This window comes from Strix uralensis, chromosome 1 (genome assembly GCF_047716275.1).
Source record: "Strix uralensis isolate ZFMK-TIS-50842 chromosome 1, bStrUra1, whole genome shotgun sequence".
NCBI lineage: Eukaryota > Metazoa > Chordata > Aves > Strigiformes > Strigidae > Strix > Strix uralensis.
In genome coordinates this window covers 139,105,200-139,569,281 of record NC_133972.1, presented here as the reverse complement: position 1 = coordinate 139,569,281, position 464,082 = coordinate 139,105,200, and the positions used below count along the sequence as shown (strand labels likewise).

Sequence of the window (464,082 nt, the reverse complement as noted above, 5' to 3'; positions counted from 1 at the left end):
CTGGTCTCTTCCTCTGTTGCCTTCTAAGGCTGTGATCCCCCCAGGTTTATGCTTCTCACAGCTCTCTGCTGCAAGGCCTTCTAGAAAAACAGTACAAGATCTCCCAGGACGAGTCGCAGCACATGGCCACACTGACTTCTATGGTGAGACAAAGGACAACACAGCAAGGCTGATTAGAGACAGCTAACTCTAACCCCCCGCCTCTGCCTGGGGACACAGGAGCTCAGGCCATGTCACTGAACGTGGGTCACTGACTTTGGAGCCTGCGGTTGCATACTGTTCCCATCTCCAGTTCAGAGGGGACGCTCTGGAAGTCAGCTTAGTCCATGAGAAGTCCACTCATAGTTTATATTTTCCAATGTTTTCATGGTGACTAACAGTGTTATTGAACTCTGAGGAGAACAATCTTTCTGGCCCTGGGTGACCAGCTTGTTTTACAGGTCTCAGACTCATCACTGGCTCTCCCCACTTGCAGCCTGTTGTCCAAACACTTCCTTTGTCTCTGAAACCCTGTGGTCCAGTGCTCTACAGCCTGTCCCATATCTCCCTGACCTGCTACAAAATCTCCTTCCAAAAGTTATCATTCATCAGTTTCTTCCTGATGAGAGTAGTTGGTCAAAACAAAAATGTGTACTTGACAGTATCGGAGAACCCCGCAGCATATCTGATGGGAACATCCAACTTCACGGCAGCTGAGCTAACAAGAATCATGATTAGCTGCACACTGTCTCCAAAAAAAGGGCTTGGCTCGGGCTAGCAAGTTAGCTGGGGTCCCTATGGAGGAAAAAGACTGACCTTGTGTGGAGAGTGAATGAATTCAGAGCTGACCCCAGCACTTCCAAAGACTCTGAGAACTGCCCAGAGCAGAGAGAACATGTGGGCATGCATGCGGTGCTCCGTTCAATCCTCTTACAGGCAACAGAAATATTGCCTGGCTTGGAAAGTCACAGTGCTAATGTATTGCCTGAATGGCACAGAAAAGTTTCTGTGTTTATGGTAAAATGACCAAAAATAAGACCTGAGAGGATTCTTTTATAATCAAGATCATTTTCTATCCCACAAACAGGAAAGAACAGGGGCATTGCAAGAGAGGCAGATTTTGTTAAGCGGATTAACATATTAACTAAAAATAAAGATTGGACATATTTGGAATTCTAGGATAATCTTGCTTTTCTGGTGACAATAGGAACCACTCAAGCCTCTCTCCTCTGCTTTCTGTAGCACTCAAATTCATACTAGCCAGTTAATTAATGAGTTTATCTATATTGTACACAAAAAATATATGTCTATGCCTAGAGCACATGATGACATTTGGGTCCAGATGATCTAGTGATTGTCATGCTTTGATTCAGCAGCTACATGCTGAATAGTTTACCAGAAGATTTATTTTTAAATACAAAATTGGTCCTTTTTGACTTAATTACTTCACATTTTTTTTCCCATACGGTATCTCCCTTTCATTTTGTCCATCCAAACTTGTGAACCTGATCAGGGAGAGGATTTTTTAAAACCTTCTACAGTCTCCACTTAGTCTGAAATGTCAAATATCCCTGTCCTCCTGACAGCAGTCCTGGTGCTGTGCCTGAGCCCAGCCAGAGCTTGGAGCAGTCTGAGTGATGGAGACATCCCTTGGGGATAACGGTGTCCACCCTGAGCTGTACTGTCTTGGCTTGACCAGTTCCAGTCCTGGAAGAAACTAATTTCAGCTGGCTTGGGTACGTACTGGTGTGCCGTGACTTGCATGGTGTTCACCATATGATGTGCAGGCACATGCAGACTTTTGCCTTTACTCACGATCACGGCTCCTGTTAGGCTTTTTCTTCTGCAAATATATGTTTGGCTAAGCAAGCCGATACATGGACCTCCAGTTGCTCTGGGCTCTTTAGTGTGGCCCCCCTCCCTCACATCAAAGCAGAATGGTCTCACAGGTGGCCGGAGGATCACACCAGGACCTTGGCCCGGGGAATTATCTATGGTGTCCTCTTAGGAGAGCGCCCAGAAAGCCGACTACTCCACAGGACTCGGTGTCTCTGCTGCCTGTGTTATCTCCAAGTTGTGTTAATGAAAGTAACTGATTTATTTCCCTGCCTGTCAGCCCCAAGGGGAGCCTCTTGTTGCATACATTCAATGCGGACTTGGTGACCAGTTTTACCACTGCAGCTCAAAGTCATGGGGGTTTCAGACCCCTCCTCCCCCAATCCATTAGAAAGCACAAGGAGCCCCATGGGGGATTATTTTGGCTACCCACCAGTGGCACAACCTGGGTGCGGTGTGTCTCCTAGCCAGCGAGCAACTGTTTACTTTCATATTGGGGCGGATCTATTCCATGACTTTTATCTAGCTTTCCCTCTTGCAAGTTAAAATTATTTCTTCTTTTGAGCTGCAAAGACAGCTGAAACCTCTCAAGAATTAATGAAAAATAAATGCCATAACATTCTTCTGTAGGAACCTTCCAATGGGTTTATATGCATATATGTGTGTGTGTGTGTTTAAGTACGTACACATACACACACAGGCTGCACCATTTCAGCAGGGGACTTTCTATTTTACATTCTACTTGGGCTAACACTTGCAGTTTAATACCAGATATCACTGCGAGACATAATGAGGGTCATTAAATGTATTTATTAGCTTATTAAACTGAACTGCCTTCACTGTTGCAGCTGGCCTGTGTTTTATAGAAACCCCAGCAAATCCCCAAAGTCACACAACAGGAGCCCAACACACTTTAGCTGATGACAGTGTAAATATCAAATTTACTAGGGCTAGCAAGTGGCAAACACAGTTCTGGTATGTTATTTAAAAACCTGCCATAAGGCAGAGTACGTAATTCTCAACTCATAAGGGTAAAGTTGCTTTGGAAGAAAATATGAGAACAATTTGATAGGATTTAGTGATATTTTCAGGAATACAGTTTAATTATAAGCAGTCAGGAAGCTCTTAGATACTAGGTGTAGGTCTGATCCAGTGACCACTGAAGTGAGAGGAAAGACTTAAGCTGGTTATATGGGTTGATCTAACATGGGTTTTAATCATAATGCATGAGATAGATATACTTGAAGTGCCCGCATCTTTATCAAAGTCTATATGGAAAATAAGCTTATATTTTTAGTTAGCTTCAGGCAGGAAGAGGGAAAGCCCAGTGGGTGCTGGTTGTCTAAATGGGGTGTATCTGTATGTGCACAGGTAAATGCATTTTATGGTTTTTAAATAAGCAACATGCCTTCCTCACAGGCTGTTGTCTGCAATGCAGTTTTGTCTCTGATTTTTAAGACATGAATGCTTCTTCTTTCGCACTGGGGTTCAATACCCCTCATTTCAAACATTTGGGGGACTGCAATAATAAGATCCTCTCAGTGCCCTAAGCACGGGTGGAGGCAAGCGTGGTGCCAACGTGGGATAGGCTTCTGCTGCTCACCACCTCCTCCCAGGGGCTTGGTTGGAGGGAAATACTGCTAAGGAGCCCGGCTTCAGCGAACCCCCCCCAACTGTGGGGACAGGCAGACTGAGCAGGGAGCTCTGCCCCCCAGCAAAACCCCAGGAGGGCTGCGCTCAGTCTCTCAGCCCCATGGATGTCACAAGGGTTGGGATCCTGGAATTGCGCCAGGGTCGAGCTGCCCTTTAACTCTCACTTTCCGGTAGCCCCGCATGTGCGGGGATGATGGGAAAGGCTCTAAGCCTCTCAGACATTTCTTGGGCTGTTCCTCCAGGGCAAAGACAAATGGGCAACTCTCTGGAGCAATAGACAGATGCAGTATCAGCCACACTTTCGGACAGAGATGGCTCTGCATCACCAAAAAGAAATCAGAAAAGGATTAGTTCCAAGGAAGTACACTTTGTGTAAGTTCTTCTCATCCAAACAGTCCCCTCAAACCTGGTCCAGAGGAGAGTCTCCCAGGGCACTGGATGAGCAATGCAGCCAGGTGAAGAGAGAAAAGCCGATTCGCCGCCTTGAGATAGCTGTGACTAAGAATGATGACCGCACAAAACTGCCATCTGCCTTAATTAAAAAAAAAAAAAAAAAAAAATCCTGTGTCCGTTTTCACTCCCATTACAAGGAACTCACTGATGGTTTTGCATCATTTTCCATAAAGCAGAAGGAAAACCCCTGCTGAGGTATTTTTACTCTCACTCTATCTCACTGTCCTGCTCTAACACCCACAGTTCTCCTGAAGATACAGTCACTTCTTCTTCAAAGTTCAAGTGTAGGGGGACCTTGAGCTGTTCTGCTGAAAGCTTTCCCCTTCCCCCACCACCCCCGCCTGAATCACTGGCAGCAAACATAATGGCAAAGGGTGTCACATTCTTCTTACTGTAATTCTGTAAAGCAGACTGGGATATTTTCCGAGATTTCTTGTAAAGCTGGATGCAAGCAGCTCTGTGTGTGTGTATATGTGTGCACACCCAATTGCCAGTAAATCATCTTAACCTCGTTTGTTTGGGAAATTAATGGTTGATTTGGCTATTTTCTCGTAATTAGGAGTGTGTATTCAAATTATAATTGAAGATTTACTTCTTCAGGCTTTCTTCCACGTTCTTTGTTAAATTTCATACACGAAAAACACAAAAGTGTATCCAAGAGAGCTGAGAGGCATGAATTATAAGTACCCACATCCCTATACACACATTTTCACAATGACTTTGACTCACATGAGCCAGGAAATTCAGAGATTAGGCTCACATGGCCTTAATTCATACCTTTGAAAACACAAACTCTTCTCAGTATAGAGCTATATTTTAAAAATAGCCAGTGGTTCATAGCCACATATTTCTGCACAACCCTGGTTGTATTGGCTCTTCCTTTTCAGCTTTATCTTTTACAGCCTTTCTTGCTCATTTTTCAAAAGATAACACTTAGAAAGAGGGATTGCGAAAGGATTAATTAGTTTTCTGTAAGACCAATGTTATTTTGGAAGTGCTGGGGTGTTTTTTTCATTTTAGTAGATCTTTAGTATGTGTGTGTTTTATATGTTCTTATCAACACAGTGAAAAATATTGTAATTAAGCGATCCAAGGACTCAACGGTTAAGAAATGCCAGAATAAACTGCTTGCATAAGCCCATTCACTTCTCTTATGCTTATGTAGAGGGAGACAGCTTTCACAAAGGGTCAATTCCTGTTCACTCTGGTGCTTGCCCTTGTCAGCTCCCTCTGCCCTCCCTGTCCTCCTGGGTCCCTGTCACCTTGGCCAGCCAGGCCCAGTCCTCCAAAGCCCGCATCACATCATGGCCTCTAACCCCTCTTACCCTGCTTTTCCACCCTGCTTCTAAGCTCCTGGTCCACAAAAGTCAGAGCCATCTCCCCAGCTCTCCTATCGAAGCTTGATTCTCTCTGAAGACTCTGGCATATCACAGTGGAGGGAAATTGGCTGTAGATCATGCAATTATTTTGCACGTACACAAATACACTCTATATCAGCAGGTCTCCCACATGCTTTGCCTGCTGTCTGCCTAGGTCAGTAGAGGATACAAATAGTCCCAGTTTGCAGGTGAAGGCAAAGGAAGGACATAAGTGTTCAAGGCAAAAGATGAGAAAGAGTTTAAAGCCAATCTTACAGTATGGGACATTTGCTTGAGCTGAGCAGCCTGGACACATAGGACACCCTATGCCTGCACAGACCGGACTGTTCATGTGCAGCAGGTGAGGATGATGCATTGCAGCAGCAATTTGTCAGGGGGCTGTGGACATCTGGTTGCCTGAGCATTTGGATATTGGAAGATCTCTGGTCACATGGAGGAAAAGGCTTACAGGTCTGGCAGGCTGACTTAGGCAAAAAAGCAAGAAATCAAAATTACAAGCTGTTTTCCCCAGCCACTTTTTTCCTCAGGCACTTGTCCCCTTCCAGCTTACTTTGAATGTTCATTTGGCCCTTAGGCCAAGAAAAGAAAGAAGAAAACTGGGACCCTGGCAAAGAGTGGGTCTTTCATCTAGGAAACAAACCTGAAACATTTTGACTGAAGAAGGAAGCAGTAGTCAAAGCTATGACACCCCTGAATGTGAAAGGGCCATTCTCACCAGCTTCCCAGAGCCTTCTTTAGCTGAAGCTGGGCCAGAGCAAGCGAGACAGCACAGACAGGTCCATGGCTCCACAGCTGAACATTGTGGGACTTATCTGGAAAGCAGCTGAATTCTGGTCTCTTCTTCTGTATTTTCTTTTTTAACTCAGTGATCAGGCAGTTTAAAAAATGCATTACCAAGGCTCCCCAAAAATGGGCTGCTGTGCCATGCCCCTTCCTATGCTGCCTGGGTGATTCCTGAATTGCTAAATTTATCCAGAATTGTAATTCTGAGAAAAGCCAGGGGAGAGGCAGTATCCCAAGCAGAGCACTGTCTGACAGCGACATGAAACAGGGAGCAAAAGGACTGTCACCTGCAGCTTCAGACCTCCAGGGAAAGCATAGTTTCTGATTTTTTTTTTTTTTTAAGTAAACAGGATTGCCTCAGAAAGACAGATGACTCCATCTTCAGTTTCCCATGCAACACCTGCAGCTCCACACATTTGGCTAAAGTTTGGGTCAAAAAAAGGGTAACATTAATATAATCACGATTAATATAATGAATTTAATTGAATGAATGGTTTCTAAACAGCCGAAGATCTTTTGGGCTGTGGAGTGCTGGGATCCTGGACCTGAAACTTGTCAGTCTTTTTCAGAAATGCCAGCGGGCATTAGAAAGGATATTGAGTATATCCTCACTGACCGCTTGATTGACCCTGTGTTCCCCGGGAGCCTAGAAAGGCTTCTACCCACATGGAGACATTTCCTGTGCCCTCGAAAGCTGTGCTTTAGGGCTTCAGCTCTGGTTCCCTCCCTCTCCCCCATTTCCCACAGGGGAGAATGAGACCAGTGCTGAAGACCACAGTCCTGGCATTGCCTACAGCTGAATATAAAGAGCATGCAGGATTCACAGCCTGAAAAGAAACCTCTCTGAATCATACCCTGAATATTCTTTTAACTCCATATCATCCTACTTACTTTGTCCAGTTCCTTAATATGCATTTTTATTCCCAGCTTTGCTCATGGCATCTTCCAGAGTTCTGCCTGTTCCTCTCCATCAATCTGTTCCTTAGTTTACATCTCTCAGTACAGATGTCCTCCATGGCTGAAAGGATGTCCCCTCCCCCTCCAAACCCACACCTTCTCATAAATCTTTGGAAACCCCCTTGTTGATTGTTGTCACTGCATTGGCAGGTAGATCAACCTGGAGGAACAAGGAGCTTGCACCAGTGGAGGAACAGTCTCCACTCCAAGAGTACAGAACAACAAAACAAGTACCTCTAAAAAGCCTAGGAAATGAGACACTCTGTGTAAATTCAGGTAAAAGGTTTCTTTACACTAGTTGCTTTGTGCAGTCAGGAACACCAATGAGGTAGAGAAGCCATGGAAGCTGTTTTCTTGCCTTTCGGCAGAGGCAGCATCAATTGGCTGGGTTTAATTAATATAACACCACTTATGACAAATATATGCAAGACTGCTGCGAGCAGTAGAAAATTGCTTGCCATGTGGACAGATTTTATACAGAGTAAACCATGTGGTTTGGATGCAGATTTAGAGTACTGAATGAGAGGAAGGGAGGGAAGATGACAGTTTTGTGTCGTGCTGGTGTGTCCATACCCAGTACCTCGGTCTGCAAACTCCACACTACAAGCTGTGCCATTTCAAACTGAGGAAACCCAAGAAAATATTATCAGAAGCAACAGTATGTGCAGGAAATAACAGATTTAAAACCTAAAATCTTTTTCATACTTTACTTCTAGTCCACTCAAGTTTCAGTTGTTTCAAAGGACTTTCCTAAAAGAAAAAAAAAAAAGAAAAAAAAAACCAAACCTGAGCAACAATTTGAGTTTATGCTTTGTGTAGAAGTCTCATCTTGAGCTTGTGATAGTATTTGTTTTATTTTTGATTTAAGACACAAGCTGCTCAGTTCACCAACACAGTTCAGAGCCTACACGTTATCACATGGTTTACTCCTGTAACCCAGGAGTTAGCTGAAGGATCCATCCCACTGAGCTATTTTTATTATCCTGGTTTTTTGTTTATCTCCCAGTAGAAGAGCATTTTTAAACTCATTGATACGCTTTTTGGGTATTAGCCATTGGGACACTGAGTGCACAGGTGCTCTGAAAGACGTGCAGTGTTAGGTTACAGAATAGCTCCATTGTGATCTTTTGACTTTTGGGTCTGATTGTTTGAAAAGAAAAAAGAAGAAAAAGCGAAATTGACTACATTTCATTAGAGCTTTCTGTCTAGCAAGCAGGCCAGAAGAATTTCTTAATCCTATATGTTTCATTTTGGGACCTTATGTGTAATATCAAACAGATTAAATGAATTGCATCACTCCCTGATTCAGCATATGCAGACCCTTGCCATTGAAGTTTCCCAGTCAATCCATCCTCTTCCCCCCAGACATAAATAAAGTCAGGAGTGGAAGATTCCCTTCAAGGAAATTTATCTCTTTGACAGTCAAACAGGTGGCGAAGTTAATGCGAAGTCTCAAGAGAACTTGGTTGGTAAGAATGGTCCTGCAATAACTAACCACAATGATTTACAAGGGACTAAATTGCCAGATTAGGCCTTGATAATTTTTCAACTCTTGACTTCATTATTACCTTGTGGATCTGGATCTTACATCACCTCTAGGAATGCCTGGGATCAAATTAAAGTGGAAACACCTGGTTGAAAGTCAGTTCAAAATACAGATTTAAGAACTGGGGGGGCTATTTTCGTGTGCTGGATCTGCTTTTCATGCATGGTAGACAGCTATAAAATTCTGTTTCTCTGTGTTTGAGTCTTGTTTTCAAGTGCCAGTTTGCCTTGCGTGTCCGCTTGCTAATAACCACTGATCTTTGCAAGCACACTCACTGCTTAGATGTCTACAGATCTGGCATGTGAAGCAAATTTAGTAGTTAAATGAAGTGTCCAAGTGAAGTAAACTGCAAACTCAAAGACTTATACCGGGATGAAAATCTGGGGTTTGATCTAACACAGCATGACTATCTAGGGAAGAAGGCAGAGGTACTCATGCAGCAAGGATTTGCAAAGAAGTGAGATAATCCAGTAGTAAAGATGACATGCAAACCACTTTTTTTTAAATAATATGTGACATGCAAATAACAATTTCTACCAGGAATTTTTAGCCTGAACAATCCAGTGGAATGTTCAGAGGCACAGCAGGCCGTGATTTCATGACTGGAGACACAGTACTGCTACACAGCACTGTCTGAGGAGGGTCTCCTGCAAGCCCCTATACTTTCCTCCCCTTTGCATCTGAGTTGTCCTTCTCCAACTCTTCTGCTCAGCTGGGGAGCTGCAGCCTGAACTCACTGCTGGGTTACCACGTATCAGGGACTTCAGCACTGGCACAGGACGGGCGAAACCATACAACAGAACAAGCAGCAGGACCCTTTCACAGGACACCAGGTGGAAAGTCAACAATTTGTCTAGTTCAGACTGCTGCCAGGCCATCTAATGAGAAGACAGCTATTTATAGAGTAAAAGAGAAATCCTTTGGGTTTGTTCTGCTGCTGCTGCTGGCAGACAAGCAGTGGCTGTTTGAACAGAGAAAGCCTCCACTTCCCAAGGAGTCCCACCAATTTAACTGGAGCCTGCCTGGATGGCTTCAAGTGACAGATCTGGCCTAACAACCTTGATCCTTGAAAAGTGAGCATTTCAACCACAGTTACCATGTGGAATGGCTTAACCTGATTTGGAGCCATTCCTCAAGGGTACCGCTGCACTTGGTTGATAGCACCAGCGTGCACGACAGAGTGTTCAGAGACCAGTGTACTGGCAAGGCTGGGCAGAGCTTGTGTCCATGTTTCAGCAACCAATGCATTGCTTTTAAGGGGTGAGGTTCTCCCATGTGTGGTGCTTTTCTGTTTAAAAAAGCTGCATATGCAGCTGTCTCCTACCTGGGGAGAAGTCAAAGATGCTTGACAGAAAATGACTGCCCACAGGGGGGAATGGAGCTACCTGCAGACACTGTTCTGCCTGAGGTGTCAGAGATTCCTAACCATCTATGTACACTCCTGTTCACTCACATCTATTTTCACACTCTCTTTTTCTGCCGGGTGAAATACACATTAGGTTATGTGCTCTCTGCCTATGGCCTTGTGTTTTATTTTTCCAGGGCTAGAGATTCTTTCATAGGGCTGTAGGTGGCCAGTGCAGCACAAAGGTTCAAGGGGCAACTTCTCCAGCCCAGGAATTTGGGCTAGAAAAATAACCCTCATGTGTGGGCCAACCTGCAAGTGGTAATTATCTCTCCCATTTCATTGTGGGCACTTGAAACTTCCCAGTGTAGGCTGGGAGAGAAGCAAAAGCATGAAGATGGTAAATAACTTCCCTTTTCCACTTGTGAGAATGACACAACATATGGGGAGCTCTCACATTGCCCATGGGGTTTGATTCCTGACCCCTCTGGGTCAGACCCATCACCCTCAGCAGGGAGGAGGTGAGGATGCAGCACCTCAGCAGGTAAGAAACCTCAGAGTCCTGACCATGACACTGGAATTGTCTTCAGGGAGTGGGACTCGAGGAAAAACTCCAGACAGTGACAGAACAGGAAGTTACAGCAGCTGTAGGAGCTGCAGTTAATGAATTTCCCAGTGGGGCTTTAGCTTTTGCTCTGCCTTGCTCCCTCTGGCCCAGAGTGCAGTATTAGTTTCTCCGCTTCCCAGCCATCCCGGTCCCACAAGCTGTTTCGTGTAAGAATTTTCAAGGCAGCAGATTGTGTTATGAGTCCCCAGTGAGAGAATAATTTTAGGTCCAGTTCCAAATATTTAGTAACAAAGGCTTGGCTTCCCAAGGTGAATCCCAGGAACACTGACAGCATCTCCACATCTGATCATTCAAGCATCAGGAGGAAGGCAAAAATGAAAATACGCATTTTTTTAGAAAACAAGAAACTTGGGTCCCACAAGCTCAAGGGTTGTGGAATTTCATGTACAGTTTTGCCCCTTTAACAAAAAGGGGGTACCATGGCTGACAGACTGCTCTTATTAGATGCTCTAGGTCTTCAGAGGAGAGTCATTGCAGGGGACTGAAAATATTTTTAATACCAGAAATCCAGAGAAAGTTAAACGCTGTTTGTTGGAGACTCTGGGAACACTTACCTCCAAGTCTATTGTACTTGCTAATTTCAGCTAAAATCTTGTGTCTTTTATAGTAATGGAGAACTTGGGCACAACTTTTCTTCCAGTCCCTGTCCCAGTTCCAGCCCCAACCTGAGTTCGACAGTAACTTGGTGAAAGTTATCTACTGTTCTCTTTTAGTAAAGGAGAAATGAATTATTTCCTTGAGAAAATACCATCTCACCAACAGCTGTGGCTCAAAAGTACTCTGCCTATAAATAAAGATTCCATATTAAAATACAGTTCAAATTATTTTTAAAAACTTACTCCCAAAGCTTATAACCTCTTCATAGACCTGGCATTAATGCAGAGAGCTTAGATTGTTCCCCCATCTTGTAAGGACAATTACACATGTTCTAATTGCTTCGTTTGTTCTAGTTTTGCTACACAAAATAAAGATGTGAAAGACTGAACTACCACTTGAACAACCTGCATTTTCAGAACCACCCTAGAATTCTTCAGAAATTCCCCATTTAGCCCTGGGACTAACAAAGTGCCTTATTTTGCACATGCTAACAGATGATGTATTATGTGAGTCACATGTTATTTTTAAATGTCAAAATTGTTAGTTAAACAACCAGAGAAGTGGTCACTTCTGTAAGTTCAGAAATAAAATATAGAGAGCAATTGTTTAAATTATTTTTATTTTGAGTCACTGCAAGCATAGAAAAGCTGGCATTTCTTATCAGGTTGTTTGGATTGTGGATACAAGTGAGAGATGAGAAAATCCATCTATCAATGTTTCTGCTGGACTGTTCTAGTTTATGATTCCTCCACTGGAGGCCTTGGTCTCATCTGCCTCACGTTTATTTCCCACCACTGTGAGCACTTGCTGGACAAGAAGCTGGCAATCCTCAGCATTTCAAGCATTGCAGTTCATAGGCAAGCCCAGGGAAAGTGGAGGCCTTGAGGAAACACTGGTCCCTTGGAGCCATATCTGCATTAGGGATCCCACTGTTGCTACCAGAAGCAAGGTTGAATTAGTAGGAGTAACAAGACAAGAACTGATGATGAAACCTGTGTGCAGACACCCACAAAATAAAGAGCACTGATGCTAACTTGATCTAGGGACATTTGGGAGACCTTAATTCCACCCTCTGCTCTGATCCTGATGTTGACATGAAGCTCCTCACCTTACATGCCAGAGGTTTAATTAGCCAGGAGCTCCTTTCTAAAACAGCTGGAAAGATCAATATTCCTGGCTCTCACCATGGTAGGAAAAACTAACATCCTAATCACCCTGGCACACTTCCACCTGACCATTAACTACTGACGTATGTAAAGACCTAACTTCTATCAAGTAAGGTTTGTTCTAAACAGTGGATCAAAATGTTCTTGCCTGTTAAGAAAATAGAACAAGTTTAAGCTAACTTTGCTTATCCATAGCTTAAGTGGATGTGTCCCAATGAAAGTTTGTAATTATCTTCTAAGGGCTTGTTTAGATGTGACAGTTGATGTAGATGAGAGTATGACAGGCATTCAAAACGCACTGGCTAGTCCTGAATAAGTCCCAGACCACAGAACTACTTACTCCAGAGCATTGTTCTTGTTTAAGTTAGGGTACACACACACACACACACACACACGCACGCACGCACGCACGCACGCATAAACACAGGCACACACTTAAGTGTAGTTATTCCAGAATAATTTCTGAGCAGGGATGTGTGTCGACGAGCCCTAGTAGATGAGCTCAGGACTATGGCTGCCTGCAGCTGTGATGAGAAGGGAGGGATGGATGTCAGCACACAAGCGGGACGCTGTGCATGCACACATTCTGCAACAGAAGCTGCTAGCGTGGGGTATGGAGGGGAGATCCCTAGAGCCATCTTAGCACCCCATTCTTCCTCTCCTGCTAAAAACCTGTCCCTGGATACAGCTACTAGATTTTCTAATGGCTCAGCTCTAGCTATTCCCTACGTCTCACTGCCACAGCAGCTTTTATCGGTAATTGGATTAGGAAAGAAATGCTCCAGTTATCCCGGTGCCATACACACTGTCCCAGACCCACTGTTTGCCAAAATGTTTTCAGTCAGAACAAGATAATATTTTGGAGGCAGTTTGGTTACCCTGTACAGACAAGGATGTGTTTAAAGGTTTCATTTTTTCAAAATATATTGCAGCTCCTTGGCTAAGAACTACAATTGCCTTGCTCAGGAAGAGGGAAACAAACATCTTGCCAATTTAATTTACGCACAAACACACACACAGACAATTTAATTTATGCACAAACACACACAAAATCTTGATCCTGACTTCTGCACATCCATCACTTAGCTCAAAAGCTGTTTTTTGTGGAAGAAATGAATTGTTTGTGTATTGTCAGCGGATTGAAAGTATGTAAGCTGGAATGTTATTTCTAAAGTTATTTTAAATATTTGTGTTGTCCACTTAAACTATGTTTAAATAAAGTTAGTATTAATTTCTTAATTTCTTTGATGGCATGATATAGCCAAACTTTCTATTATTACATACATCAGCATTTAATGGCCAGGCTGAAACATGACAGGCTAATTAGGATACTGAGTTTTGGGATTTTATGTAACTACATTTCTAACTTTGTCGGGGACTGACCCTAGACGTCACAGCTTTTTCTGAAAGGGGGCAGCTGTGTGACTAAACACCTGGAATTTAGCGTTAGGAGCTTCATGACAAAGTAAGCCTTAAATCAGGTGCCCTCGTCAACCAGTTCTGCTGAACCTGCTGTTTTGAGGGTTGTTAGAAGACCTTACCTCTGCCATAGACAGTTTTATTTCCTGTTTGTGGGGAATGAACTTTGCAGCAATGGAAAACTGAGCCAAGCCCCAAAGCTTCTGTACTTGGAAAACTTGCGTTTAAAACATTAATGGACAGAAGCAGACTCTGAGGCTAAATACCTACTGGATTACCATTTGCATTATGATCATCTGGTTTCATTGAACAGATGCTTAGGACTTGTCTACTCAGAGACATGGAGAAAAATTAGGACTCAAATTCAGAGGTTAAGTTAATGCTTTTATATGCATTAAACCCTTGCACAGACGTACACTTTTAGAACCATAGTGGTCTGTAACTTAATCCTTTAATTTATGTGTGTTCACTACACAGCTTTGATTCCTCTGGATTTTCCCAAGTTGCTCCTGAAGACAAGGCTCATCAGAGTTTGTCAACACACAGAAGTTATGACAGACTATGATGGTGTTTAAATGTAAAGAACAATGCTTGCTCCTGAATTATTTATTCATTATGAAGCAAAGGGCATTTTTCATGATTAGCTCACCTCACCTAGAGGTCTTCTGCACGAGTCATTATGATGTAAGCTAAAGTACACAATTATTGTGTGTTAACAACTCTACATACACCACCCGAACAGGCCTAACGGGTTGTGAGGGAAAGAACAATTTATACTATATTCAGCATCTAGCTTAGGTGCTCCAAGCTGCAACTACATTCATACATAAAATAACCAACAAGTACGTGGTACAGGACACTACTAACACCAAAAGCAAAGATACTTGAAGCCTAAACTTGTCTTATTGCACTCCAATGACTTAATGGGTATACCCAGTTTAGAAACCTGGCAACCCCAGATTCCTTTTAAAGACTAGGGAATGAAAGAGAAGGAAGACTCTCTTTGAGAACAGCTTAGATTTTACAGAGATAATTTTGTTCCCCCAGACACCTCTGTTACATGGCACAGAGTCTAGGTTTACAAGCTCCTATTTAGCTATATAAAGTTAATGAGATCAATCCAGGCTCTACTACCTGTTGGGACTGTCCATATAGGAGGTTGGTATAGGAGATGTGAATTCAGATTACTCTACATTTCCTTCCTACACAGTCAAGATTTTAAGAGATGCTAATTCACTTTCATAGCATGCCTACTAACCAGAAACCAGACTTCCTTTTTTCTTAAAGAATCACACAGTCACAGAATGGCTGAGGTGGGAAGGGACTGCTGGAGGTCGTCTGGTCCAAACCCCCTGCTCAAGCAGGGCCACCTAGAGCCAGTTGCTCCACAACCTCCCTGGCAACCTGCGCCAGTGCTTGGTCATCCTCACAGTGAAAAAGTGTTTCCTGACATTCAGAGGGAACCTCCTGTGTTTCAGTTTGTGCCCAATGCCTCTGGTCTTGTCACTGGGCACCAGTGGAAAAAGCCTGGCTCTAAAAAAATGTTTGTGTAGACATTTACTTGGAAACTACACAGACAGACTCTCAAAGTGTAAGCCCATGAGTAAGCTACCACAAGGTAAGCCTGGTTGTGAACAAACTTCTGATATACCAGCTATATTGCAGCAACTGTCTGTGCACATATACTTACCACACAGCAAATGTGAGGGATTTCATTCCTCAGAGAGGAAGAAGTTCTCACACCTTCTGAGTTTTTATTTAAACAGAACACATGTAAACTCTTAAGGTACCATTCCTCTGACCAAGCAGAAATGATAATGTCTGAACTAGTCATCCAGACTCTTCTGCAGTGAGGATGCTGCTAGCCCCTGTGTTGTGAAAGTATCTAATCATCAGATAGCAACACAACTAAAACTTGGGCTGAAAACCCCCCAAGTCCGTACGTAAATCAGGTGGTGCCTATTTCTCTCCACTGATTGCTAACGCTAGAGCACCACTGTAGATAAATCAAGGGTGTGATTTGTCCTGCTTACTGGGAAGTACAGTGCTATAGAATGATCTTCAAACACCTTGTTTACATGACTATAAGCTTAGCGCCATTAACATAGGAGCTTTCTGAGAAAACTTTCATCAGCTGCCCATCCCACCTGGTTGTTACAGCAAGAAAGACAGGAAAATACCAAGAGGTGCACCCATACTGGCTTATCTGGGTTTAACAGTAAACTTTTGTGGCTTTGTACTACAGAATGAAGGAAAACATTCCTACACCAACTTACTAGTTTAAAGTATTGATTTAAAACCTGAGCTACTTAAACTACGCTGGCTTTGTGCTGAAATAACGCAGTCTACCAGTTAGCCACAACCCCGAAGAGACACAGTAATTCTCATAGTTTCTGATCATAGTGTTAAAGAAAACTTTCAGCATCACATAGTATTTGCAGCAGTTTTGAGGCAATCTAAAGAGGGGAAAACCCAGTTCCCATGTCATCCTCAGTCACAAGTCTTATCTTCCTGCTTCACAGGAATCACCCATGCAACTCAGAAGCCACCAAGTCAACAGAAAACCCTCTTGGACAGGTGACCAGCTTCTTTATGTGCTGTTTTTTTAAGGTATGACTAGAGGTGACAGAAGTTTCAGGATTGTTTCTAAACCAGCTAGTCTGTATCAGGAAAAACTAACACTTTGAATTTGTTTCTCTAGAAGCTTGAACTGAATTGAAGCTCAGTCTCCCATTCTGCAAGACAAGCACTAACCATTTGTTAAGTTTGGAGCCATGGCTGTCTCTAGGGATGTTGTGTGCAATAACTTTGGTATTACTTGACAAACTAGAAAAATATAAAATTAGCCTCAAAGATCGTCCCCACAAGCACTTAAGTAATTCTCACCAGATCTGCAGGTGATATCTGGTATCCCCTTTCTCTATATGTATCTAATTAACTTTTGAATAGGAGATTAAAAGTTAAGGGTCTGAACAAGTTTTAGAAACATGCTCACAGAGTGCACCAGTTACGAGCAACCCCAAGAACTGAGATGGATTGTGGTATTTCTGGAATGGTAGTAAGTTCAGAGAAACCAGGATGACAAGGTATTCAATAATTAAAGTAGAACTCTACGAGTCCTGAAACTTCCTTTTTAAGTAAGTCTGTAACCATTGTAAATTGGCATATGCTTTACAGAAACTTGATATTACTGGTCAGCTTCTTATTTTTCCTTTTCTGCCAGGCTAGTGTCTTGAGTATCAATATATCAAACTCTAAAAGTTGCTTCTTAATTCAGGACAGCAATGTAGATTGAGACATCTTAGAAAAACAAACATGCATTATGATGCTATGTAATCGAATGAAATTTGCTGCACTTGGTCTTAGTGACTTTGCTGGAAGAACATGGGAGTTAATTTGGCCCTGGGGAAGTCATTAAGACACTTTTTTAAAAGCACACAGAATGGTTAATGTAAACAGCTTCTTCTACTGTAGATTAATTTCTGAACAGGCTTAGTTAACACTTCTCCACATAGATACCTATTTTTTATATGTATGCTATATATATGCAGTAATAACTACAGCTGTACTAAAACTACACTGGCTTTTTAATTCACTAAAACTGCATTCACACCAGGTTGTTTTTATGTAGATCTAAATGAAGCTCCATAGAAAACCAAAATTAGTGTTCTTCAAAAGCTCTTTGACCTGTTACTTGATTGATTAGTTTAGAAACCAGAGAAAACTGTCAGCTCCTAAAGCCTAATTTCACAGTACTTACTGATAGACTTAAGAGATTACACTGTAAACCATGTAGCTGACAAAGTGGATACACAAATTGAGCAATAAATATTTGAACTGTGTTGATACTAAAGAGCTATGGAACAGGCACAAGTAGTTTGCATTAATTTAGTCTTTAAAGGAAGCATTCCAATCACCGTTTTAAGGAAAAGGTGGCTCACTTTAATAACCACAGGCATTGGTCACTATTTAACAAGACATTCTAAAAAAGTAATCACAATTTGTCCAATAGTAGTTTACAAGTGGATGGTATACATTAAGATACAGAGGTAGAAGTTCACTTTTACAATGCTTCACTAATACAGATTACCAAATTCAAGGCACAAAATTGTTCGCTTTACAAAAAATACTGTAAAAATGTCATTTGCTGTTCTACAATGTGAATACAACTCAAAAAAATCTTTACACCCTTCCATATTCTGTATGTAGAGTTGCATCAGGCATTATTCTATTCTTCCTTCGCTAATAATTGGCATATGACCAGCACTTACATAAACAGTTTGTATCTCAGCTGAGTTGCTTTGTCTTTTAGGCACAAGTCCAGTTACAGAAATTTAATACAACAGCTTCCTTGGGGGGTGGGAGAACTCTGTCAGAAGTAAGAATGAGGAGGAAGAAAAAAAACACATAGTCCATAACAGCAGATTGGACTCTGACATAGAGGGAAACAGAACAGAGCATATTTCAAATCAAGTGACTTGAAAAAAAAGTCAGTTTAAATCATTAACCATGTTCCTAGAAAACCAGATGCCCAGTACAAGTTTGCTCTGAGAGTATTTGAGACATTCACTTGCCTTTGAATCGGCAGAGATTTACATATTTTTTTTAATCTTTGTTTAAATAGAACACACACAGTTGCTACAAAAGAGAATTACACCACAATTTGGCCATGTGTCCTTTAGAGAGCTTGGGTGAACAAGTGAAGAGATGCGTTCAGAAACTGTCCTTGAATTTGCTAAAAGGTCACGAGCAGTAGCTTAAATCTCAAGACTTCCTTTCCTCTCCCTTCCCAAACAACATAGGGAAAGACAATTTCTGAAACATTGCATCTTCTAGTGGGAGACAGCTCTTACAAGCCTTGGCAGGCTGAGAAAGAGGTATCACACAGTGCATCCCTACAAGTAGTATGACTAGTTTACTGTACATACAGTGATATTCTAAAGGACAATGGTGGCAGCTACATTGTAAATTCACTTTGCTTACCTATCACATTTTCCAAGTACTCTAGTCAGTTTTATTTACAGTATATAAAAAAACATTGATTTTTAGAGTTCAATACACAGGTTTAGGACCCAAGAGAATGCCACAGTAAGATGTTGACATTTGCATCTGTTAGATGCAAGTGCACTTTGCAATTCAGTCATATAACATCGTATTCACCTATAAATGTTAGTCCATCCAAAACAGTGTTAAATTCCATTTTTTGCTTCATTGTTGTTTGTAGCCTGTTTCCTTTGAGCAATGAAAGGGTACATGCACTTGTCTGCTCCCAAAAATCGGTACATGCATACAACTGCTTCAAAGGGCAGAATACTGTGAAAAAGAGGTTATAAAATTGTTAGAAGACAGAATAAAATAAACCCTCTGCTTACAGTATGCACGTGATCTCCTTGAAAGCAACATAATAGCTATTGGAGAGGCTTCTTAAGAGACTTAAAGGATTCACCCCCCTCCCCCCCCCAGGGATACTTACAGAGAAAATTGAAATTCTACAGTCCCAACCACACAGGCAAGCAGAAAGCAGGAAGAAGCTACTTATTCACATGCCTCCTACTTAGACCAGATTTTCTGCTGCTTCTTCACAAGCAGAATGATAGCTTGTTTTAAAGAGGTGAGAGGGGGCAAGGGCATCACAGAAGGCCTACTAAGAGCAAAGCATCTGCTCAAAGCCACATCAGCAGAGGTCATCAGACATTTAAGATATTCTTTAATGTGGGATTAGTGTTACTTAATGCCGTTCTTTGATCACCAGATGTCTAACAACCTTGACTTATATTCTAAACTCAATCATTCATCCTCAAAAAGAGAGGTCCAAAGTAAAGAGAGCAATTTCCTTTTTTTCCCTCTCCTGATAAAATTCCAAGAGGTGACTATGTGATGGATACCTGGCTACAGACCCTCCCCTCCTCCTCACATCCACAAAATATTACTTTTATTTCAAGTGCAGTCCTCAGGGGCTCTAGTGAAAGATGAAGACGGGATTTCCTCAGCCCCTGGAGACAGCGGCACTCATTCAGTGGAAAGCAGTGCACAGAATCTAGCCATTAGGAGTAATGACCACTGACAAACTGAGTAGACACCACTGGTACAGGTGTCCTCACTGCCAGTAGTACTGCTTGTGCCATAGCAACTGGAGGGCCTGTATAAGGCTGTGACTGTAGCTGCATAAGGCACTGCTTTTGCACAGATCACTGAAGCACCCTCTGAGCTTCTGGTTGAAGAAGACAGTTCTTAAAGATGCTGACAGTGTCCTTGATTTGTTGGCAGAAGAGACACATACATTCTTCCAGGAAAGAGGTGAGCAGTGAAGGCTCCTCTAGTCTTTCGTGAGCCTGTCCACCATGAAATACCTGAAGCAGAGGAGAATCACTGCCTTGCAAGTGGAATAAAAATCAACAAGGGTCTCAGTTTCAACCATCCCTCACAGAAGGAAAATAAGTCAATGCTGTATTTTAAAGGTTCCTCCTACACACTACAGATTTAAAACAAAAAACACAGACAGCTGTGAAGCTGTTCTCTGCAAACTAGAATGCAAGTGCTGTTGCATCAGTGGAATTGAGCCAACTCCTGTACTACCCTGCATCATTGAAATGTCAGCCTGGTTACAGATTAAACAGAGTTCCCATCCAAAAACTGTAGTGTGTTAGAACAAAGGAGGCAATGCCTTTAAAATAGCCCTTCCTCCAAACTTTGACTCTGAAAATTGGTATACAAATGTGTAGATTTTCAGTTTATCTACTATTTCTGTGCAAGTCCTAGACAATCTGCAGGTAGGGCCTCCTACACACTGGTTCTAGAGACAAACAGCTAAATGTTCCTTTGCTGGAAGCTGCCTCATGACCCACTCCTAAGGAGGAACTCAAACAATGGAAATAAAAGTCTGTTGAAAAGAAAATAGGTATCTAAGGAGGATGAAAGATACTAAAAGGGTAAAACGAGGATGCAAAATACACGAGATCTCAGTTTTATGGAGCTTCCAAGGCAAGCAACCTACACTCATGCAAGCCAAGAAAGAGAATGCACTCATACGTTCTAACAGAACAGCACCTAGGGCCTGTGTGGGTGGAAGGGTGTTTATATCCAGAAAGTGGACATGCTCATGTATTTTACTAGTATTCTGTAGATTGTATTGCAACAAACTGGCACTTCAGCTCTTACCTTTTCATGAAGGTGACCATATACATGAGGCGAGGTGTGCAGATCATTGGCTGGTCTGTAAGGATAGCTCTCATAGCCTGCTTCACACAGTATTCTGGTTTCAAGGGTGGAAGGAAAGGCTCAATTTCTTTTCTGAAATATTTGATTAAGACAGATTAATAAGATACATAAAAGACCTCAGTGAACAGTTCATTAACTCACTCTCTTTGGAAGGCCTCAGCAGGGACAAAGACTTCAATTTTTTTATATTCATGGCTCAGATACAAAGACTATAGTTCAAAACTTGTGTTGCCTAAGTACAAAAGGACAGAAGACTCTCAATGAATTCAGAAAGTCTCTTTTTTGAGTCTCACACTAACATACATCAAAGCAGATAGAATACTTATTTTAATGGTAACAGTTTAGTTACCTTCAAGTACTTTTATGACACTACACAGAGCAGAAGGAAAATTTTACTCACCTGATCCTGCACCCTCTAAACATTCCTGTATCTACAAGATAAGGGCAGACTAAAGTTGTTTTGATTCCGTCCTTTTCAGCAGCCTTCAATTCATGGCTCAAAGACTCGTGGAAACCTACAGCTCCAAATTTGCTGGCGCAATAATCCTGTGTTGGCAATGAAGCAAAAAAAAAAAAAGGCAACTTAAAAAGGAAGATATGAATCATGTTCAAAGCCAAAGCATATCTGAAGCAATTCTGCACAGATTTTCAAAGCAACAACAAAAGACACCCACTGAATAGAGCATCACATCAACTCATTTATCATTTTACTTTTGAAGCAATTAGCACAGAATCATGAAAGCAGGAAAGCTGAATGTAGGAAGATATTACCTTGGAGTCAAGTCTTTGAATCAGGCAGGCTCACATGGCAAGTTACTCCAGTTACTGGTTAGCTTAATATTAAATATTACAACAAAGGACTGAGACACCTAATACTACCTTGGGTCAGATTTGAAAAAGCTTGGAAAGTTGGCAGGGCATAGGTGTAAAAATTTTAAATACTTTATTTTTAAGGTTAGTTTCAACAGAAGATACAATGGAGATTTGAGTGTATTATTTAGTTTTCAGAAGAGGATATAGCTCATATATCTCAAAAAACTAAGTTCAGCAACATTAAAAAAAATTTGCATAGACAGCAGTAGCATTTGAGTTTTCTGTTGGATGTGTCCACTTCTGCTGGAGGTCACACCTACAGTCTAGGAAATTCTTTGTCGTTTTCTCAAGACAGTAAATACTATACAAAGCTTTAAGTTACGCCAGCTTCATGCATTTCTGTTATGAAACACTGCAGTTTAAGGTCCTGGATTGAGGCTTTCCTATATGCAGAGAAGCCTGTGCTCATGAGGGTAATATGACCATTATTCTGTTAGACACATTAATTCATTTGCACTAACCGAAGGCTTTTTGTTCACACTTCCATTTGTGCTAATGACCCAAAAAGCAAGATAATAGGCTCTAATCCTAACCTAGTTTTATGTACCAAACAAGTCTCTCAAACTGGTGTTCCCAAACAGCTACTAGCAACTAGACAACCTAATGCTTATAAAGTGGGAGCCTAGAAAAGCAGGTGAGCCATATATTCTGGAAGAAAGGCTGACAGCCATTTCCTCACAGAAACAGGAAACAAAACATTACTTTTGAAAATCCTTGCCTTTGCCTTCAAGCTTAGCACTGAAGATCTTGACAGGAGTAAGTAGGTGGGCACCTTTCAGGTTCCTAAATTCATCAGGTAATTATCATTTATCATTTAGCATTCTGAGATCCTTAGCCATCCTAGGCTTTCACTCTAAGTAGCAAATCCACCTGCAAAGTAGAATATGGTGACTGCCAGAGTCCTGCGGATCCCATTCACAGGGAGCCATGTATTGATAAGGTACTCAGCACCATAGCTTTCAAGTATCTTTGAAGATTTGACTTCATTTGCTCTAGCTGGTAATACAAAAAAGCTTATCCTAAGCAAGAAGTGCCAAATTTATTGTTAATTATAAACTAACAAACCTCCACTCCAGCAGTACTGAACAAGCCCAAGGAACTTGCAACTGTCACGATGTGTCCATGATTCATTTCCAGCATCTTGGGAAGGAATGCTTTAGTGGTCTACAAAGTAAAAAAAAAAAAAAAAAACAACCAAAAAACCACAAAATAAAAAACCACATCACAAACATACTACATTAGTGGTAAGTGTTCAAAACCTCTATTTCAGTTTATTATCAAGAATTTAGCAGTATGATCACTGTACAGGTTTTGAACTTCTGAGTTTGTCAAAAATGCCAACAGAAAAATCTACAGCTTGTTTGTGAATTCAGATAGCAAGGCAGCAAGGATTATATCTCCAGAAATCCTAAGGTTAAAAGATCAATTGAGCTCAGACATGTTTATTTTTCTGCAAGAGACTAGTTATCAGAAAGAGATAATTTGACCCTAAAATGGAAGTCACATTTTTTTAAGACAGAAAAAGGAATGCAAAGTGTTTAATTACACCATCCAGTGCATCTGTGTTAAGACCAGTACCAATTATCAGTTCTAATTATTGACAGTGTGTTTTGTAAGTTAGATATGTCTAGTTTTACCCAATTAACTTACCATCTTGGGCATTTTACATTAAAGGAAATACTAAATGCAGAGCTTTTGCTGATGTTACTTTTTACATAGAATACAGTAAACATCTGCTGGTTCAAGTTACTTTCCATCTTTATTAGTATCCATAAGCATTGCTTATACATAAGCATTGTCGATATACATTTCTATTATCAATTCCTTATTTTAAGAGTTTCAAAATAAAACAAAACAAGTCTCAAGATGAAAGCGATTAACCTCCAATTTGTATGCTTTGATTATAAAAAAGTTTGTTTCTGTTTAAAAACCCAAGTCAGAGTTAACACCTCTAAAAAATTAAATTTTAAGCAATAAATTGAAGGCATTTGCTAGAAGATCACCCCTGCTAGAATACCTACCTTTGTCATTGTCATGGTTTAACCCCAGCCAGAAGACTCAGATCTGTTTTCTGAAGCTGACTCAACACTTTCCTTTTTAAATAAGTATTAAGTATTCTAAAAAGATCAATGAAGTAGTAAAGTATGTGTAGTTATGACTTCAGCTTCTAGGTTGTCAATGTACAAGATCACTTTTAAAATGCCAAAGAACTTCAGACAATTTTTAATCACAAACATGCCTAGTTAATATATAAATCTATTAATGACAGAGCTATTATTCTATTCTTATTCACTCAGTACCACAAATGCTTAATCCTCCCAGAAACCTGGTCTTCCCATGTAATTTGGATCCAAACCCAGAGCACGCAAATGCCCCTTAAAAATTTGCTACTTGCTTAATTGTTGGTCTGAGTCGTGTCAGCTGCATTCTTAAAAAGACATGCAAACTACAGCTGAATCCATCTAATTCCATTCTTATGCTGTCTGCATTTTCCAATCACAGACGTCAGGACAGTTTTGCTCTAATGATTTTCACATGTTCTTGTACAACATTTTTGCCTGCAGGTGTTAAATGACTAATCCAGACCTTCTAACACCACACAAAAGAGTGTTTTCACTGGACAGCTGGCAGATGATAGAAGATTAACAGACCTCCTGACTCCTTGCCTTTTCTACTGTTGATTCATACAACTAGATTCTGTCATAACTTTATAACAGAGCTAATTATAAAAATAATCTGAGCGCAAGCTGCCTTGCATTTGTTTCTTTCCTCATGGCAGGGATCTCTAAACCTCTTATATAGAGCCTCAGACAAGAATTTAGTTTGCTGTTGAACTAATCTGTGCCAGGCACACAAAGTTTCAGCCCCTCTTCCCATGTTGCATGGCAACAAAGCCCAGTCATCACAGGACAGCGCAGTCTGAAAAGGTAGGAGGCTTCGCTTGGACAGCACTGAAGTTTTACAGTGTGCCATTTCTTTGCAGCCTGCCTTACACACCCCAACACTGATGGTGTGTATGCTATCCCTGTAAGAGATCCATGCTCCCAACTCAGTCCTGCTAACAATTTGCTCCCCTTCTGAGCATTAGTCAGCTCCATCAGCGGTTTCCACTTACATCTCAGTTATCTGTCCACATCACATTGGAATGAATGATTGCCACCTCACATTGCCAGAAAGCTTGATAATGCAGACTAAAGCTCTGTCTGCAAACCACCACAACTACAGAAATGAAGGGGCACTCACTTTGGAGTTTGTCTTGGGGGAGAGAAAGAAAGGAAAGAAGTAGTAATAGATTTTTTTTCCTACTGCTTTCAATGCACGAATCAATGCTTTCTTCCAAGAGGCAAGTGCTCCAAGCTTTGTTGAACTGGGTTTTCTATTATCTTTAGCATGGCACTGCTTTTTTTAAACTTTTTTTCTTTATAAATATGATGAACTATAACTAGGTGTTCATAAATGTTTGTATCTGTGGCTGAAGAAAAGAATTTTCACAGGCATATATATAGATATGGGAAATAACCAGAACAACTGCAGAGCAGTAAATTTCAGAAAGCCTGCTCAACTGTGCTAAACTCCTTCAAAGCATAAAGATTACAAAGTCTGAGTTTTCAGAGATTGTGGCTAATGTAACCCATTTTCAACCAAGAGAAAATTGGCACATGATGCATAAACCCTGTTGAGGACACTTTTGGGTGATGTCTTCAGCAATTCAAGTGCAGACTGAACAACTCCCAGCAGCAGAACTACAGTCACTTCATGTAAGTCATCTCTTAAAAGGCCATTTATGGCCACATAGGAAAAAACACTGCTCCTCTGCTCTGAAGACAATTAGCATTTCATGGAAATCTTTGCATGAGACCTCAGTGTTCTGAAACAGCCTGTCCAGAGCAGGCCCCTGTCCTTTGCCATGGGACATTATCCCACAAATCCATTTAAAACCTGAAGCTGAGGCAGTCTATAAAGATAGCACAACTATCATATGTAGAAAACTTAGCAGTCAACTATCAACATCTCAGCTAAATGGATGTCAGAGAAAGTCATCTCAGTTGCTGCCATCCTCCAGCCATCTGCAACAGCTGGGAGTCAGTACTTGAAAACAAGCACTGTCAGAGGCAGACACACCCTACGGGGGGACGCATTTCCAGTCTCAGAGTAAAGGCTTGCCCACTGCTCCTCCCAGCCTCCTCTTGCTGGGAAAAACAATCCCAAAGTGAAGTTATTCTCTTTCGTGGTATAAGCAATCCCCAAATAAATCAGTGCTCTTACTGAGCTTCTGGCACAGCCCACTTCCATGATCAAAGCAGCTTCCTCCATACTCTGGTCCCCAGTTTTTCCTGCCTGTTACATAAACCAGATCAACCTAGTTTCTCGTTTCTAGTTTCTTTCAGCTTCAGCTACATCTGCCTACCAGACCTGAAGTCTTCTGTGTACTTGTTGTACTGCTGAGAAACTAGTTAAGAGCTTGACTGGTTTGGGTAAGATGCCTCCTGGGTGGCCTTCCTATCTGGAGTTTGTCTGAACAGGTAGCACGGCCCACATTAGTCTTCTGAGGTAATGCATGGACATGCCAATCCTCCATAAAAAAAGTGTTAGAAGATACCAAGAAAGAAATGTGTTTTGGCCATGGCATTAGAGGTCATGAACCAGGCCTCCAAAATAATTCAAATCAACTCAAGTGATTTAATCAAACTATTTGCCTTCTGGTTTGGTCCTGTAGGTTTCAGTTGTACCTGTCACAGCTGCAGAGGAAGACATATAACCAAAACATTTAAGTACTTAAAATCAGAGCTGGGGCTTTTATTAATGACAAACATAACACACTTTTCAACACCGAGGAGAAACCAGTAAGTCGAATATAGTGGATGACAGGAATTGTGTTGTGATGCATCAGGGTGAGGAATGAGGGAAGTTCGGCAGTGTTCAACATTAAGAAACTGAAGTTAAGCATCCTCTTCACTCAGAATTAGCTTTTTCTTTCTTTTTACTTTTTAGAAAAAATGAAAAACCCCAAAAGCATAGTGCATTTTCTAACTTGCAGTATAGTTTAGATACAGCAACTAGGTAGGATAGATAGAACATATGAAGCTATTCTAAACAGAGTAGAGCTAGTTTTTTTGAGCTAGTTTAACCTTTAAGTTTTTTGGAGCCTAGAGATTAGTTCCTAATCTCTAAGCATTTTCCTCTATGCTTCTGAATATACCAGTAAGAACAAACTATTCTCAGTAGCTGTAACCAAACATCTATTTCATGTGCACACAGCTTTAATGACTTATTTCTCACAAGTGTGAAACTGAACAAGCATTTACATGTCACTTCATAGCTTTCGTAATCTGTTCTCAACATTTTGGTTTACGGCAAATTAACTTCTAACAGTCTAGCACTTCTTCCCTCCCCTTCCCCAAATTCTTTAGTTCCATTCTTAATGAAACAAAACTCAAAAGATTGTGCAACACAAAGAACAGCACAGCTGCAATGTCAAGACAAATTAGTCTAAATACAGCAAATGAGAATATGAAGAAATACTGTGTTTGGGAAAGTGATTTTTTTAATTAAATTTTGGATTAATTATTCTTAAAGAAGAAAGCAAGCATCCACAGAAAACAATGTTAGCTGTATGCAGCTCAAGACAATGGATACTCACTGCAGAAAGCACACCAAAGTAGAAAAGTACATGCTACCTCATGTTTAGAGAGTTGTCTTTATAATCAAGAAAGAAATAAAGCAGGTACCACCACACAGGTCCTTTAAGTTTCTATTTCTCAATACATGTTTTTTTTTTTCATACTTTCTGCCTATTGTCAATGTTCAACAGCCCTTTTAAACTATTTTGATGGCATAAACAAGCTGCTTTACTGTAAGGCAGAAATTCCTTTATGCCAAAGGCATAGCTCATTTTCCATACAGCCCCTTCAGGTAAGGAGGATGGAGCATGCTTATTTCTCTGGGTCTGATCAAAACAGCAGTGGTGTACCAGTATAACAGATAAGAGATTTCTTCCCAAACCACAGCTATTCCTGACTGTCGGGACAGCTGCGTAACAGTGCAAATGAGTGCAACATTTGGGTAAATGTATTGTTTCATCTTCATGTTAAACACTATTAGGCCAGACCCAAGAAGTAAAATTGGTGTGATTAGTCAAGGACTCATCCAGACAACTCCGGGAACTAAGGTACCAGAGGTCATAACAGCCTGCTGCCATGCGTGTTAGCTAATACTGTAACTACTATCATGAAGCAGAGATGGTGACAAGAAAATGTTGTTCCACGTTTTTGTCTAAAATACACACTATATCCTCTCTCCCCCTCAGCATGGACATTCAGCCTTCTTTTCTTCCCATTCTTCTTCACAGACCACAGCAGGACACACTGCAGGTTCTCCTACTCCAGTGCAGAACAGCATGGGGCCACTCACTCCACCATGGAATGAAATACAGAGATTTCCACATACCCCAATTTCTCTTTCCATTCCAGTAACTGAGAAGTAATGCATGAAGGTCTGACAAAAGAGCACCTCTAACTCTTCAGCAGACAGGCTGTGGCAGCCTTGCCTTAAAGTAGGTTTGTCCGAAGTGGGCAGTATAGCACTAATGCACTATTCTACATTAAAAGGGAAAGAGGTGCCTGGAAGGAAGAAAAACCCTATGGCAAGCTTATCAGTAAATACATATTTTCAGGTACAATCATACAGCCCAGCTTATTTCAGAAGATAACCACTTTAGATTCATTTTATAAACACAAGGTAAAACTTCACTTACAGGATTACAGTGAAAGCCAAATAGTTTTAGAAGAGGCCTTTAAAGTACACCCTAGAACTGTGTAACTCTCAAAGGAAAATTTATTCAAGTTAGAGGCTATATCCAAAATGCCTTCTCACACACCAAACCATGCGGTTACAAGCCTGGATTTAACCATTTATTTTCCTTCTAGCATTTTTATTTGGTTCCATTGAGAACTGAGAATAATTACTTAACATTTGCACTATCATCTCAATTACTTTTCCCATAGTATCTCCACATCCTTCTTAAATTTCATTATGGAAGCATCTCTGAAATATTAGGTTAAGGTGAGACTAGCAACTGTGCTAAGACTACATGAAAATACCAAGTACAGAGTTGAAGACTAGAGAGACCACACAGCACAAAGGACATGGCTCTGCCAGTAACAGGCTGAATACAGAAGGTAGACAGAAGTCTACAACTACTGTTGACCTTGCTAACATAAGGGACCAGAGCTGTACTTTAAAGGACCTCAGATGTCGCTGCTGACTGTTTTCAAGAAGTGCTGGGCCCCTCCTGGATAATTAGCCACTGTCTAAGTAAATATTTGAATAGCTGTGGAAATTAGCACTAAATTTGATCTTCAGTTTCTATTCCCAAGAAACGATAATGAAGAATAGGCCAGAATTACCCAGTCTTTCTGAAGTAATGAATTAAAAAATAAAGTCACACATTCCTCTGGATTTTTGATAGGTCTACCCAGATCCTTCTGGAGCAAAAAAGATCAGGAGATAAACATGACATCCTCAAGCCAAGATTCCATAGACAGCTGTATTAAAAGCATGAAAGGAAACTATTCAAGGATTGCCCTCAAGTGTGCCTTGAAAAGGCCTTGCGTTCAAAACAAAAAAGCTAGACCTTCCAATATTTCGTCTCAAAAGGAGTCCCCTAGTTATTTAGCTCCTGGCAGGCAACACAACCTTCAATTTCTCACTAAAGCTTTATTTGTCCCTCACATAAAAACCCACTGTTTTGGGGCCATGGGGATTCCTTTAATATTGAACTGCAACAGCAGTTAATGCTTAACATACATGCACAGTAATAATGTTACAGTTGCCTTGCAACCAGAAGCTCATGAAAGAATGAGATAGACTTAAAACAGAAGTCTATAATGATGACGAGTAACAAGGAAGCAAAGCCACACACACACCCCCCAATACTTTGGATATCCTGCATTTGCAGACAGAGTGAAACTACAGATAAGATCTACCCAGGTTAAGAGGTGAAGGTAACAAAATAAATACCCTGAAGAATTAAGTCACAATGAAAAGCAACATCAGTTAATTTAAAACTGTATTTGATTTACAGAGAAATAAGCATCTTTTTTCCTCTCTCCAACTCTACATGAAATACTGCTTTGAAGTACATGAAGTCTTAGCTTAGTAAAAACATAAGCTATTACTTGAATCACTTATTTTTTTAATTCATTATTAATTCATGTTAGTAATTAACATTCCTGTTTTCTCCACTCTCATGACCAATCTATACACATAAAATCCCCTGCTTCTCCACAGACATATTTAATCAGCTGAGAAGCACCAGAGTTGTACAAACTAGATTAAATCTTATTTACTGAAGTTTGTAAGTGGGTTTGTTAGTAGTAACAAACATCTGTCATACCAGTTGCTAAAGAACAAGTATGCTACAGTCCATATTTCCATTATTTAATATTCCATTATTATTTCCATTCCTCATTTAGCATTTGTAGTATTTAGGGTCCAGTTCCAAAATTTCTTCAATTTTCAAAGCCAATAGTTACCACTGTTTCCTGTGAATGGTTCAGTTATTGTATTGGTTCCTCTTACATGGAGTCAACTCATGTTGAGTGTATCAGAAGAAAGCTGAAACTGAATTAAGTAGTTTCCTTAATCAGAACTTAGTGCCACAAAGCTGTTTACAATGGGTAGACAGTAAAGATAAGATAAGTAACACTATTCGAAAAAACCACACAGGAAACTAATACCACTAGTTATCTCTCAAACATTAATCATTGATTTCCACTCTTTACTACTAGAACTAATTATGCCATGCCTAGGGCAACTGAACATTGACTGGCTAAATTGCCTTTTGTATAGTTCGTTAACAAGGCTTAGTTGAGAAAGGGTTGTGTCTACAAAGTGGGGTATGAAAGTGCTTAGGGGAAGGACATTGCAACAGAAACTTTTGTTACTGTTACCTTATCAGGTCACTATACCAACTACACTGTCTCCCCCTCCCCTTTCTTTCAAGGGCTTCATTTCCTGTGATCTTACCCCAAATTGGGTAACTAAGACTGGAAAACAGCTTTGTTCCCTCTTGTCTGAAGTGTAGGTTCAGTACTCAAGACCACTAAATACAATTCATGCTTCAGAGTCAAGGTGGAAAAGGTATCATCACCTAAAACAGTCTGCTACCATTCAAACTCCCAGCTCCCTTATATAAAGCTTTTCTGCACCCCTCACCACTGCATCACTCTAGATTGAGTGCACCTTTACCTAGCATATGGGTTTAGATACACATAGCAGAGTCAAAGGTTGCCCTGATTTCTCCTTAAGAACATTTCACTTCTGTTTAGAGAGGCCACTACTTTATAAGCTTTCTGGGCATGAAGAAGTTCAGGTATTCAAGCTGAACTACCCTTGTTATTTCTATACCAGCAAGCAGAAATTAGAGCCTTTATGTTACTGGTATGTAGTCTCCCCATCTTTCTGCTCCTGAGAACTTTTATATTCTTTCTTCCTAAGAGGAAACAGATTTTAGCTTTACATACTTTTTATATAATTTCCATCCTCAGATGCCAGGCCTGTCCTGTAAAGTGTCTGATCTTTCTAGTGACTAGATGCCACCAGTCATTTCTGTGGAAGTCTAGCTGACTTTAATAGACATGCTTATAAACATACTACCACAAAGGCACATCAACTTGTCTACTTTCATCTGTGCTTGCAGATATCACTTTGTTGATGTACAACTGCTTCATATATATGCAGGAGTATATATCATTGTTTAAGTCACTGATATTTAGACCTCTTCCCTCCAGAGTTTGCAAATCTTTGATGTGAGAACCACATTCTCACAGGTTGCCCAGAGAGGCTGTGGAGATCTCCACCCTTGGAGATACTCAAAAGCAATCTGGACACGGTCCTCAGCCACTGGCTTTAGTTGGCCCTGATGACCTCCAGAGGTCTCTTCCAACCTCAACCATTCTGTGATTACTCACTACTACACTCCATGCTCAACAGTCCATTCCTCTTCATCTCACAGAGGAAGAAGTTCACAAGCCAGCAGAGACCTTGCACTCTTTGTCCCTATGTTAACTGCAAGTTTATCAACACAGAATCTTAACTAACCGGAAAGGATGCTGATTTCCCTGCCATATCTCTCCTTACAGGAGCTCTTGCCTGTAATAAATTATCCTACTCTGTCAAACAGTGTCTGTTCTACTTCTCCTTTGGTCTCAAGTCCTTTCAGCTGGAGAGAGGGTCCAATGAAGCAGTACAGAGCACCTAGATGAATTTCTTGTGGACTTAACATATTTTCAGCTGAGTCCAGAACATTCACATACTGTACTGTTTTCAAAAACTAATGATATCCCTCCAGCTGTTAGATGCCCTCCAGTAACTACACTCCCTTGCCATTTTCTTAAGGGTATTCTGAGCCCTCACAGACAATTCTGCCCGCTTTAAATTTTAATGGCTTTTAAGGCTTGGACAGGGCAATCATACTGGATTCTCGACAGCTAGCAATGAACAGGGAGAAAGACAGTATCTTTACTTAAGCGGTGTGAAAGTGCAGAACATAAGTTGCCAATTATGTTTGTTGTGGATTTCAAATGCCAAACTAATCTAAAAGCTGAGAAAGATCAGTAGTAGTTAAGATGGCATGGTAAAAGGGCTGCTGGAGGCTCAGCTATGTGTTTAGTCTGCCTTACACTGCAAAACAAGCAAGGTACAAGTCTAGACTGAAGTGAAACGTGGAAACAAATGTACATGCACAGACTTCTCCAGCCAGCACAAGTTTAAGGCATAACCAAGCACCAGAACTGCAGCTTACAAAGTAGTCATGGTCAAAAGCTGACCTCTTCTGCCCAAAGGCATCTTATTAGACAAGTTGATATATACTCTCCACAAATATGAATCTTACTCTACTCTCAGACTATCATAGTTACCAAACCACAATTATTATTCAATTGAAAGCAACTATTACACAATTGGCAGCAGCCACTGAAAAGTAACATGCAGTTTAAAGGAAGTGAATCCTTGTGCTCAGATCTACCATGTCAGCATTTGAGCTTTCCATATACCCAAGACTAACACAGAGCTCCAACATGGCTGTGACAGCCCAGTTACACTCCTGTAAATTTAGGAACTTAAGTTACAATCCCAATAGGTAGCACCACCAACCTTGTATTCTTCCACAGGCAGATCTATCAGTAAAGACAAATTAACTTGCATTTACTCAAATGTCAAATTTGAAATTAACTTTAGCTTGCTGGTCAAGTGATACAAGAAGTTAACACTTGGCTACTCCTTTTCACAAAAGCTGGTTTAAGCCCTGTTGAAGTCAAGCAACTAGAAAACCTACTTTGTTTATGCAATGACAAATGGCTGTGTCAAAGGATTTGTAGCATTTCAGAGCTGTGTTGACATTAGTGTAACAAACACATTAGTCCCTCACCTTCATTAGCACAAGTTTGCAGCAAATGTCCAACCATTTGGAGAGCAGTTATTTATTGCCAGCTATTTGATAATCTTGACAAAAATGAAAACATGCCCCTATGAGTCAGTGAAAAATGCACATAAATTCATTTTAGAACAACTATTAGATAAGACCTCAGAATATTCTGTTCAGTGAACAAAAACACAATCCAACTTTTAAATACACATTTTTCTCCAGCTTGCCATAAGCTTAGTCATCCTCTGGAATATTTAGTAAAATTTGGTATTTTAGTCTGCATGTTTCCAAAAAATTACTAGACAACAGTACTGTCAGAACTACTTACGGAAAATATTAAGTCATCATGTTTTACAATTTACGACTTTTCAAGAAGTGGCTAAACAGAAAAAGACTGTCTCAGTTTCTAGATACCTTAAGGCCAGTACCTCCATAGCACTGCAATTGCTATAGTGCTTGCATGCAGATGAAGGCCAAGTCACTTCACTCATCTTCCCCAACTCAGTCCCTAAGTCACTGTTTTGAATCAATTACTTTATAAAAAGGAAAGTGATTATGCCATAACTGAGTATCTCACAAGAGGAACAAGATTAGAAGGAAACCTTCCTTTTTCATGTAACAGTCCTACTTACTGAAAACAGAAAAATAAAGAAGATAACAGTTGAATTGAAATTTGGCTTCAAAGTTTGTTTAGGAAACAGCAAGATCCTAGAAGGCTCCAACTTCTTATGAAGTAACTCACTGAATGAGAAGTAACATTTTAAAAACGCATGGGGCTTAGAGGTTTTTTTAAAAAAAAAGGTATTTAATACTTCTCCCCACCCTCCAAAAGAGGATGTGCAGAAAATAAATAGTTGTAGCAGGTAAACTTTCACTTCATAAGCCAACAAAGGCTAAAATGACAAAAAACCTCCAGCTAATACAGTGACCAAAACAGCGACTAACACAGTTTGCAAAGATTCTACTTGCACAGGCATTTTAACCGAAGCAAACTGCTTACTTTCTTAGGGGATGAGTTTTCAGCCTGCCTGTGGAAACTATGCTCGTTTCCCACAAGCTGAAACACAGCTCTGGCCTGGTTTTTCCACATTCAGTGTTAGTACAACTGATTTCCAGAGAAGTCATGCAGTAGGCACAAGAGATCATTGCTCTTGACAGTACACAACAGCAATCATAGTATCAGTGCAAGGCAAATAAGCTAAAGCTGTTAATACAACATTATTTGATGTGTTCAGAAAACTAACTTACCTTTATCTTAGGGTTTTTAATAGTGTGTAATTAAAATACTGCAATCTCTTTAGAAGTTGAATTGTTACATTCAGGCTGTTATGCCAGTGGCGGATTTGCTATAGCTTGGAACCGTTTATGACTACTTAACTACTTAGAGCCTGTAAATCCTATTCCAGAAAATCTCTCCAAGACTGAGGTTTCATTAGACAGCCACAGAGGTCCTGTTCACAGCTACGTAGTTTTATTCTATTCCTTCCCCCCCCACCCCACTGGCTAGTCCAAGTCTGAAATGTTGATGAGGTGATTCTAGTTTCTAAATAAAAAACCTGATCAAATTGGCCAAGAAAATTAACAGCTTTCCTCCCTGCCCTCCGGACAAGTTAATAAGCTGAACTGGCTCACCCAAGGATCAGATGAATACTAAAACTAGCACAAGGTAAGATGCAGATTCAAGGGGTAGTCCCATGTGACAGCTTGCCACCACTAAGCTGCCTTGTAGTTTCATCCTAAGTGAACAAAAATTTTGGACAACTTAGTTTTAAGCATATGCTGAAGTGCTTTTCCAAACCAGTGCTGAAAGGGGAGTGCTTGAGAAGCTGTCACACAAGTTCAAACAGATGGCAGAAGTGACCAGCACCAGGGCACATTTAGGTGCAGAATTCAACAGCCAAACAAACTTGAATTTCAAAAGGCTCACACCAAGTCAGCCACCTCAGCTGCACAGCTGTTCCAGCATTCCTTGGCCTACCATGCCCTCCCATCCCAGTTGTGATAACTCACTCATGTCAAGTGTTAATTTGACTGGCATATAAATCATTATACTAATATAATTATTTACAAGAACAGAGTGTTCATTCAGAAGTGTAAGCACAGATGTAAATCTCTCCCCTGTTTGTGACATATCTTCTTTCAAACTAAACCCTCAGAAAACCAATCTCAAAGTCTATGCCTACTCACCTACATTGTAACTGCATTTTGAAAGACTTTTTCTTTTTTTTCAACAGACTAAGAAGCCTAAAACCACAGGTAAAAGCATATAGCATCACACGTAAATCAGCTTCAGTTTGCCTTTGCAGAAAGGCCTCTACTATTTTTCACAGAAGACAGACAGGTATCAGTAACTCAGCTTTACCATCAGTGTGAATAGCCAGAAAGGCTCAAAGGTCAAGGGAGCAAGGTTTATCAAGAGAGTGATGCTCTGGCTTTTACACAGAGAGGACTGTGGAAAGGTTTAGTACTAGAGATACATAACAAAAACCTTCCCTCCCCCCAGAAAAAAAAACAGAAGTGAAATCAAAGCATGAGAAGCATTGGGAAAGAATAATACTTCGCAGCTGATAAAGATAAAAGTAGAAAAGATTTTAAAAGTGCAGTGCTAAAATGTCAGGGATGGTGCTAGAAAACATAACATTCATCTTTCCTCAACCTGTCTAGTCAGAGTAATTGATGACACTAAGAGCTACAGAAAAGGACTGCTCACCCACACAGATCAGTTAAGACAGGTCTTAGACAGTGACGCAAACACTAGGTTAGCAGGACACTTAGCCACATCATAATTAGGACTGCTTTTCTCCACAGTTGAACACATGAATATGCCTGTCTTCTAGAAGTCTGCTGTAGTCATTTGGTTATTACAGAAAGTTAATAACATAATAAGATCTCATTAACTTAGCTGCTTTTCATAAATTAAAGCAGACGTTACTTGTACATAGAAGAAACTTTAAACTCCATTGCTCTCCTAACCTCCACAGGACAAGAAAGGCACACATATAATCCTTTAGACAGAGTATTTCACTGAAACTGTGAAGAGCAACTCTCCCCACTTCTATTGAGGTTAGGCACCATGCTGGCAAAGACTATCATTCCATCCAAGGTTTTCCTGTCTCCCCAAATCCATCACAAGTAACAGCATAATATCAGACCAAAGTCAGTGCAGAAGTTTCTGCTTATTCAGCCGACCTACCTCATTCCATAAGCAGCAGGAATTTAATCATCGTGCTGATCGTTCATCCAGGACCATTTCTTCAGAGTAGATTAGCAATCCTGAGAGCATTCATACGGTTTGCTGACAAGCCTCCGACCCTCAGAAAAAGTCACAGGAGTCTGAAGAATGAGACTATCCCACATGCCTTACCTCTGCAAGCTATACTGCAACTCCAGCTTTATTTTAGATAGCTGTAGAATTGCAAGCAGCTAATAATTGATTAATACTTCAAATATGTTTCAAATAGCTTGAGAAGTCTTGGCATAGTCTCTTCAGAACAATTTCGCTTTCCTTAATGGAATTTTCACATTGCTTTTCTGTGAAATATATTACTGTTTTCACCTAAACTCTACAAGCTTCATATAGTTTTTAGTGCATGAAAGCAACTGGCTGATCACACCATATGCTACCATCTTGGACACTAATCTACAGGCAACAAACAATCCACGGGTCACAACCTGAGAATCTCTAGTTTCTGTTGTTTGAGAGTTTAAGATCCACGCACCTTTCAAATGGCACAGCAATTTGATTGCCAAAGTAAGCCTGAGAGAAGCTGTTGCAAAAGCCCGGGTGTAACTGAAGCAGTTTAAGGAAAACATTCTGAATGGTCATTTCAGATTTGTTAACTGACTGGAATGAAAAATCAAATACTTCACATCATTAAAGAGAAGGAAGGGAAATGCATGAATTCAGCTGCTGTTTGAAGAAAGGAGGTCCGCATTCTCCACCACACAAGGAAGGTTGGTGTTGTAAATAACATGTTCAAAGAATCTTTGATACAATTTTCCCACTGCCCTGATGGAAGTGTTGCTAATTAAACAAATCAAGAATGCTATAAGCTGTTTTGTTCAGAGTCCTTGATATGTGACTACTCTTTTATCATCAAAATACAGCAGACAATGGAGAGACATGACTGAATAGCTTCAATAGACCTCGGGGGCTAGAGCTGAGCAACTTGTGGAACAACTACAGTTTGGTGGGCAGCACTCTGGAATCCCCATTATAGGTGTTTGAGTTCGTATGATTCCTACATAAGGCAAATGAAGGGGCATTTTTCATAAGACTAAGACCCACCTACCACCCCATTGCAATGTGCTTAATTATGCTTTCTGACTCTTCAGATGAGCGAGTACATTGTCTGATGAGTCATTTTTATCCTTATTCCCATCTACTCTGAAACTGGTAAGATCACTTCTACAGTCAAAGCTTAGACATCCAGCTACCTAACTAAATGGTTTGGGCTGGTGGTCCCCCCAAAAAGGATCAGAAAACTGAAAAACTTTCAATGCTTTTTGTGAAAATGATTGCTACAACTAAAATGTGACTACAAAGCTAGGCTGCAGATACATACAGACTGCAAGATACAGGTTATAAAATTAACGATTGCATGCTGATGTCAACTGTGCTTGACAGTGCTAGACAAACTCCTGGTAGACCATAAAACAAATCTGTGAGGAAAGCTCTGAGCCAGTAGTCTTGTGCCCACTCAAGCTCCAAAAAAACATATCCATCCATTTATTTTCTAAAACTTGTGTTAACTACTTTCCTTTATAAAATGGAAAAGTGCAGTTTTCTAGAGCATGCATCTGGAAGATAGTAATTTTCTCAATTGACAGAATCCCTCTATTTTGAGAAATGAACCCAAGAACATATGAACTGCAAAACCATACCAAAGCACTTAGAAATTTTAAGTGCAACTAGTATGACTATTTTCATAGCTAAGAGTATAACTGCTTTTTCCTTCATATTCACTACCCAGCATGTTACCACAGTATATGAAACACATGTGCTGTCCAGGGTAATTTACTGGTGGCATGTAGTTGGAATCATTTTGCAAGGGAAGAGTTAGTTTTGATGACACTTTTTGGATCACATGCACATGTTTTGCTTGAACATGATCCAACTCATTTTTTCAAAGAAAACAGTCAAGAACTTGTATATTAAACTTTGTAAGTAAAATTACACATCTTGGGATATGTTATCATGAAACCAAAAAAAAAAAATCAATTAAAGCTGCTAATTCCGCTCATCCAAAATGCTAAATAGAGCTAGCTGGTCTATCAGTGGAATATTGTGTCTATATTTGATTATAGATACTAAGAGTCCCAGCAATGAAGACAAAAATCAAACTGCTATGCCAACAGGCCACAAGACTCAGCATGGTATAGTTTCAAGTAACATAGTTTAAGCTGTCTTCTCTTCTGTATAAGATTCAGTATGCACACTAAGTGTAATACTCCCATATTTAAACTAAAACTATAGGCATAAGTAAGCTTTATTTAACACCAGGGAGCTTGAAGAGACTAGAATAACAGTATGTAAGTATTGATACATTACAGATCATTATAAGACACTGTTAATTTTCCAAGGTTTTAGCAATCCTGCCAGCCTAATTAGACTGACAACTACAGCGGCTGCATAAAGAGGTATTTGATTTAGTAACTGCATTATATTTAAGGTTTAGACTATTTATGAATGCCCTAATTACTTGAGTAGTATTTCCCTCTTTACTCAGTATTTATCTCTTCCTGTATCAATGTCAGGCCACCTAAAAGATTTGTTCAATTCCTACAAAGATAAATATACCTGCATAACTCCAAAAATCAAGTCGTTCATAAGTGAATGAACATAACTACTCTGGTTAAGACAGCAGTACACAAGTCTTCAAATTCTGGGCCCTAGTCTCTCACTATGTGGATTTTTTTTTTTTATAAATATGACAGAGCTGGAGCTGAATGCTTTTGCTTCCCCCTTTTGGTAAGTTGAAGAGAACTCCTCTAGGAGGAGAGATTTAAGCTGAAAGTTTTGGGGATCCGCATGACAGGGAAATGCGGATCACTGTTCTCTGAGCTGAATACCGAAGATCTGCTGTACAGAAGGACCTTTGTGTCACAGAACTTCAGACCCTGATCATCATCTTGCCCCTGCCCCTCCACGAGTCTCACTCAATGATCAAGTCTAGAAGGATCTCCCAGGTACTATGCTGATGTTACTTATCCAGCAACAGCATTATTCTTCCAGAAAAATAAAGTGTCAGAGTGGGTATAAGAATCTCTAATTGTCCTGAAATAAGAGTCTGTACAGTAGTTTTATTGAATACAGTTCCAAGATCTAAACCACATTTTGATACTTTACTTAACCTTTATTGTAAAACCACAAAACAGAAAATCAGTTATTCCTATATTCACTTAAAACTGATTAAGCAACAGCTTTATCTTATACTGCTATTTAATATTTTTCAAATTTGAATCCTGACATATCACAGGAAGAAAATTTCCTAGTCTGCGGAAGTTCAGCTCCAGTAATTGACAAGTGCAACCAAGTCAGTCATTCTTGCAACAGGAAAGATAGTGTTACACTTCTGCTACAGTTTTATGCATCTGCAAATTATACTAAACCAGAGCTGGCTTGTTTCAAACCAGGAATGGATTTTGTCCCTATGTTTTCAATATCAGAAGCATTCAAGTTATCACAGCATGAAATAACAGGTTTTTAATACTGCAGTGGATTTTATGCTGTGGAAATTGCTACATGATGCAGTGGTGACATGTTTATATAGAACACTCACAGGAAGGATTATACAAATCATGAATGTCAGCAAAATGGAAAGCATCTGTTTAGGCTGTGGCACACTGCTAAGGCTCTCTTGACTGCCAGTTTGTGATACGGTACACAGCCCAGTTGGAGTCACAACAGCAAACCAGTGACAGACTTTCATGTCACTGCCCACTGCAGAAGTTGGGCAGCCTTTAGATTGTGGATGCTAATGTAAAGCAAGCTCAGATCACCTGCATTCTGCACAGAGCAGACAATCAATCTTATTTCTGATGTTTCAAGGGGACAGTACTAGAACCCCATTTTAGGTTTTTATATAGAAGCACACTGAGGCTTGATTAAGTCAAGGGATGAGGAAGAATTTCCCATCACACATTAAAAAAACCCAGGAAGTACAGACACTTAACTACTGAAGCAATGTTACATGTAAGATCCATGTCTTTATAAAATCCATTTACAGTTTTTTGGACAAAACACCCTCCAAGAATAGTTAAAAGTCTACATAATGCTCCAGAGTATTAGCTTTGCTTTTGGACCACCAGTTTAGCTGACATGGAAAAGACTAGCTGTATAAGACTTCACACATCTAGACACATTGTTCTATTTAAGTCAGCACTGACTTGCATCAAAAAAAGTTGGCTTCAAATCAGCTGATTCAGATGATATCTTATGAATTAAGTACTATTACTTTTAATAGAAGTCCACCCACTGTTGGTCAAGCCAACCTTTTCTGGGATCATGAAGGAGAAGACAAGGAAAAAAGCTTTGCCAACAGCAAAAACTAAAAGGAAAAGCAAAGCAGAACACAGTATCTGCAGGATGTGTACATATGAACAGATCCTCAATTAAATATAAAGGGTGTTGACTGCTGCTTAGAAGCTTAAGCCAAGATTTCAAGTTCCACAGTTCAGATCTAACTATACCTTCCTGGAGTAATTAATTTTTTTAAAGTCACTTCACACTGTAACATTTAGAGATGAGTGAAACTGTTATGGAAACCCTATCATAGCAATACTAGACTAAGTTTAGTTTTCTATTACTGTAAGAGACTCAGAACACACAGAGGGTGCTTTAAAAAGGTCTCTGAAACAATGTTATAAATAAGTGTATGACTTAGGTCTGAAGGAAGAACAGCTGGAGAATTTAGGATCCTCCCATATTTTAATTCATGGTGATGTCATAATTTAGAGTTCTTGGAAACTTTGTCAATTCGGCATTTAAACCACATCAATAACAGTCATTAAATCTAGTGCACATCTCTGTTTGCTTAAGCATCAATTTAACTTTTATGAAGGGGAACACGCAGAGCTCTTAGTTGTAAGAAGTCATATGAGCTTTCCCAGAACTTTTCAAATTGTCTTAAAATATACTTTCAGAGTTTAAAAGAGTTTCTAAACACATTATCTTGTGTGCACTGAAGTTTAAGCACTCTCTCTGCAAGCTTTACAATACACTGGAAAAAGACTGCTCTGCCATTAAGTGTTTCACAGCAGAGACTTTAAGGGGCTCCTTTAGGGTTATGAAACAGCATTTCACTTCCATGTTAGAAAAGTTAGGTCTGGGAGGGCCTTCTAAGTTTTGAAGATGAGGCATTTCACAAAATTTTATTATGAAAAGGTAAGAGCAGCCAAAGAAGGCTTAAGTTGAAGTATATTTCAGATTGCTTAATCCTTTGATTGTTATGCAAGTGTATTTCATAACCTTATTTGAAGGACCAAAGAACAGTTTTAGTACTAACAATGGGCTCAGTCTGACAGCTAATGCTAACCCGAGTGTGCATCATGCTCTCCTTCAACACTCCAATTTATGTAACTCCACACTATTGTGGGTTTAAAAATAAACCACACAGGAAAACAAGATTTAGATAGACAAAAAAGTAATATCACATAGCTTGTTCTCCTTGATTAACATCTGCTAGTTATGGAGACGTTATCACCCCAGAAACCATATTAAAGACTTTCTTACTTCTACTGGCAGCTCCCAGAGAAAGCTATGAGGACAAATATGCAGGATTCCTGAAAAAGTGTTCTTGGCTTGATTTCTTGAGAAATCCTTTTCGCCTTTCCTCCCAGCCTTCAAAAGGAACAATTTGCCTCCAAGGCAATTCAAACAACGTTTCCAGCAGGGGTTTTAAGTATTTTTTCCAGAAATGTGCAAGTTTGCTATTGTAACCATCATTAAAACAGCATCTTAAAACTGCTAACATGCTGGCAGAAGACTATGGGAGGAAGGCTGAGAAGCCATGCATTAACAGTAACAACCTTTAAGCAGACTCAGAGGTTATGCTTGCAAAGGATTTCATATTCTACAGAAAAGGGCACAAGGCTTAGAACTCTAGATTCTAGGAGAACATAGTTGATTTAAAACTATTTGTTAATAACTTTAATACTCACCCTTCCTGTTAAACAGAACAGTAAGTTAAAAAAAGGACCCCCCCAAAGTGGTGAGCTTACCAATGAAAGGAAGCAAGTGCAAAACTCAAGACAACAGGCACTAAGCAACAGCAGTTAATTTCCCCAAAATTAACTGACAAGAAAGGCAGCAGAAAGAAGTTTATAGTTACCCAGAAGTGTGCATGACAGTTGACCATCATGGTCCTCTCAATAAGCTCATCGGGACACTCCAGAAGATGGTGTCCAGAGACCACACCAGCATTGTTAACCAGGACAGACACCTCGCCAACCTCCTTGCGGACCCTCTCAGCTGTTGAGTAGACATTTTCTCTTTTGCCCACATCACAGGTGTAAGTGTAAACCTGCAAGTTGCAATGGGGCAGCGCGTCTTTTTCACCATCTCCAGCTACTAAGGAATAGAGACAAGAAAACAGAGGGGGAAGGGGGGAATAAAATTCTTGTATTTTGACATTCAAACAAGTAGTCGAGTGGAAACAGCGAACGCATTTCCCTTGCAGTAAAACTTCTATTTACTTTGGTGTCACCACAGCACACAAGGACTCGTCTATTTACTACTGCTGCCAAAGCGTTTTAAGCAAAGCTGCAGGTTTTAACGCCGCTGTCGGCGCAGGGCTCGGCTCCCCGCTCCCCACCGCGGCGCCCGGGCCCAAGGCGGGCCCCGGCTGGCACAGGCTCCGACGGGGAGTTTGACGCGCCCGCGCCCGGCGGGCTCCAGCCCGGGGCCGCGCTCACCTTGCGGCGGGTCTCAGGTGAGCGCGGCTCCGGGCTGGAGCCGCCGGGCGCGCAGCCTCGTCTAACTCTTCCCCGGGCCGGGGCCGGGCCGGCGGCCGGTCAGGTGAGAGGCGAGGGGCAGCGCCCGGGCCCGGGCCGGGCGGCGGGGCCAGCCCGGGGAGCCCGCCCCGGCAGGCCGCCGCTTACCTCTGGGGGCGGCGGCGGCGGCCGCCTCGGCCATCTCCCGGTAGATGTGGCGCACCATGCCCGCCGTCTCCTCGTTGCTCTGCGTGTTGATGTCCCACAGCACCAGCAGCGCCCGGCGCCGGGCAAACTCCAGGGCGAAGAGGCGGCCCAGGCCGCTGCCCGCCCCGGTGATCAGGCACACCTGCCCCGCCACGCTCTTCTCCTTGGGCCGCACCAGCCACTTGGCTGCGGCCAGCACGAAAGCCCAGAGCACTCTGAAAGTCACCACGAAGAGCTCCAGCAGGATGTTCATGCTGCCGGACTCCGGCCGCGCGCGGGGACCCGCGCGTCCCGGCACGGCCGCCCGCGGAGCCGGAGGGGACGGACGCCGGCGGCGCGGAGCCTCTCCGCGGCGGAGGCGGCTCCTCCTCGCCGCCCGGCTCCCCCCAACCTGGGGCCGCCCCTACCCGGGACCTCCCGCTGCGGGCAGGGAAGGAGGGAGGGAGACTCCGCTCCCGCTGCGGAGGGTCCCGCCGCGCCGCCCGGGGCCGGGCTCCCCCTCTCTGTGCCGCTCGCACTCGGAGCCGGGCGCCGCCGCAGCCCCACACCCTGCCTCGGCCACACACGCCGGGAAAAGAGCCCGGACACGGCGCTACCCGCCCGCCGCCTCCCCGTCCCGCACGCCCGCGGCCCCGCTACTGGCAGTGAGCATCTTGCTCGCTCGGCCCCCTATATAGGGCGGGCCGGGCGGCCGGGCCCCTCCCCCGGGCTCCCCAGCCCTCCCCCGGGCCGGCCCAGCCCGCCCCGCATTCCCGGGACCCCCCGCCCCCGCCGCGGCCCCTCCTCGCCCCGCTCCGCCCCGCCCCGCCGCCGGGGGAGGGTCCGCGCCGCTCCCGGCGGCTCCCAGCGGCCGGGGCTCGGCCGAAACCCGCCTCCCGGCGCGGGGGGGCGCGGACTACATGTCCCGGGGTGCGCAGCGCCTGCCTCCGCGGCGCCATCTCGAGGCAGCGGCGGCCGTGGCTGGGGGCGGGCGGCTCGGCGGGGTCGGTGCCCGCCGGCTTTGCGGGCCGGAGAGGAGCGGCGTGTCCGGGCAGGCCTGCAGCGGCCCGGCCGGTGCCGGAGCGTGGGTTGCAAGAGCACGGACGAGCGCGAAAGGTTCGTGCTCATGGGTGGAGACACACGGAAGCGGCCGGCGCCCAGGAGCCGCCGGGGTCTCCCCAGGTTCCCCGACCTGCCAGCCTCCCGTATCTCTGCGGAGCTGTGAGGAACTGCTGAACAAAACCCCGATGTTTTGGGGTTTTTCTTCTGGTCTGTCAGCCAAATAGAGAGGCTATTAATATCTAACCAACCACCGGTTGAAACGGGAAGTACCAGCACATGGGAAGTATTTTCTTCCGTGAGTTAACAGCTGCCGCCTCCTGTGGCTGGGCACCCTGCGGCCACCCGCCACCACCACCGGGTGCAGCCCGCTCCCCGGCACCCGCCGGCTCCAGCCGACGAGGAGCGGAGTGTGCCCCTGCGATTTCCCACACGCGGGTGGGCAGGACTCGTCCCACTGCCCGTCCACAGCCACGTGCCAAAGGGCACGATTTCTTCCCCGTGCAGCTGTCCATTTTCAGAAAAGTTGTTGGAACCTTGTGAATGCTGCCTCATGGACTAGAGCAGAAATTTGAGTTCAAAAGTTTTGGGAGAAAGTGTAGACAACCTCTTCCTTTGGCAGATACTGTAGGTGTTTTGTTGCACGTTTGCATGCTGATTCTAATTGCCCCCTTCTGTAATAGTTTTAATGAGATCGAGGGATACAAGCTTCTATATTAGCATAAAGTAATGCTCTTTTACAAAAAATTAACGTTGATATAGCTGCAACTCAAAACCAAAGCATTCTCAGTAATGCTCTTCAGTGCTACCAAGCACCTCTGTGTGCTGTCAACAGGCAACAAATAAAACTAGCAAACGCAGAGCTCGGCGTTTGTTATCCCCAGCCCAGCTGCCTACACTTTTTTTATACTGGATAATTCTTTGCTACTCCGAGTTCTACTAATTTCCCTTCTTCCTGTGCATATGCAATGATGCATCAGGGCTGGTGCCTCCTTGGGTGATTTTAAGAGGACAGGTAGGTGTTCACAGGATCAGGGCTCAGAGCCACCATCAGTAGCCTTGAGCAGCCTTCCCAATAAAAAGCCGCTGTCCTGGCATGGGCAGCTCTGCCGGCAGCACAGCTTCCCGAACCGTCATCCCTTCTCTAGCTACGCAAGTATTCTTTTTGTACGGTGAGCTGAAATGAAAGCCAACCTAATAAAAACAGACTGACACAAACGGAGCCCACGGTTCCCATTTCCCCACGCATCCTGGAGAAGGATCCCACAGGTGCAATGGATGGGACGACCCAGGCGCGGGTGAGCGGGGCGGCAGCCCTCGCAGTCAGCCGAGGGCCATGCTCCTTCAGCGGGGCTCCATCCGCTGCAGAGATGGAAACGCTCCCGGGAGCCCGGGCCTCTCCTGATGGAGCACTTCGGTCCCTGGGGATGTGCGGAAGGAGCACGGTTGTGCATCACTAACGGGGCTCGGCCTTGCCTCGGTCTTCCTTCCGCTCCCCTCACCCTCCTGACGTGCGGAAACAAACTCTACAACTCAGAGAGAGTTATAAAGCAGGTATGTTTATTCCGGCCGGGGTGCAAGGGGATTTCTCCACAAAGCTTGCACACAGTCTCTGGCAAGTAGCCAAATATTTATTACACCAAAACACACATATTCATTAGGAAAGGCCGGGTTATTACAATTAGTTCAGGGGATAGGCGTGATTATTATAGTTACTTCCTTGATGGTCAAGGGGAGAAGTACGTGGTCCTCCTCACAGTGTCCGCTCTTTCCAGGGCATGCGCTGTGAAGCAAAGTCCAGGTGTCTTCTTCCTAAATCGGCGAGATCATCCTCCCTAGATAGCATCTCTGAGTCCTTTTGTTCAAGTTTAAGTTTGCCTAAGCGCCCTTTGAGGGCTTTGAGTGAGTGCCCATTGAGGGCTTTGAGTCTGCTATCAGTGAGTTGTCTTTTTAATTCATACCCCAGGGTTACCTGCTACTTTTTATCATAGCCAATCCCCAAACTATCTGGGTAAGCTACACTGAATCCACAGAACAGTCTGGGCAAGCAGGATTCTTAGGCAACGTTCAGAAATCGTCATATGCTTTTATAAGTAAATAATTTACAGGGCAAGTGGACATTTCTCTGTATCACTCCAGGCTGCCAGGTTGTCGGTGGGAATGTAGCTGAGGAGGGCGGCGGCAGGAGCGGCGATTCCCCGCTCTCGGCCTCCATCCCCGCCTCGGTGCTGAAAGCGCCGGGCGAGAGGCGGCGTCCCGCAGGCTTTCCGTACAGCTTTTAAGGAAAAATAAATGGAATTGGGGAAATCCCGCGTTACAGAAGATGCTTGGCAGCCCCACCGCCGCAGGGCACGTTTTCAGCCTCCCGCGGGGAAGGCCGGGTTTAACGGAGGAGGGGCTCCCGCCCGGCCTGAGATACAGCCGGTCCCGGTCCCGCCAGGCGGAGGGCGGCTCCCCGGCGCTCTTACCTCAGGCACTCGCCGGCCACCTCGGCGCCTCCACCCGCCCCCCCCTCCGTCAGGCACCGCTGCGGACGCCCAAACCCGGGGTCCTGCCGGCGCCCAGGGCCCTGCCTGCGCAGGCAGATGGGTTAAGTCGGCCCTGCGCATGCGCCCGCCCTCTCTCTTCCGGCGCTGATCATGGCGGAGAAGGAGTAAGTGGTTGTCCCACCCCGGGATAATCCGCCGCCATCGGTGGATGCGGTGCTGTCTCCTCTCTGTCCTCACTACCGCCGTGCTCCCTTCTGCCCCTCCCCGGTCACCAGGTCTCCACCGGTGACGCGGGAGAGGGGACGAGCGGCCTAGGGCTGGGAGCGGCGGGAGGGTAGGGCCCAGCGCGGCAGGGATGCAGCTACCGCCGGTCCTGTCGCTTCCGCAGGCGGCGGTTGCTGTTCCGCCGGCCCTCAGTGAGGTGGGGGAGGGAGAGCTGGCCCCCAAGCGCCTCTTTTATGGGTGAGGGACCTGGGGCGGCAGAGTTCCTCCAGGTCTGGCGGGCGGGCCGTCAGTACCGCGCGGGAGTGCGCGGAGAGGTGCGCGGCTTGAGGGAGTCCTAACCGGGTACCTAACAGGGTAGGAGCTCGCCTGGATAATTATGGGTCTATAAACACTGGTCTTGCAAGCTTTGTCACATCTAAGAGTTTAAAATCTGAGTGAGTTTAAAGTCTTGTGAAATAAACTTTAGAATACTGCCAAACTAGTATTTCTCTTAAAGTACTTGTTGAAAGGTGTATTAATCTGAAAGTGATGTGCTCGAAACAGACTTTGTTTTACTATAAATTGGACTGTAGCAAAGTAGGGCAAAAACGTCTTGTTATTCAAGTGGTCTCGGTCTTTGTGGTTGTGTGCAGCTCGTCAGCTGCTCTGTTGGATTTCCTTGTCAAGTATGATATTTGTTCATGCTTCATTGGGGCTTGGTAACAGTGGGAATGTGAAGGATGCCTTAATGAACTGGTTTTAGGCAGTGAGGCCTGCATATGCGTTGTGTTAAGAGTTTGCATTGATGTTTGTCATGTGTCACTTTTAAAGCCCAATTTTTTCATGCCAGCTAAAAGAGGGATTTTTTTTTTCCTCTTTTCATTTAGAGCAAAGAAGGTGCCATCTGTACCGGAAAGCCTGCTGAAAAAGCGGCAGGCTTATGCAGCTATAAAAGCCAAACGTCAGAAGAAGATGTTGGCTATAAAAAAGGTGACTATTTTATGATTCCTAAGTTGAATTGGTTATCTGTTGCAGTATCAGCTACTATTGCTGATGTAGCACAGTACAGAAGTTTGCAGGATTTAGGTCTAGCACGTTGATACTTTTTTAATGTCTTTGACTGAAATATGCTTTTTTTGGTCAGTAACCAGTTCTGGGTAGAGTAAGGGCAAAGTGTATAGTTGTCTATAAGATTAAAGTTACTACAAGGTAAGAGGTTATATCCTTTGTGAGCGTAAGCTTGATGCATGGTAACGTTGTTCAAGATAAAGCAGCACCGCGGTGTAACAGTCTTCCAGATTCTCTAGAATATCAGAATGATTCTGAACTCCGTGACATGGGCAGATGGTCCTTTTATCTGTTTTATTTGTGAGAAGTTCTAGATATGCTATGTTATTTGTAGGTGATTTTCATGTGTTGAAAGGCATTATGTAATCTTAAGTAATTTTCAACTGATTTCAGTTCCGTAAGGCACAAAGAAAACTCATCTATGCAAGAGCCCAAGCTTACCACAAGGAGTACAGGCACATGTATAGGCAGGAGATTCGTATGGCCAGGATGGCTCGAAAAGCTGGCAATTACTACGTTCCAGCGGAACCGAAACTGGCATTTGTGATCAGGATAAGAGGGTAAGATAGAATACAGATGTAAACAATTTTATGTTCAAATGTTATTTGTCTGTTTTGAGGGCTTAAATATGCAGATCAAGCCTTCCACTGATGGATTGGAAAGCTGTTGGCACTGTGTTGTACATTTAATCAAGTTCAAAATCGTTATGCTGGCTATGTCTACTGTATTTAGGAAGCCCTGATCTCTAAGAAGAAGGCAAGGCAAAAAATAATACGTGCAGACAGTTGTTCTGTTTCACCGTAATCTTGATAAAATTACATGCCGGTATTCCCTAACATTCTGTTAAGGTTTGTTTGAAGGGTTTGTTTAACTCTCCTTTGGTAAAGTATAGAAAACTACGAAAAGGTGTGATTGGAAATTACGTTCAGGAGAGCACAAAGTTAGTTCTAAACTGTTTTCAGTAATAAGCGTTAGCTTAATTCTTTTCATGGAAATAGATCTGTCTTAACTTACTACCTCTATATGTATTTCAGTATTAAATAATTTACTAAGCTTGCTTTATGTAATTGGTAAAATAGTGATGTGTTTCATATTGGAACAATACTATTGTGTTGGGTTTTTTTAACTTGATACTTAGAGTTTTCTGGGATGTAGTTAATTGAGGCTTTTTTCCTGTGTTCTCTAGTACCAATGGTGTCAGTCCTAAGGTCCGCAAGGTGTTGCAGCTGCTTCGCTTGCGTCAGATTTTTAATGGCACATTTGTAAAACTCAACAAAGCTTCCATCAACATGTTGCGGATTGTTGAACCCTATATTGCATGGGGGTGAGTAATATGGCCGATTTTATCAAATCGGGGTGCAAATGTAGAGCGCCCTTTGCGTTTTGCTACACTAGACTTGCATGTTTCCCCTATGTTAAAAATGTTTTTTTCTTCTGTGTGCTTTCCCTGCTTTGAATTGAAAACATGATTAAGGTAGTGCTTTAAAAGGTAATGCTAGAGATGATTACACTCTCATTTTAGTGTTCTTGGGAACTTGTGTAAGTTTTGCTTCTCTGTTGCTCTTGTATTTACATTTGGGACATGCTGAAATGATCTTACACTGTTACGGAAGTTTCTTCTGGGGGTGTTAACTAGGAATGTGGTTTGCAAAGACTTAAAATTCTCTTTCTTTACATGACTGTTTCAGTTATCCCAATCTGAAGTCTGTGCATGAATTGATCTACAAGCGTGGTTATGGCAAGATCAACAAGCAGCGCATTGCTCTTACTGATAATTCCCTGATTCAGAAGCGCCTTGGTAAATACTGCTTCATTTAACAAAAGAAGAAACCAGCTTGTTGCATTTGGATGACTAGTGCGAAGCTGGATAACTGTCCTTATTTGTCTCTGGTGAATAGAATAGTAGTGATTGGTTAATAATCTCACTTCTGTCTGAATAGCTTAATACAGAGCAAGCTGGAAGTAACTTTGTTATAAAGTATTGAAAACCAGTGTAAAGAATCAAATTGTAGCATTTTAAATTCCTAGCTTTAAAGGTAGCTCCTTGACCTTTAATAGGTCAGTAGATCTTTCAGTAATGAAAAGGTGCTGCAGATCTACTGAACAGGAAGGAAGGTTATCATGCATAGATCTGAAGTTTCAAAATTAATATTAGACGTTGTTTGTGTCTTAGACCTTCATGATCTGGTAAACAGACTTTCTAAACTACCTGTCAGAAGAACTAGCTAGTAAAAGTGATATTTAGGAAAACCAAAGTGTAGAGGTCAGTTGTCAGGAAATAGACTGCTCTGGTCAGGCTTCTTCTTTTCCAGTTGTGCCACGAATGCAAGCAAACACTGACGTCTCACTTTTGGTGCTTGATTGTGTATCATTTCAAATTAGACTGTTTCATGTTTGTTCCTTTTGCAGTGTGAGAGATAATGAGATTCTGAAGGTACAAGTATTATGCTATAATCACTTTCCTTTTTAGTATTGTATTTTATGAGCAGTTAACTCATAACATGTCACTGAAGACTCTGAAAAGGCATTAAGGAAACATGCTATTGCATTATTCAACAGCATAAGTATTTCAGTGAATTTCCCTGAGCTGCACATAACTACTGTTTAAGTGTATGTAATCTAGCTTTTCTTCAAAGAACACCATCTATTTTCCTAAGATTTACTAAGTGAGATTTGTTTTTCTGTTGTTCCTCACTGCTGGCTACAAATATTCAACAGTTGAAGCTGCTGCCTCTTGCCAAATGTAACAAATAATGTTGAGTTGGCTGCAGCTAATCCGTTTTAATTGGAAAAGTCAGTCATTGGGTGTTGTGACAGAGTGGGTGCTTTCTGACTTCTTGAAGTTTATCAAAATAAGTAGGTACGACAATAATAACTTGATAATTCTCAGCTTGTTGCTGACCAGTGGCTCTGTAGCCTTTCTGAAAACAATGTTTCTGAATTTTAGGAAAGCTTGGCATCATCTGCATGGAAGATGTGATCCATGAAATTTACACTGTTGGCAAGAACTTCAAAGTTGTGAACAACTTCCTTTGGCCCTTCAAGTTATCATCTCCTCGGGGTGGAATGAAGAAGAAAACGATCCACTTTGTAGAAGGTGGAGATGCTGGTAACAGAGAAGATCAGATCAACAGACTCATAAGGAGAATGAACTAAGGGTGAGATATTACCAAGGTTTAATACTATCCACTGTTCCATCTCTGCTGTGTAGGCTGCTGCCATTTTTGGTTGAATGTTAGGTTTAATACATATTCACTCATGTTTGGGTGGTACCTACAGTATAAAGCTACTTGGACAATACAGTATTCTGATTTTATTTTTAAAGTCTTAATAAAGCTTAAACATTTGTGAAGAAATTAAATCTTCATTAATGGCTGATATGTTTAGGAAGTATAAACATTACCAGTAACTTATTTTTCATTTACCAATAACTTGTCTTAAAACCTTGTTTAGCTTTTATGATGGGAAGCTAAAATTTTCTTGGCTAAAATTTTCAGCTCTTGTTAATGAATTCTTAATATGATCCAAGTCTTGTGATTGCAAGTACAGTGTGTTTTCAGTTTGTCTGATTTCTGCTATAAAAGCCTGTTTAGGTCTGGGGGAAATATCATTTAGACCATTTTAATGGTCTGAATTTTCAGCTTGTTCAAGCTTCAAACGGATTCAATTCAAGCTTTCATGTTAACATGGCCAAGATGCTCATTTTGAAAGACTTAATTTGCTCATTTGAATACTCTATCCTTCAGAAATGGGAAGGTTTATTAACACTGAAAGCAGTTTGACAGTGACAACTGAGTCCTGGAGTTAGTATCTAGTTCAAACAATCAGTCTTATCTATTGTTGTCACTCTGCTCTTCCTGCTTTTATGAGAAATCTGCCATTCAAAGCTAAAGCTGCTTTTTCAGAGTTCTTGTACTTCCCATTGCTTTTTCCACCTTTTTTTATACACTAAACTAGCTCTGGTGTTGCCCATATTTTATTTTCAGTCAAGGATAAATGCCTTTTTGTTGTGACAGATATGCTGGAATTTAAGAAAACTGCATTGTGTTAGTATGCTTGGAAATAATAACCGGCAAAGACCCAATTAATCCCCAAACCAATTTCTCCAAAGGCAGGAACGTTTGTTGGTTTGTTTTTGGTTTTTGGGCGTGTTTTTGTTTGTTTGGTTTGGTGGTTCTTAGAAATAAGATGTGCAGTTTTCTTAAGAATTCTAACTTCCAGACGGTTGGTTAATAGTGCATAATGTTGTAACTTTGCAGTTTAAAACAGGTGCAGTTGCTGTTTGTATGAGTTCTCAGAAAATAAATTTTCTGAAGGGAGGGGAGTGTCTCTCTTTTTTTTTTTTTTTTAAGCCTTTTAAAAATGTTTTTATAGCCAACAAGGTATAGCAAGTTGAGCTCATTGAGATCTGCTGTCTGTCCGGGGAGCTAAAGGAGACCTATGAAATACATTTCTATTTGACTGACAGCTTTTTGTCTTGAAGCTGTTTTGTAGGCTGTTTTTCCTCAGTTTCCAGTCCCCCAGGCTTCTCAAATGTTGCTTTGTTGTCTCCATCTGTGAAGCAGCAGAGTTTTAAAGCACTGGTTACATGGCACATGGAAACTTGCACTTCAGGAAAGCAGTTGGTTACTGGGGGACTGGTCCTTGTAAAGCTTTTTAGCTCAACTGTGGGAGAAGTGGGTAACTTTGAGAAGCAGAACTGCTGTAATGTTTGGAGCCTGGGGTGATGCTGTGTTACTCATACTAGCATTCTTGTAGAAATTTTGCTGTTGGTGGCACAAACTGTTCCAAGTTCAGAACGGGCAGATGTTTCCCTTGAGTTAGTGGCATGAGGCTTCGTAACCAAGACTGAGCAAAACTATTTTCACTTTATGCTCCTATCTGGTTTCTAAGCATAAGATGGAAACTGCTGTGTTTAATTGAAACCCTGCAGCTTTTCTGTCAGCGTAGATCCTTTCTCCTCCACCTTTACTGACACATCAGAAGTATACTGGTGTTTTGAGGAGTTTTCAGGAGCCTTCCTACAGGAGGGAAACTTCTAGTTCACTGTTACCTGTGAGGAGTAGTATATTGGCAGAGAAACTAGGGATATTCAGCTGGTTGCTTGTGTTTTTCATTGGATTTCTAGCTCAGCATCCTATGTAAGTAGCAGATGTCAGGGCTTTACTCCAGCTTTCAGTTCAGGAAGTGACCTTGCAGTTTCTTATTTTATGCTTATAAGTAGTTAGTTGTTCTGCTTGGATTGCAAACAAATGTACCTCTGGTGGAAAGCTAAGATAACTGATTGGTCTCTCCTATTCCTGCTATTTTCCTGCTGTTCTGAATAGAGTGCATATTTGAAATACAAATAACGTACATGTAGAAAACAGAAGAATGTTGCAGCTTCTACTGAGGTAATGGGCAACTAGAGCAGTAGGTTCAGATGAGGTATTGGCAGTACTCGTAAGTACTGTCATTCTAAAGGGCCATTTTTTCTGAAGATGAGTACTTATTCCTCTTCCCTTATATGTAGTGGTTTTCTGCTCTTTGTCTTCTTACTGTTTAAGTGCTAGTCTCAAATAATAAAAAAAAAAGACTTCTAGTACTGATTCCTTCATACAGATTGGAAAAAAAGAGCATAGTACTTTGATACCGAATTTTGACAATTCAGTTTTGGCAAGATACTGAATTTCCTTAGCTTGCAAACAAACTTTACAAGAACTGATCCCAAGTCTTCTTTTTGCTTTTGTTTTTGTATGTAAACAGTCCCTGAAATGTGCTGAAAATAGTTACTGCAGCAAAAGTCAGAGTTTGTGCAATGCCTCAGTATGTCTTTAAATACCAAGTTCCCCCCCAGCTATGCTTTTAGAAAAATAGGTACCACTAGTTCAAGGTAGAAATGTTTATCCTGTTAGTTCTGGCACTTGAAATCTGTGTTTTGAGTGAAGAGATGTTAATGTAGAGGTTAGTTACTGTGTACAAGACTATTGAAGTCTTAAATCCAGTGGAATAAAATTAGTATTTTCAGCCCAAATTATAAACTGTAGAAATCTTATTAATTCTTTGGGTGGCCAAAGTAGTTTCAGACCTACACATGTCTAATGATAGTTTTTTTTTTTCTCCCTTTCAGATTCAGATGCCCAGCTGCAATCTTTCAAAATCTGGTCTGTTAATAAAACCATCGTGCACAAAACAGCGTGTTGTCTTGATTGGTCTCTTTTTGTGATCCTTTTCTCTAGTGGTGGTGGTTGCCAAGTTGACTTCGGAGTAACCTGTTTCAGAGCACCGTATATAGTTTGGATTAGCAGTATATAGATAATACTGTTTCACCTTCATTTGAAGGAGGAAAATTTGAAAGGATTCATACAGGCAACAGATGAGTTTTTGAGTGGTAACAATTGTCATTTACTGTACTTTTAATCACAACAAAAATAAACTGAGCTGTATGGTGTTGAGTGGACAGGATTCCTACTTAGTTGTAGTGCACCAGAAATCTGCGTGGGGAAGGTGTTTCTACATGAAGAAGATGCAAGGGTAGATAGGGTCTTAATGTGTTAAGATCCTGATTTTAAGATCTTCATAATTACATTCAGCTCTGAACATCTTCAGGTATTTTTTACTAAAGGAAACATTAAATACTTTACAAAATGGCACATTATTTTCCACATTCTAGATAATTACTTGGCTTTACATAATTTGTGGTGGTTTATTTCAGGTACTATAGAAGTGGGGACTGCAGGATTCATGAGGGTATGGACAGTTATGAACAGTTGTTGCTAATGTGTAGGTCCAGCAGAGTACAGATTAGAAACCCAGGGATCTGTAAAACGCATAACTGCTTGCATTCAAACATTCTCATCTTGCGAGCACTTCACTGAAGGAGCCTTAGCCTGCGGAGATGTTTGGTACAACAGATCAGTAAGTCACGTCTGCTCTGACGGAAATGCTTTTTTTGGTTACAAGCAAGCTGTATTTACATACTTATGACTGAAGGATGTCCATTTAGAAATCACTGGCATCGATTATTTTTTTCCAGTTTGTGCAGAAAGGCATTTCTGCACTTTAACTAAAACGTCTTAACAGCAATGCTAGTTTATTGAAGCTTGTCAAAAGCTGGTTTTGTTTTTAAGTAACCTGGGAAATTATGATAGTGGCTTAACCTGAATACAGTTTCCTATTCCTCTATTGTGAGCTCCAAAGTCTAGTAACACAGCTGCTTGTGTCTAAATATGAAAATACCAACACCTTTGTCCATTTAAGCTAATAACTGCACTAAATCAGAAGAACTTAACAGTTCCTTACAGCTATTCAGTGCAAGTAATTAGACTACTGATAACGTGCTTGAAAAGGTTTTAATGAGTGAATGAGATGGAAACCATAAAAGTACTTCATTTGTTAGGCATCTTGATAAAGTAGTAAGCAGTATGATTTACAAGGGAAAAAAAAATCATAAATTGCTGGATGAAGGGGAAAGATCTTGCAGTGAAAATTTATTATAATCACTTTGCACTCTTAATGGGAAACCTCAGTTCTCATCCTGATTTTGTAAGAGTATAGTTTGAGTCCTTTCAGCTTAAAACTGCACTAGTGGCCTATGAAACTCAGATACTGGGGAGATATACCTGAAGAGTTTTGTTGACTTCAGTACCCTTGTTTGTTTCAATTGGTAGAGTTCTTCCATTACTTTGCTACAAGGTGTAAGAGACTGAAATGTTTGACTTGTACACATGTTCTAGTATATTCTTAACAGAAAAGCATTTCATGGATATAATGAAGCCATACAAATGGATAGCGAAATTTGTATAATAGCTATAGAGAATGAAAAACTTAACTCTTGAAGTTCTTCAGTGCTGTAGGACCTTGTTTGTCTGGTAAGAATGCCTTGTAGGACCCAAATTCTGTTCAAAGGAATACATACACTAAAGTGTTGGTGAGGAGAAAGTTAATTTGGTTTTCATGGTACTTGAGCAACTCATTTTTTCTTACCTGCCTCTGAAATGCACTTTCAGATAACAGCCTCAAGATGTTAATATATAGTGTGGGAACTAATACTAAATCGTAGCTGTGTTTAAGCCAGTAATCCTGCGTAGTTGGTCACCTTTCATACTAGCATAGCTTTCAGGATTTAGTACTGCTCTTCAGGCATGTCCCATAGTAGGCAATTAGAGAAACAGCTCATGATCCAATGGTTAAGGTCAGAATTTGCACTGGAAATGCATGAATAGTAAATTTTAGAGCATTTATGAGGTAATTTGAGTTAAAAATGTAGCTGATGAAGACAATCACTTGGTCCCTAAACAGTAAGTAGTGCAGATCTGTTGTCAACATTATGATAAAGTTCAGGTTCTTGCAAACTTATTTTCTCACTGTCCATAGCTGCCAGCAGCTGACACATTCTGGAATAAAATTTTTATGATCTCTTACCCTCTTTCAGAATGACCGACATCTTCCTCCTTTTCCTCAGAACTGAAGCCAGAAGCTTTACCTAATAGCTATTGGAGAAGCAACGGGAGACTGTTTGAAAGGCTAACAACTCAAATTTTTCAGGCATGCTAAGGCTTATAGGCTCTACACCTAATTGGTATTCCTTTCTTTGCTGGTGTCCAGCTCATACAGCCTCTTTCACTATCACCAAGTGTAAAGTCATACATCTGGAAACAGAATGGGAGCCCATCCCAAGAATCAGTGTTTTGAGAGAAAGTTAGGAGGCGTGATGGATAGTCAGCTGAACATAAGCTCCCACTTGGCCAAATGCAATTCTTGGATGCATTAAAAAGGGAATATCAAATGGTATGGGGGAAGTAATACTACTTTTGTTCCAGTAGTGCTTACACTAGTGCCAAATGCAGTATCCAGTTCTTGTGCCAAAAATCAAGCACATGCCTTATAATACTCTGAGAGCTTACTTTAAAGGCAGACATGGTTACGAAATCAGTATCTACCTATAATTACCTCCATGGAGAAAAGTAGTTTGATAATAGAGAATTCTTTGATCTCACAAAGCTATAATAGGATGAAATGTCTATTGAAGCCAGATTATTTTTGGCTTTAAGCAAACAGTTTTAATGGAACATAATTAGACACTGGAACGCTTAACCAGTGCTGTGCCAGATTCTTTGTCAATGGTCATTTCTAAATTGAGGTTTGGGGTTTCTTCTTCCTTTAGAGCATGTGCTATGCTTCTAAGAGTTTTGAGGGCAGTCCTAGTTACACAGCAGAAGTTACTAAATGCAGGCTCTTAAGGTACTCAAGGGACACAAGTTAGAGCCTTGTTTTAAGATGTCTGGCCACCCAGAGTGAAATTCAGAACGGGGATGGTGGGTATTATGTGCTTCACAAGGGCACTTGGACTAATGCAGTGCACGCAATGGCAAGTCACCTAAACCTCAGCATAAATAGTGCTCAGGAGAGGGATGGTACACATACCTTTCATGGGCTTTGCTGCTCTGCTCATTTGGAATCTAGATCCCAGCTTTCTCCTGAGGACTGGGACCCATGTGTTTCTTAGAGAATTAATCAGGGCTTACTGTCAATTCTGAGTCCCCAGCAAGCAAAGTGGTGTCCCTGCTTCATATAGCAACTGGTTTGCTCACACTTAGGAAACCAGCTGCATGGGTTTTGTTCAAACCTTTACTTCCATCTCCCAGTTTTCAGAAGACTCTCCACCCAGCTATAGGTGAGAAAATCTCTGCATGTTGCTCCTTGCTGAAGCTGTGCCAAAGTCTAAGGCAGGGGGAAGATCCGAATTTTCACTTAGATTAGGAAACTGCAGAGCAGACAGACATACAAATCTGAAAACAGTCGAGTTTAGAAGGGAACAAAATTTTAGCCTTCCCAAATCTCAGGCAAAATGATCTGCTCAGCTAGTTTCATTAGGTATAAATTGTAGTGGGAATTTCTTTGTCTTCAGAGATCTTTAACGTGATTGTGCCAGTTCTTTTTTGTGAAGTTCCCATTCCTGGCATACTTGCTTTTTCTGAAAGTTTTTGTGCCATACCAAACTACTCCAGGCATCTAGGATCCCAAAAGTATCTTTGCCCTGCCTAAATACAGGTTTAGATGTAAGTAGGCCCTTGCATGGTACAGTTTTTCATGTCCAAAAAGTCTGAAAAATCAAGTACTGAGCTCATGAATTGCAAGTGCTAAGAACAAAGATGTTCAGAAACAATTTTCTACACAAAGCTTCCATCATTTTTCAGTCTGTCTGTAGGTGATCACATCAGCCATTTCTAGCCTGATCTGTGAAAATGAGTACTAGTGACCTTGGTCATATTGCAAATAAGAGCAAATTTTCAAAGTTCAGAGCTGTAAGCAATTTTCCCTGAATTATTTTTCTAAAGATAAAAAACTCCAGAAAAGCAGGGTTTTTATCTGTGATGTATTTCTTCATCTAAACTAATCATACCAAATATCTTTCATTATGAAATAAGCAGGTACTAGGTTGGAGGAAAACAATGAGAAATAAGGGAGCGTGCAGTTACAGGGCCATGGGGTGTGTACGGGGAAGAAGCCACATGCAAACTAAAATCTAGAGTAGAGGAGGAAAAGGGAGCAGAGGGACATGTAAGCAGCAGTGTTACTCTTCACTTGCTTAGCACTGTTTTGGCAATGCAGAGAGACTGTAAATCCAGTTTAACCAGCCAGCGTGCCACATGCTTTACATGCTTCTCATCCTGAGTTGCTCTGGCAGTCAGAGGTGTTATGTACAACTTAACTAGTCTTTGGACTCTGGCTGGAGCGCTGGCCGTCTGGTGTGAGTGTGTGCTGCCCAGACCCTGCAGCTGTGTCCTCAAGCTCTACCCATGGCACGTTTCCACTCCTGCTGCATTTTGTTAGGAGCTATGCAGGGATTACCGCACTCTGCCATATCTGATGGCATCTGTTATGCACAACACTATGGTCTTTTTTTACTGCACAATAAAATCCAGTTGAAGGTTTCAAGTCATGATCACTCTGAGTATCTCGTGTATAGAATAGCACAGTAGTACCTAATAATTTCAGCACAATGCATGTTTAAATTTTTGATACTAATACTGTATGTCACACATCATTATAACAAGGCCTCCAAGGTAGAAATAAGATAATAGTGAGCCAAGACAAGTAGGAAAATGGGATTCAAGGAAGGCTCTAAGCATCTCTAGTTTTAGCTTGAAAAACAGATACATGCCTTTTTTTTTTTTTCCCCCCCCCTCTTTAACTTCTTTTGCCAGATATTTAACACAACTGAACTGTAAGAGAACAAGTTTAACTAGTAGGTTGTAATACTGGCACTTTTTTGTGCTAATCCTAATTTTATAATTTTGACTGTTTCTTTAACCTGATTTTTCTTTTTTTTTGCTATTCCCTCCCACTGAACTATATTTTTGTGAGAGAAAGAAGAAAAATTGGGTCAGGCTTTTCTTTATACAAACGGTCTATTAATATACACATACGCCCCCGTTGTGGGAGAAGCCATCAGTATTGAAAGCAGCATAAATAGTGGGTGACAGTTCAGTTGGTTTTAGTTAGCCATAGGAAGTGTTAATTATGTCTTAAGAAGAAATTAAACTAGTTATATAGGAATGTCTGGCTCTACAACATTCTTTACTCTGGAAGACTAAAGGAGCCAGAATGTAAATGTTACATTTATTTATAACCCAAAGTGTTGAAGGTCAAGGGGGTTTAGCTCTGACTTGAGTACAGTGTTAACTGGTAGATGATGTTACTTTTATTATGGTTTCATTTTAATGATTGCTTTGTCAGTTTAGAGCCTGCTGGTTCTTTGAAGGTTCTGCATGATCTTTTCTGGTTTACTTCTCATGACTACCTCTGAAACTATTGCTCTCAAGTGTTTTGAGGACATAAAACTTGGTAGATAAAAGTCCTAGGACAAAACCCCACGACACTCCTTTAATCCTTTTATTCGCTTTTATTTACTGTATACAACTAAAAATTGTCTGGCCTAATGTAGAATGAAGTGAATGAGTTCAGAGAATATGTATTTTGAACAGTACTTCCAGGTTAGCTTGTTTCCATACTTTCTGAAGAAGGACTGAGTTAACTTCTAGCCTCTCTGTCCTAGCATCTAGCCATCTGCCATCATGGTGTTCATTTCTAATCCATCAGATTGCACTCTCTGGTTTTCCCAATGAAGGGTGAACCTTTCTAACTACTGTTCTACAGCTTCCATTTCTAAAACATTTGTGTAGCAGTGTTCATAGCAGTCTTTGAAGTACTTCACCACTGATACCAGTACTACGCTGTTCTTTCTGCTGGGAGGAGACCTACAGACATGACTTGCCAAGGTTTACCTGGCAGACTGGTAGCTGAGCCAAGACTCAGCCCACAGGAACAGGGGGGGAATCTACAGCCTGGAAGGAAGCCTCTGAGCGGTGTTGGGGAGCCATCAGCTGTGGCTGGGAATGGGATTTGTGCCAGTCGGTGTACTGTGACCAGGGAGGGCTCTGAAGCCAGGTCGCTACAATCACAAGTGGGGGGAGATGTACCTGAGAAACTACCCTTGTAAAACTGTGATTGCTCTCTCCCTCTCCAAAAGTCCCCAGCTGAGCTATCCTTGCAAGCAGGGTTGGGACTCGCTGTCCAAAATCCTGTCCTCAATTTAGTCTTCTCAAACATGAATTCCTGACTCGGGTTTTCAGAGGTACCTGGAAAGGTGGTAATGGTCTGTGCTCTTTTTAGCAGAGTAGTCTAGCACGCTTACCTGGGAAGAGATTGTCTGCTTGCACTTAATAATTTTCTGTGACTGAGATGGGTTCAAATTCTCATGTATAAATGCAGCAAAAATGACCTACGCTTCTTTGAAATTGAGTTTTTCTGAGTAATGGCTATGCTTTCTTTTGAACTCAGTGCTACATATGGCCTGAATTATCCTACTGGCTCGAGTATCTTCTGGTCTATAGATATCTATTGTGGATGTTAAATAAATTTAGACTTGATATAAATACAGAGATTCTTTGCCCTGCCAAAATGTTCATTACTCTGCACAGGCAGAGTAGGAGAATTTTAGGAGACAATTTTGGCTCCTGTAGTCCTGCAGGACTAAGCTTGTAGGTACGCTTTAAATACCAGTTGGGTACTTATCTGCGAAGAGAACTGGGCCCAGAGCCAGTTCTGAGCCAGCACAGTTTTCAGCTGGACCGGCAGAGGGGCAATATCCTTGGACTACTCCTTCTTAGGTCTGCTCTTTTTCATATATTCAAACAAGCAAGGCCCTCTTTTGAAAGTCAGACACTACTTGCTGCTTTTTATTTAAATTTGATTCTTTTCTTACAGTTTTTACCCCCTGGTTCTGTGAAAACATAAGCTGTGAAAAAAACAGAGAATGCAATAACACTTTTAATTTCTATCCTTTCACTAACATGCTTCTTTTCACCAAGCCCATTGATTCTCCACTATACAAGTAATCTATATTAGTAATCAGTTGTGTTGGAGTAGCAAGCCAAGAGCTGAGATGATAGATAAAGTTGCAGAGTTTTTGTTCTGGTTTCTGTACTAGCACTTTCTGGAAGACTGAGGAAACTATAAACTAAAATGAATGGAGCTTGTAAATCAAATGATGGCACATACATGTGATCTTTATAATCTTAGTGAATCATGTTACATTAAAAACATTGATATGTAGTTAGATTTAAATGCACTTTTTGTTAAATGCCTAGATTATTATTGGTTTTGTTTGTTCCCTTGTTGCTTTCTTTTCTTCTTTCACAAAACGTGTATGCTTGGGGAAAAGGGGCTATTTCTGCCTGAATTATGCTTTTCAGAATGCAAATCTTGATTCTGGTATTTAGTTTCTTACTGTGTTTTCAGTCTGAGTTCCTGAACCAAGATTTTGCAATGGGAATAAACTTCTCCTAACTTTTACTCAGAAGCTGATCTTTTGAAGTGAATATAATTTTTTTTTCAGTGATAAGCTGTCACTTCTGAAAAAATAGTAAAGATATTCAATTTTTCTTCAGATTTTTTATATGACGTGTTTTAGCAGTATAGATAAATATGTGTGGCTAACAGTTGTTCTACATGGGAAATGGAGGGAAATCTGTAGTTTCCTGTGTATCCCTGAAGAAAAGCAGGACTTTTCTCCAGCTGGGAATCAGGATGATGAAGTTCTCCCTCCACAGATTATTTTTCCCAAGGATTTCTGTTACTTAACCATTTGCAATGCCTCTTCTTGAAGTGCTGAACCTGTGTATTTGTAGTACAGAATTATTATGAGTAGCTTCTGGGTCTTTAAGACCTTCAGGATCCTACTGAGACACTAGTTAATGGTGCTGACAGCTCTATCAGACAGAAAGGCTCCTTCTGCAGTAACATGCTGTGGAAATATTCCTCCTGGTAACACCCCTGTACAAAGCTACACATAGCTGAAGGCTACAAAGAGGCCATTGCTCTAGTGTGTTGAAAAAATTTTATTTCAAGCAATTGTGCTTAGACCAGGATCAAATGATGCTACTGTTAGTTACAGTTAATTCATTAAAATTGCATCCAGAGCAGGCATTGGTTGGGAAGATAAAATAGCCCTCAGTCCAAAAACCGACCATTATCCAGCTGGAGCCTTCACAAGTGAAGTACAGTTCCTGTAATCAATTTATGGTTTTGGATGCTGCTGTATACCTATGAAGTAGGATGTATCAGAGCACATGTCAAGCTATAACCTCTGCAGAAAGTTTTGGTCACTCTCTGAAAGTTCACTTAGACAAAAAGAGGCCCTTTTAAGCATGCATATTTTGTGGGGTCCACATTCTAGGAATGGCTAGGAAAGACAGGGCATGTGATCTAGAACCAGCAGTAATCTAAGCATTAAAAATAGTTGTAGGTAATCAGCTCCATGTACCTTTTGGTCTCGTACACAGGGACGTGGCAGGTGACTATACCAAAGTCAATTTGTAAATGAATCTCTAGATGGAGCCAAAACAGATCTAATGTGTGAGTTTTGCAGACAAAGAAATGACTTTAAGATTTTCTGCTGAAGGCCTACAGCTATGAGAAAACATCTGATTCCATAACAAATCTTTAAATCCACCTGAAAACTACTGAGGTTCCTTACTGATTTTTTTAGGATTTGAAGCCTAAAGAATTGCAGTGCTCATAGTCTAAACAATTGCATATCAGGGCATTTTACTACATATTAATGGCTAGTGTAATGCCAGAATTCCTTATCTTGCAGTACATCTGCACCTGTGCGTCCATTACATATACAAAATCAGTATGACAATCTCATGACTTGTCCTCCAATATCTGCCTGCACATTAATGATTTTCTGATTTGTCAGCACTGATAAGTGCCAGTCACACATGTTCCTTCTTGGTGCTGTATTTATGGTGAGATGTCTGGTTTGCCAGTCATTTACTTGCCCACTGTTTTAGAAAAGCATTTACCAGCTATGTTATATGTACGGGCTTAAGAATCACAACACTGTTGTTGCCTGAAGTGCCTATTGGTGGTTTAGGATAGACCAATGCTTGAAACCCTTCTTTTCCTTGAGAAAAGAAATTGCAGAGTGCAAATATAACACTGAGTAAAAATCAACCTTGATCAGTTTTATATGCTATTCTTAATTATTTCCATAATGTAGACCATATCATAATAAAAATACTGTTTGAAGTTGCCTTTGCTTTCATTTTTCCCTCATACAACTTTGTAGGAATGTGTGATTTCACAGACTCACAATGGTAACTGCTGTATCTGGAAAAGTAGAAAAGCATCTGTATTAAAACTGACCAAATGAAAACCAACTTTATGAGCTATCAAGGTCCTTTTTGGCACAGAGCCTTCTCTATCCTGCTGTCTCACTGGAGCTGAAGATAGCTGCACTGTGGGATAGCACCTTTCCAGCCAACCCTGTAACAAAATGTAGTGAGTTTGTGCCATATTGTTTTAAGACTAAGAGCAAACAACAGCTCTGAAAAGTACAGCTTTCTGTACTGTTCCTGAACAGCTGCTTAGACACATGATGCTCCCAGCCTCACAATTGCTTTCTACCTTGGCAAAAAGATCCCAGCAGTGACTGTGCTCACAGATACTACAGAATAACCAGTGAAGCGAGTTGAGAACCATGAGCATTGCCTTGCATGGAACCCAGCTGGCACTAATTCATGGTAACTGCCCCTGTGATGTTGCAACTGATGCTCAGCAAAGGCTCTTGCAGAGACTACAAGTAACCCTTAGTTGCTCCGTCAAAAGTCCCACGTCACCTCATTTTATTTCTGAACTTCATTGCATGAGATAATTCCTCTTTTCAGACAGCAATACTCACCTGCTGAGTGACCCAGAAACTTTCTGGCCCTATTAGATCCTTACTCATAATGTGACTGATGGAAGAGCTGCGAGTGTGTCCATCTCTCTGCAGACTCAGTTGCAGGGCAGTAACTGTCTTTGCTCAGCCTGTTGCTGATGAAAGGTGTCCATTAGACAAAAAATGTGAAAACAATTATGGGAACTTTGTCAAGGTAATAAAACCACGCTCTGTTTCAGTGATTTATTCCTATCATAGTGACCTGCAAAGAGAGAATGAGGTAGATCTGGTTAAAATATGCTGAGAATGTCTTTGCCATTATCTGCAGTTGAATGTGGATAACTGCACTAGGTGATATGGCAGCTCTAGTTCTACCACAGTATTCCTGTATCATCCCTGGAAAAGCACCAAGAGCCAGATAAACATTCATAGTGAAACGTCAAATAGTAGAACTTTATCTCTAGCCTCAGAGCAACAATGAAATGTGATTTACGTGAACAGAAAAGTGTGCTCTGTAGTGACAAGGAGCTAACTTTAAAGCAAATGAGAACTTGGATAACTAATGGAGATGAATCATGAAGAAAAACTGATTGGAAGGAAGCTCTTGAAGTCAATTACCTGCTCAAAGTACAGTAAATTCAAACTTAGCTCAGGTTGCTCAGAGCCTTGTCCCTTGAGTTTTGAAATTCTCCAGGGATGGAGATGCTACAGCCTTTCTCCATGATACCAAATTACTCTCATGTAACTAATTTTCCCTCTTGCAGCTTATGGCAGTTGCCTCTTGTTCCTTTTGCTGTGTGCCTCCATGATGATGGAATCTGGTTCCATTCTCTCTAACCTCCATTTAGGTACTTCAAGATTGCAATTAGAGTCCCCTCTCTCTTCTCCTTTAGCCTTCTTTTCTCCAGGCTAAACAAATCCCATTCCTTCAGTCTTTCATCATGTATGTGCCATCCCCCTTAATACCTTAGTAGCCCTCTAGATTTTCTGTTTTGTTGACATACCTCTTGGGAGGCCCAAAACTGGATGCAGTACTCCATATGTAGCTTCCCCAGTGCTAGGTAGAGGGAGATAATCCCTTTCAACAGTCTACTTGCCATGCTCTAGCTAACACAGGTCAGTATACAATTAGCCTTCACAATTGCAAGGATACACTGGTGGGCTCATGTCCACCAGGACCCTCACATCTTTTTCTGAAGAAATGCTTCTTAAGTCTTGTTTAAAGCCCTCCTCACTAGGTTAGCAGCTCTGTTGGCAAATATGCCCTTGCCCTACTTTTTCAGATGGATTCTGTCTTTCTTTGGCATTTCTCATTCTTCAGACTCCCATGGTCATAGAGGCCAAAACCCTTCTCATTGACCAAACAGACAGATGCTGAGCTGCATTTCCACTCATACCTGAACTATTACCCTTGATCAGCAGGGTTGAGAGGAATGCCATCTGGAGCTCCATACCCTTCGCCCTTGTCCCCAGAGGACTGCAGTAGTCTCCTCAAGGTCTGCACTAGTATAGTACCATTAAAGCCCATGTGGAAGAACAGCAAAGCATAATATTCCAAAACCCAGATTACAGCAATTTATTCACAGTGTCCCAAGTCCAGGCCTTGGGCAAGCAGCAACCCTCTTGAGATAGCATCTCCATGCAACAGATGGGTGCTTCTGTCTCCCACAGAAGGCAACCTGTAAACACTATCATCCATTGCTTCCCTTTTTAGCCCTGGTTCCCATCTGTCAGTCAGACATTCTTGGCCACCTGGGCACACTGCTGGCTCATATTCAGCCAACTGTTAACCAACACCCCCCAGGTCCTTTTCCACTGGGCAGCTTCCCAGCCACTCTTCCCCATGCCTGTAGCATTGCATGGGACTGTTGTGACCCAAGTGCAGGACCTGGCACTCAGCCACGTTGAATCTCATACAATTGACCTCGACCCATCGCTCCAGCCTGTCCAGATCCCTCTGTAGAGCCTCCCTACCCTCAAGCAGATCAACACTCCCACCCAACTTGGTGTCATCTGCAAACTTGCTGGGGGTGCACTTGATCCTCTCGTCCAGATCACTGATGAATATGTTAAACAGAACTGGCCCCAATACTGAGTCCTGGGGAACACCATTTGTGACTGGCCACCAGCTGGATTTAACTCCATTCACCAAACTCTTTGGACTTGGCCATCCAGCCAGTTTTTACCCAGCGAAGAGTGTGCCCATCCAAGCCATGAGCAGCCAGTTTCTCCAGGAGAATGCTGTGGGAAACGGTGTCAAAAGCTTTACTAAAGTCTAGGTAGACAACATCCACAGTCTTTCCCTCATCCAATAAGCGGGTCACCTTGTCATAGAAGGAGATCAGGTTAGTCAAGCAGGACCTGCCTTTCATGAACCTATGCTGCCTGATCACTGGTTCACCTGCTTGTCCTGTACGTGCTATATGATGGCACTCAAGGTGATTTGCTCTATAGCCTTCCCTGGCACCAAGGTCAGACTGACAGGCCTGTAGTTCCCTGGATCCTCCTTCCAGCTCTTCTTGTAGATGAGTGTCACATTTGCTAACCTCCAGTCAACTGGGACCTCCCTGGTTAGCCAGGACTGCTGATAAATGATGGGAAGTGGCTTGGTGAGCACTTCCACCAGATCCCTCAGTACCCTTGGGTGGATCCCATCTGGTCCCATAGTCTTGTGTGTCTAAGTGGTGTAGCAGGGTGCTGACCATTTCCTCTTTATTACGGGGGGCTTCATTCTGCTCCTCAACCCTATCTTCCAGCTCAGGGGCGTGGGTACCCAGAGAACAACTAGTCTTGCTATTCCTCCTTCTGCACAATGTGAGGCTTGGGCTCTTGTCTCTCCTTGCAGAGGTCCTATCTTCTGTTCATTCTCTCTGATGCTACTGTATGCTCAGCTCCTCTGTTGTTCCTTCAACTGGTTGCTCACCTGGTGATTTGACCAGGGCCCACTTCCAGCAGGTGACACTGCTGTAACCCCAGCTTTCTCTCAGGGAGGAGCACCCAGCACTCTTTGCAGCCTGGGACCTGTATGGCTGCATTTTCTTTCCAAGTTCTGTCTGGAGGTGGGCCTCTCAGAAATGCATCTTGTAGCTTCAGCTTCCCATACTAGGGAGACAGATCACATTTTATGCACATGGCTGTAGACAGTGACCTCACAAATATAGCTTGATTGCAACCCTTTTTGAATTGAGTTGGTCTTCATTACATGACCACATGCAGCGGCTTGCCATCATGTGTCAAAGGGACCCCAGATTTCTGCTGTGTGGCCTCCTGCCTCTTTTCTGTGTGTCTTCTCTTCTCATGCCTCTAGTTTGTGCATAGCCCTTGCCTCTAGGAATGAACTGAGTTTATGTAGGCAAGGACACTTTTGTTTTCAGAATCACTATGTGTTTTACTACTGAAGTTTAATGACAGTGAGTAAGATACAGGGATGCTGGGAGAGAAAAAAAGGTCTGAGTTCATACTACCATGAATAAACGAATTCCACTGCATTTAAATGGTTGCAACTGTATGTCTCCTAATTTTCTATGTACCTGGCCAGAGATCTCAGGCTACTACTTGCAAAAGCCTTGAGAACTCACAATAAGAGCAATGGGATCTGCATTTCTGCATGTGAAGGGCTATTCATTGCAAGTAAAAAAAAACAGATCCAGAGTGTCTCAGATCAGGCAACCAAAATCAGCATGTATTTTGAAATGTATTCTCCATGTGGAGCAGCTCCTCATCTACAACAGTAAAATAACTTGCTTTCTGAGACACATGCGTGCACTGTAGTGAGGAAAACTCCTAAACTCTTAAGAGAATTCATAGCTTTGTCTTCAGAACAATATGTAATAAATCAGTTTGAGGGCCACACACTGAGTAACAAAGGGAAAACAGTACTGAATTGTTGTTCATTAAGTGAGCATCATTCATCTGATGCACCAAGGGAGGCAGGCAGGAGTGCTGCTGAATAAAAAGTCTGTGACTATATAATGATGCTACAACTTATTCTAAGGGTCAGTGAAGGAAGAACATGACTTCCATGATATTAACTCTAGTATTAATACATCATGGAGACCTTAAGCAAGACATAAACTTCCCACCACAGTTATCATCAGGAAAGTTTTTGCCTTTTTGCTGAATGTCTTATACCACTTCCTCAATATACAGCACAGCAACACTCTGCACTGTTGCTTTTTTAGCTGTCATTTCAGAGTTACATCATTAATAGTTTAACAGCCTTCCCTGCTCACCACCATTTCCCCATTCAATTTTCCATCCTTCATGCTTTAATGACCTTAATTAATCTGAGGAAGATAATGACAGTGATGAAAGCATAACTATTCAAAAGGAGGCAGCAAGATCATGAGGCTTGTCAGCTGGAGGAGATGCTGGCTTTTTGGGGGCTAGCATTTGTGGCTTTGCGTCTGTCGAACTTGGTGACTTTTATGAGGCTCAAAGCCTGACCTTAATCTTTTCTGCCTTCTTGCTGCCTATTTCTGAATGGTTACATTTTCATCATTATCATCATCTTTCTTTAACTTGAGTGAATTTCAGTTATCTCTCAAGGATGAAGGATGGAAAAAGGAGGTGACAGATCATACTGAAACATCTCAGCTGCCAAAAAGCCAGCATCTCCTCCAGTTGATGATCTGGCTTCTGACTCTTCACCTTCCACACCATATACACTGTCCTCATGTATTTAAATTGTACTTAAGTCTCTGTATGCATTTCCCTTCCATTACATTCATTCTTATGGGAAAAGTTGCTTTTTTGTCTGCTGACTTGCTAACCACTGCACTTTTTAGGAGCACAACCTTCATGGATGGAGGGGTAAGGTTGTATCAAAGTACCCAGAAAGATAACTGTTTTGTGACATTGCGGCAGATGAAAATAGTGTTACACTAGTATTTGTCACCAACCTCCTAAGTCTACTGATACAAGGAAATAAGCAATTCTTTATCACTTCTGGCAAAGTGGACCAGTTCAGTTTAATCCATCAGTGAAGGTGGTTTCAGCTAACCTACCTGACTTTGCCAGGGGAGTAGGGAGCACTCTTACACATACTTTTGCAGGAGCCTGTAAAGGTAGTAACCTCCAGATGATGGGCAGTGATAACCAACTAAGGGCAGTACCACTAGAGCTGGACAACTTCCTAAGGATTTATAGCAATGATCCTTTGAAGTCAGCCTTTTCTACTGGTAGGAAGCAGAATAAACTATAGAGGGAATAGAAATCCAGTTTAGATTGTGTGTTTTTTCTTAATGGATCCATAACGGTCCAAGGCAAGGAACTGAATGCATTTACCTGCTAACGTCAGGTATCCGGCTGCTGTAAAGAGTGTTACAAAGACTCATGAATCCAGGTTTCCTTTAGCACTTGAGATCACAGTGCTGTGGGGTCTCTTCTGGCTCCCTGTCCTATGGGATAAAAGAATAATAGACATTATAAATGTCTCTTTCCAAAACAGAGGAATACTTTATTCTGGGACACACAAGTACAAGTAGGAGAAGCCACTTCCCATCATCTTCACACCACATGTTCCTGGAGAACTCAGTATTTGTAAACATTTTTTTTCACTTATCCATATTTATACAGGGGAACTGTAATTAGAGGTTAGGATAAAGAAGGCTTTAAGCAAGCAAAACAATCCAGCAAAGCATTAGAGCTAGCTTTAGTAATTCTTGCTGAATATTTTGTTCCAAGAAATAAACAACTGATTCTTTACTGATGTTGCACCACAGGAAGGGTGCAAGAGCAACAACAGAGATCTTGGTCTGATGTAAGTGTTTTCCATGACAATGGTTTGCTTGAGGTAGTCTTTCTAGCAGTCAGGTTTTATTGCAAGATTTAATCTATTACTGGTGAGAAAGAAAAGAGAACACCCACAGACAATCTCTTCTGGGAAGTGGGCAAAATGATGGTCTGGTTTTCTTCCAGCAAATAAACTAACAACAGCTAGATTTCAGTCTGCTGTAGAGATTTCTCATAGGCAGATTCTCCCTCAGTGGAATCAGGTTAACTCCTTTTGCTTGTTCAGTGTTTTCTTTTAAAAACTGCATTACTTTACACAGTAAATGTTCCGTATTTACAAAATACTCCTAAAAATTGGCAAATTTGGCATTTTTGTACTGAGATATACAATGACTTCCTGAGTACCATCACACAACACGTGCGGGACAACCAGATGATCAGGCCCAGTCAGCATGGGTTTATGAAAGGCAGGTCCTGCTTGACAAACCTGATCTCCTTCTACGACAGAGTGACCTGCTTATTGGATGAGTGAAAGGCTGTGGATGTTGTCTACCTTGACTTTAGTAAGGCCTTTGACACTGTTTCCCACAGCATTCTCCTGGTGAAACTGGCTGCTCGTGGCTTGGATGGGCACACGCTTTGCTGGGTAAAAAACTGTCTGGATGGCTGGGCCCAAAGAGTTGTGGTGAATGGAGTTAAATCCGGTTGGTGGCCGGTCACGAGTGGTGTCCCCCAGGGCTTGGTTTTGGGGCCACTCCTGTTTAACATCTTTATTGATGATCTAGATGAGGGGATCGAGTGCACCCTCAGTAAGTTTGCAGATGACACCAAGTTGGGTGGAGTGTTGATCTGCTCGAGGGTAGGGAGGCTCTGCAGAGAGATCTGGACAGGCTGGAGCGATGGGCTAAGGCCAACTGTAGGAGTTTCAATAAGGCCAAATGCCGGGGGCTGCACTTGGGCCACAACAACCCCCAGCAGCGCTACAGGCTTGGGGAGGAGTGGCTGGAGAGCTGCCAGTCAGAGAGGGACCTGGGAGTGTTGACTGACAGCTGGCTGAACATGAGCCAGCAGTGTGCCCAGGTGGCCAAGAAGGCCAATGGCATCCTGGCTTGCATCAGAAATAGCGTGGCCAGCAGGGACAGGGAAGGGATCTTACCCCTGTACTCGGCACTGGTGAGGCCGCACCTCGATTACTGTGTTCAGTTTTGGGCCCCTCGCTACAAAAAGGACATTGAATTACTCGAGCGTGTCCAGAGAAGGGCAACGAAGCTGGTGAAGGGTCTGGAGCACATGTCGTACGAGGAGCGGCTGAGGGAACTGGGGTTGTTTAGTCTGGAGAAGAGGAGGCTGAGGGGAGACCTCATCGCTCTCTACAGCTGTCTGAAAGGAGGTTGCAGAGAGCTGGGGATGAGTCTCTTGAACCAAGTAATAAGCGACAGGACAAGAGGGAATGACCTCAAGTTGTGCCAGGGAAGGTTTAGACTGGATATTAGGAAGCATTTCTTTACAGAACGGGTTGTTAGGCATTGGAATGGGCTGCCCAGGGAGGTGGTGGAGTCCCCATCCCTGGAGGTGTTTAAGAGTAGAGTCGACACAGCGCTTAGGGATATGGTGTAGTTGGGAACTGTCAATGTTAGGTTAATGGTTGGACTGGATGATCTTCAAGGTCTTTTCCAACCTAGATGATTCTGTGATTCTGTGATTCTGTGACTTCTGAGTATCTAGACTAATAAGGGCTCCATTTCTTCAAATTATGAAGAGAAAAACTTTGAAAACACGGTATCCAAGAGAGGGGTTATGGATAGTGTGACACGGATACCTCTGAGTAGCTCTGCATGGAGGGAGTTCAAGGTGAGCTGAGTGTTAACTCTGGCTTAACATTGTTACATGGAAGATGTTGTGCAGAAGCCCTGCTGGCTCTTCCTTGTGCTCCCCAGTACTCCAGGGAAGATTTGTTAGTTTATGCAGAATACCAGACTATGGATGGCTCAGAAATTCATACAGTGGAGGTCACAAGTAATAAGTCTTCTGAGAACCTAAAGACCATGGAAGATGAGCACAGTGGTCTCTCGCAGAATGAGTGTCACTTGAAAGTCCAGAAGGGTTGATGCTGAGACTGACTTGTTAGAGCCCAATGCAACCAAAATGGACTCATGCAGAACCCTTCTGCACTGATAAAGCCTACCTCTGCAGTATCCTTCTCCAGCTGTGTATGGAACCAGCTCAAGGGACAGCTAGGCTAAATCTGTAATCACAATGGTGCTGAAAGCCAAACAACTGTATTAGCTCATGTGAGTGCTGCAACAGTAAGCATAGCCAGAAACAAGTTGGCTCTTAATGACACCAGCTCTGCATCTGGGACATGGTTAACCTCAACAACTGAAGGCTGAATTCAGTGATGAATATTGCATATTTTTATGATGAGTTTTAAAATATTACTGATGCTTCACTGAAGGTCATGCATGTAAAAGCTACAAAGCCAAAAGAACTCAAGTCTCGCATGTTCTATGAGAGACCAGCAAGTGTCATGTGCAAAAGCAAGACACAGTGAGGTTAGCTTTATACAGATATGGCAAGAAAGAATGAATATATATGTCAAGTCGCCTCTCTTTATCTTTGAGTAGTCTTTCTGGTTTGTAGATTAACTATACCATAGACAAGTGTCAGACCGGTTGAAACTACCAGGATATGTTAACTAAGGACACAACTGTACTAGGATGGCTACACTGCTGCTAGGGCAGGCTTTCAACAGGTTAATCCTTGGAGCTCCAGAGACCCACAAATAATATCCTGCTATTGTCCCGTACTATTCTTTGCAAGAAGGTTCTTTTAACAAGAGCTTATAAAGACAGACTTTACCTAGCTACTGTATATGAACAATACATATCAGTAGATGGAGAGGAAAAAAATTACCCTGACAGAAAACAGTTTTGATGCAAGAAAGAGAAACACAGGCATCAAAGAATAACCAGGTAGAGGTGTGTTGTTTTGCTTTTTCTCTCTTTTTTTTTAAAAGGGGTAGGAGACCAGAAACTATGAAGCAATGAGAAGGAAACTTCAAATAATTTTCAAGGCTTTTCCCCTATAGGATTCAAAAATATTTCAGGTAATGTTTGATTCAAATGGAAGACAAACAGTTCTTTAAAAAAAAGTAAAAATTAAAGCCTTTTTTTTTTCAGTTAAATTGTTTTTGTTTAAAGCAAACTGAACTGCTCTAATCTTTAACAGAAAACCCTTATTAGAGACACACAAGCTGATGTCCTTCCCCACACACATGAAGACCAAACCAAAACAGTTCAGGATGGTTTGTCATGAGATCATCATCTAAATACACTTCCCCCAAAGACCCTCCATCTCGGGTGTTCCCTCCCTCACATTCTAAACTTGGGAGTGAAAAATTCCAAGTTTCTTTTTTTGGCACCTTTTCCTACCTTTCCTCCTTTCACACATGCTGCTCTCTCTTATATGAGATAAAACACAAGTCTTAAACAGAGCTTTGAAGAGTGTAGTATTGGTGTCTTTCTAAAGCACTTTCACTGTTTTGCTTATCCAACTAAATCTAAATGCTGCTGCCAGTTATTTATTTGGGAATAACTCAGAATAGAATGATTCTGCTCATGCAGCTTGCACAGATTCAGGAAAACATGATCAGATTTTTATCAGTTAAAATGTATTAAGCTTTTTAAAACATAAAAAAAAAATGCCTAATATAGGTCAATGCAAAAGCCCATGTAATGACAAGGAAAAGTTATTTTTGGATATTAATGTATTGTCTATCATTTCTAGATTGTCCTTGTTTAGCAAAAAACAGAAGAGACATGCCACAGCACTTATGCATGAAGCTAGAGCTAGTGGTCTTTAAACAAAAGAATCAGCATGAGCGCTCTGAGCATATTCTAAAACTAAAATCATTAAAAATGCTGTTGGAGTCTTAAATATTTATTTTAAGGCTGAATCTAATTCTAGCTTTCAGAGACTCAAGACCGTTTACCAAATAAGGCATCAGAGTGCTTAGTTTTTTTTGAGATAAGTAATTTATTTCAATATTATTTAATGGTAATTCAATCAACCAAAACTTGACATATTCATAACCAGCTGTTCAGAATTATACCCCACAATTTTCCAGATTCCAGCAAGAAAGGTAGGAATAGAATTATCTTTTTTTCCCCTTATTGTCTATAATGATTACAGAATAGTATTTAAGTAAAAGTATTTAAATAAAAAAGCAAGTATTTAAATAAAAAAGCCAACAGATTTTAATTATGTCAAACCACTCAAGTGACAGCATTAAAAACACCATTTTATGAATCAAATTCAATTTTCTATAAATTGAAACCAAACTCTACTAAGACTAATCCAAATAATTACGGAGAAGACTTTTACAATATTAAAATTAAATTAGTTTTGCTGAAATGACCAAGAAAAGTTCTAGGTGTTCAGGCCTTTGTGAAAGCTTTGGAGCTTTTAGCTAAGGGACCAACAAGAAGAGATTTCCAGCTTATCTCAGCTAACGAACTAAAAGTTCCTGGGTATTCAGGATTTTAAAGATAGTTTAGGGATAGTTATATAATAGTACCTGGATAGTTGTATCCTAGAAATCCTAGGAAGGATTCCTAGAAGAAAGTTCTTCTCTGTCTCAGGGAAACAGCTGAAGGGTCCAGCCCAGGGCAGAACATTAAGTGCAGCCAGCTGCATTCCCTGGTTCAGGGAGCTCTGCCACAGGCGTCAGAACTGCTGGACTGATATTGTCAAACAACAATGAAGACATGCAAGCGCAGAAAACAGTCTAATGGGCTGAAGAGAGTGCAGAAGAGGGGAAGCACTGACATCCTGGCTGATTGTCTTAATTCAGATTTAGACTTATACACTGGGGATCAGGAGTAGCCTTAAGGATAAATGATTTCTGCACCTCCATTTGACAAAGATGGCCATGTCAAATGGCCAGAAAGTTTTTCAGGAAGGAGGCTGTTCTCAGTATCCATAAGATGACCCGATCATGGTTCAAATTCCTGAGAAGACTGCAGGATGTTGCAGTTGAACATCATGATGAGGGTGAGGATGACTAGATAAATACCTGAAATTTGGAAAAACCAGAGTGAAATGATAAATAATTCAACTACAGGAAGGAACAGTTCTACCACTCTGAATGAAATATATGAGAAGGAGCATCCTTTTATTGCTGCAACAAAATGATATCATGGACCATATGTTCAAAGATTGGTTACATATTCAAGAGTTTTCTGAACCTGTGAAAGTTCATTCTGCGAAGGTCTGTGAAGTCATACATTCAAATCCCAAAGAAACATTAGTGGAAAACATTAAACAGAATATATTTGGCTTGTACTGGAGCATAGCCTAATGCAACTATCTATATTTCAACTGGTGTTTTGGATTTTAGCTAACAGAGAGAGTTAGTTAAACTCAGTTAAATGCAAGAAAGTGTTCCCTACGAAAACAGGAAAGAGAGAATATGTCTTTCAATTTTAGGATCCTTTGAGCACCAGTTCAGCAACTCTGTTCAAGTCCTTGTGTTCAGACAGATATGTTCATCAATTACAATTGTACAAGCTAACAAAATTTTTGGTAAAGCCTCTGAAAATAGAGTCCTAATGAGATAAAGTTGTGATGAACTGTCACAAAACAAGTGATTTTCTCATTTTAACTTAACTAGACAGAACAATTAGTTATTGAGGAAATAACTCTGTGAAAACATAATAGAGTTCATTATGTATACAACACATTGGCAAGACATCAAAACTAAAATGTCATGAAAACTTATAGCCATCTAAACAAGTAGAAAAAAAATCTTGTCAAAGACTGATACAAGTAAAATTCAACATGTTGGAGAATGACCATATCCTCTTGGAAGATTCACCTTCTTTGAAACAAAACCAGCTGAAAGTACATGAAAACCCTGAGATACATGAGGCAGTTGACAAAAAATTAAAACAATACAATACAGGTTTTTCAAATTATAAAACCCAGGCCTGGTTAGCCACTCAATTCCCCTTACTGGCAAAACTTTCCTAAGGCTAATTTTGAAAATCATCCGTAAGTATTCCATTTAGCTACATTGCAAGAGGAAAGGAAAATACATAAAAAGAAAAAAACCCATAGCTTTGACAGCTGAGTCATGAAGATACTCTCTCAGAGAAGGATAGAAGGTTCATAGCCTGATTTCTGAATATGTTTAATTGTAATAATGAGATCAAAGAACAGATTGTATGGACATTTATATAACAGTTGGCAAGGTATCACAGCATCATTTATGTATGATCAGCTTAATTTACATAGTTTTACCTGTTCCATTCACTTCCATGACCCATAGATGATGACCTGAAATGAAATAAACATTTATGTTCTGACTTTACAATAGAACAACTATTTAGCAAGCAAAATATAACTTCCATGCTGGGCAAGACCTAATGATTTATTCACCGTGATTTCTTCTTTTCATAGTAGTTGACATATAGGACTTCAGGGAGAAAAAAAACTTCTTCTCCCCAACATTAAATTACCTAGCTACAGGCCTTTTTAGTCAACACATTACACAATCACTTTAAAAATTCAGCCTGTGCCTAAATTTGGGATATTCTTCAGATCTCCATTCCACAAATTAAACATTTCATTTTACACTAATGTGTTAAAAATAATCTAGGTATTTTATGAAGCAATCCCTTCTTCTAACCTTTTGTCACTGTAATATTATATTGAAAATTAGACTAATTTACTATGCTTTTCATATTCTTTATATATCACATCAATATTCCTTCCTGGGTTCTATGATATAGTAATTGTTTACTGTCCTCAGAAATACCACCACATTTCTAAATCATTCATTCAATAACAACACTTAGCAAACATGTTTATCATCCACTGATTTGTTACATAGACTTGTCTAAATTTTAAAAATGCCAAGCACCTGCAGCTCTTACCGACTTCTTCAGAAATCAGAAGCAAGCTTCACTTTTTTTTCCTCAAAGGCTTACATACACAAAGTAAAACTTGGCGTATTTGTTTCCCCACAATTTGGCACTGTGTGTTAAAGGAGATGAAAGCATTATGTTCCTAAACCTCTTCCTAAACCTAAACTTTAGGGTGAAATCTTTGACAGTTCTTAAAAGGTCTGAATGGCTTTCAAGGCAGCTATCACATTTTGTCAGGCTTCAGTTGGTTTGCATATTGTGGCATTTTTCTGAAAATCCTGCAGCATCTTCTGCTTAATTGTAGGAGATGGATAAAGAAGTTAATCACTAAATAGAATGTTTCTTAAGAAGTTTTAAGATAACAGATACAACCCAATTATTTGGCAATAAAATGGTTATTTGACATCATCAGTGTACAACACTTAATTTACTTTCTAAGCAGCTATCCACAGATAGTGAACATTTAACAAAGGTATTAGTTCATTGTTTTTCTACCCATCTCATCTAAAACACCATCTTGAGCCATAATCAGCTACAATCTAAAGGGTGTATCAATTGGGAAGTATATATCAAATTAAAACTCAGTTCTGCCTGATTTTCAGGCTGAATGGTGCTATACATAATAAAGAAAACTCACAAGAGGTTTTGTTTGTTTGTTTTATTGGTTTTTTACATTGTCTGAATATTTACATCTCTTGGTTTGGAGAACTAGACTGTTGCCCTTACAATAGATTTGGATAAACCACTGGAAACACAGCAGAGAAAGAAGGGGAGTGAGGACAGAGCATGCCATTACTAACCTGAAAGTATGGAGAAAGAAAGCATCATTAATAATTAGAAATGAGATGATGGATGCCACTCAAAAACTAAATGCCAGGAATTGCCTTCTTGTGTGTTAGTGAGACATCTAAAGACCTGGAAGCAAACCAGGAAATATCAGATTCCTAGTTGTGCACAATGTCAAGAATCATTTCAGTAGTTTTCACTGATGAATTTAGAGGAACATCTGACACTCAAGTAACTTTTAGACAATTGGTGGCTTTTGAAGAGGGGTAGAACAGTACACGTCCCATGACAGACAGCATGCTACACTGGCAGATGTTAACAGGGGACTTAAAAATTTCAGTTACCTCTCACCAACATTTTGGTACCTGAGTAGGAACTTCATATCAAAAAGATTGCCTAGTTACTTTGAGGAAAGTTAGGCATATAGTTAGGATCAATTCTTAATACTCAGGTTAAGAATATTCACAAAAGCTAGATTTAGGCACAGACAGTTGCTGGCTCTAATTAATGAAGAGACAGATATATTTGCAGAATTTAGTTTCAAGTCCTACATACAATTCAAGGCAAAAAACCCCTGCTACCCCCTTATTTCAATTTAAGTTATTTTTTTGTGAATGTTCTTTTTTTTGTGACAATTAAAGTCTCCTATTTGAGATTCTAAGAATTCTTCCAGCATGGTTGCAAGGCTTTTTTATTGCATTCTGCAAAAGCTGTGATCTGTGATTCTATTAGAAAGAGAGTCAAATGTCTATTGTCTGGTTCTTGTACAGTACATTTCTTACATTTTTTCCCCCCAAGATTTCTTTGTTTCCATTTTCACTAATGCTGTCATCTCCAGAGAAAGCTTCATAAATACAATCTGTCTTACACAGATAAAGTTATGTTGAGTTGTGCTGGTTTCCCCAGATATCTGGGATATAAAAGGAAAAAACAAAAGAAACCTACCTAGCAATTCTTCTTCTCAGCACAGTCTTGAAAAACTCAAGGCACAGACAATCTGCAGACTGCCATAAATAGACAGAAGGAACATACTACAGAGGGAGCCTTCTCTTACCATCTATGCCATCAGTTCGATAACCACAGTTGTGCAAGAGGTAGGGAAGCTCAAAGCTCCAAGTTTACTGCAGAATCACATGTACTGGATTTTATATGGGAGAAACTATGCCACCCAGTGGAAGTTTAAAAATAAAGAAAAAGTGCTGGGGGAGAAGAGGGGGAAGAAGATTTCCCTGATATTTCAAATTCAGAAATGAAACTCATGAAAAAACTATTTAGCTAAACAATTTACCATCAAAAGATAAAAAAATTATATGAGGAAACTGCTATGATACTCACAGCTGATTTTCACTGACACCAGACAAAAAAAATCTTCATGTTAATTAAGACTTCCTAAAGACATCTAACTGGAACTTTGACTGAAATTCAATCTGCCATGAGCAGACCTGCTGGAATATGGTGCAGCACCTATTAGCCTCGGGTTTCCCTTCCAAGGAAATTACTGGGGGGGTAGAGAGAGAAAGAGGACTTAGTGAGCCTGGTTCATTACACAACACAGAATCAAGGTACAGGTTTAGGGCAAGTCCAGACCCAGCGGGACACAGGCACATCTAGAGGCACCAGATATATTCAATATGATTTGCTAAAAAGAACAGTCTCCCTAAATATAAAACATTGCTATAAAATATTACTACAAAATATAAAATATATTTTACAACAATATAAATATTGATATAAAAATGCACTATCTAAATATAAAAATATTTAATACCAAATTATGGTATTTCTGAGTTACACTGGTAGAGTTTAAAGGAAAACATCATAGAGTATCATACTGCATAGGAAGGTAATTTGTGGATTTCAATGGCAAGAAACTCTTAGTTCCTGAAGTAACATTCTGAAGAACTTGTTTCTTTCCTGTCAGCTTACCCACATTTCTCTCTTCTTTTTCTTTTGTAATTGTTTTGGTTTTTTCCTCATACACAGTTCCACATTCTAATGAAGCCATTTCATAAAGCCTTCACAGGTTTTCAGGCAGGGCTTCATTTAAAGGATCTGTGTAATGGTAGTTATCTGAAAGGGAAAGCCTCAAACCAGGAACTATTTATTACATCATACAAAATCAAGTACTTTCCAAAATTTCTTATTAGTATGGCCTGGAACTTTCTTTTGTTCATTTAATGGATGACTAATCTAATGCTGAAGTTTGGTATTATGGTTTCAGATTAAACCTTAATATTGAAAAATGAAGTTACAGAAAAGCTGTCATAGATAATTGTTTTTCATGAACAAGGCAGTCTACTGAAGTTATCATGCCAACAGTAATTCTCTAGAACCTTGAGGTAAAATGAGAGGACAAGCAAATGCTTTGAAATAAAAAGTGTTTCTATGAAAATGAGGTTAAAATATTTTCTGCAGACAAAATAGAGTTAGGCTTGAAGCGTCTGTATTTCATTTTCTCCTATCTCTATTGCTTTGCAGTCATCTATGATCACATTGGAAAAGCTTATTTTGCCAAAGCACTTAAAACCCCAACAGTTTACATTTTATTTGGAGATATTCTTCATTCACATGTCACTGCATTGGGTCTGGCTGAGATGGAGTTAATTTTCAACATAGCAGCCCTTACAGCGCTGTGCTTTGTATTGGTAGCTAGAAAGGTGTTGATAACACACTGGTATTTTGGCAGCTGCTGAGCAACACTCCCACAGCATCAAGGCTATCTCTCCAACATCACCCTCACCAATCGGCTGGGGGTGGGCAAGATCTTGGGAGGGGACATAGCCAAGACAGCTAACCCAAACTGACCAAAGGAATATTCCATAGCATATGATGTCTGCTTGGTAATAAAAGCTAAGAGAAAGGAGGAGGTGGAGGGGCATTCGTTTGACATTTGTCTTCTGGAGCAACCGCTATGCGTACTAAAGCCCTACTTCCTGGGAAGTGGCTGGACATCACCTGCTGATGGGAAGTAGAAAATAAATCTTTTTGTTTTCCTTTGCTTCTGTATGCGGCCTTTGCTTTTACCTTATTAAACTGCCTTTATCTTCACCCACAAGTATTTTTCCATCTTATTTTCTCCCCTCTCCCTGTCTTGCTGAGGAGGGGAGTGATAGAGTAGCTTGGTGGGCACCTGGTCTCCAGCCAAGGTCAAACCACCAGAGTCACATTCACTACTAGCCTATAAGACACTACTGTCAGTGCCACATATTACCCATACAGTTAGCAGAACTGCTATTTAGACATCATGCAACATCCAGAGAGTACCATTTCAGGCTCTTGCTAGCATTTATTTTCTTATTATTATTCAGAAATACATGTATTCCTCTAATCCTGTCATACCACACATAGTGTAGTGGTGTACTTATAAAAACATCGCAGTGAATAACCAATAATGTTGCATTTTAATAGAAATAGCTACGTGCTCTCCCAAATGTTGCTTACCTCACATGCAAAATGTGGAAGATGAAGTGATGTATATAACTAGAAGGCACACTGAGTGCTAAATATCCTACATTACAATGATCATATCTTGCATTTAGTTTCTCTCCATCATAATCACAAAAACCCACTATCTTTTTCTACATAATTTTAATGCAACCATTTTGATTACTCATATACTCAATCTTATGAAAAGTTCAATGATAATGTAAAAAAACTCTTTTAAAAAGAAATTTATATTTATACATTTGTGTCTTCTTTTACACATTAAATTACATTCAAAGTGAATTTCACAGTATTGACTCTCTTTTTTAAAGTCACATGAAAAAAAGTGTTCACAGTATATTTAAAATATCATCTCTTAAATGAATACACGTAATTATTAGAATCAGGGGAAGTATTATAAGAAAGGAAGAAACAAGTAATGTCAAAAAGCTTATACCACAAATCAATGGTCATTGTGGTTGTTATAGAATTCTGTTTTACGTAGGGAGCTGATTAAAGTAAGAGAGACTCTTAAAAACATAAATATTATACATACCTTTCTTATCAAGTTTGTGGCAGGGTTCTTCTGGAAGTGAGTACAGTCTAGAAATTTTGTGGGTTTTGTTTTTTTTTTTCCTTGGACCTATAGTTGCATTAAAACAAGAAGTCTTAAAATTAATGTACTGTGTAATAGCATCATACTTAAAATACAAACAGAGATGCCTGCCTCTTTGGGTGTAGCTGCACTGTTTCCTCCAGTGCCCACGACAAAGTAAGAAGTTCCTGTTTTCCTTCCTGTTTAGTTAAGGGATTTTACTCCTGTACTCCTATGTCTCCCAGGTATGTGGCTCCAAGACTGGTGTTACCGGCAGAGCTTCAGATTTTTCAGTCATGGGTTAGTATACAGGACGCCAGACCATTGGCATTGGATGGGAAGCACCTGTCCCAGAGGGGGAAGAGGATCTTGGGGCAGGAGTTAGCTGGGCTCATTGACAGAGCTTTAAACTAGATTTGAAGGGGGAAGGGGGCAAAACATCAGCCCATCTGAAGAGCATGTATACCAATGCACACAGCATGGGTAACAAACAGGAGGAGCTTGAAGCCATGATGAAACAGAAAAATTATGACGTCGTGGCTATTACAGAAACATGGTGGGATGTCTCCCATGACTGGAGTGTGCCCGTTGATGGATACAAGCTCTTTAGGAGGGACAGACAAGGAAGGAGAGGTGGTGGGGTGGCGCTGTATGTTAAGGACTGTTACGATTGCTTTGAGTACAAGTGTAGTGAAGACAGGGTGGAGTGTCTTTGCATTAGAATCAGGGGGAAGGCCAACAGGGCAGATGTTGTAGTAGGAGTCTACTATAGGCCACCCACCCAGGACAGAGAGATGGATGAAATATTCTACAGGCATCTAGGAGAAATCTCACGATCGCTTGCCCTTGTTCTTGTGGGAGACTTTAGCTTCCCAGACATCTGCTGGGAATACAACACAGCAGAGCGGGACCAGTCCCGGAGATTCCTGGAATGTGTGGGAGACAACTTCCTGACGCAGCTGGTGAGTGAACTGACCAGAGAAGGTGCCCTGCTGGATCTCCTCTTTGTGAACAGAGAAGGACTGGTGGATGATGTGGCGGTTGGAGGCCGACTAGGGCACAGGGATCATGAAATAATAGAGCTCTCTATTCCTAGGGAGACCAGGAGAGGGCTAAACAGAACTGACATCCTGGACTTCCAAAGGGCTGACTTTGTCTTGTTTAGGCACCTGCTTGACAGGATCCCTTGGGAGACGGTCCTGAAGGGTATAGAGGTCCAGAAAGGCTGGGCACTCTTTAAGAAGAAAGTCTTAATGGCTCAGGAGCAGGCTGTCCCCAGGTGCTGTAAGAGAAGCCAGCGTCAGAGAAGACCACCATGGCTGAACAGGGAGCTTTGGCTGCAACTCAGGGAGAAAAGTTTACGGCCTTTGGAGGAAGGGGCTAGCCACTCACAGTGATTACAAAGAGGCTGTGAGGCTATGCAGGGTGGAAATCAGGAGGTCTAAAGCCCAGCTGAAAATTAATCTGGCTTCAGCAATCAAGGACAACAAGAAATGTTTCTATAAGTATGTGAGCAGCAAAAGAAAGACCAGGGAGAACCTCCATCCCCTGCTAGATGCAGGAGGAAACATGGTAACAAGTGATGAGGAAAAGGCTGAGGTGCTTAATGCCTTCTTAGCCTCAGTCTTTAATAACAAGACTGGTTGTATTGAGGGAATCCAGCCTCCTCAGCCAGAAGACAGAGACTGGGAGAACGACCCCCCTGCAATCCAGGAGGAGATAGTCAGTGACCTACTGCATCACATAGACACACAAGTCTATGGGACCAGACAGGATACACCCGAGGGTGCTGAAGGAGCTGGCTGGGGCGCTTGCCAAGCCGCTTTCCATCATTTACCAGCAGTCCTGGCTGACCGGGGAGGTCCCGACAGATTGGAAATTGGCCAATGTGAGGCCCATCTATAAGAAGGGTCAGAAGGATGATCCGGGAAATTACAGGCCTGTCAGCTTGACGTCGGTGCCCGGGAAGCTGATGGAGCAGCTCATCCTGAGTACCATCACACAACACATGCGGGACAACCAGATGATCAGGCCCAGTCAGCATGGGTTTATGAAAGGCAGGTCCTGCTTAACAAACCTGATCTCCTTCTACGACAGGGTGACCTGCTTATTGGATGAGGGAAAGACTGTGGATGTTGTCTACCTTGACTTTAGTAAGGCCTTTGACACTGTTTCCCACAGCATTCTCCTGGTGAAACTGGCTGCTCATGGCTTGGATGGGCACACGCTTTGCTGGGTAAAAAACTGTCTGGATGGCTGGGCCCAAAGAGTTGTGGTTAATGGAGTTAAATCCAGTTGGAGGCCGGTCACGAGTGGTGTCCCCCAGGGCTCGGTTTTGGGGCCACTCCTCTTTAACATCTTTATTGATGATCTAGATGAGGGGATCGAGTGCACCCTCAGTAAGTTTGCAGATGACACCAAGTTGGGTGGGAGTGTTGATCTGCTCGAGGGTAGGGAGGCTCTGCAGAGAGATCTGGACAGGCTGGAGCGATGGGCTAAGGCCAACTGTAGGAGCTTCAATAAGGCCAAATGCCGGGGGCTGCACTTGGGCCACAACAACCCCCAGCAGCGCTACAGGCTTGGGGAGGAGTGGCTGGAGAGCTGCCAGTCAGAGAGGGACCTGGGAGTGTTGATTGACAGCCGGCTGAACATGAGCCAGCAGTGTGCCCAGGTGGCCAAGAAGGCCAATGGCATCCTGGCTTGCATCAGAAATAGCATGGCCAGCAGGGACAGGGAAGGGATCTTGCCCCTGTACTCGGCACTGGTGAGGCCGCACCTCGAATACCGTGTTCAGTTTTGGGCCCCTCACTACAAAAAGGACATTGAATTACTCGAGCGTGTCCAGAGAAGGGCAACGAAGCTGGTGAAGGGTCTGGAGCACATGTTGTACGAGGAGCGGCTGAGGGAACTGGGGGTGTTTAGTCTGGAGAAGAGGAGGCTGAGGGGAGACCTCATCGCCCTCTACAACTACCTGAAAGGAGGTTGCAGAGAGCTGGGGATGAATCTCTTGAACCAAGTAATAAGCGATAGGATAAGAGGGAATGACCTCAAGTTGCGCCAGGGAAGGTTTAGACTGGATATTAGGAAGCATTTCTTTACAGAACGGGTTGTTAGGCATTGGAATGGGCTGCCCAGGGAGGTGGTGGAGTCCCCATCCCTGGAGGTGTTTAAGAGTCGGGTTGACATAGCGCTTAGGGATATGGTGTAGTTGGGAGCTGTTAATGCTGGGTTGATGGTTGGACTGGATGATCTTCAAGGTCTTTTCCAACCTAGACAATTCTGTGATTCTGTGATTTTATGTGCTGAATCTGTAAACCAGTCTTAAGATTGGTGCCAATTAAATTACCATGTTTAAAAAACATCCCCAGCATTTCCAGACCGTTGTTCCATTAATGTACGTCTATGCCATAAATGAGAAATAGTTGATTCAACATTCTCAGTTCGGATAAACTTCACTTCCTTTATTTTTCTTGTGGAGTACTTAGAAGATGAAGGATTTTGCATGGTGGTCACTATGGCTTCTTACTTATATAAAGTTGCAACCAATATCCTAGTCAAATTCCAAGCTGGAAAATTACACTTCAGCAAACTGTGGTGATTTCTGTATTGCTAAACAGAGTGTTGAAGCCAAACCAGAGATGACAGAATTTTCTATGGTATGTTTTGTGTTAACAAACAATGCACCACCACGGCAATAACAAAACTATTTTTGTAGGAACTCATCTTTCCTCACAACATTTCTATTGTATTTTGTACAGATTCTTTTCTCACCTTACCCTTTCCAAAGTTTTTCCAACTCTTAGAATGCAGATATACAGCACAGCAAGAGGAACATTGACTGGCACTCCTCTGACCCCAGTGAACCTGTCTAGAGAATTAAACTCCAGCTACTTGCTATTTCTCTCTGGCAGCTGCTCCCCACCTTCCTGCAGTGGCCTGATACCTATTATTCCCTTCCTATATAATAAAATGCTTATTCCCCCATATGCCATACTACAAATTACTTGCCTCCAGTTTTCCATCTCTCCCCTCCACCATGCATGACTACAGTCCTCCCAGTGCCCAACTTCAAGTATTCGTTCACCCCCACCTGCAGATCTATCACAGACATGGTATGAGAGGACCAGATTTTCATTTTAATTGCTATTGTGAAGAAAACATGTGGTCATTCTCTTTTATACCATTATTCCCTTTCCACCAAAACCAGAATGGATGACTTGTACAGGCACACACTTGTCAGTTATTCCACAGCTTATAGTCTTACAAAGAACAGCTTTGAAGTGTAAAATGTTCTATTGTTTCAGTGGGTGGAAACCGAGACACTGAAGATGTCAACAAAAGAAAAGTCAACATTAGATCACCTAATGTGTAAAACAAGCACATAAAAAGAAGAGGTTTTATGAAGACCATAGGAAAGCCTAACATATGCACAGGACCTGAAACACACCTGGGGGAAGGAATGTATGAAGGAATAGCAAGCCAGTGTGTCCTGTTTCAAAGGAATGGGTAACAGTGAACTTGGCCTTGAAAGAAATCTAATGAATAGACAACAGAACAGTTGTTTGCCTGTAAATTATCTAAACCCTGAACACTCCTGGTAGGAGCAGTACAAAGGGTGAGAAGGGCTGAGATCAACTATTTGGATTTTGTTGGATAAATGGTATAAACACAACAGTGGTTTCTTGTTATTGTGAGCATGTAAAGGAAGGAACTGAATCTCTTTGTATAGTGAAGTTGGTATAGATGGTACTGGAGAAGGTATTTCACTGCTACTTGGAACAAATGAGGTTGCACAAATGTATCTGATCTGTTTTTAAAAAGCTATGAATATTTCTGCCAAGTGGCAGAAAGGACAACAAATTAAAAAACAAAACCCCTCTTTATAGTAGAATCCAAGCTAGGCAAAGGAACATTCTAAGAAATGGCAAAAATAAGGGAAACTCTAGTCTGCTGATTAGAACACTAGATTTCAAGCCAGAACTCAGTTTTGGATGGATGTTAAGACTATGGAAAAGTTTTTACAAGAAAGAAAGCTACTTACGTACTTCACATGAACCTAACTGACATTTGAATGAACTGAGTGATGCTTGCATGAATAATTTAATGTATAGTAAGGTTAAAATAAGAAAGGAGCAAAGCTGACTAAAAAGTCTTCTACTCTCCAACACTCACCCTTGTTGTTTGCCCCCTCTCCTCCATGCTGATTTGACAGAAGAGAGTGCAGTGAATTGGGTCTGGGAACTGATCTGGAAGAAAAATGAGAAAATACTCTAAAACTAAAAGGCGGAAATGCATCAGAAAAGATAACTGTCCTGAGAACGGGTAGATCTACATGTTCACAGATATAGATGTTCTGTTCTCATCAAAGCAGAAACTTTAATTTTTACACAAATTAGTCATTCAGCATAACGCAAACCCATTACTACTGTTCATAGTTATGTACAACTTATTAAGAGAAGACCCTTGTTCCATAAGGTTCTGAAGAAAGAATGAAAGAACTGCCGAGTGTGTTCTGTCACTTATTCCAAGGCTAGGTCTATCTTTTACTCTTTTGTCAGCATGGCTCTACAAGGATATACTATGTCGGCTATGCTATTCCAAGAAAACACCTTCTTAGGTAAATGGCCTGTAATAATAATAATAATTTAAAAAATCCTATTATACTAGCAAACCACACATACAGCAAGCAGTTCTGTTTTGGCACTATATCTGCAGCTCTACCAGTGGCTTCTGTTGACGTAACAGTGCTGTTCAGTGACATGAAGAGACAATCTCATGAAAAGACTGGACCATATGACGCTGAATATTAATTTACACTATAAACTGGTGCATAAAACATACTGTAGAATTTGTTCTGTTTTGGAAGGGAAAGGTAATATTTTCTGATCTCTTCACTAACTCAATAGAAACATATTTTCAGAATTATGTATACACTGTAAGTCTTATTCTTCTGTAAACATCACTCAAGTAATATGATAATATAACCTACACATTTAGCTTGCTATCCTCTGGACATAAAACTAACTGAGAATGCAGAATTAAACACCTATAAAGAGTTGTGACAAATATCAAACTAGTAACATTCATGCTGCACTTTATCTGTAAAAAACTGCTGTGTGTATATATATATATAGTAGTATATATAGTATACTATGTTGGAAATGGTTCATTTCCACCATATTCTTTTTTTCACCTGAAGTACAAGAGATGGGATGACTTGACAGCTCTGGAGTCTCTGAGTAAAATTAGGTATTGCGACATTCTCCTCATTCTGTCTTGTGAAAGACTGAAGTATATTCTGCTTAAAATGAATATTTATGGACACATATAGAACATTAGCATCTGATCATAGCTAAGACTCGATATATTAAAGACCATAACCTCTTAAATTCCTTTTATAAATTTAAAATCAGAGGCATTATTCAGAGAAAAAACATTCATGTAATGGTCTTACAATGTTAACATAGTTATGTGAAACCTTTAAAAATAGCAGGAAATGCAAGGTTTATTAGTAATTTAAAATAGCACTCCTCTGAATTCAGCTGCTGAAGAATGTGCAGGAGACTACAGTACCTTTTGCCATTAATTTAATTCCAAGCACACTGCCCCTCTGACCAGAGTTGCTGTGTGATAACATCCTACCTTATTTTCAACAAAAAATGAGCCAAGTTAATATAAAGTGGTAGGTTTCTGCTAAACTGGCTTGTTTTGATCACTCAGGGAGTGATCAGGGAGTGATCAAATGAGCAGTTAGGTGGCAGAGTGTGGCAACCTTCAGCAAAGGAGACAGCGACACTGCAATTCGAGGTAGGTAATTAGCCAGCCCACACAGAGCCTGATTACTTTGTAAGGAGAAATTACTTAATGTGCAGAAATACACTCAGAAAAACACAGCACTTTGTTCTCATCACCAAATTCTCAGGAGGAATCATAGAATCATACAATATCTCAAGTTGGAAGGGACCCATAAGGATCGTAACATCCAACTCCCTGCTCCTCGCAGGACTACCTAAAACTAAACCATATGACTAAGAGCACCATCCAGACACTCCTTGAACTCTGACAGGCTTGGTGCCGTGACCACTTGTCTGGGGAGCCTGTTAACAGTGACTGACTACCCTCTCAGTGAAGAACCTTTCCCTAATGTCCAATCTGAACTGTCCCTGACGCAGCTTCATTCCATTTCCTCGTGTCCTATTGCTGGTCACCAGAGACAGGAGATCAGCACCTCCCCTTCTGCTGCCCCCCTTGAAGCAGTTGCAGACTGTGATGAGGTAAGTTTCTTTAAAAGTGAACCACACTCCAGTTCATAAAATGACAAGTTTAGCTATTTACCTTGTTTCATCCTTTGTGTCTTTAACAAAGCACTCCTCCAGCTACTCTCAAAGGAAAAGCACACAAATTATCTTCCTGATTCAGTCTTTTCAGTCAGATATCCATGACCAGAAATAGGACTTGATGGTGCTTTTTGTTCTTCAGATGCCCAAGGTGAAAATGATCTGTTTCAAATATGAAATAATTAAAAAAAAATAGAGTAGACATGCATAAATACTTAAATATATTGACTTTTTGTTTTTTCAAAGGTTATCATATTGCCCATGTGTGCAGACGTTGGGTTAGGGCTTCTCAAAATCCAGTTCTTCTCAGATTACTTTTAAGTGTGTTGAATTTTTATCCAAAATAATGTACGTCAGTAAAATCTAAAAGGAAGGAAAAGGTGTGGGAAGTATGCGAAGAATAAGTTGTTCTTCCCCAAATCCACCCCCAGAAAATCCTTGTTTACTTGCTTCCTAACTTCTTGAAATAAAAGAGTGGATATATGTATCTACTCCAAACATGATATATGATAGTACCAATAAATGCAGTAGACAGACAGAAACTGTTTCACAACACACCATAGTAAGCATGTCAATCCATAACAGGTACCCAAACAGGTTCTCCAAACTGTTCATGTTTGTTTGCTTTACTAGCCACCCAGATAATTTTTTTCCCAATGGCTAATGTTATACATTTTCTCAAGAAGTCAAATGATTTGTGGATCACAATTACACAAGACTGACATTGATGGGTGACTTGATTTTATATTTTTAAACATAAATATTGATTTGATAATATGTATTGACTGCTCAAGCAGGGGGTATTTGACATGTTTTAAATGAAAAGAAAAATTGAACTTATCAATAAAGTTTTCTTCCTCCAACTCACTGCTTTTCTATAGACCTCTGTACTTTTTGGATAAATCATTTATATGCCACAAATCCAAATGAAGCATGGTTGAGTATATGATTGCTATGAATATGCTGTGAATATGAATGATCTGCATTGACTCAGAACCACAACAACGCTTCCCATGAAAACTTTCTGTGATGATGAAGTGTTGTCTCCTGTCAGTACAAATTGTCATTAAAAACATTGAAGAAAAGATTCAGAATGGTGGGACACTGGTGTAATAATCAAGGATAAAATGTGAGTTTGCAAAGAATGGTCTTCATGGTTTTAGCAGAGAACGATAAAAAACTTTCAAAGCTAGCTAAAATAATATATGAATGCAGTTTTTCTTCAAAAACAGCTTCTTATACTGTCACACATACTGAAATCTTTTGGCTATCAGTTTTGCATTCTTTATGAGTAAGAACTTCTCTGAGGCTGACTGTGCTTTATGTTTTTTTACTGTAATGTCAACATACTGTTCCATCGAGAACACAGGATGCTTAAAGACAGGATTTCTCCAGTTACTTAGTGGGGAAAGAAGAGACCAGTATAGAAAATGGTCATAGAGCAGCCATTAAGGTGATTTTACATCACCCTCAGACATTAAACAAATAGTTAGAACACTGGCATGTTAATGGAAAATTGTTTAAGTTAATAAAAAGAAAAGCTATTAAAAAACTCATAATGTCAAGAAATTCTTTAAGCTCTTAGTGATGGGAAACAGAATCATCTGGTGGAATGCAAACAAATGTTTCTGTCAGCTATAACGAGGTCTGGTCTCCATTACGAAGGCTGTCATGACATCTTGTATTTGTGAGGTGGACTTTTGAAGAAGTCAGGTGTCTTTGTCAACAACATGTGCCTGCAGGTATCCCCTGGATCAGCTCTATCCCTCTGCAGTGTCTATGCTACTTTTGATAGAAATGAGTCTTGTATTTTTAACCATGTTGCCTGTATTACAGAAACTTTTGCCTCTGACCCACATACATAGTAACACAGAGCCCTGGCAGCCAGAGATGAGTCAGATCAGTCAGGGCTGACCTCTCTTTCTAAATTCCATGTCTGCCTGGACTGATTGCAACACCAAAGCAAAGGAAAGCAACAAAGAGTGCAGATTCCTGAGGTATACAAAAATCAGTGAGAGGTCTCAATTATTTTAATGAGATGTATTTCATCACAGTCTTTGAAAAGTTCTCTATCTTCTTGAGGCTTAAAAAAGTTACAGAGGACACAAGAGTGGTGACAGCAACACAGGCAGCATCTTCCTCAAGGTTTTAATACGCATTGTGCTCCCTACTTGTTTAATTTTGAAAAATGCCTCAACAGAACAAATGTCATTTGTGATTTACGTTAACAAAACACTCAACCTGATGCTACTGTGTTTTATATCTAGCAAAAGTGCAGCCATGGATGAACTGATCCAAGAGAAACCCTTGCTTGGGAGAGAAGAAACATAATCAGTTTCCTGTGTCATGAGCCACATAAACAGACTGATCCTGAAAGTACACAGTCACTACACTGTATGAAAATTAAATAGGGAGACCTGGCTGCTATGGCCAGAGCAAGAATCTGCAGATGGAGAGAAAATAGAGGGCCAGCTCCTTTTGGCAACAGCTCACTGTCACATTGTTTTGCTGTAACATGAAACCACAACCTCAGCCTGAAGGACATAGTGCAAAAAAATACAATGGTGCAATAAAAGCCTCTTCAAATCTCTAGAATTATATCACTGCTTTTTGAAAAGGAGATTGCAGGAAGAAGAGAGAACCTGGAAAGAGTAAGAAGGAAATAACCCACTTCTGTATTCTGCTGAACTAGAGACAACAGGCAGCATGAGACTTGGACAATCCTCCTGCCCACACATTAGGTGGGATGCTGCAATAACACTAAATCACAACACAAAACAATAATAGTGCTGATTCCGCCCTCCCCTGATTTGCAATACAGAGTTGCCTCTCTCACTACAGTGGTGTGTAGCAGAGCAAGTAGCCTGATGAACTCAGACTATCGCAGTATCTGGCTGTATCACACCAGAGCCTTCATGCCTGTATGCACTTAAACCAGCTCTACTACTAATATGGCCAGTCTGGCACGAGTAGAAATTAATTAAAAAGGAAGATGCTCTTTGGATTATTTAAAAATCCACTTATTTTGTGGGGAAGTATCATGCTGTTTACACTACACACCACAATAAAAGACTTACCTTTCAGAAAGGAATTAAGCACCCTGGGTCCTTAATTTGATTTGCATATGATTATGAAATGCAAAAGGCAATGAAGACAAAATTTAGAAAACTGCCTTTAATATAAAAACAAAATGCTAGCCTTAATAATATTGAAAACAATTTAAATGTTAGTTATTTTTAAATGTGAACTCATCGCCAGCTTTTCCTATGCTCAGTCAACAGGCTTTAGGGTTTGTTTTCCTGAAGATCCTTCTCCCAGTGACTACATACCAATTTAGAAGGGCTGGAGCACCTGCCTAATGAGGTCAGGATGAGAGAGTTGGGGTGGTTTAGCTTAGAGAAGAGAAGGCTCTAGGGAGACCTTATAGCTTCCTTTCAGTACTTAAAGAGGGCCTACAGGAAAGATGGGGAGGGACTCTTTATCAGGGAGTGTAGTGATAGGTTGAGGGGTAATGGTTTTAAACTGAGAGAGGGCAGATTTGTCTTAGATATAAGGAAGAAATTCTTTACTGTGAGGGTGGTGAGGCACTGGAACAGGTTGCCCAGAGAAGTTGTGGATGCCCCCTACCTGGAATTGTTCAAGGCCAGGCTGGATGGAGCTTTGAGCAACCTGGCCTAGTGGAAGGTGTCCCTGCCCATGGCAGGGGAGTTTGGAACTAGTTGCCTTCCAAACCATTCTATGATTTTATGGTTCTTTCTCAAATCCCCATGGTTCCTGGTTGTGCAGATGATATTCCTGGCTTGACATGGTTTTCCAGGTTGTTGTGTGGTGTGCTGTACACCATGGCCATTTCTCACACTCCTGTAATGAGCTGTATTTCCAGTTACTCTTATTTCACACTCACATTAAGATGTTCTGGGTTTTCATGTATTTAGCATGTATTGCATGTATTTAGCTGACACCTTCTATGCCAACCACTTTTTCTCCCACTCTTGGTATGCAAGAGGGGAACAAAGTGACACAACCAAGCTTTGAGCGGCTGTTCAGGCTGCCACTTGCCAAGGCAGGGCTGAATGGCAGGTGGCCTCAGTCATCCGAGCCTCCTCCTCAGCAGCCTTCTCCTGCTGATGCTGCTGTCTTCCTGTCACTGCACACCACCTGTGCCCCAGTCCCCTTGCTCACCACTGTGGCTGCTGTACCTCATGGATGCTCACATGGGGTGTGGAGCAGCCTGGGTGAGGAGCATGAGCTGTGAGGATGGCTGTGGTGCTGGCCATGGGCACGAGATGTAGATGTTTGTGTCAGCAGCATGTTACTAATAAACTCCCTCACATAACAAGCCACATCCTGAGAGACCCCTGTACAAGCTGGGCATATTAGGACATGACTGGTTTTGGTTTGTGTGGAACAGCGTCTTACCTTTGCAGTCCCTTGTTTTCACAGGTCTGACTTCTGTAGCCCTCCTTGTTCTAGGTTGAAAGATGCTGCCAGGCAACTCCAGTACCTCTCACATTAAGAAAGACCATCTCTGAATTTCCTAAACCTTTTTCGGTTTGTTTGTTTGTTTTGCACTATCTGCCTAGCCTTCAAGCTTAACCCAGCAGTCCTTTCTATATCTAGCATCATCTACCATGCCACCCCAAAACTTGATCTTCTATTACCCATAACCCTAACCTGGTGATCGTCATGGATTCCCACTTTGGGCTTGGGCTTGTTTTGGGGACAGTCCATGAAGGGTTTGATCCTGGTGGTGCTTTCTTACTCTCCTTTACAGAAATTGCAAGCCAAGATCAAGAACTCTTGTGGGATGCTGGGATGAAACTGGGTCTGGAATAATGGTGTTTGAGTGAAGGTACCATTGGGGTGATAAGAGCTGTTGATCTGGTAAGTATTATTAGAGGACAGTTTATACAATTTTAACAGCTCCAGTAATCTGCTTTTTTCATTGTTTTCCCCATTTTCAGATACCTAAGAGATTTCTAGCATCTTACATATAGACAAAATGATGTTCCCACTGTCACAAAATATTCCAGAGTGCGATCTGAAAATCCAAATGCTATCTCTTAATTCACAAGCTAGTGAAACACATTAGGATTTGCGTATGCTTACCTGTTCTTGTCCTAGTTTTTAACTTGCTGTGTATGCTGTAGCAAGGGCATTGCTTGCACTTGGGATATGGAGAAAAGAGAAGGAATAGACAGCAGGTTCTCATTATAACATGTAATTACATCATTTCCTCAGATTATATTTCATCAAAATACTGTAAATTCCTTATTTTCACATAAAAATATTTGTATGATATCAGTGTTGTGCCTCTGACCCATAAAAATTATTTTTACATTAAAAAGGATATTAGTTTTCCTTGGCATCAGCAATTCCTAGGGACCTTTGGAAGAGATACCAAGTTCTGCTTGTCCCCTTCTTGGGTCCTGGCCTCAGAAGTCATCTGTTGCAAGATCTTGTCCATGTAAAAAAACTCTTACATGACTCCATTAGCAGCTAGGATTGCAAGAAAACAATACATACCTATATAGTATATTACTGCATTTTGTTACTTCTAGCAACACCACGGAAAAAGTAATTGCTTAAAAATTACTTTTAACAGTATTGTAGGCTCATCTTGTTTCTTCAGTCTGAGTCAGTAAAAAAACCTTGGTTCTCTGGTATGCTTTTGTGCTACCCCTGGCAGACACACTTTGTTGACTTAAGGTGGACACTTGCTGAGAAAATTTCTGCCACACAATTTTGCTTTTGCCTGGGAAGCTGTTAATTCTGTTGATAGCACATTGACCAAGGATGAGTTATTCAAGCCCTTAGTGACTTCCCTGGTAATCTCCTTGAAGAGGAAAAAGCATTACAAAAGTATGAGTGTGAAAACAAGTGGAAGTTATATTGGTGCTACTTATAACATTGAGCTGTAAGTATCTGAGTTTTCTGATTTGTGGAAGGCACTGAGACTGCACGGGGAACATAAATTTGGTACCTACAGTTAAACAGGGTGAACACTTTTCCTCCATGTAAAGGTAACACTAACATAATGTGACTGTGATAAGGTACCACATGCTTTATTGCTCTTCTTTTTCTTTAACTGGAGAGCTCAGGAAGCATCCTGCAGGAAGCACGAGTACCAGAAAGCACAGAGAGAGCAGAAAGGCCCCACTGCAATAGGAGGACTTACTCTTGCAACAGCTTTTCTCTGCACCCCCGGTAGATTGCCTTGCATACCCACTCTCTCTTGACAATTTCAGGCCCAAAGGGGTCTGATGATGTGAGAGTGCATCCTGGGGGCACTGCAGAAGGATGGGTGCAGCTGTGAGGTTAGGCTGAATAAAACGTGGTCATGGTAGAATAGATAACACAAGAGAGTTTCTGGGGATACTGGGCAAGATGGGAAATGAGAGCAAGAAGCAGGAAAATGGAAGGCAAAGATTGTATACGTAAGGGAAGAGATAAAATCATTAAATCCATGGTAAGTTTTAGGCTTTCCCCTCCTCCCCCGCATAGTTATCAGATACGGTTGCAAACCAAAATTAACCATCCGAGTTAAAATGCCACATAACCAGGAAATCCTACTGAAGCGGTACCATTCCTTAGCACATTTTTACAGAAATATCATCTTGTAATTCTCTGCTGTATTCATTTGATACCACAGGCCGATGCTGCACCTCCTGAAACCTAAAACCAGTAAACACTATAAATGTTGCTAGAAATTTCTGTAACGATGATGCTTGGAAAAACATCCAAACTTCAGATGGAGCTGGGCAAGCAAATCTCTTGAAAAGTTTATAAATGGAGTTCTGGAGTACTGAACAACTGCAGAGTTGAAATTATGGCCCGTAAAGCACAGTCCCTATGTGTAGCCTCACTGTGGCAAGCAGGTAACGCTTTATTTGGAAATTATTAGGAAGGCATGCCTTCCCAGTAAATGATCCTTACAAGTTCCTTTTGAACAATAATACATTTAGCGTAAGAATTTAGACTCTGGAGTTACTGAACTTTATGAGGTTGGCTTGGTTTCACTATGGAACTCTTAGCTTAGAGCATTTCAGAGTTCTGGCTTTGTAAACACATATGTGAACAAACTTGCCAAAAATAGAAGCGAGATGCCACTCCATTTTTTTTTTTAAATTATTTTCTATCATTAAGTGTTTCAAGAATCTTTCTGCCATAGCAACAAAAGAAAAAGACTTGCTTATTAGATTTTATATGTCACAGTGGGGATATAAACCCAAACAAATATTATGCTGCACATCAAACCATGCACATACCCCGCACATTAAATAGGGAAAAAATCTAATAAAGCTGGATTCTCTCTCATGAAACAGAGAAGCAAAATTGTTGGAGATACTGCCCAGATATTCAGATTCAGCCATGCAAAGCTATCCCTGGGAGGCCTATGCATTCAAAGAAGACGTCTATCCAGAATACTAGTGTATAAGATAAATTCTGAATACATGGAAGAAATGGGCATTATATGAAAGTCTGAAATAAATGCATTTTTATTCTCATTAAAATAAGTATCCAAAGAGTTTTTTTCTGTAAATAAGAAGTGTATTCAGCTACCTTTATGCCATTATTCTCACCAATTACAGTCTCACTGTACAAACAGTACTATATAAGCAGTATCAGTTACACTATACACTTAAACAAATGTGAATGGACCCCCCATGGTTTCATCAGACAGGCTTTTCATCAAGGCTGGAAAAAGCACTAGGCACAAAAATTTTTCTCTTTCCAAAGATACTCTAAAAATCGCTTAGGAAATGTATTTAAAGGCAAGGAAATAACAGGTTTAGAGTATTTTAATGTCAGTTTACAGTTTGCAATGTGCCTTAAACCTGCAAGCTTCTTAGATTTTGTTCTCCCACTGTAATTGTTGAGATTAATTTTCACTAATTATTAGCTTCTCTAGCCGGTTCCAGTAGTTTTCCCACCAACATCACTGTAATCTTCTCCCTACTGCGTCTTCATCTAGCAACTAATTTCAGTTAGAAAGAACTAGTTCCAGTTTTAAGAGGAACCTTATATAGTCATCAGTAGGAAGAATGAGATTTCATGGAAAGATTTATAAGAGGAAGGAGGAACCTTTTCCCATTTGCCCGCAGGTCACAAGCTTTCTTTTATTAAAACTGGGGATAATAATACCTATGATCTACCTTTCAGGTGAATAGCTAATAACTAGTAGCTAACTGCTGAAATAAAGAATGTCTTCAAAAGCTGTATGTTATTAGTACTGAGCTGAAGGAAAAAAAGAGTCTTCAGTGCAAGACATTAAAGGGTATAGAAATCTCATGGAAAGAAAACACAGGTCTGTTACCAAGTGAGTAAAGTAGGGGACTAATGAGTGAGGACCTGATGTACTGAGAACTCAGAGTTCCCCATGAAGTCATCATGAGCCTTAGTGGCTTAATGTATTTTAAAATAAGTCGAATAGTTTGTATTTATAAGAAACAGAGGCAATAGCATATGGGAGGTGAAGAACAACATCTCCATTAGTAAAGAAAGATGTTTTTGTTACCAAACTTGTAACAAACCAGAGTTAAAGCTTCATTCATCTGAAATATAACACACTGACAACTTGCTATCTCTCTTTAAGGGAGACTTTAAGGGAGGAGGTAGTATGCCTTTCTTCAGCTTTTAAAAATGTGTTGAACAGTTTTCCACAAAAGACAAATGTTCAGTACTTGGCAGAATAAGGCACATTTCTAGATGCTTGAAAAGTCTGAAATTTCTAGCAAATGTTGAAGACTTCTGTGCCACCAGGGTTCTAAGACTAATGTCACACTAAGAATATGATTCTTGTATTATGTCCTGTGATTGTCCATCATCCATTTAAACGCTAATAAAATATCTGTGCCTGTGTTCACAATTTGTGCATGTTAACCTATCAACACACAGAAGCTAAAATTAAGGTTTCAGTCCTCCTCATTACTGAGATCAACAGGGAAAAACAGGGCACACATGGTAAAAATGGGGATAGTTACATCCACAAAAAAGTTAAACACTAAGTTCTAGAAATAATAATTTTTCAGGTTGAAGAGTGCTGAAAATGTAACCATGTGGCTACTTCGGTGTTTCTGTTCCAGTGTGTGTTTTATTCTCAGATTTTTCCAAAGGCATATATCACACGCAAGGCTCAACCGAGTCACAGCCAGTGCCAGAGTTTTCTTACAGTGCTATGGTTTCCACAACAGCATTGATAGCTGGTTGGGTTGTGGGGAATCCGTTACTGGTGAAAGCCATTCACACCTATGGACTATGCAAGGTACAACCAAAGTCAAAGTATATGGTATAGTATAAGAAATTTGTAAGAAAAGGGTGCAAACAGAGCAAATGCCATAGGCCAACCTCTCTTCTCGTTGCAAGTCTGGTAAGAGGGAGAGCAATCACAGTGTCTCTCTTGCTGTGGCTCACACGTTCCTTTTCAGTTTTCTTTTAGCTTTCATTGGTTCAGTTAATGCAAATTGTCAAGTGAAGGGCCAGACATATGAAGTGAAGCAAGCTGACTGTGGAAGAAATTCAACCTCTTATGGTAACTAAGGATGTAGCCAACATTATTCAGTGTCAGGATATGTAAATTGTAACACATTAGGTCAGATTTCTGGCACAATTTTTGTGCACGGGTGGTTTGAGACATCAAAGGGAGTTGCAGTAGATTTATTTCCACAGAAAATAGGGCAGTTTACCCTGCCATTTCCAAGCTTCCTACTCCAAACCTAAGGAAAAAAGTTGCAGATTCTTCCTAAAAATCTGCAGGATGCCAAAAAAAAAGAAGACAAGTTTTTGAAGTAGCAGTTATATAATGGATCTAGTCTATCCTGAGTAAATGACAGCAAGATTTGACTTAAGACTCAACAGTGTACAAGAAGTATTGAAGACTTGCAGACTCATTTTCAGGTTTGTCAGCAGTTACACACCTTTCATTGACTGCACTGAAAATGCTTTGATAAGTAGCAGCCTGCCAGTGGGAGTAAAGGGTTTGAAATCTTATGCACATTAATTATTAATTACAAATTGAGACTTAGCTCACACTCTATGGCTGTTTGTCATGATGATATATTCCCATTCCCTTAATATGTTTAGATCTACATAGTTTTCGATAAACAGTAGGTAGATGCTGTTATGTGAAAAGATAAGATGTCCATGTACGCCAAGCACTTAATGTACTTCAGGTGTTTTACAAACAATGTCTACAGATCACAGTTCAGGAATCAGAAGGAACATAAATCCAGATGTATTTAAACTTCTCCTTGGAAGGCTGCAGTGGAATTATCCTCATGAACATTTAACTGAGAACCAAATAAGTGTAGCAGTCATGCTTCAGAGAGCATAAAGCAACAGTAATAACCCCACCAGTTTCAACATGCCAGTCTGTCAGTCTAATGATAGTTTATAAACTCTAGTATATCTTTCAAGGGAAGGGCAAACCTCAAAGGAAGATAAAATATTTCATTTTGGACTGACACACAGAATAACTTGTTCTTAATTTTTGTTTTTGTTTACTAAGATACACAAGAACATTTTTCAAGTTACTTAGTGATGTCTGATGAACATGGAAAAAAATATTACAGATCTCAGTCCAAGACCTACTTGACTTAATGATTTCTGTAACCACACTGAACACAGAAAAGATGAGAGTTTTGTTGCTTAGTATTTACATTTGATTCAGATCAACCCTCTAGAATTCTTAGGAAAATTTTCCAGTCTGATAATGTGCCCATCTTTCAACATGCTGGCAGAAAACAATGAAAAAACCCGTGATTATTCTGCTTCTTTCTTGGGGAAAAAAAGCAAGGCAAAAAAAAAAGTTACTCATTCCCTCCTAACCAACTTTTTTCCTAGGGCCAAGTGAGAAAATAGAACCATACGAAGATGCCAAATTTCCAAGGACTGAGCAGTTTAAATGTGTAGAAAATAAGCACACAGGTTGGTCATTGGCTTACCCATGACTATCTGTGAACTGCTGAACTCAATGCCCCTCTGTTACTGCCATTAAGTGGTGGTGACAATTGTTTTTGCACAGGCCTGAAATTTCTATATGTATCCCCTTCATTGCAGTTCCTGCAGGAATTATCTCTGAATCCTACTTATACTGTGAGACTTTCTCACACTGGATGTGCATAGCCTATACATCCATGCTGTGAGGTTCATTTAACTTTTAAGTTCATTCATTGCACAGATTATGTGATACTGTTGCAGCTCCCTCACATTTTTGGCACTCCTCTGGACTGATGCAGTGAATTCAGCTGCATTTTAAGGGTGAAATTGCACTTCATCAATACCCATTTTTATGTCTGCTCATTTTATATACCACATGCAAAACCAGTGTGGTCCAACTGCCAGCACACAAGTCAGATCTGGGTAAACGGAATCTTCTCTCTGGTCCACTGCCTCTTCTGAAGAGCAAGCAGAGAAGACCTTTTTGGTTGTCTCTCTCAAGCTGCCTCATGTTGGGCTTGTGAGTGGCGTGTATATGCTGAGCCACTTGTGCTGCATGAATGAAGAAGGGGATGGGCTTTAAAATATATTTCCTGCTGCATGTGAATGGGGGTCTGGTTTCAGAGCCAGGAGCTACTAATGCTACACCAGAGTGACTCACAAAGATGTCCTCACACCCAGGAGGGTGTACAGTACTTGGTGAGAGGAACCATTCTGAATTCAGATCTCTTCAATCTAGAAATGCTCTGCCAGCTCAGGCACTGACTGAGGAAGTTGTGTTTTCATTTTCTGAAACAAAAATGCTCCCCAGTTACTGATATAGAGACAGGTAATCCTCTAAAATTTGACAAATCTCAGTTGATACTTGCTGGCGTAATGACAGCTCTCTGGCAAAGAAGCATTTAACAAACTTGAGTCTCCATTTCAATCAATCAATCAATCAATCCGTTATTTTCTATCAAATGTACTATTAACAGTTATGTATTGTACTGATCTCACAACTGGGATGGCTTAAGCTTTTACAGATCAGGTCACGAGTTCTGCCTAATCCCTAAAGAGTGAGATATTTTAACCCTTAATTTATCAAAAGAAACCTTTTATTCAGTCCTATATTTTAAAGTTTTCTGGTTCCGTGTTTTATTTAAATTTAATTTTCAGTGGGCCTATTTCACAGATTTGGAAGTTGGTAGGTTCTTAATTTTCCAATTTTAATAGATTCTTCATGCATTTATTTGCTTGTATTTCCTAAAGCAAACACATATGATTTTGTGAATGTGATTTTAGGTAAGGTAAGCCTCTTAACTTTTCCCTTATGGGGCAATTTGCTCTTTAGACTCTTTCAGTAATTGCCATTTCTTTCCCCCTTCATGATTTCCTTCCACGAGGTCCTTTCTGATAGTTTTCTGATTAAATGCTGTTTTTCAAAGTCCAAGCTCCATAGTGGATTTCAGTGTCTGGGGCCATTTTCAGCAATTTACCTTCAACTTTTAATTTCTTCTTCTTACCCAAAATCTGCTCACCATCTAATATCTTTCACTTTACGAATGTGGTTGTTCTCTGCTAGTGACCTACTCTATTTCCTTCCCCAGAAGCACACAGCTAAATGCATTTTCTTTCCTGGGTAGAAGTAGATCCAGTGCAACTTACCCAGAGATTCTACACCTACCGTCACAGGAGCTGACCTCCACTCTTGCCCGTCCTGTCCATTCTAAGACAGAAGAACCAGAAGTCTCTCCCCTCCTTGCTTACAACCCTTTATTATCACTGCAGTTTTTCTTTTTCCCCCTTCGTCTTCACAAAAGGCAGTCAGTGAAGTCTGTTTCTTCCTTCTCCTTGAACTTGAGCATAAGGAAAGTTCCGAAAGTCAGTACGTACAGTTTGTCCATACAATAGGTAACTTACTACTTTTTGTCATCTTTTTCTTCCTGATCGTGCTTTATCCTTCTGTACCAGCCCTGTGTCTGGTGCTGGTCTTTGTCAGAGACAGCATGGCAGACTAGATTAATCACGGCTGATCCCTAGCTGAGGCAATTCTGTGTTTCTTTTGAATATATATTTTTTTATTTGGGACCCTACATTTTTTTCTGGTGGAGGTGCTCCTATATAGTGAATTTGGATTTATTGATAGCAGTTTTGCTATTCATAGCTATAGATGGCTTAGAAACAGCTCCAGAATGAAAGAAGTTTGCAGAGAAGTTGAAAACCAAAGGCACAAAAAATATATTTGTGTTTGGGCCCAATCCTAGAGAAAACTCCCATTAAGCTCACCTGCACAAGGAATGGAAGATTACCCCCAATCAAGTTTTATAGGAAGTCTAACCCCACCCAGAAAAAGAAAGTGTTTCCAGTCTTTGTTTCATATAATTATTTCTATCTGTCCTCCAGAACATGTGTGTTTCTTATGACTACAGTATATTCAGTCTTAGTTTAAACAGTGATAAGTATATTTATAGATCTGTGTAAAACAAAATATTACTAGCATGTCAGCATTTGGTTGATCTTCACATTCTTGGCTTCAGAATGGTTTAAAATAAAACATACACACAAATCAGGGTTGTTTTTTTGGCTCTGGTTTCCTCATTTTTGCCCACAACAGACCTGGCAGATGTGGGATAGCTGGAATGTGCATATCTAACAATTCTCTTCTGTGCCATCATTTGAAGCTGTAGGAGTGCAGCTATTTGGCTGTAGCATGGAACAGAGTGATGAATGTGATGAAATACAGATTTCGTTTATGACCAGGGGATAAATGCTGTTCAGGTCACGAAAACAGATTAGTGCATGGGGACAAAAAGTTCATGAAGAATTCCTTTTTGGAGGTGGAGGGAAGGGTACTAAAGAACTACAGTGATTAAACTGAAATGACTAGGTAGTTACTGAGAGTATATAAAAATAAATACAAAACAGGAACCACAAAAGGATGCGGGTTTCTTAATTGCTCTGGCCTTAGGATGGCCTTGCTGGAGAATCACAATCTGATTAATCATGATAAGAGAGAAACTGGATTGCTTCACAGAAGATTTTACATTCATAGTTTTGTGGAGAAGTTTAAAATTGTTTCAGGGCCTCATACCCAAGATAAACCCAAAACAAATGAAAACAAATCAGATAGCCGTAAAAATGAATTATGAACCAAGACTTTCTCCGATGACTACTAAGCCTTGATCAATTTATAACAGATCAAAGAAAGTCCTTCCCAGAATAGGCAGGACTGTTAGAGCAGAAACTGTGCTTTACCAGAGCCAAACCCTTATCCTGAATTCAGATGTAGATGCAAACTTGATAAATTAATCTTTTTAAAGTTGACTGTTCACAAATATAAATATGAGCAAAGGTGTTTTAAAGAAGGATTCATGGCATATAATGCCTACATCTGTGTGCTGGATCAGCTTAAAAATTAAGGCTAAAAAGATACAGGTCTATATAAGGTTCAAAAAACCAGAAAAACTCCCACCTATTGTAGGAATAGTGGGGTATTCTGCATCTTTCACAAAAGGGAGTTCATGGGAGTTTTTCTTAAGTAAGAACATCACTACTGAATAGAGAGCTATCTGATAGATCAGATAGAAACACCCATTACCACTGAGGTCTTTATTTAAAAACAAACCTGTTTTCCAGTCCATGTCTTGGTTTTTTTAACAGCTCAATTATTTTTTCCAGCAGGCTATATCCATACAGCATTTTCCATAGAACGCAGCTTAGTGGCTGGCAAGTCAACAAAATTATAACTATCCAAGTCAGAAGCAGGGAAAGAGGAAATACTTTCCGAAAAACCTTTACTGTATCCCATGTAGTTCAAAAAGGGTGTGTCTGACCAGAAAATATTTTATATGAGAGAGCAACCTGATTGTGTGAGGTCCTTCTCACAGATGTCCAGGTGGCGAATAGGCTTGGCAGTTAATACCCGAACGGTATGACCCAGCAAAACTGGGGGATAGAGATTTTACTTCCACACTGGAAAGTTTAAATATTGTTTTGCCTCTAGCCAAAAATGTAGTTGATCTGGGAGGGAAAGAGAGCAAGCCTTCACTTACTGCAGGCATGTAGATGTGGGTATGGAGAAGAGAGCAGAGGACAAGGAGAAGTGGAGGACTTTCAGCCTGTTCTGAACTTTTTTGCAGCTTTGGGTTGTCTGGAGTGTATTGTTTATTCCCACCATAGTTGGAGCAGTCTAACAGCTTTGCTAGTCTCATTGGTCCCCTTCCCTGAGGCAGATCTTGTATTAGGGACCCTAGCCATAGGCCACCATTCTGAGAGCTGTGTCCTCTGCACAGGGAATATTCTCCAAGGACAGGTCTCACTGGTATTATTGCCCATTTTCACATCTCCAGAGACCATTGAGTGTGCAGAAATGACTCAAGTCATAAAAAGAAATTTTTCCAAAGCATTGAGACATGGTATCTTGCTATTTCAGTATAACATAAAGTATAAGAAGGACACGACTCTGGGCTGAAGAAACTCTGTTAGCTCCTGATTTCTCCAATGGCTTTCGTGGAGTTAGCCCAGGTTTTAACTGAGCAGCATTCAGCATCTGGCAGGGTTTGCAGAACTTGCCTAATCAGATCCACTTGGATTTGCTGTTTTCAGCAGCTGAGACCTTAAACCATTTCACCGCAATCACCAGCTCCAGGATTCATAAGCAGGGAGTGAAGACATCACTCATTCTATAATGTCACGCATTCCCATGGGGAAATATATGTCTTCCTGTTTTTTTCCTCAGTTCCTTAAGCTACCCTATGACCTGCGCTCTATATTCGAATAGTTCGACATGCATTTGTTACAGCACTTCTGAGCCTAGGATTTTTTAATCACCTAATGATGATGGCTGTCCTCCTCCAGAAACACTTAAATACAATCTGATCTAATTGGTCAGCTTCATTGGAGTGCTGAGCCAGCACGTTGTTTGCGTGCCAAGAGTCAATGAAGCCAAAAATCGGGGTCAAAAGTTGTTATTAGTTGGCACATACCTCTGGCAGGCTTTATAGAATACCCTGATTAAAGCACTTGTTAAGCCTTGACTGAATTCTTTTTCATCTTATAAATACAGTTTTGTCAGATTTCATTTTTTACTCCCCACATGCTTTTGTGAAAAGGCCTGTGATCAGGATGATGGAGTAGCAACCTGAAGCAAAAAGCAGGATTTCTGCCATACCAGAGGGATTTGTGTCATTCTAGATTATTAGCTACCCTGGTGACAGGTGCTATCTTCTGCATTATCCCAAGATCATTTCCAAGGTAGGCTGTGAGCCGCTGCCACCACCACTGCAACACTGAGCGAGGCAATTTTGGGAACTGCTGTTGCACTTAGGCTAAATAACCACCAGATGGTGCAAAGAAATAAATCACCAGCAGACGGAGACTTTGCAGCTGACCCCTTCCAACCTGGGCCAGGCCCCAGGCACCGCTCAGCGAAGCTTCGCCTCAATGTCGATGGAGATAGAAGTGAGTTCCGACTAAGGGAAACCAGATGAGATCTTGTGTGCTTTTATATCGGCCCGGGAAGATTGGTAGCTAAGCTTAGTTTTGTTTTCAGGGGTTTAGATGCAAAATTCAGATACACACACACAAAGAAGAGAAATTGGCTCAAAGTTTTGCAGATTGAAACGGAGTTCATTGCATGTTTAAATATGGAAAGCAGGGAAACAAATGCACAATCCAGCTGTGTTTAGTTATCTCTCAAAGTTCAAATCCATGGTGAATCCAGGATTAATTGATGGATGAACTTTCTGCACCCACATGGTGAAAATCCTGCTGGTTACTCACATCTTGTGCAGTTTCTACTTCCATGGGCTGGATCTGGAAAAAATCTGGCAAATTCATTTTTTCTAGTTTGTGCTTGGCTCAGACTCAAAAGTTTGGAGTGAAGTTTCAATCCTTAGGTGTGAATCGAACCTCTCATCTAGGCATTTGGTATTTGGCTTTTAGGTGTTATTTGGACCCATAGTTGATCCAAATATGATACAGTGCAGCTGAGCATGTGCCGTTCTGTCACAAGAGAAGGGACTCCAACGGTATGTGCCTTCAGAGCCTTCCCAGTGAACCAGAACACCATTAAAAGTATCATTGATAATGCCTGTCTCTTCACCATGAATCTTAAATTCCTTATTATTTGCCTCATGTGTTTTACATTTGGATTTTTCACCTGTGTGACGAACTAGGACTGAGGTTCATTATACACCTTGGCTTGGGAATGTTTTCCTTGCACACAGAGACTCTGAAGTTCGGTATTATGAATGCTTATTATCACAGGAGAGGGAAATAACTGGAAGCCACTCATTGTCTATGATAAAATTTAAACTTTATAAACTTGTTGAACATCATTTTAATTCTCACACTATTTGGAATTTGTAACATCCTACCACAGTGCACAACCCTTTCTGTATATATAAAGAAGACCAATCCCTGTACAGATTATGGTCATTATCTTACACAATTTGTGTAATATTGGGCATGTTGTGGATGATCCTTTAGAGTGGATTTCAGTATAGTTATAGTTAATGCAATGGGAGCAGCATTAGTAGTAATAATATTATGTTTCTGCATCACAGGATGCAGAAAATAGAGGTGTTGCCTGACAAACCTGCCCAGGATCACACTTGTCCACCCCACCAAAACAGATATCTCTGGAATGGAACAGCAAAACAAAGTGTGGTGAGGATTAGACTAGCTATGGAAATCTTGTGTTACCGTAATACAGGCTTTTATGGGCCAACATCCAATTCAGAAAAAAACCCATCACTCTGGAATGAACGAGGAGCCTAGGGAGCATACGCCTACTGACCTTTAGGCAGGTAATTTCATTACACTCTTTCTTTACCCAATGGAGAAAGACAGGACCTGGCAGGGATTTGGAGTGCTTAAGCCAGACCCTTGCGCAGGACAGCTCCCCACAGGGTCTGTACCTCTTCTTGACTCTACTGGAACTCAAAGATTCACCTCTTGATTTAGGCACCCTGGTAAGGTCCCCTGGCTGGTTAGCATGAATACCTCCTATGATGCACATTTCTTCCAATGGTTTGAACTTTCCTGTATTCAGTGTGATGTAGTAAAAGGGAATACAAGCTGTTTTCTTTTGTGAAGAGTCTTCCTTAATAACTGCTTTAGGAAGAAGAAATGTTAAAACACATTTAATTAGGACTTTTTCCCTCTATGAATTTGGAGGGAAAACATTCATGCAGTAACCAACTAACAAGTAGGGCTCCCTCTTTTAGGAGAGTTCTCCCTGGATAAGAAAAATTTTTGTTTCCCGTCTTTCTTCTGATGGTTTGTTCAGATACAAATTTGCCTGCCTCCTCTGGAAGAACTGCAGTGTAATCAGAGGCCATTACAGCACTGCCTGACCTCTTCCTGTACCAGTAGCATTTTACTGGTTTATACTCTCCCCAAAATTAAACGCACTTTCCTTGAACATTGACTGTAGTAGTCTTAAAAACTCACAAATTGAGAAGTCTGAGCAGTACTTGGGCATTTATCTGACTAGTGATATCTAAAGGGCACAATTCAAATATCATCATTTCTATAGCAAATTACAGATATAAAAGTGCCTGTATAATTAAAAGAATAAGAAAACAAGCCAGCTGCTCGTGCAAATTCCACATTTCAAAAGAAGAGATGAAATTTGAGGAATAAATTATTCCCCTCTAAATAATCTCTTTAGCCCTAGTCTTTAGAAAGTTTCTGTTCACTTAGATCTTTGAATAGGCTCAACCCTGGGTAGAAACTCCAGAAATCCGGGATGTAAAACTTCTCTTTGCATTATTTTCTTGAAAGAATTAATTCAGAACTGCATTCTGAATGCCAAGAAGAAATTAGAAAATATTTACTGATCAACATTTCAGTTCTCTCTAAATACATTTATTAAATTTGTTTTATTGTATCAGGGAAAAGAATAAGTAAGCACTTTGAATCAAGAACATCTTTGAATGTTATTGAACCTGATTCTGAAAACTAGAACAGTACTAATGCTTACAAATGAGAATATGAAACATGTCTGATGACAGGTGATGTCACTTTTGGCATAACTGCATGATACAAAATACAAATAGGTAATGTTCTCTGAAATGTGACCCAAACAAATGACAGGAGAGGAAGAGCAGATAACCAAATTGCATATGATGTTACCGTGGAGCAGTTAGTCTCATAAATAGACTGTGATTCTGTCATGGATGTGAAGAAAGTTCATTCCTCAGCAGAAGACAATTACAAGTTGACATTGAATTCAAACTAGTACTTAGACCTCATCCTGCAAATTACTTGTGCATGCAAGCAGTATCAGGCAATGAAACTATTTCAGGAGTCTATTATTTGTCAAAGGAAAATGAAGAAAGGAAAATATGTGATGGAGTCACTCAAGTTTTGTTACTACGTTGCAGAAAAATTTTCCCAAGGGCTCTTCATTCTCCATGGACCAGTCAGGTTAAAGACTTGAAGGCCTAGTGTCTGGTCTATGTCCCACCTGACAAAAATCTCAGAAAGGAAGACTTAGTTTTTGCACCAGAACTATATTCAAAAGGAAGAGTTGAAAGGCCCTTGAAAAATTACTTTTAACTGCGATATTTACTGGAGACTGTAAGGGGAACCAGAAAGACAGACTCATACCAGGCTGCGGTCCAAAGGTCCTTACTAAATTAACAACAAACAGGTGTTTTATCATGAACACCCTTGTTTTCTTCTCTGGAAGACAAGTTTCCAGGGAGTGTCTTGGATCAAGATTAATTTCATAAAAAAATGAAGTCTCTGCAGCAATATAGCCATGCTGGATTTTAGAACTGGCTCAAGCTAAGTAAATTCTCAAACCTTAAGGTGCTTGGGGGAGGGGGGCAGTATTTTATACTGTCTGTCCCTGAATCTGTACAGAGGCAAAAGAACTGAGTCACACAAGGAGTTCCTTTGCTCTACTTTCCAGTGAGGTCCTGCCTAAGTTTCTCAGCCCTACTTGCCAGGTGACTTCAAAGTATGATGGGTGAGTATATCCATCTGGTGACTGCCACAAAACTCTAGATGTCAGAAGTATCACATTTTTTTCTAAACACAGACTGTATGTCTGAACAGAAGGAGCACTCTGATGGATTGGAATAGATGTTAGGATCTTGAATGGTATCTTGAATGAATATTAGTTTCACTGTATGAAATGCTGAGTCCAAACAAAGGATTAACCACTCTGAAATGCCAATGCCATTATTTATTTTTCACCATCAAAGTGCAAATGCTCCCCCTGTAAAAGAAAGGCTGAGGGAGCTCCATTATCATAAGGTAATCACTCGCTCAGGGATCAGAGCCCTTCAGCTGAAATTCATGCCTCCCAGTGCTCAAGGGCTGTGATGATCTCATAGTTTCTGTACTTTTATGTTTACTGCTTCTTCTGCATTGTTTAATAAGTGGGAGAGATGCATTCCAAGACTTTTTTTATATACCACATGAACAGGACTTAAAGACTACAAGACAGGTTCTCAGCTGGTATATTACCTTACAGACTTCTGCGGTACCCTGTTGATTCATATTTCCTGAGAATACAGTCTGCTTACTGGAAATACTTTGTAGAAGGAAGGTTTGTTTCCCTAAGCTTTTGAGTTTAAATTACTCAGCCAGAAGAATCCTTTGACTGTACTGTAATATCTTATAAAAAGGTATACTCTTATAAAAAATGTTATGTAATCTTATTAAAAGCCATCCTCTGTAGCTTCACACAACTGGGATATACATCCTCAGAGGAACTGGGGAACCACTGTCAGTATCTACCAAAACCACAAATGATGTAAATAAAGAAAAAGAACTAGTGCAAAGCATACAAAGAATTGACTTCAAATCAACTGCCTGTGGAGAAGTATTCAAAACTACAGATGTCTGTAGGTCTTAGGGCCCAGGTCATGTCCTATTGGTGAATTCAGCAAAACTCCTACAAAAGTATCAGGATTCTGTTCATGTATTTTTGGCTTTTAAAGAAGCTATTCCCTCTTCTCAGTGTATATAACATACATCCAGATACTTCATATGGTATAACATGATTTATTGAAGTTGTGACTACTCGTGGTTATAAAGGAAAAATTCTCAACAGATTCTCAGAGAAATATTATGTTGCAACTACAGTGTAATGTTACACAGATGCAATATTGTGGTTCCCTGTAAATTGTTTGGCCTGTTAGAACCACGGTAAAGTTAATAAGAATGTATGTGCACTGTGCTTGTAGAATGCAGGGAGAATGTGTGTGGTATTAAAGACCTACAATCTGTGGGATCTGGCTGAAGCACAATGGCCTTGTGAAGGTCCAGCTGGTCCAACCCTCAGCATAAGGTAAGAGGAAGAGCTGCAGGAGACAGCTGGTCTTACACAGGACTGATATTAATAGGGTTAATAAAAAGTGATGCCATTGATAAGACCAAGAAAGAGCAATGCCACTAAAGTAAAAGATGGGTTGGGATCGGTAATTCTTCAAAGACCAGAGACTGCAATCTGGAAGATAAAGGACACTTGTGGGTGTTCTCCATGTGAAAATGGAAGGAGCATTCAAGTGCTCAGGACAGCAATCTGGCTCCACTCCCCAGTGACTTGGTTAGCCACCAGACAGCATGGTGGGCAGCTGAGACTGGTGAATTGTAGGGACCAAGTGAGCATATGTTTGTTCCTGTAAGTAGTTCAGCTAAAAAGAGGCTCTTCCCCTTTTAATGATGTTGCTTATTTAGGATACAATGACTACTAATGTTAAGAACTGTTGGCACCCATTATATTCAAACTTAAGTGTGTAACTTAGCACTGTGCATGCCTCTCTCCTCTTCATGGTCAAACTCCTTTTATTCCAGTTACTTTCATACCTTTTGTCAATGGAACTGCAAAAATTACAACCTGATCTGAGTGTTTTATTTTTGCTAAATGCTAACTACAACCATTTCACGAAAAGACAATGTGCAACATTTGACACATTTGCATTTTGTGATCTGACTGGAAAATTATTAAACATATATTAGGTTATATTCATGGAAGTGTAGTCTGGAGAAAGGATGCCAAAACTGAGAGTTTGTGTCTCTTACTGTGACAATAGCTACCCATAGCTACCAGTTTCTACAAAGTATTTTGCAATTAAGTAAGAGCTCTTTCTCCATGTCTTGTCACTGGGCATAAATCTCATGCCTGTGTTATTGTGGCATTGAACTCCAGCTAACGGACAGGGTGTTTTAGTGTGGTTTAGGGATGCATTTAGCATAGCCACATAATTCTTGGTCAGTAAGCAGTGTGAGCTCATGCCTGTCCTCAAATGATGGTGCAGACATTCTTTCTGTTGCATTTCTGTAAGACCGAGAAAAAAGTTGAATGATGACCATCATTTACCACACAAAACAAACTTTGAGATCTTAGGGGCTATTCTCATCCCTCCCGGTACCTCCAGTTCTGAACCAAATCTTTTTTAAGGCAACATCTGTTTACAAAGCATGCTATTCTCATAGCTTGTTCAGCTTATGTGACTTTGTCAAATCATGTGTTTCCTCTCCATCCTTTATCTGCATTCTTCATGTAATGTGAACCAAATGGCTGTATGTTTGGACAACAAGGAACTCCTATTTAATTACAAATGAGATACAATGAAATGAAGGCACTCCAGTTCAGCAGCATTTAACCTCCTCTCAACACATCACTGTGGCCTTCTACTCCTTCCTGTAGCTCTGATCTTTCATTGCTTGCAATGTTCCACACGTGGAGGTGTAAATCTGTTGGTGAACCAGACCAACTCTTACTCTACACAGAGTCAATAGCAGTTTTGCTTAATTGTAAGCAATTTCGAATGGAAGACATAAAAATACATTTGTTTGAATACATTCAAAAAGGTTTATTTGAGTAATAACAACATAATTAAAAATCCAAACATGTTTCAATACCTTTTGTATCTAACTGTTTTTTTCCTCTTCTCTCTCAATTCAGACTGCTTTGTCTCAGCCATCTCTCAGTAATTCTCTTTTTGGCCTATCAGTTAGTTGTCTACTCTTCTTGAACATTAAATAAACTTTGATTTCAGGATAACTTTCAAGCACCATTTTACTGGATAATAGCTAAACCTTTAACTTTGCTGACCCATACTCTACCTGAAAACACCTGTGAGGCCCTTTTCAGATAGGCATTTTGGCAGTTAATGTTGTATTGTAGTATTTTTATTAGCACTGAATAAATCCCTCAAAAAACTTCAACAAGTAAATGAGAAAGAAATCATTAAACATATCTGTGCAATTAATTGCCTTAATATATTGCGAACAAAAATTATTTTACGAGTAGCTGAACAAATGAAGTGTATTTTCCTATGGATTTGTGTGTTACAAGCCTTCATTTACTCAGTCCCCTCTCCTCACTGCCGTATAATCAGCTCCTTTGCTATCCATCTGTTTTCTGATTGACTGAAAAAGAAGTAGCAGGATGCATTGGTCAAAAGGATGCTGCACCATAGACTAGAAAGAGAGATATGTTAAAATTGCCTTCCCTTACTAGGGGAACTACTTTGGTCTTTCTATATGCCTTCTGAATTTCCTAAAGTTTACATGGGCTAAATGTATTGAAGGTTTCTCTCTCTCTGTTAAGCATACTTAAGGTCTCTATTCTTTTTTTCCAAATGTATGTAAAATCTCCATCCCTTTGTCAAAGCAATGAAAGAAAAAAAAAAAAGGAGAGACAGAGAGGCAGGGTGTGTAAGTCTTGCTTCCTTGCAAAGCCTGGCAAAAAATACCTACTCTTACAGGAAACTGCATAAATATTTCTCCTAAATTCTCATGACGCATGTTTAAACTGTCTTAACAAAATATACCTTGAAGTTGTCTAAAATGTTCTCAGTTGTTTGTGTTACTATGTAATGCTGGACAAACACATTTCAACATTTAATACCTCTGTCTGAAACATTTGGGAGGCTTCTGCCCAGTTTTTATTTCCAAATCAAAACTGGCACAGATATATTCCTACTGTTCAATGTAAAAAAGGTAATTAAAATTAAATGCAGTGTCAATGCACGATGTTCAAGAATTTATGACAACATGTCTTGTGATTATGTCAGCCTGGCCAAAGTCCTGCAGGACTGCCCCATAAAAGTTAGTCCAGAACTGCAGCTGGAAAACCCTCAGTGATTTCTTGTCATTTTCGAACATTAAATTAAGAAGTTTGTTCTGCCAGTTTTCAAGTAAACTTTCCAAACTGATTTTCCAGATATTAGGGGGAGCATTCAGCTGCTGGCAGAGCAATACAGAAGTGGACATATTTTGAGGAGAAAGAAGACATAGGTCCCCTATGCTGCTCTGGGAAGGAGTAGGGCTATGGAAAACTGCCAGGAACCTGCTGAGAAGAAAGTGGGCTGTTGTGAAGTCCACTCTTAGCTGGACTGAGCACTTCTTTCCAAAGGTCTGTTGCACCACTAGAATCAAACGCAGTGGGAATGTTTTGCCCATTTCTAATCCTTGCAGGAACCATTCACTGTTGCTGGAAGGTACTTGCTTCTGGGCTAGGAGCATTCATGCATATGAACTGGGTCCAGGACACTTTGGCACAAAAAATATGCCAGAATAAGGTTGAAGAAAAGATGTTAATTGCTATCCAGCAGAGAAAAAGCGACATTATTGGCACAGGAAAACATTTCAAGAGGTGGTCTGGAATCTCATTTGCAGTCTATTCGAATGCCATTTCTTTCTTTGTAAGCAGGGATCATGTTGGATTTTGTCTTCATATGAAGGGCATATGTTAAATACAACATGAACTCTCAGCTCCAAATTCCTTTACACTAATGGAAGACTAGAGTTAACTCCACAGCCTTCAGAATCTGCTTTATAGAGCTTAATCAAAAGAGCTGCATAGCTCTTCTCATGTATTTAAGAGGATTGCAATATAAATGAAGTGAAGGAAAAAGCGGGTCAGAACTTTGGCAACCCTTTTTTCTTCCCTCTATTTTTGGTCTCAGAGTTAAAGCCTTCAACATTTCCTTGTACGGACAAAACAATTAATAAGAAAACAAACCTTACAGTGGAGGCAACCATACAACTAAAATGGCTTTACTTTACCAGTGGGGAAAATACATAAAAATGGGTAACAGCCTGTAAAAGCCCCAATATCATACCACATATGGTGTGAACTGATAAAATTAGTGTAGGTGATCTGTAGATAATGTCTGGTAAATGTTAACAGTAAAACTGTATATGCTGAAGGCCTCTGAAGTTTAAATAAATATTCCAAGTAAATGTTATGAAAACCTCTACTCCTTTCATGAGAACCTGTTCCAAGAAGGCTAAATGAGATATAGTTTATTTACATGAATCCCATTTTGATCTTCAATAAAACTAAAGTACATGTTGTGTTGGATGGGATGGTATTGCACACCCAGCAGGACAGGGCACAAATCCCATTCATCTCATAGATATCCCCAGCCTGTGGAAACAGGAGATACTGTCCTCCTAGGAAAACATTTTGTCCCATGTACTCTCCAGTTTTGCAGTCTCCAGAGTGCTTAAAAAATGCAGATTTGATTGATCCTCCTGCAGGAGGGAATCCAATTCAGTTTATTCCTTTTAGGAAAGCTATAAAAACCCAAAGGGAGGTAAATGTTCTGAAATGCTGTGTCCACACACAAGGCCAAAAAAGGCTCACTGGTCAGCAGGGAGAGAGTTCCCCTGATCCTGGCCCAGCAGGACACTGCTCTCTCTTTTCAGACCTAATGCTTGGCTTGGGTTTAGCACAGCCTGGCTTAGAAGCAAGAGCAGAGGAGGTTTAGTGAGATGAGGGGAAGGTGGAGCTGGGATGCTGAAGCAGATCCATGATGTTTCTGGGGCTGGTGGACCTAACAAAGCTTTAGGTGTGGATGGGGACAAGAAGAGGTTTCAGGTGCTGCAAATGGGAAAATATTTATTGAGAAACTACAGGAACAAAGTTTCTTTCTTCATCTCCCATCTTTCCAAGAACTCTCTCCTTCACACAAAATACCCAGCCACCCTCCTGTACCTCCCCACTTGTGTGGCATGTGTGGCCAAAGGAAGAGGACAGAGGAAGGAAAAGGGTAGAGTCGAGGGCCATTTTGCTTCATCAAGGGAGGGACAGAAACACAGATGGGCTAGGGACCCAGCAGAAGAGCCCCAGGGGGATGTGCTCGCTACTCTCCCTGGGCTGGTGGACCTCTACAGAGGGCAAGACCAGTTGGGGGAGGGAGAAGCAGAGGAGGAGGCTTGTTGCCAGCTTGAAGTGTGCTGGCTGGGCATCAGGGTGGCAGTGCCTCTGCAAGCAGGGAGAGATGGCCAGCCTCACTGCTTGAGAGTGCCTCCAGGACTTCAGCTCAGGTCCAGAAGCCCAGTGGGATGAATGCAAAGGCTTGCTGAAGCCAGCTTTCCTATCATTGCTCCCCTCTACCCCTACTGCTCCAGGCTTCATTTATGGTTGACTGAAAGTCCTTCTGTGTTTTATTTACAAATGAACAAATTCCTTGTAAATTCTGGACCAAAGTTGCCATAACCCCTGACTTTCAATGGGAAATGATCCTTTCAATGTGGTGGATCACCAGTGCACATTGTGGGTTGTTATCGATGGGCTTGAGCAGTGGGATCAGGCCTTGATACTGTAATTTCAAGACATGTTGAGGTGGCATAGAGGTGGGGACAATGCAGAAAAGGAAAGCAGATGCTGGGGCCATAGAAAAAGCAGAACTGCCTCCCTCAGGGCCGGCTTATGCCATTTTCTCTCTGAGAGAACGAGGCCATTTTATTCACCTGAAAAATTGCTTTTTTACAGGTTCAAACCATGGCACAACAAAGCAGGTATGATCAAACCTGAATGACCCACATTTTCAAGTCTTGATTTTTAATGGCTAAAAATCTGAAATCCCAACAGAATCATGTTTGTCAGGTTTTAATTCAAATGAATGTCTTTGGTTTCAAAAACCAGTTTGCTTTTTGGCTGATGGTACAGTTCATATTTATGACTGAATTACAGACCCTGAATTAAATAAAGAATACAGAGCCATGAATGTTCTACTTTTCTAGCAATTTTTACTTTGTAGAAATATAACAATAAATATTTGCATTTGATTAATAAATTTTAGCTTGGTTGCACAACTATGTCATTAACTTTTCTTTGTGTTCATTTAGTATAAATTAAATGTCAGAGGAAAAGTATGTCTCATGACAGCCATGTAAAATACTTCAAAACCAGCTTCTGGTTATCCATTAACTGGATAAGCAAATTACTCCTTGGATTTTTGTGCTGCATAACTTATGGGGAATACCTAAAGACAGCAAATAAATAAACTTTTATTCGTGGCCAGGTTGTGGGTCAAATTGATGGGAGAAAGACAGTGGACAATGTTTGAAATACCAGTTCTTCACTTCTGGCTTGTGCTCATGCCTGTTTTGTGCATGATCCAGTTTTTAAAAAATGAATACTAAAGACAGTGTGAACTATACACTGTCTCTTCTAATGTCATAGTATGATAAAATAATTTCTGTGGATTCTTTTTTCCCATATTAACATTTCAGTGACTATATTTTCCACAGGTAGGGTAGGATTTTCTTTTATTTATCTACATCATTACATATCATATTCCCAGATGATTCACTGAATATGGAAATTTTACTATCAGATGATGTATCTTTGACAGAACAAACAGCAACATTTAACTTTTGGAAAGCTGGTAGTTTCAAAAAACCTCTTTGTAGTACTTACAGATTAACAACCTCGATGACCGAGGGTTAAAAAAACGTTAAGCTGAAATAAACTAAAAATATCAACAACTTGGGTATTACTTAAACATCATGCTTCCCTTAACACAAAAGCAATTTCATTCATCTGAACCATTTCCTTTCATTTTTCTTAGCTTTCCAAATCTTGGAGACAGCTCTGCAAATCCCAGCCCTACTTTTTTCAATTTGATAGGTCACACTGAAAACTGATAAAAGATGCTTATGTTTTTTTCTGCTACATTTGCAGTGCTGCCAACCACAGACTTAAAGAAAACAAGAATACAATCTCCATAGTCTTGAAATGGTGTAAAAGTCATGAAGAAGAAAAAGAAAAGTGAGCTATTCATATCTGACTTAGGAATTTTCAGCTATGAAATGATTAACTGTCTCACATTCTTTATACTTCGTATGCAAGTAAAAAAGACAGAAGCTTTGTTTTTAATGCAAGTGGAAATTCTTCTGAAAGAGAAAAGTTTTAGCTTTCAGTCAGAATCTTGAGGCTTTAAGAAAAAACATAAGTAGTGGGTCTTGTGATGAAATTGTGAGAGCTGGCAACACCTCAATCAAGCTTGTTCCTCATTTCCATTGAAGTTAAAAGGAAAAATGCCAAAACCATACTTCTGGTGCAAAAACTGATAAACCATCAGGAAACAGTCTTGCCCAGTCAGCTTTTTCCCTGAAATGAAAGACAAGCATCTTGTAAAAGGTCTGCTCACAGTTCCAATGAAGACAAATTGCAAAATCGGTTCTCACTGACTCCAGCGTTAAAACAGTGTGCTCACTTAAGGGGTTTTTCAAGGGAAGAGAGGGTACCCCAGTATCAAATTGAAATTTGGATATTCTTGGACTTGATAAGTCTGTAGCTCTTTAAAAGACAGCTGACATAGACAAATCATTTTCTTATTGCCTCCTTACTAAGACGAACTTTTGCTACTGGCTTTGCTGTGAAATATTCAAAAGTTATACTGAATACTGTATTTCTGTTTATGTGTAAGAGAAGCTGAATTTATCAAGCTAAATTAAATGTTTAACAAAAATCGAATTTAGCAAGCTAAATTAAATTTTTGCAATTTATTCAAGAAAGTGAGTTTATTGGGTAAGGGCTACAGTCTTAATAGTATGAGAGAACTTAAAATAGTGGAGGTTTAAAGGTAAATATGGCACCATGATGAATAGCATATAAAGCTATATATTCATTATCTTTAAAACATGATGGCAATGCTAGTGCCAATTCATATTCAGCATCACAATATGCTTTCTACAGGTGGTACCTTAATCCAATGCAAGGTCATGTTGCCATCAAAAATGCCTGTGCAATCATCTGTGCTCCAGTTGTGTGTGCCCACCACATCTTTCTCATTAGAACTGGCAATTATGTAATCTCAGAGCTGTTGGATCTGCTTGCACAGATGCCTGAAAATCAGCCCATTAACAAAAAAAAAAAAAAAAAAGGGAAAAAAATTAACATTTAGCTGAATCAGTAAGATGACCTGGCTTTCTGTTCATCCCAAATATCAGACATGGGTGGTAGCAGAAATATGCGTGCAGTGGCAGTGGAAAGGCAGGACTACCCTTTCCACAGAAGCACAGTCTTAAAAAAACTTAAGCTATTCATTAAACTGTACCTTGACAATACAAGTTTGTCTGGGGTAACAAGGTCTGTCTGGTTCTAACTCTGTTGGTTTTCCACCACCCTGTACTTTAGGAAACCCTTCCAACCTGTGTAAGCTGGGCTTAAAAAACAGAGCAGATGAACTGACAGTTCTCCATTGGCAGTGCTGTCTAGCTGCTTCCTGCAGGTGTAAATCACTCCACCAGGTGCTAAGTAGAAAGCCCAAGGGCTGAATTCATTTTTCTTCCCTAAGATTGCTTTGTACTACTGTAGTAAAAATGAAAACAATCATAGTAAAAAAGTGTTTGCAAGTCATTACAACAGCTAGCTCAACATTAGCTTCTTGATGCTACCAGAGTGGAGAACTTTAAATTTTCCCAGAATCACAGAATCATCAAGGTTGGAAAAGACTCTGAAGATCATCCAGTCCAACCATTAACCTAACACTGACCGTTCCCAAGTACACCATATCCCTAAGCGCTATGTCAACCCGACTCTTAAACACCTCCAGGGATGGGGACTCCACCACCTCCCTGGGCAGCCCATTCCAACGCCTAACAACCCGTTCTGTAAAGAAATACTTCCTAATATCTAGTCTAAACCTTCCCTGGTGCAACTTGAGGCCATTACCTCTTGTCCTATTGCTTGTTACTTGGTGTGGTGGTTTAGTCCCTGCTGGGGTTCGAGACCACGTGTCCGCTGCCTCTCCCCCACAAAGGGAGTGAAATACAAAGCCCCAGGGCTGAGATAAGGAGAGGTTTAATACAACAGTGCAACAGCAACAAAACAAACAACAACAATAACAGTAATAACAATGAACAGAGCAAGATATGTACCGATACAGCAGTGAGAGCAGAGAGATCGCATAACACACGCGCTTACTGATTCTCCCGCGCTCCCACGCTTTGGCGCCTGGAGGTGACGTCAGTGAATAACCCAGCTAGAGCTTCCCCCCCACTGCTGGGGAAACTTAACCCTATCCTAGCTAAACCAGGACACTTGGTTAAAGAGACTCATCCCCAGCTCTCTGCAACCTCCTTTCAGGTAGTTGTAGAGGGTGATAATTTTCATTTATCTCTACAGATATCTAAGGTGTTAATTTAGTCTTTGCTTTATTTTATTTCCACTTGCTTAAAGCAAATTAATTTTATATTAAAGACAAGATTTCCATTAGGAATCAAGTTAACAGGCTGAAATAGCTACCAGCACAAGGTTTTGCTACTTAGTGTAGCAGAGTTGCATACACTTCACTGAAATCTTAAGCCATTGCTTTAGGAGTTTCTATGTCACACAGCAAATTTCCCACTACCTTCCCTGACAGTAAGCAAAAAATCAGGGCTTGAAAAATTAAGGGAGATGAAAATTAAGATTTTCTACAATATAACATGAAACTCTGTGGAACGGAAAGGGCATTGATCTATTAGTGTGGACAAATGCATAATCAGTAGTGCTGTGTGTTTTATTTGCCACTGTACAGGAACAAAATGGGGGCAGTGAAGTCAAAATTAACTGTTTACTGTAAGTAAACTCCAGATACACAACTAGCTGTTTGATGTAAGGAATTGAATACACGGTAGTTCAGAATTATTAGATTCGCTGTTGTTGAGAAAACAGGTTTTTTTTCTCATCAGAGAGAAATTATATACTTGATAACTAATTGAGCAATTAAAATCCCTTTGCTAAGCTAATACTTAGACCATATTTCCTTTCCATGTTCACTAGGCATCTGCAGTTTCTGTCCTTTTTCACTGTATAGCAGGATCCTGTCTCTCTGCTTTGCCTGTTTCTCTTCATACAGTGTGCATTCCAAAGGAACAATGTGGGTGAAGTCCAAATATCTCCATTTACCCTCTGTAAATACTCAGTGTGTAATGTGCAAGGCCAAGCAACATATAAACACTGTTACTTTGGCTGGGTTCTGGTGGCTCTGAAACAGAGGATACAGTCAAGGTCACTAGACGTTTCACAAGTTGTGAAAGGGATACTCCTCAATTCCTATCACTGCAGACATATTGCATTAGTTTGATTAAGTAATACTGGTCTAACAGGACATCCAGAGGTCATTTAGCCCAAAGCAGGGTCAACTTTAAAGTTATATCAGGTTGTCTGAGGTCTTGTTCAGTCTAATCTTGAGTATCTTCAAAGATGATGGTGATACCACAGCATCTTTGGGCAACCACTTCCAGTGTTTGACCACTCTCATGGTGAAGAATGTGTCTGTTCTCTCCCAGAGATTCAGTTCAGGAAAAGAGGGGATTACACCAATCATTAGAGCCAAAGAAGAGGGGCAGCATGTGTGCTAGGCAGACGCTGGAGGGGCAGGCAGCACCAGAGGCATGGAGAAGATGGCTTGAGATCTGTGAGATCATTTAGGTCACATGTTGGTGTAGCAGGTGCACCCGCCCAATGAAAATAGGCGTTCTTGGCTGCTGAAGTGTAGCAGCTCCTGATTGCCTTTGCTCTCAGGGCTTCATGGTATTTGGGACCTTTGGCCAATGGGAGCTGCTATTGACTACAGGTCAGATTCGGACTGGGTATAAATGCAGTCCCCTGGGGGAGCCATTTTGAGCTTGTCCCTGGAGCAGCACCTGCAGTTGAGGTCTCTCCCCTTGGGTCAGGACGCTGCCCTAGGTAACTCCTCGAGGTGACTTGGGTTGGGACGCTGCCCTGAGCAGGTCCTCGAGGTTGAGAGCCTTCACTTGTTAGGTGAGTGATAGAGTGTTTTGGGTTGTCGTTAAACCCTAGGAAGTTGTTCTGTTCTCCTCTCACAGACATTCGTACCTGTAATTTGCAGAGGGCTAGTTAATTGTGTTGACAATAAATTTTTAATTTTTGGTGGCTGGTTGTTTATTTGAGAGCCTCTGTAACAGTTGGGTGGTAGCAGCGAGAACGCTAGTGCTGTGCAGGGCTGGGGGATGATGTCTGAATCCATGAGCAACAGAGAAATGCTGGTAGATTTTGCTTCTGTTCTTCTGAAGGTGAATATCTGTTTAAGGTCACTTCATCTTGAGGTCAAGATGGTACTCAAGCACTTCTGTAGCTCACATTGTGGTGAGAGTTGTGTAAAGAGCTTGCATAGCCAGTTGCAACCTTTATAAAACCCCTTGTAAAGTTGGGTTGACTGACAGAAAAAGGCCATTTACAGTATCTTTCCTAGCCTGGGAGAGATTACTGGCAATTGGTGATCCTGCAGAGCAACCAAAAGTGTGATGTGGCTTGCCAAATTGCTCTGGGGAGCTGTATCACTTGCTTATGGTCAGACTTCAGGCTCTCCAAGACAGCATCAGTTGTTGCAGAGATTCATTCCTGACACTGTGTTGCAGCAGCAGTGTTATAGGCCTGAGGCTTGCTGCTTGTTGGATGCTTGGTTTTTACCGCCAATAATAATTCAGCCTTATTAATTCAAAATAATAATTCAGCTATCTGTACTACATAGTTGCCTTAGGGCACAACCAGAAGTTGGGAATGCCTTGTGCTACGTTTTCTCTGTGTGCACCACAGAGCCATATGCTACTCATTCAGGGGATCAGTTTTAGTCCCACTGCTTTAACTGGCTGTGCAGGGCAGTACTGATCTTATACTTTTAAATCTGATGATATATAAAGTAATAGAACCCCATTTTTGTCTTTTTTTTTGGATCTAATTTCTACTGAGAGGGCCCATTGATTTCTGAGTGGAGTCATACAAGTGATTAATCTGTTTTTTGTGTACAATAAGTCCTATTCTGTAGACAAGTGAAAACCCATTTAAGGGAATGGTACAGCACTTGTTTTTTCAAGACACTTCCAGAGAAGATGGGAGTTGGTTTGTAAGAAGGTCAAGAAACCAAGTAACACAACAAAGAAACATTCTTTTTTTCCCTTAAATGTTTGCAGAAAAGAGGATAGAGTCTCTTTTATGCACGCCAGGCTGAAAATCTCCATCTTAAGAAACTGTTTTTTCCTCTAGGAAAACTGTAGTAAATTCTGCCTGAAGTTTCGTGTTTTGCAGCACAATCAGCTGCCACCTGTGACATCACTTCCAAACTGTTTTTCTTTTCCCCATAAATAATCAAGTCTATTTTTTTTCAAGAATTTTACATCCTGTGCTAAGGCACTGGTCTCATGCACACGTTTAAATATGCACATACAGTAATATGCTGGGAGATTTTTCTTCTTCAAGGCCAAGACAAGGAAATGGTGGAGAGCAAGTCTGAAGTCTCTCGCTGTCAGTGATGGAGATTCAAAGGTTACTGGATAAGCTCTGAGCCTCTGTGTGAACATCTTAGATCAACTGAGAATGTGTCAAGGTCTATAATGTTACCTAGAAACTTTAAAACCTCTTTGGATTAGGAAAACCATTCCCACGACTTACTTTGCCCTTTGGGCAAACATTGTCATCTCAAAATCGGATAAATTGTGGGACATTACAAGTCTAGAGGCTCTAGGCTATTTCCTTCTGACAGTGTAGTTTAGTACTCACAGGGTATTAGATGATTATTTTGATTTCATTCCTAGCTTCACCTTCATCATCAGTCTTTGCAAAATAAGAAAATTAGATGGATCAGTTTTGTTGTACTTATCTGTTGGTGCCCCCATAATTTTAGAAGATAGAGTTAATTTTGGCAGAAGACATACTCTTTTCCAGCAATTGCACTCCAGTGATGAAACGTGGATTTCTGTTAAGCCTGAGCAGAAATAAATAAGAGAGAAAAAAAGATGTAATTTGCTAACAGTTTTGATATTTTTTTCCCAGTAGTTAGCATGAGAGAAATAGAAATGGAATTGGCAATCCTGATACAATAATGATTGCAAACAGCTCAGCACTGAACTTCAGGTCAAGTAGGATTGCAGAAATGAAGGAAAAAACAAGTAGACTAAGAAACATAGAACAAAATATACCAACTAAAATTATACCTAAATTGGAAAAAGCCTTTGTGTATGAGCTTGTTTGTAAAACTGATGCACTACCCATCTCAGGCAGACTGCTGATTATTTCTTTCCAATTCCAAATTCTCTGATCACTTACCCTGGGAGAAAATGTTTGTTGGAACTTACTACCAGACTTTTAATTATCCTACTGGGATGCTATTTGCAGCCAGTATTTTAGGGCGAGTCTTGGAGGTGCAGTTCCCGTTAACATTAATGATGTGTGCATGCTGTGAAGATAACTATAATCCCTTTGCAGATTAAACACTTGGTGCTGTCAAACCTTTTCCTAATGCTGTAAATCTGAAGGCATTCAAAATGGATGTAGGGTGCTTTTTTTTTTTTTTTTCCATATGAGTGATTGCAGTATTTTTGATTGCTTGGATGAACAAAAAGATCTCTCCAAGACTGATGTCTGCCAGAAAGCATGGTTATGAGTGAATGGCCTGGTTAGTGTAGGTGTTCAGGATCTTCGAAAGTCACACCAAAGTCTCTATAGTTTATTGTTGTTGGAGCCAATGTAGTGTATAAAAACTTAGAAATTTTAATTTAGTGTATAAAAATTTAAAAATTTTAGTTCTTCAATTTAATTTAAATCCACTGTCAGATTGCTGGAGGCCCATTCTGCATTGATATGCATTCACTGCAGCAGGAGGATGGTTCTGTGAGTTTCACGAGTTGCGGATAAAACCAGAATGTGATCCCATGAGAAAAAGAATTGCTCTCCTTTCTGAAATGTAAGCTTCTCCATGCACGAAGTGTAGTATATCTAGATATGTTATATCTCTAGCTGAACATAAAACTGATGTAAAGAATTTCAACATTAAACTTGTAGACATCTGTGCTGGTCTACAGTCAAATTAATGTGCAGATAATTGCACGAGGAATTGATAAACATACTTCAGACAAAGAGGCCTAGCTGTGGGTATTCTCTGCCCTGGAGACCTCTGCTTGTAACTAAGCCAATATGGGAATCCAGAAAAAGACAGAAATACAGCTGAAGTACTCACATTTTCAAGCTAGATAGCAAAACAAGGCATTTAAGAGAAAGGTATAAACAAATCAAGACACAATGTAGCCTTAAAATTAATTCTTTCTGTAATATTATGCAGTTACACATTTAAACACAGAGATATTGACATAAATTCAGTCCCATGGATAAGTGAGTTTCCTGAATGGGAAAAAAAACACGCCCTTGGTGGCACTGGCTGATGAGTTGGCTGTTCTGCTACAGGCAAAGCTGAGCTGGCTCCTGTTGAGTTTGGGGCTGTATCCACCTTTGCCATCCCTCCACTCCAACAGAATGTAAAGCCTAGTCACATTTATCACCTCTTTCTTCTTCCAACCAAATTTTTAATTCATTCTTAAAGGTAATTTAAAGGTTTAGCTCATTAAAATGGCCCCTAAATATCTTGTAGCTATTCAGAGAGATTATCTGGCCTACCCACAGCCTCGTGGAAACCTGGATGGGAATGGAAAGCAAATATACTGGGAGAGTCTAGGAGTTTGTTACTACCACCTTAAAACCCATCTGAAGTACCCTTGAATTACAATCTGCAGTTGTGTGACATTAAGAACAATATTTTAAAAAATGGCACAACAGTAAATTTCTGATGGGGAGAATTTGGCTCAGGCTGCACAAATGCTTTGTGCTCTTTAGTGCTGTTCAATACTGTATGAACCTTTTGTACACTCTGGGTAATCTCCATTTTAGGTGACAAAGATGTGCCCAGGCTGCATGTACACCAGGCCAGGCTTGATACTGTTACTACTGAAATAGCAGTAAAAAGAGATGCATCCATCCTGTGTCCAGAGTTTGAACTGGAGGCAAACTCAACACTTCAGCAGAAAAGATTATTTCTCACTGCTTGTCCCCAGCTGTCGCTCTCACTCCTTCACTGCTTGCAGCTGCTGTCTGGAAAGAGGGCTCCTCTAAACATCTTCAATAATATTTGAAAATGCCTTTTGGAAAAAGGAGAGGAAATGCAGGTATTACACATCAGGAAGAATACCAGGAAGAACCCCAGATTAACTCAGGGCCATTTCATGAATTGCAGAGCACTCTGAAATTTTCTGAGGACACGAACTAGGTGAAACACGGAAGGGCAGATCTCTGTAAAATAGCATATTTCCACATAAGTCACATGGAGTGATGCCAGCTGAGACTGGAGATTGACCTCTTCTTTAAAGTTTATATTATTTATCTTTAAAACAATACTCAGATGTTGTAAGTGGAACTCCAAAGCACTCGAGAATATTTACATTGCAGCAGGAGGGCTTTGTGATTCTGTGATCACCACTCCTGCCTGCACTTCTGGTTAGTGTTTCTATAAATAAGGAAATATCCATTACTGGTAGCCCAAAAAAGGAAGCGCATAACAGTCCTCCCAGCAGGGTAAGTGCTAAGAAAACATCAACGCGCTCCCAGGCCCTTCACATGCACTCCTCTGCGAGTACCTCGGCAAGGAAAACCTTCAAAGCTGGAGATGCATGTAAACCAGGTGATAAGTCATTCAGGGTTTCTGCAGAAAACTTCTCCCAATTCAGCTGGCTCACTCCACCCACACATCACAAACCCATCCCATGCTGCAAGTGCAGTGAGTGCAAAGGGCTGTTGGGCAGCACCTGGCCACGCCGCAGGTGGAAGCAGCAAAGTGGAGAAGGTGGTAGCACGGAGAAGCAAATCATGTTTGGTGGGTGATGCAGTCCTGAGGACCCCTGAAGAGAATCTCCTGAGAGAAGTCTTGGAGGTCATCGTGGTAATGGAGGGATCTTCCTAGACTTGACCCTCCACTTGATGAAAGTCTGCAAGGTTAATTGGTTTCTCGGCTTTATATGATGAGGCTCATTTTCTACCACATGCACGTATTGTGGTTCTGTGGTAGGTTAGTCAAAGGATATTGCTATCAAGATGAATTTGAACACAAGAAGGAAGTGGTAACAACTGGACTAACTGCATACTTCTGAGCTCCCCTCCCCTGCAGAGGTACCTACACATCCCCTGAGGACCTTCAGGTCCCGACCCTGGTACTTGTAGATAGAAGAATATACTCAAATCCTGTGGTGTTGAAAGACCAGAGTGGGCCATGGTGGGCCTAAAGCAGACCCTCCAACCAAGCCAAGCACTGGGGCTCACCCCCACTTCTCTTTGTCATCCAGTCCTGTCCCACTCCAGCTGAAGGTCGCTAATGGATTACAGCAGGTTTGGTAGTTATGCTGCAGGCAGGATCCAGGCGTGGGAGGCTGAAAACATAGCTAAACACATATGAAAACACGGCTATTTGGATTACTGTAAGATCCAGTGATGTCTCTGTTATTTCCAGTCTCTAAGCCAATGCTCAATTTCCTTCTCAAAGTGATTCTCTGATTCAGTGGTGTGGTTATTTTCTTATGACCTGTGTGGCTCTTCTATGGGCTGCTTCTAAGATGGTCATAGAATCATAGAATCATTCAGGTTGGAAAAGACCCTTGGGATCATTGAGTCCAACCATCAGCCCTACTCTACAAAGTTCTCCCCTATACCATATCCCCCAACATCTCATCTAAACGACCCTTAAAAGTAAATTTTTGTGTGCTAGATACTGCAATTTTTTTGCAGAGGTCAGTGCATCTATTGCAATATTTTAGGGACCCATAACCTGAAAAGGTTGAAAATGCCTGCTGCTTTAAAGTAGAGCTACTTTAACTGTAAGTCATCTACCTTTGCATGGGAATTATTTGGTAAAATGTTAAAAGCCTGCATTGCACAGATGACAGATTACTGGAGATAATATTTTTTCCTCTCTTTCTGAAATACTTGGTTTCTTTTACTGAAAATAGTGTCAGAACACATGTCATATATGCAGCTAGGACTGATCCTCAACTTGACGTGTCATGCTTTTCTGGTCACTATAGTATTGGATAAACTTCCACAAGTGTGGGGTTTTTTTTAAAAAAACAGGAAAAGTGTGCACTTAGAGTGACTTACCCACATGGGTAGAACTCTGCCTACAATACAGGGACTCGAAGATCTCTTAGAGTTGGTCAGATGAGTTACAAAGAGGTGCCTTATCAAAAACCACATTTGCCTAAGTCCATCATCTGACCGAAAAGCTTTGTTTGTTGTTCTGCTCTTAGACAGCAAGATATGCATGGAATTTGGATGGACAAAATAATTCAGAATATTCTAGATGCTGCAGATTCTAGCTGTGTGAGGTTCAGAATATTTCTTTGCAGCCTGAGAGCCAAAATCTGCCCTGTACACTGACACAATTACACTCACTTACGTGAAGTGACATGGCTGTAACTAATTGGACTAAGCACGCAAACTTTCACTGCACATAGCCAAAGACAAACTCTGTCTCCAGATGTTTTTCCCTGAATACATTTTCACGGTACCTGGCCTCTTTTTAGTCCAAACAATACATTTTTGTCTACAGACACTAAAAATAGTTCATGTACTAATTAAAAAAAACCCCAAGCTGTGACAGAAAACAATAAAGGCAAGGAAATGGGAAAGCATTTTTACATAGCCAGCAGCTTCTCTGGCACCATTTCTAGCCATGAAGAGGGTTATTAGCAAGCCCAGAATTATATAAACAGTTTCCTCTGCCAGCCAGCATACACCAGAATCATCACTTATTTTCAAATTATTCAAGTCAGCAAAATCCACCTTTTCATCAGACCAGTAGAAAGATTGGCAGAGGTTTTTAAAAGTGGGATTATGATCAGAAAAATTACTGTCTTTCTCAACAGTTCAGTGCCCTAATTTCATAAACTCATTGTTATTCCTGCTTGCCTCATTGACAGAAAAAGTATGTTTATTCCTGCTAGCTGAGCGCGCTCATCAGCTGCAGGAGGGGGAGCTGCATTCTTCTCTGCAAATGCACCATCATCAAAACCATCCGTTAACTCCAAGATGCTGAATCTTTGCTACTGGATGTGATAACTGAGAAAGAAATAAACAGATTGAGGTTTGGACTATGCTAATACCGATTATAGTTTAAAACAGCAGGCCAAATCTGCTCTGCAGTTAATGAGAAATAAACAGTCTTAGCCACTTTTTGCATTAATTTAAAAGATTTGAGGATAAGTTATACATCTCTTTAGCTTTATAACCTGATGAAAAAGGAGCTGACTGGGCCTAAATCAGGGCTAATGTTTGCTCTAGATCTGGCAGAATAGTGTGGATACTCTGAGAATGTGCAAGGAGAGGCTGGTGGCTGCAGTGTGCAGCTGAGAGGGAGGGAGCCGCATCTTAGGGAGCCCTTGGGCACACCAGGAGGCCCTGGTTCAGTAAATCCTCCAAGGTTGCATAACCTGGAACAAGTGAACAGTCCTACAGTGGGGTTATTATGTGCCTCGGGTTATGCAAGTGCTATCCAGTTTTGTTGGATAAGTCCCCTAATCTCTCAGTATCGTTTTCTCCTATCTTTAAAATGGTGATAACAATTACTCCATCAGGAAGGGAAGTAATTGATTTAGTCATGATTACAGAAAAATAACCCAAAAGCAGGAGAAACAGGAAAACATGCGGAATAATACCCTGGGATGCTTATCTTACAAGAGGCAGTTGTGGTTTGGAAAGTGTTTATGTTAAACTGCCCCCTTCTCTTACTCTGACTGACTGTCAGCATTTAAAAAGTGGAACTGCCTGGTAAACCCTGCTGGAAGATCGCTAACAAACAGGAGTCAAGTGGATTGTGTTCCTCACACATCATGAATAGATGCCTTCACATCTGAGCAAAGCCTTTGAAAGCACAAGTGTCCTATTTGGCCTGAAGAACGACAGAGAACAGGCTGACTTTCCAGGACCAGGAGTTAGAAAACTCAGCACATTATGCATCACTAGTTACACTGCAAATGCTCTTTTTCAAACACAGCCAGGTACTGAGCATTCTCCCTTGTGAGTGATCCCTGGGCAATATTGTTCTCAACATCACTAAGACAAATGAAAATTGGAATGACATCATGATGACACTTCTAGATTATAGCAGCATTTAGAATTAAGATAAAATAAGAACTAACATGAGAAAATGTGCTTATGACTGCGATACTATTATTCCATAAGCCATAGGCTGTTTATTCAGACAGAAGATGTAGTTATAGCCTGACAGAGTAAGGGGAATGTTCTACCACGTGCACTAGCTGAGCCAGGCTTATCTTTAATTGCTGCTGGTGGAGGCAGACCTGCTGCTGCTCTGCCCTGGGCTACCTCCCCTGTCTCATGTGCTTCATCTCAGTTTAGCTCCCTGAACCTGTAAAAAGAGAAACTTGGGGAAAAAAACAAGAAAGGGATGTTTTCCAGCCCTGATCCCCTTAGGTTGGGCATACAGATTTGCCTGACTTTTTCTGCATGGAAGCTTGGCAGAAGCTCTATGCTCATCTCAGTACTTAGACATTTTTTCAGTAATGTACAGGGTGGGTGAAAGCCTTTAAAAATCATCTAAAAATATCCTGATAGATAGTTCTGCTATATTCCCACTATCCTCTAGAATTCAAGCAATTTCATGCATCATTACCAACCCCAACCAAAATCAATGGTTGTAATTGAGATTTTTGTAATTGAAATTGCAGCAAGCCAATGTGTCTCGCATGGCGGGGTTGCACCCAACAGGACTGCCAGGCAACGCGGGTGGAAGGGGAAGGCTGGTTGCACAGCAAATATAGCCAGGTACTCAGCATGGTCTCTTACGAGCAATTTGATGTAGAACAGCTCAAGCTAGACATTGAAACAACACTGTGCTTTCTGTATAACAGCACAGGTTATGAAACTATAGAAACCGTCTTTTATGTATCATCTACTGTGTTCTTATACAGGCTGATCGATAGTGAAGACAAATTACTCCTCATTTTTCTTACATACAAAATGTTGTTATTTCTTTAAGCTGTCAGCTATGCTAGCAAACACCATGATTTGGTTATTCACCTTAATAGGGACTATTTCTTGTCAGGAGAAAGTCTACTTCTTCAGAACAAGGGCCTGCTATGACAAACTCAAGTTGTAGCTGACTGTGGTGCTCCCAGGAAGTTTGATCTTGCGTAGCTGGATGAAGACAGTCTGCAGCCTCTGTAGTCACATCAGTCACCGTGTTGTCTCAACATAAAATGTAAGCAGGTTGCTTTTAGAAGGGTATTTTTGTAAAATAAATAGAGCTGTGTGCAAACATGTGTCTGAAAGAAAACAAAATACCCTGCAGGATCTTTGAAGTCTTCTCATTTTGTTGCCATCGGATTAACCTCCTAGCAGCAAAGAAAAATGAGCTCTATTTGTGCAAGTTAGGACCTTCCAGAGAGTTTGCTTGTGGGGAGTTGTGGGCATGTGGAATGCTGCAGGCTGACAGATAATGTGTTTGAAAAAGTCTTTGAAGTTGAGCTGAATAGTCCTTATATCAGGTCCTCAAAGCCACTGCGGCTGTAAGTTAAACTTCAAATATAAAAGAGAGGTATTTTACTATCAAACATACATTTTGTTCCCAGACTAAAGGTTTTCCCAGTTGCAGGTGTTTTCAGTCTTCTGCCTAATATTATGGGTAGATGCGCACCGTAGGAATGGACAGAGAGTAAGAGGTGGGCTCTGTTTTACAAGCTTTAGAGAGAGAGAGCATAAATAACCATGGTAAATAATAGAGTCGGTAAACATGGTAAATAATAGATAAAAGGTCTCTTTCTAATTTACTGTTGGAGCTTGTTTGGCTCAGTTTTGTCTTTGTGGTATTATAAACCAAGGAGAACTCCATGTAAGGCAATGGGGACACTTTGGTTCAAAATAAGAAAACAATGAAACAAGACTCATTGAAACTATTTACATGTTGGAGAAATTAGTTGAAAAACATGTTTCACAGTCTTGGTTTCTTTTTCCCTTTCACCATATGAATCTGCAGTTATGTTTTATTTTGGGAATTGAATTTTGAGTACCCAAAGTTAAAATAGGGCAGAAATGGCAGAAAAGTACAAAAATGTCTGGCAAGTTGAGCTAGACTATGGTTTTCAAAATCTTAGAGCCAACAGCAACACCTGCTTTTTGAGAGGACTACAATACAGTCCTGAGATTTCTCCTCAGGGATTAAGAAAAAGCATTTTAGCATCGAGGACACATGTGGAACTGATGACTGATGACCTCTGTTCCATGCAATGCTCTTCCATGGCTTACGAGGAAGACAGAGCAAGGCCTCTGTCCTAAGCTTACCTACTCACACCTTTTATATCAGCCTTGCCTGAAACTGATTTTCCTCATAAAATTATCTGCATGACAAAAACATAACAATAGCAGGGCATAAGCAACACCTACTTTCTATGGACTATCTCATGTCAAACTAGAAAGAAATCTCTGTCTATTTTGCTGGGATTGCCTGTAAGGGTTTGAATGCTGCTTCATTGCCTGAGAACGTATTGCTGTGTTTCTTTGTCGCTATTACTGACAAGTTACCTGGTGCTACTCCTAATAGGTACTGAACTAAAAGGGAAAAATCAAAGTATTTGCTGGAACAAACTGGGTAAACTTCTCTCCTTTAATTAAGATTCTTTTTTCTCATTGCTCTGAAGAATCTGCTTTACTGCATCTAGTAGAAATTTTAACATTTTTCATTTGTATTCTGTTTTCTTTTACTAGACCGTTGCAGACATAGTTTCTTGTTTTTCTGTAAACATGTCCACTGAGATAAAGCCACTCTTTAACCTGTTCCAAACTCGTCCAAGTTTTACTGACTTATCCCTTTGTGTAAATCATCCACACATGATCTATCTACTTATAAAGGTAGTTTCTACATCAGTTTGCTAATATTTTGCCTTTCAGGTGAACCACATGAATCCAGTAAAGGAAAGGAGAACATAAAGAGGCATTCCTGCTGCTCTCACTCCACCTTTTACCAAGGCAGGCTGCAAGTCTTGCTCTCCTCTCGCCCACTACAGGAACTCCCCCAACGTTTGCTGTTCAGTGGTTCAAGTTTTAGGCTGGCAATATGCCAGTGAGTTCATTAGTGGTACACTGGGTAACAGTGCAGACCCAATCCTCTGGGATTTAAACATTTTAACAGCAAGGCTGTGATGGCTAGAAGAAATTAAACTCTGGCTGGCCTAAGCTGTCTCAGGGGGTCCAAGTACCCACATGCATCAGATAATATAATAGGCTGTTACGTTGCATCTGTAGGCAGCTTTGGGAGACCAGATGTCTCTTGCCTTAGTAGCTAACTATCTGCAAATTGACGTGTGCAAAGCTAACATATTTTTGCAGTCACCTCACTACTTACTTTTGGGATTTGATTTTTTGATCAGGTCTCATTAATCCTTAAAACCTCTTAAGACTGGAGATAACTGAAAACCAGAATCCAAATCTTTGTTTTTTAGGAGGTTAGTCAGGGATCCATCCTGCTTTCCTTGTGCACTTGCAAGTACAGTTTCTTTTGTTTGTTCTGGAAACAGACCTTCAAAAAAACGAAAAAAGAAAGAAGAAAGAAAATGGAAAACATAACAGAAGCAAATGCTCTTGGCTTTGTAGGATGTGCCCTGAAATGAGAAAGCACCTGTACCAATAAACCATGTCTGGTGGCCCCAGGCCATCCCCACCCGCTGGGCTGTGTGGAGGTGGATGGGGACGCTCTGGGACAGCTGAGTGGGCCACTGTTGTGCAGGGCACTGCTGGGTGGGACATTGCCATGCAGATCAGTCCTGTGAGGGCCACCACTGTGCAGGACATGGTGGTGTGGGAGGGACTTCACTGTGTGGGACATTGCTGTGAGGGTCATCACCACTTGGGACGTTGCTGTGAGGGACATCACTGTGGGAGGCACTGCTGTGGGGGACATTGCAGGTCACCCCTGTGTGGGACACTGCTGTGTGGGACACGGCTGTGTGGGACGTGGCAGTGCAGAACATCCCTGTACAGGACATTACTGTGAGGGTCATCGCTGTGTGGGACACTGCTGTGTGTGACACTGCTGTGTGGGACATCCCTGTGTGGGACACTGCTGTGAGGGACATCGCTGTGTGGGACATCCATCCCCGTGTGAGATGCGGCTGTGTAGGTCACTTACGTGCAGGACTTCTTTATACAAAACATCACCGTGTGGGACGTCACTGGGTGGGTCCCTGCCCCGCGGATCCTGCGGGAAACAGCCCCGTGCGGGACACCGCCGTGCAGGACTCCCCCGGGGACACGCACCCTCCCCACCTCCCGCTCCCGCCGCGCCCCGAGGCTTTGCCGCGGCAGCTTTGCCGCTGCCCGGGGGCGCTCGGGGCAGGGAGCGGGGGCGGCCGGCGCGGCCGGGCCGGGCAGGGAGGGCTGGGCAGGGCCGGGCAGGACCGCGACGGCCGCCCCCCCGCCCGCCCCCGGTCCCTGCCCGCCGCCGAGCCCGCCCCGCTCCGCCGGGTGCCGGTGGCGGCCGGAGCGCGTCGCGGTGGCGGGATCCTCACGTCGGGGCGGCACGGTGATGGGCGGCGCGGCGCTGTCGGGAGCGCTGTGGCTGGGGCTGCTGTGGGCCGGGAGCGGGGCCGGCGGGAGCTGCTCGGGAAAGTGCTGCGAGGGCCGGGACGCCGCCTGTGTCGGCGAGGGATGGAGGGAGGGAGGGGGCTACGGGACCTGCTACTGCGACGGAGGATGCCGGCGAGCCGGGGACTGCTGCCACGACCACGGCCAGGCGTGCCCGGGTAGGTGCGTCCGACCCTCCCCGGGCCGGGGGGCTGGCCGCAGCTCGGGGCGAGCCCACAGGGAGGGGCGTGGGTGGGGGGCAGGCGGAGCGGGGCCCCCCGGGCCCCTCGTCCCGGTCTCCAGGTAGAGTTGGCTGGTTGCCTGCCGGTGCTTTGCGGGCTGGAGGGTTTCCTGGGCTTTGGAGAAGGGGCGTGCGGTAAGGGCCTCGGCTGTGAGGGGGCTCTGCAAGGCCAAAAGCCTCCCCGGTACCAGCAGCCTCAGGGCGAGGGCATGAGCAGGGACCAGGCAGGGCGGTGTGAGTGTAGCAGCAGGCACAGAAATGGGAAGAGAGACTTTTCCCACACTAGATGTTTGCAAGGTTTCTGGATCAGCTGTAGAACAGTGCCTGGGGTCTGCCAGGCTGAAGATATTTTCCCCCTAAATTGTTATGTTACTTAGTTTTCACTCACACTCATCCCAAATACACATCGATTACAGTGGGAATGTAGGATTACAGAGACAACAGGGAGATTCATTTAGCACCATCTGTGTGTCTGAGCTCATTCCTCAGGTCTTGCCAAACAAATATCAATTAAATAATTGGGGAAATCCCCATGTTGAGGTTTTGCCCTCATTTGTATGGGCAGGAATCATCAAGGATCCACTGTGATGGCAAGGACTTCAAAATGAGCATAGGGGAATGAGTGAGAGGGTCCTCTGCCAGGTGGCCGGGGAAGGCCTGGCTCCCAGGGCAGCAGTGGCAAGGAGGGGAAAGTGGCCCAGTTCTATCAAACTGGATCTAGCAGCCTTGTAGGCATTTACACACCCGCTTTCCGTGATATTTCCACCCTTCGCAGTCTTGACGATTTGTCCTCCCTCCCTCTGCCTGCAAAGAGGGACAAAACCCTGGCTTTACAGGTGCAGCACTCGTGCTCAGACAGCCTACTGTCTCTTCCCAGCTGGCTGGACGCATGCCAGTCATGAGTCTCCGCTGCGCAGTCCTGCTAATTAGGGTGTATTTAGCAGGCTCAGCACCGTGCTGACATAGCCACATATCTTTGGGACCCAAGTTAGCTTGCGCTTGCCTGGTTGGGGAAAGGGGAGTACAACTGTTGGATGCTGTAGACCTGTCCTAGGTGATGTTAAGCTGCACAGAAAGACTCAGCAGAGTAGCACTCTGACTCCAGGTATCCAGAGGAAACACAGTCTGTTCTCTGATCACTAAATAATCTGTGCAGAATAACAGAAGGGAAAAAAACATGCAGCACGAGGTCTGACAGAAGGTGGCATCTTTAAAATTAACATTTTTTTATATGTTGATCTTTTGTTCAGGAAAATCAGTAGGGGTAGAACTGACAAGATGCTTGCTTGTCGTATAGTCACAGTGTATTGTGTCTTTTCAGTACATGAAATGATTTTTAATATTCAAGTATAACAGGAGAGAGCTGATAAAGGTGCATAGTGTTAACATTAAAATGGAGTTGTAATCTGATAAAAATTTCTATACTCTTCAAAGAGAAGCTCAAACTTGTGCTTGAAAAGTTCTAGCTTAGACACTTTTCTTAACATGACTTCTGGCACCTGATGATGCCTTCCTTATTGTTATCAAGATGGTATTTTTTGTCTCAAGCTCAGTGGTGGTTGCCTCGAAAGGCATGATATGTTTGTGCTGTCTCTGCCCTGTACCCTGCATGGACAGTGGGTACTCTAGATCCAGGCAGGAAGATGGAGTCTCAGTGAAGTGTCTCTCTCTCTCCCCTGTACCAGAGCTGGAATTTGACAGTCTCTGGTGGCCCGGTTCAGGGAGCTAAACCCTATTTCTGTTTTCTGTATTGCCTGTTTCTGGCTGGTTTGACTTCCTACACTGCCTTGCTGCCTGAATGTGTGAGCACCAATGCTAGTGCAAGCAAAGGGAGGAAGACATTTTTCATGGGCGTAGCATGGGAGGACAGGATTTTGGCAGCCTGTTGAGGTGGCCCTAGAACTCATACATCCGAAAAATACAAAACCGATCACAAGAAGTCATTCTTTTAAAGGCAAATGATCATACCTACTTTCTATTGCAAGCAGCCAGTCAGTTATGTTTTGTATAAGCAGAAATTCCAAGTAGTTCCGGTGGGAGTTTGTATCAACTTAACCAAGTATGGCCAGAAATTTTAAAGTCATTTTTGTTCCTGTTGGATGTTGAGGTCTCACCATTGAGTGTTTCTAAATTCTGTCCATGTGTTTCAGGACACCGAGGGTGTTTATTGTCATAGTTCGCTCTGAAATACTGTTTTGAATGTAGAGTTCAAAAATTTAAAACATAAATGTGCAGAAGGGTGACCAATGGTTCACGTGCTACAGCTTGTTTGTCAGCCTGTTCACCACTCATGATTTCAGCACCTGCTGAAATGACATTTCATCCTTTTGCAAGTATTTAACAGAGCAAAGTATTTGGGGAAAGTGTAAAGTGCCTCAAGTATGTGTAATCAAGAAATGTGTTAGGAATAATACAAAAACAGTGCTCCGAAATAATAGAAACCACTGAAAGGAGGGGCATCCTAAAGCTGCCAACACCATGGTTAAATTCTGTCCTGCCTAAAAATCATAGTAGGTCTGGTACTTTATCAATAGATGGCTCAGCAGAAGTCCATGGGCTGCTGAACCTAGGTCTAATGGTTTTAAAATAAATTTCCTTACAGGTCTTTTAAAATAAATTTCCTTATACTTCTAACAATGAAGAAAGAGTATTTTTGTTCATGGAGAGCATTTCAAATATAAACTACAGTACAATGAGAAAGCCTGAAAAAGGAATGACCTTGTCATTTGAATGGAAGTGGTTACTCTGAGAAAATCTGCAGATCCTTATACATTACAACATACATTGTGCAGTGATTCAGTGAAGATACTGTAATCCTCTTTTTCCAGAGATGGGAAAAAATTAGTGTGACTCAGAAAAAAATCTATGATTCACTGTGCTGTAAATGGAAAAAAAAAAAGTCCTGACCACTCAGGCTGTGTTTCGTAGGATAAGCAATGTCATTTTTCTGTATATTTTTGAACTTCCAAGTGTCTCATTAGCTTCCACATTTGGTAGGTCCCTGAGCACAAATCCTGTCCTTCAGGCTCCTTCGACTTGCATCCTTCCCATTGTTTCAATGAATCATCATCTACCATTGTTGTGTTAACCAATCTGGACCAGTAGTAACAGAGAGAGAGCATAAATATATAGCTATGGATCCCTGATGCTTCTTTTTGTATTTCAAGAGATGGCACCATTCCTTTTATGTCAGCTCTGGGACACATTCTCTGTCATGCTGGGGAATTTGACATCTTTCCAGTGAGGCAAAAAACTGATGCACTGTCCCTTAATAGTTGCTGGGTACTGACTGCAAGAGCGACCTTATTATCCCACTGGCTAAATTCCATTCTAGCAACCCAATATTCTTATTATTCCACATGACTGAGGCAATTCATACTTCTTGTTCTAAATCTTGATGACCATAAAATTGCCATGTATTGCTGCAGACAACCAATATTTAACTGTCAGATTGGTTTAATTCCAGTAAGATGTGAAGTCATCACTTAATTTGTTATGCAGCTACGCAGTCCCTTGGAGAGTTTTCTGTGTGGAAAATGTGGTGTTAGACCTGATGTTATCTTCATATCAAGGTGCTAATAGGGGATTTAAATTCTGTGGAAATTCATACTTCTGCAGGTCATGCATACAGCCAGCTTGGAAGAGTCTCAACAGGTAAGGAAACTCTGCTAGATGACACTTACTGTCCTTAGTGCTCCAGGTATCACTAAGATGTGTGACCAGGCATTGAAGTCTATGCTTGTATTATTTAATAAAGTGGGGCCAAGGACTGATTTCTGGCCCTGCAGCTAGGTGACAAAGACTGTGCTGTCCATACTACATTTAGCACTTGTCCTGGCTATCCCATGGCGAGGTCTAAGACATTTTTACTATCACTGGTTTTCCTTTTTTCTAGTTCAAAATGCTTGAATAAATAAATGTCTAAGGGTTGTGCTGCAACATGTTAGAGTGGTGCCTTCACAGTCACAGAGATTGTGTCATGTGCCTTGGGGTACCTAGATGTGTCTGAGGGCAGTGCCTGGTGGTGCAGTGTCCGATATCTGCATGTGGCAAAGGGAGCCATATGCTTTTTCCATGTTGTTTTCCAGTGCTGTTCTACAAATCATACCCAGGAGCTGTCTGGGAAGGTGTTTATCAGTGAGTAGCAGAAACTGCCAGAGAATGCTAATGGTTAAGCAGGATGGAAAACTGGTGGCCCAGTGCCCAGGGCTCCTCTGTGGTTCTGTTTCAGTGGAGTTCCTTAGGGTGTGGGATGCAGCATCCTCCACCACTCCTACGCCTGGCGCTGTCGGGCCACTCAGAAGTGGACAAGTTTGGTCAGAACAGGTGCACAGTCAGAGGAAAGGAGGGGAATTTTAATAGTGCAGTAAGGACATCTGCTGGGTAGCCTCTGTCAGAGGTTTTATCTGCTTTATGATGTCTCCAGTGCTCCAAGAAATTAGAGATGTAGTGACAGAGCAAACCCAGCAATTTCTGTGTCTTATGAGAAGAGTCACAAACACCAAAGAGGTTATCACAGGTTACTCCTTTCCAATGTCTTGTACTGGCAGAATCCCAGAGGGCATAAAATGTTTTTCTGAAAGACCAATTTGGTCCCATCACTTTCCTGCAACACTGATACAAGTACGTAACTAGTGGTTAAGCTGTAAAGCTTCTTGGGGATTTAAATTGTAATCAGGAAATATATATTAAAAAAAAAAAGATCAAAACCATGTGATATGTTCTATTACAAGCTAGTGGGAAACAGTGTACATGGGAATGGAAAAAGATTCATTTAACTAGATCATGAGAGGCATGACCCAAACCAATTCAGAACCAATTTAAGATAGCCCAATCATTGATTACAATGTATGTTTTGTAGCATTCTCTAAGTATCATGTTGAAGACCTGCCTTTATAAAGGAGTGGAAAAGCAAAGTAGAATGTGATTCACACTACATGGAAAATAATTTTAAGCCTCTTTGCAATGTGCAATGAAAACAAGTCTTTGAATAATTGGGGAATTTCCATATCAGTAAGAAACTCTAATATTAACATAGGTACCTTCAGTGTTTTATAAGACATTATGTACTAGTATTTCAATTACATGACATTAGTTATAACTTTATTGAAAAAGCAAGCCCATCAGAGGACAAAAAGCAGCTAATGATAGTAGGGAAAGCAGCATGGACTAGTACACAGTACTGCAGTGTTTTGATTGCTTGTCTCATTTCACTGTTAATGAAAGCTGCAGACACGTCCGTGCCCTGCTTGCCCAGCAGCACACCGTGCACACACGGGAAAGCTGGTGCTGCCGCTGGTGTCTAGGCAGAGGACATTCCCTCTGGACACATGCACTGATGAGAGGGGAAGCAGCCCTGGGGAATGCGGCTGACCGACCTGAAGCACCTACCAGGTGTCCTCCAGGAAAAGAGGCTACTGGGAATGGACCACTGGTCAGATTAAATGTCCTCATAGGCCACGGGTTGAGGACTACTTGTGTAGGGAAATGACTGCTTATCCTTAGAGGATTCTTTCTCTTGATGGATGCCCACGTGTGAGACATTTTTCTTGTTCTTTCACTGCTCTGCCTGCCAAGGCTGTGTAGACTTGAAGTTCCTTGTTGGAAGGAGCTTCCAACTTTGTTCCATCAGTAAGCACACAGAGATCATCCTCATCCAGCCCCTCAGGAGACAGTGCTCAATACAGTTTTGAAGAGCTGATAGTATTCATTTTGACTGCTACAAGTGAAATTGTAAGGCCACACAGTTTTCAAAACCTGGGGTTTGTTTTTCCTGGAGATGAGGCTAAGCAAAATTCAGTTTCATGGAAATATGTGAAATGGTTGCATCCTTTTTACTGTTGTGTACTGTGTTAATGGACAAATGAAGTGAAGACTTGTGTGTTATGTAGCTTCTTACTCAGGAATAATGTGTCCGTCACCTGTTTCTGTATTCTGAGAATCAGGCTGCAAAACCTTTTCTTCCAGAGTAGATTATTTGCATCCACCTGGAAGATATCCGACATATTTCCATGCTTACATTAGCAAGGTTGACACAGAGCTACTGTCTTGCCAGAATATGAATGAGAAATGCAAGAGAAGGGAGAATTATAGATTGGAAAAATGCATATCATGCTTAATATAAATGAGAACTACAAGGACCGTGCATGCCATCATTATTAGATGCACTGCAGAGAATAAAATAAGGAAGGAAATGGCTAGTGGATAACAAATGATAGATCTGAGCATTTCTGAGTTTCAAGACAGTACCGAAACTAATTGATGCTTAGTCTATCAATCATTTACATCTCTCCTGGAAAGGTTACAAAAAGTGACAAACATGAAATAAGGACTCATTCTCTACATAATATAATGATTTAGTTTTTTTCTAAAGAACCTGAATGTTATTTAAGCAAAAAGGCATCAGAGGCCATAAACTGGACTAAAGGTTTGAACAATTGCCAGAAAAATACCACAGAATACAAAACAAAGCATTTTTCTTCATCTGAGTCCTTCACCTAATATATGTGAATTTAACAGATGAAGAGAGAAGTTCTTTGTACAGAGAGAAGTTTGTACCTCTGACTGTTAGGCTGCGTTAGGAGAGACAAAAGGTACAAGTGTATGGTACCTGTACTATATTGATGCTCTGTTTGAGGAAAATGCAGTCTCTTATGATTCAAAGTTTACTTTCAAAATAATGACACTTTCCCCATAATGTTTTGGTCAAGTTCAGAGGAAGTTTGTGATCCGTGAGAACTAAAATTAAAATATCCAGTGGACTATTCTGTAGTTGGGAATGAGCAAAAGAGGGCCTTAAAATCACATTTTTACACATTTTATTTAGTACGTTTAAACATCTGCATTGTTGTACAGCTCTATCAATATCAGTAGCTATACATACACAGAAACAGAACTCCACACACATCCCTGCATTGTTCTGAAAATTACCAAAATTATACCGAAACCAAAATTATCACCAAAAATTGTCTTTGCAGCGAGGGCTGTGGAACAGGACACCTTGTGTTAAAACAGGGCAATAAAGCTGTGGGAGCAGAACTTATTTCAGTGTTGAGGAAGAGGGGTTAGAAATCAGAGGGGAATCAAGAGGTGTGCTGGGTTTGTGTGTGTGATGGGGGTTTTTGGTAGTGGGGGAGGGGCTACAGCGATGGCCCCCTGTGAGAAGCTTCTCGAAGCTCCCCCGTCTCCAAGTCAGACCCACCTCTGTGCCAAGGCCAGGCCAATTAGTGATGGTGGCTGTGCTTCTGTGATAGCGGATTTAAGAATGGGAACCTGGGAGAATGAGTTGGAGTTGTGAGGAGGGGCTGTGAGGAGAACTCCTATGCAAACACTGAGGTCAGTGGAAGAAAGGAGGAGGGAGCAGGGGAGGTGCGCTGGTGCAGAGCCCCCACCCACCCTGCAGCCTGTGGTGAGAAAGCAGGGCCGACCCCCTGGTCACCCATGGAGGTCTACGGTGGAGCAGATGCTGACCTGCAGCCTGTGGAGGACTCCACACTGGAGCAGGTGACTGTGCCCAAAGAAGGCTGGGACACTGTGGGAAGAAGGAGCCCCCGCTGTTGTAGTTCAGCACTAGGAGGATTGCAACATGCGGGGGTGACCCACGCTGGAGCAGCATGGGAAACACTGCAACCCATGGGAGGGACTCATGTTGGAAAGAGTTTCTGGAGGACTGTGTCCTGTGAGAGGGGAACCACGCTGGTCCAGGGAAAGAATGCAAGTTCCACCCCCTGAGGAGAAAGAAGCGGCGGGACTGACTGTAACCCACATTCCCTGCTCCCTGCACTGCTGGGGGGTAGGAGGTAGCGATATCAGGAGCAAAGCTGAGCCCGGAAAGAAGGGAGGGGTGGGGGTAAGGTGTTTTTAAGATGTGGTAATGCTTCTCATGGTCCTACTCTGTCTGTTAAGTGTGGTTGTTGTTAGTGTCTGTATTAAATTTATGTTCTTTTTTCTTCCCCTAATGAGTCTGTCTTTTGCCCATGACTGTAGTGGGTGAATCATCCCTCTCTGTCCTTATCTTGATTCCTGAACCTTTTGCTCTATTTTCTCCTTCCCAGCGCTGGGGTGGAAGGGGGGAGTGAATGGCTGCATGGTGCTCAGTTGCCCTTTGAGCTCAAACCACAACAAGAGGGCTGACAGGCTTCCTGGATTCTGATACTTTATGTTCCAGCCTTTAAACAATATTTGGTGGTGTAGGAACTGCCAAGGTAGGTCAGATCTCTCACTGGTCTAGATAATCCATGAGCTGGTCTCCTTCGGGGCTAAAACTGTATGCTTCAGAAGAGGTGACAGAAGAACCCCACAGCTGTAGTGAAGGGTTTCCATGAGGAGCTGTTTGTTTCTGGTCAAGGGAGGGAATAGGGAGCCAAGCACTGCAGGCAGGTTTGAATGTTAAATTTGAAGATGCAAACCCCTAGAAGAGCATTTAAAACCTTATAAATAAAAGTACATAAGAAAGAAAAACCCAGACACTGTCTCATTACTCAAGCTTTTGAGAGCAATTAGGATAAAACAGAAGTCTTGACTAGTAGTAATATTTTAATACTACTTTGCAGCTCTTCCATGCATTGTGGGGGAGTGGAGCCATTGGAGTGGCTGTGCAGAACAATGTCAACCCAATCTGCGGATACGTAGGCGCTATGTACAACAGGAACCTAAAAATGGTGGGGAAGCTTGCCCTGCTCTAGAGGAGAAGGCTGGCTGCCTGGAATACCTGACTTACCAGGGAGAGGACTGCGGCCACGAACATGGTATTCTCTCTTTTGATTTGTCTGTACATTGTGCCCGTCAGGGCCTTCATAAATTTTACTGATGTCAGTGAACAGAAAAAAAGCATCTATCTGCAGCTAGCTGGTTAAAAATACGATTTAAAACCTTACTTTCTACTGTCATATTGCTCTTGATTCTGTTCTTTTGGTTTTTTCCTACTCAGGCTTTTCTTAATTTCTATCAAGTAACAAAGCTGCATGCATTCCTTCAGTTTCTTGATTTAAGCCCCTCAGTAATTATCAAATGATCTCTGTGTAAAGTTAGAACACAAATTCAGTACGACACAGGAAACAGAGCTCCTTGTAGGATTCCAGTACATCCTATTTCCTCACAGACTAGATGGCAGGCATTTCTGGATATATTTCTTCTGAATAAGGAGAGAGCTTAGCTGTAGGTTTGAGGTCTGATGTTGCCAACATTTTACCACTTTTCCAGTAGTCAGCCAGCATCACCATCCACAAGCTCCTGATTCATTCACCCACTGTTACAGTAATTGAAATATGAAACAATTGTGACTTGATGCCTTACTGTAACTGTTTTCTTCCTCAGTCCCTGCTTTCATAACTACCTCTGAATACAGTAAAGAAAGAAAACGACGAGCAGCATCTTCTCTCGAGCCTTCAGACAAAGAAGCAGCTGGGTAATCTATTTATCATATGCATGTGCGTCATCTTGTTCTATAGAAAATAGTTGGCTACAGAGAAAAATGTAATTAAATTTGCAATAATTAAACAATAAGCTATAGCTTGTACTGTTTTTCTCTCCTGCAGTTCATCTGCATGTTCTAGATATTTTTTATTACTTGCTAATTGTCCGAAATTAGACATTAGGATTATGGCAAATCTGAAGATAGCTGCTTTTGAAAGCAAACAGCAAATAATGTTAAACCAAAGCTGAATGTATCCGTAAGTGTAAGTCTGAGAAATCAGACATAGGCCTCTGAACAAACAAAATGGGCTGAATGTGATCAGTCTCAAGAGACTGTTTTTAAAATTAATTGACACAAGCAGTAAAAAATTTCGTTTGGTTACCAGTAGAGATGGTTATGAAATTTAAATTAGGCTATTACTGGGTCTGTAATGCTCATAATGCTTTGTTCCATGCTACTTCCCCCAGAAGAATAAATAAAGCCCATCGATATCCTTAAAGCCTCTTTTCCATTTTCTGTTTTAGCAGCATAGAAGAAAAAATATGGGTTACTGAGATCTGTTTTTCAACGTAACTTAAGAATACAGAACACAACCAGAAAGTGAGATTATACATAAAGCACCAGACTGGGGCATGGAATGAAAAGTAGTTTGCTTGATGTTTTTAAGAATCCATTAATTAGGTTAGGGTCAGAAACAGACTGGTTAGCAATGACGATGCCTAACTTGCACTAACCTCCTGTATGATATGTAAGCACATCTGAAGCGTGTACCTAGCTTGTGCTTCATCTATCATAACTAATTTAGTACTTTTCCTTCTGAGCAGATACTGTGTGGAATTTAAAACAGAATCACTTTCACACCACTGTGCTTTGGAGAATCGGCCGTACGCTCGATGGATGCAGTACCTACGAGAAGGACATACCGTCTGTGTAGCTTGCCAGCCTCCAGCTATGAATACTGACACACATCGGTGTTCTGGAGATGGCCATAATGCAGATGGGTAAAGAAAGCCATTTTTCTGCTGTCTCTTCTGTAGCAAAACCCAGTACAGAAGTTATGACTTCTCAAGGTCTCATTAAAAGCTGCATTCATTATACCTAAAAAATGAAACAGCTCATATCAGTTGTAGAGCTCAGATTTACCCTTTCAGTTCTCACAGAAATTGCTTTTAAAACCTAGATAAAATTGGAAAATAATTTTAATTGTCAGTGCTTTGAATACTTTATTTACTATTGTGAAGGGATGATGCAACTTCTGTAGTGCAAGAGGTCTTTTTACAGCTATGGGCACTTTTACTTAAAAATGGTATTTCCTGCCATAAACCAAATCTGATTTCAGGTTTAACAGTGGTGGATCGGTACTCCTCTCAAACCTATACACCTGGTTTCTAGAATAGTAATTTTGAAAATAGACATTTAATATTCAGAACAGAATTTTATTTGATCTATTTACATACATTTATTAATATGCATACTACTTAATTCCTGTACAACCAGCTACTCAGTCCACCACCCTGTATACTTAGGAATATAGTGCCTGCTCCAGAAAGCATTTTAAGAGCTAGATGAGCTAATTAAAGTCTTATATTACTAAGCAAATGTAGTCTTCTGACATGTTATACAACACAACCTAGTAACACGAAATACAGTTTTCAGTGTTTTAATTCCTCATTTACTGTCACATTTCAGAAGTAAAATCTTACACTGGGAAGCAGTTGGCAACTCTCAGTGCCAAGGAACCTGGAAGAAGATTCGGCAACTGGAGCACTGTTCATGTCCCCTAGTGCATAGCTTTATTTTTACATAAAAGTTTAAAAAATATTAAGAAAAATAACACCAATGCCAAGAAAACTACATCTTTCTGCTGCATTTTCTGGAGCCTAAACAAACTTTAAAGGAGTCAGAACTTTGGAAGAAGCATTTCGGGAAACTCTCTCTGCCTTAATACAAAATGCTAAGACTGGTCTTTGTATTAGAGCACTAGAAGCATGTTTCCATGTTTCTATTTTGTAATTAAAGAGCTAATGTTTCTAACTGTAGTAGCTGCTTTTCCTGAAGTTCTTTACTGGCCACAGTCCTGTCTGCAGGCACTGCTCCTACTCAGTAGTGAGCCAGCCAAACATTCTCAAGTCTGAGAATAGTTACTGTCATCACTGAATTAGCAAGCGTGAATAAAAATGAAAGTTTGAGAGCTACAATCAGATTTGTTTAGATCCTTTGTTCCTTCCCAATATCATCTAGACAGTTGTTTATACTACAAGTGGATCAGTACTCTTCCTCTACATTGCAGCTTTCACGTTCAGCCACCCTCATAAAGACGTGACGGGTCAGCACTGTTAAAGAAGCAGTCTTGCTCAGAATTTCATGTCGCTAATACACAGTGTGAACTTTATGGCAGACAAACCTAAACAAGACTTTGTGACTAAAGCCTTGCCTAACATAAGATTACTTATTACTAGTTAAAACAGCTCATATACAATGATTAACATAGAAACCTGCAGTATTACAGCACTGGCAAGACTGCTATGCAGGTAGCTCAAATCCTTGTTTTGTTACCTATTACTTACCTTGAATTATTGTTACAGCATTAAAGAGGCTCCATACTGCATTTCCTCACTTGTCAGATAGCTGCTATGACTTTTTGAGTTGTTAGCTTATAGCTGCTCTAGCATTCCTTGCTGAAGGACAAAGCCTGTATTTTATCAAGATCCTGAAATTCACAACGTTTGCTAAAAAGAAATTATGCCTTAAGGTTGAGAAAATTTACTGTTAAGACATGCAGCATCTCTGTGGAACCTAAAGACTACTGCTTGCTGCTGTTTCTAGCAGCTGCAAGAAGAAACCGTAGCGTCTGGTGGCAAGAATGAAGAAGGTGATCTGGCTGAGGTCCTGTCCACAATAAGAAACAAACTTTTGTAACTGTACTTTACCACTTTACCTTAATGCAAGAAGGCCCCCAAAACAGAAAGCAGAGAGATTAGCTTAATACTTCCTGAACATTTCAGTCTTCAAGAATATATCTCTTCCTTTGTAGCCTGGAAAAATACCTCAGAGGTTTATCTTATTATGACCAGTTTGTACAAATACTTTTCCTTGTAAGCTTCTTGTAAAATAAAAACCTTAACCAAGGACAAAGGTACAGAAAACATCTGAATTGAAGAGATTTCACTTTTAAAAGAGCGCTGCGATATGTTAGTTCAAGTCACTAGCTTCACACCAGTATGACAGTGGAAAGTGTGGGTTTTCTGAGGTTGTGGAACTCTCCTCCACACGATCTAAATCAAGAGAGACAGCATAGTACCACCGTCCATCTGTTGCAGTCTCTGGTAAGCAGGACATTTACAGTGACCAACAGACACCTTGATAGTTACCCCCATCAGAGCGTATCTTTGCTCGCTGTCACTGCAGACAGAGGCAGGGGAGAGCCTAGATGAAACGTGTCTCATGAGCTGTGCGAACAGTGTTGGCATAGACTCGTTACAGAGCCCACTCTGGCCATTCGTTTTTGAGCTTTCCTTTTCCTGCTGGTTTAGAAGAAGTCGCTTTTCAAGGCAAGGTAGGTGGCACAAGATAATCAAGAGATGTTAAGAGCTAGTATCATACTGTTACTTTCCGTATGTTTTCCATTTCTTCTGCGAGATAAAAAGTTCAATTATGCTGATATACACAAGTTCAAAATAATCTTCCACCTAGAGCTTAAGCTTAATTCTTTGATAAAACCCCACATCACCTTTACTACTTATAAAATTACATGGAGTATTACATTTTTAACTACAAAAAAAGGAGTAATTTTGTAAAATTAGCAATATCAATACATACATATTTTTTGGTATAACTTACTGACAGAGATGATAAGTCTGACCAAAATTTCAAAGTGAAGCAAATCAAATTTGAATGTATTATATGGCAGAAAGTAAAATGATAAAAAGTTCGATGTGACAAGATACAACTCTTTAAAAATACAAAACACTTTACTCTGTATTAGCCTCTATCAAGCTAAACATTTGCCAGGCATTTAATACTCCTATGTACATAATTGACCTTTCTTAAATCACTGCAAGCATTTTCACATTTTAGAAATTAGGTCATCTATTGCATGAGGATAAAAGGCCAGGCTTTACATTTAAGTCATCGTTACCCAAGCAAGTGAACTTACATGAACATTTTATACATATTACTATTCTATTTCATGTTTTAGGACAGCAACACTGCTGGACACTCTGAGACTAAAGCAAGTTATTATTCTGAAAAGCTAGACAAGGTCCTTATGTAGGGAAAGGTCAAGAAGAGTCAATTCCTGTAATCCGAATCAGTCTTGTTCGATCCTGCACAGTGTTCTCCACCGGTCTTTTAACATGACACTAGTTCGGTTGTTGAAGTCACCATGAACCAAAATTTTAGCCCAGTTACCCACTCCAAACTTCCTTATTCCTGATTTCAGTTCCAAGTCTTCTTTGTAAGTCCATCGCTAGGGGAAGAACAGAGAAAAATACTGGATATATGAACAGAAAAAGATATTAAAAGCAAAAGCTAAGCTTATAGCAAATATAAAAGCAAGTTTTTATACAGGTGTCTAAAGCTCTCATATAGCTTTCTAGACAGAGTACAGATGTCTGAGGGTGAGTAGGTCATTTTGATTTCTTTTGAGTACCATAACTTGACACCAAATACAACAACAAAGGTTACCAAGTCAAGTGTTACAATACAGTAGCAGACATCACCTGGAACAAGAACCACATGCTTCAATGTTCACAAGTTACAGGAGGAAAAGAAAAGAAAAGAAAAAAGATAGTGGGCAAAGTTTTGCTTCATTCAAAACAAGCTTTCCAAAATTGTACTTTATTAGCCAAGACAAACTTTGACTGATCCTGTATGCATCACAAAAGAGAAAGCATTTTGTGACACATTAACCTAGGGACTAAGAATCAAGACACCACTTACCAACAACAAAGGAATTTCAGTGCCTTAGAAAAAACAAATACCAATATTTAAAACACTGATAGAAACAAAATGATACATACTGCATTTGAAAGTGAGATCAGCCACATCCTCAGGTAACAGCTATGCATTTGGTTTTGGCCATTTGTTGAGACCACTACTTAAATCTCAGTCATGACCTATGAGCTTTTTAGTATTTAGGGGATGACATTTCTCTCATAAAGAAACAAAATTACTTGCAGTTATACATCTGTAAGCATTTGCAGCTAATGGTCTTGCAAGTCAGAAGGATTTAATTGATAAAGGAGTGAGGATGTACCGTCTAGAGCTTCCTTGTCTGGTGAATTCCATTTGCTGTTGTTATGTACCATATGCTGCTTATCTGACACAGTTATGGCAAAAAACAGCATGTAAAAGTTACAGGAACACTGTAGCAGCCCCAGCTGGGCAGAGTTCACATCAGCAGAGGCCGTCACTGTGCTGCTCCCTGTCCTCTCCTATAGCCACAGCAATAAACCACTTCTGCTCTGACCTGATCTAAACTGCAATTCATGTTATTTCCATGAAAGCATCTAGTGCTATGAATGCTTCACTCGGACAGACCACGGGCTGCTCCCTGCCACTGCTTAGAAAGATACAGGACCTTTTGAAATCCTTCCTGGGGCTTCAGCCGAGGGCCACCTCTAGGCTCCTGCGGCATGCAGGGGCTGCTAAATCCCAGCTTTTAATACAGGTCAGTCCAATGCCCCACTCACAGCTAAAAGATGGAAAGGTATTTTGTAACTCTAGTCGGGTCAAGGTAAGTCTGGTAAAGGTACTTCTGGTATCTGGTTGGGAAAGTCTGGGTTGGTTTCAGCTATTAACATGGTATGAATGTGGAATGAACAAGCTGAGTTCAGGACAGGGCTGAAGCCACATGCAGCTGCCCAGGCGGGGATTGGTGTTAACTTGGCTGCAAGGGCAAGGTGTGGAGGTTTGGTCCTGGACTGCCAGTTATACCCTCCCCTGGCTCCAGTTCCAATATGAACTTCCTTGGGACCTGATGTTAACAGTCCCAGACAGCACAGCGGGCTCAGGATAGACGTTGTGACCAGGAGAAACCCTTGTGCATCCTGTAGCTTTTCCTTTGAGTCTCTAGTTATCACTGGGCTGGATGGTCAGCCTGGCAGCGGTGACAGCGAGCTGACACCCAGGCAGCACAGGTCCCCTTTGCCTTTCCTTTGTCTCCTCAAATGAGTGAAAATTTCACCTTTGATTAAAAAAAGAGACACCTTGCAAGTGTACACTGGAGTACAACCAGAACATGAAGTGCCCATGGGACGAGTGTGTGAGAGCTAGTATTTCGTGCATCCAGCTGCACCAGCTGGCAAGTAAAGGACTTGTAAAGCAGGTGGGAGGGCTGGGATACAGGTAGGGGTACGGGGCAGGCAGAGGGGCTGTGCCCATACCTGGGCATCTGCAAGCATTTGCAGGCCTGTGAACCTAGAGAGGCACGTGTGTGCTTTCACCAGTGAACTTACACCTCTACCTGACAGAGGAAGGGCTTGGCTGCCTGCATTTATATCTTACATGGGTACTGTGTGGGGGCGCTGCTGGAGGCAGCACCTCATCCATGGTAGTCTGAGACTGGCTGTGTCTGTGTTCTCTGGGATCTGTGCTCAGCTTCGCTACTCCTAACGTCCCTTAACATCTTCATAGCCAGCAGAATTTGGTTGAGTTGTAAAGTATTCCTGAGGTTAAATGTATATAATAGTTATGTACTAGGGGAACAACTCTTTGTTAATATGTCTACAACGGTAAGTTTATAACCAAACCTGTGGACCCTTATGCAGACTCCCAAAAGGGACCTGTGCTAATAAATCTTCAGGTTAATTGGAACAACTGGATTGCAGAGGGAAAGATGTTTCTATAGAACAGTAGAAAAACAATAGGAGATGTAAAGGGCTGAAGGCCTAGAATGTGTAGTTTGGTGGATGAAGAAGAGAGGTTTATTAGAGCATGTACAAGACCTCCTCCTATAAGTAACAGATCACTTCCAACTATCAAATGGATAAATGGCACTGGCTATAAAGCAGGAGGGAACCTGGAAGAATCAGGCTACAGCTGACCTTTACAATTGGAAATTCCAGAATTGTCAAGAATTGGGTAGAAAGGGAAATGCTTCAACTTACAGAAATTTAAACTTGATAAAGCCAACTAGTAGAACTGCGTAATACAGACAAAATCTGTGAATTACAGGGGAACAAACATCACTTAATTTTGCAAATAACATATCCAGCGGAAATGTAAATCACACGGCTGCTACCATTAGACAAATGCATACCATCCTGCTCGTGCACAAGGGGTGGCTGGGCAGGACAATCCAGGGCCTGCCATTATGATTGTCAGTGGCACAGGAGGCCCAAGGATGTACTCAAGGATGATCAGATAAGTACCTCATCCATGGAAATTAAAAAAAATATATATTTTTTTTAAACTTTCTCTTATCTTAATGACCTGAAACCCTTTCTGGGGATCCTTAAAAGCAATAACAATTTCACTGGGGATGGACCAGGTGACAATTTTGAGTGCCACTCTGCATGGCTCCCCCCTTCCCTTGAATTTAAGCTGCTAAAAGTGGCAGCAGCACTCAGAGGTGAAAGGCAGAGGAAGGAACTTAGGTAACATTCAGCCAGATCAAAATTGTATTCTGGTTATTCTACAACCAACGAAAATTTGGCATCTACACAAAGTACAAGCTGAGGTACATGAAGACCAAACTTCACATCTGAAAGCTGGACTTATTCCAGCTTAATGCAACTGTCTCTTCAAGAAACTATGATCACTGATAAGCAGTGAAAGAATTAGAGTGGTAGTAGTTCAGCTGTGTTTCTAAACAGTTAGAAACCTAGAATTTCTCTAAAGTAGTCTACCCTTTATCAAAAATACTTCCTTTTTCCAATACTTCTGTTCCACAGAGCTTTTGCAACATTAGCAGTGAATGGTGGGGTTTTTTTTTTTACTATTATTAAAAGGCCAGATATTCAATTGGAACCATCTAGTTTTTCTCATTTTAGAGCATGCCTGAAAACTTTCCTAAACAAAATCTTTATTCAAGGAACACAGTTATGCTTGACCTACAGCACCAGATAATTCAAATACTTCCAGCCACAGAGACAATCACAACCCTTGTTACTTGTTCTAATGATTAATTACATTGCTGTTAAAAGGGTTGGGTTTTGCTTGTTTTGCTTTTAAATTGCTTATATTGAGCTTTCTTTTTAAAAGATATTTCTTCAGTATAACATGTAAATGAGGACGCTGCCTTACAGGTAAACCAGAGACTAATTTTCTTTTCACTGAGGAACTGCATAGAGCAGTAACTTGAACCACCCCCCCACCCAAACTACCCGTGCCTCCTGGGATGGCAGATACATAGATACATTGCACTGTTAAAAGCTACCAAGACTGGTTGGGAGACTGGACATAATGCAGCACTATGCTTGAGCTAACATAATCACAGCACCTAGTCCAGAGCAATGTGACATTTGGCTTGCTCAGAATGCTGGCAGAGCAACCTTGAGTTTGCCAGACAGACTATGTAGACATACCCTCAACATATCTAAAGATCTTGTTATTCCTTAGGTTACCAGAGCAGAACTGATTTGGGGTTTTTTTGATTGTGACTCTGATTTTTTTTTTTCCTCCAAGTTTAAATATATGGATTTTTTCCCCCCCCATAAAAGTGTGACTAAATTCTGAAAATCCAGATTTTCAGACACATTCTTTAAGCAAACTGTTACTGATTTGTTATTGAGTTAATGATTTTTTGTGATTTTGATAAGGAATGATTAGGACTAATCAATTAAATAGAATCTCACAGAAATATCATTTTTTATAGAAGATAGTGGTATAATGTTTTAAGTAGTCATAGAGATGTTGTATTTAGTTTAAGGTAACCATACAACCAGTTACACTGCTAGACAAGGTACCATTGTTAGACTGTTTGGTAAGCATGATTTATTGCCCTGTAGACCAGGTGTTTTAAAAGCTGTATTGTGAAAGGGCCTCGAAGTATATTAAAATTGCAATATGAGACAAAGTCCTTGAGTCAAGGACATTGGGGTGGTGCGTGGGTGTGTCTTTCTTTTGAGTCAGTACTCTGTGGTGGTCGCAAAAGCAGCCCCCCAACTCATTTCAGGACTCAAGGGCGCATGACCGGAAGGAGGTGGGAATATGAAAATGAGTTACATGGATTAGCATGTTTATATACGAGAACTTGATTAATATGCATTACTGCATCCAATATAATCAGCATGCTACACAAGTTAGGTGTGCATTGTTGGTGAGATGACTCCCTGCGCACCCGGCGGTTAATAAAGGAGTGTCTGCTTATCTACATCACATTGGTGTCAGTAAGTTCTTTTATCCCATTTTGGTGCCAAACTGTCAGTCAGATTTTAGACTACTCACAGGACTTGCCATACACATACAGGATATAAAGTTGAGTACAAACAGTTCTCTAAATTCTGTGACACTTGTATTCCCTAATTTAGCAATGAGAAAATAAAGTACAGTCTTTTAATAGCACTGCAGATTGTTATATGCAGCTAACTGAAAACACAGCAATGAAAGGCTGAAAACAGGCACTGAACCATTGCAGTGAAGTGCCATTTAAAAAACAAGAGCAACAATGCCAACATTGAAAGAGGGACTACATAGAAAAGGAAGTTCTAGAAGTCAACAGCTCTGACATTCACTGCATTCCTTCATGCATGCAGACAATTTTATAACCCAGATTATTAAGCAGAAGAGCAGATTTATTGTTTAAAAGGCCAGTTATCACTGCTTTCTATACAATATTTATGAGAGGTCTCACTGGCAGGGAGTATGGAATAAATACCACACAGACAGCAAATGCCTACTTTGAGTTTAAAGTGTTTAAAGATACATAATTCTGAACATTAATTTCTTTCAAGTTTTCATAAAATTTTCAGTGAGTTCTTCACTACTACGAGATGTAATTTTCTATAAATTTAGTCTTTACATTTCAATTAAGGTTGAACTATAGTAACAGAATTAACCACGACATCTATTTTTTCTAGCAAGATGTGTGCAGAAGGCCTAGCCCTGGATACGGTGCTTGTAGCTCACCCCATAACAGACTACCTCAACATAAAAATAGGTGAATATAAAGCTGTGGTCCAATCAGTTTAAATCTTGATGTTGAAAACAAGATTGGTGAAACTGTGCATGCTTAACAGCAACTGGTTGACAAGGTACCTATCCAAGTATAAGCTGGAATAAAGTAATTTATTATGTTTTTGAAGGCAACAAGCAAATCCAGTAAGTGCTGATTTTTTTTCTGGTTGTATTCGCAGCTTTTAAGGACACTCTCAGTGATTTAACTGTTCCTGAGATTTGTGAGAAAGTGAAAACCTGTTTATGAGTAGCAGGGGACTTAACCTCCAAGGATAGAGGAGCTCTCATTAGGACCTCAACTAATTCAAGGACAGCATGTAACTGAAGATTTAACCAGTACTTCAACTTCAGTAAAAATGCTTAAAGAACTATAAGTACAACTCTCAAGGACAGTCAAAAAACATAAGCACATTTGTCCTTCCCTGTTATATGAAAACTGAACTGTCAAAATGAACACTGGAAAAGTGAAACACCAAAATGGACGTATGTTGAGAACTTGCACTGTTATCTAAACAGAAAGACTCCATATTATTTCCTAAGAGTTATTCTTAAGAGGAAATCACAGTGGGAATACATTTATTTAATATTAATTCCATTCAGAGGTGTTTATCATTTTATTATGGTAACTCAAGAAAATTGGCGATGTGCAAAAATCAGTGTGTAACAGTTCACCTCAGCATCAGATCAACTTCAAATTGCCTTCTGTTAAGGCACAGACTTCTGTACTTCCCACTAATAGGGAATTCTAGCATTAGTGAATATAGTAGAATTGTTTTAAAGTAATTCAATGAAGTAGGCTTACCCACAAAGAGAATGCAAAGGACTATTTGAAATGTAGCATTATAAAAAGACCGTATTATTTGGTTTATAAAAACTGGAATAGTTTCCCAAGTAAATATATGTTTTCACCTCATATGAACAAAGTATTGAATTATAAAATTGCTGAATTTTTAACCTTCTAATTGGGAAAACAAAGTCTTTGATGTTTGCCCCAAACTCTCATGGGAAAATGACATCCTGATTTCTTTAATCCAAGGATTAAAGAATTTTTGGAAAGAATTTTTTATTTTTTTCACATTTTAAAAAGACAGACTAAGCTTTAGTAACAGTGTATTTCAACAAATTAAAGGCTCATAAGCATTAGCAACAATATTTGAGTCTGCACAAAAGAGTCTTTTTTTTTAAGGACAGGAATTAGAACTTAAACTGTTTCAGGAGCTGTAGCACAACTTGAGTAAGGGAGAATTCTAAACTCAGGCATTTTGAAGAGAGTCATATGAAGTTGGGAAAACACTTCTATGCAATACAGATTAATTTTATCTCCATTTAGACTAGAGAATGGGTACAAACCTGTCTTCTTCGTCCAGAAGCCAAAGCATCTCCATGTGTTTCCACATTTTGCAAGCTGTTCAGACCTAGAAGACAGTTAACATACATCCATTATATACATTAAGGCAGTTTTGCATTCTACCATTTACACGAGACAAGAATGTACACTATTTTGATATGCTTTGACAGACTGGGCAAATTTCAGTGTTTGTTTATATACATATATAAAAGTATATTCATATACACAGGAACGTCACCTTAGTCCAAGGACTCAAAAAAATAGTCTGTTCAAAAAAGTCACTATATTTTCTATGCAATAGAGTTCACAGAAGAATTATATTTTAAACAATTAGGTAAAATTTGGTACATAATAATGAAACATTGTTATTTCATTTTGGTAAAAACATTTTTACTATATGCACTGCTCTCATTTTACATAGGAGAATGCAAACTAACCAGCAATCAGAGCTATGATACTTTGTAGGCAGGTTCCATCCTTTCCACAGAACATGTGTCAGGTTCTAACTACAGCAAGCACCCAAGGCATCTTAAGAGTTTGTCCTTCCAAGTACAACATGGCTACATGCAGAAGCTATAATGTCACCTCTCTGGTAAGACGATGCTAATGGTTTTCAGAACCTACTTATAAGTATTATATAATCCATGTTATAAGTTCTTAAAAAGTAATACCAGGAAGATGCACGAACCTCCTAATTTTTTGTACAATCTGTTTTTCCAATTGTCCAACCTCTTTATTTCTTTCACCCCAGAGTTATCTAGGTCAGAAGTCAGAAAGAGACAAGTTTCATTATTCCTCTGGCAGCTTTCTTTTGCACTGAATACTGTAAATCACAGTAAAGCAAACAAGAAAACAAAACCCCAAGCAAGCCAGAAAATAGTGAATGATTTTGCAAAATGAGTTTCCAGAAAACCTTAAACCATTTTATAGCTTCCTGAACATTGCAACCACCAAATCTGCATTTGTGCAGAAGCCACACACAACAATTGGGAAGTTTTTTTTTTCCACCACAACTGTTTTTATATTAATCTGATCACATTAGACAGCAGTTATCAAACCACCAACCCATTTACTGTGGGGATGTAAGGGAGAAAGTGTTTGACATGACTATTTTGAAAACGTAAAAATAAGCTAATACTCACTCTGAAGAACACTGCTCACTCTGTGTTTCTGTCCTAAATGAGGCCTGCAGGGAATATAAAGCTGAAGTAAAGATACACAGAACTTCATGAAATGTCTATGACTAAGAGCAAGAACAACAAAGTAATTTTTACCTTACTGTGGGGTTTTTTTATGGATCCAGGTGACTGATTTGTAATACTCTGTTGCTCTTTCATTGATATTTAAAAAAAGCCCCCCAAAAATTTCCTAGGCAGCAACTTGCCATTTATGTGATTCCACAATATTTAAATGAAAGAAAATCCTAAGATCTCTCTACAGAAACAACGACATACAAACACTAACTGCTTCAATCCATTAACCCTCTTAACCTTGCCTCCCTATACCTGGAAGAGAAATACACAAGACATTACACATTTAATTTGAAGACACAAGGCATTTTGCACATCTATTTTTTCATACCTTCTTCACAATCTAGGAATTGTTTCCATAGGTTTTTTGATCAAGTCTTTCATCATACCTCTCAGATATGACAGGAGGTTTCCTTCTAAAAAAATAATCTTACAACTTGTCTTCCTGTATACTCTGTCTGCATCAGTCAATTTCCTTAACTAAATGATGCCAAGTATTCAAAGTAAAAAAAAAGCAGAAATACAAGCTCTATCCCAACTACAGGCTACAATGAGAAAGAAGTGGTGGTATTTTTCAAAATAAAGTCAAAGGAGGGGGGAAGGAATTGAGCTTCAAGCTCTCCCAGCATTTCTTAGAAAAGCATGTAACTGTTTTGAGGGTTCACACTGCCAGAATCATGAAGCAATGTAATTATTTCCCATCACACTAGTACCACTAAAAGAATCTTATGTTTAGCTGTAATGAAAAAGTTAAAGACTGATTCCCTTTCTCATCCTCTTTCTTCTCTAGAAGACCTATACCCTGAAATTAAGAGGGCAGGAGTAAAAGGAGCTCAGTCAGGCATAAAGAAAAAACAACATGAAGCATTTCTATGTTTTTGTTGTCATATGAGACTGACAGTTGTTTAAACTGAAAAATTTGCATTTTTAACAACTACTTAAACTTAATGCCAAGCTATTTGATGTAAATGCCAAAAGTAACAACCATAGCAAAGCCAAAATTTAAAAATAGAGAATGTACTTGTAGTTATTTTTCTATTGGATGGCAGCTTGGAGTTTAACATCCTTCCTTCTACCTACTCTTAGTTCTGCAAGCTTCAAGTTACTGTCTGAGCATGACCCTCAGCAGTATAACACTTAATACAAACCTCTGTTTTGTTTCCAAATTCCTTTTGTCATCTTCAACATTCACAGTTTTGTTTTGCAATGTTGTTGCTCCCAATCCATTAGACTCTACCTGTTTTGTGGCTGCCTATGAGAAATGGAATTGATACTTTAATTTTGAAGCCAGCCAGCATACCTAGATAGTAGTTTATACTAAGATTAATATGTGTACTCTCTATTAGGACTAACAGCGCTTATTTCAGACTCTTCAGAGGTATTACCATTAAAAACACACTAGTTTTGAAACTACTGATAAGTTGAAATCCATCAAGATCTTTATCAGCCAACTCAGAAAGTTTTAGTGATAGCCATAAGTGAATGAATACTTGCATAATAAGTGAACATATAGATGGGTGAAATACATTGCAGAAATTAACTAAGACTGCAAATACTATCAAAGTACTCCAAAGTCTGTTTTTATACCTAGATTAGAAACTGAAAACTGACAGGCCTCACAGGTTCCTCTAGTTCGATCCTGCCATGTGCTACAGAACACTTTCAAAAGACGCATGTCTGATCAGACTTTAGGCCTGTACTAGCAAAAGAATTTTGTAACCTCCTGCCTAAACCTTTAGCCATAAACTAAGATTATTTCTCCTCAATTCCCAATAGGAGGAAGGAATAGTTCATTACTCTTTATAAAATGTCCAAAGGATTGTAAGATTTCTACTTTTTCCTAGATTCCTCCCCCTTACATGCTGTAACAAACACCACCTTCAAAAAAATATATCAGTCTACATGAGGTCATTCTCACCACTTTGCTATCAACTTTCTTATCTAGCATCTTAAGGTATACTTACTGTCCAAACCATAAAAAAATCCTGGTTGTGCACCATTATTACTAAGCAGAGCCAACCATCTTCCATCCAACACTGTCTATACATGCCAAGAAGTGACCCATTTTGCAACACTCAAATATCAAAGTGATCCAAAGTTGACAGATTCACTACAGGCCCAGTATTAATTCTTTTTCTGCTTAGCCAGTTGCTCCCACTTTTCATCTGTTTCTTCCTTCAGGGCTTGCTTTTGCCTCCTGTTAATTTTCTGTCACCCATCCAATTTTCAGTCTTGAAATCTTAACCTGTCCTTCACAGTAGCTTGCAGAATCTCTCAACATTTATAAGAGTCAGATAATATAAAAACATACTATATTTCAATCATTCATTCATGAAAATCCTGGGGGGTTTTCTGGTCACAGAATCCTTCCAATCACAGAAAAAAGTTTCACTCCTTAATTTCATAGCTACCCAAACTACCACATCTTTCAGCTCTAAGTTTTCAAAATACTGTCTCTTTTACAGTGGTTGATGGCAGCAAAACACATGTGAAAGTGAGGACGTGTTTCCATACAGATAAATGGGTAGAAAGGGTTTAGTTAAAAAAAGTTTAAATCCACTATATTGTATTTTAAAAGTTAACAGTAGCTTTCAAATGATAATTGTCCCTAAAAATAAGTGTTTTAGAAAAAAATTAAAGTTATAAACAAAAATTATGAAGTATTAAGATCAATGCTTTCTTGCTATAGATCATTTTTCCTTGTAATACATTGTCTGCAGACTGTTCACAGGGTAGCTAACCTGCTTCATTAACAGTAGGATCTGCAATCCTATAGATTCCAAGCTTGACAATAACCTAGAACAAGCAGCCTACAAAACAGTCTAGCAATGCAGACCACCTTACGGTGGACAAAAAGCTGGACATGAGCCAGCAGTGCAACTCACAGCCCAGAAAGCCAACCATATCCTGGGCTGCATCAAGAGAAGTGTGGCCAGCAGGTCGAGGGAGGGGATCCTCCTCCTCTAGTCCACTCTTGTGAGACCCCATCCAGAGCTCTGAGACCCCCAACATAGAGACATGGAGCTGCTCAAGCGGTCCAGAAGAGGGCCACAAAGATGATCACAGGGCTGGAGCACCTCCCTTATGAGGACAGGCTGAGAGAGTTGGGGTTGTTTAGTCTGGAGAAGGCTCTGGGGACACCTTATTGCAGCCTTCCAGTACCTAAAGGAGGCCCCATAAGAAAGATGGGGACAAACATTTTAGCAGGGCCTGTTGCAACAGGACAAGGGGTAATGGTTCACAACTAAAAGAGAATAGATTTAGACTAGATGTAAGGAAGACATTTTTCAAGATGAGGGTGGTGAGACACTGGAACGGTTTGCCCAGAGAGGTGGTAGATGCCCCATCCCTGGAAACATTCAAGGTCAGGTTGGACGGGGCTCTGAGCAACCTGAGTTGAAGATGTCCCTGCTCATTGCAGGGAGGTTGGACTAGATGACCTTTAAAGGCCCCTTCCTACCCAAACTGTTCTATGATTCTATAGTTATACTTCTACATATGGCACCAGAAGAAAGAGAAGAGAGATTAACAGTTAAAGCTAGAGTGTTTTTCTGTAGACGACTCAGGCTACACTGCTAGGAAACAGTTGGGTATTGCATAGCAGAAGGGGGAACTCTTCACAAAAGTTGTCTCCCCCATGTCCCAGAGTAACTTAGTCAAAAGTAAAGATTTCAGAAGTAAGATTTGCAACCTTGCTGCAGATAGTAGGACAGATGTGCAGGCAGTGGGGGTGCAGCCACAGAGGACCTATAGTGTTCTAGACCTTCTCCAACACCTCCAAACCTCCATCTCCTCTTAGACTCAAAGAAATAGCCTTGAAAAATAAACTTGAAAACTGACAGCTGAATGAAACCATTAAAAGGTATTCCTTGTATTATACTTCAAATGCATTTAATAAGTTCTCTAGTGTCTCTTTCTGGTAAGAAAATGAAAACCTCAGAGGAACTTGAAGTTTGTTTATTTAAAATTTGCTTCTTATTACCTTTAGATATTTGTGATTTTGTAATCAAGTAATTCAATATTCTTTTATAGGAAGTAAACATAAGAGAAATTCTTTACAATCCTCCTGAAGATGAACTGCAGGAGGAATGTTGCTCTTGCCTATTTTAAATCACTTTTGAGCAAGATGGTTTGCAAGGAACTTTTTTATTTACAGGAAAACAGCAATAATAGTTTTCCATCTCCTAACTCCTCTGACATTCCTAAAGCTTTTAGTCTTGATCTTTTAGTTTTAGTATGAGAAATCATATAGACTTAAATAAAATAAACATTAAATATATAGTTACATTATCTTTTAAGGAGTCTCAGATCAGAACTGCTTCTCTTAAAGATACACTAATGACAGAGCTCTTTTTCATTATGCTTTTTTCTAACTATTTTTATAATCAAAACAGTTGTGGTAAAAACATTCACAAAAGTTATTTTAGACGAGTCTTACTTCTGCTAATTTTCTCCTAAACATATATTAAATAAAAAGTTTAATAAAACAACCCAAAGGAAAATAAAGCTGCTTCTTCATCTAATACAATAACAGAATATTGTCTTAACAAGACCCTTGAAAGTATAAACTGTTTAATCTTATCAGAACAGAATCATCTAGGTTGGAAAGGACCTTGAAGATCATCTAGTCCAACCATTAACCTAACACTGACAGTTCCCAACTACACCATATCCCTCAGTGCTATGTCGACCCACCTTTTAAACACCTCCAGGGATGGGGACTCCACCACCTCCCTGGGCAGCCCATTCCAACGCCTAACAACCCGTTCTGTAAAGAAATGCTTCCTAATATCCAGTCTAAACCTTCCCTGGTGCAACTTGAGGCCATTCCCTCTTGTCCTATCGCTTATTACTTGGTTAAAGAGACTCGTCCCCAGCTCTCTGCAACCTCCTTTCAGGTAGTTGTAGAGGGCGATGAGGTCTCCCCTCAGCCTCCCCTTCTCCAGACTAAACAAGCCCAGTTCCCTCAGCCGCTCCTCGTACAACATGTGCTCCAGACCCTTCACCAGCTTCGTTGCCCTTCTTTGGACACGCTCAAGTGATTCAATGTCCTTTCTGTAGTGAGGGGCCCAAAATCAAACACAGTAATCAAGGTGCGGCCTCACCAGTGCCGAGTACAGGGGTAAGATCCCTTCCCTGTCCCTGCTGGCCACGCTATTTCTGATACAAGCCAGGATGCCATTGGCCTTCTTGGCCACCTGGGCACACTGCTGGCTCATGTTCAGCCAGCTGTCAATCAACACCCCCAGGTCCCTCTCTGACTGGCAGCTCTCCAGCCACTCCTCCCCAAGCCTGTAGCGCTGCTGGGGGTTGTTGTGGCCCAAGTGCAGCCCCCGGCATTTGGCCTTATTGAAACTCCTACAGTTGGCCTTAGCCCATCGCTCCAGCCTGTCCAGATCTCTCTGCAGAGCCTCCCTACCCTCGAGCAGATCAACACTCCCACCCAACTTGGTGTCATCTGCAAACTTACTGAGGGTGCACTCGATCCCCTCGTCTGGATCATCAATAAAGATGTTAAACAGGAGTGGCCCCAAAACCAAGCCCTGGGGGACACCGCTTGTGACCGGCCACCAACTGGATTTAACTCCGTTCACCACAACTCTTTGGGCCCGGCCATCCAGACAGGTTTTTACCCAGCAAAGCGTGCAATCATCCAAGCCTCGAGCAGCCAGTTTTGCCAGGAGAATGCTGTGGGAAACAGTGTCAAAGGCCTTACTGAAGTTGAGGTAAACTACATCCACAGCCTTTCCCTCATCCAATAAGCAGGTCACCCTGTCGTAGAAGGAGATCAGGTTTGTCAAGCAGGACCTGCCTTTCATAAACCCATGCTGACTGGGCCTGATCATCTGGTTGTCCCACATGTGTTGTGTGATGGTACTCAGGATGAGCTGCTCCATCAGTTTCCAGGGCACCGACGTCAAACTGACAGGCCTGTAATTTCCCGGATCATCCTTCTGACCCTTCTTATAGATGGGCGTCACATTGTCCAATTTCCAATCTGTCGGGACCTCCCCGGTCAGCCAGGACTGCTGGTAAATGATGGAAAGCGGCTTGGCGAGCACCCCAGCCAGCTCCTTCAGCACCCTCGGGTGTATCCCATCCGGTCCCATAAACTTGTATGTCTATGTGATGCAGTAGGTCACTGAATGTCTCCTCCTGGATTGCAGGGGGGTCGTTCTCCCAGTCTGTCTTCTGGCTGAGGAGGCTAGATTCCCTCAATACAACTAGTCTTGTTATTAAAGTCTGAGGCAAAGAAGGCATTAAGCACCTCAGCTTTCTCCTCATCACTTGTTACCATGTTTCCTCCTGCATCTAGCAGGGGATGGAGACTCTCCCTGGTCTTTCTTTTGCTATTGACATACTTATAGAAACATTTCTTGTTATCCTTGATTGCTGAAGCCAGATTAATTTCCAGCTGGGCTTTAGACCTCCTGATTTCTGCCCTGCATAGCCTCACAGCCTCTTTGTAATCACTGTGAGTGGCTAGCCCCTTCTTCCAAAGGATGTAAACTGTCCTTTTCTCCCTGAGTTGCAGCCAAAGCTCCCTGTTCAGCCATGGTGGTCTTCTCTGATGCCTGCTCCTCTTACAGCACCTGGGGACAGCCTGCTCCTGAGCCATTAAGACTTTCTTCTTAAAGAGTGCCCAGCCTTTCTGGACCTCTATACCCTTCAGGACCGTCTCCCAAGGGATCCTGTCAAGCAGGTGCCTAAACAAGACAAAGTCAGCCCTTTGGAAGTCCAGGATGTCAGTTCTGTTTAGCCCTCTCCTGGCCTCCCTAGAAATAGAGAGCTCTATTATTTCATGATCCCTGTGCCCTAGTCGGCCTCCAACCACCACATCATCCACCAGTCCTTCTCTGTTCACAAAGAGGAGATCCAGCAGGGCACCTTCTCTGGTCAGTTCACTCACCAGCTGCATCAGGAAGTTGTCTCCCACACATTCCAGGAATCGCCGGGACTGGTCCCGCTCTGCTGTGTTGTATTCCCAGCAGATGTCTGGGAAGCTAAAGTCTCCCACAAGAACAAGGGCAAGCGATCGTGAGATTTCACCTAGATGCCTGTAGAATATTTCATCCATCTCTCTGTCCTGGGTGGGTGGCCTATAGTAGACTCCTACTACAACATCTGCCCTGTTGGCCTTCCCCCTGATTCTAATGCAAAGACACTCCACCCTGTCTTCACTACACTTGTACTCAAAGCAATCGTAACAGTCCCTAGCATAGAGCACCACCCCACCACCTCTCCTTCCTTGTCTGTCCCTCCTAAAGAGCTTGTAGCCATCAACGGGCACACTCCAGTCATGGGAGACATCTCACCATGTTTCTGTAATAGTCATGACATCATGATTTTCCTGTTTCATCACGGCTTCAAGCTCCTCCTGTTTGTTACCCATGCTGTGTCCATTGGTGTACATGGACTTCAGATGGGCTGATGTTTTGCCCCCTTCCCCCTTCAAATCTAGTTTAAAGCTCTGTCAATGAGCCCAGCTAACTCCTGCCCCAAGATCCTCTTCCCCTTCTGGGACAAGTGCATCCCATCTAATGCCCAGAGGTCTGGTGCCCTGTATACCAATCCATGATTGAAAAATCCAAAGCCCAGGTACTTTTGAATTAAGTTTTGAAAATAGTTTTAACATACCTGTATTAAGAAGTTAGTTTCAGTCTCTTTCATGAAAAGTTCAATGTAAGACTTGACTTTACTTATCAAAAGATCATAACTGAAGCTTTGGAGAAGGGGAACATATGGATCCTTGCTTCTAATTACGGTTGCCAGCTTCACCCTTAAAGGCTAAGAAAAGCACAGCTTTATACAATACAAAAGTATATCCTGCAGTAACCTTGACATCTATGCTAAACAGGACATACACAAAACTAAACATGATGATTAGTTTTCTGAATATGCCCATATAACTTCGTGCTACAGTTTGAAGGGTTCTAAAATTAACTAGGCATAATACCAGGAGGTTACTTTATGTGCTCAGTAAATGGTTAAGTGTAACTTTCCAGAAATCCTCATTCGCATTCCTTTATAAATAACACTGAAAGCAGGGTTGTTAGCAGAGCAAAAACACCCAGAAAAGGCCACTTATTACTAGGTTCTCTTTTCTCATTTGCTGCCTCAAAACTACTTCCATCAAAAGGGGGTTTATAGTGTTCAGGAAAAGGACTATTTAGTACAGTGGCATTAAGGACACACTGATACTGATAATCGCAACTCCACATTTTGTCTACCAACCACTCAATCTTAGAGACCAACATAGCCAAGAATTAACCTCTGTGTACAGGTTGCGTTCTTATTTATGAATTTGAATACTACTACCACAGTCTACACTTTCTGAATATCTGAATCCCCTGAATGAAGAGCATATCTAAAGAATGTTATGCATGTACTACTATTTACATAGAACATGTGTCCTAATATAGCAGGAGATAGAGGCAGCATTTTTGCCTTTTTTCCTTTTCGCCTGCAGTCCTTCTTTTATTCTTTTTTCCACTCCCAGCAAATTCAGATGTGTGTACCAGCTATTATTTTAAAGAGATATGCACTCAAACTTGCATCTTTCTGAATGATGCAGTCCACAGCAAACCAGGAGATGGCCTGACCCACATATGTTATCTTTTTCAGCTAAAGGCATAATAATATCCACTCTACACTATGGATGCTAATAAGTTTTCCTTCCCTGTGATGCTTCAGTGTGTAGAACACTAAACAGAGACGACAAATAGAGGGCACTGCACAGTGCTTCAGAAAAAGTCAGCAGACTGATTATTAGGGAGCTACTATGCCTCCACCAGCATGTTTATACTGTCTTTACACTGAGAAAACAGATTCTGGGAGTTTGATACTGCTGTAGTGACACCTCATTCCTCATATGAACTGGGAAAGGGGATGACAATTGGACTGATGCTGCCCACAGTGAAGAACAACAGCTGCTAGAAGCATTTTACTCCCCCAAATCACCTGTTATTTCTATCAATCCCCTAGACATAAATTTCCTTTTGTATTTACAAGTGCCATGGGTGTGTAAAGTGCCTGTATAGGTAGTAATTAGGATGAAGCTATGCAGGTAGCATTTGCTAACTTTGGAAACCCATTCTGCTCTTCTCTGAAAATGAGAGCACTTAATGTAAGTTAAACAAGTTACTACCTTATCGGAGTCCGAGTCTGTATATAGCCTTTCAAGAACTTCAGCAGCCTCCCTGAAATATCCATTTTCCATATGGACTGCTACAATCTACAAATATAGTTACAAGATATGCTTGTATTACATTTCACCTGAGATCCAGAAAAAACAAGATAAGTCACACTTTTACAGTTTTGTAAGACTTCCAAAATCCATAGTTAGATATTTAAGAGTTACCAACAATTATCTAGTTATAACAATTAGTTCTGAAGTAATATTACACCTTATCTACAAAGGCCTAAAAATCTCTCCACCAGGCATTTAAAAGGATCCTCATTGATGCAAAGTGTCCCATATTTACATTGAGTATTGCTTTCATCTTTCCACAAAAGACTTTCACAGTCCCGATAGTTGTCAACATGTTTTTACATGTTTCGCTTTGAAATCAAAAATCTTCTAATACAGATAATTATTTTTAAGAAAAAAGCTACTCATAATATATTTTAAAGCTCAAGATACTAGCATTTTGAAATGGATATCAAATGATATTTAATTTTTTCAGATTGGCAGCTTTTGAAACAATTTTGAACTGGGACAAACAGGAACCAATTTAGATAGGAAAAGGTCCCCTATACAGATCTATTTATTCTGTGCTGGAAAAAACAACATACTAAGAAAATTCAGTTCAGCCTGCTAATAGCTCAAGTTTTTGTAAAAGAAGCCTTGTTTTAGCAGAACAAATAGGTAGCATCCTGAAGGATTTTGATTAAGTCACACAGACCTGAATTTGAATCAAGAGACGAATATCTTCATGAAGCTTTTCCAGTTTATTTTCTTCCCTTTCAAGTAAAGTCCAGAAAGGCAGAGCAGACTCCAAAGGTGAAATTCTTTTATCATTTTCAAAATGGCATTCTTAGGGGGGAAAAAAAAAAAAAGAAAAAAGGTATTTAAAAACTTAAAGGAGAAAGCTAAATACGTTACTTATATACAATAAAGTAATATGTTATATACATAATTTCTGTTCCTTTTTCCTCAAATAATTTTTAGTCTCTCTTCAGGTGTGTTTAAGAGACCTGAAGTACGTGCCTTCTTTACAATAAGACTGGTTCTTCCTACCCTTGCTAAAATAGCATTACTGTTGCATTTTTAAGGGAGATTATGTGCCTGCTAATTATTGTTCACTTAAAATGCCACTTGCAATAGTGCTAAGTTTAGCATCATGTATTTGGGCTGGCATTAATAATACTCTTACATAAAGCTTGGCATCAGATATCAAAACATTTGGTATGGATACTGTTAATTTTGCAATATAACCACAATCTTAAGGTTCCCCCCCCCCCCCCCCCCCGAGTCTATATTTCTATGTCTTAACTTTTTGTTATATTTGAAGGGGTTAAACTGAGAGGGAAATTCAAACAGCTTAACACAGGAATGTCACTGCAAAAGCAGAAGCAACCTCCTATGTCATTGTACCTCTGTGCCAACATCAAGGTTTGTACAAACTCCCAGCAAGCAGGATCAGTGACCTGTTCTGGCAGAAATCTAGCCCGGCAAAATAACCATCCCCTCACCACTCTAGAAAGTTTCCCAGCCTGGTCATTGCAGATCTGCCCAAGTGAGTGGGCCAACATCACAGATGCAGTAGGAGCTGGCAGGTGCACAAGACTTCTTCCCCTCACCCCCCCCCGCCCCATGGCACTGCCAGTTTAGCTCAAGATGTACAGTCTCACTTATTCCTCCATTTTATATGACATCATAGCAGAATCTCTCTCAATATCTTCTTATTCCTTACAGTAAGTATTTTTCAGACAGAACGTAAACAATTTACTACTGAAATAATAAAAAATATTTGACACCTGCTACAGTAAAAGACAAACACTGAAAATTTAAATAGTACTATATAGATACACATTTAAAAAACAACACTTCTGTGTTTCTCTAATTATTGTTTCAATCAAGTAATATGACACAATATTAAAATAAGCTTAATATGAAGTAAAACCAAAGTGTTTAGCTCATAAAGAGCTGGCATCTGAAACAACCTACTCTGTTAAGGCTCAGATTAAATATTTTAATAATTGGAAAAGGATTAGGAAAGCTACCATACAATATATTAGCTTTCTGTGTACACTGTGCAACTACATCTGATGTAATACCTACCAAGCACATGCAATCTTCCCCACCACACAGGTCATTCTCTACACTGATAAAAACATGCATTGAAGTAATTCCCAAGTGTTATATATAATAATATAGTTTTAAAGCATTATCAGAAAAGTTTCATAATTTGTAGATGATGAATTACTGTAAATATTAGAATTTGATTCCCAAGTTGAACCAAGTCAAGAAGAGTGTTACTACCTGACAAGGAACTTCAAGAAATTTCATTTTATAAAAACAAGGTAGGCTAAAATACACTTTTTTTTCCTTACTATGCTTGTGCTGGCAAGACTGCTTTTGAAGCCCTTAAATTCCAATGAGTTTTATCAAGCAGTGAAAACTTGCAGCAAAAAAGTTGTCTTCCAGAAACTTGAGCATGGAAGCAGAATTAGCTTGGCTAAACCACTAAGTTGTAAATACAGCCAAATAGGAGACATGGTAGTGAGTAAGAGTCCCAGGGACGTGCTGCCAGCTGAAAGTCTTACAGTCTTCTATAAGAAACAAGGGCAGTCATCCTTTTCATCAATATTCTTATTCCTACTGAGTGTCCTGCTTTAACCTCGAATTACATGTGCAGAAAGAAATGCACATTTTGTGCTTTAAACTTACAAATATTGCTCACTAAGAGCTAGTCAATCTTTTCCAGTATATGTCTTTTGTTGATACTACTCTAACAAAAAACCCCCTGTAATTTTAAGAAGCATATAGTCATTCAAACTCAGAGCAGTTAAAATCAGTCAGCACAGAGTAACAGTGGCCCTGCATACAGCTAAATCACATGTGGAATACAGCCAGTCCAAAACCTAATAAACCTCTGTGCAAGTTTACACAAATCTATTTAAACAAGTGAGAAAGAATCAAGAGTATTTACCAAGGTTTTTTCCTTTTGCAATTCTTATCAAAAACTGACAAAGATACACCACTTTTTTCTGATGTGTAGGTATTTTGGAGACACCATTAATAAGAGCTGGAAAAGAAGAGAAAAGTTAAGTCAGTCTTGCTCCAGCACTGCCACAGTGTGGCTAGAAATATACTAGACACTGTTATCAGACTAATAATCAACTAAATTTCTAATTCATTAGGAAACTGATGATGCACATTTAGTTAATATTCTTCCATGTTAAAAGAACTTGAATCATATTTAAGAATTTGATCAGAAAAACCTATCCCTCTTGCAGTTCCTAACAGTAACCTAGAAGTAGTAAGATGCATCATCAGGCTTATATTCATCAAATTAGAAGACCACAGTATCTTACATAAAGGTTTTTTTTTTGCTCAGTAGCTTACTATGAAAGACAACTGTCTGCTCCAGAGAACATTTCTGTAGAATGCCCATAAAACATGAGCCACATGCACACTGGTAACACTCGCATGTTCCTATAGCGACTGACAGACCAAAAGCAGTAAAAGCTACAAGGAAAGCTTAAGTCAGAAATGTACATCTACAAGGGAAATCCTCCTCACAAGGTCGGAACGTCACAAAGATTCTTATATATTTTAGAATGGGAGCTACCATGAGATGATTTCCACCATGCTGGTTACTGTGAACTTCATATTTTAATGTGCTGAATATAGTATTTCATCTTCACAGCACAACACAGAAACATTCAAAATGAAAAGTGAAGAATGTGTCAAGTGACTTGTCTAAGCAGCAGACTGAACACCCTAGTTCAGGAAGCATTTATGTACACATTTCAGTGTCAGCCTAGCAAAAGCCAGGATTCTGGAGCAAGAGACCCCACATTTTGCAATGACACAACTAAAGCACATAACACATTGTTTTACTTGGAAGTACCCAGCCTACTTGCTGATTGGTGTATGATCATCTCCTATGAACAATGGGTAAGCATGAAATTACAAAGTAACTAAATAGCCCCAAATGATTACCTAAGCTAATATCAAGCAGGATATTCTCATTTGGGCTCAGAAGAACACACTTACAACTGCTTCAGTGAGGACAGGTGATACAAGAGCTTTTAATTTCTACAGCTAAAATAGAAAGTAGAAAAAGAACACTACTAAAGTGCCGCTCGTTATAATCACAAATTCATGCATTTTCCATAACAGACAATAGAGTTCAATTTCAGAGAGAGTTTCTATGAGTTCAACGATAGAGATAAGCACCATCATAATGCCCTGAAGACAGAGCCAGAGCTTGGAATTTTTGGAAGTAGGGCAGAAATACTGCAACTGAACCATTCCACAGAATGAAAGGGGTCATCCTGGCCAGTAGCTTGAGATCTTTCAGCTTTCTCTGTTCTTTTAAGGTGCACCTACAATAATGCTAAAGCAAACTTCCTGTGCTTGGTTTGTACAATGGAGCAGTCTTGAGTGCACAAATTTAATTCCTTTACATCTATTCCAGCGAACAAGAAACCTTGAAATGCTTACTGCATAGACACCAGGTGCTTAGCAGCAATTACTCACAAGTATTGCAGACAAACAGAAAAAGACATAGGCTCAGTAATCTTTTCTAGACTGTTCTCCCTCCCTGACCCCAGGGCAGTTTCTCTAATTCATTTGTTAATAGTGCCCTCAATTATAAAATGCTTTCCTGCTTATGTCCACTCAAATGTATTTCTCACCTTAGAATTTCTAATGAAAGGCTAAATATCCAGTTCCTTGCCATGTAGATACCTACAGAAGCTAGTGCAGGTACACAGACCATAATATCCTGTCAAGGCAGGATAAGGTAAGCAAGGCATGCAACCTTGTCATGCGCTCTTTAGATCCTTAATCCCAGCTAACCTAGCTATTTCTGCTTGGCAGTGTACTGAGCTATACAGAAATATTATTTATCTCCCAACAAAATAACTCATCTTGTTCCCTTAAGCCTTCCTACCTCTCTGCACTTGCTTCAGTTTGACCTTCTTGTTGACAATCATTATTTCAATAGGGTCTCACTTTGACACATGCACGAGTAATAGTTTTGTATTTCTATGAAAAAAAAATACCTGCTTTTCTAATGCAATCTTATTACTGTGCTTAGCTTTTTGCTTAACTTTCACACTTCTTGACTTTGTAATTTTACAGCACCGATATGTCCCAACTCTTTCCTCTGTTGCTGAACAGGAACAAATCCCAAATTTGCTCTTAGTTCCCAGTTCCACACGATCCTGCATTCTGTATAACTTAATTGTTTCAACTAATATGGTCCTCAAAAGTCTTCCTGTTCTTCTCAGGAGATATTCCAATCTGCTTCTGTGCTGACAGTATCTCTGCTTCCCTTCATGAAATTTCATTACACTTCTCCCACTGAGTCACAGTCCCAAGGCTAAACACAGAGAAGCACCATTAATAATTTAATCCAGCAGCCCCCGATTCAACATACTTTATTACGTTATCTTTAGATTTCCTATCTCTTACAATTTCTCATATCAATCTTTTTACTCATCATTCTGCCTGCCATTGTATGCCGTTCTTTGCAAAAGTTTAAACAAGCCATACTATCACATTTACTTGAGTCAAGAACACACACACAAAATAATCCCCAAAAGTTCTAACCTGGTATCTTCAGGAAAATGATTTCTAACAGAAAAACCATCATAAATCCATCAAATTTATCCGAGACCTATACATTTGCTTGCAGCTGTTAACTACCCTCACTCTTAAGTATTTCTCATTTTAAATATGTATTTTTCCATTCACTAGACTTAATTCCACCTTTGTGTGCTATAGTTCCTTGAAATACTTCTAGTCTTCCACCATAACCCTGAATATAAACTCAAAGAACTGAGTGTATTTAGGTAATTATACTGTTTTTTACCACATTTGCATCTCTTGAACTCTCAGCATCTGAGGCCTCAGCTGCAGTGACTGCTGATGGTGTATGGGCAACCATATACCACATTCAAGCTTCAAAGAATCACAGTGACAGATTAACACCAATGCTTGTCTTCACCTAATCATGTAGAAGTCCTCACCCCCAAACCCTCAGTAACCACTGTTTTCTTGGCACAGTTCAATTTGCTTCTCTCCCTGGTCTCAATCAAAACATTAAAATTCCCCAGAACTATGATTACCTTACAATACTCCAGCAGAGCTGCCATTGCATATTAAACTCAAATACCACTGGATTAAACAAGCAAACAGAAATCCTGCCTGCATTGTTTTACCTCCACCATGTGCAAGTGTTGCTGATACCGTCAAATCACCTCAGACTACCCTGAAAGTCTCAAAATCTTCTGAAGCCCTCAAAAGAGCTGAAAACTTCCTCAACGATAGCGACCGCGATCGTTAGAAGGCTCCGCGGATCTGCAAAACGTGGTTATAGGAACTAGAAATAAGTGCAGGAGCACTGCTAGCGCTTTAGCACACTGCCGCTCACACTCTGCGGGGCCACGCTGCCCTCAGAGCGCCCGCACCCTCGGAACCCCAACACCGGCCGCCGCCCCTCACCCTGCGCCACGTTCCCCCACCGCCGGAACTCCGCCGCGCAGCCCTCCCCGAAGTGCCGGCACATGCAATAGCAGGCGAACTCCAGCATCCAGCCCGCGGCCACGGCTTCCACCTCAGCCGGCGGAGGCGAAGAGCTGCCACCCGCCCCTCCCGAAGAGCTCTCGGCCGCCTCAGCCATCTTTAACCCGCGCGCCAACAGCTGCAGACCGCGCTCCGCCAACAGCCCACCTCGGCGCTGCTAGTCCCGCCCCCTGTCGCGCGGCAGCCATTCAGCGCGGCCGCCTCCCGCCGACCTCGCTGACGTCACGTCCGGTGGCGGGCGTGGCCAACGCCCGTCAGTCCGCGGAGGGAGGGTGCGGCGCTGGCGTCACGCCCCACCCACCACCCACCGCAGGGCGGGCGAGGAGGCCGTTAGCGGCCAGGGGCCGGAGCGGGGCCTGCGCGTGTCCGGAGCTGCCTCGTCGGCCTGCAGGAGCCCCTCAGCAGGGCATCCCCTTTACCTCAACAGAATAAGCGACGTGACGCCGCCCACAGCACCCTGTCCCCCGACAGGAATGTTGGGGAAGGTCTGGGCTGTGCCCCCGCTGGCCACTGGCGATTTGAGAGCTTTCCTCTGCCGTTGCTGCGTGCTGGGAAACTTTGGTGTAGCCGTGTGAATACCCGTATCTTTTGGTGTCAGAGGCTGAAAAATTAAAGGAGTGTCCTGCCTGGAGCAGTCGGCCGTAAGGCCTGCCAAGTCCCGCGCTTTGTGGAGACTAAAGGGTAAAACACGGGTGTTCTGTGCACGTGTGATACGAAGGGCTACACGTAAGCATGTCTTCACGTGGGCTCTGAGAGAAGGCTGCTGGAGGAAGGAGGGGAGGACATGTCAGTGTCAAAGAGCCTGGAAACTGAAAAGTGGAAGCCTTGGCTTGGCGATAAAGCCCAGGATGGAATGGGAAGAGGGACTGAATTAGTTGGAGTGTGGAGTACGTCTATCTGAGAAGGCAATGCTTTGTATATGTTAAAATGTAAAACCTAACAAGGAAGAAGGTAGTCTACGAAGAGGTGAATTTAAGGCAAATGCTGAAGGGCAGAACAGTTTTCCTGTCTGAGACTTGATGGAGGGTGGAATAGTCCTTTGGTAGATCAGGTGAAAGGCTTTAATTTGAGCTTTATTTTACTCCTGGGATTAACAGTGTGGTATCAGCAGAATGAATGAACTGGTAGGACTTTGCTGCCTTTGACTCCTGTGGTCATATTAAATGTACCTGCAGGAGTCTTGCTGTGGCATAAATAAATTGAGGTCAGAGAAGAAAATACATAATTTAAAATTAAAAAGATCATCTATTTGGACATCTTTGTTAATAGGATTTAAACATAGGATTTAAATTTGCACTTTGAAAGAGACTTAACGTTTGGCAATAATTGTAATCTTATGTTGTAGTAAACTTACAGATGCATGTTTGCACATATATCTACAATAATGACTTCAAGGACATGAATTCTTTAGACTGGGCAAATTTGCTGTTATTTGCCATATTGCTTGATAGTACTTCAGGGTAACAGCAAGCCTGAAACTGTGACAAGCTTTATCAGGCTACTGATAATCTCAAGAATCAAAATTCTCAAAGTGTAAGAGTTAGTATAGGTGATGACATGAATCAGTAAGACATAAAAAATGAGATCATTATGCATTAATCTTTAATGGAGCATGCATTTTGGGGGGTTTTGTGTTAGAAACTGGCAGAAAGATATATCAAAGCTCAAAATTACTGTGATCAAACAACAGCAGGAACAAACCTCGGAGCCTGATTTTTTTTTTGGCATTAATCCTGTTCTGGTCCTCTGCCTCCAAAGGATTCTGCCTGTAGTGGTTCAAATGGAGAGAGACTTGATAGTTTCTTGAAAATGTACTTTGGGAAGTCATAGCAGTCGCTTTGACGTGTTAAGCATCGGCAAAATACCCCAAAACCACTGCAGTGTCTGTACACTATGTTCTGAGACAAACACTTAAGTGTTGTATGACTTTTCCTTTAGTTATCATCTTTCTTTATGAGTGAATATTTGTGATGATACAATGGAAAATTGTTCATCATTGTATTTAAATTCCCACCACCCCTAGGACCTAGAAGGTCCAAGATACCTGTGCACCTTACAACGGTACATTTCTGCCTGTGAGCAGCATCAGAGGACAGTGTTTTAAAACACAGTCTCTTCAATTTGAAAACAATGTATGAAGGTGCTTCTAATGCAATTAACTTTTCATCTAGGAAAGTACAAATTCAATGTAATTTTCAAACTCCTTGCAGCCTGTGCCCTTCTGTTGTTTTAAGGTACTCTGTATTAAGGTATGTGTAATAGCTTCTCTGCACACCCACAAAGAAGCACTGATAGGCAGCGATGGGGCAGGGAGAACCCAAATATTCCCCTGCCCTGGATGCTCCCAGGCCCATCTCCACAAGCTCAGAGGAGCACAGGATACCACGGCAGGCAGGAACCCAAACTGCAGACACCTGGGAATGGAGACCGTATCCAGGTCCCTCCCAGGGCTGCCCCAGGAGAGCTCCAGCCCCTCCACTCTGAGTCCAGGAGTGAAACCCATCACCATCAGTCATCCTGAGCAGCTTTTTGGATCACCTTTCCGGTGCTGCTGAGGGGTGGGACACATGGTGGGATACAGGGGAAGAGCATTTTGGGGTTGTACATGGCTTATTGTCGGAGGAACCAAAGGCAGGAAAAGGGAGGGATTTAGATGATATTGAGGAGGGACAGGTGTGGAAAAATAAATGGTAAAGGGGGTAAAAAGGTTGCGTGAAAGTAGTTGGCTGGTTGGTATCTCGCCTGTGGTGGATCAGTGCAGTCTGTCCTAACTGCTTATTAAATTAGTTTCTAACACCTTTCTGGGCGAGGGGTCTCGTGTGTGTTTGTGTCTGAGCCCAGTGGACCTCTGTCCTGCTCAGCCAGAGAGGGTAGCAGGATGAGACCGTCTGTGCTGTCAGTTTGTGTTGAGTTTTCTGAGTGTCTCTCTGTGATCCGTGTGGCTGACCACGTATATATGTGTATATATGTATTATACATGTGTCATATATATCTGGTCTGTGTGCATGTGCCTAATGGGAATACATCTTATGCATGGTTTTAAACTGAGCATTAACGTTGCATAAATGCATTTTCAACAATTACTGTCTGGATTTTATAAGGAAGCAAGTGTGGGGAAAGAAGGGATATGGATATAGGACATGGGTAGCATGAACTTGAACTTTATTTTAAACGGGCCTGACAGAATTCCCTGCTGGAATGCAGAGGTTCTTGAGCTGGTGAGACAGGTTGGTCAAAGTTTATAAACTGCAACAGTGTTAGATTAAGTACCTTTTTAAAAAAAAAATTATTGGAAAATATGCTGAGAACCAGTGGCATTTCATACTGCTATTTGCCTCACTAAGCGATATTTTGCACTTTCGCCCCAAATGCAGTGTTTTGGAATACATTCTAGCACTAAAGCAGTTTTAGAGTCTTCCCAGAACATTCTCCATTGTTTTTTCCACAAATAATACAAAAGTGCAGCAGTTTCCTTGTTCTGAAGGCCTTCCTTTTAGATCCCTGTGTGAATTGGTCTTACATATTTTCATCTATAATCTCAACCAGAAGCAAGAGTCCTATTAAAAATACTTATCAGAGAAGCTAGTGAGGTGGAAAAAAGAAGTCGTGCACGGAAATTCCAAGGTCCCTTTCAGAAAATTCTAAGGTCCCTTCCACTTATTGAAGTTTTTATGGTGTTAGTCCAGTTTATCCCTTTAGCTGTCTTTTCCGCCTAAAAGGCACACTTGCAAAACTGCTGAACTTTTTCAGGCCTGTTGTACTACAGTCTTTTGTTGCATGACAAAGCTGTTTCTTGGCTCGCAAACTGTAATTTCTCCAGAGTGTTATAGCATAGGTTCTATTTTTTTTATCTTACTAGCAGTGCTGAGCCATGAGACCAATTGAAGCAGTAGACTTTAGAAAGAGATATATTAAAATCCTCACAACCATGAAACATACATTGAGTTATAATAGTGGTTATATAGTAGTATATGCAGTTACTTTGGAACAAAGGTGAAGGAGATGGTTTAATACTCTTGATACACATTTAATCAGCCAAACTGCTGCTCTACTATAATATACCTTATTAAATTAGTTCTATGGTAATAGTTAGGCAATATAGAATGATGGAAAAATCAAAATAACAGAGCCTCGAAAGTTCTGTTAAAAGAATTACTGAAGTTATTCATCGTATAAATAAAGGATCAGACCAGACTTCTGATAGAATACTGTCAAAAATAACAGATCTTGGAAAATCACATCTGTCTATAAATTTCTGGCAGTAACTTTCCGTTTGGTGAAGGATTTTATTTCTGAGCATGCCAAGGTTATGCAAGCATAATTTCATAGAGACGTTTCACAGATTTATGGGTATTGTTCCTGAGCCAATCATACAGAAGCAATTAGACACATTTCTGAGAGAAGAATACAATGGGTGAGGTTGGTCTGCGCAGGACATAGTTACAGCTCTGCAACCGTGTTCTGTCTTTCCTTGATCCTCTGCGCATGCATCTGCTATGGTTTCAAATGGTTTAGGCTTTGCAGGCAAAAGCAGCAAGGCTGAACCGTTGTCTACAGTCACAGGAGTGCTGGGGATTTCCCATGGTGAGGTCCAAACCCATCATTTCTATATGAGAGCCTGTTTGGAAGGTTCTGCAGGTTGCTGCAAAAGTACATGGCCCCTTTGTGGATGGGTATTTTACTTCCAATGGGACAGATTCCTTCTGAAACTCTGGTCAGTGGGAAAGGAAGAACTTTCTGATTAACTAGAGACAGTGTAAGAGAAAATGAGTGGAATTTCCTGGGACCTGATCAGGAGCAGGGTCTTACCCAACATATATGTTCCCATTTTGCCATTCCTAGCTTAGATTACTTGATTCAGCAGTACAGATTTCTCCAGTTTTCTTTGTAAATAAATGCATTTTATGGAATAGAATGAAAGGGGAATTTAAAAATAAATAAAAGGCTAAATTTCTTCTGTTGTGAGTGCTATTAGCACTTACAACATATTTGGATGATTTCTGAAGCTTAAACCATAGATCTCCTCACTGTATGCTTTAAATGCTAGACATCTTAATGGCTCATTAAGATACTATATGTATGAAAGAATAAAGTTTGCATTATTCTCAGTTAATGTAATGCAGTTTTAGAGACAGAGGTATTATAGTATTCAATATAATGAACTCAGCAAGGTCTCCCCCCCTTTGCTGAGGTTAATTCACACACAGAAAAGGAATTGATGGGTATTTTATTCTGCCCCAGCTGAAGAGCTACATTAGAGACTCAAATAGAGTTAAAGACAATGTAGCTGACTAGTTTATCACCAGCCGTGTCCATTGGCACATTTGCATCACTGAGTGTCAAAGCAATGTTTTACCACAGTGCATGAGACTACCCTTAGCAAGAAAAATGATAACTTGGCATGCTGTATAGCACTGACCATCGTCCATCTTGCTACCAGAAGCAAATCCCTCTCACATTTTGACTTTACTGATGCAGTTCTATGGAATTCTCCTTGGCTAACATCAAGGCATTTAGATCAATTAAACAAATCCACAGTCTTTACATGCTTTAATGAATTTAAATGATCTTTATGGATTACATTTTATGTAAATGAAGATTACTTGATAAAAGATATGCAGAATGAATCCCTGAGTTACTGGCCACATACTGATGTCTCTGATATACTGAGTACTGACTGACATTTTGTACCATTTTGTGTGGAATTATCCCTGAGATACACAATTTCAGCTTAGGTAACTATATTTCTATGAAATGATTGTTAGAGACCTCTCAGAAACTTTTCTTGTTTAGAAGTCATAATTTATTTATGTGTTTATTTGTTTTGCTTAATGTTCCAGGCACTAGGAACTAACAGCTTTGAAACTGTTCCCAGTGTGAAAATAAGGTCTTGGAAATACGATTCTCTGGCTCTACTGATGAGCTGAACATTGTATGTGTTTAACAGATGGAGAGAAAGGACTTGTAACAACTTTAATATTGTGAAAGTACTAAAAAGAGGCATACTTACCTGTGTATCTGTAAAAGTGACAGAGAAGATGAGTTATAGTTAATACCAGAAAGCCGGAAATTTTGAGACTCAGTTGAGTGGGTGAAATTGAATTTGGTGCTGTTATCAACTGAAGCTTCCAAATGAAAGGGGAATCATTTACTGTTGTTTAAAATTTTGAAGTGGGAGGTTGGTAGACTTTATGAGATTTCTAACACTGTTTTAACAGGCAATGCCTCTGAACATATGCACGATAACAAAGTAGTTTGCCCTGATCAGACATATTTCAATGAATGTCAAATTAATTTGCAACATTAATACACTCCTGGAATTACAGTTTTATTCATTCAGAGCTCTGGATACACTGCTGAAAATCCCTGGGATTTAAGTCATGATTAGAAATTTCAAGGAGAACAAGAAATGATAATTATCCCAAAATCACTTTCAGTGTTAACTGTGGGGAAATACAGAAGTGAAACTTCTCGCAGAAAGCAAAGGTAGCTGAATATTTATGCAGTGGTGCCTCTTAAAATTTGCTTTTTTCTTTGTTAATTTTCCTAGGTAAGAATGAGGGCTTAGACATGAAAAACAGTAACTACTCTTTTCAGTTACTATTTAACACTACAGAATTGATTTTTTGGTATGTACTAAGATCTTTCTTTCTTTTGATTACTGGGAATCTTATTTTATCCTCCCCAAGAAATGGGGTAACTTTCAATTTAGTTTTGAAATATTTCATAGAAAAATTAGAGCTGTTCTCCAGTCCTTACAAGGTAAACATAGTTGTGGAACTTGCTTGAAGTGTTTTAACAGGGCTTACTTATACGGTCCTGACAAGAAGAGAGGTCAGGCAAGCAAGAGTGGGGAATAATTAAAGCAGTAGTTCTACTGTTGCTGCCATAAGAAATGTCTTGTTTTGGAGATGTAACATTTCATGCCAGAATGAAATTATTCTATTCTACATATGCTTTAATTTACTACCAGGTATGTAAGCCTCAGCCTCATGACGTGCAGGTGTTATCACCTCCATTTTTCTGTGTTCATGAAAAATGATGTCCTGGTATGCAACTTGTTTTGGTTCAGCTGTGAATTAGAGCTGAGAAAACTGTGAGATGCTCCTTTCTGCTGTGCCTTAGCGAACGGAGAAATCTCTTTAGATTGCAGTTATATCATAGCACATTTGTGAGGTATTGCAGGGTTTTGATTTGCAGACTACTGTGCTAAAATAGTGCCAGATTCCATATATGCTCTGTGTGTGTATGGGTGTTTATATGTGTATGTATATGGCTCAGCTGGTGATCAGGTTTGCTATTGGAAGATGAGTTACAAATATAAGATGTTTCTGTCATGTAGCGTCCTATTGAGGGACTGGAGAACTGAAGACACAGTTCCTTTCTGAGAATGGTACAATTATGCTTACTTCTTTATATATTTTAATTAAATCATTAAACCAACAACATTAAAAGATTAAAATTGAAAAGGTGGTAAATACAAGCAGTTCCTTGAGTGGCTGAGCTAATGAATTCTTCTTCTTTATGGATCTGTGTTTTGTGGTTGGATGCCTTAGCGTTTAATAAGGTAGAAACATTTCCTGCAGTTGAGTCATTCATAATGGCTCTATTAACTGTGGATTATCCAAAGTCTAATCAGAATGAAGTTCACTTTGAACCCGTTTCCTTAATGAATGCACTAAATTGTAATAATCTCTTAAGAAGCTTTTTTAACTTTAATAGCATGGATATGGGTACTGTACTGATACTTCACAGTCGACAGCTCATCTCTTGCCATCTAATAGAAACAATTGACACAGGAAGACATTATGAAGAAAACCTGCAAATTGTCTGCCATTTGAAAACTGTAACATAAGAGAACAAATAATAAAAATAGATTTATTTTGTGAAGTAAAACAATAGTTTCATTAATAGTTTAAATAACAGTGAGTGATAACATAACCTGATTTTTTTGCAGTAGGAATACCTAAATGATAATTTAGGTGAGATTAGCAATAAATTGTTGCTGTGCTGATTTCCAGTGTGGGAGGGATGATAATCTGTAGAAAACATGAGGATGAAGAGTGAGAAATAACAAAACAAATCATGCTTTTTTATTATAATTTAAAAATTTATTCCTTTTTGTGCTGTTCATGTTTGGCTTGTCTTTACTTTCTGCAAATAAGATGTATTTCATAGTTATAGTAGTTCAACATGATTAAATGCTTTTTAAAATACAGATTAATGCATTTGAAGGCACATTGGTGATTAACAAATATTTTTGTCTCTCCGTGCATTTAACTATTTCTTAGCTCACCTGTAGAAACTAATACCAGATAAAATCCTCATTAAGACTAAGTCAATTTGTAGTTTTAAGCCAAGTTAGCAGCTTTGAGTAAACTCGTGCTCCTTCTGGGCCCTCTGATGTTGTTGGCTAACAAAACTGCAGACTGTTTTTCTCATCATCTGATTAATAGTGTCTATTTTTCAATCTATCAAGCATCAGTAACTTTGTGTGTCTAAAAGTGAAACTCCTCTGATAAATTAATTACCATGACTCAATAATGCAATTATTTTATATTTTCATGGGGAGTACGTAGTCTTGTTTGTGCAGCACTTTTTCCCAAAAAGCTGAAAAGAAAGAATTTTGTAAATGTAGAGTTCAATTTTGAATCATTTAGGTAGTCAAAACTTCCATTAAAGCCGGTTCTCAATCTTCATTGGCTTGTAGTGCCTTGTTCAGTAGTAGGATTTTATTAAAACATAATGACAAAATAGATAAAGTCCTGATGTGGGTAAGGCAGCTATAGTTTTCATCGATATTGAGTCATTATGACTGGATTTCAGGTCAATCAGGGCTTCTTGTATAATGTTGGATGTCTATAGATGATGGCTTTGGGAGGACGGAGTAGAATTCAGTCTGGTTTTAAAAGCAAGCATTGGAAAATGCCCAGATGCCAGGTCTGTGCTGGAGGTCAGGCTATGCTTCCCTCTGGTTGAGGTCCCACGCTGAAGATTTCTAGTTACAGGACCCAAGTGAGGGCCATGTCCCCTTAGGTAGTCCATGAGGACAAAGGAATAGGCTCAGTCCCTTCCAGCCCCAGCTAACAGCCAGGTTAGCTCTTGGAGGAAGGGCATTAATCAAGGATAATCTTTGATGCCAGATCTATTGGCTTTCAGTGACAGTGTCAAAGTTCCCATTTTTTGTTCTAGTGCAGAACAAAAATATGAGTCAAAACCTCTGTGTTGCTTGCAAGATGCAGTTACAGTTTTGATTAGCATTTTCATCATGAACTGATGAAGAGAAAATAGCTGTTTTGCAATCCTGGTATCATTTCAGTATATGACTGAGGAGAAAATAGTGGTGAAATAATGAAAAGTGGCTGCTTACTTGAATGAAACTATCTTCATAAATAGGCATAAAAATTTCAAATTAATTTCAGTTGTGGATTCTGTGGTGCCCATAGATAAAGTCTGCTGGTATTTCAGTGCTTGGATGAAAATCTGTAAGTACTAAAAGTGCTGTTTGAAAGGTAATTTGAGTTATTTTAACTGGGGGAAAGTTTATTGGCTCACAGTCTAAAAATGAATCAGCTCTATTAACAACTGCTCTTGAATTTATCCATTAAAAGTTGATATTTTGTTTGGAGAAAGCCACAGTTTAGACGGTAAAGTATGCAAACTCTTTTCAGAAGGTGAGGACCTGGAAACTGGTTTGCTGTCATCACAGATAAGTAATGTTTTTTTGTAGACACTTTCACCATTTGCTTATGCGGGCAATTGAGACCTGTGGTCTGTGAGGTACTCTGAAACCTCTAAAAAACACCCAACCTACTACATAATACAATATAGTCTAATTTTTCCCTCCCCATTTCTATCTTTCTTTAAGGTAGAAAAATGGACGTGGGTTTCTAGAGGCCAAAAAAAAAAAGGTTTGAACAAATTTTGCTCAACTTTTGATTTAGTTTTTTCAATGTAAATGTGCACTCAGTCAGCAGGAACATGGTTTAAGCCTATACAGTAAATTAAAGTTTAACATAATGATATTCTGACTATTTAGGTTTTCTTTCCTAATATTTATATTAGAATTGCATGAAGTTTGCCTACTGAATAGATTAGAGAGGGGTACTCTTACACTAACCTTCTGGCATCTCAGTACTTTATCTGTGTGATGTGACCTGCTCTATTCCTGGTCTGCCAGGAATATTTCTTTCTTTAGAACTTAATTACTAGCACATATCACATTTGCAGCTTTGCATAAAATAGTTTCCTGCTTTCTAGATGGATTTGTGTTCAGTCGCAGGTCAGATTGCATGAAAAAAGGTAGTGGAGATTTTTTGTATTTTCTTGGTAGCATCAATCTGTTCCTTTCTTAGGCTGCTATAGAGTTGGGGTGAAAAGCTAGGGTGCTAGATATTTTTTTGAAATGAACTCCACAAGAAAGAATAGAGGGGGAGAAGGAGATGGAAGAAGATTAAATAGCTAGAACAGAAAGATCTCCTAATCTCACAACATGATCAAAGAAAAAATTTTAGCTGTGTCTGATCTGAACTGTGGTGGTGTATCCTGTCCCTTGATTGTCCAGACTCGGTGATTATTGGAAAATGCTCCCACTCTGTTTCTCCTGCGTGGCTTAGTTTCCTTTCTGTGCAGTGAAAATCTGGAGGGTCAGAGGACTTACACAAGCCTCAGGTCTTGCTGCAGTGCGGAATCATGGGGCAGCTGGAATGTGCACCTAGAACTGCAGTTTTGGAGTTATTTTCGGGTACCGCAGACAGATGTGTGGGCTGCAGACTGCTTGGTTATTGAATAATATATAAAACTTAATATCATTTCTTTCAAATGCAATTATTCAAATCAATGCCAAGAAGAAGAGACCGGGAGAAGCAATAACAAAGGTGTGGGGTTTGTTTTTAAGGAAAGATATTGGGAATGTGTTTGACGGAGAACAGGAAGATGGAACAAATTTAGATTGATGTACAGTAGTGTGCATTCAGAGAAGGAATCCTTAGATTAAAAGCTTAAAGGGGAAAAGTTCTGCAGTGCAAAGAACTGTGTCTTGAGGTATGTGTAGCACAATGTGGTTGTGAGGCTAAAGCGTGCCTCTCATAATAACTACAACTAGCCTGCTCACCAAAGGGCAGAATGTGGTCCTGTATTTTTATTCCATTGTAATGCAGTTCAGATGTAGAAATTAAAAAATAGCTTTCTATTTTGAAGATAAAGAAATCATATTCCTTATTTTCTGAATGCTAGAGATGCTCTATTATAATTGCATTTGCAGCAAAACTTTGCCTGTAAAAAAAGTTATTTCCATGACTCATCTTGAAGGAAAAAAATAATTCCCAGGGCAACTTATTTTTTTTTTCAGGTTTTGGGCTATTAAAAAATTGATCCACGTTAGGCAGAAAGGTGCTGGGGTCCAAGCTAGGTTGTTGCTTATTAGTAAGTTGAACAAGAGATTGGTTTATCCACCACCTCTGAATATTAGGCTGAGGTACCTAAGCTTGACTATCCAAAAAAAGGCTGCTATATCTTTCCATCCCTCAGGCAATAATGTTTACTCACCCTTGTAAAGTCATTTGAGGTCTTGTATCTATGACAGTGCGAATAGTAATTAGCAGTAATGCTGAACAGAGAGGGGAAAAGAAAGGCTTAGTAGCACTGTAATTTTTTAAAAAGTAATGGATTCTGACTTTATTTGCATAGCTAAATGATTTATTTCTGTACACACTGGCTGCCAGAGATCCCTATATAATATTGTCAAGTAATGAAATCTAAAGACACTATGGATTATTGTTTTGGTATATATGCAATGTTCAATGTAAAGTGGTTTCATGCAGAGAACTGAAATGAGACACAGATGATTCATTTACACATTTATTTACTATCCTGCTTACTCTATCAGACTGAAATGGAGAACAATGCATTTATTTTACAGACATTTGACATAAATTAAACAGGTATTTTGATGTTGAACAATTGTACAGACTACAACATGCATATTAATATGTAGATTGGTGCAGAAATATTTAGTTGATCAGCAAAATCTAGTATGACAAAAATAATAATCACATTTCCTTTTTTATGAAGTTAAAATGCAGCTGATATGGAGACATTGATACGAGTACCACTGAATGTGAGAAGTTATTAGTCTAATGGAATCAGATGGTTAGCTGAAAAAATAAAGCTATTGTCAAACAGTCTGATCTACAAAAAGAAATTAAATCAAAATGTTTCTAACAAATACAATAATAATGAAAAAAAGCATGTTAGATGCAATTACCATTGCAAAATGCCCTATTATTCCCCTGCCCCACCCCCAAATACAAACAACGCATGAAGCAAAAGCAGCATATTCTCCCACAAAATGTCTGGGGCATTTTGTAAAGGCAGATGAATGAGATTAGACAAGACTTATCACATATGCTTTTATCTCCTAGTGACAGTTCTTTAAAGAAAGGTATGTTGTTAATATAGCATTGTATGATGAAATGTTGCTAATTCTGTAAAATTGAACAATAGTGAAGACACTGCTATCGCGCCAAGAGAACTTGAAAAAATACTGTTGTGCTTTTTTTGTTTGCAGCATTCAGAGCATTCACAGAGGAATACAAAGTAAAGTTCATTAAACTCAATAAAACTAATAATAGTCATGCTACCATATCTATGAAACTAACACAGTAATAACTTATAAACATGAATTAGTACGTATTTTTAGTTGATATTTACAGTGATCTTAAAGCAATAGGCTATGTATTCAACTCTCAGGTTCTTTGTACACTAATCCCTCCATGTTTCAGCTTATCAGCATGGCTCCTTTGACTTTTGAAAGAGTTACATAGGTTAAACTCTGCATAACTCTCTGAAAATTTAGAGGTATAAATCCAGAACTCTGCATCCTAGCAGAAGTACCCATGTGATTGTCCCCAACAGTGTTTTTTTCTTTTTTTCATTTTGTAATATGTGTTAGAAACTGTTCCTTTTGCCTAAAGCTATAATATATTGCTCCATCCTTCAGTTTTATACAGGCAGAATTCCCATTGGCTTTCTGCTTAAGGACTTCAAGAACAGGCATAAATGTTTCGTATTCTGAACCTCCACTGAGAGATGCTCTCTGAGCAGAACCTAGAGCAAAAGTATCAGTATAAGACATGCGTCCTTCACCTTGAAATTGTTAAAAAAATTAAGGTAAGGAATAGGCTTTTTGTTTCTTGCATTACCTTTTATAAGGTATGTCCTAGATATCAGAGCAACTAAGCACATGATCAAAACCCTACTAGGCCCGCAATTTAAATAAATTTCAACTGAAGATCCAAATGGAAAGATATCTAGACATGGTAGATTGGCACAAAATACTCAAGCTGGGTTTCTGATCCTCCATCACTGCTTAGCCATTTGGACAGCCATTTTTTTTAATTCATACAGGTATAAACTAAGAGTTACTGTTAAGTGAAATAGGGCTACTTGCAGGCAGTTTAATCATTCCACTGATTTAACAATTTTGGAGTGAGAGTCAATGTAGGGCTGTCTGTACTGTCTTAATCAAATGTAACATCAACTTTAGGTAAATTGACTATAGAAATACGCAGTATTTAAGGGGTGTGGTCCAAACTACAAACCACAACTCTCCAAGGGTTATCAAGAATGTATTGTTTAGATGATTCCACCTGGGTTAAGTTACACTGGGGCCAATTTCATCTTTGGCTATATATTGTTCTTTTTATGCAATACCACTGATGACAATGGCAAAACTTGCTTGAGTAAGGGATTTAGCCAAGACTACATGGACTGGAGGTAATAACCATGGTAGAGATAGTCTATGGCTACATTAGCAAGTAGTACAACACAACAGAAGCAGATTTGTTGAGGAAAACAATCTGTGCTGACAATTCACACTGTGTGTATCAGGGCTACTATTTTGGACTAGTCTGGTACCAAGGCCTGAGTGCTTCGTACTGGCTGCAGAACTCAAGGTGCCCTCATGGAACAAGTTTTCTGGTTCAGCTTCATGTAAAAGTAATCCAGTTTGCATGGTCCATGATTGCTCTGTGATGTGAATCAAAGCAGAGGAGCAGGGATAGCTGAGAGATTCACGTCAAGAGAGCTGTCCTGATTTCCAGCTGTGTAAACACAGCTGTAGACTTCCAGATTTAGAAATGTGCATTACTTCTGCTGATATTAAATATATATTTAAACACTTGAGGTAAAAAAATAACCTAATTATATTAATTACACAGACTGCTCTTAGATTCAGGGTTTACATTAACCACAGGACTACCGTCAATGTCTAAGGTAACGACATGTCACTGTTCTATTTGGTTCATAGGTATAGTTAGGATAATCTTTTTGAATGAAATGTTAGCTAATAGCATGTTCTTTAGCTACTTTTAATTACAAAGAGCAGTAAGTATTTGTGTGCTACTTCCTTATTCTACAACGGGATCCACCTGAATCTGTGTCAGATGTCATAAACGAAAATTAAATAGGCATCAGTCATATAGGACTATAAGGTATCACTGCTGTTTTGGAAGAAATCTTCATTGCACTAAAAGGTAATACTTCTCAAATATCATAACACAACATTTCCAAAAAATATTATTTAAACCTGCAACAGAAAAAACACAAAGAGAAGTATGTTACTCCACCTTCAGATGTCACATGGTGTATAATTACTGAACAAGAAACCATCACGTGATGCAAACAATTTTGTCTCTGCATGCCAGTCACCTAACATTTCTTCATTAAGGAAACTGATAGAGTAGCTGCAAAGGATCTGGGTCCCAGAACACCTGATCTGTTTTAGAATATGAAAGCATTTCAGCTGGAGTTTAAACTGAGTACCACTAAGTAATAAATATATTGGAGAAGAGACAAATAGTAACACTTATACTGGTGGCTCTCTTAATAGCATTTAGCAGTCAACTGCTTTTACAAAGCTCTTGCAAAAGCACTGAACAAATGCACTGAAACATCTTGCACATTGAGGGGGACACTGGAGGAGTTAGAGCATTTTAAAACTAGAAAACGTGAAGTTGTGAGATGGTATGGCTGCAACAATAACAGAAAGAAATGACACTCAGTTCTTCTTGCTCCTTGGTTCAAATGCAATAGAGTCCATCTGGCCACTTGCACCAGACTACCAAAATGCTTTCCTGATAAACAAGACACACCTATCATTTTGTTTGGTGGGTTGCTTCTAAATGCTCCCAAGAAGAAGAGAAGGTTGGTGTTTGGAGGGCAATGGGAAGAGATCCAAATATCAACAAAGATAAGAACACAGTATCTTCTTTTTCAGGAAAGTCTCTGAAAAATGATTACAGATCAAATATTCATGTAGCAGGCAAGTGGGTAATAACATCACTGAAAACCTCAGTAGAGACCTCTTGGTTCTAGGATAAAAATTAAGATTGGGTAGGACTGGAATTAAATCTTTTGCTACTGGCATTTTTACCTCATTAAGTGTGAACAAGGACTATTTTATATGTTTTATTATATCTCTTGTTTATATAACATATTAAAATATGCCTTGTTTACTTACAATTTTCTGCCTTTATTCCCACTTTGCGGTATTTGCATCTCTTGCTTGATCTGTGCTGGTTACTTTGAAAAAACATAATTCTTGCAGTTTGCTTTTAAAATATGTTTTGCATGATCAAAATGTTACACTTTATCTTCTATCCAAATGATTCAAAAATTACATTAATTTAAAAAATCAGTCAGGTAGGCCCTGGACATTTTTACCAGGCTGACTGTATTTGCAGTAGGGCTCAAAAAGGACAACTGGATTTTGTACTGGACCGTGGTTTAGAGCTGAAGTTGAAGGAATTACTTAAATAATCTGAAGGTAAACCTTGTTTCAAACAGATCTAAGGAAACAGAAGCTCAGTCTACATGTAGGCGAAGAGACCTACTTTTAAAAGAACTAGTTGTTTTTCAAGGAATAAAAATATGTTCCCCAGTGTTACCTGTTAGGAAAAGACTCAAGAAGCCAATTGTCATTTTGATTTATGTACGTTATAGGCAAAAATACAATTTTCTGTACAGACTTTTGGTTATGTAATATTGTGCTAAAAAGCTCTTCAAGTCAGTTGCTCTAGTGTTAGATCAGATATCACCTCTCTAACATCACTAATGTTTGAATTTTGAGACCAATTTTGAAGTGAGGACACAGTGCATTAGATTGCTGCATTAGCAGAGAGGCTGCTATGTTCTATACAATGAAGCATTAAAAGGCCTTTTGTGTTTTTATTTAAAAAAGTGTATTTTATATAAATTCTGTAGTGCAATAACTTCCTACACCATTTTACATTCTTTACGTTGTATGCTTCCCCTGTAAACAGCTTTCCTGTATGAACTTCCTCTGCAGTTTGTGCGATATATTATTCCCCCCACGCTGCATTTGGATTAAGGTGACTATTTGCTCAAAAATTGTTCTGATTACTCTGTGAACATCTTTTAAATGTGTACATTTGGTTTCATCATTGAAAAGGAATTAAAACTTTGATTCAGGATTCTGCAGTTAGTATAAAATATAAAAAATAGATTGATTGCAAAGCTATCTCCCTGAACATTCTTCATTTTCCAGTGATATGGAGTCAGACCCCTTTCAGGTGCACAGGGGAGTGACTTCATCCTAAGACTCCTTAAGTTGTTTTGAAATTCCACAACTGTTGGAGACTGACTCCAGAACTCAAAAACAACCCTCCCCTTATTGTAGTGAATGGGTAATAAGTCTGAAATGGCTTCAGAGTTTTAGAAAAACAGAAAAATATACTCATGTAATTTTGCATAATTTGCTACATAGCAATTCATGATGAATGAAGTGATCCTGGACTGCACTTCTTACACCTGCTGTACTGGAATGAAAGCTAGGTCCAGTCTTGCAGCTGCTCAATTAAATGTTTTAATTGGGAATTATACATGAGCTAGGTATTCAGGATTGGATCCCATGTATGCAGTCAAGACTGGAAAAAACAAATGTCTAAACCTGTGCTTCTGGAAATCATACTCAGCATAGTCAAAAGTATATAATGAAATTATACCAAAAGCACTACTAAAGCTTAATCCTTTTGCTTCCAAGATTTAAAAAAAATACATCTGTTAATAAAGAGAGTTGCATTTCTTTTGCTTGTACAATTTCAAAATAAATGTGCTTCTCTGAAAACCTTTGAAATATGGCAGTCAATAAGGGCCTGGTCTTCTCATCTGATTTATATAGTTAAAGATCCTGTTGATTTTCATCAAGAGAGAGAGGCTCTTGCCATCCTCATTTATATTTCAGTCAGTCCCTTTTTCTGTCAGACTCCCATTGGTTTCAGGGGAAGTTCATCAACTGAGGCTTTGATTTTACTGCTATTGATTTTTTTAGTGATTTTAATAGGGCAGAATCAGGTTTGCATAAAGTTTAGCTCAGGAGAGCTTAAGGAATCAAATCTCTGTTCCTGCAACATGTTCCCTATGGCTGGACTCCTCCCTTTCCACCAAGTGGCACAGATCTGAGGGAACTTTTCCAAAGAGTAGGAGTCACCTGGGAGAAAAAGCACACAGAAGGAACATGACACAGGCCTCAGTCTTGCCAGAACAACATCATTCTCTTGAATGGGATTTTTCTGTGGATCCAGAACATGGGATCAGGTCCCATTTGGACTTAATTTGGTCTTCATTAGTTCACTGGGATGTAAAGGCAGATCGAACAGGCCCATGTGATTTCATAAAACTGCACATAGAAAATACAGACCAATACTTTAGGCATATAAAAATTGACTGGCATTTAGTTTTAGTCACTGAAAATATCTAGGAACTAAAAAATAAAAATAAATGTAGAAGATTAATGACTATAAAATACTCAAAGAGCTAATTTTTGGAATAGTGAGACACAAGATGATAGAAAAATGTTAAGCAGAATGCCATATAAACAGGTAAAACTGAATGCAACAACAAGTTGCAATGAACTGCAACTAAGAAAAAAAGGTTCATTTTTATTTTGAGAATTAATGACCAGACATTGTTTTGGAAAAATAACATTACATTCCCAGTTTTTCAAATGACTGAAGAGACTCTTCAACGTTATCTTGTTACGGAAATCAGAAAACTTATGGCAATATATATGATTTTTTTTTTTTTTTTAACTCAAAGGATTGTGCTGTGCTCATTGTTTGGCCCAGCCACCAGAATCCATATTTTGGGGCTCTTCAAACTTGCTTCTTTTCCATGGGCTAGGCTTGAGTGAGGTCTGTGGCATCAGCACAGCCATTTCAAGCAGGAGGCAATGTTGCAACAAAAATGCTTGCTCTTTTACATTAAATGCATTAGGTGCCTGATTTTTACTCATTTAAGTGACAGAAAATGACACATAAGTAAAAATTAACCTAGGTCCACTGTGGGAAGTAGAAGCCTGCTGTTACAAACAATGAGTTGGTTGGTCTAAAGTGCTTTTAGGGCTTCCATTCCTGCTGTCTCAGTGTCTTTGCAATGCTTGCTGTTACAGCACTGACCTGGAAGAAGCATTCACTCCCTTCTGTGTGTGGGGAAGTGAGAAGCTCAATTTCTGATAACAAGCCCATGGAGCCATGGAGAACTGATGCTAGAATTTATAAACCTCCTCAGACTTTTAACTGCTGGACCCTTTGGCTATTAGCTTCGAGGCTGGACTGCTGCTCTTATAAAACTGTTGTAAGGGAGTATCCAATTTCAGCAGAAATCAGAGGATAGCGTAAAAATGCCTGTATGCTGCTTTACTAAAAAAACCCCAACAATTTGTAGGACATGCCTGTGTAGCTGCATACTTTTGCTTATGATTATGATTAATGAATTGAATAAACTTTTTATGATTTAGGGAATTAAAGTGATCTATAGGCCTTTTTAAATATTATATCATAGGAAGCTATTGGTGCTGGATTAAAAAAAAGAGCTTTTTTCAGACAATGGTTAGGTGGGTACTTTGTAATGAAGGCTTTGGTTCAGCATCTTTCTTTTACAAAGCTGGAGAGTATCAGAGAAACCAAAGGTGCTTTGGCCGTTGTCAATGGGATGATTGATATTTCCCTTTATTAAAGTGTAGGGGAAAGCCTATACTCCATTTTGGAACAGCCATGGGAGGATGGGTTGAGGCAAAGTTGGTGAGTCAGGTGATACCTTTGGTCAGTCCAAATGATTGAACTGAAAAACACAGACCAGCTTTGGGGCATGGAAGACCTGGGACAAGTTACATGTACTTGAAGCCCCTTTTTTCCAGCTATATGATTTGTGATAATAGAAGGTACTACTTCCCCCTACAAAGTTTGTCTCTTATGTCCTTACACCATAACAGATTCAACAACATTGCCATTATTGAAGTATGGGAGAGAGCTCAAAGATCATGTAGAATCAAATATTGTTAAATCAAAGGAAAACCAGAATATGGGTAGTTGTTTTTTTTTTAATACCAAGCTAAAAGAAATATTCTAAGAGATTGAGAACTTCTGAATATGTCTATATAGCCATTTGGCACTATTTATTGCCACAGAAATAACTCTATGTTTTTTTACTTTAAAATGGAACGGCTTTTTCTTAGTTATGAAATGTTGGCAGTTTTCTATAAAAATATCAAATGCTTCAAGTTCTGGTCATTAAATCTTTGCTTTTCCTCACAGGATCATTAATTAAACTGACAAATGCAATAAGTAAAGTTATGCAAATAAAAAAAATCAACATTTACAGCACAGATAAACTAAAATACTGTAGTCCTTAATTAACAGATATATTCATGAGCTTTTTAACAGAAAGCAAGATACGTGAGATGCTTTAAGTAGAAGTTGCAATTTTGCAACATAAGTCTGTACAAAACCTCCAGGCAGCACGCTGTGAAGGAAGTACCTGTGTCCCAGGAAATGCTTTTCCATAAATCCTTGTTAACAGTAGCTTTCCCCCCAACCCCAAACTATTTACAAATATATGCATTTTCAAGCTCAAAGCACCTTGTTTCACATCTTTATGAATGCATGCATTGACATTTCATCCTTTCTTGTGCAAATTCTAAAATTCATTGTAACCAAGAAAACAAAAAAAGTTAAAAGAGTTCAAAATCTGTCTACAATCATAAGTGAAAGGATCAAAAATGTCAGATGTTGCAGAACACTGGCTCCTAACAGAGCTCTCTTTATTTTATTCACTGTTCTTGAGTCATTTTTTTCCCCATTTTTTTCAGTTTGTTACAAAAAGCAGTCTTTTTGTTTTTAAATTAAACAGTATTTAAACTAAACAACTCTTCATGCCATGCAAAAATAACATTTTATGCACTTTTTTGAGGCTTTCCATGTTTTAGTTCATAGGCATTACTAATTGTGTTTTAAGAAACGGTATTTTTATTGCTTTTGTAACTAGTCACATGCTAGTTTCACGTGTGGGACAGTAACCAGTTTCTCCCGGACTTGAATGAATTTCTGGGGCAAATAAATGGTTTTCCATTTTGTGACCTTCTTGGTTACTGTCTTGCTTTACCTCACCCACAGCATGGTAAATGTCTTGAGTACAGTTGTGGCTCATGCTTTGGGGTGAAGAGCTGACCTGTGGCTCCTCTGTTAAATGGTTGCCATCACTGTGTTTATCCCCACAGCAATTTGTCTTGATATCCTGCTGTTTTTCATGTTTTATACCATGTAACTCCATAAACTCTTCTTCTTCTCCAGTGTCTATTTCAGTGAAGCTCCTCCTCTCTTTTGAAGGGAAAGTGAAAATCTTTTGTTTGGGAAAGAGAGGGGATGATTTTTTAGCAGGTCCCTGACAAAGTGCTAATGTGTCAGCACCAAGTAAAGGTCGTTCACCTTGGGGTGAATTTTCTTCTAGGAGAATGGTGCTGATGTGCTGAGGGGTGGCCTGTGTGAAGTCTGTTCCTGCCATTACTGGCAGTGGCCTTGCAGTGCTTGGTGGAGTTTGTGGAGCACCACCTCTATTGTCTTTAAAATTAACTTTAAGGGATCTGGATTTTAATGGGTTGCTACCTTTCAGGGAACTTTTGGGGCTTTCCATGGCAGTGTCAAAATGCAAATGACCATGCAAAACAGTTTGGGACCCACTGCCATCACTGATAACAGCTCTATCAATTGGATTATAGTCGAAGGTGACATCAGTTGGAGAAAATACTCTGTCTTTTGTGAATGGTATAAGCTGAGAACTCCTTACTCTTTGATTGTCTTCCACGTTAACAGCATCAGCTGGAAATCTCATCTGCAAGTGAGAGCCAGGAAACAGAGAAAGGGGAGACCTCTCTGTTTCTGTGAAGTCAGTCGCACAACTGGCAAAACTATCAATACTGGATGTGCTTCTCATGTCTGTTATGATGTCCGTAGGTCCAGCTGACAATGGATCTCTCTGACCAGTAACTTCTTCCATTTCTATTTCTTCTTCATACACAGGTGGCTTTGCTGACTGGTCTTGGTAACCAGCATTAAGATTAGGCTGAGACTGAGTTTTAGTAATTTCATTATACAACATCTCCAGTTTTTGGGCACTGAGGTGCTGCGGGCTGGAGGATGCTGCAGCATTGTTTAATTGTTCATGGGAGTCTTGTTGACTAACTTCTTGGTATTTGTTCTCATAAGACTTGTTTGAGCTTGTTTCAGACATTGTCCTTCTGGCCCATTTCCACCGGCTTGGGGACAGGTGGTTGTCATCAGCTGTCTCCTTTGGATTGGCTGCTTCTCCAGGCTTACCTGAATCTACTGCTACATCTATCATTTCCATACTGCGAGCAAAGGCATCTTTCAGGTTCATAGAGACAATACTGCCATTTCTTTTAGCTCGCTCAAGTGCTTCTCTCCTCTTAATTGCCTTCTCCTGTCTTTTCTGCTCCTTATAAAACTCTGAGAAATTGTTCACAATAATTGGTATGGGCAGGGCTATGACCAGCACTCCAGCGATACAGCAGAGTCCTCCAACTATTTTACCTAATAACGTCTTAGGATAAATGTCACCATATCCTACAGTAGTCATAGTGATTGTTGCCCACCAGAATGATGCAGGGATACTGGTAAATTTTGTAGCATCCTCGTCCTTTTCAGCAAAGAATACAAGACTCGAAAATATCATTATTCCCATGGCTAAAAATAATATCAACAAGCCCAATTCATTGTAACTGCGCCTGAGCGTAAAACCTAAAGACTGAAGGCCTGTTGAATGTCTGGCGAGCTTAAGAATCCTTAGGATCCTCATAATACGAAATATCTGAACCACACGTCTGACGTTTTGGAACTGCAGGACACTTTTATTGGACTCCGTGAGGAAAATGGTGACATAGTATGGCAAGATAGCCAGTAAGTCAATGACATTTAATGGGCCTTTGAAGAACTTCCACTTATTTGGTGAGGACAGAAAACGCAAAAGGTACTCCATGGTAAACCAAGCAATACACACAGCTTCAACGTGTGCTAGCTGAGGGTTGTCATTTGGCTGCCCAAATTCATCTATTTCTTGAAGCTCTGGCAGTGTGTTAAGAGACAAAGCAATAGTGGACAGTACGATGAACAGAATGGACACAATGGCCAAAATCTGTAAAACAAAATAAACAATGTTTTGGTTAGACTGATATAAGTGTATTTGTCAGGGCCTGCTTAAATCCTTTCAAGTGTGCATGTGTCAAATAAACTCAGAATGATGGAAGCTGCTTTGGCTGCTTCATTCGTTATTTTGTTTTAATGTTTTGACTTTTGCACAGAGAGAAAACATTAGAATCATCTTAGACGTGGTCAAAACCTGATGGTTTTACTGCCTGCAGTAAGCCAGTTCATTTCAGAAATCAAGCCATGATTGGTCTTACCATTTTTAAATTAAAATGGAAGGTGGTATTTATTCTTGCAAGTTACCAAGTGAAGAAAATGTGCAGAACATTATTTTCTGCATTAAATGTAATTATGTAAAACTTTACACAGTGCAGAGAAATGATTGGGAAATACCGTGTGTAAAGCTGTCAATTTAGTACTACATAGTGCGCACCTTCTTAGCCATGTGTAAATTTATGAGCCAAAAGTCAAAGTTAAGAAAAATAAACAAGAAGCATTGTTCAAGAGACTAGTCCTGCCAAATTGGCATGTCTAGACAAATTTCAGGTGCTACAAGAATTGAAGGTATTTGCCCTGAATTAGGTTGAGAGCAAAATGTTAAAAAGTAAGCAGTAGTATGAAGGTGAACCCAGTTTCTCATCATGATTAAAATGTGTAAGTAGACGAATGCTTCCTAGAAATAATATTGCAATTTCTGTCTCAGGAGATAGGTTTTCTGAAATATTTTGTCATTCATTTTGATAAAGTTCAAGCACCTCTGTACCTCACAGCCTTCCATTTTGCCTGGAATAGCTGGTCATTCTCATTTACAGAATCAACATTCTGAGAAAAGAAATTAACCTATCAGAGAACCTAATGGTTTTACTACAAAGTTTAGTTATTTATACTCAAAGGAATATGGGCAGCTTTGAGATAGTGTGCAAAGTGTTAAAGTGATGCAAAAATTATTATAACACTTGGAAAAATATATTGTTTTCATTAGAAGTCCTAAGTAAATCCAGGTTTCTATTAGAAATGCTAAAATAAATTGTTTTCTGTTTTAAAGCTCAGTTTAAGCTCATTCACAAAAGCATTTGCTCTAGTTTCTCAGAAATGGTACTGTTAAATCCATTTTGTGATGTCTGGTGTACTTCCAAGGCCACACTAAGTCTGAAAAAAGATTGCTGTAATACCCAAAAAGAGTGAAATGCAGCTAAGCAGAATGCAGGTGTGATGAGTATATGGGGAGAGATTGGTCACAGTGGTGATAACGTCTCCGGAGATGGAAAGGCCACCTCACTCTAACTTTGAGAAAAATAGCAGGAAGCCTGTTTCAGCTATGGCTTACTAAGGACAAATTCAGCTCTCTAAGCACAAACTGAAATTGCTTATGGTGTGAGGGTCCATATTTGGCATCATCTTGTACTTATCTGTGGCCTTTTCCAGCTAATAATAGTATAGAACAGGTAGCACCTTTCATATTTTGAAGTATTCCAAACAGATTTGTATCTCTTCCTACCAGTGCTGCTTCTGTCTTTTTTTTTTTTTTTTTTTTTTTTTTTGTAGCCATATTTATTGGAGGAAAAAGATCCATTCATTTCTCCTGCTAAGTGAGTTGTGGACCACTGTCTTCATCCTTCATACAGCCCATTCAAAAAACATACTCTGGTTAATCTATCCCATTTAGGAGGGCTATATATCCCTTTAAAACTTCTGCTATCCACAACTGCAAAAGAAGCCAATCTAAGTAGAATGAAGGCCATAACACTGCATACCTAGGCCGAGCTGATTAATGACATTTGTGATGTCCCGTAGCTAGGACAGAGGCAGACAAAAGGCAACACTACTGGAGTGCAATAACTACTTTTCAAACTGTAGAAGTTGCTTGTATCAGATTTCACTGTGAAAAGGTTTGAAGATTAAATAAGGTATACTACGTTCTCCACCGAAATCACTGTGAAATAACTAATGCATGCTTGAGTTCTGTAACATACTCACTAACATAATTATACTTTCAGAATTCAAAGAACAAATAAACACGGCACAGGTCTGAGCTGTTGAGCTTGCGGTTTCTGTCAAACTGATGGCTTCCTCATTGGGGCTGGCATCAGAATGTAAATAACAGCATAGGAAAGAGTTGTATAATACTAGGACCCAATTACTTGACATGTGTTGTTCTTAAGAAAGAAAATAATGAGAACATATCTGCCCGATTGCCATCAAACTGTTTTTAATTAGGAAACACTGCTATTTCAGTCTGTCATAGGGAATTTATTTTATGCCTAAATGGTCAGCATCATACAAAATATCCTAGAAAAGAGGTGAGTCAATGTGTAGCACCCCTTCTTACACTGTGTGACAATACTAAAACTCCATGCATTTTATAGATCTTGAACACAAAACTCTCCTGTTCAGAGTTGCCACCCAGGGTGTTTTATTGACAACAGCCATCTATCTGTTTGTTCCAGCTATTCATTCATATGCTTATAACACGCAAGCCTGAACTCTGCCAGCTATTTTAATAAAATATACAGAATAGCAGGCCTGGAATTTTTAGTTTTATACGTATCATCTATAAGCATGAGTCTGTTCTTGGTGAAAAAAACTTACAGCAAAGGAAAGTATTTTGGCTTCTTCTAATGTAAGAATCTCAAGCTTTTATTTGTCGGGGACTTCACCGTGTAATTAAAGTTGTGCATCATTCCACACACAGTATGTTTTAATTATTGCAAATGATTAGATTTTACAACTCATTAGGCAAAAAATGGCAGGGGATCGCTAGGAAGAACAAGAGCAACTATGAGAAAAAGAAGGAAAAAAAGGGACTCCCTGTTCTGAGTCTACATAATGAACACTTTGCAGATAGAATTACTCTGGTAAATCCTCATAGAACAGATGTAGTTTATAGTAACAGAAGAAGCGAGTTTATAGGAAAGTCCTGTAGCAATCTGCTACAGCTATGCTGATACAGAAGAGTAAAAAACCCACCGCTGACTGAATCTTTCCCAGCTAAACCTCTTGTGTTCTGGACATCTTTTTGGAACTGTATTCTGGACTGAAATGCCTGGAAAAATTTGCATACTCCAGGTAATCAGTTTATGACCACAGTTTGGCTCTATAATTCTTGACATACTATTTTTAATCTACGTTTTGGAAAATAGCCAATACTCTGTTTAAATGACAGATTCTGGCAGCTTATGCCATTTAGCTATGCTTCTACAAAAGCACATAAAAATCTGACTCTTATTAAACTTTAAAAATAATTTCTTATAAATTGCAAAATGTTTCTGGAAGAATGGACATATTTAAATTTCTTTCTTATGGGCTGGATATGAGACATTTGAATCTGCTGCTGATGCAATGTGTAGTAAAACATTCCATGACTTAATGATGGAGTCTTAACAGACTGCTCCAGATATTGTTGGTTTTGATTTTTGGGAGGGCAAGGACTGGTAACCATCTCCTGAAAATGTAGTGGTTTCCCAGTATTAAATTGCCACTAAAAACTGGCTTTTTTTCCTGTGTACCTATCTCATCACTCATTATTACCAGCACTGTGAGGACTTCTGCATAAAATGAGCATACAACTGAGGCGGAAAATAAAGGTGTAATGGAATAGGCTTCAAATTGCTCCTTGCAGTTCTGCAACAACTGATATTGTGATAAGGCTTCTGACATAACTGACATGCCAGTAGTATTGTTATATAAAGCAGAGAAAAAGTATGCATTAGGTTCACACTAAGGTATAGCTGCTCAGCGAAAGTTCAGTTGAGCCATATCTAACAGCCAGTGCAGTATATTTGATTAATATAGGTTTCAAACTGTAAGCAGGTAAAACTGTATTAGCAATGTTGTTTCCTTAATTTTTATTCCAGGGTGGGATCTAGGGTAGGATCTAGACCATTTAAGTAACAGACAGCGATACAGTCTCATTACTTTTCAAATCTCAAGCCTCCATAGGCACTGAAATTTATCAGACCGTTACATATTCTTCTCTTTCTACATTTAAATGTATGATATTATCTTCAAATAAAGTGCTCTGCCAGTATCTTTACCTCTGGCTTTAGAAAAAAGCTCAGAAAAAATAGTTATTGTTCAGCTTTTGAAAGACTTCTGGAGAACTGTATCAAGTTTCTTGGGCACTTAGCTGTATATTCTCAGAAGCATCTGCTCTTGGGAAAGAGGTGTCTGGATCTAGATTTGGGCAGATAGATAGCTGCAGTTGGTCTAGGTTCTTCAGAGAAACCTGAGAGCTACCAAGCGCTGTAGCCAGCAGGTCATGCTATATCTGGCATAAAAGTGTCCTTAGCCTGTAGCACAAAACTCCCCGATTGCACCCAGAGTTCACTGACTCACAGCCACACTGGTAGAAGCGGAAGGGCAGATCATGAAGGTTTTAATTTCTCTGAGGGAGTAAGTCCATGAAAGTGAAAGACATATTTGTAGGCTTGATGAGAAGTTTATGGAAATCAGATTAAATCAGCAGCATCCTTTACTGTCAACAGTATTCAGACTGTGATATTGAGTTTGCAACTGAATGGCACAAAATGTTTTGCTCAGCAGGAGCACTGTCTTGTACATCTGCCTAAACCTGTGCGCGTCCTGTTCTTGACACCCAGGACTATCCAAATGAGATGCTCATTGGAGCAGCAAAGACAACACTACAAATTGAGCTGCCTTCCAGCTATAAGCATTATCACATGCTGTGAGAGACGAGAAACCAGGCCTGGGAGAAACTAGGAAAAACAGCCTGAGAAAGCAAAAGTTGAGGCTGATTGAAGGAATGCCTCAAACACTCACAAGACAAAACTATGAGTCACAGGGTGGATGGTGTGGAGGTCGAAGCTGATAAGGCTGCCCGAATAACACAAGACGCAGCTGGAGGAGGGAGCCCTGTGGAGAAAGGACGGCTCTGCTCTGGTGCACCTGGACAAATTTCAAGGGCCATCTGTCCGGTGAATGACCTTTGCTTCATTATCCACGAAATGCATATTAAAGTTAACACCCCTCAATATGCTAACGAGGGCTAACATGATCATGCTAATTACATCATCCCATGAAACACCTTACCCCTCCCCATACATGGGATACGTAGGTATGTGGGTCGACCTAGGGGATGGACCCAAAGAAAGTGTGTATAAATCAAGGGAGGGGAAAGAAAGGGGGGTGCCTGGAGAGTGCAGTGAAGTGAAGAAGATGGATGCAAGTGAAAAAGACGGCTGCCTCCTGGAACCCTCGCTGGCGGGATCAACACAGAAACCCAGACCATACAGTGATCTGTATTTCCCCATTCCCTCTATCTCCCTCTTTTCTCTTTTCCATTAAGAAATGCAAGGCGTATTGTATTGCTTGCCACAACTTGCTATATACTTAGCCAATTATCGTGTGTTCAATTAGTACATTGTGGGTAGTTAATAAATGTTTAGACTTGCAGACTTGTTGTCCGCTCCGTTGGGGATTTGCGAATCTGAGTCACTTGTCTCCCTTGTCTGAGTGGGACGTGACACATGTTTATAGGAGGAATTCCAAGAACAGTCAGGACAGCATTCTGTAGATATTTAGGGGAAGGGGCCATTATACTTTCCTTCAGCAATACAAAGGAGAAGCACATTTTTACATTGGTACAAACTGGATAAGTACAATGACATTTTACCAGCTAATAATAGCACTTATCAGTGCAGCTCCATGGCACTGCCTTCAGCAGCTACCACTGTTGTTCCTTGCTAGACACTGCAAAACAAGGTCATGAGACAGCATCTCTGTCCCTGGTCTCTTCATCATCTCCCTTCATTGTGTCCCTGGGACTTCCCAGTTACAAGCATTACCTCTTGCTTCTGGCCCACAATTCTACATTGTGCTCCTCTGCAGAGAGGACTATATTCGGCTCACACCTGCCTGCTGGCAATTCTGCACTCAGAATGTGTACCTGTGTGTCACAGCTCACATCATGAACAGTCTGGCAGACTTAGAAGTCTGTTACATTGAATCTGAGGTTTCAAAAGGCCCCACTGGAAAAGTTCAACAATGAGGCAAGACATTTTGCTACTGATAACAGGGTATGGCCCTTACTGGATAATGTTCTTCATTAACATAAGGTCTTTGGCCAGGAGACATGAAAAAGGAGACAGACAGGGACAAACCCTGCTTGGATTTGGTCCAAACTGAAACGCAGATGGAGATATGGCAAGCTTTAAGCATGCCAATTCTAGACAATCTTAAATTTTGTCAACACTGAAAATTATGTAAGAATAGATGTATTGTATAAGTTTGCAAATACTCCTTGTCTTAAGTCATGGAAAAATTCATTGCCAGTTACTAAAATTAGACCTAGGTACCAATTTAAAATTATCCTAAAACTATTACTGAGAAATAAATAAGACATCAGCCTCCAGCTGGGTCAGGTACTCTGACCTCAGCCTCCGCTTTATCATTATTCGAGCTGAATCAGTACTTGCAAGAGTGAAGACAGAACTTCATGACAGAGTAAGAAAAAAGTTTATATCATTTTGTCATAAAGTCTCAAAACAGACATCCTTTGTAGTTGTCTTACAGGGCCTGCAAACCATCATTACAAGTGGAAAATTGCCACTGCTTATGTGCATCTACCCTTTCAGAGTACACTTTTCATGTCTTTTTAGCTCTCTAGAATAACCTCTGATTGCAGATTCCTGGCACAGGTCTAACAGCTCCACATCGAATACAGTGTTTAATTTTTGAAAAATAAGATGGAGGAGAGGAGAATAATTTAACAGAATAACATAAATTTAGTTCAGCTTACAGCTCTATCACAGTTGCCCTTTCAGGAACACATCTGATAATGGCTCTGACAGCATGTGTAATCACTGAACAGCTTCCCTCTGCTACTCTTGATCTCCTTCCTTGATGACATTATTTAGAATTCTGACCTTTTGTTTCCACTTTTTCCTAGATCATTATTAATATTTTTAAGGACTCAATTTGAATGTTCTTCATTGATCTTTCAGGGATATTCATTAAGCCTGACATTAACCTCCATATATGAAGGTTAAACTCTTAGTGTTGTACTTATCTCCTGCCTAACTGATGCACAGTCTTTTCTTTTTGTCTCTTTGCACTGGGATGACTGTCACCTTAAAAGCTTAGTCTAGAAACGCCCATTTAGGAGATTTTCACTAAAGATTTAATTACTAGCTCCACAGACACTCCCTATGATATCTTTAGATATGAGAAGTGGCTACTAGTTCATGAGTAGATGAGTAGCCACTGCTCTGTCTTCAATTCAGCTTGACAGACCCAAGTTCCCATTAAGATAGTGAATTCAAATACTTTAGATGTTTATTCATGGTTCCATGAAGTTCAGTGATGGCTCTGCCCGAGTAGTCATTTTGTGAGTGGCATATGTGCAGGGATGTGCTGTCCTACCAAGATCACCCAGACTGGGAGCCAACGTGTAGTAATGAAGCTGTGGGCAGGTAGTCAAAGGGACTGCCTTTGCTTCTGTAATGAGGTGTCCTTCAGGTCTGTGTCTGAGGACGCTCAAGGGAGGTAGTAGTTTTCTGCAAACCAATTCCATTATGCATGGGAGACTAATGATGATAACAACAGCATGATCATAATGATGGTAAGTCTAACATGAGGGGTAATAACAGGTAATTGAGATTCTACCACTAGATCACTCAAACTTCTTCAAGCACAGCTATATCTAAGCAAGATATTTTGAAACTGGCTCCAGAAGGTTTACCTGACCTGAGAAATTACTACTGTCTTGGCACATCCTTCACTTCAGAAGTTCAGTCATGAAGCCTTTCTGTACAGCTGATAATCCTTCCTGCTTGAGACCACTGTGTGAACTCCATTTTTTTCACAAAGCCTTTCCATATCTATACCTGTTCCACTTTGTGCTGATCTTCCTATTCCATAGACTAATATTTGACTTAGAAGACCTAGACTGTCCGAGGGGATAAATCTGCTTAGGAAAGGATCCTATGTTCTTTGAGAGCAGCCTGGTATACTTCTGGTTTAAATTAGCAGTAATAAAATACATCTCTCCTGCATTCTGTTACAGGTAAATGACTGTTTTTTGTATTTATGCTATTAGGATAACAGTAATAGAATACATCCCTCCTGCACTCTGTGATGGGCAAACTGCATTTACTCAATGACTTGATTATTGCTTTAGAGAAGGATGACCTTGGGGTTTGCACCACCTAGAATTTCAGCATCAGGATTTAGTAATATGTGGGTTTGGGCATTTGATTATGGCTGAATATGGAGGTGGCTTGGTATAAGGCGATCTTCCAATGGGTAATATGGGAAAATGAGAACCCTGGGAATGTGGACTGAATCTCTGTGAATCTGAACACAGGGGTCATTAAAGTCTATTAGAACACTAGTGGCACATTAGCTACATAGTAGAAAATTAAGTACAACCTTGCTAAAATTTGCAGGATGTATTTACTAAATAGTGACCAAAAAGTGGTGAGAGAGATCTTGGAGACCAGAGAAATTGCACTAGGCACAAGTAATAGGCAATGGATTGCAAATGTGACTGTTAGGTGGATCTTCAGCACAGCCCTGAAGAAATCTGCTGTAATTATGAGCAAAAGTTGAAGATAATACTGGGGGTATCTATTAGACTGGCAAAGATGGGAGACCTTAAGCAGTCACAGATGAAGGCAGTGTTCATAGTTTGGAAAGAGGCATATGTATTCAGTTCAGCATCAATGGAGACAACCCTGAATACTGTTTATTTAGCACAAAGCTAATGAGCATTACTTTGGGCTTGTTAACAGATTAAAATCCATATCAAGTCAGTTCTAATATTTTTTTGTTGAACAGCAAAAGGCTATTTCAGCTGGAGACATGAAGCCAATTATTTCATGATAAATAGCAAACTGCCCACTAGGACTAAATGTAGAAGAAATGACAGATCCAGAGTCAGTGTAAGTGAACTGATTATTTTTTTTGCTAGAAATTGGATAAACCCATGAATTTGTCTGTTATATTATTAACAGGAATGAAGCTAGTACCTGCTTGAAATTATACTGTAACTAGTTTAATCAATTAAATCATTTAATGTGCTGTAGGTTACAGTGAAAAGAAAAGGTATATCTATCTAAAGCTTTCTTTGCTGTATAAGAACGGGAGAGATTTAACTCCCCATTACAGATAAATGCACAAAATTAATTTCAAGAGTCATGTTAAAAGCTTTATTTATAAAATAGTTTTGTGTCTGCAGAGCTTTTTGACCTCCATAAATATTACCTTTAGATGAAACAATTTGCTCATGTGGGTAAGAAGAGTCAGCTAAATTTATCAAAAAATGAATGAGATGTCTTTATTAAAGTCCCTGCCTGTCCTCATTCAGAAATTTTTAAATCTTTTGATGATCACAGCTGGCATGTTTCTTATGTCTAGCTTGTGTTTTTTACTAACTGTCTAATTTTCAGGTAGTGAAAGCTGATTATTATTACTTAGATGAATGCACTAGAACCTTCAAAATTTCCACCTGAGTCATGACAAAGAGCTTTAAGTTTCCAACTCTTTTGCGTAGCAGACTGTATGCAAGACCTGTTTTGCACTCCTTGCTTGCACAAAACATGGGCTTCATTACCAGGAACTCCATTTTCCAAAAAACCCCCAGAGCCGCCCCGCTGGGGGCTGGGGGCTGGGGGCGGGGCAGGCCCGGGAGCTGTCCCCAGCCCCGGTGCTGAATGCGGGCCCGAGGCAGCGGTGCGCTGCCGTGGTGCACCCACGCGGACTGTAGAACCCCTTTATCCTATCACCTGAAATACAGGAAGGTATGGAAAGTATACCGTTTATAAAGATGATACTGGCAAATTAAAGATAATGCTGATGCAACAGCTGTTTCTCAGACAAAATACCACTGAAGTAGGCTGGAATCTCACCTGAGGTGAGGGATTTCTTTTTACTGCTTGCCATTTTAAAAACACCCAGAAAATCATGGTGGAGCTAAACAAGCAGGAGTAATGAAAAATCAAAACCCAATTGTTTAGCTCTGAGAAGTTTTAGTATAGGTTATTGAATGGATATAATGGGGGAAATCAACACACCTGATACACAATTTATTCTGATGCTACTAATTTTGATATTAACATCCAACTTAAAATAGAAATCTGAATGTAACTGATTTTAAAAAGAAGTGCTGTGGAAATTGGAAATTACATTTCTTGCTTCTCACTGTTTGCACTTGCCATTTAGTTTTAATGGCATTTGTTTACAGCTGAGACCTCAGATTATTAACCAGGACCATACACTTGAGTCTAATTTGCTGACAACCATATTAAGATCTTTGTTTAAACTATTCTCATTCTATCATCTTTTTACCATTGACTGTCTTTCAGTGATATAATACAGTGAGTAAGGATGACCTCCCACCTGAAGACTGATGTTATCTATCAAAGAGATTTGCTACTCAGCCTTATTTGAAATTATGACAGGCACAAAATTCAGTCATAATCTTTACTCACACTTTTAAAATATTTTTTCTATCTTGGCTTCAAGTCAATTTCAATATATATTTCAGAACTGCAGCTCTATAAAAAGCATCTACATCAATCTATAGGTTTATATAAAGCTTATGCCAATATTTCCCACAGTTGTGGAATCAGAGAAATTGTTAGGGAAATTAATGCAGTCTGTTGTTTCCTCTTTTCTTTTTCCTCTTTAACTACACAGTCATGTGTAGTTAAAGGCCTGTATATCTTAACTGTCTTCATTTTTAACTGTAAGGTGACTTTCCTTTCTTTCTCCTTTTTCTCTCATAACCAATTTAGACTTCCACTGGAAATATGCACAATATGATACTTTTTCTCATTACTACATAGACTTTCATTTATGACATACAAAATATTAACTATAACTTCAACAGAAATATATTAACCTTTCATATCATATCATGTGTTTTAGGATGCTATCAAATTCTAGCAGACATTGATTTATTAGTTATACTCATTTCATGCTTCAAAGACCATGCCCATAACCATGGGGATATGGACTTAATATAATTCAAGGGAAAAAAAAAAAAAAAGAAAAAAAGAAGAGAGAGATCAAATTGAAGAAAATAGATAGGTCGGTTTATCAGCCTTTAGTTTTTGGCGTTTCTTGGAGGGAATTAATCCCAATCCCATTGAGAGAAATTGCCATCTATACATTTTCCATTCACAAAGTAAAGGACTTAATTCTCTGTGGGGTTTTCATCTCCTTGAATTAATAAAATTTGTTATAAATATGTCTAAAAAAGAACACTGATTTAACTTTGGAGTAAAGACCTGATATATAATATTTTTATTTTATGCTCGTTATAAATCATTAAACAATATTCAGTTCCCCATAATACATATTTTCTCTTTTCAGTATGTTTTGTTAAGAAGATATTTAATATGCTTTAATTTCCTTTACAGTAAGTGTAATTATTCTAACTGTACAACAATCCTACCAAAACATACTGAGAGCACAGTCATCAAATAATACAGTGATCACTTGATAATCCATTCATAACTTCCCTATGAAAGAAGTAACTGCTTAATTGTTCAATCTCCTGCTGCTATTTTAAAATAATTTTTCTGTCCATGGTTCACTGCATATTGCTTTTGATTAACTTTTAAATTTTAGAATCTCTTTTCTTAAATAAAACCCTAAAAGTTAAATACAGTGTTAGGGAAAGTTAGTTCTAGGAGATGAAAAAAATGTTCAGCAGTTTAAATAAGATTCTAGTCTTAACCCAATCAATAAAGAAAGAAAATTGATTTGGTTAGATTTAGATGTGTTATAAAAATTTCCCACCAGTTTCAGTACCATGAAGACATGTTACTAAGAAGCAAAGCTGGCAACTTGAGAAACTGGAGGAGAAGAAACAGTTAGTAAAGCCAAAGTATTATGTAAATGTAAAGTAAAAGGTACCATTCGTAGGGCACTGCAGACTGGGGTGGAGTACAGCCCTATTTAGACTAGTTCTAACTAAACCATTAAAGACAACAAAACCAATGTAGTTGTTGCAGCAGGAAAATTGTGATTCTTACATAAAATATTTAAGCAGCTTAAGTATCAACATCATCAGAAATCAGATGGAGAACTCCAGTGAGGACTGTTTGGAGTAACAGTATAGCAGAAAACAGTCTGCTGAATAAGCTCATGTAACTCAACCTCTGATTTCCCCTACCATGATTCAAAGCAGCTGGAGAGTTGATTAAATTAGTTGGGTGAGAGTTAACCTAGCACAAATCATTTGGATGATGGATCTTGTATAACATTTTTGCCTTAATCTTGCTTCTGTTAGAAAGGATGCAGTTCAGGAAGAATGGGTTTTGCCACTGATAGCTAAAATGGCACTCCAGAGCATTAGACAGCTTGGTGGAAAACAGGATACTTTAAGATGCCTAAACTAGACACAGATTCAGAAAGCCTCTGAAAGTGCGATAAATATTCATCATGCACATCCTGACCCTATCAGATAATGGAAGCAGGTAATATAATCAGAGCTTATCGCTATTACTGGTAGTGAATCAAGTGATTATTAGCTTCTAATCTTTCAACTTCAGCAGCTCCTGGAATTCCAAACATTCATGAAAAGATGGAGTCAGATTCTTTGAAAGCTGATGCAGAGGATGGCCAACCTGTATCAGAGGGCTCTTATTTTGGACTTTTTTTAACCCATGGGAACACACTGCTGGTAGAGCTACCATGACAAGAGTGGTGGGATGGATGTGGGAACAGAGCTACATATTTTGAATAGAATTCCTTACCCTCCTTTTCAAGTTTGTCTCTCACATGGTAAGAATGTTTTCTCCAGTGACTTTGAAAGCTGCGCTGCTGGGAGTTTTACCTCCTGCTGTGGCTACATAGCCAAAATTTACAAAGGTAAGCATTAGATTGAGAACAGTTCTTTGGCCAGGTTCGATGCTGAGCAATAGAGTTCAGATCCAGAATTTGAGTTAGAAACTCTCCCTTATGTTAGATGTCCCTTCAGAATTACTTTTGAAATTTCATCTGTAATACTCCACTTTCAAGCCTTTATTAAGGCGTGGTGTGTTCTGTAACGCATCCACAGAGTACCAGTGCTCTTCAAACAAATATATAAATGTCCTCACATCATGTTTAGAAAGGTCAAATTGTAATTGAATAAAGATCTGATGCACAAAATATCTATTATTAAAATATTATTAAAAGGTACTGCTCGTGCAGCTGTGACCTCAGATGAACAGCATACTAGATAGGAAAATGCCTGTAAGTTATGTGAACCTTCCAATTCATAGCCGTAACGTAGACTCTGCTTTTAGCAAAAATAACTTGGGCAGGTGCTGAATAGGGTGTTCAAGTAGTGTCTGTTTTCTCCTAAATTGTGGATTGGCCAGAAGAAGGGCTGAATATCCACTGCTCTACAGAAAAGACTGTTTTTTTCCCATCACATATAAACGTCTATTAGGCTTCAAACACACATGGTCTACATGCATCACAGGGCCTAGTTTTGTTCTCAGGAAATCAAAGAGAAATTTGTTGTTGCCTTTAAACAGACTGCACAAGTGGAGTTTGAGTATTTTGGTAAGATTTATTGGGAATGTGCTGATCACCAAGGGAAGAAGGATGTCTGTGTAAAGAAGTGCAGGTTTTGGACCTCAGCAGTGGAGTGAGGAAGCAAAGGAAGGAAGTCTGGCAAGCCTTAGTCTAGCATTCCACAAAAGATACTTTGATACTTTTCCTATTTCATTTTTTAACCAGTAGATGTCTCTGTTTTACCATGCAGTTGTTGACAAGGACACAAGATTCCTGTTGTCACAACACATACGTAGTAAAAAACAATTTTTTTCCCATGGAATGAATATACGTGAATGTAAAAATGCCGACTTAATGCTCTTGGCATTCCCTGCTGATTTCTGACCAACCTAAGCCCCTGGAAGCTTTAGTGAGAGCGCTGGCTACTAAGCAACTTTGAAAATCATCCTTATGGAAATGTCCTATAGGATTTTAAGAGGACAAAGAAGAATTGGTGAGATTCTATGGATATTAATCTAAGATTGTAATAAATTTAGTACAGCTTTCTTTATCACATAGGCAGGCTCTCGGAAACAGCTTACAGAACACTATGGAGTATTCGATTTCTACACAATGCCTTAGGAAATTCCAAGTTGTGATAGATGAATTATCTTCTCTACTTCATGAATGTATAATATTATTTCTGTATCTATAGCTATCAAGAGTAATAATGTAGATGATTTGAAACATTCACACCTAACTGAAAATATCAATGTGATGCAATTCTATTCTTTTTCCTCATCATTTGAGAAACATATAGGATATATATAGTTATTCTAAAATCTTTACAGAAGAGATCAGCAGTTTTTAAATTATATTCAATTTCTATTATTTTAAATATATATAAAATGAAGATATATAATTTCAGAAATTATAACTTCTTGAATTTTAGTACTTGTCTAAGAATGTGCTAGGTTTCTATTAGTTGTTTCTTGGCTTTACCCTTGTTGTCCTATGGCAGTAGTCCATACATTTAATATCAGGACCTAGGTTTTTTTCTCTGTTTTCCTGGGTATCATTGTATTTGAGATCCTGGATTAGCTCATCAGAGGCAAAAAACTCTAGACTGGTTCTGCACTGAACCCTGAACTTTTTATTTGTGGGTTGTTCCATCCTGGTCAGGTGCTCCCTTGGTAGAAATCCCTACAGAAACTGTTAGGATTGGTGGTTGTGCCTCATACTAATTAAAATGCATAAGCATATTATGTTGGAAAATGTTGCCTAGTTTAGATGATAACTGTGCCCACACAAACCAAAGCGGTATGCTGGGTTTTTTTTTTGCCATTGAGACGCAAATCTATGCTGGAAACAGTACTTCTCCAGCTGGAGGGAGTACTGCATCAAAGACAAATATGTGTTACAGAGTTTCCCTGCATGTTCACACTTCCACACTCTGTGGCTGTTTCTCCTACTGTTAAGTGGAGCCATAGGTGAGCTACTTTTTAGTTCACGTTTATGCTCCACATGCACTGTGATGAGTGGTTCGGATGGCCTGTCTCTAAGAGTCATCAGTCCCATGTCACTGGTTCCACCTCCTTAGAGGGTGGCCATTTCTAGGAGCCAAGCAGAACATGAAGTAGTGAAAGGAAATACCAGGCCTTTCCCTGAAATGACTCATTATTTGACACAGCGGTTCCCCAAATGTATGGACAATGAGGAGTTGATTGTAGAAGGGGAAATCAGTGTTGAATAGTTGGAAAAGAAGGACCAAATTGTCTGTCAAATCTTTCTGATTGTCAAACTAATGGCCAGGCCACAGAAACCCCAGAGGTTTCCATGACTGCAGCTGTGCAGCAGAGTTTCTACAGCTCAATCAAGCTTAAGACAAGAAATAAACCTGAAAATAAATTTGTCAGGTATGAACAGCTGTAACGCAGCTATTTGCAGCAAGGTTACGGACAACAAAATTAATCTTCAAAGAACCCTTGAACACGGAGCAAATACATTATACTCTGGCTATGCCTCAGGAAGTATCTTTCATAGCTGACAATTTCATAATACATATGTTTTTTTCTTTACCAGCATCTGGCAATTTACAATAAAGACTTGGAATGGAGGCTTTGGGGTATTTACAACTGCTTCTATCTACACACTGATTACATCTACTACTTCCTGAAAGCCCCCCACCACCAGAAAAGCAAAAATTTGCTGTAAGGGCAATGCGATTCTTCATTTTGCATGATCTTTATGCTAAGGGATAGTGCTGCATGAGAAAGTAATGAAGACAAAAATTTGTGTTATTCAGTCAGAAGCGCAAACCAAAACAAAGTAAACCTTTTTGTAAAATCTTTTACTGTGGAATACATATGACAAAACCATGTGAATTCTAGTAGTTTACAGAGAATCATGGCAATACTCAAAGAGGACAGTATAATTCAAGCACTAGTCAGTTACACCTGGAACGAACTGGAACCACTGTGTATAAGGAATATATATAACATCACTATATACTGTTATGTATGTTTTCTCTGAGATGTAAACATACACCTATGTTCTTTCAAAAGGATTATTTATTATTGATCTTGCAGACTATAATTGTTTCTGCTTTATTGTGGGTCCTTCATGCCCAATTATTTTTCCGTAAATAATATGAGAAACACATTTTTATGGGAAAATACCTGTTTTACTATACCTATGAGCTAACTGACATTGACGTTTTTCACTGCTATTAATAGAAACACAGCAATGGCACCATGGCTGTGGTTTGTTTTTGCAAAATGATACTATCCTAGTAGTCATGGAAGTGCATGCTCCCATGATTATCCCATGCTCCTTTGAAGGATAAGAAGTGGGAGGGAGGAGATTTGTTGCCTTCAGTACAATACATTTGATATTATGACAGAAAAGTTAATGTTTTTCTGAAAGCAAGTAAGTGGCAATACTGCTTTTGCTGCCATACAATACGCAGAAATGTACGTGATGTGGAGATTAAATAGTCAAAGCATAGGAATATTTGAGCTGCTGTTCAAAATTTGGGATCTTGAGTTGTGAACTGAATTTTTCAGCATCTAAGAAAACACTTCTCATTTTTGAGCTTCTGTTTATATTTGCCTCTAACAGAACCCATAATATCTCATCTTCTGTCTAAATGGTAATATTTCAAAAGGAATTTGGTTTGACATGAGACTGGGATTATTTACAAATACAGGACTATATTAACTCACAGTGACTGAGGGAAATATACCACCCTCCATCAGCCCTAACATCACCGTTTGTGGATTTATGCTCAAAGATTAGCTCCCTGCTTCATTTCCAAATCCTGATTCACTTCCAGGCTCCAGCTAATCACCTCCCTATGAGATGAGACCAATATTCTTGATAATAGACTCCAGGAGAGCAATATGGACAAAATTTGAAGTCTAGAAGCAGGAACAAAGATGTTTAGACCAGATTTGCCCATGACCTTCACCTCTTCACAGGGCTCTTTTGCTGTAGGTGCCCATACTGACACTTCCAAAATGAGACGGACTGCTAAGTGACCTGCCTATGTGCTTGGTCTGAGCCAGGACAGACATTTTCATCACTGTCACAAACACGTTTTCAAATGTACATATTATAGCTACAATCTGACACCGAATCTGATTTATGAGAGAAGACACTCATATAGCAACTGCGTGGTGTTACTGTGCATATTTGATGCATCTGTTGGGGAAAGCATGCTGCATGTAACTCAACAAGATAAAAAAGCAATTTCTATGGATTTTTATCAGCAGGAGGCTTGTTTCAGAGTGGCATGATTTGGGTAAGAAATTCCCCTAAAGGCATGTGAAACTGTAAAAGAGGAATACAGTTTCCAAATCTCTCTCAGTGGAAATCAGATATCCAAACAGTAAAATGGTGCCAGTAAAGAAAGTGAGTAACAGATGCACTTTCATTGTCTGATCCTTCCACTTACAGTTAGTCTTTCAATATGATGAACATCATTGCTAACATAAAAACATGCAAATAAAATCGCACTGAAAGTGTCAAACATCAGCAATGTTAGTAGGGTCACTAGCTGCACATCAAATCTGGAAGCTGGGATGAAAGGGATTAGGGTTTTTTTCTTTACATCAAAGGAAAACATGTCTCCTCTGAAATACCCTGTTAAACAGAAAAAGCTGCAGTCCCCTCTCCATTACAAAGCATTGTTCTTTTATGAAAATTCATTTAGTTTCTAACTCTGTAGCTAAAAGTAAAGCAATATTTATTTTGGAGTTCCCAATTGCTTTTGAATTTGACAAATGACTTAAATTATTTGCTTATCAGATTTAGTTTAGGAATGAATTGTGTATTTTTTCCAGAGGGTGGTACAATTGCTAAAGAGTTTCATCAATTTTCCATTAATGTGTAAGTCAGTCTTAGTGATAATTACTAAAACAGAGGCATCATATTAACCTCTTGGTACCAGAAGTTGGGATTAGCATATTAGCACATAAGCAATATAAGCCTTGGCCCACTGGTGACAAGAGATTAAACTGCAGCATGCTGTGCCTGCTGTGAATGAATTTACTATACCTGGTCTAATATATTTTCTGCAGTGCTCAAATCCTTATCCAGATCCACACAACTCAGTTGGAATATCCTCACTAACTTCATGGCCAAAGGGGCATTTAAAGCAGGTGTCAGGGATCAAAATCCTACCTCAATTAGATGTATCTTAAACTAGCTCAAAAGCGTAAGCCTTTCTGCACTCTATACAGCAATTACTGGTTTTTGCAGCAGGTGGTAAATTTAAAGTTATTTAGATGCACTGAAGCATAGAAGTTAAAGGTAGATAAGACCTATTAAGGCATGAGGAATACTGCTCAATAATGTCACATAAATTAATATGCCTTTTGCTGGCTGGCAATGCTGGAATTAACCAAGTAGCTAAAACAAGAATATATTTGTGTTGCTGTAACATGACCAGCATAATATATGATTTTTTGATCAATAATTTATACATCAAGAGATGCTTCAAAATCTGATAATTTATACATCAAGATATGCTTCAAAATCTGATCACCACGGTAATCCTACCTGTAAGAGCCCCATTGCTTTAAACTGAAATCTTCAAAAAAACCCTTTAAAAACTGACTTAGAATTATGGTAGCAGCAGTACAATTTTAAATGCAGTAGCTGAACAAACTTTTTTTCAGTGAGATATCTAGTTAAACAGTTATCTTTCATTTTTTCTTCAAATAGTATTTAGACATTGCAAGTTAGAAAAGAAGCAACAAATATATAGGCATAGATACCTTATATAAAATGTCAGCATTTTCTATTATTTATTAAACACGTCAGAAGTTTCATGGAATTAAAGTTATGAAAGGAATTTGTTGTCTCCATTACTATTGCCTTGAGCTTTGATGACCTGTGAGTTATCAAAACTTAGAATTACGTCCTGAAATTGAAAACTGGGTGGCATTTCTAGATACAAGCTGTTAAATTTTCAAGAGAATCAAATGCAAAGAGCTCCTGGGGAAGACTGTGGAATATCATGTCTACGGCCTCACTTTTCCTAGCTCTAAATTTCCTATTGTAAAAAACTTCTACATAAAAACTAGTATATAGTAGCTGCCAACTTTACATTGGTCATATGAGGGTCAATTAATTATGTCTGGCGTTCAATAAACTTTCAGAGATCAATTCCCACTTAAATCACAGCATCTTGCCGGCTCTCTTTCTTAGGCAGGAATGAAAGACGGGGTTATTGTTACTGTTCATGAACACAGGCACTTGGGATTGTGCTGGCCATAGTCTAAGGACCTGCACTGATATTCTTACTATCTATTTTAAAGTGGTTCTGGAAATGATACCACACTGGACCAACTGTTAGCATTAACCGCAACCAGGCTATCTCTCCAAAGTACTGGTTTGCATGACATGATTTTGTGGCATTAGTTAGCTTGTTTTTTTTATAATTCATTATTTACTACTATTTACATTGCATTGCTGGAAGAATGTAGTTCACTTTGAAGTGGGCTCTTTACAGACAATTGTCAGACTCTTGTCTGGATCTAGATTAAACTTGATACTGAATGAACACAATAAATAACACAGGAAGATGGGGACACCCTTTACTGGTCGAAGCTTAGTACCACATATTTTCTACTTTATATGGGTTTTATATAAGTGCCTTTAGAGGGAATGCAGGCCTTTATGAATTCTGGGCACTGTGTAGCAGAAAGTGCTCTTTACATGTTTAAAAAATGCCATTTATTATTTTCAGTGATCATTAGTTTTACATAAAATGTATATATGTAAGACCTTTTTGCAACAGTAAGAAAGGTAAAAAATGCCCTTAGATGAAATGAGAATCAGGTTATCACATTAATAATAATTTTCATTTCTTCACAGTGAAATAAATGCAATCCTCAAAGATAAGGGCAAAGCTTGAGATGGGTAAACTGGTCTAGGGGTCCAGAGTTTGTGTAGTTCAATTGGTTGGAGTGGCTTATATTAATTCTGTTCAAGTTCTCCCACATCTCTAATAAATATCAGATAATATTTCCAACAAATCATTGGCTTTTCCTTCTCTTCCCTCCTGAAAGGCACTTGTTTGCAGAAGTTCTGCCAAAACCATGAAAACATGAATAATGTATTTATTTTATACATATTCCATGACAGAAAGAATTTGTACATATCCCATCTGAAGAAAAGCCTAATAACAAACCAGAAATGTAAAAAAACCCACATAATTTTTCTCTGCTCTCCACTAGCCTGCCAAACTGGAAGACTGACGTTAGTTATTCTCACTGGACCACCTTTTCACTAAATTTTGTTAGTTCATTAAAATTCCTGTTTACCAATTTATAAGCTTCCCTTCAGAAATTTATATGAAGACATAATCTCTATGTGCATGTATTTGTGTGTGGTTATCTATCTTAACTACAGCATCTGCAAAAGCAGAAACCTTAATGACCTTAATGCAATCAGGAAAGGAACTTCTGAAGCCTTTCAATACAAATGCCTTATTAATGGCTTTTACAGCTGATCTGCAGAATGCTGAGTTGAAACATATGAGAACAGCTGATACTATGCTGATAGACAAGAGGTCAAATCTCTACAGGGTCACGTATGTTACCGCTGAAAGCTTAAGCAATTGCTTGCACGCATGGTTATTTATAGTGTTAAAGAGTGAACCAAGAGTATTGGTATCTGATCTATATCGCAGATACATAAAGCAAACTGAATGCCAACTGAGGGAACAACAGATGCCCATGAAGCTCGTCTGGTTGACAGATGTCATTTGAATAAAGTTTATTAAATATTAATGGCCACTTAAGCGGATTTCCTCTGCTAGTTTCTCTCTGGAACAGTCACCAAATCCCAAATGATCTGGGCTGCATTATGTCCATGAAATATGCCTATGCTACTTCAAGGTCTAGGGAAGGTTGCATCTCAGACCCTTTGATGAAGAACCTTCTTTCTAAATCTCCACAAGTGTGGAAGTTAAATCTCACTTGGAGCAGGAAGGGCTCCTGAGAAGCTGTGGAACAGGGATTGCTGGCTGTAAGAATCAAAACTTCACGGGAAGAATAAAACAAGCTCCAGACCATCAGAGTTTAGAATTCAAATTCATGCATTACTTGTATCAGTTTCCCTTTAGCACATCTTAAGGTTTGATTATCCTACTTTAAAACTGGTTCTTGGATGCAAACATATGCTGCTTGGTTATGAATAAAAAAACAATAAAAATATTATGCTTAGTTTATGAATAGAAGTAAGTAAAATGACTTTCTCGGGCCAGAGGTTCTTAAACTGTGTAACACAACTGCCATGAAAGATGCATAAATAATGCCTAGGAAGCCAAGAGCTTCCTTCTAAGCAGAAATGTGACTGGGAACTGCTGCTGTTGCTCCCAGCATTACCATAGAGATGGTACATGAGAAGAATAAATTTGGGGACTTCTGTAAGCCTTTGTATTTTGTAACAGATAAAACTATGCAGTTCAGAACAATGGGCAGCATCTCTTCAGGACACATGCAGGAGACTGTGCAGTACAGAAGCAGGAACTTTACATATAATGAGCCAGTTCTCATAGCAGATTTTGTGGTAGCCTCTTGTAACAGAGTAAAATAATTCCCCCAGTGTGAGCTTAATTTTAAAAGACATCTGCTTACAACTGTAAGTGATAACATTTTGCGGTGATAGGGAACATTTGAATCACAAGCAAAAGACTGGAGTATTGGCTGTGACTACCTGCAATTACCATTTCAACTCTCTCTTACAAAGATTTCATTCCAGATCTCCACAGCTGTCCACATATTCATGTACTGTACAGATGAGAAGGACAAAGATATTCACTCAGACTACTTACCTCTCACAGTCTTTTAAATACTTAATCTAAAATGTGCAAAATGTACATCTAAAACAGCAGAACATTGTCTCAAGATTACAGACTCTGCAAAAGTCACCAAATCTCAGATTTACTCTTACACAAAGCTGCCGTTTACAAATCCCTAGATTTCATGAGAGCAGCAGATGGTGAAAATACATTTCTAACTCATTTATGCTCTATGCAGTGGTATGAATTCTTTTTGCTCTAGTCATAAGTATCCTTCCAATACGATTCTAACATTATTTCCAAAAGCTGAAATTGGTTATGAAGTTGTTTTTTTAATCCATTTCATTTTGTATTGTTTTTGAAGTGAAGAACAAGTAAAGCTTATTATCACTTACATTTCAAATGCAGCACCTGTCAGCATTCATATATATAATCTACATATACACACATACGCACATATATACACATACACACACACACATATACATATATATGTATGTATATATACTTATACAGAGAGAGATACCTGATGAACATCTTCAAATCTGAAAGACAAAAGCTTAATTTAGGAGCATTTAGAGTTGTGGGATACACTGCTGGCATGGTGCTAAATGCAATTTACTAAGCCTTTATGCAATGTTTTATTATACAAAAAATTGCAGATGTGCCAAAAGTAACAAAGCGGATTGGTCTGGAAGATTTAATGAATTTATGTCAGCTCTGAGAGCCTGAGTCAAACATCATATTCCTGGAACTTAATTTGGATTGCTAGTGCTTTTTAAAGTAATTAAGAGCGTACAGTTAGGAGACATTTGAAGTGGGCTGGAAATACTCTACTGGAAAATACAGTTTTGTTATGTATCTTTTCTGCATTGTGTCATGTTGGGTTCCTTTCTTTTTTTTACTGCATACTGCTTTGCCCAAGACTTGCACTTCCTGTTATTGTCAATGTTCTCAGTCCCCACTGATTTCTCCAAGAATCCCACCTATGGGAGAATGTCAATAACGAAAAACTCAAAAAAACCCAATGAAAATGTGTATGTTCCAAGTTAAAAGGGCTCTGAGGATTTCGGGTAAATACTTGTATAATAAATGCATACAAGGTAATTCTTTGTTCATTCAATATGACGAAATACCTGGACACCCCATGCCCTCCCTGCCCCCCAGGGTTCTATTGTGTTTTTCCAAAAAAATCAATTCACTGTATTTCCTGATTTGCTTCACCAACATGATCTCATTTCAACAATGCTCTTTGTGAGGAAGATGGAAAAGAGATCTTCTAACACAGTCAGCTCAGCTCCAAATTCAGTTATGCAGAAACGTTTTTAATGTAATATTGTACTGTGATTTATACTCATTTAGCAAGGCCAAGCATTAATAGAACTAAGAGAAAGAGGAAAAGAATATAATTATTACTAGACCTTACACTAGACCTTTTCTTCAGAAAAAGTAAAATAAAAGGGTCTTGAGACTGGCTTGTATATTAGAACAGTTACCCACGTAACATTGATATGTCAAAATTAGGAGTATGCAGAATATTGGATGAAGCCTGGAGGTCCTTCACCAGTGCTTTAATGTTCATTATCTATCAAAAATATCGATCACTAGAACAGATGGGTAAGCATTTACTGAGGAAAATTCTGAGTGAAATGAGAATCAAATAAATACTTTCTGCATGCTTTTTCTTCTGTTTTAATGGTAAAAACCCATTTTTTTTAGAAACCAAATGTCTCAGATATCCATTACAAATGTGAAGATTTTAATTTAGAAGGAAAAGCTTTTCTAAACAAATTTCAAACAGTAATTTCTGACTCTCTCCATTGGAAACCAAGAATTGAGCCTTAAGTACCTGGACAAAACACTAGTATACTTGTGGGGGTACCGCACCACTATGTGGACTCTTGTGATCTGAGTCACCTGTTGGAATGGTCAAATTCTACCTTCCCAATTTAACTACCACTTTGCCTCAGGTGGATGAATCTCAGCACAAATGTTTAACAAATCCATCACAATGGTAATGTGTTTCAATGAACAGCAACGTAATACCGAAATGCTTGAAAACAAGTCCAGCTCAGTATGCCCAGCACATCACTTTCTGGAGCACTTGCACATGCTCAGGCATGGAGATACCACCGCAGGCACAAAAGGAAGAGTGTCCATCTTCCCTCTACACTGAATTTAGGCTGATGCCATCGTGACAACACTTTTAAATGAGTTCATCAAAATTAAGGGTGTAAAGTTGAAACCAAAATTCACCAAACTATGCCAGAACCAGGTTTTTACAGAATCAGAGAATCACTAAGGTTGGAAAGGACCTCTGGATATCTTCTAGTCCACCACCACTCACCACCCCCGCCTCAAAGCAGGTCATGGTCAACTAGAGCATACTGCTCAAGGCTATGTCCAGTCAGGTTTTGACTGTCTCCAAGGATAGAGACTCCACAACCTCCCTGGGCAACCTGTTTCAGTGTTTGACCACTCTCACAGAAAAGTTTTTTCTTATATTTAAAGGGAATGACCTGTTTTTTAGCTAGTGCTAATTGCCTCTTGTCCTGTCACTGGCCACCACTGAGAAGAGTCTTTACCCACTCCCCCAATCAGGTATTTGTACACATTGCTAAGATTCCCCCTGAACCTTCTCTTATCCAGGCTGAAAAGCCCCAGTTCTCAGTCTTTCCTTTTATTACAAATGCTTTAATCCCTCAGTCATCTTTGTGGCCCTTTGAAGGGCTCACTCTGGTCTATCTGTGTGTCTCTTGCGCTGGGGCATAACGAACTGGGTACATGGCTCCAGGTGTGGCCTCACCAGTGCTGAGTAAAGGGGAAGAATCACCTCCCTCGATCTGCTGGCAACACTCATCCTAATGCAGTCCAGATGCTGTTGGCCTTCTTTGCTGCAAAGGTACATTGCTGGCTCATGTTCAACTTGGTGTCCACCAGGACCCCAAGTTCCTTTTCGGCAAAGCTGCTTTCTAGAGCTGGCCTCCAGCATGTACTGGTGCCTGGGGTTGTTCCTGCCCGGGTGCAGGTATTTGCGTTTTTCTTTTGTTGAACTTCATGAAGATTCTGTTGTCTCATTTCTCCAGCCCATCAAGGTGTCTCTGAATGGCAGCATAACCCTCTGGTGTATAAACCACTCCTCCAAATTTTTTATCATCCACAAACCTGCTGAGGGTGTGCTCCTTCCCATCATCCAGGTCATTAATGAAGATGTCAAACATTACTGGCCCCAGTATTGACCCCTAGGGTACACCACCTGTGACTGTCCTCCAGCTGGATTTTGTGCTGCTGATTACAACCCTTTGAGCCTGGCAGTTCAGCCAGTTTTCAGTCCACTTCACTGCCCACTTACCTAGCTTGTATTTTATCAGTTTGTCAGAGAGGATATTATGGCAGACAGTGTCAAAAGCCTTATTAACGTCCACTAATCTCCTCACATCCACCAAGATAGTCATGTCATTGTAGAAAGCTATCAGGTTAGTTAATCATGATTTCCCCTTTGTAAATCAATCTGTCAGTCACCTTCATGTCCTTAATATAGTTGGAAACAGTTTCCAGGATGATTTGCTCCATGACCTTCCCAGGGATTGAGGTGAGTCTGAGCAGTCTGTATTTTCTCCTTTTTGCCCTTCTTGAAGATATGAGTGACATATGCTTTCTTCCAGCCCACAGGAACCACTCCTGATCACCACAACTCTTCAAAGACAATTGAGAGTGGCCTCATAGTCACATCATCTGCACTTGTGGGTTCAGCCCATCAGGTCCCATCAATTTGTGCATGTCCACTTTGTTTAAATGTTCCTTAACCTGATTGTCCTCCAGTAAGGGTAAGTACTTCTTGCTCCAGACTTTCCCAGGGTTCTCAGAGATCTCAGATTGTTGATGGTTGATCTTATCAGTGAAGACCCTCTGTGATGGCTCAGGCTGCAGCTTCAATACTGTTAATGTGAATTGCACAATCTTTCCCTAGTAGTGGATAGGTCAGAAATAATTCTTCTTGACATTTAAGTTCTAGGCTCATTTTTTATAGCCGTTAGTCAGAAAAGCCTTATTCTTCCCTGCCAGCAGCAATTTGCATGTAGAACTCTAAAGCACTGTGCTGAAGATATGGGGCTAGCAATCTCAGGATATACAGCAACTTTGAAGGATTAGTTCTTTGGTAAACCTAATCCCATGCTACCACATCTTCAATGCTATTAGCTCTAAACTAACTCGATTAAACCCAACAATTTCTATACATGTGACAGTGACTTCTACTACTTTTCAGAATTCCCCCAATAAACAGATAAAACGAGGAGAGTGGCTCATAAATAAATAATGATATAAGACATGGAAAGCAGTTACCATAATTTTGGTTTTATTTTACTGTTGAAAACTTTCCACTCTGAAGACCAGTTTTATGTTCCATGTAGAAGAACATCTTGTTACCACAAAGTACTGAAAGTCACACCTTCTGACTTGCTAGATATGGCAGAAATTGATTTTAGAACAGAAAGTAAAAAGCCGTAGCAAAATTATCATAACTATAAATTGTATCTGAAGACCACCATTTCTTTTTTGTGTGTCAAGTGCTAATACAGATAATAAATTCAAACACACTTTGGAATTAAACAATTTAGCAGATAAGATGAATAACTATTGAAAGGATTTCCTGGAACTCAGAATGGCCAGAGTGAAAATAAGAATGAAACACAAATATAATAAAACTATCTACTGTTTAGCATTTCCTGAGACTTTTTATAGCTTTTTCCATGCTGTACTAGGCTGATTGTAACAAAAAGTTTCTTCTTCATACAGACACCTTTCTCTCACTGTTGTTACCTGAAAACTGATAAGGAAAATATATCAGTCAATGAAAAGTCTCTTTACCAAAAAATATTTCCCAAACGTTTGTTTTGAGCTTTTCTAAGTTCAAACAAGAGAATGAAGTCCTACCATAACAAAATAAAATTTTGCATGCTCATTTTTCATAAGTTTTATTGATATGGTGGAAATAAATCACTGATAGGCAAACCTCAAAGAGACTGTGAGGCCATATCCAAAAGGATACTTCAAAAGTCACGAGGAAATCAACTGAATGCAGACTTTCCCAGTATGCAGACCTGTGGCAGGGATCTGGGGGAACCGTGCTCACAGTGCTTGCGCAGCGGGGTTGTCTGAATGGGTAGGCACGAAAGGAAGGAATCGGGTGCTAGGCTTCTGTACAGTCACAGAAAGCTTCTTCCTTTCAGCCCTGCTGTCCAGCAACAGGGGTTAATGCCAGCAGATAACAGCTATTAACGCAGCCTGGGATGAGCAGAGGGATTGACTGTGTTTGCTGAAGGGCAGAGACAAGTATGAGCTGGGAACAGATGAGGCTCAAATGACAAAAAATAGGAAGAGATATGCTGGTGCAGAGAGATGGGGTCTTTTAGAACAATATGCTGTTTTTCTTACAGACAAAGAGGACTTGTTAGAAAAATTGGGGTCTTGATTAAAGTACCTTGTGTTTGAATCAGGGCTAATAGCTACTTGCTTACTACTGTATTCATTAAACAACTCCTTTTAGCAACTTCTGGTTGGAAAAATAAATAACTGACATTTCTCAACTGTCATTGGTGCAGTATGATATTTCCCCATGGCATATGGACTTAGAAATGAGCTTGTTTGCCATTGGCTGGAGCATACAATTAATTTTCTGAGCCTTTGAATGTATTTATATTGTAGGACTGCCACTCTACAGAACACACCTAAAGCCCCAAGGTCATTAATCATGAGATATGAAAGATATAAAGTTACTGGAATAGAACATTGTCACCAGACAAATTGCAGTATATTTCTGACCTTGTGTCTTAAATATTTATCATTGCTGTAAGTAGATTTGTGGGGCTCCTCTTTTTGAGAATATGAAGAAAGCTGCAATGAAGTGAAGCTTGTTCTATGAATAAATACAGCACTTCAAGATCCATCAATTCGATACCTTCCTAAAGTGATAAATTCAGCTTCAAAAGGACAAAACCTTCCACCTCCAGTTGCAGATTTAATTTGTCAGCATTGTACACGTATGCTTGGTTTGATGGTTTAAAAGCATATTCTTAGTGACACAATTTGGCTGTCAAAAACATTAAAAAATTATCTTTACAAAATAATACGCTGTGCTTCGCTTTGAAATCTACATTGTTATGCTCACATCTATTTCCACACTTTATTAGGGCATGTGGTAGAGAAACCCCATCAAATCAATCAGAACTTTTGAAGATAGGTTTGTCACAGTTGTCATTCATTCTGCCTGGTTCTGACTCTGTTTCACATACTCCAGAGAAAAAAACACCTTCACCCTTCTCCTCCTAGTTGCTTCTTTCAAGAACAGGAGGTATCTCATACTTTTATGCCCCACAGTACATCTCAGATATGAAAGACAACTATGTCATGAGACAATATACTGCAGAGACCAGTCGCCATGGGAAGGGAGTGGTAAAATAGAAAAGATGCAGGGTTTTTTGCAAGGGATTGTCTGCAAGAAAGCCAAGTCTAAGTTGAGGAAAGGGTCACATGAATCCTATGGGATTTTATCCTCTCTCTGAGTGGAATGACAAACTCTCTAATTAAACAGAAAGCCTCCTCATAGGCTTGATAGCTATTTGAACTGCTATCTGAAGCACATAATTAACATTTACCAAAAGACACATCCTTAGAAAACTTTCTTGCTAGCATTAAAAGTTTGAATACAGATGTGTAAGGCTGTTACAGGCTCTGCTCTCAGTCATGCTGGAGACTGAGTGCAGAGATTGTGGATGTTGACAGAAGCAAAACTTGGTCCCTCATAATAATTTGTAAAATAATTTGTAGTTTTAGTTAAATGAGAGCTCACATGGTTCAACACCTCTGAAAAATACAGGTCCATAATATGTCACATTAAGCCATCACGAAGGAAAGCAGATAGGAAAAGAGGGAGGGAAGGGGAAGAAAGTGATGTTGGGCAACCAGTGAACAGGGTGCAAGGAACAATATGTGTGAGTGTGTGTCTGTGTGTGCGTGACTTGGTGAGACTGCTGATGAGATAAGGAGCAAGAGCAGACCATAAACATTTGATTATTTTTTTTTTAATTCTATTGTCAGTTGTGATTACAAGCCAAAATGAGCAGTCCTGAATGGGAACTTATCCTTATGGCTTTGCCTGATGATCAGGCCTCTCTATGTATTTCAGTGCACATGCACAGCTCGCACCCCTGCAATAGCAGCTACCTGTTCTGCAAGAAGACCTATACAGAGTGGCAGGTGGTGTTTAATGCAACCCCATGGTCCTGTGAAGGTCTGGAACTAAAGCTGGACTGGCTACAAACATGACAATACAGGAGAGAGAAACCGGAATGGCGAATTGCTACTCACCAGAGGCATTTTGTGTGATTTACATGTAACTGATAGAAGCATATTCTATTTTGACAGCCCATGCAAATCAAACAGGTCTTCCTATGTCACATAGTTTGCTATTCAAAAGCACAAATAAATAATGTAATATTAGCAATCCTGCAATAGTGTCATGGAAAGGATAGACATGCACAGTCAATTTAAGACACTTAGCTTCATAGAATAACTTTGCCATTCAATAGCGTGTACATTTTCTGGGATCAGACTTTGCTTCCCCCGGGCTTGTACTAAGCACACCTGCAGTAAGGAGTTAGTTGCCAAACTGATAAGCTATGTTTTTAATGCCTTACAGAATCAGAAACATAATTCTCTATAAGGTAATACAATGACAAATTCCCACCCCTCATGTCTTTGGAGCACTCCCTTTGACGGTTCTCTCCAATGCTGAGTAGTATTCACAAGCACATTAGCTGATGCATTTTTGTATGTGTTTGTGTAAAAAAGCAGTCAGTAAGTGATATATACCGTGCACTGACAGCAGTGGAGCTCTTGTCCTCCTGTGCTCTGTTGTCCTGTGCTTTAGCATGGCTTTAAGGTGCAATGCCTCATTACAATTTTAGCCTCTTCAGATCAGCAGTTGACCTTTTCCTTTGTCATGGAAAACTCCATGCATATTCCTGGAGCTATACAAATGATAAATAAAAATCACCTAGTCCCTAGCTGGTGCACAGCAGGAACTCTACATGCTAAATTTTCTAAAATCATAATCTGCCTCTAGGTATTCATTACTGTTAACAGCCAATGATCAGGCTATAACCTGGATAAGCGTTGTGGAAGGATATATTTTAAGCAGTTGAGAGTAAATACATAAATAACTTAATTTCCAGGTTTGGGTAATAGAAAAAATAATCTGCACAGAAATCTTGATTTACCTCTCTAGCTCTACCTCTACCTCTATTCTTTTAAGGTCTGTTACTTGAACTTTTAAAATTCAGCCTCATATCCAAGATCTGTGTTTGTTTTAATGGCCTAGTATCTAATGCATGACATTTAATAAACTAATAATCTAATAAAGCTTAAAAATGGTTCTGTTCTAAAATGTTGTTGAAGAAACATCAGACGGTTTGTCATCCTGTACCGGGAAAGAATGAGTAAGTGCTAGAAGTGGCTTCACATCCTTACTATATATAGAAATCCTATTACAATTACCCTTAACTGTCCTTTGCCTTCCTGTAGTAGTTTCCTCTGTGTCCTCTGTACGTCCATAGGTAAATACAGTAAGATGTCAGGGTTTGTCTGTGTGTATGTAGAAAGCAGATGGAATCCCAATACACTTTTATAGTTCTTTTCCAAGCAAATGTGTAGTATCCTCATCCTTGTCTTCACCTTTGTTTCACAGTGTGCATGTGCAGTAACAGTTCTTTATGTTGTACCTATTTTTACATTTTGTCAGCTGAACTGTTGCTTAGAGTATCCTTCAGTGACACATCTTGTATTTGGAGTACAAAGTATTCAGAAAAGAATCAGGCATCATTAATACCTTCAGAAAGCAAATCTCTGCAGAATTCATGGCCTGCACAACAAATGATGGTGGATTTCGGTGAAGGAATGTTAGCACATGCCACAGATGGATAATGGTTATAATAATCATCAGTGCATCTAATCACATTTTTAGCAGTTCTTTAAAAGCCTTCTTTGTTGCCAAAATTTTTTCTTCTCCTTGCTGTAAGTTCAGAGCCTGTTCCTTTCCTTCTGAAGATTAATGGTCAGTTAACTGCTTATGGCTGAGCAAGTCTCATTAAAGCAATATTCTCTAATCATCCGCAACGTTGCCAGTCTCTCCTTATTCTAAGCATATAATTTTGTGGAAACAGGATCAGAGATTAATTGAGTCAATTAGCAGATAGATTTGCAGACAGTTTGGGAGACCTGAGATTTCCCACTTACTGTATTGATTTGTGTGCAAAATGGCATCTAATTTTCCACACTTCTAGGACTGGCAGGCATCCAGTCTGTTCTTTTTCCATCCTAATGGCTAAGAAAATGCCATGTGATCTTTGTCAATAAATCGCATTTTTAAAATCTTCCTTCTGAATCCAGTCATTCTATTTAAGTACTTGGGGGTTTGTTTAATCTATTTTTCAAAAATCAAGCTCTGTTGTTAAAATACATGCCTGGTCAAGCTTAAATCTAAAACATTAGCTGTAAATCAGCAAGTTACATTGGTTTTCCAACTGAAAATGGGCCAACATTTGCACTCATAGATAACCTGTACATTTCTGGTGAATCATTGCTTTTTGCAGAAGAGGATTAACTAATGTAAAATTCCTCAGTATGTATATATATTTTAAAAGTTTTGGCTTGGAGAAAATATGCTGTTCTTCTTCCAAGCTTCCCTCTGCTCTCTCTCCAGAGATTTGGTCCCTGTTATTCTTTATCTCAAGGCAGAGCTACCACAACTGATGGATAGCTTTCGGCCATTGACAGAGATCAGGACCCAGGACCGGGTTTCCAGCATCCAGAAAAGCACTGCTATCATCTTCCTGGTGTGCTTAGATGTATGTAAGAACAATTTCATGAAGCTAAACACTGCTGCTTTAAGGGTGAAAACTGGAGCAGAGAAAGCCCTTTCTATTTAATCTTTTGTTTTCCATCCTAATAGTGCTTAAGTACTTCCCAACCATTAATGGCAAAAAGCTCTTATTACGCCTTTACAGGATGCATCAGAAATCATCCATTTAATCTGCAGGCCTGTTTGTGAAAATAAATGTTGGGGAGCTTTCACATGGCACAGTAAGTAGTTCTGTGGCTAGCTCTGAAAGCAGTAAGGTTGCAGGCTCTTCTCTTACAGGGTTGATCTTCCTGGGCTGTGTGGGGCCTTCATCTACCTATACCTCTTCCTCCTGCTGGCCAGTGCCAAGTGAGGGCAGTTGCTGCAGTAGAAGGTCCACAAGCACAGCTTATCCTTGGTTCAAAGTAGAAACCAGTCCCTGAAGGTACTAGTGAGCTAGCACAGCACCCTGTTAAACTGCTCCTGCTGAACTATGGCTTCCCATATTGCTTCCTCCATTCTTCAGCCATACATCTGGGATGCTCTGCCCTGTCCTGCCCATCATGTCAGGCAAGTCCTATTTGCTTCCTCTCTCTACTGGGAATCAGTTGCTCTTTTTCTCCTCCTCTGTGGTTCTGTTGTGTTTTCCTGATGGAATTCAGGGGCTCCCCTCAGCTCTACTTCTGTCTCCACCTGATATATAAGGGAGAGTTGCTACTTCCCTCCTTCTTGCCTTTGCTCTCCCCACTTTCCCCTTTTCTCCACTCTCCCATGCACTTTATGAATGCCCACTTTGCTGTGTCACATAACTAGCCACTGCAGGACAGCTGAAGGATCCTTTCCCAGCTCTCCATAATCCAGCCCCATGCTATCTCAGGGATTCTGTTAATGCTGTTGTGCATAACCTAACAGGCAAGGTGAGACCTCCTCACTGCTAAGGAAGACCATCCCAGCCAAACCATATTCTCCTCTTGCACAGGCAGAAGGTGTACACTTACTGCTGACTCTCTGCATTTCTGTAGACTTGTTTGACCTGAAGTCTCAGAAAAGATTGTTTTGGACGCTACTTTTCCTGTAGGCAGCAGAATATTGTGAAGACCAGCTTGTTATGTTAATGGGTAAAGCAGTAGACATTCATGCGTTTCTATGAAGGACTGTCACACTACTCCATTTATTTCTGTCTTAAAATAGAAGCTAGTGAAACAGAAACTAAGGAAGGAGGAGAACAAACTTCAGAGTCTGACCCAGATAGCACTGAAGTCATTGAGAAGTGACTGACTGATTTGAATGGGCTTTCATAGGGATGAAGGAACCTCAACTACAGAACTGAAACACCTCCAAAGTCATCGAGCATGATCACCTGCTACACCTACAAATGGGACTATGATTCATGAGGCGATCAGGCTCCACCCGCACCAGGTCATATTCTTTGTTCCCACTGTTCCTGCTGGGAGAGTATTTCTGAGCATTACAGCTCTGATAGCAACGCTTTTCTAGTTTTCAGTTTAAATTCATTATTAACAAGTATATAGCAATTCATTCTTGTGCCAATACAGTTAAAGTAGCTGTCTTCCTCCCTGATATTTACTTCTGTTATTTGCTTGTCTTCAATTTGGAAAGCTAAGCAAGCCTTTTTGAAGCTAGGCAAGCTCTTTAGTCTCTTGAATAGAATAGGCTCTCTGTTGCTCAGATTATAATAGTAACCCTTACTTGCCCTTACTTCAATTACTCTTGCTTGAGCAAGGAATCAGATCCTTAGTGTCCAACATTTCCATCTAGAAGCTTTTTGCTGTTCACGTACCTAAAAAGAAATTGAGAGGTTTAATCTGCTTGATTAGTAAGGTTCCTTAACAGCCTTATTATCCACCTCCTCAGTTTTCCATTGGCAGGTACTACTATTCAGCAGAGTGGAGAATGAACACAGCTAATTGCTTGGAAGACAAAAAAATACAAATAATGCAAGATTGCGTGAGTTGGTTCATTAGCGAGTTTCTTCTTCCCTTCCAAAGTGCAGTTCAAAGCTCTGGGCCAGTTATGCACATAAGTTTTTGATTTCTGGGGATTATTTAGTGAAGGTGGTGGGGAATATGCTATTGTAAGAAAGCATAGCTTTCATTTACTTAGTGGGTATAACAGATTCTCGCTACTTTGTGTAATCAGATTTGCTTCTTTAGCTAAATCATGGTATCACGTTAGCTTTAAAAAATATGTGAAATCTTGTTTCTAATCCCAGCAGTTATCTGCCTTTTCCTCATCTGTTAGAAAAGATTACATGCTTGCCATTTTCCTTTCAGGCCTGCAATAGGAAAGCATCTTCTGTGCTGGTTTCTTTGAAAGAAGTGTTTGTAGCTGACTTTTTCTTTGTGTCCTCTTACTGGCCCCTGGAAACTTTTGGTGGAATGATCGAACCTGAGTCAGGTGCAGCAGAAGTTCTGGTGAAAGCTGACCCCACAGTTGCCATAGGAGAGATAGCTGAGTAGCCACTTATTAAAACCAGCATGATTAGCCTCTGTCTTTCTCAAAAGACAATCATCAATTGTATGAAGAAGGTCTCTGAAGTCTTGACACTACTGAAGAACAGCAAAAAAGAAACTTTCAAAAATTATGCATCTTGTAATGGAAATAAGTTTCCTACTCATCGTAACCTCCCATGTCCATGTTGTATTTTTCAGTACACAACAAAGTTAAAAGTTTTCTGTTCAGTGAAGCTGACGATTTTACACAAGACTAAGGGTTCTAAGGATCAGGAATACTAAATTCAATTTTGTATAATATTAGTATCACAGTAGACATTCAGTATTACAAATAGAGAAGATTATTTAGGTAAGAAGATCTTAGTGTATGAATAAAGGTTCCAAACAAAGTGCAAATTCACCTTTTAACCTCTTTAAACTACTCACACCCTCCAAAGTTGTAGCAAAAGCCATAAGCCTCAGCTTTGTAGCTATCTCTTGTGCTATTTGTCTTTTATTTCTATGATAATCTTCGCTATTGTGCTTCACTGCTAATGAGGTACCAATTCAGTAATACACTTGAGCCCATCAGTGGGATGTAAGGATTTTTCTGAAGTGAAATGAATTCATGAGTTCTACCCAGTTGTACTGTGTATAAGAGTGGATATTAGTGGTGAATTATTCTTTATTCTAACAAGAGGCACCTCCTCTGCTATACAAACCCTATAAAGTAGCAAATGTGCGTCCCTTGTTGTGATCTCTCTGTTTAAGGGCCTCCTGTTTAGAAGCTTATGAAATGGTTTGGGGTTGCTTGTTATAGCTCTGATTTTCTAAACTGAATTGACCTCAGCAACACAAGGAATTAAAAATTCAGTTACACTTATTTGCCCATCTTAAGAAGTATGATGCTAAACACACTGTAATGTAAATGAGAGGATAAATTAGCATGGCTGACCACAGACAGTCATTCTCCAAGTAGTGGAGTGTTTAGACACAAATGATTACTCAGTAATGAAATAGCAGCAGTAGTGATGAACCTATTTCCTCAGTTCTAATTACACAGGCTCCAAAAAGGTGTAAGCTATGTTCCCTGAAAAGCTAATTATTCTAGCAAGAGCACTTTCTGCATTACAAATAAGTTAATCCCTACAGCAATAACTGAGCTGAAGCAAATGTGACCATGTTTTTCCCATAGGGAAAGGCATTTGCTCCAGAATTTTTAACCATTCAAATAGTGAAAAAGCTCATCTTGCCCCCTTGAAAATAAATACATTTTGATGAACAGTTCAAATTTTGCAAGGTTCTTGACCTCTCTCTGTTTAGTTACTCATTAGAACGACCATTTTAATGTCTTTCAGATTTTTCAGAAGACATCACTTCTGATTTTCTATCTAAAGATAGTTACTCATTACCTTTAAAGTACCTTAATAAATGCTTTAATATGACTTATAAAAGGATTTTTTTTAAAAGTCCTAAAACTGCAACAGATACTGGACTGAACAGTTCTTCATATAACCTTAATGTAGTAATAAAAATTAATAAAATAAAAATGATCCCAAGTACATTGCTGTGTTATAGCCTATTGCCTAGAAGTAGAGGAAATGCTTACTGAGAGCTCAAAGGCTCCCCAAAGTCAAGAGGTACAAAGGGGAATCTGGCACTTGTGTTCTAAGCCCTCTGTTTAGAGACACTGCACAAGACTGGACAAAGTTTTAAGACTGCTGCTTTCCAAATGCTGCTAAAAGGCAGGATGCTGAAGCCAGCAGACATGTCTGGGGTTATATGGAAGACACTGACAAACCAAAGTCTACAGAAACCGAAGAAGGTTTTTTGTCCCAGCTTGCTTCACTCTTGAATGCTAAAATAAGATGTAATTGATTTTATTTATAAAGATATCCTCTCTCTTTCAGCTCATATGCTCTAGTCCAGACACTCAAGTGACTGCACAAAGTGCCATTATGTGAAGAGCCCGAGTTCCCTTGTGGTGCACACTGTAAAACAGCCCGGCAGCCTTTTCCAAACGGCAAGATCAGTTATATATAAACCATCACCACATCCAAATTCTTAGAAGACATGTCCGCCAGCCTAATGAGTGCAGTTAACAGTTACCACTGAGGGGAACAGAAATATTTTCTGTGTGAGCTCAGCATAAGAGAGAAACTATGCTCATCTCATAGAGCAGCTGCCACCAACCAAAGTCTCTAAGTATTATTCTGTTTCCCCATGGCATTAGCTCTCTGGTTTTCAGCAAGCCACCCAAACTCTGTTTCGCACTTTACAGAGCACAAATAGATACTCTTTTATGTATATTGCAGAGATGCTGAAAGGACTAATTAATAAAACTATTTACCAGTCAAATTTTTTAAGGTGAGGAGCACAAGAAGCCCTTATTCACCCTCTCAGCTATACATGTTCTTAAGTTGTCTGATCAGTTTATATTGCAAATTATGATTAGAGACCATTTTAAAATGAGAAAACTAGCTTGTCTGCAGCTTTTCTTCCTTGGGTACTTACTATGTATCCTTTCTCCTCCTCAGGTCTTCCTGAGACTAGCAGCAACACAGGTGGAAATGAAGGGAATGGGCAAAGTCCTTGAGGCTTGCAGTACCTCAAATTTTCACCTCATGTCCTACTGTTAGGAAGATAAATGTACTTTGTCCCCACGTATCTAAATGGAGAGGCCAACACATCCTAGCAGGGTCAAAGAGAATCGTCACACTCAGTTCTAGCAGCATCTTGAGAGCCCTTCCCCTTTCTAATTCCTGTTTCTTTTGTTTCTCAGCTTTGTGTATGGAAGCAACCCACCAACTCTGGATTTAAGTATGACAGTCACAGATACTATATTATTGTATCTAAAGGGCTAGCTTATCTTAAGATAAGCTTAAGAAATTTATTGAGATAAATACCCACCAACCCACCATGCAGCTAAGAGGAAGGGAGTGAGCAAGATGCTGTTTTGGTTTGTTAAAGAACACATTCCCATGGAAAAGTAGAGTTATCTAGAGTAACACTGTACTGCACTAGTTACCCACTAAAAAGTTGCCATAATATATTTTAACTGGGTGAGTTATAATATGATCAGAGTGGTAACTGGATTCAAATATTTAAATTCCAGCTGGCAGATTGAGGAAGAGGGCTTATATTCACTGGATGTGAAGGTTTTATAGCACCTAGTTTTCATACTTAGTGTTATAAAGATGATTGATAGAACTAATCCAAACTCTTCACATACAATTAAACAACATGAAAATGAGAGGACATATGATTTATAAATTATGCAATTATGAATAAGGTTAGAGCTTTATGCCTAGGGTAATAAGCACAAGAAATACTTAATTTCAAACAAAAGGGCCCAAAGAGACCAAAGATAATGAAAATAGCTGGGGAAAGAGTTTGGTGTTCTTTTGTTCCTCTCACATATAGCCCTTATGGATCTGTATGGGATATTTGCTGTAACTGCCCATGATAAAGAAAAGAAATAGCAGTTTGTTGAGAGGTTATAGCTTTTTCATAACCTTGACATGCTGCATTTTGGTTTTAGTATGTCAATTAGACCAGTGTAAAACTTGAACTGAGATGAATGAGACTTTTGTTTAGTTTTCTCTTTTACGATCTATTCCCTGTCTCTTAACTGAAAAACAGTAAAAATAAAGAAAAACAGAACAATGTAATTGTTTTGCAATGCATTAGATGAAGAAATACGTATGTCCTTGGCTAGCTAATAGCTTTCTGGAAACTAATGAATACTCAAGATTCAGTCTGGTGGTCATGCAGCATAGGAATACGGCAAGGAAAGAAAATACTAAATGCAATGTGGAAATCAAAGACTTGAGGCGAAAGCAGAGGGAATTTTAAAAACAATGAATATGTTAGTGGGATGGCAGATGCAGCCTCCTGTAAAAACAAACTTTCACTGGTTAAATTTAAGAGCGTATTTTAAAATCACTTTACTTAAAACTGAAAACTTGTGAGGAAAAACATACTTTCATGTGCTTCAGGCTTAATCCAACAAGCTGCTTAGTTAAATCAGTGCAAGTTTTTGAGCAGACCTAAGTGCCATGCCTATGATTTGAAGTCCACCTTCAGCTTTCAAGCCTTCATTCCCCACTGGCCCTGACTATTGAAACACCTCATACCTCCATAGCAAGTTATAGCACTGAAGGATGCCAGCCAAAGCAGGGTGCAGAGGCATGTTTTCCTCACCATCACAGCCACTGCAAACAGGTCAAGCCTGACCACTGTGCTTGACACTGTTCCCTGTACAACGCAGAACCAAGTGAAGGTCACAGTCTTCATTTTCAAGGCATCTCCTCACTGAAACTGAGTATTCAAAAGGAGGAGGCCACAGCTGACAACTCTCCTCCTCAGGTGCAAAGGAATAATATGACTAAAGATCATCTCTACAGAGAATAGGCTTGGCACATTCAGACTTTTAAATAAAAGTATCAGACAGCTCCCACCTGAAATAGAAAGCACATTTCTTTTACCTTACCTTCTTACATGGGTGCTAACGATGTCTCTTAGTTAATGTACACGAGTTTTCAAAACAAAACTCTCAAGCACTCGCTTCTATCTCTGGGGAAAGGGTAGGAGAACAAACACTGCCTGTCAGGTATTGGATACAGTGCTTAATGCAAGATGATACGGTATTTCAATACAATGATAAACATGGTCTGAACACCTGTAGAGAGGCAACACAGAGGAGGTTAAGATGTAAAACTCTTGGAAGAAACTAACATGCAAAGTTATTGGGATGGAGGAGGAGGAGAGCAGGGAGGGAAGAAAAAGAGTGAAGGAAGGGATTGAGACAAGCATTTTTAAATAGCTTCCCTATATTTCTCCGATTTTCTGCTTTGTCCATTCATTAGCCTTTCTTTTAATTGACGCAAAAAACATGTGACTGCACAGAACATGGAATGAGAGGAATGAAGTACCCTTGAACTATACTCAGCTGCAGAAATCACCTACATCTGCTGTTTTTCAGTATCAGTTACCAGGAACAAGTAAGTAGTTTTCTCCCATCTCTGGTTAGACAGTTCTATTAAAAATGGCGTGTTCTTTTCATAATGCATAGTCCATTTTCTGTAAGAAGGGGCTGGATGGCTCTGAACAGTGAGCAATTCCATCTTAACCTTGAACGTGTTTTGTTACTAGGGCAAGGCAGATTGCTAGTCTAGCATTACAGGCAAACAAAAAATTGTTTGACAAAAGAAGATACCTCTTTTCCATGGTACTTAAGAAGGGGACCAGCCTTTGATAATTAAGGAGACAGCAACTATACCCCCCCAGAGCTACTGGCAGAATTCCTCCCAAAAATGCCAGCTTCTGCATGGCCATCCAACAGTGTGCCCAGGAGCTGGAATCTGCTCATCTGTGGGACTGAGCTTTTAGCAGAATATCATAACCTTGTGCTTTGGCCCTCTTTGGTATGAGGGCATGTAAGGTGATCTTTGACTTTAGCCAGTGCAGACTTAGAAACTGATTCTATTATTACCTATAGAGAAGTGACAGTGAATGCATGTAAGACTTATTGAAGATCATTAATTCACTTATATATGACTATGTAGAAAGGCACTCAACATTTTTTAGGAAAAGACCAGTATCTCACCATTTGGGAAGATCTATGGCATTACACTGCATCTCTGAAGACTGGACAGATGAAATCTAAAGTGATGAATATTTCCCAACAAGAATTTATCACCTCAGAGCAACAGTTAGTGAAGAATGAATGATGTAAGAGAGAAAATTATGCTGATCCATGAAGCAAGTGCTTTGGAGGATCTTTTAATTCTTCAGAGGTTAAATCAGTCAAATGACAGGGATCCTGTAAAATCTGTATTTCAAGTGCTTGCTTCCATCAAATTGTGATGAAAATCTGACAGTTAAAAGTTTACAGGATGGCTTTAATGAACAGCTTCTGATGAAATCATCACAAGAACAGCTTCTCTTCTGATGATTTCGCATTTTAAATTCAAGTTCAGCAGTATACAAGACAGAAAATAGTTTTTCCTTGGACTTCAATATGCTTACATTATACTTTCAGGATGCACAAGATGAGAGTCTAGTTGTGGCAGATAAGACTGTGGCTGATTTAAATCAATTCTCGCTAACTTTAACCAGGTCTACGAAACTTTTCAGTGCAAGGCTTTCCAAAATGTAGCAGCAGAACTGAGGGGGAAATGAAAGCAGTAGAAATATTTCATGAGCATCGGTTTTGAGCATTTCAGTTTCTTGCCTAAGATGCTGGAAGAACATGGAAACCAGTTATGTGAGGCTAAAGAATAAACTATGGAGTTGGAATTATTTCTGATGATAAAATGTCTTATATTGCCCCCCTTGCACTTTTAGCACATACATACTTCCTACTGTAGTAGCCACTTCTTTTCTTTCATTAATGTCAGCAAAACTGAACTGACAAGAACTTTTCCTCAGATAATTTGACTTAGCATTTCAGAGTGGCATTCATCTGGGCATGTTCTGATCTTTGGCTTTTTTGCAGAGGGCCCCAGTAGGGCCAATGAGCCCCAGGAACACCAGAGAGCAGCTGCAGACACGTTGCCTGGGCACGTTTCTGCCCAGCTCAGCCTGTTCTGGGAGCTGTGCTGGCTCCATCTCTGCTCATTCTTGGTCCCCTCACCCACCACTGGAGTCTCCCCAAGAAATTCCTCAAGCATCCCTACTAGCACCAGCTGCTGGGGAACCAAACATATTCAGGCAATCTGTTCTATTACCAGAGATTATGATTCATTTAAAAGCACAGGGGTGAAAGGCAATTAGTATTAGTGGTGATATTAAAGTGAAATTCTTCTGGTGAGGGAACACTAGGAGAGAGAGACAGATTTTTGCCTGATGTTTTTCAGCTACCAAGGCTATTTCTAGATAAAAATAAGTGATTCACCCTAAGCATTTTTGTCACTTATTATTTAAGGGAAATTATCGTGGCTTGGCATTAGTTTTGAGGTGTAATTCACAATGTTTAACATAATAAATATGTATGATCCTCTTGGAAAACCATAGAAAGGGCAGGCAGATGGAGATCTGCATGCTGTTTTGTTATGTCCAGTGTTACTTACATTTGGTAACTACTGAAACCCTTAAGCTTTAAATCATCTGCTCTTTCTCTTATAAAATACTGTGAGATTAGGAGTGCTGCATCTGCACTAATCAAGTGCCAACATTAAAAAAACAACACCCATTGCGAAGCAGCCCATAAGGGTCAAGTGAAGGATGAAGGAATTCCCTCAAATCCTCAAAGATAGACCTTAAGTATATTTTTCTCTGGTTAATATGATTTCTAAAATATCAAGGTAAAGGTGTTTCTCTGTACCTCAGTATCTGCTCCACATGAGAATAATGCATTAGTTAACATGAACAAAAAGACCTTGTCATAGTCTGCGGGAGTCACACTCAGATTATCTCTAATGCATTGTGAAAACAAATATTTGTTTTATTTTTTTAAACCTTTTTCATCTCACTGTTGGGGTAGACTATGTGACTTTAGTGTAGATGTACAAAGAAGGAGAAAACAGCAGATGAATCTCTGATTTTCAAACGTATCTATTAACAGGGCAATTGTGAGTTGGAGACATAACTTGTTCACACATTTTTTAAACATCACAAAGCATTTATCTACACCCTTCTAAATACCTTTGTCAGTTTTCTTATTTGCTAAGAAATACAGCAACAGGGCTCTTGAAATATTCAGAGTTATACTGGTTTTGTAAAAAATTCAGTTTTCATTTCCTGAAAAGGAAATGCTTTAATTTGGTATTTAGAAGTTACACTTTAAAATAAAAAATATACAATCAGGTGCATCTTTTTAAGCTGAACAAAACATCTCTTTTATTCAGGATTACTTTTTCACTTTAATATTTTCAAACATGAAATTGAAAAATCTACAGCTACTAAATTTATATATATATATTTTTTTTTCACAAAGTCCCAATGGCTATATTGATATTTACGTTTCTAACTTGCTTGGCTTAGTAGAAAATAGATATCCTCTTTCTAAGTTCTCCAGAGATAAAAGAGAATATTGCTTAGAGAAGTGTTAATGTTAGTTAATTAGAGTCTTGTGACTGAGGGCCTTAAGCTGAATATGTGGTACATTTCACCCCTAAAAAGATTACCCCTGTATCAATAGAATTTCCTGAACATCTTTTAAGGAGTATTACTTCTATCACTATTATCTTACCTCTTTATCGAAGGCAAAGACCATGAGTGTTTAAAATGAGGCCAATTTTGCTACATTAAGAATAATAATTATCAGCTATATTGAGGATAAGATTATGCCCCCTTATATTAGCTACTTGAGAAGGAATAACAGAATTAACAAGGTTTCCTCTTCTCTGGGCCTATTTATGTCAATATAATATAATTTGATTTAAAATTACCATTTTTTTAAAACTTACGAGCCAGAGGCTGGCTGGGTGGCTGGAATTTGGAAGAAACATTTTTAGTGAGATATATATGTGCTGAACGGGATGCACTGAAGCCAACAGGAGCTCTGTAACAGACTCAAGAGAAGTATGCTCCAACTGTGAATGAATTTCTACGTTGTTTACTGGCCTCTTGGCTAGTAAACATGAGCTGGATTCTGCCATGTAGCAGGGCATAACATTCAGAATATTGCAGAAGCCATCAAGGAAAAGAAGTACAGCACAGAACTGGTCATTGGCTAAACATTCATTTCAGTTTTGGTCTAAGCATGAGCACAATTAAGATGTAATTATCAGAACAAACAACTAGAAATGGAAAACAGAGATCTTGAACTGCCCTCATCATTATCCTGTACTCCCCTCTCTACAAAGTGTTCTGGGACTGGAAGTCAAGCAAAAGTTACAAAGCAAGAACTGTTTTGGTTTTTTTTCCACGTGAATGATCATCAAGACATAATTGAGAAATCCCCAGAATATCCCCACCCCCGGCATATTAATTTCAACAGAATGACAGAGGGCTAATGGAAGATGGAGGTCAATGAGTTTGTAAACCCACTGTGGATTTTCTTGTGTCTTTTACAAAGATTGAAACAGAATTCAATGGAAACTGCAAACGCCAAGAGTCATCTCAAAGGCTGACATTCTGAAGGCAGGAGTATCCATACAGTATAGTATTTTAGAACTTGAAAGTATAAAAGCATATTATCAGTCCTTCATAAAAACAACCAATTTTCAGAGGTACAAGCACTTTCATCTTGCCCTTGCAGATAAAAGACCTTGGCAGTTCTGAAATTCAGAAGAAGGGATTTTGTCTTGGGCACGAAACATACAAGAAATGAACATCTAAAATAGAGGCTCAGAAAAAGATCTCAGCAGGGCTGGATTTGAAGCCCATTTACAATAATTCCCAATTCAGAAACACATCTGTAAGACTGTTCTCTGATTAAAAACCAGGATTTAGAAGCAAGGGTGTGATGGATATACCGCAGGAATAGTTACAGAAAGCTTTCCAGAGAGGTCAGTTTTTGGGCCTAGGAGTCTTGAAACTGTTGCTTTGAGCTGCAGGGATTATCAAACATCTCAAGATATTCAGTGTAAAGATGCAGCTTATGATGCCAGTCAAATATATGTTAAGTGTTAGCTCTCACCAGCTTTTAACCGTCACAATTATAGTGAACAGTTTGGAAATGTGACAGTCAGAGCATGATTCAGTGACCTAAACCAAAAGCATCTAGAGTCATTTTGGATGCCCTACAGGACCCTGACTGGCCTCCAGCTACTGCTCTAGAAGGGCACAGGTCTTCTGTTGCTCCAGTGTCACATCTGTGAGATTCATGCAGATGCCTTGGATATACCCCCAGGGCATCTCAAATGATACAAGACATCTATATTTAGGCAACTGAATGGAGTCCTCTGTGTGAAAAGAATGCAAGCAAAAGGATCCAAAACAGATTCCTCAGATCCATAATTATTTTTAAGTTGTCATAATTATGGGAAACTCACCAGTGATTTCAGAATGCTTCAGCTAGCAACACTAGAGTATGCAAAGTGATTTTTCAGATGTCTGCAATTAATTAGGCACTGGAAGTATTCAGCAAAGTCTTCCCTCTTGATGAGCATTTACAGAGAGGATAGCATTTTGATGCAATTCTTCCACTAACAGGCTGCTTGGGAAACTGCAGTGTTTTGTGAAAATTTTGGACTGACTGCATCAAAACCTTGACAATATGTTTAGTCTGCATAAATGAGGGAAAACATATTTTGTTTTGTTCAGCATGCTCTGAACTTTCACAGTTACATAATTATCCGCTCAGATGGTCCCACAGCCTTATTTTGACTGAAAGGGAAATTGAAAATGTTGATAAAATAAACCCAGGCTGGAAGCTTGGCAGCTCTGCCATTTGTTAGAGAGAAAACGACCCAGGTTCAGGACTTCCTTTAGCGTGGGATATTTTTCACTGCAAACCGTTCCCTGACACAGTGACAGTTAGATGCTATAAGGATATAAGAAATGGCTGGATTATGCTTTTCTGGTCTTCTCTTGAAGAGAGATATCATGAGAGGGTTGAGTTGCATCCTACGGGGCATGCTGAGATGCTGGCATTTCATACTGCCCAGAATCTGAATCAAAGTGCTTGATCTGACTTTTTAATGAAACATCCCTGGGGTTTTGTTTCTCAACTTTAAACTCTCAGAAAATTTAATTTTCTCTTTCCCAGTACTGTGTATGTAAAACTATGGTGATAGAACACTTAGGTGATACTAATGTTATGGGCTGTGTAAGAGACAGGTATGAAGAGTCAAAAGGGACAGGTATGATTTGAGTCAGAACAAAACAATAAAAATAAAATTGATTGAAAAATTTCAGATGCTTTCCTGTCAAATATTTTGATAAACCCAGTCCATGATCATGAAATGGATTTCAGAGTTGCCCTATGGGAAGCCTTCTGCTAGGAATTCTGTGAAAATTATTGTCACTCATTTGTTCTGCACAAGCCCATACATTAAGGTGTAGTTTATAGGAAATGAAAGCTCTTCCTCTCTGTCTCTTTGCCTCAAGACTGGGTTACAGCAGAGGTGTCTCGTTTCATATCAGACAAAACAAATATGGCCTGAAAGTATAACTGCCCTGCATCTGTAGTCATTTTATACCCTAGCAAAGACTGAAATCTGTTTCTGAAACTTCAGCTGCAAAAGCTATCCCTAGGTGTGAATGCTATCATGGCACCCAAGGCAGCTGAAGCTTGCATCATTAATTTTTTATGTGTGCACCAACAAGTCTAATCTTGCTGCTTACAATTTTATCAATGGACTCTTGACAGATAATTTACTCACAGAAAAATCCAAACCATCTCCTACTGAAGCAGCAATACAGAGGTAGGCTTTAGGCAAATCTAGAAGGGAATGCAAACACTGTATTTTCCCTTGCACACATACAGCATTGTGACTGCTCAGTATTCATAGGTGTGGAAAGGTGCGATGTGATACAGACTTAACTTCTAGGACTGCTAAAGAAATGCATTGCTTTTGGCTCTGTGCATCTTAACTTTCACAGTGAAACTTCTCTGCTTACTTCAGATTCTGACGGTTTCATACTTTCTTCATTACTGGAGAGGCTGAATAAAACTGTCAAAGGCATGAGGCACCACCAGCTGCCTGTCCCTGCTCAGCCTCCCCAAGACCCCCACCCTTCCCAGGGCCCAGGACCCCATGTCAGCCTGCTGGCGCCATCAGCCCCTGCCCCAGTGACACTGCAGCAGGGAGGGTCTCCATCTCCCTGCAACCCTGCCATGGGCTTCACTGAGCCAGGCCCACCTGTGGGCCCACGGCCCAGCGTCGTCTTGGCCCGTCACCATCCCCAGGGAGGTGCCCGATGTCTGGGGCTGGCGCTGGGGCTGCCCTTGTGCCCCCTCAGCTGCCCTGCTCCTGGCTGAGGTGTGGTGGGACGAGCTGCCAGGCCCTGCCCTGCCACCTTTGAGGTGCCCTGACAAGAACCTCTAAACTATTATTAATAACTGAAATCATGACAGTGAATCAACACCTTCCTAGGTAATTTATTTGGGAACTCCTCATTCTGGAAATGGTTTAACATGTAATGTTCCCAGTGGATAATCACTTTAGTCATGTTACTGGAATACCACGCTTTTGTACTGTTACTCCATGCCATTTAACTGAGGCCAGGAAACAAAGTTCACTTTCTCATAAAATTCCCTGTGCATCCATGGTCTCAGGAGAACACTAAAACTTTGGTTAAAACTACATAATGTTCCTGTATAAAGAAAATTAAAATTGAGGAAAAACTAGAAGAGTGGAGTTGGGGGCCCTCTGGATGTGAGTTGAACATGAATTTTCAGAGGCTGGCAGCCAGATGTACATATGGCATATCTCTCAGTGGCTTTCTCCGGTGTATTGACTCTTCAGTATTCTTAGATTAAGCTTAGGCCAAGAGGCTGTCCCCACTGTGCTGCATGGCATCAGCCTGTGATAGGCAGACCCCCCACATCTGCTTGTTGGAGACCCTGCCCTTCAGGACACAGCTAGGCACAGGCTGTGTCTTAGACTGTGCTGACCACCTGATGCCAGTTAGCTTTCCACCCTTCCACAGCCCTTCTGTGTAGCCTTCTTATATTTTTATAGACCCGTGTGTTTAATATTAATAGAAAGCTTTAAGAACTTGAAGATCTTAAAAGCTTTTCAGAAATCAAAGTTTGAATATTTTCCAAGGCATACACCTCGAACTATACCATGTCCTTTCTGATGATCAAAAGAGTTAACCTTGAAGACTAGAACGGAGGAAGGTTTTTTATTAACAAGAAGACCTCTGTGCTGAGAGCACTGACAGCTTCATGACCTCTATTGCTCTTCCTGTATCCCAGACAGAAGAAGGCAGCTGGGCTATACTTTCTTGCAGATATGCAGTGCTAGAAGGATCATAATTTTGGTGGACTAGGGAACCCTAGGAAACGTTTCTCTGTCCCAGTGCAGTCTGCAAACTGACCTCAGTGGCTTTTTTATGCCAGACATCCTGCAGATCCAGAGGTGGTGTTTCTGGATTAAAGACACTCTTTTTCTTACATGGGCTTTAAACTCCTCAACTAGAAGTTTTTCTGTCAGCGGGACACAAACATCAGGGCTGCAGGAACACATCAGGACATGCTTTCACAGGACACTGCTCTCTCCTCAGAGCAGGATAAAGTTAACTTTAAAAATACAATCTGTTTTCATACTGCATAATGCTCGTGATTAAACGTGAATTGCTCATAGTTGTTAGAGCCTGGGGCAGTCACCAAGCCTCAGCTGATAAATGCTGCTTAAATGAAAAGACATTTTTTTGTTATGCTTCTGGCAATTAAATAATGATGTGGACAAATCTCTGGCAGGGTTACTGCCAGACCCTACAGACTTTCAAACAGCATTTTTTTTTAATGGCAAGAAAACAATAGGTCAAATAATTTTTGGCCCAGAATCATATCCCACAAGGATAAAGCTCATTTCCTTATAACTCTTACATGACAGTGAAAAAATTTCTATTTGATTTTGAAAGCATACCAGGAACACACAGAGCTGAAATAAGAAATAGATATATAGACCCTGGTATATGGCATGACTGATGAGCCATTTTGTTTTGTGAAAACGCCTCAGGGCATCTGATGAGACCGGGTCCTGTGGTGCTAGGTGCTATGAGCATGTAGCAATATAATTGCATCTGCTCGAAGATTTTGCAGTCGGAAAAGGAGTTTGCAGTACAAAGTGCAGTATAATCCCTGTTCTACATCCTGATGAGTTAGGCCTAAAATGTGCCTTGGGTAAGGGTGAGAGGGAAATAACTTACTTCACTTTTGTGGAGGCTCTAGTATTATAATTATATTATAAATGCCACATCATGACACAGGATGTTATGTAGGCAAGTTTGCTCATATATCCAGTTGCTGGAGCTGGGAAAACTCTTCTTGATGAGTAAGTTAAATTCTTTAGCAGTTTTAACTTTTAGTATTAATCATAATGTTAATGATAATAAAGTACATGCTAATAGCAGCATTCTATAATTTAGGGATCTAAATATAGCAATTTCCTGAGGCTCTGACAGTGTGAGGTATTAGTCTTTCCTGACTGGTGTACTGAATGGGACTTTCTGCTGGGAGCAGTATGAATCATGGATTTAATATATGTAAATTCTTTAGTGTAAAATCTATCCATGGTTTACAACCCGGCTGCTTAGACTCACAATCCACATTTGATGCAGCTATAATAAGGAGTTATGCAATGTTTTTTATGGTGGCATACCATAAAGGGAAAGGATTGTTACATGTTAGAGGGGAAAGGTAGAAGTTACGTGTTCCTCTTTGTAATACGATATTAATGAAAATGAAAACCAAATGCAATCCCTACAGTGCTATCATTTAAATTTCTGAGTCATTAGCTTTCTAGTACAATAAGCAATAAACTTCATCTAATAGGCAAAGCATAACAAAGGGATCCTGCCAATACATGTTTAAGTGATTAAACAACAGTGATCAGCAGGTTTCAAAATGAGAAATAATTTTAAATAATAATTTAAACAGAATTGCTTCACTTATTAGCTTAAAATTTCCATTGCCAAGAAATTATGTCTCACTTCCCAAAGAAGACATATTTAGAGAAGATCTACATGCTGTTTCTGCTACAGTGAAAACTGGGAAGAAGAAGATGCCCAAACCTCTGCCTTATATAAAGGCTACTGCCTAGCCAAAAAAAGAACAGACTGCTTTTGTTACAGCTGTAATGTGCTGTTCCCAAACAGGTGACAGGAACATGTTTGCAGAACACGTAGCATACCTGTAGAAAACAATAACCCCCTTTACTTCTTAATCCTAGGGAGAAAGTCTAGAGCTAAGAAGGTAGACCTAAATTTAACCAGACTTGAGAATTTAACAAATTTTGGGGAAGTTTAGATCTCCCTCCATGTAATGTGGTGGCAGAGTGATGAGACAACAGTCTTATAAAAGGACATGGACTACTGAAGTAATGAGTTGGTGACCACAACCTGACCTCACATTGCTTCTGCATAAGCAACATTCTCTCCTGGATGCTGTTTTCTATAACAGAGAAATTAATCCAACAAATCTCACCTCCAACCTGCTGTTCGCTGTTCCTAACCAAGGGTAGCACAGGGCTTCTCACCCTTCGGTCTCAGGGAGGGATGCAGGCACCATCAGGGCATGCATCCCTCACTGCTACCCAGAAGCCTCCCAGAGGCACCTCAGAGCTCCTCCGTGTGCAGTGAACATTGAACAGTTCCAGGTCCTGCTAAAAACAAACTTATGGATATCAGCTCTGGAACTGCATGGCCTCTTTCTCCTTTCTTACATGCAAAGGACAATTTCTCCATTCCACTATATACTTTTTTCAAGGATCTAACCCATCTTCACAGAGTATTTATGGTAGTAATAACAGCAGGCATTAGCAGCTTTGCCTGGACGCTCTCTGGATAACAGACAATGTATGGGAATCCTGCTGGCAGGCTTTTACTCCTTAACCAAGCGGAGTTTGTTCACAGTAGTCTAGAGAGAGCAAAGGCATGATTCCCCAGCAAGTAGCATGAATGCTAGCTGACATGCCTGCAAAGCACAGACCCTACAGGTTGGTCAATTAGTTGTATTTTGATACCCCCTCCATGAAGCATTAGGACAGAGAAGACAGGGAAAGCAAATGTTACTCTGGTGAACATATGGATGAAATCTAGAAAACAGTCTCTTATTTGCTGGGGAAGGACGGGCAATTAATGCCAAGAATATGTTTATTACAGGATGCGTATACAAGAGCGCATCCTGCTATGCCGGCTGCTCTCCAAGACTCCCAAGGTCTGTGGGTGATTACAGTACACACAGAAGTGTGGACCTAGCTACAGGTCCCATAAATTATCCTGCTGCATGGTTTGACTAATATTTTCTTTACGTTTTATATATATATATATATACACTACATGTAAAATTAATAGAAAATATATTTATTTTATACCAGCATTTTACTAGTAGAAAGAGCAGAAAAAAAAATTGAAAATCAAGATCAAGAACAATTATTTTTGTTACGATTACTTTTCCAATATTTACCTACTGCCCTCTTTAAACTTTAAACTATTAGCTTTCCTAGATAAGTCTGTATACTGCACAGATGTACCTGTTTGTTTCTTTAGTCCTCTGTAAGATAAACTAAACAATGACGTTCAAAAGCATTTTTACTTCTGAATAGGGGTGGGAAAGTGAGAAGCTGAAACATTATTTTAGACTGATCAAGAACCAAATGTAGAGCTGGACTTTTGAAAATTATAATTCAAGAAATATGTAGTATCCAAAATCCTGGTCTAGAACTGAGTTTTGAGTTATGAGCCAATTAATAGAAATTTCTATTTCTCATCACCATAAGTAAATTACAAATTCCCCTTTCTTTTCAAAAGGTCTTTTTTTGAGAGAGGGAAAGTAGAAAAAGTGACGCAAAGTGCTTTTCTTCCTCCTTTCCTAAAAATTTACCAGAAGTTACAGAGAACAGTTTAGGTGGAACTACATTAGCATGCAAAAGCTTTTTTTATCATAATTATTATCCTCCCCATAAAACACAGTGCTTTGTATCCTTCTGAGTAATATTATGTGAAGTTTGCAGGACATAACAGTGCTACATCAGTCATAATCTCAACACAAATGTAGGAACTCAGTTTGGTCTAAACTGTCTACCCTAATAACAAAGCCAGTGGCATTTTGCCCGATCTACACCAGGAATTTTGTTCCTTATTCAATGACAAACTGTTTTTTTCTCTGCTTTTGTCAGTGGTGGTATAAAGTGCTTGATAAATAGAATAGAAAGCAGTCTCTGAAGTACTTCTTGATGGGGCTTGACAGATATAGCTGTGGAATGAAGTCAAGATCTAGTGAAGAGTCTATAAATCCAGTAGATTTCCAACTTCATGTTAAAATCTGTCCGTTCACGAATGAGGACTAGCACACCTTTAGGAACAGGGAAGCTTTGTCTGTAGGCAGAAAATGTGTGGGAAGCGAGTGCCTGAGAGAATGTGTTCTGGAGAAATAAGGCAAGGTGGAGAAAGTAGGAGGTTTGGGACAATGAAACAGCTGACTGCCTAATTCAGGAATGAAGCTCAAAGTACAAACATTCAGCTTGAAGTCAGCGTCCAACTACCGCTTTGTGAATGGTTTGAGCTTTACCATATCCATTGCTCTGTTTTATGTGAATTCCTGTCAAAATCTTCTCAGCAGCTGTAGGGATCTAAAGTGATCAAAAGGACCCCAACCATGTGAAAAATACCTCTCTGTTCCACTAAGAATACATGCTTCTGCCCTGTGATCTAATGCATCGTTGAACACGTCATCCTTCACTTTTCTAAGGCTGGTTTTAAGTTTTAATTTAAATATAATTAAATTTTTAATGCAATTTACTTCAAATATTCTTAGTAGCAATAGCAGCAAAATGATGTATAGAAATGATGATAGCAATGTGCATTTTGAACTGATAAGGATGGGGTCCTGTTATATCAGTCTATGCAACAACAAGAGAATAGTAAACAATCCTTACTACACTATGGATCTGTGCCATCTCTATCACATTAATCACTTGTCCTAAGCAAATAAATAGGTTGGTTTTACTTCTTCCACTGTAAAAAATAACAATTCTTACAGTGTGTTGTTTTCTTGTAACTAATTTTTCAATACATCTTTATACCACAGCCATCTGAACTGCTCTGTGGGTGCCATTAGCCAATGCTGGTTAGAAACAATAATCAGTCTCCTCTATTTCAAGTCATACGGGTGATTAAGAATGGGTCCTGATGGTCTTAGGCCCAGTAAAGAATCAAAATTACAGGTAGTTTCCTTTAGTTTGTCTTATAAAGACCTGTGTCAGGACAAAAGTAAGTTCAGTCCACATGGTTGCTATGAAAGTTATGCTTCCACAGACTATACAATTGAAAATACAGCAAAACCTGTTATATCCTGGTGGTAGGAATTTGTTCTAGAATTATTCTCTGAAAAAATTTTGTGGAAGCAGCTTCAGCGGCAAAGGGATTTTGCTTCTTCTAAACTATGACAAGCATTTTGGGGATGTAGTTCAAACATTTGTTAATACACCTGCTCAAAAGCCAGGTATTCATTTTCTAGAACCTTTTAGAAAGCACTCAGGTACCAATGCATCATACCTGTGTTGATGGAAATGCATGGGAAACCTGACTGAATGAGTTTTAGCTGGATCAACATATCTCTGTGACGTCTTCAGAGAAGACACCTTATACCTACAGACCCTCAAGTGCCCTCACCCCAACAAATGAGCTGACAAATCAATGCCCTGCAAAACAAAAGGCAAGCCTGGAAACCAGGGTGTATTTGGGCAGGGTGGCAGTGTACTGCATGAGTGCCCCAGCACTCGTAGCTGTTACAAGGGGTTTTTAGGCTTTAATTACAAACTTAATGTCTGCTTCCTCCAAAGACCACTTAGGCTTTGCACAATTTTATCCAGAGCCAACCCACCCCAGCCCTCCCCACCCCGCCCAGCCTCCCCTTTGGTTCCAGCAACAGTACCTTTCTCACATTTTCTTTTAGGCAGACAAAATGGAAATGTCAGACAATCAGCTTTGGAAGGAAGCAGTACTGTTGCCAAAAAGAAAAAATTCAGGATGGAGTGGTGCCTCCAGCCATTAAGCCCAGATAGTCTCCTACCCAGTAAATGCTCTACATTCCTAGCAAAAAAGGACCACCACCACCCCTAATTCAATACCACTAAATCACTTTTTGTCTTGGGACAGTTTATTCTGGGGTATTACAGGCATGAAATCATTAACATATTACATGACAGTGCAGTGGTGCTACTGTAGCTGTGACAGATACATGGCACAGGGTTTGCGGGGAGAGGTGGTATCTTCTACTACATCAACCAACACACTGTGAAAACAAGGATCAGCTATTGAGTGAAAACAATGCTTTTTCTGATGACTCAATATAACCTTCTTTTCAGCCTCTAAGAACTGCTATACCTGAAAAGTATTTGCCTAAGGATGATCACCATTTCTTGATATTTGATTATCCTGTGGTCATACAGTAGTTAATCCTACAGATCATTTAGTGATACGTTATGTTTTAATGACAATGATAGGACAAACATTTAATGAAACATTAAAAATCAAAGGGGGTGTTGACATTTATCCTGGTATTGCCAAGATGTGATCCAGTTTTCCACTGTTCTTACTAGTTCCAAAGGATTTGTTCAATGTTTCGTTATTTTCTTATCTCAGACTGTGGTTCGTGACCACAGGATCATGAAAAGAATAAAAGAACAAAGGGGGAAGGTAATCTTTTTTGAAACAGGGGTCAATTATTCATTTGGGTCAGATGTTGTAATGAATGATGTCATGTATATCTCTCATAGCAACACAATACAAATACCAAATATTGTTCCACTGAGTGCAAAATACTGTAAATTGTGTAGATAACGAGTTTTTAATGACTAAGTTCACTTGGTGCAGACTCTTAGAAATGTTCCAGTAAATGTTGTTTATATCATGAAAAGTGCATATTAAGTACAGTACAGTTTACCACTCTGTACTCACTCCCTGCACTTACAGGAATACCATTAGAGAAGAGATTTGAAGAGACTGGATCCTGTTGTAATTACCTCACATGAAAGAGAAGATTCATATCAACATCCAGTGAGAAGGGGTATTTTAGTAACAATGTAAAGTTAAAGTGCTACAAATGAGACTAGAATTTCTTAAGCATTTTGTCCTGTGCTTGAACATAATAGGCTACAATTTAATTCCAGTTAAAACTGGAATTGCAGCTACGTAAACTCAAAAATGTTTCATTTTGCTTGACCTTCAATTTGCTATTATACAACTAATCATGAACATCTACCGCATTTTTTTTCAGAAGGGAAAAAAGAACATATATACAGAAATATGCATTTTTCTAAGAGTGAGACATTTATATTGTTGATGTAGGGAATCAGCTTGAAATCACAATAAAATGCTCCTGATTTCCAAAGGAAGCAGAGTGGATACCGTACCATCATATCCAAGGTGTCACAATGTGTGTAAAATTGACTGAACTACTTAAAAGTTACTGTCATAGTGAGGCAACTCAAAATCTGATTTTTATTTGTGATTTCAAGCTGATTCCCTACATCTTCCATTCTGAAAATGCTGTGTGCATTCTGAATACAAAGTGGTTTGTATAACTTAAATTCCTTGTTTCCAGAGAGTATTTGCTGATGAAGTCAATTGTAAAAATCTACCAATTTCAACAATGGCAGGGTCAAAGTACTAATTATACCCTTGACCACTGTATAGTGACTTTATAATTGCATGCTGATCAATACAGCAGTATCATGTGAAATGTTTTATTTTACATTTATCATGTGAAATATTTTATTTCACATTTATAATGTTTTACTTCTTTATAATTTTAACTTTTTACTTCTTCTACTTCTTAACTTTATAATTTATTGTGTAAAGTTTAAAAAACATAATAAATCCTTTTTGACACAGAAAATTTTTCCATTACTGAAAGGTTAAAAAATTAATTTGGGTTCTTTTTTTTTTTTGTTAAATCTGTATTTTTCAATGGAAAAATGTTCCAGCTGAAATTTTATTAGCTCCAGTGGTAGATACAGTACATAAACATTGCACGGTAATTAGTACTCTTTTTCTATGGAAATTTTGCATGGCATGACTATTTTATATTTCCTAGTATACTGAAGAAAATCACAGAAAACATTTAATCCTAGTTATATTTCTCCCACTAAATTATCTTAAAGTTTACAAATGTCTTTGTCTTGGTTCATTATCACAACCCCCATCCTGTATTAAATGGTTAAAATTCTTCCCAGTGTCTTGGCTTTCCTGATCCGGGTTTCCAAAAATTGCTGTTAGTCAATTTTCACATAGCCTTGTTATCTAGTGATCACAGGTTGCCTTTGCTGTGATTTTCCTGCACTTCCCGCCAAGCATGTTTATCCTTAGACAACACCTCACCAGTGCTCATTGCCACTTTGTCAGCAATTTGCAAATGCCCGTTCAAGCACTAAAAAGAAATCCAGAAAGTCTAAAATTTTGAATGAAAGTTTCTCAAGTAGCTTAAAATGAGCAGTAGGGTGCCTACACTGGCTAAATAAAAGAAATTGAGAATTAACTCTTTATTGATTGCCAACGCATTGATTAAATGTTTGCTAGCTGTCCTTCCACCTCCACTCCATCCCTCTGGCCATGGCTGATCGCTTACTCATCAACCTTTTGAACCCAATCAGCCACCACGGTAATTATCAGCAGTTCTCATAAACCCCACTAACTTTATAACGATACACTAGGGCCATTTATTATGGACCTTGCAGTGATGAGCAATGCACACAGCAGTTTTACCCCACATTTGAAATGTTTCTTTCTGAATGCAGATAATCTGAGCCACAAAAGCAATTTTGCATGCAAAATGCCAATATCACCTAACTTGTGTGGAGAGCCAGGGCTGCAGCAAGGATGTCATCTCTGTTCTTCTGGGTGACTTGGAAATCACCACATTGCTGCAACAGCAAACTCAGATGTTGATCTATTTAAACTGGATGCTGTGAAGTCCAGTCGGTTGAGAAATTACAACTTTGTATTGATTTTTCTATTCCTTTTAAAAGGCTCTACCAGGAATATTAGTGTTATACCATCTTTAAATTAATGACATACTAGTTTTTATAGGCTCTTTCTATCCTCAGCACCAAAAAAAAAAGCCACAGGAAGAGCAAGCCAGCTTGTTCTACACTGCAGAAGAGACTGTAGTCAATATTTTGACTGGGCCTCTGGAGAATAACACAAATAAGATTATACAAAAAGCAAAGATGCCACTTGACAAGAAGGTGGTTTTGTAAAACAATACACAACAGGTCAAATCTGTTAGGAAGAAAAGGCAGTCACAAGAATTGGCTGGGGTAAAGGCTTAACAGCATTCATAAATTAGCTGATGCTTAAAAATGTTATTCATTATGCTCTATTTATCAGCTTGTAAAGGCTCTCATTTTAATTTATAATAATGCTCCTCCTCAGTCATCACCTTTCTGCCTCCTTTCATTAGATTAGAAAATTCAGTTTTGTATACCCTGTTCTCCCACAGAGAAGCAGAAATTTATTTTCCTCCTCACCTTTTGACTACAATATGTATTCTTGTCTAGGTCCTCCTGACTTTTAGTAGTGTAATAATTTACTGGACAACTCCCCACCATCTCAAGGATGTGCCCACAAACAGCATACTGCATCTTGATTTTTCTTCCTGACAGTAGAATATTGAAATCAATTTCAAAAATAAAAATGCCATCCAGTTTGATTCATCAAGTGGAATAAAGCTCTCCTGCTAAGAAAGCTCTTTGAATGTGGGTTAACTGTGACCTGTGCTCCTCCACAGTCCTTGGAACATCTGGCCATATGGGCTGTAAGCAGATTAATCCAGTGCTTTGCACTCTCCTCCTTTAAACAGCTTAAAGGTTGCTGTTTAAATAGCACGGCATGCAATTTTTTTAAAAAAGATCAGCAAATATCTAAAATAACTGGGACCAGATGAATAACCCCACTCCACAGGAACTTTTCAGAGGACCTGAAGAAGCAAAAGATTTGAAAATTACTTGGCTTTGTTGTGGTTTTGTGTTTTAACTTGATATATCTAAATTTAATCTTTCCCAAAGTTGTCAAATCCTATCTAGCTTACATGATTGATCCAGACATACAACTTCCACTATTCCTGTTTCTGACAATTGTAATAGGCACATTTAAAGTCTGGTTAACCAGGGAGCTGTGGGTAAGAGGGACCTGCAGTATCACTAGCTTGTCTGGATGAAGCCTTTATGCCTGGATGAAGCATGCCTCCCAGAGTGCTGGTAGCAATGTACATGAAACTTCAGCTGTAGCTCCAAAAAGCTGCAAAGTACACCCTCACAGCACTGACCACCCAGCTGGTGCCTGTTGGTGCCCAGAGCTATGTAAGCATCTCACTTGACATGTGTTCTGTGGAACAAGCAGGGAGACTAGGCTCTGGCTACCTTCCTCACACTTGCTGATGCTTTTGGCTGCAGGAGCATTTGCAACTGGATTGTACTGATGCGCTAGAGGTCATGTGTAGGACACTGATGCAGAGATTTTTTTGCTACTTTTTTTCACAACAGCATAATAAATACTGTGGTTGCTCAAATAACTTGCACTTTAATTCAACTTTCTTAAAATTTGTGTTTTCTTCTTTTTCCACTGAAGATGGCAAGCTCCCCACAGGTGGAATTTTGATTGTTTTGAAAACAGGAAAAGAAAATCCATTTTATTTCTTTTAAAATCTAAGGTTTTTCTACAGAAGTAATTATTTTAAAAACAAGTCAGGTTGAGGGCATGTTCCAAAAAATGTGAAGTCAATACAAGACACCTTTTGTCCCCATCTCTGTTTCTAGGATTTTATTTGGTAAAAGCAGAAGATAAACCTCCCCAGCACTAAACCTTTGATTTCTTTGACACTGTACTATCAGGTTTTGCACTGCATCTGAATTCATGTTTGTCAGTTGATTTGCAAGCATTTAATCTCTCAGCTGTTGTACTTCACAGTTACTGCACTAGTGATTTAGCCTCAGATGACTATGCTTTATGTGTGTAGCAGGATGAGTGCTGGCCAGAATAGCTGTTTCTCTATGTGAGTTTGAAGAAGTTGTCTTCTTCACAGGTGCTGGTGATCACCGCTGCTGAGCAGACAAGCTGAAGTCTTATTATTTTCATTCTGCATAGATATTAATTTTAATGTTGTCCATCGAGATTAGTTCTGAGACTAAATCCTGTCAGTTACCAACCATGGTGAGTTCAAGAGTGTCTCTCTCAACTTTTAAGAGAGGAACATACTTGTATAATGGTAGCTACTGTGAGGAAACTCTGCTGATACACTTTGAAACAGTACTAGAAAACAGCTTGTAAAGTTGGCAATCTTATTAACATGCAGAGCAGCACATTGCCTATTACTCTGCATTCCTAGTTAATGGGGAAATTATTAGCAGACAGCACTAAATTAAGAAAAGAAATGATATTTTGATTTAGTTATTGAACTGGCTCTATTAAAGAAGACTCTATCACTGCACTGACAATCCCTGCTCCTCACTCTGTTGTGCATCTTCTAGGAGGGGACCTGAATGAGAGCTGAGTGCCAAAGCATCTACCTCAAGCAGACTGCAGGAGCATTACCACAGCTAAGGCAATGTTCTAAGGACTAGACATCACCTCTTGCTGAAGTTGTCTGCGTTATGTACACCAAAGGGCCTGCTTGAAACAGAAAAGTGGCAGCAATTCACAAATTCTTGGCCTGATCCTGCCACTGGTGATACTCCACCAGCCAGTTCAGGTCAGATGAGTGTGTGATGCATGATCTTTGTTGATAATTAACAGCAGACTTTCTGAAACACTGAAGCAGCAAGCAATTCTTTCAAATAAAACATAAGCAGCATTGATATATGAGTTTTCTCTTTCCTTACAATTTGATTACGATTATTCCTAGAGCATTGTGGAAAACAATCTTCTAGTCCTTTAAAGTTTCTGATTTTACATTTTTCCCATTCCATCTAGATTGAAACTAAGACCTTTCCAGGGAAAGTCCAAATCTCAGGATATCATAAGAGGTTAGTATTCTCTTCTAAAATGGAAGATAACCCACCTGAACTTCCTTCAGCTGCCAATATCTGCCAGATATTTCTATTTTACCAGTTCAGTTGGGATTCTTGACTACTAGATTACAGACTTGGCGTCTCTTGCCATGCCCTAGTAACTACTCAATTATTTAAACATGGAATAGGTCCAACAGATACTATTGCAAGAAACACACTCTATAATGGCACAGTCAGGTCATTCATCCGGGATATTGGAAACCAAGGGTCAAGTCCTTGTACCACAGAGTTTTAAAATCTTTATACAAAGAACTAAATTTACGCTAGGCAAACAACACTGGATCAGGGGACTGTAAGTTCAAATGCCTGTTCTGGCCTATATCCTATCCTATCCTAGCATCGAATTAAATCCATCTCTGGTTTAATAATTTACCTGTTGAATTTTGGCAGAAATGAGCTCTTACATCTTGTATGGTGGCATCCTAAGAAGCAACAGAGATCTCAACTCAGTGATGCAAAAGTCTAACTGGCAGTGTAACAGACACTCTGATAACTATGGGGTATGAAAACCAGCTATTTCTGTGGAAGTACAGAAGTTTTATTGAAATGATAAGGTATTAAAGCAAAGTTCAGAGTTGTTGCTGCTGGTTCACTTTCTCAGCCACTCAGAAAGAGGGTCTGCAGTGCAAGCTACAGAGAAAGCTGCCTTGGAGCTGGGTATTAAACTCAATGTTCCTGTTGGGGAAGGGGATCCTTAATGTATGTAAGTCCAGCAAAGGTATGTGTAGGTCAGTGGAGCTTTGTGGCTTGACACCTGTTAGAACTCAGCATATAATCCCCTGTCAACCAAAAATCAACACTCTAGAAATTTAGCTATAGTCAAAGCATCTTTGATTGGTGTGCCACTGGGGGAAAGACATTCACCTTCAGCTCATGATGTGATTGCCACCATATTTCCCAGGTTGCTAGGAGGTTTTGTGGTTTAACTCCCCTCACTTTGGTAGACTTTCACCACGCTGATGTAAATCTTCAGGCTATAGGCTTTGTATGGCTCTCAGGGTGAGAGGAGCAGTGGTAGCACTGGACGGGGCTGTCGCAGCATTCAGGAGCTGCAGACCATCAGTGCGGGCACTGCCTGCCCCGGCACAATGGGGCTGCACCCATCCGGCCACACCTGGGACTCCTGAAATCTGTATGAGTTTAGCAGAGCAGGGGGATGGAAAGCACCGGATTATCCCACATGAAAAGCACTGATTCACAACAATTGGTTGTGATTTCTTCTTTCTGATACTCAGTGAGTTTGTGGTATGAATAATTCTCTGACTACTGCTAAGATAATGTCTTTGTTCAAAGTGATATCCTGCAATAATTTATATAAACACTGTAAATTACATATTTGCACTGTGTATCAATTTTATGTCTGTGCCCACTGATTTCGCTCATAAAACAGAGAAATAAAACTTAACACACTTTTCAGATACATCACCAGCTGCCTGCCTGATTTCTTAGAAGCGAACAAAAACAGTGTAGGTGACAGTCAAGACAGGCAAACCCAGGGACTCCCATCACTGCCTTTTCTTTTCTGATTCATCTATAATGAATATCTTCCTCTCTTCATTAGATTCAGTTACTGTTTCTTTGTCTATAGTAACATAATCTGCATGGTTTGAAAACACGGTTCATCTCCCTATCTCTACTCCTTTCCCTTTACCATTAGTATAATTGGGATGAAACTTTGCCCACGAGACCTACAGATAGAATTCCCCAGTAATAAGGTGTCAGAGGAAGTTAAAAGTGAGAGACCTTTAAGGCAGAAAGAAACGTACTACAGCAGCTGTTCAGCAAACAAGCCTGGGTTTTGTGAGGCTCTGAGTGCCTGCTGCTGCCGTGTTACACATGAAGAACTAAATGTGATGCCCAAAGGCAGAGTAAGTGCATTTGATAAGGTAGGATGCCTTCGCCCTGCTGCCCCTTGCTGGGTGCTTCCAGACAGAGCGGGAGCACTGGAACAACAGCTCCTGAAGGCCATGGTGCAGCAGCTTCTCAGCCATAGCTGCTGCTGCCACTGGTTTTCAGGAGAGGATGACAGCACTCAGCAAGCTCCTCATGGTTCTCAGAAATATCGCTGCAAGATATCTGGGTGCAGCAAGAAAGACAGAAAAAGATTTGCGCAAGAGGCAAATTGTACGGCTTCTGTACTCTTTAAAATAAATCTTGCACCCTGCACAGTGACTTATCTTTTCTGGGATTATTTCTGCAGCCATGGATGTCCATCACTTCTTCCCTAAGTGAATATCCAAAGTAAGAAATCCTAAACCATACAGAAATCAAACAAATCAAGATTCATATAAGCTGGTGTCCTCTGGTTAACCTGTGATGTATGAAGAGCAACTTAATCCTCAAATTTTGGAGTGCATCCAGTCTATAAAAACGTGTGGACTGGGAGGAGCAGACTGGGAGGCAGGCTGAGCTGCAACAGACAGTAGGTGCTGCCACTGCTCAGCAGTGCCCTCAAAGAGCAAAAACCCCATAAGTCTGTGGAGTGCACCCCCTCAGGTACTGCTTTTGTCCGGTTTGGCTTGTAACAGAGAAAGCCTTACAACAAAAAGAGCAACTCTGTGTGCTGTGAGATTAGGAACTGCCACAGCCTATTGAACTGGTTTAATGGTGAAGAGCAACATTTAGATCTCATCTCCGATGCTGAGGGTTAGAGATGTCAGAATAGCACTACAGCATGTGTTCTGGCATTTGTTTCTACCAGAAGTTTTCTATTTTGTCTCTGGGGGAAAAAAGAGCAAGTTTCTAAATGGAGTTTATTTAGGTTCCCTTGTCTTTCTATAACAGAATCCAATACTAACAAGGACCATCATTTGAAAACTATTTAATAGTAACGTATCATAGTAAAGTAATGAAGTGATCCCTTATCAGCATAATACTGCCTGCTGTTTGTCAGTATTTTATAAAGTAGTAGCCGTCCCTGCTCTGCTGCAATGTATGTGCCTGTATCCTATCCTGCTTGTTGTGGACAGAGGGGACAACACTGCCTCAATCTGTTTTGAACACTGACTCTGCCAGAATGAACCAAAATGCTGCTGTGAGCATCAGAGGAAGATGCCTGAGATTAGCCAGAGAAATCCTTCGTAAAATGGCAGTACAGAAGTCCTCTGATTCCATCTTCAGCAGCACTGGGCAAGTCGGCCATGTGAGCTGATTGCACTGGTACCACGAGGGAGATTTGCTCTTTAAGCTGCACAGCTTGTCAGAGGGTCTCTTCCAGCCCATGGGCCATCAGGCACAGAAACCAGAGCCAGGTGCAAACACAACATGAGCCAGAGCTGGCAGCCGAAGACGCTGAGGGATGCACTGGTCCAGAGTCCAGAAAAGCAGGAGGAGGCAAGGTCCGGCTGTCCTGTCCCCAGGAGGAGCCAGGGCAAGGATCAAGGAGCAGAAATGGGTGGCCTGGGGGAAGGATGAAGAACAAGGGCTCAGTAGCAAGAGGGTTACGCAGCTACTGCCAAGAGACACTGCAAGCAAACAAGGCCAGTCAAGGTGATTATGTCCTCTACCAAATGAGCGGGGCACACATTTAGCTAGTTGGATTTAGCAGCCATTTTAGCTGAAGAGGTGGGCTGCTGGGCTACTAGCTTGGGCAGAGCCTGTTACCTGACCCAGAGCCCATGCTGCATTATCAGAGAGCTGATGATGTAGTGAGGGAGGAGGAATACAGCTTGAACATCTTAGTTCTCTGCTAAACCTACCCTTGCTTACTGAGAGCTGGAACTTGCAATTTTTTGGCAGAAAATTAGTAAGATTTTTTTTTTTTGAATGCTAAAACATGTTTTCACAAAGAAGGGATCACCACAGGATTTTAGGAATGTGATCAGGAAGCTGGACTGCGGCCATGAGTGAGGAAGCCAGCCTGCGTCACCACCACGTCCAGCTCCTGCCTGCCTCACTCCACAGCACAGCAACCATGACCCATCGTAAATGAGGCTATGGTACAATGGGGTGTGGACCAGTAGCATATAAAAACATTAGGACTAGTCTTTCAAAAACCCCTCACTTGAACTCACCTACATTTTTTGCCTCTTGATACCTAACAAAACTCTCAGACTCCTTTAAATCCTCATTCCTGGCCTCATAAGTAATAATCTCTTGCAGGAGGAGCACAGGAAGGAAAATGTTCCTTCATTACAGAAATCCAGCATAAAACACTACACTTTAAATAGTTTTTAGGTAAGATATTAATGTAGCTGAAAATGGCTGAATTATATAAGCTGTAGTATAAGATCTTTCATGGAAATACAAGTACAAAACAGCACATTTGTTATTCATGACATGAATCTCCATAAAACCCCAGTCTTGTAAAATGTAATGTCAGGAAAAATCTGATTAAATGGCGCTGTCCTCCCTCAGGGAAAACCTACTTCAATTAGAAGAAATTGTGTTAAAGTCTGCATTTCCTGCTCCATTTCATCTTATTTATCATTTCAATAACTTTATGCTAGGCTAAAAAAATGCAAAAATCAGTGACTGGCAGGTGAACATTAAAAAATATATGCATTTATCATACTTACCCATTTAGACTTAATGCTATTCGGTTGTCTAGCTTCAAAGCTAAAGTACTTTGGGCTTAGTTTTGTCAGCCTGACATTTTTAATAATCTGAATATTTAGCTAACTCAGTCTCTGGCATAACTAGAACTAACTGCTTTAACCGGGATCAATAGCTTTGGTCAAGAATAGCCCTTGAACTGGATAGTCAAAGCTATTTTGAAATTACATTTAAGTTTTCTCAGGTATTAAGTAAAGGATCTGACTCTTGATTAATAAAACTCTTCGGTGACTCTTCACATTAATTTCATCAGTATTCATTCAACTTTGATTTAGAAAGACAGTTGTATTGTGAGTGATTAGATGATTACTAAGAAGATATCTGAAGATTACCAACTATAACAGATATTTCGTCTTTTCGGGCCTCTGATTTGAGTTTGTGTCAATTATGCAGCTGTGAATTCTAGTGACTATGTTCTTATTATTCAAGTGAATATAGTTGTTACTCTGTCAACATACAGCCAGCTTTAAAAACACTAGCTAAATTCATACCTTAGACCACTGACACATATGGAAGAGTACTGTGAAATGAAGCATGATGCTTGGCTCCTTAAAATACTGATGTTCACTGCATATTTTCTATTGCATATGCTAGACTGCAAGGGAATATGTTGCACCATATGAAGTACGTGACATCTGTTGTGGCTAACCGATATTAATGAGCTTGCACATCTGTTCTTTGATTCACTGGGCTCACAGCAAAACTGTGAAGGCTGATGCAAAGGCAGATTTCATTGACTACTTCACTTCCTACGTATTGGAGGCAGCTCAGGACAGATACTGGAGCAGCTCAGGGAAAACTTGGGTGAATTGTCTTCTGACAGGGTAGGGGACACTGTGCAGCCAGGTGTCAGTCATATCAGCATAGTAGTCCCACTCAGTCCCACCTTCCCAATTACACGGTCCCCCTCTGGTTCAAACTTTGTTCATGTTTTATTGGTGATATTTTTAGTTGCCTTCTAGACTGATGAACCAGCTGTAGAGAGGGACAAGGCCAAGCAATACTCCTGTCAACACAAGTAAGACCTATTTTGCAGCTTTAAGTGATATCAAGAATATACACTTCAGGGCAGTGATTTCTGTTAGATTTTCAGTTTCTTTTCTACATTTTTGAACAGCAGGGAAGGACCATCTGAAAAAGGACATTTTTGTAAAAGGCTGAGATGTGGTTTACTCAAATAATTCTCTTTTCAAATGATTTTTCAGCAAACAAAAACCTACAAAAAGAAAAATGACACATCCACTTTTTCTATGCACTGATTTGTAAATATAGGAATTCAATAGGAAAGCAAAAAGAAAAGTATCATTCCTTGCTTCTGACTTCAGAAATTAGCTTGTATCATGTACAGAGAACATAGTGTTTAGCAGAATATCATGATGCAACGTGAAAAGTATTAATCCTTATACTTTCAACGAAATTGTTTGCTGATGTACTAGATTGTAATAAGAACTAGATGTTGAGCACTGGGGATTGGACTTAAGCTAAAGGAAACCTTAAGGTCTAGAAAAAGACAATTTTGGCTGAAAGCACACCCAAATTCAGTGTCAAAATGAAGGTAATAACATTTGGAATAGAACTTTCAAAAATAATAAACATGGCAGAAAGGAAAAAAACAATCAGTATACAACAAATAGCAGGAGGTTGATAGAAGAGGTTATAATATATGGAAAAAATCTATAGAATATTGATGAAAAATAAAGAGGAATAGAAGAAATTTAGGACTGGCATAGATCCATTTCTACATAGATGGTGTACTGTGGCACAGACAGAAGTGTTTAACACATTTTGTTCTGTGGTCACAAGAATGAAGTATTGTAAGAGCATGATGAAGTACTTTCTAGAACTTTCAGGATGGATATCAAACAGCATGTACAGGGGATAAATATTTTTCAGGCCGCAGCCCTGAAAAACTTGCACCTAGGAGACCTTGTAGAGTTGCCTGAGAGATATAAGCCTAACTGTTTCAATTTTAGAGATAGACAAAGACTGGAAAAGAGTTAATGTTCTGTTAATATTCATTCTAAAATGGCAGTGGATGACATGAGCCACTATACAGATAAACCCTGGAAAAATTAATATGGGCATCAACTGATAGGGAATTAAATGATAGGGCATCATTACAGTTAGTCATTGTGGCTGTATATCAGACAAATACAGTGCAGCACTGGATGAGCACTGTGGAAGTATGTTGTTACATTTAGCAAATAGAGAAAATGGTGGAGGAAAAAAATCTTTTCCAGTGGAGGAAGAGTTAATTCACTTCAAATATAGGAGATGGGAAATACTTTGTTCAGCTGTGGGAAAACAGCACAATCAGAAGGATAATAAGGAAAACCTATGAAACTTTGTAATAGGAATCACTGAACAGTGCAACCAAGTTATGAAACATTTTTCTCAGGACAAGTCTGCGATAGAAGATCCTACTTCTGGAACTCAGACAAGCTTTTGAACAGGAGGGAGCTCATCTGCCTTTGATCAAAACTTTTTATTCAGCTAGTACTTAGTGACCTAACAGTTTGCTTAAAATGCAGATTTATATCTAGTCAATACCTTTACTCCAAATAAACACAGTGTTCATATCTCATTAGCAAATAATTTGGCATGACAGGAGCAGATCAGTAGATCAAAAGACTTACGTCCTTGTCAGATGTTGTTGAAGGAATATACTTTGAAGCAGAGTTTGTCTGGTTCCTGAGACTGAAAGTCTCCACCATGCTGGGGCTCAAAGCTGTTCAAGGCCAGTCATTGTTTTGGCCTCCCCCCTCAGAGGTGGCAAGTATTGATGGCACTTGCAGGGGATTTTCCAATTTAGCTTTTCTCTGAAAGAAATTTCAAATCCAAAATTGTTTTCCTAGCTAAACCAGAACATACTAAATGGAGCTGATACAAGGATTTGCTTCAAACCAGCCAAAATCCCACTACAAATGTAAGCATTCATCTAAAGTAACAGAGAGTTCCTTACTGTGCCACTATCCATGTCTCATCTCCACTGATTCTGCCTAAACCCTCCCCTGTATTTAAGACGGATAATTCATAACACAACCAAAGTGTTGCAAGAAAAAATAAGATCAAGTTACACCATTGTATGTCTCCCCTGAAGTTCTCCAGAGGATTAACTCTCATTTTGACAGTGTTAGTTCCAGTTAGCACCCTGTCAATTGGTAGGCTGAATAAGCAGTTGTGAAGGTATGTGGCATGTCTTCTTCTCCAGCTAGTCTAGATGAAGGGAAGAATAAAGGCTACGACTCATTTTGTAAGGCTATAGTAACAGAGTTATGGCCACTGTTGGAAAGCTTTACTGCCTGAGAAAAAAGCAGCATGGCATGAAAGAATGAAAAGTAGGAACTTACTTCAGGGCTAAAATGGTATCTCATATTTAGGAGCTCTTGGCATCAAGTATCCAAGTACCCATGGAAACTAGGCCTGTGTTACTCAAAAATGCACATCTGAACAAAAATAAACACAACTGAAAATTTTCATTTGAGTTGATGCAGACAATCATTTTTCAATATGTTTTGTTTGGTAAATTGAGAAGAATATTTGAGAATTGTAATAATATTGGGGAACTTGTGATAAAAGTAAAGAAAGTAAAGAAATTCTTGACTACTTTCATAACAAGATTCAATGGCCTTTCACATACCAAGGAAGATGAAGCTATGCAAACTCAGCATGGTATCACTGTACTCTGTAACTCAAACTCTCCAACAATGAGCAGGTCATTTCCCAGGCAGATGGGAGCCTCCTGCTCAAATCTTGTCTGACTGAGTCAGTGCAGTAATTGGAATTTATATCTCTCTTATCTGAAGACAGGACTCTAACCATCAGATGATATGTGTAGTACAGGCAATGAGGAGTCTTCCTCAGTCTTTCCTCTTGAAGCTGCCTAATTTTGGCTAAATTATCACAAATCAAGCTAAACTGAGTGTCAATTATCATGGAGAGAGAGAATCATGAGGAGCTTGTAGCTCATGTGCTAACAAAGAGCGGCCACCACATTTCCAGTTAAATCTAAAAGGTTTTAATTAATTTTCTTATCAGCTTTTAATGAAAATAAGTTTCCAGTGATGAGAAAGTAAGACTTTTTTTTCTAGAAAATATTCATCATTTCTTCCACATCTTCCAACTAGTCCACAGGGGACATGGATGTCAACTTCCACACTTGCATCTGCATAACAAAATCAGGATCAAGACCCATCTGTGAGTGAAGTTATCAGATAGATGCATGCAAAATGGAATATGTAAATTACAAATTGAACACCTCTAAGGTAATCATCTGGTGAAGATCAGTAAGCCTCCTCAGGAAAACACAAGAGTTTTGGTTTAGGTATTCTGAGCTGCAGTAATTTATACAGAAATAGGGTCTTAGGTGTCCATATATGTGTGTACATATAAATAGACACACACATCACGATCCCAGTTCTAGCAAGGTGAATATGCAGATGTTGTCTCATTACTCAGTGTTATGTTAATAAAAGCAGAAAAAAGAAATATATGTCACATTCCATTTTCTACCTTGCCTAAAGTATATTTAATCACATCCTAGCATGGAGTATCTTTGAATCCTGGTTTGGAAGGAATACCCACCTTTCTAAACTTTTACCTGGTTTACCTCTTTTCAGGGGAATAGCTCTCAATTCTCCTTCACATAAGGACTACAGTCTAAGGAACGATTTGCCAGCCTATGGGCAAAAAGCTCTTATACAAAGAAATCTTCCACAGGTCTGTTCTGTAGTATGAAGGCAACTCTTTGGATCAGAACTGAAGACTTCTTTTGCATGTAACATTAATGGCTTGACTTGCTAACACCTTCCATTTTAGAGACCGTAAATCCTGATATATTCACTGGTGGTAAGAAGCAAGTATTAGGGTATTTTTAGACACTTCACCCTGTGTGTACCATATGTAAAGAAAACAACCTTAGCCTTCATATTTCACATTTAGTCCCATATTCTTTCAATATAGGATTGTCTGGCATATTATTCTTCAACTATATGAAATTTCATGTTATGACTTGCCAAGTTATTTTAAAGAGATTTATAAAGACAGCTCATAGCATCTTCAGAGGCTGAAAACCCGTTATGTCTGTAGGAGGGAAGGAAAGAGAATCTGAAAACCATTTTCTGGAAGGGTCTAATGGCTGAGAGCATGAGGAGAACCTGAGAACAATTTCAATGATATTTACAAGAATGCATTTTTCATTTAGCTCTTGGAAGAGGCTCTCACATGGGTCAAATGTGTCTTGGCAATTTGTCAGTGAAATGCAATTTGAGTTTGAAGTACTCTGAATTAAGGTTTCCAGAGTCTCAGTTTTGGCCTGATGAGGAAGATTTCATTTCAGTAACTGTAGACCTGATTTCTACTTCCTTTCTTAAACCACTAATATCACTGACTCACTGACTACACTCCCAAAGTGATATAAAAATCAGTTCCTGAACGTCAATACTAGGGCAGCAGTCACCAGGACAACGGGCTACAGAATAATGCGGGAAAACAGTGGCTGGACTTCTGTCGTGTCTGCATATGAGTAAGGACAGATGAGCAAAGCACAGATGAGACTATCACACCTTAGACACAGACTTTTACTGTGTGACCCCTCGCTGTGGCCTAGGGCATTTTGCTCAGTTCCAGATTAGTCTCCAAAGGCAGTTGAAGTCTGTGGCTGAATAATCTATGCCAGCTGGTCAGAACAGTTCACCACTGAACAGGCTGTACTAAATAATGACCAGAAACAACAACTAATGAAGCTGGTAGGTACCCAATGGTTGGAGGAAATCCAGACGCATTCAAATGCTGACAGAAAGGAAAACATTAAAAAAAAATCCTGCTCACAAAGATGATAAATCTCTTTACAAAGTGCATGACAGTTGGTGGTACATTCACTACCTGTTTACCCATTCTCTTGTGAAACAGCTGCTTTACAGTCGTAGAGAGGATGTTGTCCATAACACACTGCACCTCACTTTTTGAGGAATCCATATGGCAATTTTCATGTCTGAGCCCCGTTTCTGGTCAAATATAACTTCTGTTGAGTTCTAATGCTCAGATCCTAAGAAAGGACATTGCTCCCTGTTCATAGCAATTTTTGGGAACTCTTCTGAACAACACAGCCTGTTGATGTACATTGATGACAGTAGGAGTTTTCTGCATAAACTCATGGCTGTATTTTACACATGTCCATGAAAAATAAAGTGCCATTGCTTTTCTTCTTAAGTAGAAAGAAATAAAATTTAATCCTGGTTCAACGAAAGAGCACCTAATAAATTATAGTTTCTACTCAGAGAGAATGACATTTAAATTACATTCCTTTTTTGGTTCCAACAACAAGAAGGAACAATGTCAAAGACTATGAAAGACACGGTATGCTTTAATTTCCATATAACAATCCTTATAAAACTGAAAATGATTTTTCACTATCATGGAAAATGTTAGCAGGCTGCCTAAACTTCAGGCCCTTAAGAAAAAAAAACTATGCTGGGGGAAGGACATAGAGGTAAAAATGCTATACTGGATAACATGTTTAAAATGCTGTTGTTTAGCATAAAGACAATCTTTGTTAAAAAAAGAAGAAAAACTCCCTCTGAATGTTACTATGTTACTATATAGATATTTGTTGAAGAAAAGTACTATTACTCTAATCTCAGTCAAGCACCGCTAGTAAATACTTCATTACATGGAACATTGCAATTACACAAAACAGTGGGTTCCACAAAACTCATTTTAGACTGGTCAATTGTAATAATTTATGCTTACCATAAGCAAATGAGATGAAGAACTCATTTTGTGATTGCTAGCTGAAAGAAGACACAAGAATATAGGAAGTAATTGCCTGGATCAATATTTTATTTATTTTTTCTTCATTTATAAAATGAGTCTGCTAGTGCATCTGTAAAAACATAAAAATGGAATAACACAGTGCACTGACTACCCAATGTTGGCAAATGCTATGTTATAAAAGAATTCTATAAATGTCTATATATCTCCAAGTGGTTAACTGATAAAATGCTAAGAATAAGTAGCTGATTTTCTGGGTTTTGTAAAATCAATAAAAATCCTGATTGCATACTGCAAATGGGTTCTTCTTTGCAGTCCTGGACCTGGAACTCTTCTCATGTTCTGTATAGAAATGAATGGTTTGTCCAAGCTCACCCACAGATCACACTTAGTAAAGGAAGGCCTTCTATGGGATTTGGAAAGGTCAACAGCTCAATTTCTAATCAATGCATTGCTTAAAGTCAGGAAGTCTTTAAAGCTTGTTGAGCTAGTGAGATGAAAGGACTCACAGAAATAGCAAAGAATTAATGTGTAATTATTAAGATCACTCATAGAATAAAGGAGGATAAAGGCAAGAAAATTTTACTTGACTCCCATACAAGTATCACTTTCCCTGGGACTGAAATCTTCCCAGGAGTAATGTAGACAAGCATACCTATTTTGAACAACATGAGCAACACTGCAGAACTGGTTAGAGAAGAAGGAAAGAAAAATATTACATCTTTCAGATAAAACTCCAGAGGGAATTTCATAGATGGGATGCAGAAAAGTCATTTGATTAGTATCAGATAACCTTTTTGACTAATTCTACAATACTTAGAAAACTTCTTGCCATTATATGTCCAGTTTAAAGACCTAGATGAATCACTCACAAATATATTTCTGAATATGTTCTTCAGTGTGTTCCATGACATTTTAAGTAAAATTTACAATTAATACATTTGTCCAGTTCTCAGATAATTCACATAATTAAACAAAATTGGGATTTGGCCAGGATATGGGGACTAACAAAATTACTCTTACAAAAATGTCATGGGATTTTTTAATGACCCAAAAATTATAATACAGCTTCCACTCTGCTTTCTGGACTCATGGGGGAAGCTTAATTGGGTGCAGGCAGAGAGAACATGGTCTAGTGAATGAGCAGAAGTTCTGTCTATGGTTAATTACTGGTAACCTCCATTCAAGCTGCAATACATCTACCTTAAAGTAGGAGAGCTGGTGGGATCTCAGTGCGACATGTCAGCAAGGAATATGGGGCAGGATAGACAATACGAAATGTGGGAAGTAGACATGCCTGCACGCTCTCACTCCCTGATTCATTGAAAAATTTCCATAAATTTAAAGATATTAAGCACTGAGAGCTTAGGAAATGCTAGAATTAGTGGTTTCTATTCAACATTTGTCCTTATTTACCCTTCCCCCTCGAGCATTAGAATAGTTTTTAATGACTTGAGCACATATGATTTTTTCCATATGCCTCCTATCTCATTCAGTGCCTGCATTAAACAGCAGTTGATGTTATGTTTTCTCCTTGTTCATTATATTGTGTACACTTCAGTAGAGAAGCTCTCTCCTGAAGAGTATCCTGAATATAATAGATACACTCCTGGGTTGTTCTGTGGTACACATGGAACCATCAGGTGATTTACAAATTTTATTTATATATTGTCTTGACATGTAAGGTGAGGGGATAGGTATCGGCACCATTTTACAGGTATGGTACTAAGGCAAATAGAGATTAAAGTTAAGAGTACTTACTAGTTTTAAGCTCTTATTTTGAGATGCCCTAGAACTGACTCTTCAGCACAGGCAACATTTGTACAGTGGTAAATATATTCTGAGAACAGTTCTCCTAAGTTCAGCTGTGCCTGGCATTGCCCATACTTCTCCAAATTAGAACCGTGTCGCTCTCAGGCTAGGCACTAATGTACTGAGAAGCCCACAATTAAAGACTGTGCAAAGTCTGGTTTATGTGATTTGCTCACTAAAGCACAGGAAGCAGTAAGAACTAAGGAAAGAATCCTATTTCCTTGGACCACAGTTGTCTTAACTATAAGAGTATCCTATCTACTATAGCAGTCCCCTGCCCCATGCACTGCACATCTCAGCTTTCGCAGTGACGGAAGTAGTGGTATACGAAAAGCAGCCTTCTTAATCATACTTAATACTCCATTTGAGTACATGGCAACACAAAATAACACTCTTTTGTGACATTCCAAGAGGATCCCCTTCCAAAGATCATGAATTTAGCAGGACTAGTTTGACAAAAGCTGCAATTAATTAATTGCTCAATTAATTTTCTTTAAAAATAAACATAAAAAGAGTTTGAACAAAGTATTCTAAATCTTGTAATAAATACAATTAATATAGGACCTGATTATCTTACATAGTTTATGGTGCATAGAGGAGGGGAACAAAGTGGCAGCCATCTGCACTAAACAATGGATGTATGGTTCATACATCTATTTTGACATGTATTTTTAGCTTCCAAGTATGATTTCCAACATATGCAGAAGCAAGTATTACCCAGGTGGATTCATTAGTCAGGGCATCTGAACTGACATATTCAACCCCAAATTTATGACGATGTCAAGCAGTTGCAGTTTACCACTCACTTCCAGAAATTTCACTATTTAAAAAGCAAAATATATTTTTTTTAACTTTCTGATATAAACTTGGTATAACATAAAAGTTATCTTTTTCCATTTCAAATAACTTAGAGCAGTTGAAGACTGCTGCCAGCCTGGGTCCCTGTGTCTCACAAAGCATTAATAGAACTATTTCCTGAGCCTCACACTTCCCTAGTCTTAACAGCATAAATCAAATTACAAGCTCACGAATCACAATCACAGCCTTGGTACTGCAGTCTAGCTAATCTTCTGAGAACATTGTGTTTTTCCTAAATACACTGGTGGCTTATTAGACTTATCAGGTAAATGAGCTTCTTTTTACCCTATGAGATGAATATTATTCTGGAAGTAAATCAATACTGAGCCTTGTATAGTCAACAGCAAAGATACCAGAGTATTGCTCTTTTTCTGCTGCAGCATTTTATTCTGAAATTAGCGCAACAGCTTTCACAGCTAATGAACTGTGATGGTGAGCATTGCTCTGCCCCTGTAAAGATCTGTGCATAAGGCACTGCAAATAGGGCTGATGAGAGCAGGTGAGGTTTGTCAAAGGCAACTCTTGTTTCAATTGACATTGTATTCTGGTGCTGACAGCTGAAGGCTAAAGTTCTGATTAATTCATTTTCCTTTCACTATAAACATTTTCTTTTTTTCCCTGAAGGTCCATTCCATCTAAAAAACTGATGGCCCTTGGCAGCACTGGTTACCCCTGTGTGGTCACTAAATATGCAAGAGGGCTTTGGTAACTTCTCCCTGAATTTTCAGATCTGTCTGGACTGCTCAATGAGTGAGCAAAACCACACAGTTTCAGCAAGCCAATAACTGACATATTTACGGCGATGGACAGTTCTGTTCTCTGATCTGTTTTTTGGTCTCTGCAGAGGCAAACAAATAACTTAAGCGGGAGTTTTGCCTGTGTAATGAATTTAGGAAGCCTTCCAAAATAGGAATAGGATGTATGGGTAGCAACAGCGCAATAAATAGCCAACTTATTTTTCTCCCCAACTATCTGCAGAGAAAGAACAGAGATGGACTGAGCAACAGAATTTGGATACAGATTCAAGTTTCAAATCACCAGTAGAATGAAGATTTTCTGATGTAGTTATTTCTGACCTCTGAATCCCAAAAAGCCAGACACAGACATAATACACAGAGACTGAGAGAAACTACCACTATCTCCTCTGAGTCTTAGAAGCATTTCAAAAACTATTTCATATGAATTTTAATTATTCACAGCAGGACACACGAAGATAGATCCCTTTTCTGCAAATGACAGGCATGTATAGAATTTGTAAAGAAAAATTCCAGATGTGCAGCTAAACCTTTCCTGAGTTGCAATTATATTTTGTAGTATTCACCATTTCCCAGATTATTGGCTTTTTGCTGGGTTTTGTTCTCTTTGTTTTGCCACTCAGAAAATACTACAGAGTGAAACTGTTTGTTAATCCTGAAAACGTGTTCTTGAGAAGAATAAATTAAGGAAAATGCTGCTTACTAGATGGACAATCAGAAGTGACATAAATTGGGCTTGAGGGAGAGTATAGGACAGAACTGTAGTCTCCTTCATCCTAAGCAAGCACCATAATTACAGGCTCTTGGGTAAAATCAGTACCTTTTTCTCTAGGACTTTTGTTACTCCACCTTGTTTTCCCATAGGCTTTTATGGCAAGCACAAGAAAGCACATGCTCCATTTTTGGTTGAAATATGTATTTCCTTCAGCTGGAAATGAAAGGAACCAAGAACTCTGTCTCAGTGAAAAGATCTGAACTGTCTATCTGTCATATTGATCTGCCTGGTGTTTGGTTTTGATCTGGACACTGAACAAGAAAAAAAAAAAATCCATTGTTACGTTGCCTTAGTGAACAAGAATTAGATCTAACTGAGGAAATTTTTGCTTTGTTTAAAGCCACAGTATCCATGGTGGTGCCAGTGATTTAAGGTAAGGATCTGGTCTACGCTAACCATGTCAAGCCAGTACTTTCATGCTAATGAATGATGTTAAGAGGCAGAAGTAAAGAGCTCTGTTAATGTAGGTATCTGATCCTGGCCCCAGGTGAAGCTGCCAGTACTGTGTCACACAGAGAAGCCCTCCAGGCTGGCTTTGGACACTCACATGCACATACTCTTCAGCTAGTACCTTCCTTTTCTCATGATAAACTTCATAAGGTATTCCACAGTACATGAAAAGCATGTGCACAACAGCCCTTAATGGGATGGCTGCTTAAAGCAAGAACTTGGCTGTTTGGAACTAAAGCTTTTGGCCCAAACTGCATGAAATGCTCTTCGATCTAAGAACACATTATCTTACCCATCAAGCAGTCTTCTGTTGAGTATAGTATGAACTAGTCAGTAATATATTTGAAATAATGATGCTGTTAATAGAGTAGGCCTTAATTTTACACAGTCCAGAGGAACATCTGAAATCTCTCTTAGGTCAGAACTCTGAACAAATACTGATTTCAATGTGACTTATGGAAATATAACCTTATATGAGCTCTGTTTAACAGACAGATTGGAATATTTGGGACTTGCACGCTTGGGGTTTATCTGCCAAAATACAAATGACAGTGGAGAGTGTGGCAAGTGCTAACAAGGAGTTTAAGAAGCAGGGATCTTTTTATCTTTCCCAGTTACATATTCTTGGACCAGCTGGGCAAAGCACTAATGTGCTGTCTAGACATTTATATAGAAGCTGATTTGGTTTGTACAATGGTGAGTTATATAAATGACTAATTACCCTGTATCTTACATGAGCCGTCTTTGACTACCATATATTTTATTGAGATGAGCATATTAAGAGGCATAAACTCTATACGATAAATCCTGAAAAGTCCTATGTAACTTAATTTTCATAGATAAGAAATGTCTTTCCAGTGTACCATGATTTTCTTCAGGAAGTAAATCCATTAGAAAAAGAAAGCTTTCTAATGTAATGACAGGGAGCATAGTCTGGTCATCTGCATATGGGACTGAAACTCACAAATTATTGTTCCAGCTGCTACCAGGCAGCTCTCTTTATCAGATCTAATTTACCCATCTTTTATCAAGCCATGTGAGCAGCATCTTAATCATGAAGGGAGGGATTCCTACCTAATGTCAGCTGTCTGAAGTTAGGCAGATGGTACTATCCTCAAGGTGATGCTTATAGCCAGAGGAGAGGGCCACTTCTTTTGAGACACCTGTTATGGGGTTGGGTCCATGACCCTCCGAAGCCTCCCATCTTTCGCTGCTGACTAACAAGAGACCACAGACATCTGGCTTAGACCTTGTTTTTAACTTTCTGGGGAGGGATGGTCTGAATCCCATATGTCTTTCACAGAATACTAATGACAGAGGTGAACCGAGGGTTTAAAATTTGGATCTGGAGACTAAGTTTCTCCCCATGGCTATGTGATGCCTTTGATTTTGTTCAGTCCATTACGGAGGGAGAATCTCACAGGTGTTTAGACTGGTACTAAGCTCAGTCAGGACAAACTGAAGAAAATGTCCCTGTGAGATATAAAACACCCAGCTGACATGACTGACTGATCCTGAAGACAGCTGAAAACATGGGACACCAACACAAGGTGTGTGACTTTGCTGTTGTAATAGCTGGTAAGCACAAAACCTGACATGAAACCAATGCTATCAACCTGCAAACAACAGATTTTCCTTATATCAGCGGGAGATTATTCCAGACTGGATACTTCATATTTATCTGATGTTTTGCAACACAATTTTGAATCCAAATAGACTGAAATAATAATAATATGAAGGCCTTCAGATAGTTGCCTAGATCATGCTGGATAACTCAGAGTCAGCAGAGTTAATGAGGAAATGACTGGGTGAGAACATGAAAAAAAGTTTAAACATGAGATATGATTTTTCAACAAGAACTTGTTGAAATCACATTCTCATCTGGCCTTCCTTAAACAGTCTCCTACTTGAACTTTGTTGTGTCTTTGAAACCAAACAGGTTGAAAGCTTCTTTAAAACGCAAAGAATCAATAGCACTCAGAGATGCTGTGGCTAAGATGGAAAGCAGTGCAGGGTACATAATGTTACATCACCAGCCTGAATTGTTAAATCCTCATTAATACATATACAAAAACCATAAGGTTACGTTCTATAATACTGGTTATGCTAAATATATTGAGATCAGGTTTTATTATTCCCAAATAGAAAGCTCTGTGTATTAAAAGAAAAGTAGATGCGTGCATTTTACTAATATATATTTGGGAGTATACTGACCAGCTTCAGCAATATTACAGAGATTAACCTTGATCTGAGTCAAGCCATCTCCACAAAATGTTCTTTTCTTATATTTTCCATTTTCCTTTCCTGTAAATCAAGTTAATCCAAATACAAATAGTGTAAATTATAATGAATAACTGCTGTGAGGTCAGAAGATGGTCAAAGATGGATAAAGAACTAATCTGAAGAACAAAGGCCATTGTATTTCAGACACACAGGTTTAAAGGTGGAGAAACTCTATAAATTGTAAACAAAATCTGGCAGGCTGAGGTTGGTGTGACGGACATCCTATTTCTGGCCATCACAATCTGCATTCAGTTTGCTGCTACGTGTGTCCACCTGTGTGAGAAACACTACTGAAGTGAAAACACAACATTCTATATGGGAATTGATTTATTGTCATCATCCAACAAGAAATGCATTAACTCACCCAATTTAATGAATTAGTTTGATTCAGGTTCATTGATTTTCCTTAGTTTTCTGGGCTAGGTAGTAGTCCCACTTTATTATAATATGCCAGAAAAGTACATCCAAATATCACACACCTATGCAAGGATTGGTGTCATCGAATATTTTCTAGTTCCAAATATTTGGGACACATATTTTTAATGCAGCGACAAGATATACAATTGCTTTTACACATATCAATATCAGGAATACCTAATATGATTCATGTATAAAGGATAGTTCTAAATATCTTCTGATGAAATGTTGAAAACTTAGAAATTTGATTAAACCTCATCAGTGGCCACAGTCCTTCTTTTTTACAAAGTTATTAGAGCCTAGTATTGGCTGCCTTGCTAAATGTGATAGATCTTCCTCTCAGTTCGTTGTCTGAATTTTCTTCCCACTTAGATATTCAGTCTTAGGACAGTAATAGCAAATATAGTGAAAGTACAATACTGCTGGAACACTGCTTACAGGATCTGTGCAGGGGACAAGCCACAGCATGGTATTTTACTCTAAGCCAATTGCTGCAGATTGACCCTAGAAAGAACATAAAGGGAAAACTGGTAAAGGGCTAAAAATCCAATCTGATGCTCCAGTCCATGTCCAAATATCTGTACTTTAATGACTTCAATTATGGAGGAAATGAGTGCATTAGAGATAACGCTGCCCTGGCTAATACAGCTTCTTCTTCCTCAAAAAGGCATTTAATTGACTTTCAGGACTCTGAGATTTTTTTACAAGAGTTGATGTCCTGTGCGTTACCTCACAAATCATTGTAGTGGGTGAGATCTACATCCTCTAATAAGCAGCTACTTTAAGTTTTGTGACTATCACAAGAAAATTTCACAAACATCTACTTTTCAACCTTCCTTTGCTGTGTAGCAGGCTGAACTGCAGTCACATTTAAGGCCATATCCGGAGACAGCTATTTCTTTTGCTTGATTTTAAACCCCCCGGTTTTAGAGGCTTAGCCATCTGTCTACATTTATTGGTAATGGATGATGATAATTGGCCCTGAAAATGAAGCCCCAGATGAATGGACTTCAGCACACAAGTACTGGAACATCATGTGACAGAAGGACTACTTCAGAGCTGTGGCCTGATGTTATTCCTTGGCTGGGGCAGTGCTGTCAGGCATCTCCACAATCATCCATCCATCAAGAACACTCTTCCTTTTTGCAGCTGAGACGATCCTGTCCATTTGGAAGGTCCTTCAAGCACTGAAAGAGAGTAGCCATGGGTAAAGCACAGGGTGACACTGATTGTCCAGAAGGTGAAGACCTGGTGGTTTAGTGGCAGAATATGTCCAACAGGGAAGGTGCCTGCCAGACCCTTCCCAGGAACGTTTATTAGCTTCTCAGTAAAGTACTATCAGGCACAACACGGCTGTAAACTGGCTTCAGGTCTACTGACGGCTCCTTTCTAGCAAGTGTGGAGGATGAGCAAGAATATTCTGGTTCACCCACTCCAATGTGAATAGCCAGACCAGTCTCTGTGGGACTGAGATTCCTCTGTCCAAGCTGTCAGAAGGAACCAGGATTTTGTCAGCAACTTGATATGCTTCAGATTACTGGACTGGATCCTCAGCTGGTAAAAATCAACATTAACCAAGCTGGTATTTTTTGGTCAATGTATACCACTTAAGTATGTGATTCATTCTATTTTCCAGTGTTGAAATATCTAAAGTAAAAGGATTAACATATTTGTCATCTTGGTGTCTCAGTTCAATTTGTTGCAGAGTTCTGACAAAGTTATAGAGAAACTTCTCTTTGATCATTAGGTGATAGATATAAGAGCAAGTGCCATTTTGAAAGTGAAGATGAAAATATAAAGTATACAAACAGTTCTGAGAATTTATATAGTGCCACAGAACATTTATCCTGAATTCCTATTTAGGAATTAGGGTTTGCTACGGTGAGTGAGCCCAGGTGCACTGGCTGACATCCATTTGAGTAATTACATTCAGCTCAGTATGAAGTTCTCTTTTCAGAGGAGCAATGTATTCTCTCTTCATCGTGACACATTGTACAGTGATGGTGCCTATTATTTCAAAGCTGCACCCAGCCTCAGAGACAGCTGCACTTTACTGATAGCTGAAACAATCCTTGTACCCATAGTTCATATTCTCTTTCAGACTCTGCTCTGCTTCACAGAACAGACTTGCATATTGCATGTCTTCTGTAGAAGTGCTTACCCTCTCTTGCAAACAGCTTTGAGAGGCACAGAGGAGCAAGTGTGTCACCTCGCTGATAGCTAGTTCTTCCATAGCTGTAAGGAATAAGAAAGCATAAACAGGGAGAAAAAGAGCTCAAGATCAGACCAGCCAGCTCCTGTGTCCAGAGACACCACTATAACATCCCTTTGTAAGCTTGCCTGGAAAAGTAGAAAATAGCTCACATCTGCGCCAGCCATCAGTCAGTGAGATGGACATAGAACTTTAAAATACATTATTTTTCCTGAAGACAATAAATTTCCCTCAGTCTTTTTTCATGTCTAATATCCCACCTGGAGTAGGTACAATGTAGCATCTTTATTACTCAGCCTACCCCTGCATTAGGCAAACTATGTTGCCACTAAGTACTGGCTAGTACCCCTAACCAGCATGTGAGTATATGCAGGGACTGGACCTGAGGAAAGTCAAAGGGTAAGACAAGAGTATGGTACAAGTATGATCTTACCATTCATCACAGTTCTCTTTTTTTCAGTCTTCCAGTTTGAATTGTCATCCTCCTTCCTTTTTTTCTTCAACAGCTAGAGCTTTCTATCTCAATGCCATAATTTCTTAACTTGGTTTCATTACCAAGAGAGGCTTGCTTCTAAATCCATTGTCTTAAGATGTTCACAGAATCACAGAATCATTCATGTTGGAAAAGACCCTTGGGATCAACGAGTCCAACCATCAGCCCTACTCTACAAAGTTCTCCCCTACACCATATCCCCCAGCATCTCATCTAAACGACCCTTAAACACATCCAGGGATGGTGACTCCACCACCTCCCTGGGCAGCCTATTCCACTGTCTAACCACTCTTTCTGTGAAAAATTTTTTCCTAATGTCCAGTCTGAACCTCCCCTGCTGCAGTTTAAAGCCGTTCCCCCTTGTTCTGTCACTAATCACCTGTGAGAAGAGACCAGCACCAACCTCTCTACAATGTCCTTTCAGGTAGTTGTAGAGAGTGATGAGGTCTCCCCTTAACCTTCTCTTCCTCAAACTGAACAGTCGCAGCTCCCTCAATCTCTCCTCATAGGATTTGTTCTCCAGGCCCTTCACCAGCTTCGTTGCCCTCCTCTGCACTCGCTCCAGCACCTCGATATCCCTCTTGTATTGAGGTGCCCAAAACTGGACACAATACTCAAGGTGTGGCCTCACCAGTGCAGAGTACAGGGGGACTATCACCTCCCTACTTCTGCTGGTCACACTATTTCTAATACAAGCCAGGATGCCGTTGGCTTTCTTGGCCACCTGGGTACACTACTGGCTCATGTTCAGCCACAAGGTGTGGAAAAAAGGGCACTTTGTTTTGCCATGGAAGTAGTAGCACTGTGCACTGGTGTCTGATGCCATGCCATTTAAAACAACGGGCATGCCCCCATCCTCTTCTTTAAATCAGTGTCTTTCACTTTTTAGTGTTTTCTTTCTTTTTTCTTTTACCTTAATTCATGTCTGAACCTGGTTCAACATCTTTAAAGTGATACCAAGGAAGAGCCAAATTCTATTCTGGTACATGACTGGCTGCTAGTAAATTGTGACATACTTAATTTTTACCTCATTAGACAAGGTGTTATTACCCACGATGCCATCATGGGGCAACAAAAGCTTTTTATGAGAATAGCATACAGGAAAAGTTGTTCCTACACAAAAAATATGAACAGATATATTTGTTTTATTACCATTCAACATATGGGAGGGGAAAATAAACCCAACAGTGTTTTTGCCAAATGGAAAAGCACCAATTGGTTAAAGAGGAAAAATTATTTTCAAACTTCTCACAAGATTTTACAATCAACAAAGAAATGTGAAATTAAATTAAATAAAACATGAAAATACACAGTTGTGTTCTTTTTACCATCATTGTTTATTCCTCCTAATAGTCCTGTTTACTCTTTTTCTGCCTCTTTTGATCTGACTTGATTGAGTTGCCACCCCATTCTCTGGATTTTCGTTGTAATCTCACACTTGGCCAAAGAACAGAGGAACTAACAAAGCTGTTGATATGTAAATAACAGCTTTGAAGATAGAAGTACCAGATTGTTCCTAAAAAGAAAAAATGCAATTGCTTTTTTTTTTTTTGACCAGTTAAAAAAACCCAAACAATCCTGATGTATAATTCAAATGGTGCCTGAAATCAAAGATTCCATTATCTCTGAAGAATAATCATGTAAGTCAAAACAGGTATTTCCAGAGAGCTGTGGAAATTGTATTAAGAGTGTAAAATGTTACATTCTAAATGTTGTTGACAAAATTGCTTATTGCAACCCTATTTCAGTTTCCATGTATTTCATTACAAGTACCTTTTGATAGGACATTTTAAGAGATGGGATGATTTTCCCCTACATAAAAACAACTGCAGGCCAGATTCTAATGCCTCAGCTCCTGCTGAGTGGTATCTGAATCACAGAGTTGCAAGAGCTGGAAGGGACCTCTGGAGGTTGTCAGGTCCAATCCCCCTGCTCAAGGGGTCACCTACAGCTGGTTGCCCAGGACCATGTCCAGACAACTTTTGAGTATCTCCAAGGATGGAGACTCCACCACCTCTCTGGGCAACCTGCCTAGTGCTTGGTCACCCTCACAGTGAAAAAGTGTTTCCTGATGTACAGAGGGAACCTTCTACGTTTCAGTCTGTGCCCACACATGGGTCCTCTGATCCCAAAGAGAATCTCCCCTGGATCACAGATTTTATGATAGGTAGGCTCCAAAACTCACCAAAGTCAATAACCAGTAACTTCTACACTTCTGGGCTTTGAACAGGACCCTGTATAACTAGAAGGATTAAATTATGTCCATTCTCCTGCAACTACTAGTCTAGCGTGCATTATTAAGGCCATCTCTCTGTATGAAATCTGTCCATGGAATGATTTACAGGGATGGCTGCTTTCACTTTCCAGTGAGATACCCTAATGCTTTAGTTCAAACATGCAGTTCATGCTGTGCAGATAATACACAGATTATGAGTTACACTTGCACAAATGTCATAGAATGTGCCTCAATAATGAAAGGGGCTTAATACAAAACAGACTCAAAAGGGAGTAAGTTCTGCTGATGCATCCTGGCTGCAGATCTTGCCCCAGAACACCCACTTTGCCCGAGAAAGCTATCACCTCTGACGGAGGAACAATTTACAGGTAAGAAGGGACCATCTGCAATTATCTCATCCACACTGAACAAAGAGAATGCTTGTGTCATTTCAGCATCAAGACCACTTCTGTTTAATGGTGTTGTCTTGATACTGTGAGTTGGGGAGTATTCATGACGCCTAGCCACAGGCATCTAAATATGGTCCAAAGCCACAGCTGCCAATCCTTCCACTCCAAAGGGGAGGGCACTGCTTTTGGTAATATTGACTGTCTGAGCTCTTTGCATAAGGATTTACAATTTTCTGGATGTTAGGCAGGCCAGATTGCTGAACATGACAGGCAACTAGCTGATGCAGATGTATGGATCAACTGAGGTAAGACTAGAGAGTCTTGGATGTATTAAAGTTGGTTTCAATACACAGTACATAGCAGTTACCACTTTTAGACCAGTTTGTGTTGATCAGTCTTCTTGCGTAGACAAGGGACAATGGAAGGGGTCTCAAAAGGGCCATGAAGAGCAGGACTGTTCCTCTTCCACTGATGAACAGTGAGCCTTGGGTATCAAACCTAGCTGGGAACCTACTTGTGTTAGGTTCCTTTTCTTCTGAGATCGTAAATATTCCCATGCTCCTGTGTCTGTGGCTCCAAGGGCAAAAATGGGCTTCTACTTGTTTTTCTTAACTTGTCAGGTTCAACCTGGCAGCCAGGTACTCCCACACTACCCTGTGCCCCAACTCTACCAATACCATTTTTGTTTGCTTTCTTGCCATCTCTCATTCAGTCTATCTTGCTTATGAGTCTTTCTAATTCACCACATCTTTTTGTGAAAAACTGCACTCCTTTCTGACCCTGTATCTTCTTCATCTACTTGTACTGGAAGACAATAAAGATACCGTACTTTCCTATTAAAAACAGCATTGTGAAAAAATGTTGCTTACTATACAATGCTAGTCTCATGTTGCTGATAGTCACTAAGAACAAGAAAAATCAGACTTTAAGCAATGTAGAACTTGTCTTTTCTACATCTGTATCCTAGAAACAAATCTAGTTAAGCAGTCTATGTGCCAGATAAGAGAAGGTAGTCTTATGTCCCTATTAATTCTGAATTGGTGCCAACTTCATCAGGCAATATGAGTTACTTATTTTTATTTACCTTTTAACTATCAGGCACCTTGACTGTTTACTACCAAAAATGCTCACACATTGTTTATCATCATGCAGAACTGGAACTCTTTGGAAAGTAGAAGTCAGCATCTCTTCACCAGTTCTCAGAATATGGACAGAATCAGTAACAGATCAAACTATCTCCACCAAAGTGTCTTGAAGAGGCAAACTGGGCTGTTTAGCAGAGGCCAGTACATAATTTGTGAACTATCTGAAGTTCACATGAGATCCTTCTGAGCTTCCCCACAGTTTTCTCTAAACAATGAAAATGTAACTGTTTCTGAACACTGGGAAGGAGTCTCTGACATTCACTTTCACACATCACACATCAGACAACAGATGTCTGCAATAGTGGATGTACTCCCTTCCACTCATTCACTACCGGGTAACAAGATTTAAAAACAGGACACTTAATTCAGTTTGGGAAGTTCAAATAAATAATTTCTGAATCATGGACATTTTTGTTCATCAGGAGAATCAATACTGCTCTCCCAGAAGCCACAAAGTTTTTTCTTCCTTCTTCTACAGGGACTCAAGTGTTTTCCTTCTGGCATATCTACAGCAGGTTTTGTACTAGCACTGGCGCCCAGGACAGTTGTGCTTCTTTCAGGAAGTGTGGAGATTTGTATTTCACTGTGGACTTCTTTGGCCCTCTGTGTCCAGCCACTGAAGCAGCTCAGAAGGACACTCCATCCCAATGCAGGGGACAATTGCAAGGTGGAAGCTACCATATGCATATTCTGCAGGAGACTGTTTGGACCAGAGCATCAGATTACACTTTTGTCTGAAGCTGCTGCAAACCTACGTGCTCAAGCGCCAGGCTGATTCAGTGCCTGAAATGAATTCTTCATCTGAAGCAATTCAGCAACCCTCCAGTGGTGTGCTGGGTATTCTCATCTTGTCCTTGTGCTGTAAGAATGCCCTTGGCCACTACTAAGCAGTTTAGAAAGAAGCAAACCACTTCTCACAGTGTCCATTTGACTGAAACCAGAGTTAAATGCTATTCTTCTCATCTCATCCCCCACCCCATTGTGTGCAAGTCCAGGATAAGAATAAAAAGTCTGAAGTCTATGGTCTTCAGGGTAGATCACAGTGAAAAAAATTGGAGGTTTGAGAAATTCCAACTTGCTCACTTCCTTCCAGCGTCAGTTGAGTTAAAAAAGGCTTAAATCTCTGGACTTTAAACTCATCCACTCCTAGTATATATACATATATTTAATGGCATATAATAGCAATAATCTTGTTTACCTCTGAGTAGACTGGAAGATTAAAGCTTCTGCCAATCTACTAAGCAAACAGTCAGGCTGCAGCATCATACATGCCCTCTGTATATTCCAAGGCAAAGAGAGATCGCTTTTAATTAAAGCACAACTTGGACAAATAACTTATTGAGCCAGTTATTAGTCACACATTCGGTTGCCCCCAGAAACTACACAAATTAACCGGAAAAAACAGTGGGTTAATTAAACAGAAACTATACAACCTTAGGCACAGACTGTATTTTTTCTGTCTGTGGATGCATAACACAAAAGACTCTCAGTCCTGATGTGGCCTTTCATGCTACCATGAATATAATTTTATACGTATTTATTTTGATTCCTCCCAAAGCTATCTCTGCTATGGAGGCTGGGGTCTGGATTATCAACTGTTAGCACCCATCACGATGTTATCATGCAGAGTATACAGTAATTTGCATTGAAGGATCTCAAAATACTTTTAATGTATTCATCAGAAACCTTTAAATGTTTTTAACTGTTTATCTGCCACTGTACATCTGTGAGATTTTTATCCTTGATTAAATGGATTTTCTAGCGTATCTATCAATCTTTAATTGAGAGAAAAATGTGAGTGATTCTAAACATTATACTTGTGCTTTGAACTTAATCTTTCACAAGAAATCCTTGCAAGGATTAAAAATGTGACTTCTTATTCATTTAATCTGATTCTAATAAGTGCAAGAAAATGGGTGCAAGCCCACTAGTGCCACTTAACATCTGAAGAGGGTCTTTTGTGAACCTTGCTATTAAAACGGCCATGGTAGTAAGAAGCAACTATAATTTGGCTATGAATCATAGAGCTAGTCACAGGAAGGTTCTTAGCAAAGACAAAGGCCCTGCTGTCCATTATAAACCCATGAATTGCCTTCAGATAAATGCAGCTTGTCCTTCGACGTAAAGCTTCTCATTGCAATCCACCCAGCAGCCTCCATTGTTCACCCTAATGAAAATGCACTCTGTAATGGAGAAGCTGTCTAATTCATTACAGCAGAGACTATTTTTTCAAGCAACTGCTTTGTACTGAAAACCATAAAAATCCCCAAAGCAAGCAGAAATGGATTTTTTTCTACAGAAAATTTAACTTTCAGTTGCAAAAAGCAAAAACTCCTTTTTCTTTAAAAAGAAGTAAATAATAACGGTGTTCCTTTTGTGTGTATTTAGCAGAAAGGTAAATCTCAAAGGGTTTCCTCTATACCATCTTTAAAAAGAATCTCTTCTTTCTGGGTTTTATGTATCTACAGAGGCTTTGAACAAGAGGAGGCAATTTCTTTGGCTGCATTTATCTTCCTCCTGGCTCCTTTCAGTTAATATTTGTGTAATATTTGTTAATTGCTACTAAAGATGCTGTATCAGGTAATGCATTTAATTTACCTACTGAGCCTGAAACCACAGGATGGAAAGTATATCTATGGATATGCCACTGTTGAGTAGCAACAGTAGCTTTGGGCTACAGCTGCTAAAAATAACTTGCTCTGTGCTGCAACTCAGGTATGAGAGATTCAGACCATTTGTAAGAACTGCAATTAAAAGCATCAGATAGGATGGAAATACCCTGCTCCATCACTCTGGCAATTTGTTTTTGATGACTACGTGCAGTGGTGGAGTTTTTCTCTTGTTTTGCTTGTTTTGTTTTTCATGAAAGACACAATATCTCTTTTGATTTCTTTGCTGAGAACCAGTATTTTTAGAGTTTAAACAGAAGTGGGCATCATTTTCATTCCAGACAGACAGCAAGGAAGAAAAAAAGACAATTTTTCAAGGCCAAACAATGTTGGACCATTGGCATTATTTTAACAAGGCAATCAAAACAGTAGCCCTCATAGTAAATAAAATTACTTTAGCATTTATATAAAATGTGGCCTCCTGCATACATTTAATTAGCATATTTTCCTTTGCAAAGTCTCTAGGGGCAAGGTTGATCTACTCTTACTCTTACTAAAGCATACATGCTTGATAAGTAGTCCCACTGAAGCTGAAAAGATTGATCATGCAAGTCAACCTCTCATCAATTGGGCCTCATAATAAATGCTGCAAAGTGGCAGGCAAATGAAGAGCTGAAACCCTGCCTGGCGATCTTTCCATAAAACTGGCCTTTAGGAAATCAAGAGAAGTCAAAACCAGTAACTGTGTTGTATCACACACATGTATGGTCCTGGAGCCGGGGACAGTGTCTCTGACAAGCTGAATGGTTGTACTTCGGCAGCCAAGGGTTTTCCTCATCTTCCCTCCTTCTAAAAGAGCAATCCTGAAAGGCACACAGTTAACATGGTTGGAGCAGCCGCTGACTTGCAGCAGCTTTGGCTACTAACTTCCCAAGGAGAGCTCAACAGAGCCTGGTGGTTTCCCTGCATTCCAACAAGCACAGGCACCCACGAGTGCCTGTCGTTTTGATCCTTCGAGAAACAAAGAGAGGGGTTAGTAAAACTGCCACCTTAGACTTCCGGAGGGCTAACTTCGACCTGTTCAAGAGACTGGTTAACCAAATCCCTTGGGAGGCTGCCTTGAAGGAAATGGGAGTCCAGGAAGGCTGGACATACTTCAAGAGCGAAGTCTTAAAGGCACAGGAGCAGGCTGTTCCCGTCTGCCGAAAAACAAGCAGGACGGGAAGGAGACCAGCCTGGCTAAACAGGGACCTTTGGCTGGATCTCAAGAACAAAAGGAGAATCTATCGCCTTTGGAAGAGGGCCCAGGCCTCTCATGAAGACTATAAAGTCGTAGTGAAGTTATGCAGGGAGAGCATTAGGAGAGCCAAAGCGCAGCTAGAGCTGAACTTGGCTGCAGCTGTTAAGGATAACAAAAAATCTTTCTATAAATTCGTCAACAGCAAGAGGAGGATTAGAGAAAATCTTCCTCCCCTACTGGATGCAGAGGGAAACATGGTAACTAAGGATGAGGAAAAGGCTGAGGTGCTCAACCCCTACTTTGCCTCAGTCTTTAGCAGTGGAACTGGCTGTTCCCTGGACACCCAGCCTCATGAGCTGGGAGATGGGGAGGGGAAGCAGGCTGATGTCAGCACAGTTGAGGAGGAGGTGGTCAGAGACCTGCTACACCACTTGGATGCACACAAGTCTGTGGGTCTGGATGGGTTACACCCAAGGGTGCTGAGGGAGTTGGCAGATGTGCTCGCCAAGCCGCTGTCCATGATTTACCTGAAGTCATGGCTAACTGGTGAGGTCCCACTGGACTGGAGGGTGGCAAATGTGACACCCATCTACAAGAAAGGCAGGAAGGAGGATCCAGGTAACTATAGACCTGTCAGTCTGACCTCGGTGCCAGGGAAGGTCATGGAGCAGGTCATCTCGGGTGCCATTAAAAGTCATATAATGGACAACCAGAGGATCAGGCCCAGTCAGCATGGGTTTATGAAAGGCAGGTCCTGCCTGACAAACCTGATCTCCTTCTATGACAGGGCGACCCACTTATTGGATGAGGGAAAGGCTGTGGATGTTGTCTACCTTGACTTTAGTAAGGCCTTTGACACCGTTTCCCACAGCATTCTCCTGGTGAAACTGACTACTCGTGGCTTGGATGGGCACATGCTTTGCTGGGTAAAAAACTGGCTGGATGGCCGGGCCCAAAGAGCTGTGGTGAACGGAGTTAAATCCGGTTGGCGGCCGGTCACGAGTGGTGTCCCCCAGGGCTCGGTTTTGGGGCCACTCCTCTTTAATATCTTTATTGATGATCTAGATGAGGGGATTGAATGCACTGTCAGTAAGTTTGCAGATGACACCAAGTTGGGTGGGAGTGTTGATCTGCTCGAGGGTAGGGAGGCTCTGCAGAAAGACCTGGACAGGCTGGAGCGATGGGCTAAGGCCAACTGTAAGAGGTTCAATAAGGCCAAATGCCGGGTGCTGCACTTGGGCCACAACAACCCCCAGCAGCGCTACAGGCTTGGGGAGGAGTGGCTGGAGAGCTGCCAGTCAGAGAGGGACCTGGGGGTGTTGATTGACAGCTGGCTGAACATGAGCCAGCAGTGTGCCCAGGTGGCCAAGAAGGCCAATGGCATCCTGGCTTGTATCAGAAATAGAGTGGTCAGCAGGGACAGGGAAAGTGATCTTGCCCCTGTACTCGGCACTGGTGAGGCCGTACCTCGATTACTGTGTTCAGTTTTGGGCCCCTCACTACAAAAAGGACATTGAATCACTTGAGCGTGTCCAGAGAAGGGCAACGAAGCTGGTGAAGGGTCTGGAGCACATGTCATATGAGGAACGGCTGAGGGAACTGGGGGTGTTTAGTCTGGAGAAGACGAGGCTGAGGGGAGACCTCATCGCCCTCTACAACTACCTGAAAGGAGGTTGCAGAGAGCTGGGGACGAGTCTCTTTAACCAAGTAACAAGCGATAGGACAAGAGGGAATGGCCTCAAATTGCGCCAGGGAAGGTTGAGACTGGATATTAGGAAGCATTTCTTTACAGAACCGGTTGTTAGGCGTTGGAATGGGCTGCCCAGGGAGGTGGTGGAGTCCCCATCCCTGGAGGTGTTTAAGAGTAAAGTTGACTTAGCGCTGAGGGATATGGTGTAGTTGGGAACTGTCAATGTTAGGTCAATGGTTGGACTGGATGATCTTCTAGGTCTTTTCCAACCTAGACAATTCTGTGATTCTGTGAGTGAGAGCAGGTTGTTCCCGTCACACAGCTGGCAGGAGCACACCAGGTAAGCTGCCAGCCGGGGACGGTGCTGGGGCTGGCAGGGAGCTGAGGCCCAGGTCAGCCGGCCGCGAACCTCCTTGCACCCTGGGCTATGGTCTGCTGCTCTGCACTGGAAGGAAGCAGCTTAAATCAGCTCCAGCCTTGCACAAGTTATTTGCCCCAGTGCTCAGCCTCCTCTTTACCTCTTTCCCCTGTGCTTTGGCCTCTCCCTGCCTCTCATGAGAAATGACAGAGCACCTGGACAGTGGTGGAGGCTGTCGCTTTATTGTTTTCTTTTTCAGGGTATTCACTCTGTACAGGGGGAAGGGATCTTCTCTGCTCCGTGTTAAGCAGCAGCAGTACAGACACAGGCTCAGCTGTCCCATTAATACCAATGATCTACATAAGGACTGAGAGGGACAATAAAAAAACAATTGTTTTTTATTTCTTCCAGTTAGAACAAACTGAACATCTTTTTTTTTCCCCATTTTGTTCTGCCAAAGTAAAACAAAATAATTTCCTTATCAAACTGTTTTTGCATCAGAACATCTCTTTAATCTGAAACAAAATGTTTCATCTTGTAGCAGACATACAAAAAACACAAGGGAATGAAGGACCGACTGTACCTATATCGCTGCTTCCTTCTTCCAGAATTGCCAGTGATGGGGACACTTCTGGGACCTGAACTTCAGGCTCCAGTCCCAGCTCTGCCTGAAGGGGTTTCAGTTTGCATCTCCTGTGAAATGAGCCAGCCACTGTGCCATGCTATTCTCTCGCTCTTGACAGCTGATGTTTCAGCATTTATAAAAATGTGTTTCAGAGCTGTAAATATTGAGGAAACACATATTGGGAATTTTTTTACCCTGATGGTTAAGGCACTCTGTTGAGGTGAGAGAATTATAGTTCAAATCAATGCAGGCAGCACTGAACATAGCTCTCCCATGTTTTGCTTGACAATATTAATCACTGGACACTGAAAAAGCAGAAGGGACATTATCTGTCCCTCTGTCAAGATCTGTCTCCTCTTCAACAGCCTAAACATGTTTGCAGCTGAAAGTCTTGGCAAATTTGATCCAAGTCCATGGAGATTTTGAGCTGTATGAAACTATGTTTTGGCAAATTTTCTATTTTTACTACTTGTAAATTTAAATTGTGTTTTGCTATACTCTTGTGCAAGATCAATAATCTACAAGGAGTCATTCAAAAATAAGCAGCATATTTATTCATATTTTTGTCAAAACTGAACACATTTTGCATGTGAAATATTTCTTTCTCACAGTGCTGTTTTCTAAGTTTCTCCATACTAATCAGTACCCAGTATATTCAGCATATTAAGACTGATATATCCAGGATGATAGTGGTTTAGTACAACTACTGAATTATTCATGTGAAAACATATGTTGCACTAACACTGCCAAAGTGTTTATAAGCAATATGTCTGTAAAAACAAAATAAGAAGAGGAGAGAGAAGAATGGTCCACAAATTAAAACCATGATATTTTGCAAAATTATCATTAATAAATTTGGCACAAGGTGTAGTAGTGTGCTAATGAAAACTGCTGATTACACCAAAATAGAAGGCAATGTCCATTAGATAAGAATCAAAATATCATGTTGGAAGAAAGAACCGAGTGCTGTTAAAAAAACAGGGATTGGCAAAAGGGAATATAGCAAAGCTGAAGGTTTTGTTCACAGGTTGTCTATATGGCCAAATAAAACAAGGGGCAGGTAGAAGAGCCTGTGACATATACAGGCAAGAAAGAGACAGCTGGCAGAAGCACTGACACTAAGCAGTGAAGTGACACATCCAAGTTTGCACCCTAAGCCAGGGGAAGCACCAAGAACACAGACTTATGCAGCATCAGGCCAGTGATCTAGGATCTCAACACTGTGCCTTTTCTTGTGATCACATTGCTGTTACAGGACAAACAGACTCTCTTGTAGCTGGCACCATGCAGTCATGAGTTTCCTGCTCAGGAACTGTTCTTAGACAGGCATATCTTACATTAACTTCAAGAGCAAAAACACTGCCAAGGTCACCTGTTCTTCATAGCTATCATGTAGTCAGGCATCACTGCTAAGAATATTTTGTGTCATTTCTAAACTCTTCTCTGATCCATCTTTTTCAAGAACTTTTAAAGTCAGCAGAGAGCAGCACGTGCAGCACACACATTTAGTGGGCAGATTAGCTAAGTGACCTTAGAAAGAGAACAAAGTGTGCTGCTCTTTCAATCAGCATCTTTTAAAATCTCTGTTAACTAACATTGAAGTATTTGCTTTGACGCGAGAGTTTGCTGCAAGAGTTTCCATGGTAATTCTTGGCCTCTTGACTGTGGGGACAATTTCAGCTAGCTCCAGCAGGCAGGATGGGTTTAAGGATATCTTCCCAGATAGCCTCCAGCGTATTTGTGCACAGACCCTAGGAAGAGCTGTGGTACAGAGGTAGATGGGAAAGAGGGTGCTCAGCACCCTCGGCAGGCTGCGAGCCACAAGGTACCCTGTGCTGCAAAGGGCAAGGGGTGCAAATATTCCTTCCCACTGGTAAATATACCCCCAGACTGGATGCTGCTGAGATTAAAGATGGGAGATGCAGGACGGTGTTTCTCCCAGACTGTCACAAGTGCTGTCTGTAGCTGGAGTGCAGCTCTCACTCTATGCAGCAGCTGGCTGTGGGCTTGCAGCCTGTTCTCCGCAGGCCTCCTAGGACCTGGCACAACCACTGCTCTGGGACAGCCTTCTGCTACAGACAGCAGGAAGGTGTCAGGCCATGTGAGCAAAATTCTTTCTTCTAATCACCGACTGCCAGTTGCTCCTACAATGAATACTCTTGTCCACCTTTCTAACCAGTTGAACTGCATTTACTAGCACTGTTCCCTGAAATACCTCTACAGTACAGCTATATACAAATAATATCTGGTCACTGGTTTGTGCAACTGATCTGACTATATTTTATACACATTTTTAACATTTCAGGGTTTTGCTTTCCTGCATTGGGAAGAATTACAAATGCATAAACAACATGTGTATAAATATTATGTATATAATATTACCACAATGTAAACATTGCACCTATATTGCAAAGTGTATATATATATACATCTATACATGTATACATCTATATACACGTATGAACATGTACAAACCTGTGTACAACTATATAAGAAGATTATGGAACAGGCTATGAATGCAAAACTTTTTGTTTGCTTTAATACTGAAGCAAGCAAACATTCCCCTTAATAACATCTATGATGCAGAGTGGCACAGGAATAAGGTTCCTCCTTAATAAGTCTGTAAATGTTAATGATATGAATCGTCTCTGCTGCACCATTGAGTGGTTTTATAGCAGCATGTCATCATGACATACACCACCTCCAGATTTCTATCAGCATATTTTATACTGAACTTGCTTATATGTCCATTGGTTTCTGGTGTGTAGTACTTGCTCTTTCTTTTTCATTGTATTGTTTTGAATAGAGTGAAAGAAACTCGGAACAAAAGGCCAGGGTCAAGCTCATGCAAATATTGAGTGTGTGCTGCAGAGAGCATTTCCATTTTGTTGTCATCAAGGCTGCTGTCAGTTAACACAAAAACACACTGCAGGATACTTACAACACCCAGCCGAAGAAGGCTTTACTCATGCGACCTTACAGTTCTGACAGGTTCAAACGGCAATTCTGTGTGATGGGATGTTCCTCTTTGTGGGATTATTCACATCCTCCACCTTTGGGCAGAATACTGAGAAGTGCCATGCAGTAGGGGAAGAGGCAGGAATTCACACCAGACCTCCCCCGAAGCACAATCTGTCCTGACACATTTACCAACCCCATCAGAACCACAGTGTCATCAAATAGGAGATGCTAATTGCTATGAGGTTAACGAACCATGCCATGTGGCTACAACTGCAAGAGGAACAAGCCATCCCTGCTTGGCTCCTCCATTATCCCAAGGGACTACCCGATGCTGGTCCCCAGGGGCATGTGCCGCTCACCCTGCCAGTCCCTGGGGAAGACACCTGGGATCCCTGGGGCTGCATGCAGTGGAGCACCCGCCTGGCTCCCGTGGACTGCAGAGATGTTTGGGGCTCTTGGGGAAAGGCAATGCAGGGCAGGACAAAATTTCCCCTCACATACCTGTGACTGATGAAACCAAAGGGGGTGGTTTCCAAAATCTTACCTTTCTCTGAGATTCTTCCTTCTGATCTCTTTAATTCTACTGGGAGTGGATGAGTTGTGATTTCCTTGTGACTTTCACAGAGTGTCTTGAATATTGTATTTATCTGAGATATAATCAAATATGGCAGCCAACAGAACTCTCTGACTCCCTAACAACTTGCTCTGTTTCTTGGGTTTTTTTCATTTGTGAGATAAAGAGTTTATTTGGGTTCTTTTCTTGAAACAAATACACTTTTTTCTGTTATTCATCTTCAGACATGAGTTACCACATATTAAATAAATATTGAGTCTTAAACTCTTCTCTGAGACAAATCTGTTGTAGTCTTCAGTGTGAGTTTTGTATAACTCCTACAGCATGATTAATGTACTTGGAGATTGAGTTTTATCTGTTTCTAGCCCTCCTATTTAATTTAACTACTTATATAAAATTAAAATGAAACTTGCAATGATCTTCAACTGAAAGTTTGAAACCTTACCATCATGCCAACATAGCTGTCTAATACAAAGCTGAAGCAATAGGAGGAAATAGGAAAATAAACAAGTCCAACACACACTTGAAAGATTATTATACCTAGAGAAAGGGATATGAGGAAAAGCAGCATCATTTTTCAGGAAATTATGCACTAAGAAGAGCTATTACAGACAAAATGAGTTGCTCCTGTGGTTTTTTATTCTTGGTTGGAAAGAAATAAGAATACTTCTAGTTTTGACATGTACCATAATTTCCTACACGGACTGTTTTTACTAATATCTTATAAATACAAATAATTCTTGTTTCTTGTTTGCAAAATATTTTATTTTAGTTTTGCTTTGCTCTCCTTTGTGGTTCCAAGAAAACAAAGAAATGGGACAATGAATTTAGTTAATTATCATGTATGATGCTCTCCATTAATAAAAGACACACACCAGCAATAACGACACCAAATTCCAGTCATCAATCATATTGCTTTTAATCCTTTTATCTTAACATTTATTTATTGTCCTCTTAGATTTTGCAGAAGTTTACAACAGAAATATGGTTTTCCTTCTACCTGCTAATTTTAGGCTGACAGGCTCACTACAGCTACTATAACAACAGTTGTGTTTAATTAGAACATGCTTGTCAGCTGGGGAAGATGGGAGAGAAATTATTGGGTAAAGTTTCCATATAACATCTCCCTGGTGGAGGTAAGTGCTAAAAACAATGAGAACCTCAATTCCCTGCTCTAATCCCCTCTTCCTGTGGTTGTTACCACTGAGAAGGAACTCAAAACCCAACACAACCGGTTGTCTGGGAAAACACCAGGAGAACATCGCTTTGAGGATGTGCCAAAGGAAGAAGAGGGTCTTGACTCTTTTCTACCTACTCCTCTGGGAGGAGTAGCTATGTTACAGTGGCATCTGGGATGCAGAAAACTGTATTCCTGAAGATGCCAAACCTGTGTCTTTTGTGGTTACAAATCAAAACCTGGCCCACATCTCTCTATACTACATTCAATTACATTAACCTTTTTGTTGCTGCATTGTACTACATTCCAAAACTATATATTAACACTGGTTAATCTGTTAGTGTTACCAGATCACATCTGGCATTGTATTGGAAAATCATTCAGCTTGTCCTACTCACAGCTTTATGAAGATTGAAATTGATTTAGCATACACACATGTGTAGCTGTGTGTATGTATGCAGGTTTATATATAAAAGTGATCTCGAACCATTCTGTTCAAAGAGATAAAAAAGTATATATGTGAGTATGCATGCCCTTGAACGTATTTATGTGTTGGTATATAACACAGTATATAATGTGTTCACAAATACAAATGAAATATAACTATTTCAAAAAATCAGTACTTGCACCATATTTTGCCTTTCACCGATGATTTCTATTTTGTTTTGTAACTAAGTGAAGAATGGTCACAGCACTGGGTGAAAAAATCACATCTACTTTCAAGTTATTTTAATCGGAGAAAGTAGCTACTACTGCTTTGAAGAGATGGGAAGACTGAGGGGAGGACCAATATGAATAGAATGGTTAGAATATGAGTAACAGGGAAGACTGAAGGGAGGATGATATGAACAGAAAAAACCCCTCCCTTCTCAGGGGCTCTAGTATCTCTCTGTAAGATGCATGGTTCACTGAATCCATGGGACAGACAGAGCCAGAAATAACTCCCTGAAAGCGGAGAGAAAAGACAATATGATGAAAAAATCTTTGACAAAAAAAATAAATAAAAAATATGTCCCGCAAAATATCACAAGCCTAAACATTTCCATGTGTAAATATCACATGTGTACTATTTGTGCAAGATTATTTGAGTCTTCACGAGGATTTCATCCTCAGGCTTTTCTGTTCAGATCCCTGAAAGCTCAGTCAATATGTGTTATTAGACAGAACTTGGTTTAGATTCAGGAACGTCTTCCTGGTGATATAAACACCTAATGTAAACTTTTCAAGTAGGGAAGAAAGCACCCTTACTTATGATGAAAGCAAGCCTTATTTAGTTGTGGATGATTTCTAATATAAGATAGCATAAGATTTAATGAATGAATACAGGATACATTTTTTTCCCAAACCTGTAATTTTGGGGCTCTGTTTTGTCTTTGAACACAACACATGATTAATCTCAGTGTAGGATTTACAAAATCCGCTTTTAGCCATAGGATATACTCAAAAAAGAGGAAGTAAAATGTGGCTTGTGCTAAACTTAGCAGCTTTGGCAATTAATCAACTTTATTCATTGATTTAGTCAAATGAAATAGTTTGCTAGGTAAGTATAGGAATTGTTAGTGCAATTTTGAATACTAATACGTATCCAGCCAAATGGGCTTTAGAATAAAGAGGCCAGTGTGATTTATTTGTAATCCCTTTAGTTGCGTTTTTATTTGTTCTTTCAGATTGCAGAGACTAAAGAATATGATACTTACCCAAACCCTTGGATTATTTCCACGCAGAAGATTTGACCTTAATGCTCTGTCTACGTGTGTAATAAAATCAGATGGGTTCGAATGATCCTGGTACAGTGACGCATTCTTGATACTATCTACTTATTTGAAGCATGCGAGTGTGGTAATTTATGCCCACTCTTTCTCTGCCTGCACATGATCAGGCTCATGTTAGCCTTTAATAAAGGACAACATTATGGCAAGTCATGTTTATCCTGGGAGCATGATCAGCAGGGGAGTGAGTTGGTCAAGCTCCCTTTTACTGCTCTCAGAGTGGCTTAGCTATGCTTTTATTTCAGCATCTGCTTTCAGATGTATTTCAATTAAAATTAAATGAGGAAGGGACCTTAGAATCCCACATCATATATTCTTCACCAAGGAGGAACCCAAATTTCAATATCCCATTGGGAACAGTCTCCAGCCCAATGCAATCCCTAAATGAGCCTTTGTCTGCTCAGATCCCAACCCCACTGGCCTCTCCTTTCTCATGCCATCATTTTGACATTTAAGAGCTCTGAGCCATAAAGCTCAGAAGAAGATCTCTGATGTGACCACACTAAGGAAATATGCACTCCCAATTGCTACTGACATTCCTCTCATCTATTTGGTGTGTGTAAGGGACCAGTTGAGTACCAAGGGCTCTAAAATGAATTTAATGCAGAACAGAATCCGAGCTTGTAAAGGAGGAGAGGGAACAGAAAGTAGATGGTTGGAAATAATGTTGAAGGAACGCCACTTTTTGTGTAACATTAAGGATGAGCATGTGAATGAAAATATTTTATGAATGTGAATACGCACTGAATGGGACACCTAATATGATACTTGACTTTAAAACCTGGTGTTAGCAGAAGCAAGCAAAGACCCTCAAGTCCGAAGCAATTTGAATCCCAGAAAAGACAGGCATAATCTCCCCATGTCTTCTCCAGCATCATATACTGAAAATGTTATTATACATTTTAGAGTACATTTTTCATCAGTGGCTTTTAAAGTATTTTACAAAGCATGTCAGCATCATTGCTCATGTTTCACTGAGAATCTGGGACCAGAAAGTGGTTTGCTTAAAGTCACTTCAGGTGGGCAGTGGTCCAGATTTTATGCAAGCGTTTCACCGTGTTTCCCCTGTTTGTGAGATTCTGATAATATTGACTATCTTTACCTCCTGCTACATTCCGCTGATCTTGTCATTGTATAACTTAAAAATAAATGAAATGCTTAGGATCACCTGGCCACAAGGCTGAGTAGCAAGTACTTCTGCATAAGAACTGCTGTCTTGCAGTACCCACAGACTGATCTAGGAGATTAACAGTTACTCAAACTTACTTCTGATGGCAAAATACTCAGAACAAGTCCAGATGCAAGACCTAGTCAAGGGCATCACTAATATCAGCTGCTAGATGAAGACTGTCAGAATGTTCTCAAACACTGGAATAAAAATATCTGTCAGGAAAATTAGAAATAATGGCTAACTTTGGGTCAGGTCTTACAGTCTCAATGTACCTGAGCAATTCCACCCTGACCTTTGCAGAAACATATGAACCAGAGGTCTTTTGTTCAAACTTGAATCCCTAATCCTTTTGTTTTCTCCTTCCAAATTAAAAGGAGCTTTCAAGAGTAGCAATTAGCTAGAACCAAGAAACACTGCACTTCAAACTCCACTGCTAAAAAATTCCAAGTCAACTCTGAACATTTTTATTCTTACTCTTATTCACTTCATTATATTGGGGCCCATAATTTTTTTAATTATATAATTATATATAGCAATCCTGCACATAGCACAGTTCTCTTCTTCCCATCTCTTAGGCTAACATTTCTATATGCTTGTAAAGTGTTACTAATTAGGGACATGGATCCTGACTATGCATACTAAGGCCATAAGGTTTCTTTTTCATTTCTGTGCCTCAGATTCGTATTCTTTTTATACTACATAAAACAAACTCTTTCCAAGATTATCCATTGAAAAAGAAAAAAAAATTATTGTGAAAACCAAAATTAGTAAGCTGTATAAGCAGGAATTACAGCACCAGCCAGAAAAATACGATTGCTTATTATGAGACAAAAATATTCAACGACCTGTAAGCCACACTTGTTTAGGTAGACAGAATGAAAGACGAAGTCGAATTCCGTAAGAACACAGAAATTGGCAAAATTAAGCAGTTTATTCAATACTTTTGCCACTCTCTGAAAGTTATTGTTCTTCCATGTGATTAAACACTGAACAGCTACAGTCTAGGTCACTATAAACCTAAACAAAATTGGCAGAGGTCATTTAAAATAATCTGTATAACTATTATGAGGAATTGCTATTTCAGCAGTACATGGTACTTGCCATTGCTTTAAAGGAATACCCCGTTATATTATCCTGGGCTTAATGTTTTTCTAGTCAAGCTCCAGGCATCTCCTACAGTTGCTCATTTCTCATGAAGCTCACAAGAAAATGTACAATTTTAAATAATTCAGAAGTGATCATTTCACTTCCTCCATTGCAGTGGTTTGGTTGTTGTTTTTTTTAAAAATATTACCTAATGTTACTGGACAAGGCCACAGGGATCAAAAATAGCCTTAGTAATTTCCCTCAGAAATTGTCCTGGTGTGTCCAAAAGAACTACAAGACAAATAGATGCAGCTCCCTTCTGTACAAGTAGATAACCCTGAGGAAATGTTGTCTTACTCTCTTTTGACTGAGAGCAACATATACCGATCTGTTTAAGTGCTGCATGGAGGCAGATAAAGTCTGGGGAGGGTAGCTTGCTCAGGCTCTTTCTGGGGTAGATCTGCCAGCTGAGACTTTTCTGAAGCAGCAGAAGTAAGAGTACAGATTTTTGGTTCTGCTGCAAGTACTGCTAAAATCAGCAAAAAGGTTCACTTTCCAGGGAAGCTGTCCGAAGATATGATATATGCTGTTGGAAGGTGATGGCCATGTGAGTCCTCTAACTACCTTTCATCGTGCCGTTCTGGGTGCCTGTAGGTTGAGCAGCAAGGGCCAGCGGGGCTGCCAGGCGGGACATACCACACATGCGGCTCTGGCCATTGAAGTCAGCCAGCACAGCCATCTCCACCTGCCTGCCCTCTCACTCCTGGGGCTCAGCCCTTCGTGGCCATAGGGAGACTGGAAACCGGCTTCCAGCTTTGCCATAGGGTATTTAGTCTCCTCTGGCCAGTGCTTGTGATAGTCTGCTCTACATGCTGGTGTTTCACTAAACAAATCTAAGCTAGATAACTGATTAAAGTATTTAGGTCATATAATTAAACAAGTTACTAAATACTACCCAAGCCCCAGGCCCAGCAAAAGGAGGCAGCTACTTCTGAATTGAGCAGAGAAAATATTTTGCTATCTGAAGACAGATCAGAGAGTCTCATGAAAGAAAAATATAAGATGGTTCCTGGATATTGTGAAACAACTTATCAAAACAAATCAGAGCACTGTTAGGAGCTTTAGAAATCCACCCAAAGCACTGAATAATAAATGAGTACGTTTATTAAAACTTTAAATCAGTGTTCCATTTAACATATGTGATCAGTGAAAATGACAGAGACTTATAAAATCTCTTTTACTTAAGGCTACTTTCAGGGTCCATAGATACTGTCATCTGGAGAAATGCAGTTATCTAGTATATACTGCTAATGTTATTTATAACGTTATTTTTCCAAAGAAACAAGGTAATCCCAGATATTTCAGTATATTAGTATACAAACATCCTAAATCAATTTAATCTGTTCTATAACTTCTCTGACTTCTCAGGATTGCATCAGAGAATAAAATGGTCCACCGTAGCATATGAAATCTTCTATAATTCAATGATAACCATCCTTCTTAAAAACTCTCCTAAAACTTCTACATCAAATTCAAGAGGTGAAATTGTCCTAGAACAGAACTTCAGGCTGTAAAATAAATCTACAACATAATTATTTTGGGGAACAACTGGTAATTAGGAAATATTAAATTCAAGGACACAGTCAGGCACTTTATGACTTTGCTAAAAGTCAGAGGTATGATTTACTTTTTCTGTTTGATTAGGTCATCGGATAGATAGCATAATTAGGAATAATAATAAAAACCTTGCTGTTCAGTAGAGACACGAGCCAATTTTCTCTCACAAAGAGGAAACATATGTGCCTTTGAGCAACCCATAACATTAAATATGTTTCAGGTGCCGTATGCTATCTTTCCTCTTTGGATTCCATAGAACACATAACCCCTAAAAACTTTTTTTCACCAATTGCTTCTTTGCATCAGTCATATTCACATTTTTTAGTTGTAAATTTGCATTTTGGACATCATTTTTTTGTCAGACATGACAGGGTCATAAAATCAATTCCAATGAGCTGTGCAAAATTAACAGATGAAATGGTGTGTTAGGTTTGTTTTCACCACGATGATCATTAAGTACAAGGCTGGCTCATTACGAGGAGACAATGTTTAATCATCCTCCAAATTTTGCAGATGGATTTATGTCTCTGCATATCGTCTTCTGTGATGCTCAATAGCCAGGCACAGTCTGTTCCAACCGTCTGTAAACAGGACCCAGTTCAGCAGGCTGCTCTGATTTAGCAAAGCATTTCAACATATGTTTGTGTCTTGTTGGTTTCACAGGAGTTTAAGCTCACACTTAAAGCTAATAAACCCACACTAAGGCCACATGGTAATGGAGACTGGCTTTGTGCATGTGCACTGATGCTTTTGTGAGCTGGAGTTCACCATGAGCTATGAGGGTTATACCGAGGTGCAGCAATCCTGGCAACTGCAACTTAATTAGCCAGTGCTGCTACTGCAAATGAAAGTGTGGGAAGAACAAAAAATGGAAGGATCCCCAGAATATCAAAAAGCAGGAACAAACAGTGAATAGCCATTTTCTTCACAAGATTAGAAGACAATCTAAGAAGAATTAAAAATATATATCAGCCTATGCTTACCATTTCCTTGTCATATTCCTGGTAACAATTTGGGATTAGATTATGCCTAAGGGAATCTTATTTTGGTCTAATTTCTCATCTTAATTATTTCCCTCCCAAAGGGATGACGCATGGGGGAGGCACTGCAGCACTTTGAGGTTCCTTTCCTCAAATGAGACAAACAAGCAATGACATCCAGGATTTTGCCAGTGGAACTCCATTCCAGCCTTGCCCTTAAGCTTCTTGGATGAAGAAATCATGAAAAGTATAACCTGGCTTCTCACAAAGAGGAGGCTCAGTGATGCTAAGTGTAATACCGAAGCTAATTTTCTAAGTTTTCACTTACTGCTAGCAGATATAATGGTCACTTTAGGAAAACGTACACAACTTAGTGGAAAAAATTGTTGGCTAGTATAATTCTACTATTGCTATTTGAGGTATACAGAGCATGGGGTTAGTTTTCTTTATGTGACTATATGATTTATTTAAAAAAATATTTTTTCTTTAAATAATCCAGAGAGAGTAAGAAGCCTGTTCTCTCTCTATCATTGTGTGCTTGACATTGATCAGATCTATTGCACAGCTATGAAGAGCACAGCAGCTGCTTAATGTCATGGCAGAAAGAGAACATCTGGTATATGGTTACCACTGGCTAGAAAGAAGCAACCAGAAAACCCAAGCTGTCCAGAGAACAGGAAGCAAACCACAACAACGAGGCAAGAGATTCAGGTTCAGTTTCAGTCCTCAATGGGCCTGTCGCTTTTCAGATCAGTGAGGTTTAGGCAGTTCTCATATGACATTTGGGCCACGCACCAGTGCATGATGACATGGAAAAAAATCAAACATGGAAATCCAGTGTCTAAAGGTAGATGTCCTCTTTCTGAGAGCTCACACATACCTGATCCAGGACTCGCCGTCAAAAACAGTGTCTCAGATGAAGTACTGCAAGGCCCTTTTACTGGGTATTAACCAAGAAATAAAGACTGATCCATTTTTTACCCTAAAACAAAGGTTGTTTCAGAAACCAGGTTACAGTGTTGCTGGAGCTCACTGGAAACCAGGGACATAGAACACACTGCCACTGGTGGCAGTAAATGAAGCAAATAAGGGCAGGTGTAGACCAAAGATTAAAATTTTTTCCTAAATGAAAAATGTAGGAAAACCATTCAACACAGGAGAGCAGATAAATGATATGCTATTATTTGTACCCTCTGAGGATGGCAGATATGGAACATCCCAATGTAAACACAGAAATCCTAGACAAATGACAGTAAGGTGATCCAGGCGACCCTGAAACTGTTACTGTTAATGAAACTTCTTGCTCTTTAACCTTGCATAGACTTAGTGACAGAGATATGAGGCAAAGCACCTTTTGCCTCAAATTAGTATTATAAAGAAAACAAGTTGTTAGTCTTCATTTTCTCAGACTTTTTTAATATAATCTACCGTGTATTAAAAAAAGGAAACTTTAATAGAATTATTTTTTAACACTCCCAAGTAACATGTTTTGGGGGCTTTTTCTACAAGGATAAAATTAAAAGAAATTATTCAGACTTTCTCCAGTTGAGCAATCTTCTAACAGCTTGCTGTCTTATCTCTTTCCCTGTATTCTTTAGGAAGGGACTAGAAACATTTAATTCAGGTTATAAAACTTAGCTGGGCCTGCACCTTTTCTTATTCTCCATTTAAGAGACTTGCAGATTCATAGTCATGCTCTAAATACAAATCAGCCAATACATAAATAATGATGCATTATTATTTTATTATCATTAATAAATAATAGCTACAACAAGAAATTTTGCCTGAGTCAGAACTCTACAGTTCGACTCCAAGACTGGAGTTTATTCTCTGATGGGAAGAGAAGCAGTAATGATGGGATGACATGGACCAGAGTATGAGAGGCACCCATTTCATATTGATAAGACCATTTTTCCCAGGAGAGTGTTGCAGTACAAGAAGTGACTCGATGCAGGAAAGCCATAGGCTTATGTGAGTACACCTGTGCTGTAGGTTCACTCTTGTGGATGTGAAGAAACAGCATGACTGCAAGTTATATGGAAATAAAGACACTCTTCTACTCCCCCTCCCTCTCTTCCCAGAGAAAAGATGGTCTTTTAAATAGACTTGAAAGCAGGGCTTTTTAATGCCGTGGACAAATTCACGACAGTCAGAGACTAGTTAATAACGTAGGCATCTGAGAGAAAGGCCTTGTTATTCAGGTACAAATAAAAGTAGGGGATGGGTGACTTCGTCTGGCTGTGAGTAAATAACAAGAAAAATTACTGGCCACAACACAAGACAGGAGCTGAAAAGAGGATTACTGTGATGTTTTCCAGCAAGACAGCTTTTTTCCCCAATTTCTGGAAAAGCTACATTAAGAGTAATCTAAGCTTTTATTTCTAACAATGCCAGGAGAAGGTTTCACAGCCAAGAGTCCATTTCTTCCATCCTAGAGTGTGCCGAAGGAACTCCCATCGCTTCCCCGCACAGCACTGTCTACTGCTTTGCAAAACAAGTACCAGGTTATCAGATAGAGACAATAACCAGAGTTATTTCTGATCAACAGCCATATTTAATCATGGGATTCGGAGATGTACCTACTGTTGTATCAGGGCAAGAGAGTGATGCCAACTCTATGACTACTCCAGCTGACAGCGGCACTGTTCAGGGGCTGAGCAGGTAGAACTTACTGTACTTCATGCACTGAGGTGCTGCCGGGTTTTGCATACAAACCCAAAGTGTCAGCTGCTGCTTAGGACTTGGTCAGGGCGATGGTCAGAGGTCAGATACAGATGCGTGAGTGTGTGCTAAGACCAAGTACCAGGTGTTTCAAGACAAAAGCCTCTCATTCAACTGCCATGCAATTTTGCTTTGTAAAAAGATATCCTGCAGGCTTTGTCTGTGGAGCTCAGATTTCACATAGGGTGCTTCTTTATCACTAATGTTAACAGCAAAATGGCACATATGGGATAGTCAGTGAGACCAGTGAAAGTCAGGCTTACACCTCAGACGTCCCTCAGCATTGAATGGTTCACCTGGAGAGCATCCAGTGTGAAAAAAACGCTCAGAAAAAGAATCTGGTTTCCACTGGACAGATGTCTCCTCCCCAAAATCCACTCCAGTTTGGTCCAATTCCATAGATAAAGTGAACTCTTAAGACCACTGTTTCTTATCCCAAAAATCCACTGCATGATGCTGAGGCTGTTGATAGGGCCACTAGCCCCGATGAAGATGTGCCACGTAAACAGGACTCCGTGTCAGAAGACTGTGAATTGGGCATGTTTCCAGGCTAGTGCATAGTGAAGAGCTTAAAAATGAACAAAAAGAAGGACTTAAAATAACATGATTGGAGAAGTCTGAGCTCTGGGAGTTTTGAACCAAATTCCAAATTCTCTGAGCTGGGATACGTTGGTGCAGGACCACAGTTTGCGGTGAAGTACAGACAATGTATTTGCACAGAGTGAATTTGTTTCCTGCATTCGGAGAACTATTTTTAACAAAGAAAGAAAACTGAACACACTGGGGAGCTTAGGGGAAGTTTAGAGGAGTTTCAAACATCATGGGTGCACTATCATCTTTGCATGAGTTCATAGGAAAACATGAAAATGGGTACAACCCATCAGAGTAATAGAGAAAATGTATGTATGAAGGAAAAGGGGAGGCAAAGGGATTCCTATAAAACTAAGTTGATTCTAAAACTGTACGCTAATTTTGGAGATTATCCACATCATAAGCACAGGTTGAATGCAATGACCTATACTGCAGTAATCTCATACTGTCCACAAAGATCAGCATTAAAGACATGGATCCAAGAGAATGATCATATCACTAGTGACATAAAGCATAAGTAATAACTTTGTCTATTTTAGAGGACATGATTTAGCAACACTATGCATGAAAGCCAAATGCCAAGCAGTCCTAAAATGTTGAAAACTCATGTAGAATCTCTTAATCAGATGTTTTATCAGGTTACATTTCAGTGAACTGTCAAGACTAAAAAGCAACTGCACTGCCTGATTGTAACAGAAACCAGGTGATCACTGCCGCACTGCTGTCCAGTTTATGCAAGCGAATGCCACACTCAAGTCTCAGACAGGCTTATTTCACAGTGACAAACAACTCTCTTCAGACAGCTTGTTCAATGCCTCCTTGGAGAAAATGGCAGGTCAAGTTTGAAGCTGTTCTAAATATAACAGTTCAGAAAAAGACAAAAAAGTGAGTGGGGAAATAAAAACATGCATTAGGATGGTCTGCTTTCTATTACATTTTTTTTCCAGGGCTATTACCAGTGTTAGATCTCCAATGGCATCCAATGATATATCTCAGAAGAAACCCTTCTGCACTCTGTGGCTCCAGTACTGTCATGACAACCTGTCACCAAAACGCTGAGGGATGTGTAAGGGAAGGTTTTCTTTCAACCAGCCTTCATGGTTCAACCTTCCTACGCTGTTCTGTATTGTCACCAGAGATACTGGGATCTGAATCCCTGCACTCATCCAATTTGAAATAGGCATTGGTAATTAATTTCCACCGAGGGTTACAAACCCTTTCATATCTATATTTATCCTCTTTGTTATAATGTTTTGATAGACCATATGATCTTTAGGCAGCTGAAATAGCCATGATTCTTCCAACTCGTCTGAAGAGCACTCATTTGCCCCGATGAGTAATGCGGTAGGGCAGCTTCCTCCGCGTGCCTTTTGCTGCCTCATGTGTGACTGATGCTGTCAGGCAGAGGAATGTTCCTCATGTACTTCAAGTAAAATTAAGGGGCTTTTACAGAGGATTTCAGCTAACCTCCCACACTAAGCTGCAAATTCTGAAATAAGCTCAACTTCTACAAATGAAGAGGAATCCATATGGGGAGCTCGTTAAATAAGCACAGTCTGAATCTGAGGTGGGTTTATGGTTTGGGGGCTTTTTTTTTTTTCTTTTGTAAACAATTTCTATCGCCTATTGCAAATCAACTGTCACAATAACAGATCGGGTTCTTCTGCGAGGAGATAGCTAGACATTTTAGGAGTAGACTGATTATTTGTGCATACTGCATTTTGAAATTCTTTATGTTTATGAGTTATTAGCCTAGTACTCTGAGAGATTTGTCATCTTCTCTTAGAAAAACATTAGAAGATGTTACATGTAATAACACATTATGCTAAAAATCTCAGGCTGACTACTTTTTGAGAACAATTTTCTTCTCCAAAACATGAATTGAAATTTATAAATGTGGCCATTTTCTTCTTTAAAATGCAAAGATCCTGCTGTTTGCCAAGAATACATATTCTCTTTCAAAGCTTAATGCCAGAATTATTCCACCAGGGTCCTATAATGACTTAACATTATTTAATCATTTCCTGTCAGTTCTGACTTGACTTTAGTGCAGTAAAAAAATTGCTTCTGTTCAGGAAGTCTCCTTCATTTGTTTTGATGTGATTGATTTAAAAATTATTAAAGATGGAGGATTAAAAGTGCAGGAATAAGATACTCAGGGCCAGATTCTGATGGGTTCATGGACATGAAAGTAACTAATGTGGGCAAAGCAGATGTTAGAGCAGGACTCCAGTGTTCATCAGATATCCTGGGAGAGCATCCAGCACTCCCTGTCCCCACTGGAGCTTCTTCAAATCACACCTTCCAATGTATCTATGAGGTAGTTTTGGCCTACTGAGTCTGAAGGTCTATAAATGTAAATAGATAAAGAAATCTAATTTAACACATCTGAAATGCTTTTTTGCAAGAGGGCTCCAACTACTGAGTCTTCATCTGATGCTGTGTATTCTTCCTTCTCCAGTTGAGCCCTAATAGTGTCTAACAGGACTTCAAACTTTCCTGAGACCTTCACACCTAGAAAGCTCTCTGTCTCAAGGTCTGTGTGAAATGGCTTACTCTAGATCCTTTGGCTCAGACACTACTGCTTCTGCTCTCATGACCTGGAGCTTGTGTTAGGTCCAACACAGGTCCAACAAAATGTTGTTCGGTGGATGTCAATACAGGCAAAACATTAATAAGTAGTCAGGAAACAGGAAACAGGCTCTTTTAAATACAGAATATAGCTCAAGAACTGGCTTGCATCCAGTCTACCTCTTACTTCTTCCAAACTGATCTTCCCAGTCCTAGTATGAAGCCTTTCTGTTCAGAGCTCCCAAGGGTTTTGTTAAAGAATGACAAGACCCTTCTTGTAAAATCAGAAATGCAATTCTGAGTCCAACAGTCAGACTTGCCCACCCTGTTTGGACTCCCCTCATAGATAATATGTACACACTGGGTGCACCATCTTCTCAGAGAAGCAGGAGATCATTTTGAGGCTTCTTTTAAAAGAGGACTGCCAACACCCTCCCATGTTTACTGAAATGTTTGGAGGCTTTCCAGTGTGGGTGGCAGCTCAATTGTGCTAGCTAGCAAGTCTTTTAGAGAACTTGGCACCACTGCTACTAACATGCAGTGGTATGGAAGAAACATCAGTTAAATGTAATTCAGAAGCACTGTAAATACTGTACCACGTTGTTTGTAAACAAGCCTCAGCAGGTAGAAAGTTTGGACTGGAGAAGTCTTTTGGGGAAATTGGTCAGCAGTTAGAAGACCTGGGGAGAAATAATGTGAGTTTCTGAGGGTTTCTTCTCTGTGAATGGGCCCTTTTACAGCCTGCAACTCCTCTCCAGTTCACCAAAACTAAACAGTTTTCCTTCAGCTGTCTTCATGCTCTCTTCTCTTTCCCTGGTTGCTTTTACTCTCTACTTTCCTCCAGTTCCACCTTTTTTGTTCCCATTTCCCACCACAAGGCCAGCTGGCCACCTTACCACCATCTTCTCCCTCTGTTCTTGTTCCCCTGTCATGCCTCTTGTGGGAGTCCAAGCTGGACTTTGTCTCACCTGGCCTCTGCTGAAAGATAGCGGTCTGACCCTAACTAGTCATCCATGCACCCTCAACAAGCAATGGGAAGACAGGCATTCCTGGAGCATGGGACAATCCATCCTGAGAGATGGATCTATCCAAACTCTCAGATTAAAGGCAAATCCCATCCGCAGCAGTTATGGTTCTATCACCTCCCACTCCACCACCTTCTAGCCTGCTGCTACAAAACAACGAAAACTGGTATTGAGGGATACTCCCCTGGGGCCAGTCTCTTGGGCCTCCGTATCTAGCCACTGATTTTCATAAATCTCCAGGGACTCCTATTTCCTTGGCAAATTTGTTCAGAATTTCTTTGCAATGAGAGTGAGGATAATGGGACTGACGGAGAGAAGGATGCAGAAAAAGACAAGCAATGTGACTGCCTTTCGGCAACCCAGACAATAAGTATTTGATTAAATTTTTCTAAGCTACTCCTTACTTTACTTCTATATTCATTGATACTTCATCCATACATATAAACCTATACTTTATGTCTTCATCATATCTCAGCATTGCATGTATTTTTTTTTTGCCTTTTTGACCTCGCAAGTCTCTCCTTCACAAGCTCTACTGCAAAAAAAAAAATGGTTTTCTTAACACTTTGAGTATGATTAATCTGCTCTTAACAGCCATCCTCTCACTCCCCCTTCTCCAACACATGAAACATAACCTGCTTGAAGTCTCATAGCCCTTCCCCAATCACTACTAATCCTTTCACATATATGTTTCAAATGCTGATGCATGTAGAGCCAATGACACCTAACACATTCAGTCTGCTTTCAAAGGGGCAGCTTCATCCTGCATCTTTGCACTGAACTCTTCAAAACCTTTCCATTACACTCAGTTCTGTGGAGGCTGTAATTTCCCGTGCCCTCGCTCAATGCTCTTACTGTGTCCAGTTTTGGGTGCCAGGAGGGAGCAAAACAAATGATTAGATGTCTAAAAAACATGACCTATGAGGAAATATGCATTAGTTGCTTAGTCTGAGAGAAGGTTGAGGGAGGACAGGATGCAATTTGCATCAGATTCGTGAAAAAGGACTGCTGCAATCAGCTCTCCACATCTACTGTGGAGATGACAAGATGTAACAGTCTTCAATTTCAGCAAGGAGCACGTAGGAAAATCAGAACAGATTGCCTAGGAGGGCTGTGAAGACACCATCACTGAAGGTGTCTAAGGAAAGATCAGAAGTTTGTCAGAAGCAAAGCAGGTGTATTTGATTCTGTGCCCAGAGGATTCGCTAAGCGCTCTCTTCATGTCTCTTCCACTTTATTACTCCATAACTCAAAGATAAACACCTGTTAAGTAACTTCATTGTGCTTCTTCAAATATCTCTACACAAACCTCATTCATCATAATCCAGGAGAAAAAAGGATCAGTGCTTATCATAAAATGTGCTCTCTTCTCCTACCTATTCAGGCATTTTAACACACACCGCTTGGATCACCTTTGTCTTAGTAGCTCACTGACTGTACTGACCACATTAATAAACATAAAATCCCCAGCCCTACACTGTACAGTACTAATGCATTCAAGAAAGAGAGCCACGAGTTGGCCAGTAGTTCACCTTGAAGATAGTCACATACTCTTCCCAAAACAAGACACAGAGTATGTGGAAGCGGCAAGTAAGATTCCAAACCACTCCCCAAATGCACTCAGAATTTCTTGTTGCCCTGCAGGCAAGCCTTGTTTATGACAGCAAAGGTGTTCTTTATATTTTTCTTTTTCATAGTCTCTTAACTATTCATTAGAGAAAAGAAAATTTTATTGTCTAACATGATGCCTGAGTTCACATTTTGTTGCTGGGCTATTTATTCTATGAGACATTTGGGGGAAATTTAGGGAAAAGTAATTACTTTTTTTTCCTAATTTTAGTGTTTTCTTTGGAAATGCAGTAGTAATAGCAGTGCCATAGCAGTGAAGGACTTCTGTGCCCTCAAGCACGTCCATTTTTTCCATCTACCATCATCTGGTCCAATGCAAGATATTACATCTCCCTAGAACTTCTGTCTGTTCTTATTTTTCAAGCACATGACCAAAATGCTGCATCAAAAATGGAGCTGAGAAGAAAAACACTGTAATTCACTGAAAGCTTTTTGCCATGAAGAATAGGACACAGGCTTTTTGGGACATCTTTCATATTGATATAGACAAAACAAACTGAACCACTCACAAATAATGACCTTAACGGACATTTCTTACAACACTAAAAGCTCCAGGACTTCTGCCTTGGGTTTTGGGAACAACTGAGTCTTTTTTGCTTGGCAAAGCTCTGCGGAAGGCTGCCTAGTAGGATACAGTAAATTAAAACATCCCTCGATTGCCTTGGATGTCAGAGGATGCCACGCACCTTTAGCACTTCAGTGGACTCCTACAGATACCAAGATGCTTGCCGGTGGTGGGGAGGTGGTCAGGAGTCTCCAGCACTGCTTCTCTCTCCAGCAGAAGCTCTCTGATCAGAGCCTCAGTATGGGATTTATCCTGATCTTCCTCTGTGGCTGAGCTTGGTCCACTTGTTTCATCTACTCTTTTGCTACAGATAATATCCGTCCTTCTGGCGTTACTACTGCTTCTTCTACCCCATCCCTCCTTTTGTAATAATGAGATGATCTGGAAGAAGGGTGGCTTAGTCTGCCAACCAGCAATGCTTACTGGGATGAAATGTGATTTATCTCCTCTCCATACTAGTCCATATATATTTACCAGAGAGCACTTTCCCTCAGATGTCTTTGTTTTCTTTTCATGTCTGTCCATCACCTGACACAGCACCTTGGATGAGTGAAGACTATAAATGGTAAAGTGACATTTTTACAAGACAGATAAAATCATCAGTTCGGATTCATCTTTGTGAAATCTAGAGAGAACAGGAAGAGAGTTGTTCTGGCACTAAGGCACCTGACACTATTGGGCTACATGAAACAAAGTCTGTGCAAACACTGGTAATACCATCCCTAGTGGCCCTTAGCAGTGGATTACCTTCTATACTTCTTTTGTTATGGTTTATGACACATTATGTATATTTACGCTTAAGCAAAGGGTTGTGGTCACATTTTGCTTCTTAAAAGTTTATGTTTAAGTATGTCATTAATGTGGGCTACTTTGGCATTAAAAAAGGGAGATGGTCACCTAAAGGAAAGCTGCAATAGAGTAATTTTGGTCCTACACTGCAGCATCCTGGGCACAGTTATACACTTGGCCACATATGGGCACTGCCTCTCTGCCTGAGACCCCAGCTAGCCAGGAGGACCCAGCCAGAACTGGCTGCACAGTACCAATCTGCTCCATGGAGATTATCCTCCCCCACATCAACAGACCCACAGGAGTCATCATGGAAGATTAAGACTTTCTGCTAAAGCACCAACATCAGAAGACTGAGCTGCATGGAATAACCTCTCATTTGCCTTATCTGTTAACTACTTCATTAAAATGTTTAATGTTCAGCTCTGAGATGGGGATACAAATCGGAAGATAATGGCTTTAAGCTTGCTGTGATTATGCCCAGTCTAGGAAATAAATGGATTGGATTAATGTTATCCATAGAAAAACTGTCAAATGACTTTCAGAGAAAATGCCAAGAAGGCAAAGATGAAAAGGCAGAAATCTCAATAGGAATGAAAAGAGTGGAGGACATTGATAAGACTGATAGGACATTGATAGTGCTGCTTTGGATGCATGACCACGGGGAACGAAGGAGCTGATAAGCAAATCAAGATGTATGAAAACAGCAGATGCAGCATATAAAAAGATTAATAATTTGAAATAGCCGAACACCAAACCTCAGCATGAAGGAAAGGCTGAGGAAAGTTATTATTTTTGCCAGCTGAAGACAGGTGTGAGAGATTGAAAGCTTTTGTGTTTTCTACATATTTTTTCACCAAAAAAATGTTTGTGCAGTGACAGAATCAGTTAAGTTCAACTGGAATTTGAATTCCAGGTTTGATTTTGTACCACTCAATTTTCCACACTGTTTACTTTATACAGTCAATGCCAGCAAAAGGAGCATGAAGCAAACAAAAATGAGACTACAGTGACATTCCCAGAGATCATACTACCAGATATAAGTGTTAACTGACACTTGCTGGAAAAGAAATATGTCCTAGTTTTCTCACAAAATAAGGGAAATTCAAATATATTCTTGTGTATATTAAGAAGTGATACCTTAAACCATCAAGGATTGAATATGCTGTGTGAACAAGACAAATCTAGGTCTTCTTGACTAATCCCAACCTGAATGTCATTTAAAGCCTCCTCAGTTTTTTCTTACTATCATTATGTTCTTATGAGTTAAAAAAATGCTACTATATTGCACAGGGGTTTCTGTATGAAGATTAGAGCCTTTTATGTTTGCCTTAGAAATGTTTCCTAAATTTGAGTCGAAAAGGTATTTTGTTTCTTTCCACAGAATCATAGAACCACTGAGGTTGACAGGGACCTCCTGAGATCATCTTATCCAACATCTTCCTGCTCAAAGCACGGTCAGCTGAAGAAAGCTGTGCTTGATATGTCCAGCTGGGGTTTGAGTATCTTCAGTACATAATATCTATTTTACTATTCTTTTTAGCTCCCCTTACCTATGATTCTCTAGCTTTATGTTTTTTAAATTTGCATTATATTTTTTTTAAAAATTGCATCTAGCAACAGACACATATCAGCTACCCGAGAGATAGATTTTGTCAGGGGACACAGTCCATAACACAATTGGTAACACAAGTCAGTACAGGACTTTTCCACTTCAAGAGACTCCTGTGAAGACTGAGTGGCTGGAACTCCAACCAGTCTCTGACCAGCTGTTTCATCGAGAGAGCTAGTGGCATGGGAAGTGTAAATATTCGCCTGTCTCTGAACTATGGGTTTGGTAGTCTGAATTGTTATATAAGAGTTTTTTTTTCTCTTACACCTAACTTGCAGAGCTCTATCATCCATCCCACAACCTACCCTAAGGAAATGTGTCCTTCTTAAATTCCTCTTATTTAATGACAGTCTTGAGTATATCAGCATATACTTTACAGTTTAGACACAACTTTTCTATATTAAAGATAAGATTTCAAATTAATAATATATTGGAAGCAAACTTCTCAGTGAATCAAAATAGCAAAGGGCCAAGGGCCAAGTTAACTTCTGTTCAGGTGCCAGATAACCTTACTCATCTCTTATTTGGGAAGAAATACTTCAGCTGCATATGGGATGCCCACAAACAGCTTATAAAAAAAGAGGAATTGCATCCAGTCTGCACTGACATTAAAACATGTATATTGGTCTGACCAGAAGGCCCCAGAAGTCCTCAGACATCTTTTATTTGGATTCCATTGATTTGGGAACCAGACCTCAATGAATAAAAAGAGGGATTTTTGTCATTTGTTACACTGGTTTCCATCTCTGAACATGTGTTCTCTGCACCAATTCGTCACTCCAGTTAAATTAGAGACTGTATCTAACAACAACTGTAAGGCAAAGGCAGCCATATAGTGTCCCCTTAAGGCCTTCACATAATTATTGTGAATTTCAATTAAAAAACAATTCAAAAAACTGTAGGTATTGTTTTATAAGGGAAATTTTAAAAGAGTAAATAGGGATAGCTTGGCCAAATTCAAACTAAGTTATTTGTCTTTCAACCACTTCCACAGGAGAAAAACATTTAATGAGTCTGCTCTCAGGATTAGAATGAAGTGTGTGCTCATGTGCTCGCAGGTTTGGATCTCAGGATCTAATCCTGCAACTTTTTATACAAATATTCTCAATATAATCTGCAAAAATATCTCCTGCTACATGAGTCCTCAGAAATGTATTCCCTAGGGAAAAAAAAAAAATGGTAGCAGCAAACAAATACTGATGGCTGTGGGAATAACTACATGGAAGATGATTTTTAAGAGCTCATGACTAACAATTGTGAATAATATTTGATGCACAACAGAACAAACAAGTAAACATTTAAGTGGGGATGAAGTTCCATTAAAATGGGGGGAGCTGTGCAATCATTCCCCTGACATCATTCTAAATGATATAGCATTTCAATTCTACCAAAAGTCGTCAGATTTTCTTCTGCTGTTGGTGCATTTAGAAGAAATGTAACAACCCAGTGCTAAGTCAGTAAGTAAGACTGGAGTTTAATGGCAATGTAAAAATAAAAATGATGATATTTTTATAAATTACATGAAGTACAAACCAGCACAACTTTATGAAAATGAATGAGAATTATTAACAATTTCTTTTAGTTTGTGTAATCTGAGGCTTAATAGTAAAGAACTGCTTAGAATTTTTATGTTGAAAAAAAAATGAGCGTCTATGGCATCTGATTGATGCTATGTGAATGTTTGTGTTCAGAGACCGAAATACCGAATTCTATCATGGACAATCCCTTTGCAAAGAAAAGGTAGGTTTCAGGTAATAAGCTTTTACTTACTCTTCTTCTAATGTCTACTTAATAATAAATGGTAACACTTTTGTCTAAACTGGAAAAACAGAAGGAACAAAAGCTAAATTCTGTTCATGACTGATCAATGTATATGGAAGTTTTGAAGCCTACATAATGCCTTTTGTTTGACCTCTATTTTTTACTGCAGAAAATTAATGAGCACAATGGAGACAGAATATACCAACTGAGCAGGCTAAACTAAAGGTTTCTAATGCATGGACAGAAATAGCCCGTATATATGTAAATAGCACCTACATACATACATAAAGCTTTATTCAGGTTTCCTGCATCACTGTTGACTTCATTAAGTCCTAAAAATAGCCTTGCAAAAGCTTTTTCCTTACAGGAACATAAACAGTACTATGACTGTTCTATTATGGGTAGTGGTAGGCTGGTGTGCTTGTATAGCCTAAAAGAAACTGATGTGGCCTTTGAAATTTTTGACTCTAAAGAACCTAAAACCAATAATTAATTTATGAAATATAGAAAATAAGAAAATAATAACTAATAGTTATTTAACCCTTAGAATACCAGGCCTCTCCAGACTGCCAGCAAAATCAGTGCTTTGGAAAATATATGTTGACATCTACATTACATACTTACTCTCCAAAGGGTTACTTTATTATTAAGTGAAACTGTCAGCTTGAATAATTGCAGCATTAACAAACAGGTTCTCCTTGGCAGCCGGGAATCCTTATATTTCCTGCCAAGATGACATCTGCCATTTATAATGGCTCGAAAAAGACAAAGAATCTCCACTACAGTGCTGTAAACTCATGTCTTTTATCTTTTACTCTGATATCTTACACTTTGAGCTTCAGAGCTGTTTACTTTTAATATATACAGAAAGAACCAAGTCTAGAAATGACAAAGATAGACCTTGGCAAGGTGACAGTGACATTTGGTGCTTGCTCTTTTGCTACCATTTGCTACATTTTTAGGCACAAAAAACTCTCAGGATGGAAACTCTCAGTAGGAAATGATGTCTTCCAGCCAAAAAAATGGCACAATGAGCACTGCCTTAGTATACTGGCAACACAGCCATGATCTAACAAGCTTTGACAACACATGCAATATTGTCTTGTTTTCCATTTGATGTCTGTTGATCAGAAATAACTCACAAAAATAAATAATTTGGCCTCAAGCCATTCTAGCAAATTAAAAAGAGACAGATATGGGGATGTATACATTAAAAATAAGTGCTGTGTCTACAGGAAGTGGAAGAAAAAGAAACCTCTCTTTGAAAATGCCTTACATATTGATGTCTGTTTTCACACCAGCTTTTGAAGACTCTGCAGTGCAGATGAGAGCTCACTCACGTACAAATTAGAGAAGCCTCAGTTGCTTTCTTTCACACTCACATCTGCCATTAGCTATGAGCATAGCTAACACATATAGCCCCGTGCATATTGCCCTTACGTCCCCTCCCTGTTCACAGTGTGCAGCTGCCTTGAGTGGAGAAGGACCCAAAAGAACTGTTCTGCTACTTTTTTTGCCATGCGCGGACCTTCTTTCAGCTGCTGTGTTGCCTAGAGGCAGCACATTTATTCTGAAGGATCACAGTGGAGCACTTATCCTGGTTCTCTGTATGCCACAGATGTATATGATTGATAAACTCATGCTACTTGTCCTACAAAGTGTTAGGACCAGACTAGAACAAATAAGTATCTGATAGAAATCCATACATAATATTTCCATGTAATTTTGCTGAATAACTGTGTGTTAAATGTATCATTTTATCCTGGAATTCTCTCCAGGCTGAAGTTCTCTCCACAGCTTTCTTTGCTCTGTTGTGCAAGGTTTCTCTGCAATTAAAAACCCTTTCATGGTTTACCCAGGAGCAAAGTATGATCACATGCAGTGTGACGATGTATGAAGGTCTCCATTACACAACAGGTATGGCAGTTTGTTCGTGCCATGACCTCCTCAAGGATAAAAGCCTTGCCTGTTGGACTCTAACACTCTGAGGGACTGTTACAGAAGTGGTCTTCACAACTATTTTGCTGTCTTCTTCAGTAGGGGTTTTTCTGCTCCAAGAAAATTGGAAGCATGAATGAACGAGCTCAGTATGACTGTCACTATGTGTTATTATGTACCTGCCTGTCTGAAACAGATGGGCTGTAGGAAGAACTGGTGATCAAGTTAGATTCTGAGTGCTCTGATTAAGGGATTGCTCCCAACAGAGGTTTAGGTTTGGGTCTGTGTCTGGCTGAGAGGTAAACAGCCACCACAGAGGTGGCTGCAACTGTTTTGTTTTCATTCAGTTCAGCGGTCTGAAGTGTATTAGCTAATTTGCAAAAAGCAGGGGTAACACTGCTTCCCATGACTGCAATTTTGTTTTGGAATTACCATAAAAAGCAGCCCCAGACTGATGACTTCTCCAGGGTTTCTAATTTAATTGTAAGATCTGAGACCTGCTGAACTTTCTTGTAGCTTCCACACAGATGATAAATCATTTCTATTCTTACTTGCTCTCCTAACAGCACTGGATGTGTGAGTGTGAGGGGGAGATCTACAGTTGCTGGAAGCTTGCATACAGCCTGAATTCTCATAAAATAATAACAACAAATGAAAAATGCAATAAAAGACATGACATGGCTTTTACTAGCTAAATCTAATTTATAATCCAAAAGCTTCCTTTAATATAAAAATGCCATCACAGTAAAGACATGGTTATAAAGCTAATAGCAAATGCAATGAAAGGGAAGAGAATCCACAGACATATTGTTTAGATCTTGCCAGTCATTTATTCTCCCCATAGAACTATAGTGCAGAATAAAACTAATATTTGCCTTAGCTTTGCTTATGTCATGGAAAATTAAAATAAAGGAAAATTTAAAAGGTGGATTTTTGGCCCCCTTTTTGTGGAAGTTCCCAGTGGTGTTAGCAAGAGGAGAGATTTAGCTTGGCACCAGCTATGCAGGATGTGCCTGTATAGCAGCCATAGCCACAGAAAGTCAGGAGCCAGGTCTTGAGAAGAACGCAAGTGCCTTAAACAGGATTTAGACAGATTTCAGTTATCAAAATCCAAAACAGCAGCGCAAAAATTTCCATTTCATGGGCTTTGCAGGAAACTGTACTTGTTAGGCACCCTCCCTTCTTGCACATACCCAGTGCTACCTCTTTTCTGAGCAATCCCTGCAGCAGTGCAGACATGAGATAACGTACAGAAACAATACAGACCAGCGTCCCTCAGCTCCTCTGAAGGTATCACCCAGCACTGACAATATTTTATCATGTGAAAAGTGCACAGATCCATGTCTCCCATCCCACAGATCTACCCGTCTGGAGGCTGGAGGTGCAGATGAAGGGCTGACACAGGTGTGGTGCTCTTTGCTCTTTCTGAAGAGGATACAAGACCTAAGTCTCAGACTCCATGACTATTGACTAGGCTGGGCTAGACTATTTGAAGACTCATCTAAGATTGTTTTTTTTAAAAACAGGAAACCGTTTTTTTTACAAAGAGCATACACAGTCCCCTCTCCTTAGGGGAGAGGCTTGGACTCTGACTCCTTCACAAAGAGGCAGCCCTGACTCAGACACAGAAGCTCCAGAGAGGACCATGACTGATGCCAGTGTCTAGGTTTTCCTACTGGTGAGCTCCAAATAATCCGCTGTTCAAAATAGGGACATTTTGGATTGCTTTTCCAGATGTCTCACTCTCTCCACCAATTCCATATGGACATTAGGGACACAATTCTTTTGGAGCTCAGGAGCTTTAGGATGAGACAAAGTTTTGTAGTCCGCTCAGTGGTCTAAGCTGGGTAGCCAGACTCCTTAAAATGGACAGCCACAGCAACTGCTATGGAGGGAATCTCCGTGGAGGATTTGAGAGGCTTTGGAGCTCATGGGTCATCATTACAAGTTCTACAATCATTTTGTGCCTCAGTTTCTCATATGTGGAAAGAGGTCAGGTATATTTGTCTTCTCCCACTTGTTCTCTGCCTTGTCTATTCTGTGTCATACTGTGAGACTTTTATTCAGAAGAGTGAATTGTGGTACTTTAAATACCACTGCCTTTACAGAAACTACCCATCAACCTAAGACAGGGTTACTTACAGTTAATTAGCTCTCTGAGGTGAGGGACAGTCTGTTCTTATGGGTTTCAACAGTATTTAACAAAATAAAGACCTAATTTTCATAGGTTCATTTCCTTTGGTCAAAACACTTACAAACCCTTTGCAGGTTTTTGCCCCAGGCACTTTTTCTGCCCAGTTTATTCATGTGGCTAGTGCTTGAATACCACATTCTACAGGATCATTTTAACAATTTAGAGTATCAGATTAAATTAACAGAACAGTTCTGTAAAGATGCAGATACCCAGTTGAGTGGATGCACTCTAACACAGATATTTCAAACTGGAGATGAGAGTATCCAGTCAAATTTATACGTCAGCAACATTTGTGCCTTCTGCCAAATCACTGTACAGTTGCAGTTTTTATACTGATGCCAAATCACCACATGGTTGCTGGTTTTATACCACTGGCTTGTGTGGCTCAGAGCTGTCTTCACTGACTTCAGCAGGCACAAAAGTGCTATGGATTGCAATGTAAGGAATTTTTAACAGTGGGGGAATAATGCAAAATGTTAGTACTAGATGATAAATACCTCAATCCGCAATTCCCCTTCACATTCACAGCTTCAGTATTCTGACTTCCCTGGAAGTGAAATGTAAATTTTGGAAAACTTCCCAAAAGCAACATATTTTCCCATTCTTTCACTAAGTTGCTCCTAAGCAGATTTGTTTGCTCTGTATTAAGTTATGATTCTCTCAATCGGAGGCTGAATGAGAATTAAACAAAAGCCCTAGCCCTAAGCTACTGCAGATGTGAACTCCAGGAGAATGATAAGAAACATTTCAAAGCAGAGAGGAGTATCTTGACTCAGAGGTAAACATCAGTCTATCATTTTTGCTTTGGATTTCAGAACAACCACTGTGAACCATGAGATCCTGCTTCCCAACTGTTTCTGCTAGTCTCATGTCATAAATAGAAGATGATGGAAGCAGATGTTCATTTTTACACAGAGGTCATATATAGTTTCCCATATAGTGCTTGTCTGCAAGGCAAAATAATCTTATTTGTTATATAAACAGAAGTGCATTTTATTGCTGTATTTTCCTGTCACGTAACTTGAGCTCAAGTACATACAAAGTTGAAAGTTATCTGTCCAAGACATATTTGGGAATAAGATCAGGCTATAAATATGACACTGTGACAGACGCTGTGACATCAGCTAACCTTTCAGAAGCCCCCACAGAATGGGGAAGTAGCAATGAGTTTCAGAAAACAGCATTACAAAGTGGGGTTTGAGAAAGATAACATAAACAAGAGAAAACACTGTATTTTAAAGCCATTGATTGTCCTTTTTCTTGGTAAGTTAGCTGCAATAATCTCCAACAAAAAGTGCCCTGAATAATAAATGTGAAGAATTGGATGGTACATGGAGTATATGTAATAGGGAGGGGGTGGAGATGCAATTACTGATAACTACTCTGAGACTGTACAGAATGCAGAGCGTAGGCTATTTGGGCATTTTGCCATGATTCTGAGTTAGCACTAAAGTTTTGCTAGTAAACCATGACAACCACTGTTTTTATTAGGTTCAGCAGTGGAAATGTATCAGCTTGCCACACAGCATTAGGATGCAGAGCCCTCGAAAATCTGGGATGCTGCTGCAGCCTGAGGGTGGGATGAAATGGCTGGAACGAAGAATCTGTGCTACAGGAAAAGAGGCTGTAACACCCTCAGAGGATTTTTAACACACCGGTCAAGTTGCATGAGTTGGCAACCCTCATTTGGTCCCACTCTGAACTTGCAACATCTGCAACTCCTACCCTGGCAGCACAGCATCAGCACCTCCCTTCTCCTGGGGACGTATGAATGCAAGCAGAACTGAGTGGTCCAACCCAGCAACTGAAGCTGGCCCACAGGGACCAGGCTGGGGGAAATGGGGTCTACACTCCTGCCAGGATGACTGCCCATTTTATGGAGGCTCCATGTTCCAAGGCACTAGAGTTGATGGTGCTCTTCTAACTCATTCCCCAGTGCATGATCCCATGAAACTGGGATGCTGTCTAGTAAATCAACACATGGGCATCTCCACCTCAAGCTCTCTGCGTCTCCTCTTCACCCAGCCCCCCTAGGGGAACTCACACAGGTTTATCCAGCCACACTGCTAGATAACTGAAAGCACTTGCACAGTTTCCAGCCTGCCTGGAATAGGCCTGCCTGGAATAGGCAACCTGAACCGTTTTCACTTTTACCTGTTGATTGTGTAAGGATTCTTGCTTCCTATGGAGAAAGACAGATTCTCCAAAGAAAAACTATTGATAGTAGGTTACAGAGTGAACTATTTCTCACTGAACCATGCATGAATTAGAAAGTACAGTAACCAGTCTCATATGAAATACTCAGTAAACCATATCATGATGGGAGTTTAATTAGCATATATCCAGCTGACTACTATATGGGAACAGACCCTTTTCAGTTGGCATGTGTCAATTAGGACAAAATTCACCAATTAAATAACTGCTCTAACTAGAAGCTAAATGAAGTTAGCCACGACAAGCAAACTAATGACCAGGCAACATGCCATTTTGTGGGAGAGTAACCAAAGATGATCCAGTGATTTTTGTAAGCAATACTGGATTCTCAAAAGTTTCTGCAAAGTCAAACTGCTCACCTGGGACAAGAGATGAAATATTGCTCCCACTCACTCTTTTCCAAAACAACTGGCAATTCTTTCAAAGTATTAAAGTCAACATATCCTTGCAGCAGGGGATAGCTAAATACTCTCCAGCTCCATTTCTGAATATGATAGCACTTCCCAAGGGAAGGAGATAGATACTGTCAGTCTGTATTTCTGCAGTTCCCCAGGCAGAGACATGCCAGATAAACTGATCTAACAGCTTACTATCACAAAAGCAGAGTCCCAGTGTACTCTTTTCCCACTTCTGCTCCTGATTGCAAGCTTCTGCTGTTTCTTTTTACAAGGCTTGGTCCTCACTTGACCTCACTGTAAACTGATTTCATTCATTATTTTTGGAGGAAACTAGAATAATGGGGCACAAGAAAATAGTTTTCTTCCAGGCTGGGTAGTTGAATTGGCTCTCTGTAAGGTCTGATGAGGGCTATAACAGAAAAAGCAGGATTGTATGGCTGGGAGCAGGGATAGGAAGAGGAGGGGAAGAGGGTCAGAGAAACGGGATTGCCCATCTCAGCAGCAACCAGCCATCAGACTAGATGTCATCAGGCCTCTAGCTACACATTCAGTGTCTCTTCAGCCAGTATCTCTCTTCCTGCAGCAGGACTGAAAACCTGCAGCAATTACTGGCTTCAAGTATTCCCACCGACCAGGGAACCACTAACTACCTTTAATTGCTGGCAGAAGTTCAAGTGTCAGTAATTCCAGAACAGAGGACCAAGAACAGATATCTGAAACAGTAGCTGCAGATGGCTTCACTCCCCCATCCTGGTCAGGGGTGAACCTCTGCGAACTCAGGTGGTCATGCATGTGTGTGCTGAAAGAGGTTTGTGTTTAAGTTTGGGAAACGTGCTGTGTATCACGCTCTCAGGCACACACGGCTCTAAGGCACAGAGGAAAAGTCAGCTCTGGCATTCAGCACTCGCAGTACAGCCACTTTTTATTTCATTATTTGCTTGAAATAAGCAATTTGCAGCCAAGCTGTGCACACAGTGATAAAGGCTTGTAAAAATGACTTGAAGCACAGCATTCAGTTGCTTTATGGGGCCAGGGAAGCTGTAGAGTCTGAGGTCTATGCCACAGAAGTGCTCAAGGACAAAGCTTCGGAAGAGCCTTCCATGGAGAAGAATAAGTCATTTACCTGCCTGCAGGTAGCAAAGCAAATGGCATTGACTCCAGTTATTTCTAAGGACCCTTGCACTTTTTATCAGGATGACAGTTACATGCATCCATTTGTGTGCACCTGTATGCTGAGAGGTGTTCAGGGTGGAGTGGTCATAATCGGCTTCTTGCCAAATAAAATCTGCACTGAGATAACTGAGTGCACTGCATACGTATGCCTGTTTCAGGTGTTTCCTTAGATTACAGAGGGATCCATTTTATCATCTCAGATTAAGAAAAGAACAGATACCCCAACCTGAAAAGATAACTGCATGCTTTTTGTTTCATAGTTTAATTTGGAAGGTGCAATTAAGAAGTTATTGCTTTGCTACTTACCACAAACGCTGTTAAACATAAATACTGACACTAATTCTGGACTGGAAAGATCTAATATAGGTACTATACAACTTCCATTGAACAGCATCATTCCTATTGACTAGTCATTAACAATGAGGAAATTAAGCCCTGCAACCAGTTACAACCAACTAACAATATTTAGATCATAATTAATTGGTTTAGGGTGTGGGTAAAATTTTAAAGTGTCATTAAGAATATGGTTTCCATCCAGAAGGACAATTCCACTTGTTCATCTGGGGGTCAAACTCAAAATGAAGCAAACTACATGTTTTTTTAGGGAAAGATAATTCCAGCAAACAACTTCACATAATGAAGACCCAAAATAAGGGTTGCCATGCAGCAAAGTTTCACCAGAGAATGCCTTGCATTTAATATTAAGTAAGGTCAGACACATTCTGAAATGTGAGGTCCTTTCCTCCCAGAACAGACAAATAAGTGTAATAGCGCATACTTCTCTTAATCAGGAGGTGCGTAATCAGGATGGCGCCTTATTGGGATACATCCCAGAGAACCTGTTTAGCTTAATGATAGTGAATGGTAATGACAACTGCTTAACTGGGATAGTATTAGCAAAAATTTCACTTAATGGGATACATGCAGATTGTGTCAGAAGGTTAAGTGGTATTTAACTAAGTGTGAAATTCTAAGCCCATGTCCCTTAATAAAGAAATTGTTGAATAATAATTAAAAGAAGAAACTAAAATGAACCATAATGAATAAAATTTGTAGCCTTATGTTTATAGACAGCACTAGAGTGCTATGTACACAAAAAAAATGTACTTCAGAAAATAACTTCTTTTTTCCTTCCTGAACAGATTGCTATTCTTCAACTGTTTTCATTATTTGAAGTAATTGATAGACAGTTTTGCAAAATAACTCTTTAGCTGAGGCTAATCTGAAGCAGTTCATTGCAAGGGTTAACTCTTCTACATGTGAATGACTTTACCTGGATAAAGAGACCCCATGATAGGCTGCTGGTCTTTGGCTGGATGGACATAATGTAGAATTGCATTCACAATGCGAAAAGCCAATATAGAATTTAATTATCTGATAATGCTCTCCGATATTGGCTTACAACTTAAAGTTCAGTGAATGTTCACCAGTAAATCCATTTGCCAAGAATGCTCATGATGAGAAATAAGCAAAGCTGCACTGGCAGGCAAGAAGCATTGTATTTTACACTTCAGTGGTGTTTCACAGAAAACTGTTTCTAATATTAACTCAGGGGTCACTGCTACCTCGTCACTGAGGCTCCACACCAGGGAGAGAAGATCAAGCGTCTGTCTTCCTCCCGCCCTCATCCCCTGCAGGCAGGTACCCACAGGAGGAGAACCTATAGCTGCTTCCAGTTGCATCACACGTGGGTGCAAGGTATCATCCCCCTCAGTATAAAGGCAGTCCTGAGCATGCCCCCTAAGCCAGGCCACCCACTGAACAGGGAGCGAGTCAGAAACAAACTGACTGCTGCATTTGGGGTAGTGATCCAACACCCTGCCTCATGAACAGGACTCACGGGGAAGCCACAATTGAGACCTTTGTCCTAGCTAGCATAATATTTATATGACTTGGCATCCTTCAGACTTCTTTTATGGCTGCTGCAAATCAGGACAGCTTAATGAGGGACAACAAATGGTTGATAGATGCCCTCATTAATTAAAATTTAGTATATTATTTCTACTGTGATATGCCTTGCTTTGGTATTTTGGAAAAAGTTGGCATTTAAGATTGGCTGCTGAGTTGAAGACTCTAAAGATTCCCTAGCAAACTGCCCAGATTAATATTCGGCTGTGCAGATAGCTTGCAAAGTACATGGTCCAAATATTTCTTAGCTGAAGTTAGCTGTTCAGCTTGTACGATTGCTCTTGTCTGCTTTAGAAGTGCTTCCATGTCATACAATTACTTGCATAGTATAATATAGAATCAGTTTATGCAGGTGAAAGCATACTTTTGGAGACTAAATTCCATATCTGCTAGGGTTTTTACTAATATAGATGCAATGTTCATGGACAAACACCCCTGAACATCACAGGCACTCATAGCAGGGGCTAAGCTGTAGTCATGCATCTGGCATGAGACATTGCTTCTCCTCCTTAACTGAATGGCTAAACATATCTATGCAAGATCAAGGCTTGGACAAATTATCTTTTAAACACCAACATAAATATATGTACCTTGTGTTTTCTTTTATTTTTGTTTTTAATTCCATAAGCATCCTTTGATGGTAAAAAGCAAATAAAGAGATTGTTAATGCTACTGAAGATAACAAGAAGTTTGCTTTATTTTTAGGGTTTTTCTGAATGAAACTTGAAAGTGAGTGTTCTAGTATTTTATATGCCCTAGTTACCATCATTAGCAAAGTAGATTGCAACATTATTTATTGATAGGGAATACAAGGACTTTACTTGGATGGGTCCAAAAATGCACAGTCTTTATTATAAAATTCATTTTCACTGATGAATTTGCAGGTTTATATCAATGCAAATATAATGATGACTGTTGTGCATAATTCCTATTTTTTTATCCTTAAATGGATAAATATGTGGATGAGGTAAAGCTGTTTCATTCCAAAGCCATCCAAGCCCAATTATTTTATGTAGACTTTCTGATTTTATCAAAAGGTAATCAAATTCTGTATAATGATAAAAGATACATAAATTGTAAAATATATCAAAGTATGGCAATGTATAATTGAATACATTTAGATAATGATATAGCACCAGCAGTACACTGTTTTGAGATAATAAAAAAGCAATGCAATATCACTGCTTTCATTCATTTGCTTGTTCTTACTTTTTGTTCAGAAAGGAATTGTTTTCTTTATGCATTCCATTCTGGTTCAGAACTTGAGAAATCACATTTGATTTGTCTGATTGTCTCTTCAAACTGTACGTCAGCAGAGTTATTTCTGATTTACCAAGCAGAAAACCAAGAGATGTGATGAAAAGGTCAAGCTGTGGAACTGCTCCTCATGCAGCAGAAGATCTGGATGTGGCCCATTCATCACTGGGCATTATTTGTCCCTCTGTGCTCTGGCACAAGGTGGATTTGAATTTGCGATAGCCCTAGATATGAAAACATCGAGCCTTTGACCAAAGCCTGTCTCTCTAGTGGGCAGCTGCAAAGTAAGACTAATAGCTCCGGAGTCTCCAGCTGCCAGTGTTAGCTAGGACAGCAGACATCACAAAAGTGGGAGCTCATCCAGAAATGAAATTCATTTACTATGCAAAAAATATAAATTATCTATGTGAAAAGTAATGCCGATAATAGAACATTATTGCACAAAATAGTAATTTTCTGCAAACAAACTTATGAATCCATGTGAATCCAATTGTTCCTTCTCCTAAACTTACTGCATTTTATCGGCCTGACCAAGATAAGAGCATGGCCAATTTTCTTAGAGTTATTGTATGCAGAGCATCTTCAAATGCGTGTGGATACTTTCACACTGCTACAGTCATATGTGTTCACCAAACTGAATAAAATGTTACACCAACAATCAGCTATGGCATAACTGTACATTGCCATGTTATTTTTCTAAGTGCAAAATTGAAGTGACTCAGTCTGTCTGATTTTTAACTGTATTTTACAAGAACAAGACTTCTTAAGCGTCTGGTAGGATAAATATAGTAGGTCACAGTCAAACTATGGATAACTCTGTGGATTATTCAAGTATCCGGTCTATTTTCCCATGACATTTCCTATTGTAATGAGCTTCCCCAATGAAGTAAATGAGACATGTCTCTTTCTGCTTAGACATTTCTGAGGAGTATCTTGAACTGTTTCTGAATTGCATGGGAAAAAAGACCTCAAAACCAAAGAGGAGACAGAAATAATGGAAAGGCACGCACATCACAGCTGTGCAGACTCCAAAGCCTCGTAATCTACAAGCGTTCTCCTCCACGCTGGTAATCTTTGTTATGTGTTGGCTGAGTTGCTCAATCCTTGGATAAGCCAGCCCTAAGTCTGCGCCTGTGGAAGCAGGCGCTGCTGGGGCGGCAGGGGAGGGATTGGTTCAGCAGCCGACTCATAAAGTCTGATTAAGTGATCTGCCGCTGGTGAAGTCCTTCAGTGACCTGCCTGCTATTTCTGTGTCTAAGTCATTTGTGAAGCAGCCCCAGCATGTGATGCCCTTGCTGACGCATGCACACACCAACTGGACAAGGTGGCTACTGGCTTTTATCTCACAGCTAGGAAAAAAGCCTACGCACACCTATTTCCTCTCATTTGTTTCTAATCAAAAGGATTGAAAATGTCATGTTAGATTGGAATGGGAACTTCATTTAAAAAAAAAAAAAAAAAAAAGAGAAAAAAAGGAAAAAAGAAAATTGAAGAGATTTCAAACTAGTTTTCAGATTCTTTGATTATTCTTTGAAATTATTTCCTTCCCACAGCAAAACTGTCAGCCCATTTAAGAGAATCAAACTAGCTTCAAACATTGCACTAGATCTCTCTGATTTTTCACTGCTTTCTTGTGTACATTTAACACAAATAGACGCCAAAAAATAACCTACAGAATAGCTAAGATGTCCATACTTCCACGAGGAAGACATTCTGGGAAGGAGAGGTGAAAAATTTCAGTTAATGACAACTTTTGTCAGTGCCTCACCAAAAACCTCTCCTTTCATTCTCAGAAATGTGATCTCTTGCACTCCAGATGATTCAGTAGCCTGCACAGTTTCATCCTCTCTTTGTGAAGTATTTATCTATTTCAGAGCTGGAGTTCTGTTAGACATAATTAAACCAGGACCTGCACATGTAGAGTAATTCTTTAATGAAGATTCTCACACTTGAAAGTACTGACACAAATTTTCCTTTGGAGAAAGGGAAAATGAATGCATTTCTTGAGTGTTTTTAATTATGTAATGAGATTAACACGATTCATTAAAAAAAACCTTTTGCTTATCTGAGTAAGTCACCATCATAAACCTTCCCAGCAAAGATGAGCAGGCTGATTTTCATTATTCAGTACGTTCTTGTGCCTGGTACCTATCTCTGTGTCTTACACAATTCAGCAATAATTACGCTTCACATTGCTAGCTAGGTTGGAGGCATCCTTATGACAATGATGCCAGAAGCACATGTCGACTACACCGCGCTGATGTCATTCATGTTTCAGCCTGCCAGAACCACTGGCTGTGATCAGCAGTGATAACAGGAGCAGAAGCAGCTGTAAGCAGTGGGGTTGGCCTGTGCATCCACTATTATATATTGAAAATCCTTCTTCACAGGATAATCTGGTGGGCAAAATAAATACCCTATGAAACAGCACACTGGAGAAAAATGTGATCCTTCATGCTGTCTTCCTTTGGCATACCGTAGCTGTGGGGTTTTTTGTACTTTAATACAGGTATTGCTTGTTACCAGATTTTGGGAAGCCTCTTGTAACCTTTGGAAAGGGTGAGGGGAATCCTCTTCTGCGAATAATCTACTCTACATTGTCTATGTTGTGGTAGTATTAGATTTGGTGAATTTCTAGGAATTGCTAAAATGGGAAAACCCTTTATTTCTTTGTCAGTGCCATTGCAAGGCAGGTCTCACACTGAATCTCTTTTGATGGATTTCCAAGCACTGGAAGGTAGCTGGGGACACATATCCAATATTTTTAGGTGCAAAATCAGAGGTGATGGAACATTTGATTCTGATATTTTAACTTTAAGCACAAAACCATAAAAACCCTACATGTTGCTACTCTTCTGGGACAATAAAAGGCTGATCTTTGTTACTACTCTGCCCCTCATGTAACTACAGTCAGTAGAAAACAAGTCTCTTTCTCAGAGTACCACGAAGACTACTCTTGGAACAATCACTTGGCCAACTTGAAATAAAGGAAATAATACACTATCAATATTAAGCTTATATCAGGATGAAAGCATCAATTCAGATCTGACAGAGCCTCTCTCAGAACTGCTCATTCCAGCAGTTTAAAGCTGACACAGGCAATGCTCATGCAGCCAGGGCTACCAGGAACACATTTTATATAAAGAGGACTTTGAGCTGCTTTTTGACCTCCTGAGATCTGGCCTCACTCAGACTAATATGGGAATAGACATCTGTGTACAAAATCAGCATTAGCCTTTTGGGAAAGCAAGACTATCATGGAGCACATTTTCATGACCAGCAACCTGGAAATGGATATCAGGAGATGCTCTCTAGGACACTTTGTCAGCTGGGACCCAGTTCAGCCTTCACAGAGGTCAACTAAAAGGCACCCATGGGCATAAGTGGCTGGAGACAAAATCTCCTCTGAACTGAAGAAAGTGGTCATTACTATCAGGAGGACACTAAGATATCCTGTAGGACACCAAGCCAGAGTAGATGGAAACTGCATCTTATCCTAGAGAGGGGTAATGACACTTGTCATGTAACTTTTCTTATCACACATCTATCAATAGTTTCATACTTCAGAAAGCTGTAGGTATTTTGGAAAGTGAAATGAGAGCTGGGAGACAGGTTCAATAACAAAACTAACCTCTTCAGCCTGTGCTTCTCTGTTTGCATTTACAGAGTAGGTTCAGCAGCTTATTTCAAGCACTGAGTTTAAAAATGAAACAAACTACAACATCAGCTACAATACAATGAATTGCTTCTTTCTGTCCCCCCAGACAAACACACTGTCCTCACTCCTGGAGGGTATTATGGAGAAAGCAGATGCCTGGAGCCAGACTTCTTTTATATAGCGGCTATGGCTATAAAACACCTCCTTCCAAGTAAGCCCCTCTGCAAGGTTAATTACTGCTCCTACAAATTTCTGTACGGTCTGCCATTCTGATGATGGCAGACTGATTATGTTAAAAATACTGCGTTACCCAGTGTCACTCAAACACCTGACCAACATGGCAATCCACGACACAAATCAATTTTCCATAGAGTGCACCCTGAAGAATTAATTAGATACACAAATTCCATTAGCAATCACTTAAATTACTTGCATTCCTAATTTTCTGCATAGCAATAGGAAATGTATTCAAGACAGCAAATGAATATTATGTCTTCTGGCATCTACCTTAGTGCCAGTAATCATGCTTGGTTTGATTTTTATGTAACTATGTAATCCTATAGGTTCCTACAGTAGTTTAGCATCAACTAATATCCACTTCATGCCAAGTACTCCTTGACTACTGAGGGTAGATCTGAGGGCAGATCACTCAGAAAGATCAGTCAAAAGTGAGGGAAGGGTTAGGTGCCAGGCTGTAAAAGGCTGAAATTGGTATTTCTAGCAATCACTTCTCAAAAAACATGAATGTTTTCATGGTCTGTCTCCTACTTAATGCCACAACTTTGTATTCGCCACCTGAACAAGAAAATATCCATAACCTGTATTTCAAATATAGTTTGCAGTGCACTGTTTGTCTTTACCATCTCAGAATACTTTTAGCCACCCTGTGAATAGTAGCACTGCCAAATCAGGCTATCTTATCTAGAAACAAACCCTATGTCTTGAGTTTGCCTGTATTTTTTCCTTGCTAATGGTTTCCAGGTCTATGAGGCCACAAGCAGCTGAAGGAGACAAGAGCTGGGGAAAAATTATGTTAATCCATTTCACATAATATTAGTCCTCTAACGAGTAGGCGCCTAGTTATCTAGGCTTCTCTATAGTTAGTGATGATACTTCCAAAGGGCATTTCATCTCTATTTTAGAAAAAATTACCCTTTGCAGTGGACCATAGAATATGAGTCAACAAATTCTTTTACTTACTCCTTCATCCAGAAGGAGACAGATACCAGAGTCCCAAGATTTCTGCTTCATTCTGACTTGTTCTTTCCTAAATTAAATAGATTCCATTCCCAGGCTAGTTAAGAAACACAAACAAGTTAATATCAATGTTTTGCATGAATGCAAAAACCTTCTTCAGGAAAATGAAATTAAAACCCACCTTTTCCAGATTTTCAGTTTAACTGTGCTAACATAGAAACAGCATTTGCAGCTTTTCCTTACTGAAGATCAGGGATTGGTGGATACTCAACAGAACAGAAGGCTGACCCTGAGACAATTTCACAGGCATTCTCTCAGCATTTCATTCACCCTAATGGTGAGAAGCAACTGAGAGTCCATAAAAAATCTAATGGTAAAGGCAGTCTGGTTCGGCAGGCGTGTCAATTTAAGACACTCCTTCCCATTTTACACACAGAAAGCACCTGCATCTGAGGCAGACTCCTTTAAGGCACAGAGACTGTCAAATGAGATTATACTGGATTACAATGGTTGAAGCACGTGTTACCTGAGAAATGACTCCTTATGTTACTCAAGATTAGATCAACTGGTTGTACACTAATAGAAGTAATTTTACAAGGAAAAAAAGTCTATTTAGAGGATAATGGAACCTTAAGAAAGATGCAGTATGTGATTATGAAGAAAAAGTCTTGTGCAGACTTTATTACTTTGTCAGGTAGATTAATAAAAGTAATGAATGAAGCGAGCATGCCAGATGCTATTTGAATGTTAGTGATGCATTTTGGAGTCTCTCAAAATAAGTCTTACTTTCCTAATTAATACAAATTACCCTGGATATAAACATTATCAGGAGGATAGAAAACTGGCTGAAAACACAAACAAAAGATGATGATGAATGACGACGTATCAAGTAATGAGAATGCACCTACTGAGGATCACAGGAATCAGAGCAAGGCATGGTTATTGCTAAGTATCTCCATTAGAGGACGGAAATACTTATAGTAATGAAATTTGCGCATAATGCAAAACAGAGAGGAGTTGAGTATCCAAGTGTTGATAATGAAGTAACACAAAGGGGTCTTTAAAAGATTAGAAACACGAACAGACTGATGGTGAATTATGATTTACTCTGGGAAAATACAGAGCCCTGCATGGATAGGAATGTACTTTAAGGCTTGTCTACATGTGAAAAGTTGCCTATACAGCTGTACAGAATAATTACATTGGTAAATCTGCCAGGACATGTCCCTTGTGCAGCCATTACACTCTGGAATAGAAACGATTTCTTTACTCTCAAGTTACTTTTATTCCAGAAAATCACTTCCCAAGGAAAGTGATGCTGGAGTAACTGGATGCAGCTGTGGTGTGTGCTGGACTCGGTGAGAGGGTTATGCAGCAGCTCTGCTGTCAGCATGGGCTGTACACTAGCAGCATGCTGCAGCCCCCCGTGAACCTCCATACAGTGGACTCTGCATTCTCCTTAGCTACATTGGCAGGTCTTCCCTGTTTAGAAAGCCCCTAAAAGCCATCAGGAGAGAAAGCCAGAAAGTCAGGAATGCTAAGGGGCCTGCAAACACCATAGGTGGTAGCTCAGATGTGATTTTGCAACGCAGAATTGCAGCAAAACCGTGTTGGGTGTGCAGAGGAATCACAGTAGGAGAAAGGGAGATGACCTAGTGCTCCCTGGGGTGTACCCTTTATGTAACCCCCTAACATGGATGTCCCAGCAAGGTGGCACCAAGCTTTTCTCGCTGTCAGAAATACTCAGTGCAACAGAGGGACATTTGCAGAGAAGCGGTGGAAAGCGCTGACTCACAAGGAGAGACCAGAGGAGTTAAACATGTAGCTGGCTAAAAGCAGGCTGAGTGGGGAACCCTGTAGTACTTTATAAATATATGACTCTCGAGATGAATTTTCTTGGAGTGACACTAGAAATCATAGCATGCAGCTAAGAAAGGAAACATTTAGAGTAAGAGCCAGATAAAACTTCCTGACAAGGAACACTAGCCTTGGCAACCCCAAAGGGAAGAGGAAGAGATGAAAACTCACTTAATATGTGGGAGATCATGTAATCTGATTTTCCCGACTTGAAGAAAAGGAATTCACAGCAGGAACCACACTGAGTGGAAAGCAGATAAGCTAATATTTGACTCTTACCACAAAGAGGTCAAAGTTAAGGTGCTAGTCCTTCCTCTTTAGTCTCAGGGGGCCGTGTAGACTCTGAGAGTTTCAGGAGTCCCTTCCCCAGAGGGCCATAGTGTACCTGGACCTCTCCTGCAGCACAAGGAGCCTGAGGGCACAGTCCTGCAGCAAAGTCTCATGAAGAGGAGTTTCATTTCCTCTGCCTTGCACTATTTAATGTCAAATACCTAGCATGGAGACAGTTCCATGATGCTCAAGTAAATTGAAAAGGATCAAAGTTTAGACACTAGCTGCTATTTCTTAACTGAAAAGTTCAGTTGACCCTTGAGACAGCATTACTGCTGTCATGAGATACACCGTGAGCACAAAATCCTTCTGCTACTCCTCAGCCTTAACGTATGGCAGACACACAAAGGGTGATAGCCCTCTACTATGGCAGATGCAAAACTAAGGGATTACACCTACCTGGATGATAAAGTGGCACATTGCTCAACTCGTCTTGCTAATATTCCATGCTGCAGCATGGAAACTATTCTCAAAATAGGTTTCTAATTTCTCTACAGATTAAATGCAACCAAGCTACTTTACTTGCTGATAATTTATCTAATACCTCTTAGCTGTGCCGTCACATTCACTACAGTGAGTTGGACAAGGAGATGTCAGGTGTCTTGTAGAAATTCAGAGAATTACTAATAAAGGAGCAGCCTCCTTGGATTAGACATACATTAGTACTGCTCTTCCAGGCTGGTTCTCTTTCTGTTGCAGCTACATCCTGCCCTGCCTGTCAGCATCCATCACATGCTTGTTAAATTCCTGTGCCACATCATATCTTAGCTTAGACCCCTTGAGCAAAAGGACCAAAATATGTTGTGAAGGATCAGGGATCATGTCACCGTGAAAGGAGGGGAAAGTCTAGTCCAGCCTTCTCAAGGAACTAGCTGAAATGTTACCTAAAGTTAACCATCAGGGACCACCAGGAAAATTTCCAGCAGAAAGAACAGAGAAACAAAGTTTTGTATGACTCATTCAGTAGATCCATGATTTGTATGGCTGAAGTCCTTACTTTTTGGGCAGCAGCGAACCCTTTAGGCTCACAGATCAGAACAGCGTATGCTTTGAAATTCTCCCAGGATTTCCTAACAGGGATTTCTACAAGGAATAATGATCTTGCCTTTAGGTTTAAACCATGCAAACCAGAAATACTTCTTTACTACTTTGTAATCTCAAGTATATCTGTGTAAATGAGAAATAGGAATATTTTTACTTCAAGGACATTACTCTGAGCTTACACAACTGCAACTGGGCTCAGAAACAAGTTGCAAAGAATTCAGGAAATGAAAGGTGTATAGACAGACTCAGTAAGTGTTATCTTGTATTTTGAAAAATAAGGAGAATCTCCTAAAGGGAAGTAAGTACCTATCTCAGTATCTCAGGTATGTGCTTCATGACCCTGCCATTGAGAAATATAAACTAGAAGAGAAAACTCAAACAAGCAGATACTTCTGGTTTGCTTTGCAAAATGAATGCATCTTGTATGCTTTTAAATGACCCATTGGCTAGTTCTAGAAATCAAGGATCAGTACAGAAAAATGCATTAATAACCAAGAATTCAATGTCCAGAAATTAATTACAAAGGTCCTTCCCTGCAATAAAATAATTCTACTAATGTTTGTTTTCCAAAGTGCTGGAAGGAGTTTGAGAGACCAGTAATAACGCCCTTCCTGCTCCAGCTCCTGCTGGTGGGGAATCTCCACAGCTGGCACAGAGGAGAGAAACAGCAGGTAAAACTAAAAGCCCAGGAGAGACTTCTGCAAGTCCTTAAGCGGAGGTGACAACTGATCAGGAAATCATGCTTTTTTCCTTTTTTGTTAAAAGCACTACATGAATACTGTTACTTAGTTTTCCTCTGTATACTCCTTGCTCCTTTACTTCATCTATGATGGAAATTTTCTGTTCAGCCAGTATGTTATTTTCTGCAAGAAGTGACTGAAGTTAACTTGGTTTAGTGTGACAGAAGTAGCTAGAGATGCTTCTAAGTCACTTTGTGTAGGGCAGGGCAGATAAAGGTAGAGAGGAGAGATGAGGTATGGAGACTGAGAACTCCATGTGGCTCATAATTATCTATCACTTATAAACAGCTGACCATATTGTCTTTTAATTCTATTTTTATCTGTTTTATCGTATTTATTATGGTGGTCTTTCTTATTCTAGGCATTTCACAAAATGAGCAAAGACATTCTCCCAGTAAGCATTCCTTCTTGCTGATTAGGAAACAGTGATTATTTCAAGTAAAGATGGCGCTATGAGTGATTTAAAGAAATGTGAGTATTGCTGCCCAAACCCTGCCTCTAGAGTAATGCCCAGAAGATATGATGGTCTGGTGATAAATACTGCTTGCTGTAGGCCTGTCTGTTTAAGAAATAATAAAAGAAATATTAGAGGGTCAGACGTGTGGCTGGAAGCTAACACATTCTATGAACAAATGCTTGCTAGTAAAGACTGGTAGTTCATTCATTTTGAATTAAACTGTAAATCAAGGAACTATGGAAGTGTGGGAGGAGTGGATTAAAAATTTAACAAAAAAGCTTTTGGTTTCTTAATTCCATGATCTGTCACATCCCTCCATCTGTGCAAAATGCGTGGGTGTTGTAGAAAAAACCTGAAAGGGTAGGATGTTAAAATGGTTTACACTGAGGTTCCTGTGCAGCGTGGCTGACTTCTACGCTTCCCAAACGGCACCATTTCAGAACACCTCTGCTTTTCTACAGATTCAAGCCAGACAAATTTATCACCAGTCAGACAAAAAGTGATTTAAATAGCTGGACTGGAAAGGGAAATAAAGGCCTTATCATGCTTGAAAAATGCCATTTACTTTAAAGTGAGGTCTTCTACTTTGTGAGCACTAATTTAAGTAATAACAGAAAATGACACTTGATATAAGATTCTGCTGGTTTGCATTCAGAGAATCTTTGGCAAAACAAAATCCACCCTTTGAGAACCAACAAGAAAGGCAGATTACATGAGATGTTTCTGAAAGAAAAATCACAGATGATTCTGAGTAAAACTATTTTTAGTTTTACTCCAAGAATGGAACTTGTTTTTTCTAAGCTCCAAGTATCGATTGCTACACATTTCAAAAAATGATGAAGAGAGGCTGGTCCTGTGAAGTGCTCTCTGACAATGAAGTACAGTGCCTGGAACCCGACAAAATTAACTGAAAAGTGAGTATTTTTAACAGTCAAAGGAATAGTTTTAAGTGCAAACTCCTGAAATAACATAATATAATTCACATATCTTCCCAAGTTGCTGGATCTGTTACTTATTTTAACTGTCTGCATACTCAAGCACAGAGACACACATCAGAAAATGTGAAGTAGTTCATCCCTAACTATAGTGATAGTACGTGTGCAGGGAAAGACCACAGGAAAACTCCTCTCAGCTTTGAACACAGCATGTTTTGATGCAAAGCAACTGGCAGCAACACAGCTGGCTAGAGCAACAAAAGAACTTTGTACTGCAACAGGTTCCGACATGCAGCTTTACTTCTGTCATGCATGATCATCTCCATGTCCTGAACAACAGCCCATCTGGATGAAAAGACAGGGGACTAAAAAATCATTGGAACATTGCAACAGTGCAGAGCCAAACCAAACTGACCCATAAATTCTCCCTACCACATAGGGATCAAAGTAGGAAAGATGGGTTGAAGTGTCCTCTCTTGCTTCAGAGCACATGTATCTCCCTATTAATAATGAAAGTTATTATTAATCACGATCTCCCACTATCTCCTAGGTCAGATAATTCAAAATTCCCATTTGGCTGGTGTCTGGGGAGTTTCATTACTGGCCTTTCATATTTCTGGTGTCTCATTATCTCTGGAGGAGTTTTTTACACTATTGGCAGCCATTCCAGCTTGTCTCTGACTGTGAGACTACTCACAGCATCAAGGAGGGAGAAAAATAAAATAAAAACCCACTCAGCAAAACCAAATTATGATAACTGGAAGATGCCTACACTGAAAATGAGAAAAGGAAGAGTCATTTGAGATGTGGGCTGTGTGTGGGAAAGCTTGGTCCCTGGGGATCTAGCTGGCTGGCTGGAGGGTGGGGAACTGCAAGATACCTACAAGATAAATACAGGAAGAATCAAATGAGAGAGATATTTCATGAAAAAGGAAAAACAATGGAAAATGCTGACGATAATTCCATCCCTTCTCACCCTCTCCCCTTTCTCCACCCTCAGTGTTGAATATGCTAGCTCAACCCCACAGATATATTTGCCTTTCCTGCTCTGTGAGCTGGATTCAAAGCCTCCTGGAGCCAGTGCTTTCAATGGGTTTTACTAAGTTCAATGGGGGTCTAGGATCTGATGACTCTGTTTTGTGGGAAAATCCTTTCCAATCTCATGAGCTATCAGAAAAGAAGAAGGAAGGGAGCCAAAGAGCCCACCATCCTCTTTCCTTCTGCTACGTGACAGAGTGAGCAAACACAGCTCCCTTTAGTCCCGACTGTGCAGACCAAGATCTAAGAAGATCCATGGAGATATCTGGAAATACCTATTATAGATACTCTGTAGTCCCTGTTAACTAGTGGGGACAAACCTGAATTGGCTTTTGCAGAGTAGCTAGAGCAGCACAAAAATCATCCCGGGATGCAAAGCACAAAAACACAGAATCACAGAATGGCTGAGGTTGGAAGGGACCTCTGGAGGTCATCTGGTCCAACTCCCCTGCTCAAGCAGGGGGACCTAGAAACAGTTACCCAGGACCATGTCCAGATGGCTTTTGAATATCTCAAAGGAGGGAGATCCCAAACCTCTCTGGGCAACCTGTGCCAATGCTCGGTCACTGGGAGGGTTTCATGATGTTCAGAGGGAACCTCCTGTGTTTCAGTGTGCCCATTGCCTCTGGTCCTGGCACTGGATGCAAAATGGGCAAAACCCATTCAAGAAGCTGAATTAAACACGAGTACTGAGAATCTGAGCACTGACTTGCTGCTTCTTCACTCCTTGCAGTTCTTGAACCGGTTAATTTAAAGTTAGCTTAGGTTTGCATTTAACCCATTTTAGTCCTATGCAAATCTGAGGTCCATAAGGTAATCTACCTTTTTTGGTTCCCTTAAGCAGTAAGTCAGATCAAAAATATACTTTTTCTGATCATTACAATACTTCAATGCAGTATTGTAGATAACAGTGTCCCCCAAAGTTACCTTCCAGTTGCAATCTGACAGGCATAGACAAAAAGTATGATACAATAACTATGAGAAGACTCCTATTTATTCATACTGCATATCATATCTGTGAGGTAGTGGCTCTTTCAACTATATATGTGACCAAAACAGTAATAGTTTTAAAAGAGAAATGTTTGCATTTATACTTCATTCATGAATTTGTTTCCCATTATGTTAGCAGTTTTATGCTTTCTGTATCTTGTATCCAAAATATTCTTAATAGGAGCAGTCAGGGAATATTTACATTCTAATTAATAAATATTCAAGTAAACTGGAGCTTATTATTGGCAAAAAACAGAAAAGGAAGAGTGGGTTACTGCTATTTAATTTAATGGCGCCAATCAGCTCTTTTCACTGTGGTTTTTCTACAATTTACTGTGTAAAAGTATTTTTTTGTCATGCAAATCATTCTGAACTAATATTATACAAATTTATTCATGAAAGACTGCAAGTGCTTTTCAGAACAATAATAAGCTTTAAGTGGTTTGTATCAGAAATGGTTTTTCCAAGCTTGGAAACCACTGAAAGGAGAAACAACACTCAAAAAAAGTTCAGTTCAACAAGATCACAATCTGAATAAAATGGGTCTAATTCTCATCTCTTTTTGCCACTATGGCAGCATTAAGAAATCCTGTCGCTATGTTTCCAGCCTGTGAAGCTGCCTTATCACATGGATGCCGAGTAAAACAGCCTCTATGTAAATGCAAATCTCTTTCTCCTTGTTTGTAAATTCCTAGCAAGATCCATTTAGTGAAAAGGAAAGAAGAAAAGCGATATCCCAGTATGGTGCTTCTGAATGCTTCTGTTCCAAAGAAGAAAACATAGGTAAAATCAGTAGAGGTAGCACATGTCAGGCTCAAATGATGGGAGGAGGGAAATGCTTCTCAAGAAAAGTCAGCTTACAATATCGATTGGTGAAAATATCTCACAAGGGCTAGTATTTGATGCCTACTCCTAATATAGGATATACAGATGCGAAATGTATAAGCCAAGCCAACTGTCTGAAACCATCTAACATAGTACAAAAAGTAGAGCTGAGAAACTCAGAAGGCTGTGAGAGCCCAGGAGGTCCCCCCTTGGCCCAACAGCTGTAAGAGGCAGTAACTCTCCAGTCCAGAGGAGTTCACAGCTCAGCAGGAGCCAAGAGCAGGGACACTTGCCTTTCTCCAAGGACCAAGTTTCTCAAGCTTGTCAGTCTTGTGCGTTGCGAAACATAAACCAGTATGCTGCCACTGCAACATGGGCTGAAAGGTTTGCAACAACCCAGTGAGCTAAGGACCTTCAGGCTAATCCTGTATTGTCATCACATTGTCAGGGGAAACAAGAAGGTAAGCAATTATCTCAGCCCACCAAAGGCAGCTTCAACCTGAAGAAAGGGAAACATGGGGTTACTATTGGAGAGGAAACCAAGTTCCAGACAAACCTCTCAAACTTCTAAAATGCTTAACCAGAGGAGAATGACTCAACGAAATGAAGCAGATCTTAAATCACATTTGTTTAATTTCTTTCTGTGTACGCTTCCCATTATTCCCACAAAAAACTTTAAATGATATCCCTCAGGTCCTGTTTGGGAAGCTCTTCTCCCCAGAGACTTCCCATTTGCTGAGGATTACTCAGAAGAAGCCTGGAAACTGCTGGGGTAAGAACTGTACAGACACTAAGACACTAATGGTTATAATTCCAGAGTCAAGCCTATTTTAGTAGAAAAGGAAACCTACCTAAAGGATCAGACAAGCCCCACTCAGAATATGGGATGTAAGACACATACCAGAACTTAAACATGTCTGGTATCATCAGTATCATATTTTCCTGCTCAGATCTGGGTTTAGAACAGACACATTTTTTTCCAGTTAATTAAATCAACTTGCAAGTCAACCTCAAACCCTCCCAGAAAATGTAAGATGGGTTTAAAAACAAGATAATAACACAGTTTAAAGAAAATGGATTACCCTTCTGACTTCTGTGCATTTGGGCCATGCATTTGAGTTTCTTTCCACAAACATGAAAGCTAGAAAATCCCTTAAAAATTGCAACAGAGATTCTAGCACTCATTTCTGAGCTTTTCACATTGAGTATCATAGGATCTGCAACCCACTGTGAAGATGTGGCAGGTCTGTATGGAGCCCAACTTCTGGATTTCCCTGAACTCCCCTCACAAGTCTACAGATTCCTTAGTTCATTCCTTGAAGGTGCAATGGGCAAGAGCTCCCCAGATCTGCATGTGGATTACAGCTAGTGGGCTGTAGTAATCTCCAAAACACTCTTGTTGTGGTGACCAAAGAAAATCGATGCTTCCATAACTGCAAACTAGTTGAGAGAGAACAATCCACCACTCCATCTTGGTACTATGCAATACAATGTATATTTTTCAAAAACATCACCTCAGCAAATAATGCCAATCATTTAAAGGTAAAGTTAAATGTTTCTAAGTAAAAAACTTAGTGAAAAATGTTTCACATAGAAAAATATTAGCTGAGAGCATGTGTAGGATTAAAAGCTCAATTATGAGGAATCTATATGTAATTTTATATAATGGCTGCAATTTCATATACAGTAATAATAGCTGAATTATCAAATGGCCAATTATACATCTAACTGGTCATCTGCAGCAATTATGACTACAATGTAATCATAGTAACTAGCCTTGCTATTGTCTCCCTGTTTACCTGAAAAGCTAGGTCTACAGCTTTGTATTTGAAAACAATCTATGTGGAAATCAGGACTTTATTTATCCATCTATCATAACTTTGGTCCAGGGACCATGTCTTTCTCTTACAGCACCTGATACTGTTGTTTACAGTAAGACAAGGTAAAGCGACTGATTTGAAATATTTTTGCCTGTCATGATGTATTGCAAGAAAAACCTGGAAAGTTTTTAGAAGAAAATGAAGCTCTTCATATACACTTGGAGGACTGCCATTCATGTATATTTGGGGAAATACAGTAGTCACCTAGAATAGAGCTTCACTGCAGATTCAGTCATATTACTTCTTGGTTATTAGAGACAATAAAACACAATGTCAGCATAAGTTCATAGGAGACCATAGATTTGACTCAAATTCCACCAGAGTCAAGGGGAATGTTGCTGTAGGGCTTGAGGAAGCTTTGGGTCAGATTTTGCAGCATGCACACACGGTTTCTCGATGTGCAGGTCTGACTGGGAGATGGAGAATGGTGCTCACCAACACAAGCCTCTGCTTCAGCATTGCAGCAAGGTCAAGACGTGGCTATGGGGGATGTACGTTGCACTCTTATTTCCCATGTGTTGGGAAACCCATAGTACTGGAGCTGTCTGGGAAGGAATCCACCTATCTGTGTGATGTCAGCTATACCGCACTGCCTCCAGGCACTAGTAAATACGTGGTGCACATGACACAGCTGGCCCATACATGCCGCATGAAAGGCTAACTGAAAATATGGACTCATGTCTCACCTCTCATATGGTACCAGTACACCCTGCAACTCCTCCTGCAAGGTTGGGCTTGCGTTCAGAGAAGACTCTCAGGCAAGCCTGGTATCAAATGCAGAATCAAACAAACACCAATGTTTGCATTACAGATGTGATGCACTGCTTTGCTGGGCAAGGTGGCTGCAAGCAGACTTCCTTCAACTTTTCAAATATGATAGGATCCTGAGCATGAGATATGTTAAGTGGGAAGAAAAGGACACTATTTATCTTTCTTTTTTTTTACCTTCCCCTTTACACACTTCCATACTACTTGTTTTTTCTTTTTTTCCCTGACAACTCTCATCTCCTGGGTCCATAGTAAGAGTTTATTTAAAAAACCGGAATTTAAAAGGTCATAAATATTGAATTTTCTTTCCAGTTAAAAATACAGAGCAGCTGAACTTGACATTAAAGGGTCATCCAAAACCAGCCTTTGATTTTTAGATAGTAGATGGGAGTTCTGCACTCAGAAAAATGGCAGTGAGACCATGGAAATATAGATGTGATATTGAAAGGATTTTGTTATTTTCCCTAGAATATTAAGCAGCTTTGGAAACTGACATTGCTTTTTTAAAAACTGCATGAAACAGGTTAGTCTATTTTTCTGTTTCATTATCTTCTGCCATACTATGCAATTTTCAAACTTTTTGGCAGCTTTTGCAGAATTTTGTGGCACTTCAATATTTTTTCTTTTTTAGGGAATTTACAGAATTTCTCATTTCCATTGAATCTGAGAGCTGTATTTAAAAGATGAACAGCTAATTAAAATACATTTTTACTGAAGAATTATTAAAAACAAAGTCTGAAAGAGCTCTGACATTTTGCATTTCCCCTTTTTTCTTTCAAATGTTTCAGCTAGCTCTGATGATACCATAGCACTTAAGTCACTGTAAAGTTTCATTAATGAATGCTTTAATATGGCTAGATGTAGATAATTATGGTGAGTGCAAATAATTGTAATATAGTTTTATCAATTATTTTCTTCCCCCTATGCTTTTTCCCCTCTATTACGTGAATCTTTGGGTCCTTTGAGACAATCCTATTGCATATGTTGCATATATCTCTCGTGGCAGGAGACTGTCCAAAACTATGACTCTGCACTTTTTCAAATATCTGGTGAGGTGACATCAGAAGATGCTACACTTTATGAAATGCTTTCCATGGAGACTGGGTCAGGTCCATAGTTTTTAGTTCCATCTGTATAAGTCTGGAGGAGAGATTTCAATCCTTTTAATACCAAGGCTTTGATGAGATGCTCAGAGATGGCTGGAGGAAGGTCAAAATATTCAGCCTCCATGAGCTGCTAAACACCCTGTGGATGTGCTGTGATCCCACAGAGCTCACTTGGGCCATGAAGAGGAAAAAAAAATACTTTTGTAGTGGCTCAGCTCCTGACCTGCAGACAGAGCTGGCAGCCCTTCGTACCTCACTGCTCTCACCTCCCCACCTGGTGAGGAAGAAATGCCCTTCACTCCCCCGATCTGGGCTGGCTGGAAAAAGTCCCCATGCAACTGCCTGGTCCCCATCTGGTTAAAATACTGGCTAGTAATAGCTCACTTCTTTTGCAACACTAATTGTTTCCATGCCTGCCTTAAAATACATCTAAATAGGGCCCAAATAAATCTAATGTCCTAATGACCCAGTGCCTCTGGACTCTGATATCATGAAACTTGAATAATGACAAAATGATGAATAGCTGCATGTTGCAATTCAAACTTTTATTACAAATAAATTTCGAAACAATACCCCAGTACAGTCCATTTTTTTATATTGCCTGTTTTAACTCGTCTGTTAATGGTTCCCATGAATCTGCAAAAAGGCCAGTTTTACACAGTTATCTTAAAGGGTTCACTTTGGGCAGAAGTTGGGAAATGAATTATAAGTACATGTATATATTTGGTTTAATTAGGTTTAAAAAATACACTCAGGTTGCAGACCTTTTAAAATGTGTATTTCATTATTTTTCCCTAATTGAAAATATCCTTCCAAATTGGATTGCAGTCATCTGTGGCATATAAAGAGAAAATGAGCACATTTGCAAGGCAGGTTGGAAGAAGGCTAAGAGAGACAGAGAAGATTTCTGAAGAGTTGACAAAGCTTTAGTTTAGCAAGAGAATTGAGTTGATAGTTACTGAAGAGACATTTTAGTTATGACTTAGAAATGCTGGAAATGGCAAATTTTTTATAGGCATTATGCAATTACTGTCTTAAAACACATTTTTCACTTTTACTGCATTATTTACTAGGCCGGCTGTAAACTCTGAAATCTCTTTTCGTGTGGATTATATTTAAAATTTACAAACTTCATTTGGCTCTAACATCAGTGTCACTTTGCTAATGGTGAAGATGGAGCTTCACCCTCATCTAGGAAGTCTCTGAAGCCACATGAACAGAAAACCCGCTGTCAGAAAGGGGCTGGATTGCCTCAGCCTGCACTGAAGTGCCTTCAGCTGGGTACTGCAATTCCTGAAATCCATCTTTCTTGCCCCAGTAGAGTGACTGACAGTGCTGGGGTTTGGGGTGCAGGCCACCCCCGTCACTGTGAGTTGGCATATCCCAGAAGGCAGGCAGAGGAGAAGGCATGCACAGCCAGCCGATGACATGCAGGTTCATCTGGGCTGGTGCTGGAGTCAGTGGGCATTTAATTATATCATTAGTTTTATAACATAATGCAAGTCATCTTATCAAGGAAACTGCTTAAGTAAGCAAAACTCCCAGAGGTAGCACTGTTGCAGCATCCCTGCCCCGGGGAGGAACCCAAAGACTCCCCAGGACAAATGGGGGAGCTGCTGGTAAGTTTATAGGCTTCCTGGGCCAGGTGCTTGCTGAAATGTCAGCGTTCTGGGCATCCTAGGCAGCAAACTTCCAGTTTTGCCCCTAAAATACATGCTCTTGGTTTGCTTCATCAATCTGAAAGCAGAAATGATGAGTGTTTCTATCTGTGTGTATGTTGGATGTGTTGTTTTCTCAACAAAGACATAAATGTATTTCTATATTAAATATTTACATATTTTAAATTTGTGAATATTTAAAAATTTATAATATATGGAATTATACATTAAATACATATGTCTATATACACACACTTTTATGCATATAAGTTTTTTCCATACTGCCTCCATGTCAAGAGAAAAGGTATTTAATTTTTTGCCAGGATTTTTCTCTAATGAAGTATGTATACCTGACAGGTTGTGTCTCTCACTGTATTACAAGCTTTGAAGACTCTGCAGCGCTTTAGGCATTACAAATAAGAGGATTGTGAGGTTGGGCAACAGCTGGCAACATGCAAGGAACGATGCTATTTTTTTCTTATTTTGGCTAAGATTTTTCCTCAGCAAGTATTTTTTTTTTCCCTGAAGCTTCTAATTTACAATATTTTCAAGTCTAATTACTTCAGATTGTGACCTGTCATATCAAGAATGTATTTACATATGAAGCAGACAGTAACTCATCTGCTTAAGAGCAAAAACCCATCACTGCTTCTTCAAAGCAAAAGGCAACTTAAATTTCTTCCTGAAAATTTGCACAAAGGTCACAGCTCAAAGGCTGTCAGGCTCAGAGCATGTTTTTACATATTTTTGATTATGAGACTTAAACAGATTAGAGTATTTTGAAACAAGGCAAGTCCCCTTTTGCAAACCACTGAGACAGCTGGGTACCCTATGATGAAACCAAAGTTGAAATCTGACAGGCTTCACCAACAGAAACAAATCAAACCCCTTTGGGAACATGATGTGCCTGGAAAACAGGGGCAGAGCAGGCAATTAACAGCCCAGAGAAAAGCTCATCGGCCTCCATGCAGGAAATCTTCATGCCTCTCTTCATCCCAGAGGCGTCTGGGAAGACCTGGAAAGCACTAAGGGTCAGATTGCTCACTGCTAACGTTGGTAAGCACGTACTCATATAAATAGTGCGGTGGCTTTAGTAACATCACTCGTGTGAGCAAGAACCGGTGCGTGGGAACAGGGCTACACCATCCAGCCCTGCATCAAACACGACAGCATCCTCCACCTTTCCAGCATCTTTTATCTCAGGTTCTCAAACTCAGGTACTTGCAATGCTCCTGTTATCATTAGCCACTTGGCACCTGGAAATAAAATCACAGCTGATACCTCTTCCCTTCATTTATTGTGAGCAGCCTGTTACTAAGTTGCTTGGAAGGAAATCTCAGACACCAACTGTCAGGTAGGGAAGTGGGAAATTTCACAGCAAATGCCTTCCAATAGGGAAAATGAGTTATGGGAGAGTGAGCAAATTCCTACAGCCAAATAGTAAGTCAAAGAAAGGGTCAGGAAAAGTTTGCAGAATCGTGAGTATATATGCCTTGAAATAACAATGGGTGATACTCTTTTGTGATGCTGATGGCCACTATTACAGAGGCTGAAGTCAGTATGTCAGTTTGCATGCTTGAATTTAAATTCGCGTCTTCTTTTACCGTTGTGACCAGAATCCCAAAGATGTGACCCCACCACCATTCATTGGCTTCACAGGCAGTCAGACATGTATGTTGTTTAGCAAAGCCAAGCCTTAGCATCTTGTTGCTTCATTTTTGCAAAGCAGGACTCTTTTCTGGGCTTGTTTTTGGAACTACTACACAGCTGCTGGGTGAGCTGTTATTAGCTAGCAAGGTGGAAGTCATAGATCAGCTGGATTTGTTGACTCTCCATCACCACCAGAAGGGTTTGAAACATCTTGCTCTGAAAATATGGCAGATTTCAACGAGAACTCACTTTTACTTGGTGAGGCAAGGGACAGAGAGGGAGTAGGGAAATCTCACGGCAAGGGGATGTGTATGCCTGCTGCTCCTTCAGAGGGAAGTCACAGTCATCAGAAGTGCTTTTAGGCTGTCATGACAGAGTGTGTAATGTGTGCCACAACTGGGTTGGTGTTGTCAGTACTCTTTTTTGTGGCATCCTCCTTCCTGCATGCTGGCGTCAGCTTGTTTGGGTGTGCTGCAGCAGCCATTCACTCACTCGCGGGGGACCAACCAGCTCGGGGCAGGGGCAGCCAGAGTGGCGAGGCTGAACCCACTGCCCAGGGCACAGCCTCTACCCAGGGAATGCAGTGATGAGATGCGACACAGTGACCACTTGCTTACACTCCCCCCACTACAGCAGTCTGATTGTAAAGGCAAACTTGGGCTGGGTTTTGGGAAAGGTGTGAAGCAGCTCAGTAAGCCTGCAGCTTTGCAGTGGGGCTTTGCACTGAGTAACTGAATAGCACATACTAACAAAAGAGGGCAGCTACATCTAAAAATGGGCTTGGGATGCTATTTGAATCTCTAACCTACCTAATAAAAATCCCATACTTGTATCTAATACTAGTCTAATATTGTGCATCTATAAAGTCTTTTTCTGACTTTCTCAGTCTGAAAGCTCTTTCTGAAGACAATTAAACATCACAAGAAATGGACAGCCCTCCCTTCCTTGGTCAAGCTACAGCTGGGGGAGTTTCGACTTTCATGTCACTTTGATGTTTTTATGGTTCCTTCAAACTCACATGATGTCAGAAGGCCAGCATGCTCACAGGACCCAGAACCACATGCAGATCTTACACAGGTCCTTGTGAGGAGGTGATACAGACTTCCTCACAGTGTTGCTGTTCCCAATTTTAAATGCACATCTCTACCACATGCTCTTTTTAAGCAAGTATGTCTCAAAATCCTGCTGGAGGATAGCTCTAAAGTGCTGCAAACTGATTAGAAATGTCATGTAGTTGTTTTAAAATTGTATGATGTTGCTAAAGGAATGGCTGCATGATGAGACAGCAACTTCCTTCATGTAAAAGTAAAAACTGTCAAGAATTACTTGTGCTGAGTACAAGGTACTCCTTGAAATTTGTGAGATTGTCTCCCGCATATAGAGATAGCCAGCAAGGTCAGACTGTTCATGTACCTTCATGATGGGGATGGTCATGTATGGATCCTTCTGAGGACTCCTGTCACCCTCAAACAGCCAACCCAATCTTTCCCCTGCACCAGGGAAAAGTCTAGAAATCAGAAGACTGGATAATCTCTGACTGTATCTACTGATGTGATAGAGATGCTGTAGAGACAGGAGGAAAAGAAATTAAACAAAGACAGGGTACAAGATCTAAATGACAAAGAAGTTATGGAAAGAATAAATGCAACTGAGTATAGGGTTGGGAGGAAAAACCAAAAGGGCATGGAAAAAGACGAGAGAGGAGGACTTGGAGTGCTGGAGAGAAGACAATAAAGTGGGCTGGTGGAGGACAATAGAACCTGAAGAAAGAGGGGAAAAAAAGAAGCATCAGGAGAAAGGATTAAAAGGAAAATAGGAAAAAAGAGGAAAACCAGGGAAAACCTATACTGACAAATCCCTGCTACTAAGAGTATGCCTCCATGACTCTTCAGTGAATGTGACTGCTTTCTGAGTGCGTGCTAGACTTAATTTGCCATGAATGATAGATTTCAGAAGAACTTTAGATTTCAATATGTACTGTGAAATGTTCCCTGCTCAGCCGTTCCTGTAGAGTGGGGAAAATGGCAGGAAATCATTGTGAACAACAGCGAGTGTTATTTTGAGGGAGACATAATGGCTTGTTTGGTTTGACATCGAAAACAGATATAACTGTGACAAAAGCATTTAAATGCTAATCTGTCATTTACAGCGGGTAAACAAAAACTAATGCGCATAAAATCTGTGGTGCTTGTGAGCAAGTGCTCTAGAAGCCTGAAATACTGCTTAATTTAGAGAAGACAGGCGTCTCTTTGCAGGCAGAATTTATACTGAAATATATGAATGTTGAGAGCAAAATTTAGGTACTCAAACCTCTGTTTCCTGGTGGTGGATTTGGATCATACAGTTAGGGTCACAGAAGGGAGTGATTTTTCATTTGCAGTGTATTTCTCAGAGATGGAAATATGCAGGCAAATATTTTCCTGGAGCAGTTAACACCTGCACAGTCCTATCAAAATGTACACCACATGACCAGATTCAACAGATTACATAGAGCGCCTAGTTTCATCACACTTTTCTGCCTTTTGTATATCCTCATGCCCACAAAGCAATGGTAACTCTGACCAAGAGCCAAGGAAGTAGAAGGTGGCTCTGGATGAGTCTGGAAGAAATGTGTTTCCTTGATCCCAGGCCAGCCTGTTTCCTAAAACCCTTCCCTGAGCAACTGGGAAAAGCTTGGAGAACATTTCTAAAATCACAGTGCCTGCCACCAGCCTCCAAAGTGTCATACACAACTAGAGGTCACTGGAAATATGTTACTGTCAAATGGCTCACTCCACTGCAGTGATGGAAAGAAAGGGTAGGTTTCTTTCCACTCTGGGATGAGTCTCCTTAGGTCAGCAACTCTGGTGTCAGTCTCCAGCCGTACCGCAGAGCACCAGGTCTAGGTCCAGGTCCTCAGACATCATCTTTCTATGAATAAAAGGAATGGACCTGAGATTTATGTTAGTATCACAGGTTTTGTCTCTGTTGCAAGGAGGTGTCTATGAATTTATAGTTTCATTAAAGCTTGTAAAAAGAAGAGAACAGAGAGGCAGGAGTAATTTACTGCAGTGTATCAAAAAATACCCCGAAGTCCTTACTCAGAGAAGATTGCTATTAACTTCTATCATGGCTGCCATGGTGTATGGATGAGGGAAAGAGGGGAAAACCTCAGATTGCGTAGTGCACAAATGGAGCTTGAGAAGGAAATACACAATTTAAGATTCACCTAGAAGTTTAAAACGTGCTTGAAAACTGTATTAGTCTCACTACCCTTCCTGCCTTCCTCCTATAAATTTTCTTAATTGTTCTGTTCTGCCCAAGCTTGTAATTAGCTTCACAGTACCTATGTTTGCTTCTTTTTTTATGTACTTTTCTTTGTATTATCTCTGCTTGTATGTGGAAGTCTTCAATACACACATAGACAAATAATGAAACAAGTCTCTACAATGGACAAAACGTGGTCATATAACCAATCTCAAGCAAGCAGACAAAATGACAGGAATAGAAAGAAACTTAGTCGCCTTCTCCTTCTTGTAATGGTGTGGTTTATCTGCTTATTATCTACTCATGTGGCTTTTGTCATACAAGTCTCTGAGCTACTGATAACTGCTGAGTAGAGTAACTTGTACAGAAAACATGCTTTTATAGAAATAGAAAAATATTTTAATTTCCAGTTGATGAGTGGCTGCCAAAATACACAAAAATGAAGCCTAGTACAGTTAATAGGACATTCTGTAATGATCTATCTGGATCTGACCTTGACATGGTCAGATTATCTGTGGCAGAACTAGTTTTAATACTGGGCCTTCACTTCTTTATTTTTCTTTTCCCTATATACACTTTTCTGTAATACAGACAAAAAGCTATGTGTCCTCTTTGTATGAAGAATTGCACTTTCTTGTGATCTTAACACTTATAAATATGTAACATATAGCCCTGGAGTATAAATGTGGAACTTCTGTTGAGCTGGCAACTTTCCCAAGCCCCTCAAATGGACGGTCATTTGCTTTATGCCACAGGGAGGTGCTGGTTCATGGGAGGTCTCCTTCTGAACATCACTTGTCCAGTGCTTGCTGTTCTGTGACTGAAAACAGTGAAGAAGCGAAAGCTATGCCTTTACTACACAGAGCCTGCGTCAAAATGCATGTTAAAGACATCTTCCTAGAACTCTTACATCATAGTTGACAAGTTCACCAAATCATCCTCCACTTATCTGGAGACAATTATCCATGGGAGAAAATGTAATCATTCATTTGACAATCATCACCAAAATTTGATGTTCTTTGTGATACTCTGTTTGTGTTTATGTTACGCATTTGAAAGCATTGTTGGGATAAAAATCTGCAGAAACTTTCTACTCCAAGAAAGTTTACAGCTCAATTTCAAGTATAAAGCTTTAAGGTATTCTGGAACTGTTTTAGGACTATTCTGTAGGATAAAGAAGCCAACACAGTACTCAATATTAAATTTTGAGAGTCTGTGAAGTTACTATATTGCTTCAAAATGTTTTAATTATGCCTGTGTGGGCTTTGACATTGCTCTTTCAACTGACAAACACAATCTCATAACATATTTAAGCCTCTCCACATTGATTTTACAGGTTTTACTCTGCTGTCAATACCCTGCCTTGGGTTTCATGACCTAGGTTCAGTGAATACTTCAGGACATCCAGCACATGGCATCAGACATCTTGATGACACCAAACCTTGCACATTGCTGTTTAATGACCTCTTGTATTATTTTTGTCTGTTGACTTTCTAAACCCATCAAAGCAGATTACAGCCACTTACAGTGTTCATGTCTTCTGAGTTCTCTGCTCAGCTTAATTCAGCAAGGAAATCACCTTATCTGTCAGATATTCACTGTACCCCAAAATCTCTCTAAAATACGTCATAATCCTTCAGTTGGACTAAGAAAGGATCCCTTTTCAAAGGTAATTACACAATCTATTTTAAATACCTTTTTTGTTCTGATATGCATAAAGGACCAGATTTTACTTCTTTCTCATTCTATTCTGTGATCAGTTCACTGATGTCAATAGTGTAAGGTATGAATGCAGATGGCAGGCTATCACTTTTACTTATATAATTCTTGTTTACAGTCCCATATCTGTAAAATTACTCCAAAGCAATACAACATAATAACGTACAGGAACTGAGCCCAGGTAATACAGGTACACATATTTCTCAGTCATAATTGTTGATAGTTTTGCATACTTATACCTGGGATAAAATTTGCTATGATGAATACAAATGTGTTTGTCTTGCCTTAGACAGCCACTACTTTTCTAATTGGAAAGGTTATTACAGCAGGATTTGCTGAGAGTTGTTGTTGTGCCCCCATCTTCTGTTGTTGCCCCTTCTCAGGTGAAGAAAGATTAATAGGAATAAATATATACATTAAGGCAGTAGCAAAGTCAATGCTCTACTATTGCCAAGCATTATTTCAGAATATGTGATCGGGATTGAATGGGACAGGGGGGAAAATACAATAAACAGTTTTTTCAACCCTTTTGCTTGGGCATATCTTTGCTCTGGATGTATAATCTGTAACCACCAATTCATACTTTTGAAGAGAAACTGAAGCTAAAGAAAATGAAAGCTTCTTTAAGTAGCAGTTGATGTTCTGCATTAGCAAAGAGGTAAATGTGAGCAGTATATTTAGTTGTTTTGTTTTCTCCTCAAAGGAAGATGACATGCTGCATTTATTCAGGAAAATCTACTGCCACCTGACTAAAATTAGATAGTCCACATTTATGCTTTGAGTTTATGTCATTATCCCAAGAACGGTGTGGGAGTTTAAACCTATAATCTCTGCATACACAGGGAAAGGATGAGGACTATTCTGAATAAATGTGGCAGCCTCAGAAATTCAGGTCTTATCATTTGACTCATTTTTTAATGAACTTAAAGCATAGCTGCTGGAAAGCAAAAGTGGAAGGGAGAGGAAGGACAAGTAACCAAGCGTACCATATGTGTATTTAATGTATCTGCCAGCCTGCTGTTTAACCACCCTGGAGTCTTGTAATAGTATTAGCTGACACAGACGTGTGACCATGCTTATCAGACGTCACTGATGGGCTAAGAGACATGCTATGGTGGTAAACCCCAGCACTCCAGTTTACATTTCACACTGCAGGTCTAAGTGGGAGCTGATCAACTCCTGCTAGTCATACTTTCAGATGGCCAGCTACCTAATAGATAACAAAACACTGCCAGGTGTAACAACTCTTGATGAATTTTCTGACTTTCCTGAACTTCTGTTGAAAACTTCTGCTTCAGTGTGTTGACAATTTTTTTTAAAGCAAGCTCAGAGCCCAGAGCCTTTGCAGTCTACCATCAGCAAACTGTAGGGGGGGAGTAGCTCTCAGTAAATGACACCAGTTCTCAGTAAATTAGTTGTGTGGATTTGTCAGACAATGACAATTTTCAATTCTCAGACCTGTCTTTCCATGGCAGCTTTGCATATTGCAGCATATTGCGTACTATCTCTGTTTCCTACAATAGGCTGTAAATTCAGACAGGCAGGAAGTAAATACCTAATCCAACCCAGTGTCAGTGTTATTTTGTTTGGATCCTACCTCACTACACTCAGCTGCACCATGTCTTTCCAGAATCGAGCTCTTACAGTGAGCTCATGTTATAAAAACCTGTTCAAGGCAATATTAAAATGTAATGGAAAATATTGCCATTTCCTTCAGATGCCTATTTCCCATCAACCTGAAAAATTAAAGTACTTTCTCACTTACCTGACATATCTGTTTATCTGTAAACCTGATATCCTATATTTCAGGTCTATTAAGCATGCTGGTTTGCATCGTGACACAAATCCACGATGATGAAGACATCCCTTGAACAGCCTTAAGAGTTACTCATAAGCCTATTGAAAACTACCTGCTTTTTTCATTTGCCCAAACTTCTGTGCTAAATTCTTGAGAGAGTGTTTAATGGATGTATGAAAGTTGTCAGAAATTCCTGAGAGGCTGGATTACATCTTACAGAAGGAAAAACAACTATTATCCCAGAGAGCATATAAACAGATACCATTCATGTAAAAGCCAAAATACAGAAAGACTCCATTATGAGGCCAATTTTGGATTAGTAAAGCCGTAGTTTCTCCTTATTCTACGTTATTTCTCCATTATCTTTCAGTCAATATAAAGCCAGAGTAGACCAGATACACTAGTTCCTTTGTTTTTCCATGAAATTATTAACTAAGTAGGCAAGACAACAATTGTGCATCATTTCTGTACACATCTAGAGTCATGTGTATTCATGTTTGTGCATGGGTAAATATGTGTTATACATGTTCATGACAATGGCTTTTCAGTAAAATTAACAAGGCAAGCCTGCAGGGCTAATTGGTTTTTATTGCACAGAAACTTGGCAAAAAGTTCTCATTTTCTCCCATTTAACAGTTTGGACTTGAACTGGCTCCATTTCTATCCAAGTCAAAATCTAGCTTAACTGTTTTCAGCCACAATGGGAATGTTAATCCGCAATGAAAAGTGTTTCTCATTCAGTGATGCAGTGCCTTGGACACATCTTTTACTGGGGAGCTGGTGCAAGGTCAGAACAATGCATTTAAGTTCAGTGGTCAGTCCTAATCTAGTCAGAACAGCCATGAATAAAACAATTTGCAAAATGTAGTAATTTGTAAATTTTGTCCAGATTAGAAAAAGATACAATTTCTGGGATTCTTCTGCTGTCAAACCAACTGTCATTCTTTCCTTCTGTCAGATGTCCTTTGATCTTTGACCACTGTTCTGCTGTTTCCCTTAGCACAGTATTTTTTTTCTCAGGTTAGATGTCAACATGAGAAGCAGAGCAAGATTTTCTAGTTGGAGCAGAACCTTTTCTTTCATGTGCCTTATACTGGCAGTTCAATATACAGCACATGTTAAATCCTGAGAATACATCTGATCTGAACTATCTTGTGGCTAATAAAATAAAGTTATAGCAATGTGATTCACTTGAGAAAAATATAGAACACTGTCTGTCCCTATGTTGCTCAACAGAAACAGTAATAGAAAAGTTTATGCAGACTAGCAAATTATTCTCACAGCAGAAGACATATTTAGAGACTCTGAATTAAAAATGAGCACATATGCTTTTATTCCTGGAAGCGTGACATCCACAGTATTGGCAGTTTGGGACCCAGTGTAACAGATTCTTAAGCAGTTTCCACCCTTCTGGAGTACCAGATTAATTCTCCACAGATGAATATGATGTAAATATGAAACACTTGGCTCCAGCTCGAAGCAGTCAAAAGTGATTTGCTGACTATCCCACCAGCACTTCAGCAGACTCTGAGCTACCTTATTATTCCTGTCAGCAAACTCAGATGGCCAATACCAAAAGCTTCTGCTCCCTTCCCAACAATGCAGCAACTGCTAGTGAGACGCTCAGACAAAACAAAACTGATCCAAAAAAATCACTTAAATATAGTGGTTTAATTTCAGATTCGGCGTCACTGAATCAAAGTCAACCACCTGAGGGGACAGAGGACCTGGCTGTACTCTCAAACTATTTAAAGTGCTGCATCAACTGTGACAAGGAGCTTTGAGGACAGCCATAATCAGCAACAATATTGTGCAGGTGTGCTGCTTACGTGGTGTATGTGCGATGTAATTTTTGAGTAGTAACTGATGACAAGAAAATAGTATTTTCTTCATTTCCATTGCCAAACCATGCTTTGGTATATAAAACGACCCTACTAGCCACTTCTGGGTAGGGCAGACTCATTTCCTAAATTGATCACACGACATATAGCTTGGATATTACACTTCTGATACAAATGAAGTGTTGCAAAAATGACCAGACTATAATGTCACCAGTCTTACCAGAGACCATTCATATATATGAAGATGCATTTTGGCATTTTTTCCCTTAGGCATAACACGTACATTATCACATTGTCAAAATGTCTTTGAATCTGTTCTAATTTTCCCAATAGTGTGATAGAACTTTTTGACTTATTTTCTATTTCTGTTTCTGTGCCTGTAATGAAGACCATTTAACAGCACTATTCTGTTTAGAATAATTCATGTTTTGACTTAGTTGTTTGAAATTTGAAGCATTTTTATCTTAAAGGCAGATGAATTACAAGATCTATCACTCTATATGAAACTATCAATGGAACCGAGTCTGACCTGAGTGAGATTTCGAGCATTTAGAAAAAAGGTGGTTTGCTTATTTTACAGAAGGTAGATCACAAGACAAAAAAGTGGAGGATCTCATCTCTTTCACCAAACCAATCACTGTACTCAAATGCTGAATTTTAAGAGATGACTTGTAGTTAGGTACATGCTTAAGTTCAGACTAAATAATATGTACAAAATATAATCCTCAAGTAACATACTGTGATGATAAGAATAAGGTATTCCCTATTTATTCTGTAGACAATGTGATCATGAATTTTAATATTAACTGTCATGGTTTCAAGGAGACTGACTACAACAGTTTCTAAGAAGTGGTATGTTGTATGAATGTCACCAAATGTATTGCTTTCTTGGTATAACGCAATGGAGCAGCTCTCAGAAAGGAGGATGCCTTTGTGTGACTAGCTGCAAACTTTTGCTTCAGAAGCTAAGGACAGTTTAAAATTAAAAAAAACCCCAAGGCATAAATATTTCTTTTGCTGTCTTCCAATACCTGGCTAAGTTTCTGTCGAACACACTTTGCTGCTGTGCACTTAAGACACTGTAGCCCATTAGATGATGGATATCCACTGAGACAAATTTAACTCTCATTTATTTCAGCCCAAATTGAAAATGCTGTTTGCAAAGAATCCTCAAAGCTTTGTTCCAAGCCCAGCTCTTTCTCATCAGTATTTTGAAAATGCTGCAGCTTCTATCCAAACAGAAGAGGATGGGAGAAGCTATGCAGACAACTGACCTTGCTGCCTCCAGGATGAGAAAATTGAGAGGTCTCTTGAACTAATATGGTGAATGTGGAGCAGGACATCAAAACCTGTTTTGTCTTTCATTTCTCCTACCTCTGGTGAAGTCAGGCACGCTGCTGTTAACCTTCTGAGCGCTGCATTTGGTGATGCAGCACTGCAAGATAATTTGGCAAGTCCTTACCTGTGCCATGCCAGTGATCTACCTGAGGTCTATATTGCTGAACCAAGGTGCCTACCTGAGCCTTGAGCTCCTTCTGCAGTCAGTGGAGAGGGACATGCTACCTAAGGCTGTGCTCATCTTGGGAACTATGGGATGGAGCCAGAGACAACCAGACTCCTGACTCAGGAACCTTGGTTTGGGTGCTGGAGGCAGAAGGGATGAATCCTTAAGCTGTCCTGCAGCAGGACTGGGTCTGGAGAGTCAGTTCAGCTCCAAGTAACAGGACTCCTATCAACATAAAGAAGGGCTGAATTCAATCTTAGGCTGCTGCAGACTTTGTATTTAGCAATGTTGCACAGTAATCCAACAAAGCCAACATTTTCTAAAATGCATGGAATGCCTCAAAATTACAGCTCAGTACCTAAATGATTTAGACACCTAAGTAAAATTCAAATAATGTAAAACAGTTCAGGGTGAATTTAAGTGGTTCAACTCTTCCTCTTCCATGCTTTATACTTTGTTACCAGTGAAAAAACAAACCTGGGAAGAATCACTCCTTCCACAGACTATTTCAGCAACTGAAAAAGCTGGAATAACAGGAGTTCAACTACCAAGCACTTAATGAAAAATATTACAAAGTGGGACACCTTGGGATTTATATCAAAAACATTTCTGAAGGAACTGCTTATGTTTTCTCTTCCTTTCCATAAGATAAGTGCTGGAAATTGCTGACAAGGATTATATCTGAATATATACATATATATGCATAGAAGTACAAACATATTTATACATATGTATAAAAAGACAGAACTCATGGTTTGAAAGCTGGACCCGACAGGAACATGCGGCTCATGTCAGGGCAGGGCTGTGGCTTCTCTCCACGGCTGTGGCTCTGCGGACCACTGGTGGTATGCGGCTCAGGGTGTTGGTCAGGTCACCCACCCCGGCAGCATTGCTGCAGAACTGAGACTGTGTTACTGCTCTGCTTCTGGGCTCACTGTAGGAAACCTCTCATGCCTTCTAAAGCTCTTTTGTCTCCAGAAATTATATATAAGATCTCATTGAGGGTTTTTCTGGCTTTATACAATGTCTCTAGGCACTGTGAGATTGTAAAATATTCGTGAATGGGATTACTCCACATCACATGACCTGCTGACACTTTAAATGTTCTTTTGATTCCCTTTTTATTTGCACAAGTTGTTAGACTAAAGAGCCAGACACCATATCATTTTCCCTCACACCAATCACCTTATTTCCTATTGTTAGAGAAACCAAACCACCACATACTGTGTCAAGTGACATTTCTTAAATACCGTAAAATATAGAAAAAAAACCTGTTCTTCTATGTCTTAGATTGATACATTTACTTCTGTTTCATTTCATTGCACTAAAATACTTAAGTCTACCGGATAATAAATATTCCCTTACTAACCCTTCTGAAAATCTCTACACAGGGACTAAAATTTGCTCTGAAGACATTTGATTCTAAAGGACAAACAACTCAGACATTATTTTTCTTTAGCAGATTTTCTAATCACATACTGCCTTTGCTTCACTAGATGAGTATATAATGAAGTCCTCTAACAACTGCCATATTTCAGTATCACTAGACTCCTGGAATGGAATTTTTATGAAATCAGTGGCAAGAAAGAAAATTTGAAACGCAAGATGCCAGATACAAAAAATACGATCTCCACTTACGGTATTTCAAGTGTTGCCATATTTCTACTTACAGGATTTATTCTATTGTAAATCCAGTACAAAAATTACAAATTTTATTGATAAAATTATTTTGAACAATGCAGGGTGTACCTTCTTGTACTGGGAGTGAGGGGGGAAATTACTGGACTGTAATATTCTCTCCAGTCTTGAACTTGTTCTCTGTGCTTGTCAACCTTTATCCATCTGTCTGAGAAACTGCAGGGATGGAAGCAAAGGGGTAATTGCCTTCCAAATGAATCTTGGTTTTTAGCTAACCCCTGATGAAATCAGCATCTGTAGGACAGAGCGAGCACTACTGCACAGTATGACAAGGAAGGCTTCCACATCAGCCTTGTCTGAAAGCAGACCTGACAAAAGACACTCCCTAACATGTGCCTGCTCATTATCTGCTTTCCACAAAGACTGTTATGATTAATGAGGGCTCATTTCTTTGCTATTTGTCAATGATTCACACTAGCATTCAATAGAAAAAAACATTCTCCTTTATTCCTCAATGCAAATATTTTATGACATTGAGAAAGCCTAGTAGCTAAATGCTTTCAAGCCACCAAAAAAAAAAACCACCCAACTGAAAATGCAACAGACCCAAAAGATCAAAACCTGGTTTTACCAAAGAAAAACAACAATCTCTTGTGTAGATCCAATGATGCAGCAGAGATGCTAGCCAGCTGTCAGGGAGCAGAGCAGCACTGTCTTCTGGAAATGGGCCCCAGCTGTGCTTTGTCACTGGCCTCGTAACAAGGGGAGCTTCTGTGATTTGGGGAGGAGGGGGGACGGGGAACGGTTCATTTTTCTTGACATTTCCCTTGGGTGTCTTTTTATAACTACATTTCTGCTAATTAACTTCACCTTCAAGCTGCGCAGGATAACTGCTTCCCCTTCAGGTCAGAGAGTGACAAAAATCCCCTACAATCACACCTTGTTTGATCAACTGTTTAGGTATGAACAGCACAAGGACACAGATTGACTAAATAAACTCAAGCAACCAAAATAGCACTGTTAACCAGAAACAAGCAAACAAACATGAGACTCAGCTCAGGGGCCATTTGATCTTGAAATACCCAAAACGCACTCAGCAATGCCCTCTCACTCAGAAAACTCCTAGCAAACTGCGGCAGCAGTATGTGAAAAAGGAGGATGAGCTTTCCCATAAGAACATAAGCGAAACACCATACCAGGGCAGAGCAACGGCTCACCTAGCTCTTTATCACACATCTGAAAGTGCCTGGTGCCAGGGAAGGAGTATAAAAGGGAAGAGCTCAGGGGGAGATTTTCCTCAGTATGTATTCCCAACCTCAGAAATCCGTGGCTGGGGTATTCCAGAGCTGGAGGTTAAACCATTCTTGCTTCCTAGTAGCATTCAAGGGATCTTTCCTTCTGCTTATGCTCTCCGTTTTCCTTGTTTGGACATGAGTTCCACTTTCTTAAGGCTTATTTCTTTGCAATAAAACTCTTTCCTTAGCTGTTTTACCATGCCAGCTTGTAGGATTATTTTTTTTTTAATAAGTGCTAATATAAATGCACCAGTTTGCTGTTTGGTTTTTTTTTTTGTGTTCCCCTACCATATTTGCTCCATTAAATTTGATTCCAGCAAATTTCCTCAGCTTTGTGGAATCTTTTATTTGGAAATTAAGTATTTCCATAGTGGGTCCTTTTTATTTTTGATTTTTAAATGATGACAAATTTCCAAACAATATGCTCATTTTTAACAGCTTTGCTATGGTTGTATTTTGAAACATACATTTATGGGGCCTAAACACCTGCTCTTTATATCACACCTTATCATGTGGTTTTTGCCTTTGCAGTCTCTTTGGTTTCCTTCAGCTTTTCACAATCCCTGTCCTCACCCAGACGAAGCAGTGGGTATTACACCTGAACAATTTCATTCCTTCTGTTTATATCTGGGATTCTGGATTCCTCCTGACAGTGTGAACTCTTCACTCCTAATGTATAGGAGCTTTCCTCCAGTGGTGAGACTTACTCTGTCATTCATACATACTTTGTAGCTGGATATTACAGGCTGATGGGTTTCCTTCCATTAAGGCTCGGAAACAATTATTTGGCTAACATCCTCAAATAAAACTAGGTGTTTCACTACATTTGCCTTTTTTTTTTTTTTTTAAAGGGTTACATGATTTACACAGCACCTTAACATAAAATGATATGTCTATTTTTACATATCTGGCTTAAGTAGGACTTTGTCAGCACTGACTTTTTATTGATCTTTGTCCTATTTTTAATTAAGGAGAGCACTTCTTTTTAACTTTCTAGCAAATGATCAGTCTGATTTTGTGTGCTTCTTCACCTCTCATATTTTCCCTACTTTTTGTTTGAAAAAAATTTCTATAATGTCTTCAGTTCACTTGTTTGTGATATAAATGACCAAATGTAATGTTAGGTGAAGACTTTATCCAAGCTTACCTACTGCATCAATCCTGTTTTCCAGAATGTCCAGCTCAGCCTTTTTCTGAGTCATGCAAGAGCGAGAAATTGGAACAAGGTAAAGAGAAAACTAAGGAAAGTTAACTCCATTCACAGAAGATATATACATACTGTTTAAGAAAATGTCAGGCGCTATTGAACCTCCAGAAGCCCAGCTAGCATGCTCTAACAGCACCGACTATTGTAACCACATCCCTGCTCAACTCCATTTGCTGCACCCACGTGTTTTTCCTCCCTCCTGCCCATCACCTACTCAGTTTATGAACTGAGATCAGTGTGGTCTACACAGTGATTCTCTACTGGCTGCTGCAGCACTACTGTAATGAAGACTAATTGTGACCACAAGTCACAGTGGAAAGGAAACAAATGTCCCATCCAGATAGCAGTTGTAGGATGAGTCTGACAAATTATTTACTGTTCTGAATGTCAAAATTGTTGTCTTGACTCAATATGCAATCGCCTTAGCCCTTCCCTTTTTCAACTGCTGTAAACTTTGTTTCTTCTCTTTCACAATGTTAAACACAAAACTTGGAAGACACAGATCTGATACGAAGGAACTTTGCGTTGAAATCACTGAGTATCACTGAGCATGCAGGTCTGTCCACAATGCGCAGCAACACTGAGGCTGTCAGCATGGCCCTGCATCCAAATTAATAAGCCTTGCCTCTTACCAAGGTGAACTGATATGAGGGTAGCACCAAAGGGTGATGCAGGAACTGGGCTGTCAATCCTGGGGTAGACCATCTGAAATTAGTTCAGGATTTTTTGCCCTGGAACCCACTTCAGACTCCAGAGGAAGCTGACTGCACCAATTATAAATTCAGCTTCTCCAAAGTATACTGGAAGAGTATGCAGGTTGCAACATCTCAGAAGAGATGCTTCACATCTGCTTACCGAACAAAAAGAATTTTCAAGACAAAAGACCAGGATGGAACTAAGAATCAATGACTATGGATAAATATCTAAAGAAAAATCTGGATGCCTCTGAAGACTTTCTTACCTTTTATCTCTGCTCTTAGCATTTATTTTTGTTTTCCCACCCACAAAGTCTTTTTTATTGACTTTAAATTAAATATTAATTCACTTTTCAAGCTACACTGTAGAAATCTTATCAAAGGCAAATTGTTACTATGATAAGTAGCAGGTAAATTCCGTAAATATAGTGTAATCTATAAATTTTCTTTTAAACAATAGCACTGAACTAAACATGTCAAAAGACTCTGGGATCAACTGACATGTACACCATTACACAGATACACCCACAATATATTGGCTAAAATAGCTTATTTCCCATTAAAAGGACTAAAAACAAGACATCTGAGTCCCTTAGGCTTGTAAGCTTGAAAATCTCTGCCAGCATTATTAAATGAGAACATTATTTAATTAGTAACGGTAACGGAGGATAAACTCTGCCTGCCTTAACTCTAAAATATGTAAGACTAGATTTCCACAGAAAGAAAAGATGGTCCAGATGTAGGAGGCTGTGTAGGACCTGAAAGATTTGGATCCAGCTTCCTGCTTTGTCATGGACTTTCTGTGATCTTAAAGTACCCACAGTGTACCTGAGGTCCACATTAGTACAACAGGGCTTCTGCTCTGTCAAATGCCTGCAAATCTCAAATCACTCAATATTACAAGGCACTCAATACTAAAACAATGACATTAGGGACAGATGAGAACATCTACTTGTCTGCATTTAATCTGTAAGCAAGGCTCATTAACTTTACTCTCCAAATACTATAAAAAGTTCATGCTTTCTTTAATAGATGTGTTTTCACCCAGGGGTGATCTTGTGACACTAAATCTTTACTAGGAGTGATTTACACAACAAAGCAGCTGACAGTATCATATTAATTTTTTTCTCAAGCACAACATATACCCCTCTCTGGAGTACCTTGCTTTTGGGCTGGTGTGGTGACATGCGTATGTGACCTCGGACAGTTGCAAAGCACCTCACTTTGCACCGTAACTTTTATATGCACGTACCTAACACATATGTACAAGCTGTCAGTAAACACTAGGGAACAGCTGTCCCCTGCTTAGTTTAAAATTCTGTTCCATACAGTTGGAGGAAACACTGCTTTGCTTTCACAGAAGGAATAATCTCACTCACAAGTAGGCTAGTCCTCAGACCTCCTCTTTCACTAGATGGCTGTCACTGTGCTGAAGTTCTGTGCTATGAATTAAGGCAAACTGGAGAACCTTTGTATGAAATCATATGGACCCTACCTTCTCTTTTTGACCAACAGGTCAGACAATAGAAACAAAAAGTTACATGAGATATTGAGCCAAAGGTTTTTAAGAAGAATTAAGTACTATTGCCATGGCTTTTCAGTGCTAAAACCCTAATATGCAGTAGGACTTCAGCACATTTAGATACTTGGTGACTATTTCTCTCTTACTCCCTACCTTGTCCTTGGTCATCTTTTCTGCTGATGCCTTCTAGCCTTAGGGAAGTTATGTGGTGACTTAAACTGCCTATTCCATTTTTCTTTAACCCTTACCATATGAAATAATGTCACCTCCACAGCTCAAATATTAGGTTACTTATACAGGATGCAAACAGAGTTATCTAAATTGCATGTGTTATTTCAACCAGCAAGCATCTTGCTGCTGATACAGGTTTCCTTCCTTTGACACATGACAAGCCAGCCAGAGCACCCCAGAGCTCTGTCCCCAGGGCAGCTTGCCTCCCAAATGGGCTGCAGCCCAGCTGCCCCAGAAGCAAGCCCTCGTGCCCAGCCCTCAACTTGCCCAGTGCATTTCTGTGGCGAGGCTCCATGCAACACCAGCTGCTATGCAGAGGCTGAGCTCTCAACATCACCAAGCCTGTTAGTCTGGAGGGTTTCCTATGGTCAAAGGACTATACTAGAGATGCATACTATTGTGCAAAAGAAATGGTATTCGCTGGCACAACTGTGACTACAGATCTTGCACGAAGAGGAAGCAAAGACTGCTTTTACTGTTTAGACGCAACCTGGCTTCATGTTTTATGTCTTCATTTTGGTCTATTATCTCACTCCCATCTTTTTAGAGTACTGTAAATCTCCCTTTAACAGCAACTGTGTTTCAAAATAGCACCCCTAAGCCTAGGAAGTCTACCTTATTTGTGACAACTGACCAAACAATGAATGCCAAAGTACTTGACATCATTGTATAAATTTATCAGGGGTTTTCATCCACTGCAAAATGTATCTTCTTTTTTCTTGCACCCTAGATCAATGTTACAGCAGTGCACACCAGAGTCAACGGGTGTTTGCCTTTCTGCTATAAACAACTCAGGAGACTTAGGTGAACATCCCTCTGGAGGGGGGGTTTCACTTTAGAGAAGTTTTAAAACAATAGATATGGTAGTACTAAAAAATAAACATTCTAGCAAAAATAGTAAAAATATTGTGATATTCTTCTCTACAGCCCTTAAGAAAACAGAAAGACAGCACTGTGCCTTTTTCCTTGACTCCTTTCTAATTGACTCCTTCATGCATGTATAATAGGGAAAAGAAAACTGTATTTATACAGGCATGGGAAATGAAAAGGGGAAATCCAGTTAAAAACCTCCATTCTTCTTTTGAGTTTTACTCATGTATCTCTGTGCAGGTTCAGTGTCATTTCTGTGCCTGTAAGTGCTATTTGCCTATGACAGAGCAGTGGAGGAAGTGTGGGAGAGAACTGCTTCTTCCATCCACTGCCACCCAGTTAGGACCAGGAACCATTACCATGTATACTCCTGAAGGCAAACTGGTCTGTCACAGGGATCCCCCGGTTAGCGTAGGCCTTTGAAGCACTGCTCCTCCTGAGTTCAGCCTTGCTCCCGAGGGGTAACACTCCTTTTCACAGAACCGGACTACGGGGAAAGGTTCAGAGCTTTTGAAGGTTTTCTTCCCATCTTCCCTTTTTTAAGAGGGAGGGGGCAAAGGCATCAAACTGATTTGCAATTGAGCCTCCTGTTCACAGTGACTGACACGGGCTCTCCTGCAGCTTGCACGCGGACTTGCAGCTTGAGTTCACAAGCAGAAGACATCTGTGCCTGCACAGTGCCCTTTGCAGCTGCACTGTGCCTTTCCAGAGAAGCCCCAGGGGAGGATGCCTCCATGAAAGATTGGCAGCAATAAAACCCTGCTAGCAACTGCACTCTGTTAACCACTTCTCTGTTACACACAGCCTCCTTCCTAGGAACACAGGCTTAGGGAAGGGCTGGTTTTTGTTTTTAAATCAAATTAGGAAGGAAACAGATGATGCTGGAGTTACAAATGCTGAAGTCACATTAATGTGAATGAGGTATTGCTGAAATGTATCAGACACATTATCAGGGATTCAGTGCAATAATGGATATTTCCAAGATTAAGCTTAGGCTTTCAATTTCATAACCCCCTAAACTAAAAAATTTATTTTCAAATACTGACAGAAATCAGTCTGAGAGGGAAGGACACCTGTGAACCTGACACACCAGCTCTCTTCAAAGGAAATTCATTTGCTTTCAGGAAAGAAAAGAGAAGTATTTCAGAAGAGCTTATTCTCCATACAGGCATTACTAACATCAGTGACACTACATTGTAATAAGACTTGTCCCACCATTCCATCACTGCTGGTGTTAACAAGTACTAAGAATGCTTCCTAAAGAGCACATCTATCCCTCATCTATTCTCCCTATAATACACTCATCAAGTAGATCATCATTCAGTTCAAGACCTCTCATCTCTATTAGCTAGTTAAAAACCCCTCTCTTCAACATACTTATTTAATCCAAAACTACACATAAAACTACATAACAAACTGCATTGATTCTTCCTGAATTCAACAGACTGAAGAAGCTACTGAAAAGCTAAGAGGAATCATTCACCATTTGACTGTTATTGCAGTAGCTACAGCATTTTAGGTTAATTTTCCATATGCAGTTTGGAATGAAACCCATGCACACCAACCTCCCCTCCCTCCCTCCCTCCCTCCTTCCCTCCCTTCCTTCCTTCCCTCCCTTCCTTCCTTCCTTCCTTCCTTCCTTCCTTCCTTCCTTCCTTCCTTCCTTCCTTCCTTCCTTCCTTCCTTCCTTCCTTCCTTCCTTCCTTCCTTCCTTCCTTCCCTTCTTCATCTATTGGTTTGACAGAACTTCACGTCTTCATTTTCCTCTCTGGGTGAGATTCCTCAGCTCATTTTTCGTGCTGCACCCACCTCCTCTTAAGAAAATAGTGTCATGAGGAGAAGCAGGAAATTCAGTGCATAAGGCTAAAATGGGACCAGGGCACATAACCACTAGCAGAGTTGATGGAGTGAAAATATTTCTGGTGAAAATGTTTCATTTCTGAGTGCTCACTAGGATGTCCTAATACTCAGCTAAGGGGACAGGGGGACTTTTTCAACAATATCTGCATCTAATCCATCCCCTATGCCTATTAACTGACACATGAAGAGAAAGGGCAAGCATTTACACCACGCTCTCTGCAATTTCCTAACAGGTCACCCCAGTGGCCTTATAAATCAACTTACAAAGTTTTTTTCCCCTTTGTTTTACTATTTTGAAAAATCCACTTTTGTGTCAACTTAAACAACATTTTAAAGACCCAGAGAAACTCAATTACTTAGCATTCAGTTCTTAGGATTTCGCTCGTATACCTTCTAAAATAACTGGTTAGTTCTGTTCAGCTTTGTTTCCCATATCACTTATTGACCTTTGACATATAATTATATGAATAAACAGTAGAAGTGTAGGGATTTCTTATTCCATTTCTTTTCAAAAATAACTGGGACTTTTCTCAGATTATAATGTCTTTTATAATGAACTTCACTCTAGCATGAAACCACACCATACTTTGTGTTCAACTTCAAGCCTTCCATGTATCATTTATTAAAGTAACAGAACACGGTCCAGATTTCTGATCTTGTCTGGAGAAGCATTCTCTTTCTTGCCAACACACAAGTTGCTCATCAGAGTGATCCACAGGACCTTCAACCTCATGGCTTGTGGTGCCCCTTTCCTGACCTCAGCTAAACACTGTCAAACACAGCAAATTGCACTGCACAGACCTGCAGTTAGGTAACAGGGTGTAAAATGGCATAGAAAATTTTGAATCATCAGATGAAAAAAAAATGCTTACCATATGCAGGTCATGGGCCAAAGGAAAGGCATGAGAAGCCACCTATGCTCAGTGTGAAGGGTTATTAAGTGTTCTGCCAGGACACAGGGTAAAACAGTAGAAGCATCTCAAAATGACTCCAGGCTTTTGGTCCTCATTTTGGATTCATGAGCATGGCCTACTTATCCTCAGAGCTTTAAGTGTGTTTCAAGCCATCTGAGTTGGAGATGTAGAAGTGGCTAGTTATAATTCCTGCCACGATATTGAAATGGCTCGCCATTCCTGCAATTATCTTATGTATCACCAGTAAAAAGACTAAACTGTACCATACTGCCCTGAAGGGCTGTTAAGTACAGAACAGACTTTTGATCAGATACATCTCAAACTTACAGCCTCAGCTCTGAATTATGTCTAAGTCATTTTTTCCTCCTGCTGCAATTCTAAAAAAGGCTGTAGGGTTCATTCAAACAGGACTGGCTCATACCTATGTACACTTTTCATATTAGATGTTTTGCCTTTTTGTGCTAGCAATGCTCTAAAGCACTTTGAAGTCAATGTCAGTGTTTTGACAGAATTCAGGGGCACTAGCCAAGTTTTTCTGTGCTATAATCTCACCAAATGTATTTGTGTGCATGCATACATAGACCACAGGCCAAGATACTTTTGGAACAGTTTTTCCAAATGGCATGGAACGCCACAAAAGAATTTATATCAAAGTTTTTAAAATATATGAAAATATAAAGTCTTTGTGAAAATAACAGAAATGGAAATTAGTTCCAAGATCTTTTCAGAACAAGCCTGTAACACTTTTAGAAGATCTCTTGTAGTCTGCAAAAGAACTACCCTAACTACTTTAATTTTGCAATATCCACTGATCTCTAGAAAATCCTCCCCCAAAGCCAAACACAATGGTAGATACTGCAGTAAAGCAGAACAGACAGATCACCCGAGGAGCCTTCAGTAAGCAATCCAAAAGGACATTACAGCGCTTAGGAAAGGAACTGTGTGAGCATGAGTTTGTAAACAAAACTTGATGCCATTGTTTGTCACGGAAACCTGATTGACTGAACAAGTACAAGAAATGGGACCATCTCAGAAGTTGACCAAAAATACCATCTCGAACAATACATTAAATAAAGGCAAGCTGGACTGTCCCAAAGCATGTCAACAGCCACCCCTTCCAATGGGGCATTCCGCAAGCGGCCAGTGACACCCGAAACTGTCACTGCAACTTGGCTGTCCTTGGAATAACTCTGGTGTATGCCATACCTGAGCTATTTAAAGCAGTGTCTAACCCTTGTGGTTGCATCAGGAGGGACCCAATGAAAGATGAGTGAAGACACTGACCTCCAGGTAACAAATGTGCCCTGGAGTTCTGCAGTGAAGTTTGTTACTGCCTTGGAGAAAAAAGATCTCCCTTTAAGAGCTGTTTTGTGAAGAACTTTGCTCCTGTTGGACTTTTATTTAACTTGCCTTTTAGAGGCTAGAACAGAAAAGCTTAGATAATCCTGGAAGGTTTTTTCATTAGTCCAGTGAAGTGCCAGTTTTTAGGCAGAAGCTTAGGGGAACACAATACCATTTCCCACAAGCATCAGGCATAAAAAGGTTCTCAGTGAGGAATGAACCTGAGCCTCAGAGATCAGGTAAGACTCGCCCAACCTCAGGAGTTCACCTTGTCATTCAGATAAAAATTTCCTCGGACTTCAGGTTTGCATCCGGTGTTCTGGCTCCTGCTTTTCCCTACATTTAGAAGAATTCCTGTATGAATATTTATAACAAGTAGCTACAAGATGACTTGAAAATTCAGCAAATATGATTCAGGCAGTTTGTAGGCGCTTAAGTACCAAGAGAAAGCCACTGCTCTGATTACTTCCACCATCTCACACATCTTCTCATTGTGCTGTATTGTGAGCTAAAAAAAAAAAGGCTCAGCTGTCAATATTATATATACCTACACATGGGATATGCATGACTAAAAACTCCAACAACCCCAAACACAGTTTTTGGAAATAAGGGTAGTTTGTTAATATGTAGACTTAATGTTTACAGTGCCTAAGTGTGCTTTTCAAAGACAACTTGCCCCTTTCCACTGTTGCTCAAAAACACTAGAAGACCTATTTCAGGTATGGTATGTGGAGTACTCACTTATAATGCCGTAACATTCATGTGGAAAGAATACTGTACACTTAACCAAACAACTTCAAATGTAGGGCTGTTGTCTGGGTCCCAACCGGTGCAAATCAAATACACTTAAATGGAAATACACTTACTTATCCCACCTGAAAACCTGGCCTTATGGCATGCCTCCCCAAAGAGAGAGTTACCAAGGCATGTAAAGAGCAGGCTGCAGTGGCTTCATAAAAAGACTCTACTGGGACACTTTTTTGATCTCAAAGTCACTTTGAAACAGCTGTGCCAGTGTCACATGCTTGTTTTCAATATTCCCTCAAAGGACCTGGGGTTCAGTGCTATGCGTCAAATATTCACATATCTTCATCAAAAAGAAAACTCATGAGTCTGCCATCTAAATACCATGGTTTTTTTCTGAAATAAGTAACATGCAGAAATCTCTTTGGCTTCCTGGCCACTTGGGAGTAGTTTTTTTCTCTTCCTCATCTTGCAGCAAAATCAGAGACTCAAACAGAAAGGCCAGTTTGCAGGTTATCGTATAGATTTGTTTTGCTCACAGCTTTACAAAAGCAAGACAGAGCCTGTATATCCAGACAGTAAGTGCAGCTCTTTGCTTCCAACAGATTTGGTCTGGATAATCCTTCAAATAATACCACCTTCATATCATTAAATTTATTAGCATATCTCCCTGACATCTGATTGTTTCCAAATATCTTGTGTGACAGAAGACAATGCACTGGCAGCTGCTTATGAAAACACAGAACGGAAATGCAACATTTTTAGGACATATGATCTGCCTCTGGGTGAAGGGAAAGGCACAACACCCTGGTCTGTCCACCCAGGCATGACACAGCTTAAGTGACATGCCACAGCTGAAAATCCAGCTCGTGAGATGCCTCTGACGTTACTGTGGGGCATGCCGTAATGCACAAAACATTACCATACTAACCAGAAATACTGCAGTACATATTCTAAAAGGTATACGCAATTGATGCTGGTCTATACTCAATTTATGGTAACAGCTAAAAAAAAAGGATCTGAGTAGTGGTGAAGAAAGAAGGCATCGTAGAGGGCTGGGGTAAATTGGAATAATGCTCTCTATCCATTACACCAAAGGATAGCTGTCCTCATGCAGATTGTACCTGCTGGTAATTCACTATAATCTCATATATTCTAAATCCTAGCATGTACCTCTGTGCAAGAGCACAGAGTTTGATTCTGTTGATTGTGTCACAAGTGCAGGCACTCTAGTCATTAGTTTAAGACTTTGTTTTGCAAAATGTTATCAATTAGATCTTATTTCCAAACACGGGGAATGGATTTCCAGAATTTTTAAAATAATTATTCTTGCCTTTTTTTCCCCCTTTAACAAGATGCATCATGAATCCTCTTTAATTTTCCTTAATGTATCAATAAAACTGGAGTTAGTGAAGCCCCTTCTCACAGCTCCGGGAGGGAAAGATCCCTTCCCTCTGTTCAGGCAATGAACAGAGGTATTCCCTTGTGCCAGTGCTTGAAGCCAGTGATAGACTGTCTGAGTCACTGCATCTTTGCCCCTGGCACTGCTTCCAAAATTTCAGCATCTGATTTACTGAGAATTAAGTGTCAATAATAAACAGGTCAGTTCAAAGGACATTTTACTCATTTTATTCCAATAGTAATTTTTAGTAAGTTCTTTTAATAAGTTTACAGCAAGACCTTTCAGCACACCACAGATAAGATCTCAGGGCTCAGGGAACCCATATGTAACTGAGGTATTAAACACCTCTGGAGCAAGACAGATCAGATGGTAGCTCTATTCCCATGATACTTAGATGGACTAAAAATGCTGAATCATGGGTTACATGATACTTCATATAAGAAGTATAAAGAAGGTAAATAATCTTTTAATGACCAACTCAATAGTGAGCATACACAAGTTCTTAAAACAAAATCAATTAACTACTGCCACTCTACTGTGTTCCTTGATATAACATCTATTGAAAAACAATATATTCACTTATCTTTCAAGACATTAAAACACTTTAGTTATTAAATATGAATGACTAGGATCAAATATAATCTCTTTGTCTTACAGTCACATTGACTGACTTTATCGTTTAGCACAAAAAATAACTTCACCTTAAAAGCAAAGAGTGGTAATAAGTGCTCTAGTCAGAAACGATGGTGAGAGGAAGATACATATTTATTAACAGTGACCATCCTCTGTGCTTTACCATAACTTAGTTTCAGCAGACAAATGTCTTTAAAGTATTGGGAGTGACAATGCAAACTATAACATTCCTGGTAGCACATTCAGATAAAGGCTGGATTCCCCCCTCAAATAAGTTGAAACTAGAGGTCAAACAGAAGTTGAATCCACACATCAGCTAGAAAAACTCACCTTCAATGAATGCTCTGAGGTATACTATATACAATACAAAAACTTGTGCGAATTAAAATAGTACAAAAACCATTCCTCACACTCTAAAAAAGAAACAGTCTTAATTATAATCTTCATCTTTGGTCTACAGGTAGATGGGAAAGCACATGGAATGTAAGTTTTTGTAGGGAGAAATGTTAACAAAATCAGGATGACACAGAACATGTAAACTTAAACTGAGAAGAGGACATAAGCAGGAAAAGTGGTTTGTTCATATAACATAACAAAGGATGTAAACATAACAAAAAGTGTTTCTTTCCCTTGAATGCTTTAATATTCTTAGTGCAAACATTCAGCTGTTGACACTTTTCTTATGTGTGATAGTTCTTCTTTGCAATACAACCAGCCAGATGAACGTTTTCCTAAAGTCCTCTGAGCATATATGATGTGACCTTCAACCCAAAAAGAACCAGTAATGTACCATTAATTAGGGTTTGCCCCTCAATGAACACTGGGTGACAATCTAGGAGATAATTTACAAGGACTTGCAAAGGAATACTGAAATGTCTTACACGACACTCAGCTCTGTTCTGAAGTTAGGCATAATGACTGCTAATTTGCACTTACCCGAAGACCACTCTTAAGATGCTCTATAAAGTCTAAATAGGCATTAGAGTCAGTGTGAATCATATATAAAACAGACTTACAGAAAATAAGAATCAGGCCCCTAATGTATAATAGGTGTGTCCTCTCCTGGCAAGTCATTGTAGCAAGCCTAGCCATAATGTACCTGGTACCTAAATAAATATTAGTGGCCTGAATATCCTCTTTCATGCTTCGTTTTTTTCTTTTTATTTTTTTTCCCAAAGGAATTATTTCACCTAGGGGATTAGTTACTGAATGCAGCACACAAACTCCTCACTATTTCCAGTCAGGCTTGGGATAATTATACCTTCTGTAATCCACAGTCCACTAGTTAGCTGATAAATTAGTGTGCTTTTCACAAAGGAGGAATACTCATGTTACAGTCAGTAATGCAAAGGAAAAAAACCCAAAAAACAAACCCCAAGGAAAAAAGAAATAAAATAAGGACAAATGACCCATGCAGTGAAATAAACAGAATCAACAGAGAACACTTTCAACCCCATCAGCTTTCACATAACTTTAAAGAAGGTAAACCCCATGCTGCAGAGCCACAAAAGCCAGTATTTTACCCTTCTGTGTATGTACATCAACAGTGGTTATGCAAAAAATCAAGGACAGAATGTGACTGACTAGTAATTTTTTTAATGACATTTTTACTACCTTTTATATTTGATCAGTTAATAGTCACACTGAACTTAAAGAAAATATTCATGTGGAAGAGAATGACTTGCACAAGAAAGCCCTGTAGAATCAATCCCAAGCAATTACTCTCTCGTTGTATCCAACGGGCCAACCTGTGATATAAAATACCAATGGAAAAATCTGAGAGATATTTATTGATAATGTTACTGTAAGGCACTTAAAGTGCTCTTGTAGATTAAAAGTGATTGAGTCAGTATCAGGTATCCTTAGGCAGACATAGGCTCTCCATTTCTCCTAGATACTGCACTTATTTCTGACCTCATTCACTCTATATTTATAGTAGATCATCTGCACTAGAAACATTCCATATTTATTGAGGATTTAGTCCAAATGAGTTTCATCAATATAAAACAAGTGTGAGAAAAGAACCAGATCCTTGTATTCTATAAACAAGAATGGAAGGAAGACCTCGTGCATTAACACTTTGAAAGAAACATTAAATTTATGGGTTCATTTGATTCACGGTTGTACCAAAGTAAGGTTCCTCTGATTTTAAGCGCACTGCACAGAACAATATAATACAGACGTAGTTAAAAAGGCATCAGATCAGCTAAGTTCATTCTTAGCATCTCAGTTCAACAAGGTGCTGAATTGTAAGCACTTATGCAATCCAGCTGCAGTCAATTCACATCCATTGAAATCAGTGCTCATTGTGGTATCTGGTGAGGACTTTCATACTACTGATAGGCTGGTCAGAGCTGCTGCTGCTCTAAGGAGGCTGTTACAGGTCCAGCAACTGCAATTAGAAGACCAGATGATGACTGGTTTTTACTTCCTGGACAAAAACTCCAAGGTGAAAGTCAAGACTTTTCTTGAGAAAAATGGATGTATGATGACCCCACTCTGGAGAAGGTCTATTCTGCTTCAGACCTCTTTGCCACAAAGTTTCAAAATACATTTTGGTTTTGGTTTTGCTTCACTATGCATCAGTAAAATAACTTTTTCCAAATGGAGTTTTCACAAAATACTGGTTACACAATAAGTATAAATAAATGCCTGGTCTAAAAACTCAGATGTTACTCTGAATCGAACAATGCCAGACCCTCATGAAACTCTGTGGCTTGGGGACCAGGCTTTGGGACTTCTCTGGGACGTAGAATACACAAATTTCCCATTCTTCCTAAATCCCAGCACTACTTTTCATTTTGTATCACTGGACAGGTCTGAAATGGTAGAACTTCTGGACATCTTTGTCTTAATCCTACTCAAAAAGCTTATGAACGACAACACTGGAAAATGGAGGCAAATCTGTATTCCTCAGTTAAACCCACTACTGAATTCACAGAAACCTCTGCTGGGGTGAGGACTAAGCAAGAACTGCTGTGCCTGGATTATATTCATTCGTGACTGAGATGAGGTGCATGTCTGAATTTACTAAAATTAAAAAACCCTCACATAGTAAAGTGTGTCTGTATTATCCTTTCTTACTAGCTAGCCATAGTTTTTATTTCATGCCACACATCCTTCTTGCTCTCTCCTATTTATTGTCACAGATCATGTAAAATACCTGCTGCTTATGCACTGTCACTTTGCTGTGTCTCACCTTGCTGTAAGTGAAGTCAATGGCAAACCTTTGTTGACCTCGAAAGGAGCAGGATTTGTGCTCAGATCCAAAGTGGGACTCCCCCTTAATTCAGTAAGCTTTGGATCAGACCTAGAAGAGATCTTAGCAGAATCAAGAAGTGGCAAGACACAGCCACATAACAAAACCACACCTGAGTGTTTCTCTTATATTCCTAATATTTTATGTGAAAGGGATTAAAAAGCAAGCTGTTCCTGTCAACTGCTTGGGTGCTACACAGGATCTGAATTATTGAACAGGTATCAGTAGGATAGCTATGCACGTTGACATGGTCTCATCTCTTTCTATAGAATTCTGTAAGGAAGCAAATATTGGAATCTGAGGCTTCATGGTAATAGTTCCTCATTTGGTTCCCAACTTTCCACTCTTGAAATCCCACCATCCTTTCTAGTCCTACTAGGAAAGAAGATGGTTCTACTTCTTGTTTCAGGACAAACTAACAACTTATCACATAACAGAACAAAAGACGAGAAATCTGAAAGTGATGTTTTTCAAGCACTTCAGATGAAACCTTGCCACAGAGCCTAACACAGTCTGTGATGGCTCCAAACTGTTTGGAAGTACATCCAACTGATTTGTGCATATCTTGTTTTACATGCAGCTCTGCTTGTTTGCTTATGTTCCCCAAGTCTGAATGAGCTGTGACAGCTTCTGCTCTCCTTTACGTCATTCATCCAAGTTTCTACAGCCATCTTTGAGATGCCATGGGTGTATCTGACTGCAATTTTGGCTTATATTTACAGACTGAGGGTCGCTAGAAAGAGAAACCAAGTGCATGTAATATGGTGACTTCCAGCTGCTAGAATCACAGAAACCACATCAAATGGCATTGATTTAGACAGAAGGCAATTGAAATAATGAAACCATTGCAACAGGTATACAAGTGCAATGTGAAACTCTAGCAAGAAAACATAGAACTACAACATTCAGTCAAACCAGGAGATGAGGGAAAAGGGAAATGGAAAGGTAAAAAATAAATATTTAGACATCTTGGGAAATGAAAGAAATGGCCACTTTCATTTGCAAAACCTGAGGAGAAATCTGGCCTGAGTGGCCAAAAGGGGATTTCCTTAAAAGCTCAGAGTTGGCCTAACTCCTTTCCATGATGGGGCACTGTTAAGCCATGAGAAGAGTTTGATCAGTGGTGAGCACTCATGCAAGTTTAACCATCCTATATTTCTGCATTTATCCACCAAGCAAAAGAATGAATGCGTTGCACAGGCAAAGAACCTAAGAATCTGTATTTTAGTTTCACCCTATTCATCTGTTCCATCTTACTGTGTTGACTCCTGCCTAGTCGTAGTAAAACACTAATTACGCACGTGTCTCAAGTCCTATAGGTAATTGCCGCCTTTTCTATGCTAAAACAAACAAACAAACAAGACAGTAAAGATTCCACAAACAAACACTTGGGTTTTCTCTCCCCTCAAATCTGCCTCCCAGGTACAGTGTGGGATGTAACCAAGGCAGCACCTGTGGCCGGGCGATCTACCAGCTTGTGCGCAGCGTGTCCCAGCCACGTGGCTCCATGAGGAGAGGTCTGCTACAGACCACATCGGTGATGTTTCAAGCCGTGCAGGATGGAGAAGCTGGTCCCTGACTCCTGCAGGCTGTGTAGCAGCTGTGTCACAAAAGCGCCAGGGGAGCTGATGGATGCTAGCTTGTACCAGGGGATCGCGGTGTGTAACACGGCCTCCCTGAACCCTTTTTGGCACAACTTATACCCATCTGCTTCCCCTCTGCTCCTTCTCCTGGAGAGGAACATATGGCCCAGAATATGTATCTCAGAAGCAGAAAATGTATTCACATTGTTTTCTAAAATATTCTGAATGCCTTCTTTTTTCTCCTATAAGCTTTTATTCCAGTTATGAACCTTATATTCTGGCACAATAAATAACATTTTTACAAAAGTAAGTCCTTGCTTAAACAGTTAGGCAGCCCACAACGAAAAGCTGACATAAAAAAAAATTGTGTATTGCATCTCAATAGTAAGAAGTGGCTATTGCAAGAAAAATCTTTGCCAGGATTCTGGTTTTTGTCCATTCCACCATCATATTTTAATACTTACCTTAGTCCAGTAGTGTTGCATCCAATAACAAATCAACAAAAGAAGATGATAAAGCCACAGTTAAGCTTAACATAAACATCTAAACACCAAACATCTTTGCCCAAGTGGTTCAAACTGGAAACAAGCTTCCATGATTTACCTCACATTAAATAGTACCTCACATCACAAATAGAACAATGAAGTTCTTCAAGAAGCAAGGAAATCTTTCTTTTAAACAGAAGTACCAATATCGGTGTGTGCAGTCCTGCTTCCCTAACAAGGGTAAACTTTTCCACTGTATCAGTGAGACTTTACCCAGCTTGCCTGTTTGAAGACAGCAGTACTGAAACAAGACTTCATCTGAGTGTTTCCTCGTTTCTGCCTGAATATATACAAATTTTACATGTATGTATGTATGTGTGTGCATATATATGTATATAATATCTACTTGTTTATATACATATGTATGCAAACATATAAATGTACATATGTGTATATGTATGCTTTGATATTTTAATACTTATATACAGAACACTCTAATTCTTGGTCGCAAAAATGTAGTTTAAGAGAAAACATACTGCAATCCTTGCCCAATGTGAAATCATGCCAGGTAGCAGCTGTTGACACTATTCTTTGATAACCTATCCAGCACGCCTTATGAAACACTGATAGCACACCCAGACAATGCCTGTAATAGGACAAGCAGTGAGACTGAAACGTCTGTTTCTCATAACCAAGTGCTCTTCTAAAAAAAAAAGTAGGTAGTGTTCTCTGGCTGTATTTTCATTGAAGCATTTAATATAAAGTCCTTTAACAATCACACAGATGTTTCTGATTATATACAAGTAAAAAAGTAAAGTGTAGCAGTTCCCTAAAATCAGCTGAAGTCAACAAGATTCCTTCTGCTGATTTCAGTGGGGTTTAGGACAGATTTGGGTGTATTCACTTCATGATATGTAGATTTTCAGATTTTTCTTTTTTCTAAATATTTCAGTGAAAGTTTTTGATTCCTGCATGTAAGATATATGTGTCACGAAACTATTTTCTACTGTCTGTGTTAAGCCTACTGTTTATCCTACCTTTGCTGCCACAGATGAGTTGGGTTTCTCCAGCAAGTCCCAGAGCTTCTTCCTTTTCTCTGGGCAGCAGGTATTATCAAACTCTTCCCCTTCTCTCTCTCGCATTGTCTCTGCCTCTCTCCTCAGCTCCTCATTCATCTGCTCTTTCTTTTGATGGTATCTTGCCTGGCAGCAAGATTCTAAATATATTTCATCAATCCCCCAGTAATCAAGCTCCTGGCCAAAGGAAAGAGCACACATTTCTTCCATCATATGTAGTTTCCCTGTCCTGTAGAAATTCAAAATGGAAGTGAAAGCCCCTGGGTGTCGATCAAAAAAATACTCATTTTCGTTTAGATTATAGTCATCACATACTTCTAGTAGAGATTCGTGAGTATTGCAGTCTCTGAGCTTTCCTAATCGTGTCCTTGGAAGTCTGTCCAAAGTCCTCCACAGCACTTCATGGTTGAGCCCACCGACATTTATTTTAACTCTCCGCGAGCAGGCTTTGCTCCTAATGATCTCCACTGGTTCTGGAGGCAGAGAAAGGGTAGACCTTGAAGACTTTCTGTTGATCCCTGGTGGAGCCTTCTCAGCCATTCTGAAAAATATGCAGTTGTAACACCAGAGTCTTTAGGGGGGTGAGCTTGGAGACTAGAAATATTTGGGCAGAGTCCTCTTCAGACAGGCAGCTCCATTCCTGAAGCTAAAAAAGACAAAAAATTAGAATATCGCAAAGTACAATATATTCCCCAATCTCTCTGTGTCTCTCTCCTTCCATGCTTTCATATGCAGATGAAAATTTAATGATGGCAATTTGCTCTTTCTACAGTGAGAGTCTTTTGTGGTCGTATACAGAACCACTGGAACAACTGGAACAGCTAAGAGCACTGTGTTTAAGCAAAGGAAAAATTCACTGGAATTTCTGCATTCATGAAAATCAACTGTGACAGTTTGTACAGAGGACTTGGGGTTTTTCTGTTTTGTTTGTTTGTTTAAAAACTAGTTTCTGATGCAGCCATGTTAGCTTAATCTGATTACTTACCAATTAATTTGTGAGGTGTGCTAATGGAAAGATTGTAGGGATATTCATAATAAAAAAGTGAGACAGATGCTAGCTTCCTTTGTATTGAAAAATTCAAATTTGGGAGATACTGAAAATTAATAAAATGATTACAGCATATCAAAATCTCCTGTGAAACCAAATTGCTTCCCTCCCTCTCCCAACTGAAATACTGATTTGCTGTATTATTTCATGGCCAAATGTTACTCACCAAACAATCCAATTGCCATCCCGACAAGTCAAATTTCTAGCACCAGACAGTGTTGATTTCTTTACAAACAGGTCAAAAGAATACTAATACTTCTGCAGTCAACTGACCAGCAATATGTGCAAGTGCAGGCAAGTACAGGCAAGGACTGTGCATACCATTCCCTGGCTCCTGAGAAAGGCTCTTCTCTGCCCCGTTTGTTCACCTGTTAAGTTGCTGCAGGGACATGACTGCGTGACAGCAATCAGCAATCTCAATTTTAATAATCCACAAGTGCATCCTCACTCACTGTGCCTAGTGCTTCAGTGAACTCTGAAGTGCAGCTGTTCGTCACAAAATTTGGAATATCAGTATCAAACAGGAAGGAGACCCACCCACCACCTCTACTATGGTCAATTATCTGACATGGTGATTAAATAATAACTTAACAATGGCATCATGGCCCAAAGAGGAGAATATTAAGAATGCTTAGACAAGCTTCTTTTCCAAAGTAGGAAAGTCCTTCTTAGTAGTTTTCCTGAGTTGACATCTTCTCCTCCCATTCTCTGCAAATCAACAATGCAAAAGTCTGGTCTTTTTTGTGGAAGTGAAATAACTCCAGCTTTAAAAAATTATTTGATGTGAACAAGAATTTGATTCTCTTTGAAGAGTAAGCATGAAGGTTGTAATGGGAGGGGTTGTTACCTATAAATACATCAAGGGTAAACACCAGGGAGGGAGAAGAACCATTTGTACTAAAGGACCATGATGGCACAAGAACAAATGGGTACAAACTCACCATGAAAAAAGGTGGAAATTTGAAAGGGAATTAGAAGGTCACAGAGACCAGATCCTCACCTGAGCAGTGGGGATCTAGAATAATCCTACTAAAAATATCAGGAAAAATAAAGAATTATTTCAGCGAGTCATCTGACATGCTTATGACAGTGTTGACTGTTGCTAGTATAAAATTAAAATTACTAGACCTCATTATAGCTAAACTTCAAATGTTTCTCCACCAACAGATAAAGTAATAATAAGGCTCAGCCATGTATGATACAGGTATTAACAGTCTTCCATGTCCAAAAACATGGGGGGAAAGGAAAATTAGTCATCAGAGTAATATTTACATTTACAGATCTTTTTTTTTGGTTGAGTGCATTACTCACTGTCTTGTTAACCCCTATGACAGCAACAGCCCAAAACACCACCATGTTAGCCGTTTCACTGTCAAACCGAACCTACTTCAGAAAACACAAGGGCCAAAATATTCTGCCTCTTCCCATCTTGCCTCGAGCATTGCACTGTGAAGCTCCCTCCTGACGCCCCAGTGCAACCCAGAGCACCTCTGTGCCTATTTACGTAAGGGTTTAAGCCTGTAACATTTACCTTCATTCATGAAAAAGATAATCTGATAACTTCACTTGCAAAGATAAATATCATATCAAAATCAAAGCCCTGACATCAGTAGTTTTACATAATATATATCCCTTTCTGTTGTGTTATGCATTTTGCTTTTTTTCTTCTTCACCTTAGGCAGATTTTTTCTCTGGTATTACTCTCCTCCTCATTGCCTTAGCTGCAAGGGGATGATGGAGGGACTTCTAAGAAGGGAGGCGGCACTCAAGTCTTTTCAAGGTCTCCTCACTTAAGCATCTCCTAGTGGTCTGTAATGTATTTATCAGACATAGACAGAACCACATAACACTAAGCAGATATGAGAGGATGTTTTTCCACAGAGGAAATATTTACAACCTTTTTCAAAAAAATCCTTTTAGACTTTAATGCACAATGATGTTTCTCCTTTAAAGGATGCCTTACATAACAAAACACAAGACTTTAAAAACTTCAGAGAGAGGTTCTGTCATTCTCCATGAAATCGGTCAAGTCTTCAGGCAATTTTTACAGATGTTCACTAGTTTATTCACTATTGAAACTCTGGGATTTCTTCTTTTTTTAATTAATGTGTACCCTAATATTAGCAATACCGAGTAAAACGCAGTAGAAATCAAGCAGTTGATCTCATTAATTCTAGGTTAACCACATCGTCATTTGTTTTTCTGATTACAAAAACTAAAGATATGCAAGACCATATGCATTGTTTCAACTTCTATGCAATGCAGTTACCACACAGACTGGTCTAAAGCTGATAAAACATTTTCTGACTTGTCAATATACTTATTGGTTGCATCTTCCTACCTGAGAAAACATGGCTTTTCTAAAAAGCTTTTAAAATCCTGGTGAACTGTGGTCATACTGAAGTCAGCAGTGAGACACCATTAAGTTTAGTGTTGAGAAGACTGGATTCAAGGTGCTATGTAGTACATATGTACCAAGGGATGAACCAGCATTCACAACATGTAGCACTCTGAAAAGACCAAAAATAAAAAAGCATTTTTCCAAATGAAGAATCTTGAAACATGAGGGCTATTTTTGCTTTTTTTCCGAGCTCCTTTCATTGAAATATATACAAGCAGTGGACTGCATAACTTTAAAAAAAAAAAAAAAAAATCTTTTCGTTTGCTTCCTAAGTGCCTTTCTTCACACCTTCTTTTGGTTTTGGCTGATAATTTTTTAAAATTGCTTCCTGCACAGCTTTTCCCCAAGCCTGGACTATAGAGCCTGTATTTAACTGTGCCTTCAACAAAAACTTAATCAATAGCCTCTACTTTAGCTACGTAACATTTTTAACTTTATAATCCACGTTACAAATTCCACACAAAATCACCAGATCTTTCATTATAACAAAATTATGCAAGTGAGGTTATCTTTACAATTCATTAAATAACCTTTCCGGATTTTAGCTACTTCAACTAACTCTTCAGACATTGCAATTTTTGTCCTGAGAAGGCTTAAAATATTTTTCAGTTTAGTTTACTGCCTTAACCTTTTGGCTGTGTGCAACTCCACCATGTACTTCATCCACAATGGGCTAGTGAGAAATACGACGACCCCTCAGTAGGCAGTCAAAGCCACCCTGCTGCTCAGCAGCACTGCTTTGCAGTCAGTAGAGAAAGACACAAATTCTAACCACGGATATATATGAGCAACTGCAGATAAACCCCATATTCTTTCCTTGCAATAATAAAATGACTTTGTAGGAAAATACCTGTCATAATGAATAAAACTTCAAAATCCAAGTCAATCTTTGCATTAAATAGAAGTTAAAACTGCAAAGACTACTACTCAAAAAGCTAGGAAAAGCCAGAACGAAGGTTAAGTGTCTTCCCCCGCACCATATGTTTACAGCTTTTAATGGTGTGATTCCCCACACACCAATCACTTCTGCTTTAAGTGAACGGGTAATTATTCACCAATTCTTTTAATCTTTCTCATTCACTATTTGGCCTCTGATGTTATTTAGCATGTCCTACTGCAAACCCAACACTACATGCAAAGTGATGAATTTCCCTCAGGGAGCTCTCAGTATCCTACCTGAGCGCTTCTAGGGTATCCCAGATTTTCCCTTCTCAACATCATTAGGAGGCCATTATTGCCATTGCTTTATAATGGAGAAATGAAGGTCATAGATGCCTGAAATATCCAATAATTTTGGCTGCTCAAATTGAGATAGCTGCTTTTTACAGAGTCCTGAGCATTTTTATCACATCTGAGAGGCATGCCTACGTGAGCAGATTAAACCCTTAGGCAGAGGAACTCAGTTGCCTGTGCCATCACATTGCCAGAGCATCACCTGGCACAGCACAGTTAGGACTCTCCCAAATAATTTGCAGGGATCACTGGAAAGTCAGCATGCTTCAAGGTCTCTTCCTAATAAGTGATTTGTTCACAGCCATCTGCTTTGGAGCCTAGGTGAGTCTAACCGCACGCACAGAGGTCACCATGACAGTTGGCCCGAGCAGCACCAGCCCCTTCTATGGACTCCCTGTGCAAGACCTCATTCCAGATTCACATCCAAGATACTTTTGCATGCCTTAGCCATAAACTTCCCTCCCAATCTTTGCCACACAAATTGTGCCAAAGAAGGTGGAGATGCTACACTACAGATGCACGCTTCACTGCTGGAGGATGTCCTCCCTGTGCATTTAAAGTACTCTGAGGAAAAAAGTATGTGGTACGTAAGAAAATGCCGTATCATAAGGCCTCCAGGAAAAGGGAGCAAATTTGCTTTGTTCTGACTTTTAAGAGACAAACTTTTACCATTTTTGTCAGAAGATGTCCTTCTGTCAAAACTTGTCAAATTGTTTGCAAAAAAGGGATTATATTAATTAATTTCCGTGCTTTGGAAACAAATGGAAGAAGTTCTCAGAATTTGTTGAAAGTCTGTCTTCAACACTTTTTAAACAAAATCTAGATTTCTCATTCTAAATGTACTGATATTTGTTTTTCTGAAAGGTTAAGAAAGCTCTGCATCAAAATAAGATATTTTGAAATCATTAACCAAAATAATTTGGGTGATCCCAATGTATTTTTTCTCAGGTTTGGAAAATCTAGTATCAATGTTTTTTCTTTTTCCCAGGTAAAAACACTCACTGAAATCCAGAAAAATCTGGGCAGATAATTGTTGCATTGACTAGTTCGGTTATTAGAAAAGATTTATTAAAGTGTGACAAAAATCAGATCTGCAGACTGTATATAATGCAGATATGTAACACTTTCTGGAAAAAAATAGCTTTAGCTTTTGTAAGTGTAACATCAGGGGCAGTTCATTAGGGAAAGGTTCTTCACTGAGAGGGTGGTTGGTCCCTGGAACAGGCTCCCCAGGGAAGTGGTCACGACACCGAGCCTGACAGAGTTCAAAGAATGTCTGGATGATGTCCTTAGTCACAGTTTAGTTTTTAGTTTTAGGTAGTCCTGCAAGGAGAAGGGAGATGGAAGTTGGACTCAATGATTGTTATGGGTCCCATCCAACTGGAGATATTCTGTGATTCTAAAAGCCTTAGAAAGCCTGTGCCCACCTCAGTGTCTGACTCTTAGAGCCTATAACCTAGGATACAGTAAGCTATCAAGAAAAGACAGAGCAAGTTAGTTGTGACAAGCTAATACATTTCTACTGAGTAAACAAATTTGTGGAGCTTTATATGCCTGTTTATTTGATAGTACAATTCTGCTTTTTTCATCTTCCCCTTTACTGTAATCTCTCTGCTACAACAGTTCAGCTATCAAATGTCTGTCTTTGTTTCAAAATATGAAAACCTGCAGTTTCTTAATGGTGAGCTGTGCTATCTCTATTAACGCATTTTCCTTTAATTTCAGTTTTTTAAAAAATGGCTGAGATGATAGCTAAAACTCTGAATAAAAACATCCCGCTCAAATGAAGCGTACGTTATTTCCATTTCCCACCTCTACAGAAGTCACATCTCATACGGTTAAGGATTGGCAAGCTGAAGGCAGGAAGTGTCAGGAAACATGTCAAAGTATTCCTGAGCATCGCGTGTATGTCTCGGATTCATATCCATATGCAGGAACACATGCATGCATGCACAGGGGAGAAGTAGCTGAGCTTTGATTGTCCAAACTACTGGCGATAGCACTCGGGCTCAAGTCCTCAGAGTGAAGCGGCTGAAATCACCTGAAGCTATGTGGGCTGAAGGGGCAAAGATGGAGCCTGAGCCTGTCTCCCCTGTGCCAGAGCTTCCCTGTGAGCAATGGCTGGCTCATGCCAGACCACAACCATGGTCAGAGCCATTGCTGGTGGGTGGCAGGCACTGTAAGAGAGCTGGGTCCTTCCATAAGCTAAGACCAAATTGCACCTGTGGCCTTGAAAGTTTTGCTTACAGCTATGGATGGGCTGGTCTGTGGAAAGTAAGATCTTGCTTTGAGAATAAATGCTGCAAAACCAGCTCTTGGGGCGTTACTATGGCTAACTGGTCTAAAATGATGATTATTTCTATTTCATAACAGACCTCACAAATTTCTGGTATGTGAAACATTAAACGTTGGCTGCACAAAGTCTCAGAGATCTGCAGGAAACAGTTGAAAAAGATGGGGCCTTTTATAGACGAACTTTTCAAATCAACTAAATCAGTCTGTCTGCTAACTCCCTGTTCTCACCATCTTGAGCACAGAAGTGTCTTTTAGATGGATGAGCTGAACTTCACTGAGGAGCAGCAGACTCAGAGGCTTTATATATTCCCTAAGAGTCTTGGATAAGAAAAGCCAGACAAAAATAGGTAAGGAGACAGAAGACAGAAAGAGGGACAGTATAACTGATAAAATGTTTGTAAAATCTTGCAGCCACACAAGCTTGGCAGTTTTGGCCTGAGTTTTCTAACTACAGCAAAAGCACTTGCAATTACTGGAGCTCTTACTCAAGGTGAAGTCATGTGGGTAGGCCCTAGGCTACGTTACAGGTGATGTAGACAATTTTACACCAAAAAGCTGAATGCTTCTGATAGCGTTCAGTGTAATTTTACCTCAAGACCCATATGGAATTCAGGACTCGAGTGGCCTTTTTGGTAGAACCTCACCACAACTCTGGAGATGAGAGCTGTGTTTGGAGCACCCTCTCAGGCTTCACTGATGTCTCAAGGGAGCGATGAATGTGGCTTTGCAGTCCATCCCAGCATTGAATCAAGATCACCAACAGCCTTTATTCCAGACCAGCTCTGGTTTCCTTTTCTTCTGCTGTTAGTGCTTGTGACAAGCGCAGCTATACGATCCTTACAAAACAATCCTGATGCGTTCCTGCTCAGTTTACAAAGAGAGTTGCATTTCCATTGCAGCCCAGGTTGAAGCATCTCTGGTTTAGGATGTAATTGTCTGTCTGTCTACACTTTACTATTTATGTTTACAGTTGGTTGCTAAGGGCTGAGTTGTTACTTTCGCCAAAGATACTGTCTTTCACAGCACATTTAACCTTCCCTGGAAATTTCAGAGGGAATGAGCTGTCACAGAGAAGTACAAGGCCGAATGGCAGATCATTTTCTTTAATTTCAAACAACCAGATATTGCATAAATGTGATTGTGTAAGATCCTCATTTCAGGGCTAAATCAGACTATGCATTTATATCCCGGCTAGCATTCTGCATCCACAGTTTTGACTGGTGCTTCCGTACAATTCTTTGAGAATGTACAGATATTAAATATACAGGATACAGTAATAATAGTAAATACATTAATACTAATGAATTAGGGCTTTGAATTGCAATTTATTCATCCACTACTTGATTCTTTTTTTTTCTAATTGCATTGCAGTGCATTAAGATGATGGAGGAGATTGTCATTGTTCTTTGAGGAGGCATTATTGTAACTATTTGTCCTAAAACAATTAGTTTTAGGGCTATTCTAAACATGTTATCTTCTATAACCCTTCAATCTTCTACTGCTCCTTACCAATAACAGTGCTGCCAACTATCTGAAAGCACTGAAGAACTTCACAGATGTCTTTTTGTTCTCCTGAAGAAAAGCTTGCACAGTGTAGTACTGAATGATGATTCTAGGTTCTAGGCAGGGAAATATTACACAATATATAATATTATCCTATATACATAATGATGTCTGAAGCAATGAGGCACATTGAGAAGGGTCAGATTTTACCCCTATTTGAATGAAACTGCACTCAAAACTCAGTCTATGACGCTTTGCCCAGAATCCCAGTACAATGTTTGAATTTTCTAATAAAGGATAAACATGCAATACCATCATCCTAGCTCTACAATTAAGAAAAGCATGGTTGTATTCTTAAGTGACTTCTTTGGAAATGAAAATATTGGCACTCAACTGCTGCCTCTGTCACAAATTTCATTTTAAACCATTTTTAACTGGACCATTCCCTGATTCAGTCAAGGAAAATGGTAGGCCTAGACCTACCTAGACAACAGATAGGAGGTGACATGGACAAAGATTTCAGTTTGAAATGGGCAGATTTACTCAAGAGATGTTTGTCTCGACCCAGTGCCTCTACCCAGCAGGAGTACAGCCTACCTTCCTATCTCTGGTACTTCACAGAAGCACTGAAGCTGGAAGGAATTAATCAAGGCCTGGATTTTTGGGTGACTCAATTCTGACAAGCACCTTTGTACATAGGTGGAAATGTCCCCAAGGTCATAGCATCAGCAAGTCTTCACAAAAAGCTTTTATCATTAAAAATTAAGACAAATTTCAGTCTAGGCTTGATTCTGGAGAACCCATCCTTTCAACATTTTGATGTCTTGAACTATGGAATGCCTTGAAAAAACACCCCAAACTACTACTAAAAATTGTCATGTGGGGCCTATGACAACCTGTCATCTTATTTTGCCCATCTGAGAGAAGCGGTCACCCAGAAAGCAGGAAACTATGATTTCCAACTTTATCTAAAGTGTTTTGGTTCCACATACTGCACAAAGGTACAGTCAGTTTGGGGACTGAGTAAGGGAGAGCTGTTCTGAGGAACTCCAGTTTAACACTGTAGAGAAGAAGCTACACTTCAGTTTCATACTGACTTTCAGTTCTACCACAAGTGGAGACAGCGTAAGTTTTGGAAAGAAGAATATCAAGCCTAAAGGCAGCTGCTATCAGGAGTATAGATATTTTTGACCCTCAAATTGACCTGACAATAGAAATATAGACCTGACAATAGAAATATACTCACTATCATGCACAATTCCATGCTACTGTTGCTGTAATTCTGAAATCAAGACAAGCTAAAAGAATTTTTTTATAAAACTGCCACTGTAAATTAATTTATTTACCTCTATCAAGCCAAAATGTATTTTTAAAAGCCACAGCATCCTCTTAAAAAATGTGCTTCATCAGAGCCATTAGTTCAGGGTTTCTAATATTAAACATGCAAGACCCCAAGTTCAAAGAAGGGTGTGGGAGCCGCTAAGGCAGGATCAACACAATACTTCACGGTCAGAAAGAAGATACGCTGAACTCCCTTCCAGGCCTAGGGCATAAGCAGGATCAAAAGGGACAGAGCTTACCCACATGATATTCTAAGCCTGGAAACCTCCTCTTATGAGAGGCACGTAAAACACAGTCCTTCAAAAGAACTGAACAAGGTCCACTCTTTTCAAAATATACCTTGAGGTGGTGGTAGCAACTTATTGATGTAATTGCCTCATTATTAAACATTCACACAGGGACCACGTTCATCCCCGGTGACACAAACCTATGGTTTATATTTTGTAGGCTGCTGCTGCTACCAGTAAGTCCCAAGATAGCTGCAGGGATGGAGACCACCCTCCCTGCTCCTACCAAAGGCAACCGGTGTGAGTCTGTAGCTGAGCGGTACGAGCAGTCCTTTGGCTGGGGGAAGCTTGGATTACAAGAGGTGAAATATTTTTTTGCATCATGGTAATCTAAGTCCTAAACGCTTGATTCCTCTTGGTGAGTACCCTAATCACAAGGCTACTGAACAAAAGCCAGAAATTTTTGCTTCTATTAGGTGATCTATAAACATGTTGGAACAGCCAAACATTCTAATCCCTTCTGTCGTTCAAGGGTAGCAGAAGATACCCAGCACTGCTACTGCTACTTTAAAGACTTGCCTAAATAGGGACCAAAGTGACTATCACTAGCCAGGCTAGTCCTGAATATAAATTCAAGCACAAGGCCTACCCAGTTAAGAAGTTTTGTTTATGTCAGCAGTAAGAATGAAGAATGCAGAGATGGAAATGTTCTAGAAGGCAAGACCTTCTAGATGGCACTACTGTCAAGGTAGATCGTGGGCTATTAATCTCAGCAACCACTGGATGAGCATGTCCAATAGCGTCACTCATAGCTTTGTGATTTCAAGGCTAATTAGGCCAGTTCACTGTTTTGAGTCTGCTAAAATACGTTATTGGGATTCTTCTATCTGCTGCAGCCTGCCAGCACTTTCTGCTCAGCCTCAGGATCTCTCTAATATATGCAAATTTACACTGAACGTATAGCCATACATTATAGCAGAATTATTCTGTCATCTGAGAGTACGTCCAGCGGACATGGGGTCATCAACCTTGCAGGTAAACCAAAAGTCACACTTTAAGAGGGCAAAAGACACAACTGAAGACTGTAGAAAGCAGCTTTATAGCCTCATTTTGAGCTGTTGAGTTTGGTTGTAGTTTTTATCTCTGTATATTTAAAATACAGATAATTTTCTAGAAGTCAACTATTGATGAGTTACCGTGAAAAACTATTTTATGAACTGCCTTGAGATGTCTTATTAATGCTCTGAGGCAAATTTATTCTGTATTTGGACTCTACAGCCATAATTGATTTCTATTTCTTAACTTGTTAGGCAATCAAGAGGAGAAGCTCATCTCCAGTGTCATCAAAGAAGATTACGTTTGAGAGCTTTGTTCAGTTAATTATCAGCACAGCTTTGTATTTATTTTCTTGTTACATAGTTTTACCTAAAGGCCTGATGTTTATTTCCAAACAAGCTAATACTCAAATATGATGGCGGCACGAAGAATACACTGCAATAGCAAGCACAACTTCCCAGGGAGAAGCGCTGACCAGAGTAGAGGCTTCTCCTGTATCATGTGCCGGTGCTGTGACAAGAGAGCTGCTCAGCCCCTCTGTCTAGCTCAGGCTGTGTCTCCCCTCACACAATTTCACAGTGTACTGTGGTTCCCCTGTCATGGTATTGTGAGAGGTAAATTGGTAGATTGCCATTGTTCCTTGTAAAGACTACAATTGCTGCTTATCACTGCCTACTCCTCAACATTCAGAGCTGCATTATGCCAGCATGACATATATTATTTATTAGCTAATAGACTGTTGGTTCTGACTCTCTTGCTGCTGCCAGCAGTGATGCTACTGACTACTCTTTATAGTCATCCGGAGGAGAAATAGGGTCGTACAGAAGCCAGACACCTAGGTCACAGCTGATCTACCATTACGGCTAAACATAGATTTCCTGTATTAGAAACAAATGAATTTAAAACCCCACCAATTTTAGTGGCCTAAAACTTTTCCATTTCTGTTTCCATATTGCTCATGTCATCACCACAACCCATGAACAAGTAAGTTCAAAATAATTTTCATTATTTACCAATTATGCAGTTAACATCATCATACCTTCACACTGGTAAAAAAAGTAGCTTCTCAGTTTAAAACTCCTCAGTTTTTTCCAGCCCTTCAGCCTTGGAAGAAAGTCATGCAATGCACAGTAAACAAGTGAAACTTCAGGAGGATGCCAATGTGCGACTTGCACTGAAGTTTCTGCATGTGCTGTAACGAACACCAGGAGGGACAAAAAGCAGAACAGCCTTTGCAGTCCTTCCAGCTTAAATGAAGAATACAGGCATTTTTAAGTTTAACAGATTTTAAATACCTTGACTGATGCATATTATATCTAAGGCTTTTATAGTATTCAATGATCTGGGAAGCTATACTGGGACTCTCTTTATACCTATAGCTAACCAAGATAAGAAACTTCCAAGTTCTATTCAATAAAAAATTGAGTTGCTCAGCTTCTTTGTTCACTTTTTATAATCATATGATTTAATATATATGCATTTTATTTAGATTGAATTTGAGCAACACTAAGCAATCTATTTACTATAGCATGCAATGTGACATCTAAAATTGCATAATACTCAAGAAAAAAATTCAAAATAATGAATTTCTTTTCAAATCCTTTCCATGTAGCCAGAGAATTACAGATAAATAAACATAAGCTATGGGATTGCACAAAAATCTACATTTACAATAGGAAAAAATCTAGTCTATAATGTCCCAAGCAATTTATTTTCACAGTATGCCACAGAACACTGTGGTACACCTTAGAGATCTCTGCAATTAAAAATTGGGAAGTTTATTTTGATTTACTGTTAAAATTTTAATCAGAAAGTAGTCACTCATTTCTACCTGCTAAAATGTGAGTTAAAACACCATGTCCCAAGAAATAGGATTTATTTTAAAAGCCAAGAAACTGAATAACCAGTGCCACTACCTCAGCAATAACTGTAAGAGAAAGATGCCAGTTACTAATGAGAAATCAAAAATATTTTCTCTTCGGATGCCCATATCCTGGTAAGAGTAGAAACAGCACAACTCAACAAAGTAAACAACAGCCTGTTTTTATTGTGCATCCAAGTTTATAATATTCAGACAACTATTAGGTAAAAAACCCCCTTATTTCTAAAAATGAAAAAAATTCCTATAGCAATACTACAGAAAAAGGGAAAGTCCTTTCAGAGGAAATCATTATTTAACTCCAAGAGCTGTGAGCACACTGTTGCTGGGTCAGAATACAGTTATGCAATAACCTGATGAGTTAATAGAAATGACCCCTGAAAACACAAAAAAAAAATCATTTTTAGAATATGTATAGGTCTACTCTGATGAGGCTGAAGGGAAGTGGCTTGCAACTTTAAGCACTTCCCTTTCTAGCTCCCGGCTTTCCTTCCTGCGCTCTCCCTGTTGGGAGCAGCAGGTCTGTACTCTGGAAGAGCAGACACCTTCAAAGGGGTCTGCAGAGGGATCCCACAGCACTGCCACGCTCCCAGTTGCTGCCCCCTTCACCAGATACCTCATCTCACATTCATTAGACTCCTTTCCTCTAAACCATGAAGAGTTGAGACCAGACAGCCCCTCCCCAACCGGTTGTTTATATAAGAACAACATATGGAGTAAAACACCGAAATGTCCTCCAGCAGGTAGCTTTAAATATAGTAGCGCCATCAAAAAATATTTTACCTGCGCATATAGCGACATGAAGCTCATGGAAGTCACATAAGATCAAGATTTTCTTCTAAAAGTCACAGTAGCAAGCTGTTTGGCAAAATCCCAAACGTTGGCAAGAAAGCTATTGCGAATCTCAACTCCTCGCCTTGCCTTGAATGGCAAGCCAGAATTTGCCAATTAACTCGCACTTAGAAAAAAAGGCTGAGCATGAATAAATAAATACATATGACATGGCATCGTTACGGCAACGGACATTTCAAAATGCTGAAGCCAATGGAAATGCTCAGACTGAAGCATGCTGCTCCAAACAACACTTCTTCCTCATCTCGAGCTGAAGATGTTTTCATTTTTCCTGTCTGCATGTGTCTGAACGAGGCCAACCTGCTGAGCCCCAGTGACAGCGTCCAGCTGAGAAAGGAGGAGGCGAGAGCAATTTGAACGCTGTTGTGAGAGTTGCCTGTGGAAGCATAATTTTTTTTTTTTTTTTTAAAAAAAGCACAACAAGGCAGCTGCAAGTTCCAGTAAGCTGCGCAAAGACACGGTTTATCAGCTGTTGTTTGAATGGAAAAGAAAGTGGTGTTAAAAACCAGCAACAAACTTTTTTTGTGTACTGCACCTCATCTCTCTGGGAAAGATTTCCAGAGCTTTGCTAGTACATCTCAGGTGATCACAGGGCAAACAAATCTCACAAGTGGCATGTACTGACTGACTCTGCTCCTCTGAGAGTTTCTAGCAAAACTCCCCAGCAGGAGGATCACGCCCCAGGTTTGGTAGGACATTTAGTTTCTCAGACCTTGCGTAGCCTCTAAGGCTCAGTGCTACCTCTGAACTAACTTGGATACGACTCAGCAACTGAGCAAACTTGAGCTCTAAGTTTTTTTTAAAGTAAAGCCTCACCAGACAGACTTTTCCCATTCCCAAGCCTGTCCAGACTCTCTGCTGTTCTTCCTCTTCTAAACCAATCCTGGCAGCTCCACAGAGCTACAGGATGGGGTCACTGAAATCCTTCACTTAGGTGTCCTTTTAATAGCAAGGTCTTGATGACTGTGTATTTGCTAAGCAATGTTGCCTCCACCTGATGCTACCCTGACACTTCCCTTTCTACACAAACATTTTAAAAGTGACAATTCTGGCAGTGATGCTAGAGATGGTCTCATCTGCAATGAATTAAAATGCCCAAGAAACTGCAAATATACTGCTTATTTCTATCTTAATCATTATGTAACTTGAGTTGAATGAAGTCCAAGACCTACTATAAATACGGACTGTACGTACATAGGGTATAAACAAAGGTCTACCTTCACCCGGGCGGTGAAATGCTGATAGGAGAAACACGCTGAATGGTTTGTAGAAAGCATGCAGTGAACATGCCTGTTTTTAAAGACACTTAGGTTTTTAAATCTAGGGGGCTGACAGCATGCTACGCATCTACAGAATGCATATATGTCAGTGTATTTTAGACTAGCACAATGCTACAGTTTTTCTTCTTTGATAGAGCGGATTTTTCAGTCCCCGGGTACATGAGGTAATTCAAACGACAGCCATCCACCGAGAACACTGAGGTTTTGTATCATCAGGTTCCCACAAGCACTATTAGCGCATCGGAAACAAATGACGAGCCTTTATCTTTAAAGCTCACCCACGGCAGGAGGTAGAATACTACGAAATGTCATTTCCCCCCCGTCCCTTTAGCAGCTCTGAAAGCACAAAAATACAAGCCGCCGATTCCGAAGCGCTCCAGCGTGAGGGCTGCATTATCCTCCCTCAAACTGATCCAGGCAGCCGGGGAGAAAACCCTGTCTCCGTCCAGCCCCGCCGAGGGTGTCCCCGCTCCCGAGGGGCGCTCCCCGCGCCGGGGCCGCCACTGCGCAGCCGAGCGCGCCCGGGGCACCCCGGGGCTCCCCGCGGGAGAGCCCCGCTCCCCCCGGCCAGGGCGCCCCGGAGCCCAGCCGGCAGTTTTCGCCTGCCTTGCAACTCCCATCAGTGCGAAAGGCGTGAATGCCTCGGTCTCAAAAGAAAAAAACAAACCAAAAAACGCCAAATAAACCCAAACGGCAGCCCTCGACGGAGGACATGTGCCCGCCCGCTTACCTTGCTCCGCGGGCGCCCGCGGCACCGCCGGGGGCTGGAGGAGGGATTCCCCGGCGCTGGCAGGGGCTGCTCGGGCTTCCCCGGGCACTGCGCGGCCGCCAAAGCCACGGCGAGAGGTTTGTTTTGGTCGCTCCTTCCCGGGGAGGGTTTTGCTCTACATTCCCGGCTCCACATCACCGCCCCCCCCGGCACGGAGAGGACTGGGGGTGGAAAAACCACGGCAAAAGCATCTCCCTCCCACCCCCGGAGATGAAAAGCCGCCGAACGAGCAGCACGGCGAGCGGCTGTGGGGTGGCGGGCGGAGGAGGGGGGCCGGGGGGGGGTGGGGGATAAAAGCCGACCCCGCGTTGCCCTAGCCCCGCTGTAATCCCCGGCTGCATGCGAGCTGCCGGGTGCCGGCGCGGCCGCCCGTGTCTGCGGCTGTGCGCGGCGGCGGGGGGGCGGGGGGGCACGGCCGCTCCCGGCCGGGGCACGCGGGGCGCCCCCCGCCACCCCCCGCCCGGCTGCGCGCACACCCGCGCACCGCGCCCGCACACGCTCCTCGCTCCGGGCGGGGAAGGGCGCGCACACGCACGCACCCCGCGCTACCCCCCGGGCACGGGGTGCACACACACACACACACACACCCCCGCCTTAACCGCAGGCGGGGGGTTGTACGCACACAGCCCGCACCCCTGCACAGGCAGAGGGTGCACACACACGCGCAGGCACAGACACGCGCAGACACTGTCAGTGCCACGGGCAGGGGATGCACACACCCACGCTCATGCACACACACAACCGGCCCCCCCCCGGTAGGGGATCCCCCTCTCAGACAAGGGTGCACCCCCATTAACACTCCCATACAGGGAATGAGCACACCCCTCAGACCTCCCTCGCAGGCAGGGAATGTCCACACACGCGCACACACACATACGCGCATCCATATACTACCCAGACACAGACACCCCCCACACCGTCTCCCGGTCAGTGCTACACCCACAGCACCCACCATCCCTCCCCCTTTTCCTTCACCCTTGCCCAGCCCGGGCAGGGCACAGGCACACAGCACACGACGCAGGGGTGTCCCCCTGTCCGGCTGACATCTGGACACGCCGTTGGCGAGCCGGGGGCCGCTGAGGGCCAAACCCCATGGCAGAGGTGCAGTGCCCGGGGAGTCAGGACCCTTCGCGGGGTGCGGGCTCACACACTTTTGTCATCAAGCCTTGACTGGGCAGCAGGCTGCAATCAAGACTTCTGCCAGTCCTGCAGCAGCTTCCTCCCTCCCATAGGGTTTAATAGTTCTTTACTGCTTTTTAATGGGAAGTTCTTTATCATTCCTGATAATGGGAGGAAGTCTCTCTCCCTCATTTAGTGCTGCCCCTCTGTATTTTGGGTATTGGGTTAGAAACCTGTTCTCCTTTTCAAGCTCTCCTCTCTTTCTCAGGTTTCATAACAGCTCCCCTGTAGCTTTGCCCTCTGCATTGTGTTGCTGTGGCTTCATCTCATCCTATAGCTCCGAGATTCTGCCTTCAGTGTTGCTCATTTCACTGCTGGGATGAAGGCTTTCCAACACTACGTTTATCAGCTTCTCTCTCTTTTTTTTTTTTTTTTTTGTAATTCAAAGTCCTCCTAATTCTTTTGAAAGCCATCCAAGAAACAGATTGGGCAGTATTGCCACCATGATTTCAATTACAGCCAACTAAAAATTAGGTTAAAATTTGAATGCTCATTTACTGTGTTCATTTCCCCGTGTTTTATATACTTCCTTGCTCACCAGCTTGAGAACTTATAGATGTGTGATTTTTAAAAAAGATCGACCATCTTCTCCTCCTACCTTCTGAAGTTTTCTGAGTGGATACCACAGCAGTGGAAGTCCTAAGGGGTGCTGATTTCAACTTTAGTTTTCTATGGCAAACGCCAGAAGAATGCACTTTGTCTGAAATCTGGGCATCTGTGACATAGACATCTGTTCTGTGCTACTCAGCCTAGTCTACCCTTACGGTCAACCAGGGAAATTCTCTTCCATATCTCATATATGATGAATGAAGCTCCATAGCAACGCATTCCTCTCCCCAACTACTCCCCAGTGGAAATGTAGGTATCTATATATTCCATACATTCTGGAATGTCTACATGTCTCATTACTAATTTTTGAACCCCCTGATCAGTTTCAGCTGACTGTGAGAGGTGGGTAAAACTCTCAAAGACAATTAAATTCCTACAAGTTTAAGAAAAAGAAGGCAGTTGGGTAAAGAGGCTCGCTATGTGTCCCTTTGTGCCCAGAGCATGGCAAAGGTGGCATTAGGAGTTCATGTGTTGTTACATACCTCAAAATCTGCAGGTATATGTCACATCAGCAAGAAAAGTTCAACTGGAGCTTGTGTCTTCTTAGCCATTGCAGTCAATAGAGCCCATGAGACAGAGCTGTAGGAAACATGTAGTCAGCATGGGTTTATGAAAGGCAGGTCCTGCTTGACAAACCTGATCTCCTTCTACGACAGGGCGACCTGCTTATTGGATGAGGGAAAGGCTGTGGATGTTGTCTACCTTGACTTCAGTAAGGCCTTTGACACCGTTTCCCACAGCATTCTCCTGGTGAAACTGGCTGCTCGAGGCTTGGATGGGCACACGCTTTGCTGGGTAAAAAACTGTCTGGATGGCCAGGCCCAAAGAGTTGTGGTGGACAGAGTTAAATCCAGTTGGCGACCGGTCACGAGTGGTGTCCCCCAGGGCTCGGTTTTGGGGCCACTCCTCTTTAACATCTTTATTGATGATCTAGATGAGGGGATCAAGTGCACCCTCAGTAAGTTTGCAGATGACACCAAGCTGGGTGGGAGTGTTGATCTGCTCAAGGGTAGGGAGGCTCTGCAGAGAGACCTGGACAGGCTGGAGCGATGGGCTAAGGCCAAGTGTAGGAGTTTCAATAAGGCCAAATGCCGGGTGCTGCACTTTGGTCACAACAACCCCCAGCAGCGCTACAGGCTTGGGGAGGAGTGGCTGGAGAGCTGCCAGTCAGAGAGGGACCTGGGGGTGTTGACTGACAGCCAGCTGAACATGAGCCAGCAGTGTGCCCAGGTGGCCAAGAAGGCCAATGGCATCCTGGCTTGTGTCAGAAATAGCGTGGCCAGCAGGAACAGGGAAGGGATCTTACCCCTGTACTCGGCACTGGTGAGGCCGCACCTCGATTACTGTGTCAGTTTTGGGCCCCTCACTACAAAAAGGACATTGAATTACTCGAGCGTGTCCAGAGAAGGGCAACGAAGCTGGTGAAGGGTCTGGAGCACATGTCGTACGAGGAGCAGCTGAGGGAACTGGGGGTGTTTAGTCTGGAGAAGAGGAGGCTGAGGGGAGACCTCATCGCCCTCTACAACTACCTGAAAGGAGGTTTCAGAGAACGGGGGATGAGTCTCTTTAACCAAGTAACAAGCGATAGGACAAGAGGGAATGGCCTCAAGTTGCGTCAGGGAAGGTTTAGACTAGATATTAGGAAGCATTTCTTTACAGAGCGGGTTGTTAGGCGTTGGAATGGGCTGCCCAGGGAGGTGGTGGAGTCCCCATCCCTGTAAGAGTCGGGTTGACATAGCACTTAGGGATATGGTGTAGTTGGGAACTGTCAATGTTAGGTTAATGGTTGGACTGGATGATCTTCAAGGTCTTTTCCAACCTTGACGATTCTGTGATTCTGTGAAACCAGGGTTCATTCATTTGGATGTTCATGAAAAAATAGGTTCTTGGGAGCTTCAGTGCTCCTCTACTGCTTTTCATGATTCGGTGAGTGGTTTTGAAGGATGTAAGTGTTTTATAGAAGCATTCTATGTTTTTGTGAGATTTTAATATTTGATTTTTCAGTATTTTTGATAAAGGGACACCCTTATTTCTCTCTCATACACACACCCCCAGACACTAATAGGACTTGTTTACTGGGAAAACTGACAGATAGAGCAGTTGATAGGCGAGTTCCCACAGTTCTCCTGCTATACCAGTGTGCATGCTGTGTAGACACTGCTGCAAAATAAGCAATTGATCAGCTTTCAAAAAGGAGGAATTATTCTGGAATAAAAATTACTTTATTGAGCTAGTGAGTCCACAGTAAAAATAACTTTATTCTGGGAAAGAATTTTTGTACATAGAGGTATACTATCATACCTAGATACAAGTTGATATCACTGGATCTACATCATTCAATTTTCCTTCACAAACAAATGCTAACTGTTCTTGGCTCACTCCTTTTCTAAGCTTGGGGCTTTTCTGTTTATGAACCCTCATCTTCTGTTCTTACACCAGTGTGCTGGGAAATTGAAGGGAAGCCTTTGTGGTTCCTCTATTTACCAGTAAAAAAGTGCAAAATGTATGGTCATGCTGATGACTAGTGTCTTGCAGACCATGTGGGAAAGATTTCCTTCAGAGGAGTTTTCTTTCTGTTGGTCAGATAAGGGGAAGAAAGAAACAACTTGAAGGAAAGAAAAATCTCTTTCCTACCAAGCTTTCTGTTGCAGGATTTTTCTCCATTGCTACAATGATACTCTTCAGAGCACTCTTCATCAAGACCAGTCTCATAAACATGCTGGACCTCTTCCTTCTCACTTCATGCCTGGTTTGGATAGATGAGCCCACTAGGTCTCTGTGAGGCAGTGCTTCCTAAATGCCTCCCCAGAGTGAGAGGAGAGGAAGGACAGAGGAAGATGTGGATGGAGGAAGATTCAGAAAAGTATAGTTAAATCTTGATACATAGCAGGAGGATCATTCAAAATAACTATCTAAATGTTGCAAGAAATAATTGTCTTCACTGCTGACCATCTTGACCACACCAGCAAACTTGTGTAACCCACACATTTGCTTCTTTTTGAAGAAAGAAGAGTCGATTTGTGTTTGTCAGGGCCCTGAAGGCACTACCAGGGCTGCTGACCCTTCTCTGCCTCCCCTGGGGGGTCCCCCAACCCCTGCCCATGGCCCAGGACCCCATTTCAGCCCAACCCAGGGCTTTCAGTCCCTGCCCGAGCAACACCAGAGACACTGCCCTGTGGAGAAGGGAATGGTCCTCATACAGGCTGGCTTAATGGCTATTCCTCACTTGTAGGAGCAGATATTACAATAAGCACCAGCAACGGGAGGACTGCTGTCAGCAGCATCAATGTTGGCCTGTTTGTCTAAATAAATAGTTGATCATTTTCCTGAGTGTAATCTTAGTTGCTGCAATGCCAAAATGTAATGTCAGGTGGTCTGGAAATGTATTCTGATTTCCCAGTGATGAGTCCAACAAATGGCAAAAAGAAGAAAGTTCTGTTCTAGAAGAGCAAACCCCATCCCAGTGCCCTTTCTATCACCCAAGAACTCGATAAAAACAAGTAAAACAAAGGCAGCTTCCTGGCCAAGTCTAATATACTCTTAAAATAAAACACACTGGAAATAGCATCTCACAATAGCATAGCCCACCACAGTTCAGACAAAGTCTGGTCTGGATTAGGGCCTTCCTGAATCATGGAATAGCTTTCTGCGCTTCCTAATGAGTGGTTTGGTTTGTTGGGTTTTTTTTCCTCTTTTTCAGGTTTTGGTTTCCTTTTATCAGATTTCTCCAGCTCAGAATAGTATGTTTTCTATTCCTTTTGCCATGGATTGGACTCCAACACACTTCTTCAAGTTTTGGGTTCTAGAGGGGCTCCTGGAAGGGTCTTCAGCTCTTCCACAGGATGCAGTGAAACAGCAATCTCACTAGTGTTTAAAGGCTATCTTGTAGACATGTCTAGGAATGATATGCTGCTGCACACAGGGGCAATAGTGGCAGCTTTTTGCTCTCTAGAACAGAGTGGAAACTTACAGAGCTGGGTATCACAAAACCAGCAATGGAGCTGATCAAGAGCATAGCCAGGAAGGACAGACAGATCATGGGCAAGATGCCATTGTAAAATTAGCCACAACTTGGATGGGTTTTGAGGGGTTTTTTTTGGCTGTTTGTGAAAATTGATTCATTGTTCCTTTTTTCTCTGGGTGGAATTTTTTTTTTTTTTTTTTTTTTTTTATTCTGGACAAATCTGTACAAGAAAATAGTAATTGCTGAAGGGGCTAAAATCAATTATAGACACAATATAAAAACAGAAACCAAACTTGAACTAAACACAGGCCTATCAATATGATTACAGTTGAATCAGAGTTGTACAAACTGACTTATTTCAAATTTGGGCATCTCCTCATACGTAGAAGTCAAATAGGTAAGATTTGCTGGTTGGCTTTTATGTCAAGCAGACAGAATGACTGCTGAGTGGCTCCTGGAGCTCCAGCCTGCAACATGTGGATATAGGGCTCTCCTTTGTGTAACATAAGATGGTGATGATTTCCACAAACTCGAAAGTATTTTTTTAACCTCCTCTAATGGCTTACTCTAGCTTACTTTTTGATTAAAAAAAAAAAAATCATATTTTGTAATGCAATATTCATAGTTTGGGTGTTTTTTAAAAATGAGCTGAATGTTAATCCTCACTGTCAGTTAAAATGTTATCTGATGTTATTCACAGATCTTTAAACAGAGATCCCTTATTTTGGCCCCATGACAGGTCACAACCTGAGAAATGATTCAGCTTTGTGTATGAGTCCCAGGTAGGGGAGTGCATATCCCAGGTTTAAACTTGCTCTATTATTGTTTTCCAGAAGTTGCAGTAGCTTAGTCCAAGTTTATGACAAAAGGTCAGCTGAATAAAACCCAATCCTGTCACTCTAAAGACCTGGCATTTCCTGATTACATTATATAGCGTGAGTCAGGGGATGGTTATAGCCAAAGGTATACTTATCATGAAGGTTGTCTAGGTGATCAGATATTGCCTTCTAGCTTTGAACTCTGCAAGCTCTGCAGTGCAAAAATGTGTTTCCCTAAATACTATCTGAGGAGATGGCTTTCGTGTCTTTGGAAACATCCACTGTCTCTTTACAGTCACTGGCTGCTGCGGTGCATAGCGCTGAGCAGGCAGGCAGGGATGAGAGCACTGGTTTCTTCCCTGTCCCCATGGAGGCAGAGCCACACAACCAGGGGTCTCCATTCCCGGGAGGGGTCTTATAGAAGACTTCCTGTCCAAGCTCCTTTGAAGGCTTGCAGTACCTGCCTGGGGTTTATGTACAGGCAGCAATTTGTCTGCCTTTCCCCAGTCTGGTGAAATGGGAGTCAGAATTTTTAGGCTTTTCTCTTTGGATTATTTCTGCTCTATGTCAAATATGATGTAATGATAGATTAATTAAAAGTAATCTGTCACAATAGTTTAGGCATAAGCAGAAGGCATTTTCTGCGCAGGTTGAAGCTGAAGGAAAACAGCAAGGACTGGAAGGAGGGATGTTCAGCAGCCACTCAGAATTACCAGCTAAATACCTCTCTTTATTAGCAAGGGAGAATGAAATATCCAGAAGCAGAGGATTTTGCAATGGGAAGAAGCCAGTTGCAGAGAGAGGAGGATCAGACTGTGATTAGTTGTGAGAGGTATGAAGCTTCTAATTATAAGGGCAATCCCTATGCTCCTCCCCTGCAGCCGGGTAGAAGAGGATAGAGACTGCGAGCGGAGAGATAGGGCCCAGCATTTGGGAGTAGAGCTTCCTCCATATCTTGTACTCTAACAGGCTCTTGGGGGAATTGCAGGGAGATTAATTTTCCTGAAACACAGTTTGAGGCTTTCTGTGAGCAGGGCAGTTCTGCAGGTACCTGGGCACTGAGCTGTGCACAGGCAGCACAGTCCTGCTATGACGTTGTGACAGGAACTGAGGAGTGAGCTTCCCAGAGATTAGACTGAAGCTGTTGTTGACATATCTGATAAACTGGTGCTCCTGATAAATATGATAAATTCAATGTGGATAATTTGTTTAAAACTTACTGGTTTTGCAAGTGAAGTGTTAGGCCTTAGAGCTCTCATTCCCATCATTATTTTTCATTTTCAACTAGTTCCCCATTGATTGAATCTCAGGACTGAGATGCAGAAAACCTGCGGACATTACATTTTTTAATGAAATGTCTTGATATCACCAGCAAGCCCTGACCCAATATTAAGCCCATGTTTCTCCAGCTGTGAATAACACATTGCATAGAACAGTTACATAGTTCTGCTCCCAGTTTGCAGCACAAAACAACTAGCAACTATAACACTCCACAAATTACTTTCAGCTATTTTTCAGGATTTATGCTGACTTTTCTTTTTCCCCCTATGGGATTGTATACAAATCTGATAGAGTAATAAATTAACCTAATTGCTTTCTTCTTTAGCCTTCACCTCCAACAGTTTCCTACAGCCTTTTTATCCTTTGTAATGTCTGGAAGAGAGTACTGCCTCGATGTGTAAATGGGGCACCTAGCCCAAGTGGAACGTCTTTGAAGACAAACAATAATGAAGTTGTTACCAGGTAGTGGTTTCAATTTGTAAAGTCTTTTTGGGAAAGAACCAGATTTTTTTCTTAAAGCTGTCTGAAAAGCAGTTTCCCATTCATGAGAACTCCTGCTTTTTCCAACCATAGTGGTAGTATCTCAAATTACAAAAATGCCAGCTTCTCTGACAAGCTGCAGACAAATTTGGTGGTGAAGGGTGAGCCCTGCCCAGACACCCAGCACAGTGAGCCCATGTATGGTTTTCCAGGCTCTAAGTCCAAGATGTATGAGTTTGAAAGCCTGGGGAGTGAGGGCTCTCACTGGATTCCACATCACTGCTGCAAAACTGGAAGAAAGCCCTGATTAGGTGAATGGTTCCCAGGTTGCCAGGGTTCTGCCTCAGAGACATCTGAACATGGACCAGTATATGGGGATTAGCCCTACCAGATTGCTTGAGACATGGCAAGCCAGGCTCCTGAGCAGGTTAGATGATCTTTGGATGAAGTGGTCCTTGAAGAGCAACAAGCTTCCCAGTTCCAAGGCAGCCTGCCAGGAAGTAGAGGTGGTTTGGAGCTAGTCTCTGGGATGATAAAAGTTCACCAAACCAAAGTAAATTTAAATGAGTGTTTTCATACTAACACATTGTCTTTGCTGGAATATTTCAAGCAGCTCTATGTTCATAACTAGCTTCAGAAATAACAACCAGTAAGGGACTGACTTTTTGAAATAATTTCCTGAGTGACGCATGGTTTTAGAGATTCTTATTGCGCAAGTATGTATTGCTGCTCTGCTTTAGATTCTGCATACCTGAAGATGCTGGCTCTGTGGGGTTTGATTAATACCATGGGGCACCATTTAAGTCAAGGAAACCTAACTTTTTTAAAATTGCATGTCAAGTCCTCAGGCTTCCCTGCAGTATATCAGATCTCAATTGGCAGGTTACATGCCATAATGTCTTCTGAAATACTTCATTAGACATTTTTATACTTACCGTAGCTGTTTTTTAAATTCCTGTAGTATAGGGTAAATGGCATTATCTTTAAGAAACTCCACCTTGGAGGTGTAAATTTACATATTCACATTTTCCTAAATTGGCTAGAACACATTTCTCATTGTTCCCATTAAAAAAAAAACAAACAACAACAACCAACAAAACCTAAACCTCTTATTCTTAAATTGCTTATGTCAGTCCTTTGCAAATCAGTGGAAGAATGCAAAAAATACTTCATAGATACCACAATGAAACACACTGTTTTGAGGAGTAGGATCTAACATGGTGACTTAAATGTGGAAGCTGATTAGGACTGGAAGCAGAGTCGTGGAACTTCATATACTTACCTTAGGTTAAACAGGTTGTTTTAGGGGTGGCTCTTGTTTTATGTTTTAGTGACGTTTATCTCTAGCTACCTTAAATTGTACTTGAAATTTATTCCCACAAGCTCCACCACTTCACACTCCTGAAATACTTCTTATTTTGCACAGGTACACTCAGTATCCTCCATCCGTTGTGTCCCATTCCCGAGCTGCTAGTGACTTGTGTGCTGAAAGGTCAGTATTTCCACTAAATTAAGCAAATAACAGTAAAGGTGCATTGCAGCCTCAGCAGACACTAATGTGGGTTCCTCTCCTCTCCTGTCACTATTCTTTGTGAAAATTGGTAAGATGTTTTGAAATGGGCTAATGGATTTAGAAGCGATGGGGAAAAGATTGTGGAGAGAAAATAGACCTGAAAGGCAAAGGCATACATTTTTCCCTAGGAAGCCAGGCTGAGCTGTCATATGCAAAGTTGAGCAGGCAGAAGTGTTCAGTAGACCCTTGCGCTCACTGCCATCTGAATACTTGCTTCTATCACTGCAAAGTGCCTTTGAAGAAGGTGGGAATCCTATAAAATCTGTTTTGAAAAATATTACTTTCATTTTGCATGAATGGAGATGACTGCTGAAGATGCAATAGCAGGAAATCAGGCCCCGTACTTTGCTAGTGACTTATGCACAAATAGACTTGTGTGATTATTATTAATTTGCTTATTAATGGAATTTACTTCCAAATGACTTTCAGACAAATATCCCAGTTTATTAATTGTTTGCCTGGTGCACAGTTCTTGCTTTAAATGTTCATTATTCATAGTTGCTATTTGCATGGTGTTCTGGGATCATGGCAATGCATTGTCGGTCTCATGATATAATTTCACTCCCTCACTAGGCAATTCTCAAACCTGCCAAAGACTCAGGATGGCAACATGATCCCTGCACTGTAACACCCTGCTTACTGTCATTTTTCTGTCCATCATTTCAATGTTCTGTTGTTGCTCATTCAATAGACTGCTCTGCAAAATGTTGTCATTACCCTGGTTTTCCATCCTTCAATTTTCCACCACCCACTTTCCATCAAAAACTCCCCGTCATATTGAAGTGTGCCCAGTCACCTGTAGTTAACATCATGGAACTGCTTTAATTTGTGGATGACGCATGAATATCTGCATGTTTATGGCCTTTTCCATATATTTTGCCAAATGCATGTTTTCTTCCAGTATAATATTTATGTAAAAATAACTGCTGCAAATGCAAATAAAGTAGTCTGCAGTACCATATTTTTGACCCTTCAATAATAAATCACAGTACTTAGATGTCACACATGCTAGTAGAAATGCAGAGGGCATACTGCATGTAGCTCTGAAGCAGCAATCTTCTTGCCTTTGCTCTGCTTTCACACCATTGGGAACTCACCTCCACTATCACTATGATTTAAATTGAGAAAACATCTGTGCAAATAAGTCATATCATGGGTTTAAAGCATTCCTTGAATAATTCTAACAAATCTGTTGCTAAGAGGCCACATAATTTTACTTTAAAACTTAAATTAGATGTGCTGTGTTGTGTTGGTAGTGAGCACACAGTTCATGTTGGACATAACTAGCTTTGCCTCCAACTGTTGTGTGCACTGGTTATAAGAGGGAGGAACAGGTTCATAAGAGTACCAAACATGTCGTGCCATTGCTGCCAAAGCAAATTATGAGGCAAAGAAACCCTGTAGTAGAGAAAATGGTACATTTGCATTTGGTCTGGGTTGAAGACCTGAATAAGAAGACTATGCTAGTAATTCAGCTCATCATGACAGAGAAGGCTAAGAGCCTGTGTGTCCATTTGAGGCAGAAGGTCACTGTGACTATGGAGAAGGAGGAGACTTATGACAAGTAAATGCTAGCTTGATCTGCCCACAGAACGTGTTGTGGAGGGACAGAAGCAAGTCATGGGGGTATATAGCTCTTTTTTCTGCTTTCCCATCATCATCCTTTCCTGGCTTTTATAGTGAATATAGTCTCTCTTTTATTCTCAAAGACAGATGTTAATATCAGGTGTGTAACATGAAGTGTGGCTAATCTATTAGAAGAGACTCTTGGACTTGAATCTTTAATTTTGCTGGCAAACATGAGATTCTGACAATAAATGGGTTTTGCTATGGGTACTGCCAACTGGATATCCATGATCTTCAGACTGATGAGTGACTATGACTCTCTAAGCAAGAAGCCATCAGGTTGTGAACTTGTGCAATCAAGTTAGGGTATTTGGGGTGAGCCCCCAGCATAAATTCTCAAATGGACACTTTTATCTCTCAAAGAACCACTTTAGAGAATTGGACCATTATTCAAAGGAATTCCTGCCATCATTTGGAGATGTAAGCATCCATTCTATACACTGAAGATGAATTGACAATTTTCATCAATTCTGAGGTAGGAAAGTACTTTCATCTCTTTCTTCTCCCACATAAGAATCTGACTTTCTCTGAAATAAAGAATAAACCCAAGCAGACCAAGAAGCAGAGCTATAAGATCTGCTTCTAATTCTGTAAACCAGAGGTAATTTTAAAGTCCACACTTGTTGAAAACAGAGGTGGATTAGTTGAAGCCAAAATCTACAATACAATATGGTTGGATGTCTCAATAGTCTCAAGGACTCTACAGTCCTTTTCTCCTCTCATTTCCTGGTTATTTAGTATGATTAGGAGCAACATTTGAACCTCTTTATAAGGAGAATGCTTCCCAGAAAATACCTTATCTCTTTCAGTTATTACTTTTGAAAATGCCTAATGGTTCTCACCATCTGAATATTTTAAGCAGGTTCACTCAGAGTAATGTGGATCTGCATTATTATATTTAGCACCTTTTAGCAGAATAAACCTTTAGTGAATGGAAAGCCCTAAGGCAGCAGCTGGTTCTGATTTTATAAGAAAATCTTGTGGTTTTCATCAGGTAGTAGAAAAAAAATCCTGTAACTATGGAAAAATCTGCAATGTGAGCTATTAGGCACTGGAGAATTCAACCCAGAGAAGCCTTTATAAATATCCAAGTTACAAAAAAGACTTCTCATGAACATTACAGTTCAGATTCAGTACTAATGATCAGCCAGACACAGATCTTTAGGAAATTGGGCTTCATTGGTTCTGGTGTTTGAAGAACTGCTGTTTGCTCCATTATCTCTAAGTGAAAAATGTGCTGAATGCCACTCATGCTTTTCTTTCTGATACAAAGCAGAAATGCCTCCAGTTGTCTCTAGAAGAGCAGTTACATATCTAATTTGTCTAGTGTGCAGGGATTTGACATTGAGAGCTACAAGACATCTGGGACTGGGCTGTGGTAAGAACTGGGTCCAGCATGAGGAAACCTTCACATCCCTCCACCCCTCACAGCACCTGCCTTCACCTGAGATGGGGCTGCACTCATTTTCTTTCTCTTAACTGAACAGACCATCTCATTTCCACTAGGAGTATATCTACACGGTGCAACAAAAGCTCTTGGATCCCTGTAGCCACAGTGCTGAGGTGCATTAGCACAGCTGGACAGCTTTCAGTACAGGGCATAGCTCTGGTATTTTATATACCACACAGCTATAATCTATAATGTGGTTCCACACTATGTTCCTGCTTCAGGATAAGTATGAGACTCAAAGGTAGAATCTTACTGAATCATAGTTTAAGTGATGGTATTTAAATTGTTTCTCAGTGCTTATGTTCCACAGCTACTGTCACACTGTAATTGATCCTGCCACCAGTCCTAGTTAGATTGGAGCTATCAAACCATTTATTAGACCATGACTGTACTCCTAAATAAGAAGCATTCTTGTCTGCCTTCCTTTTAACACAAGTTTTGCAATTAAATGTTTTAAACACAATGAAAACATGTCATTTTCTTGAATGTTTTATTGACTAAACTGTTTTGTTTTTAGAAAGAAAGGTGCCTGTAAGTAAGACCTATATGAGCAGGACAGAGCATATAAACTGGAGCAAAGCAACACCTTAATTAAATGTACCATCATGATTAATAGTTCTCTAAGCTTTCAAGAGTGCCCCGATAATGATGTATTAAATGAAGAAGATTTTTTGAATATGCTATATTGGCAGATGTACATTAGAAGTATGCAGTTATTAAGCATGTATGTATTTTCTCAAGTTCTTTAAAGATTAATGGTTGCACATAAGCATCTGCCTTCCTACAGAAAAAGCCTCCTTGTGCTGCGGTAGTAAATATGGGTTTGGTATGCTCAATTTTGTGGGCTTCTTGAGTTGGCCCAGTCCATTACTGGACTTCAACCTACAGAAAAGGGTTATGCTTTTCTATATTTAGATAAGCAATTCTGCACAATATGGCTCCCCTCCTAGATTACATACATTATGACTCTTTTGAGCTTCCTTATTACATTATCAGTCTGAGGAACTGTACCTGTACATTGGTTCAACGTGACATTAAATCAGTGCAAAAATTTGTTAGTTGAGGCCTGAGACATTGGCTGTGCTCTGCCTGAGTTGCATCATGCTGTGCTACCAGCTTAAAGCCACTCTGTGAGTGATAGAGGTAGACACAGCACAGGGACAGCTTCCAGCAAGGAAGAGCTGTCATGCTGGCTCTTAGGGCACTGTGACAGGCATTAGACACACCACTGAAGGACATGTGTGTAGCATGATGAGTCATAGGTGTCTTGAAGCTTTTGATGAGCTACATAAATGTATGTATGCCTTAGCAGCTCTAACTTAGTAGAGACTGGAAGCATGGAGGTTTCAGCTGCTAAAAATCATGCTGGCATGCTCACGCATGCTTTTACTAGAGACATAACTGGGAAATGAGCTCAATATGTTTAGCTGGGCATCTACACAAACATTAAACTTTGGTGAATAGTAGATTAGAAGAAAATCCCCACTTGAAACGCATTTTCTGGATTTTTTTGTATGATATATGAAACAGTTGAGATATATGAATATGAATTTATGATGTATGATACAGTTTATGATACATGAAATGTTTGGGTATCACAGGGAGGAACTGAATCAGGCCTGTGATCCTTCTAAGCATTTTTTAAGTATCTGTTATGGGTGCTTTAAAATTCCTTTTGTGTTCAGATAAGAGATATGTTAGTACCACTTATGACTTCTGGTACTCTTTTAAGACCTGCATCTTAGTCCCTACTATTGCACTCAGTTGAAGAATTGATGGATAATATCATGACATGGAAAAATGGCTTAATTACAGGGAGATTAACTTGTGGAATGAATTGTTTCTGGCCTGAAAACAGAATAATTTGATTAATTCCACTATCAATACTGTGCCCTTACATGTCTAATCTACATGCAAATATAGGTGTAGTCTGTGAGATGACAGGTACTGATAAAGATGTCAACTTCATTAGTCAAACAATCTAAGAGTTCAAGGTTAGTAATGAATCATTTCCACCATCATCCTTCATATCCACTTCTAGCAGCAAATCAGCCTCTCTTTGAAACAAACAAACAAAAAAGTGGTCACAAAAATAATCCTCCAAGCATCACCAAAATTCCCTTTTTTTCCCACTGATGCTCAGAAGAAGCATCTCCTCATGGCATTCACATATATTAACAGGAGTCAGGCATTTATTGATGGGGAGTGACTTTTGTTGCCTTTTTGGCTTGATTTGGTGTGTGGGAATGTATCGCTGCTATACCTAGGGCAAAACCTGTTGTACATGTGCCCTTCATGGTGCTGCTCTTGGTACATTTGTGTCTTGTCTTAATGCCTTGGCAATTGTTGCAGACCTAACCCTTAGACTTCGCTTTGTGGTTTTAACCGTTTTACTGCAGTTTCGTGGGAATAGTTATACACATTTTCTCTCTCATTTTAAAGTGCTGAAATCAGATTGCAGTCAGTCAGCTGAGTTTGCAGAGGCTGGTGTGGTGTACATCTATGCTCATGGCTCATTTTCTCGTAAGTGTGGGAGAAGTTCCTTTTGGGTTCACTTTACAGCACTCACAATGCTGTCTCAGTCTAAGACATAAAGAGATCAAAATGCAAGATGTGCTTATTGTGTTACTCCCATCACATCGTGAATTGGTTGGAATTTTTGGTACCTCCAAATCATAGTCTTTGTGTCAAAAAAAATCCCAGCATGGTATATTGTATAATTCCTAGGAGGGAGACTGCAAAAAAATGAGATATTTTGACATGGTACATGTTTCCTTTTTCCTTTGAAAACAGGAAGATGAACTTCAAATGTCTCATAAGTTATACTTTTTCCTAGTTGCAGTGAATATTTGCTCCTTTCCAAAGGAAAGAGATAATGGCCAGGGAAACAGTGTTTTCAGATTCTAAGAGACAAATTATTGGACTGTTGGCCCTGTAATAAAATTCAGTACATCAAGTGAATGACTCGTTGTTTAGTGAAACATGGCACAACATCGATTGAAGCTGCCCATTAAGTCAAGACATCAAACATACCCTTGTGACACTGTACTAGGAATCACTGTTGAAATTGCGAAGCTTGCTGGTAATAGCAACTGAGCTCAAGATAAACACTGTCCTTAACTCATGCCATAGTGACATTAATGGTTCATGATATCATGCTGTGATCAAAGCCTTCTGGGAAGACATAGATGCAAAGGGACAATTTTCTTGGTGATCTGTATCCATTTTTTATCATAGAAAGTACACCGTATTTGAAATTGGGTGGATGTTTACTTCGATATATCTAGAGAAATTCTGATCTGTGGGCTCCTTTATTGTCTTTTAAAGCTTTGCAGAAACCTAACCACTGATGGCTCTAAACATGAGAGCCATCAGAGTGTTTTGCCAATTAACTATTATATCAAGAAAAACAAATAAATACATTACTATTCAGTACCTCTCAAGCTGTAAGAGTTTTTCTGAACCTACATTTATAAAAATGCATCCATAAATTCAGACTGTGATCAGGGACCTGATCTTGCAAGCCTTGTTTAAATACTCCTTTACACAAAGTTTCTTCTTGTAGTAAATCTTCTTGACTGGGTCAATAAAAAGCCAAACATTCAGGGTCTGATTCCCTTCATGAGGATGCCAGAAAAATGCCAGCTGTCCTGCTCTGTCCCTTGGGGGATTTATCTGCTGGCTGATGGGCTGTACTATCACCACCTTTCCTCCCCTGTTGTCCTTGTCAAGAAAATTCAGATTTAAATTCAGCTTGGGATTTGAGGACTTTGCATAGACAGCCTGCCTTTCTCCCCATCTAGTCATCATCATCCATCTACTGGCTGTGCTTATGTCTTTGGAAACATTTTGGCAAGCTGGCAAACCACAACAGGTATCCCCTCCATATCAGCCCCCTAATAATGTTGGTACAGTCTTCCAAACTAGCCAGAAGGGACTTCTCCTCATCCCAGATTTTACAGCTGGTACAAATGTAACTTTGCCATGACTCCTGTGGTAATCATATTGGACCTTTCTGTGTTATTTAATGTGCTTATAATACACATTTCTGGCTGAAAGCAGAGACTGTAGAATTGCCACATGGTAACACCTGAATACCGAATTCAGTCACAATGCTTTTTATACGTCTGGTTTTGCAAGTCAGGTGTGCAAATTTGGTACACCTAAAATGACCGTTACTTACATAACTTCTGATAACTGTTCATTCATTTCATAAATATATACTGTTTTGAGGCTTTACTCATAGCCTTCAGAAGCAATTTACTTCCGTCAGCAGAGAGAACTACCATTAAATGCAGCTCTGCTTCTTTATGGAATTTCACAGAATCACAGAATCATCTAGATTGGAAAAGATCACCTAGACCAACCATTGACCTAACACTGATAGTTCTCAGCTACACCATATCCCTCAGCGCTATGTTGACTCTACTCTTAAACACCTCCAGGGATGGGAACTCCACCACGTCCCTGGGCAGCCCGTTCCAATGCCTAACAACCCGTTCTGTAAAGAAATGCTTCCTAATATCTAGTCTCAACCTTCCCTGGCAACTTGAGGCCATTCCCTCTTGTCTTATTGCTTATTACTTGCTTATTACTTGGTTAAAGGTTAAAGAGCTGGGGATGAGCCTCTTATTGAAGCTCGTACAGTTGGCCTTAGCCCATTGCTCCAGCCTGTCCAGGTCTCTCTGCAGAGCCTCCCTACCCTCGAGCAGATCAACACTCTCACCCAACTTGGTGTCATCTGCACTCAACCCCCTCGTCTAGATCATCAATAAAGATGTTAAACAGGAGTGGCCTCAAAACCAAGCCCTGGGGGACACCACTCATGACTGGCTGCCAACTGGATTTAACTCCGTCCACCACAACTCTTTGGGCCCGGCCATCCAGCCAGTTTTTTACCCAGTAAAGCGTGTGCCCATCCAAGCCACGAGCAGCCAGTTTCACCAGGAGAATGCTGTGGGAAACGGTGTCAAAGGCCTTACTGAAGTCAAGATAGACAACATCCACAGCCTTTCCCTCATCCAATAAGCAGGTCATATTTATAATCCTTTGGGAAAAAACATTACAAACCAAAGGAAATAAGTCTTCTTTGTACATGAAAGACACTAAATTATCTCTTTACAGTCACTGAATTTAAAGCTGTTCTAAGTAGGAACTTTCTTTTTCGTTTGCCAATACCTCATGGAGGGTCCAAATGTTCTATTAATTGAAATCTATGATAGATAAAATAAGCCTTAAATTCAGTGGGAGAAATAAGCTACATGCAGGACTCTCTTGTTTATATATATCTGATGCTGTTTAGAAAGCAGAACTGTCCCTTGTACATTCATAGAAGTGTCAAGCACCAAACTCAGATGGTATTATCAATAACACTTTGTCGATACTAGGTAATTTCTAGGAAAGTGGTCAAGTAATCATATTTTTGTTTGCAGTCTTGTCACTCTTTATAATTATCTCATTTGAATAGCTCACCAACAATAAATATTGCTGTTTATTAGTATCACCTGAAGAGCAGTTTGCTAAGGAAGATCTTAGAGGTCTTCAAAATACTTGGCTTCCTCTTGCAAACTGGAAATGCAAATGTTTGCACTGAAATATATGTCTGGAGACAAATGCAGTTTCCTAGCAGCTACCTTTGATACATCATCTCTGGTGCTTGGTAATAGCGAAGTACAAGAAGTGCCATGGGAGATGCTACAATCTAAATGAACCAATAACAAGAGCAATCTGTAGGGAAGCAGCACAGTAATTAAGGCCCAGCAAATTCTGACATTCCCTTGAGCAGCTCGTGAACTGGAATAACCACTCCGTTTTCCACATGCAGCTGAAGAGAAGCCAGCAATGAAACCACAGAATGAAAATGTCATCACACCACCCATTCAAAATCATTTCTCAGTACCAGACCCTGCAGGTTGCATACAAGCAAAGGAAGGGTATTCCCAGCTTTGGAGGAATTCATCTCGAGATGAATACCGGTCTTCATTTTAATTATTTTCTTTAGTGTTTCCCCACCTCCTTGCAACGAACACACGCATTATGATTAGTAACAAACAACTCTATCCTATTGTTGCTCAAGTAGGCCATGAGTTTAAAGAATAATTTATTTACACCTGCTTCTTCTTTTCATGATTGTCACTTCCATAAATAGTTTTCTTATTTTAACACACACATGCTTTAGTGCACTGAAGCATTTTGAAGGCAAAGCCAGGGACCAAATATGAAAATGAACTCTCACCGAGTAATTTCATCACCACCAGATACCAGGGTGGTAGAAAAACATCATCAACCACGCATTGCAGTTCATATTTTTCTGGACTTTATCTGGTTTGTGCTGAAGTCATTGGAAATATATCTATTAACACTGAGTGAGTAAACTGACACTCCAAATTATCATCTGAGAGATACAAATATTACTTTGGAAGGAAAAGGCTCACATCTTGGGTATATAAAAATGCCTCCAGTTGGCACTGGAAGAAGAAATGATAGAAGTGCTAGTGCTTAACATATCTGGAAGATGGCTGATTCTTTATGATATACAATAAAATCCCATAAGAAAAATAAAAAGAGATTGAGAACCAGCATATTGGTATAGCAAACTGAAGATATAATCTATGACATGTATGTAAGACGCAGAAGTGTTTTATGAAGCATTATGCTTCTGAGTGTGCTTTATTTAATGTCAGGTCTCAAAAGTTAAGGCTAAAACACTAGAGGTTTTAGGAGGTGTGATTCTGCATTGACTGATAATTCATATAATAATATTAATTCCCAGTCTCTTGACCAGTTATCAGAGTTTAGCAACATTCTCTGTCATTACCAAGAATCAGCTCATCTGTGGCACTCCTAAAGTTCAGCAAAAAGAAACATTTCTTGCTGTCTCCCTTCAAAATCAGTAAGATTTTTGTACCAAAAATGGTACATACATTAGAAGACATGGTAAATTTTCTGCATGATAACCTTCAAAAAACTGTGAACTGAAATATATCTAAGAACATTTATTTGGAGGCAATGTAATTTTTTTTTAGCATTTCAAAGTCTTTTGTTATGGACACAAAATGCCTAATTTTGAAGATGTTACTACAAAGCCATGTGGAAGTTTTGGTTCAAACACACCACTCATACCTGTAGTCTCAGTCCTAGCAAAAAGTCTCACTAGATGGACTCCACTTCCCATAGAATGTCTCCAACCTCCCATCTTGCTGAACACAAACGAATTATCTTTCCTGGTGCATCAGGCATATGAGATTTCATAAGTATGGTTTTTTTATTGGTTTATTTTCTGGTTTCATCTGAAGGTCATAATTTTCCACACAAAATTGTGAAAGATGATGCTCTGAAAAGAAGATTTTCCCTAAAATTGTCAGTGAAAATTTCCAGTTGACTCTAGCATTCATGTCATCATGGCTCACATTTCGGGAGAGGACTTGATGCGTGCTACTTCCTCTGTGGGAAGTGATTAATATTTTTTGCTAATGGACATAATGCATCCGCAAAATACAGAAAATCCATTCCAACAACTTCAGATTTTCACTTGCTGAAACCAGATTTGAATTTGGCCCATTATTCTTTTCAAGTGAAGAGGAGAATAATGCCTTATGTTGTCATATGGCACTATATCAAATTGTTTCTAGCTATCAACACCAAATTCAGCTGCATCCACAGGGATTTGGCCCGATGCTTATTGAACAGTAATAGTTTTGTCAACAGATGGATTTTATACTGCTGATATCCCGACAAGTCACTAGAATGAATCTGAAGATTCCCAGCCATAACACAATCCTATTTTAACCTTGGTTATTTTTAAAAAGCCAGTGTAAAAAACATGACAAGCATCGATGCTTAATGCAAATGCCTAGCAATGCGTGTTACCTGGTAACCAAATGGATGGTATGTTGTAGAGGGAAGTGACAACAGCAAGTGAACATATGCCAGATCAGCTCCTAGCAGATATAGAGATGGTCACCATGGATTTTGCCACATCAAAAGAAAAGATCATCATGACCTAGTACCATTTCATGGGAGAATAAAATAGAATTTTCCTTTTACATTCTCCTATGAAGGCAGAGGACATTCATAGTCTCTCGTATCAGAAGCTGCTGGAAGTTTCACTTTTGTCTGTCCATGAGGGAGAAAATTTCTGACAAATAGGGAATAAAATCCACATTTGTCCAATGAAACAAGCTTGGAAAAGTGAACTGCAGCATCACAGGAGAATCTGGTCACAGTACGAGGTTCCTGTGTGACTGGCAACACCCTCCTTCATTGGCCAAAACAGAGAACTATTTCTTGGAGAGATCAGGATTTATTTTCTTTCAGTGGGTTCAAAGATTTGTTCCTTTGCCCTGGATTTTCCTCAAAAATAATAGGCAAATCTGACTTGCTGGACATTCATCATCTCAAAAACACAAGACATTTGTTTTGGTTGGGAGAAGCAGCCTGAGAGCTCTGTCACACAGGGATTCACCAAGGCTCACGTTCTAAAGCTAAAGTAAAAACTTGAGGTATGATCAGAGTGTCCAAATAGATTGTTTTCCGTGAAAACAAACAATTTTTCTAAAGAAAAGTTTTGCTTTAAAATGTTTTTAAAAGGATTGTCAAAATATCCTACAAAATATGTAGAAACCATAATGATGCAGATAGGAACTAAAATATTGGAGCATCATAAAAATATTTCTATTTAGGGAGGCATCGGTGTATGTTTTTTATTTCTCAGTGATATACAGGACAACCACAGTTTATGCTGCCTTTGAAGTGTTTGGGTTTGCAAAGCAATCTTAAAATAGCTTCCAAAAATGGCTGTTTTTCTGAAGCTATTCTTGGCTCATGCCTTATGTTGCATCATTTTAGACTAACACTGTGAGTAGAAGTGTCAAAGGCCTGGGTGAAGGAAAGAAAAACGATGAGTGCCAGACCGTCTGCCACACCTTTACAGAAGTGACATGCAGTTCTGGACTCTCATAGTTCATTTTTTAAGTCTGTACCAAGTGGCATAGTCTGTACTTTCGTAGGAGCTGCAGAATCTGGCCCATCCCAGGATCTATGGCAGATTTCAAATGATCTTTGTTACAGGGGAACGTGTTGCAAATAGCCAGCTTGGCAAAACTCTGATTTCATCTATGAAACTTCAGGCTTCAGAAGGAAGAATGAAGTCCAGCTGTTAGCAGAGAAGGCACTAAATCAGATCACTAGCACAATTAGTGATAATTAGAAAAAGGCCAAAGCCTGGAAGAAAAAACAGTGCCCATTCCCCAAGGAAATGCTTCTTCACAATGGATGCTTTCTGCTTCTCTTGTAAGACCATGGGAGCACAGTTTGTGCTTGTTCAAACCACAGTTGGAGCAGTTTATTTCGTTAAGATCCGTATCTATCTGTTCTTCGGTTATTTTCCAGATTTGTCAGTCTCGCCCATTTATTAAATATATTCCAAATAACTAATCAAAAAACTTTTAAGAATGTTTATTTGCAAAGATGAGGAATAAATTATTCAGTATCTGAAACCTAATCATACACAAATGTCTGGAAAGTACTTAACTACGTGCTTACATCCTTCCTCAGGAAAGCAGTAGGCATTCACCAAAGAGACACAGGGCTTGTGCCAACTGGCTCTGCTCTACTGACTGAGCTACGGCCCCAACTGGGTAACGGGTTTCATGCTGCTAAATATCCAGATAGACTTGTGTCGGGGAACAACATTGCAGAGCAGCAATTTGCAAGAGCAAATTCCCCAGACCGCTTCTGCAGTGCTGCCGTCCCCCCTGTTTTCTTTCCAGACTCGCCAAACTCTAGGAGCACTTCTGTCCCCACTGTCCTGCAACTGGTGTTTAAGGGTCCTCTCTTGAGCATGTGAGTTACCAGTTCCATCACCAGATTTTCTTGTATTAGGCCTGGCTGGCACCTCAGGCATCTAAGTGATCGACTAAATGCCTTTCTAAGTACATGCTTGATAATACTTAAGCAGTTGAAATCAAGACTGCGTGTACGTTAGGCCCTGTACTGCATGAAATGCCCTCTGTTCTGTGGTGTTAGGAGGGACGCCTGAATCATGGACTTACCAAACGAGGGAGTCTGCTATTAGAAAAGTATATAAAACCAAGCAGAATGAAAAGGTAGGTGTTGCTTTTTCCCCAACATTTGGAAGATCAACACCATTTCTTTATGCTAGATATGTTTGGCTAATACTGTGATGGCAGTCCTACAAATGCTTGCAGTAATAAGCAGAGAATATTTGTGAAACCTTTTTTGTCTGGAATCTGTAGGCAGAGATCTTGACCTGGTAACTGTACAGGGAAGATTTATGTGCATGCAGCACAGCAGTTTCTAAACATGTTCCCAACGTTATTTAAGGAAACTGTGTTACAGCTCCATCATGGTTTGTTTAATCTCTCTATAGATTCACTCTGATCTTAGCACAGGGGGGTGTTTTTGTCATTGCATGTTAAATGAATGGAGTTGCTTAATATTCTTGTTAATGAGGACACCAAACACGGAACTTCCACTGGAGCCTTTGGCCATACGGATTTGTTTCTAGCAATGTGTCATCTCCACTTCAGTTCTCAGTTACATTGATGGCATTACTCAAGTGACAAAAATAGCAAGATTATTGCTCATGTATGTATGCATTGGAGTTATTTGCATGAGATTGACAGGGAATGCCTGCCTGTCCTTAAAAACAAGCCAAAAAAGGAAAATACCGTATGATGTTGCAAAATGGCACGTGAATTACCTCACTCTCTCATCTCAGTCTGTCTCTCACTACAACTCATGTTATAGACACAGTGGAATACTCGAAAGCTTGAAATGGATCTACCACTTACAGCCAGAGGACTCTTTTAAGCTTGCTAATCCATTGGAAAAATATCTCATTCCTTTAACCAGTGGACACTATCAATCGAAAACTGTCTTAACACTGAGATTTTATAAATGAAAATATAGATAGACAGAAATATACACATTCATATATATATGTATGTTAAAATGCTTTATATTTATACATATACATAAATGCATGTGTGTCTATATATTTCGTGAATGTGTATGTATCTTATGTATACACATATACTTACATACAGAAACAAAAAGGTAGTCCTACAAAGGAATGTGGCTATGAAGAAAAATCACTTTTCTGCAATAGTTGAATCAAGCATTATGGAGCTGCCAGCAAGAAAGTTAAAATGTCTGTACAGAGTTAAAATAATTTACTTAATTTTAATGATCTAAAGTGAGGGAAAAGCAAGGGAGTAAAAAAGCAACAGAAACCAACATATAAAATTTTATTTTTAAAATGCCTACCAGTTCAATAAAGCTGGGCTTGCCATTATTATCATGTACATACAGTTCTGTCTTCTGAAAGGTTGAGTATCTTCTGAGAGAAGATCACCAGATACAATTTTTAATGTCTAACTATAAAGGGAAAAGAATCTAACAAATTTCAAGCATTAGCAGAGTTGGGTGCATGCCTACATGCATGTGCACGGGTGCATGTGCATATGCATATACACGAGGACGAAAGGTAGGAATCAAAGAATCTGAATGATCTGGCCAAAAGAGTGAGCTACTTGTCTAATTTTTGTTTAATGGCAGGTTGCTCTCATCAAAATTTACTGATAGTCTTTTCAAGTCAGAAACTAAAGGAGTCACTTTATTACAGACCGCAGTGAGAGCTGAAGACTGTCTGCTTTCTCTGTAAGCTGTATTTCAGTTGAGGTCATGAGAAACCCTAGCCAGTAGTGAGCATTAATGAGAGGCTTGCTGGATGTTTATGGCATCAAGCTCACAGCAGTTGAGGAGAAGGCAGAAGATATTAGCACAGGAATTATTTACCAACTTCTCAGGCAGTTTCTGTTGTGGTTCATTTCTGAATATCCCTCTGATTCTTTTCATTTCAGTTGTGATCTCAGTGTGCTATAGAAAAAATCATGAACATCTGACTGCCAAAAAACCCTTTCTTGTCTTTCTCTTGCTTTGTGGATAAGTAAGACACACAGGAGAAATTATTGCCCTGGGTCAGTGCTTCTGTCCCACTCCAATCATAGTTTCTAGAAGGCTGTTAAGAGCACAGAAAACTAAATGTAAGGTTTTCTTTGGGTTATCTCTGTAATTGTAGCTTTTCAGACATAGCAATTTTAAAGGCTTGACATCTTAGAATCAAGACAAGAGCATGCTAACACACACAATCATTTATGGAAATTTATTAGTTGAGTATTTCCTTTCATGCCCTCTGGCACATGAGACTTAGGCACATACATCAGTTTATTTTCTCCTTTCTACAGCCCACATTTCTAAATAACAGTACTGAAGGCAAAGACTTGGCAAGCTTAAAAAATGTAGTAGATGGTTACACAGGCAACTAGAATAGCCAGTTATAAAAGCAAATACTAAGAAAAATAAAGTGGCTTAGATGCATAAACCCCTCAGGTTGTATATCTCAGTTGTAACAGTATTTATCAAATGATCTGATGGATTGTCTTAGAATAAATTCTGACTGGCATGCCCATGAGCAGATTACAGCATCCTCCACTGCCTCCATATCTGCCTATCCCTCACTCCTAATGATATATTTACTCCTCTTAATGGCATGGCTACTGAGATGATTTGAAGTATAGGTTTTCATGGGGGAAGGGAGTGACACATAATATTAAAACAATTGAGAGATAAACATGAAAAAATGGTACTGGCAAGGACAGGAAGAGCCTACTACATGTATTTTTCCAAAGTAAATCTGAATTTCTCTTCACTTGCTTTGGTAACTTAGCCAGAAATGGTTCAGTAATGTGTCAGGGTGAGATCTGTAATTTAAAACAGACCAATGGTACCAGAACTTTGTTACTCTCAATTTGACACTGACCAGGATAACCCAGTCCGAATGACTGTGGAATAGCATACTGATAGCATGAGTGTTTTCCTGGTCTGTTGTTAGCAATACAGAGCTTTGATCCTTCACCTGGGACCACCCAAAGCAATTATGCCCATTTTTATTTATACTCATATCTAATTCTACTGTCTCAGACTCATTTTCAATTTGTGACAAGGTGCCCCTCAGGTCACCAAACATGAGCCTTTGAGTTAACCAACCTGTTATGGAAACTCAGAGCTTTATGGACTGGGTCAGGGGAGCACAGCTTTGCATACTGACAAACCACTGCATATTCTTATCCTCTTAAACTCCATTTCCTTTCAATTTTCTTGGCTGTCTACACTGGTATGTTCTTACACAAGGGTCATGACTAATTTTAAAGGACTTTAACATATATTGTTAGAGAGTTGTTCCTGAGTGTGGGTTAATGATTTTGCTGACTCAAGTGTATTTATATCCCTGGACTGTCACATTTGGAAACAATGATCAGAGGAAACTATGAGAGAGTTAATTATGTCCTGTCGGATATTCACGGCATATTAAATACTTCCGCTGGACACTACGATTTTCAGATTAGATCCAACATCACCTATTGTGGCAATTACCTTTAATTTTACCTTGTTAGAAATACTGCTGGGATTGGAGAGATTGAATTTTACATAACTGGATAACATTATATATTTAGGTGTATTATGGTGAGGGGGGTTTAAAGTAACAAACACATCTTACTAATTTGTTGTTAAGGACCTTTTAAAATGATTTATTTTTAAACAATTCTGTGTTTTTTTCCTGACTGAACTGATAGATCAATATTATCCAAATTCATGAAGTTTTAGCTCTAACATTTATGAAGCAGCATTGTCATATATTCAGTGTTATTTCAGTATGAATATCTGATTTCTTAATGAACTGGTCAGTTTATTTCCATGTGATCTGACAGAAATAACTTCCATCAAATACTGTTCCTAAAAGAATCATTCATTATTTTTCTATCACTCTCAGATAAATAATATTGGAAATTTTAGAAATGTCAGAAAAATGTCCAGTAGCTGAAATTCTTCCAGAAGTCTCACTATTCATCATTATTTTTATGACACTGTCATGTGTTTGTCTGACTCATATATAGTTCAGTTAACAGTCTACAAAAATAAGGAAGATAAGATTTTATTTTAAATTTAAATTCAACTGTCTCATGTATGTATAAAGACATGTATTACGAAGAATTGCTGAAACCAGGTTAAGCTCAAAAGCCATATAGTTAACTCACCATTTCTGGCAACAGTGTTGTTATTGTTAGTGCTGCTGTTGTATTTTGCAAAGCAATTCAAAGGCTGTTGTTGTATGATAGCCAGTCTGAAAAAAGATGACTTAGAAGTTTCGTATCATCAGAATCCTGAATAAATCCTTGTACTAAAGCAGTTGCCTTATGTTCAAATTCAAAATGTTCAATGCTGTAGATGACAGATATGATAAATACTATAAATTCAGTGCTATGAAATGATAGAAGTGATCTCACAGCCACTCACTGAGGAACCATTTTGCTTCAGCAGCCCTGAAAAGTTAGAACTAGTCATTTGAACCTAAGCCTATTCTGGTTTTGCTGCAAAGCTGCTTTTTGGACTGGGCTAGCATTCATTATGTACTGCTAAATTAGACCAAAATTTTCCCTACAGTAAAATCAAAACATTGTTTTCAACAATTTGTTTTTCACTATTCAAAAAGCAAAGCCTGCAAATAGGAGACAACTGGTAAGCAGCACCAGATCGGTGCTTAGGATAGCTACTGGGGTGCCAGAGGTCCCATGTGTGTCCATGACCCTCAGTGCAGCCACGAGGGAGGTGGGGTCTTCAGGCAATGGCGAGGAGGTCTCAGGCCGCTTAAGGGTTTAATGTTTCAAAACTGTGTCAGGAGAAGTTCAGACTTGACATTAGGAAGCATTTCTTTGTGAAGAGGGGGATCAAATCCTGGAGCAGGCTTCCTAAAAAGGTGGTCAATGCCCAATCCTGTCAGTGCTTAAATGGCATTTGGACAATGCCCTTGATGAGATGATTTAACTTTTGGTCAGCCCTGAAGCGGTGAGACAGTTGGACAAGATGATCATTGTAGGTCCCTTCCAACTGAAATATTCTATTCTATTCTATTCTATTCTATTCTATTCTATTCTATTCTATTCTATTCTATTCTATTCTATTCTATTCTATTCATTGAAGAGCTTTAGGGAATGCTGATATTCAGGATAAATTTCATTGCTGTTGTTTTAATGGTGAGACGTGAGAATCCAAACTAGCCAGTTCACAGAGGTTTGGGCCTTGGTTTTGGTGAGTATCTCATAACCACCTTATAGTTTAATTTCCACTTGATTTCACTGGATCAGATTCCAGTCACACTACAGAAAACTTAGTATTTGGAAACACAGCAGCAGTGTCAGATACTCAGATTCTAGTTCTCTAGGGTGTGATCTGCAGCTTCACTGAAATTCGTGAGAACAGGATTTAAACTAGGCTATGATCCCTACAGCTGCCATCTTGGGTTACCTTTCAACTTGTGTAAAATAAGCCAGCCTCTTTTAACATCCAGAAACTGCATATTTTAAATTAATATCTATTTTAAGCATGATAGTAGAAAGGCAAGTCTAGAAAATATTGAACAAAACCAGACCTTTATGTATGCCATAAAAGAAAATGGGAGCTGTCTCCTAAGGCTAAAAGTAAGTATTAAATATGGCATATGAAAAAAATCTTCATTAAAATGAAATTGTGCAGTGGCCTGCATTATTAATACTGAAATTAAATGTGAACAAATAAGTCAAGGAACTGAATGAATAAATAATCCATTTAAAAAGGTCATTTTAGTAGTTCAAAACAGCTCTATGGGATAATTTGGGAAGGAGAAAATATTTTGTTTTCAAGCTGTATTGAAATAAAAACATATTTATAACTATATGAATGATAACTTCATGTGAAAGTATAACGCTGGAATGTAAGTTACAATGTTAACAGATTTCAATTCCCTAAAACAATAGACTCAAGTGCTGTCAAAGTGAACACAGACCTTTTATCTTTCCAGGTCAGGCCAGTTAAATTTCATACAATTTTCCAGATGAGACTTCAGAGACTTCAGTTCTGGAATTCTGGACATGATTTTGGTACTCCCCAATCCCTGACTCCATGTGCATATTTGATATTTCTTATTTTTTTTTGAGTAAGAAGAATAACTTTATATACACAATAAAGATCACCCTTGCAAACTACTGATAACTGAAATTTGTCTGCTTTATATTTAACACGTAAGGCAGAGCTGAGTGTATTTCTGTGATTCAGCACATGGTATAATGTCAAATCTTTCTGAATAAAAATACGTGTGTGTGTATGTGCTTGTGCTTGTGCACTAATACTATGACAACATGAAACTGAAAACATTTTCTGACACACTCTGTTATCAGCTCTACCCTGTTTCCCTTTTGCTACCATCTTTGGGTTATAGCACCTTACCAAGGAATGGCTGGTTGGGTTCCCTTCAGTCAAGGTAAGCTGATTCACACCACATGATTCTGGCGACATGAATTCATTCACCTTACCAAACTGAACCCATGCTTCTAGGTGCTTTCGTACTGCAGTGGACAGTGCCCTGTTGGGCATCTGGAAATCCCCGGCAAGGGGCTGCAGTGCTCATGCAGAGCAACTCTGCAGTGCATGCACAGTGAAGCTGTCGTTTTCATATATCCAGGATATAAGGGACTACCTGTTCAGACAAACAATATGTGAGAGCTACCATTTTTGGACTATAAGATACCAGTAGGTCTGCATCAGCATGAAAATATAACTAAGCTTCATTTAGAGGTTACTCTTTCAGGAAGAGTTATGTCTTTCTTTGGCTTTGATGTGGCCATGATCATACTGTTAAACAAATTTGATGTCCCAATATTAGCTAAAAACTCATGTTAATTTCTTAAAGAAAATATTCTTCCCTATGTTCCAGGATGCCTTCAGAGTACCCTCCAAATTAGGATTACCTCATGGAGAATTTACAAATATTTTAGTCTTTTTTTGTGTGTGTGGATTGGCTCCCTAGGTATGCCATGATAGATACAATCTCCTGTTCATTGCTGTCCTGTCATAAACTCTGTATACAGTTCAATTGTCAAAGGCCCAAAGCTGCTACCACTCTGCAAAAAAATATTTCTGATTATTTTACTGACATTTCTGCCAACTTCAGTCCTAGAGGACTGGATAACTGAGTCCAACTCAGTCTGAAATACGGAAAGTTCACATCAGTTTGGATATGGAACAGGAGTCAGGTCCTGACCTGGTATAAATTGTTCTATAGATCTAAAAAGAACATTTCTGGGTCTTTTTAATGGAGTCTCAAGCTTCTGAACATTCAGAGATTCTCCTATAATTGATCTCAACTGGATGCACAACAATGAATTGTAACATTACATTGGAAAATTCTTAAAACACTCCAGATGGCTGTAAATCAGGAAAGCTGGTGTTGACTGCTGGCACTGAAAGTGAATATTTGACTTTAGGACAAGACTTTAACCTTTTAAATCCATGTATTAAATAGGAGTAAACTCACCCCAACCACTGGGATTTTGGTAGGCTCAGAAACTCATTATCGTTTACAAAGTAACTTTCAGATTTTCGCAAGAAAATACTATAGAACTCTACTGTGTTACATTATTATAATGATATTTTGAACACTTTCAGGTTCTTGAATACCTAAAGTAGTTGATGAAGATGAATGAGCTGATTAAACAAAGGAAAGCTTAATATAGCTCTGTGGTGAACATCACTAGTAATGGAAGAGGAAATGCACAAAAGTATATGACATTTTAATTGAATGTTAGAAAAATATATGTTCATTAAAAGGTTATTGTGCCTGAACATGCCAATGTTCTTTGCACTGTTATAGCTTTTGAATAGTCCTCGAACAAAAGACTGTTATTGCAAAATGCTGTAAGAAGAGACAGCAGATTTTACTGATTTCTTTGTGGCCCCCACTGAAGATTACCCATCATTCTAGACAAACGGGAGGGAAGGTAACAGACTGCAGAAAATACCAAGCTAAAGAACAGGATATTCTATACTTTTAAGTCCAAGTGATACTGGGCTTTATTCTGGGCAGGTTAAAGAAACCAGTGAAGTATCACTGGGCATCTATTTTCAGGTTACACCTTAATCTTTCATTCCAGACTGACTTCACAGAGCTATTTGAAAAGATAATACTTTTAAAAACTAAAATAAAAAAAAATACAACAAAAAAAAAGCAGTACTCTTCTGAGTTGTTGTCCCAGAGATTACAGCTGATTTTGAATTGTGGCTAAGGCCAGCAAGGGATAAAAACCAGAAGAAAATAAGGGGGCCTGTGACAACTTGCTGCAACAAGAGCTGCTCCTAGACAGGAGCACAAGGAGGAAAAGCTTCAGAAACAGAACATCTGGTTGTGGCAAAAACATCTGGCAATCCCAGGAGGGTAGGCTACCATCCTCAAGTTATAAAGAGGTTTTTGAGGTTTTAATGATAGTGGACTGAAAGCAGAGGTGTAGGGGAGAAGTCTGGTCTGCAACAGCAAGCAACAAACATAGTCAATAACCTCTGAGATACAACTTCCCTTAATTGCTATATAATGTGAAGAGAGCAATGCATTGCATATTGTGCTTCTTATCTTTAAAACTGACATGATAACCTTACCAGGGATAAAAGTAGTAAGAAAAGTAGTAGTTTTTATCAAATTATACTTTTTTATACCTTTTAAAATGTAAGTATCATACCCATATTCACAGTCTCTTATTTCATTTTGATATCAAAGCACTCCCAGTTGATACAAAGCTACTTGAATACACAGTCCCTGTTTTCCACTGAAATATTGAGTGAAAAGGAAACAAACAACCTAATAAATAATGATCAAAATGTCATCTCTGCAACAAAATCTTTTTTTTTTTTTTATGATTTCCTTCTTCTAGCTTTCATTCAGCTCTGTTTTTCTGAGTTTTCAAATATTTTCCCAACATGAATTACACCTTGCTAAACTGTGAAAACCTTTCTCCATGTGTGGAGAGTATATGGTTCTACTAAATATTGCAGATTTTCTATTTTTTTTATTAAGGCTTGAATGTTTTGCTACCATGAGATTATGTTGTCATAATGTTGTCCTCTCATAAAACATGTAATTAAAAATCTTAAAACTGTAGAGGGGTACACTCTGCTTTTCTTTTACACCTTTAATAATTTACTGGTTTTTTGCAGTCACTGGGATTATTTCACATTTCATTGGTGTAAACCAACACAGAATTTGACCTAATGGGCCATATCTATTCCTGTGATAATTCCACTTAGTTTAGTGACTTAGTTTAAGGTTGAATTTATCCTTAAATATGGTAAGGTCTGCTTTTTATGTAGAGTTGAATTTTGAAAAGATATTCCCAATAACAGTGTTTCTTCTCACTACAGCAGACAGTAGCTGAGATTTCCCTAACAATACCAGAAATAACAACAATTTTGCTTGTTCTTGCTTCAATGCATTTCAACTTTAAAACACTGTTATTCTTCTCAGAAGAAGTCTTTCTTATAATCTGATATATAGTGATTCCAGGCCCTTGGCTGAAAGCAAAAGGGGGAGGGGGAAAGGAAACAGCCTAAAAGGCAAAATCAACAAGGATTCAGCTCTATTTATGAACAGAAACATCATATTATGATGCCTTCATTGGCAGTTTTCTCCATGCTGAAATGACATTATGACCAGTTACAAGGTTTGAAATGAATTCTAAAACATTCACAGGACATTAGCCTTTACTGGTCCATTCAACTAGATCAATTGCTACAGCATTTTATTTCTATGGGGTGATCTATACAATAGCTTGTTCGTGTAGGACCAGTATTAATGACATTACCTATAATTTTTAACAAGGATGTGCCAAGATAAACTCCTGCTGTATGTTACAAAATGAATAGGAATACTAATAAAACACACTTGCTTGGCATCCTTCACCTTTTATGTGCTGTACAAAGAAAAAGTTCTGAATTCTCACAATGCTTTTGTGAAGAAGGGAAATACCAATTACACTATTCCAGGAAAAGGCTGTAGCTGCAACTATGTGTATTTTTAAGGTGTGACATTGTTAACACCTAGCGGATCCTTAAAACACACCCCCAACCCCCATTATCTATGTTGTTATCCAGACAACAATTCAAAAGCACAGGAAAACACTTATGAATACAGAAATAGAAAAGGCTTCCGAAGCTTCATATGTGGCTGTCACAAAACCCCTAAAGCAACCTTCCAAAACCTACCTAGAAAATGTCAGAGTATTCTTTTCTTAGAAACAAAATGATAGTGTATATAATACAGGTTGTCTAAGCTGAAAATATAATTAGTACATTCATAAATGTACGCACTGATAATTTTGTTGTTATTGCTACAATTAATATTCTGGTTTTAAGCGTTTCCAAACTGCAGGTAGAGCAGGGAAAATTTTCAAAGCAGCTTTTTACTTGCAGAATACATTGCCTTGGTATTGTCTAGTTTCTCCCTCCTGAAAGGACAGACAGTAGTAAAAGGCAAAAAAGTAAGTCTTCCACAAGCTTGGGGTGATATATTCAAATGATGTAGGTGTGTATGTGTGGTTAGTATCATTTTTTGTGATGTAATAGGACAGATCAATTCAGACTACAATATCTTGCCCTCTTTCTTTATAGCAAAGGCACAAAGAAAATTAAAAGCACTTGAATGCAGAGCCTGCCCTAATAACATCAGAGATTTCATGTGCAGGAATCAGATGTGAGTCCAGATGGGAAGTGGAAATGCTGTTAGATGTGGAAACAAACATCTGCATCTTCTCCCAGGTTTTTTACCTGAGATTTGTAAAGTATTAATATCTTTCTCCCTCTATGAACTGATTCTAGGTACACTCCATCATAAGTGTATTAACAAGGGAAAAAAATCACCAACATATTAAATGTTTCTATGGCTCATGAAGTCCAGCAGCCCTTTTGACAGTGGACTAAAGTGGGTCGCTGGAGAAAACAGGACAGTATATGTTTCTCCAAGTACTGTCACAGACTCCAGCTCTCAGCAGCATAAAGACTTCCATTAGGAAAATATGGGGCTTGTATATTCAGAGCCTTGAACTTGAAATTTCTCTGTTTCCCCTTAGAATACAAACATATGCAAAGCTTTTTTGCCCTCTTCATGCCTAGCATGGAAAACACATTAAGCATTTGTCTTCTTTATAGGATGCAGCATAATTTTCTAGTTGCAGCATAAAATGCAGCACCTCCTTGTTAGTCGGGCTGCAAGTCATACATTCAGGAAAGAAACACAGCAACCTTTTGGGATGAATTAATGGTTCTAGTGCTAGCGTGCTAGAAGTGCAGTCAGCAGAAGAACCCTAAACAAGTCTGTACAGCTCCCAGAAATTTTTCCCTAATTCCTTACAGTTGAATAGCCTAATTCTAAGACTGATAGCAATATAATGGGAAAAGAAGAGGTGTTTCACTTGTGCATTTAACATTAGTCATCCTGCTGGAAGTGTCCACCCAGTACACAGTTCACAGATTATGGGGGTAAAGTGGGCATCTGCCCAGGGGATGAAAAAGTCATGAATATGTTTCCAAATAAAAGGGGAAAGCCAATTCTCAGTACAAAAGTCCAGTCTCACAGAGGTTGTGGAACTTCCCACTTTTCCTTTAAGTAGAGGCTACTTCTCCTTTCCACAAGTCTTCTCTGGATACTTTATCTTGTGAGCCACTATGCCTTCTCTTCAACTATATCTGTAGGTAAAAAATAATTGATAAAAAATGGTAAGAAAACTAAAGAACTGTCTGAATGGAACAGAAGCAAAACAAGAATGGCATGAACAGGTTTAGCTTAAATAATTACTATACTGAAGCAGGGAAAGCTACAGCTGTGACAGCACAAAGCAAAGAAGGGAGTCATTTGAAAGTAATCAATAATTATAAAGCAAGGAGCTTTAAAGTGAGTATGAGGATATTTCCTATTAGGAGCTGTTGCTATAGGTATGCTGCAGACAGTGACCATCCATCAACAACTTGCTAATAAGGTAGAGAAACAAGATTTTCTTTTTATGCACAACCTGTTCCAGACAAAAGGCACTTTGGGTTTCTCATTACAAAATGTGACTTATGTGGTAGTAGAAATAATTTGCACATGGTCAGGAAGTGTCTAAGAACTAGAACTTTATGTCCCACTCCCCAAAAAAGATGAATCTCTGCTAGGAGACACATCTGAATCACCACCAGTAACTGATCTGGGAATGGGGCATGCCCCTGGGGATCACTTCTATATCAGTTTTAAATAAACCCCTCAAATTATGGGTAGTAAACTTCTCTCTCAGATGGGCATGTCTTCAGGGTAAGAAAGAGTTCAGCTGAAGCCATCAAGTAAATCAAACCAGGTTTATTAGCCTGTAATGAATGGTATATGTGAACTGAATCAGGTGAGAAGAAAAGAATTACACTGAGCAAAATGGGCATCTACTGTACTATGAGCAGCTGTATGGCTAGAGAGTTTATATAAATTATAGCATATTGGATTTCAGAGAAGGCCACCAGATTTACCCAGTACATCACTGATGAATTCAGATATTACTGTGGTACAAAAAGCAGTGCAATCCAACCTGTACAGACCTTCCCCTCTCATAGAGCTGACTGTGTTACTCATTTAGTCAGGGAATTTCAAAGCAGTAAGCCAGGTGCCACACTCTCATTGAAATTACCTCCCTTAGAGTCCTTTCACAATGGAAACCCTAACAGTTAATGCAGCTTTATTTAACAAAACCCTTTTTAACATGTTTTTTTTCCCTGCTGAGTTCTGGTTGCATGATCCTGATCTGACTGTATTACAGCATCTGCTTTCAAACCTCTTTTCATAGTTAATGGAAGGAAAAGCACCAATATTACACAAATGGAAACTGCAGGTAGAGGTCTTCCATTGCCAGTTTTTAACTGGTTTGTGTTTGGCCTGAACGAGTATAACAAATACCTTACAAGAAGGAATGTGCTGGATAGCACTTTCTTGTCTAATTCACAAGGCTTGATCTGGAGTTAGGGGACTCTGGTCAATCATTCTCTTTTTAATATTAAAAATGACTGTACTAAGTTTCACATCCTGAAGAATTTAATAGCTTAAATAAGCTTGATGATGTAACTAAAAATTAAGAGAACTGTGAAAATTGCTGAAAATCTAGAGGTAGCAAGAAAGCAACAGAGAAATGTTATATCTCAATGTTTCTGTCTTTCTGATGGACAGTTCAGACCTCTGACAACCTAGACAAATGGAGTACATTAAACAAAGGGGCACTAGAATTAAACCCACTGTAGGGTTTGTGTGTTCCCAAACTACTTGTGCATGTTGCTTTAGACTTGATCATACCATCAACATTCACACACAAAAGACATGGGTACTTATTCTTGTTTATAGAAGACCTGTGTGCAAGATGGGAATTTTTCAGATTTTCTGTGAAATAGACATTGTTATGAGATGTCTTATCTTTATCCAATCCTTGGGTGCCAAAAGGGAGTATTTAGATATCACAAGTCTCTACCAGCAGGAAAGCAGCCTTGTACACCTGTGTTGCATGGTCAAAAGTCCATGAACAGAAGGTACACATTCCTCTGAACCCCAAAGGTAGCTCTCCCATTCATCTCAGCCTGTGAAACGCCCTAGCCAGAGAGACAGCTGCTCACAAAAACAAAGGCAAAAAATAATTATGGCCCTTGATCCACTAGAAAGTGGCAGAAGTTTGCAGGGCCTGTCAGGCTCCTTTGGTGAGCCAACAAACACTGTGGAGTTCAACAGCCCTGCTCGCTGCGTAAGTTTGAAAGCAAACCCCAAGGTGCCACACACCCCGCCCATCTCTACTCTTGAATGGCATATTCTGCGACGCCAATGGGCACTCAGCACCGGTCTGCCCTAGGAAATGCTCCGCACCTTGCCAGAAAGCAAGTCATCGAGTCTCACATAAATAATTGATTTAGATATTACTTTTATAGAAAAAATCTGTTTTGATCAAACTGAATTTTTGCTTTATGATGTATTAACTCACAGAGGGATTCTGTTTTTCTCAAAATTTTTACTCTTCATGTTCTTCAAAGGTCATCTTATAGAAATATTTTGGTACTCTGTTATAAATGACCTAACCCACTTTTTCTGGGTCACTTTAATGAAGCTTAATGAGAAAATCTTTTCACCTATACCGGACCACACAAAGCTGCCTATCTGGATTTATTGTTCAACTTATTTTGGCATGCAGAATTTACACAGAAAGAAGGAAGTTCTTGCCTTTTTATCAGCTCTCCTAAATCACAAAACCACTATTAAACTGCAAAAGGTTAATGAAGTCCAGACTTGTCTGTCAGATTCCAAAGTGGAAAAAATGTCAATTGCTGTTACTTAAAAATGTCATTAGCACATCTGTTTAATTATGTATGAGGGACATGGTTACCAGAGAGCCTCCTGGCTGCCATAATATGAGCAAAAGAAAATTTTTTAAAGTGATGCTGGAAGTCCCCGACTAACCCCTGTCCCCTCTTGCTGCCCCACTTCTGTGCATACATATGTACATCATGATCTTTACTGGTGAGTCTGAGTTGGAAAGATATACATAGAGAAAGTGGGGAAAAAAGGATTCATTATGAAATAAAAGAGGAACAAACTGAAGAGTGCACAGACAAGAAAAAGGGATAGAAACCCAAGGAGGACCAATTCTTGAGAGAAAATGTGAGGAGTAGAGATTGGTTATCCTCTTCTACAACTTCTGAACTTCACCTGCCTAAAACTGGGGCTGACAGATGCCAGACCCTTACCCTGAGCATGACGAACATGTATAACTTCCTGACTTCCTTGAGAGCTGCCTGGGTCAGCTCCTTCCATTGCCAGCTGCTAGGGACCCTAGTGCTCAGGAGGGACACAAGAGAATCATACGAAAATGGCACTGGGCAATGCAGGGATTTATAAACATGCTTTATGGTTGGTCATTTATGAGAAATGTCAAATATGCTTGGAAAAGGGCTGTTCAAATCTTGTGGCTGGAAATTGCAGTTCCTTGCAGTTTTGCATCTGCTCTCAGAACAGAACGCGGGGACTATGAATCCACTGGAACTAAAGCAGAAAAATACCTACCTTCTTGATCCAGATAATGTTCCTACAGATTTATCCACCTCAATACACATGGGCAGTCAGTACTGTTTCCATGGAAGACTGCTCACTGCACATAGCAGCATTAGGCTTGCAGCTATTGATGGGTGTTTCTGCAGAGGTTTGAATGCCTTACGTTTGCCCAAAGCAGGAGGGCTATATTTCTGACTGACGTGACATTTTGCCAGAAGACAGGTATTGTTTTTAAAAGTTTAGTTTCCTTACCATAGGAAAACCAACTACTTCAGCCAGCAAGACCAGACCACAAAAAAGGATATTTATTACCCTTGCTTTGGAAAGAAATCTAATTATTCAACATTTTCGGGCTTAAGAAGGCTTCAGTGGTTTTTAAAGATCCTCCTCTGATATTTTTCACCTTCTCACTACCATGCTGCTCCCCTCACTGTACCAAGCTTTGCTGGAACCTGGATTGGTTACCTTCCTGGATGCACTGGAAAGAATGCTTTACCTCCTGTATCTAAACAAGGCCTGCAGACTTTGAAATCTATTTAAGTTGAAATGTAAGCAACTGCCTGTAGAAGTATTTCTTCACAGAATCACACAGAATCGTCTAGGTTGGAAAAGACCTTGAAGATCATCCAGTCCAACCATTAACCTAACACTGACAGTTCCCAACTATACCATATCCCTCAGCGCTGTGTCGACCCTACTCTTAAACACCTCCAGGGATGGGGACTCCACCACCTCCCTGGGCAGCCCATTCCAATGCCTAACAACCCGTTCTGTAAAGAAATGCTTCCTGATATCTAGTCTAAACCTTCCCTGGTGCATGACCCTGACTTTTATCCTAGATCCACATGACGTTTTCCAGCAATCTGTTTTTGATTGCTTTTAGTTTTACCAAAATTGAAAGACACACAATGAATAAGGCTGAAAATGTAAAACACCTAGCTCACATAATGATGGCTTGACAGGATTTTTTGGGTTGTGATATCTGTGTAGAACCATGGCTACTGCCTGGGGCAGTAACTCTTGTCAGCTCCGTGACTCACAGTGATGCTGCTGTCAGTACAGGGGAGTTCTCTCACTGTAGCCCGCTTTTGCACTACAGTTTACACCCACTCCTCATGTATTTTCTGGAACGGACAACCGGTGCAGATCTGCTGCAAGGGTAACCCATCTGTAGCTCTTGCATTGATGCAGCTTGCAAATGGTTCAAGTGCAACTCCCGTGCCACGGCTATGCTTCTTGGCTGTGCTTGCCCAGAGATGGCTGTGCTGCTCTGAGCCCTGTCTGTGGGGCACAGCACACCAGCCTGGCTGTGGAAGGGGATTTCATCCCTCATCAACATCCTCCTCAGGGCATCCTCCGCCCCCAGGCTATCTCCAGTCCAGACTTAGCCTACATTAGGGTGCCACATGCCCTCTAGGGTTAGAAAAGTTGGCTACAGCTATGGGGTAGAGGGAGTAATGTTCCCAGAAGGTTAACATTTTCACTTAAGCTACTAGAATCACCTATAGTCATTTTTTTACAGACTCAGTATTGAAATAGCTCAAAAGGTAGTCTCCTTTATGGAGAAGAGGAGGAGAGGGTTTTCTTCCAAAGGTTGTTATTTCCTTTTACCTCACTGAAAAGTGATCACAGAAATCTACTATTTCTCTTTTTAACGTCTCAGTTTTAGAAAACCTGGGTGACATTAGGGTCAGGCTATTCTTCAGCGACAGCTGGCTCACAGGATCATCATGTGATACTACCTGGCCCATTTTCTGTTAGTGATCGGAAACCCTGGAAAGGATAATAGGAGTTGGCCATCGTAACAGGTTCATTGTAACTAAAGAGAGCCATTATAGGTTTGCTATTGAATATACTTGTCTCATCTCACTGGGTATACTATGAAAATACGTATTGGTCTTTTTTTTTCTGTTCCAGGTACTAACTTTTTCCTGTTTTTTGGATATGTTTTTCTAATGAGCAATTTTATGGTATAGGGATAGCACAGTGTAGTGTAGTATAATACTATTTTAAAGGCCTCTGTTTCCCAGCTCTTCCCACCCAGCATCTCTTTACCTTTTAATGGTAGAAAATACATATTTTACACTCATGCAAAATCAATATTTTATCTTCGGAAGCAAATTTGATGGTGTGTCTATAAGTGGATATTGTCCTCGAGCAGCATGTTGGAATCTTTGAAGCCCTAGATTTCCATGAGATTAATACTTGTATCTTTCCTAAAATGGGTTTGCAGTCTGAAAGATCAATGTCTTAGGCAAGGGTGGAAAAGAACATCAGTTGCTCGAATACCAGGTTTCAGCAAAGAGAATATGGGTAATAAACACCAGATATGCATGCCTCCCTTTCACTAATATAGTATTATGCACTACTCAGTGGCAAATCTCACAGACTTGAACAACAAACAGCATAGATGTTGATGTGGTGACAACATTTAAAATTAATTATATGCCATTAGTTAAAAAAACTAGTTCAGGCTTTCAGTGTTTCAAGGTTTCATTCCTCGTCTTCTCTAGAAAAGTTCAATTGTTAATGTGATTGCACATTGAGGAGAGAAATTACGACTCATGCTATTCTCATCATTCTGTTTGTTCTCACCTCTTGTATTTTCTGAGAAATCTACATCACACGATAACCACAGCCATTTCTTTTCAATAAGAAACAGTCCTTTTGAGATTCCATAGTCAAAGCATACAAAGGAGCAGTGCGCTGAGAGTTCTCCTCCTTCCATCTTCAGTTGCTATATTTGTCTTCTCAAGTCCTTTGGATATCAGCATAGTAGAAGTAAAAAATTATAGAAACAGGCTTTTCACTTTATCAACTCAGCCAGTGTATGATAACATGCATAGGTTGGGTGTGAGTCCTTTTCTTTCTTTCAGTGCTCCCGTTTGGGGAAGAAACTGTTCCTGCTTTGGGTAATAACTATTTTGAGCTCTGGCACAGAACTCAGATTCTTAAGAGATCATTTATATTACAAAGGCTCGCTCTGTACTTCCTCAGTGCTTGGAGGCACATTTCAGCTTCCAAACCAAAATCTTTTTATGTTTTTTGAAAACAAATTTGGGGTTTTACTTGGACTTTTTAAAAAGAAAAAAAAATGAAAGCAAAATTAATATACCGTTCTGTCTGAAGCAGAGAGAAAGTTGGTCCATCCTTCTCTATTTTTCAAACAGTTCTCTGAAATAAATTTGACCCTCACACAGTGTCTGTGTAAACGGGATTGTATTTCTTAAAGCCAAATGGGAAAATGATTCATAACATCCTATTCAAGATGACAACTGGGCTGATGGTCTAGCTAACTACATATCTATTTCCAAATGTACTAAATTTAAATGGATGTAATCATAGTATTTAGTACATGTGTGATGTTGCATGATGGCTAGACAGATTAGATACATTCTTGCCATAGAAGAGTCTAGCGTATGACACTGGGTTTATTTGCACAGTTTAGACTGCCCATTGTTCAGCCTTTTAGCACAGATGTTCAGTCCACTTGTAGGCCAGGGACTATTCTCAATGAGGACAATGAAAAATTCACTCTAAAATCAAGGGTACAACACAGTGTATATGCTTTTTCATATTATGAAAGGACTTTCTATTCTATTATCTGAAAGCAGAATTTTGATCTTCAGTATTGATTTGGTAAATTTTCAAGTATTCTATTTGACCTTCCATAAAAGATGATGTATTGCTCTGTTTGAGCTGAAATGTTATCAAGGTGGAAATCTGTTTGTCCTTCTTAAATAACCAAAGGAAATAATGAACCTCCTGTATTACAGATAAATATAGTTCAGTGGGACAAAAATAGGAGGAAGGAAATAAGTTTGGAAGTATTTTAAGACATGCTTTCTTTTCCGTTGTTAGTGTTTGATTCCCATTATTTTAATTGACTTAAATAATTGATGTGTATCCAGTTTGATGCTTTGAATTATGTTTTTAAAGTTCTGTCTTCATGCTGTTATGTGCTTTCAGTTTTTGAGAAAGGCACTTGACTCTACTGGTGAGTACACCGTTTCCAATGAACTATGTGAGCTATGCTTGCCATGGGAGACTGCCCCTCACAGAGCAGTAAGCCCTGCTGCTCTGCAAGATACAACTGAAGATACAAGAAGGGAAAAGCAAGAGCAATACAAGAAAAGAAGAATCCACCCAACAGCTATTACATGTTATCCTGGGGAAAGATGCTTAGGAAGGGAGCTGAGATGCTACAGAAGCCCTTTCAGGAGCAGTGAATCAATGGGAGTGACGGATAACTTGTCTCCAATCTACATTTAGGGAAAGAGAAAGTGTACAGATGAACTCAGCAAAAAATTTGTAGGAACAAATTTAGCCCCTCTAATTAAACTAAATGATCACTTCATAGGCTTGATTTTGCCCCCCTTTATTCTCTCAATAGTTCCTTACTTTGAATATCCCATGAGGTTCAGTGTGACTGGATCTGTCTGTGAATTCAGATGGCCTGAGCAGCTCTATCTAGCAGGTGGTAAGTGAAATGCCATATATAATTTTGTACTTTTTCAACCAGGAGACAGCTATAAGTAAAAATATTTAGATATTATGCAACAAATTCGAAATAAGGAATAACTTTTCTCTGTTTCTAACGACATACACCTGTGGCCATTTCTCAAGAGTGTTTTAGGTAATACAAAAATTTTGTGTTCTTCTGGGAAAGTTTTTCCTACTGTTTTCATTTTCTACACCTATTGTCTCTGTAGCTCCTACCCATTGTTCTCATGCATCTAGAGGGTTACACATGTGCAAGCCAGGTAACCGCTGGGGCAAACCAGCACATTAGACATCTACAGATCCCACTAGAACAGACTCTATACTTCCAGACAAACCAGACTTAAAGGGGTGTGAATTATGCTTCTAATATTATTACTTTATTGACTTCCACTTGGGAACTGTCCGTCAGAGCCATACCTCCTGAATGACAGCATGGGCTTCATGCTTCTGGCTGATCTGAGAACCTGTGCAAAGTGTCTGCCGAAGGAGATGGGAAACTGAAACAGTATCAGTTAAAGAGATGTACTGCCAGTAGACACAAGGCACTATAAAACCTGTGCCTTAGAAATTCATTAGTGATTCAAAGTCATGGCAGGAGGGAAGTGATAGTAGTTGTTCAGGCTATAACACTGAACATAAATTGGTCCAGAAAAACTAGTCTGTTTTTCTCTCTCTATTTCTGTCTTGGGCATCCATGCAGGATACCCTCCCCCACACATAGTCCTTGCTGCTGGTGGTGGCTAGGTAGGAAACACAAGTGAAGGGAAGACACCTTTGTGTGAGAGATGGATGCAGCTGTAAACGTGTCACTGCTGAACCGTCTGCACATGACTCATAACTGCTTAACTTGGGGGAAATTTGGAAAGAAAACTCTTGGTACAATTAATAAATAAAAGGCTTTTCTTTTTACGTTACTAGTCTCTCATTGCTTGGGTGTGTCACCACCCAGACTGGAAGCCCAGAGAATCATAACGTTCTGTGATCCCCTCTGGTTAAAAGTGAAACACCACCAAACAACTGGTTAAAATGTTTTACTTGTGGTAGAGAAAAATTTAAACTTGGAAAAGGATAATAAGCAATGTGGTCTCTTATAAATCTATAAGAAAGAAAAGAAAGGAAAGGAAAGAAAAAGAAAGGGGAGAAAGAGAGTAAAAGAAATCCAGATCACCACCCCTGGATCCAGCATTGTCTCAGGTCTCGTAATCTTGGGTGGTGGGTGCCCACACAGCAAAGTTTCTGTCACCTTTTAAGTTCATTTTATTAGCTGATTAGCATACTAGACGAGGAGGAGCAGGTATTCCACAAATTCATTTCCATGAGAGACAAAGGAAAAGATGGAGCATGGATTCCAGGTGGTCTGTGCCCAGCTTTGGTTTTTCCTGTTCCCAAAGATCTTATCAGTCATCCCAGGTATGATCCCCTCTTATCAGTTCTTGTTACCACTTCAATGGCGAAGGTGCGAAGTCATTAGCAAGGCAAGCACAGTGTCTGGCTTGCACAATAGAGCCATAAAGTATCGGGCTTAGCGGTACTTGTGCTTGAGGGGAAACACCTGGTTTCACTCAGTCTGTCTTCGCCTCTGAGGCTTATCTAAGGAGTTTGTTAATGCAACTGCAAGGGAGTCTGGGTTTTTTCTTTCTACGTTACTCCTCTTTCATTGCTTGGGTGCCCCACAGTTCTGCTTATTCTACAGTTCAGGGGCAAAAGTTATGCTGAGGGGGTTTTTCCTTCTGAAGACGGAAACTTTTGTGTAAAGTAATCTGAATGAGAAAGTCCCATTGTTGTTAGGATTTTGACATACGGGGGGGTTTGCCTTCCAGTGTTAATTTTCAGGTATGCTGAATTGTTTCTATCTCAGTTTTTGACCATTTTGTAAAATGAATTCAATGTTAAAGGTCACCTGCATCATGAAGCCATCATCTAGCATTTCAGATGTGCAAATTCTAAAAATATTTTTAAAACATGTTTGGTGGCTTAGTTTTTTGGGGGGTTTTGGTTCTTGGTTGGTTGATTGCTTGTTTTTGTTTGTTTTGGGTGTTTAGTTTTTGGGTTTTTTTAATTTCAGCATAGGTGTAGTGCAGCTAGCTGCTTTGCAAATGTCTCAATGGTATTTGGCAAGGTACCTAAACACTGGCCAGTGCAAACCCATTTTTCAAGATTACTGGGTCCTTAGAGCACAGGATGCTATTTAGCTCACAGTGTATGGCTGTTAACTGTGGACACATATTTCTGTGGGAATAGGAAAAGACTACAGGGAAAAAAGATTTTCTTGTAGCAGGTGTGCTCCAAAACCAGTGGGTGGGACTATAAAACACCTGGATCTCATCTGAGTGTTGATATCAGGCCAAGATGACTACATGGGACCGTGACAGAGCAACATGACACTTCACACTGTTTCTCAAGTCTGAAAGACAGATCTCTGCTCACCTATTTTCTTTAAGTCCCACCAATGTCCACTTTGTCCTGCTGGTAGAATGGTCCATCTGTGATACTAGCTTATGCTATTTAGGTAACAGAGAAAATGTAGCTGCACACCTGTGCATGAGGTGAATGTGAGCTCTTCTGCATAATCTACACAAATAAGACATATCCCATCTCAAGTTAGATACGTCCTTGAAACGTTAAGGTCAGTAGCAATATGACTTTGTGTTTCATGTATGATCAGTGGAGAGGAACAATCATCTGCAGGAGACTGCTCTGGTCTTCACGTCTGAATGCCCTGCAGAAATACTTGCCTCTCTCCCTTGCAAGGCTCTTCGTTGCCAGTAATTTAGCTACTCCTTTTAAGAGATGCTACTTCAAGAATTTGGAGGCCAACTGGATCACAAAACTTGAGGTGCTGTTGTGAGTGGGAATGCCAGGAAATCTTTCTGCAGTGGTTTCTGAAATATTCAGCATATTCTCAGTGGTTGGTGTCTGAGAATTGCAAGTGTTGATTTCTAAATGGCCGAAAAAGACTCGAATAACTACCCCTGTATTTCAGATAAAAAGTCCTTTTACACTGTTCTTTTTCTGGCTTCACTGGAAATGATCATCTGAGGTACTTCAGTAGAGAAATGAGAAGAATGGGGTGCTAACTATAACACATTTAAATGAAAATATGCTAGTGATTCCCGGAAACAGAGTCTACGACTCAGAGAGAGTTATAAAGCAGGTACGTTTACTCTGGCACCGGGGTGCAAGGGGATTTCTCCACAAAGCTTGCACACCAACAGCACATTTTACTAGAAACTTATAGAGTGTGGATATACATATTCATTGGATTACAGAATACAAATATACATATGCATAAGTAAGGCTGGTTTAGTTCAAAAGGCTGATGTCAGCAGTTTATGTTATCTTTGCACCTGTGCATTGCCTCCTGGTGGTCGTCTTCGGCGGGGGGGTGGGGGGGCTGGGGGGGGGTCTTTTGGAGGAAGGCTCACAGTCTTTCTCACCTTGTACTTTTCCTCGGAGCATGCCCAGATTCTCTTAGCTGATTTCTTGAATAACAAGAGTTGTTCCAGCTGGTTTACCATCTCTATCTTATCTAAAAGCACCAGTGTATTGGTTTCTACTATCCATATATGGCTATCTATTCACTACAAAGACTAAACTAGTTAGAACCCATCTGCTTTCCAAGGTCATATCTCTTATTTTTGCCGAACGTAGTAATACTTGGTAAGTTTCCACAGAACAGTCAGGGCAAGCAGGATTATTAAGCAATATTCAGAAATCATTATAAGTTGCTGTAAGTTGCTATAAGTAAATAAGTTGCAAAGCAGGTGATCATTTCCTTGTATCACTAGATATATGCTTCCCTCAGTGATTCAATTGTAGCTGTAAGAGAACACCCAGGAGACATTAGTTTCTCTGTACATCAGTTTTATACTACAGTATATTACTGCATGTGATAGGTCATTTGAACAAATGGGATTTTGTCTAAAGACCTGTTCTTGAATGCTTAATAGGAAGGTATTAACAGTTTCTTCGGCACATGACAATGCTTCCTGTGTGCTTCTCATGTTGCACGTGTTAGGGAGTTGCTGAACCAGGCAAGCTGGCAGAGGTGAAGCTGCCACAACTCCATGCCCATGTCCAACCAGTAACAGGGCTGAACACATATTCCCAGTAGGCACACATAGAGCACATGTATACACCACGTATGTGCATATATACACAGTCAACCACACAGAGAACACAGACAGAAACACTGAGCACTCACAGAGAGACAAAAAGCACCAATGGCCTCACCCTGCTTCACTCTCTGGCTGAACAGGGTAGAGGTCCACTAGTGAGAATATAGACATATATATGTGCAGGCTGAGTCCTCCAGCAGCTGGGCTCAGACAGTCTGCCCGGCAAATGTCCCTGTATCGCAGTCATCCCAGCTGCTGGCAATTGGACATACAAGCTCCTCAGGCTGCAGCCCCACTTCAGTTGCTGGTACAGACTGAAATGAAGAAATTCACTCAACAGTCAGAATCCAATATAACTGTTAAGCAGGTATTCTTTATTAGCAGCACTGGGGTCACCCTGGGGATTCTCTACCATAAGGGCTCCCACGAACTAGCAAGGGACATCAGTTTACATACACACAAATCATACATATTCATTAGATTTCCTGGAAAGGGGTGTCTTATGATAATGAGTTCCTGGAATTCATTTACATAGTCTGAGCGTGCGTAGTAAAAATAGAGTGAGGGTCTTCGGTGGCACGTGGTCTTCTTCACAGTGTCCGCTCTTTCCAGAGCATGTGCCGTGAGGTAAAGTCCAGGTGTCTTCTTCCTAAATCGGTGAGATCACCCTCCCTAGATTGCATCTCTGTGTCCTTTTGTTCAAGTTTCCCTTATCTTAGTTTGCCCAAGTGCCCATTGAAGGCTTTGAGTCTGCTGTTAGTGAGTTATATAGGGAGCATTTTACTTTTGTCTAGACAAAGAGGCCTAGGAAAAACAGTTGAGGAGTCCTTGGGAAACAAACACAGGCAAAACTTCCATGCATCACAGTTTAGTCTTAATCAGAAATTCACTGGTTTGAGCCCTTTCCGAATCAGAATCACAGAATCAACTAGGTTGGAAAGGACCTTGAAGATCATCTAGTCCAACCATTAACCTAACACTGACAGTTCCCAACTATACCATATCCCTCAGCGCTATGTTGACCCTACTCTTAAACACCTCCAGGGATGGGGACTCCACCACCTCCCTGGGCAGCCCGTTCCAACGCCTAACAACCCGTTCTATAAAGAAATACTTCCTGACATCTAGTCTAAACCTTCCCTGGCGCAACTTGAGGCCATTCCTTCTTGTCCTATTGCTTGTTACTTGGTTAAAGAGGCTCATCCCCAGCTCTCTGCAACCTCCTTTCAGGTAGTTGTAGAGCGCGATGAGGTCTCCCCTCAGCCTCCTCTTCTCCAGACTAAACAACCCCAGTTCCCTCAGCCACTCCTCGTACGACATGTACTCCAGACCCTTCACCAACTTCATTGCCCTTTTCTGGACACGCTCGAGTAATTCAATGTCCTTTTTGTAGTGAGGGGCCCAAAACTGAACACAGTAATCGAGGTGCGGCCTCACCAGTGCCGATTACAGGGGTAAGATCACTTCCCTGTCCCTGCTGGCCACGCTATTTCTGATACAAGCCAGGATGCCATTGGCCTTCTTGGCCACCTGGGCACACTGCTGGCTCATGTTCAGCTGGCTGTCAATCAACACCCCCAGGTCCCTCTCTGACTGGCAGCTCTCCAGCCACTCCTCCCCAAGCCTGTAGCGCTGCTGGGGGTTGTTGTGGCCCAAGTGCAGCACCCGGCATTTGGCCTTATTGAACCTCATACAGCTGGCCTTAGCCCATCGCTCCAGCCTGTCCAGATCTCTCTGCAGAGCCTCCCTACCCTCGAGCAGATCAACACTCCCACCCAACTTGGTGTCGTCTGCAAACTTACTGAGGGTGCACTCGATCCCCTTGTCTAGATCATCGATAAAGATGTTAAAGAGGAGTGGCCCCAAAACCGAGCCCTGGGGGACACCACTCGTGACCGGTCGCCAACTGGATTTAACTCCGTTCACCACAACTCTTTGGGCCCAGCCATCCATCCAGTTTGTTACCCAGCAAAGCATGCGATCATCTAAGCCTCGAGCAGCCAGTTTTGCCAGGAGAATGTTGTGGGAAACGGTGTCAAAGGCCTTGCTAAAGTCAAGGTAAACTACATCCACAGCCTTTCCCTCATCCAATAAGCAGGTCGCCCTGTCGTAGAAGGAGATCAGGTTTGTTAAGCAGGACCTGCCTTTCATAAACCCATGCTGACTGGGCCTGATCATCTGGTTGTCCTGCATGTGTTGTAAGATGGTACTCTAGATGAGCTGCTCCATCAGCTTCCCAGGTACCGAAGTCAAGCTGACAGGCCTGTAATTTCCTGGATCATCCTTCTGACCCTTCTTATAGATGGGCGTCACATTGGCCAATTTCCAATCTGTTGGGACCTCCCCGGTCAGCCAGGACTGCTGGTAAATGATGGAAAGCGGCTTGGCGAGCACCCCAGCCAGCTCCTTCAGCACCCTCGGGTGTATCCCATCCGGTCCCATAGACTTGTGTGTGTCTATGTGATGTAGCAGGTCACTGACTCTCTCCTGGATTGTGGGGGGGTCGTTCTCCCAGTCTCTATCATCTGGCTGAGGGGGCTGGATTCCCTCAATACAACTAGTCTTGTTATTAAAGACTAAGGCAAAGAAGGCATTAAGTACCTCAGCCTTCCCCTCATCACTTGCTACCAAGTTTCTTCCTGCATCTAGCAGGGGATGGAGACTCTCCCTGGTCTTTCTTTTGCTACTGACATACTTATAGAAACATTTCTTGTTATCTTTGATTGCTGAAGCCAGATTAATTTCCAGCTGGGCTTTGGACCTCCTGATTTCCGCCCTGCATAGCCTCACAGCCTCTTTGTAATCACTGTGAGTGGCTAGCCCCTTCCTCCAAAGGCCGTAAACTCTCCTTTTCTCCCTGAGTTGCAGCCAAAGCTCCCTGTTCAGCCAGGGTGGTCTTCTCTGCCGCCTGCTCCTCTTAGAGCACCTGGGGACAGCCTGCTCCTGAGCCATTAACACTTCCTTCTTAAAGAGTGCCCAGCCTTCCTGGACCCCTATACCCTTCAGGACCGTCTCCCAAGGGATCCTGTCAAGCTGGTGCCTAAACAAGACAAAGTCAGCCCTTTGGAAGTCCAGGATGTCAGTCCTGCTTAGTCCTTTCCTGGCCTCTCTAAGAATAGAGAACTCTATTATTTCATGATTGCTGTGCCCTAGTCGGCCTCCAACCACCACATCATCCACCAGTCCTTCTCTGTTCACAAGGAGGAGATCTAGCAGGGCACCTTCTCTGGTTGGTTATCTCACCAGCTGTGTTAGGAAGTTGTCCCCCACACATTCCAGGAATCTTCAGGACTGGTCCCGCTCTGCTGTGTTGTATTTCCAGCAGATGTCTGGGAAGTTGAAGTCCCCCACAAGAATAAGGGCAAGCAATCGTGAGATTTCACCTAGATGCCTATAGAATATTTCATCCACCTCTCTGTCCTGGGTGGGTGGCCTATAGTAGACTCCTACTACAACATCTGCCCTGTTGGCCTTCCCCCTGATTCTAATGCAAAGACACTCCACCCTGTCTTCACTACACTTGTACTCAAAGCAATCATAACAGTCCCTAACATACAGTGCTACCCCACCGCCTCTCCTACCTTGTCTATCCCTTCTAAAGAGCTTGTAGCCATCAACTGGTGCGCTCCAGTCATGGGAGACATCCCACCATGTTTCTGTAATAGCCACAACATCATAATTTTCCTGTTTCATCACGGCTTCAAGCTCCTCCTGTTTGTTACCCATGCTGTGTGCATTGGTATACACGCACTTCGGATGGGCTGGTGTTTTGCCCCCTTACCCCTTCAAATCTAGTTTAAAGCTCTGTAAATAGGCCCAGCCAACTCCTGCCCCAAGATCCTCTTCCCCTTCTGGGACAAGCGCATCCCATCTAATGCCCAGAGGTCTGGTGCCCTGTATACCAACCCAGGATCAAAAAAACCAAAGCCCTGATGGTGACACCAGTCTTGGAGCCACGAATTCATCTGCTGTGTTCTTCGGTGTTCATCCTCATCCATCCCCCCAACTGGAGGGATGGAGGAGAACACAACCTGTGCCCCCGACCCCTTGATCAGTTTCCCCAAGGCCCTGAAATCTCTCTTCATTGATTTAATACTTCTCCTGCTAATGTCATCGCTACCTACTGAAAAACCAGAAGAGGGTAACAGTCCTTGGGTTTGACTAGAGAGGGGAGTCTTCTTGTTCAAAACGATCTCTGGTACAGACCATCTCTCTCTCTCTCTCTCTCTTTTTCCTACTCGTTCCTTCCTAAATCACCTTCATCTCTCCCTTTCCCCACCTTTGGTTCCTCCTTTAACCATCCTATAAGCCTTGTGCAATTCCGAAATGCTCTTCCCAGCATTTCAAAATGTGTCCCACACTCCCTAAGCATCTCATAACCCCCCCACAGTCTTAGGGTGCTCTGGAGAGCCTTTTGGTTGATGGCTGGTGCTGGGTGTTCCCCTGGCCTGTGGGGCTAAGGGTCCCTGGGACAGCCATGGCAGGCATCAGGTGAGGGTCCTCTCTTTGGCTTTTGAGGCTTCTCCACCTGCCCAAGTGCCTCTGGGCTCCTCTGTGTGTGTGTGTGAAGGTGGCCCTTTAATCAAACAACCTAATGGCATGCAAACAAAAAACTCACTATGGTAAGTGTAAAACACGTAGTGGCAACATTCTTGTCGAAGACATCCCAACCTTGGCATGAATTAGGGAAACCGGATCTCACCTGTTCTGGATACCCACATTTCCAAAGGACAACATGCACCTGCGTACAGCAGCCATATGCAGTCCTGCAGGTGGCAGAATCTGGGAATGGTCATAGCCATTTTCAAGAGTTTCAAGAACCAGGGTGTGAGATGGGACAGGTCTTCAAGCTTGATGGTGCATCTTCATCTATGTTGTCATCCACACTCATTAAGTAATCAGCTACTGACCTCCTTTTAGCTCCCATTTATTCAGTAATCACTCTGGCAGGTATTTCAATATATGAGGATTTACATAGACCATGCTAAGCAGAACTGATCAAATAATGAAAAAATAGCTTGGGAGACTGTTCACTGAACAAGAATCTGATTATCCTGTATCTGCCCTCTTATTATTCATTGCTTATATACGCTTCAACAACTGAAAAAGTGTTGCGTATAAATATTTTAATAAAGCAAATTTCAGGCTTTTACTCGTGACTACTAACATCAAGGAATTATTCTGTCATTCATCTTTTGTTGAAGTAGAAGTAAGGTTTTTTTTAACAACAGTTTTTTGTAACAATACCTACTGCTGCAGGTACTGAAGCTCTGCCCATGTTGGAAGCGTTATCTTTTCTTTCAATTCTGGTGCATGAGATCCATCCAGAAAAATAAAGCCATTTTCCAGTATTGCCAGATGAAATACCTGCAGTCATACCTCCAGTGATAAAGCAACATCAAGCGACTTTTTGAGTGACTAACCACAAAGCAGAAGTGCTTTGACTAAATGCAGCTTTGATTAAGCACTTGAATAGTCACTATGATCAATTTATGAATAATCCAGAGATGAAAGAGATCATGAATATGATTGGTCAAACCCTTCCAAGCAATGAATATATCAGTATAAAGCAGGATCAGGGAGAATTTGTGAACAGAGAAGAGTGTTAAATCTGTCACTTAACTGGTCATAGTGAGTAACATGAGCAGCTCCAATAATAGAGGCGAAGAGACAGAACTCTTTCAAAACAGAAAACTCCTCTTTTTCTGCAAGATCTGAGAAACATCTAAAAGAGTTGCATTAAAAAGCAAAGTTGAAACAACCCTGTGAAGAATGTGTCAGTACTTCTAGCAACACTGGCAGCTGATGGGAATTACTGAGCAGAGGTCAGGAGTATATAGCTGTGCTCCAGCAAGAGCGTCAGGGCAGAGCTGCCAGGGGAGCCTTCCTGACCAGTCCCATGGTGGCTCTGGCAGGTCACGGGGCTGCCCCTGAGCTCAGGGGAGCATAACGCAAGGCTTTTGGAGCTTCACTTGGGTTCACCTGGACTTCATTCACCCTTAGTGTGCTCTTTCTGCCCCACACTCTTCCTTCAGTCTTAGCTGGATTTCAGGGGTAATGATTAGTAACAAAATTAATATGTTAAGGACTGAATTTCCTTCTACAACCATCTCAGATATTTCCATTGAAGGCATTGCCCTGCCATGCACAGGACACCCAGTGCAGTACACAGATGGAAAAATCATGGACAGAGCAGCATGTGTGGGACAGAGGCAGAAGCGATGAATTTCTAACTTCTGAGCTGATTTTCAAATGGGTCAGTGTATCTGAACTATCCACAAACAACACTGTCAAAACTTTATTTTTTTTGAAAAAAAAACCCCTTCTCACTCATACAGAAAACATGCAACTGACTAAAGAATGAAAATGCAACACCAACACCAATCAGCGGATCATCCCAAAGAAACAACAAAAATCCCAGCTCAAACCCTCTCTAAAGCAAGTTTTACCCCAGAAGGGGATGAGAGTCAGAGACACCACGAAGGCCATCAGGGCATAGTTTCTGGCATATGCAAGCATGCAATAACAGCTCATGAGGTTTGAAATTGCCAGCAGGTATCTCTGGATGTTATCAGACACCACTGAATGCATAATACTTCCGGATGAAAGCATATAACTACAGAATAAATATGTTCCAAGATAGATCCCTGGCAGGACTTTGAAATTACTTACCATTGGAAACGTTGTAAGTATTTAGTCACTGAAACAAAAGCCTCAGGTCAGATGTCTAAGATGCCTTTGGGAGGTGCAACTGTATGAGGTTAGGAAGCAAAAGTAAATCACTGGTCAGCAGATATAAACAGATTGCTTTGGACCACACCAGGACAGTTTTAATGCTCTATTACAAACCTGGGATGAGCTCTTGTTTTTATTGTAGGTTTTGTCTTTTCAAGCTTTTCAAGTTGAACCTTTCAAGTTCAAACTTTGCAATCATAGTTTATCAGAGATGAAAAGTCTTCTGGAAAAAATATAGGCAAAGTTCCTCTTTCCAGAGATTGTGAGAATCAGTTCCTATTTTATTTCTGTACAGTTTTTTTGAGTCTCTGAACAGTTAGTTAATCACACCTTCCAACCAAGGCTAATTGTACCCTGACAAAGTTTTTCATTAAGGGAAGGATAAATGACTCCTTAGCCTCCTGTTTGTCTCCACAGATGCAGGCAAGCTGCTTTTCACTAGGCTCTTTACAGACTTCCATTGGGGTCTTTTTGGCTGCTGTTGTACCTCTTCTCCTAATGATTCCTGCCCTGTGCTTGGGCCATGTATTTACAAACAGTCTCATTTTGCTTAGTGGCAGTCCTTTGCCCTCAATTAAAATGTGTGAGACTGCCGAGCATAAAGCGCTGCTGAATTTGTGCTACTCTTTAGCAATCCTTTTTAAAAGGAGAATGCAAGAGTTGGGAGAATTGGTGTATTATTTCCCTCAAACCTTAAAAAAATTTAGCATTACGTTGACTCACTGATATGTTGAAAACTATGAGAAAAGGAGTGTGAGACAGTATGGTTAGGAGCCTGACAATGGTTCCTGATGTAAGTAACCACCCAGCCCCCACGGGATGGGGAACTGCTGGAGGAGCAGCACAATGCAAGGAGCTCAGCTCCTTCTGAGAGCATCTGCAGGAAAAGTTCCTAGAAGAAGGTCTGAGGGTATGGAAAAAACAAGGAGAGATTGTTCAAGAATTGTCCCGTAGTTACACTTCTACACCAATAATTCCACTGACATTGTGGGGGTTCTGTGGTTCCTCTCCTGCCCCTCTTGTTCACATTGTCTGGGCAGATGCAGTCTTGCCTGTAAGCATAACCCGGCCTTTGCAAGATAGGAAATAAATGATACTGCGATATGGTGCATCCTGGGATTGTACTGCATGTTTGCTTTACTTTAGTAAAAGCATCATAGCCTTAACTCACATGGTTCAAAACCTGAGAGTAGTTACAACCTGCTTTTCTAGTCAGAAAACTAGAATGAAAAAGGGAACAGAAAAAAACTTCCCAGACTTCAGTAGCGAGTACATGACTTTTTTTCCAGAAAGAAACAGATACGACTGGCTTTGATATACTGGGACCTCAAAAGTTCCTCACAAAAAACCCCAAAAAGCTTGTTCTGTATGTGAGATTTCATCCAACTTGCTTTTCTTGCTCTAGAACCTTCTGTACCCTCCAACTTTAAAACTGTGCCTTTTCCCTCCCTTCCCAATCTCCCCCTGCATAAACACTGAGAGGAGCCTGAGGAACATGGGAACACAGCTATTTTTGTGTTCATAAAGATGTAGGTAAGGCAGAATTAAAATGTGCTGACATATGCATATCACAGTAACTGCCTTCTCTGTGTCATCCCAACTCTGTTAGCAATTTTTGACCTTCAAAGGTTTAGGCGCTTTTATCAGATTAAGAATTATCCCCATTCAATGAAGGATTTACACTAGCAAAAGTTTATTGGAGTACAGACATACTTTCTGTGAGTTTGCCATATGTTATGATACATTGCTTACCCGGTGTGTCAGGCCAGCTCTAACCAGTAATCCATGTTTACCGTCATGTGACTTTCACCTTCTATCTCTGTTTGAAGACAGAGATCTTGAAAATACATCTGGGTTTTTTTCAATTAAAAAATAAACTGGTATGACAAAACATTAAAAACATGCCTTAAAACTACATGCAGATATACTAACTTTTAATAGGACTCACAACGACTCTCAGGAGCTGGGAATAGGATGCCCTGAGAGACATTTCAGCCTCTGTGCCACTTGCTCTTGCAGTTCTTTGGTGACTCTGTACCACCCTCAGTTTCCAATTTAGTTTGAAAGATTATTTCTGTGGTTGTAAATCCAAATCAAACAATAAATTGCAATTGCCTTTTTCAAAGCACAGCTCAAGCAAGTTGTGATCCACTAACAGGATTTCTTTCCTTTTAAAATTTGCAGCAAATTTCACTTTGTTTTTGCCTCTTCACCTCTGCTGGTAACCAGGATGATAATGTAATTGCAGATCATTTTTGAAATCTGCTGATCAAGCCAGACTTTGCCTCTCTGCCTCTGTTTTGCATGTCTTTGCAATACTTTGGTCAGTATAACCAACTGACTAATTTGTGAAAACAGAGTGAGGTCGTTGCAGGAAAAGCACAGAGCCACACAAACTTTGGCCTAGCAGTATTCATGGCAATAAGCCTTATTACCAAATATAAATGAGTGTCATGAGAGTAAATTACATTATCTTTTTGCTGAGGTTTTTTTGGAGATATTTCCTTACTGATCCTATTTTACCTACAGTCTGAGAATGCTGACGTCTGAAACTAGATAAATATCCTATCCAATGCATTTTTCTTTGTAATTAATCTGTATAAATACACTAGAGTCAAAGTAGTCTCTGGTTGTTACTAACAGCACAATCCTGCCACATTTGTATTAGCTTCAGTTCTAATGTCTGCTGTTTTACAGCCATGTGAGAAGAAATAGATGAATTTCTGAGACAGGGAGATTGGGAATTAGGGATTTAAAATTTTAATTAATCCAGTTCGAATATAGAGTGGAGCTGCAGAAAGAGCAAAACACATTCTTATTTCTACAACACAAAAAAAAAAAGAGGGACAGAAACGCTAATTTAGGTAGGGCATTACATTTGGAAAGAAAATGGAAACTATTGATCTGCTAATAATATTTTTGCCTTAGGAATGCTTTGAGCATAGAGTGCAATTACATACCTAGTATTTCAGTTCAGTACCATCTTCTTCACTAATATGAGTGCATCTAAATGAAATGAAAGAACGGCAACAAATATAAGATTTGTTCACTATGTCTGAGTGCTATATTTACTATCAACACAGCAACTCTGAGAAAGTCGAACCATGACTTAGTGGGTGGCATCTTAGTTGAAAGATAGTAACAGCTAAAATAAAGACATCCGAAATCCAGTGCGCAGTGCATACCCATAGCAGAACGACTGCTATGCTATATACCTAGAATGCTCTTTCTACTTCACTGAAATGTCATGAAGTTACTTGCTAATTTGGGAGCTAACAACATGTAAAACAATTTTTAAAAAAAAAATTTTTTGGTGATAAAATATAAAACAAATTATGTGAACTGCTTTAGTAAATTAAAAAAAAAAAAAAAAAAAGTGACCATAAAAAAATCCTAATTGTTTAACAATTTACTTGAAAGATGGAGAGATCTGTAAAATGCAGTCTCTTTTGTGGTCAGAGAGGTTTGAAAATTTGCATAGTTAGAATGATATCAGCAAGAAGGAAAGTGGAGGTAGATACAAATATGTCTAAACTGGCCTAATTTATTTAACAAAAAGTTATTTGATTCCTTATTATCTTGCACATTTTCCTTATCTATCTTTCTACCCTTCATATGAGCCAACCATTGAAACTCTCAGCATTTTCAGTGTACTGAGCCTCACATCATCCAATGAAACACCTCATGTCAGAAAAATAACATTGCCTTTATGTAGGACAATCCTCCAGGTGACTCCTGGAGTCTTTCTAAATGCTCATGTCCCTCTTAGATAGGTTAGTGTATACCAAAGTCACAGGATAACTATCAACTATGAAAGTGCTGTCACTCAAAAGGTTAGCACACTCGTATGCACTGATGTCTACCTGACAGGCAAGTACTAACAGCTGCTGCTCTCTAAAACACGGCACAATGAATAACAAGGATCTGAACTGGCCCTTGCATAGGCAATAGGACTGATTGATTCCAGTTGTCTACAGGAGCATCAGAGGCAACCCAGGAGTTACACCAGTGTTGGCACTCCAGCTCTGGTACCATCTGATCCCAGGAGATTACTATTTTTTTGAAAGTGGTGGTGAATGGCAGCCTCAGTGGCTCAATGACTGAAATGAAACAGATTATCTTTTTTTTACTTGCTTATGCATGAAAAGTTTGCTGTTCTTCAGTCTTGTATTTACAGTACTTGGATAATTTCTAATTCTGCACCTATAATTTGCAGATATCTCATTACATCAGTAATAATCACTTCTAAATCTCTATTATTTTTAGCTGGTTTTGGCTGGTGATAATTGAATCAGTGACTTTAGATCAGTTAATGAAATACTAAAGCTAATCTATATAATAAAAAGAGTTATCTAAAGAGGCTTTTACAGGAATACAAAAGTTGCAGAGGCTCTAGCTTCAAGGTTGATTTCCACAATGGGGGGAAAGGGCTGCAAAGGACTGCAGTCGCACCAAGGAAGGTCAGTGGTGTTAGTAAAAGGCAGTGAACCTGAGTTTCAGAGTGAATCATTCAGACTGTGATATAGCCAGTACGCACTGGGACAGAAACCATGGGCTTTATTTGCCAAAGCATATATAAAGGTGCTATCTAGGTTTCAGCCCAAGGACAAGTTTAAGCTGATACCAGCTGCAGAGCGGGAGGTGAGGGGCTGTGAGACTTCCTGCGTTTCTGGGTGAAGGGGACATCTGCAGGCTGACAAAGCCCTTCATATAATATAGGGAAGCTATAATATTTAAGAGGTCACTGTGTGGGTGAAGACAGTGTAGGCTGTACAGGACCTATACCTTCAGAACCTCCTCAGATTTTTAATATGCACCAAAAGCCACCTGATCAACTGAATGAATGTTCCACCCCAGTGAGATTTTCAGTATATTAATGTTAGGATGTTCTTGAGTCCTTCTGTATCAGAGGCACAATTTATAAAACACATACAGTAGATTAAAAAATGGGATAAAAACTACCATGCTGTTTCTAAACACATTAGAAATGTGGTGAGCACTGGTGCCCCATGGAGAAAAGGTATACAAATATGTCTGCATAGCAGAAGATGTATTTACCAGGGGGTTATTGAGTATATGAAGCCTGCAGCCCTGCAGAGTAACATGACAGACTGCAGTTTAAAAGGAGAAATACTTTTTGTGAAAAAGAAACATATTTCAAGTTGGGCAAGCCACCTGTCTTCCACTTGAATTGTCTTATTTTTAGCTGACCTTGGCTGTCATTAGTCACATAATAAATTTGTCTATAAACACAGCTAAATCTGCATTTGGTATGGATTGTAACTATATAAGGCTCAAGAAGAGATATATTTTCTTCCCTCATGATGTATGTGTCACTTCACCAATTTAGAGATTGTTCTAATGCAGCTTGGGTATAGATTTGAAATGGGAGACAAGTGAAAGGTGAGTTTTTTTCAGGGAATACTGCACTTTTCTATTTGGTTTCTCATGCCCAGAGAGGTAATAAATTAGATGGATAGACTCTCTCATCTGTAGTTTCCTCTCCATTTCTCCAGGCTAAGTGCTGTTATCAGACCCCTGTGCCACAGTCTCTTCCCTTGGCAGTCCTAGCTAATCTGGGAAACAGCAACTGATTTAGTATCCAGACTGTGATGTGCAGAGGGGACCAAAGGTGGATGTGTCAATCTGTGGTTCTCCTTGTGGTGCCCTGCCAGCTACTGAACAATTCCTGTCCGCCTCCTGTTGTGGTTGCTGTTGCCAGAAGATAGAATGAACTGAGCTTCTAGTGCATTTCTCCCATTAAAATAGAAACTTCACTGCTTGGGAGGTGTATCAATTTGCATGTCTAACACAGCCTTGTAGGAGGTGGCTTTGAAGTAGCTTTTTTGTTAATTATTCTTTTTTCTCAGTCGAAATAATAGTCAAAGAAATCCAGTGACATAACTACAAGTCAAAGCCTGTGATTCAGACTTATTATAGTACTTGTATGTTAGCTTAGATTTTTTTAATTCTTTGAACAGGTAGACCCTGAGATACAGAAAACAGCCTTTAAAACTCCTTTGGTATCTGAATTGCTTTGTTGCCATCAAGTGGTTTAAGAAGGCATTTCACTGCATCATGGTTTGATAAACCAAGAAGATTGAAGTTACCATATCAACGAAAATTAAGAAAGGTGGATTTAAAATGCAAACAAAACTTGTGCAGTAGCTTTTCTTTGGAATGATACCGAGTGGTTTGAGGAAAGTGAAATTTTTGCACTCCAGCCACAGTGATTATAAATGAGAAAATGCCATTTATTTACTCTAGCTTTCACTTTCTTGGCCAAGCACAATGTATTTGCAAGTGAATGTTAGATATAAATGTTGCTACCCAGCACTGTAACTAAGTCAATGATTTTTCGGAAATATCACAGTGTTTTTTCAGCACCTGAATTCTGTTGTGACAATGCGGATGCCGTTTACTCCGCTTTTAAGGAGTTGGGGTTTTTTTCTACTGATACTTGTTCCTTACAATTAATCTTACCCTTATTTCCAATCTCCAGTCCTTGTGTTGACAAGCCATGCTTCTTAAAGCACCATATCCTCATCATTTGTTTGTATTGTCTTACATAACCTTAAATACAGAAGAGCTTTACTCACTACAGAGGCGAAGAGATTCATATTCTCAGATTGTAAAAGCCACTTTGAAAAGCAACAGAAAGGCCTGTTTGCCTGTTAGTATTGCTGATTGTTTTGCAGCTCACCAGTGAATTTTCTGATGGAGTATATTATTACCATTCAATGGTAAGGCATCTCTTTTATTATTTCCACATTTTTCCCCAAATACAGCACAATGATGACTGCTGTGATTTTGCTACGGATGGAACTGGGTACAGTCAAACTTAAAAGAGATGAGACTTAAATGAAAAAATAAAGAAGTACTTAGTATAATGCAGCTTTAGACTTCATGTAAGAACCACACAGACCCAACTTAAAATTTCCTATTTATATGTAGCCTGACAAAGAATGACATAAAGAAAACCAAAGGAAAATTATGTACCTCTAATTCTAATGAAGTTATTTTCTACTGATACAATAAAAGAGCTGTGGATGATTTTAAAAGGTTGAATACTTGCACTGGATGAAGGCTGGGTAACTAATTAATACAGTAATATTTTATTTAATATTTAGCCATTTTTGTGTTCATAAATTGAGCACTAATAGATTCAATGCAAAAAAAATATATCCTTTAGCAATTAACTGCATTGATCTGTAGAGTGTTTGAAAACAGCTATCTGTGAGTATTTGATATCTGATGTGTATTGTTTAGTTTGAATAGAAAAGCGAGTTTGTAGTTGCAGTTTCTGATATCTGGCAGATTGACTAGATCTGATTCTTAGAATCAGATTTCCAACATGAGGAAGACAATTTACAAGGCCTAATGAATTCCCAAGAAGGAAGGGACTAATAATTGCCTAAAATGTTTTTTTTTTTTTCTCTGCAGACCTCTCCCAAAGTCATCCTGCTCTGTTTGCTGGCAAATGAAATGAAGTGGACCAGATGGAGGGGTCACTCATTTTATTTTGTATCTAAGCAAATTTTAGTAAAAACTATTTTGTTTCTGTAAACTCAGGTTTAGTCTGCTGTTAGCGTGAGAATTACCTCAAGCAGTCCTGGTTGGACTAGCTGGACTTGTATATCAGTGACTCAGCAGTGTCATGTCCTGAGACAGTACAAATGCTGCCTTCAGAGAACTGACTCAAGAAAAAAGGCAAAATACAAGAGAATACTCTGTTTCAGATGAGCCCATTATTTTCTCAGCAGTACACCAGGTGATTTAAATAATGGAACAGTGAGGTGCAGGCTTAAAACCTTGAATCTAGGAACAGGCAAATATGTTTCAGGACTCAGGTTTTTTACAGAAATTTTATTCCAGCAAGTAATGCACATGTGTAACCTATAATACCAGGAGCATTAAGACTATCCCTCACTTCTCAAGGGTTATAATTTGGTACATTTTTATAGTACAGTTCAAATTCATCAGGATTGAGTACATCTTTTTATCTATGTATGCATCTGTCCATATATATGTGTGCATACATATACACACACTATACATAAAATGATACATTCTCTGAAGAAGAACCAAGACTAAATTAAAGCAATTTGGAACTCCGTGGGCATTCCTATTCATGTCAACTTACCATGGTACCCATGGCGTCCCAGGCCTATGTCCATCTTTAAGATTCAGAGGTTGTTAATGTGAAATGCCTCTTGAATACGCTGCATAGGTGGGCTATAGTCTCAGACAAGCACTGGCAGACCTGCATTGGTAAGAGACATGTATTTGCACATGAGAAAACTGTTTCTGATCTCACATGACTTTAAAAGGTGGGAAAACCTCTAACCTAGTCCTCTAACACATACTCTTATATATATAGGGGCTTACACAGTTACGTTCATCTTTCCTTCCTAATTTGTATTATAAAATATAACTTATAATACAAAACAATTTGACAGGAGATGTAGAGGTTAAATATATGTTTAGAGGATAGACTGGTATGAAAAGTAAATAAGGGGATGATACTTATGTATTGAAAAGACATGTATACTGAAAAGGCAATGTTGTGGAGAAGGCTGACTAGCCAATTCCAATTAATCTTTTCCTATTCAATAAAAACAGGAGGATTTTCCAAGTCAAAAGTATGTTTGTATTTTAGAAGACCAGTAGGCACAGTTTTGAATACTACATTAGTAATCACTGATTTCTGATTAATTTTTATTTTAATTTATAAAGCAATAAAAGTGTACAACTGAAGAGAGACACTGAAAGTTGCAACTAGTGAAAAAGATAAATTAGGCAGCTCAACTGATAAATAAGCAGATTATTTTAATAAGAAAATAATAATCTTTAAAGAATGGCAAGATTTTTTTGCACAGTTAAAAACACCTACTGCGTCAAAAGAACTGCCTCCTCCTGCCTGTCATCCTGGAGCATCAGTGCAGAGAATGAGACCTTCACTGAACAAGGTGTGCTTTGTTGCACAGCTAAGTGCAGACTTGCACCATTCTCAGTAAAACCTGGAATATGCCTGAAGGTACGTAAGTACTACCTATGTACCTAGTACCTACCTAGCACCTACACTGACAAACAAGTCTCCAGTCAGGAGTGGTGTGATCAGATCCATAGATCCAGGTAGCACTTTGTGTTTGATTGATTACTGAGAAACAGTGTAGGCTTTCTGAAGTGCCACTGAACATGGACTGCTCAGCAGAGTCTGAATGGGCTGGGAATAAGGAGTTTAAATGAGAAGACTGAAATTAGAAGCTTAATTTCAGAAACAGTCAGAAGAAAGAAGAAGCTTGAGCGCATGGGGTCGGTGAAAAGCATCTGCCAGGCTGTCATCCAGAATGGGCACGCTGGGGACAGACATGAAGAGAGGTAGAAGGATGATGTAATGCTTGGGAAAAAAAATAAAACGTGTTTTGCCTACCACCTAGTTGTACCGATTAATCAGACTAAGCTGCAGTGCTGGACAAAAGGCTAAAACAGGAATGCATACTACTCCTCCTCCTCCTTCTCCTCCAATTAAATAGTCCTTTATGCTTAAAGATGTGATACAAATTTTTTCATAGCTCCACATGGCCTCAGAAATTAAATATGCAAGAGGAAATTCCAGATAATTCAGAATCTTTCACCCAAGGTTTTCAGTCTAGCACTCCATAAAAGATTATGCAAAACACCAAAAAGTGTTGTGAGGCCTGTAAATTACAGCTGGATGCACAGAATCAAGGTAGCATGGCTGGATATGTTCTTCCAATCAATCTATATTGTTCTCTGCTCTGTGATAGTCAAATATGATACACAGACATTGCACACATGTGAAAGAGAATCAAAATGACACAAACCAGCTTGATTTTATTTATGTAGTCATTTAAAAACTGTAATTGGCATTTGTATTGCATATAATTAGAAATATACATTATACAATTCCCTACTATAAGCATAACAAAAAACTTGATAGAAGCAGTAATTGTAGTAGACTAGTGCAATATGGGAGCAGTTTCTTTTGAATTTTTAAACTTTATTTTACCACATCAACATTTCTAATGCCTGTATATAAAAGGCTCTGGAAAAGGAAAAGAGGTTTGAATCACAGAATGGCTGAGATTGGAAGGGACCTCCGGAGATCATCTGGTCCAATCTCCCTGCTCAAGCAGTGTTACTCAGAGCCAGTTGCCCAGGACCATGTCAGCTTTTAAATATCGCCATGGAGACTCCACAACCTTTTTGGGCAACCTCTGCCAGTGCTCAGTCACCCTCATAGTGAAAAATTGTTTCTTGATGTTCAGAGTGAACCTCCTGTGTTTCAATTTGTGCCCACTGCCTATGTTCTTGTCACGGCAACAGTGAAAAGAGCCTGGCTTCTTCCTCTTTGCACCCTCCCTCAGGTATTTCTACACATTGACAAGATCCCTCTGAGCCTTCTCTTCTCCAGACTGAACAGTGCCAGCTCTCTCAGCCTTTCCTTATAGGAGAGATGCTCCAGTCTCTTCAGCACCTTAGTGGCCCTTCGCTGGACTCTGCAGTATGTCCATGTCTCTCTTTTACTGGGGAGCCCAGATCTGGATCCAGCACTCCAGGTGTGGCCTCACCAGTGCTGAGTAGAAGGGAAGGATCACCTCCCTTGACCTGCTGGCAATACTTTGTCTGATACAGCCCAAAATACCAGTAGCCTTCTTTGCTGCAAGGGCACATTGCTGGCTCATGTTCAACTTGGTGTCCACCAGGAGCTGCAGGTCCTTTTCTGTCAAGCTGCTTTCCAGCTGGGTGCTCCCCAGCATGTACTGGTGCATGGGGTTGTTCCTCCCCAAGTGCAGAACTTTGCACTTCTCTTTGTTGAACATCATGAAGTTTCTGCCAGCCCATTTCTCCAGCTGTCAAGGTCCCTCTGGATGCAGCATGACCCCCTGTCATATAACCACTCGTCCCAGTTCTCTGTCATCAGCACACTTGCTGAGGGTGTACTCTGTCCCATCATCCAGACCATTAATGAAGATGTTAAATGGGACTGGACCCAGTATTGACCCTCTGGGATACACCACTAGTTACCAGCCTCCAGCTAACCTTGTTCCACTGATCACCACCCTCTGGGCCCAGCTGTTCAGACAGCTTTCAGTCCACTTCACTGTCTGCTCATCCAACTTGTACATTAACATCTTCTTTATGAGGATCTTATGAGAGACAGTGTCAAAGGCCTTCCTGAAGTCTAGGTAGACAGTATCTACTGCTGTCCCCTCATCTACCAGGCCAGTCATTTCATTGTAGAAGTTTATCTGATTGGTGAAGCATGACTTCTCCTTTTTATCAAAGATGAAAAACTTACCTTGCAACCAGGAAGATCACTGGAAACTTGTTGGTGTGGGGCTGTTATATTTCCAAAGTATTCAAAAAATAAAGAGATAACAGTATTACCCAAACACAGGTTAATTTTTCACTGTCCAGGAGTGTTCATACTCATTTATGCTAGGAAAAAATAACTACCTTACATCTTTCATGACAGTAATGAACATGGAGACCAAAGGAGATCCAAGGCTAGAGCCCAGCATTAAAATCACTCTGTAATAACTTGACATGAATTCTCCTGACAGCTAGCCTGTTGCATAGTTCTGCATGTTTCCATGTGTATACCAAACAAAAAGAAAAAAACCCACCTGAAATATAAAGCATAACTGCGAATGTCAGTTAAAGAATTATTGTAAAGAAAAGAGTTGCCATAAAAAAGCCACGATTTAAACTGAATCATCCAAAACAAGTCTGTAAGACTAACTCAGGATTGCTCTAATTTAAATGTGTTTTACAACAAAATATCCTCTGGCAATTATTTTTACCTATAGTAAAATTATGTTTTAAACATAAATATTATTACTACATGTAGTAACAATTGGGTCATCACTGAAGTCCTGAGACTGGCAAAACTCTCCATGAAAGCCTTCAGATGTTCTTCTGACTGACTTCTTGAAACAGGCAGCTTCTATGGCTGTAGTTGTTGGAGGGAGATCAGGGCCTTATTTTTAATTTCTCCCATTTCTTAATTTTAGAATGTTTCTCTGGATTAAAGACCTAATATATAGGGAAAACTGACCGATTGAAATGGATGATCTCCATCAGGAAAACAAATGTCTTTTTTTTTTTTTTTTTTCTGGAAGGCAGGTTTTATCATATTGCAAATATTCTTCCAGACAGATGCAGACTTTCTTGAGAGATAATCTGATGATCCCCACTCTGGCTTTCCTCTTTTAAATATAGCTCAGCTGAAGAGTCAGCTGTTGCACAGTCTCTTTTGCCATCTGTTTTGATTTAGAAATTAGTTTAAATTACAGATATGATTTTGGTCCATTCTTCCTTTTTCCTGCTGTTTTTAAAGGAATGTGTTTCTAGTAGGAAAGCAAGAAAAAGACAGGACCATTCAATTAGCAAATGTCAGTAAAAGATGTAATCATTTCCTACTGTCAGAACAACTTGTCGTCTTCAGTTTCCTCAGTTGGCCTTAGATGTGTATTTGGCTACTTTTGATTTCATAGAGAGTAATTGTTGGGGTTGGCTCAGTTAGACATATAATAAATATAATAAATCAGAGAATATTGAATAAATTCTCAATTTCTACGAAGCCAGACATTCAGAGAAACCATCTAATTGACAGGTATTTGTACCAGTATATACTTGTCGCTGAAAAACATGTCTTTATAGTTAAGGAAAAGCAACTTTTCTCACAGTATCTAACAAAAGCAGCATGATGAAGTTCATGACGAGGGTTAGCTGTCACTACACCACTGATTGTGAACAACCTACCACCAGAAGAGCTCCATGAGGTCTCACGGTCATGTTTCAGGCACAATGCCTTCTGAAAGCAGCACTCAGCCATCACACATCAATGGCATGCAGCGTTTGTGTTGGCACTCTTGCGTGTGGAATCAGCAGACAGCACACAAGAGGTCTGCACTGCCAGTGTTGCTCCTTCTGTGAAGCTGTTCCAGTCACCGGGTTCAAGTGGACCTCCACCTTTTTCCCTCTGCAACATGCACTAGGAAATAGTATAAAACTAAGTCTAATGCTTGTACTCACAATCTCAGACTTTTTGTTATATATTTGGTAAGAACTACAGACTCTGCATGGAGAAACTCCATACTCAGCAAGGAGCTCGTTTCCATTTCGATTTTGAAAAAGGAGCACACACAGCTGTGAAAATATGAAGCCAAACAATGGAAAACTTGTTTGTTCTGATCTTCTCACAAGTCTTATTTGTATGTCCAACATATAATATGTGTCTAAGGCTCACAGCCATGGTGCAAGTTTCATACACAATTTTCATCATTTATCTGACAGGTATTTATGCTTGAATGTCACTGTAGTTAAAGAAAATCAGTAACATGAGTAAGGATAAGAATCAGAATCTCAATAAACTGATCAGTGATGCTATTGTACACCTCTGCACAATACTCCTAATATATTTAGAAACTGAAAAGACTGCTGCGTGAATTTCTGTTTCTATTCCCACTCATTTCTTTGCTGATGATTTCTATTAAAGTTATTTGTAATATGCACATCTGTTTTGTTGAATACTTGAAAACTGGCAAATCTCAGAAGTTTCTATTCTTCTGGACAAGTACATATAACCACAATGAAATTTTTATGATTTGAAATAACTTAGAACTGTAAATTCAGGAACAAGACAAGAAGATGATGTTGCAACACTAATTTTCATGGCCATATATCTTGTAGAAGTTCCATAAGCTTGTTTGTAGTAATCTTTATTTTGGAAATAGATTAAAAAAACCCAGCGGTATCAACTAAAGATCACCCAAGAGCTAAAGAACATGTCCACAATGTGCAAATGAAAAAAATACTGACTGATAGTTAACAAATTCTTATATACATAACATCATTATTCATGGATGATAAACTGTCCTATCAGTTGCTAAGCATTTAGTTGGCAGCAGATGAAAAAGAACTCTACTGTTGATTCTGGCACAGAAACTTATCGTTACTCAGCAACATAGTTATGAGCATTGTAAGTACTGCATGTGGAAAAACCTACAAGCGGCTCTTTGGGTGTGCAAGTGATTAAAATTCCATGTACTTCATTGTGTAAGGTCAGCTGTAAATGCTCATTAAACTTGAGTCTATGTCATATCTCAGCTGCTTAGCCCTTGCTTCTTTTCTTGGAGTATCTCCTCTTATTCGTCTGAGCGAGAATCTTTAAAATAGTCCTCTGATTGTGCCCTGGTAGAGATCAAATGCAGATCTCCAAACTGTCATGCCCTTATAGCTCACTTTTACTTGCTTAGATGGCAACAGTCCTGTCTAGGACGTGAAATGGAGTGAATTCTCGGCTGAACAACAGTCATTGTAGCAAAGGTCATTTGTATCTCAGTCACATAAATGTCTGTGTATAGTATGTGTGTCTTTGAGCATCTTTTTAAAACAGAATGTGCTAGAAATGGCAGTGAATGTAGAAAAGTTAGCTTAACATTGGGTTTTTTTATTTGGAAAATGAAAAGAAAGAAGTGGATGGTGAAAAATAAGATAATTCCTTACTTTTTTAAAAATATATAATCCCTTAAGGGAAAAACTGAAGTCAATTTTGGCAGGGCTGGGATTTCTATCTCTTCCAGATGACCAGGCACCCTGGTCCAGCAGCATCACCAGCAGCCTCAGAGCGCAGGGACACCCATTTGAGGTGCTGCATGTGCTCTGTTGTGCTGCCACTGCCACTGCCGCTAGTCCCACTGCCCACACGCAGCAGCCCCTGGCCTCACCTGGCCCCAGCTGTCGCTGGTGGGGTTTTCCACAAGCTAATGCCTTATAAAAGAAGCAAAGGGGAAGAGGAGTAGCCAGGCTGCCGCTGGGAAGTACCTGGAGCCAAGGCTTCTGCTTGCCTCTTCTTTTTTTCCTCTTGGTTTCTCCACAACTCTTCCCCACCTTTTTAAGAAAAATAAATAACAATTAGTGTCCTCATTTAAGTATGATTAGTTGTAACTTTGGTAATGTTCATTGTAATTAAATGATGGTTTAAATTAATCTTAAGTACTTGCAACCCACTGATTTTATTTGTGGAGGTTTTAGTGTGAGTGTTAAGTTTGGATCCCGGATCTACGGATGATGATTAGATTGAGAAACATGCATAAAAAGTGTAGTCAAGTCAGGGAATAAGGGTACTGAATTAATTTTAAGCCTGCAGTCACAGTACCAGAAAAAAAGCAGGTTTAGCTCTGATGTAGCTGGTGGGGAATGGACTGCTATACAGAGGTGGATCCATGAACCCATTAAACAAGGTAGAGACATGCATCATCAATAGCAGGTGGATGGGAAAAGTGACTTGAGCTGCTCTAGCCTGTAGGAGAGCCATAGCTCAGGCATAGGGATAGGGGAAATGCTGTGCCACTCTTTATTAGTCAAATGTTTCGCCTCTGGCAACGGCTAATACTATGTGTTTCAGGGAAAGGAAACTTGTAATAGGGGATCACTATGCTGCAAAGGAAGATCATCTCTTGTAGCAAAGGATGAGTTGACATCATGCAATAGTAAAACTGTATTATGCAAGTATACATATTCATCTCATACTCTGGATTACTATATTATTCAATTAAAATTTATAAATTCGTAATGGAGTAGCACAACAGGAGACAATAATCACCATATACAGCTGGATTTAGTTTTGAACTTCATGCACAGGGCCCATTGCCTCACACACATGAGAATATCCAGGTGTTCCCCACTCATGTAAAGGGCGCTGATCTCAAAAAGAGGAACATACCTAGTGTTATCACAGCAGCTGAATAGGCCACACATTTTATGGTTCCATTATCTTTAACTGAATTTGCCTTGATATCAAGCGAGCATGTAGCCTGGTTACTAATGAGGTTTCAGACCTTCATATCCTCCTTTCCCCTCTCTTCCCCAATATCCACAAAAGCTGTTAAAAGAAATGTGCATTCCTTTCCCTTCTCAACGTGTGGCTAATAGCCATTTCCACCTTTCTAGTGAGTTCCTTCAGCATCTATCAGAGGGGCAGATTTGGTAAGGACTGGAGAACAGGAGAGCCACTGCCCATCCTCCCAGGTGATGCTTACCCAGAAGCGAGCACAGAGTTCAAGGCTCACTGCACTTTGCAACCAAGACACCCATCTGGCAGTGTTGGTGAGAGGGAGCTGCATCCCTGTCTCTCCTCTGAGAGCAGTGGTTGATGAAGGGCAGGACCTGCCCTCTCCTGCTTCTCCACAGCTGCGTGGGCTCCGGGGAGGTGCCCTGGGCTGAGCCCATGGGGAGATGGGGTGGAGGAGTGCCTGCTTTCCAGACCTTGCTTGGACACAGATGTCAGCCCAGCCTAAGCTTCTTCATCCCATCAAGAGAGGTATTCACCCACAGGGTGGTAATTTTTCTTAATGACTTTGCTTTTCATGACAGCAGATGTCAGGGGCAGCGGGAGGGGCCTGTCCCACCAGGGGAGGTGAGCTGGGGGCTGTGGGTGATGGCCAGGCTGGCAGAGCACCAGGGGGGCAACGTCCCCCTGTGCCCAATCAGGAGAGCAGGGCAGGGCTGGTGATGGGGCTGGGGATCCCAGTCAGGTCCCTAGCGATGGGGCTGGTTGAGGCAGAGGCACAACCGTGGTGGAGCACAGGTCCATGACACGTGGGGCAAAAGCAAGGGTATGAGCCTTCTCCTTAAATGCAGCTCCCTATCAAGGTGGGGAGGGACTAGCTGAGACTCTTCGTCCCATGGCTGATCCATGGTTCCGTGTACCAGGTCCCTGGCCACAGCCAGCCAAAGCTCTTGGCAGAGGAAAGAGGCTATTTCAAGTACCTCAGTGCTCTGTTTTTGCATCCGGCCCATTGCCTTTGGTGCTGCAGGGCAGGACTCCCCATGCCACAAACATCCTTTCTCCTTCTGCACATGTTGAGCTTTTCTAGGGCAGGGTGATGGCTGAAGGATGGCAGGACAGTCCACTGTCACCTTCCCTTTTCCTGTGTATCTGTGTCCAGACAGGCATTACTTGCTCTGAAATATTTTTTTCACAAAGTAACATCAGTGAGGTGACACTGGCTGAAAGACATTGTAGTAAGAACTTCAGAGTAACTCAGGGAATATTACTAAGATCTTAAGTAAAGCTCTTTTTGTTAAGTAAAGTAGTACAAGGAAAGGAAGGGATAATACAAGAATAATTGAAGATTAGAGAAAAAGAAAGACAAAGCCCCTGAGCTTTTTATAATATGTAACTAACCAGGAAATACTTTTTTCCAATAATATTCTCCTACTGCATAACTAAATTGTGATAATACTGCCATCATCTGGATGACTAAAAATATAATCCTGATGTTCTTGCTACTGTTTGGTAAAAATATTTGAGAAAGTAATAGAGCAGACTTCTGCCTAAATGAAAATTGTGTTGAATCACAGCAATGAATAAACAACTATTTTCAGGGATAGAGGACTGTCGCTGTACCTCTGATAGTCTCTGGATATAATGAGGCCAGGCTTATAGACCAACTCATGTAGCTGTGTGCTGAAGGGGTGTTTGTGGAGGAGGGGGGCAGATAGCCTTCAAGGAGTTGAAAAAGTGCTTGTGGGATGACCTAAAAATCTCTTATAGATCTTGTCTATTTTTGAGATAAATTCTTAACAAGGGGCATGAAGCTTCACAGTTTTCTTCTGAATATAAACTTTCATTAGAGTCATGTGTTTTTTTGAACTTGGAGTCTAATTTTTAGATGCCATTTCCTTCATACTCCTTTTCTTCATGTATTTCTTACTTCTAATGATAGCCAAATTTGTAGGTGTATATGCAGTAAAAGATTACCAGTATGAAATATTGTCACAGACTTAAATCTCATACCAACTTCGGGGCATAAGACTTGTAAAAACTAGTTTTTCAAATATTTTTATGTATTGTGCAAAACTTGGTTCTGCTTCTTATTTCTATATTCAGTAAGAGGCACTGGTTTTATTCAATTTTAAAATATGAATGATCCTTTCGTGCATACATTTCATGTACTTGAGCAAGTTTGTTAAAAGAACTGAACATTCATTGACTTTTTAAATTAACAAGGACATAAATTGCTTGGAGAAGGGAAATCCACTTTATTTTTTGTCCATTAGAGAAAAGCACAACTTCCCCACATTAAAAAATAAACAGTCTTACTAATTCCTTAACATTTGAAGTCAGTCCAAATGGCATAGTGAAAAGATAGATAAAACCAGGAAACTCCATATTTTGTATTCATTCCTACTGATCTAGAAAATATATAGCTCTCTAAGGAGGGCTGTGAAAACATCTTGGGAATACTAAACAGACAAACTGCATAGTTTCAGAACAAACCTTTCCACAGAGGGACTCAATTACCATGACATCTTGAGACTGTCAGCAAGCTGCAAAAGACCCACTTTCTAAGGTCCTTCTGAAACTTGGTGTCACTAATGGAATTTCACTTGCCATATCTGTACTTCAGTATGCAGTATATTTCTTATATACAGTATACTATATATCTAGAAATTATAAGAATAGAGAGAAGAGCAACTTTAATTTTAAAATTCCACGGTTCTTGCAGGATGAAACCTGTGAAAGTGATTACAATCATTGATCCTCATATGTACATATCACCATTTTTTATTGTATACTCTTTTAACAGGAATCTCCTTACACATCTATATAAATTAAGCAACCTGAAATACCTAACCCTTCTGCATATGTAGAACAATTAGGAAATAACCAGTAGCTAAAAGGTAGTAAATACAAATCAATATATTTTTCTAAAAGGCAATTATCCAGTTCAATACAAAATTATGGAGGTGTTGAACGCAACATATCATTTGGGTGAGGACAAAGATGGTACGGATGATGTTTATATAAACTTGTGTGAGCCCAGATAAGATAACCGCTATCAATGATATGAACTTTCTTGTCTCAGAGTCAGTTGATCAAACACCACCAAAGTTTGCAAAGCTCAGAAAGCAAATATTGAGAGCTGCACTTAGTTGTGTTCATAGATGTAGTATTGACAAAAATCAGAAATAGAAGCAGAGAATAAACTTTGGAAGTAAATTTTGGAAATCAGTACACAAAGCATAAGCTTGGCTTCAGAAAAAGATGTGAACTTGCTACCGTCTTCTCAAAGACAACATTATGCCAGGTCATGTGAAATATTCTTCTAGGGAAGTTGGAAAAATATGGTCCTGGGCTGTTGCACAGCAGCTGCGTATGTGGGAGTAGCCATGACATGATAGAGGAGCAATGAAGGCAGGGGCTGGTGGTGGTTTGGAAAAGAACAAACATCCCCTTTCTTTCTCTTAAAAGCTGTAAACAAAGATTTTGTGTTCATATATCCATGGAGGATTACTTTTTATTGCAATAAATATTTTTTTTTGCAATAAATGTTTTAATTTTGAATGATAAATAGTGGTTTTGTGCTTCAAGAACCAATTTTGTCATTGTTTAGGATACTTTAAAATTTTTCCCTGCCTCTGCTTTTCTCCTGCTTGGCCCTTGTTGCCAGTAGGAAGTAGGAAGAAGAAGAGAGAGAGTCAAGCCAGACCTGGCTATTCTGCCAGGCACCCCAGCAGGACTGGCTGCCTTCACCAGAAAAAGAGAAGCTGCACAGTCATAAGGGGTGAGGAGTTTCCAGGGTACCTCCAATACCCACCAGGTGAGGAAGAAGGGCAATGCTGCCCCATCCATGCAGTGAACTCAGGGCACAAAGTATTTCTGTATTATCAGAGAAAAAAAATGGCCTTCAGCAGGAATCCAGGAAAGTGAATTGCATAAATGTTTTATGTAGCAGTGTAGGTTTTTAAGAGGGTCACTGATACAAAACAACGTTATCCCTAGCAGTTTGAGGTGTCCATCATTTCAATTATTAGTCTTTTAGAATAGAAATGTCTAAGTTATCTGAGTATCAATCCAAAACTTTTTATCATTCAAATCTGAGATGGGATGAATTTCTCCTCTTCCTCCATTGACAGTGTTTAGGATTTCTAAACTTCCAATAAATATATTTCAATTAAAAGCTTAAAGTCTAATGGAATGAATCAAGCCTCCATGTCTTTTGATTTAGCCCACCCAGTAGTGGGGTTTTTTTTGTAGTACAAAATATTTTATACTAAAATAAAGTAACCAGCTTTTATTTCCACCATTTAATGTTTCATTAAGATTACACCAAACATGGGGCAAATATGACTGATTACAGGCAAATAATCCTTGATTTCAGTTACTGGTTCTTCATGGAACCTCTGTGACAATGAGACCCACAATTTAACAACTCACTTCAACGGAACCTAAACTGAGGTTTTCTGAGTTGTGTCTGTAGGTAGTATTTAAACTACATGGAGTCTGAGCTATGCTCCTACATCTGTCATTTAAAGCCAGAACTGTTTTCTTGGATAGAATTCTGAGTCTCTTGCTAACCTGTCAATACAGTTCAATGCAGTACTAAAAACCTTAGATGCTTTTGCATCTTAGGAAGATAAATGTGCATTGAGGCATCCTGAAGACAAAACTGGAGCTTTTTCCAAATGTCTAAGAGATCTGCATAAGGGACAGAAGGCTGTATTTTCCCTGTGGCTCATTCATTTCCCCATGATGTGGTAGCTAAGAAGCTGAACATCCAAAACCCACAGATCTACTATAAGCAAATGCTGTCAGTTTGGAAATAAAATTAGCAAAAAATTTCCAGCGAAATGAGATTTGTCAGGAAACATCAATTCATTGACAGGGAAATGTTTCAAGAAAATGTAGTTTTGTGACAGCTTTCTTGGAAGCTGTTTAACTGCTGGGTCTGGGCAGCCTTGCCATGAAAATAGTATTGGTGGTGGGGACTCTGCAGTGTGTGTGATGCCCTTGGTACCCGGAGATTGTGAGGACCCTTAAAATCCAGGAGGTAGGTCTTCTAAACTTGATTTTATTTTAAAAAATATTGTAAAGTAATGATTTAAAACAATTCCTTTCTGCAGAATATGTCAGCATTTCTATCTTGTCACAGCTCCCTCTTTCCCTTTCAGACCCAAGATATTCCTGGGGTTGGCACTGAAAGGATCCAGCATCCAGTGACCCCTATGTGGGGCACAATGTCCCTCCCACAGTATCCCTCCAGTCTTCTTAGCTCCCATGCCTCACTCCCTGCCAGCGCTGATGACTGCATCCACACTCCCAGTTTTTCTCCCATTCATCAGGATTGGCCAGACTCCTCTGTAGCAGCGCTCAGGTTGGATGAGAGGGCAGGAGGTGCCTGATATCAAACTAGATGGTACAAAACTATGGAGACATCTGAGAAAACTCCCACTGCTTTGACAGAAGGAAAAGTAACCTAGAAAACTTACTCAAGTCAGAGTGTGCTACTCCACTACTAAGGAGAAGAGAGGTACAAGCACATTGCTGTATTACTATCTTTTTTGCAATATTTTCTTTTTTTTTTTGACGGTTAACTAGGGTTGGAGGGGAGTAAATAGTATAACATAACCCATTACAAGAATGATACATGTGCAGCAATCTACTCAAACTGCCAAAGACCACTATACAACTTTCCTGATCTTTCACTAATTCTGGCTTTTTAGTAAAGCCTGTATGCCCCAAATTAAAGTTATAGTGTTTTTGTTTAAAGGGAGAGGGAGGATTGTTTCTTGGTGATTTTCCACTGCTTACTGAAACAGGATATTTCATATAAACTGTGGTTGACAGTTTTGAGCAACTGGTAATTCCAGGAATCAAACTGTGATCACAAGGAAACCATTCAGAAAATATTATCTCCTTTGGATTTGTTGCAATATTGTGCATTCACAAGAAAATTCTAAAATTACTGATCTGCAGACAGAAATGAAATTGTCCTGTGTGGTTTTTCACTGCTGTTATAATCAAGTCTTAAAGTAGTCTTTAGGAAGTGTGAGCTCTGGCAAAGTCCTGGGATAAAATTGTTCAGAGCACTGATGCAGGAAAGGATGGCCTGTAACAGGAGCACTTGAAGTTGCAAAAGGAGGAAAACTAAAGGGAGATAGGGAAAGAGCAGGGAGGCTTAAGGCATCCATGAGGAAGGAGCATTCTCACATTCTTATGTCTCCAGTTCATTAGTATCCAGCTGTGATTTATGTTACCCCAAGAAAGTGCAGCAAAAGAAACATGTTTCTGACAGCCTTCCTAAATAATGTCCTGTCTGTCTCAACCCGCTTCTCCAGGCCTTATGAAGGAATAAGCTCAATGCATATTTCTACTTAGTTAAAGTGTGCCTTCGATGCAGAGAGTGGTTTGACTGTTCAGCGTACTAAGTCCTGAAAATTGATAGGCAAAATTCATTTAAATACAGTGAAAGCATATTTTATTGGACTTAATTAATCCATTTGGGAAGGCAAATGGATCATACGTCCCTTCTTCCTAGTTTACTTAAAATATTTCATCAAAGAAAAATCTGACTTTATTTCATGAGTCTGTATGGTTTTGTCTTTGTCTTGCTAGGCCCACACAGCATGTCTAAATCTCACTCTCTCAGCTCACTCACAAGAGGCAAATGAATCAAATTCATTTGGAAGTTAAAGCACTGCTTTGAACAAAAGGAGTCTTGAAAGTAATTAAACCTGTATAGATTGGTATTTGAGAAGTTTAATTTATTTCTAATCTTATGTAGAGTATGTGAGTATATTGATGAGTTTGTGTCCTTGAAAATAATACTCATTTTAAAAACTAATCAAAGATAATGACTTTGAGTATTGTCCTATAATTTTATCCAAACTTTATTGTTGTTTCTCTTTCTCACTACCACTGTTCAGCATAACAGAGAAGAAGAGCAGAGTAACAGGAAAGGACTATGAAACATCCAGAGAAATTCAGTATTTCTATATAGTGGTTTCTTGCTTTGGCAAATATGTCACATTTCTTAGTGTAGTAATCCCACTGATATATAACTGAGAATGATTTGAACATGAGCATGATATAGGGATATGTCATGTATATCCAACATGTGCATAATTTGTAGATTTAGGCTGTATAATAGTTTTACTAAATCAGTAAAAATTGTTAAATAATAATATTAGAAATGTATGTTGTGCTTTATTTTTACAATTCTGTGAATTTATTAAACATCAGTGATGTCAACTTTACTTTCAAAATCTCATTCTTCATTTTCTGGGTTAAGAGGCAGAAGGTAAATGTGTAAAAAGGCTTTTTCTATTAGAATGCTGGAAAATGTCAGGAGTTCATGCTGCTTAACATTTCCAATGCCAGAACTGAGCTATGTTTGAGCTGACTGTATTTTTGGAAACCCAACTGAAAACAGAATCAGACTCTAAATCCTATAGTTGGATAATGATGCCCCTTGAATGGTACATGAATTTTTCTGCAGAAAGAAGATTAATTGGTTAAACATTTAGGTATC

The 464,082-nt window shown here is 40.1% G+C and overlaps 5 protein-coding genes and 1 long non-coding RNA gene across 12 annotated transcripts; 2 read left to right on the top strand and 4 right to left on the bottom strand.

The window, feature by feature from the left end:
- Positions 1-17,660: 17,660 nt before the first annotated feature.
- Positions 17,661-44,028, bottom strand: RDH10 (retinol dehydrogenase 10). Of its 2 annotated transcripts, none has more exons than XM_074882899.1 (6): positions 43,359-44,028; positions 42,590-42,828; positions 22,898-22,996; positions 21,360-21,505; positions 20,900-21,031; positions 17,661-19,054 (listed from the first exon to the last, which is right to left on the bottom strand). In XM_074882899.1, the coding sequence occupies exons 1-6, from the start codon at positions 43,648-43,650 to the stop codon at positions 18,931-18,933; spliced, it is 1,032 nt and encodes a 343-aa protein (XP_074739000.1). In that variant the 5' UTR covers positions 43,651-44,028; the 3' UTR covers positions 17,661-18,930. The 2 variants fall into 2 exon arrangements, with proteins under 2 accessions (XP_074739000.1, XP_074739007.1); XM_074882906.1 differs by having other exon boundaries at positions 42,590-42,825.
- Positions 44,029-45,973: 1,945 nt separating this feature from the next.
- On the bottom strand, positions 45,974-46,982 carry LOC141949376 (uncharacterized). Its single transcript, XR_012630743.1, has 2 exons — positions 46,904-46,982; positions 45,974-46,710 (listed from the first exon to the last, which is right to left on the bottom strand). It is a non-coding gene; the product is annotated as an uncharacterized LOC141949376 (long non-coding RNA).
- Positions 46,946-54,370, top strand: RPL7 (ribosomal protein L7). The gene is made up of 7 exons (XM_074882879.1): positions 46,946-47,088; positions 48,016-48,118; positions 48,590-48,756; positions 49,383-49,520; positions 49,885-49,994; positions 51,144-51,354; positions 54,306-54,370. Exons 1-6 carry the CDS (start codon positions 47,075-47,077, stop codon positions 51,350-51,352), a joined length of 741 nt encoding a protein of 246 aa, XP_074738980.1. The 5' UTR covers positions 46,946-47,074; the 3' UTR covers positions 51,353-51,354; positions 54,306-54,370.
- Positions 54,371-133,709: 79,339 nt separating this feature from the next.
- Positions 133,710-145,318, top strand: SBSPON (somatomedin B and thrombospondin type 1 domain containing). The gene is made up of 5 exons (XM_074882866.1): positions 133,710-133,966; positions 142,581-142,775; positions 143,344-143,434; positions 144,268-144,444; positions 145,133-145,318. Exons 1-5 carry the CDS (start codon positions 133,750-133,752, stop codon positions 145,248-145,250), a joined length of 798 nt encoding a protein of 265 aa, XP_074738967.1. The 5' UTR covers positions 133,710-133,749; the 3' UTR covers positions 145,251-145,318.
- A 1,827-nt stretch (positions 145,319-147,145) lies between these two features.
- Positions 147,146-172,054, bottom strand: TERF1 (telomeric repeat binding factor 1). 5 transcript variants are annotated; one of them, XM_074882819.1, is made up of 10 exons: positions 171,843-172,054; positions 168,316-168,411; positions 166,066-166,196; positions 165,309-165,395; positions 163,799-163,948; positions 157,309-157,412; positions 156,053-156,096; positions 155,599-155,667; positions 154,913-154,977; positions 147,146-147,911 (listed from the first exon to the last, which is right to left on the bottom strand). In XM_074882819.1, the coding sequence occupies exons 1-10, from the start codon at positions 172,018-172,020 to the stop codon at positions 147,753-147,755; spliced, it is 1,083 nt and encodes a 360-aa protein (XP_074738920.1). In that variant the 5' UTR covers positions 172,021-172,054; the 3' UTR covers positions 147,146-147,752. The 5 variants fall into 5 exon arrangements, with proteins under 5 accessions (XP_074738920.1, XP_074738929.1, XP_074738946.1 ...); XM_074882828.1 differs by lacking the exon at positions 155,599-155,667; XM_074882845.1 differs by lacking the exon at positions 163,799-163,948.
- An 11,715-nt stretch (positions 172,055-183,769) lies between these two features.
- Positions 183,770-387,655, bottom strand: KCNB2 (potassium voltage-gated channel subfamily B member 2). Of its 2 annotated transcripts, none has more exons than XM_074882799.1 (3): positions 387,375-387,655; positions 371,491-372,175; positions 183,770-194,429 (listed from the first exon to the last, which is right to left on the bottom strand). In XM_074882799.1, exons 2-3 carry the CDS (start codon positions 372,067-372,069, stop codon positions 192,267-192,269), a joined length of 2,742 nt encoding a protein of 913 aa, XP_074738900.1. In that variant the 5' UTR covers positions 372,070-372,175; positions 387,375-387,655; the 3' UTR covers positions 183,770-192,266. The 2 variants fall into 2 exon arrangements, with proteins under 2 accessions (XP_074738900.1, XP_074738908.1); XM_074882807.1 differs by lacking the exon at positions 387,375-387,655 and having other exon boundaries at positions 371,491-371,758; positions 371,845-372,111.
- Between the last annotated feature and the right edge of the window lie 76,427 nt (positions 387,656-464,082).

Bases quoted from the DNA above. Each gene is read 5' to 3' on its own strand.
- RDH10 (XM_074882899.1), bottom strand. From the start codon at position 43,650: ATGAACATCCTGCTGGAGCTCTTCGTGGTGACTTTCAGAGTGCTCTGG. The intron at 22,997-42,589 runs GTAACTATAAAC...TTTACTTTGTAG, and splicing joins ACTGTCATGCACACTTCTGG to ACCACTAAAGCATTCCTTCC. The intron at 21,506-22,897 runs GTTTGTTAGTTT...TTGCCAACACAG, and splicing joins TCAGTACTGCTGGAGTGGAG to GATTATTGCGCCAGCAAATT.
- RPL7 (XM_074882879.1), top strand. The intron at 48,119-48,589 runs GTGACTATTTTA...AACTGATTTCAG, and splicing joins AGATGTTGGCTATAAAAAAG to TTCCGTAAGGCACAAAGAAA. The intron at 48,757-49,382 runs GTAAGATAGAAT...TGTGTTCTCTAG, and splicing joins TTTGTGATCAGGATAAGAGG to TACCAATGGTGTCAGTCCTA.
- SBSPON (XM_074882866.1), top strand. From the start codon at position 133,750: ATGGGCGGCGCGGCGCTGTCGGGAGCGCTGTGGCTGGGGCTGCTGTGG. The intron at 143,435-144,267 runs GTAATCTATTTA...CCTTCTGAGCAG, and splicing joins TCAGACAAAGAAGCAGCTGG to ATACTGTGTGGAATTTAAAA. The intron at 144,445-145,132 runs GTAAAGAAAGCC...GTCACATTTCAG, and splicing joins GATGGCCATAATGCAGATGG to AAGTAAAATCTTACACTGGG.
- TERF1 (XM_074882819.1), bottom strand. From the start codon at position 172,020: ATGGCTGAGGCGGCCGAGAGCTCTTCGGGAGGGGCGGGTGGCAGCTCT. The intron at 165,396-166,065 runs GTCTGTGTGACT...CTATATTTGTAG, and splicing joins GTCTCTTGATTCAAATTCAG to ATTGTAGCAGTCCATATGGA. The intron at 155,668-156,052 runs GTGAGTATTAGC...CTTCTGACCTAG, and splicing joins AGTGAGCAGTGTTCTTCAGA to ATAACTCTGGGGTGAAAGAA.
- KCNB2 (XM_074882799.1), bottom strand. From the start codon at position 372,069: ATGGCTGAGAAGGCTCCACCAGGGATCAACAGAAAGTCTTCAAGGTCT. The intron at 194,430-371,490 runs GTAGGATAAACA...TTTGTTTTACAG, and splicing joins ACTCATCTGTGGCAGCAAAG to ATTTTGGCCATTGTGTCCAT.